The sequence below is a fragment of the Lissotriton helveticus genome, chromosome 10, assembly GCF_964261635.1.
Source record: "Lissotriton helveticus chromosome 10, aLisHel1.1, whole genome shotgun sequence".
NCBI classification, from domain to species: Eukaryota; Metazoa; Chordata; class Amphibia; order Caudata; family Salamandridae; genus Lissotriton; species Lissotriton helveticus.
The window spans coordinates 938902697-939479412 of NC_136071.1; the positions used below are offsets into that span (position 1 = coordinate 938902697).

General features: G+C 44.6%; 2 protein-coding genes and 1 pseudogene across 2 annotated transcripts; 1 reads left to right on the forward strand and 2 right to left on the reverse strand.

Moving 5' to 3' along the window:
- Positions 1-28935: 28935 nt before the first annotated feature.
- On the reverse strand, positions 28936-406711 carry FAM171A1 (family with sequence similarity 171 member A1). The gene is made up of 8 exons (XM_078663605.1): positions 406265-406711; positions 208787-209014; positions 187135-187227; positions 165126-165284; positions 147697-147873; positions 67999-68115; positions 58570-58684; positions 28936-31183 (listed from the first exon to the last, which is right to left on the reverse strand). Exons 1-8 carry the CDS (start codon positions 406377-406379, stop codon positions 29572-29574), a joined length of 2616 nt encoding a protein of 871 aa, XP_078519731.1. The 5' UTR covers positions 406380-406711; the 3' UTR covers positions 28936-29571.
- Positions 169326-171123, forward strand: LOC144785274 (ly6/PLAUR domain-containing protein 5-like). The gene is made up of 2 exons (XM_078664264.1): positions 169326-169408; positions 170301-171123. The coding sequence occupies exons 1-2, from the start codon at positions 169326-169328 to the stop codon at positions 171121-171123; spliced, it is 906 nt and encodes a 301-aa protein (XP_078520390.1).
- Positions 279935-280630, reverse strand: LOC144785275 (homeobox protein Hox-D13 pseudogene; annotated as a pseudogene).
- Positions 406712-576716: the final 170005 nt, after the last annotated feature.

Genomic DNA, 576716 nt, shown 5'->3' on the forward strand with positions numbered 1-576716 from the left:
AACTCAATGTGTTGGGCAAACGGAGCGTGAATATTAGGCGGCTGCCCAAGTCGCCGAGTTGCACCACCCGTACTAACGGTGGGGACCACGCGACCAGGAAGTTGCCGAATCGCATTGTGGGACACCGGCGAGGGATGAGAGCTGGCACTGTTGGATGGGGGCCCATCTGAGGGCGCGAACTGTTTTCTCCAGAAATAGTGCGTGAAATGCCAGGACTCTGTATACCACAATGCCTTGCTGGTTAAGGAACCCGCCCATCTGGGGGCGTGTAAAGTCGCATTGGAGTGAGAGGAACAGAGTCCTAAAGCACACATCAATCCCGTAAAAGCCTCTGATGAAGGAAGTCGTATCTTCCAGAAACGCGTCAGGCATTACGTTCGGGAGAGACTGGATTTGGAAACAGCAGGCAGATGTCAGCTCATACTGGAAATAAAGGCTTGCCACCTTTCGCCTGTGTCAGAGTGCAACTCAATGTGTTGGGCAAACGGAGCGTGAATATTAGGCGGCTGCCCAAGTCGCCGAGTTGCACCACCCCTACTAACGGTGGGGACCACGCGACCAGGAAGTTGCCGAATCGCATTGTGGGACACCGGCGAGGGATGAGAGCTGGCACTGTTGGATGGGGGCCCATCTGAGGGCGCGAACTGTTTTCTCCAGAAATAGTGCGTGAAATGCCAGGACTCTGTATACCACAATGCCTTGCTGGTTAAGGAACCCGCCCATCTGGGGGCGTGTAAAGTCGCATTGGAGTGAGAGGAACAGAGTCCTAAAGCACACATCAATACCGTAAAAGCCTCTGATGAAGGAAGTCGTATCTTCCAGAAACGCGTCAGGCATTACGTTCGGGAGAGACTGGATTTGGAAACAGCAGGCAGATGTCAGCTCATACTGGAAATAAAGGCTTGCCACCTTTCGCCTGTGTCAGAGTGCAACTCAATGTGTTGGGCAAACGGAGCGTGAATATTAGGCGGCTGCCCAAGTCGCCGAGTTGCACCACCCCTACTAACGGTGGGGACCACGCGACCAGGAAGTTGCCGAATCGCATTGTGGGACACCGGCGAGGGATGAGAGCTGGCACTGTTGGATGGGGGCCCATCTGAGGGCGCGAACTGTTTTCTCCAGAAATAGTGCGTGAAATGCCAGGACTCTGTATACCACAATGCCTTGCTGGTTAAGGAACCCGCCCATCTGGGGGCGTGTAAAGTCGCATTGGAGTGAGAGGAACAGAGTCCTAAAGCACACATCAATCCCGTAAAAGCCTCTGATGAAGGAAGTCGTATCTTCCAGAAACGCGTCAGGCATTACGTTCGGGAGAGACTGGATTTGGAAACAGCAGGCAGATGTCAGCTCATACTGGAAATAAAGGCTTGCCACCTTTCGCCTGTGTCAGAGTGCAACTCAATGTGTTGGGCAAACGGAGCGTGAATATTAGGCGGCTGCACAAGTCGCCGAGTTGCACCACCCCTACTAACGGTGGGGACCACGCGACCAGGAAGTTGCCGAATCGCATTGTGGGACACCGGCGAGGGATGAGAGCTGGCACTGTTGGATGGGGGCCCATCTGAGGGCGCGAACTGTTTTCTCCAGAAATAGTGCGTGAAATGCCAGGACTCTGTATACCACAATGCCTTGCTGGTTAAGGAACCCGCCCATCTGGGGGCGTGTAAAGTCGCATTGGAGTGAGAGGAACAGAGTCCTAAAGCACACATCAATCCCGTAAAAGCCTCTGATGAAGGAAGTCGTATCTTCCAGAAACGCGTCAGGCATTACGTTCGGGAGAGACTGGATTTGGAAACAGCAGGCAGATGTCAGCTCATACTGGAAATAAAGGCTTGCCACCTTTCGCCTGTGTCAGAGTGCAACTCAATGTGTTGGGCAAACGGAGCGTGAATATTAGGCGGCTGCCCAAGTCGCCGAGTTGCACCACCCCTACTAACGGTGGGGACCACGCGACCAGGAAGTTGCCGAATCGCATTGTGGGACACCGGCGAGGGATGAGAGCTGGCACTGTTGGATGGGGGCCCATCTGAGGGCGCGAACTGTTTTCTACAGAAATAGTGCGTGAAATGCCAGGACTCTGTATACCACAATGCCTTGCTGGTTAAGGAACCCGCCCATCTGGGGGCGTGTAAAGTCGCATTGGAGTGAGAGGAACAGAGTCCTAAAGCACACATCAATCCCGTAAAAGCCTCTGATGAAGGAAGTCGTATCTTCCAGAAACGCGTCAGGCATTACGTTCGGGAGAGACTGGATTTGGAAACAGCAGGCAGATGTCAGCTCATACTGGAAATAAAGGCTTGCCACCTTTCGCCTGTGTCAGAGTGCAACTCAATGTGTTGGGCAAACGGAGCGTGAATATTAGGCGGCTGCCCAAGTCGCCGAGTTGCACCACCCCTACTAACGGTGGGGACCACGCGACCAGGAAGTTGCCGAATCGCATTGTGGGACACCGGCGAGGGATGAGAGCTGGCACTGTTGGATGGGGGCCCATCTGAGGGCGCGAACTGTTTTCTCCAGAAATAGTGCGTGAAATGCCAGGACTCTGTATACCACAATGCCTTGCTGGTTAAGGAACCCGCCCATCTGGGGGCGTGTAAAGTCGCATTGGAGTGAGAGGAACAGAGTCCTAAAGCACACATCAATCCCGTAAAAGCCTCTGATGAAGGAAGTCGTATCTTCCAGAAACGCGTCAGGCATTACGTTCGGGAGAGACTGGATTTGGAAACAGCAGGCAGATGTCAGCTCATACTGGAAATAAAGGCTTGCCACCTTTCGCCTGTGTCAGAGTGCAACTCAATGTGTTGGGCAAACGGAGCGTGAATATATATATATATATATCTATATATATATATATATATATATATACATTCACTGAAAAATCATAGGTTTCACAGGAGTTATAGTTAGCTGGACATTTCACTCGTACAAAACCATTGAAATTCCACTGTTATAGTTAGTTCAATTGAGATGTCATGAGTAATGTCACTGACCATGTCATGAGCGATGTAATCTGTGACGTCATCAGCAGTGCATTGCGGGCGCGCGGGTTAGTTAGCTGAACTAATTATAACGGTGGAATTTCAATGGTTTTGTACGAGTGAAATGTCCAGCTAACTAGAACGCCCCTGAAACCTATGGTTTTTTCCGTGAATTTCTAAGATTTTTTAAATGCTAATTCCTAACTATAACGTGACTGAAACCTATGGTTTTTTCAGTGAATTTCAAAGGTTTTTTAAAAGCTAATTTCTAACTTTAATGTAACTGAAACCTATGGTTTTTTTAAAGTGAATTTCAAAGGTTTTTTAAATGCTAGTTTCTAACTATGCCTACAGAGGTGGGACATGTGAAGAAAGAAAAAAACACACAGAAAGAAGAAAAAGAAATGCAGAAAGAAGCAACAGAAGTCCTCAAAGATGAAGAAAAGTTCAGGAAGAAGGAAGACGTGCAGAAAGAACAAACAGAGGAGCAGAAAGAGGCCTCGTTGCAAAATCATCCTGTACCCTCATCCAGGCGCGGTTCGTCCATTGGGATGTGGGGGCGTAGCCCACCCTGCCCGAAGCCGCCCGCAGCTCCCTCTGCGTTTTTGAGTTAAGACTGTGACAATCATGTCAATGAATCAACATGACGTCAGACCACCGGGCGGGCGTCATGTTGATTGATTGACATGATTGTACAGGCGGCAACACAAGTGCGTATGAGTGGGGACGGAGGGTGAATTTTTACTCGTGCCCACGCATGCGCACTTGTGTTTTTGCGGCGTTGTGCATGCCCATTAGGAGCCCTAATGGGCGTGCTGCGGGCGAGAAGGTACCAGTGCCCCTGGCGCCAGGATTGGCCAGGGGCGCTGTGAGCCTGTGACGTGTGGGGAGCAGAGCCCAGAGGTGGCGCGGACCGGGACCGGCAGCAAGGTAAGAGTGTGTGTTTTTCTTTTATTTTAAAGTGTTTGGTGCGAGCGTGCGTGTATGCATGAATGTTTGGTGGAGAGTGTTGTGAATGGATGTGTTTGTGTGTATGCGTGTGTGAATACATTTCTTTAAATGTTGTGTATGTGGGTCGGGGGGGGGGTCGCCGCCGGCCTGAGTGGCCTGGGGCCCGCATTCGCAAATCAGTTTGCGCCCCACCACTGTAAAATGTCACCAGCCGCCCCTGCCCTCATCCTGTACTTTTTCAGATGGGTACTGGTGTTAACTGACTGACTAACCAGTCCTAGAGCCAGTGCTAAGCTAAAAGACACTTAGAATACAGTTAAAACACCTACATACACTAGGAAACACTATGCATTGGGGTACCCCTGTTATTAGCATGACCTCCTCTGTAAGCCCCTAGTATATAATAGGGCAGGGGAATTAAAACTACCTCTTAAAACGCGCCACAGGGTGCGATTGCACACTGGTGAAGGGTCGGGGGGCCTGAGATGACGTGTGCAAACACGACCTTCGGGCATTTTAAGTTGGGGGAATAACGTCCCCTTGAATCCTGAGGGTTCCTGGAGGCCAATTAACCCACCAGGTATGTCAAGTAAGTGCCACAGAATTGCATTGCAGAGAGGTGTAAAATGGGGCATGGCCTCGGACCTGCAACGCAGCTCTCTAGTGCTTACCAGAGGTACATGGTGGACTAGTTGAACCCAGGTACTCAAGATTAAAGAGGACTTAATTCCCCAACTTAAAACGCGCCACAGGGCATGTTTACACACGTCACCTCAGGCCCCGTCCCCTCCCTTCACCATTGTGCAAACATGCTCTGTGGCCGTTTTAATTTGGGAGATTAACTCCCCTTGAATCATGAGGGTCCCTATGGTCCAACTAGCCCACTAGATACGGCCAGTAAGCGCCACAGATCTGTGTTGCAGAGAGGTGTAAAAAGGACTACAGCGTGGATCACCTCTATGCAACGCAGAGCAGTGGCACTTACTGGAAGCACCTGGTGGGCTAGTTAGACCCCATGGACCTTCAGGATTCAAGGAGAATTATTTCCCCAACTTATTTTTATTTTTTATTTATTTTATGAAGTTTTCTATAGCGCTGTCAAGACCCAGAGGTAACAGAGCGCTTTACAGTAGAGAATAGCATATAATCAACAAAAGCATGACATATGAAGGGTTTTCGACAATCCACGAGTGTCACAGTGAGCGCTGCATATGTGTACTGCAGAGCTTCTTTGGTATCAAGGGTTCAATACACTTTACAGAATCGCATATAATCCCCAAAGGCATGACATAGGAAAGGTATTGACAATCCACGAGAAAAAGTAGGAGCTGCATAAATGTACTGCAGAGCTTCTTTGGTATCAAGGTTCCATGCGGGCACAAAGTTTTGGTGTTGCAGTCTGTTACATCTTATCCACAGCCAAAGGAGCGGATGAGGAACAGGGACTTGAGTTGTGTTTTAAATTCCACAAAGGACGGTATGGTTCTGATGTGCGTGGGGATGGAGTTCCAAATTTGAGGGGCGTTTCCCGTGAAAGAGCAGTCCGCTGTTCTTTTCTTTCTGGTTTTAGGTATGATGAGCAGGAGGGAGGTAGAGCTTCTCAGATTCCTGGCTTGACCAGCTTTTTTGAGTTTTTTTGCCAGGTATTCGGGTATGGAGGGCTTTGTGGGTTAGGCAGGCCGTCCTGAAGCTACTTCGCATTTCTACTGGTAACCATTTGAGTTCTTTGAGTGCCGGGGAGATGTGATCATATTTTTTGATGCCGGTGATCATTCTGGCTGCCGCATGTAATGTTCTTTTGATCGGTGCCAGGTGTGATTTAGGAATACCTGTTAGAATTGAGTTCCCATAGTCCAGTCTTGACAGTACCAGGGATTGAGTGGCCAGTTTGAGATCCTTGTTATGAATGTAGGGTTTGATTTTATTCAGAAGTTTGAGGTTAAAGAATGCGCTTTTGGCAGAGCTCTTAATGTGTTTCATCAGGTTTAGTTTTGACGCCAAGAGATTTAACAGAGTCTGCTAGAGTAAGATTCCCTTTGAGCGCATCGATTGCCTTTAGCCATTCAGTGATTTGAGGGTTGTCATCCTTGTTCGAGATGAGGAGTGTCTCGGTCTTGTCTGGATTTAGTTTCAGATGGTTGTTTGTTAGCCATTCTTGAACATCTTTCAGGACATCATTTAGTCTTTGGATGTCAGTGAGAGAGGAGGTTTCCAGGTAGATCTGTGTGTCATCCACGTAGAGGTGGAAGCGGATGTTGGTTTTATTGAGTAGTTTGGCGAGCGGTTCCATATAGATGTTAAAAAGCTTTGGAGAGAGCACCGATCCTTGGGGGACGCCCTTGTTAACTTGCCGGTTTCGGAGGTGAAGTTCTTGATTTTTATTAATTGGGTGCGGTTGTGTATAAAGGAGGAGAACCACTTGAGAACTACCTCGCCGAGGCCAGCTCTTTCTTGGAGAGCCTTGAGGAGTTTGTGGTCCACTGTGTCAAATGCTGCTGAGAGGTCAAGGAGAATGAGGAGGCAGCATTTGTCTGAGTCTAGAGAACCATGGATGTCATCTATTATGTTCAGCATTGCGGTTTCTGTGCTGCAGCCCTTTCTAAAGCCAGACTGGTGGGGGTCTAGAAGGTTGATGTTGTCCAGGTGCTGTGTCAGCTGATGAAGAACGCAGCGTTCAAGTGTTTTTGAGAGCAAGGGGAGGTTGGATATAGGTCTAAAATTGTTCAGATCTGTCGAGTCTAGACCGGGTTTTTTCAGCAGGGGGGTGACTTGTCCCATTTTTAGGCAATCAGGGACCACTCCATTTTTTAAGGAGCTGTTTATGATTTTGCCCCAAATAGGTGCAAAAGCGTGTTTTAATTTCTTGATTAGTAGGGGAGGAATGGGATCAGAGATGTGGGCTGATGGTTTGGAGGAGGCGATCAGCGAGATTATCTCTGTTTCTAGAACGGGACGAAAGCTGAGCCAGGGGGTGGGAGAAGAGCCAGGAGAGAGGGCAGGAGGTACAGCCGAGCTGCTCTTCTTAGGGAGTGATTCATTGATGTCTAGTGATAGTTCGATTCTTGCTATCTTATCGTTGAAGAAATGAGCAAAGTTATCACAGAGTTCTTTGGACGCCTGTACAGAAGAGGACACTGGTTTGGAGGTTTGTTGTCTGATGATGCTGTAGAGTTCCTTCGGTCTGTTTTTGGCCTTGTCCAGCGCCTCGCGGAAGAAGTTGGATTTGTTATTTTTGATGTGGTTGTTGTACTTCCTACGGGCTGATTTCAGTTGGTCACGAAAGATGGCAGTCGGGTTATTTCTCCATTTTCTTTCTTTGGCTCTTAGGATTCTCCTTTCTGTGTTAAGGTCATCGTTGAACCAAGTTCTAGAAGGAGTGGTTCTGCTTAAGTGGAGCTAGCTTGTCGAGAAAGGACCCTAGCTCGGAATTGTACCGATCCGTGAGATCTTTAGTGGAGAGGTGGGCTTTGTTGTCCGGGAGGAGTGAGCTTAACTGCGCTGCCAGGGTATCCAGGGGTATATGGGAGATGTTTCTCATCCATTTTGGGAGGTCGTGTGGAGGTTGGTAGGAGATAGTGGGGTGATTGATATGAAATAGGATCATGTGGTGGTCTGACCAGTCAACGGGAAGTATGTGGTTGATCGTGATAGAGTTCTTTTGCAAAAGATGGCATCCAATGTGGCTCCTTTGTAATGAGTTTCCTCAGTGCAGGGTTGTTTAAGGTTGTTATCCTCAAGGAGGCTAGATAGCGATTGGATTAGAGGGTTGTGTGTCTCGTTCCATCGTAGATTCAGGTCCCCAAGAATTAGGCTATTGGAGTCGCCGAGTGCACCTTGTGTTATCCGGTCGGATAGTTGTTCTCCAAAAGCGTTGTTTCTGCCTGGGGGGTGGTAGAGCAGGCGACATGGTAGAGAATCATTGTCTTTCGTCTTGAAGATGGCGGATAGACATTCAAAGGAATCGTAGTCGAACGAGGTGGTTTCCGAGATGGCCAAACTATCCTTGTGGATGATAGCTACCCCTCCTCCTCGCTGCTCTATCCTGTCTTTGGTGATGAGGGAGAAGCCAGGTGGTACGAGCATGTCTAGACAGGGAGAAGATAACTTATTCAACCAGGTCTCCGTGAGGAACGCAATGTCAATGTCATGAGTGAGAATAGCCTCAGCTAGTTCCGTTGCGTGTAGTGAGGCCGATCTGCAGTTGATTAGTAGGCAGTTAGTGAAAGGTATCTGATTTCTGGTAGTTCTATCTTTAGTCGCCCTCGGTATGGCGGTCAGGACAGGATGTCTCAGTGGTTTGGTGCAGGGAAGGTCTTTCCGGTGTCCTGTGATCACTTGAATTTTGGATTTAGGAGAGTCTGAGGCGGGAGTGCGGGAGTGTGGTATGCAGCAGCTAGAAGGGCTGCTTCACAGTCTGACATTGGTGTTTCTGTTCTGGAGCGCCTTGAGGTCGGGAGTTGGTCTTAGGAAAGGGGGCTCCGGTTTTTGGGTCCTTAAGTGCATATGATTCCGGGACCCAGTCGGGGGGACCGTGCAGATGGGTACTAGTGGATTCTGCGAGCCCAGGGGGGCGGTTGGTGTTGACGGCGTGGGGAGATCCGGATGGGAGTTTCAGGTGTTTACGGGCTATACCTAGGTTGGAGAGGATTTCCGTTAGGCCCCGGGAGATTGCGTCTATCTGGCTTTCAAGAGCCGCGAGACGCTGTGGCACGGATTCAAGGGAGGAGTTGGGGGCATCTAGGGTGTTGTCGTTCAGGTTGAGGAGTTGAGGTCTTTTAATGGTGGAACAAGTCAGTTATCCTTTTTCGGGAACGAGGGAGAGGTCGGAGATAGAGGAGGAGACGGGGCAGTGAAAGGTTTTGAGTGTTTGAGAGCTGGGTCACTATACCGTCACGATGGCTCGTGACTTGCCTTCCCTTCCCACCCAAGCCCTAACTCCCCACCTAATACCCCACAGCCGGAACTCTTTCACCATCTTCTTCCCCCCTCACCTCTCTACAAAAATGAGACGCCTCTTCAAACAGAAACGTATCCGCCAACACAAAGAAACCCTAATCACAGACATCTACCACTCGGCCTCCAATGGCCCGACTAAGATGGACCTGATATTCCACACTGAGAGACCGGAAGACTGGATCTCCTTGATCAGAAGGCAACTGTATATCGCCAAAACCACATCCACTTCCCACAGTTGCAAACTAACCTCTATACTCCCTATGAGCTCGGTTGGAAGAGGGTACACTTCCTTGACCATCTACACGAACGGCAAGGGTCCTCATTCAGGCTCACAATAAGAACCTTGAAGCCTTTGACTCTCTATTTCCCACATTAAGATCAGCCCTCCCATCCCTACCGCGCCCCGCCCCTATCCGCACCTCGCCCACATCCACTACCTACAGAGAAGCCTTTGTCCCACCCTTCCGCGATACCGACACGGCCCTTCACGCTCCCCGCCACATTCCAATGCACGCTCACAGCCAACCGACCGCAACAGAAAACTCTAACCACATTCTCAATTCCCCATGCCAGCCATCCTACTTCCCACACCTACCATATCCCTCAGCTCTGTATGGATAACGATACCCCGCCTCCGTATGGGATCCCTCCCCAGCAAACCCACAGATACGATATGCCGACAGGGACCACCCTCCCCACGGCGGGTTGCACGTGTGGGGGGAGGTGACGGGATAAGAACGGGGGTGACAGGATGAGACGGGGGGCTGCTAGGGGTGGAGGGAGAGAGTAGAGTTCCAGTCGCCAGGGCTGAACGCTGGCGCGGCTCACCTGTATCTGTGCTGCGGAGTCCTGTGGATCAGTATAGCTGGGATCCTCAGGCTGGACAGTCCTTATTGGTCCGCCATTATGGGTCGGGTGCGGGAGGGTGGAGGTGTAGTTCTTAGGAAGGGGCTGCTGGGTGGCCGGAGAAGGTAAGAGTCAGGTCGCCAGGGATTAGCACTGGCGCAGCTCACCTGTGCCTGTGAGGCGGACACCAGCGGAGGTCGATCTAGGGTGCTCCAGTGAGGCTCCAGTTGAGTAGAAGATGATCCAGGCGGCTCCAGTGAGGCTCCGATCAGGAAGAGTCCATGAAATCCGCCATTTCGAGGCCAGGCGTGGAGGTGTTGAGCTACAGGACTTGGGCAGCTTAGGGGAAGTGCAGTGTGTGTGGAGGACAACAGCCTAGGTGGCTACAGGGTGGCTCTGGTGAGGCTCAGGTAGGCTCTGGTCAAGTAGAGGTTGAACCAGGCAGCTCCAGTGAGGCTCCGATCAGGAGGAGTCCTCACGATCCGCCATGTTGAGGCCGGGCAGGGGGAGCCGAGCTGGGAGACGCCGGAGTCTTAGGGGAAGTGCTGTGTGAGCGGCAGATCACAGCGTAGGACAATCTCGGGTGCTCAAGTAGGGCTTTGGACGAGTACAGGACGGTCCAGGCGGCTCTAGTGAGGCTCTGATCAGATGGAGTCCTCACGATCTGCCATTTTGAGATCAGGCATGGAGGCTGCGAGATCCGAGCAGCTTAAAGGAAGTTCGTCATGTGTGGCGTACAGCAGCGCAGGTTGACCCAGGGTAGCTCCAGTGTGGTTCCGGTCGAGAAGTGGCGTTTCAGGCGGCTGCAGTGAGGCTCCGATCAGGCTGAGTCCTCACGATCCGCCATTTTGGGTCCAGGCGAGGCGGAGCCGAGCTGTGCGACGCGGGCAGCTTGGGGGAAGAGAATCCGTCTATGCGGATTTCCTTTAACTACGTGGTGGATATCCCGGCGGTATCGAGGAGCGGGGAGAGGTCAAGGCGGCTCCGGTATGGTGCGGCTCCGCTCCGGTGGTGTCCTGGGGTCGCGTGAGAACAGGCGAGTGTTGATCCCCAGAGGGGGAGATCCGGCGAGCAGACCCTGTTCTCCGTAGCGCGAGTCAGGCGGCACTTTTGAGTCAGGGTATCGGATGCGGGGCCAGGAGCTGGGCGGTGGGCATCGTAGGGGTGGGCCAGCTGGGGGGGGGGGCACTGCTAGAATAGTAATAGTAATTTTTCCTGTCCGTGCCCGGGCTTGTTTACATACGTCACCTCATGCCCCGTCCCCTCCCTTCTCCACTGTGCAAACTCACCCCGTGGCGTGTTTTAAATTGGGGGACTAATTCCCCTTCAATCCTGAGTGTCCCTAGGGTCAAACTAGTCCACTAGGTACCACCAGTAAGCGCCACACAGCTGCATTGCAAAGAGGTGTAAAAAGGGGCGTGGTCTCTGAACACCTGTCTGCAACGCACCTCCCTGGCGCATACTGGAGATACCTGGTGGGCTAGTTGGCCCTCTGTGACCCTCAGTATTGAAGGGGAATTAATTCCCCAACTTACAACTCGCCAGGGGGCGCCTTTGCACAATGGTGAAGGAAGGGGGCGGGACATGAGGTGACATGTGTGCAAGCATGCCCTGTGGCGCATTTTAAGTTGGGGAATTAATTCCTCTTCAATCCGGAGGGTTCCTGGGGGCCAACTAGCCCACCAAGTACTTCCAGCATGCGCCAGGGAGCTGCGTTGCAGAGAGGTGTTCAGAGGCCACACCCCTTTTTATAACACTCTGCAACGCTGCTCCGTGGCGTTTTCTGGAGGTTCCTGGTGGGCTAGTTGGCCCCCAGGGGACCTCAGGATTGAAGAGGAATTAATTCCCCAACTTAAAATACACCACAGGGTGTGTTGGCACACATGTCACCTCAGGCCCCGCCCCCTCCCTTCACCACTGTGCAAAGGCGCCCCGGGGTGCGTTTCAATCATAAGGGTCTCTGGGGGCCAACTAGCCCACCATGTACCTCCAGTAAGCGCTACAGAGCTACGCTGCAGGCAGGTGTAAAAAGGGGCGTGGCCTCAGACCACCTCTTTGCAACTTAGCCCTATGGCGCTAACTGGAGGTACCTGGTGGGCTAGTTAGCCCCCAGGGACCCTCAGGATTGTAGGGGAAAAAATTCCTCATCTTAAAATGCGCCACAGGGCGCGTTTGCATAGTGTTGGTGGGAGGGGGCGGGGCCTCCAGCTCAATGCCGTTTTTTTTTTTCTTTTTTAGAAGGGGGGCTTTGTGGCCTCCCTTCCTTTACTGTTTTTTGGGCCCTGGGGACCCCATCCCCCAGAGCCTGACCCCTAATTATTAAATGTTTTAATCGGGAAGGGGGACGCGTAGGCGCCCCTCCTGAGGCCATTTTCGGCCCCAGGGACCCCATCCCCTGGGGCATGGGCAATTAATTTTTCCTATTTTTACCAAGGAGGGGGCTGTGTGGCCCCCCTCTTGAGGCTTCTTTTAGACCCAGGGACCCCATCCCCCGGGGCTCTGCCTCATTAAAAAAAAATATGTTTTTGGGGGAAGGGGGGGGGGGGGGCACGTGGCCCTCCTCCCGGGCCACTTATGGCCCGGGGACCCCATCCCCCGGGGCACGACCACTTAATTTTTATATTTTTTCAAGGAGGGGGGCTGTGTGGGCCCCCTCCTGAGGCTTTTTTTAGCCCCGAGTACCCCATCCCCTGGGACTCTGCCTCGTTTTTTTCCCTATTTTTTGGGAGGGAGGGTGGCCACTTGGCTCCCCTCCAGGGCCACTTCTGGCCCCGGGGACCCCATTCCCCAGGGCCTGGCCTCTCGTTGGGGACCGTGGGGGGGGGGTCCCCAATCCCCCCACGATCCCAGCCGGCTCCCCGCCTCCTGCGGGAGCCGGCATTGCTTTTACACATGGGGAGCAGCTAACATGCTGCTCCCCATGTAGAAAAGCAATCTGCTTTGCTTCATTGAAGCGAGAGCAGGTTTCCCTGCTCGTGCTTCAATGAAGCAAAGTTGTTTGCAATGACAAGGTGGGAGCCGGGAGGCTTCCGCCCTGTTATTGCAAACTACAGTGTCCTGGGGGCAGGCACCCTGGGACACTGCAGGAGCCGGCCCTGGGGGGGCAGCGGTCCCCAGGGCCAAGACAGGCTACAGGAGGGGGACCGCGCGGCCTCCCTCCCACCACTTACAAAGCCCCGGGAGGTGGTGGTCCCGGGGCTTGGGAGTCCTTGACGGACCCCCTAATTAGAATACTTAGTGCCCCCACACAGGTTGATTTTTTTAAAAAGCCCCGGGGTGGCGGGCTGCGGGGGGCCCTGAGCCCCCACATACATTCTAAAGAAGCACGGGGTGGTGGTCCCCGGGGCTTGGGGGTGCCTTTGAGCCCCCCCCACCCATGAATATTGAAGCCCCGGGGGTGGCGGTCCCCGGGGTTGTGAGCCCCCCTACATAATTTTATAAAGCCCCAGGGGTAGCGGTCCCCAGGGCTGGGGGGCCCCCCATCCACATAAGAATATTGTCCCTCCCGTGGGCTAATTAACAAGGAAGCGCAGGAGACCGTGCTTTTTTTTTTATCGTCCGGATCCACGCACCCGGCGCAGATTTTGCAGATTTAAATATTTTTTTTTTGCCCTGGGGTCTTTGTGGGACCCCCTGAGCAGGCCTAGGGGGTCAGGGTGTTTCTACCCTGTCCCCTTTTTGCGTTCTGCACGTTTTTTCTTCTGTTTTGTTGTGCCTCAGTAGACACTTCCTGGTTTGGAGTGTTGACAGCCAATTAGCATGCGCGGCCATAGATATCACTATGATTTTACTTTTGATTTTCTCAGGTACTACTGAACGGATTTACACCATTTAACCAAAAGGCACAACTCTGAACCAAGGGCCACCTTTATGCTAAATTTGGTGTAATTCCGTTCAGCAGTTCGGGCTGTAGCTGCGACTAAAGGTTCCTATGGGAACTTGCATGGGGAAAACACGTTTGGAGCCCCCCCTTTTTTCTTGGCCCCCACTTGAATCACCCCGAGACTTTCAGGCTAGGAGCTGACCGGAGTGGGCCACCAGTTTTGAAAATTTTGCAAAGATTTGTCAACCGGCGCCAAAGTTATTCCAAATAGAATGTTCCAGATTTCTTATGGATAATAGGTCCTAACTATAACTACCTACTGGCGACCCCCAGTAGGTTTTATATATATATATATATATATATATATATCTCAGGATGAGAGAGAGAGAGAGAGAGAGACACACACCTACAAAAGGGAGTCAAGGAAAGGCCTGCTTAAGACAGTTTTACTGTTACACTATAGGTGTGAGTGCTGAATTTTGTTCTTTACCAACACTAGATTCTCCCAGTTACCTTCCACTTGTGACCATTGCCATGCTAGACACTACTGAAGTGGGCACATGTGCAGCCTTGTATGTGGTCCAATGGCAAAGAATGAAGCCATCATCCCAAACAACTTCATTACTGTCCTTATAATAAGATGTCCTGTCTGAAAAGTAGCAGGAGCTTTTGGAATTCCATAACTCTCACTTGGTTGTAGTATGCATTCCTGGTGATAGCGATTAGGATAGACCCTAAGAAGAGCATGGATAGTGAATATTAAATTGTTGAGTAAGGACACCATTTTGAGTGTGTGCTATGCATTGTTGCCTGCTGTTTTTGATTAGTCAATCATCTAGAAACGGAAAGATGTGAATGGCGTTCCTGAACAGCTGTGCAGCCACCAGCACTAGACAATTTGTGAACAGCCTTGGGCCTGCCATAACCCTAAAGGCATAACTTGTGTGCTTGTGTGTGCCCACTTACCACACAGTTGAGGTCAGGTGGTCAGCAGGAGGAATGGGGATGTGGAGATAGGGGTCTTAAGTCTGGTGTTACCATGAAGCCCGATGTTAGGGCAGCAGGATGATGTAATGCAAGGTGGTCAAGTGAAAGTGCTCTGTCAGGATGTACTCATTAAGCGGACAGAAGTCTAGCATCAGCTGAAGGGACCTATCCTTTCTAGGTACTAGGAAGTAGAGGAATACTCTCCTTTGCTTTGCCGGTGTGAGGGCACCAATGCAATAACACCTTTGGTTAAGAGTGCCTGACCTCCTCATTGAGAAGTCAAAGATGCACTAGGTTGTGGAAGTGGTGTCAAAGGCAGAACGTTTGGTGGCATGGAACTTTAGCAGTAGCCCTGCCGCACTACTGAGAACACCCATAAATAAGAGTTAGATGTTGTATGATCGGAGGAGAGGGAATGGGGGTCGGGTGTAGGGTGGGCGAGTCAGCATTCTGGCGGAGCACTGGTTGGAGCAGATTCAGCTCTTGCCCGACAGTTGCCACTGTATCCACTTCATGTGAAGGCCTTGGAGGTCTGAATGTCCTGAAAGGACTGCTGCTGGTAACCCTGCCTTTGGGTGGACATTGGATCTTTGGAGCAATCTCTGGTCTAGTGCTTCCAAAAGGTGGACCTTGAGGTGGAAGACTGAGGAGCACCCATTCATTTGGCTATTTCCAGGTCCTTTTACATTTTCTCCACCATCTCATTCACCTGAGGGCCGAAGAGTTGCTTCCCATCCAAAGACACATTAAGAAGATTCTGTTGCACCTCAGTCCGTAGATCTGGAGCCAAGCATGATGACGTAGGATGATGCTTGAATTAATATCTGTGGAGTGAGTGTGTCTAGAATTAAAGCAGCAGTAGATATGACCTTGCCTTTATGCACCGGCTATTCTCTTTTCCTGTGTGTCTCAGGTCTAGTTCTTCCCAATAGAGTCTATCGTAGCAGGAGATGAGGGTTTGGAGTTTGCAATGCACCAGTCTGTGGATTCCCCACCACCAACAGCTGTCAACAGGAACAGTCATGTCAACATTCTTTGTAGGTGGCGGTGCAGCATCTGCATCCTGAGGAGGTATGCTTGTGTGCTGTAAGTACCACCAACAAGTTGGATGGAACTTGATGCAGGATGTACACTGGGTCATCCAGTGGAGTTTAAGACTTTTTCTCACCCTTGGGGTGAGGAATCTGGACTCCACTGTTCCCAGTGAATACTCAATAGCAGTTTTCTTGATGCCCTTGAGCAGGGAGAGGTACTGAACCGATCTTTAGGTCTTTGACATGGTCTCATACTCTGCTTGCACCACGTGCACCTTCATCTTGTGGTAGTGTGCTGCCCTTAGGATTACGGCATGATAAGCAGTTGTGTCATCAAGCAGGGAGACCATAGAGTGGTATAGGTTTACATCCGGTTCATCCTTGGAATCAACCTAGTCCTCCCACAGGTCATCCCCTTTATTGGGTGTTAAGGACTCAAAGTACAGGTCCTAAGGGTGGTATGGATTACTGAGGTCTGAATCTGTGAAGAGGTTCAGGAGGGATTGTGGAGAGTGACGCTGTGGAGGTGTGAGAGGGTGTGGGGTTGCAGTGGTAAAGGAGAACACCTGAAGGAAGGGAAGGTGGTGTTGGGCTTGTGGCTCTGTCCATAACCCTCTTGGGCCTCTCTGGGTTGAGCAGTCTGCTGGCAGAGTCAGACCCTAAGATCAGTGCCTTTTCATGATGGGCCCTGACGTCAATGCCCATCTACTTTGGGAGTGTTTCTCTGCCTCAGTCTGGGGCTGCTTTGGAGGTAGAGATGGCTTGCCTTGCAGCATCTGAGGCATGACTGGAGCCCTAGCAATGCGCATGGTGTTTGTTCCAGAGTGTTTCCCGTCTGAGACTTCAGGGGATTCTGGGTCCTAACCCATGGGTAGCTGGAAGGCTTAATGAGTCTGCTTCTTCCTGCTCCATACCGAACAGATATTCTGGCACAAATATGTCAGGCATCAAAGGGGTGGCTTGATGTCACATTTTGTGATGCACCAGCTTCCTCTCTTCGTTGCAGGAGGATTTGCTTACAGGGAAAGCCTGGCAGACATCACTGGAAGCCTTGTTGTGTTCTGGTGGCAGGTTACACATGCTGTGTTTGTCCAACCAGGAGTACTTCGTGCTGCACCTACACCATAAAGTAATTCATTCCATAGTAAACCCCTGCAGTCATTCTCCTCAATAAGACCTGAAATGCTTAGCTGTCCCATCGATGGCAGTGGAGGTTGAATAAGGTGCATTGAAAAGGTGCGCAGGTATTGGTCCTCTGATTGGGTGCTGGATAGGCAGTAACAGTCTTTGAAGCCCTGAGTCTAAAGAATTTGAAGGCTGGTCCTGAAGAATCCAGTGAAGAACTCATTAGTCCAAGAACTGGCACTCTAACATTCAAACTCAATGGCAGAAGAAAACATTCTGAGGCGGAATCTTTTTCGTGGTGCATTGTTAAAGGGAAGAGTCAAACTAGGTCGCGGTGACTCGAAATTTCTTCAAAGAAAAAAAGGATGATTAAAGGCTGAAGCTGTTATTTACAACCTTTACTTGTGGAGCAAATGAAAAATCTACTTTTATCGAAGTGGGGTACTCAAGCTCATTAGCCATTAAACAGACCCTCCAGGATATCGCGATTTGCAAAAAAAATCGCGAAATCGGCACTTTTGTAAAAATGCAGCGATTTTTACGAAAGTGCCCGCGAAATCGGCAATTTTGTAGAAATCACGGCATTTTTACAAAAGCTAATGCATGGCCGCTATATCCTGGGGGTGGTCTGAGCAGTGGCTGTTAACAGGTAAAACGGGACAGCCAATCGGAAAACTAGTTTTTCTTTACTGACAGCGAAAGGACCAATCTAAAGGCTTGGCAGCCAGGCAGCCTCGGTGACAGCTGCAATTGGTTAGAAAGAGAAAGCTGTGTCCAGGAAGTGCGACACAGTCACCTAGTAATTACCCTTAGTTGACCCGGCAGCTGCCAATTCTTCCCTGTGCTAATTTTCACACAGTAGGGGGTTGTGGCGTAGGAGATGACGAGGGTGAGTGAGGTCAGTGGGAACTGCTTATCAGGGAGCGGGCGCGCACAGAGTGTGGAAGAAGCCGTCACCAGGCTAGGTTCAACATGCCTTAGTCTGACTGGCTGTACGGAAAGAGGAGCCCCGCGAAAACCGAGGCATTTGTTTATATATTCCACGCTATGTACATTAGAGTCCGATCCAGGAAGTGTTTGGTAAAATCTGGGAGTTGTTTTGATTTGGGTGGGCGTGTGTGTGGTGACCCTATGTGGAACAAGGGTTTGGCCTGCTTATAAATCATGGGATTAAGCTGCTTGTATTATAGAGCGTGCGGAAGCATGTTATGTACAGCAAAGTGCTGTCCTGTTAACAAAACACCGAATTAAAAAACATTTCTAGTTTGTTCCATGTAGTAGTCCTTCGCTTCGGATTGTTCGGGCCTGGCCACTAATGTTAGTTAGCGTGCCCTGTTTCTACTTCCATGTGCTGGTAGATGTGTTGCATATTACGATGCCTGTTACATTCCTTGTTAGTGTTATTAACTTATCTTGGACGATTTCTATTTGGCAAGTCACCAATCTCCATTATCTTTGTATCTATACCTTTACAGTTATTATATTTTTATCTTGTGATTCTCTCCAATCTAACATATTCTATGGTCATTGGTGGCACCCTATTTTGGAGATTGGAAGAAGCAATCACGGTGCCAGCTTACTGTCACAGCTCCCACTCCATAACACAGCATTCTTGAGGCCCTACGTGTTCCAAAACGAGCCAGATTTGCACCAAAAAACTAATTTCTCTGTCTTTACAACTTCATTTTAAATGCAGCATCTGTTACGTTATGTGTATTTGTATAGCGCACAACTCTCCCGGAGGGTACCCTGAAGCTGAAACAGTAGCTGTGTGGGCTGAACCAGGGTCGGTGCTAGGCGAAGAGCCAGATCTTCAGTTTCTTGCAGAATTCTGAGGAGGCGGCTCTGATGTGCAGAGCAGGTTGTTCCAGGCTTTAGGAGCGAGGTAGGAGAAGGTACGACTTCAGGATCTGGTTCTGTGTATGTGAGTGTGATTGCAAATAGAAGTCCAGCTGAACTTAAGTGTTTGGTTGGTTGTGGAAGTTTATGCAGTTTTTGAGGTACATGGGGCCAATGTTGTGTAAGTTTTGTATGTGTGCATGAGGAGTTAGAAGAGTGCTGTTTTGTGAATTAGGTGTGGGGTTTTGTGAATGCAGGGATGGAGGTTCAGAGTGAGCCTGACCACTGATTTTTGTATGATCTTAAGTTTTCCGGCCAGTTCTTCCAGCCAGTTGAGTGTGAATTCCAGTATAGAGTGAGTTGCTGTAGTGCACCGTCACTGGTCTTGAGGAAGAGCTGAGGGCGCAAATGATTGTTGAGTGATGAACCTCCAAACTCCAGCATCTCCCCCTGAAGAAACTCCATGCCATTCTATCGCTGGGCAAACCTTCCAACGTCATAAGCCGGACCAGTTTCTGCCGTCCTCTCGTGAATGATGCTGGTAGCTCCTGGTGGGACGACGGTCCTAGCCCCCTCACCCCCACGCAACGCGGGATGCCTGTAACGCTGTTTTGCTGCCCTGGGCTGCTGACGGGCAGTATTTTGCTTTTCGAGGGAAACAAAGTGTCTACATTGTAAATAAACCAAATATACATAGCTTCATGTTGTTAAATAACAAAAAAACTAAGATATCTGTGTTTGTTGTAGGAAAAATGGCCAAATATAATGCTGCAAAATTGCTGCTAAATTTCCATATTTGTGCCGCTAAATTTCCATTTTTGTGCCGATAAATTTGCTAATCCATGCCGCTATATCCTGGGGGGTCTGATTAAAAATGGAGCCCATTATTATTAGGAACTCTGAGCGCACATTAGGCAAGCTAGAGTGGTCGACCCCGAAGCTGGGGAACCGGGTTCGAGTCTTGGCAGGGACGCTGGGGCAACTGACTTAATCTCCCTGTGCCTAACAAAAATGAGTGTGTCCATCTGTAAAGCAACTGGTGCTCATGTAAAGCGCTCGAATACCTTTGGGTCAAGTTTGCGCTATATAAAACTCAACAAATAATAAATAAATATGGAAAGTGTAACCTGAACAACAATACCAGGAACTCTTTTAAATCCGTTAAGATCAAATTAAGTTTTCTTACAGCCAACCTAAAATGTGCTAGAGTCATTCTGTGATGTTTTCCTGGTTCTCAGAGTTGTTTTCCAACCAAAAATGGATTATGGCTTCAGTTTACATATGGAAACCGGATGATGCTGAAAGCAAATAAATGTTGAAAAGCAGCAGTCAGAGGGAGAATCAGTCTGGGGCACAATAAGTTACCCTTCGTCCTAATGATTCTTCTGTTCCGATTCACACTTCTTAGCTTATTTAATTGAGGTCGCAACATATCTAGTTTTAACCGCATGCGTGCGGGCGGAATTCCGCTCGTACGCTGACTTTTGCGAAACCACATGTTACGTGACGAGCTGGGCTCGTCATCAGCGTAGCAGGAGGCTACCTCATGACGAGCCCAGCTCGTCATCAGCGTGCAAGGGGTTAAGGATGGGCCAGATATCCCAGCTCTTTAGAGATTTTTGTTTTCCATTGTCCAGCATGGACAGCCAGTATCCTCCAATGTTCATAGAGAACATAGCTGGACTGCTGATGTAAGGCAGGTTGGGTATTTGCCGGTAGCCAATGACACTTTGACCGAATACTTTCCTCTGCAAGGAAGTGTGTTTTTAAGGCACTTGAGGCAAAAGTCTGGATTTAGTGAGTGCCCACCACAGGAGAACTTAAGGCAAATTGAGTGGAGCTACACTATACGAAGATTGCACACAATCTACCTTAACATGAATTGGCTAGATCTGCCAGAGTAATCTTTAAACCACGACTTTCACCCTATATGGTTCCCCTTGGAGACCACCAGGTCCACTGTTGCTACCAGCCACCCCTTCTCCACAACATTACTTCTCACCAAGCCTATGCCCCAATTCTCCTAAATAGATCTCAGTTTTGACAAGAACACCAAGGGCAGGAAATCACAGGTAACACTTGACTCCTACAGGATGCTTAGGTTTCAGGCTTGAGTGAGCTCTGGGTGCCACCTGGAATATAAATAATAATAATTGCCCACACTACCTAGTGTTGGAGCCAGAAAACTGTACGTTCTTAACCTCCATTTTTTCCTGTCTGCACACTGGTTCCAGCAGTGACAAGAATGCTTCATGCTTATATGAACCTTAAATTATCAATGTAACCGGACACATTTTATACTGAAAGTAATTTTTTCTTTGTGTGTGGTTGCAGTGTTACATTAAGTAGGCAGTTATATTGTCTGCCTCATTCACAAACCAGAGGCATGTGGGTTACAAGTGAATCTGCAAAATTAGAAGCTACAAACCCATGGTCACGGGTAACATCCATTTACGGCAGGCGTCTATTGCAGATTTGCATGCTGTGCATTAACTGTATTGCAGTTCATTCTATTGCAGGGTGTGGTGTATTTCCTTCTTCTTAGACAAGAAGGTTGTGTAAATGCACTTTTTTATATCTTTTTTTTGCAGAAATGTCCATCATATACATCATGCAGTATTTGGCAATCCCAGTTATAAGTGGCATGGTTGCAAAAGAGTATGCACTCTTTGTAAAACCCATTCCCTTCAGATTGAGGTGATTCACATCGTTGTCATTTTGCTTTTCCCCTTGTCTCAAAAAACAGATCTATGTTTGTTGTGCTCCGTGCATCGGTGCAGCTCTTTAGGAGAAGTGTGTTAAATGTCAGTCAGAGGGTTGTCCACATCTGGCACATGACCTGCATACAAAACGCATGTGCATGGTCATCCTCAGTTCATAAGTCCTATGCTAAACTGTGCAATGTGTGTTCCTCCTTGCTTTCGCAAATAGCACATTACTGTTGTATTCTCTTTACAGATAATACAACTGTGCCTTTTAGGTGCACCTGAAATGCCACATGGGTGCCAGTAGTCTAATGAGTGGGTGAGGCCTCTACAATGTTACCATCTTCTCTAAATACTCCCTCTTACAGATCGACAGCCCACCCCATCAGAGATGCATCAGTAATGGGTCAACTGCAGAAGGGTCTGCTAAGACTGCACCTTTTCATTTAGCTGTACAAGTTTCAACATTGTAATCTGTTCTCTATCTTGCTTATCACAAAATGTAGACCTTCCACTGGCCTTCTTCCTTCTAACTACCCAATCCTACAACAGCCTCATCAGTCATCTAGCATCTGGAAGAAGGACAATGCTTGAGACGACCATGCCCAACAGGTGCATCAGCCTCCTCACTGTGAGACTAACAGCAATGGTGGTGGAACAATTTTCAAAGTGGGTGTGTTGACATCAATGTCACATCATTTAAGTCATAGGGATTGTAGAAATTCCAAGCATCACACAAAGAAAATGTGTTATGCCCAATAAAGAGAGTGGTCATGGTGTGGCATGTAGCTAGCGTTGCAAATGTATCAAATAATGTAGTAGTGCACGTCATTTACAGACGGCACCATACCAGAGAAACGGCCCTAGAATTTGCATTGACATGCAGTTTTACTGCTAAAACGTTATAGCACACAAATGATAACATATGTAAAAAGTTTTTCAGCAAATATTTACCTTTTGCATATCACTAGGTGTCCTAATTGGTTATGATACTAATAAAAATCTTTGTTTCAATTGCACTTCAGAATTTGTGCTTTCCTAACTGAAGATATATTTTGAAATATTTGCACAGTTATTATACCGCTTTTCAAATGAGTGTTTGAAAAGACTGACATCCTATAGTGTTGTGTGTTCGCTATATAGCCCATTGTCATTTTCCCTACATTAACCCATTTGTGCACATTGTAGGTCGCATTTAGTTTGTACACGTTACTAAATATCACGCTTGTTTTTGTGTCACATTGTATTTTCACATTTAGTCAGCATATATTTTTGTATTTTGTTCATTTTCTGGGATTTAGTCGGAACAGCCCATACAAGATCAAACATTGATCTCTCTTACTCTGTGGCCGGACCGCTTTTTTTGAGCGCACATTTTGTCATTTAACCATGGATGTTTTGTTTTGAAAGCACAGAACGGAGACTTGCAGGCAGAGCAAAGGTCCTGAGACGGAAGGGCTACATATCATCTGAGATGTATAACTGCGATCTATGTATGTCAAGGTATGGGGTTCACCACTACTCCCAGAGATCTAGAATATAACACTTCACTTCAATAGTAGGGGTGGGTTAAGGCAAATCGGTCAGCGACTACGACAGGCCTTTTCATTGTATATAGTTGGTTAATCATGCTAATGACATTACTGACGTGCATATGTTTTCTAGTTGTGTCCCAGTGATTGCATATTAGAGAGCAATACTTTCAATAAATATAGTAAGCTTCCTTCAGGTCTCTTTTTGATATATTGTGGACAAGTAACGTGTAGAAGAATGAAAGTGGGCGACCTGCTGCAGCGATCCCTGAGAGGGTCGAGAGAATCGAGTTCTGGAGTGCCAAATCACTTGTATTTCTGGGAATTTTAGGAGGGCAAGTGAGGCACTATAAGCTAGTTGGATTCAGACCCATAGGTACTAATGTGGTATGGTGGCTCAGTCCCTACACACGGATGTTCTATGTTAGCAAGCATATTTCTGTTCCTGAGCAGAATCCCTATAACAGCCATTCTCTTCACGCCCAGCAAGAGTGTCAGATAGTTCACTTTACAAAACCTCCTAACTTTGATGGCAGAGAAAGAAAAGTTAACAACAATCTGCATCTTAAAATAATAAGCAGCACTTTATGAGAAGACATAGTGTGACTTTTGACCTGTCTTTGAACACATTGCAAAGGTGACATAATGAAAATAAATTTCACAGACTGCTTTATTGCTCATTCACTTTCTGAATCCAGCATGGCTATTTTGGGGTGCTGCAGCACCCATCACACCCCTACCTCCGCAGCTAATGACTGACAGATGGCTTAGAATAATCACATCCAGAGAGGCCTGACTCCTCACTCAGTGTGGTACTCGTTTAAGGTCTGTGGATTTAATTATTTCCCAAGACGTTCTTTATTTTCAATGGAAGGAGGAGCTTCTGGTAACACAGATGATGAATTCCAATCAACAAACGTTGAGCAGGTCTGCTTAATCAGATGCTAAAATAAACATCTTCTTCTTAATAAACCGGTCATCCACGTACAGTTTGACATGGATAGCCAGTGTGCTACCACAACTGATACGACATTTAGTAGACCTAGGCACAGAACCAGATGCCAAATAGCTGGACAATTAATAGGTAATGTTTTTCCACTCACTACAAATTGCAGATAGTATTGGGTGCTTGATGCTTCAGTGTGTGGAAGAATGCATCCTTGTTGACATTTAGTTACCTTCCTACACTAAAAGTTAACTCCTTCTAGGGAACGAGGAAGTAAACAGAGTACACCAATGTTCCCTCTAATTTTTTTCCTCTGTGTGCGGCAGTGTAGGGTCTTTGTGCGCTGCAGCCATTGCTATAAGTGCCAGGAACCAGACTGCGCGTGTGTGCAGCGCCAAATATCACTTCAAACGTTTGCTTAAAACCCTAGCAGCCCAGCTCTGTTAAGAAGAGACATTTTATTCCTCTGTCTGGTGTAATATTTCCTATACAGTGATTTACACACAGTGATTCAGAGTCTCTGTGTAATGTGTATGCGAAGTAAAGTGCTATTAAACAAAATAAATATGAAAGAGAGAGGGGTTATGGAGACTTGAGGGTCACAAGGATGGTAATGAGAGTATCCGTGGCTGAGGTGGTCATTGGGCCGCCAACAAACATTGTCACACCAGGCACCACCAGCACTAAAGTCGGCCCTGTTCAAATGGCACTAATAATTATAGTGAAATATGAAAACACCCCACATTGCAATTTGAAACCATGGCAGCTATGTTACTGCATTTCTTTTCCTAATTGGGATGGGCTGTGGGTGATTGTGTGCATCTGTTAAGGTTTACGTGTTCATTGCAGCTCATGATGGGTGCTGCGATTAACATGAACACTTTAAAAATGCACAGGGACATCTTATTTGTGGGACCCCTGATTAGAACAGCTTTGGATTTATGATCCAATTTCAGCTTTTTCATGTCCTTTTTGGCCAGGTCTCCGATGCTGCAGAGGCACATTGGTCCAAATTCTAAATGTGCTTCCATCCAATATTCAGGGATAGTGGTATGTGTTTTCAAAATTGTAACATAGCCTGAAGGAAAAGGAGAGGAGACTACTGAGAAACAGGATTTAGTGGCGGAGAAAGGGGGAGAGAGAAAAAAAGTCAGGGAGTAAAGACGAGAAATGGGGAAGGAGTAATGTAGAAATTGTTAAGAGTGGGACGGAAAGAGAAAGGCAGCCAGAGGCTGTGGAGAACTGGGGCGGAGAACGGAGAATGGGAAATCGGTAAGAGAGAAAGCAAAGAACAGGCAGTGAGAGGGAAATGGAGACAAGAATGGGATGGGGAGAAGAGGAAAGTGGGTAAATGTGGAGTGGGACTGATATGAGGAAGAAGAAAAAGAAGAGAAGGAGACGGCGCGAGCAGCTGGGGAGTGAAGAAATAAGGAAAAAAGATCTCAGAGAAGATAGTGTGGTATGGCAATGCTCCAGAAGTAGCGTCTCTGTCTATCGAAGTTGGGGTGTTGTATAAGGAGCCTTTTTCCCATCTTTAGGAAAAGGGTGGGAAACCCAATAAACCCTTGCGAGCTTGGGTCAATATAGATAGTCAAGAATAAAAGGTGCCTGCAAGGGACTTCATTTATGACAATTATTTAACAGAAAGTGATTCTGTGTTGAAAATAATCACAGAAAATGTAAAGAATCAATCAAGTACTAAGATCATTAAGTTAAGGAACGCTGTTACTTAAAGCATTCAACAAGCTACTTTGAGAAAATACTCTACATAGTAGAGAAGAGAGACACGGAGTAGTTATTCTTTTGAAAAACATTTTTTTATATAAAGATTGCTTAATCAGTCATAAGGGTACAAATCAACATTAAAGGTTGACATACAGTGCTATACAAATGAAAAAAGGAAAAGTGAAAAAAACAACCTATAATTAATTTGCAACAAAGTCCAATCCTGTATCAATTTGAAAGATAACATCTATTTAGATACAATAAAAAATCATCTATGAAGGTTAATCATAAGCAAAGAAAAGGACTGAATGGTCGACGTTTCGGTCTTCGATGTAACTGATCCTTAAGACCTTATTCAGGACAGTACAGTATGCAAACAGTTTTGACCCTTTACTGCGTTGTTCAAAAAAGACCTTGTAGGTTCCAGTATGGGTGATTTCCTATGATGGTCTTAGATATCAATTCTCTGCTGGAATGAAAACGACCACTTTGCGTAATTTCCGTGGTATTACGATGTCCAAATTAAATAAACTCAATACGTCCGATTCTTCAGACTATCAAAATCTTCTCCTCCAGCACAGGCTGTCAGGGGTTCGTGGTCTGCGGCAAGCACGATGACCTCAGTGAGGTCATCATACTGTACTGTCCTGAAGAAGGTCTTAAGGATCAGTTCCATCGAAGACCGAAACGTCGACCATTCAGTCCTTTTCTTTGCTTATGATTAACCTCCATAGATGATTTTCTATTGTATCAACATAGATGTCATCTTTCAAATTAAAACAGGATTGGACTTTGTTGCAAATGAATTATAGGTTGTTTTTTTCACTTTTCCTTTTTTCATTTGTATAGCACTGTATTTCAACCCTTGATGTTGATTTGTACCCTTATGACTGATTAAGCAATCTTTAAATAAAAAAGTTTTTTTCAAAAGAATAACTACTCCGTGTCTCTCTCTTCTCTACTATGTAGAGTATTTTCTCAAAGTAGCTTGTTGAATGCTTTAACTAACAGCGTTCCTGAACTTAATGATCTTAGTACTTGATTGATTCTTTACATTTTCTGTGATTATTTTCAACACAATCACTATCTGTTAAATAATTGTCATAAACGAAGTCCCTTGCAGGCACCTTTCATTCTTGTTTTTCCCATCTTGTCCTTTCTAAACGCTTGCTCTATGTAACCGTGCTCACCTGAACAAACTAAGAAGCGTGGAAGGTTAGTTAGGCCTTGCCAAGATTTTTAATCTTGCCAAGATGCAGGTCTGAGCAGATGGCAGATGCAAGTTTGTAAATGACTGATCCATCTGTCCGGAGTATTCTCTTCACTAACACTTACTTCCCTTCTCTTTTTGAAACTCAGGGGCAGCAACATAGTTGTGGTGTCACCAGGGCTTTAAGTGGAAGCTTTCAATATTATATGAAAGCCATAGTTGCTGCTTATTCATCTTATGCAACTAACAACCATTGACAAAGGCAATAGTCCTGACTTGTAGATATGATGTTTCTTGTTGTATCATAAAACTGGATGCAATGACAGAAACAGTAAAATACAAGTCGGGAGGCACACTATGCTAAGTACAGATTTTTTGCTTATGTGTCTTAAGCCACGTTCTTAATTAGACTGGCCACGCCCATTTGAAAATATTCCATGCTTCTTTTGCATTGAGGGATTTCAAAAGAGATCATGAAACTTCATATCAAGTGCCTTTATATTTGGGTGTACATATTTACGTTTGATAGGTTATGCATGACAAGGTATTTCAATGTGCTAGCAGCTCGAAAGTAGAAACACATAGAAATCATTATTTGTGTTTAACGTCACACATTCCAAGGGCTTTCTTAGTAAGGGCATTAGAGGGAAACTCTGCTCTAGATATTTCAAAATGGATTATAAACACTTTTTGTTTGTGGTGTTAAATAGCTCGCTTTAACACCGTCCTTGCCATCTTTGTGATCTGTGGGATCCTCCTTTGTAAGAATCTGGGAGGAGAGCTCATCTTGCGTATTGGTGTAGGTGGCAGTTTAAAAAAGCAGCTAATCAACAACGGAATCGAAAATTTAAGGTATTCTACATTTAAAGTAGTGTTCTTCTGTCAAGTAGATTTGTGTTTTTTTCACTCGAGCTGCAGTGCTTGGAGTTGCTACCTCCGCCCTCTCCATTTGAGTTCTTATTCTGTTTTCCCAAGGTCTCACTATGTACCTCGGGAAAACGTAAATTTGACATTCTGTGGTGAGATGTAGCCCATCTTTGTTAAGAATGATTCAGCAAGTCTACAAACATGACGTGTGCTTTTCACGCCTTATTTGTAGAGTTGCTGCATCTCTTTTCTTACCAGAGCTGGGCTGGGGGTGATTGTAGGCATTTGTTAAAGATTTCAGGTTAATCGCAGCGCCCGTCTTGAGCTGCAATTACCTGAACACTTTAACAAAGTCTCACAATCACACGCAGCACAGCTCTGGTAAGATGAGAAAATCAGCAAGTTTACAAACATGACGTGTGCTTTTCACGCCGTGTTGTAGCTTGCTGAATTTCTTTTCTTAATAGAGTGCCGTAGCTGCAGGGGGGATGACGAGCAGATTGTTTGCTTTTGTTTAAAGAACTAATGTTAATTGCTGCTGGTGATGGCGCTGCAATTAGCATGAATACTTCAACAATAGCACAACAGTATGCACTACAGCCTGAAAGAAACACCCGTTTTTCGGGCCGCAGTGGCGCGAACTTTCTCCTTTGATGTGCTGTGTGCGTGCGCGCTCCACACACAGCACTGCGCGCTACATTTAACAGAGCTGCGCGCGTGCACATGCGTGCACGTTATTGGGAACAGTGCCCAAAACCCCTTTACATCAAAGGCAGATCTTTCATGGTCCCTTGGAGAGCAGAATAGACCTATCTTAACAATCCGAGCAATTTGTCTCATTCTATAGATTTCTTCTTTGGTGGTTGGTTTTATTCCTGCTTTGAACAACCAATGAGGTATATCAGGGGTGTGGCCTTGCTCCAAGAATAATTTTCGTATTACCTGCAGAGCCAACATTGTTGCACAATAATTTATTCACACAAAGAAAATATAAGACTGCGTAAAAACAACAGCCTGCCTTCTTGGATAGTAAAGTAGATTTATTTTCTGATTTAACACATTAAAGTGTACTTGCCAATACCACCGTCCAAAATGCTAGAGTAGGAGTAGTCCTGGAGCAAATAAGCCTTTTTACATAAATAACTAAGAAATCTAAAAGCTTGGGATTTTTGAGTGGAAATTAAGAGCGTTCATTTTGGAACTGTTGCATGCAAAATATTCTACTGCATACAGTACATAATCTACTGAAATTTAGAAATGCATAAGCCCAAAAAGAGTCTTGTGGCATGGGCAAAATATACAGGAACTGAAAAAGAAGCACAAAAATAAGGGGAAAAGCCTGTGCTATAAATATCAAAAAAGGCACTTTGCTTGAATGCAACTATATCAGAAGAATTAAGACAACATTCAGTTTGGTTTTCATACAAAGGTTTTAATACCAAGAACAGCTGCTCACAGCTTTCTTGTAGAAATACATTAAAACAATTAGCTGGGAAAAAACAGGTTATAATAAAACACAAAAAAAACAAGTTTACAACCAAATTGTAAAAATAAAAAAAGCATTGTCTAAGCAAAAAGTACTTAGTGTAAAAGCAGCAATGCATAGCCATTGAGATAATGTATAACTTTCAGATGCTCAAAATTTTAATTGTTATGTTTAATGCAGCTTTACAGTAAACATGATACAAGTGGTTTCAGGACTATAACCTAAGTTCATTCCTCCCGTTAGTGAGAGAACAAGGTCAAACACCCGTCTATGAACTCTAATTTCAGCATCTCGGGGAGGCCATTCAGAAATGACTGGCTCAACACTCCTGGCCATTGTCATCAATCTCACAGTAGACCGTCATAAAAATCATTTTTGAGGTTTTGTTTTATTCTCTTGATGTTTCAAGAGCCCACTGCAATGCCTCACAAGATAATGCTTTTAAATGTCTCTTGCATTTTCTCGCTTTAGATGCAGCCACTCTCCACAAACATGAAAGCACTTCCATAGTAAAAATATTTGGCAATTCTATACTTAGCTGTTCAGTGAATTTGCAACATTTCACTTCATATTGAACGCCAGCAAGGGTCTTTCTTCTCGCTTTTGCCATGGACTTTTTTTGTTCTCTCCCTGCTCATCTGTACTTTCGTCCAAGCCTAAAGTCTCATGTTCGGCGCTCATTAATGGCTCGGGTGAGGCGTCTGCAGTTCTTTTAGTAGGTTCTTCCTGCAGACTAGGCAACTGCCCACCATTTCGTCTTGCAGCTGCATCAAAAAAAGATCGTAAGCTATTTTCCTCAGGACTAACGACTGGTGTTCCACACTCACTACCACTCTGGTCCATATCCTCCAAATACACAAGTTGTGTATAAGTTGTGGGGTCTGAAATGTTCTGCTCTTTTTGCTGGTGGGCCTGTAATGCGGACTGAAGTTTTGATTGGTGATGATGAAACAAGGATACTTTCTCTCTTCCTTTTCGTACAGATTTTGGTTCATTCATATCCACTCCGGAATCTAAACTTGCATCATTACTACCGTTCTTACCCGCTCTTTGAAGATCAATATACGAATGTCTAATGTGTGCATTTGACCTCCCATCTAGAGACACAAACCAAGCCCGTGGATGTGGCATTGGTTTACCACCTGTTAGCTCCATGAGTGCTTTCTCAGTTAGGAGCTGCACATCGCCATTCATCTGAGCTAGAGCGGCATCATTAAGGGATGCGGGGATGGACATTGATTCTGACATTGAGGCATTCTGAGGACTCCACTCTAATCCTTCTGTATCGTGTAAATCTTGCTGAGAGATGGTTTGTGAACTTAAGCCAGGTGGTGGAATTTGTTGCTGGGCATGTGGAAGAAGTTGGGCCTGAGAATTAGAAAGTTCAGCTTGAAGTCTTTCAATTTCATACTGCTGATCGGCAGGAGCATGCAACTGCTGGCTGACATAGGGGTGATCCGATAGCTTCATGTAATGAGCTGGAATAACCAGTGTTGGCAATACATTCCTGTAAACACTGTCATTGACTTGATCTACTGAATTATAGCAGATTAACTGACCTGGTCTGGGGAAGGATGTCGGCCTTTCAAGATGATCAACTGATCTGGACATTATACATTCAGTAGGTCTGCGGTCTAAAATTTGCTCTTTTTCTGGAGCAGAAGGCGTGAGGTGAATTTGTTCCTGAACACTTGGCTTGCTTCCTGCAACATGGTTCACAGATGCCTGCACTTCTTTATCTTGCTTTTCCAGTAAATGATGATGGCTTATTACAGAATTATAGCTTCTCCTGTAGTCCTGTTTCATGTGCGACTCATAACTATCAGACGCGTCTATCACTTTTCGGCACTGCAAAGGAAATATTTCTATGGACTTATGGTAGTCTTTTCTTAAAGTACTGCCTGGGGTGACATTATCAAAGGAGAATCTACTCTTGTCCTCTTGATGTGAAAGCAACTCCTCTCTAGAGCTAAAGTCGCGGGAAGTATTGTATGAAGGCTTAAGCATAGGGGTGCGCAGATCTGCTTCACAACTCGAAGACACCATTTCCATATGAACAGCACTGATTAAATTAAGGTGCGACATGGAAGTTGCCTGATCCTTTTTGGAACTGTCGAGTGTTGTGGAAAGCTGAGGTTTCCTATGATTCTGACGTGGCTTCAAACACCTCCTCCTATAACAGAAACAAGGAAAGCAATCAGAGTTTGTATCATGACGTCACGCAAAACATATATGTGAAAATTGAAAACATTGGGTACTCAAATTTGCTAAGTACATTGAATATATAATGACAACAAACATTTTGGATCATTTATTTTAGGAAATTGACTGATGAAGAGATTGCTTAGTCATAAATCAACACTTTGAGGTTGGGGAGGATGGGAATGCCTGATGCTAAAAAGGTAACCATGTGGTTGTGTGTATTAAAAACAAATTCAATTATTGTCGCGCTATTTTTCTAGGCCCAAGGAAGTGGTCACAAAGATTGACTCTCTAAGCGAGGTGGTACCATGAAAATTGAAAAGGGGGGGGGGGGGGGGGTAATACGTTAATATAGAAAGACTGGAGGTATAAGTAAATCAGTTGGTTTGTCATTGTAAGTGGGTAAACGAGGGTGTATGGGGGTTCCCCATTTTGTAAACCATTTCATTTACTCACCCCTTTCTTTATACACACTGTGGCTGGCAGTTCTCACAGTGATTAATCAGCTAAATGTACTTTGTAAGTTGCTGACAAAATAAGACTGTCCGTCTTTTAGCTGAAGTTCATTGCACCACCTAAGTTTTCAAAGTTTCTATTACACAAACTTCCACCTAATAAAACCTGACGCATGTTCCTTCCTTATCAAATTGTCAAAAAGCCCCACATAAAGGCCAACTAAAAGCCTCGAATACCAGTGTTAGTCCTTCAAAAATGTCCCATCCAAATCTGCAACAGAACCCATTATCTCCTATTTTGGACATGGCACTCTGATGAGAATATTGTGAGGAAATGGGGTGTATTATATGCTATCGTTTTGTGACTTCACAATGTAATACACCTTCCTACCCCTTTAGGTGCAGTAGGTGTTATCTGGAAAACCCTCAGCTCAACTCTGGCTAGCTGTAGGACTGAGCAGCAAGGCTTACACAGACTAACAAGTGGTAAACATTTAAACAGCAGCAAAACAATTAAAGAAATCCACAAGATACTCAAGAAATCAGACACCACTTGATAAAAATAGGTTGTATTTTTATAAGAATTCGGACACTAGAACAAAAAAGATCCACTTGTGAGTGCCGGAGATATAGAGATTTTACAAGCAATAATTAATTAATGCAATTTCACTCAGTTGTGACCAAGCCATGGCAAAATCAGCAAACTGGACACAACCTTTTTCAAAGTAAACTTAGGTAAGTGTAAATGTGGTCGGTTAGAAGTACTTGGGGTGACAAACTCTGGCAGGGAGCTAGTCTGCAGAGCCAGCAAGGTCCTCAAGAACAGTTACCATCACAGAATAAGGAGTTCCAGGAACTTTATCCCTGTTGCAGTGGATTCCTATGGAGTAGTCCTGATGCAAGGGGTCAAGGATGCTGTGGACGCGATGCAGTCAGCGGGGGTCTTTCTGCAGGGATTCCTCAACCCACAAAGATGAGGGTTTCCTGGCTGCAGAGTCGATGTCCCACAAAGTCCTTGCTGTTCTAGCCAAAGTCCTGTCACCACTGGACTATTGGTCGCCTGTTGTCGCTGTCACAAGTTAATCCTTCCCGAGTCAATAACGCGCCTTCTGAGGGTCTCAGTAACTCTTCAACAGCACTCCTGGACTAAGCAATCCCAGGTGCAACTCTGTGCATCGGGTCTTGATCTTTGGGGTTTGCACAAAGTTGAGGTAGTGCTTGAAGACTTTGGGCTACCAACGTGCCCTACAAGGCTTCTTCAGCTATTATCATGTGCTGTGAACAGGAGGCCAGTCAGCTGGCCTTTGGGAGTTCCCTTGGCTTGACTGGGCAGTAGGCACAGTGTCTCTCTTTGCTACCCACCAAATGCAACAGGTGCAGTCCTCCTTCCAAGCTGGTTGAGATTTGAGGTCTGGCTGATCACTTCCTGTCGAGCACGGCATCCGGCAATCGCAAGATGCACAATTCTGCCCACTGCCAAGATGGCAATACCCCTCTCTGGGTGTAGGGATGTCCCTAACCCACCCTGTGGTGCGGCTACCTCAGGGCCACATACGGTTGGGGAAACTAGTTTGGCAAGGCTCAAAGAATCCCATGAGGCCAATCAGGAGGCTGCTCTCAGCAGCATGAGAGTAGCATCAGGATTGGCCTGAGCGACCTCGATTTGCACTCCCATGGAGACTGTGCCTGCTGTCTCCAATCCGGCAATGCAGCTCGGGTTGGAAACCCCTTCAGTGCGCATTTTGGTTTGGGCCGCACTGAGATGGCCGGCCGAACCCACATGCGCACTGAAGGCAGTGCATACCACTGCTCCTCAGTGCAGGTCATCCCCCTGGCACCGGCCCCAAGATTTGGCACTCTTAGAAGAGAAATAAATCGACGCTCCTCCGGCATTGTGGATCATAGTAGACTGAATGGCTTATATCGACGACAAGATACACGGAACCATTATATGTTTTGTATAAAATAATATACTAAGTCATGTTTAGATGTTCAAACGACGCCAGTTTGACATCTTTTTTCCGTCGTTGGACATGCTAGTCCTGCTCCTTGTTTATTCTCCGATTCACTTTCCGGTTTGCTCACTCACCGGTGTTTGTGCATTTCTGGTTTGTGTTTTAAACCAACCAGCGCACGACAATAATAAACTGTGGGGTTTTCCACTTTGGTCCGCACAAGGTCCCGTTCAAATCTACACAGTACGGAGGGCCGTCAGATTGTACAACTTCCGGCCCTAAGTTTCCGGTCCGCGCCAACCACCAATCGGTGCACGTTCATGTGAACGAGCGGGGCTTTCTTACACCGGCCCTCATTGGGTCCCCTCCACTTCGACTGTCCTCTTAGAAAAGTCGTTTTGCAACTGGTCTTTCTCCTTTTGACACGACGGCATTGCTGCTTTCGTGTCACGGTGTCAATAAAGAGCCAATCAATGCATCGCCGAAAACGTAGATGGCTTTCTGTAAGAAGTTGGCCTGATCTATGATGTTTCCAATTCTGGAACCACCTTGTATCAGTCCAAACAACCCTTATGGTGTCTGGTTGTAAGTCAACCTTATTAGACAAGCTATCCTAGGGGTAGAATGGACTAAGCAGCCTAAAGGCTTAACTTAAGAGGTCGTGTTAAGCGAGCTGTTTTACCACATACAATCCTGTAATATCAAATGAAAGGACACCACACAAGTATATATTATAAAAATAAATGTATTTATTACTAAAAACAATCCCCAGTATTCTTTATGAATAAAGGGGCAGAAGCGTTAAATCAAAAGCACAGTATAACATACAAAGTTGCACAATTTTGGATGAGGCCAAGGGGCCACTCAAACCATATACTAAAAAAAATTGTATAAGAGAGACCATTCGATCAGTGGTTAGGCCTAGGGCCTAGGGAATCGCTGGGAGCAGTCAGGACAAGCAATGCTGAAGTCGGGAAAAGCCCGCGGGATTCGGTGCAGTGCAGAAAGTGCACGCATGCATCAATGTTAACCAATGGTGCGTAAAAGTTACAAAGTTAGAGTTTAAGGACACTTCCGCTGAACCTAGAGGAACAAAACTTAAGACACAGACTCTAGAGGTGTGTACCAGTGTGGGAACACTGGCGTTGCAATGTTACCTCACCCACAGGAAGCGGGTGCACAGGGTCGAAGTTGAGTCGGGTTTCGTCACGCAGGCTCTTGGTGCTTGGAGCTGAAAGGGCTGCAGGCGAGGTGAAGGAGAAGTGTCCGGTGGAGTCCAAGGGTGGACTCAAGTCGAAAAGTACCTGAAAGCAGAGGGGACAGAGTCTGGGTCACTCAGCAGTGACCAGGGTGGAACCAGGACGGAACCAGGCAATGTTGGGCGCAATCAGGTGGTTGTCGAGGAGCTTCTCTCCGCTGTCACGTGGGCTCTGGGGCATCTACGAAGTCCAGGAGCAGGTCACGATCTGTCCCACGCAGGCTCTCGCCGTCGGCGCTGTCGGCTTCAAGATTGGAGCAAACAACACTTGGCAAAAGCAATCCACGAGGAACTGGAAGATTGCTTCTCACTCGGACCAGGAAGGTCAGAGTGGGGGCTCCTTTTCAGGGGAGCTGGTGCAAATCTGGAGCAACCAGAATCACAAGTCGAATTTCAAGTTTCGTCGGCACAGGGGCCACAAGCCAGCTGGCAAGTGACCGGACCAACGCGTTGAGCCAAAAGAAGCAGAAGGGCCCCACGCAGCACTCGTTGAGTGTGGAGGGCTGAACTTCAGTGCAAGAGTGGCTCAGGGTTGGGGCTTCTCAAACCCCGTTGTACAGCTTCGAGGGTCACTCGTGGGCTGCACGGTCAGCGTCTCATGGTCTTTCCAAGATGGCGTGCCCCAGGCTTACGGTCGCCTCCACGGGTCTCAGCTCTGCAGGGACTGTGGATCGGGCTGTTAGAAGGCAGGCAAGCTTGATCTCGTCGATCTCTGTCGCTCGAGTTCCGGCGGGAACTGCAACAAAGCAGATGTCGAGGGCTGGATGGTGCCTGTTTGCACAGGGTGGTCACTCCTTGACCACAAGGGAGATTCTTCAGTCTTCTACGTTGAGTAGGATGTCAAAGGGTCCAGAGTTTCGTTTCTTATGTTTCATCAGGATAATCTGAAGTGCATTGGCACTGCTCCCACTCTTATTCGAATCTGGGGGGCTGGATTACCTGCTAGGTCCCCTCCTATGGGTGGGACCCAGGAAGTGGGTGGATACACCCCCTTCCTTTGATCCAGGCCGCGCTGGCACGAGGGCTGGAGTGCCCCAGAACCGGTTTGGCCGGATTATGCAAGGGGCAGCCTTGTGCTCCCCAGGCAGAGTCTGGTTTCTTTCAAACCTCCCTGCTACAATCCACTATCTCCTGTCTGGGGGGTTGTAACACCGCCCTGCGACAGGAAACCCTTTGTCCAGGCCCCTTGGGCTGAGTTTCGGTCAGCTTCAGAGGGTCAGACTTGTGTCTGTGGCAGAAGCATCCATTTTGTGGATCTGAGGCCCTTTTAGAAATTAACCGCATTTAGGTAAAGTAACATGTCTTACCCCTCTAGAGGGGTGGAATGCTATCCCCGTCGCCAGAACTGGCGAGGGGATAGTATTCCAAATCGTATGACACCTTACACGACATGTTTTGATAAAGCCAAACCAAAGTTGCTATATAACCGCGAGGATTATCATGCACTTTAAGAGTATATGGTAAGGCATTATCCTGAAACAGCTTAGGGATTTGTTCCCGACGGCTGCAGACAGGCTCAGCTCATGCTAGAGCTCCATCTCACATTAAACCACGCACTCTGCCCCCAGGATTGATGAGGCCTTCCATAGGAGTGGCTCACAGGTTTATATGTGTCCAGATATAGGTTTAGATATAGGTATACTATATCTAAGCAAGGGGTGATTACACCACCTTGCCCCAGCTGAGTGATCAGCCAGTTGTGTCAATTTAAGAACCAGCCAGGGGTGGCAAAAGATATGCTGCAGCGCCTGGTAGGCCTTGGTGGCACCTATGCCCTGGGCACCTATAGTGCATGGTACAGGGGCTGACAAGGAGTCCATTTCCAATTGTGGTATGTACCTATATCACATGTATCAATAATTTAGAGAGAGAACAGCAGGCTGGGGGTCTGATTAGCAGGCCCACAGCCTCAGTTGTCTAAAACCAGTGAAGCAAAAAGCAAAAATTTGGGGTGACCATAGGATAGCAGACCCTACTCTCCTACACTTTCTATCTGGTCCGCCCATGGGAGTCATAACCCATAGCTCCAATCAGCCTCGCCACCTTCCCCTCGGCTCAGATGCCAGACCGAGGTAACGACGGAAAGGTGAGTGAGGTTTGCGCTATGGTGTGTTCTGCTGTCATTTTGGGCTACTCTCCAGTCCATGTAATTTAATTTATATATTTTACATCTAAGAGGTGTGCCACTTGCAAGTCTTCACTATTCTAGATTTGTCTGTTATACACATCTCATCTGAGATACTCTCTCAGAGTGAATTGACTTTGAGAAAGGTTCGAAGAAGCACAGGTTTTTTCTTCTTTTGACATGTAATTAAAATACGAGCATGTAGGACTCTGTCACTCACATAGGATCCTGAAGCCAATGATCTGCATTTCTGCCTTTCGTTTGAATCTTGAATCACATTACCAATGTATTAAGTACACTCTGGTACCAGCGTATACATGTCACATATAATTTTTCATGTTTTTACCCTGATCCAGAGCGTGGCCTCTTTGTCCTGAGCGAGTGCCAGGCGAGGTGAGGTCGTTCCCCCTTCATATATGGGTGAGTGGAATATACCACATGTGGAGACATCTAGTATAACACATCAGATGCGTTTCTTTATTTCTGATACCTACTCTGTTTTGTGTATATTCTTTTTTTGTTTCCCGTTTCTTAGGAGAGGTTTTGACATTAAGATATGAGACTACTTCACAGTTACAAACACTGGTAGGTCTACATAATCTACATTGATTATCACGTTCTGTGGTAAGTGTTGCAGTAGTGTACATCATAGGTCCTGATGAAAGCCCGTGGAGGCTGAAACATGTTGACCCACTATATTCTATGATGGATAGTAATTCTTTACATACTATCTTCACTCTGTTTTTACTATGTCGTTTTGATGGTCGCACCTAATAAAGTTTTCTTAGACATCAAAACAGGTATTTTTAAAATCATCACACTTTATATATTTGTTCATACTTTTCACACTTTTTGAGCACTGCAACTTGCCCTTTCAGCCTACAAACTCTCACCTATTGGTTGATGGTCTTACTGAATGATCCGATACTAGCAATCCTCAAGAAACACTCTGAGGAGGTGTCTAGCAGATATCATCTTTAAAAAAAAAACAGATGATGAAGCTCCGCCAACGGGTGGGCTGATGGGTATTCTGTTCTGGTCTGTGTCCTCTCACTTCTCTCTCCTTTGAAACTTCTCTGATAACCTTTTGGTATGTTTTAGTCTGGACACCACAAATAGGTGCTGACTAGAGTATGAATATTAGAAGTCCCTTGGCATCTTTCGTGTGTTACTATATTATATCGACGACGCCCTAGAAGAGACTGGGCTGAACGGCAAGGTGCAACATCATATTCGGTAGCTGCAAAAAATCAAAAAACAAGATGGGGAAAGGGTGTAAACTTAATTATAGCGGGTTTGGGGGAGGATGAATGACAAGCTCTCTGATCTTGCCTCTTATTTAGTTTAATACTGTATAGATGAGGAACATACAAGTACCAGACTGCTTGTAAAACAGTTCCAGACTCAATTATGCCTGAATGCCAGGCCAACTAGTAGTAAACCAATGCTCAGAGTAAATGCAGACGGACTTTTCACTGACCAACTGAACGGAGGACAGGTTTGCGTTCAAAGGAAGGGTATCTTGTTTACCAGCTTGTGTAATATATTAATTGTTATACATTATGTCAAGAAAGTAGTCAACTAGAGCCCTCACCATCATACTTCTAAATAATATGAAGAGAGATCAGTAGACACCTGCAGGAGGCCATCTAACCCCTAGAAGTTTGCGGCCGATGACCATGCTGCACATTCTTCCTTGATTGAGTCACTCAAGGGTTGACGCGTCCTAGCCATTCTGTCCTGCTAAGTCGCTTCGCGCTATCTGCACTGTTGCTGTTGAACTTATTTCTATCTAACATACTCTTTGCATTCTAGTCCGAAATCACACCATTGCCCTGCTCAGTGAAACCAGGCACAAGGCTTCTCTTTAGTACACAGTGCTCAACTCAGTCGAAGGAAAATAAACAAGACAGTCATTTGTTTAATAGCCCAAAAGCAAACATGCCTTCATGTGTATCATATATATATATATTCACTGAAAAAAACATGGGTTATAGACCATATATAGTTAGGAATTAGCATTTACAAAACCTTATTTTACTCACACAAAACCATTGAAATTCGCATATATAGTTAGTTGCACTAACTATATATCGCGCACCCGCAATCCACTGCTGATCATGTCACATATTACATCATTCATGACATGGTCAGTGACATCACTGATGACATCACTGATGACATCTCAAATGACATCACTGATGACATCACTGATGACATCTCAAATGACATCACTGATGACATCACTGATGACATCACTGATGACATCTCAAATGACATCACTGATGACATCACTGATGACATCTCATTTGACATTACTGATCACATCACTGATGACATCTCATTTGACATTGCTGATCACATCACTGTTGACATCATTCATGTGATAATACGATGAACCTCTTCAGACTCTAATATAACCTTAGATACACTCAGTGTAAACAGACACTCACAGACTGTCACTCATCCACGGAGTTACTCACACACCTAGTCAGTCATGCAAAGAATCAATCACACCTCCATTTCCTCAACTATACAGTTATACACACCTTACTTATTCAAACATATACTAACACATATTTACTCTCTTATACAATCCCTGATACAAGTTCACAATGATCCATACAGCCACTCACACATTCACTGGCTCTTATGCACAGTTATGTATATATGTCAACTCTCACATGTACTGTGTTTTACATATGTACTTACTTTGACATGTAGCACTGAGATATCCATTCACTCACCAATACACTCATGCACACAGTCAACCGCCCATACAGCTGTTTCCACATGCACTTTTGAACCCATACATCTAGTGAATCAACTGCTCACACATCTATGCACAGAGTCATACACCTCCCAGCCACCCACACACTCACTCAGTCTCCCATAAAAATACTTGGGCAACCAATCAATAACCCATATAGTTACTCATATAGCTACTGATCAACACATGCAGCAGTTTACAGAACAACAGACATAATGATGCACAAATTAAGACAGTTTAGTCACTAACCCATGCACTCAGTGAGACACATTTAATCACTCACTCATACAGTCAGTCATGCACCTACTAAATCCTTCATCCAGACACTTATACATCCACTCATTCTTCAATATGTAAGACATATTTTAACTTTACAGAAACATACAGTCACTGGATGTTGTCATTTGAGATGTCATCAGTGATGTCATTTGAGATGTCATCAGTGATGTCATCAGTGATGTCACTGACCATGTCATGAATGATGTAATATGTGACATGATCAGCAGTGGATTGCGGGTGCGCGATATATAGTTAGTGCAACTAACTATATATGCGAATTTCAATGGTTTTGTGTGAGTAAAATAAGGTTTTGTAAATGCTAATTCCTAACTATATATGGTCTATAACCCATGTTTTTTTCAGTGAATTTCAATGGTTTTTTAATAGCAAATATCAAAAGCTGTAAAATGTATTCTTCTTTTAAAGGAAAAATATATTTTATATGTATTTGATATATTTTTTTATGTAAATACATTTTTTGAGGGAACGAATTTATCAACTATCATGCTGAAGAAGAGTGTGGGGGAAAAAAAAACAAAGAGGAGGACTAAGAGGAAAGAACAATCAGTTCAAAAATACAATTGCTTTAAAGCATGAAGTACTTTTCCACACATTTACATTTAAATAACCCATATTAGAACATACAAAATATCTACAGAGGAGACGGTGTACATTGAATTTTAGACTCTTCATTGGTACCTACATGTTGGTACTTACATCACCCACACAACACAACAGCTCTATTCAGAGCTACCCTACCTCAAAGCACTCTAAAATATTATTTTACTATTTCCCTTGGTTTTCCCCTTGTTACGCTTTCCAGAACGCTACCCGGTGCGCGGACCGGGCGCTAACCGTGTGAAAATTTGAAAAAAAAAAGGTGGTTTTTTTTACATATATAGGCCTCCTCAGCCACCCTCAGAAAACCTAGGGGGTCAGGATATATCTCCCGTGCCCCCTTATACCCATTCCCAACATTGTTTATCCTCCATCTTGTGACTAAATTCGTCCGAAACACAAGATGGCGGACTCCCGTTACGCTACCGGTGAGCTACCCGGTTCGCGTACCGGGTATCGCTTCCACCGCGAAAAATCAAAACAAAATTTATTTTATTTTTTTGCCCCGCGGGGCCCTTTAATAGCCCCCACATCAATCCTAGGGGGTCAGGAGGGGTCTACCTTGCCCCCTTTCATTCATTTCCCCCTTCGTTTATTTCCACCTCTTGTCTCTCGATCCTACCAAGAGACAAGATGGCGGCCGCTCCGGACTGTTTAGAATGTTGACAGTCACCGGAGAGCCAATCCGCTTCTCCTCGCGAAGTTCCGTTATGCGTCTGGTACGCGAACCGGGGCGCTAACCGGGACGTTGTCACAGATATATATATTTTTTTGAACGTTAATTTCTCAAAATCCACTGGAGCACATATCTTATAACCTAGCAAAGGCACATCGGGCAAACAGTCTCTACAATTTTGCCAAGTTTCATAGAAATCCATTCAGCCGTTCGAGCTAAAAGTGAGTCCAACCGCCCTATGGAAAACTCAATGTTAAAAACACGTTTTGGGACCCCCCTTTTTTTCTCGGCCCCCGCTTGACGAACCCCCCCAAACTTTCAGGGGACGCTCAGAAACAAAATGTGCCATTTTCCTGAAAATTTCAGCCAATTCCGTCCATCAACGCCAAAGTTATTCAACATAGAATTTTCAGAAATCCCTATTCCAAAAAATCCTAACTATATATACCTACTGGCGACCGCCAGTAGGTAATATATATATATATAACATTTCTATGGCAAAATGAAACCCCTCATTTTGTTCCTTTTCAAAATAAATGTATTAAGTGTTACCACTTTATTCCAATCAAGATGACTTCAGGTGTGCCATACTTTTGTCATAAGTAAGACTGTTAGCGTTCTAGTTGTTCTTTAGAACACTCTGGGACATTCTGTCATTGGGCTATAGTTGGGCTACATCTGGCTGATATTTGGGCTACATTTGGGCTCTTTTGTCTCTGGTGGCCATCTTGGGAGACTGCATATCAGAATTTTTTTAATGAAATATAGAGGATTTGAGAAGTCACTCAAAATGTGCCCTAATTTTTCTTTCTTCAGCACTAATCATAATTTCTATGGCAAAATGAACCCCCTCATGTTGTTCCTTTGCAAATTAAATGTTTTAAGTGTTACCACTTTATTCCAATCAAGATGACTTCAGGTGTGCCATACTTTTGTCATAAGTAAGACTGTTAGCGCTCTAGTTGTTCTTTAGAACACTCTGGGACATTCTGTTACTGGGCTATAGTTGGGCTACATCTGGCTGATATTTGGGCTACATTTGTTTTTTTTTGTCTCTGGTGGCCATCTTTGGGCTACATTGGGCTACATTGGGCTACATTTGGGCTCTAACATATATATAGCCCAATGTAGCCCAATATATATTTTTCAAAGTTAATTTTCGTAAAAACCACTGGAGCATATATCTTGAGACATAGCAAAGGCACATCGGGCTACCAGTCCCTACAATTTTGCCAAGTTTTGTGGAAATCCATTCAGCCGTTCGAGTTAAAAGTGAGTCCAACTGCCCTATGGAAAACTCAATGTTAAAAACACGTTTTGGGACCCCCCTTTTTTCTAGGCCCCCGCTTGACGAAACCCCCCCAAACTTTAAGGGGACGCTCAGAAACAAAGTGTGCCATTTTCCTGAAAATTTCAGCCAATTCCGTCCATCAACGCCAAAGTTATTCAACATAGAATTTTCAGAAATCCCTATTCAAAAAAATCCTAACTATATATACCTACTGGCGACCGCCAGTAGGTAATATATATATATATATATATATATATATATACACACACACACACACACGCGTCACTTTAAGTGTCTTTACAAATACAGTACGCGACGGATCTCATACATGAGTTTACCACATCCTCCAATCCAACGAAATGCTTTCTGATGCTTGATTTTAAAATGTCAAATTCTGGGTTAATTTACGTTGACATTTTCACGCTATGGATATGTACCGTTGTTACTATGTTCATGACCATGAAATCTGAAGAACAAAAGCCTGTTATTTTGGGCGGGCAAGCTACTTTATTATTACTTCTTCAGGTTGTACATTTATTTAAGCCATCTGCACATCATCTATTTTAGTTGCCCGTCACCTACATGACTTTGTCATATAATCCGCAGGCTTTTAACGAAGGCTTCTGAACCCCTTTGTGCCAGAACAGAAATCCCCGCGGAGTTACGTAGGTTCCAGCAGCCATTACTTCACAGCAACGGCCCCGTGGTCTCTTGATATCCCGATCATGCCACCCAATGTTGGCTAAATATGGCTATAACATTTAGAAATACCTTTATGCTCTTTACTGATATTAAATGTTGCTTACCAATGGCTTTTGTAACGCGGGCGGGGATATTTTGTCTGTGCGCGATTATATACCACGTTCAATTGTGAACAATAACCGGAGGATAACTTTTTTTATTTAATAACGGGAATGTCACTAAAGACTAGCCTGTCTGTTCTTGACTGGTTGTATGCATGCACGTAAAAACGTATATGAGGTAGATTCTATGTATTTGACCAATCTGTTATGTCGCTGGTTTGAATTTTCTATGACGCCAGCAGTGGAAGGTGCAGTGAAGCCAGCATTCTGCCCATGATGGTGGGTGCGTCTTGGAGTATCCCCCCCCGGCTGGTCCTCTTCTCTCATGCGTGTCCTCTGTCTTCCATCACGGGCCTGTCGTCTCCTCAAGCTCCTTTCCTCATTGGTTTCACTTCCTCTTCTCTTGCTCTTCCTGCCTTTCCCCCGCTGGCATCTGTCTCCACTCCTTCGCCGATTGTCCTACCCCTGCTTCGTGTGTCGTTTCTCTTCAGTTGTGGTACAGTTTATCTCCAGTGATAGACCATCACCAGGCAACGCGCTACCAAACAGTGTGTTCGAGGTTCCAGAGACACGATGGAAAGATGCTCCTCTGAGGTCCTTTATTCCAGGCAAGGAATCAAATCAGTTGCGAAGATGACAGAGCACATTGAAATGAAGTATTCAACACGGCGATGTGGCTACCACAGGGAAGGAAGATCCTTACTTTCCTCACACTTACTTTATATCCAGAACAAGAAAAAAAACGTTGTACTCCTTCCGAAAGACTGGCTACAAGGAGAACCCCATAACTGGCCTCGTCTATTACTTAATATCTTATTGAACAAGAATGTTCTCTACAGGACATAGCTTGGGGGAATTTGCTGGTTGGTTGCAATCTCAGCCTTTTTAGAGTCCCTATGAGAGGTTACAAATCTAGAGCGACAAGTCCGATGGAAGTGAGGACAAGCATTTACAATGCAACGGTCTCGCCTTTGCAAAAGTTAGAGCTATTGGGATTGTAAATGACAAAATGTTTATATATGTGTTGGTTTTGAAAACAGATAAATAAATGGCATTGTCATTTACAATGCCAATAGCTTAATCTCTCGCAAATACGAGACCTATTGCATTTACACACACACACACACACACACACACACACACACACACACACACACACACACACACACACACACACACACACACACACACACACACACACACACACACACACACACACACACACACACACACACACACACACACACACACACACACACACACACACACACACACACACACACACACACACACACACGCCTCATGCAAGAAACCATGAGTTAACAGCACTAAAGACTATAAAACACTGAAGAAATGAGCGTGCCTGTAACACAAGTACTCCAAGGTAAACAATTAATTTAAAATCACTACTACATACTTCTAGCATTCTTGTAACCAATCTGTCTATGTAATGTAATATATCCAATATTTATAAAGCGCTTTATCACCCCACGGGTATCCTGGCGCTGAGGATAGAGGTTTCAATACACACGCAGAGTTAGCCCACCACTAGTGATGAACACTACACCCTGGGAAAAAGATGGGTTTTAAGTTTTTTTCTAAACTGTACAAACTCCTCTGCTTCTCTGATATTAAAGGGGAGGTTATTCCACAACTGTACCGCTGTTCAGCTGAAAGCTCTGCCACCAAATCTAGAAGTTCGTACTCTGGTGGTACAGGCCAGATATGCAGTGGAAGAGCGAAGCATTCTTGAAGGAGAGTACCAGACAATTTTTTTCTGCAGAGGCTGGGGTCCGAGTCCATGAAGGGTTTTGAATACAATGCATGCAGCTTTGAACTGGATTTTCTGGGCCAGAGGAAGCCAGTGGAGATCGATAAGAGCTGCTGATGCAGAGTCATCCCATCTCCTTTTTAAGGCTAACTTGGCGGCTATTGTTTGATTTCTTTGTAGTCTCTTGATGAGAAAACTAGGTGCACCAAGAAGCAGGGCATTACAGTAGTCTAGCAGACTCAAGATGACGCGTCTAACTACTAGGGCCCTGGCTGACAGAGGCAGCATGGGGAGGATCTTCCGCAAGGCCTTGATGAGGGAGAAACAAGTACCAACTGTTTTATTTACATGTTTCTCCATGCTCAGCTTGTTATAAAAAACTACCCCCAGATTCCACACATCAGCCGCTGGAATGGGAGGTGTGTCTGTCTGGATAAGCCAAAATTCATCTGGAAGTGGGCGTGGGATTTTTTCTAAAACATAATAAAAGAATTCGAACATGTTAATTAACCTATTGCAACATAAATTGTTTATGAACGTTTAATAACTTAATGAGAAGAATGACACTGGGATTATGATAGTCCAGAAAAATGACTCAGGAAGCAGACTGCAAATGTGGTTTTCTGTAAGTCGTGAGTTAAAACCCCACCAAGGCAGACTCAACCTTACATCCTTCAGAGGTGGGCATGCTCAGTGCAATACATTGCGGAGTAACAAAAACACGAGTTATTTGTGCAGTTGTAAACGGCATAAGTGTTGCAATAACCGCTATATAAAATCAAGTCACTACCACAAAAGGCAGATAGCTGACCGGCCTAGCGCTGCTCTCTGAAAGAAGCTGTGAACGTCAGAGGAGCGCTTACTGCGCAGGAGGGTTTGTGACTGGGGTTACCAGCAGCCAGCCGTCCGAGGAGCTCGCGCAGCTCCTAGAATGACAGCTCGACAGACTGAGCCCCGATTGGCGGCAGCATTTCGTAACCGAAACCCATTTGCCGTGTAATGCCGGATTTGAACAAGCCTTTCACTGTTACTGTATCCAGGTGCGCTCTACCCTTCGCGGCACATTAATACTTAACTTCCTGGGTGTCGGGGGGGAGTAAAAGCGCAGAAATCTCCCCTCGCAGCCGCTCTTGCTCAACACTGGGGCAGAGAATCCGCTTCAGAACTGTTAACAAAGGGAAGCACTCACCACAAGGTCATGTCACAACCCTGGAGCACGGAAGTCCGGATTTAAAGGTGCAGGCACAAGCCAAAGTTGAGTGTGCTGCGCAGAACAAAAGAAAGGTATGCAGCCACCATGTTTAAAGATGAAGCGCGGTGTGGCGAGTTCTAAAACAAGCTAACAGCAAACAAAATGGACGCCCGCGTTTTAAAACAAAGTAAACTTTTCCCACAAACAAGCACACTCGGGCGTGTTTTTTTCTTTCTTTCTAGAGCCGAAGTTGAATGTTTGATATAAAGGTGATTAAAGAGCGGTACTTCCTCAACATTCCCATCTTAATGAGAACAAATCCCTCTTTAAACAGGAGCCTTAGCAGGAACAAGCGCTCGACCATCTGGACTCATATAGAAGATAAGAAACTGTTTACGCCAGCAGAAAGTTAAGTAACCCAGTCTGAAAAGGACGGGACTTGGAGAGAAAGAAGAACGTCACTAGGACCTCTTCTCCAATGGCTGGCCACCGTTTAGGACGCCAGCCAATAAAGAGGGGGGTAGCTTAACCTCGCTAGTGAACAATCCTCTATCTCATTAAGTCTCTCCAGCTCGACTGCGCATGTGCGCAGTCTTTCGTAGGCCGAGGCCTAAAATACATTAGGGCTGCCAGAGAGAATTCCATAAGGGTCTCTAGAATAAGTTGGAGCAAAGGGTCTCATCACTGGTATAAAAGGTGGTCTAGGATTGAGGACGTAGCCTGGCGAAAGAAGGACTCTGCAGACCACCCAAGAACAAAAACAAAATGGAGCCACCTATTTTTTTGATAAGCTGTGGAAAACAAAGTGTGATCAATCAATCAGAGGATCACACTGCATGGTTCTTCTAAGTTGGAGAAAGAGGTAAAAAACACAGACAAAGGCCAGACACCTAAAATAGTTACATGGCTGACAGTCAGTACATCTACAGACAGTTGCAATGAATCCATTTGTCAAGACTACTTGCGGACTTAGTGAAAGCTCTTGGTCAAAACAGGGCAAAGTTTGCAGTCTGCTGTGGATGGGTACCCAATTACCAGTAAGGTGTATGAACAGTTTTGGAGTTACACAGCCTAACTTCTAGAAGCCTTAGTAAAGGACTGCTGGTATTCCTTCCATCAATAAGAGTTTACCTGTCCCAATAGATTATCTCCCAGGAAATGTCTATATAGTGGCATATTGGAACTCCAGCTTCCGCAAATACTCTAGGCAAGATCCAGGAGTGTTGCCCACTTTCTACTTTTCAGTAGGAACTGTTAGTTTGTTGGACAACAAAGGTACAGCTGGTGCCAGATTGATTCCACCCACCCGCTCAGGATACATTGGCCTATAGACCTGCTTCCTCACAGTGCCACCATAAGCACCTCTAATCTAAGTATAGGTAGCAAATTGTTTGGGCAACCTAGGAACATGACCACTCTGACTCCCCCCCCACCCCACCCCCCCAGTCCAAGGAATCATGGCAACAGATCTAGAACCCCTTTCGCTCAGTCACTCGTGCATACTCCGAGATATACAAGAAATACACAAAGGGATGTTTTCAATATTTATTGAACCATTACGATACTTGTTTAAGATATATGCGCTGCAATGATTAATCGACCGAAGCAGACAAATGTGATTAGGAATAGGAGGACAGTGAAAAGAATGTACAATTCCACCAGTTTGCTAATGCAGCCTATATAAATAATGTGTATAGTATACTCCTACTTATGCATTTACCTAACCTATATGTCTAGGGTTGGTGTTCTGCAAAGAATCCGCTACAGGATTATCTAAATCCCCATTACCTGAGGGCAAGGTATGTAGGTACCAGTCTTATTCACAGATTGGACATCCCTTTTTGCAGAGGGTAAACGGGAATCAGCTGTGCTGAAGGGCCAACCATCACGATGACCTCCCAATGACAGCAGAGAGCTTCTCTAGTTAGAGTACGGAAATGCACATTTATTTATAACAATAGCATTCATGCTTCCATATGGAGGCTTTAGCCTAGATAACATTGTTTATAATCTCTGTGATAGTGCTGTCGCCTTATGGGCGAATAATAACCGACAACCTTTGTACAACCTATGTTCAGGCCTTGCAACAAATGTTCAAGGTGTCGTGATAGTGTACTGACGAAGTGGAATTGTAAGCAAAGTGGATTCAGAGAAGCTTATCCTGCATGGTCATGTTAACAAATATATGTCAATAGTCAGCGTGTGGAAAAAGAAGGCAACTTTAGAACATGTACATGTAAAATGGCAGTGTTTCCCCCCGGCCTAACCTAGCCATGCAACATGAGATGTAAAGTAATACTGAATGCAACAAACGAAAAAAAAACAGATTTGAAAATACTTTTTTTTTTTACAAAAATTTAGAGAATTCTTATTGGCAAAATGTATATTTAAAATAACAAATGCATCATACTGTGAGAAAGGTCAATGGTGGTATTAAAAATCAAATTTCTCTATAACTTTGGATTATTTCAATTTTAGGAATCTAAAAATGCATCACAATTAAGGGATAGAACATTAGTTTTGTGACTCACGCAAAAAGAGGCACAGAAACACAAAACACAAAAATTATTTCTGTGGACTACTCAGGTGGGTCCATTTTATACCATATGGAGGTGGATTGTGATGCCTGCTTTTTCTATTGTACAACTATCTAGACCCTTTAATCATTGAATATATTTTTATGGTCTGATAATGCCAGTACTTCTCCATCTGGGGTCCGAAAGATTTGTTTGACCTCTAAAGAACAGTTAATTTAGATGAATGCATGAGTCACAATTCCACCCACCCAATAACATCCACGCATGACTCGGTCTCATTTCATTCTTTTTGATCGTGGACAGGATGGATTTCACTTCTTCATATTTCACAGCTGCCTTGTCACTGGCAGCAGCCACAATTCTCTATGGTCTGTATTCTTGAAGTTGCATAGGTGTCATACACCCAGCATCTTTTGGGTAAAGAAACTAGTTGCAGACTAGCAATGGATCTGGTAGGATTGGTGTCGGGTAAAAACTCAAGAACTAAAGCCATTTTGCGATGCAGGGGGTCTGACGTTCTTTTTAAATAGAGGGCAGCAAAGTGAGGTGGTATGTTTACTTTTCTACAGAAACACACGTTTTAAGTTTTCGCTAGGTTATTTTCTTTGTTTGCTCAGCCACCACCATTCCTTTAACATCACCCAACCCTCCTTTACCACCACTACGCTACTTTTAGTTTGCAGGCTCTGCATCAGAGCACTGGGGAACCCACAAAAACTACTCAGGGCGGGTGCTGGCTGGGGAGCCAGCAGGGCCATGGGCCTCTAACCAGAGCCCTCTATGATTTAAAGTTGTTGCGGCACCCTAAAAAAGAAATGATAAAATACAAAAATATGTTTTGTCAGCTCCCTCTCTCTAACAAGTGAGGAGCTGGTGGGGCTCCTCTTTGGGAACCCAAAATGCTAATTTCATATTCCCTGCTCCTGGCATGGATCACCCTATAATGACCTACAAGGGCTATTTACATACATTTATAGATCCTCGAGGTGCCCCTAGAAGGGACAGGGGCACGCCAAAGCTTATTTTTTCCAAGAGTGGTGGGAGGCTGCAGTAAGCGCAGCAGCTCCTCTAGGAGCACTTTAAAAAGTTGCAGTAATTCTCCTGGGTCATTGAATACATGGCCCCAGCAGACCGTACTATATTATTTCAAAACACTAAGTTGGTGGTGTATGCTTTTTAGCTGGATGTGGTGACCCCCTTATGGTTGAGCCTAAGGCTAAATTTTGGGTCGGAAGAGGGGTAATCATTTTTTTTTAAACCTCACGTTTAGAGTTACTTGAAATACTACTAAAAATATTTAGGAGACAGTAATTATTAATTATGGTTATGTATGTACATAGAAATACATTAAATTATAGTTATTGATAAATTGTGGTGATTTCTCGATAAAGACTGCCGGAGGTGCTAGTCTAGATAGGATGCTCTTCTGCAACATTAAAGATGTATTATGGTTACACCTCCAATATGACCTTTGACCACAGCTGCGTCCACTTCACCTTCAGAAGAACGACGATCCACCACCACCAGCAACAGGTTGCTCGAAGAAGCTGGAACAAGATCACAGCCGACCAGCTCACCGCTTCCCTGAGCCAGCACCCTCCCGCCAACTCAGCGAACCCCAGCCAGGCCGCCGACAACCTCACGAAATGGATCAACGACTGCGCGGACGAACTCGCCCCTCTGAGAACCCCACCCAGCAGATCCTGCAGCAGAAAAACACCATGGTTCACCGACGAACTCAAGAGCTCCAAGAAGAACTGTCGAGCCCTCGAGAAAGCCTGGAGAAGGGAACCAACGACGGACAACATGACCACCCTCAAGCTCGCCACCCGGAAACACCACCAACTGATCCGCGCCACCAAGAAAAATGCATACAAGGACCGGCTGGACAACAACGCACACAACTGCAAGGAACTCTTCAACATCGTGAAAGAGCTATCCAACCCCAACGCCGGAAACAATGACATCACCCCGTCGCAAGAACTCTGCAACTCCCTCGCGTCCTACTTCCACAACAAGATCACGGACATACACAACAGCTTCAACAACCAACCAACGCAAGCCACAACCGCAACGACGCCACCCACCACCACCCTCCGCACCTGGACCCCGATCAGCACCGAAGACACCATCCGCACCATGAACTCCATCCATTCCGGATCTCCGACTGACCCCTGCCCTCACCACGTCTTCAACAAAGCCGACGCTGTCCTCGCACCCCACCTGCGGGACATCATCAACACCTCCTTCGACTCCGCCACCTTCCCTGAGAGCTGGAAGCACGCCGAACTCAGCGCTCTCCTCAAGAAACCCACAGCAGACCCCACCGACCTCAAGAACTACCGTCCCATCTCGCTCCTCCCGTTCCCGGCCAAAGTCATCGAGAAGACCGTCAACAAACAGCTGGCCGCCTTCCTCGAGACGAATGGATCCCTCGACCCCTCACAGTCCGGCTTCCGAGCGAACCACAGCACCGAGACCGCCCTCATCGCCGCCACCGACGACCTTCGAACTCTGATGGACAACGGAGAAACAGCGGCCCTCATCCTCCTGGACCTCTCCGCGGCTTTCGACACTGTCTGCCACCGCACCCTAATACAGCGCCTCAGCAACATCGGAATCCAGGAGAAGGCACTGGAATGGATCACCTCCTTCCTCGACGGAAGAACACAAAGAGTCCGCCTACCACCGTACAAGTCAGAGGCCACCGAAGTCATCTGGGGCGTCCCTCAAGGATCCTCACTGAGCCCCACCCTCTTCAACGTCTACATGAGCCCCCTCGCGACCATCGCACGCCAACACAACCTCAACATAATCTCCTACGCTGACGACACCCAGCTGATCCTCTCCCTGACCAACGACCCCGCCACCGCCAGAGCCAACCTGCACGAAGGGATGAGAGACGTAGCCGAATGGATGACGACCAGCCGCCTGAAACTGAACTCAGACAAGACGGAGGTCCTCATCCTGGGCTCCACGCCCTCCGCCTGGGACGACTCCTGGTGGCCCCCCGCCCTGGGCACCGCACCCAAACCGACGGACCACGCACGCAACCTGGGCTTCATCCTGGACTCCTCCCTCTCCATGACCAGACAAGTCAACGCCGTCTCCTCGTCATGCTTCAACATCCTGCGCATGCTACGTAAGATCTTCCGGTGGATCCCCACCGAGACGAGGAAGACGGTCACCCAAGCCCTCGTCACCAGCCGACTGGACTACGGCAACGCCCTCTACGCCGGAACCACTGCAAAACTCCAGAAGAGACTCCAACGGATCCAGAACGCCTCGGCGAGACTCATCCTCGACATCCCCCGACGCAGCCACATCTCCGGACACCTGAGAGATCTGCACTGGCTCCCGGTCAACAAGAGAATCACCTTCCGTCTCCTCACCCACGCACACAAAGCCCTACACGACCAAGGCCCGAGCTACCTCAACAACCGGATCAACTTCTACACTCCCAAGCGCCTCCTCAGATCAACCAACCACGCCCTCGCCGCCGTCCCCCGCATCCGAAGAGCGACAACAGGAGGAAGATCCTTCTCCCACCTGGCCGCCAAGACCTGGAACTCACTTCCGACCAATCTGCGCCTGACCCAAGACCACCTCTCCTTCAGGAAGAAGCTCAAGACCTGGCTGTTCGAGCAGTAGCGGCACCCCCCCCCCCTCCCAGCGCCTTGAGACCCTACGGGTGAGTAGTGCGCTCTACAAATGACCTGATTGATTGATTGATTGATTGATTGACTGGGACAGAATCCACCTAACCCCATTCTACTCTAAAATTCCACCGATACTGTCACAAACTAAATTCATGCTGATAAACAGGACTTATTGGACACCAGAGAAACTCTTCAAGTTAAAACTCACGGATAGCCCCCTCTGCTGGAATTGCAAATCAGACGTGGGTAACCTAGCACACATGCTTTTCCATTGTCCACTTTTGCAACAATATTGGGACGAGATATATAATTATATTCAACGCATCTTTCACTACAGACCCCCTAAAGAGTTTAGTTATGTTCTCCTAGGAGCAATTGATTCGAACATACCTAAAGAACAAGACAGACACCTCTTAGACCTTATGATCACTCTTGCGTGCAAAGTAGTACTCAGCAAATGGAAGAATGCTTCCGATGTGTCTTTCAAAATCTGGCAGGAGTGGCTGGCTTCACTGAGGGGTGCCAACAATGACGTCCTTTACTCATCTCCATGGCAAAAACCCCACACTAAACTATGGAGTCTGCTTGATTCCCTAGAACTTTGCTATGATCCACCTTGAACCGGTTAACTTGCAGAATGCCTTAATGTCGGTGTGACATGTATTCCCCCCACGCCATGATCATACTGCTCTAACCTATGCTAAACAATTAATGACATACAGTGGTTGCCTCTTATTCTTAATTCTTTCTTCTTCTTTCTTCTTCATTATTCTTTATTTGTATCACTATTATTAAAATTATCAGTCACAACCCGTTATGTTTGGAAAACAGGAAGCGTGAGGAACACCATCTGTGATTCAAGGTACCATGTCATGTATATTCTGTGGGTTATGTACATTGTCATATTAATGACTCAACTTTAGCAAGGTATGTAATTGCCCATATTATAATCATTATTCCTCATCCCTCATTTGACGATGTATCGCGTATGGTCACTCCGTACTTTATTATGACTGTTACAGCTGGATGATTATCTTGTCGCTATTATTATTCGTCTTTGTATTTTGTATTCTTTGTATTTATTTAGTATTGTGTTGTATTAATTTTCAATAAAAAAGATTTGAAAAAAAAAGATGTAACATGGTTCTCCTGGGAGGGGTGGCCTAAAGTTTGATAAGGGCCGACTACCTCACACTTTCAATCAATCACATTTCGACATTCCAGAAACGAGGAAGACAATTAAAGTGCTTTTTTTCCTAAAAAAAATTCAAAGTTGATACCTCTAATACCGAGAAATCATTCAAAATAGATGAAATGCCAAAATGTTACAGAGTCACTCCATTATGGATTATGCAGTGATTTTCAATTTGCACACTCCATTTGATTGACACTCAGTAGCTCAACATAGCTCGACTGCCAATCAGAATATTTGGGGACGAGTTGAGGTGACTACTCCACATCTTAGTGGGTCTTTCCATATTCCAATTATCTAATTCCACTTCTAAGGAGAGTAATATCTTCCAGGAGTGGTGTATTTGCCTGTGTGTAGGGAAAAGCATGAGATGCAACACTGAGCGGCACTCCTGTCCGCCTGGTAAATGGGACCTCAAGTTTGATTGCTGAGCAATAACACTACTAATTTGATAATAATACGTGGCTTCCAATTGTTTTTATCAATATGCAAACTTAGTTTAACATCATCATGAGTAAGTTAATAAATAGTTAGAAAGTTAAAAACAAGCATTGGCCCAGTCAGAAGGTCTATCCTTGACATGCTAGTACCATGGTTATTTCTATTGCAAGCAGTTTATATTGCGGTTGGAAGTAAAAAAAAATAAAAAAAATGGAAAACATGCCAGCACTTAAATGTGGCTTCCGTATGCTTGCAACATTCATTTTAAAATCATTCACTGATATGTCCACAATACCATTGAGATTTTTAAAAAACAAACATTTCAGTTGTTAATGTATTTTTAAAATAATTACTTGTTAAGGAGACAAAATGAATTACCACCCAACAAAAATGTTATAATGTCACAAACACTTCACAACAACAAAATTAACAAGCATTGGAAATGCAATAGGTCTCGCATTAGGAAAGTTTGAGCTATTGGTATTGTAAATGACACTTTTTCTATTTATGTGTTGGTTTTGAAAGTAGCAAAATTAATAGCTTTGTCAGTAACAATGTCAATAGTTTTAACTTTTGCAAATGTGACACCTATAGCATTTGTAATGCAATGTGTGTTGTATGTACGTGACTTATATGTCTTGATATTACAAATAACAATGGCTTTTAATTTTGTAAATAATTAATACTTAAATAAAAGTTATTGTAATTTATAATGGCAATAGCTTAAATGTTTGTAAATAACTTTTGTGAAGATTATGTTCAGTGTATTTTATTGTGACGAAAATCCAAGAACATTGCATTCTCACCTAAACACACACAGAGCCACACACATATAGATGTGGTGGATCTGGGGGATATGGTGGTGGTGGATGTGGTGGTGGATGTGGTGGTGGTGGTGATGGTGTATGTGGGGGTGGATGTGGTGGTGGATGTGGTCGATGTGGTCGATGTGGTGGTGGTGGATGTGGTGATGTGGTGGTGGTTGTGGATGTGGTGAAAGTGGTGGTGGATGTGGTGGTGGTGGATGTGGTGAAAGTGGTGGTGGATGTGGTGGTGGAAGTGATGGTGGTGGGTATGGTGGTGGATGCGGTGGTGGATGAGGTGGTGGATGAGGTGGTGGATGAGGTAGTGGATGAGGTAGTGGATGAGGTGGTGGATGTGGTGGTGGTGGATGCGGTTCAAGTGATGGATGCGGTGGAAGTGGTGTATGTGGATGCGGTGGTGGATGTGGTGGTGGATGCGGTGGATGTGGTGGTGGTGGATGCGGTGGTGGTGGAAGTGGTGGTGGATGTGGTGGTGGTGGATGCGGTGGTGGTGGATGCGGTGGTGGTGGAAGTGGTGGTGGATGTGGTGGTGGTGGTGGTGGTGGTGGTTGTGGAGGTGATGGTGGATGTGGTGGTGGATGCGGTGGTGGTGGATGCGGTGGATGTGGTGGTGGATGCGGTGGTGGTGGTGAATGCGGTGGTGGTTGTGGTGGATGTGGTGGTGGATGTAGTGGTGGATGGGGTGGTGGTTGTGGTGGATGTGGTGGTGGATGTAGTGGTGGTGGGGGTGGTGGTGGATGCGGTGGTGGTGGTGGATGCGGTGGTGGTGGTGGATGCGGTAGTGGTGGAAGTGGTGGTGGATGTGGTGGTGGATGTGTTGGTGGTGGATGTGTTGGTGGTGGATGTGTTGGTGGTGGATGTGGCGGTGGATGTCATGGTGGATGTGGAGGTGATGGTGGATGTGGTGGTGGATGTGGTGGTGGTGGTGGTGGTGGATGGGGTGGTGGTTGCGGTGGATGTGGTGGTGGATGTAGTGGTGGTGGGTGTGGTTGTGGCATCCTGAAATGTATTGTGTGTTGGAATTCCTCTTCCTTGTCAGAAGTATCAACATAAGCCTGTATGAGAAGGCTCCTTCTGGTTGCAATATTACAAGCTGCCACAGTTTTATTAGCCACGTATGGGGAATATTGGAGAGTGCCACTAATATTATGTAGGTAGCGAAATGTGACCTTTAGCAGTCCAAATGTATTTTCATTTATTACCCGGGTCATCTGTGAGTAACATTGTATCTTCGTGGTCTGTGAGTTACATCATTTAGGTATGGTGTCATGATCTAAGTACTGAGAGCCTATGCACTGTAACCAACACAAATGTAATGTTACAAGGTAAATCAGTACAAATATATATATTTAAAATAAAATCTACATTAATATAAATACGTTTTAGGAGGTACTCACCAACGTCTCATCTTGATAAGTCGGTTGTACAAGTGTAGGAATAATGTGCAGACCCAGGAAATTTAGCTGCAAAGTATGTTATTAAACAGACTACATTGAATACTATTTATATGTTTAAAAGTGCTGTCCTTGATGAGGGGGATCATACAACTTCTAAAAACTGCTAATTAGATATTCATTTAAGTGCAGTAAATCATTAACATGAAATATTACGCCAGGTCTACTTTGATCGCCGAGCCCCCAGAGTACTGGACATTCCAGCGGAATTGGGGGGGCGGGGGGGGGCACGGCCCAAGAAAGGATACAAATAAAGCGTTCCGTAAATGTATAGTTTACTAAACCATAGACATCATATTTGATTGCAAGTTCAGATACCATAGGGGGCCAGTTGAAAAATCCCACTACCAGGATTACCTATCCAGTCACGTGCAAACAGGAAGTAAGGTAACCAATCACCAGGTAAGCAGTTTTATTTTTAGACGCACATGCTTTCAACCGCCATCTGAGCGTAATTATACGGTTCGTGCAAAGCGCTCCCGCGGCTACGAATACGAACTAAAATAAAGGAACTCCGAAGTACATTTTCATTGTTTCAACAAAGTTAAAAAGCTGCTTTTTTTCTGCCTCCCATTTCCTGCTGGAGTCACAATCGCGAGGCACAGGAGTGTAGGCTGATGGAAAAAAAAAATCATCTCTGGAAGGAAGTGAAATGCTGAAGTCATGCTCCGGTTTCAGAAATTCCAATCTAAGCATGAGTAAAAGTAATAAAATAAAAAAAGAAAGAAACACGGAATGGCGCAGTGGTAACAGCTCAGCGACATTAGCCAGTTTAATTTTTATTCGCCGTTTAGAGGCATTTATCTGTATAGTATTCCTACTGGTGGAGTGTAATTTTCCTCAAAGTTTACTCTGACAATGAAAGGCTGTTTGCGCAGCAATTCTGGCCAGCTGAGTGCGTGAAAGGCACATTACAAATAGAGATCCCAGCTCGAAACTGTGTTCATCTAGAAGGATGGGTCTGCACATGCAACGGGCCTGTGATTCAGTACAAAGCTATGCAGCACGGCATTGCAAGCTGTAACTGGAGATCGTAAAGCCTTTTGTATGGATTATTTAAGCAACCGCCTTCTTTACTCTTAAAATCTCTGTGTAGCTTGTCCTAAAATATTAATATAGGACGAATCACGTTTACCACCGAAAACTTTGGCATACTGGGTGTACAATGTTCTGTATACCAGTCCCTCAAAGCTGGTAGCCTAAAGCAGCAAATGTTTCTCTCCCTCCTCCAGGAAGTCTGTAAAATGCAGGCAGGGGAGGGGGCAGAGTGACGGAGGGAAGGCAGAGAAGGGGGGGAGGAGAAATGCGACACGGCGGGCAGGGGAGGGGGCGGATCGGGGAGAGGGTGTGAAAGCAGCAGGGGCCTTTGAAGTGAAGCTAAGCTTCACTTCAAAGGTGTGGGAGGAGTGCGGCCGAGGGAACAGACGGCGATTTGGTGATGTGCACGCGCATTTTAGGTCAATGCGCTTGCGCATTGACCTAAAAGCGCACGGGCACAGCACCAAATCGCCACAGTTAGTTAAACTTTGTTTAAAGCCCTATAGTCTCGCTTCTCTCAATGCGCATGCGCATTGATAGGTCATGAGACCTAAAAAGGAGATGGAAAATAAATCTCTAACTGGGCACCAGACATGCAGGCAAAATATTTAGCCCGTATTAAAGTTAATAAACAAAATAAATTAAATACAAAGCCCACTTTGAACTAGCTTGGTTGAGGAAGAGAAATGGACTGTATTTAGATCGATGTGAACAAAGTACATATGCTTTGTGCAGTCACTCAAAGTGAAGGAAGACAATGAGCATGATGGGTTGACCCATTGCCCCATGTTACGTGCAGTTGTGAGAGGAAATGAATCAATTTCACAGAACAATGGATGAAGCCCACTGACCAAAACCCCCTCCAACATATGTACATTAAGTACGAATTTGTGGAAAAATATTAGTCTGGCAAGAAGTTGTCTCAAAGGATAACCTAATAAATACCACAAGGAGAATTAGAAGCGCCAACTTAGAAAGTCTGTCATTCATATCAAACATCAAAATAGGCAAAACGTTACCTGCAATAGTACAACAGAAGGCACAGCAAAACCAAAAGTATGAATGCCATTCCTCCTAGAATTGCCAGAAGAAACAGTGTGTGGTAGGAAGCAATGTCCTGGGTGACCACGGGACCTAGAAGATGGAAAGAGGAGTTAAGGCATCTGAAAGGTCTTAGTTGCCTCCTAAAAGTAAAGAATGCAGCTCATATGCACAGTTTCTCCCTGCTAAAATCCACAGCACATCACACTTCCTTTATATTAGGTATTTGAAAAGGACACTGTTCGTCAGTCACTTGGCCCAGTTGGCACTTTGCATAGGCTACATATCTACAGTTGCTAATCAGTCATTGGGGCCTCTATTGCTTGGTACCTACCCTAATCACAGATGTGTGTGGGAGTCATTTAAAGTGCATGGGTTATATTTCTGAAGTTGTTCTTTATGGGGAAGAGGCTGGAGTCAACTTCCAGGAGTGCCTGTGTGTATCTCAAGTATGTAGCGGGTTGTCTGTGTTGTTGTTTTCAGTGGCATTTTAGGTGTTGCAGCCCTTCCTCAAACCTTTGTTAGTTTTTGACCAGCTGTTACAATTCAGTCTTTTGTGGGAGGAAGGTATTGAGTTCTTCTAATGGCTAAATGTAGTTATAGCAAGTGACTAGAATGTTGTGTTTCAACTAGATATTTTAGTCTGGGGGAAAAGGATCCTGGTCGTACTATAGAGCGTAATGATCAGATGCCTTGATAATGGATTGGCATGTTCTTCCATGCTTCTTTGAGATGCTGAGTTTCCGAATTTCCATCTCTTTTCTGGTTTCCCATAGTGGCCCTTCCAGTATTTAGCGTACCCCCCCATGGGTCATGTAATTATATTCTCAACAACTCAGCAAAGTGTAGTTGTCCAATGCATTATAGGCTGCACGGTTGACCAAGTGTCAGGGCCATGGTTTGGGTACGGGTGGTGATTGAATTTCCATATAACTTGCTCATGTTCAGTTCTGGAACGCAGCACTATTGAAAAGGAGGTGTAATTGTTTATTTTATTTTTTTTATTTTTTTTAAGAAATACCCAAACTTGCCGGATACACTAAATTAATGAGATGAGAATGTTGTTGTGGGGAGGTTGGTGGAGAGGAGGGAACAGAAACGTGGTGGCAACATTTATTTGATTATGGAGGGTGGGGGGAAGGGAGTAGCATTCAGTAGTATATACTCCCCAACACCCTCCACACAAATTCACACAATATCTTTATTCAATTCTATAACATTGGCATCACATGTTATACAAAAACACATCTTTATTCCTGAACCGGTAACATTTGGATATTCACACCGAGAAGAAAATTTTCTGTAAAACATTAAAAAATACTTTTTATTTTTAATAAAGACAACAAAATCGCTTGCACACAGAAATTCAGATATTAAAATTCCAGACACAGTACATTGAAGTTTTGATGGGGAAACCTGATTAAACATTTCAAAGTCAATAGGTCAGTTGCGGGAGCAGATGAATAAGAAGAAGAAAAAAAGAGAAGCTAAGGGAAAGTGGGAGTTTGGTTCTTGAGTGCTCCGCATCACTCGGGAAACAATTGCTGAATTGTCAGATAATAACAAAAGGTTGTGCGCCCATGCAAACGACCTAGGTGTTACTATGTCAGTCATTCCCTTGCAAGTTTATCTATTTTCTAGTCCTCATCTCTGGTGTATGGTTTGATGTAGGTTCTATTGGAAACATTCACTGCTGGGTTCTCGTTTCCCACGGTTCCTGTAATTGGAAGGCACCTGAACATATTCTGCACGGTCTCATTGTTCTAGGGCGCCACATCCCTGTGGTGTGGAGTCTGAGGTTCCCCAGCCCAATAGCTCCCAGTGGTGATTCTCTCGGTCATAGTCTGTTGCATATATTTCTCTGTACTCTTGCTTTCCAAGTCCCACCAGAGTTGCGTAGAATATTCTTTAGCCACCGGAGTCACGGAGTGTGTAAAAAAGGCTGTGCCATGGTGAGCAATGTCGATTACAGGCAATGTTTTTGTGGAGGACAGAATTTATAAGAACTGGTCATAAACCATGATGGCAAGTCTGAAGGTAATAAACCTTGGGGTGCTACACACCAAATAGTATGATCCGCCTTAGTTTGTTATAATAAGCACTACATTTTCTTTAATACATTCCCAGAAACAAAAGGAGAAGACAATCTGTTGGTTATATTATGAAGCTTCTTTTTAATCTTTTTTTCGGAATTTGATGTACCGCTACAGAGTAAAGCCAACACGTTTTTCCTTCTCTGGCACACACTTCCTATGGCTCTCAAGGCTGTAAACACATTCACACATAAGAGTATGAATCAAAATGAACATTCTGAAGATTATAAATAAATACCACAGGCATGTAGGCTAGAACTTAAAAAATCTGAGGTGGCGCAAACAAATGAGGAAGTGCACATGCGCTAAAAAGGGACTTAGTGAGATGTGGAAGAGTGGGTTGATTGGTGAACAGTTGTGCAGCCCACAGGTAGAGGCCTGGCAATTGTATGACAGGACAGAGTAATTAAAAAGGAAAATAAAGAGCAAACCTAGGGTGGAATAAGTTGGTATGACAGCTGTTGTAAAAGAATAGGCGGATATATGGTACTTGTAATGTCACAGGGGAAGAAAGACAGCCGTAAGCAAAAAGAAGGTAAAAAGGGGCCATAGGTTATGTCCAGATCAGTGAAATGTTTGACAAGAGTGTCAAGAGAGGCTATTGCTTTTTTGAAAAAGTTTACAGACACTGTTGGTGCCTTAACACTCCATTGTTACAAAGGATATTATAAATTGCTCAAAACGTTGTCGAGCACACCTAGCACTCCCCTTTGTGACTAAGTACCTTTTAACCCTTGCAGAACAGAATTACTAAGTATTTAAATGAAGTCTTCAAAATAGTTTACGAGATTGCCAGCCGTGCAGTGGCTGAAACTGTTATATTGGCCTTTATGTGCAGATCCGTCCTCTAAAATTGAGAAAATCAGTTGTGTATTTATTGCACCCAACCAGGCTTCAGGGTCTTCGACAACTTCTACTAAATACTATAGACCCCCTTCAGATACACCTCCAATGAAAACAGTTCACGTGGCTGTAAAACACCCATCATCACAACCCTTCAGAAGAAATCTGGAGCAGCCTCTTCACTTCTGGCTAATGTAAAGACTCTTCTGCCACTTCCCACCAAGATACTGGAATCAGCAGTTAATTCTATACGTTCTTCCTTTCTTGAAACTCACGATTTGCTTGACCTCTCCCACCAAATTACAGAGCTGAATTCTGATTGTTTGCAGTGCTTCCCAGGCCACTCCATTTCTCCTCAGCCTCGCGCTAGCCTTTGATACCTCACAAGGTTACTCTGTTCATGCTGAAGAAATGTCCGCTGTGAAGACCTCCCGTGGCCTCGCTGAACTCATTTGCTACTGACCAGGAGAAGGCAGCCAAGCTTCTACTTTGTATTAAGTTTTGGGAGCTGCTGTGACGGTTACTGCAGGCGTCTTCCCAGAGTCCCACACTCTACGTATACAAGACCTCTGTGGCAGCTTGTATTAATCCCCAATGTTTCCAGTTTTCTTGCTATGCTTAATATGAAGTAGCCTTTTGTGAGAGCCATCACTCACTAGACTTTAAGAGGCAAACTGCCTTTACAACGCGAGTAGAGCCACACGTGCAGTTTCCCCCGAGCTCAATCACGCTTGCCTTAACCACGCATATGCCTCAACCACGCATATGGAGAAGTGTGGCTCAGTGGTTAGAGGCGGCAGACCCGGAAGCTGAGATCGGCCGTGGACCAGGGTTCGATTCCCCGCCTCGGCGGGTCTCGGGCTCTAAAATTCCACGGACTCGATAATTCTCGCTCCGGTACCTACTCAACTCACGGGGTCACACTCTGCGACTCTGGGCAATAGCTTGCTTAATCTCCACTACGGCCCCTCGCGGCGGGATGCCTGGCTTTCACCTTGTGGATACCCTGCCGGGGTATCTCACAGGGGAATACCAGGACGGGTTCCCTAAGCAAGCGCTTCGATACCGTGTCGGTGATTTGCGCTATATAAATACATGTACATTTACATTTACATATGCGTGGTTAAGGCAGTACGCAGTTAAGATGTCCAGATGGGCAAGAACAGGAAACATTGGGACAGAAAGCTTGACACGGACAGGTAAGAGGGGCTGGGGCCAGATTTGGGAGGTAGTTTTAGGGGTTGAAGTAGTTTTAGGGATCGGGTTGTTTATATGGCAGGAGGCTGGGTTTTAGGGCTCAGAGTGGGGGTTGGAACAGTTTTAGGAATGAGGTCATTTTTAGCGCTGGTGGGTAGGGTTGTTTATAGGGCAGGGTTTTGGGGCTAGGGGCGGGTGGTTGGTTGGTTTTAGAGGTGGGGAAGTTCTTAGGGCTTGGGGTAGGGGACAGGATGTTTATAGGGAAGGGACCAGGGTTTAAGGGCTTAGGGCAGACAGGCTGGGGTGTGACCTTTACCACTCATCCCTTTGCCAATCATGCATTTACCACGAAATTGCGTGTTAAAGGCATGCGTGGTAAGGAATGGGTTGGTTAGATGCATCCATTGTTCAGGCTACGTTGTAGAGGCACGTGTGGTTTAGCCATACGTGCCTCTTTCATATCACCACTTAAGGAAGCATCTCCGGTTTAACAAAGAGAAACAGACATAGCGATTTCTAGAGGTTCAGTTCTACTTAGTCTAAACCTGGGGGCCTTCTTCCACAAGTGACGTTCCTAATCCCATTTGTCAAGCTGGAACCCTAGGCACAGCTTTGATACCGCTTCGTTTATTAAGGGAGTCAAGATAGAAAAGATGCAAGGTGTACAATGTCTTCAGCTCAAGCAATGGAAAGAAACCAAATCAGAACCCTGCATGAACTATGACCTCAAGGTCCCACCTTCCAATTACTATTTTAATTTCTGTACTGAGACACTTAGAAATTCAACTCGGTGGTCATGACAATTCATTGGCCTGTGGAGCCTGGAGAATGACAGAGGGTGCATTGAGAATTACTGCCGAACAAAATTCAGCTAGGTCCTAAAAGTGCACCCAACCCATCATTGTGGAACAAAACAAAAGCTATTCTGCGCTACTAGTAAAGAAATATCTCACATGCAGATTAAGGTGTGCAGAAAACAGCGTCTATGTTCCTTTTTACCCCCAGGCGTGCAGGGATCCAGAGAAGCCTCATGATGAATGAAGTAATTTTCTTTATTTGTTGTCACTCCTGTCTGTGAACTAACAATTTGATTCAAGTCTGTGAATGTGCATTTTCACACTCCTTCCATTAAGATCAGACTTTCTTTTCCCCGCTTAGTGGACTATCACTAGGACATGCCTATTGCACCACAACTGTACAAGAGCTATACCCGATTTTGAAGTTTCTCTCATTGGAAGCCTTATGGTCCTATTTAACTCAATCTGTAAGCCGGGACAGCACCAACCAAATCATTTACCTACTGGCTTTGCAAAAGTAATTTCAAGTCCTCTGATTCATCTGTAGGAGGTAGGTCTGAGATGCTATGGTGAGGGGCCTTTGCTGCATAGACCTAAATCAGGATCTCACAAATGAAGCAGAGCGAAACAACTATACATTCTTTTAAGTGGCTCCTCTCACTTACTTTACTTCGCTGTCCCCACGACTAAGAGTTGCTGGTCTAAATCTCCCACTGCTTTGGTATTTATTTTTAGAGTTAGGCTACCAACAAAGGTTGTCTTGGTGCTGGAACAGAGATGGAAGACAATGAAAACAGACAAATCGTGAGGCTAATTAATACAACTTTGCAAATGAGATAGGTTTTCTGTAGTATGTGCATTGAGGGTTTTAAGTTTATGAGCTCAAGAGCCAGACCAGTCAGAAAACCCAGGACTCGGAATGATGTCCCTCTAAAACAAGCTTGGGGATTTTGGGAGATCTAGAGAAGTGTCAAGACTTTAGACCCAAGTGATCTGGCTGGAATATATGCGAGATCAGAGGGGACAGGAGTTTAGGGCCCATCCTATTAAAAGTCAAGCGCATAATGCATTAAACCTTAAATTGAATTCTCTGTTGGAAAGGAAGTGCAGCACACGCCTCAACTCAGAGTTTGTCACATTTCCTCAATCCTACCATCAGCGATAGTGCCAAGTTTTGAACTTCATACCACCGCCATTTGAAGTTTGGAATTATGGTCCACTGGAAGGCCAAAGTATAAGGTATTTGCGTAATCTAAGTGGGAGAGGATGATGGATCTACTCACCCTAACCCGGTCTTCTCCTTCCATTCCTAATTGGGAACACGGTTACTTAAGGGCAACTCAGCGTCACGGACAAGTTGTTACATTTAAGGAGGATTTGTGTGTCATCTGCATAGGACTCAACCTGCAAACCAAACCTCTAGATCAATTCACCAAGGAGCTGGACATACATGTTAAATAGGATTGGGGACAGCACAGGCACTTTTGGGACTCTGCACTTCAATGACACTCATAGGAATCCAAAGGAAATAGGGAGATTTAACTGGTTTATGTCTTTCCTTGTAGGCCATACTCAAAGAGGTCCTACTGAGGTTGGCCCTCCTGGGATGACTGAACAGGACTGCCATAAACCATACCGGCATCTGCTAAGAGCAACAGGAAGCTGAAAGTAGAGTCCTCGATCAAAAGTGTTACTGAGATAGTCAAACGGTACTACTAAAGCCACCTCAGTGCTGGGCCCTACCTGAAAGCTAAACTGAATCTGACGTAGGGTCCCATATCTTCTAACCTTCTTGCTAGCCACCTAATCAGAACATTCTCCAAAACCCTAAAACCAGAGAGGAGCATATTAGGTCTAGTTTCCTGAGTCTAGATAATTGTTTTACTTTTCAAGAACGATAAAATATTGCAGCGTACCTTTACTTAAAAGCAAGAGAATGGCTTCGGACAGAGGAGGCACCATTACAGGGTCAGCTATTTCAAAAAGGTCCGGCAGTCTCATTTCAAGTTGCATAATGCTAACAGGCCCTCAGCTTGAGATATAGAAGAAACTTGGCTCAGACTGATATACTGAGAAATCACTGGAATGACCTCAGTCAGGGAGTTGATTCAGCATGTGGAACCAATTTACTCATATATATTAGATCATAAACATTAGCATTTTTTTCTGAGAAAGGGGAAGACACATGCTTGCACAATTTTTTGAAAGAAGCTGCCAGAAGGAACAGGGGCAGAATAAGCACACATTATTTTATGTGTTGGAATGGAGGAAGAGGGAAATGTGATGTAATAAAAGAAGCGTTAGCAGCATGAAGCGATATGCTCTACTCTCGCAAGTCTTTTTTCCATTAACGTCATTGCCCGCTACCCATGTGTTAAGCATGTGCTATTTGCAGTGCCCGCCTCCAGTTCCCCTTCATGAAATTCCTTGGTGGACTGTGGTTTGGGTGTAAAAGTGTCTCTCTTGAAGCTTCGGGACTTCTGTTTCATATTCTTCAGGGACAACTTTAATGCCTGTTAGTTGCCTCGGCTCTGAAAACAAAAGGGGAGTTCTGTCAGGGCTAGAGGATGGTTCCGCGTGGGTGGAATTATTGTTCTGTAACAATACAACCCCATGGGAGGGAAGTAAAGGAAGTCTCAAAGGAGCAAGCACAAAAAGCAACCATGGGCGAGATCAGCTGTGCCGCCTCTCACCTTGAACTTTAGACCCAAAAAAACCTCAAAGTAGCGGCTTTGTGTTTTGTTGCCTCAAGGTCTTTGCATAATATTACTACTCTTACATATAATTCTCTCCATCAACGTTCACTAGAGTAAAATCCTTAGTTTTTGGTTTGGACTCTTCACTTTCACTTGTCCACCACATGACAAAAATACCAAAAAGCAACTAATCTTTTTCATTCTCTCCCTCCCCCAAAAATCTGCTTTTGTCTGACCAATTAAGATTACCAGCTCAAGCTTGGCTAGCTCTTGATTAGTCTTTGTCAGCGCCATTCTAGCAGGGGTGCTCCTAGCCTCGCTCATCGCATATTGCGCTCCATAGCCATGCTCATATCCTTAACAAGGACTTTTGGCCACGTCAATCTCATCTTCAGCAGCTTGAGATGGATACTCTTCAAGGCATGTATTACACGTGTCTTGCTCATAAATCAGTACACCTCAATAACTCCACCCATGTGTAACTTACAAATCTTGGGCCGTTGAAGAGTACTCAGAAGTAAAACCGACCTTCTGTAGAAGTACCATAATTCCCAACTGCACAAAATCATTCCGACACAGATGTAGCGGCCGCATTCTGAAACGCTCTTCCAACCAACCGATGGATCACATTTTCTCTGCTGCCCTCCAATGACATCTAAAAGCTCATCTCTTTTTAATGTATTCATTATAAAGTTGCACACATCTTGTTAATCTATTAATATGCCCCTGGCCTGATTTAATCTAATTTGTCCTAATGCCACTGCTCGTGCAGGAGGATTCTCAAGGGAACTATCCATGTCACTTAGAAGGACTGGAACAAGTGGGTGGAAAATTTGATATGAATAAAGTGAACACAGCAGACTAGGAAGAACATAATTGATGTGTTCTCCTCTATCTCAAAAGGAAAGTTTCCATTTCAAAGTCATTGCCAAGTTGGCTCAAACATCTGGAGAAGAGTAGCGATCCAGGGAGGAGGTGAAGGGAAGGGTAAAAGAGGGTCATACATAAAAGAGGTATTGCAACTAAAAGAATGTGGCTACTGTAAAGGAATTAAAGGAGAGAATGTAGGTCTGGTTCATGAGAGGAAAGGTTTTGGAACCACAAATGATAGATGAGGTTGGGCACAATTACATGATGTAAGGTCAAGCGAAGGAGAAAAGAAGCTACTTGTAGGGGTATCACAAGAGATGTGCTAATGGTAAATATAAAAAGGGAAGTAGACTGAGGATGAACTCACTACAGAGATCAAAGAAGGTTCTACCGCTGAAGGTGAAAGTGGGGAATAAATAATGGGTGAAGCAGAAGCATACGGTTAAGGAATTCCTGAGGAATGCGAGTAGGTGGGGGACAGTGTTGACGAAGATGTGGTAAAAAATGCCACTAATTCATGTGGCTCAAATGCACATGTCTGTTTTTAAATCAGAGCAAAGTCAAGAAGACCACTGTTCTTAAGAAAGGGAAAGAGGTTTACGTTCATTGATTGATGTGTGCTATGTGAATTTAGTAAGAAGGTGTGTGTGTCATTTATTTTACACTGATAATTCCTTTTTGGATATTCTTTGTGCATTGTGCTCCACATGGTATGGTTTGTTTAAATCATTTATAGAGTATTGTGACACCCTAAAAGGGTTCCAGGATCAGGAAGGTTATAGGCCTCCAGGTCTCCCGTGAACTCGACAGGCAGTGTTGCTAGAGAACATGTAAGGAGGGAACGTGCCCAATTAGGTTCTACAATTAGCCACTTCATTTGTCAATTAAACTATTGTTACATTTCTACTGACCCGGGTTGGAAGGAGACATGGCGGCCACCCAGTATCCCAGCTGTGGCGCGATATATGTCCAGGTGAGCTGAGTTCCTTCTTGCTGAATAAGGCCAAGGCTGCTCTTCAGCCATGTTCCTATGAAAAAATAAACAAAGCCTGGGTTAGGCACTTTCTAGGATGCAGCAGTGCTTAGTATACAATTAGCATTCATTATAGTGCAGACCACATTCTATTACACGCAAAGGAACAAGCACTATAATAACTCAATGGAGAATTACCAGCTGTGAACCATCTGACGACCATGAGCCAACAATTCTGTTACTTTCAAACGACCTTTAAAAACAGGATGTATATCAGTTGTTTAAGCAATTACGTTAATGTATCATTTCATTTAAACAGCAAAAACGCGTGGCTTTTCTCATCCACTAGCTCTAAAAACATTATACAATAGTGAAACATGTAAATGCCCTTTCTTTCCTCGTTTAGTCCACTATCGGTATTATCCACGAGGGGGCGCGCAAGGTATGTCCTAATTTATTAAGAATTTAAAGCAGCTTCTTCCCAAGCTATTCGACAAAACTAAATATGCATGGGGCAAAGAGGATGCAACAAATACATACGTTGCGACAGCCAATCAAGTCACTGCTCCGAACTGCTTCAATCTCTGAAACGGCAGAAGGCTTTAGACCGTCCTTCAGAAACAAACGCTCTGTGTGATAGTAATTTGCCTGGACAGTGCTATTTAGCGGCTCATTACATATAATGAAGGTACGGTATTTTACTCCGTTTCTATTTACTGCCACCTGTTATCCACTGGAGGTACAGTCATCGGAGAACTGAGCCATTTCACATCCGGTTGGGCAGCTATGTAAGCAGGAGCCAAGAGGGAAATCCGGGTTGAAGAGATCTGACCGTTGAGAATAAAGACGAAAATATGTTGGCTAATTTAGCCCTGAGAAGTTCTCGATTCTACCTGAATATCTGAATTGGTAGTTGACCCCCCCCTCAAGTACTAGGTTGGACTGATCATATGCCATTAAGCTTCTCGATGCTGCCCGTAACTCTAGCAGTACGGGCACAAGGCCGGAAGGACTTCCGCAGACCTTGGTCAAGAGTAACGTCCCCTGCGTTCAGCCAAGTCTACAGTGCCCCCTCGTTCAATTTGGACGAGGATTCCAATTCTGCCTGGGCAAGGCTGGAGGGCGTGATCCAGGACAGGGCCGGACTGGGGACCGAAATCGGCCCTGGCAAAGTGCTCAGCCAGCCCCCCCTCTCCCCTGGGGGTGCGACCGCACTCTTTGCGAGGGCCGGTTTTCGGCCGATTTTGTTACAGGGCCGTTTTTGCAGCTATGCTGCAAAAAACGGTCCTGTAACAAAAACGGCCCCCTGGGGCCCAAAACCGGCCCCCACCCATGTGGCCGACCGGGATATTGCCCAGTGCCCGCAACGGCCAGTCCGGGCCTGATCCAGGAAACCCTGGATGTTATAGCTCCTCTCAAAAGGGTAACTATTCAGGAGAGGGCAGCTCCTGCCCCCAGGTACTCGAATACCCTTAAAAAGGAGAAGTCCACATGCAGGGCCCTGGAGAGGAAGTAGAGGAAGTCGAAGGCAGAACCAGATGAACAACTCTATCGAAGGGCACATAAAACCTACCTTAACAGTTGCAATGCAGCAAGAAGGACACATCTTGGTGTACGCATTACAGGGGCTAAGAACTCCTCTAAGGAGATATTCAAGATCTTGAAGGAATTCACAAATCCTAAGTTTAATAATGCAGCACCACCCCCTATTCAGGAACTATGTGACGATTTAGCTAGGTATTTCACCCATAAGGTCGATTTAATTGATCAATCTTTTGACTTGGAGGGAGAAGAGCGGGTGGAAGGATATTCACCCAGAGACTTTCCGCAGGAAGCAGTTTCTTCCCTTGGGTTGGATTCCTTCTCTCACGTAACAAATGAGCAAGTGGCCTCTTTACTTAGCCTTGTAAAATCCGGTTCTCCATTAGATCCTACACCACCGGCGGTCATGTCAACACTCAGTCCGGTCTTAGCAGATGCGCTTTCCAAGGTATATAACATCTCGTTGGATATGGCCATATTTCCGAGTATGTGGAAGAACGCGCAGGTTAAACCACTTTTAAACAAGCATTGGAAATGCAATAGGTCTCGCAGCATTCGAGTTAGTGCTTTTAGAATTGTTTATGGTTTATGTTGTTTTTTAGTCTAAAAGTCTAATTAGTCTAACGTTCCTATAACCTTTTGTTTTGTCAGTAAAGAAAAAATAAATATATATATATATATATATATATATACGGACCCTGGAGTGCGAGTCTTTTGTGTTTCCAAAAATACTTGTGGGGACCTTTTCTGACATATATACATACATACATATATGCACACACATATGTATACATACAGTTTAATTTGTCCTTTACTTATCTTTTGGCACTGCGCTTCAATCTTTTACCACAGGGGACAGAGCGCATCCTTGACCTCTTCTGACCTTATGAGAGCCAGGCCAAGAGCACATTTTGCATGGGGAGTACTGGCGGGGCCAATAGACCGCAGGCCTCTACAGGATAAGGGAGTGAGTGTCCTTCAAACTAAATTCTCCTTAGTTGATTAACAGGGTCTTTTCAAAGAAGAGCAATGGAATTCACTTTAGAGCAATCTTCAGTGTGCCACTTTTGCACTAAAGGTGCCATATATAGATTCAGCAGTCTAAAAACTGCTATTTAAATTCAGTGTCAGATCTTCATGTGCAGGTGCTTACCTTTTGAATCTTTGTGAATGACAAGATGAAACATTATACTGTTATCTTAATTATTTTTTACATACATAAGTCATTCACGTAAAAAAACAGTCAACAGGCACGAGAAGGGCATTACGAGTTAAACCCCACTTCTGAAAAAGTCAAACAGAAAAACATAGGAGGTCGTTTAGATCTTGGTGGATTCCAAGGCCTGAGTAGGGAGAATCAGTGGAAGCAGGCACTTGCAAGGGTGGCTGACGGACAGCTAGGTAAAGATTTCCTGTTGGCGGAGCAAGCAGTGGCCATGCCATTTCAAAGCCTCATGGTTCCCCCACCTCTAAATGAGGAACTCACAACACAAATTCAGCGGAGTAAAGCTCTGCCTGTTGATAGCTGAGTTCACAATAAAGAGAAATCTAAATGACCTTTGAAGTGTTGATTTACAGCATTATAACTATCCACAAAATAATATCAAACAATAGGCACAGTCGTCTAAGCAGTGGTTACAAAATGTACGGCTCGAAAAAATGAAGCAAAGTAATATAGCCTAACTGCACAGTTCCAAAAGATTACAACAATAGGGATTTGGGGGGAAGCCGACAGGAGGGAGGTCTGCCCCCTGAGCAGATCGGGAGGGTGGTTCAGTCCATGGGACTGCCATTTTGTGTTTTGTTTGGGCTTCATAGGTATAGCCCACAAATCGCTTACAGGCTATATAGGGTTAAGATTTTAGACTGCTTGCCACCATTTTAGGTTCTGAAGAACTTGGTGGCAGGGAGGTGCATTTATCATAATTTTTCAAAAAATGTTGCGTGTTTAGCGAATGATTGTAAGGAGTTGGTGACTACAGCGAACGTATATTGTGCAGATTAATTTAGTTGTGCTTACCTGTGATGGAGGATGAGAGGGTTTGTGAGGCGCTGCGCCGCCTCCTTGAGGCGGGTCGTGTTGACTTACTAGTGGAATAAGCCATGGGGCCGGCACCCCCAGCAGGGAAGGCGTCAGCGGGGGTAGCCACTGCGGTGGTGGAGTTCTCCCTGCCGTAGAAAGTGAAAGCGGCAGGAAGCCACCAGGTAAGGGTGAGAGGGGCCTCCCATATGGAAAGAGAGCGGCCCCTCGGGGAATGAGGCGCTTAGATGCCGGGTCGCGTTCTGTGATTCCAGTTTTGAGTCTTGAGGCGGGGAGTGGCTGGGCCCTTTCGGGCAGAGAAAAAGGCAGTGTCTGTCCTTGCGGCCGGGAGAGTGGTGAAGGTGCCTCCAGCCTCAGGGTGTTCTGGTATGGGGCCGCACGAGGAGAGAAGGGAGGACAGAGCAGCCTCGGCTGTAATGCTGCCCCGCTCTGCCCCAAAGTATGGGCAGGGCCAAGCACTGCAAACCTCATCGACGGAGGAGCTAGCGATGAAAAAATTATAAAGAAAAGAAGAAAGGCTGAGAGGAGGGAGGGTGGGGAGGAAGAAAGGGAGTAGAGTTGGCGGCTGTAACGCCAACCCGCTAGGGCCCAAATTAGGGGTGGGGTCAAGTACAGTGAGCCACCTCGATGAAGAGCTCGCTAATAAAGATAAAGAAAGGGTGAAAGGATGGGGGAGGGGAGTGGGAGGAAAAGAGGAAGGCGAGCCGTCGTGGTTTGGGCTGCCTGGGGAGGCAAGCAGCACATAAGGTGGAATGCCAGGAGTGGAAGAGGGGTGGGAGCACGAAAATGAGGTGGAGGGGGGCCCTGAATTAATGACAGGCTGGACAGGGGCTTGCGAATGAGTGGAGGAAGAGGACATGCCTGAGGATTTAGAACCGGCTGGAGAACACAGAGCGTGGAAGAGTTTACGACTTTTTGAATCCTGGAGAGAGGAGGTTCGTTGGGGGGTACTGGGTGGCGCAACTCGACGCAAGAGGGGGTTACTTCAATGCTAAAGAGGAGCTCCATCTCAGAAGGGAGACTCGGGCAGGGAGAAGAGGTCCAAGTAAACAGAGAGGGGCAGAGTCAGCGATGATTCAGGGTCCAGCGTCCGTGTTTATTGCGGCTATGCTGGTATGGAGTGGGGAGGAAGAGGAAGGGGAGGTGAAAGGTTTAACAAGCAGTGGAAGTAAGAGAGGTGGATGGACAGGTGCAAAGGAAACAAGTAGAAAGACATTGGCGAGGAGAGGCAGGAGAGAAAGAAAACAAGACGGACGGACGGAAGAGAGGGGAGGGGTGAGGAGAAATGCGACACGGAGGAAAGGGGAGGGGGCGGAGCGGGTTAAATTATACAAACCAAATTGGCGAGGAGAGGCAGGAGAGAAAGAAAACAAGACGGACGGACGGAAGAGAGGGGAGGGGGGAGGAGAAATGCGACACGGAGGAAAGGGGAGGGGGCGGAGCGGGTTAAATTATACAAACCAAAAACAAGCCTTTCACCGTAACACGGCGGGCAGGGGAGGGGGCGGAGAGGGGAGAGGTGCGACACGGCAGGATGTGACCGTTGCGGCGGTGTTACGCGGAAGGAAGTTAGACGGCGTTAGACGGAAGGAAGAGAGGGGAGGGGGAGGAGAAATGCGACACGGCGGGAGGGGGCGGAGCGGGTAAACAACGACGGACGTGCACGCGCACGCGCTTTTAAGGTCAATGCGCATGCGCATAAGCTCAATGCGCATGCGCATTGACCTTAAAAGTCACGGGCACTGCAAGGAATCGCCACGATTCCTTGCAGTGTAGATAAAGAGTGGATAAGCCGCAATAGTCTCGCTTGCTCGATGCGCATGCGCATCGACAGGCGAGACCTAAAAAAGCACTAGCGGGCCCGACTGAAATGCAGCACTATAGACCGATCTCACTTCTCCCCTGCTGTTCGAAGGTACTGGAATCACTGGTGAATCAACAGCTATCCCACTATCTGTTACAAAACAACATTCTGGACCCTTCCCAGTCCGGCTTCCATGCATTACATAGCACGGAGGCTGCACTGTTGGAGGTTACGGACACTATAAGGTTGACACTGGATAGAGGAACTCCAGTGATCCTAGTCCTTCTTGATCTGTCAGCAGCTTTTGATACCATCTCTTACAAGATACTGCTTGACAGATTGGGGGTGGATCGGGGTCAAGGGCCGGGCCCTCAAGTGGATACAAGTTATCTATCGGAGCGCACCCAGAGTATTCAACTGGACTCCTTTGCGTCACAGACTATAGTGGTGGACAGGGGAGTTCCTCAGGGGTCTGACTCGAGTCCCACCCTATTTAATGTATACATGTCTCCCTTGGCTGATATCATCAGAGGCCATGGTTTTGAAACCATCTCGTATGCTGACGACACCAGCTAGTTGTCCCCATAGTGGAGGACACCATGTCAACTCAACTAAAATTTAAAAACTGCATGTCTAGCATCAAGAGCTGGACAAGGAAGAATTTTTTACAGCTCAACTCCTCTAAAAAGGAGATCCTGCTGTTCGGGAAGGACGAAGCAATCTGGTCTCCTGAGTGGTGACCTGCTGAGCTGGGTGAAGCCCCCTCTCCTAAGAGTTGGGCTAAGAACCTTGGCATTAGGATAGATACACTATCAATGGAGGAGCAGGTGAAGACACTGTCAGGCACCTGCTTTGACACAATGAAGATGCTTAGGAAGATCTTTCCCGGGATCCCTCTTTCAGCAAGAAAAACCCTCATCCAGTCACTCTTGGCAAGTCGACTGGACTATGGTAACTCATTGCTGGTGGGAGTAAGGGAAGATCACCTATCAAAACTACAGGTGGTACAGAACACAGCAGCCCGCCTTGCCCTCAACAAGCCGGCACGGATCCCCTCCACCACCCCTGTTGAACCAGCTTCACTGGCTTCCGGTCAGGACACAAGCTATTTTTAAGATGCTCTGTGTGGTCTTTAGATCACTACAGGGGAAAGGCCCTGCCTATCTTGGAAATAAACTCAAATGGTACCAACCATTCCGACAACTAAGATCTAGTAATGGCAATCTTCTCTGCATCCAAAGAATACACAGGGCAAGGATGGGTGGGAAAGCCTTTTCCTATTTGGCCGCCAGCCACTGGAACAACCTGCCGCAGAGCATTAGGGCCTGCGGTGAGCTATCCAGCTTGAAGAAACTTTTAAAGACCTGGCTGTTTTAGATGTGCACGCCCAATAAGTACCCATTTCTCAAAGCGCCGAGAGAGCCCCTTGAGGATGATTCGCTTGGGCTCTATAAATGAGTAAAGTAAAGTACCTGCACCCTTTTTAAAACTCATGCCTTGTGTACTTTAATCCACATTACCTGGAATACTTTGTACCTCAAAGCATGGACGTCGATTAATCAAAATGCCAGGAGTAGCAGAAGTGACATCACAAGCCTTTGACCCCAGCGACATCACAGGAAGTGGCATCTTTTTACCATTCACCCTGGTGATGTCACCAGAAGTGATGCCACACAATCATTGGCCCTATTATCATAAACAAAATTGACATCACTGAAAATTAATAAAACCTATGATAAGAGTAATAAACAACAAAATTATTATAAAGTTGATAAAAATGTACTTTATTGAGCAGCAAATACCTATATTTCAATGCTAAAAAAAAACATTTTTACATCAGAAAATTCCAACGTGTACGTCATTTAGATTAATCCCATTTGAATGTATTTTATGTGGACACTAAAAATCCGACTCGGTGCTGATTTCCTGGACCTGCTTTGGACACCCATGAGATACATGAATTATGCTAGCCATACATACATTGTGAACGCCTCAAATTGAATTGTCAATTAGAATTTTACTACTATGTATAACCCAACAAAATACATTTCATTTTAAACCTTTGTGCATCTAGCCACTTCTTGCTTGTGTGTCCAACAAAAAGTACATGTAGACACTTCTCAGTGGTGTGTAGCTAGTACTCTAGCACCTTTCTTCACGAAGTCATATGCTACATGTGGGCATTTTCCACCTACATCTCCTGTGTGTGGGCACAGGATCCACTCACCTGTGGACACCTAGCCACATCTGGCCTGAGTGCACCTATTCTTAGCGTATGTACATGTATGCATGAATAAGGTATTTCTATAGCGCAAACCTAGACAAAAGGCAACTGAGGACACAACACTCGTATTTCGGAAGTGACCCTATGAACACGTAACCCCACTTTCACCTGTATGCCTGTAGTACTCTTTAATCTCTGTATACCTAACCTCCGCACAAGTGGGTATTTAGCGCTTCTTACCTGTGTGCATATAGCCCTATAACCTGTATGCACGAATCGCTCTCTCTCCCATTTGCACCTACCCCTTCAGCTGTGTGCAAACATTCCTGCATCTGTCGGTATACCAGGCCCCAGACTAGGTGCACCGAGCACCCTCTTGCCTGCAGGAGCACAGTCCCCACTCAGATTTATGTACTTCATTCCCATTATTAGGTACGTACAAAGCCTCCTCTGTACTGTGTCCAGCAATCCTGTGCTCAACTGTGTGTACTGATCGCGCTCTCTTAGTGGAATATCCGCACCCTCACTTGTACAGAGTAATACAGTGTGTCACACATGCAAAACCAGAGCCTAGGGGAATGCTAGGGTAGGAGTTCTACCTTTTAAAATCTTACTCAGAAGATGGTTCTCATCATTAGCCACCTTAATCAAATAACATCCGGGATTCTCACATCTGGAGATAATGTTACCCACCACGAACCTCATGCATCTAAGCTCTCTCTCTGAATAGCCATCGAATTCAAGTGTGGAATGTTATTTGTTCTAAAAAAAATTAACTTGTACTACCACTTTTGGGATTGCTATCTATTGCTAGAGTGCCTAATGGTTTAGTCATTACACGAAAGAAGTTATTCAGGAGCCCTCTGCTAATTTTGTTCAAGGCCCATGGAGAATGTTCTTTACGCAGATGTGATCTTCTGTATTTTTTTTACATTATCGCATTAGGCTTGCCAAGCAAAATGCCTGAAATTATCCAAGTTGCATAATTAAGCAACTTTCAGGAGAAAAGACAGCACGGGAAAAGGCGAACCGAGGGCGATCAGCTGCTGTTCGCATTCCTTGAGATTGCTATGTTTAGTGCAAAATGTTCCATTGGATACAAAATGCACGCAGGGAAACGCTACAAAAGGCCAGACTTCACGCTTTGAATGAAGTAGTGTGGCTCACTGGTTAGAGGCGGCAGACCCGAGAGCAGAGGACGGCCCGGGACCAGGGTTCGATTCCCGACGCGGCAGGTTTCTGGACCAGGGTCAGCGGACTCGATAATTCTCTCGCCTCGGTGCCCACTCTGATCAGCGTTCACACTCGGCAACTCTGGGCATTAGCTTGCCTCATCTTCACTAACGGCCCCACCAGACCGCCGGGGATGCCTGGTCTCACCCTGGAGATACCCATTAAGGGACCATCTCTCAGGGAAGCCAGGAAGGGTTTCGCAGCGGTCGAAGCGCCTTGGGACCCTACGGGTAAGTAGTGCGCTATATAAATGCCTATACATTTACATTTACATTACGCTTTCACATCGTTTTTCAAAAACTTCATGTGGTTTCACAAGAGGAAATTACGTGAATTAAGCACCCCCTATTTTGTTTGTTGTGCTGGTCTGTCTCTTGACATTTGCTTCTCTTTTTCTCTTACAAACAGGTGTTAAACTACTTTTTTTTAATCCTATAATACCAGAGTACATGCAAGGGAAAATTAACAGATGATACATTACAGCTAACAGGGCTGATTTTAGTATTATATAAACTGGTTTAATAGGGCAAATCAGGGTATTTCTTGTCGTGAAGTGCTCTCCTCCATACCTAAGCCCTGTGTGTTTAGTTCTGCAACTGGTGAAGGATTTTCTACATTAGTAAATAAAGCAGTGTGGTATTTGCTATTCAAGCTTTGCTTGAAATAGACTTGCTTTCCTTAGTAGTCGAAAACAAAATATCTTACGGCTCCAGCTCAGACACCGGTTTCCTCGGCCAAGCACTTTCAAAATGGCACTTTTAACGATTCCAGATCCACGGCTCTCAGGCACATGGCGTCAGGCTGCACAGACCCCAGTGAATGAAACTGGATTCACCACGCCAGTCATGTGGAAAACATGTTTAAAGTGTACTTTCTGGTGTTAGTGGGAGTAAAAAGACAGCACAATGAGATTGCGTTTCTCTTTCTGCAGTTTCATCAATAAGAAGTAATTCAAATAGAATCTAGTTTCATTTTGATGACAAGGGTCACAAGCAAACTGCCAGGGGTCGCAAGTTTCAATATAGGGGTCGCAGCTGCAACCCCTGGCGACCTCTAATTGACGTCCATGCCTCAAAGTACTCATTAAAAAGCCTGTTCCACTCCCAAGTGCTTAGTGCCAGGCAATGAACCTGTACCTCTCTAGACATTTACTGGTATGCAAGCCAACAAGATGGAGGCTGGATCCCCCTGCAAACACTGTAGTAGGTTTAAAGTGAATCCCAGTCTCGGCAATTGATATCTAATAATTATTAGTGTTAAAATGAATCAATTTAGGTGTACCAATTATCTAGTAAACAAACTAAGGTAGATGACCAGAAAGCAAATTCTAATTAATACCTGGGGTATTTCGGTAGGTCAGAAATGGATACTGCATAATTGAGTAGTAATTTAGGTTTAGTAATTAAGTGGGAAAGCATAACAACCAAAAACGAATATTTCACTCTGCACTGCAAAGTGCCTTTACCATTACTCAGTAGGTGATGAAACCTAAATTAACAAGTGACGTCAAACCACGCCAATTGACTTAAAATCAGGCTTACTTATCGAATGCTGATTTAAGGCACTGTGGAACGCAAGGGCCCAGTACATTAAAAGCCCTAGACCCTCTCAGTCCCAAGTGACCACAAAACCCTGTACTGCAGTTTCCTTGGAACTGAGCCATACGACCAGATGTATTGCATTACACTAATAAAACGCGCTTCTCCAAATATTTTACTACAAGGCTAGTCCAACTCTTACCAGAAAGATTGAAGTCTTTATCCTTCTATTCCTATTTTTACTGGAAGAATAGATTACAGTTTCTAAACATGTAAACCCTTTTCAAATCAATAGTAAGGCAGATTATACAACCAGAGGATTTTTTTGTTAAAAACATAATAAAGTTGGACATGCAAGAGCTGGCCTGTGCATATACAGGGGATGGGGGAGGGCCTCGGACTGGTGAACTGCTATGAGAACAAGACTGCCTGTGATAGTCTGGTGAATAAAACCCATTTAATTCAGTTTCTAGAGACAATTAAGGCGTGGCCCTGGTGACTTTCTATACACATGGATAAGCTCAGAAATTACCAATAGAAAAATAGCGACATTTGAACAAGAATTTGCATTGCGTAGCAAACAATGCCTCATTTATTGTTGCAATTATTTAATCAGCTACAAGCCATGACACTGGATTAAGAAAACAACAGGCAACCGTGAGTTAAGCACTCTGCTTAGTGTATGTGCGTGTAACAAACAAGTTACTTAACTGCAATACAACTCTTTCTTGTTATACACCACCAACAGATTCCTCATATTTTGAATTCCTCCTGGCACCAGACTGTAAGTGGGCATTTTTGGGGAATTGCCCCTGCAGGCCAATAGGTGGAACCATTAGACTTCGCGGTGGCTTTGTCCCTCCTCCAGAAGAGACGGCACAGAGCCCTACATAAGTACCACCCATGCATGCGGATGCCAATTTACCATAAAACATTCTTCGCCCTTAGACGCAGATCATCAGGGATGGTTCAGAATTGTAATGGTTTTCAGAATCTAACATGGAACCTTATTAACAACTACAAGTTACCTCCACAGAATGTGGAAAAGTTAGAGCAGCCAAGAATGTGTGGTTCGACGGAGGGAGCATCAATTAGAAAAACTCTACAGCGCAAAAGGGTCAGCAGTGATCATTCAGAGCATCACTGAAAAGACCTACCCAAGGCGTGCCGCACTGGAAAAATGGGTGCAGACACCACTTGTGGTCAGCTACATGGTGTCTGCCCTGGCGTTTACTAATCTTGAAGGAGGTCTGGCAAGCTATGAAATCCTCTGAAGCAAATACAAGGCTGGGGGACCAAGAAGCCGCAGAACTGTCCGGGCAGGAACACAGGGCCAATCTGGAAGCATCAGGAGGGGGGGTTGAAAAAAAGGATAGGGCATAAACATGACTAACAGCCTGCAAGAAACACTGGTCCAATGTAAGTGCATGCAAGCTGGGAAGGCAAAAACCAGTGGTTAATTTGTATGAAACATAAATACTGGGGTTCTCGTCAGGAGGCAGCTTGCACCAGCCCATTTCTCCTGTTAGCGCCGCCTAAAACAGAACTAACTACTAACCATGGAAGTGGGGAGGGGATGTGGCATAATGGCCAGAGCTGCAGAGTGCGGAGCTGGGGAACCAGGTTTGGGTCTCGGCGTCTGCTCAACATCCTGTGATTTTTAGTAAATGACTAAATTTCCCTGTGAATCAATGTGTCCTAAACTGGTGCTCATGAAAAGTGCTGGTGTTGATGATTAAGTGCTGGTGCTGAGCACCAGAAACCACAGGTTCAATTAAGCACTGGTAAAAACATAATGCAGGTGACTCCTGAAAAGGGACTTGGAGCGAGTTGGCAGATGCAGGGAAGAGGAAGCTGAAGATTAGCCTTTTTTTTTAGTGGGCTCCATCCTCTGCCACAACCACACCATCTGATGCCTCAAAAGGTCTGAATTGGCGGCTGAAGGGGTGGAGATGGCTGCCTCTGGTGGTGAGCCAAGCCCTCAGAATAACTGAGAAATGTTGTCATTGTTGATGGGACAGGTGTGCTAGGGACAGCAAGCAGGTAGAGTGACGCAACTATTATTAAATAACTCAAGAGCTGAATCGACCTGGAGCCACCAAAAGTCATCACCATAAAGGATGCTTGCATGTCCCCAGAGAAACCAGTAGCATATGGTGCATCACCACACTAGTACACATAGCATTGCCCACTCAATCTATAGTGTCCAGACCAGGCCATAAAATGTACTTGACCATGTCCCGTCAGTTAGGGATTGTATGGGCAAAGGTATTTCAGGTCAGGCAGAATATTTTTTGCCATATCCTGAAGGGCATGAGTGAATCTTCCTACCAAGCCGACAGCATTCAGTGACTGTCATGAAGTCTAGGAGAGAAGAACATCCTCTCGACAAGAGTATCAATGTGCTTCGATTCACTGTCAGGACGAGCCACAGGGAAACATTCAGGTTCATTCTGCTAGCTGGAACCTGAACTATGAGGTGAGGAGTCAAAACTCCTGTATCACCTGGATCAGGCCTATGGCAGATAGTGATGGGGCAACTTACCGGCACCAAGGAAGATGGTTTCAACCAAACAGCAAAATCAGCTCATCTAACATTCCTTATTATTGTATAGCCTTTACCATAGCCGTCAAAAGAACTGCAATTCTATTACCTCCGGAACTTCTTCAAGCACTCAAAGGACCCATCTCTTCTCCAAAGCATTCCCCCTCTTTTCTAACTCTCTTACTAATCCTCTCTTCTTTGGCCTATAAACGTCTGTGGTGGCATCAGGAGCAATAAAGAATTCTGACAATTACCCAACTGAATGGTGCTCATTTTATTGACTTAAGAGGAAAAAGTTGGAAATCCAACTCAGTGGACACTTGGATATCCGACATTTAGGGTGAACAATGGGCTCCCTAGAAAATTGCCTACGCTACAACTACTTGCAATCCTGGCCGATTGAATGGCGAACTATTAATAACTGACAAAGCCATTAAGGCACAAGATCAAGTGAAAAATAAAGTTGTACCTTTCCAACAAATGGAAAACTGCCACCTGTAATACTTTACAGTAACTGAGGTATCATTGAACAGAGTCATCTTAAAAGCATGTCGTTCCCTTAGTATTTTTCCATATCTACAAGACCTGATCTACACAGTCCTAGGGCAACTAGATCAAAATTAACTAACTGTGTTAAAAACAATGGTTTAACAAAGTTCCAGGATTCGCCACACTACCTGACGCCAAATTGATGTACCAAGTTCTCCCCTTTAGCACTTCACTATCTATTGTAATGAGAAAAGCATTCAAAGGCTTACTCAAAGACGTGATTAAGGTTACACACTCGGTACACTAAACAAAATATCAATTGTTAAGAAAAAGTTGTGTCCAAGTTTCACTTTATAGAAAAATTACTTAATTGCACTCTAAACTAAATCCTACATACAAATTAATGAGCCATAAAGAAAGGCAGAACTCTATAGATCCTTGCTAAGTAGATATCTGATCCAAATTATGAATATACTAAGCAAAGTTCTATAGGTTCTTAAAATGTTGGAATTTATCGCCATAAAAGTATATTGACATATTTTTTGATCACTCCCAGACTTTGTCAGTATGGAATAAGAATAACTTTGTGAACACAAATTGTTGACTTTAATGAGGACAGGTCGCACAGCAAGATCGCAAGCAGTCTCAGGAATTAAAACTGCATTGCACCATCTCAGTGATACACTTCATACAGTACCACCACAGCCTGGACTGCACACTGTGTAATTTGCAGAAATGAGTGCTATAATTTAAAGCTAGACTGATTCTAGGAGTTGAGGGAGGTTGAGTCGTGTAGGTCCCGGAGTTCAATGGAGTGTTTGTGGGCAGAGCGGGTGTTGAGAACGATGCATCTGAGGTGGTTGGGTTCTTTCCTGGTTGGCAGCATGGTGGGGCGGATGCTGGTGAAGCTGCAGTTCTGGCAGGTGAAAGCTCCGTGGGTACGCTTCGGGGCGGCCAGGAAGCAGGTGTGTGATCGTCCGGTGTTTAGTGCATGCAGGGTTCTGGCATCGTAGGTGTGTTGGGCATTGTGGCGTTCGTGGGGTCCAGGGATCCTGGCACTGGCCGCGGTCCAGGCGTGGACAGGCACAGACGTGCTTGCCTTAGGCGCGCCAGCGGCGCGCCCACTGCGCGGCCTCCATATGAGGGGATGTGGGAGGGAGGAGCAGCTGGGAGGTGGGAGCGGGGTGGCGAATGGGATCGCAGGGGGGCGGGGCCACAGGGACGCAGCAGCGGGAAAAATGGGCGGGGGCCACGGGACAACTGGGCACAGGAAGGAAAAACAAGTTTAGGCAAGAAAACAAGTACAGGCACATAGTAATAAAAACAAGTCTGGGCAAGAAAGCAAGTTAGGCACAGGTGAAAAATACAAGATTAGGCAAAACAATGCATTCAGAGCCGTGCAGCAGCGTGGGGAGTGACCTGCCTGCGAGCAGGGTCAGAAGTCACTGATCGTAGATCAACATTTAAGGGAGAGTTCTGGAATTATGAGGATAAAAACAATACAACACCGACTGCAAAACTAATATTTATATATAATAAAAATGTAATTAATTAGTAAAATAATATAAAGTTACAGGTTGCAAACAACAGAAGTGAGCGTTGAATTCCCTCTACTAAAGGGCATACTTGATTAATTTTACGCTCCTGCCTTGGCTGCCTCATACTCCACAAAGTCATTTATTTTGAACTCAACAACTTTTAGTTTGTGAAACACATCTGCACAATAAGAAAATAACAAGCATTTGCAATTCAATAGGTTTCGCATTAGGAAAGTTTGAGCTATTGGTCTTGTAAATGACATTTTTTTTATTTATGTGTTGGTTTTGAAAACAGCTAAATTAATAGCTTTGTCATTTACAATGCCAATACTTATAACTTTCACAAATGTGACACCTATTGCATTTGTAATGCAACATATGTTGTATTTACGTGACTTAGATGTATTGATATTACAAATAACAATGGCTTTTAATTTTTTTAAATAATTAATACTTAATTAAAAGTGATGTAATTTATAATGGCAATAGCTTAAACTTTTGTAAATAACTTTTGTGAAGATTATGTTCAGTGTATTTTATTGTGACGAAAATCCAAGAACAGAAGTGAAATATTAACATCTTTTTGTGACATTTGTAATAAAGCTTGATACATTGAGAAAATATATTTGAACCAGTTGTTGAATGGTTGCGCAGATTGATGCTGGGGTGGCGCTGAGTGATGCTGTGGTGGTGCTGAGTGATACTGGGATGGTGCTGAGTGATGCTGGGGTGGCGCTGAGTGATGCTGTGGTGGTGCTGAGTGATACTGGGATGGTGCTGAGTGATGCTGGGGTGGTGCTGCGGTGGTGCTGTGGTGGTGCTGATGTGGTGGTGATGTGGTGGCGCTGAGTGGTGCTGTGGTGGCGCTGAGTGGTGCTGTGGTGGCGCTGAGTGGTGCTGAGTGGTGCTGTGGTGGCGCTGAGTGGTGCTGTGGTGGCGCTGAGTGGTAATGTGGTGGTGCTGAGTGATGCTGGGGTAGCGCCGAGTGATGATGTGGCGATGCAGAGGATAGAAAGGCACAAAAAGCGAGTCTAACAGAGGGCAGAAGGGCAGAAAAACAAGGGAAAAACGAGTCTGACAGAGGGCAGAAGGGCACAAAAAACGAGTCTAACAGGGGGCAGAAAGGCACGAAAAACGAGTCTAACAGAGGGCACAAGGGCACAAAAAACGAGTCTAACAGAGGGCAGAAGGGCACAAAAAACGAGTCTAACAGGGGGCAGAAAAGCACAAACCAGAGATGAGGGTGGTCAACATTTACCTGAAGTTTCCTGTCTCCCGAGCAGATGAGACAAAAGGAGAGGTGTGAACGGCCCTGAGAAGTACGCCCCCTGGACACCACACCATCTAGAAACATCCCAGCATGTTTAGAACAGAGACATACAGAAATAAAGTTTAGGCCCTGGCACGGAGGTTAACCAGTGTACCCAGAGGAAGGCTATCCCTGTGGGGGCTGCCACCGCCTCACAAACCCCTAATTCAAGGGTTATGAAAGAACTGACGTCAGCACAGCTCGGAGAGCCAAGTACCATCTGTGGTCTATGGCCCTGCGTACAGCTATTCTGCATCAAACAGGTGGCTTTTAGGAGGCTATGGGTGCTATGTGGGGTGTTTGGGGCATTAGACCCGGGATGTCCGAGATTGAAGACTGTACTGTGTCAATTCCGGGACCCTTGGCATTCTGGGCAACCTTTAACCGGCTCTCGTGTAGCTTCTTGAATGCCAAATAGGAAGTACCGAAAGAATGTACTTTCTCGACTGAGTTCCTTGAAATCTGCTGGCCAAGCACTTCATTTTACATCAGGCCGCTTCCTTGCTCTGTCAGTGTGTTCCTGTCGCCCAGCAGCTCTGTGCCCGCACTTCGGAGCACACTTGGGTATGAGAGCTGCGGCACCTCCCCTCCCAGTTCTGCCCGTGGGACCCAAGACAGGTGGCCAGCAGCATCTTTAATATAAGAAAGGACATTCACACCACACTGGGGCTAATGCCAGCTTCTTTTCCTTCCGACGATATTTAATTAAAAAAGCCTGAGAAAGTAAAGAAAAATAAACAAGTAATTCAAGCGCAGCCGCATTTTACAGTGGAAGTCCTGGAGCTGCCTGTTTGTGAGGTCACTACGTTTCAGCTGCTGGAAACTTACAATTTAACTGCCCAGAGCATATCTGTGGAGTGGGCGACTCCACTTAGCACCTCCACAATCTATTTTTAATGTGTCTTTTAAGTAGTGTGTGCATGCGCTCTGCTGCAGTGTTAGCACTGCCGTAGGTAAAATAAACAAATAAGAAAAGTGCGGGGAGGAGCATAACAAGTCATAGGAAGGCGAAAGGCGAAAGGCATGCCTCATTCAACTGTAAGGATCATGAGACTCCCCCACACTCATCATTACAAAGGCACTATGTAGTAAGGGCGGGAGAATGTTGCTCTGTTAGCGAGCATGGGAAGTGAAGTGCTCCCAACTGAAGTTAAAAAGAACAAGCATGGAGAGAGAACTGTGGATCAGCGGTCAGAGCTGCCGACTCTGGAGCTGGGGCAGACTCTGGAGCTGGGGACCAGTGTTCAAGCCTTGGCGTGGGCTCAACATCTGTAATTATTAGCAGATCTGGCACTTTTTAAGTTAGAAATAAATAAATAAACAACAACTCGGAAGGAGTGGGAGAAAGTTAAAACGAGTTAGTTAAAAAAACATGTGACGGAAGTGACCTGCTGTTTGGAAAGTGAAAGCGCAAATCACATGCTGAATGTTGCAGAAAAGCATGTTGTGACCGCAATAGGAACAAGTAGATAAAAGAGCCTGGGGGGGGGGGAGCGAGCGAGGGGAGGGAAAGCATATGGGGAGTAGATCAAGACAATGTTGTAGGGGGGGAGGAGAAATGCGAGACACGGCCTGGCGGCCATGAAGTGTGAAGCAGTGGGCGGGGGAGCGGATCCCTTTGAAGTGGGAGGCAGGCAACTCGGGAGCAAATGGTAAAAAGCGCGTGCATGAGCACATGCACTGTACGAAATCCGCGATGGTTTCAAAGCTTATTTGGCCCACAATACTCTCGTCTATTTATTACTTGTGGAATAGAATAGTCGAGACCTAAAAACTTGGTGTGGTCAAAACATATTTTGCCTAAAGGTTTTGCATTCTTAAGAGCAGGGCACACCCAGTAACAATAGGATGCCCCAAAGGACTGGTAGAACGTCTTAATTCAGACACCTGTGGAAAGCATGGGTCTTCCTCTCTTGAAAGCACTCTATTACAACACAATCTCGATGAGTGTTAAATGCCTGAAAGGCCGCTAATGCTCAAGTCAGTAACAACCAATGTATATTAAAAAAAATAATATTGTTTTTATTGCTGTTTTCAAACATACAAGAGCCAAATAAACAGATTTGCACGAGCCATCATTTCCCAACCACATACAAAGGATTGTGGTTACATTCACCTTTTATAGCTTCTGCTCCTCCCCAGCCCCTTCCAAATATTCCCCATAGTCCGTCTATCGACACAAAGTGTATCTGTTCCCATTCAAGGTGATCCATTACTGGATGGGTCCATGATTTTAGGCATACTACCTCTCCAAGTGATCAAGACCTCCACCGCTCTGTCAACCCTTCATGTGGGCTTTATATGCTGCTCATTGGCTATCACCCATCAATTTATATAACATTAAAGAAGGAAAGTGTGGTAATGTGCATTAGCAGATCTTTATTCTAGAATGCAATAATGTTCTAGGAATGTTGGGGCGCAGATGAGAAGGCGTTTAGGTTTGTTTTAGGTTTTGGTTTTCTGTTTTGTTTCTTTACCAGTGAGGGAGATGTGTGGTAATGTGCATTAGCATATCTTTATTTTAGAATACTGTAATGTTCTAGGAATTTTGAGGCGCAGCTGAGAAGGCCTTTGGACAGAGCTAGATGGGTGGCTGTGCTGTTCTTCCATTCAATGTACCTATTAAATCCACTTGTTAAGAACTCATGGCGTCATCTACTTATTGAAGAATTGTGACCTTTTAACAGAAAGATTCAGGTCGATTATCCTAATGTAAACTGTTGCTGGATTTAGCAGATTACTGACGAGGAGGGGAATAATTGAGAACATATACAAGACAATGACAAGTCTACATCATGCTCACCTGCCCTCATGCTACCTGTCAATTTAAATACTCCCACATGGTCATACCTCAGGTACTCTATTTTCCAGAATGCTGCACCACATCACAGCAGTCACCCATTGTCATCACCGGTCTTAGAACTGAATATTTCATAAAAGACAAGTATGTCATAAAAGAAATCAGTGCAAGCCATTACAGCAATTATGGCAACTAACAAAAGACAAGAATGGGTTTGCATTGCTTAACATTACATATTTATATTGTTGCTAAGTTACACAACGTCCCACACAATGAGATCATACATGCATTACTCTTCCCACTCAGGAGCCATTTGTTGAAGTTCCATGGCCAGTCGGACACGTGACCAATTCTAGCACCAAGTTTTCAAGACAATGAAAAACACATTGTTCCACCATCTGTGGGTAATACATTTACAGTGAAAGCCCTTCCTTTACCCCAATCCCTAGGATATTTAAGGCACTGAATACAAGCATATTTTGTCTATTTAAAGCAGCTGCACCAGGGGCTGCTGTAACTAGACTTACTAACAGCTGCAGTTTGCAAAAAGATGAGTGAAGTGGCGGTTAAAAACAGACTCTACCACCACAGATTTCTTAGCATAAGAACACACACTTCATTGGGACATTTTTTATTTATACCCAGAAGCGTTCTAAAGATCGTTCACTAAGATGCTCAACACAGATTACTGTTAATATCACCATCTTTTTAAATAAAGATTTACTTGGCAGCTCATTCCTTTTTCCTTTTTATAGATTATACAATGCATCACAAATGTGTTTACTTTAAAATTAAGGATTCCATACTTTTAACTACTGAAAAGAAACTTACATCTGTGAATACGAATTGCCACGACTCCAGCCACCCATCACACGTGTTTTGCCACAAGTCAGATTCTTGATCATCTTACTAGAAACTCCCCAACCAAGGGCTATAGCACATGGCCTGTTACCTCCTACCATTTGCAGCCCTCCAAGTACCACGACTCGGGTGTTAGCCTAACGCATTTCAGTGTGGTGATCCGCATCACCGCACTAAAATGCATTGTCACGCATCTATAGCGTCTCAGCTGTCTGCTGCAGTGCTGCTCCACTGACTGCACAAAGCGGTTAGCTGGCAGCGCGTGGTCCCACAGGGCACTGCTTTCGGCAGACTTGGGGGCTGGCTCAGTTCGTGGCTTGGTAAAATGTTTCACCTAACACCGACAGTCTAAGTCAAATGATTTTATTTCACCATAAGACTACTGCCGAGATAGAGAGGATAGACACTGACTCAGTGTCACACACACCTACAGGAAGGCCGACCAAGCCACTGCAGCACAGTTTGAGTTGTTTGGCAGTAGGTGTGCCGCTTGGCGTACATTGGTAACCAGCGACCGAACCGCAGCTGCTGCCAGAGAGTGGTGGTGCGTGCCTCAGCAGTCAGCCTGGCTGCACGGCACTGCTGCCATGAATCAATGCTGTGAGAGTCGCCAGAGTGTCCTGGACCGCGGCGCTGCCCGGTTCACTGGATGGTGCTGGGAAAAGATCGAAGTGCCGCATACTGTATTCCAACCTGCACATTTGCAGCTGCACTTAGAACGAGGATCATGCCGCTAATCAGTGCATCATCCCAAATTCAAAAATCGCAAATTAAGAAATCGCACAATTGCGATTACTTGCATTTAAGGAATCTCAAATTGAGATTCCTTAAATGCATTAAAGTTTAAAAAATAGCGATTTCGCTAATAGGGATCGCAAATTACCATGAAATTGAACTTCATGGTAATTTGCAAAAACTTTAAAAAATGCACTAAAGTGCATTTTTCAAAGTTTCATGTTGCGCACACACATACCCTAAGGGCATATGTGTGTGCAACATATGTGCACAGATTTCAGGGATGCAACAGGGTGTCCTTTGGACACCCCTGCACCCTTGAAATCGCATTCTCAATTTGCGATTCGTTAATTGCGATTCGCAAATTGAGAAAGTCTTCCCATTCATTCCTATGGGCCTCTAGGCCCATGGGAATGAATAGGGAGGTATTCCTTAATTGCGACTCGCAATTAATAGCGAATCGTTATTTTTCGCTATTAAGGAATAGCAAAATGGGTTCTTGATGCATCTGGGGGTTAATCTCGCTGGACCTAAAAACACAAATGTGGCTTTCAGTAATGTAACTGGTGGTCAATATAAACTGGTGGTTCTTATGCAAAGTGCTCTAATACTTGCGCTATATGAAACAAAAAAACAAACAGTTTAAGGCACTATGACCCTTAAATCAACAAATCTATATCAGCAGAGAGCGAGTGAACAACAAAGATTCAGTCCTACCAAGTTTTTTTTTCCTGGCCCATGTTTTATGTGGTGCTCAAGTCTGGGGTTCTCCTAGATTGGAAAAACACATCACAGATGGAACTAGGAAACTTGGGTGCTCTAAAGATTGTGTTTCACACTTTTAAATCACTTTATATAACTGATATTTGTACAACACTTTCAGCCATTTTCATGACACCATAGCACTATTTTCATCTGTGCAGAACTAAAGAGACCATCGTTTAATAATGTGTGATGCGATTTAGTTGTTTGCGGTTACTAGGTATTTTATCCACTCTTTAGTTTCAAAAGGAATTTGTGTAATAGCAATGTGCAGTGGTCTTCACAGTCACATTAGATGATCAAATTAACTTTGGTGCCACACAGTAAATGATTCATTTTAATTACTCATAAGCCGAACAGGAGTACATATACCATGTGTCTGTCTGTGTCACGATAAACTCGAAATGTCACACATTTGGCTGTAGAATGTCACTCTTGAGAAACAGTGAAACTATGGAAATGTCTCACATAAGCAAAGTGAAAACGTGGCAGCTATGCATTTGAGCACTTCATCCATTGGGGAGCTGAAGGGCGGCTGTCATTCACACTCCTGAGGAGCAGACCTAATTGATGCAAGGCCTTGCCGGCTCTTCCTACACTGCAGAGGAATGAGGTGGCAGAAGTGCAGAGGCAGCTGCCCGGTGGCCCATTGCTCACCTAACTGCCTCAGTAACATGCTCAACACTCTCTAGCTCCAGGCAGGTAGGTGGGGATTATGCATTGCAACTCTAAGTTAACACTGTTTAGACCTGGGAAGAAGCGTAGACAACCTGTAAGCCCACCGAAATATGTCCTCAAGTATAAAACTACAACCAATACAGCAATTTCTAGCCCACAGCCATTATGCAAAACTGGTGCTTTTTCAATTCCATATGAACGAGCGACTTTCGAAGTTGAAGTTGGATTGAAAATGATTATCCTCCAACTACAGAAAAGGGACACTATAGATCTACAGAATCTTGAAAACTATAATTCTGAATAATACATTTAATTATTTCATTTCTCCAAGACTTTCATCCTAGACTATCTTTCAAAAGTATGAGGTTATCTCTGATGAAAAACCAAGGGAAAGGTTTGAAAATACAACAATACTGGGGAAAGCGGGATTTAGTGAAGGCTGGTCACAGGGGTGACACCCTCTGGAGGGAATTTATCCAAGAGGGAGTTCTGAGGGGAGGTGGGAGAGCTTTGAGGGCGGGGTGGTTGATGGGTTATTTTAGGGAGGAGTGGAGTATACCGATGTGCACCATTTAAATCTATGCAGAATGTGAATTGAGGGTGCAGATTCTGGTGCATGTTCACAAAAAAGTAGTAAAGTTGTACCCGTAGTTTCACGTCTATGTTTAGGTGCAGTTTTACTACTTTGTTATTCACCAACATTCCATTTATTACGCCTCGAAAGCAGAGTCAGGTGCAGGTTTCCAGGTTTACTCGTCGGAATGTCAGGCGCCTCTTTCTGAAAGACTACACCTGCTGCGCTGAGTTCTCCAAAGCAACAGGTCTGCGGGAGGGGGGGGGGGGGGGGTGATGCTCACTGTGGAAACGCCCACTATGTTGCTCTCCGTGAGGAAAATATTATTCCTTGTGAGAGAAGCAATTGCCCTTCACCAGAGGTCTTCAAACCATTTTGCTCTGCACTCACTGCTAAACAAAATGTTTTGAAGTTGGGATCTCTTACAAAATTTCATAACTATGATTGGGGTAGCTAGACGAGCAGGGTTGATTGCGGGGCAGGGGGGGTTTATGAGATCATTTCGAGGGTACTTTTTTGCATTTTAAAACCCACACTAAATATTAGACTATTAAAAGAACAAGTTCATTAAACAAACAGCCATTGGTCAATCAACACTGGCCCCCATAATTGGAGTGCTGGGAGCCCCTCACACTACTGGGCCCCATTGCAATTGCATCTGCTGCATTAATGTTAGCTGCTGTCCCGAGTAGCAGTCTTTGCTTGTCTCTTTCCCGTTCCCAAACATGCCTGGCCATCACTCCAGTTCAGAAGCACACTATCTGTCCCTTTCTGGGGGAAAAAATAAGCTCTCACGTGTTGCCCCCCTCTTTGCAGCAATGGAGCGTCCTCTGCTCTAATGCTAGAAAGGAATATATGCCTGATGCTCTTTCAAGAAGGTAACAGGCTAATAATTGAGACAGTGAGCCACTCACCCACTAGTGCCATTGAACCTGCTTCACTAATGTTACCTACATTAGTGAATCTACATGCTAATTCCTTCCTAGCAGGCTGTTTCTTCTGCCCTTTGGTAAAAACATATGCCGCCATCTTGCCCCATCTCCTCCATGCTACTTTTCAGAGGCCCAAGCTAAGGATTTTCCTCTGCTGCAACTTTACCCTCCCTTGGGCCATTGCTCTGAGGCCGAAAGCAACACTAGTGCTGCAGTGGTGTGCTAGGCCCTAAGGAAAGCGAGTAAGGATAGTAAAACCGCCATAACCGGGGTTTAGTAGTCCCCAAGGAAAAACAAAAACCCACACAACTTGCCCCTCTTTTGGTTGGGCCACGCGTAGCAAGGGTGATATCGGGCTTAATGCTAGCAAGAAAAATCTGCATGTAAACAGAGGTCAAAGCGAGCAGGATGTATGAGACATATGAGCCTCTGCTTTAAAAACACTCAATCCCAGAAGAGTTAATGTGGACCCCGAGGCACCTCTTGACTAAAGTGTAGGGGGTAGGGGGATAGCTCCTGTGCTCGCCCCTCCCAAATCTGGAGCCGATGTGTTCCCCTTCCCATCCTGGATGGTGAGTTACTTCAGCCTGTGGCTGGAGAATTTTTGCATGCCTTTCCAGGGTGGAAAAGGGAGGTAGAAAAGTTTGCGAATCCCAACAAATGGACATGCTTGAGGGGATTCCCAACCTTCCAAGGCAAACCACTCAAAAGAACACCCATTATCTACCTTAGAGTGGGATTTAGGAGACTTGGGGGGGGTCATTAGGATGTCCTCTGGGGTGTGGGGGGGTGCCCTTGAATTGTCATGGACATGGTGACAGGCACCTCATGGTGCCTGTCACCTTGTGCATGACAATGCACGCAGTGCATTCCCAGCATTGTGGCGGGAGGTGCTGCGAGCACCGCCCGCCACAATGCTGGGGATGGAGGATGCCACCGCCACGGTGGCAGTGGCATCCTAATCATCGGGGCGAGACCACCGCACTCGGGCAGAGAAATCCGCACCAATAGATGTCTGCTAGGAATCCCTTTGAGAATTACGAGACAGGAATGAAAGAGATAGAAATGTAGGCAGCTGTAAACCTATGTTTATGACAATTTACATTGGTGAACAGGTCTCAATTTCTACAAACGTATTTTTAAGTGTGTGGTTTTATTCTGAATAGAAGATTGTGCTATGTTTATTTTAAGGGAATTTTGTTTTCCTTACGATCTCTAGTTGATTTAGAGTTACATTTTCATAAACAACCAACACTTGTCCTCAGATGTACTTGCTGTCAGCACTTGTAGCCTAAAAAAACAACTCAATTACTTTGTTTTTCTTATAAAAAAAATACATGGGATGAACGGAGTGATTGTTTCAGTTTTCTGCTCATGTTCTCCTTTTCTTGTACAAAGTTAAAACATTGTGTCCCATAAAGTATTACAAAAAGTGGGTATAAATAGAATATACTGTGGTTATGTAAAATGGATTCATTGTATCAGAAATACCCATTTCTTGTCATACACTTTCCACAGAATAACCTGACACTTTAATTTCTAAAACTATCGGTTACATGGTGCTTTACAAAGTCATAATTATTTCTCTTTTTTTTTTATTTTTGAGTAAGAAGACCCATGCAAGAACGAAGGACTGAATCTCATTCTTCTGAGAATCCCTAGAAAATCTGTCAATTTGTTGCAGTGATAATCTGTAGGGGGGTTATTCAATCTTCATTTATGCTATTAGGAGGAGTTACGAATGCCCTTATAACCATCCAGATGTTGAGAGGTTGCACGTTATCCAAACTTGGTTCTTGTTATTAGACTGTTCAGTGTGAAAGTTTCTTATTTTATTTACGTTTTGCAAGGGAAATAAAAGAACCAATTATAATACTGCAGTCTTACCGGCCAAGATTGTCATCACAGTGCACCATCCTTCATACTTCTGTATCACTTCCTAGTCAAATATTATGGGGAGAGGGGGTTAATTCCTGTCTGCAAGGTTGTACTGCCAGGTGGTTTGCTGGACTCTGCTTCCTGGCACAAAGGCCAGGAAGACAGCTCCGGGTAGTGGCATCTCATACACCTTTCCATACATGATTAGGCCAAAGGAGCAAAGTCCATACAAAAAACTTAAATGAAGTAGTCTGTGTCCCTCATTGCGAGACTGTTCTGTAAGAGAGCAGTGGCATGTTTGTAGTGAAGAAAGGATACTACAATGTTCATTGCTCATCCGACAGCAAGGAGGCAAGACTGATTGCCAGCCTCTTCTCAAAAGTGCCTCCTCTATCCCCCTTACCTTCAATATCAAGCTATATGCATGCAAAAGCAGCTGGATGGCTTTGAGGTGCCTTTATGAGCGAGGAAGATATTTGTTGTGGTCTCAGGGGAAAAGATAAGTTAGGAGCTTGCACGGAGCCGCACAGTGGAACACACAGGAACACATCTAACGAAGTGATGTTCTCCTTGACCTTCAGCTGTGGTTAAGAAAGGCAAGTACGCCCTGGAAAGAGACTGCCCATCTGAACAAGCCGCAGCTTTGAAGGCGTGCGCTAGGCTTGAGATTAACTATTGACAGTAAGGAATGGTTATTGGCTAGCAACCTCACTGGGGAGTAAAGTACCACAACAGCAACTTAAGCAGTCAGTGTCTACCATTGGGTCAATAGAGGGAGAGATGCTTTGGTGCAAGCCAGGACAGAAACCTACCCTTGAGATATCAACCACGTCCATCTGGTGAGGTAGTTTAGTGTTCAAGGTGAAACCAAAAGTGTGAACATTGAACTTGTGTGGCATGAAAGTATAGTTCCAAATTCAGAATTCAGAATTTCCTAAATCAAATAGCAGTATTATTGTTACACCAGATGCAGAATTGCATACTAGCCCCGACAAGCTTTGTTAGCAGGGACCCAAGATTGTGAAAGAAAGATTGTGAAAGGGATTGGGTAGTTCATAAAAGGTCTTGAAATTTCAGGATAATCGGCATCTTGACCACAGCATGAAGAGTAGAAGGGAAATCTAGCAGTCCACTAGTTCAGTGTTTTTCCCCCACCACTTTACTAAAGCTCACCGATAGCATGGCTTCTATGTCACAGTGAATATAAACACTGAATAGCAAACTGATGATTCCTGGCACAACAGGAGAAAGCCGACAGCACACTGGAAGGTGCCTGGTAGAAGGAAGTTCTCAAATTTACTACAATTTATGTGGCAACCAGCAAGATAGTCACCCGCAAAGAATTCACGATATAGAGTGGAAAGGTTTATAGATGGGTTATGCACGCAAAAGTCTATGTCCCTGCACAAAGGGAGAGTCAGTGGGAATGTTGTTCATTAGTTTAGACAAACTAGCTGCTCTAATTCTGCAGCAAAAAGAAGCAGGGCACAATGTCCCTCTTGACGTGTGCCCGTACTAATGTTTGTATGGTTAGAAATAACTCCATATAGCAATATGTGTGCAGAGCAGAGTAGCAAAATTCATCTGACAAACTCAATCAATCAATCAATCAATCAATCAAGCATTTATATAGCGCACTACTCACCCGGAGGGTCTCAAGGCGCTGGGGGGAGGGGGTCCGCTACTGCTCGAACAGCCAGGTCTTGAGCTGCTTCCTGAAGGCGAGGTGGTCCTGGGTCAGGCGGAGGTGGGTCGGAAGGGAGTTCCAAGTCTTGGCGGCCAGGTAGGAGAAGGACCTTCCTCCTGTGGTGGCTCTTCGGATGCGGGGGACGGCGGCGAGGGCGTGGCTGGTCGATCGAAGCTGGCGTTTGGGAGCGTAGAAGTTGAGGCGGCTGTTGAGGTATCCTGGGCCTTGGTTGTGTAGGGCTTTGTGTGCGTGGGTGAGGAGCCGGAAGGTGATTCTCTTGTTGACCGGGAGCCAGTGTAGGTCTCTCAGGTGTCCGGAGATGTTGCTGCGGCGGGGGATGTCCAGGATGAGTCGTGCTGAGGTGTTCTGGATCCGCTGGAGTCTCTTCTGGAGTTTGGCAGTGGTTCCGGCGTAGAGGGAGTTGCCGTAGTCCAGACGGCTGGTGACGAGGGCCTGGGTGACCGTCTTCCTGGTCTCGGTGGGGATCCATCGGAAGATCTTACGTAGCATGCACAGGATGTTGAAGCACGACGAGGAGACGGCGTTGACTTGTCTGGTCATGGAGAGGGAGGAGTCCAGAATGAAGCCCAGGTTGCGAGCGTGGTCTGTGGGTTTGGGTGCGCTGCCCAGGGCGGGGGGCCACCAGGAGTCGTCCCAGGCGGAGGGTGATGATCCCAGGATGAGGACTTCCGTCTTGTCCGAGTTCAGTTTCAGGCGGCTTTTCGACATCCATTTGGCTACGTCTGTCATCCCTTCGTGCAGGTTGGCTCTGGCTGTGGCGGGGTCGTTGGTGAGGGAGAGGATCAGCTGGGTGTCCTCGGGACCTTAGCCCAATTCTCTGTAGCACTCTTAGCATGAAAGCTCATTCCAAGGAGTGAACGGCCTTCTTTATGGCTACTGCGTCCCTAAGAGCTGGCGGTAGGCCTCTAATGTCCTCATCATACACCTTGAATAAATGTAGGGCTAGCCCATCTATGTACTTTTTATCAAAATCAGCAGCCAACTCCTTTGGACTCTCCCTCCAGGCATGTCCAGTGCAACTCTTTCAGAAACTGAAAGGGCCTCAAATATCAGGCCCATGTCTGCATAATGATTCAACAAGACCATGGTAGCCCTCCAATAAGCCTTCAAAATACCCTGCCTTGCCATATTGAGAGAAGTAATATTTGACTAGCATTTTGTGAATACTTCAAAAATACCTTTTGTGATGAACACTTTGTTCTTCAAGCCCGCCCAATTAAGATAATTGAGTCAAGGAAGGGCTCATCATTAGCAGTAAAGTGTGATCTGAACACTTTCCCCACATCATACCACTTGGTTAGAGCAGAACACACCTCAGAATCCATTTATTTCAAATTTTCAAGGGATCTGAAAACCTGTTTATCTATGATTTTCCTCTGATGTAGCTCAAGGACGCAGAATTCACACTAAAGGCAGTTCAAGCAATATCTAATTGAAAGGCGCACATCTCAACATTTGGCAATGCAGCCACCTCAGTTATAGACCTTCCATTTCCACCACATGGGGCACAGCCAGAAGCACTTAACCCGCACTTAGTTCCAAGTAGTCAGTAATGGATGATCACTGTTGCACTGGAACGCCGAAGTTCTTTCACCCAGTATTCCATGAACAACAAGTTCTCTCCTTCACATCACCCACATTCCTTAGATTATGAAATATGAGATCCTTTAACACCGAAATACCCACACCGCTAGAGTAGGTATTAAACAGAGCAAAACAATGTCCACTCCATAACCTGTGGCAAATACAGCTGCTAGCATGAAGGTAAACTAATGTTTGTTACATCAAAAAATAGAGAATGAGAAAGCGAAAGACACAGTTGTTTGGATTTGTTCTGCATTCCATCCATAAGTTGTGTGTCTTTTGCTTTCTTGCCCAAAGTGCACCGGGTATGCTACTGGATTCAAGCTATCCTGGCTGATAAGGGGTGAAACTCCGTAACTGGTCCTGTGATGCTCGTTTCCCGTCCAGGGAGAACCTGGCTTGGCAGTTTGGGCTGGACTGTTCCCATGAGGCACAGGTTCAAGACTGATTTGCATATGGCCAGGTCTAAACTGGGGTGGCATGCTGAGCAAAAGAATGATGGATTTAACCTGATCTCTTGATTGGGGGTGAATGTTTTGATTTGTTCTGCATTCCGTCAATCAATTGTGTGTCTTTTGCTCTGTGAGATCACATGCATGAATTTATGGGTGGGGGAGTTATTGCACAGCTAGTCCAAAACTAGTACACAAGTGGCCTGGTGCTGTTCCCAAAGTACTCCAAGCATCAGTAAAGATCTAGAAATACTGTGCAGAGACCAGTACCCACTATGAAGCAATGTGCAATGACTTACTCTTCAGGTACTCTGTAGAGGGCATGGCTACAGATTGCCCTTTCCAAAGTACCCATGAATGCAGTACAATAATGTTATGGCCTTCTGCCATGTTGTACATGACATAGGGCAAGATCTTAAAGTGTGCTGTGTGCGCAATACCCTGCCCCGATTATATACAGTGTATAGTTGTGTAAGGGCATGGAATGTAGAGAACTCAAATCAATGTCCGTAAAGTTCTGGAAGTCGTGTTTCGCCTACAACATTTATTTGCCCACTTAAAATGTGAGGGAGTTGGAAATATATGCATATTATATAATTGGACAGCAAACCAGTTGGTGAACCCTGCAACCAAACTGACTTTCCAATCTGAGAGTATTTCCACCATTTCTGAAAAGGCAAAGTCCAAAGTGTCCACAGAAAACCTCTAAAAAGACTTCTATGTTGTAGTTTAGAAGTCTGTGGACGCCAAATTGGTTGGGAGGCAAACCTATTCAGCCACACTTAACAATCAGACAGACAACTACAATTCTGGTTCATGAGTTGGTGCAATAAAAAACAATGGAGTAATAAATAATTTACTGAATGGTCTGTCTAGCATACAATCTCTTTATTTAATTCACGCAAAGTTAAGGTATGATGGGCCGGAGATCCCTAGTTAGTGCACTAGTGTGGGAAAATGTTACTTACAACAACTCATCTAGAGTGTGGCGTGTACTCAATCATGAAGCATGCCACCTCTGTATGTGAGGGACAAGTATTCGGAAATAAGCAACCCCTTCTCATTTGTAACTAGATTGCCACACTATGACAAGAATAACTAACTAGGGACCTCAGACATGTCAGACCTTGGATTTGCATGAACTAAATCACGGAATGGCACGCCAGCCCTAAGGGCAAAGATTATTTCTTTTTCAGAGTTGTTTTCTCTAAAGTCAAAGGGCTGCTTTCTAAACACCCATAAGTCATCCAAAGTAGGGTTGCCGCTGTCTTCATACCAACTTCAGTGTCGATCCTTCCAAAGGTTTTAGTGCCATTGATGACAAAAGCTTCACAATTGAATTTTGGATGGGAATTTAAGTCAACGTGTTTTTGGGAGCAATGTTGTGTAGATTCGTCTTCCATGAAAAGTCATTAGCAAGCCAAAAATGCTTTTCAGTGAAAAACAAGGAGGAACTCCAACTAAACAGTGAGTAAGAAAGATAGCAGGACACACATACACAATAGTCCAGATTCACCCAAAATTCATACATGCACTTTGTGTGGACATGTGAAAACATTAATTGAATCCGGTATGTCATCGCACTTTTCCATAACAGGCTGAGTCATGTGCCTGGTGTTCTGGGCCTCCATCTACAGTAGGAAATTAATCTAGTGATACGCGTTTCTGTCGTAGGGCTTTTTTCTTATCATCCAAAAGGTACACTTGGGATATTCTGAACAAATAGGTATGGTAATACAAGTAATTTCCCACATATAATTTTATTACTACTACTACTTCTTAAGCAAAACACTTTCCAATGGAGTACATGTGGAATGTGCTTCCCATATTTTCTGTAGCGCTTGCTCCCGGGTCATTTATGGGTAGATTTTGAGAAGCGTGTGTACATTTGGGAAAAATATTTCACTTTTATGAAAATTCCCAAAAGGTTGGGACTGCTAGTGTTCAGCTCATCACCTTTGCATTTTCTGAACTTCTACATTGACGCTCACCTAGAAATATCAACAACTATTCTTGTAGGGGGTTTGTGAATTCCTTAAAAACTGAAAGAAAAGCAAGTGACACTGTCCCAAGCAAACCTGGCTTTGTCAATCACTTACCAGTTTTGGAAGGCAGACACTTTTTCCATCTATCTGTAAGTGAGACGCGGGCATGGTGACCAGTTTTAGAATCAGGCACAGCAGTTCTAAAACATTAATCAGTAAAACCCACAGGAAATCAAGTACAAACATACTATAGAACCAGATCTGCAGGACAAACAGTGTAGCTGGTTTCTGAATTTTAAAGATGGGACATGATGGACACCATGTAACTCTCTGAAATATCCACCCTCTGTGGTGGACCACATTAATGAAGATCCACATTAGCCGTAGTGCTTATTCTCGAAGGTCTTCAGAGAACCTCATTGTCCAACTTTCAGGTGAAGCCTATTCATGGTTCTGATCGGTACTTTCTTCAAGGTTTTTCCGGAATATTTATCTGCCTTCCTTGGGTACATGCCAGGCAAGTCCTACGGTCTTATCTCCAATGTGGTCGCCTGGATTCCAATCACACAGAGCATCCAGAGCTTGGGAATCACTACGCCTTATTTGGCCTGGGGGTGTTACAGCCTCATGGACTTACGGAGGTTGATACTGGAGATGCGCGGTCATTGGATCTATGGAGGAAGAAACCCAAGAACCAGCCCACCTCCATCCCACTAGTTTTGCTTACCTTCTGACTGGTAATTGCAACTATAGCACTTTAGACAAAAATTACAGGCTTTCAAAACAGCGTAGTAGTAAAAGATGAAACTTGACAACAGCGAAAAGTGAAATCAGAATAAGATATAGAAAAAAGGCACAGGCACATCTGCAACTGAAGACTTGTCTTACACAAAGCATCAAACCATTGCTGATGACATTTAAGAAACCACACACCTTTCAGTTACACCAAAAACGCATCATCTAAATTGCACACAAAAATCACAAGTATATAAACTGAGGGTTCAATAGCAGCTCTGGCAGACGTAAGATATATACATAATACTACTGGCTGAACAGCTTTAAGAATACATTGAAAAACCGGACAAATAACTATAAAATAAGTTCAGGTCCCAATCAAGGCAATGATAAAGATAAAAGTGAACATAAAACAGTTTTAAGAGCTCTACCCTGATGCTCAGTCGATGTTAAACTAAATCTACAACCATTACTACAAAAGAAACACCGGATATAAATTTGTAATAATGAATCAACAATGAATACACCTTGACTTATTTATTTATTTAAAATATTTATATAGCGCGGCTGTCACCTTGCAGGTATCCTGGCGCTGGAGAATACTCCTTAAGTGGGGAGGCTGAGAGTGAGTAGCAAGTGATTAGGATTTAAGGAAAAAGGAAAAAGCCAGGTTTTAATACGTTTTCGGAAGGGAAGGAGTTGCGGTATTTGGCGGATGTCAAGGGGCAGACTGTTCCACAGTTTTGCAGCTGCGACTCTGAAGGATCTACCCCCAGTCCTGACCTTGTTGAATCTAGGTACTGTGACAAGGCAGGCTGAGGCAGAGCGGAGAGTTCTGGTGGGGGTATACCAGGAAATCATGGCTTGCAAAGGTCTGGGCCCGACTCTGTGCAAAGCTTTAAAGACAAGGCAAAGGGCTTTGAAGGCCACTCGTTGCTTAAGAGGGAGCCAGTGCAGCTCGGCCAAAGCCGCTGTGGCAGAGGACCTCCTGGTCCAGCTAAGAGGTAGCTTGGCGGCGGCCGACTGGACTCTTTGGAGTCGATCCAGCAGCACAACTGGAGACTCAAGTAACAGTGCGTTACAATAGTCAAGGCGACTAAGAATAGTGCACCTGACTATTAACGCACGAGCTTGTGCGGGGAGGAGTGGCATGATCTTGCGCAAAGAGCGCAGTAGGGCAGAACAGATCCCCACTGTTTTCGCAACCTGGGTTTCCATACTCAGCATGTTGTTCATCGTGGCCCCCAGGTTGTGAACCGTGGTGACTGGCCTTGGTTTTTCCGGTGTTTCCGGAGGCCAGAATTCGCTAGGGAATAGGCGTGGTATTCGGCTTCCGGCGCAAAACAGAACCTCAGTTTTGGAGGAGTTGAATTGCAGGGAATTTTTGTGCAGCCAACCAGCCGTCTCTCTTAGGCAATCGTGAAATGATGTTAGAGGGATAAAGTCTTCTCCCTCCCAAGAGAGAATGAGCTGGGTATCGTCCGCATAGTTAATAGTATTTAACCTATGGGACTTTATTAACGTGATCAGGGGCTTACGGTACACGTTAAAAAGAATGGGGCTGATGGACGAGCCCTGGGGCACCCCGTGGGGCACTGAGACAAAGGCGGATTGGAATGGGGGGAGGGACACAGCCTGCTTCCTGTCCCGCAGGTAAGAATGGAACCATAGCAGAGCCGTACCATCCACCCCAGCCTCTCCGAGTCTCTTCAGCAGAATCCCATGATTAACCGTGTCGAATGCGGCAGACAGGTCCAGCAAGATCAAGGCTACTGCCTGGCCCCTGTCTGCACGCATACGGAGATCTTCCATGGCTGTCAGGACAGCTGTTTCGGTGCCATGGGCTGGACGAAAGCCGAATTGGAAATCGTCCAGGATGTGATTCTGCTCCAGGTGAATAGAGAGACAGGAACTCACCCATCGTTCGGTAACCTTTGCCGGGAATGGCAAGAGGGAGATAGGCCGATAGTTCGACAAACATTCAGGGTTTAAGGAGGGTTTTTTCAACAGCGGGGTGATAAGAGCCTGCTTCCAAGGAGTAGGAACAAATCCGCAACGCAAGGATTGGTTGCAGATCCTGCGCAGGGTGCCGAAGAGTTCAGGTCCAAAACCTTTCCAGATTTTTGGAGGCAGAGGGCCTAGAGGGGAGCCCGATGTAATCCCGAGCGCCAATCTGTTGAAATCGGTTTCTGAAATGGGGGGGGGGGGGGGGGGGGGAGTTCCCGCAACCTTTCCATGGGGTGGTGCCCTGAGTGCATCGGATCAGGGTCGGTGGTGCTCGCCTCCGGGTTGTTGGAGCTATCCGATGGTGGGGAGGTGTTCAGGTTGTGGATGATGGTCTCAATTTTATCTTTAAAAAATAGTGCGAGATTGTCGCAGAGTGCTTGTGTGGGTGGGATTGTATTTTTGGCACAGTCGGGGTGGGTAAGGTTGTTAAGAATCTGGAAGATACTTTTCAAACTATTGGTAGCGTTGACTATGGTGGAGCAGAAGTAGTTAGCTTTACTTTGAACAATTGCAGTTTTATATACCCGGAGATTAATTTTCCAGAGTGACTTATTGGTGTCGGAGTAGTCTTGCCTCCATTTCCTCTCAGATTGTCTACAGGTTAGTTTGAGGGCTTTCAAAGAGTCGTCAAACCAGGGGGCTGGTGCTCTGCTCTTAGGTTTGCATTTTTTCTGGGGGGCAAAGGAGTCAGAGGTAGAGGATATTTTTGTACAGAAGGCATTGTAGTTGTCCTCCACCGAATTAGTGGGGGAGAAACTGTTTTCCACTCTAAATACGGTGCCGGAAGATCTTAAATTATCCAGAGCTTTCCAGTCTCTGTACAGAAATTCAGGAGAGGTACTATGTGGCGGCCTTCTGGCTCCGTTGCTGGTTATGTAGAATTTGATGAGCGCGTGATCGGTCCAGCACATAGGCAGGATGTCGCTCAGGTGTACTAGCTGAGGGGAAGAAAAAATGAAGTCAAGTTGGTGCCCTGCTGTGTGGGTGGGTTTGTTAACCAGTTGCGAAAGTCCCATGCTTTCACAGGAGAGTACAAGATTGTTCAATGCAGTGTCCAGGCTGCCATTTTGCCAGAGATTGAAGTCACCTAGAACGATCAACTTGTTGTGGGAGGTAGCCATATTAGTGAGGATGGTGAGTAGTGATTGTTGTTGTTGGGAATTAAAGGCTCCCGGGGGGCGATAGCAAATAATTGCCGTGAAGGTGACTCCGGGGTGGCAGTTTATGGAAAGGCCGAGGAGTTCCGTTCCGGCAACTGGGTCCATGTCTAGGATGTTTATAGTATGTGGTAACTTGGCCGTGCACTGCTTAACATATACCAATGTTTCTGCGTGAGTCGTGCTCCTTTGGTTACTCCCTGCGAGGAGTATGTAAATCAATATAGTTGCACTGGCACCAGCAGGTGCGAGTGTCTCCTAGGGCACTGATAGTTATGTGCTGAAATCCTTAGCTTTGTTCCAAATAATAAGGTTTTCAACAACGTTTGTCTTTTATGATTTTTTGAAGTATTTTATTCATACTTATAATTATTTCCATGAATAGTCATAAATTTCTCCATATCATGTTTATACAGTCCACATGTATATTTCTCATTCAATTATGTTTACATATGCCGGAATTGTATTTAGGGAATTATATTCCTCCAATGCATTTCGGCCTAGAAAGGCCTTCATCAGGGAAACCTGTGAAATAAACGAAAATTGTATCTATCACGCTGTATTTATCAAATAAAAAGAATAATTTCACTAATACATTGTGCACGTTCCCAACCACCATTATGTTGCAGTTTCCAAATTTATAAAAACACATGATTCCAATACAACAAATTCCTGACAGTCATTCGTGTTCTCATGTATAAACATATACTCTATTTATATCGTTTCAACAGCCCTTGATATAATTCTGTATTTGAATAAACATGTTATCCAATTTTGTTCATACGCCCAACATTCGTTTATGAATTAAACTTCACGACATTCAGTTATAAATTAGCCTTCTGCGCGGTGTATTTCCACTGAAAACGATACAAGCCACTTTGTAACAAATCAACTGAGCGCAATGGCGTTTCACAATTAGAGCTAACGGTTCACAATGCTAAATCACAAAGGCATACACTATACTCATTGCCTGTAACATGTTTGCATTTACGCTATCAATTCTACTCTAAGTAGAGGCGCGTTATCACGCACTCGATACTATGCTCTTACCGGATTGTAATGTGAACTCGTTTCAAACCAGCCCTTCGAGTTGCATCTCGCTGCTGGAAAGTTGGCGTGTGACGTCTATGGGACAGGCTGTTTTAAAAAGTTCCCACGTGTTGTAGTTAAAGGGCCAGATTTACAGATATTAGGAAGGGCTCGGGGAGTAAGTGTCGTTCTTAAAGGACGGTTCAGGGAATATCTATCACCATGATAACTTAAACCAACATGATAATTTAAAAACATGCACAGCACAGCAATACAACTTCAGATGTAATAACAATTTAAAGATAACAACCAAATTCTGTCCTTTCATTAATCCCATGTGGGCGCAAGGTCTGTAAGTGGAAAATCCAGTGATTTTCTCGTTTTAATAGAACTTTCCTATTGTCAGTTTCCTCATTCTTTTGAACCACTTCCAAAATGCAAGCTTTCATCTGGCTGATTTGGTGGTTTTGTTCAATGAAGTGGTTGGCAAGCGCTGATTTCACCACTTTGGTCCTAATGTTACTCTTATGTTCTGTTAACCTTATTTTGAGTTTTCGTTCTGTTTGGCCAACGTACGCGTGTCCACATGGGCATTTAATCATGTAAATAATGTTTTTTGTATCACATGTGCCATTAACCTGCAACTTGATTTTGTTACCCCTCATCGGGTGGGTAATGAAATTACCTTCCATAATGTTGTTGCAGTTACTGCAATTTTTGCACGGAATTGTGCCCTTAAATGTAGTTGTGGGTTTGATCGCTGGTGTTTGTTTGATGATTTCTCCTAAATTCTTGGCTCTAGTAAACGCAAACAATGGTTCCTCAAGAAAGATATTGTTAAAATCAGGTTCCATTTGTAACATCGGCCAATGTCTTTTGATGGTTTTTTTAAACTGGGGGCTTGCCGTAGAGTATTTACTGACACATGTAGTTCTATCAGCCTTTTTGCTTTTCTGTGTCAAAAGTAAGCTTTTTCTGTCTTTAGACTGTGCTCTTTCCAAGGCTCCCTGTAATACCTCTTGTGGATATCCTCTCACTTTGAATTTGTCAAGCATGATTTGGGTTTGCGCCTTAGATTCCTCTGGGTCCGAGACAATTCTCTTAACTCGAAGGAGTTGTGAATATGGAAGGTGTTGTTTAAGTGGAGCCGGGTGGAAGCTCTGATAAGCCAGTAAATTGTTCCGATCTGTGGCTTTAGTGAACAGCGTAGTTTCAAATTTGTTGGCTGTTTTTTTGATAGTCACATCCAAGTAGTCAATTTGGCTTTCATGTATAGTGTAGGTGAATTGTATCCTTTGGTCAACACAATTAAGTTTCTGAATGTTAGAGATCAACTGCTCTCTTGTGTCCTTCCACAAAATGGAGATATCATCGATATATCTTAGGTATAACCGCAGTCCTTGTTGCCATGAAACTTTTTGTAGGATGTGGTTATTTTCATACATGTGCATGAAAATATTTGCATAGGTCGGAGCTGCCGGATTTCCCATAGCGGTTCCTGACTTCTGGAGGTACCATTTGTCTCCGCACTTGAAGAAACTATGCATCAAGGTAAAATGCAAAAGTTCTAAGAGAAATATCTTCATGTTTTCATCGTATTCCATGTCAAGTAACGCCTTTTCTACTGCCTCTAACCCCAGTAAGTGGGGTATGGACGTATACAATGCTTGAACATCGATCGTGCACAACAGTATATCTTCATTAGGTGTGAGTGTTACATTATCAAGCTTATTTAAGAAATCTGTCGTGTCTTTGACATAAGAACTCATAGTGGTGACATATGGTTGGAGGTATTTATCAATCAGCTTACCTACTGGTTCTTGAATGCTACCACAGGTAGATACTATAGGGCGACAAGGCGGTTTAACTGGGTCTTTGTGGATTTTAGGTGTCAGATAAAATCTCGGTGTCTTAGGATAGTCTGTTGTGAGGAATTTATTCATTTTGTCATCTACACAACCATTCAACATACCATTTGATATAATGGTTTGGAGTGTGGCTTGGATCTCCTTGGTGGGATTGTTTGTTAATTCCATATAAGTATTTTCATCTTGTAGGTGTAAAGCAAGTTGTGAATCATAATAATCTTTGTTCATTATTACTAGGGCTCCACCCTTATCCGCTTTCTGACATACAATTTTCGAGTTGTTAGCTATGTTCCTAAGAATGGCATATTCTTTTTGGGTGAGATTTTTCACTTTGCCTTTTCTCCGATAGTTGATTTTGTTCAAGTCCTGTTTAACCAGTTGTTCAAATAAATCCAAGGTTTTATGGCTCATGGGAGCCATATATGTGCTGGTAGTGGTAAGGCCTTTTAAAGTGTCTTCCTTTTTCTGTTGGTCTCCTACGATGTTTGAAAAGAAATGTCTTAGTCTAAGTTTTCTCATGAGTTTAAATAAACTTATGTTGATCTCCAAATGGTTAGTATGTGCCGTTGGTACGAATGATGTGCCCTTCTGAAGAATTTTAGTTTGGATTTTTGTAAGATTGACATCTGAAATGTTAATCACCAGGTTATCTATCGGTTCTTCTTTCTGTCTTTCTTGGTCGTGACATTCCGGGTCTGTGGTGGTCCTTTCTCCGTGGCTTGTCCGAGATCTTCTTGACCTCCTGGTTCGTCCCTTTCGTCGGGTCCTACTCCTAAAAAAGGCTGCTCAGATGTAGTGGCTCTGGTTGTTGGTGTGGGTATAGTAGGTCTTTTTCGGGACGTATCTGTTGTGCCATCAGTATCTGATGAGGAAGTATCCGTCTGTTGTGTGTACGGGCGATTCTGTCTCCTTCTTGCATACACCTCTGCCCAATTATATACCTCGTCTAATTTGTAATCGATCGTATCTCGACGGTATTTTCTTAATTTCCTCTCATTTACCTCTTCGGTATGTTTTGCCAATTGCATCTTAATATCTTCCAAAGTTTTATTCATTTCTTCAGTGGTCATCATTTTGTTGAGTTCTTCTTTTACTGTGGTAATATCTTTTTCCAATTCTTCCAATATTTGGGACAATTCTTCAACTATTAATAAAATAAGATCTAAAGAGCACTTATTCAGAATGGCATACCATTTATCCGTGAATTTTCTGGAGTTTTTGCAAAGTGATGGTTTTAATAAGATTCTCAGACCCCTTGGAATTCTAGACGCTTTGTGATAACGAATCATGGTGCTGGCATGTAAGCGTTGATTAATGATTTTGCGTGATAGGTACAACAGTTGTTTCACTTGTTGATCTTTAGATTTCGTTGTGGTGTACTCAATACTTTCTTCTTGGATAAGCGAATAAATTTTGGATGATTCTTCATGGGTATAAGCGAATGTGCCAACGGCACATACTAACCATTTGGAGATCAACATAAGTTTATTTAAACTCATGAGAAAACTTAGACTAAGACATTTCTTTTCAAACATCGTAGGAGACCAACAGAAAAAGGAAGACACTTTAAAAGGCCTTACCACTACCAGCACATATATGGCTCCCATGAGCCATAAAACCTTGGATTTATTTGAACAACTGGTTAAACAGGACTTGAACAAAATCAACTATCGGAGAAAAGGCAAAGTGAAAAATCTCACCCAAAAAGAATATGCCATTCTTAGGAACATAGCTAACAACTCGAAAATTGTATGTCAGAAAGCGGATAAGGGTGGAGCCCTAGTAATAATGAACAAAGATTATTATGATTCACAACTTGCTTTACACCTACAAGATGAAAATACTTATATGGAATTAACAAACAATCCCACCAAGGAGATCCAAGCCACACTCCAAACCATTATATCAAATGGTATGTTGAATGGTTGTGTAGATGACAAAATGAATAAATTCCTCACAACAGACTATCCTAAGACACCGAGATTTTATCTGACACCTAAAATCCACAAAGACCCAGTTAAACCGCCTTGTCGCCCTATAGTATCTACCTGTGGTAGCATTCAAGAACCAGTAGGTAAGCTGATTGATAAATACCTCCAACCATATGTCACCACTATGAGTTCTTATGTCAAAGACACGACAGATTTCTTAAATAAGCTTGATAATGTAACACTCACACCTAATGAAGATATACTGTTGTGCACGATCGATGTTCAAGCATTGTATACGTCCATACCCCACTTACTGGGGTTAGAGGCAGTAGAAAAGGCGTTACTTGACATGGAATACGATGAAAACATGAAGATATTTCTCTTAGAACTTTTGCATTTTACCTTGATGCATAGTTTCTTCAAGTGCGGAGACAAATGGTACCTCCAGAAGTCAGGAACCGCTATGGGAAATCCGGCAGCTCCGACCTATGCAAATATTTTCATGCACATGTATGAAAATAACCACATCCTACAAAAAGTTTCATGGCAACAAGGACTGCGGTTATACCTAAGATATATCGATGATATCTTCATTTTGTGGAAGGACACAAGAGAGCAGTTGATCTCTAACATTCAGAAACTTAATTGTGTTGACCAAAGGATACAATTCACCTACACTATACATGAAAGCCAAATTGACTACTTGGATGTGACTATCAAAAAAACAGCCAACAAATTTGAAACTACGCTGTTCACTAAAGCCACAGATCGGAACAATTTACTGGCTTATCAGAGCTTCCACCCGGCTCCACTTAAACAACACCTTCCATATTCACAACTCCTTCGAGTTAAGAGAATTGTCTCGGACCCAGAGGAATCTAAGGCGCAAACCCAAATCATGCTTGACAAATTCAAAGTGAGAGGATATCCACAAGAGGTATTACAGGGAGCCTTGGAAAGAGCACAGTCTAAAGACAGAAAAAGCTTACTTTTGACACAGAAAAGCAAAAAGGCTGATAGAACTACATGTGTCAGTAAATACTCTACGGCAAGCCCCCAGTTTAAAAAAACCATCAAAAGACATTGGCCGATGTTACAAATGGAACCTGATTTTAACAATATCTTTCTTGAGGAACCATTGTTTGCGTTTACTAGAGCCAAGAATTTAGGAGAAATCATCAAACAAACACCAGCGATCAAACCCACAACTACATTTAAGGGCACAATTCCGTGCAAAAATTGCAGTAACTGCAACAACATTATGGAAGGTAATTTCATTACCCACCCGATGAGGGGTAACAAAATCAAGTTGCAGGTTAATGGCACATGTGATACAAAAAACATTATTTACATGATTAAATGCCCATGTGGACACGCGTACGTTGGCCAAACAGAACGAAAACTCAAAATAAGGTTAACAGAACATAAGAGTAACATTAGGACCAAAGTGGTGAAATCAGCGCTTGCCAACCACTTCATTGAACAAAACCACCAAATCAGCCAGATGAAAGCTTGCATTTTGGAAGTGGTTCAAAAGAATGAGGAAACTGACAATAGGAAAGTTCTATTAAAACGAGAAAATCACTGGATTTTCCACTTACAGACCTTGCGCCCACATGGGATTAATGAAAGGACAGAATTTGGTTGTTATCTTTAAATTGTTATTACATCTGAAGTTGTATTGCTGTGCTGTGCATGTTTTTAAATTATCATGTTGGTTTAAGTTATCATGGTGATAGATATTCCCTGAACCGTCCTTTAAGAACGACACTTACTCCCCGAGCCCTTCCTAATATCTGTAAATCTGGCCCTTTAACTACAACACGTGGGAACTTTTTAAAACAGCCTGTCCCATAGACGTCACACGCCAACTTTCCAGCAGCGAGATGCAACTCGAAGGGCTGGTTTGAAACGAGTTCACATTACAATCCGGTAAGAGCATAGTATCGAGTGCGTGATAACGCGCCTCTACTTAGAGTAGAATTGATAGCGTAAATGCAAACATGTTACAGGCAATGAGTATAGTGTATGCCTTTGTGATTTAGCATTGTGAACCGTTAGCTCTAATTGTGAAACGCCATTGCGCTCAGTTGATTTGTTACAAAGTGGCTTGTATCGTTTTCAGTGGAAATACACCGCGCAGAAGGCTAATTTATAACTGAATGTCGTGAAGTTTAATTCATAAACGAATGTTGGGCGTATGAACAAAATTGGATAACATGTTTATTCAAATACAGAATTATATCAAGGGCTGTTGAAACGATATAAATAGAGTATATGTTTATACATGAGAACACGAATGACTGTCAGGAATTTGTTGTATTGGAATCATGTGTTTTTATAAATTTGGAAACTGCAACATAATGGTGGTTGGGAACGTGCACAATGTATTAGTGAAATTATTCTTTTTATTTGATAAATACAGCGTGATAGATACAATTTTCGTTTATTTCACAGGTTTCCCTGATGAAGGCCTTTCTAGGCCGAAATGCATTGGAGGAATATAATTCCCTAAATACAATTCCGGCATATGTAAACATAATTGAATGAGAAATATACATGTGGACTGTATAAACATGATATGGAGAAATTTATGACTATTCATGGAAATAATTATAAGTATGAATAAAATACTTCAAAAAATCATAAAAGACAAACGTTGTTGAAAACCTTATTATTTGGAACAAAGCTGAGGATTTCAGCACATAACTATCAGTGCCCTAGGAGACACTCGCACCTGCTGGTGCCAGTGCAACTATATAGGATGTTTATAGACCATGAGGCTCTATAGATAATGCCTACTCCACCACCACGGCCCTTGGGTCTAGGAAGATGCAATATTTTGAAATCAGGGGGGCAGGCCCAATCGAGTTCAATGTTACAGTCGGCGCGGGTCCACGTCTCAGTAAGGAATAGTGCGTCTAGGTGATGAGTATCAATAAGCAGTTGAATTTCATTAGCGTGCTTTGGCAATGACCTGACGTTAAGCAGGCCTCCCATTAGCAGACCCTTACTGGTGAAATCGTGCAGAGGATAGGCAGTGTCGGAAAATAAAAAGTGACCTTCGTGTGCAAATTCTCTGAGATGGAGCAGGGACTCACGAGTTAGATGTGGGAGGGGGGTGGTGGGCAGCGACGGGGCCTGGGGATAGAGGGCTGCGCCAGTCGCGTCCGAGGCGCGGACGAGCGCAGACGAGCTTGCCTTATGCGCGCCTTCGGCACGCAATCGCCGCGCCCGCTGCGCTCGTCCGCTGCGCTTCCGGCAGAGACTCATATTTTATAGTGGAACTCTGTGCGTAGGAGGGGGGGGCGTGGCCAACCGGGTGGGCGTGTCTGGCGGGTCCCTCGACCAGGAAATGGCGGCAAGACGCGAGACCAGGGCGAAACAACAAGCAATCTGTGGCTCAGCGCTAGTTCAGGTAATGCCAGGCGATAATGTGCAAAATGGTTATTTAAAAACACAGTATTACAGTATTTAAAAGTATATCAGGTTTCTCAAATTGCTGCTCCCGGCTTTCCGCCTCAGGAGTTTCTCAGAGTGAAAATTGCAGCGCTAGCGATCAGCGCGCATTTATAGTACCTGTGAGGGGGGGCGTGGCCAACCGGGTGGGCGTGTCTGGCAGGTCCCTCGACCAGGAAATGGCGGCAAGACGCGAGACCAGGGCGAAACAACAAGCAATCTGTGGCTCAGCGCTAGTTCAGGTAATGCCAGGCGATAATGTGCAAAATGGTTATTTAAAAACACAGTATTACAGTATTTAAAAGTATATCAGGTTTCTCAAATTGCTGCTCCCGGCTTTCCGCCTCAGGAGTTTCTCAGAGTGAAAATTGCAGCGCTAGCGATCAGCGCGCATTTATAGTACCTGTGAGGGGGGGGCGTGGCCAACCGGGTGGGCGTGTCTGGCGGGTCCCTCGACCAGGAAATGGCGGCAAGACGCGAGACCAGGGCGAAACAACAAGCAATCTGTGGCTCAGCGCTAGTTCAGGTAATGCCAGGCGATAATGTGCAAAATGGTTATTTAAAAACACAGTATTACAGTATTTAAAAGTATATCAGGTTTCTCAAATTGCTGCTCCCGGCTTTCCGCCTCAGGAGTTTCTCAGAGTGAAAATTGCAGCGCTAGCGATCAGCGCGCATTTATAGTACCTGTGAGGGGGGGGGGCGTGGCCAACCAGGTGGGCATGTCTGGCGGGTCCCTCGACCAGGAAATGGCGGCAAGACGCGAGACCAGGGCGAAACAACAAGCAATCTGTGGCTCAGCGCTAGTTCAGGTAATGCCAGGCGATAATGTGCAAAATGGTTATTTAAAAACACAGTATTTAAAAGTATATCAAGTTTCTCAAATTGCTGCTCCCGGTTTTCCGCCTCAGGAGTTTCTCAGAGTGAAAATTGCAGCGCTAGCGATCAGCGCGCATTTATAGTACCTGTGAGGGGGGGGCGTGGCCAACCAGGTGGGCGTGACTGGCGGGTCCCTCGACCAGGAAATGGCGGCAAGACGCGAGACCAGGGCGAAACAACAAGCAATCTGTGGCTCAGCGCTAGTTCAGGTAATGCCAGGCGATAATGTGCAAAATGGTTATTTAAAAACACAGTATTACAGTATTTAAAAGTATATCAAGTTTCTCAAATTGCTGCTCCCGGCTTTCCGCCTCAGGAGTTTCTCAGAGTGAAAATTGCAGCGCTAGCGATCAGCGCGCATTTATAGTACCTGTGAGGGGGGGCGTGGCCAACCGGGTGGGCGTGTCTGGCGGGTCCCTCGACCAGGAAATGGCGGCAAGACGCGAGACCAGGGCGAAACAACAAGCAATCTGTGGCTCAGCGCTAGTTCAGGTAATGCCAGGCGATAATGTGCAAAATGGTTATTTAAAAACACAGTATTACAGTATTTAAAAGTATATCAGGTTTCTCAAATTGCTGCTCCCGGCTTTCCGCCTCAGGAGTTTCTCAGAGTGAAAATTGCAGCGCTAGCGATCAGCGCGCATTTACAGTACCTGTGAAGGGGGACGTGGCCAACCGGGTGGGCGTGTCTGGCGGGTCCCTCGACCGGGAAATGGCGGCAAGACGCGAGACCAGGGCGAAACAACAAGCAATCTGTGTCTCAGCGCTAGTTCAGGTAATGCCAGGCGATAATGTGCAAAATGGTTATTTAAAAACACAGTATTACAGTATTTAAAAGTATATCAGGTTTCTCAAATTGCTGCTCCCGGCTTTCCGCCTCAGGAGTTTCTCAGAGTGAAAATTGCAGCGCTAGCGATCAGCGCGCATTTATAGTACCTGTGAGGGGGGGGCGTGGCCAACCGGGTGGGCGTGTCTGGCGGGTCCCTCGACCAGGAAATGGCGGCAAGACGCGAGACCAGGGCGAAACAACAAGCAATCTGTGGCTCAGCGCTAGTTCAGGTAATGCCAGGCGATAATGTGCAAAATGGTTATTTAAAAACACAGTATTACAGTATTTAAAAGTATATCAGGTTTCTCAAATTGCTGCTCCCGGCTTTCCGCCTCAGGAGTTTCTCAGAGTGAAAATTGCAGCGCTAGCGATCAGCGCGCATTTATAGTACCTGTGAGGGGGGGGCGTGGCCAACCGGGTGGGCGTGTCTGGCGGGTCCCTCGACCAGGAAATGGCGGCAAGACGCGAGACCAGGGCGAAACAACAAGCAATCTGTGGCTCAGCGCTAGTTCAGGTAATGCCAGGCGATAATGTGCAAAATGGTTATTTAAAAACACAGTATTACAGTATTTAAAAGTATATCAGGTTTCTCAAATTGCTTCTCCCGGCTTTCTGCCTCAGGAGTTTCTCAGAGTGGAAAAAAAAAAAAAAAAAAAAAAAAACTAAACTTATTATACTTTATTTTATTTATTTAACAATTGATCAAGCGCGGCGCTTTACGTACTTGTGAACATTCGAGTTAGACTTTGAAAACTATTTATAAAGCCATCATGTGATGCTAGATTGTTTTCGAAGACAATGGCAAACCACTTGTGCCAGGTCTGACAATTGACTAATTATTATTATTATTATTTTTTTTTTAAAGTCTTTTTATTAACCTTGCTCACAGGTACATAAAAAACATATCAGCGTACATTTAGCAGGAGATAGTCAGCGATCTCTGGTATGTACATTAGGCAGGTCAAAACACTTCCAAAGACCACCTCTTGCTTCACACCCCACCCGCTTCCCCCCTGGATCCTCGGTATTTCCGCCAGGGACACCAGACCTTTCTCCACTTCTTCACACACCCCCTAGCCTTGCAAATCATCTCCTCTGCCCTCTGGCACCAATCCAAATCTCACCTCCACAGGTCCCATTGTGGGGGCTCCTGCGCCCCCAACCCCGGGCAATATTCCTTTTCGCCACCCCTGCTGCCAAGGCCAGCCAGATCTCCTTGTACCTTGTCCAGTCAGTCAGCCCTTTAGTCATTAATAAAAATCACTTGGCTCCACCGGAACTGGCGACCCCACTACTATCTCCATAGTACGAGCCACCTTAGACCAAAAGGGTGCCACGCTCGGACAGTCCCATAGGATATGTAAAAACGTACCCTCTTCGTGGCAACCTCTCGCGCACAAAGACGATTGAGTTCTGCCCCATGAGAATACGTGAGTGCGCGGGTAGTAGACCCGGTGCAGGATTTTTAGCTGGACCAGGCGAAACCGGACCCGTATCGCTATCTCACGCGGGCTCTGCAGGGCTTCCTGCCAATCATCACCCTCTAGGGTACCAATGTCCTCCTCCAACTTTGCCCGCAGTGACATCAGGGGATCAGGCATGTTATTGATCAGTGTGTGATAAATAGTGGCCGTGGGCTTTTCTAAGATAGGGTCCAGTAAGCGCCTGTCCTCCATTGGCGAGTACTCCGGTACTGAGGTCCCCACCGGTATTTGAGAGCGCAGAGCATGGGTGATACGCACGTAGTGGTAGTGTTGTGAGGCATGCATTCGGTATTCCTTCCCCAGGTATTAAAAAGACCTAGGAGCATCCCCCTTTAGTCATTAATAAAAATCACCTTGGCTCCACCGGAACTGGCGACCCCACTACTATCTCCATAGTACGAGCCACCTTAGACCAAAAGGGTGCCACGCTCGGACAGTCCCATAGGATATGGAAAAACGTACCCTCTTCGTGGCAACCTCTCGCGCACAAAGACGATTGAGTCCTGCCCCATGAGAATACGTGAGTGCGCGGGTAGTAGACCCGGTGCAGGATTTTTAGCTGGACCAGGCGAAACTGGACCCGTATCGCTATCTCACGCGGGCTCTGCAGGGCTTCCTGCCAATCATCACCCTCTAGGGTACCAATGTCCTCCTCCCACTTTGCCCGCAGTGACATCAGGGGATCAGGCATGTTATTGATCAGTTTGTGATAAATAGTGGCCGTGGGCTTTTCTAAGATAGGGTCCAGTAAGCGCCTGTCCTCCGTTGGCGAGTACTCCGGTACTGAGGTCCCCACCGGTATTTGAGAGCGCAGAGCATGGGTGATACGCACGTAGTGGTAGTGTTGTGAGGCATGCATTCGGTATTCCTTCGCCAGGTATTAAAAAGACCTAGGAGCATCCCCCTTCCAGACGTCTCCAAGGTATTCGATCCCAATCAATTTCCAGCCCTTAAATCCGGTGAGCCTCCTCACCTCCAGTAACTGGTCAGTACACCAAAGCGGGGTCCTGCCGGTTATAGCGCTAGCCCAAACAAGGAACCTGTTAGCCTCCTTCCAGCACTGCAGTACTACCCCTTTGTGCGAGGGCAAATCCCTCCGGAGCTTCCTTGAATAGAGAAGAGGCTCACAAACACCCTCCGGCATGACGTGTCTATCCACCCTATAAGCCGGTTCCGAGTTCGCCGCGTATACCCAATTGTTAATGACCTGAAGCTGAGACGCCTAATAATACAGCCGAACGTCCAGTAAGGCCAGACCCCCATCATACACCCCCCCTAGTAAGCTTTGTCAACGCAATTCTCGGGTTGCCCCTGTCCCATAACAACATCCTCATGGCCTGGGTTATGCGCCGAAACACACTGTCTGGTACCGGATAAGGCAAATTTTGTGGGCTGTACAGGAGGCGCGGCAATGCAAACATCTTAAAAAGCACGGAGCGCCCCATCACAGTGAGGGGCAGGGCCCGCCAGTGTGCGACGTCGGACGCTAATCTCACCAGAAGCGGCTCCAGATTCCTGGCAAAGAACTCCTCCCTGTCCCTAGTAATGTACACTCCGAGGTATTTAAAGCCCTCCGTGACAACCACGGCCGGACATCTCGACGGGACCCGTGGGGGGGCCCCCCCCCCAAGAGGGGGTAAATCAATGACTTGGACCAGTTGATCCTGTAGCCAGAGTAGCTGGCAAATAGTTCAAAAAGGCGAAGCGCCTGCGCCATGGAGTGGTAGGGTCTAGCCATGTAGAGGACTACATCGTCGGCGTATAAAGATATACGCTCTTCCCAGTCATCCGTAAGCGACAAGCCCCAGAATGACCTTTCTCTTGTAATCCAGTGGGACAATGGCTCCAGCGCCAGGGCGAACAGGAGAGGGGACAGTGGGCACCCCTGCCTTGTACCACGTTGTAGGGGGAACACCTGGGACACTACTCCGTTGATCCTCACCCTTGCCACCGGCCTTTCATACAACAGGCGCACCCAGCCACAGAAGACCGGCCCAAACCCCAGACGCTGCAGGACCATAAATAAATAGGGCCATTCGATACTGTCAATGGCCATTGAGGCGTCCAGCGCCATCAATGCCGTTTGAGTATCTTCCTCGTCCTCTGTCATGTACATTACTCCATAAAGCCTACGCAGATTGTGCCGTGTACTCCTATGAGGCATAAATCCCAACTGGTCAACATGTACCAGGTCCGACAGGACTGTGAGCAGTCGCGTCGCTAAAGCTTTAGCCAAGACCTTGGCCTCCACGTTGATGAGCGACAGTCCGCCGGTTTCCCCGGCTTGTGAATTACCACTATCGTGGCCTCCCTCTGGTCCGGTGGCAGTACCCGAACCTGCTGTGCCTCAAGGAACATGCGCCTCATGGGTTCAGTCACTATACTGGCCTGTCGTTTGTAAATTTCCACTGGGAGTCCGTTCCGCCCCTGCGCCTTCCCAGCTTTAAGCGCGTTAAGGGCTTCACCCAATTCCAGGACTGTGAGGTCCTTCTCCAGGCTGTTAGTCTGCTCCCCCGTGAGCGTGGAAAGAGCGAAGTCCCGTAGGAACTCCGTGCAATCAGATTCAGTTCTGGTGCATACCAGGGTGTACACTGCCTCATAATATGAGGCAAATGCTTCGGCTATGTCCACCCCTGCCGATACCAGGCTTCTCGCCTCATCGCGTACCTCCATGACCCAGTATCGCTCCCGATCCTGGCGTTCCAACCATGCCAGCAGCTTCATACTCTTGTACCCGGCATCGTATATTCGGTGCTGCATGGCAAGTGAGTAGGCCCGTGCCTCACCCTCCTCCAGTAACCGGAGCTCTCGCTGCTTCAATCAATCAATCAAGCATTGCATTTATAAAGCGCGCTACATACCTGTGAGGGTCTCAAGGCGCTGGGAGGGCAGGGGGGAGGGGGGGCACCACTACTGATCGAAGAGCCAGGTTTGAGGAGTCTTCTGAAGGCCAGCAGGTCCTGTGTCTGTCGTAGGCTGGTGGGGAGAGCATTCCAGGTCCTGGCGGCGAGGTAGGAGAAGGATCTGCCGCCGGCGGTGGTTTTCCGGATACGGGGTACTGTGGCGAGGGCGAGGTTGGATGAGCGGAGGTTTTGGGTGGGGGTGTGGAAGCGGAGACGGTTTTGAGGTATGTGGGTCCGGCGTTGTGTAGGGCTTGGTGTGCGTGGATGAGGAGTTTGAAGGTGATCCTCTTGTTGACAGGGGAGCCAGTGCAGGCCTCTCAGGTGGGGTGTGATGTAGCTGCATCGGGGGATATCGAGGATCAGTCGTGCCGAGGCGTTCTGGATTCGTTGGAGTCGTCTCAGGAGCTTGGTTGTTGTTCCTGAGTAGAGGGCGTTCCCGTAGTCGAGTCTGCTGGTGATGAGGGCCTGGGGGACGGTTTTCCTTGTGTCGGGAGGGATCCATTTGAAGACCCTGCAGAGCATGCAGAGGGTGTTGAAGCAGGATGCGGAGACGGCGTTGACTTACCTGGTCATGTAGAGGGTGGAGTCGAGGATGACCCCCAGGTTGCGTGCGTGGTCTGTTGGTTCCGGGGCTGTGCCTAGCGATGTGGGCCACCAAGATTCGTCCCAGGCTGATGGGGTTGGTCCGAGAATGAGGACCTCCGTCTTGTCTGAGTTCAGCTTCAGTCTGCTGTCCCTCATCCAGTCGGCTACGGCCTTCATTCCTCTGTGGAGGTTGGCTTTGGCGGTGTGGGGGTCTTCGGTGAGGGATATGATAAGCTGGGTGTCGTCGGCGTAGGAGATGATGTTGAGGCTATGTTGTCGTGCGACGTGGGTGAGCGGTGCCATGTAGATATTGGACAGCGTCGGGCTGAGGGAGGATCCCTGTGGGACGCCGCAGATGATCTCGGTGGGTTTCGAGTGGAAGGGTGGGAGGCAGACGCTCTGGGTTCTGCCGGAGAGGAAGGATGTGGTCTAGGGCAGGGCCTTCTCTTGAATTCCGGCGTCATGGATGCGTGCTGATAGGGTGCGGTGGCTGACTGTGTCAAAGGCTGCTGATCGGTCCAGGAGGATGAGGGCGGCTGTTTCTCCTTTGTCCATCAGGATCCTGATGTCGTCAGTGGCGGCAATGAGGGCGGTCTCGGTGCTGTGGTTGCTGCAAAAAACGGATTGGGAGCGGTCCAGGATGTTGTCTTCGAGGTAGCGGGTTAGCTGTTTGTTGACAATCTTCTCTGTTACTTTTGCCGGGAACGGGAGCAGGGAGATGGGCCGGAAGTTCTTGAGGTCCTTGGGGTCGGCTTTAGGCTTCTTCAGAAGGGCGTTGATCTCGGCGTGCTTCCAGCTTTCCAGGAAAGTTGCTGTCTCGAAGGAACTGTTGATTGTTTTTCGTAGGTGGGGCACGATGGTTGTGCTGGCTTTGTTGAAGACGTGGTGAGGGCAGGGGTCAGATGGGGATCCGGAGTTGATGGAGTTCATGATTTTGATGGTGTCTTCGTCGCTGACGTTGGACCAGGCGGTCAGGTGGCTGGTGCGGGTGGTGGTCGCAGGGGTGGTGGACACGGTGGTGGGTTGCGGGGTGTGGGAGTTGAAGCTGTCGTGGATGTCGGTGATTTTGCGGTGAAAGAAGGCGGTCAGGGAGTCACACAGGTCTTGTGATGGAGGGACGTCGTTCGTGTTGGAGCTGGGGTTGGAGAGTTATTTCACGATGCTGAAGAGCTCTTTGGTGTTGTGTGCGTTGTTGTCTAAGCGGTCCTCCTGGTGGTCCTCTTGGCGGTCCTGATGAGTTGGTGGTGTCTGCGGGTGGCGTTCTTGTGAGATGTGTGGCTGTCTGGTGTTCGGTCGTGGAGTCATTTCTTCTCCAGCTTCAGACAGGTGCGCTTGGATATCCGGAGGTCTTCGGTGAACCAGGCGGCTTTCTTGTTGGTGTGGTTGGTTGTGGAGGTCTTGAGAGGGGCGAGGATGTCGGCGCAGTCGTTGATCCACTGTTTGAGGTTGGTCGCGGCGGTGTCTGGGTTGGTGGGGTCGACGGGTGGTCTCAGGGCGAGGGTGGTGGTCAGTTGGTCCTTGGTGACCTTGCCCCAGCAGCGGCGTGGCAGCTGTTGGGTGCGGTGGTGAGTGGTGGGTTTCCTGAAGGTGAAGTGGACTCATCTGTGGTCAGTCCAGTGGGGTTCGGTGGTGTGGTTGAAGGAGACGTGGGGGCTGGTGGAGAAGATGGGGTCCAGCGTGTGTGCGGCGGCGTGGGTGGGTGCCGTCACAAGTTGCTTGAGTCCAAGGTTGGCGAGGTTGGAGATCAGGGCGGTGGAGTTGGCGTTGTTGTTGTTCGAGGTGGAAGTTCAAGTCCCCGAGGAGGATGTAGTCCGTGGAGGCGAGGGCGTGGGTGCTGATGAGGTCGGCGATGGTGTCACTGAACTGTGGTCGAGGTCCGGGAGGTCTGTAGACGAGTGTTCCTCTGAGGGTGGTGTTGGGGTCAGTGTGGATCTGCTTGAGGGCCAACTCATGACTACGCTCCGGGCCTGACCCCGCAGAACGCCCTTAAATGCTTCCCAGATGATCACCTGGGAATCGACCGAGCCCTGATTTTCCTCGAAGTAGAGCTGGGAGCCCTCCCGCAGTTTGTCCACTATAGAGCCGTCTTTGAGGCGCCATGTGTCTATCCGCGGATAGAACGCTCTTGTCGTAACCGCCCCCCTGAGAGTAACTCCCACAGGTGAGTGATCTGATATCCCCCTGGCCATAATACACAAGTCCATAAACTCACTGACCTGAACCACTCTGGCAAAGAGATGGTCTATTCTGGAGAAGGATCCATGCCTGGCCGAGTAAAAAGTGTACTGCCTTTGTGTGGGGTGATGTGCCCGCCAGATGTCAGTGAGGCTCAATGCAGAGGTGAAACCACTCAAACCCGCCTCCCCCTGTGGCCCAGTCCCTCCCCCGAGCGGTCCAGATGAGTGCATAACTGCGTTAGTGTCGCCACCCAGTATCAAAGTACCCCCCTGAAGCCCCGCCAAATGGGACCCCAATTTCGTGTATGACGAGGCATGCAGTCCCGGTGGAATGTAGCAGGAGATCAACAGTAGCGCACGACCCTCCCATTTGGCCGCCAGTGTCACCAAACAGCCCGATTCCTCCTCCCATTTGCCCGTGACAATCAGTGGGAAGGCTGTGCGGATTAGAATTCCCACCCCCCTAGAGCCTGACGAAAACCCTGAGTGGGCTAGTAGCTTGTAACCGAACCGGTCCAGCGCCGTACAATTATTCCCTCTCCGGTGAGTCTCCTGTAGGAGAACTATGTCTGGGCCGTGGCGTTTCAAATACTGCAGAATTATTTTATTGCCCAGCCCATTAACATTCCATGACCAGATTCTCAGTCTTGACTGATCATTACAATCACCCATTAAAGAACAGGGCGCTAGCGTGCGCCGGACCCCCTTCGATCCCCTGCTGGAGCTCAAGGACTACCCAATATAGCTGCCATACGCACACACCTGGAGCAAAACAGAAACATACCCACAACATCCTTCCCCTCCCCCTCAACCATACCCCCCACCCTGCCTCCCTGCTCAGTGGGCCCCCAACCACCCACCATCGTAATACCCAGAGTGCCTGTCGCCCCATAACCCCACAAACAATCAAATCAGGGAACACGAGGCTGCAGTCGCCAAAGAAGGCAATGTAGAAACGGAGTACACCCCCCCCTGGAAAGTTCTGCAAGACAACCCCCCCCACACCTCCCGCATCTTTATGGTTTAAATCTTTTTATTATTTTCATCAAAACAGGAAAAACAAAGATCACATTCGCCATTCGGTACATCAGTGCTGAGCCACTTGCAAGGAACCCCCATCAAGTGTGAGGCATTAGAAATATGATCAGTGTCTGTTGGATGGGGTTCCAGCCACGGGGAATATAGGTCTCGAATTCTCCCCCCTCCTCCCCCTCCCCGTTTCCCACTCGCCCCCTCCTTGTCCATTTAAGCAAAGCAAGAAGAAAGAAAAACAAAGTGTGATAAGACAGCCCTCGGTCCCAGATGTGAGGATGCACGTTTAAACCTCAGTTTGGGTCTTTCGCTTGCGCGGCTGAGCTTTGGGTTCTTCAATTGGGGTGTCTGCTAGACGCAGTAGACGCAGGTACCGGGGGCAGCTTAGTCGCCTGAATTCTCCCGTGAGTAGGGTCAGAAACGGCCGCCAAAGTGCAGCAAACTCCTCCCCTCGTCCCGCCTTTGCCAGTGACAACTTCTCCATCCCTAGTATCATCCACAATCTGTGTAGCCAGCCGGAGTATGGGGGGGGGGGGCTGCGTGGTCCTCAAGTGCGCCACAATGTTCTGGACAGCTGCCCCTAATGCTATTGCTATAAGTCTTCCCCTCCTGGATTTTAAGGGATACATTAGTGTGTTGGGCAGCCCGAAGAGAACATAGGCTGGAATTCTGGGAAGTTGAGTGTCTAAATGGGAGTCTATCTCATCCAGGATGGAATTCCAGTAGGGCTGCAGGCGTTCACAGCTCCATAACAAGTGTTCTAACGTGCCGAGATCTCCACAGCCCCTCCAGCAACGGTCACTGACGCGGCGATCCCAGTGGTGTAAGCGTTCTGGTGTGTGGTACCAGTAGGTGGTCACCTTGGTCAAGGTCTCGGTGAGACCGGTGTGATAGGCCGAGTGTCTGGCCCTGTGGTATATGCCTTCCCATTCTTTATGTGTAAGTTGTCTCCCCAAGTCTCTCTCCCACCTGACCCTCCCTGCGTTGTATGTGTATTTATTGGTGAGGAGGACTTGTTGGTATAAATCTGAAATCAGTTTCTTATCTGAGGTGCGTGTCAATAACCACTTTTCGTATGAGGTGAGAAAGCGTTGTGTGCCTGGTCTGATTGTTGGCTGTAAAGCCCAGTGTCGAGCTTGCAGGTAGGGTAGGCGATCCGCTTCCGATATGCCATAGTATCTCCTTCACTTTCTGAATGGGAAGGATCCGTTCAGGTCGAACAGGTGCCCCACGTCCCTGCAGGGCGTGCGCCTCCAGGCTGCAAACGCCCTAGGGTCCAGGCCTGGGGAAAAATCGGGGTTATCGAAGAGCGGGGTCATCGGGGAGGGGAACGAGGTAAGGAAGTGTTTGACCGCCACCCTGTCCCACACCTCCAGGACCGTGCTTGTGATTTGTGACGCGTACAGGTTGGGGGGCCTATGGCAACGAGGCAGGAACGGGATTCCCTGGAGGGGTCTGGCAGCCACTGCCTGGTCCTGAAAGAGCCAATTTTTACTTGACTCTAGTTGGTGCCATTTCACCAGGATGCGAAGTTGCGTTGCTTGGTAATATAAAGTAAGATCAGGTACCCCTACCCCGCAGTGTTCGGGGGGGGGGGGGGGGGGGGGAGAGTATTGCGATCGCATGCCTGTAGCGCAGACGGCGACTGTTCCAGACGAAGCATGCCAAATCAGACTCCGCTCGTTGGAGCCAACCCATTGGGGGGCGTAGCGGGAGGGTCTGGAACACGTAAAGGAATTGTGGCAGCAGGGTCATCTTGACGGCAGCAATCCGCCCCAGCCAGGAGAGCGAGTGCCGCTTCCATCTCCTGAGGTCCTCGTTGAGGCGGAAGCGGAGCCTGGTATAATCGGCGCCTGCGATAGCCTGCAAGGTCGGGGCTAATAGGACTCCCAGGTATGGGATCGTGGAGTCGGACCATTTCAGATCAAACTCACCCTTGGCATCGGCGAGCACCTCAGCTGACAAAGATAGGTTCAGGGCCTCTGATTTCTCTATATTAATTTTAAACCCGGATGCTGTTGCGAACGTACGGAGCTCAATAAAGAGGGCCCTAAGGGATAGCATCGGTTCTGTCAGGGAGAGCAGAATGTCATCTGCATACAAGCTAATCTTGTGTATGTCTCCTCCGAATTTGATCCCTTTAATGAGGTCATGCTGCCGGATCCGCTGCGCCAATGGCTCCATGTAGAGCGCAAACAAGATTGGGGAGAGAGGACATCCTTGTCTGGTGCCACTGCCTATTGGAAAACGCAGGGAGGTATGCCCGTAAACCCGAACCGTAGCGTTAGGCTGGCGATAGCAATTCAATATGCGGTTGCAGAGAGTCTCCCCTATACCGAATCGCTGCAGCACGAGTTCTAGATAGGGCCAGTGTACCCTATCGAAGGCCTTCTCGGCATCGATGGTGAGCAACATGCAGCCTGGCCTCGTCCGAGACCCTGCCTCAATGAGATGGAAGACTCGTTTGGTGTTGTCGCTGGTCTGGCGTTGGGGGATGAAGCCTGCCTGGTCAGGTTCCACTAACTGCTGCATGTACGATGCCAATCTGTTCGCCAGGATTCCAGTATAGAGCTGAAGATCAATATTTAGAAGGGAGATCGGCCTTTAGGAGCTACACTGGGTGTGGTCCCGGCCCGGTTTAGGTAGAACCGATATCGCCGCTTCCAATAGGTCCGCAGGGATTGCACCCGGTTGGTCAAAGGTGTTGAAGGGGTCTCGTAGAATCGGGGCCACCTGGTGGCAGAAGGTTTTGTAGAAGGCCGCTGAGTAGCCATCAGGGCCTGGCGATTTCCCTAGTTTGAGGCGGGATATCGCCGATATTACCTCCTCTAGCCCAATAGGCCGATCGAGGAACTCTGCTTGCGCCTCGTTTAGGGACGGGAGGGGCGCACTCTCCGAATATGCCTGGCTTGCCAGTACGTCAAAAGTGTCCGCCGCATATAAGTTGGCGTAGAAGTCTCCGAATGTCGCGGCAATAGTCGCATCATCCGTGATCTATTCACCGCGATTGGACCTAATAGTGCGAATGCCCTGCCTTTGACGTTGCTCACGTAGTTTACTCGCCAAAAGCTTCCCGCACCGATCGCCCCCTGTATAGTAGGCATGCCGGAGGCGGATGGCGGCGTACTCCGCCACATCCTGGTCTATGGCTGCCAGCATTTTCCTCTCTGTGCAAAGTTGGCGTCATGCTCGCGCCGTTCCCGTGCGCTGGTGCATCTGCTCGAGCTCTGTGACATGTTGGGCTATTTCTGCTCTTTTCTGAGCACGTTCTCTGTTGTTAGCCGACGCTATGGAGATTAATTCTCCCCGGAGGACTGCCTTGAGTGCGGCCCATTGGGTGGCCTTAATAGTATCCGTATTGGCGTTGTGAGTGAGAAATTGAGTGATGGCGGTCCCAATCCACTCCACTATAGTAGGGCTCTGGAGCAGAGTGTCTCGTAAGCGCCAATGCCGTTGCGGACCGGGCATACTCAGGAAGAGGAAAGATGCCAGCATCGGGGAATGATCCGACACGGACGTCGGGAGGATGTCCACGTCTTGTGCGCGGAGGACTAGCTGCGGAGAGCATAGAAAATAATCAAACCGCGCATAAGACTTGTGTGCTGCCGAGTAGTGGGTGTACGCTGTGGCTCGTGGATGAAGATGTCTCCATAGGTCAGCAAGGCCGAGGTCTGAGAGATGAGTGCGACCTGCCTTAGAAAGTGCCCCTACTTGCCCGTAACGTTGGTTATTGCGATCTGCCGTGTTGTGGAACACTATGTTGAGATCCCCTCCCAGGAGCAGGTGTGGGTGCGTGTTGGCTGTGGCTGTCTCTAGTGCTGTGTAAAGGAATTTCTCCTGCCTCTCATTAGGTGCGTTAATGGAACCCACTAGTAATGTGTGTCCCCCAACCATGAAGCGATGTACGAGCAGTCTGCCTTTAATCTCTGCTTCCTTCTGTAGGGCCTGTCCCTGAAAGGATTTGGATACTAAGATTGCTACTCCTACCACCTTCTTAGCTGCCGAGGAAAAAAAATTGCAGGGGGAAGGACCGCGAATTGAGTCGGTGGTGATCCTTTGGCAGCAAATGAGTCTCCTGTAGGAGGCATATATCAGCTGCGGTATGTTCCAGGAGGGAGAGTATCGTCCTGCGCTTATTGGGATTGTTAAGCCCTCGCACATTGAGGGAAAGAATTTTCAGTGGACGGGACATCTTGAGCGGGTAGTCGGGCCTGTGCTAGGCAGCACTTCTTGTGTGGCAGTACGTAGAACTTCAAAAGAAAAGGACCTTGGACAAGGAGGGCCCCCCTTCCCCCCTTTCCCCCCCAACACCCAAACTCCCAATTCAACTTCCCCTAACCAAGACCCAAAAATCGTCTGACCTTAAGAGTCGACACCCCCCACCCACCGCCCATTCCCCAAACCCCAAACCATAAGAACGCATAGTCCCAGTCCTGTCAATCCACACAGGGCCGTGGTAGAGTTACTTACGAGGGTCATATCCGATGGCGGACGTCGCGGCCCCCCACCAGGCTCCCCCCCCAGCCCATGGGCAAGGTACGTGCTATGAGCAATCTCCCCATCAGGTGAAAAGATCATTTAGAGGGCAAAGTCTCTCTGGGTACTTCCGCCACTGCTGTTGCTCTCTCCTGCGTTATGACGTGGGCGTCTGGTTTTAAGCGTTACGGCGGGGATCGCCGGCGGCCCAATGTTTGCCAGTCACCTCTGGATGACACTTGCGAGAGTTTCACCTTTGGGGCATCCTCTTCCAGATCAAGTCCTAGAAGAGCACAAGTGTCTTTAAGCGAGCGCATTTTGTGTAAGGCCCCGTTCCACTTAAATATAAACCTGAACGGGTGGCCCCATGAATATGGAACTTCTTGCTGTCGGAGAAAATCTGTCGCAACCTTGAACACCTTCCGCTTTTGTAGTGTGATGGCTGAGAGGTCTTGGTACAGGGCGATGGAGTGGCCTTGAAACTGAAGGGGTTGTGCCCGTCTAGCCTCCCGAAGAATCCTTTCTTTTAGCGAGAAGTCAGGGAGAAAGGCCAAGATGTCCAGCGGTGGGGCGGAAGCGCGTCTAGGAAGCCCAACTCTGTGAGCCCTATCGATGCGGATGATGAAGTCGGCAGGTTCCCCCAGGATGTTGCGGAATAGGTCCTGCAGATAACTAGTGACATCCGTCCCCTCTGCTTTCTGAGGGACCCCCCGGACCCGTATGTTGTTGCGACGGGAGCGGTTTTCAAGGTCCTCCGTGTGGGCCTGGAGGTCCAGCTGTTGGTCTGTGAGTCGCAGGACTTCCTGTTGGAGCTGTTCGATTTAGTCACTTCTTGCCTGATCTGCCTCTTCAATGGCGACCACTCGCTCCCCGAGGCCCTACACATCTCGCTTGAGTTCTCGGACCTCACCTACCACTTCCTGCTTCAAGGTTTTGAAATCATCCCTAAGGGTCCTTGCCGACTCTATGTTGGGATTTTGCCAACAGCTCTGGGAGTGTCTGTGTCATTTTCTTCCCCGGAGACCCGCCATGTCGCAGTTGGCCACTGGATTTGTCCGCCCGATGGACCGCAGGAGGCCAGAGGCGCGCTTAGAGGCTCAGCAGCCCCAAGGATAGATGCGGTCTGCGTTGTGAAGGTGATGCCCTCTGTGCTGCTTCGGGGTCCCAACGAAGAGCGAAGCAGCCAGGCCGCTGCGCCGATGCCGGCCCGGGCCCCACCCCTCACCGCTTGGTCAGAGTCAGTCCTCTACGGATCGGCCAGGGCCCTGGGTCAATGACGCGGTGGTGGCTCCCGTATCACCAATGGGCAACCCAGCAGCGGTGGCCCTGCCAAGGAGCCAGCCCCGAGACCACCAGCAGGCAGGCCGAAGCAGGCAGGCAGGTTGCACACCGTGGCAGGCCTCCCCCCCCCCAGCTCTCCACACCAGTCCACAAACAGTTCCGGGTTTATATAGGTATGGGCGGCAAAAAGGTGTTTGGGTCCGGGTGTCCTACGGTGCCAATGGGAGTTGCGCTGTCTCCCCCTCGCTGCGCCGGCCCAGCGCGGCCCTCTGGCCCGGCTCATCCCCCCTCCGGGGGCTCGATTATGCCCCCCGAGCGTCATCTAGAGCGCCCACTACCGCTCTCCTCACCTCAGCTCGCAGGTCTGGCTCAGCCCGTCAATCGGTCAGCGGCGCGCTTAGGTTTGCTCAGGCCGCTACTCGCCGCAGTCCCGCCCCCCGGCTCAATCCGCTAGGCCTCTAGGTCGCCTCCGCCGGCTCCCGCCAGCGAGTCGCGGTGTCGTTGACCCCTCGTGGTCCGACAAGTGTGCAGTTGGTCAGCCCGGTTCAGGGGCAGCAGGTCGTGCTTGATGGCCCAATCACCGCTTCCGCGCCACAGGGAGACTCGGCAGGGCCGTAGTGGAATCTACAGCATGCAGCCGCCGCACCCAGAAGGCCCAAAGCCGGGGTCTCGATTTTTGCGACTCCCAGCCGGGCTCCCCTTCGCCACCGGCCGGGTCGCGATGGCGGCAGTTTGCGCCTTGTGCGGGTGTCGGGCTCCGGGTCGGAGGCAGCGAGACGCTTCCGCAGGCTCAGCGGGTAGACAGCCGGCCCTTTTGCTGTCCGGGGGCCGGGGGTGGAGAGCGCGCAAGTGGGCTACCGCTCCGGTGCTGCCGCCATTTTATTAGCCACTGCAGGGTCGCCCCGCACTTGCAGAGCCTCGCTGGAATCGTGCAGAGTCCGTGCCAAAGCCCTGGATGCAACCGCTGAACTCAGCACCCGCTAGCCAACATGTGTGGTGCTTTTATGGAGATTAGGCGTTGCTGTTAAGGGCTTTAGGAGAGACCGGGGCAGGGAGCCGCAGAGACCTGCGTCTGATCAGGTCGCCATCTTGGACACGCCCTCCTCCCGCATCTTTAAACCCTGCGCCGGAGTCTCTGAAAGTCAGTCATATGGCTCAGCAACCGTCCGAGGCCTCCAACATCGCAGACCTCCACGGATCTTCAGCCCCATACCCTCCAGACATCGAGAGGCCGGGACCCCCTGGGCAAGCCGCCCTCTTACCTTCAGTAACCAAGCCCCTTTCACACAATGCTGCTCAGTTCTATCACTTCAGAGGAGAATGTCCTGTCCGAGGAAGATCCTGTGACAGGGTGGTGCCAGTCCGGGACGCCTGGTCCTTGTTGTGCTGGGACGAGCGTTGCGGTCCGCCATCCTTCCATCCAGTCGCTGCCCTCCTCCGGTGAATCAAAGACGTATGCCTTCTCCCCATAGATAACCTTTAGGCGTGCCGGAAACAGCATCATGAACTTCACTCCATGATCCCGGAGGGCCTGTTTCACTCCATCAAATGATCCGAGTTGGTGCTGTACTTGCAATGTGAAGTCCGGGAAGAAACGGACGGTGGCATTCTCGAGCCGCAGATCGCCAGACACCCTTGATGCCTGCAGGATGGCATTGCCATAGTTCAGGATCAGCGCTATGATGGTACGCGGGGGGCTCCCGGCTTCGGCCTTCCCCCCAGTGCACGGTGTGCGCGCTCCACCGAGAAGAAATTGGAGAGGAGCTTCGGCTTGAGGTGGTTGAGTATCAGGTCCTCCACAAAGTAGTCTATGGAGGGGCCCTTGAGTCCCTCCGGGACCCTTACAATTCGGACATTGTTGCGCCTCGCACGGCCCTCCTGATCCTTGAGGCGGGCGGCGATGTCGGCCTGATTCTTCGTGAGCGAAGCAACCTGCTCCTTCAAGCCTCTTCGTCTTTGATTGTAGGCTGCCTATACCGCTCTCCGCCTTCGACAGCTTATCCAACATTTTACTGAAGTCTGCCCGCAGCAGGTTGAACTCTTCCGTCACCGAGTCAATTTTGGTCTCCATAGTACCCCTCATGTCCTTCAGGGCTCCGCGCATCTCCTGAATAGCCAGCATAATGTTCGTAAGCGAAGGGTCCGGCCCACCTCCCGCCACCTCGCCCTGAGTACGTTCACTTCGCGGGCCCTCCTCTCTGCCCACACCGACGGTGTAATTATCCATTGAGTTCGTTTGGCTCTGAGTTAATGGCCGGTTGTGGCCCACAGTGCAGTCACCCACCACACCACTCACTGTCTCCAGCTGGGCTCCACTTCACGGCCCGCACCGGGCCCTGCTCGGCCAACACCCCAATAACGGTAGGACACCCACCGCTGGCCTTCGGTGCAGGTGCGGAGCTCACTTATCCGACTCTGTCCACCGGGCCCCGACCAGGCCACCCCACCTCCTACTCCCAGGATCGTACTAGGGCCCCAGGCCCACACGTCTGGCACGTCACAGTTTGCAAGCCGCCTTTCGTGTGTTGCAGGCCACGGTCTGTCCAGTCCAACTTACTTCATTGGGCCCTCTGGTGAAGCGCACGAGGCCCCACCAAGCCACCAGCCTCAAGTCCTTGCTGGGCAGCCCGGCCTCCTCTAGCCCAATGTTTCCTGGCACCACACTGACGTATGCTGGTCCCTGAGGGGGCGCACACCTCCAGCACTACGTGTGCAGTAGAAGCCGGGGCCCTCCTGGCGTGCGGACTCAGCCCCGCAGTGTCTCTGAAGGCCCTATAGCCCACATGTGCCCCAGATTGCTTTGAGCAGAGTCCAGGAAGTGGTAAGGAGACAGACTAGTGCTGTCTCTTCCCAAGACAAAAAGTTGTTTAAAAAACGATTTTCACTTTCTGTGTTTACTGTCTATGCCTGTGGTTGTTACAGTTAAAAATTGTAGTTTTATCCTGCCTGTAATTGCATATTTTATCACCTGTGTTGTGTTTTAAATGTGTGGTTTTCCCTGCCCATGATTGCCTTCATTTAGTGTGTTGAATTGTGGGATTTGCAGTCCAACCTCAGTAGTTTGTCCCTCTAATTCCTTGGTGACAAATCTGTTTTCCCTCCAAATTTCTCCTTTGCTCTGTGCTTAGGCATGTGTGCTCAAACAGTGCACCCCCAGCCACCATTTTGTGTTCACAAGCCAGTGAGGCCAGCCCCTCTGCCCCCCCCCCCCCCTAGCTACAGGGATTTTCTACATCAGAGGGTGCTTCTGTGAGCTGTATTTACTGGGGCCTGTGCACTTTGTTTTTTGGCCAGCAGGGGGAGTAAAGCTTTATTCAAACAGTATTGTTAGATTTCGAGTTAGTGAAGCCTTTACCTGCTGAAGTCCAAAGTTGTGGATTGAGCCTGTCTGTCTCCTAGGAGATTCTGAACAGGAGCAAGCAGCTGCCCAAACCCCACCCCCAGGCCAGCAGACCATTGGCTATTCAGCTACCAGGCAAGTCTGAGCCCTCCTCTCACACCTGCCCAGGCCCCTGAAGGCCTTGCTGGGTGCACCCCAAATCATTCTCCTCCATCTTGTGAGTTGCAGCCCACATTGTATTGTATTGTAATGTAATTGCATTTATATAGCGCTTACTACCCCTGACGAGGCGTCGAAGCGCTTTTTGCTTTGAGCAGAGTCCAGGAAGTGGTAAGGAGACAGACTAATGCTGTCTCTTCCCAAGACAAAAAGTTGTTTAAAAAACGATTTTCACTTTCTGTGTTTACTGTCTATGCCTGTGGTTGTTACAGTTAAAAATTATAGTTTTATCCTGCCTGTAATTGCATATTTTATCACCTGTGTTGTGTTTTAAATGTGTGGTTTTCCCTGCCCATGATTGCCTTCATTTAGTGTGTTGAATTGTGGGATTTGCAGTCCAACCTCAGTAGTTTGTCCCTCTAATTCCTTGGTGACAAATCTGTTTTCCCTCCAAATTTCTCCTTTGCTCTGTGCTTAGGAATGTGTGCTCAAACAGTGCACCCCCAGCCACCATTTTGTGTTCACAAGCCAGTGAGGCCAGCCCCCCTGCCCCCCCCCCCCCCCCAGCTACAGGGATTTTCTACATCAGAGGGTGCTTCTGTGAGCTGTATTTACTGGGGCCTGTGCACTTCGTTTTTTGGCCAGCAGGGGGAGTAAAGCTTTATTCAAACATAGATTTCGAGTTAGTGAAGCCTTTACCTGCTGAAGTCCAAAGTTGTGGATTGAGCCTGTCTGTCTCCTAGGAGATTCTGTTGGGTTAGGGTTAATGTCCTCATTGGTTGGGTATTTGAGGGTTCTGACTGGTTTCTCGGTCTGTGATTCAATCATTGCAGGGTTGGGACTAGGGCTAGGGTTCGGATTTCTATAGGAAGTAGGGACTAGGGCTTCCTATGTTATTGGTTGTTGGGAGTAGGGTGGGACTAGGGCTAGGGTTAGACCTTCAATTGGAAGTAGCTATTTAGTGCTTCTGGTGTGATTGGTTGTTGGACCAGGTATGGGACTAAGAGTAGGGTTAGGCTTGCTATTGGAAGTAGGGACTAGGGCTACCTGTACCATTGGCTGCTTGGACTTGGATTGGGACTAGTGGTAGGGCTAGGGCCTTTACTGGACGTAGAGAGCAGGGTTTTTGAACTGATTGGGTGCTTGGACTAGGGTTAAGATTGGCTGCAAGGTCCTGGTCTCCTATTGGTTCTAGAAGTTAGGGCTAATGTAGTGATTGGATAATGTTAGGGCTAGGGTTCCCATTGGCTGAAGGGGTCACCTGAGTACTAGGGCTACAAAAAAGGCCAGGCTTAGGGCGTCTCTGCCCGGGCGTCGAGGCTAAGGGCGGAGAGGACAAGGGTAGTTGCCTGTTTGGGCCTGTTCGAGACTGATCAGGACTAGGGACAGAAATGCTGCCCTTGTTCTCATAAAAAAAAAAAAAACCTTCACTCTTTTATACCTCCACTATCCTTTTTTCTATAAAAATTAACAGACTAACATGTTCACTTCTCAAATTCCATGTTCCATATTCAACTATACTAATATACTGCCCAAATAACTGAATAACATATCTACTACTCAAATTACTTCATATTTATACTATACTAATTTTCAACACTAATCCTTTATGGGTTCCGGAGTGGCGTGCTACTCGCCAAAAAGCGCTTCAACACCCATCAGGGGTAACAAGTGCTCTATGAATGCAAATCTTTCTTCTCCTTTTATCCATCCGCTATCCTTCACACTCCAAGTAACAGACTAATATACACCACTGAAATTACCTCATATTTCATCTATCCTTCTGCTATAATTCCAAATCCAAATACCTGACTAACCTATCCACCACTTAAAATGTACTTGCATGTTTCACTATACTAATTCAACACTAATCCTCTGTGGGTCCCGGAGTAGCGTGCTACCCGCCGAAAAAGCGCTTCGACGCCTCGTCAGGGGTAGTAAGCGCTATATAAATGCAATTACAATACAATACAATACAATCTGCCTGCCTGCGCTGCGTGGCAGGAGCGAAGTAAGCTCACCCCCAACAATCACCGCCGCTGCCGGGGCCCACGCGGGAGCAGCCGCACCTCTCTAGGCGGCTTAATGGTCGATGTACCGCTGCTACCTGCCATCTCACTGCCTCTCTCCAAACCACCCTCCGGCGTTGGATCTTCAGCACGGGCACCGCCGCCGCACCCACTGCGCTCAGGATGGAAAGAGCAGGCACATTCCCGCTGGCGCCCCCCACCTCCCTGCTTACTTGCGACACGGGCTCTCAAACTCCGAGCTCCACCGCCGCGGCTGCAATTTTGTCCTCAACGGGGTTGTCGGTGCCACTTGACACCGCCAGCCGCCGCACCGCTTCTTCAGACAGCGGCAGGTGTCACCAGTGTGCGGCCATCTTCCTCGGCTGCAGACCACGCCCCCCCCCCCAATTGACTAATTATTTACTTACAGATTACATGAAAGCTTAAAAAAATCAACAAAAGTCTGAAAACCTATGGTGAATTTAAAGAAAAATATTTTTACAAATATTCTTCAATGTTATGTATTATTTAAATGTAGGCCGGACTACATGTTTAAAGCAGGGTATCTTTTTTAATAGTTTACGATTGTTTCCTATAAGCCTTCATGTTATACTAAACCTGGATTCTCAATAGTTTTAAGTGCTTCAGCACCCTCAAGACCTGGCCTGTGCTAAAACAAAACTACAGCTAAATAATTAGCATGCGGCGTGATTGTTTTGAAGTAACTATTATTTCGCTGGTCTTTGAACAGGAATGTAAAAATATGATATCTTCCTCGGTTCACCAGTCATTAAAACGGACAACAGGTATTACGTTGTGTTTGAAGTTTTTTTAGATTTGCGTTTAGTGCGTCACACAAGGCAAAATATGCTTGCACCACCCCAGACTTTAGTCCGCATTCTAGGTTCAAAAAGAACAAAATCGCGTTCAGCTTGGACGTCTGACAATTGACTTTTTTGTTTTTAAACAGAGACCCACACAACTTTAAATATTAATGTATGCAACAATAAATAGACTAACTGACTGGGCACAGAAGGCTTAAAAGCTTTCCATTGTTTGACAGAAAACCCACACATTCTCTTTCAGCCTCCACACTGCCAACACTATTATCAAATGCATCTTTGTTCACTTGGGAACACTCACTGAACTTTACACGGACTCTGGTAATCCTAAACAGGGGAATGTCTTCTCCAAGATGAAACAATATGTAAAATGTCAAAGGAAACGAAGCCGCACCAAAACTGCGCAAACAATGCCATGGCTTTCTGCCACTGAAGTTAACATGCCAGCCCAAAAGGGCAAGTCCACTGCGCACATTAAAGCAGCAGCAGCAGGCTTTAGTGGGATGTCGCACAATATTGCTTCAGAATGCAGAACAATCACAGCTTTATCAGGACTGCACATGCAAAAGAGGGAGGTCAGAGGGCGGTGGGAATTGAGGAGATCTGTGGATTAGGAATATAGATCTGAGGATTAAGAATCTAGACCAGTGGTTCCCAAACTTTTGACTCCTGAGGACCCCCACTGAATTACTACTGCAAGCCAGGGACCCCCAAGCAATTTGTACGATATAAATTTCAAAAATGAGAACTGTAATTCGCAAAAAATACACAAAACAGTACACACCAAGCAAATACTTAAATTACTAAAGCGTTTATTATTTTATATTGAAAAAATATACAAAAATCAAAACATTTCAATGGGACGGATGGTGCTGCATCTCGGCGACTAACTTTTCAATGTCTGGTTTTATTTCGGAAAGTTGAGTCCTCAGGTCTGATTCTATGTTTTCCAAACAATTTCTATATTTATTTTTTAGATACATAAGATCTGAGAACGCTTTTTCACATAAATATGTGGTGGGGAAAGGAAATAAAATCATAACTTCAATACAAAGATCTGGGCCTAAATCCATTGTTCCTTTGCTCCCCATGCCGTTCCAGTTTGAACCCAGCCATATGCAAATCAGTCCTGACCATGCACCCAATGGGAACCGTCCAGCCCAAACTGCCAGGCCAGGTCCACCCTGGACTGGAAACAAGCATCCTAGGACCGGTTTCGGGGTTTTGCCCTTCATAAGCCAGGATGAAAGCTTGACCGCACATATAATTCACCCACGGGCTTATGGAAAGTGGGTAAACGGACAGCAGTGTGAAAACCCTACTGCTGATACTGGCTGCATCTATTTTTACCTGCCTGCCAAGTAACAGTAACTGACACTCTGAATATGTGCCTTTCCCCCGCAGCAGCCATAGACCCAAAAGAAAACATAATTCAGCCCTGTTGCACCATTTTCTTGGTCATTTTCTTGCTGTAGATGAGAAGCCATGCCAGCAACGATGCACCTTCATCTTCTTGAGATCGGACACTGATTTTGTGTAGTGCAGCGTAGTAAGTTATTTTAAGTGCATTGTGTACCCATAAATGTGCAAAATACAAGCAATACAGATTAGTAAACCAGGTGATAGTTTTCCAGTCGTAACATGAGGTACTTAACTCATTCATGGCAGACAAAGCAGTTGGCATTAGTGGCAGGCTTTTGGTTTCTGTCTATTCAAGAGAAGCATTAATGTTTTTATTTCATGAGCTATGAATGACAAATATTCAGGAAAGGTAAATCTACCTCAGTGACTGAGTCACCCATAGCGAGCAAATGAAAATACGCGCGCTGCCCCTTGAAGTTATGGGTTCCATTTATTCAGTGATGGGGCGGAGCAGGAAGTAGATTAACAAGACCATCTTAAGTGTGTTTCTTAAGACGCACTTCTAGAAAAAGCAACTTGGATTTTCATAGCGTTGTTCACTTTCATTTTGATGAGCCTGATAACAAAAATGAAAGACTTATTTAATGTGTGCGTTCGCTTTAAACTTAAGCATATGTCATCAAGGCAGGGTTGTGTATCCTACAGGGGAAAGTACTTTAGTTTATGAAGGAATGCCAATCACGCTGTAACTGCTTTGGGTAAATATGGTTTTCAGAATGAGGCATACATGCATAGATTTTATAATGTGCCATGAATAAACCGTGTTAAAATTCAATATTTTGGACTATACTTCTCGAGTGCAGCTACACTTTCCATGAAACCAACCCTGACGGCAGAAATGAACCTCAATGCCACTAGCATTTAATAAGCTGATCGCTCATCACATGTTTAGAATCAGACATATAAAAAGGCTGCTGCTAATTCCCCTTGCGTAGCCGTAAAACACTCATGTGTTTATCTTTGATTTCCAGAGTGAAGTGCCCTCCTGCCGGCCCGAGGTGCCTAATGCTGCTTAGCTTTAAAACGAGGCACAGCTGTACTCTGCATTCAGGGCAGAAAGTGAAGAGGGGACATTGCGCCGCAAAATGCTCTGGGTCTTACTGCGTCTGCACTGTATTTCACAGCTCTTGTGGCGCATGTGCATTTTGTTTTTATTACTGTTATTATGGAAGGCACTCGAGTCCTGCGGACCCCCTGGGAATGTGTCACGGACCCCTGGGGGTCCGCGGACCACAGTTTGGGAAACGCTGATCTAGACCATCAATTGATTTTACTGAAACAATCCTGGCCAGCAGTAGAACAGTTTAAGTCAATTTTAAAGGTAAACAAAACTTACTTTCAAGCAAAAAAAAAAAAATAATAATAATTTTGAAGAAAAAAAGCTGAGGTTATATTTATGGAAGGGCATTCGAAAAAAGTGTGACCTTGCATTTTTTGTCAATCGGTCTCAGATGTCTTGAACAATGAGAACACACCTGCAACACTACACAAACGCGCAAGACAGTGGGCAACGGCATCTCCAAAATAAACATGAATTCACAGCAGTGCTGTCTAAATATCATCTTGCTCATCAATGTCGCAAAGTTAAATGTTGTCAAAACCGAAGGCTCGGACTTGCCTTTGGAGTGCTTACTAAACCATTTCAAAAGAACTGTTCCAATGGGGAAAAACAAAACAAAACAAGATTGCTTTTTGTATATATAAAAGACATACATTATTGAATATCTGATAATTCGGTGTGCTTCTGAAATGCAAAATACCAGGCCGCATGGCCACTGAAATGCAAACACTCCACAGGAAATTGGATTAAATTCCAAACAGCTAACATAAGGGGAGAGAAAATACTCCTCTGGTTGCTCCCAAAGTCCACTCTAAATAGGTTTTAAAATTTGGTAGCAACAGGTCATGCAGAATTTCCATAACACGGTTTGCATTATTAGTGAGGAACCTCTCCTAATTCCAAGCCCTCGTTGCCACGATTGGAAGATTAAAGTATGCAGAGATGTGGCAAAAAAAGAATGGTGCCCAGGTGATTGTTTTTTTCCTTTGGAGCAGCAGTTCACCTACTGGCTCTGTTCAGAAGTATGGAACACAAGACCAGTAAATTTGCCATAAAGCTCACAGCCAAGGGAACCGCACCATAATCTTCTTACTTGACAAATGATGAAAGGAGGACCTTTATGAATCATGTTACAAAGAGATGAGGTTTAATCAAAGTAGAAGTTGAAAACCAAGCCTTAAGGAAGGAAAACGTCCTGGTTCACAACTGCTGCCAGAACAAACTTCATACAAGAAGTAATTAAAGCGGAATCCACAAAATAAAGCATGCACAAGATGGCAAGAAGGAACTGTAGTCCAGGACGTCCAAGTTTACTGTGCAGGAATCCTAGAAGTAAGCAAAGCCTTGCACCATCACGGACATCCTTGGACAATCCGGAAAAAGTGGTCTACTTGCTCTTGATACAGCAAACCTACTTGAGATCAGGCCATACAATAAGAAATGTGCATGCACTACTAGAAAAGCTTGCCTGTTCTCAAGCAGTACAATCAAAACTCACACTGGAAATAACATTTTTTAAAACAGCAACTGAAATGGAATATCCTAAATGGAAGACCTAGGCGACACAGCCCGTCAACAAGTTGATGGTCATTTCCTCTGTGTGACCTATGCATTCGCATACGTTTTATCAAGGCCAACAATACAAAGTAAAAGAGAACACAGGTCACTGATCCCAAGATGGGCCACAGCCCAAAACAAACCTGTATTAATGGGAAGAGGACCAGTAACTCCATGAGGAAATGAAGGTTGATAGCTAGAGAGAATCTCAAATTTTGGTGCCAAGAGTAATATGATTTAGTATTAACAGTGCTCTCCTGCCTAGAAAGTGAGTGCTGTGGCGCTCAAGGAAAAAGCTCAATTAAAACACAGTTAGACAGTAGAACAAGCATTTGCAATGCAATAGGTCTCGAATTTGTGAGATTTAGAGCTATTGCCATTGTAAATGACAAGGCCTTTTATTTATGTGTTTAAAAACCTGCAATAATAATAGACATTGTAATTTACAACAGAAGTAGGTCAAAGTTTTGAAAATGCAAGACCTATTGCATTGCAAATGCTTGTTGATATAGGTAAGAGCATGAATGGAGCGGAGTTGGAGTAGACCGGACTGGTGGAGAGTAGAAGCTAGATCAGAGAAGGAGCCAACTTGTAGCAGAAGAAGAATTAGCAGAACAGGAGCTAGAGCAGCACAATACAGGAGCAAGAGCAACAAAGAGCAGGAGCGAAGAATCCAACAGCAGAAACAAGTCAAAGGATTGGCGATGCATAGGCACTCAGATCAGAGGATCTTTATACACTGTTAGGACAGGGACCACCTGACAGCAAGTGGCTGGTGTCTGAAGAGGAACCACCTGTCAAGGAACCTATATGAATGGTGTTGATGTTTGGAGGCCATCTTGGAGAGCAGTCTCACAAAAGAAGAGTTGGATGGTAGTTTCCCGCTAGATGTCCCCTTTGCTAGGCTAGAAACATAACTGTATAGGCCGCCACCACTTTGGAGCTCTGAGTTTCCTGCAAATGGCGACCGCCAGTAGGTAGTTATAGTTAGGATTGACTAGATATATTACCTACTGGCGGTCGCCAGTAGGTAGTTATAGTTAGGATTGTTTTCCATAGGAAATCCGCAACATTCTATTGGGAATAACTTTGGCGCAGATTGAGGGATTTAGGAATTAGCATTTAAAAAACCTATTAAATTCACTGAAAAAACCATAGGTTTCACACCAGTTATAGTTAGCTGGAAATTTTACTCGCATAAAACCATTGAAATTCCCACGTTATAGTTAGTTGGACTCACTATAACTTGCGCGTGCAATGCACTGCTGATGACGTCACATATTACATCACTCATGACATGGTCAGTGACATCACTCATGACATCACTGATAACACCATCCTTGTGACACAGTGACACACCTCCTTTTCCTTATAGATATATATAGATATATTACCTACTGGCGATCGCCACTAGGTATATATAGTTAGGACCTAGTTACCATAGGAAATTCCGAACATTCTATTGGGAATAACTTTAGCGCAGATTGAGGGATCTGCCTGTAATTTTCCTCTAATTTGCCTCGCTGCGCTCCGCTCCTTTCCTGAAAGTTTGGGGGGGATTCGTCAAGCGGGGGCCGAGATAAAAGGGGGGTCCCAAAACGTATTTTCCCCATGTTAATTTCCATAGGGACCTTTAGACACGGCTACAGCCCGAACGGCTGAATGGAATTACACCAAACTTGGCAAAATGGTAGGGCCTGGTATGCAGATGTGCCTTTGCTATGTTTGGTGAGAATCCCTCCAGTAGTTCTTGAGAAAATTGAATTTGAAATTTTTCAAATGGCATTTTCTATGAGACCTTTAGACACGGCTACAGCCTGAACAGCTGAACGGAATTACACCAAACTTGGCAAAATGGTAGGGACAGGTATGCAGTAGTGCCTTTTCTATATTTGGTGAAAATCCCCCCAGTAGTTGTTGAGAAAATTGAATTTGAGCAAATTATATATCTAAATGCGCTCACCGTACGCGCACCTTACGCGTACAGTACGCGTCCTGTACGCGTACGTGCACGTACCCTTACGTGCGCGAGCGGGTTTCTGATTGGCTGGCAGTCGACTGTCAACATTCTAAACTGTCCAAACCAGGAAGTGTTGGCCACCATCTTGTTTTTCAGGAGAACTGAGGCACAAGAGAGCCCAAAACAAGAGTGGAAAACACGAAAAGGGGGCAGGGTAGAGACCCCCAACCCTCTAGCCCTTCTCAGGGAGTCCCAAAAGGACCCCAATGGCAAAAAAATAAAAAAATAAAAAATAATCGCGGGGTGCGTACGGTACGCGTACCGTGCGCGTACCTTGTGATTTAAAAAAAAAATTTTGCACTTGGTGGTCCTTCTGGGACTCCCTGAGAAGGGCTAGGGGGTCTCTACCCTGCCCCTTTTCGCGTTTTCCACTCTTGTTTTGTGCTCTCTTGTGCCTCACTTCTCCTGAGAAACAAGATGGCTGCTCAGGTGGTCCCAGAAGGATAATAACATATATAAACGTTATCCGCTAATAGAATTAGCATTTACAAAACCTTTGAAATTTATTGAAAAAAAATATAGGTTTCACGCCTGATATAGTTAGGAATTAGCATTTAAAAAACCTTGCAAATTCACTGAAAAAAACATAGGTTTCAGGCCTTATATAGTTAGAAATTAGCATTTAAAAAACCTTGCAAATTCACTTAAAAAAACATAGGTTTCATGCCTTATATAGTTAGGAATTAGCATTTAAAAAACCTTGCAAATTCACTTAAAAAACCATAGGTTTCAGGCCTTATATAGTTAGGAATTAGCATTTTAAAAACCTTGCAAATTCACTTAAAAAAACATAGGTTTCAGGCCTTATATAGTTCGGAATTAGCATTTAAAAAACCATTGAAATTGCTCCTAAATAGTTAGTTGTACTAACTATATTTCGCGCACCCCCAATCCACTGCTGATGATGTCACATATTACATGACATGGTCAGTGACATCACTGATGACATCACTGATGACATCTCAAATGACATCATTGATGACATCTCATTTGACATCGCTGATGATATCATTCATGTGATAATACGATGCACCTCCTCACACTCTAATATAACCTTTGATACACCCAGTGTTAAATACAGACTACCATTCTTGAAACCATTGACACACCAATACCAGTTACTACATACGCACTCATTGATTCCTAGGTCTACACACACATTCACTCATTCACCCATAGAATCACTCATACATACAGTCACTCATCAATACAACACTATCATATGCACTCATACACCTATACAGACACTCACACACTGCCACTCATCCATGGAGTTACTCACACACCTAGTCAGTCATGCAAAGAATCAATCACACTTCCATTTCCTCAACTATACAGTTATACACACAACACCTTACTTATTCAATCATATACTAACACATACTTACTCTCTTATACAATCACTGATACAAGTACACAATGATCCATACAGCCACTCGCACATTCACAGGCTCTCATGTATAGTCATTTATATATGCCAACTCTCACATGCACTGTGTTTTACATATGTACTTACTTGGACATGTAGCACTGAGATATCCATTCACTCACCAACACACCCATGCACACAGTCAACCGCCCATATAGCTGTTTATACATGCACTCTTGAACTCATACACCTAGTGAATCAACTGCTCACACATCTATGCACAGAGTCACACACCTCCCAGCCACCCACACACACACTCAGTCTCCCATTCAAATACTTGGGCAACCAATCAATAACCCATATAGCCACTCTTATAGCTACTGATCAACACATGCAGCAGCTTACACAACAACAGATATACTTATGCACACATTCAGACAGTTTAGTCACTAACCCATGCATTTAGTAAGACACATTTAATCACTCACTCATACAGTCAGTCACGCACCTACTAAATCCTTCATCCAGACACTTATACATCCACTCATTCTTCAATATGTAAATCATATTTAAACTTTACAGAAACACACAGTCACTGGATGATGTCATCAGTGATGTCATCAGTGATGTCAAATGAGATGTCATCAGTGATGTCATCAGTGATGTCACTGACCATGTCATGAATGATGTAATATGTGACATCATCAGCAGTGGATTGCGGGTGCGCGAAATATAGTTAGTACAACTAACTATATAGGAGCAATTTTAATGTTTTTTTAAATGCTAATTCCTAACTATATAAGGGCTGAAACCTATGGTTTTTTAAGTGAATATATATATATATATATATATATATATATATATCTTTCAGAGTGCTTGAAGTCAACTCCCCACTTTCGGAGGGAGCTAGTAACAAGCCAACACTTTCCTTTGTTCTTGTATCTACTTTGGGTCCTAAAAGTATGGTCGTCACCACTACTAAGGTATGAACCTGGCAACTCAGGACCTTTTCTCGGATATACTCAAATCTGCAGATATGAAGACCAGAAACTATGTGCATAGTTTTAACCGACTAATCTTCCAGACAACATCTGCAGCTCTCGTATTTTAAATGCAGAGATGTGGGTCTATATTACACATACATTCACTGAAAGACTATTAAAGAGAAATTATTGTCCTTTACTCACATAGAAGGTAAGGTTTTCCGAAAATCTTCTGCAGGAATAGATGTAATGGTCACAATGCAAAACCTACAAGCCATCCAGATTTCTGTGTTATACTGAGGCTGACAAAATTTCTCAGAAGGTGCTTGGGGCAATATGTATCTCTACATCAGTCCCACAGATAGGTAGGTAGAAGGAATAATACTTAGTTTTTGAACAGTTAAATACAGCTTTGAGCATGCAACCCTGCACCTAAAAGAATATTTTTTCAACTTTCCACAATAACTGTACCAACGTTAGATTTGGTAAGTCTGGGCAGTGCTGTTCTGCTACTTACATAAATGTTATCAGGAAGTAGGAAATTTTCCTTTGTTAAGCAAAATTCAATGTAACCTGCTATCGTACAGATTTACAACGACTCATTAAAAAGAGCTTTTTCCAAATGTGTCTGATTTACCATCACTGGTTGTGCATTGTTATAACAGGCACACAGGGCCACTTACATTTGCTAATTCTTTCTCACAGAACGTATACATCCTATACAAATTTTGTGAAGGTCTGGCATAGATTTTCCATTGTTATTCCAAAAGCTTAGCAGATGTAATGAGAGAGTGGTGTAGACGGATCTCATTGCTCTTTTATCATGCTTCCACCGGTCATAAGAGTCTTTGTTAATTAAATTATTGGTTACAAATCTTGGGATAAAGCCCTTCGCGAATGTATTGACCTTAGGGTCATTGATTTTATTTTGAGACTGTTGCTTCTGGTTTCAGAGTAAACAAAAGTAATCGAGTAGGACAGCATCTTCTGGTCCAGGCTCAAGGAGGAACAACATCCATAACAGCAAATAACCTCTCTCCTCTGTACATCACCCACACTGACCCCCATAACTTACCTTTAACTGAGGGTGGCCCTTCTTCCTGAATTCTTATACAGTGATTTGACAAAGGAATATACTTCAATTTACTATGGACACACTTTCCCCTTCTATTTACTCTGAGAAATATAACTGCAGCACTAACTGTATTGTAGATTCTTCGTTTACTGGACTATGCCAATTATGTCAAGATAAACATGCTAGACATACGCACACTGCAACAAGCATAGTGATGACAAACTAGCCTACCTGAAGCACAGCAGCCCTTAGCAAACCATATGGTTGGAACTAGTGCTACCAATTCACACTCTTGTTGTCAATAGGTTAAGGGACAAGCATTGGCAAAACGAATATGTTTTGCCTTTATGGTGCAGGTGGTGAGCAGTTGGCTTTGCTAGTGTTTGTAAAGTATCGTCTAAAAAATCTCAAATACTTCAGACTCCGAAAGCTCTGAAGAGAAATGACAAAGAATAAGGAAGTGTCAGAATGTAAAAGGAAACGCTTTCTATGGCCAAATTTACTTTCCACAGGATTCAGCCATTTGCTCCTCTTCGGTGGTTCCTCTGGGAGCATATTTATGGACTTCCAGGAGAAGTGTCATGTAAAGTACATAAGATGGCCCTTCCCCCAGTACCATAAAAGATCTTGAGTGCCAAATCGCGTGCTTTTACTTAAATATGTGGAAGGCAGGATCTGAAACCAAAACAACCCTTAAAGTCATACCCCAGCAAAAACATTCCTGTTGCTGTACTTTTACAGACAAGCTGGGAAGGGTGAGGAGCAACACAATGAGGGGGAGGGAGGTGCATTTGAGGGGGCAATCAGAGGACAAGAGAGCTAGAAAACACATGCACTCTCATGAAGTGCTGAAATAAAGATAAATAAATAAATAGGAAAAGCAGTTCCTCAACTGTGAGCAGTAGTAGAAGGACACGTCATCCAACCAAAAAGAATTGTAATGAGGCTATTCTCCAAGGAAAGGACAAACTAGAAGAGGTAGGCAAGACATCGAATAAGAAGGAAGCAAATGAAGGTGACAAAGCCAACCAATGGGCAGGCAGCATGTATGCCAAGTTCACAATAGGTCTTTAAAACCAGATAGCTTCCACTGTCGGGCAGATGGACCTAAAAATGCAAACTATAAAGCAAATCACCATCGATATTTGGACATTGAAATGACTGCAAAGTAAACAAAATCACAAATGAGCAATGTACACCACAAGCAGGTGGGAAAAACAAAGATTACTATTTCACGGATTACTTCATTTTGGATACATTGCTCTACCACAAAAACACACACCTGTTTATTTTTGTAACTGCTTTATACAGATTTTATCCCTGGAGCCAATTCCAGATTAAATTACTGAGATGGGTTGCCATCAATCGTTTACTTTAGAGCACTTGCTATATTAGAAAAAGCATGAACCTTAAGGCGTTAGCGTAAAAAGACCATTACCGCCATGAACGGACGAGCTATTGAATACATAACAAGTCATTAAAGCAATCCTCATTGTCTGTGTACCCTAGTGGGCTTTTGGCAAAGAGATAACCGCGCATTCAGAAAAGTCTTTCTGCTAATAAGGATGTAGGACTAATGTTCTAAGTATCCCCTTCAGAATTAAAACTATACTTAACTCAATTAGGAAGGGGAAGGCAATGAGTTTCCAATCGGCAATCAATGAGTCCACTGAAACAAAAACGAAGACAGCGCTAGCTTGGGTAACAGCGAGACATATCGGAGGAAAAGTAAACTGCATACGTTGCAGATCATTTGAACATGATGGTTTCTAAAACTGGCAGAGCTGATTAACTAGCTACATGCTAAGGCCAAATGAGGAAGGCATTCAAATTGATTTGTAGATGTAATATTGTTATTTGGTTACATCTGTATTGGTAGAACAGGAGACTGTACAGAGGAAAGGAAATGGAATATATCTTGCAAGTGGTATGCAGCTTATCTTAACGCACAGGTTACACAATAGCAAATCGCTTCAGACAAACTTTTAGTGTGAACTAAACAGGCTGTAATGGGAAACAACAGAGATGTGACAGCAGGGAGTAATTTTAAAAGTCAGAATTAATCTTGTTTATTCTCTGAGGTCTTGAAGAGTGCCACAGGGAAACGTGGGAACCCATTCGTTTATGCATTCTCTCTCAGTCATGCAATCACTGGATTCCAAATAGTATAATGTTTATTATTATTATATGGGAATTATAGAGCGCATGGCTGCCCTAGGGCTTCCCAGCGCTAAGAGACACGTAAGTGGTTTAAATCGGATAAGCATTAAAGATATTGCTTGAACAGCCATGCTTTAATTGCTTTGCGGAACTGCAATTCTTTGTTCAGTACCCGGTATTCCCATGGCAATGAGTTCCAGAGTTTGGGAGTGAGGTGGGAAAAGGATCATCCTCCTCACCTCTCCCTCCTGGCCTTTGTTGATTTTAGAAGTTCCTTAAAGCTTGACCGCAAATGCCTGTTTGGGATGTAAGGCGATACTAAACTCTTGATTTTCCTGGGACCCCTATTATGTAAAGCTCTATGGATCATGACCAGAGTCTTGAACTTGATTCGGGCCTCTACTGGGAGCCCCTTTATGTGCTTTTTTACCAACTCCAGCATCGGAACTTTGCACAGCAGCCTTGCTGCTGCATTCTGGACGACCTGCAGTCTGTGGGTCACATATATTGGTGCCCCCAGCTATAGTGAGTTTAAATAATCCAACTGTGAGGTAATCAGGGAGTGGACTACTGTTTTCCTGAGCTCTGTAGGGATCCAGTCTAGGATTTTTCGGAGATTTCTAAGTAGTCCAAAGCAGATAGCTGCAACTTTCTTAGCCTGTGTCACCATGGAAAGATCCTTTTCTAGTCAGAAACCTACATTCTTAATTATTTCTTTAGGTATAAGTGGGCTGCCCAGGCCTGCAGGCTAGCTTATGAGGTGCCTGGGTATGTCCTTGTTCCCGAGGATCATTAACTCTGTTTTTTCCCGTTTTAAACAGCTTATTGACATCAACTCCTTGCCTTTTTCCATACAAGATGATAATCTCTCAGCGTTGTCACAATTTTTTTGGGTTCAGGGAGATCACCAGCTGAGTGTCGTCCGCGTAGGACGTCATGGAGATGTTGAACTCTTGGACAATCTTAGCAAGTGGTTCCATATATACATTGATAGTTTAGAGCTTAATGAGGAGCCCTGTGGTACACACCATACTTTAATGACAGTTTTGGAGAGAGTGGTGTTCTCCAATACTTGAAATGTTCTGCCCTCCAAGAACGATGTCAACCACTTGAACATGGTACCTTGTACCCCAATGGCTGAGGGTCTCCTACGTAATATATGATAGTCTACAGTATCGAAGGCGGCACTCAGGTCCAAGAGGAGCAAGGCAGCTGATTTTCCCTGGTCTAATGATGTTTTAAGTTCCTCCACCAACAGAGCAGATTCAGTACTGTGTTGTCGCCTGAATCCCATCTGCTTTGGGTTTCAAGAGCCTCCTGATTAACACATAGCTTGGTTAATAGTTTGGTTAATACCTTTGCCCATAGTGTTCCAAAGCCTGGTAAGCTTGGACACCCAATGATATGCCACAATATTTTCAGCAATCAAAAGGTTGGTAGATCAAGTGAGAGGAGGCTCACCAAAGACCTTTGGCTGGCAGACCACTGCTTGGTTTTACTGATATGTTAAACTTACATCCCAGGTGGGTTTACACATAAAGTATAGTGTCTAGAGTTTAATTTTGGACTTTTCCAGGATCCAGTGAAGTGCTTTAAGTGGTTGGTTCATGGTCTTGTTTCTGGAGGATTATGCAACTGGATATGTATGAGTATTTTCTCAAGAATGTCAAGGGTGATTCTATGTTTTTTGCCATTTTACTAAGCAGTTGATGGAGTTACGAACTGATTGCCTAATCAAACCGGGGTGTATTTGGGGGATGTCCCTCAATATCAGGATTTCACTTTTTGGCTAATTAGGCAGAGGTTAGTGGCTTTGAACTGGAACAAGCAAACAAGGCATTTGGTGAAATTGGCTTGATCTACAGCTTGATCTCCAAATCATATGTTGATATGGGAGCAATAAACATACATTTGTCAGCTAATAGAAAGAGGCTGCAATAGACACAAACAGATATTGAACAGCAGAGGAGAATGATATCCATAACCACATTTTACTGATTGTACTTTTCAGGACTTGCTGTACACAGAATAAACAATTAAAGTGCTTAGAAATAACCAATGGGAGCAGAGATACAGGTGTTCATAATCAATATCTTGTGTGAAAATCTCAATTATCCTCCATTTAATTTTAGTTGGCTTCAAGCCATCCATTTTTCAAAAGATTATAAACTCTGGTTTTATACACTACTGTCAAAATTATAATCTTTAGAAAGATCTGTGTGTTGTTGGCATAAATGAAGAACATGTAGCCGAACAATTGTATCTAGGCAGCCAATGGAAGGATGTAAAGTTTGAATAACGAATAAAAAAATATTTTAACCCTGTGACACTACATAAGAGATCTGTCACTGGGTAAATGACAAAGAAAATAAAGCAATTCTCTGAATGTGATAAGTTTAGAAATCCTGACACCAAGCCAAAGCTGAACCCTTCATACCAAAGTGAGAAAACTTATGTTTTAGACAACAACTAAAATATTAAAACTAAGGAAAAGAAATACATTTTTGTTTACAATCAGAGAGTGTATTCAAATACAAAACTTGCAAAATGAAGAGCGGGCTGAAAATAAAAGTGGAATACAGTAACCAAACCTTACCAAATTTTTGGTCAAATCTCCATGCTGGGACATGAGCATTGTGTTTGAGATTGCTGTTACTTGGCAGAGGCACGGTGACGTGAATGGGTCCATTCACTGAGACTTCAGTCCCATCACTGTTCAACAAATGCACACTCACAGCAGTCACAGGGGTCAGGTCATATCGGGTGTTATTCCCTATAATATAAAACATACGCTTTGGACACAGCACCATGGTACAGTACACTTTATAACAGTCTGGAACTTGGTTTCAGAAGACAAGAAGACACTGTAAGCATAAACATAACACTATTTTTTTCCCAGTAATAAAACATCCTTTGATTGCCTCCTTCCAAATGAGATATTGTTGGCAATATGGCAACCATGTAACAAGGATGCAAGCAATGTATCATTCAATTAATGGTTACTTGAAGGAGAATACACAAGCTACATAAACACTTGTTAAGGATAAGTAGCCAAACCCAGGAACTTTATGAGGCATTGAAAATAGGAGTAAAGGTTTTGCAACATTCTTAAAACAAGATACCATGGGGAAATTGTAGTCAAATACTTTAGGTAAATAGAACACAAATTTCCAAGAGGCATAAAATGGCTGTATTTAACATTGTAGAAAGGCGTAAGCGAACCAATAAGACAAAACTAGACTTGTTTTAGGTTAAGTTACTGGGTACTTGCATGCGCTCTTTTTAGATCTGGCCTGGAATGGTCATAAGCCTCATGGAATACATTAAAAATTGCAGCTATTAGTATTGTTATGCACACATTTTCAGTGTATCTGGATCTAAGCACCAATTACTATAAAGAAATTGCAGGTTGGATTCACTGAAGCATTTATGAGTTCGGGAAGCAGTAGTGCTGGAGTATCCTTTTACGCACTCTAACATGCCTTTGTGAATCAGTGAGACACATCCATCTCCTCATTAATACAAATGCAGAAGGCAAAGTTTTGTTTGTAGTAACTGAATATTTCCTTAATTTTCCAATTTTATTTCCATTTTAACATGTTTTAGGGCAAATTCAGAGGCATGTAAGAGTACATAGGACAGTACGACAGTATTACTACTTTAATGCACTAATAGGCCCCTTAGTATTGTGCTACACAGATTATGGCGATCAAGACTCACTGTTTTTTTTTGTAGTGGTTACTAAGTTCCTTGACTAACAATTGTTAAAAAACATTTTTACACAGGCGCAGTGGGAAGCAAACCAAATGCATAAGTAAACATGTTTCTCCTATTTATCAAGAATTCCCTTCTGCCATGAGCTCCAAGGTGATTACTAACATGCAAACCTCGGCCTACGGTGCATTTAAATAATAATGGTTATAAGAAGCACAACCCCACCCCCCTTAAAAAAAAAAAAAAAAAAAAAAAACTTAATAGTACGCCCAAAAGCGACAATCCTATTGTTTGTTGTACTGAAGTACTGGTCAGATTTATAATATCTATAAGGACAGATATGTGGACAGTTAGCTTTATGGTACTGTATTGATTGCTCAGTTCCCCCTCTCCGGCAGCAGCAATCCAAAAGGTGCAATCCTTTGCTTTCTGTAAATGAAGAGAACTGCTTTTCCCTTTTCCTGGTTGAGTGTTACTGGAACCACTTTTTACGCTGGCTAAGAAATATCCTTTGCAATCCTGACAGATTCATGTAACTAAAGACATTTCTTAATGAAATCTATATCTACACATACACACACATCTATATCTATGTATATACATCTATCTATATATCTGTATCGAAATATCTATACCTATATATCTTTATCTATATATTTACATATACATAGAAATAGATGGTGACTTCCAAGTAGCAGCCTGACCACAACTGGTGCACAGGACATGGGCTCACTAATCCAGTGTGTTAAATCAAAAAAGAGGTATCTGCACTTCTATGCAAACCAACCTTAGAATATCAATTCATTTATTCAGGTTTACATTTCGGCTGACGATACGTTGGACCTACGTGAGCCAGAACGTGGTTTCAGTTGAAACATGGTACACAGAAGTATTTTTGCCCTCAAACGTTAGTCTAGGATAAAAAATGACTTCATCAGGAATTCAAAAAAGTGATTCCGCACAGACCTAAATGTTTCCACGACTACAGATTTCTCTACCATGAGCGCAGAGTAACGCATAATAGTAGATCTAAACTTGGCAGAAGTGGAACGGGTAAGCCCAGACCCGGGCCTTGTGCACAATGCCACTAGAACCAAGATATACCGACTGATTAGCCCTAAAAGGGGCGAAACCAGGCTTGGATTATGTTCAGGTTCAGGGAGGACTTGGTCTCGCAGTTTGGGTGGGACTGTTCTGATTGGAGCAGGGTCAAGCCTGATTTGCATAAGGCTGGGTCAAAACTGATGAGGCATGGTGCACAAAATAATGGTGGACTGGGATGAAGACCAGAGTAATTATCAGTGGCTGAGGTCAATTCAAGCATTTCATCGATCACTTTGTGCACTGCTCATATTTGTCAGCTTAATCATTGTGTAGTTCTGCAGCATATTATTTGGATGGTATTGTACTTCAATATTCCTCTCAGCAGTGCACGGAGGTGCCAACAACTCCACAGCAGTCAGTTATATAAGGGAAGGAATCATAAGTACCCAGTGCAGGATTAGTATACACCTGAGGTTTAGTATAATGAGCTGGGTGAGTGATTTGGACTTCTGAAAGACTGTTGAAGGTGCTTGGGAAATGTCTTGGTGTTGGTGGGATTCAATGAGGAGGAAATTTGATATTCTAGCAGCATTCTGAATAGGAAAATATCTGCAAGGTGTCTGAAATGTCCTTCAGTGCAGTCTAGAAGTGAGAGTGGTTACTCCTTAAACGCAGCAATTTGTGAGAGGTGGGTCCTTCTAAAGGCAAATGGTTAACTTGCAAGCATGACCTTTTTTCATGAGGTCTTGCCTGACAGAACAGCTGTTGCCAGTGATGGAGCAAGGATTCGCACATAAAGCGACTTGCTTGTACTCATGAACCTCGAATAACGTTAAAAAAAGTAACCAACATGTTCGTTCTACTAATTTTGCATATTTTCCCTTTACACGGGGGTGTCCGAGTGAAGCCTGCTTATGTGTTTACTAATATTAATACGCTTGCAATCTAGAATGGCCGCTGCTACGCGGGAATTTAGACTGCGCATGCGTCGGTCATACCTATGTGACGGGACGTATTCGTTGTCTTGGTGGGAAACTGTTTGCACTTGCGCAGTAGAGCTAAGATGGCTGCTTTGTGTTCTTACATGCGAGAAGCTTGCATTGCTGCTTTTGCCAAGCTGTTCGTTCTGCTTAATCCTAATGCTATAGTTTATTATAAAGTAATGGGAATAGTGTAGAGATTCATGGTATACAGTGAAATCATTTATTCTGTGTTTTAAAACTTTTTGCTTTTACCTTTCATGTATCGTAAACTTTGGGCCTGAGAGACGGGAATACTCCATTTTGAAAGTCCTTTGCACACGGCACGCTATGAGAGGAGGGCTGAAATCATCTGTCATTGAACCCCAGCCAGATGGCAACTCCAGCCAAGATGCGCCTGGGAAGACGAACCCTAACCCAGCCCGAAGAAGCTGATCTGTACAGAAATTATTACATTGTATACAATGTTAAATTCACCATTGTTATGTGTAAAGCACATGTCAGGAGAACCTGAAGTTTAATGGGCGTAGACGTAATGTAAATAAGGAGCCTGAGAAAGTTCAAATTTAGGTGGTGTGATGACCTGTCTTCCTCCTTTGTCCAATCGAAATTGGGGATTCTTACACTTGCAACATTGGGGGGTGGTACACTGACCTGGAAATAGTATGCCTAGGTTTAGCTAGAGAAATTGTCAGACTTGTCCGAATAGCTGACCTGTCACTGACCCAACGCACTCAATAGTTGATCGAGAACAGAGGTGCTGCGGAGCACTCTGCCAGAAGACTCGCTGACCCAATCGGGGTTTTGGTGACCTGAAGTGCTGGCGAAGCACTTTGCTGGGGAAATTTGATAACCCAATCGGGGTTCTGACTGATGCTGCAGAGAGGGTGTAGCGCAGGTGTTGCAACTGAACTGCGGGTGCTGGTCTCAACTTTGGTGGTACGGTTCTGATCCAAATCTGGTTTTCCTGTCCTGTCTCTGACCTGCACTTGCTGGCCTACTGGCGTTTGCAACTTTCGGGGTTTCTGTCCTTAACTGACCCATGGCCAGGGTTGGTCTCCACACCGATCTAGGTAAATATAAATCACTGTGGGTAACAAATAGCATATTTGCGTCCTTTCCTTACCCTTTCCTTGATCTTGCTGAAGTTCTAATTGCACATGTTCCTTTTCTTTCCCTTTCCTTGGTGACAAAGTACAAAGTCGTGAATTTGCCTTTATTAGCATGTTCCATCTTTTTCCCTACTTTATAGTTGGATATTAAAGTACTGTTCATGAATAAATAGATGATACTTTTCTTTACCCTCCCTGTTAGTAAAACTGAAGTGGTTATCCTGAATTATTAGCGTGTTCCATTTTTCTTACCTTCCCTATAGTTACATGAAAATTCAATTACATCATTATAATTGGTGTTCCTCTTTTACCCACCCTTTTGAAAGTGATCAAGCTGTGGCATTCTAGCATGTCCCTTATTTTTCCCGTCCTTTAGTAAACACCATTCCAAGTCTGATTTCTATGCGTTCATTTCAGTATGTTCCTTGTTCCTACCTTCCCTTTAGACTTCTAAATGGTGGGCATCATATATATTTTGCATAGTTATACACTTTTTATGATTCTGATTATTGATAGCTTGCTTGCTGTAAACTTTTGGCTCACGACACTTGAAGAAGATTAGATAAAGGTTTTCAAAACTTCCCGAGTCTGTGGTTATTACATGAGTGCAAATGTTATTATGTTATTGACTGCCTTTCTTTACAACTAACTCCCTGATCCATTGTGATCATAGGTACCAGTGACAAGGAGTGTAAGTCAAGGTATAAGACCTGGGAAACTAATATGCTGATAATTAGCGCCCAGGTTACCTGTTCTAATAAATTGTGATAAATTGGTATATGGGCCCAAGTGAGTATTTAGGTGATATTATAGTCGGGTGACCCGCGCGCTCTATCACCAGTCCTTGTATGTTAAAAAATTATCTTTCAGTGGCAGGGGCGGCTACTCTGCTATGGCAGAGGAGAGTCACCCCATGTACCCCTTGACAGGGGCCTCAAAATTTGAAAAATAAAACAAAATGAATTATTGTTTTTTCCCCTTTCTTGCTGCGTCTTGTGGGCCGGGCCATCGCTCAGGTGGGCAGGGGCTGCTGGGGCAGTCACAGGAGGAGGGGTGGCACTGTACCCAGTGCGCATAACAGTTTGGCCAGTTGTTTCAGGACGACCAGACCCTCATGCGCACTGACATCTCCCCAAACTAAGCTGCATTGCCAGGTGGAAAGAATGGCAGGCATACCAGCATGAAAGAAGCACTGGGAATGGCCGCAGGGTAGTCTGGGAGCCTCAGCAGACAGGAGAAGAGTGGCAATCGGCGAGGAGAAGGTAAGTTCTTTTTTTCCTTCATTTTTGTCATCCGTCTGTCCCCCCACCTCACACCCCTCCCACCATTCTGCCGTGAGAGCAGCTGCTACTGTTCACTAGTACTACAGGCAAGGACTGTGGTTCCGCTCAGATTTTGGTGCTTCCGAGAACAGCTTTTGACATGGCAAACGCTGTGTGCTTTCACAGAAATAGTGCTTATCCTGCAAGCAACTATGGTATGGACTTCTTCATTATGAAAATACAGACCTCGAAAAATCATAAAACTTTTACTAGACCTACAGGTCTAGTGACTTAAATGATCTTCTCCACCTATTTGTAATGCTTTTGACCCATGAACTGGTTTTAAATGATGTGATCTGGGAAAATATTTTAATTCATTGAGCGCCATTTTCTTCATTATCACATATGAGAACACCTACAAATGTGCGAGTTCAGCAGGTCTGCTGTACAAAGAACGGTTTTGTTTGATTTAATAGACTAAACTTTTTTCCCATATAATACAAATCTAGCTACATATAGGAGACACATGACCCCTGACTTGCCTCTTAGTTCATTAACAGCATTGTCATCAGGGCAGGGGCAGGAATGTTCCTCAAATAATTTTTTTAAAGAATCACTTGTAATAAATTCTTAACTAAAGCATGAAGTGGTAGCACACTGTCGTTTGTAATCCACAGATTTTACATTGAAATGGCCAAAAACTTTCCCACGGACATGCAGCTTTACTGATAAAACTGCATGGTGTACAAACAATGTTTGGATATAGAGTTTTGAAAATATGTCTCATTTGCACATCACCAAGTAAAGTGTTCTGGTTTGTTTTGCTCCTATTTAACTTTGTGTTTGCATCACACCTCTTAATTACATAAAATGTACTTTTGTAATTCCAGATATATTTTGAAATATTTTCAATATTAATTTACAGGCTATTTATTTAAATGTCATTTGTTATAGAAAAATAACAGCTCACTTCAAAACATCTAACTCTAGAAACAGAGAGAAAAAAAACCTAATTTTACAAGCAGCAATTTAAAAGATGAACTGACATTTGACATCTTTCCTGACAGACAGCAAATGTGGCAAGATAAAAAACAAGATTTAATGGCATCTTTATTGCTCATTCACTTTCTGAATGAACAGAACACCTGTTCCTTTCCAGCCTAGGTTTCCTCCCCAGATGGTATTAGTAGGTGCTAAAAATAGTTCGACCTGATAAAATTATACTTGCAATTGTGAGTGGATGAGTAGATTCGTTGAGGCCTGAAATGGCATGTTTAAGTCAATACACATTAAAGGGTGAATAGTTATTACTCTATTAAAACCTGCAAAGAGGTGATTTGTTTCATGGAACCTCAGTTTACCATAGTAGGTATGGGTTTTAGTGCTGGCTAGGCCCTCTTACAAACCATGGGGATAGAAGATTAGCACTGTGATAATCCTCATTTGACCCTCCGAGGAGACCTAGGGCCGTATCATACATACGGCACCTTTTAAAAGCTAAGCTTGGCGCAAACAGGGAAAATGTGCCATAATAGGATGAATGTCCTGCCAGAGGGAAAAATGTAGCGGCTGCTTTGAAACCACTCTGTTGCACAGTCCAGAATTCAACCCGACTGCACTTTTAAGAGGGATTATAGATCCCCTTGCAGGCGGATGCAGTGAGTGACTGCACCAGCCTGTAAGGGGATATCATTGGGGTCATTGGGAACCTCTTTACCCCTTTCAGTGGGCTGCCATCAGGGAGCACACTGGCAGTGCACCACCTTTTAGGTCAGTGCGCCTTCTGAAGCTTCTCTGCCTCTGTGCCCGCATCTGTAATATGGCATGGGCGCAAAGGGATTCCTTCATTTGCATAGGGCCACACCACCAAGCAAATGAGGGAACGCCCTCAAATGATTGCGCTGGTGCTTTATGTGCGCCAGCACTATTGGGAATACAGATGACGATGCACAAGCGTCTGTGGCCTCATTTGTAATACCAAAGTGCGCTAGGGATGCGCACAGCAGGCGCAAACGCCTGTTGCACCCCTGGGGCACTTCTGTAATACGGCCTCTAGTATTTTGCCCTTGCCAGCTGTAATGTTTACACTCCTAATTTTGTGAACATATCAGTGATGGTTGCATTGCTGGAAAGCTTACGCTGAATACAGTAGGCCTGAATTGATAATGGTGACAAGCCTATGATAAAGGAAACCGGCCTGATTTGTTCACTGGTGAAAGTTATGCCCAAAGCAATATATCTGATCTCTTTATTATAAAATGTGATAACAAAGGCAGTAGCCTTGGCTCGTTTATTGTGAAAAGCATTTGTTAAAGCCAATAGGCCTTTAATGGTGGGTTGTTATCACTCTGTGCAACTGGCTGTAGACTGATATTTTGTTACAAGAATCCTTCAGCGCCAGGACACCTATTGTAGGCAATGTCATTGGTGTTTGTCCTCCCCTGTGACCAACCCTGGAGCTAGACGATTCTCATTGTGATAATTCTTGTTACTCCCTTTTGCGAGGGGTTTAATATTATTTTGCCAACTGAAATGGTGTACATATTTATAAATTTAAGTGCATGCATGATGGCAGTTAGCATATGAACACTTCAATAAGTCTGTTGGTTTTGGTGTCAAACCACTGGTATAGGATTTAGGCCTTACGGGTTCACTGGGAACAAAAGGTCAGATTCCATAGGGTGGATCTATTTATTTTGAAACTTCATGATAAAGCAAAAGGCCTGAAATACTTACAGTGAAAAGCATGTGCTAAAGGCAATACGTTTTCCATGGTAAATTGTTATTACACTGTGGTCAAAGAACGGCTTCACTAACTATAATGAGAGAGTGATCCATTTAAAAGCACAGCTCCTGTACAGTGAAAACCATGGAACGCTATCCAACCACTTCAAGTCTGTAATTTGCACTATGGAGTTTGCCAAGAAAACCACAAGAACAAAATGTTGATTTGAGACATGACTAAAATGAGCAACAGCAATTACATGCAAATCATAGACATTATTGTACTGAAAATACATGAAGGAGGCTTTTTTTTGCTCCGTTAAGTTCAGTGTAATCTCACATCAGGTACTATAGATTACTTTTTATAGCAGTAACGGTCCGGTGTATGCTTCTCTTTAAAAAACAATACACCATATTTTACCAATTGCTTAATGAAGCTTTCAAGTTAAAGTTCTCAGTTGAACCCAATACAGAACATTCAAAAATAAAGTACAGTTCATTCAATGCATATATTCGATAGGATTCAATTTGAAAAAGTTAATTTAAACAACTGTTTGTTCATATGTTGTAGGAACTTTGCATCTCTCCATATCCTGTGCCGTGCCAGTCTCATTCCTCCCATTGGAGGGATTTGGATGATGTCTGATGCGACATCCAATAATGTATTTATTGATTATTGTAGAGCTCCCCTGGTGTATACGTGCCACAACCTATCAGCAGTGCACTTTGTAACCGGTTGACTCAGCACTTGAAGCGCCAAACAGCGACCCACACAGAACCGCAAGAGTCATTCATTCAGCACCAGAGGTTGAGACCTGTTTATGTTTTCATTTATGTTCATGTGGTGAAAGGAAAGTGCATCATTCCTGAGGCAGAGCATGCAGAGTAGGAAACCTGAGAATTGTATGTTGTTCCACACATGGGGGCAGGGATGAGGGGTGGGGCGTTGTGCCCCTGATGATTGATTTATAGGAAAATGATCTATTCACATTGGCTGGCGGAGTAAAGAAATGGTAGTCAGGAACTAAGTATCTGATAATGGATAATATGGAATTGTAGCCTGCAAAACTTCAACCAGGTGGAAATTATAGGTCCATTTTGCAAAAGCCTTTATGATTACGTGAAGCAGTGGTACATGGTAACTCTTACATGCCTCTGTAAATTGTCCGTCGCTCTATTGATAAAATTACAAAGAGTAACCGTCATTTCTTTTTTTACTCTCTGTGAAGATTCCCAACTTAGGTGTTTTTGGGTCAAGTCACAAAGACATTTTCAAGTAAGTGAAAGCAGTATTGTAGGAGTTTTGGCCGCTTTCGAAATAAATTCTATGAATAGTAAGTACTCCTGGAATAAGACCATTGTAGAGTTCCTTTATGTTATCGATATTTTTAGTGAATTCCACAAAAGTCGTAACTATGCTCCAAATATACTTGAAGCCCTATGGGAGCAAATTGCCAATTTTCAAAGTTAATCATATGTGAATGAGGATTACGATAACAGGTAAACTTGTTTTGATTTCTTGCATGGCCTCCTTGCGCACTATCTTCAATCTTGTAAAGAGAAGATTAGTAGTTCTGTTACTTCGGGTTTGAATTAACCTCGTACGCAGACGATACCCAGATTGTGGTCTCGGTGCATCCGGAGAAAGAGCTGGGGGTGGCAGCCAGTTTTCAGGAATGTATGTCGGCTGTCAGTTCTTGGATGGCAAAAAGTTGTTTAAAACTAAACTCCTCCAAGACTGAAGTGATCGTCTTTGGGTCCAACTCAAATCTCTGGAGTCCAAGATGGTGGCCAACAGATATGGGTGACCCGCCGGCTCCAGCTCAGAAGGTAAAAAATCTGGGAGTCATTATAGACAGCCAACTCTCATTCAAACCCCAAGTTATGGCGTTGACCTCGTCCATATTCTGGCTCTTGAAAACCATCAGGAAAGTGCTCCCCTTTTTACCGGAGGGAAGCAAAAAGACAGTAGTGACGGCACTTGTTCTATCGCGCCTCGACTATTGTAATAGTCTTTTTCTAGAGGCCCAACAGGGAGTGTTGAACAAGCTGCAAGTCCTTCAAAACGCGGCAGCCCGCCTTATTGGAGGTCTGCCTAAATTTGCCTCAGCTACCAAGGAACTGGAGAAATTGCATTGGCTCCCGATGCGAAAGAGGATTTTGTTTAAAGCCCTCTGTATTGTCTTTAAGGCACTGCACGGATCGGGCCCAGTGTATCTTCAAGATCAATTCCAATGGTACAGACCTGAGAGACAGCTGAGGTCTGCCAGTATGGGACTGGTAAAAATAGCTCGGATCAGGAAGGCACGCTGGGGGGGCAGGAGTTTTGTCCGAGGAGCGGCAAAGGCTTGTGACTCCCTCCCCCTGACCCTTAAATCAATCACCAATCTGTTAGCGTCCAGAAAACATCTTAAAACATGGCTTTTCACCCTTTAGCCGGGGAATCTTAACCTCAGGGAGTTATCACTTCAGCGCCAGGACACCGGTTGTTATTAGTGCGCTTTATAAGTGTTAAAAATAAATAAATAAACTTTACATACTGCGAAGCGCTATTAACATTAAAAAATATACCATAGCACAATAATGAGTAGTATTACACAACCGGGATGCTTTAACCAGCGATTCTCACTAGATTACCAGCTGAGACACAGAAATAACTTGTAAAATGTAAACATAGTTCATGAAAGATTTTGTTGGCCTAGATAAGCAGTTTCTCATTTTCTTTTCGCCATCTGCATTTCTTCCTATCTTATCTCGACCTAATGGCTACTACACATCCTTATGTGGCATCTTTGGCCTCATATGTGCTACTGCTCTGGTGATTTCTATGTAGAAACTATCGGCCTGCACCAGTGCGGCCAAAAGAGACCATATTTAGGGGGAATACAATGCTTTTGCTAATAAATGGGAGAACTGCAAGAAATTGGTTTAGGGCAGCAGTTTCTCACAGTAGAAGAGCCATCTGCTGAACTGCTGAACCTCATTTGGATCTGTGCAAAATCAATCCCTGGTCCTCTGCCTTTTGACAGAATTCTATGTTGCTTTTTTTGTGGCAAATGACAATCTCGGACAACTGTGTAGCCTACTCTCCTTGGAGGCTGAAAGATGTGCAAGCCTGCTGCCTGGGGGCTCGGGGTTTGAAGAACTGAGATACAAGATTGTGCTGTGCTTTAGCATAGAATCAGTGGCGTAGCAAGGTCAGGTGGTACCCGGTGCGGAACATTTCTTGTCACCCCGGCTTTACAAAATTGCAAAAATATGTGTCTAAAACACATATGTTTGCCATTTTGTCACCCCCCCTAAGTGATGACACCCGGGGCGGCTCGCACCCCCCTTTCTACGCCACTGCATAGAATATGTTGCTTCCTTTTATTTATTGCACAACTGTCAACCCTATGGTATTGTAGTACTTCCAGCAGTCCAGCGTGACTTTCCAAGTCATTCTGATGTTTCCATCTTATACTGGAGTCTGCTTCCGCTCATGAAGATGTATTGTTTGTAGTGTGAGTGGTTATTGTTCTATATGTTAAGCGACTGGATCAACCCTACTGTGTTGTGAAAGGATTTTGTTGATGTTCGATGGACGAGGCTGCCTGCACTAACTTGCTCGTACATCTTTTAGGATGGTGTGCATGTCCGTTGCCCAGCACAAATATGGATGTGTAAGATAAATTGCAGTGACCAGTGCTGTTGCTGACCAGCAAGCAGTGTCCATAAAAGTTTTCTTTTCATGTTGTCACAACAGCTGCTGGCAAGTATTGAAAATTGGCACACAATTCAAGGTGATGCTAAAACAGATTTTGTTTGTAGTTTTTCGGGATTATATGTATAGGCAATTTGTGGCGGCATTTGTATCTTTCTAGGTCCAGCTTACCAGACCACACAGCTTCCACGAACATACCGAATTTGGAGTCCACCCACTGCTTACAATTGATTAGCTTTCCAGTCACTAATTTGCCGGTTTATTATTCGTGTCCCAAATTGTCAATTTTGTCTTTGTCCTTCCCAGGGAGCATGGCTTCTTTACAGTCTCTTTTGATTGATTATCTAGGTTTTCACTGCTTGCTTTTCAAGCCCTAATTTTTAGGTCGAGCCTGGGCAGCGCATGCTCTGCTCTGCGAGGCATGCTGTATTGAGGCATGTCATAGAAGGTCCGCCCATTTCCTTCAGATGTTTTCAATTGGCTCCCGTTACTGTCCTTGCGAAATCGTTGCTTTTCATTTGTGAATAGGCTTAATAGTCCTTCCTTGGTACCGCCTTGTCTGGATTTGAAACCTCCTGTAATGACGACTTTTTATGGTGTTACACGGTCTGCTTTATAAGCCGGTGAGCACTATTTTCTTTAACGATATTCCCCTATTCCATCCACGACATTGCAGCACGCTGTTTGCCTTTATATTAATAGTAATGTATTTATTGAAATTACAGTGTGGTCTACTTTACCTATAGCGGCTGCGCTTATTTAATAATTTAATTTACAGTGCGGTCCGCTTTCACTTTAGTGGCTGTTCTTATTTAATTTACAGTGCTTGCCACTTTCACTTTAGGGGCCATCCGAAATTATTTTTTTTCCACTTTGGGTGAAAGCGCCCAATAGGTGTTTCCCTTTAATGTTGGCCACACCCCTTTCTTTAGACGCTGCTCACTGTAACCTGAATACATGAACAGTTTCTAAAGAAAGGGGTGCGGCCACCATTAAAGTGGTCACGCTTTTGCGAGAGTTTGAGCTATTGGCATTAAAAATAACAATGCCTTTTATATACGTGTTGCTTTTAAAAACACATAAATAAAATGCATTGTCATTTACAATGCCAATAGCTTAAACGCTCACAAATGCGAGACCTATTGCATTGAAAATGCTTGTTCAAACATGCACACATTGTCGCAGTATTAGTCAGCAATATAAGATTTCTGGCAGACATGATATTTAACTTTTGATGCTTCTTGCTACATAAAAGAGGTGCAACGAATGACAACTATTGCAAAATATATTAAGCTGTAGACATCTGTTTGGGCCACTCATTTTCATACATCACTTTTAGACAGCATGGGTCTGTGGGCAGGGATCTTTTTAAAGATAATACACGTATTTTCACGTTCACTTCGTAAATTCACTAAATGAAGAGAACTCCTTCCTCCCCAAATCCCCATTCAGTGATCTCAATACAACACAACTAAATTGTGATTTCAGCATTAAGTTTCAAGCAAACTCAGACATATCACTCCAAGTCGCCCGTGGTCAGTGTATCTTTAGAGATCAAGTAGCACTGTGTCCTACCATGCTAGTATATCTGGTTGTTCCATATATGCACTAGATCTTCTCAGAATCATGCATGGAGCTTCAGCCCACTTCGGCGTTTATCTTAAAAAGACATTCCGGTTGATGGCCTCTAAGTTATTGCTTAGGAGTGTTCCATTAACAGCAAGGTGAAGTCAGCAAACATAAATTCAGATTTCATTTACATACACCTAGTCACCAAACCTAGCAACCACACTTTTGGGTCATAGTCTATTTTCTTACTTATTAATTTGGTGAGCGTCCATGTTTTTCCAGTTGGGCAAAATGACCAGACAACTCATGACCTTGTGAAAGAACCCCCATTATTCTGCTTGGACATAAAACGGTCAACCATTCCTCCAGTGCACATTTTCGTTAATTTCTATGGAGCCAGATAAGTTTGATGAATAAAATGACACTGCATCAATTTAAACTGAACATTTCGGGAAACTTCTGCAGCACAATTATTTACTCTACAGCAGTCTTCGGCTGTAAACGGAGTCAATAGCATCTTCCCATTTGGGCCTTACATTTGCGAGCGAGATTGTGCCTGCTAGATCTGAACAAGGCTTGGTACCCAACCATCACTATAATAGGACCCAGACCACGTCAATTGGTTTCAGTAGATCCTATGTTGTAGGCTCTGCAATTGATTTATCTCGCTTCGAATATTGAAAGGGTGTGCTCTTTCTTGCCTATGGATCAAGAATCAAACTGAGGAATACAATATCCAGGAGCCACCTGCCTGTGTATCTGGCATTACTGCATGCACATCTGACCATAAACACTTAGGGTTGCAGCCTTTGTGCATATTATTAATAGTATGTATTTATAATTCTTTTTTATGGTTTCTTATAATGTTTTCCTATTCCATAATGCTTAAAATCATTGAATACACAGCAGGGGTCTAAGGTCGGAGAGCAAGAAACTTGGTGATCCTGAGAGAATGGCATGGCTGACATACAAGGTTTATTTGAACTAATTCATGTGATTGATCTCCACTGCAACAAGACGTTTGCAATGATAGCAACGGGATAACTTAGTAACCACAAGAAACAAAAAACGTTTTGCAGAAAGTGTACCTATAGTAAATTTAATAACCACCATAAAGAAAAACAATTGAGCTTCGAGCCTCTGTAGCCAAATTGATGTGCTACGATACAAAGTGTCTGCGGTAGGTTTTTCGGTGCTTAGTTCTAGACACACTCTGCATGTCAGATATGAGAGAAATAAATCTAACTTTTTCACCTCACTTGCAGAAGTTAAAATGACAGGACTGTTTTTATGCAATCCCTTATTTGACTTGAAACTCGATACAAAAGGAAGAGTTTACCATAAAAGGTTAACTAAAGTTATCAAATAAGTGATACAAATGAGGTATGACAGATTGGAAGAGAAAGCTAGGTCATACTCCGATCATTAGTGCTTGGAGTATGAACGATGTAAGTCACCATTACCTAATCAAAAGGGGAGGAGTACTATAAGCAATGCGTATGAGGTAATCCTATTGATACCTTTGGTGAATCCAATGAAGCACTGACCATCTGCATGACCTATTAACACACCGATGCATTTGGTCGTGCTCCTTTGTCCTTGGAACAACTTCTGGTGAACTGGCTAAGCGATTGTTGACTGCACCTTACTATTAGGTTGAAAGCAACAGGTTTGCGTTGCCTAGCGCCAACACAAACTGTCATCTGCCTCTATTGTACTGTGCAGCCAGATCACAAGTGTTGGTCCGAATATTGTAAACTGGTCAGGACTTTATAGAGATCAGAATTTAAAAATATAACGACCAAGGGCTCGATCTCAAGCAATCATGAAATGGTTTTGTCCCATCTGCCTGTATTTTCACAGTCATTAAAATCAATATGCTTCCTTTGAATGTACTCAGTTACGGTTCACATATGGTGAGGTACCTCAAAACAATGTAATATTTGTGCCCAAGAACAATCTGTTTTCAGAATAGAAACATGCACCACCAGATCACATGCAGCTCCAACTGTTAGTGAGACCCAGGACCATGCATTTGGATAGATAAAAGAAGGCTAAAACCAAAATCCTAATTTAATGATTTAGTAGGCTTTTCTGAAACGTCCGGGTGTTGTTATCTTTAGAAGCTATCAATCTTTCACTGGGATTTTTAAAGCACTTGGCTGCTTCAAAGAAGCTTCCGGGCACTCAAAGCAGAGACTCATTACAGGACCAGACATTCAAATCTAGTTTTGATCGAAGAGACAAATTTTAAAATATTTCCTGAAGTGGTGTCAGACTTGGCCAAGCGAAGTTTGGTAGGCAGGGAGTTCCAGAGTTTCGCAGTTAGTACTGCGAAAGTTCTACCTCCCTGTCGGACTACGAAGAACCTGGGACGCGCATGAACAGGGGATGGTTAGATCTCAGCGATCTCTCCTGCTGTTTCTGGAGTAGCAAGCACCTTTGTCTGCCAAGGCTCTGGACGCCAAGCCTTCAACTTGATCCTTTTTCCTACAGGAAGCCAGTGAAGGTATCACAGATGCGGCACAATAGGATGGCGGAAAGGGACCCCGCCAAACCAGCCTAGCTGACGCATTCTGCATGATCTGAAGCCTATGGCTCAGATAGGCTGGTAGACCTATAAACAAGGTGTTCGCATAATTCAAGCGAGATATCACAAGAGTGTGGATTACTATTTTTCGGGTCTCAACTGGAAGTAGAGGCATCAGCTTCCTGACTGTTTGGAGATTCAGGAAGCACATTGACAAGAGTTCCCTAATCTGGGAGGCGAAAGAAAGATCAGAGTCGAACAGGATCCCCAGGTTTCTGGCTGATGAGGCAGGAACCTGGGGTGGATTCAGTTCGGCAAACCACCAGAGGCTAGCGGGGGGAGGGGCCTTCTGGTTGAAGAAAATAACCTGGGTTTGATCAGTATTTAGTTTAGGAAATTTTAAACCATCCATTTGATAATGTCTTTTAGACAATCCTTGAATTTAAGAAAGGCCACTACGGAATGAGATAAGTAGTATCATCTGCATAGGAAACTTCCTTCATTCCCCAGGATTCAACAAGAGTGGCCAAGGGAGCTAGGTGGAGGTTAAAGAGCAGCAGGCTAGGAGTAGAGCCCTGGGGTACCCCACAGACAATGTGTTTGGAAGAGGAAGAAAAAGGGTGAAGACAAACCCTCTGGGAACACTCTTCCAAAAAAGATATGAACCATGATAGAGCTTTGCCCTGAACGCAAAGTAGACAGCCTGTTCAACTTGGTGAGGTGTGCCACCATGTCAAATGCTGCCGCTAGGTGAAACAAAACCAGCATAGCTGAGAAGCCACAGTCTACAGTTCCTCTGCCAAACTCCGACACTTCCAGTAAGACAGTCTCTGTGCTGTATTCAGCATGGAAGCCAGATTGAGTGTCATGACTATTTGCCTTGATGAAGGATGATGGTGATTCTTAGAGCAGGAGAAAAACAAGGAGCTAACTGTTTGGCTCTTTTGCTGAACACAGTTTCAGGGGGCGCAATAGGGTACAGTGCTGAGAAGATCCATGTGTTAAATAGGATTGTGTCACTATCTGCATTGCCTGTAAATGTGGGAAGAGTGGATTGAAGTAAAGGCACAACGGAATTCCGTCATTTTCTCTTCATTTCAGCAGCGCGCTTGGTTTCAAGCTGGTTACATGGGCCATAGAAGGAAAATGGAACAAGTAGATGACCCGTTCACACCAGGCAGGCTGGGGGCGGGGGCTGGTCTGAAAACAGGAGATGTTGGGAAAGAAGGTTCAGTGTACAGCCTGCCTTATGGGATGGGGCGGTGACATGTTGAGTTGGTTTAAGGACAGCCATGGTCTGGATTAACTGAGAAAGGCTTGGATGCAGTTAGGGGCATCTACATGCAGATTACAATCTCACAAAACTGAGGTTGGTGTAGTGAACTACCTGTTCCATTTCCATCGAATCCTTGTAAATAAGGGAAACTGTCCACTTCCCAGGGAGAACTGGCTGCTGTTAGAAAAGCTGTCAGATCCTTGTAGGTAGAATTCCCAGGCAGGTTCAGGGCTCTTCTCTGAAAGTGAATTCGAGGTTGGATCCTGGAGCCTAAACAAGAATAATAAAAAGATAAAATTCTGTTACACCAGACTGTAAAGTTGGAAGACAAATATAACTAGAAACACAGGAGTCAAATCTAAGAAATGTGAAAACCCCTGGTACGCTGGGAGTTCTGGGCTCAGTGGGCCCAGGGATCATAGCCCCATCCAGGCAGTGTTAAAGAGTTATGACTGGCAGAAGTTTCTACCAATGACCTCTGGCCACTAGAGGAACTATCAAGACCATTTTTATTCCAGCATTTGTTAACTTAAAACACATGACTTTACTCAGCCTCCATAAGATAGCCTCTGCATTAAAGACAAAATTGGGCATGTTCTTACTCTCCGCAAACTATAATGAACAGGGAGTCTGTAGCTTTGAATAGAGGAGTAACAACTATGTTGGAGATACGGTTGAGTAATGAACTCCGTTGTAAATGCTGCAATTCAACACAAATATTGTATAGCACATTCAATTTGAAAACAGACAATCAATAAAAAGATTCCATTCTTCGGCTTCTTTCACTATCACTAAGGAACAGAAATGATTATAAATTATCAAGACACAGGCTGTCATTTTTGGCAAAGCCTCATTATTCTGCTGTTAAAGGAGGCTTCGAGATATAGAGCCGAATTTTTACAAAGGGAAACTAGGTACGTACATGGGGCGGAAAATGGCTACCAGGACTCCTGCAGCCCTGGGACATTAGATGGGCAGTCCTCTCACCCCCAACCCTCTGAACTGTGGTGTTCAAATTGAATTCCTGCTTACTTTATGAATACAAGAACACTTATCTGCTCAGTCAGGCCATTAACCCCCTCGGCTTCATCAGCACCACTTCGAAGCTACTGCAGGGTGCCCTTCTGGAGCTCGCAGAGATGAGTCCCAGTTACCTTCTAATTATTACATTAAACCTTCACGAGTCCACAAACCCTCCATTGAGCTGTACGCTGGGCACTTTCTGGGCGTTTAATTACAACAACCATTGGCAAAGCCCATGCCTGGCTTGCGCTTTAAATCCTGATTAAGATATTTTTTTTAAGTCTGCTTCAATGAGAAAAAATATATGAAGCCTTTTCAGTATACAATGCATCTACGAGACAACTAATATAGGAGGGTTATGATTCAGTGTATGTTTGGGGTATAAAATGGTTTCAGATGAACTGTAATATAAGCACTCCATAGAAGTGGGAACAATGCACCAAACAGACACATGAGGTGAGGGTAATACTCCTGTAGAATGGAGCTAAACCCATTCTATGTATATGTTAAAGGACAGATAACAATAGGCAAAACAGAAAGCTGTGCTGTCAAGCCACACCTAAAACATAGCTGTCCAACTTCAAGGACAGACTTATCGTTAGAGAACGTTTGGGTTCCAATCGTCCAACAATGTGTACTCGGGATAAACCCACACCGACCTCAAGGGAGAAACTGGCACTTTGCAAGAAAAGTGGGCACTTCACGCTTTTGTTCTACTCCACTCCACGCAACACTATACAATTAAATTGCACAAGGAACTTATGCCCCTTCTCCCAACCTCGACCCAACACAAACTTTATCCTTCCCTGCTCAGCACTCTAAAAACATTGTGCGTTTTTAGATAATGGCAACGATATTTAGGTGTTTTGATGACGTCAGGCCTTAAATGTCTGCAGCATCTCTTTGGCTATTCTCAGTGAATCAGAGCATAGGGTTTTAACTCTGGGTGCCGAGGGTCCTCAAATGCCTTGACATAGCATTTGTGAGTGACGGTACAAACCATATTTATACTTGAAAATGTCAAATGAATCACTGGAAAGCATTTCTTCCTTAGAACAGAGTGTCCCACTGAAAAGAGCACGGATCATGCAAGTGTGCAGACCGGCAGAGGAGCGTGTAGAGGGGTCATAGTTCAAGTGAATCTCCCACACCAGCCCCTCCCACCCGGGCCAGCCACTCACGACAATGAGGTGCTCAGCTGCATCGCAGGTGGCTTCGCATTACCCAGAATGCTTTTATACCTCGCATATTCCCCCGGGGTCTGCCCGTGACCCCGTGCTACGCTGTGTTTGGAATTAGCAGCCAGAGCAGCGCTTGAGCTGGGGGCTTGTCAAGCAGGAAGGTTAAGACCACCGGCTCGCACTCACCCACAAGGGAGGAGCCAGAAAAATTAAATAAGCCCCTCCCACTTGGAATGATACTGAACGAGTACTGAGAACGCTCGGCACTTATCTGAAGTGTGAAGGGATGTGGAAGTTGCATCTTTTCTTACTAACATCCTCGATTCTTCTTTCCATTTTGCCACATATGCATCTATAGTTTATTTACTCAATCTTTTTGCCTTTTCTCATCTATCCTTCTCTCAATCTTTTGTCTGTCTTTTCACCCTCCTTCCTTTCAACCATCATCCTTCCTGCCTTTTTCTACACCATCCACCACTTCATCCTTTCTTCTCCCTATCCTTCTCCACAGCTGTCCTTTTTGTCATTCATTCATCTTTTTCTCCATCCTTTTCTCCATTTTCCAATCTAGCCTTTGCTCCTTTCATTCAGCCATCCTTCTCTCCACCACTCCACTTATCTCTGCATCCTTACTCCTTATTTTCTCCATATAGCCCTAACTCTAATCTTACTCTACCCATTTTCCCATGGATCCTTTTCACCGTCCATCCATCCCACCTGCCTATCCCCATTCTTCAATTCTCTCTTGTTCCATTGCTTCCCGCAACCCCTATCCCATAGAACCAACGTACTATTTTTCTTTCAGCAGCATTTATAAAGTTCTATTTGGAGACTTGTGTCTCCGATTAGAGTCAAAGGTACAATAAACAACAATGTAAATGTGTAACGTTTCTCCGCCCTCCCCACTCAAGCTGCTGAAGTGGGTGGTTTGTGATGCCCTTGCTCATCCACCTTGTGGGAGACAATACATGTCCAGTCTACCAAGGCCACAACATCTGCCAGAAGATGGTTTTAATCAGTGGAAACAATGCCCTCTGGAGTGCATAAGCAAAGACAGTTGGTCAACACAAGGAAGCTTTCCTTACATAACTGAGGCAAAGGAGGCAGCAAAACACAGAGTACTTGATTATCCAGTCAACCCAGTTTATAATTTGCAGTTAACAAACTCAACACCGGAGAATGTCGCTTAAGAACATGTCTGCCCCTATCTCTAAATATCTGAATGTCATACAAAGTAGTTAGGGGTCAATACCCAGTGCACAGAGAATGGGGCTTGGATGCCCCCTTCCTTGGCTTAGACCTGTGTATGGCTGCTGAAGTTCTGGCACAAAGTGAGCCTCTGCACTTGCTCCGGCAGCTCCCCTAAATGCATTTTGCCTTCGAGCATCAGCTGGTTTCGCCTTTCCACGGCAGTTGTTGCAAGTGTACTAAACCCAGGTGAACTTCTTTAAATGCTGCAGCAATCGCTGCTCGGCAATGTCCATCAGATGAGCCCCACTCAATTCTATGTTCTGCATTTTTAACAAACAAGAGGAATAGAAATACTGAAAATGTACTTTCTTGAAGGACATAAGGCACCGTTCAGAACAGAATCTCTAGACTGTGCTGATGTGAGTTTGTGACCACATCTGTTTGGACCAGAGAAAAATTTAAATCAGACATTAGAGCGGATGACCTTAAATGGCATTTATTGTCCAGGTGCAGCCATGGGCTAAAAGACTGGCCTCTAGCTCGGCAGACAGGACGGAGAGCAATAACTTCAGCATAAATGGTAAATATTTTAAAACACGATGGGGCTTTGCGCAGTTAGAGTGACATTCTCATGTCCGGGCCAACTTATGCTTTCCTGAAGCAGGAAGGACCGTCTTGGAGCGCATTTCCAGTTCAACCACTTCTCAATTTTCACCCGTGAGATTCGGCTTCGCAGAGATCGTGCCAAAACCAGATCACAGGGTGCGAGCCAAAGAGGTTACACAATGTAAACACATTTTATAGTTCACATGGAAATATTTAGCCACTGGGTGTTATGAATTTCAGTGCTCGTGCCTTCTGTGAGTTTCACATGGTATTACATAATTGCACCCCATACATATTAAATAAAGTTCACATGAACAGAATTAAGAATGCCAATAAAGAAGTCTTGCTGCTGCCAATGGCCTTAGGCCAGCTAACTGAGTCTTCAACGTGGACGTTAGTCAGTAACCAACACATCATGCACACTGCCCTCCTACATCGAATTTTGGACAACCAATAGGTACTTGGTCCAAATCGCCACGTGTTGGGTAGTCAACGTTGACATTCCATATGGTCTCGTGGAAGATCGTAATGTGTACCCTATGCCAGTTTTATTCCCAATAAAGATCCTGGCTATCACTTAGCTTTAAACTAGGAGGCAGAAGAGAAGACATTTTTTCTCATTAAATGGAGAAACTTTCTGGGAGATGAACAATACTTCTGATAGAGATGGACCTTGAGCTCAAGGTCACAGCACCCTCCTTGGTAGCACATCCCAGATGAAGTAATTCAGATACCAAAGCTTGGGATAAAAGACACCCTCAACCTTAGCAGAGGATGTAGACATGAGCCTGCAGAACTCTCACACTATCCACTCACACAAGCATGCCATTGTAGAATCATACTTAGGGTATTCTTTCTACTGCTTAAATAATCCAGGTTCCCAAAAATCTTCCAACTTTGTATCTCTTCTGTATGCCTTCCAAGTAAATATTATCACCATTGCCTTTTCAGTCTGACTGTCAGGGACATAGTCCAAATCACCTTTAAGCAGTACAGACCACGGATGAATGCGGGGGAGCTGGAACATACCACTACTGGTAAACAAGACACCAAACCAATTTGTGCCCATCTCCAGTAATTTAGGTCCAAGTTGCAAGAACACCTTTTTCCCTATTACTTTCAAGGCCAACTGAGCAATCATTTTGACTAAAAAAAGAATCCCTTTTTTATATCCTGCTCCATGAAATAATGGTTTTGTTGGCTTGCTATCAGGTAGGGGGGGCCTGTTCTTTCATATATGGCTGGCACTTCTAAATCCATGGCCACCGATTCTTGCACTCTAAAGCAGTGGTGGCTGGTGGATTTTGGAAGTTGTGGGGCCCCTCGAAGCCCAAAAGAACTCTCCAGCACCCGCCTCTGGCAAAGTGGCCTTGGCGGGAATGCTGGTGGCTGTCCTCCTGGCTCAAGTAGTTGCCAGCCTACGCTGTTACTCCTGTAAGGATTTTAATGATGGAGGATGTGCAGTGGACCGCATCAAGATAGAGGAATGTACCCCGCCACAGAACGTCTGTCTGGAGGCCATCGGTGTTCGAATCATAGATAAACAAAAAGTGTCAGCAGCAATAAAGGGGTGTGACATTGGCGTCCACCAGAATCAGGACAACGCAGACATCAGCTCCGAGTACTCGTACAGTAAACGGAAAGTTCACGCCTGCTCTGAAGACCTCTGTAACACGTTGGTGACTGAAGCCTTCGTGAACAAGACTCTGTCCGTCCAACATGAAAACAGAACTCAAGACCTCAGTAATCTTGAATGTTACTCCTGCGTCAGTACCTCGAAGGACCAGTGCTCCCCACAGAACGCTGCTGTTGTGAGATGCCTAGATGAATCTCCAAGCTGCTTTGAAGGGAATGGCACCATAATCCTAGGTAAAGAAAACAGAGTCATCTTACCCTACTTTATGAAGAAATGCGCCTTCTGGAGCTGCACTACGTGGTACATGGGGGTCAGCGATTATGAGAATGTCAGCGAAAGCAGCTCTTGCTGTAGTAAGAATCTCTGCAATGGTTTGGTGCCAACAATAACACCAAAGACAAATGGTGGCCTGCGCACCACATATGTTTCCTCACTTCTAGTGGCTGCCCTGGTGGCCATTATCAGTTTATAAAGGGCAGCTGAAAGCATTAAGTACTTAATCCAAAAATTGCATTATCATTCTCTTAAAGAAGATGAGCCATTTTTACTGTAAGGCGCATCTCGGGGAGAGGGGTTGGCCTAACGGCTAAGGCGCTCGACCTCGGACCTGGGGATCTGGGTTCGAGTCTCGGTAACGACGCCAAAAACCCCCTGTGATTCTGGGCAAATCACTTAATCTCCCCGTGCCTAAAATGAAAGTGTGTCCTCATGTAACGTAACTGGTGCTATGTAAAGCGCTCTGATAACTGATTCGGTTCGGTTCTAGTTCGCGCTATATAAAACTGCAAAAAAAAAACAAAAAACAAATGTAAGAGGTAGAAAACAGTGTGTTACAAGAGAAAGTGACGGGTGCATGTTACACACGAGTACAAAACATGGGTAGAAGGATAATACTGCAAAAAATGGCGAACTCTCAGACCACATGAACACACTGGGAAGACACTTCCATAGTCAAGTTAGTAGATTAACTAAATGGAAGGGTATTCTTCAGATAATAGAGAGGGCAAGGATTACATTTGGAAGTGTCTTTGAAGGAGGAGAACTTTGAGGTCAGATTTGAAGGCCAGGGAGGAGGTGGTGGTCCGGAGCTGAGGCGGAAGTGAGTTCCAGATTCTCACTGCGCCGCCGGAAAAGGATTGGGCCATCGATCTTTCCTTCTTGAAAGTGGGAGGTTCAAGCAGTAGATTTTCCGCATTTCGTGATGGTCTAGAGCCTCCAGAGAGTTTCAGCTTATTCCGGGTAATAAATACATGCACTTTGCCTGCAGGGTTAGCCAGTGATTTCCAAATCCGTTTCCAGCATACTAGAGAAAGGTTCATGAGCTTCCACCCAATTAGTAGCCAGAATAGTGTTGAAAGTATTAAGGCAGACCATTTTTCTCTATTCCTGCTTCTGACAGGGCAAGAGGGTGTGTGTGACTGGCAATCCCTGAAGCTCCATTATCTGACATGCTGCACTGCCTGATGCTAGTACATAATGTCCGGGTTGTAATGGCTACGACCTGACATATGCGCAATACAGCGAGTGCGGCCCTCTTGTGCTGGCAAAGTAATAGTATAGCATCTACATGCTCACAAACTATCCATGAGAAAGATTTTACATGAAAACAAACTAACATGCCGAGCAATAGTATCAGAAGGAGGCAGTGGGTCGACACCCTGGCAACCCCTACTGGCAGACACCACCGCTCTACAGAAATACAAAATATTTTTAGTCCTCTCCCCACTACCATTTGCTTGAAGCAGATGGCTCAACAGTTTAGTGGCACACACCTGCTTTTGGTAGGGGGAATCTGTGTCTGTAGCAAGGAAGTCCCTAAAACCACAACAAAATGAAACCGGCATGTCAGTAGTAACCCACCGCATCTTTGTACCTTTTCTGGGTGCCTCTTACAGATGCTTGACACTCTTTACCGGATCCACTCCTACACATTCAGTTGCAGCATCCAACGAAAACTTTTATAAGGCAAGTATTACACAAAGTAGTGAATATGTAAACATTTTTCAAGCGCACTAAAATACCTCAAAACTAGGCTTAGGCGGAACTCGTGGAGTTACCCAATTTTTTTAAATCTGGAAAAAGGCACGTTGTGCTGTGATTTAGCGCCAGGAGGGAGTTCCAAGCTGATAAATCAGCGCTAATGGCAACATGGGGAATGCAGGAGGGTGCAACTTCTGGAGTTAATTTTGGAGCCGATCTAGTAGATTTTATACTCCCATGGCAGCTTTCTAACCACGACAGTTGGAAACTGCCCTCATTGGAGAAATCTGACAGGACGCCCTCATAGGGACCGAAAATCACACTAGGGGGTGCCAAATCTCGTTCACCAAGCCATGTGTGAGAAAAAAAAAACACACAGCGGTTGGCGGAATTTAGACAAAACTCTGCATTACAAGCATGACCAAAATTCCGGCAATTCCACTAGCGGAGTAGAAAATATCACGCTCCCCTATTCAAAACTAAGTGTATGACAGAACGGTTGGCTGGTCTCTCCATTCATGGAGCAACACATTTAATTTAATTTTGTGTTGCTGCCATTGCCTTTGAATTTCCTACAAGAATCAAAAGACAGATATTGGAATGTTCCACATTTTGGCAGAATGTCTAAACACGGGCAATAATTAATCTGAATAATTAACACCGATACGTCTACAAGAAGTACAAATGATGCTACTGAAAAATCCTTCATCTTTGGGAATCTGCTGTGGAACAGAGTCTCAAATGGTGTATCCACTAGAAGAAACCATGTGCACTTTAAAGCATATCTAATGCAATAAAAGTTTAACATTCAGTTCTTCAATTCTTGAAGAAAACAATCTACAGACATCTTACAAAGAAGTAACGATGGAATACATGAGTTTCTTATTTTAGGGGGTACAGGCACCTGTAAATAAATGCCGCCCAATTTGCTACTTCTGCAAATTGCAGACCTGTGCATAAAGAGTTAAATTAATCTAGCCTTGTGTTGACAGTGGTGCCTATAACCATGGTTCTCTACCCGAAAGATAACAAGGGGAAGATGTCCCTCGATTTTTGGAGGTAGTTAAAGCAGTTGCCGACTTCTGCACCGGACAACTAAATGATTACTTAATGTTGAAAGAGCACCTTGAATTGTTATTTTCTTAGCAACAGCAAGCCTATGAACAAATATTTCTGAAAAAGATAGGGAGGCAAAGATGTAGCTCTAATAAGTTCAGTTTTCAAACTATTGGTCTGAAGTCTCTTATTGGTAATTAAGGACTCTATTTTAGTGAGAAGCAATTAAAGGGTGTTTAGGGGTCTTCATCTTTTCAGAATTTTATGTACACTCGGGTGTTTATGTGGAATAGGCCTCAACATGAACAGGCTGGTTGGTGGAGACGTCAAATATTAGGGGTAGGTAAATTAGATACACTACAGGTCACAGCCGTTTAGAGGAGTAATGGCCCAAGATAAAGTGACGGGCACAGTGGCAAAATTAGATCAACCATTCAAAGGTGTTCTTAACAGATGCCTCCATAAAAGACAACATAACAAGATAAGATCTATGTTGAGAGCTGCAGAGAGGTTCGGTATAACAGACAGCCCCCTTGTCCACAATATTTAATGTGTGCCAAAAGTCAAAGTGCAGTTTCAGTCCCATGATTGGATGTAACCCAACAATGGATAGGTAAAACACAAGTTTTGGTACAAAAACAAATTCCAACACCTTACCCAAAACACGTAGACTGATAATAGGATGAAAATTAAACAGACTGGAGACGTCTTGAATTACCTTTTTTTATCTTAAAAAAAATAAAAATAATAATGGAACCATTACTCATTTGAAGACTTTCAGAACACAACACTCTCCAAGAAAGATGTTCAACAGAGTTCTGATTGGGGAAGCAAAAGCTGCTATGAAGTTCTTCAGAAGCAATGCAGTTGTAGAGTCAACTGATAGAGATGCTTACTTAAGAATGGCCAGAATAGTCTTAATGGAAAAAAGTTGAGTCTGATACACATTTGATTAATGATTTTTTTTAAATTATTAATGCAAAAGACCGAGAGGAGATTGTCTCACAGTATGGTGGTGGGATTGACCAGTCGAACATGAATAAGATTTAGAGCAGATGAAATGGGGTTAACCGGATTCTAGCCTGATTTTAATGCCTTTTTCCATGTTGCTGCTCGAGTGTTATTTCTCAGGTTTGCTGATCACTATATTTTATATTCTTTTAACAGACTGAACTAGTGACCCTTATTTATCTTGTGGACTGCTGCATTTTCTCAATTGTGGTTGGCCTGCCGATTGGCCCATTTCATCTCATTTAGATTCAAGTAATAACATTGTGCAGAGCGGGTCTGGACCCTAGAATAAAAAAAGCAAAAGAATGCAAAGCTGCTGTGCCTGTGGAGTCCTTTTTCTGGAATCGGAATTCTAGCAGTGCTATAACCTCCTTCCACAGGCAACTGGTTGAGACAATCTTCTCCAAATGACAAGCCTTGAGAGAGGTCACGTCACTGACAACCCTGTGAGGCAGATAATATTGTTAAGACATACCCAAGAACACCACCACCAACAGTTGAGGTAACAAGCTTTGTAAAGAGGTCTACTTCCTAATCTATTTAGTGAAATAATTTCCCTGGGTGACCTTCGCAATCGCCTTGGAAAAATTAACAAAACAGATCCACACAATAAAATGAATAGGAGTGTTGATGCCTGCTCGCCAAGAAGAAGAATACAATTCTATGCTAGCAAATAAACATTAGTTAATACAGAATGCCACACTGGCCAGTACAAACAAATCTTCAGTGAAAGGGAGCCAACGATTATATTATCCCTCAGGTAACCACATATTCATGCATGAGCTAGAAGATAGGCAAGTGTCTAAATCGGGAGACATCTGCTAAATGAGGATAGGTTGCCTGCAGGGATGAAAGGTGAGTCCAAAGATCAAAGTGTGCTCCCTTTAGACGAAGAGGTACATTTGGTTCTAATATTGTGAGCACATTTGCAAGGATGTTTTTAGTTGAACATAAAAACCAAAACAATCAACAAAATACAAATATAAAAAAAAGCTAAAACCAGGAAATGGATACCCATCACAAAGGATTTACAAGCAGATACATATTATCCGGTCTCTCAGTTGCATACTCTAGAATGTGTAGCCGATGAAGTAATTGGGAAATCATATAATAGGAAGATCAGTGATGCCATTTTACTAGAGGTCTTTTAGCACTTTTAGATTGTTTAGGGCTAGTCGCCACAGATAAAGCGCAGACACATGATTTTGAAGAGAAAGGCTTGTCAGAAAAATGCTGCATTTGCTTGACACCTTTTGGTATTTTGGGGACAAGTACGAGGGCTGCTTCTGCACAGTTACAAAGAGGCAATGTTCTTTTTCTTGCACCTTTACCCAGGGTTTGCCAGTTAACTGTACATGCACCAAATACAAGTATATCAGTGGCTTTACCTTAGGGTATAACCAAATATAATGGGTAATGTACGGAGCAGTAGGCAAAGAAAACTAGCTGGAAAGGTTAGGGTTAACAGAAGGCTTGGACCTTGCTAAAGGTGTCCAACTTATTAATGTGTATGGTTGGTTTGGGCTGCAGATTTTTAATGCATTGCCACTTCAGATTCCGGAGATTGAAAATCTAGCAGTTGGGATAAGAAACATTAATGTTTTTTAAAAATCTTATCAGTTAATTCTGTAGGATCTGCTAAACATGGAGTGAGGGGGAGCAGTGGGGAAGAGTCACAAATTCCGGTTTGATTTGCTTAAAATGTTGTCAATCAGTTCTTATGGATCCTGAGTGAGCAAACCATGTGAGCTGGGGACGAGACCGTGCACAGGTTTTCTTTTCAAATCGAATTTGTGGGTGTCATGACAATCTGTGAACGCTTGACCTTTGCAAGGGCAACGTCTTGCTCTCTGATAACACTCGGGATGAACTGACAGAGCTATTCCGATCTGCAACTCACGACTTTCATGTGATATCACGGGCTTCCACTTGGAACTTTAACATGAAACATGAAGTACTTGTCAGAGTCACTTGTTTTACAGGAGTGGCACGTACCAATAGATGTGACAGAGGGGGGGGGGAGGATTCTTTGAGGTTCTACTTAATTTAAACTCTAAGTAAATAAACTGAAGGTGTTTTTTCAGGCTAGTGTATCATAGCACAATGCTGAGTATTTGTCATTACAACCCACATGTCTCTAAACCTTCAGAATCCATACTCTGCTTGCATCCATTATGGCTTGTACAGATATGCATTACAGTAGTGTGCTTTATGCGTTTAAACATATTTTAATGATTTTAGAAATCCAAAGCATGTACAAACTTGCAGGCATAAGGGCATACACTGACAAATGTAAGATCATTTGATGCAAAAAGAAATGTCAATGTTTACATCATTCAGTCATGGTACTCATTTCAAAAGGGTAACTTATTGCATAGTTCATAAATAACAACAAATGAAGAGTTAGCTTTTGGGACAGTTTTTCTATATTTCAACATCTTTCATCAGCAGATTATGAAACTCACTGTTTGTTAAAAATGTCTTGTCACAGGAATATCCGTCAGTGTTTGAGCCTGATGCCATATCTGCAGAATGTTATGTTGTTGTTATGTGCCTGCTACACCATCAGACTGGAGAGTAGCCCCAGAGTTCTACGCATATAAATCCTTATTTTGTTGACAGGTACTTACCATTCCAATCTCTAGCAACTTTTACTATGCTCTCCAATATGCAGAGGTACAAAGGAGGCTCCTCTGATATCCTCACCTCTTTGTAGAAGGAATTGCCTACATCCTGGTTCTACTTACAGATCATCCTGAATGATCATAATGTGCTAGCAACTGACAAAACTGTGTTTAGCTTGAGTCATGGCATAGAGAAAAAACAAACTCCCTACTTTTGTCTAAACCCTGTACACACCCTACACTATATTTCTATGCTAGATTATTGGCCAGACACTGATAAAGACTAGCAACAGATGGACTTCCCTATACTATCACTACTGATCTACACACCTTTACTTCCGGTGGGTTGATAGGATAACCTCTAGTGATGAGGTTAATAAGAATTTTGTTCTTTGCAGCCTTACTTGCAATCTTCCCACCTGCTGCACCAAAGCGCTGCTTATTCAAAGGAATGGGCTATTAAACTTTGCCCAGTGGCGGTTTCTGCATGAGGGCGTCGGGGCTCCGCCCCCTTTACTTTCAGCCCCTGGGTCAGCAATTACAAAAGTATAAATATAAATAAATTTTAATAATCAGTAAAAAAAAGAAAACGATTTACACAGACCTCTAATTGCTTGGGGCCGGGCTCAGGGCTTTTGTAGCTGCAATGATAAGTGATCACGAGTGTCATGTCACGTGACCCTGGCAGCGAAATCTATGCCTTTCGTTTTGGCCCGAGTCTACTTTGCCGGGCTGATGAGCTCACTGCCCTGAGGCCTGTGAGGTCATCAGCTCGGCAAAGACATAGCCTCGAGGACCAGTCTCCACCCACTAATGACGTTTGGCTAAAGTTTGCCCCGGGCGTTTCAGGTTCACGCCCTGTAACGCCAGTGGCTGCATGTCAATCAGCGAATGTAGAGGACGGCACCCCACCCTTTCCCAACACGTCACAGGGAGGTGGGTCCTGCCCTCTGATAGAAAGGGAGTGGTAGAGGCTTCAGGTGGGAAGCCGAGTCTGCGCAGTAAGTCATAAGGACTTTTTAAGACACACTGCGCAGACACGCTTCCCGCGCTGCTGTTACAGTACAGTGTGAACGGCCGCCATTATTTATTTGCAGGTCGGCGTTTCAATAGGAGGCTCTGGCCACAGCTTGTGAAGGCGCACCTCTTGTTCAATAGCCTACCTCACCCCTCTCACGTCCGTCTCTTTTCTACCCATTCAAGGCCCTTCCCTGGGTCTCCTCAGGCCCCTGACACCCCCTGGGTCTCCTCAGGCCCCAGACACCGTGCTCCTGAGTGCTGAGTAAAAAAGTCTGACTGCAGCTGGCGAAATCCTGAGTATACTTCTACACGCGTTAACAAGAGCTGCCAGGGACGCTGCAGCCACTTTTCAAATTAGCACAATTCTAGTTCTAGAAGAGGCAAGAGAAAAGCAGGTCAAACACCTGTTCAGAGTGAGGTGGACAACGAAGGCCCAGTTGTCCGTAATCAGGTGAGGGACTCCTTCAGTCTGACTCTGTTCTTTGTTCGATATAATTGGCAAAAACTGTTAGTCTGTCTTTGGCGGGACCTTAATGAGGTGTTCGTCTTCTCCTTTCAACATCTGATACCAGGGACCTGACTTTGTCCCTTCAGCTAACAGGCCGCTGCAGAGGAATCCGAGGGCAGGGTGCATGCAATGGGGAGGCCAGGTTCCCTTTCAAAAATGAATGTGTCCTTGTGTTACGTAACAAGTGCTCATGTAAAGCGCTTTGATATCCAAAATCTTTGGGTCAAGTTCGGGATATATAAAGATCTGTTAAAAAAGGAGAAAACAATGCTCCATGGTTGAGCCAAAAGCTGATGGCACACAGATGTGTACGTGTCAGTAGAATGTCTGTCATGTTATATTTTATAATATACAAAACTATAATCTAGTAAAGTGTAGATTTTTTATCATCACCTCCTATGGGACATACTTTTATAAATTGTATTTAGGACACTATATTTCTGGTATACATTTTGTTACTACCATACTACCTGTAGGGACTTTAATCATTGACTCCTTTTAAGAAGGCAGTAGCTTGAACATAAAGAATGAAATTAATCTGTGAGTGAGTATGAGTGAATTCAGAGCTTTGCAACAGCTGTACTGTAAGTTCATAATGGTAGATGAAACATTACATTCATCAAATTGCTCACGGTCCAAGACAGTGCACAGGACACCAATGGTTATTTTTTTGTAGTTTGGGGCTATTGATCCATTTACAGAACCTGAGCATCCATTGTTTGACCTCACTTTATTAATACAAGTTAAAAGTCAGCCACAATGCTGTCATGTTTGTGTATTTATTAAAGCAGTATTGGCTTGTAGTAAATATATTAAGTATCATAATATTGCTACATTGGGCATGCATGACATGACGAAATGTAATGTTGCATGATTTTCACAAATATAATTTCTTTCCTGCCTGTCTTGGAATCTGCGTGCATGCATCCATTTTTTATCATGACATGTGAGTATCTCTGAAACATCCCTGTACACAGTGAATATGGCTGCAGAGAGTCATAATTGGGTGCAAAACAGAAAGGTCATCATTTATTCTAATAAAAGTAGTCAGAGTACATGCAAGAAATGGGTCCTGGGTTACAGATTGACAGTGAGATCAACATTGCTGATATGTAGTGGATGTTGTAAAGCTTCTCTTGGCAGGATTGTTGTTGGTGGAACTATTCCTGGTGGAGTTACTGCTGCCATGTCTTAATATATTGGTGGTAATACCACATAAGCTAATTCCGCTCTCGATAATTCTGGTAAGTGAGTATGTTTCCTGCTTCAGCCGTGAATGAGTGGAATCACCACATCAGGCTAAGAGCTGTGCCTTTTAAAGAGCACTTTATAACGAAAAGTAGTTGTATTGTAATTGCATTTATATAGCTTTTAATACCCCTTACAAGTTGTTAAAGCTCTGGGGTTGCAGAGTACCATGTTACCCACAATAAAGGTAGTAGTTAGTTAGTGCTTAATATTGTTGTAGATTTGTTGGGTATGGGATTACTCTTGTGCTCTGAGGATTCTGAAGCATTTCATCTAGTTTCTAGTGGTGGATTGAGTTATTAGGCTTGCTGCTCTTTTATGAAAAAAATGAACTCCTGCATGTAGGTTCCCCTTTTGGGTTGCCTACTCCTCTAATGCTAACAGGGAAACTGAGCCCACAGGCCCCCTTATAAAATAAAACATTAACAATTTGCTGGAAAATGCATAATTTTATCCCATTGTTTTAAAAAAAAAGATTTGAACTGGGAAGGGCGACCTGCCTCCCAAAAAATGCTGCGTCACTTTAAAGAGCACCTCAACTGCCCCCCGCGCTTCCAGCCCCACCTCTCTCAAACTTCACCAGCCGCCACTGACTTTGCCATCAGGTTCTATGTGTTAGTCGTTTTGATGTCAAGTTTGCTGATAAAAAAAGGAATTTGTGTTTTACCCAAGCATTACAACTCTCCGCTGACTCAACTAGTGAATTTTGGAAGGATATTCATTTAACTGTAAATTGTTGCTTTGGAAAAACATCTTGCAGTACTCACAGATCTCCTAACACTCCAATTGTGGTGCACTTTGTATCACTTGCATATGTAACTAGAGATGATTCACTGTATCAAAAATGTTTAAGTATTCAAATTCATGCACACTGGTGCATTATGGACTCCGTATATTATCTTCACTCGAACACCGCCATGTTCTTGTTATATGCGTGGCATAACTTAATTTACTGTGTTTTCTATTAAATGATATACAATCAGGCGCGCAACACCCATTGGGCTCCACGGGGCTTCAGCCCCCCCCGTAGTGTGTGTCAGCCCGGGCTGACACAGCTTTGCGGGCTGGCGAGCATCTCGTTGCAGCCGCACCCGAGTACTTAACCGGTCTTTAAAAGACCATTTACTTGCAAATTAGGCGTTTGTTGTGTGTATTAGGCGTTTGTTGTGTGTTGACCCCTTCTTACAGCCACTCTGTCTGTGGTTGGAAGAGTTGCCCCCCCCCGAAATATTTTTCAGCCCCCCCCCCCCCCCGAAATTTGGCTCTAGTTGCCGCCTGTATACAATGGTCATGGTTTGGACTGCTTCGATACATATATAAACTCTTTTGTGTTTTTTCCCCAATTGGTTTGTTTGCCTGGTTTTTATTTTCTAGTTTATAATTCTGCTTTTCATAAATGTGTAGAACCATCTCATTAATATTTCTTAAGTGTGTTACTGAAAGGGACACAGAACTACAAAAAATAAATACAAGCACTGTTCTATGCTAACCCAGTAGATCAACAATATATTGCAGAAGGAGCAATGAACAAATTATCTATCAGAAGCAAAGATGGACACGATTTCTAGTTTACTTCAGAGTTCTTCTGTATCTTGGATGAATCAAATGGACAAGATCACTCCATGTCAGAGCTTGAGAATATAAACATAATAACAGAATAAAGTCTGTTATATGTTGAAGTAATTTTTCATACGGACAAAAACGTATCTGAATTTCTCATTTCAGAATGAATATTGCCTAGGACAATGCAATTTCCACATGAAGCACATTGTTATGCTAAGCAGATTTGTAGGCCGCTCATATCCTGAAAGCTATCCTACTGCCCAAGAAGAAGAAAGCTCTGGACTTGTCTGAAGTGGGCCTATTGGAAGAGATAGTTTTTTTTGTTTTTTTTTTGTTTTCCAGAATTAGAGGGCTGAGCTAGCAACTCGGATGTCATAGGGGAGCTTGATTCAGGCTTTGGGGTGATCTAGAAGGCTCAACCTCTGGCTTTGGCTCACTGTATGCAGGGGATGTGGGACAGGAGTATGGATGGGGTGTGAAACAGGATAGCAGTTGTTGAGATAGGCTGGACCGTGCTTGTGTAGAGCTTTTTAGGCATCTCCGAGAGGTTTGAATAGTGAGCACTTGTGTATAGGGAGCCAGTGGAGGTCTTTTAGTTGGGATATTTTGGTGCAATGGGGCAGGTTGATTGAGTGTCTAGTGATTGTGTTCTGTGATACTTGGAGTCTTTTGGTTATTTGGGCTGCCATGCTTAAGTAGAGGGCATTGCCATAGCAGAGTCTCCTGGTGGTGAAGGCTTGTGGGAGGAATCTGCCAGTGTCAAAAGGGAGCCAAATGAAGACTTTTCTGAGTAGTTTGAGTGTGTTTAAACAGTTACAGGTGACCGTGTTGACATGGTCGGACATAGAGATTTAGCAGTCGATCATAGTGCCCAGTCTCCTGGCATCTCATAACAGGAAACTATTCTTGCTAGGTATGTGATGGTGACCTGCTGATATGTCGGTTGTTGACTCAATAAAAATATATTTACAAAAAACAGGAAACTATTCTTGCTAGACAAACGGAGTTAAATACTCTCTTTGGCAATGTGCTGCTTCAAGAGGTAGGCCACATATCAACTCCCATGGGATCTAAAACCCCTCTACATCTACAGCTGAGTGTGCCTTTATTATCATCAGTGCCCACCAATCCCAAACTCAACAGGTGCAAAATGTAATCCATAAAGCCCGGGGTATATTACTTTTGTAAGTGTTATAACTTTGGATGAAAAAGACCAAAAGCTGACTCTCTAATCACATGATCAGATTACAAGCAATGTGCACATAATCTTATCTACAACCCATAAAATCAAATGGTGCCTTCCTTGAGTAGCTTTGGCAGAGACAATAACTAGGGAAAAAGAGAGAAGACTTACCAATCTTGAAGCATAATGTAGTAAAAAAATTACTTAAGTTCCCATTTGCAATTGAAATAAAGAAATCCTAAACCTCATACCAGACAATAAAAATAAAGTGATGACTGATTCAATATGTATTAACCGCATGCGTGCGGGCGGAATTCCGCCCGTACGCTGGGTTTTTAAAAATCGCATGTTACATGACGAGCTGGGCTCGTCATGAGCGTGCGAGGAGGCTACGCCATGACGAGCCCAGCTCGTCATGAGCGTCGAAGGGGTTAAATGATGTTATCCACAATATGAACTGGAAGACATGCCTAAGGTCTAATGACAGCTAACTCCAATATCTTAAGCTTTATCAAGCATCCCTACGAAATATTTCCATTCTGGTCATTACATCCGTGGTTCACAATTTTGAATTCCTAACAACTTTCTTAATTTCTTCAAATGCAGTTAACAAAGTGATCCTCAAGTATTAGAGTTATTTCCTTTGCCATTTCAAGGCGATTACTTGGAATCATGGCACAAGAAAAAATGCCTCATGCTTGTTAACGCACAACTTCATAATATCGGTGGAACTGCACTACCGGATTTCTAATAAATGTTTGTTGAGGTTTACCAAATGTTTGTAAACATTCAATCTAGGCAGCAACGTTTACCTTATCCTTTCTTAATGCCGCCACCTTGGAAATTAAAGTGTTTATTTTCTTTAGCAGAGACACAAGCGAAGTCACTAAAAGTAATGTAGTGTTGACAACCCTGCTGAGAACTGTCAAATAGGAAGGGCATGCTCCATAGAAATAGGTAGAAGCCTCTGTGGTGAATAAAGAATTGACATGAACTCGACAAATGTATTGGATAATTGCAGTCTTAGTTTTATCCAAAGAAAATGCCAGTACACATGGTCAAAAGCATTTTAGTTGGCATCCAGTTCTTCTCCGAACCAATTCTTATTCTTATTTTTCTGCAAATCACATATTGCATTTGCTGAAGTTACCCTTCATATATCCTACATTATTAGGATGTATTGCGTTAGGATTAAGTGCTTTATAAGTCAAAAATGCGAATCGGGTTTCTCAATGTAATCAGCAACAACCTTAACGCACGGTTTACCCTTACGTTTGAACAGAAAACTGGGGCAGTAATATTTTGTATACAAGAAATTCCTAATCCAGATCTCAAGAAAATTTCTACATTCAAGAAAATACTTTACTCAATCTAATTCTCCATTATATTATGACATAATACAACTAAACCTGGAAGCAACACCTTCTTCTGTGGGCAAACGGTGATGATTAAAGCTCAGCTAAAATAGACAAAACGTTCTATTGGTATTGCGAAGTTGGTAAGGTTCTTATAAATATTTTTTAGACTGCCTTAAGATCGAGAAGTTCTAAAAGTATACAACAAATTACTAATCCATATTTAACATGGGAAAGACTCTACAGGAGCTCAATTAGAGGTTACCCAATATTTTGATTGCCCAGTCCTTACAGTTGTGATCATGTTTAATTGCAAGAATATCCAAGTAATAGAATGCACATTATTCTGGGATGACCTATGTTTAAGTCACAAGTTTGTGCAATTATATAATGTATATCATATAAAGATCACCAACTTGAGTGTGCTCTGAAATACACATGAAACTTCCAAATCTTCATTCATTGAGCAACCCGGGTGTTATTTTGAAGCATAGAAACCACATTGATTGCCAAATAGCTTTTAACAATTAACATGCACTTCTACTACTAATAACAACACTAATATTAATATACTCTCCCATGAGTGCGCCAAACTCCTAATTTGCATATCCTGAACACGGATGTAGAACAGACAACAATCTTCTAATGCATTACAACAAACTCTAGATGGTCCCATTTCTTGCATTCCCTCACTACTCTACCATTTAATCATCCAAGCCTCCCTTTTTAGGTCGAGCCTGGGCAGTGCATGCGCTGCTCTGCGAGGCATGATGTATTAGAGTATGGACTTGAAGCCCCGCCCCGTATTTGTCATTGGTTTGTGTCATTGTCCATAAATGCTGGCTTCTGATTTGTTAATAGGTTTTTTTAGTCCCTCCTCAGTACCGCCTGGTCTTCACTTGTAACCTCCCATGAGGAATGGCCCTTTTACTTCATTTGTTACACAGTACGTCTTATTTAGTCAGTAAGCACTATTTTCTTAATAATGAGTTTCTCCTATTGCAGGCACAACATGCTTTCATGTAGCATTAAGTGCATCATGCACACTTTCACTTGCCAAGTAGCCCGGGACAATGGTGGCTGCTTCTTTGAAGTGAAATTGGTCTCGCATTTACAAGAGTTTGAGCTATTGTCATTGTAAATGACAATGCCTTTCATTTATGTGTTAATTATCAAAAACGATAAATAAAAGACATTATCATTTACAATGACAATAGCTTAAACTCACAAATGCGCGACCTATTGCATTGCAAATGCTTGTTATTTTTCCATTCAATTATTGCTTGGCAGGACTGGGGGAAAAAGCACTCTTCAATGTTAGCAACCGTCCATTTTAGGCGTCCAATTTCATAATAACTTAGATGAACTCACATTTAGGTAGGTCTAGAAATAGTCTCCAAAAGTTTTGCTTTTTATCTAGTCATTAGACTTTGACGTACTGGAGGGACAGCTCCCAACACTTTCTTAGCAAATAACATTGGGATAGTTCTTGCCGGACAAGATAGGAGAACTGGTTTCAAACCTAGGGAACCAGACTAAACTAAAACCTCTTATTCTCCACTTCAATACTGTCTCCTATGATGCTTGTGTAAAATATTAAAGTTCCCTGTGAAGCTACATAATCCATCTAGATATTTTACCACATAAATGTACTCTAATCATCTTCTGTATTATCAAGAAATACTTTTCATTGGTCATGGTTTCGGCTTTTTGAGATTGTGCAACAATGCCATTTCTCAGTAACAAGTTATTTAGTATTCAAAAGGTCCATAACTGGTTTGTATTAGTCAATGATATGACCTTAAAGAATATGGAAAAGAAGACCAATCAGTCCAGTGATTCTATACATTTTGCATGGGAAGATTCATTTCCATAGCAGCTTTGAGCCCTCTACCAATTGTTGGTCTCATCTGCTCTACTGGCCATCTGAGAAGCCAGGGAATCCCAGAGAAAAGTATAACGTGACTTTCAATGAAGGAAAACAAGAACATGATCTTCAGTCAGCTGACACTGATTGGCCAGGGAAAATGGGGTAGTGGGAGTGGTGAGGAGGAGTGTATATTGTGAAGAGGGGAAGTGAAATTGTGGGTTTAGGATGGACACGAGTCAATTCCATCACCCAACAAAATAAGAGGAAAAGCTCACTGGGGATTGGGCACAAAGACTAAAATGTTACTTTCTTACAACCCTGCAAAACAACAAGTACCATATGGCTTGTCCTAAACCCACCACTGTGTCAAGAAAGCCTGCAGACCAGAGGTAAGAATTTCATTGAAGTGATCAGAAGGGACAACATACAGCAGGTGCACAGCAATTACAACACATTACAAAAAACCGTTAAGGTTTTATTATTTAAGATCACAGAAACAAATATGCCTGTATTGTACACATTCCTAGAAAAAAAACATTGCCAAACAAATTGCAGATTTTCTTTTTCAGCTCAAGCTGACAGATGTGCCGACGGCTTTGTTCCAAAGAAACAATATGCCATTCTCTGGAGGGAATTGAGAAAAGCCCTGGGCTGAGTTAGCTGTTCTACTTCACTCAACCTCGTCTTTGAAAAGGCCACTTAGCTCACAATAGAAATAGCAGAGCTCTACCTTCACCCTTGGTTAAATCTAAATAAAAACATACAAATTCGTAAGTCATTCACCTGTGCACTTGTACATTCATATTCATGTATACAATCAACCACCAACTGAAATGAATTAGAACATATATAAGAGAAAATGCAGTGCTGTCAAACCAGATCGTTACAATCTACAGTGAAAACGGAAAGTGACTTTGTTCATGAAGCTAGTCTTCCAGCTGATGATTCACAGTTATGAAGGAGTGGCACAAAAATTAGCTAGAAGACATGAGACAATGGTATGGAGCAAAACAGCAGCTTCCATTGTGTGTGTAAGACACGACAGGCATGCACATGCTAACATACCTTGATATCCCGAGACAATCTGCACAACATCTTCATATACCATGAGCGTGGCCGAGCGTTCCGGGAGCAGGCCAAGACTCAGAGAAGAGAAAACTGGAACAAAAGTAAAAGGTTTCAGAACATTTTAATTGTTGGCACAATTTATTACAACATAAGATAACAGTATAGATTCAGGGACCTTCTAAGATGCCATTCACTTTGCATAATGAAACCCAACTCTTTCACAATAGTTCAGAAGGCACCATGGACAAGTACAACAAGACCATCAATGTTCATTGTGAACAGCAATGGTCCAGATAAGCAGGAGAAAGGACACAGTTCAAGCTTCTAAAGAGCAAAAGTCAAGACATTCTGCCAAAAATATACAGTGCTGAACGCTAATAAAATCTTGTGTTGAAATTGTTTATTAGCACGCTAAGAGAATCTTGAATGGCACACTCCATGTCGGATCAAAGAAGACCAATTCTATCATCAGCACTAAGCATGAACTAAGAGATAGCCTGCACATGGCTCCATCATCGGACAGGCCATCTCCGAGGCAAGGGAGTAGTCTTGAGGAACATTTGAATAAAGGCGTTCCTTGCCCCCTTTTGAGCTCATGAAACATATTTTTGGTTTCCTATGTATCTTACAGAAACTTTACCAAATGGGTACTGTATGTATATGTAGATTTTTGTCACGCTTGATTGAACATAAACCTTTTGTTGTTGGCATTCAGCATTGGATTGACTTTAGTTCTCAGGGCTTCTTTGATCTGATGGTACGATGATGCACCTGTCAGATTTATTTCAGCACTTTTTTCACTCCATCACCAGCAAGTTCCTTCAAGTATTTAATGGTTTTCTTATCTACCTCTTCCAGGAAATCATTGAACGTCTCGATCCATGAAGTCCATCTTCGTGTCGAATGGTGGTTGTTTCAGGAATGCATCGATACGATACTTCGCTTTCTTTTTAGCAGCCACTAAAAAATTTCACAATTTTGAAGGTCTTGGCTGTGTCTATTGGATGCTGTTCCTCCAGTACGCACAACCCCAGTGTTTACACTTGGGACGTTTCACCCAATAAAAGGACATGGTCTGTTTTTTGCAGGTAATGGAATTTTCGTTTCTCATACCCGGTTGTCACAGCTTTGAGCATTTGCTTCGTACCTGCTTGTGGCTGTCTTTAGTGTTTCACTTTGTATGGACGACGGCTTCGTTTTATGCTGCAGCTCAGTACCCCTTTCTTCAGCCTTGCCATCAGGTTTTTGGGCGGACTTTCCAAACTTATATCTACGCAGGGCCTTCAGCTTTTTTAAGGGTCATATATGGGCTGGAGCGGTGAATTGACTCCACATATGCCAACTTTGAACTACTTTTCATCAATTTGGGAACATGTGGCACACACAAGCAGCTTGCTATATTGTTGCAAACCCTCAGAGAGAGCAATCTTGATTATTCTGGGCATGTATCCTCTACTGGTCGCCAGTTGTGGCGTCTATCCCAGCACAATACGCCACACATGGAGCACTAGAGAGGATGCCTTTATTCTTCAGCATTCAATCACACACTGCCCCCACTCATTATGTCATAACCATTAAAACCATTAATAACCACACCTTAACACTTACCAGCTAGTTACGTATTTTCTTAAGAGTTCACCCTGAACCTGCAAGGGTCCTAGTGCTTCATAGTCTGACAACACTACAATCTCCACATTTCCATCTGAAATTAAGTTAATCAGTCCTGGCACCATGATCTACCGTGGTATGCAACCCTCAATGGATGTGCCCAGTACAAGCTGGGACTGTGCGGCAGACTGTGAAACAAAATTGGGACCCACCAATGCACATCTAAATTGCTCAGATTTCTTTGACAGCACCTGCGCTGGAGAGAGCGAATCAGTTAAACATGGAGCAGTGGTTTCAAACCTTGTTCAAGGTGGGCCTGGCCTTTGTTTGAAAGGAGGGGTGGGGACAACTCCCTTTGCCCTTGGGGGAGGAGGGGAGATGGTGCAGCCTGTACAGTAGAATTTCAAGGAAGGAGGGGGGCACCTTGTTGTGTAGTTCCTATTTTCCCAATAGGCTCTGCGCATTGGAATAACATAAACGATAGTTTAGACGTAGGACTGAGGTCGACTAGGTCGCTATTGAATATGTTAGACTTAATTATGAATGCCAGCTAGCTCAGAGGTCACTAGAAACTTTCTCGAGTAAACAAGAAGGTGTTAACTTTCCTGAATAGACAAGAAGGGATTAGTTTCTGACAACCGCATAAACATGACAACTTTGCTCCCTCCAGAATAAGGAGTATATCTCCAGAGTCGCAGAAACAATCGATAACTATTTTACTCAGTCAATCGTGCATGCTTAGTTTCACCAGAAGCGCAGAGAAATAGAGAGACGGGCGTTTTCAATAAAAGAGGTTATTTATTGAACAGTCTTCTTTCTCATGCAAGAGAAGTGAGTTGCCACAATTGCAATACTAGTCATAAAGTAAAGTGCGTACCGTAAAAGGAGTATTATGAAATAATACTGTAATAGCATAGTATGGTTTCTAAGCCATACGGTGTTTAAAATAGATAAAATATATACATAGATAAAATCATGACTAAACGTACTCAACTGGTGCTTCTAAGATACGCCTACCCCAGGGTACCTAACCTAAGCCTAGTACGTGGGAAGGAGTAAGTGAGCTGCAGTTTGAGTTAAGATAGTTTTGCCAAGAATCTGTATCAAGAATTCTCTAAGGGTCTAATCAGCTCCGTACCTTGGTTATAGAATGAAGGAGGTCTTGTATCGCTCTCTCAGGACTCGATCTCCCAGCAAACCGCAAGGGTGACCGGAAAACACTGGAGCTGGATTTCTCGGCAGGAGAAAAGACAGCGTCTCTCTCAGTGCGTCAATGGGAGGGTCGGCTTCCTTCGGCACTCGCTACAGCAGGGCGTCGGGCAAGTAGATAGTCGATCTGCTCCAAACCACCGTGTGTTTTGCTAAGGCAGATGCTGGTATATTTATACCTGGAAGGTGCAGAGTTTGACGTAAGGTTGGACATAAGACGTCACTAAGAACTCGCAGTTCTTTCAGAACTCCAGGAGTTCTAGGACAAATCAATACAGAAGCAGGGGGAATTCCTGGGCTGCTGGAGGCTTGGTTTGTTTAAGAACACGTTGTGCTTTCTAGGAGTCTATGGGAGTAGCCTTGCCGTATTTGGAATGCATTGGCTATGACTTAATATGGATAAGATTCTTATGCCTATATAAGGATATGATTTGATATAACCGTATAAGCGCATGAATCGGGAATATTTAGTTAGGGTCCTTGATTCGTTTACAACAACCTGGCCAACTCTTGCTCAGATTTTCTCACGCAAAGCCAGTATTTTAGGACAGAAAAGAAGCCAGTGTTGCAGAAATAATTCTGTAGACATTGATAATGGTCGACTGTGTCGCTGCTACTCCAGTCTTCTGAATTCCTGAAAAGTTAATCATTTATTCTTGGAACAAATATGCAGGATGGCGATGCCATTCCTTGCTCACTGTCGAGACCTGGATGAACCTGTGAAGTTGTAGTCGGTACGAGGATCCGCAGGCTAGTACTTGCTGGAGCACTGAGGAGGACGCTACTGGAAGGGTCACAGAAGCACTTAAAATGCAGTAGCAGGAAGAGTAACTTTACAAGTTTCACAAGAGGTAAGAGGTGGGGAGATTGAGCAAGAAAGAATGAATGACTTTCTCTTCATATCTGTGGGCAGGAGTGTTCATACTCGGGTCCTCAGACTCGTACTAAGAGGAACATTATTAGTACGTGGCATACAGAGGAGGGGAGAGCCCACATTATGAAAATAGGAGGTATAACTGGGAACACACCCCCAACTGTACATCGAAAAAACTAGCAACCCTCTTGCACTACAGCAAAAGAATGAATTCAGATGGACCTACGCTCCAACAACACACCACCCTCAAAGCTTTTTTGCCTCTCACAAAGTTCCTAGAGCTTTTTATGTGCTCTCAGGACCGGAGTTTTGGGAAACACCTTGCTGAGCGTGGAGAGATGGCAAGTTTATTAACAGGAGATGGCACTTATGTCATTGGAAGCAGCACACAAGGAAATTGATAACTATGGTGCAAGGACAAAGGCCAAGCTCCACAGTATTGAAAGCATGATGGCCAAAACAAAGTTCTGTTACCCCTTAAGAAGACACCACTGCAAAAATCGAAATTACCGTAGTGTGACACAACTTCAATTATCTGGTTGGAGATATGAATAGAGAAGGTGGCGAATTTTAAATAGCACTGGTCTTTCCATCTTTCTGGATGATGAGATAGAAAATTAAGGGGCATTTGATTGGGGAAAGATCAATAGGTCATCCACAATCTCAAGCTACAGAGTGGTGACATTACCTCCTCCCATCTGATGAAATGCACAAATCTTAGGGAAATAGATTTGAGGAGAGAGAAAAGGAAAAAAAGACACTCTGGCTATAGAACCCCCTTTAGCCCCACAGTAATTGCAACAAACGGTTTTTAAAGCACAAGTTAATTACCTTCGGTAACGATATATCGGTAAGAAAGATTCGTTAGTTTTAGATTCCTTATCTTAGAATATCCCTAGGCTTCGGATGGGATCGGCAAAGTTTGTCCGCAGTACCCCTGCGCGTCGGTAGGTGTCGGTAGGTGTCGTCTGCGGCTCCGCGTCCGTCATCGTGATTGCCGGAATGAAGTTGCTGGAGTACTTAGACGCCGCCCTCGCACGCTGACGTCAGTTCTGTACATAGCTTTCTGCACCAGGAACGCAGAGCCATGCAAGAAACCGACACTGGTGCCATGAAACTAGGGCCCTGACAGAGAAATTCCTTAACCCTAGATATCGGTTCACAGAACGGGGAGGATGGGTGGGGTGGTAAGGAATCTCACACTAAATAATGTTTCTTACATATATATCGTTACCGAAGGTAAGTAACTTGTGCATCTGAAAGAAACACTTTAGTGTTAGATTCTTTACCTCAGAATAGATACCCCAGCAATACCAACCCCAGTGGTGGGTCTGCGAAACCAAAATCACACCAGGAAGTCCTAGAGAACGGAACGGCCAAAGAAGCCGTCTCTCCGGACTTGGCTGTCCAGGCAGTAATGCTTGGCAAACGTGTGCAGTGGGGCCCACTTAGCTGTCTGACAAATGTCCTGCAAAGGGACTCCTCGTCCCAAGGCAATAGTAGCCGCTGTGGCCTGAGTAGAATGGGCGCGCATCCCTACAGGTTACTTTTTAGCCAAGGAATAACCGATCTTGATGCACAAAACGACCCACCGAGAGATGGTCCGCTTGTGCGCCGCCCATCCCTTCTTAGCGCTCACGTAGCCAAAAAAGAGCTGGTTGTCCACCCGGAATTGTTGTGCGCGGTTCAGGTAAATAGAGAGCGCACGATTTGGGTCCAGACGGTGGAGCCTCTCTTCCTCTTTCGAGGGATGCGGAGGCGGAAAGAAGGTGGGCAAGGTAATGGTCTGTCCGATGTGAAGGGCAGTGACCACCTTGGGTAGAAAAGAAGGACGAGTTCTCAGAACAACTTTGTCTGGATGGACAGAGAGGAAAGGAGGCTTAGAGGAAAGAGCCTGGTGCTCACTCACTCTTCTGGCAGAGGTGATGGCAACCAGGAAAGTAGTCTTTAGAGTCAGAAGATGTAAAGTGCAGTTATGGAGCGGCTCAAAAGGAGCCCACATCAGATAGGTTAACACCAGATTCAAGTCCCGCCGAGGCATTACAAAGGGAAAAGGAGGAAACATGTGAGTAATGCCTTTCAAGAATCTATTTACAACAGGGGACTTGAAAAGAGAAGGCTGATCAGGAAGCCTTAAGAAGGCTGAAATGGACGAAAGATAGCCCTTGATAATGCCCAGAGCAGAGCCCAGCTGGGGCAGGGAAAGAAGAAAGAGGAGAACCTCTGAAAGAGGGGCAGAAAAGGGATCCACAGCCTTTGCTGTGCACCATGCCACAAATTTGTTCCACCTGCAGGCGTATACCGTTTTTGTGGAGGGACGCCTGGCTGCCAGAATGACATCACAGACTTCAGGAGACAAGTCAAATGGCATCAACTGTCGCTGCTCAATCTCCACACATTGAGGTGGAGGCTGGACAGGTTTGGGTGGAGGACCGTCCCCCGTTGCTGCAACAGAAGGTCCTAATGAAGAGGCAGTCGAATCAGGAGATCGATTGACATACTGAGTAGCTCGGGATAAGAGTATCTTCATGCCCAATCCGGAGCCACGAGGATGACTTGGGCCCGGTTGCGCCGGATCTTCTTCAGCACTCTGGGTAGAAGTGGTATAGGCGGAAAGGCGTGCAACAGACCGCAGCACCACTCACGACGAAAAGCGTCGCCGAGTGAGTGCCGCCTTGGAAATTCCAACACGCAGAACTAATGACATTGCGCGTGCTCTTCGGTGGCGAATAGATCTAACCAAGGCTCTCCCCACTGTTGAAAGAGATCTTGCGCCACGTCTGAGTTCATACGCCACTCGTGAGCCATCATGCACCGACAGCTGAGTTCCTCCGCCCTTGCATTCAGGGAACCTGCCAGATGTTCAACCATCAAAATGATGCCCTGATGTTCCAGCCATGTCCAGAGGCGCAGAGCCTCCTGAAAAAGGGTCAACAACCCCACTCCGCCCTGTTTGTTGCAATACCACATGGCGGTGGTGTTGTCCGTGAACACCTGCACTACACTTCCCCGGACAGAGGGAAGGAATGCCTTCAGTGGAAGTCGGATCGCCCGCAGCTCCAGAAGGTTGATATGGAGCTGGGACTCCGCCAGAGACCAGAGGCCTCTGATCTCCGCCTCTCCCATGTGGCCACCCCATCCTAGGAGGGATGCATCCATCACCACAGTGTGCTCCGGTTGGGGAAGGGAGAGGGATCTGACACTGACCCAATCGCGGTCCGTGAGCCACCACTGCAACTGTCTCGCAGTGCCGTCCGAGGTCAGGACGTGGACGTACAGGTTGCCCTGATGCTGTGCCCACTGGAACTTCAGATCCCACTGCTGAGCCCGCATCCGCCACCTTGCGTGACACACCAGTAGGATGCCTTACCGAAACACTGGATAAAGGCTGAAAGATCCGAATCAGAGCGTAAATATCCCGAACCCGCTGCTCGGGAGGATAAGCCTGAAACTGCGCCGAGTCCAGAACCGCTCCAATGAAGAGGAGCTTCTGAGAGGGAATATGGTGCAACTTCGGCAAGTTGATGGAGAACCCCAGCAAATGCAGGAGGTCGGCCGTAGTCTGGAGGTGGGAGACAACTGCCTGGGGCGAGCCTGCCTTCAACAACCAGTCGCTGAGTTAGGGGAATACTGGAACCCCTGATCTGCACAGATGAGCTGCGACCACCGGCATCATTTTCGTAAACACCCGAGGGGCACTGGTGAGGCCAAAGGGGAGCACGGCAAACTGAAAGTGCTCGTGGCCTACTGTGAACCGCAGGTAGCGCCGGTGGGCCGGCAGGACGGGAATATGGAAATATGCGTCATACAAGTCCTACGCTACCATCCAGTCTCCAGGGTCTAGGGCAGCCAGAACATGAGCTAAGGTCAGCATCTTGAACTTCACCTTCCGGAGGAAGACGTTGACGCTCCTGTGGTCCAAGATAGGGCACAGGCCCCCTTTGCCCTTCTTGGGAACCAGAAAGTAGTGGGAATAACAACCACATCCTACTTCTGGCCCAGGAACGCGCTCAATGGCCCCTTTGGCCAAGAGGGCCGTAACTTCCTCTTGTAGAAGTTCCAACTGTAGAAGATCCCCGACATGCGGTGGTACTGCGGTGGCATGGCTGAAGGGGTTGTCTCGAAGGGGAGGGAGTAGCCCTCCCCTTTTGCAGCATCCACCTGTCTGAAGTGATGGTACGCCAGTGGAGCAGGTGATGGCGAACTCTGCCTCCCGCTGGCATGGAATGGGCCTGAAAGCTCGGACTAGGAAGGCTTTGAGGCAGATGCTGCGGGAGTGGATGTTGACTGGCCGGCTCTCTGACCCCCTTCTCCGCCACGGCAGAATGCACGTCCACGTTGGGGTTGGTTCTGCGGCCTGTGGCTGGATGAACATGCGGGGGTGCCCCTCCCGTGGCCACGAAAGGCAGAAGTTTGCTGGCACTGTGCAGACAAGCCCAAGGACTTGGCCATAGCCCTGGAGTCCTTAAAGCTCTCCAGCGCGCTATCTGCCTTGTCGCCAAAGAGGCGACGGCCATCAAAAGGCTTGTCCATGAGAGTGCTCTGGACATCCCCTGAAAAGTTGGTGGACCTCAGCCAGGCGTGATGACCGATCGCCACCGTCGTTGCAATCGCTCTGCCCAGCGAGTCCGTGGTGTCAAGTCCACATCGAATGGAGTACCGTGCTGCATCCCACCCCTCAGCAAGAGCTTGGTCGCGCTGTGTCTTGTCCTCGTCCGGACACTGGGGCAGCACGTCCGCCACCGTATCCCACAGAGTGGGTGTAACGGCCCAAAAGGCATGCAGTATTAATGGACCGTAGTCCCAGACTGACCGAGGAAAACAGTTTCTTGCCAAACTGTTCCAGCCTTTTGGATTCCCTGTCCAGGGGTGCGGTAGGGAATGCGGTTTGGGATGTGGAGGCCTGGATAACCAGGCTCTCGGGGGTGGGATGTACGGACAAAAAGCAGGGGTCGACCGCAGCTGGACGGTGGCGCCGGGCCACGTTCCGATCCACAGGAAGGAATGTGGTGGGCTTGGACCAAGTGCCCATTAGAACGTAAGTGAGGGCCTCATTAAACTGCAGCAGAGGCTCCGAAGAGCTTACCGGCGGTTGAAGAACCTTGGTGAGGAGGTTAGTCCTCATGGCCGCTCAAGGCCCAAGGCCGTGGCCGAAGTTGCTCCCTCCTCCATAGCCACGGAAGGAGGAGAGAGAAAACCAGTTTCAGGCGAAGCGTCTAGACCACTGGCCTCCCCTAGTTCATCTGCTCAGTCCTGACTTAACTGGCACTGCTGTGCCAGAGGGTCCTCAGACCCCTCCCAGTCCTCCCCTTCATCCGCGTCCTGATAAACAGGCAAAAATGACAGAGCCGGGGCATAGGTGAAAAGCTCACCAGTCGGCGTCGGAGATGGCGCCGAGCGGCGCCGCTCCGATGCTGAGCCCGGGCCGGGGCTGAAACCGGGGACGGCATCGTCCGAGGACGGCACCAGAAGTGGCACTCAGGGGGTCGGCGCCAGCGGAGGAGTCGTAAGGTCAACTGGTGTCGACCGGGATCCCGACCTGGATCCCACGGGGTCCTGCGATGCCGGGCCCGAAGTCGGCGGTGGCGCCGAGGCTGGAGCAGTCAGCAACACAGGGCTAGGATTCCCAGTCAGAACCGCGGGGCCCGAAGGCACGCCGGCGGGTCTCGACAGCGGAAAGAGAGTCCTCATTGCCACGAGGAAGTCTCTGATGTTATGTTAGGTTGTCGTGTAAAGAGCATGGCTACCCCAGCAATGGGGCGTCCCAGCTCTGTAACCACTGGGGAACCCGTCCTGGCTTTCCCTGTGAGATGATCCCTGCTGGGTATCTCCAAGGTGAAACCAGGCATCCCCGGTGTATGTGGGGGGCCGTTGTGGAGATGAGGCAAGCTAATGCCCAGAGTTGCCGAGTGTGATCCCTGGTTAGAGTAGGCACCGAAGCGAGAATTATCCAGTCCGCTGACCCTGGTCCACGACCCTGCCGCGTCGGGAATTGAACCCTGGTCCCGGGCCGTCCTCTGCTTCCGGGTCTGCCGCCTCTAACCAGTGAGCCACACAACTCCGGAGTCGCATTGAGACTGGATGCAACTGCGCAGGCTCCACCAGAGCGCGAGGAATTGGATCCAGATGATCGATGATAACTGCGGGCTCCACGACCGGTCTCTCCACCTCCTCATCGACCGGGACCGCAAGCGGCGCGGAGCTGACTGCCGGAGCTCGAGGAGCTTACGGGAACGCTCCCGCCTAGCTTTCGACGTCAAGGCTCGGCAGTCAGGGCACGACTTGTCATCGTGGTCAGCCCCAAAGCAGTAGAGACACCGGGTGTGGGGGTCGGTAACCGGCATCAGTCGGTGACAGGCGTCACACAGCTGGAAACCAGGCATCCCTACCAGCACCAGGAGTCGACTCGAAAAAGATAGACAAAAATGTCCAAAAAGTTAGTCAAAAATGACTAAGGGTACGTGCTTTTCCCGGATATGCCCTTGCTGGCGCGGAAAAAAGAACAGATGTCAGCGCATGAGGGTGGCGTCTAATTACTCCAGCGACGTCATTCCGGTGATCCCGACGCCGACGACGGACGTGGAGCCGCAGACGATGCCTACTGACGCGCAGGGGTACTGCTTATGAAAACTTTCCGGATCCAGTCTGACGCCTGGCGATATTCTAAGGTAAGGAATCTAACACTAACGTGTTTCTTTCAGATAATGATAGATACAATAGATCCGATGAGGGCATACTAGGAAGAAACAAAGGGAGATGGCCCCTTAAGGCATTCATGAAGGAAAAGCATACAGTGATCCATTTCAAGAACACCACGGTTTGGGCTCTAAAGAATAATAAACCTAGGGCGCCTTACTGCACTCGCAAAACAATATAATGTGCTTAAAAAGTCCTCCAAGGATATTGGTGTAAAGATTACTGGAAGAGAAGAGCACAAGAAATCCAAGTGCAGTGCTGCGGAGGTGAACGTACAGCAGAAAGCATAAGACATGCATTAATGGGTCCTAGAAATGCTCTACTTTCTCAACCCAGAGGACAGGTGAGAACATATTATATCTTCATTCTCTGTGCAAAAAGCCTCTAGGTGGCACTAGAGGGAAGAGAATAGAGGCATGAAAAAGGCTTGATCCCTAGTGCCATGCTGGACTGCACATAAGTGAAGATCTGTCTTGGAAAGCAGCCATTAATAGACGACTGAGATTGACGCATTTTTTCAGATCCCAACATGACATATTGAGATCTGAAAATGTAAGGTGAAGATGTAGTAGATACAAACATTTTCATAGAGTACTGATACAGTCCAGATATGATGGAGGTACCCAAGAGAGACTATCTGAGCACTGGGTTTCTCTATGCAGATTACCTTTCGACTCACAAGCTACTGCATTAGGATGATTTACAGTCAATAAATATGCTTATTTAGCAGCTACTACTGCCTGACAGATATATATGGTTGCTTGTTATGCAACTAAAGCAGGAACTTAGAGTAACACCAGCTTTGGGTTCAGCGCTCCAGGTGGTGTCCAATGCAGTTACATCTGAGCTGGCATTTGAGATGGTCACTTGGTGTAAGGTGCTGAGGTCCACACAGCAACAGTGATGCAAGCCAAGGTAATCGCCTCAGGGTCATCCGACCTCCAGATGCAAGTCCAAGGCCAGAGACAGAAGAGAGTTGGAAAGGGACAACAGTTCTGAAACAAGGTAACCACTGCTGTGATCTATTGCCATTATCGCACAACCGAGCCACACATCGTTGGGAGGAAAATACTGCCCCGCATAAGGTCAACTCTAAATTGAAAATGCACAATAACATTAACAACCCGAGACAAACAGCTTGCCCAAGTCTCAATAACGAGTCTCCATCCTTCCCAGCAAGGACTTTTGGGGAGAGCTTTCACTCTTTCAACTAGACCAGCTGCACCCAGTCTCATGTGCCACTGCGTCCATCCAAGTCAATGATGGAACGATTCTTTTTAACTCAAACTTCAGATACATGGACTAAATAAAACTGACACCAGCAAAGTTCCAGATGTCATTAAGTAGGCGAGAACAGGGAGATTTTTCAAGCCATCAGTTATTTATTATTTTATTTTATTTTTGGTGTTTTCTATAGCGCGAACATATAACATCAGTCCTTCCTTATGAGGGGGTGGGAAAAATGCTGGACTTTCTATCTTTTGGAAATAGAGAAGAAAGGACAATCAGCAGAGAACGGTCAGTCCCAAGTGGCACAGTGGCTGATGACCGAATCAAACATGCCAGCCCTAAAGCACAGTTTATCCACACAAACCGCACAAAACATGCTCCTCTATTTTTCAAAAATGGCCTTGTGAAAAGGGCTTCCCCATCTTGCTTCTTCAATTGCCATAACTCTCCAGAATGCTCTACCTACAAATAAGGATATTGTAGGACGTCAGACTGCTGGAATACGAGACAGGAAAGATAAGCATTCCAAGAGTAAAATTTGCCCCTCTACTACCTGGGACAATAGACCGAATTGTGAGTGCGCGCTGTCAGTGTGGTCCGCAGTGCAACTTCTCTGAAAGGAAACTTACAAAAGGTCCATTAACTAACTCCCGGCACAGGAAAGCCAATCTTTCACCCCTGCTACCTCGTCCTACTATATACACTCCGGGAAAAGTTTGAATAATGGCATTATCAATCAGATCCCACTACAGGGCTTATAGCATATAGTTGTTGGACTTGCATGCAGTCCAGGAGATGCAATTATTGCAGGATTTCATCTATTGCTAAGAAATGCATAAACATTTCAAATTCGTACTACAGCAGCTATTCAAAATCTGATAAATTGTGAATTTCAGTCACAGTTATGAGTTGTAAGTTCATCCGTAACAGTATAAATCAAGTCTAGTTCTTTTTTTAAAGTTCAGTTAACATGATTCTTTTTGTGCTCAGGACGCCGCCTTGTGTTGAAACACTTAGTTGTGTGCGTTCTTGACATTGTAAAACTTTGGACTATCATCCAGCATTCTAGGTTGGAGCAGAATACCTATGATGCCCAGAAACAGGGCCCTTACGTTATACAAAAATACATTTAAAAAAGTGCGACAAACTTGTTTTTTTCCTGTTGTACAAATTATTGCACAATAATTGCTTTATGCTCCCTTCTCTGCCTCGTGTTTAGCACTATTCTCTTATGCTGTGGTTCCTGGAGTTTGACTTACAGAAAAAAGATTACAGCTGATTAATGTCCGTTGCATTTTGGCAGCAGGCACTCTCCTCGCTAGTCTTCGACTGATGGAATATTTTTGCTTATAAGAAATTTGTAGGAACCACTGTAATTTAGTTATGAATTTCTTTCCCAGCACAGCAGAACCGGAAAGAGAGAACTCTCACCCAACTACGGTGCTGACTCGCGTAAATTAAAAACGATATAAATATGAATACTTCTTTACAACAGGAGATTATAAAAGCTACCAATTTGTCAAACTGAATGCATCACTTGCAATATTTCTTTATTTAGAATTCTAAAATACGGATGCAGCATTTGGACATGGTATCGGAGTCCCTCCAAAAGTTGAGAATTGTGCCGAGGTATCCAGCAGCAACTGCCCAAAATAAGCCACATGAAGATGCAATCCTTAGTTCAGGGAAGTTACTTTAAACACCTTAATAAAAATAGTTTAACTCCTTTGACTGAAGCTTTGTTGCCTTATGAAAAGAGACTCTCATGCATTATAAAATAAAGATATCGGAAATGTTCTCATCTTATAAAAAAGTAAAGTTAAGTGGGACTAACGGAGAATGAACAGAAAGGGAAGGGCAACTCCGATGTCTCAGCAGCCAACGAAGAGACCTATGCATTATATAAACGTCTCCACTCTTCTAATGACAGTATCATTGGCTTCGCCAACATAGACACTGAAATACTAGTGGACCTCTTGCACGTTTTATATTTTATTTTTTATTCTTTAAGCTTTATTTCAGTAGGAATGTACAGCAAATTGTGAATGGGGGCCCTGGGGGGGGCGGCCGACCAAAGGGAGGCCTGCCCCGCCCGGGGGAATTTGGGGGCCGGGGAGAGAGGGGGGGGGGGGGGAGCCGGCGCCGCCCGGGGATGGGTTGGGCGTTTTCCAGTAGTTTTTGGGCTGGGGCGGGGCTTGGTTGGGCTTCTTTTGGGCTGGGGGTTGGTTATCCGGCTGGACACGCGGCGAGACACCATTTTGAGTGTGGTGTCTCGGCCGGCGGGCGGGGGGTTTGGCAGAGGGACAATTTTTGAATCACCTGAGGAAGGATGGACTTTCGATTGTGTGGAGATACGATGGGTCGTTGGACGAGGCGGGAGGTATGCTGGGCATGCTGGACTCATCGCTGGATGTAGGTGAAGCTCGGGTGAGCAGCATGCGGCTCCACGCGGCCGAGCGGATGGGCCGGCTCTGCCTGGTGCGGGCGGCCGAGCTCCCACGTGGGACTAGGTGAGTCCCAGCTGCCCATACCCGAAGGGTCCCTACGGCCGCCGGGGTTCTTTTTAGGGCAGGGGAGTACAGTCGCTTGCTCCTGTGCCTGAGTGTCTAGCACTTATTGCGAAAGACTTTACTACCTCGTGTTTTTGTTTGCTCAAAATTGTCGCTGTTCTCGTTACTGCCTCATGGACTTTGGTTGCTCACAATATTTACTGCCTCATGTATTTGGTTTGCTCACAATTGTCGCTATTACCTGTATGCGGTATTATGCTCTTTTGTAATGTTTCACATTCTGTTTCATTTCTGTTCCTGTTGGGAGGGAGAGAGACGCTGGTTATGTGCCTGAGGGTCTCGCACCTATTGCAGTATTATACCTAACATTATACTTTGTTTTCTCTTGTAACGGCACGCTTGTCAATTTTTCCGCTTGGGCACTTTTACTAACTCGTGTAATTTGGTTGCTCGCACATTTTACTACCTCGTGTATTTGGTTTGCTCTCGAGTGTCACTGTTCTCTTTTCTACCTCATGGATTTGTGGTCGCGCGCGATATTTACTGCCTCTGGTAATTTTGTTGGCTCACAATTGTCACCATTACCTTATGTAACGTGACGTATGCCGTGCACTATTTTAGTTGGTAATGTTTCTCATTACGTTTCATTTCGGTTCTTGTTGTGAGGCGCTCTGGCGCCTTCGGGGGGAGTCCGGGCTATATAGGAAGGCATGAGTAAAATAGTACATAAATAGATACTTCGTGGGGGGGGAGGGTTTTTGCTGACACGTGCGTCACTACAGCGCATGTGCAGGTTCCTACAGCACGGCCCGAACATTTGAAGGGCGGATACAACCAACAGTTGTGGAGTCGCAGAAGGGGCCGGATTATTGCTTCCTTCCTGCATGTGGCTTTCGGATCGCTAATCTACACTGGCCACTGCTTCAGGTCGGTGTATTTTCCAGGGCGACGCGCAGAAGGTTTAGGGCGGAGATTAGAAATCAAAATCAAGAGATACATAAATAAATAAAGGAATAAATACAAACTGGAAATTCTGAGGACGCGTTTATTATAGTATTGAATCCGCGATTGTGGTTCATATGGAAGCTATACCCCATTACCAGGTGCTAGTGTTTTTGGCACTGTTATCGTATCTTACATTAGGGGGCATGACTTCACAATATGAGACGGGTTTGACCAGATTATCCGGCAGGACCCGCAGAATGATTGCGGGTCTCACCGCCACAACCGCGGTTCCACATTCAGCCACCTGGGCGGACTCAGTGACGTTCGTTAATACCGCGAGGTTTATGTGAATCCCCCCTTTTTGGGCTTCCCGAGCCGTCGCCGTGCTCTGCTCGCCGGGCCCCGGATTAAGTTACTCGTTTCTAGACACCTGCTTGCTGAGGGTGCCCATACTTTACCCCGAGGCGGCGTCACAGACGCCGCCTTGGTGGACAGTGGTCGGGCCGCAAGGGTGCAATGTGTGGGCGGGATAACTGGACACGGACGGCTTGCTGCGGATTGGCAGCGGGGCGGGGTGGCCACGCCATGTCGGTGAATGGCCTGTCAGCGGGTCGTGTTTTCTGCCGCGTTCCTGTGATTTCTGCGTTTCTCTGCGGTCACGCACAGTTACATCACGCGCAAGCCAAAAGCTGGTACCGAGACGGGTTCCTGTCATGGGTAGCTAGTCCTTTTGAGGGAAAAACCTGGGAAATGATCATGCGAGGCAACTTTAGACGGAAATAACTTTGAGGTGATTCAGGATTCTTCAACCACTTAGGGCCCTGTAGGACTTGCCCCCCCTTTTTAGTGAAAGTTCTCTCAATGTTTTGCTTTCGCCGTGGATCATTTACCTGGCTTAGAGTTGCCAATCTAGATGCGTGGGTATTTGCCGCTGCTGATCAGTGTCAAGGTATAAGGGTTCCCGATGGGAAGCGTAAGGGTAACTGGAGGGCCATGTTTGCTAGGTTTGCCTTACTAGTAAAGTCCCTTGTGTGGTGCAGGATGGGGGCCAGGGCTAGTAAGTCGAGGGTGCGTGGAGAAGGGATCTCAAGGCGGCAGTGTAGGAGCTGCGCACAGTTTGCTAACTCGGCGCGTGTTCCGGACAAGTGCAACCGCTTGTCAGGCCTGCCCCCCCTTCTTTCATACACTTTGGGCACCCCTATGGTTGGTCCCGGGTAATCACTGGGCAGGGTGGAGTGTCGGTAAGGGAAAGGACAGGTGCTACGGTGTGAGTAATGTCCTGACTGTGCAAAAACACTCCAATTAGTTTTTCAATGCTGAAAGGCCATTCTGCCTATAGGATAGCGTGGGGGAGGCCGGGCTGAGGTTTTGACACAGGGAGGGGTTGAGATGTCTCCTAGCTCTCTAACTGGACAGAAATCATACCTCTGCAGCAGTACGCTGTATGGACGTAATTTATTGGTTTGCAGTTATATATGGTAACACGCTAAGTGCGTTCCCGGAGCAGAAAAGGAATATTCATTACATTTGGTAGGCACGGGCGATTGATTGATTTGCTCAGAGGCACTGGGCCGTGGGCTGATGCTGAGACTCGACCCCGCTTCATGAGCTCCGAAGTTAGTAGCTCTCTAGCCATTGCGCCACAACTACTCTCACAGGTGACACGGCATTTTTTCCATAGTGCGTACCACAAGGACATGGTGTTATGGATGCATGTAGTATATCTATCTTATCCATCCAAAGACTTTTGACAAAGCCAATAGTCGTGGCTGGTTGTAGGTAAGGTTACTTGTATGATATAAGCGGAGGCAATGACAGAAGCGGCGAGAGAGACCAGTTAATCTTAGCACATATGGGGATTTATGGGGGGAGCAAGGGCAGGGGTAGTTTGTGCAGAGCGTTTGGGAGGGCTATGGCGTTTTGGAGGACTACACGGGGCTTGGGGCAGCCTGGGTGAAGGTCTGGGGGGGGGGGCTGGAGTTGTAGGCAGGGACATGGGGGGCATTGATAGGGGAGTCGTTCGGGCCTCTTTCGGGCTCCGGGGCACCTGGGTTGGTAACCTGGGGGTTTTTGAAAGGGGTGGAGTTTACCCGTCCCGCAGGGTCGGGGGGGGTTTGCCAGGGCGTACGGGAGCCTTTTCTTGCCGTCAGGGTGCACGTGGGGCGTGTTTAGGTGCTGACACAATTTGGGGTGTCGGCCTAGGTGCAGGTTTTGGGTGGCTCGAGCGGACGGTGCTGGCGTATAGGCGGGAACAGGGTAAGCGGCTTGGTTAGGCCGCAGGCATTTCAAGGGCGTTTGGGGGTCGTGCGTGGGTGAGAGGTACGTTCTTTGTAGTGGGCTTTTTCCTGGTGGACAGGCTGGGGGGTGACGCACTGTGTGGGGGACGTCTCCCTGGGCACCGGAGGGGACGCACGGTCCCGTGTCGGTGTGGTCATTTCTCCGTGGTGAGCTCGACTCCATGGTCAGGGAACACGCCCGCCGGAAGACAGGGGGGTCGCGACGTACGGCGGGGTTTGACGTGGAACGGTGACGCGGCCATGTCGGGGGCGGCGGGGTATGGTGGGTGACGGGGGGGTGGGGGGCGATGCGGCAGGGGTTTTTTCTGGGCGGACGGGCTCAGGTGTGGGACGCATCATCCGGAGGGCTTCTCTCTGGTGGGACGGCCGGTTTTTCGGCGGACTGCCTGCAGGCGCTGGGCGGCTTCCCAGGCCTTGTGGTGACAGGGTGGGGTCCTGGGCGCCAGAGAGAGGGTACGGCCCGTTGTCAGTGCGGTCACATTTGGTAGAGAGCTCGATTCCGTGGACTGGAAGCACGCCCCGGGGGTGACGTTGACTGAGGGCATGGCCCTATACAGTTGGTGCTGGAGGGCATGGCCCTATACAGTTGGTGATGGAGGGCATGGCCCTATACAGTTGGTGATGGAGGGCATGGCCCTATACATTGGTGACGGAGGGCATGGCCCTATAAGTTGGTGACGGAGGGCATGGCCCTATAAGTTGGTGACGGAGGGCATGGCCCTATACGCTGGTGACGGGGGGCATGGCTCTATACGTGGTGACGGAGGGCATGGCCCTATACATGGTGACGGAGGGCATGGCCCTATACGTTGGGACGGAGAGCAGGGCCCCATGGTTAGGGGGTGGACCTGCGTGGTGACGGAGGGCATGGCACTATACATGGTGACGGAGGGCATGGCCCTATAAGTTGGGACGGAGAGCAGGGCCCCATGGTTAGGGGGTGGACCTGCCGGCGGTACGAAGGCGTGGACATGGCAGCGCGGTGTTCAGGGGGGCCCGCGGCGCGCCTTATGGTTAGGGGGGGGTCCTCCCGGCTGGGCCGTGCGGCACGTCCGGGTTTACGCGTTGGGGAGTCCTAGGGGGGGTCGAGGACCGTTAGCACGTCCCTCGAGTGGCGGTTATTCCTATTATATGGGAGAAGAGTAGAAAACCTGTTGGGATTATCGGGTGGTAGGTCAAGCACAATAGAGTATTTAGCCAGGGGAGAGGCAAATTGACGTTATGCTAATTACGCTATGTTATTATGTTATGCTAATTGTTACTGTTTGTGGATTGTGGGAATAAGTTAGGGGAGGGGGTGGGGGCGAGTCAGGAAATTACGTATTTATGAGGTTTAGATTGTGCGGCACAGGCCGAGGATGGTATTGTGTAGGATGCACCTGCTTCCAATAAAGCGGCCTTTATCACACCTACATTGAGCCTCGGGTCGGTACTTTTCTCCCCCCCCTCCCTTTCCCCAATGGGCCCCAATGGGGGCCCTGGGGGGGGGCGGCCGACCAAAGGGAGGCCTGCCCCGCCCGGGGGAATTTGGGGGCCGGGGAGAGAGGGGGGAGGGTGGAGCTGGCGCCGCCCGGGGACGGGTTGGGCGTTTTCCAGTAGTTTTTGGGCTGGGGCGGGGCTTGGTTGGGCTTCTTTTGGGCTGGGGGTTGGTTATCCGGCTGGACACGCGGCGAGACACCATTTTGAGTGTGGTGTCTCGGCCGGCGGGCGGGGGGTTTGGCGTATAGGCGGGAACAGGGTAAGCGGCTTGGTTAGGCCGCAGGCATTTCAAGGGCGTTTGGGGGTCGTGCGTGGGTGAGAGGTACGTTCTTTGTAGTGGGCTTTTTCCTGGTGGACAGGCTGGGGGGTGACGCACTGTGTGGGGGACGTCTCCCTGGGCACCGGAGGGGACGCACGGTCCCGTGTCGGTGTGGTCATTTCTCCGTGGTGAGCTCGACTCCATGGTCAGGGAACACGCCCGCCGGAAGACAGGGGGGTCGCGACGTACGGCGGGGTTTGACGTGGAACGGTGACGCGGCCATGTCGGGGGCGGCGGGGTATGGTGGGTGACGGGGGGGTGGGGGGCGATGCGGCAGGGGTTTTTTCTGGGCGGACGGGCTCCGGTGTGGGACGCATCATCCGGAGGGCTTCTCTCTGGTGGGACGGCCGGTTTTTCGGCGGACTGCCTGCAGGCGCTGGGCGGCTTCCCAGGCCTTGTGGTGACAGGGTGGGGTCCTGGGCGCCAGAGAGAGGGTACGGCCCGTTGTCAGTGCGGTCACATTTGGTAGAGAGCTCGATTCCGTGGACTGGAAGCACGCCCCGGGGGTGACGTTGACTGAGGGCATGGCCCTATACAGTTGGTGCTGGAGGGCATGGCCCTATACAGTTGGTGATGGAGGGCATGGCCCTATACAGTTGGTGATGGAGGGCATGGCCCTATACATTGGTGACGGAGGGCATGGCCCTATAAGTTGGTGACGGAGGGCATGGCCCTATAAGTTGGTGACGGAGGGCATGGCCCTATACGCTGGTGACGGGGGGCATGGCTCTATACGTGGTGACGGAGGGCATGGCCCTATACATGGTGACGGAGGGCATGGCCCTATACGTTGGGACGGAGAGCAGGGCCCCATGGTTAGGGGGTGGACCTGCGTGGTGACGGAGGGCATGGCACTATACATGGTGACGGAGGGCATGGCCCTATAAGTTGGGACGGAGAGCAGGGCCCCATGGTTAGGGGGTGGACCTGCCGGCGGTACGAAGGCGTGGACATGGCAGCGCGGTGTTCAGGGGGGCCCGCGGCGCGCCTTATGGTTAGGGGGGGGTCCTCCCGGCTGGGCCGTGCGGCACGTCCGGGTTTACGCGTTGGGGAGTCCTAGGGGGGGTCGAGGACCGTTAGCACGTCCCTCGAGTGGCGGTTATTCCTATTATATGGGAGAAGAGTAGAAAACCTGTTGGGATTATCGGGTGGTAGGTCAAGCACAATAGAGTATTTAGCCAGGGGACAGGCAAATTGACGTTATGCTAATTACGCTATGTTATTATGTTATGCTAATTGTTACTGTTTGTGGATTGTGGGAATAAGTTAGGGGAGGGGGTGGGGGCGAGTCAGGAAATTACGTATTTATGAGGTTTAGATTGTGCGGCACAGGCCGAGGATGGTATTGTGTAGGATGCACCTGCTTCCAATAAAGCGGCCTTTATCACACCTACATTGAGCCTCGGGTCGGTACTTTTCTCCCCCCCCTCCCTTTCCCCAATGGGCCCCAATGGGGGCCCTGGGGGGGGGCGGCCGACCAAAGGGAGGCCTGCCCCGCCCGGGGGAATTTGGGGGCCGGGGAGAGAGGGGGGAGGGTGGAGCTGGCGCCGCCCGGGGACGGGTTGGGCGTTTTCCAGTAGTTTTTGGGCTGGGGCGGGGCTTGGTTGGGCTTCTTTTGGGCTGGGGGTTGGTTATCCGGCTGGACACGCGGCGAGACACCATTTTGAGTGTGGTGTCTCGGCCGGCGGGCGGGGGGTTTGGCAGAGGGACAATTTTTTTCCCTCCCACCCTCCCTGGGACGTGTTATAGGGGGGGGGGGCCTCAAGGGCAGGCATCTCCCTTTGTCGGGGGGGTTTTCCCTTCCGGGGTAGCTTGGGGGATTCCGTAGGATTTTGGGCGGTGTTTTGTTGGAGGCTGGTGCAAAAGGGGGGTTTTATGATTGGGTGGGGGGTTTCTCATGTCGCTGGAGCAGGTGTGGGGTGCATCCTGCATGTAGGGGCGGTTATTCCTATTATATGGGAGAAGAGTAGAAAACCTGTTGGGATTATCGGGGGGTAGGTCAAGCACAATAGAGTATTTAGCCAGGGGAGAGGCAAATTGACGTTATGCTAATTGTTATGCTAATTACGCTATGTTATTATTTTATGCTAATTGTTACTGTTTGTGGATTGTGGGAATAAGTTAGGGGAGGGGGTGGGGGTGAGTCAGGAAATTACGTATTTATGAGGTTTAGATTGTGCGGCACAGGCAGAGGATGGTATTGTGTAGGATGCACCTGCTTCCAATAAAGCGGCCTTTATCACACCTACATTGAGCCTCGGGTCGGTGCTTTTCTCCCCCCCCTCCCTTTCCCCAATGGGCCCCAAATAGCAGCACTCCAATTGTGGGATAAGACACATACTAATAAGGCAGTTTAAAGACATGTCTACTAAAGTCTATCTTCCAATTGTTACATGCTATGAGCCGTGTTGATATGTTAATTAGATCATAATAATCTGAAAATAAAAATTGTTTAAAAGAGAGCAACATGTACATTTCTTACCAGGTAATCTTACTGGCCTCCATGGTGCAGAATTAGGCACATAAGCATGCTTAGCAGCGGTGATGATCAGCTGACTGCCCAACTTATACTGGAACTTGATCAGCGCACTGCCATCTCCTCCAGAGTTCCCGGTGGCGATTGAAACTTGGTTGGTAAAGATCTCAATGGAGGCTTCAGGTATTGGCTGATGAGTGCTGGCATCGCTCACCTGAAGCTTCAGTGTCACCTCTAGAAAAAACACAAAAGCACGTAAAGGTTAATGGCCGCAGCAGCTAGCTGACAATTTCTATCACAGCACAACGAAGCAGAATTTGGCAAATATTTTGCCCTTCAGTAACTTGAGGACCAACAGTTCATACAATGCATCCAGTGATCAGTTACAGGCAATATGCTAAACAAGCTGCAACTTTAGACCTAGGCAAGCAGCCAGTAACTAGCTTACGTCTGAATCACTTTTAAAACCAAAAAGAACACAAAGAAATCCAGCATACATCCAAACTCTTTTCCACTGGTACCGGCAAACATAAGAGACCAGCTGTGAGCTTTATGAATGCCAGTACTGCGGTTTCTTGAAGAGTTTGTTGGATTAAGCTTAAGATCATAATTCAGATACACAAAACGGCTATAGAAAGCACAGTTTCAAAGGAAAAGCATCTCCCGCCGAACAAAACATGGGGCATGATCACAAAGGTAAACTTACGCTTGTGTAAGCTTATGTCTACTTTGGAATTCACAAATTCAGATTTAAATATTACGTTTATGAGTACAGAGACTACACAGGCAGGTAGAGAACTTCGCACATAAAAAGATATAACAGGCCTGAAAACTCCGCACATGAAAAGATAGAACAGGCCTATCTTTTTAGGTGCAGAGTTCTCCCCGCGACTTGACAGTGGTAAACTTACTATTAAATCGGAGTTTGTGAATTCCAAAACAAACGTAAACTTACGTGTACGTTTACCTTTGTGAATCAGACTCATGGATTACTAAATACGCATCATATTACACGAGAAACACCTTTGAGTCATGGTATTAAATCCTAAGACAATGCTGATGAATTCAAAATAAGAAACATCCAGAAGTTTACAGTAGGAGGAAATGTTCTCCCAAAATCATATTCACACTACACAGTGTCCTGCATAGATTGCTGAATGTTTCACCCAATTGTAAAGTTACGATCAAACGACAGGAACAACACCAACCATTACGCTTCTAAAATCCAAGTAAAATCTAACAACTCAAGGATGACATACCTGAAAGCAACACAACCTTAAACAAGGCTTCACTAGCATAAGAAAAGTGAACACTTGAGCTATGCAACAGTTTTAGGATTACATTTCCGTACGGCACAGGCTTTGTTTCAAGGACTGACAGTCATTTTGACCATTTACAAAATGGAGAGTAACTAGCACTTTTGATTTTAAAAAAATGTGGCAATGTATTTTAGAACAGCAGGACTGGCAAACGAATTCAAACCAAGCACTGGCAAGTCGTCTCTAAATACAGGTTACAGACTCTAGTGGCAAGCATAAGGAGAACATAAAAACATAATATCCTCCTTTAGATAAAACCTCTATTTAGCCCGTTCTACAATTGCAGATTTAAACTTGGGCTCTTTTGCACGGCTTCTTCCAGTGAAGGTTTGTGCTCGTTTAGGTACCACTGATGGAAGCAGAAGCCAGATGCTGCGACTTAATGTTCTGGCACTTGGAGGTTTGACGGACAACCACCTACTACAGCTCACAACTTACATACAGAACTGCCTACATGCAATCGGTCATAAAACTCAGCCAATAACAAAACATGCTGTACAAGGTTATCCTTATATTACAGAATTAAGAGTAAGAATGTATTTAAAAGGAAACCAATGAATGCACTATTTTTGGAACTATCGCTTCTTACAATAACCCAACTAAGGGATCTGAAGGTCAGTTGCATCAACAGCTTCAGCTGTTGTCTAAAACATATCAATAAACAAATTTGGGTTCCTTCATATTCAGTGCGGCCTCAGTCAGAGCAGCACATCCAGCAATAACAACCCTCTTATCAAGTAGAGCAATAAACGCTGGTCTCGCACAACATAGTTGATTATGAAGTTTGCTAAGAATAGGGGTCGACTCATTGTAGCATAAGAACAATTCTCTTCATTTTTTTAGAGGCTTTTATCATTTTAATTATACATGCGTGTTTGCCCTTGAGCCAAAGTGGTGATATAAGGAACAGAAACAAGACTGAAATGCTTCTATTTTGGTTTTAACGTTTGAAACCTTGGCTTTAATGCAACATTTCAAATAGTATTTGGTCTTGAGGCTAGATCGCTAAGCAAACACTAGACGGACCACAGGACCGATTCCCTCAGACATTTATGATGTAGTACCATTTTACGGATGTCTAGATAGATGCCTTTGTGAATTGCCCCCAAAATATTTAAAATGGGAATATTCAGGGAACATACATTTACAATTAGTACAAATAGAAAACATTGAGCCCTCTTTGCACTTTTATTACTAGGTGTTTGGGCATTTCGGGCCGCTGCATCAAGGCATGAATGAGCGTGTGAAGGCGTACTCCTGAAATAACAGCTTTGTGAATCGGTTCCCATACATTAGCACCAGAATGCCACATCAGCAGAAGACAATCCTCAGCCATGGCTGGCCCACAGGTGCCCCATCTCTGATTACTGATGGGTCTTCCAATATGCAGTGGAACAGAAGGTGCTTGAAGTAAGAATCCCAACACATTTTTGTTAAAACAGGAGTTATCCATCAAGTATCGAGGTAAAACGATTGACAACCTCACAGGAAACCTGGAAACAAGGTCTGTGAATCACTCGAAATCTTAAGATATTTCCTTCAGCGCTATCTTCTCAACACTCAAGTCTTCTATTGCTACAAAGTTTACACCACAATTAAGATTGGATATGGGCTGGTGACATCGACAAGCTGGCATTACAGAAAGATTTGTTGACCATGGGCCCAGCAAAACAATATTGCAGTCTGAGTCAGAACGTCTACACTCTAATAATTTGAGTCTGGAGGTTTGCATGTGCCAGTCTGCACATGCACTGTAGTGTAGCAGTAACGTTTAATGAAATATTGACCTGTGTTAAATTGTGTATTTAGTCTTCATCTGATACATATCATGTGTTGGCATGCTGAAACTATAACTATATATAGGATTTTCTTTCTTCAAGAAACATGATCACTTAACCAATCTCTGGTTGAAAAGGTAAATGATTCAGGTATCGCTAGGTACATGTATTTATTTAGATGCTTACCTAGCACTATGATCACATCATCCCCATCTAGATGGTATTCCATTGCCTCCTTTTGCCAGCCCACATCACCTTGAACACCAGTGGTGTAATTTATAAAGCAGTCAGCACCAGCACACTTACTTATCTGGCAGACCAGCGCACCATGCGTCAGAACCCATTTCAGAGGGCCACAGGGCACACAGGGGCTATTGGGCCAACAGTGGTGGTTGAGACATTTTACTCCCGATGTCCCAGGGCCTGGCCTGCTATGGGTCTAGAGCAACTGGGAAAAGTTCCCCATTTGCACTTGACTATGTAGTTGAGAAGTCAAGGCTTCCTTCGGGGCAGTTTGAAGATACAGGTCAGTGAACAAGACTCATAACTCAAAAATATAAATAGCATGAACAATAAATCAATGTCCAGCAAATACATTCTTTTATATGTTATGTTATGTTACTTGGCACTTGTAAAGCACACTGCTACTCCACAGAGTGTCCTGGCACTAAGAAGGACCCAGAGACCGAAACAGTGTACACAGGCTGACATGGAGCCAGGGTTTTAGATTTTTCCTAAAGCTGAAGAGATCCTGAACCGTCTTAAGGAGGGCAGCAGGCTGTGGTGTAGCGAGTGCCCTTTCCTCAAGTGAGCCCATGCCTGGATCTTGTATGGCAAAGCAAGGTCGCTCGCGATGGATGTGACAGCATCCAGGAGTCCAGGATCTTCCTTAAAACAGTGCTGTTGGTGGATTTCTTGTGATCAGAGGTCGGTGGACAGAAAAGGTAAGTTGGTCTTCCTCCAGAGCGGGGTCGCTGGTGTGATCCTCCAGCTCACGACTAGAGTCCCAAAGAGGCGAGACATCCTATGCAGCGTCTCAGTGAACGTCAGGGTCTTCGTCAGGTGCAGATCTCGGCATGCTGGCTCAGTGGACCTGCTGGTCACAGCAGTTCTCATTTGGCCAAAGGTGACGGCCAGAACTCTAGGACAAAGTGGTACTGGCAGCCCCTCCTGGAATACACTGTTGCTGCAATACTCTTGATCAGGGTGCAGACTCTCCTTAGGAAATTGCCCTCACTATGGTGGCCCCTCCTGTCTTACCGTGTCCCCGATCTCAGCAGTCACAGGTCCTGGGCACCTTGCCTAAACTTAGTCCACCGGCAACCTCTTTTGCATACTTGTTCACAGCAGCGGTGCTGCTTGGTGATTTCCCACTAACACTACTGATGGAGCTCAGAACCATGCAGCCCTCTCCAGACATACACGGTTCACAGAACCAATACTGCATATGGGCAATGGCCCGGTCGGTGGACAGCCTCACACCTCGCTCAGGGAATCCTCATGCAGGGCTCCCCACTGAACGTGGCTCCTTCCAACGCTCTCCTCTCCCTCAAAGGACACACTGGTCTTTGCAAGCAGGCAGGCGATGGTGCTCCAGAGCAGGTGATCTTGGTGTCCTGGGTAATATCCACTCACTCAGCAGAGAGACTATTAGACCTTTTGTCCCCAGTCCTGATCACAGGCAGAAGTCTTGCAGAGCTTACCCTTCTCACACAGCCCGTCTGGCTGCTTGGCAGATGACACATTTTTAGGGACTCAATCTCCTTTTTCGAACACCAAATGTGATTTAGGGTCTGTGTCATTGAAGTTTTATGTGTGTGTTCTGCTTTTATTAATTATATATAGTGTGAACTCGGCCCAAAGCTATCAGAGTGCTTTACATTAGCACCAGTGGCGTGACAGGACGACGCATTCATTTTGTTAGGTACAGGGAGATTAAGTGGTTTGCCCAGAATCACTGGATGTTGAGCATCCCTGTTGAGATTCGAACCTGGTTCCCCTGCTTCGAGATCAACCGCTATAGCCGTTAGACCACATCCTCTCCTTTTCATCTTCATGAAAGATGTCTGTCATGGCAGGCACGACTTCGAAGCAGATTTTCCACAACATAATTTGTGGGAGTGACCACAGTTCACACCTGGACGTTAGCCACAGTGCTATGTGCATCAAAGGGTTAATCTCAGACACCTGGTCCTACTCTTTATGATCCTCCCACCAGCCCCATTGCCCTTCATGAGATGTGTCCAGGCCCCTTCTTTGTGATCTATCACTGAATCAAAAAGCAGTCTTTTGAAATGTAAAGGGGGTCTTTCTTTCCTCCAGGGTCTCTCCACCCAGCTCACAGGAATGCAGCAATCTGTCTGTGGGGATTCCTCTCCTCATGTTTTCACCAGCCAGGCCTGGGCTTCCCAAAATGGGACTCAGGGTCCTTCATACAATGTACCATTGCAATCCCTCAATGTACTTTCCCATGCCCCGCCCCCTGCATATATTACGCTTATGAGTTAGCAGAATGTGTCTAACTACTGGTATATTCACTTATGCATTTACGTTTATATTCCTTTATTAGTTATTCATTTATGCGTGTCACATTATTCGGTTCCCTTAGCTTAGCCTGTGTGCCACCATTTTGGAGCGCGTCCCTCTGCGTGCAAGCTGCACTTGCTCACCCCCTCCCGTAGGAATAGGAATAGTCCACATGTCAGCAGTTTTGTTTCTTGGCTTACTGCGACCGAAACTAATAGCAAAACCCCTTATCAAACTGTTCTCATGTGCTGGAGATGCTGAGGCTCGGCTCCGTGGCCTTGGGGGTAGATAACAAATGTTGCTGCTGCAGGTGTGGATGCCTCTTGTAGGAGACCATTGTTCGCCCTCTCTGGGGTCCAGTATTTTTCCAGTAGGGGCGTGGTTTACTCTGCTGCACCATGTTATAATGTATTGCTGTAATGAGATGGGTCAGTCCTCTCGGCGCACTCTTAGGGGTGAGGTCGGACGGGGCCCTCCCATATGAGAGTTTGTGGCCTAATAAAATTGCTTTGCTTATTCTTCTCCACTGTCCGGCTGACTTATTATTGGGTAACTATAGGTGAGTGAGGTAAGTCACTCGGGTGGATTTGAGCCACGCTTATCAGATGGCGCCCGAACAGGTACTCCGCGATAAGGATCTTTCTCACCCGTAAGTGGGTAGCAGAAGGCCGGGGACCCTCTGGTCGGCACGGTGGGTCTGGGTACCCACTTTGATGCCGAGCTTGGTTCTCGCAGCGCTGCCCGCCCCTGCTGATCGGGAGAGGTCCCGGTCCATGATCCTGCGCCGGAGTCCGGAAGGCGGAACTTTGGAGCTGACCGTGTTGGTCCTGGCAGCCGGAGGTGGAGAACGGTAGAGGTCGGTACCGCGTACGGAAGGTGAGTGGTCCGACTGTTGATTGAGGGAGCCGGAGTGCTCCAAGAGACTGGTGTGTCTCTAGTGATTGGAGGAGCTGGTGTGCTCCTGGGGCTAGTGTGCTCCGGGGAACTCAGAGTGCGAGTGGTGCTCTGAGAGACTTGACGGAGATTGGGTGGACGTTGGTTTGTAGTCATCCGACCAGGTGGTACTGCGGTCGAGGTGTGGTTCGCTGCGGAAGGATTCTGGGACTTACCCGAACCCCAAGGGTGGCGGTTCGTGGGGAATGAGTCCCGGATCTCACGCGGTGTAGTGCGCAACAGCCTGTAGTGTCGCCCGGGAGGCGGATGTGTTCCCCAATCTCGGAACTGCGGATGTGCTGTTCGGTCTGCGGTAGAGTCCAGGTTCCCCAGGACTTGGTCGACGGGCCTTGTCCCATTCTGGTAACACGTATTTTGGCAGGGATTTGATGCATAGGGAGTGTGAACATAGGTGTGTGTCTTTAGTAGTGATTGTGTGATTTGTTGGGAGTGAGTGGGCGAGTGCGAGTTTTTGTGTTGGTGTGTGATTGTGTGAGCGGAGATGCCGTGTTTCAGTAAATTACGGTGTCTCGGGTGCTGTTGCGGTGCCTCGGACACTAGATTGGCCGAGAGCCAACCCGCCCCGGTGGAGGGCTCTCCGAATTTTGAGATGTATGTTAAACATGGCCTGCCTCCGATTTTGTTTAGTACTTTGTGGCATAAATATACAAAGGGAAATGTGGATTTGCAGTGGCCTTTGACTGGTTCTTTTGATGGAGCAAAATTAGACTATTTACAAGACAGATTGTTTGCCAGGCGCAGTCGTCAGAGTATGTTCGATTCTTTGAGGATGTGGCAGAAGGAGGTAAAGGAACGACAGCTGAGGGAGAGAAAGGTGGCTCAGAAGAGGACGGCACAGACTATGGCGCAGAAGGCGAGAGAGCACACTAAGAAAGAGAACGAGCAGCGGATTGAGCGCGCAGATAGACTTTTCAGATTACAGGATAATAAAAGTTATGTAGTGCGAGAAGAGGACCACGATGAGATGGAGGACATTTTGAATACTCGACCCCCTCCCCCGTATGCCCCACAGTCATTGTACCCCGTGTTGACGGATTCCGCCTCCCCGGCAGTGGTTTCAGTTCCCCAAACGGGTGCACCTCCCTTGTCCGGCACCCCGCTTCCTCTGTTGTTGAACAGGCGTTGTCTTCTGTCACCTCTTCATTGCCTATGCCCTTGCTCTCTCTCTTTGCGACGAGCTCACCTGCCCCTTCTGTGCTTTCCCCTGCAATCCCCACTGTTTCTGCCAGTGCTACCCCCCAGGGCGTGTTGCTAACCCCGACTCGAGGTACGGGAAGTGGACTGTTTACTCAGGTACGGAAGTTGCTTACGCGTTCTGCTGTTGGGTTGGATGAAAAGACGATGGTGGCTAATCAAGCCTGTCAGTGGGCCAGGAATAATATTTACTCACTTGAAGACATTTGGTCTACAATGAAAGATTATGAGCCTCTGATGCAGCAGCATGCTTTATGGCATATGTCGACAACATTGATAGCGTTGTGGGAACAGGGATATGGTGGAGAGGCACCGGCGATTCTTCATGACATTAAGAACAGAGCCTATAGGGCTAACACTGGAATGAAGGATGTGTTGCGCAGTCTGAGGTCCTTGTTGGAGTATAGAAATGAGTTACCGTCAGCGGGAGAGCCCCGTTTTCCTGGGGTACATCCAATGCGGGAGGTACACCCTATTTTTCATCCAGAAGTGTCTGAAGTGTTAGACCCAATAACGAATACTGTTACCCGAGTTCGTGTCGACGCTCATTTCCAAGAACAATGGGTATATACCCCTTGGAAGAGGAGCGAAGTATTAGCACTAATGGCTCAATTGCCCGACTCGAGAAAAAACCCGACTGCTTATTACAAAGAGTTAACGGAAGCAGCTTCCTCTACAGTTATGACTTTAGCAAATATAGAATTGTTCTTTGGGTTACTAGTTCCGGTGGATGTATGGAGACAGGTAAAGGGATCAGATCATGCAGAAGAGCTGGGTGGTACTTGGGAGGATCTTAGGGATTGGGACAAGGAGCGGAAGCCAGGGGAGAAGCCGAAGGCTGAGATTTTAGCGTTACCAGGATGTATCATAAAATACATGCAATCCCTTATCCCTCCTAAGAAGGTGGATTGGGATAAGCTGACTGCATGTAGACAGAAAAAGGATGAGGCGGTTTCAGATTTTTTCACTCGTTTTGAGGAGACCTTTATGGATTTCAGTGGTCAGGATATCTCCCAAGATGGAGGCCTGCGACTTTTCGTTAATAGATTTGTAACGAATCTGTTACCGGAAATATCAGCTTGCTTGCAGGCGTCCGAGAGTACGTGGACGACATCCACTCCTTCTGGTATTCTGAGTATGGCTCAGTATTATGAACATAGGGAGAATGAGAATAAGGACAGACAAGAAAAGAAGGCCAATGATTTAAAGACAAGAGTGTTATTGCAGCAGGTGGCAAGGGGTCGGGGACGTGGGGCCCCACCCATGGTAGCTGGTCGAGGAGGAAGTAGTTACGGAAGGGGAGAGAAGAGAGAGCGTTTGGGACAGAATCAGTGTGCCAACTGTAAAAAAGAGGGGCACTGGTGGAGGGATTGTCCGGAACTTCGGTCCACTGCCGGACAAGGCAGGGGACGAGGTCGGGGTGAATTTCGTAGGGATGATAGACAGTCTGACGAAGGTCGGCGACAGGGAGGGAATTACTTTGATGGAGACAGGGATCGACAACACTTTCAGAGAGAGGGTGACAATGATAGAGACAGACAGTACTAAAACGATGCATATACTATGGACGACCTAACTGGATTTTCTCATAACTAGGACAGCGTAGGACAGAGCATGGGACCGGTTTCTGTGGATATTGATCAAGGTGGGCCTTACATGACTGCAGATTTGTCGGGGTCCCTCAGAAATGTTTGGTGGATACGGGTGCTATGAAAAGTTCGGTGGCACGTTCTCAGGTCCCAGGGGCGGCTCTGTTTGGCAAGAATAATATCTCCGTAGGGTTCTCAGGTACTCCGGTGATTAGCCCCATTTCTAAACCCCTTGCTCTTACGATTGGTCCTTTCACTGTTGATTCTCCTTTCCTTTTGACTTCGAATTGTGGCGAGAATTTGCAGGGTTTGGATTTGCTGAAAAGATTGAATGCAACAATTTACTGTTCTCCAGACGGTGTGCATCTCACGTTGGGTCCTACTGTCGCGCGTCCGCAGCAGTGCTTTTCAAAAGATGAGCCCCTCCCAACTGAGTTTGAAGGGATTCCCGAGAGTCTGTGGGCTAGTAGTGATACTGATGTGGGAAAAATGGATATTGCCCCTGTGTCGATAAGGGTTAAGGTGGGAGCCCGACTGCCTCGGATACCCCAGTACAAGATATCTAGGGATGAAGAGAAGGCTTTGTTGCAAATAATACAGGACTTGATCCAGTCAGGGGTAGTGGAGGAGACGGACTCTAACATTTGTAATAGTCCTATTCTTCCGATCCTTAAGAGGTCCTCCTCCGATGCCAGTGATGGCACACCTGATGTCTACCGATTTGTGATTGATTTACGCCACATTAACAAGGTGGTTGAGCCCCAATATCCGGTGGTCTCCGATATTACAACGATCTTGACAATGATCCCTCCCTCTGCCAAATATTCCTCGGTACTGGATCTGAAGAATGCGTTCTTTAGTATCCCTGTGCACTCGGATAGCCGTTACCTATTCGGATTCTCATTGGCTGGCCGAAGTTTTAGATTTTGTAGAATTCCCCAAGGTTATACGGAAAGTCCCAGCATTTATAGTCAAGCTTTGAAGACACAATTGGATGATTTGGAACTCCCGAAGGGTAATGTTTTATTGCAATATGTGGATGATATACTAATAGCATCAGACACTGAGGAAGGGTGTCGAGAGTCCACTGTTAAATTGTTGCACCATTTGGCTCACAAAGGACACAAGGTGTCCCTTCCGAAATTCCAATACTGCCGACAGGAGGTTACCTACTTAGGTCATCTCCTATCGAAGGAGGGGAGGAGGCTGACACCGGAGCGCATTAAGGCGATAACTGACATGGCTGTACCCAACACGCAGCGAGAGGTGCGCGCGTTTTTGGGCATAACCTCGTACTGTCGCCAGTGGATATCTAATTACGCCTTACTAACAAAACCCCTTCTGTATCTGACTATTAAAGAAGTGCGCGAACCCCTACCTTGGACTCCAGCATGTCAAGAAGCGTTTTAGTCACTAAAAACTGCTTTGTGTTCTGTACCGGTTTTGGGAACACCTGATTACCAGAAGCCTTTTGTTCTTTATGTGCACGAGGCGGAAGGTTGCGCGCTGTCTGTCCTAACTCAATGTTTTGGGGGGAAACAGGGACCTTGCGCGTACTTTTCCGCTATGCTTGACAATGTGGCGAGAGCGTTGCCGAGCTGTCTAAGGGCTACAGCGGCTGCTGCGGTTTCAATTAGACAGCGTGGCTCAGTGGTTAGAGGCGGCAGACCCGGAAGCTGAGATCGGCCGTGGACCAGGGTTCGATTCCCCGCCTCGGCGGGTCTCGGGCTCAAAATTCCACGGACTCGACAATTCTCGCTCCGGTGCCTACTCGACTCAGGGGGTCACACTCTGCGACTCTGGGCAATAGCTTGCTTAATCTCCACTACGGCCCCTCGCGGCGGGATGCCTGGCTTTCACCTTGTGGATACCCTGCCGGGGTATCTCACAGGGGAATACCAGGACGGGTTCCCTAAGCAAGCGCCTTGAGACCCCTGGGTGATTCGTGCGCTATATAAATCGAAATACATTTACATTTACAATCGGCAGGGCTCGTGCTGGGTTCAGCTCTCACAGTAATGGTACCGCATGCTGTGGACATTTTATTGAACAGGACACAGACGCAGCATTTAACTAGTGCTCGTCTTACTGGTTATGAGATGACATTATTTGCACCCCATGTTACGATCAAAAGATGTGCCACTTTGAACCCGGCTACGTTACTACCCATCCCTTCAGATGAAAAGGACGATGAAGTCCATGATTGTTTGTTTCGGACAGAGGAGGAGATGAAGGGAAGGATAGATTTGACGGACACCCCCCTTGATGATCCCGACGGGGAGCTGTATGTTGATGGTTCCTGTTTTAAACTTGCAGATGGTACCTCAACTGCAGCATACGCAGTCACAACATTGAAAACAGTGGTGGAGACTTCTAGGGTCCCGTACCACTCAGCCCAAGCTGCAGAAATAATAGCATTGATGCGAGCGTGTGAATTGAGTGAAGGATTGGATGTGAATATCTACACTGACAGCCAATACGCCTTTGGCGTGGCCCATAGCTATGGGCGACTGTGGGCAGAACGGGGATTTTTGACATCACACGGACAGAAGATTCAGAATGGCCCATTGATATTACGACTATTGACAGCTTTGACACTTCCTAAACGACTGGCTGTGATAAATTGTAGTGCACACAAAGCGGTGGTAGATGATGTAGGACGGGGAAATGCATTTGCAGACCAAACAGCTAAAGAAACGGCTAGGACAAAACTCCCACGTATGTTTGTGGCAGGACCAGCTAGGTGGGTACCGGACGTTAATATGTTCACGAACACTGTACAGAGTGTGCGGAACATACAAGAAAAAGCGACTAAGGACGAGTTGAAAACCTGGAAGGATGGTGGAGGCGGTTGGACTCAGATGAGTGTTGGACGGATGTGTCACACAAAAGACGATGGCTACTCCCAAATGCATATGTCCTTCCAGTGGTGACAATGGCCCACGGGCCAGCTCATATTAGTGCAAAAGGGATATGCAAATTACTAGACCCAGTATGGAGCAATAAGAACATTTCCAAGGTGGCAACACATTTAGTGCAGCAGTGCATGGTTTGTTTAAGGCATAATCCTGGGAAGGGAACACCTGTTCCAGTTGGTAATTTCGCTCCCCCATCTTTTCCTTTTGAAGTAATACAGATGGACTATATTGAGATGGAGAGGGTTAATAACCTCAAATACGTCCTAGTGGTGTTATGCGCATTTAGTAGATGGGTGGAGGCTTTTCCAACTAAAGATTGTACAGCCATCTCAACAGCTAAGATGCTGATTAAAGAGTACTTTTCAAGATATGGCTTGCCCCGGGTGATCTGGAGTGACAATGGCACGTCTTTCAACGCTGAACTAATGAAGCAGATCTGTAAAGGGTTGCAAATTTCTCAAAAATTCCACGCAGCCCAACACCCCCAGGCTGCGGGTCTGGTTGAGAGATTCAATGGCACTTTGAAACTCAAGATGGCCAAGATACAGGAGAGTACAGGGTTGCGCTGGCCAGATGCCCTTCCCCTGGCTTTGCTTTCCACCAGAGTGACAGTTAATTCCAGGACAGGTGTTTCCCCACACGAAGTTATATTCGGCAGGCCTGCTAATGTCTGGGGTGTCCCTAGACCTAAATGTTTCTCGGAAATTGAATATCCTTTGTTGATAGATTATCTGTCTGTATGCTTTGACTAAAGATCTCCGTTCTATTCATCAGCAGGTAGCAGACACCCTGAAGCCGTTGCCGGAGGGGCCCGGACACAGCATCAAACCTGGAGATTGGGTTGTGGTAAAGAAGTACCAGCGGAAGTCCTGTTTGGAACCCAGGTGGTCGGAGCCGAGGCAGGTGCTCCTGACCACCCGGACCGCACTTCGGGTTGAAGGTCGGAAGGCATGGACCCATGCTTCACACGTCAAAAGAGTTCCACTACCACTGCCTTATGACGAATGGGTGAGAGGTGGTGTTGCTGATCACGAGTGTGAAACAATACCCCGATACATTCCCTTCTTGGATGCTTCCTTGAGGGGCGAGGAGTCAAATGAGAGTGAAAAGAGGCCGGCCCTGACTGCCAGTGCTGAGGCCTCTCCTGATCACAGTGAACAAATATCGGAGGCTGCACCTCCTGCTATTGACCTCCCCATTCTGTTCACGGACCCTGAAGTGCGAGGGAGTACTCGTTATAATCTGCAGCCCAGAAAAGAGAGAAGAAAGAACTGAGCACTGGAAGAGGGGCTGAGTTAGGGAATAGGTGTGGACGATGCTGAACAGGTTAGCTTAATGGTAGGGATGGACTGCTGGTAAGAGCCCTGGTGCACTATCCAGACATTGTTGAATGGGACACTAGGATTGCGTCTGGGCCCAGGTTTAGTGCTCCTGAGTTGCTGCAGTTGTGCGACTCCGTTGAGGGATTAGGGAATAAGAGATTGAAAGCCTACCTGTGAGGCTTTAACGGACACAGGGAGAAGATCCCTTTTGAGGGTGAAGAACCCCTCTGGCCGGTTTCGGAGTGCCTGGAACTTTTTAGAATAGTCCCTTAGTTTACTTTTGGACTTTTAGCTAGGTGATATGTATCCTTTTGGCCGTCCTATCCCAGAGGAGGAGCAGCCTTTTGCTGCCCCTCGCAGACCAGAACCGGATTCACCATGGCATGCTCTGCCCCGAAAAGGAAAAATTGTGGTTATTGTGATATTCATTATTATTTTTCTGATAATTCTTGGGATACTGTTCTTCCTGGATGAAGCCTACCCTGTTCATCAGTTTATCCCTACCCCTTCTGTCCTACCCGAACATAATATGGTCACTGTTGATTATGGGGAACAATGTATGCGAAAGGGATATCGAGACAATGTTTTTATTAAGACGCTTCACCATGCTCATGCTGTGTATAATGTGACAGATTGTTGGGTTTGTGGGTTGCTCCCTTCAGCCGCCTATAAGAAAGATAGGTTGTTGGCACTTCCTCTAACGCCTGTCAACAGTTGTGTGGGTTGGTACACCTTAATAGGTATGGTGAAATATTTCCAACAGCCTGATTCTTTGGACGCTCGATTGCCTGGTACCGGGTCGACTCTGATGATGCGTGTACGCTCTATGCCCCCCTCTTCTCTTGGACGGTTGTTTACTGACGGACGTTTTGACCAGACATTTATAGAGACATGTTTGAGGAAAGTGGGACGTTTCATGACACCTAATGACACTGATAGAGTGAGGGAGAGTTTCCTTCAGTTGAACTCCTCTCTGACTTATAGACATCCTCCTCCGACAAATGGTAGTGGTCATTCCTTGGTACCCTTGGCGGTTGTTGGGCCTTCGCCATTTTTCTGTATTCAGGGGAGAGGTCCCATAAAGGTTGGAACAAGTTCCTGCAATGTCACTGCCTCAATTCGCCTACCCCTTAGTCCTTCCTTAGTTACTCCCCCGAACATCTATTTTGTGTGTGGGGACACTGGATACCTGTGGTTGCCTGAGGGATGGGGTGGGACTTGCTATTTGGCTTATTTACTTCCTCCTGTTTATGTAGGACCCTCAGACTATCATAAGACTCATCGACGGTTTGCTATAATGCCTGGCCAGCGTGAAAGGAGGGCTCTCCAAGTTGAAGACGTAGATCAAACGGACACTTCCTTACAGCAATGGACAGATTTTTCTAAGGGGTTATTGCCGTTCTGGGGACCTATCTTTAACAGTAGAGCCATTCGGAGACTGTCAAGGGTGATGGAAAAGGTAGTGAATACGGAGGCTGATATTGCAGCCAATATGACGATTGAGATGCAGGCTATGAGATTATTTACAATTCAGAACAGGATGGTGCTTGACGTCATCCTTGCAGATAGGGGTGGAGCCTGTCGCGTCATCGGGACGTCTTGTTGTGTTTACATCCCTGACTACGCCCCGACGGTTAATTTAGCTGTGCAGAAACTCCATAGGTTAGCGGCTGAACTCCATCAAGACACCGGCACTTGGTCACTACAGACATGGTTGTGGGGCATTTTCTCTTCCTGGGGTTGGAAAATTTTGATGGGGATTGTAGGGATTGTTGGTGTATTACTGACTTGCTGCCTCTGTGTTTATTGCCTTCCCCCTTGTTGTTCCATGTGTGCCAGCAATATACGAGTTTCTAAAAGACCAACACGACAATATCCTGTTTCCAATGATGTTGAGCTCCATGATATACACTGGTTGATGCTTATTGATGGTGATATTTTTGATTAGTGTAGTATTCTGTCCCTTAGCATTTTGTGTAAAGACTCTCCTTTTGGTTAATAAAGGCTGCACTCATGTTAGCCACATCCTGCTAAAAGGAGGGTCTGATAGGTTTCAGTTTTCCATGCCCTGCCCCCTGCATATATTACGGTTATGAGTTAGCAGAATGTGTCTAACTACTGGTATATTCAATTATGCATTTACGTTTATATTACTTTATTAGTTATTCATTTATGCGAGTGACATTATTTGGTTCCCTTAGCTTAGCCTGTGTGCCACCATTTTGGAGCACGTCTCTCTGCGTGCAAGCTGCACTTGCTCACCCACTCCCGTAGGAATAGGAATATTCCACATGTCAGCAGTTTTGTTTCTTGGCTTACTACGACCGAAACTAATAGCAAAACCCCTTATCAAACTGTTCTCATGTGCTGGAGATGCTGAGGCTCGGCTCCGTGGGCTTGGGGGTAGATAACGAATGTTGCTGCTGCAGGTGTGGATGCCTCTTGTATGAGACCATTGTTCGCCCTCTCTGGGGTCCAGTATTTTTCCAGTAGGGGCGTGTTTTACTCTGCTGCACCATGTTATAATGTATTGCTGTAATGAGATGGGGCAGTCCTCTCGGCGCACTCTTAGGGGTGAGGTCGGACGGGGCCCTCTCATATGAGTGTTTGTGGCCTAATAAAATTGCTTTGCTTATTCTTCTCCACTGTCCGGCTGACTTATTATTGGGTAACTATATGTGAGTGAGGTAAGCCACTCGGGTGGATTTGAGCCACGCTCAACACTTTGGGTCCAGCACTGTTATCTCTATGCATTGTACCCTTACATGTACACATGCACTCAGTACACACAGTCTCAAACTGTGCGCACTGTTCAGAACATAAGATTTCCTATATTTAACCAGGGTGTGCTCTTGACAGAACACACTCTGCCAGCACACACGCTCACTATGTGCGCGGTGCGCAACACTTCACCCTTCATGTATTGTACGTCACACACACACACACACACACACACACCGCCCCCAAGCAAACACTGCCAACACTACATCTCTTGTGCTGTATTGCTCTCAGGCATACAAACACCCCCACACATGTACTACACAGTACTGTACCACCCTTGTACAGAACCCTCCTCAAGAACACATACAACCAACCAACACGGAGTGACCACTCCTGCGCTATCCAGCACTTAACTCACTCTTGCCCTACATCAGGTAGATCTGAAGCACAGAGCAGCAGAACTTTTAAACAGGGGAGTTAGCCTGTAGGTCTCACTCCAGTGAAAGCTCCTGGTTAAGGCGGTAGCCTTCTACCACTATGAGAGTAGCGCTCTGGGCACCCCTCCCAGTGCAATAAGACCACAATCTGCAAAGTCACAGCGTGGATGCATGATCCGTGTCTGCCTATGACCAAAACATATATACACACAAATCAATAAAATTAAAAAAAATCAGCATAGTGATCCAGACAACAGTACAGCTGGGTACTCAGGGTAGGAGTACACGTCTCCTGTCATGCAAAGGAGTTTTCCATCCCAACACCAGGCCTAGTGTGACTGCAAACGAAGAAGTGTACAAAAGAAAAATCAAAGTAGAATGTGTTTTCCATCTACGTACTCAAGATTTGTAAAAACATCTGTTATCCATCAGGGCTGTTCAAATGCTGCTCCAATTTCAGTAAGAGTTGAAGATGCACTTCTTTAAAGAACAATGCATGAACAGCCCATACACCAGCTACCTCTATGGCAAGGTCCGGGTTATAGAAATACCACATACAAGCACATCACCTCATTATTCAGAACATACATTTAAGGTCCTGGACTGACTAATAGCAGGGTCCACAAGGCATAACCTCCTAAGATATTCCTCACTTGTTGCCGATGATTCTGTGGTTTAATCAAAGGCTATTCTCAATACTTTGGTTATTAGGATTTTCCTGAAGGACAGTTATTCTGGCTCTGCTGCCCTTAAGTCAGGTTCAGAATATTCACCAGTTTTGAACCTTGAACTTCTGATCTCTGCCTCTGTGATTTACTTCCTAAAAGTTTACGAGTCACCCACTGCAATTTAGCAGACCAAGATTCCTAGTTGGACTTTCTTTTCTACTGGGAGCCAGTGAAATAGCAAATTCAAAGTTGGTGTTACCTGGTTACCATTTCCCAGGTTTAAGCACAGTTCGATTGAATGATTCTGCAACCATGTTTTTTGGTCAGTAGGTTTTAGAAGACAAGTGTATACCATGTTATAGTAGGCCAGCCTATCATCACCAAGCACCGGTTGGGTGTAGAGGAGTAAGAGCAGGATTATTCTGAGCAAGATAGCTGTAAATGTAGGCTTTAAACCACAGTATTTAATTTACTAAATTTGAAAAGGACATACCAACATTAAATAGCCTCCCAGATTTACATTTGTAGGTGCATGTGATTGGCTTCCCAGACTTAGTGGTCATTTGAAGGGAATGCATTTCTGGTCAACTCTTAAATAGCAGTTTATTTGAGCTCTTAGCTGAGACCCAGTCCGTTACGATATTTATATAGAATTTTCTTTCATTTTAGAGTTTGGTTTAAGGCACTTAAATATTTAGGTAAGCTGGCACTTCAAACCCCCAAAACTAGTCAAACAGATAACAAAAATAGAGTAATTACAAAAAATGGATCTGAAAAAGGGTCCACGTGTCAAGTTGGCAGAAGAGACAGATATTTTTCAGTTTTGTTCTCCACCAACATAATTTAACCACAAGCAAATATGAACGACAGATGCAAGTTCTGCCCTTTGAAGTCAATTGACATACTCCGAGGATGAGTTTATTCCCCTATGAAATGGACCGATCAATGCCAGAGGAGCAGTACTGATTACCTCACTCCCCACAGAGCCGGTGGCTTGAGAATATGGTGGCATGATTGGTGCTGTGCAACAGCTCTGAAAATTGGGGAGTTGATGGAACATGACTAGGAAATGAAAAGTGCAGAGAGAAAGAAGTTTACAACAGGGGGGGGAGACTCTGTAGACTATAGATGGAGGGCAGATGTCCTTGTGAGATAAAGTTGCACTTGCACAGGAGAGGTTTATGGATTCCGGTCGCCTGATGTAAACACTACATATGACGTGCTGTGAGTGATGGCCTCTCCACACAGTGGATATACTTCCCCTGCAGGCTGAATGTAGCAAGCCATCTTGATAAAGAACAATGGCAGAGAAGAGCCCATAAGACGTGGTACACACTTGTAATCTGAGAAGATGAAATATACTGGACAAAGAAATTAATAAACTGAAAAATCAGCAAGGGACCAATTATAAGATGAGATATTAGAGGTCTGGCCCGAACTCTCGGTTGGCCAAAACATATTTTCAACTGGGGAGAGAAGAACAGAGAGAATAGTAGTGATGGGACACCCTTAGACAGTGCTAAAAAGATAGCTGCATACCTTCAAATCAGGGATGTCTAACTCGAGTAAATGGGTGTAGGTAGATAAGGTGTTTTAATGCTTGGCACATTAACAATATCCATTTTAGAGCTGTACAATTGAACAATCTACACTGGTGTCGTTTGCACAGTTGAAGGCTAGTGCCGATTACCAGACATGCATCCCTTCGACCCCATGTGCCAACATTGGATAGCTCACAGTTTTAAATTCTTTGAGAAAACATGAATGAGCCTATGCCAATACTGTAAAAATAACTCTAAAACAATATGCAGAACCCACACACAGAAATAGTAGGCAAAGGAAAACCCAGAGAAGAGACTTGTATGAGCGAGGTCATGCTGAAGCCATACCACACAAACAAGAGAACTGAAGACTTTGTCAAGTGCCAAGGAGACAATGATTTGGATCTGTGCTTGAAAGAGCTCTATGCACAAATTTGCAGAATGGATACTTGGGAGAAAATAAAATTGGGAAGTATTTGAAATAGGGGAACAGTATTACCAGAGGATTTTAGCAAAAATGCATTCCTACAAAGAAACAATTTAATTAACACCATAAACTGCACTTTTCACCACGTTTTTAAGAGCAAACCCTACACTTTCCCGAAAATGTGCATGTTCTCCGTTCCCTCCAGTAGAAACCACAAGGCCAGGGTACGTTTGTAATATCCAAAATGTGTGGAAAAAAAGAAGGCAAATGTGGCTGCGATATCTTTTGTGAAACAGCGGCCTGCCCCGATATGACAAAGAAAAGAGCTCAGCTAGGACGGATGGAGGAAGAGAGGGTTAATGAAGAAGGTTTTTTTCCCCTTATTAAAATACAGACAAATCCATGAATCACGACCAGCCCACACCCAGCCACCTTTAAGAAGCCAGTGAAACCTCTGACCCCGAGCCTCTCCCTCGCAGGCAATCATTATTGAACAATGGATTGACTTGAAAAGCCTTGGCAAGCCCAGTGTGCAAAGCACCAGAGACCGTGACGCCACCGCACAACCCTGAGCGGAACGTCCTTGCGCGCGCCTACAGCCTGAACTCAAACCGAAAACAGACCTGACCCTGGAGAATGGGGAGGTAACGGGTGTATTAGGAGAGGCCATGCAGGAAGGTCAAACTTTGAGGCGAGCATTTATTTATGCATTTTTATATAGCGCGGACTTTACCCGAAGGTGTCAGAGCGCTTCACAAAAGGAACAGAAATGGAACATAATGAGAAACATTACAAAAGCATACGTTACGTAATTGTGAGAGGGGATTTATGTATGCATTTTTATATAGCGCGAACTTTACCCGAAGGTGTCAGAGCGCTAATTTCTTAAAATGACTGAAATGCACCAATAACTGCCGCAGCAGGTACACAATGACAAGGGTGCGCCTGCGTTCTGCCTGTGACTGCACAAAGCGCCAGTGCTTTTCAGAAAAGCCTCGCTTGTTTGTCCTTTGGGTGAAGCGTCGGTGCCAGCGGGCCCCGTTCCAACTCCACAGGTGGACTGGTTCACAACCGACTGGAAGAGCGCGCGCGACCACAGACAACACCTGGCACATATGTATGCAAAGTTTGTGAGAAAATGGAGAACTACGCACAGGTCATGTGTCGTCACACTCTTAACCTGTAGCTTTCCTGGACTGCGAATGTTCAAATCGATGCACATTGTAGGCGATTACAACATAGCGCACGTATCACCCCCAAAGGGGTCTCAAGGCGCTGTACACATACCGCTGTGGAACCCTTCCTGGCCATTCCCTGTGAAGTGCTCACTCCTGGGGACCCCCAAGATGAGGCCAGGCATCCTAGCGCTGTTGGGGCCGTTGGGGCCGTTGTGGAGATTAAGCAAGCTATTGCCCAGAGTTGCAGAGTGGGACCCATGATTAGAGTAGGCACCGAGGCGAGAATTATCAGGTCCGGGGAAATTGAGCCCAAGACCCGCCGAGACGAGAATTGAAGCCTGGTCCCGGGCCAGACCTCTGCATCAGGGTCTGCCGCTCTAACCATTGAGCCACACTTCTCCACATTAAAATAATAACAAACGCTTAGAGGCAAACTGACAAAAGGAACACACGCCTTGAAACCCCCGTGCCAGTTAATGGCTACGAGTGAATGAGTAAATGATTTTTAGTGCCCCATTGTTTTCAAATCCTAATCTAATCCCGATCTAATATCTGTCACCCATGTCAACAAAGTGCTTGTGTGTCTCTAACCGGGGCGCACAATTAGTGCATTTATAGAGTATGCACGATTACAGTGTCTGCAAGTGAGACAACTTGAAGCTGAAGACCGGTTATAAAGTAGGACGCAGCATTCTACGCAGCTTCCTCCGCTACATTTGTAGTTAGACTGTGGCTTTTCTGCACACTTAACACCACAATCCTGCACTTGCATGCTTTGTTCTGGGTATCACTCATGTCCAGCGGCCATGTGTAACACCCTGACCCTGCCCTCCTCTCTCCCTCCTGTCCTGTACAAGCTCCTCCCACCTCGCCCACGCCATAAAATCGCCCTCCTCAAGGCATAATCCGGTCCATTTCTCGAACGATTCTTTCCCCACACAATAACTGTGTTTGCACGAGGAGACACAGATACACTCTTCCATCTTGCACTAGAGCAGTCATGCGGTTCGTGACGATATTCATAAGGGAACTACTTTGTATTAATTTCTACATTAACAAAATAAATCATACACTAAGCTAAACGTCACACATTACAACACCTGCTGACGAGGCAGAGCCCTACCTAAGGGCATCTATATTCTACAGACGTGCAATCACGCACCTGTATCCTGTCCCACAGCATAAACACTAAAACTGCCCTTATTTCAGAAGGCGGGCAGAAGGAAGAAGCAGGGTTGAAGCAATACGGACCTGAAGGAATGTTCAACCCACCCTATGCAAATACGCATGCGGTCAATGTTTATAGTTTTAGAAAGCATGAATCAAGTCCCACGCTCCTTGGCCAGACCTCTTAAAGTGACAGTGCATTCTGATTTCACTTATTAGAGGTTTTTGTATTATTGGCCCTGTCGAATCAGAGCGCCTCGCATTACATACAGCACATTTACACATAGATAATAAATAAATAATAGTGAGCATTTAAGAGAACGCACCTGAAGAACACTCTATAGCTATAGGATTGTAGCAACCAATAACATGAAATTCCTGGTGCGTCTCAGGCCCATCTACCATATGCAGTTGACCTCTTAGGTCACATTCATATGCATTATGGTGTTTTTCTGAATAATATGCCTTGCGGACAACAAGTTTTAAAGGTTTTAAAATACAGAAAAATCACATTCTTGTATTTTTCCCTGCAAGAATGTTCAGTTCATTCCAAATATCCCATTGTTCACAGATTTTTAGTCCGTAGGCAGAAACATACCATCTGAAATCAATGGTATTATGAAATGGAAAGACTTATTGGAAAGTTTTATATATCGCTAGCAAGATCCTAAGTTATTAGAGCGCTCTACAACAGTAAATGTTCACAAAGATAACAAGTCTATAGAGAGCATCTGAGTTGGAGCGCTTAACAGTAAATATTCACAACAAACATAAGTATAGTACACACTTATTGTAGCACTAGCTAGAAGTCATGTGACCCCTCCTAAGGGTATCATGGCAAAGGAAAACAATTTCTCCTGGCTAACTTATTAGTTATTGGAACCATCTATATATCAGTACTCCTGAAAATAACCCTAGAGAGAAACCAAAATCACTGACAAAATAGAGCCTGTAACATTACCCAAAGAAGCTGGGCTTCAGCCACTGAAAAATCAAACCGGAAAAACTACACAAAACTTTACTCTGCAGTAAAGCTGTTCTAGTCAACGTTGCTTGAAACAATGCAAGTTGCTAGTTTAAGAGAGTACATATGTGATAAAGGAATTGGAGACTAGTTCTTAGTAATAATTTCCTATGTAAAGCCTAATTTGAAGCCAGAAGATCCACCATGCTCTTGAGACTTGCAGATCTTCAAAACAAAGTACGCGCCACAGAAAAATGTTCTCCTGGTTAAAATAAATATCATGCAGGAAGGATAAACTTTGTTTGGTGAACAGTAGCCTATGGCTCATAAGCAGAGTGGGTACCCTGCACTGACAGTCTCTCTTGCAAAGCTATGCAATGCTCAAATGGTTACTATTCAGGTAAGATCATATGGCCCAACACAATCGCATTAAAGGGAGGTCTTATGCAGCTCAGGGTCTTGAACCGTCTGTGCCATGCTACAGCGCACCGTCACCCAGGTTCTGATGCTTCGTCATAAGTGTAGCCAAGGGTGTGGGGGGGGGGGGGGGGGGGGGGGAAGAGTCAGGTCATTTGGAAAGTATATAAATAGTCCAGTAGGAAAGTATTTTAATGGAATATTTGAAATCGGGTACAGTGATAGTGTAATAGGACACATACTTGATAGTTAAATCAGTACATATTTCACCTGAAAGAAAGCAGATTTGCACTAGCTTTTCATGTCCATTTAGGGTCTGCAGACAGATTTTCTGGGTGACAGCCCGTTAAGACTGTAATTTTTAAACTACAAACAAATGATGGATTTTCTTGGATTGCTTATACTGTGGTCACGTCAACACAAAGTTCTGAAACAGATTGCAGTGCTTGATAATTAAGAAGTTACACTCGGTCCACCCTTCCATTGACCAGTTACCTCCGCATGCCTACCTAAGGCAAAAAAAAAAAATTCTGGACCACGTAGGCCCCGCAACAGACATTCCACCAAAGTCTCTAAAAGTAATTTTGAGTTCGGAGGAAGAACGGCCAAAATGTGGCCGTGTCCTGCTGCCCTATTTATGGTTTATACCCATGTGTATTCACTAAAAAGGGTGGACAAGACATTAGCCAATTCCTTTGAGTTCATATGAACCCACCAACACCTGAATGACTCCCTCTGGATACAAACAATGGTGCCGGAGTGGCAGGACAATCATTTTGGCCTCCGTTTAACTTACCATGAGCTGGGAAACGATGCTTGATCGGAGGGCAGCCTCGAGAGGTTGGTCATACTGCAGGTCTTATCCTAAGACCCCCAAGAACCACAAACTACACCAGTTTGCAAACAGCAGGTAACAAGAAACATGCTGGTTTTCCATCCGCATGATCCTATGAGTTTCAGGACCAAAGTGCACAGCTCAATATGGTTGCTTGAAAAACCCTAGCGATTTGGTGACTTTCAGATTCAGCATACTACACTCTTCTGTAGTGAACAACAATTATGGTGTTGAACCATTTCAAGTATGAGATTTAGTACTACTGCTAAAAGATGATTTGCGTACACAACAACAAACCACACTCTAAAACGAACGAGTCCAGATGTACTTGGCAGAATTTGTAAATGTAATCTTGTTATTCCAAAAGAATGCACATGCACAGTATATGAATGCCAATTTTTTTTGGGCCATTAGCACATCATTTTCCTGTTCATCTTCTTAAGAAAACAATAGCCTGATTAAAAAATATGGCACTGTAAACTGAACTGAGTGTGAATTAAAAACTACAAGAAAAACTGCACATCAATTGTCTTGAATGCAGATATCCGACCAAGTATCTGAGCCAGGAAGAGCCTTGTAATCAAGAATATTAGTCCAGAGGGGCCGCCCCAGCCACCAGCTGCGCTCAGTGACCCCTGCTCGTCTTTAAGGGGGCGTAGATGAAGAGAGTGATTCCCCCATTGTGTCCTGGCCAGCACTGATCTGGTTACTGTGGTCAGGCAGACGGGTGATTTTATTAGAGCCACCCCGGTCACAATGGAAGGAGACACGTAAGTAATTGTATCGGATTGAGGACATCGTGGTCACGCCAATTCTGAATTAGTTCAGCAAATTAATGACAAACATATTCACCTTCATTAAATTAAAACATCACAGGGAGCATACTTTTACTTAAAAAATAGGATTTGAAAGAGAACAGACACTCTATGAGCACATGCGTGTTCAGTTATTTTTTTTGTAAAAATTAGCTTTGATGCATGATTGAATAACTATGTAAATGAAGCATATGCTTATTACTGTAAGTGTTTACTCCCAATAGTTGTACTGAATATCATATGTGAAGGTATGGGTGGATGAATCATGGACTTGTACAGCGCACCACCCCTAAGAACCCCTGCAGCATTCAGATTTCGTTATTCGGATTTTTCAAGAGATCAAAATGGTTTTGTTTGCCCTTTCTGCAATGAAAACAACAACCCTTTCGGAGTTTTGACAAAGTACTGCTGTGCTCAGGTACACGTGTATAATTCCTCCCTATTTACAAACATGCCCAGAAATAAGTTTGAAAAAACCATAGGTCGCAGTTTTCCAGACGTACTACTGGGGAGGAGGCCATGTGACAGTGACACATACATTAAAGGCTGGCCTGCTGTGCAAATGCACATTTTTCCTGCATGAAAAAAAAACACTTCTACCCATGCAGAACCCCCTCCCCCTTCCCAATCCTGTGGGTGTTCCATTCCCCTCCCTATTTTGAAAGGAGGATTTTCTCCAGCTCTTTGTAGAAGTAAATATACAACCATTTCAAAGGCATTCACAAAAATCAAGGCAAACGATGAATCCTCACTTACTTTCTCTTGCGCTGGACTTACTCCTGCACAACGGTCCACAGCCGGGGAGTAAAATTAAACTAAAGTAAATTAATTCATTGCTGCTCGGTCATCATCTGGGGATGCCTTGCAGACTTTAATCCGGTGATGTGCACTAGTAACCCGGATGCACGGTGCAAACGGGTGTGTGGCATGGGCCCGTTATACATGAAGTGACAGCAGTCCCAAATTCAGAAAATTGCATCCGATTTGAAGATTCGGTCTAGTCTAAGAACCAAAGAACAGTGACAGGAGCGCAGAGGAATCTAATCCAATCCCATGTGAGCAAATTCATTACTGCACTGGAACATCTGCCAGAAAACGAGGACTTCATTAAACAGGACATGGGGGAGGGGGGGCTAGAACTCCGACGGGGAGAGGATCAGTGCTCAGGCTGGTTTACATAGGGTACAGGTAAATAGGATTGCACTACTATACAATGTCTACAGGCTGATCAATGTGTGTGTTTGTTTTATTTACTTATGACCAAAGGTGGAATACAGAATAACTCCCCCAATGGTAAAGTTTGAGGAAGACTGCAGACCTGTGAAGTAAGACAAAGAGGGTCACATCAGGGAAACTAATGAGGACTGAGGTGAGAAGCGGGTCACCGATGCCAAGGAGGAGATCTGTGGTGAGCCTGCACCCAGCTACAATCAGATGGGCAGGATTGTGGCCATCGGTAAATACCAGAGGCGCATATTAATTCAAGGATTCCACCCAATCGCATTAGCATTTACTTCAGTGAGACTGGTGGTGGGTCCTGTGCTCATTGCACCAATGCACTCAAGCTGCACCTGACTGACGGGGGCCAGATGGTCAGAAACTGGTCTAGAGTTGACTGGTTTTCCCCTTCAGAGGGGACTGGCACTTCTGCCAACTGGTCTACTGGAGTAGGATCAACGCAGACTTGCTTATGGCTGGTACTTGTGTGATTGGGGCTTTGTGGGCAATAAACAAACAGTGGACTGGAACGCAATCCATGATAAACAGTGACTGAAGCGAATTCAAGCATCACGCCCATAATTGTTTGTGTCTTTATCTAGAAAGAAGCATTGACAAACCCAATAGGTCTGGCTTTCATGCCCTAAATCATGTAAACGGAGGCATTCACAAATGCTATTTACACACATTTCATGTACAAAATGCTGTTCATTACATTAAAGCCAGCCCAACTGGCATGGCCAGTGTTGATGGAAAAACATCAGAAAGGACTGCCTTCTATTTTGAATACTTTTATGAAATAAAAACGTGAATATGACTAACAGCGCATTGAGTATATGTTTCAGATGTAAATAGTCCCACATAAGAATGAACTAACAGGAAGGTGGAATGATATACCATCCAGCTAATGGCATGAGGCAATAGAATAATATGTCACCGGGTGAAGCCAGTGACCACTATGCACGGTTAACAATAAGTTATAGAAAGTACCACTGTCAAGCTACACCTAAATTTTTTTTTGCTGTGAAGGATATATGCTGCACCTGTGTTGTGGCTCTGGACACCCCCTGGGTCAGATTGAAAGGGGACTGATGAACCAGCCCAAAACAGAGGAAGCAAACATGCCGTCAATAGCAAACCTTTAAGGATCTCCAAACACATATGTACAGTTAAATAATGACATACACTCCCACCTATGTGATTGCCATTTCAAACACAAAAAATCTTAAAATCGGTGACCAGACAGTTGAATCTTGTGCCTGTACACAGCGTGCCTCATCAAAAAAATTGCGCACCTAATAAAATATTCACTGGATTACCCGCGGTATGTACCAGTTTGACTGGATTTTCTGCACACTGAACACCACAAATCATACATTAAGGCAAGTGTCACCTCCGGGCAATGTGCTTACATTATCACACATCAGGAAACCTGAGTGAAAGAGGTAGTGTTTGAGGTTGTAAGTGAAAAAGTGTGAGGACAGTTGGGGTTGTTGGGAGCAGAAGAGGGGGAGGTCCAGTAACAGCCCCAGAACCACCAGCTCCATCCACATCACACACATTTTAACAGAACTGTACGCTGGATGGTAGGGGGGTAACACCACACTGAAGTTAAACTGGAGCCAACCCATGTCAGTATTTAAAAGGGAAGTTACAGCCAACACTTTTCAGGCATCAAATGACTCACAATACAAAATCGCAGAATCTTCTAGTCATTTCATTGTTTTCAAGTATCATCTGCCAAAGTTTTCCATCTTTAACAGCTGTAATGTAACACTTGCCAAGCATCATTTTTCCAACTCCATGCTACTCTGACACATTTCAAGTTGAAGAAAAGCAGATGGTTTGTGTGGAGCAGTCATGCCAGAAATAAACCACACCACACACACACACCCTCCCCTCTTAGTATGGAGATCTACCTTCCCCTCTGCCCTTGATGGAAGCAGAGGTGCGTGGAAGTGCAACCTCCCTCCATTCTCTGCGTGGAAGGAAGAGTAAGAGGGAACAGATTTTAAAACCACCTCTGATAAACACATGACCATGTCCTAGTAAGTGCCTGTCATCTGACAACCCTAAACAGGTTTGCCAAAACAATAACTGCTGTACAGCCCCAGCACCTAGTGCACCCTGACCCAGGCAGTGATAGCAGACCACAATGTGAGAAACCTTTGTTCAAGAGAGCCACGACCCATCACATGCCCACTGCCTGCTTCTCTCTTCCAACTGCACAAAGGGCCCTGTCAGCCCTCCCTCTCGCATAGGGACACGAGGAATGTGAGAAGCCACACCCCACGCCCTCCGGCTACCTGCCACCGTAGGCCGAGCTGCAGGGCATGTAGGTGAGCAGCTATGAGGTGGGGGGGTGACCGAGTGGCCCGGAAGAAAAGCCCCCTCCTTTAGTTATACAAGCAGCTCCAAAGAGCAAAGTGAGTGAACAATGGGTCAGAATACAAAGGCTTTATTGAGTATAGTGATATAAATATCTTAACATTAAAATGTTGAAAAAAGGGGATCATGCAGACTGTGGCTCGTTACTGCTCCTGTCACCTGGTAACTTTGCTATATTAGGGCGCGTTTAGTCGGTGTGGCACTGGGACATCTTGTTGAGGTCAATTCTGTACTATATCCAGTTGACCCATTTATATGTTGTGTAATTCCTCTATAAAATCTGTTGAGAAGTTTTTTATGAAGGTCAAAAATAATTCCATAAAATGCGTCTAGATTTTCAAACAGTGACCTCGCCACAAGTACCAAGCAAGGAATCTATCCGAAATGTAAAAAGTCCCTCTTTTCCCCAAAGCAATTATATACGTTTTGATACAGAGTCCCTTTTCAGCTAACAATTTACCAGAATCTTTATGGACCTCAAATATATGCAGAAACCCTGCGGATGCTAAACTGAGGAACAGCTGTAAGAAATGCAGTTTCATTTCTAGGAACACGTGAAATAGGTTTCCATACAAAGCAGTTAAGAGCTGATGAATACAGTGGCAGCAAAGCAAACACTATGCAATAAGGATTAAATGCCAACAATTAAACGCTGCCAAAGCTCAGTCGGGCGAGTAAAGCCAAACAAGTTTAAATGTGTCTTGTTAATATTTCATTTCAACAGATAGAAGTTAAAGATCAAAGTACATTTACCTCTGGGGGTTATCAGTAAATGTCTCAAGTGGTTACTCCCACAACATGAAAAACCAGAGCTTGCAGCTGGAGTGACCGGTTTTCATTACCCTGCAGGAGTTAAACTAATCCAGCAGTGTAAGCAAACCAACATAACCTATACTGGTTAGACTGTAACCCCCTCCCCCTTTTAACCAAGGTGCCTGCTGTGCGTTAACTGGTGTGATTGGAATAAAAATACAAATATAATGCAAAGGACATTCATAAACATGTACCACTGTATTATGCACACGTAGCTGGGATAAATGGGTCCAAACATTGGCAAATCAAAAAGGTCTGGGTTTAATGTGATAATGCATGCAGAGTTAGCACATTAGACCGAGACACTCGAGCGATGGCTACTGATGGAGCAAGGTTTCGCACGTAAAGCGACTTGCTTGGACTCAACCCTCTCAAAATGATAAGTAATGTATAAACCAACATGTTTCATCTTACTAACAATGCACCACACGACATTTCAGTAAGCTGGGGAAGCTTTACAATAGGCTTCTTACTAACCGTAACTCGAGTAAACCAAAATGGCCGCCGCAAGGCGGGAACTTTTCTGCGGATGCGTCTGTCACACTCACGTGACATGACATACTTTCTGCTTTGGTGGGAAATCTTTGCTTCTGCGCACTAGAACTAAAGGTGGCTGCTCTATGTTCTCATGCGTTAACGCTTGCATTGCTGCATTTACTAAATTGTTCGTTCTGCCTAAATCCTAATGCTATAGTTAACAAAGTAATGGGAATAGAGTAGAGATAAGTGGTATACAGTGCATTCATTTATTCTTTGTTCTAAAACTGTTCCTCTTTGACTTTGCTATTAGCTCGTGTTTGGACCAATCAAGTACAATGTTGCTCCATCTTGGTTCCCGCGACTGCGCATGCTCTACGTTCTCAAGAGTCCACAAGCCATGGCATTGAACACGGGCCAACTCCTGACTTACTAGAAGATGCTCATGGGAACCTTACCTTCTGACCCTTTGGAAAGAAGCTGAACAAATTGTTAAATTACATTGTAATTCTTATTGATACATTCCCTGCCGGGTGGAATAAAAGTGCATGGGAAAATAAAATTATGGGAGGGAACGTAAATTTTAATATTTGAATGAAATGACTTCATTCTGGTATGGTGTGATGACATCTCCTCACCTTTTGACCAATCAAATTGAGGGAATACACACATTTGCAACATTGGAGGGTGGTACACTGCCCTGGAGTATGGTATAACTAAGGTATTCTTAGCTAGTTATTTGTCGGACTTGTCCGAATAGCTGACCTGTCACTGACCCAACGCACTCAATAGGCGATCGAGAGCAGAGGTGCTGGTGGAGCACTGTGTCAGAAGAATCGATAACCCAATCGGGGTTCTGTGGGAGAAGATTCGCTAACCCAATCGGGGTCTGACTGTTAGCTGCAGAGAGGGGTGTGACGCTGGCGTCGCACTTTAGCTGTGGGTGCCGGTTCTGACCTGCGGTGGTCCTGTCCTGATCCAATTTGGTCCGTACTTATCCTGATTCTGATCTGCACCTGTTCTATCCTGTTGGCACCTGCATTATCGGGGGTCCTGTCCTTTATCCCAGCCCGTGGCCAGGGTTGGTCTTCACACCATTCTAGGTAAATATAAAATATACGTGGGTATGTCATTGTACTGTTTCCTTTTTCTTACCCTTCCTATGTTTCAATGCTTAAAGAAAGTTTCATAATATTTTTGCACCATCTTGCTCTGATTATATTTTTTCTAATTGATCAAGCTCTGACTGAATTAGTATGGACTGTGACATTTAAGAATTTACATAGTGTTAAAATCTTTCCCGAGTCAGTGGTTATTTTAGGAGTGCAAATGTTTATTTACTACCTATTTTCTTGCCAACTCCCTTGATCCCATAGGACTCTAGGTACTGGTGACTAAGATTGGTAAGTCAAAGGTATAGGTCCTAAAAAAGGTTAAAATTCAATCACTGGTTAAGCGTAGGTTTACTTGTTTAAAGTGTGTATGTTTTATGGGCCCAGGTGAGTATGGTAAAATCTCAGGCAAGTGAGCCCGCGCTGGAGCAGACAGACAGAAATTGAAATTAGTCACTCATGAAGTGCAGTGCGAGCATGAGAGAAAGATGCATCTAAACACCGAATAGTCTTATGTGAAAAATGTATTCTCCACTGGGCTCTGCCAGGACATTATAGGCAACTTCGAGCCAAAGGCTGAAAGAGGCTGTTTGAAGAAAGCCAATAGTTGAGAGTTGCGGGCAGTCCGAAAGCCAGTTCTCGGCATACACGATTAATGAGCCGGGTTCACAACTATGCTGTCAAAATCCAGACCTAAAAAATAGTCCCCACCAAATAAATGCAGTGCCGAAGTACTAACCAATGGATGCAGAGTAAGTTTCCTTTCATCACATGATTTCTCATTGAAATCAGCATAATAGACCAGCAAACCGGTGAACGTTTAATATTAGCAGGTCATTATGTAGGCAAACCTATATATGATGCATATAAACCAAGATGCCACACATCTGCACCAATGTGTCATGCATGCATAACTGAAGGCCATGCAGGCCAACCACAGAGTTATGCACATGAATCAATATATTATGATAAACCAATAGAGTATGCCTTCAGATATAATATGCACAAGTCCCCCTTTTGGCACATACACCTTAACACTTACTTCACATTACCATTGTACTATTTCACCTGATTTAGGAAGAGTATAAGCCAATAGGTTATGCTTAAGTATCACACGTTATACAATACAGTTTCTCACACAAACCGGTGTGCTTGATGAGAGTACATATAGTTTACCTGTTTATGTATTTATAGAGCGCATAGCTGCCCAAGGGCTTCCCAGCGCTGAGAGAAATTGACTCGGGTAGCCTAGAGGATTACGGGAAGAGCCATGTTTTGAACTTTTTCTGAATGCCAATTCATCAGTTATCTTGCGCATTTATCTGGGCAGGGAGTTCCATAGTCTCGGGCCAAATACGTGAAGGATCATCCTCCCCATCTGGCTCTCTTTATCCTGGTCTGTTTCATAAGTAGATCTGTGGAGAATCTTAGGTGTCTACCTGGGATGTAGTGTGTGACAAGTTTAATTAATGTCGGGCCTTTATCATTCATGGCTCTGAGTGTTACAGAATGATTTGAACTCTATTCTGGCCTTTATTGGGAGCCAGTGTAGTGTCCTTGGGCTGCCCTAGCTGACTGCTGTCTGGGGATGCAGAGTAGTAGCTTGGCTGCTGTGTTTTGTGTCACTTGTAATCTGTTTATGACGTATTAGGGTGCGCCAAGATACAAGGAGTTGCCATAGTCCAGCGTGACAGTACTAGAGCCTGTACCACCATTGGGCCTGGGCAGCAAATTCCGTTTTGTTCACGGAATTTGCAGAATTTCGCGTTCCGCAGAGAACGCGGAATTGTCAAAAATTCCACGATCCACGGCTTCGCAGAATTTTTTGCTTGTTTGCGCTTTCAAAATGCGTGTTCGCGAGATATGTCTCCCCGAGCACGCCAACAGCTTTCGTGAACAGTAAAAAGCATCGTGAACTAGCGGAACAAGCAATTCTGTGTGTTCGCGGAACTTTTGAGTGCTCGCAGAGATTTTTTACCATTTTGCGGAGCTTTGCGGAGCGTGACTAGGCAAATTCCGCCCACCCCTAACCACCGTTCTTCGTGTGGTTTCAGGAATGAGCGATAGGATCTTCCTTAGCATTCGCAGTGCTCAGAAGCATGAACTTGATATTTTTCTAGCTTCAGTCTCCATGGACAGATTTTTGTCCAGCCAAATTCTTTACCTCTGTCTTTGGGATCGGGGGATCTCCCAGTTCTGGAGGCCAACTAATCATGTTTCTTGGGACCTGCTTATTGCCCAGGAACATTAGCTCTGTTTTGCCTCCGTTCAGTTTTAGGCAACCATTATTAATCCATTCTGCTACTTGCACCATGCAAGGTGCCAAGTTGTGGTGCCTAGATTGGGGGTCCTCCATCACAGATAGTATCAGCTGGGTTGCATATATAGATTGAATAGTGTTGGGCTTAGTGAGGAGCCCCGTGGGACTCCACAAGACAGTTGGAGGATAGCAGAGTAATGCTCACCTTCCATTAGCTGGAAGGATCTGTTTTGTAGTAATGAGGTTATCCACTTTAGTGCAGAGCCTGTGATCCCGGCTTCCTTTAGCCTGCGTATCATTGTCTTATGATTCACCGTATCAAAGGCGGCACTGAGATAAAGGAGTAGAATAGCTGCTGTACCTCCCTGGTCTAGAATTCCCTTCAATTCCTCTGTCGCCACCAACAGAGCTGACTCAGTGCTATGTTGGGGTCGAAAGCCCATTTGAGTGGCAAGCAGTATCCGATTATACTCTATGTAAAAACCTGATTGACATATTTTTCGGTTATTTTACCTAGTAGTGGCAGGAGTGAGATAGGTAGGTAGTTCCTTAGTTCTGATGGATCTAGCTGGGGCTTTTTTAACAGTGGCCGAACTATAGCGTGGTTCCAGGAATGGGGATCGGTCCCTTGTGTCAGGGAGAGTGATATAAGTGCTGCGGTTCTTGATCTCGTTTTTTTTACCTCCTTGCCTCAAGATATCTGGTGGCATCGGGTCTAGTGGGGAGCCGGATTTAATCTTTGTCAGGATGACGGTCATATCTTCCTCACTTATGTCTGAAGTGGTCTAATCTCATCCCTGTATCACTTTCCACGCCATCCGTGTCGCTTGGTTGAATCTCTCCCTGATTTGAGCAGTTGTTTCCTAGCAGGGAATTGTATATGATTTCTACTTTGTTCTTTAAAAAGTTTGCCATCTTATTACATCTCTCCTTGGAAGAGGTGGGATTGATGGATTTCTACTCAGGGGAAGTGAGTGAACGCACCATCTTAAAAAGCTTTCTAGCCGAGTTACCTGCGGAGTTCATTTTTCCTTCGAAAAATTTGACTTGGGCTCGGAGCATCTCATTGTGATTCTGTCTGACAGTTATCTTGTATTGGCTTTTTATAGTGGGGTCATAATTTTTTCTCCATATGCTTTTCAGTTTTTTGCAGGCCTTTTTGTCTGGATTAGGTTATTGTTGAACCAAGCCGCTTTTTTCCTAGAGGTTTCTTAGATACATTAGCAACATATTGACACCTTAAACCAATATTTATTTTACCAAAACTAGTATAGCGTGTGCAACTCAATATAACTTGCATGAGCTAGTGCTGTATGCACAAAGGGACATTCAATATGTTCCATATATATTTGTGAGGCGAATCACTATGGTCGCCAAGTGTCAAATATGAGGTAATTCGATTTGCACCAGTTTGGCGCAGCATTAGGTATTCATTAATGTTTATCATTGCTCGCTTATGGAGAACACTATTTTATATGGGCAATAGTAAAAAAAAAAAAACAACAGGCTCAGCAGAGAAAAAAATCATGCCTAGCTGGAAACTTTATATTTTTGCTCCATATTGCAACATAAATAGATTTCCCTTGAACGTTAACTTATTTACCAGTTTATTCGCCTGATCCTTTCCAGTTGCAAGGTCATTATTAATATATTGGTTCCGGAACGACTTCCCGTCAGCACAGAGTCCAAACTCTGCAGATGCTTTTACGAAGGGCCCTAACGTTCAGATGTTTCTGACTTTCCTGCCATCGTCAGGAATCTGTTGACTGCTCATCTTGTACGGATCAATAACTTGATAGAGGCTTTTTGGACTGTTTCCTTTGCATAAATACTTTTAATTTCAAGTGTGCATGTACTTGCCTCATTGAACGTACTGCACATTTTACCTACAACTGCACTTAACTCCCATTTTACTTTTTGTACTTTCTCAAGCAGATCTGCAGCTAAAGAATGACCTTGTGCTTTCCGAGAGGCTCTACTGCTGCTCAGCACTTGGACCAGTGCCACTGAAACATAATCAGTCAATGGGGGTTTCCATGCCTCTGTGCTGAACGGGGTGTCCAGAGTGCAGAGAGGACAATTTCCATTCTGAGTAACATGATCGCCGTCGAGTGATGGCTCAGGGAGAGGCCCCAATTTTGGAAGAATTGTTTGCTACGGTGGGACATTTGGTCCCTCTCAATAGATCTCATGACTCTTGTAGTTCTTATAAAACCTAGAACTCGCAACTTATTCCAAGTGCTGCGAATTCACTTACACGTTTGCCTGCAGGCTTGCCAGGGTAAAATGGCACAGCATACAAGGACAACCAATCTCGCACCGAAGGTTAAAAGGTTTTGTGCAAAGTCCATAAGGGGTCAGGGTTGATGCACCTGGGCCTGGTTGGGGGGAGGGGGGTCCAAATGGAGCCGTCCTCCCTTGTTTAGGTGAAAAAGATTGGGTGTGCAAAGAGCTGTTTATACAGTACTGCAAAACTTTAAATGTATACCTGGTCTTACAGGGGCAGCAACGATGGACAGGTGGGATGGCCAGTGGTAGCACAAGAGACCAGGAAAGAAGAGGCCAGGGGCTCGCACACGGAGAACAAGTGGGGCAGCAATGGAGGACAGTTGTAGCCTCTTTGACCAGGGAGGGGGTGGGGCATGCACACGGAGGGGAGCGGGGCAGATGCAACCAGCTGAAGGCGGGGGGGTGCTGGCGAAGGTGCAGTGGCAGCACAAGAGATCACGGAGGGCAGGTGACAGCAAGCGTATCACGGAGGGTTGGCTGTAGTGGGTGAGTATCCTACAGGCCTTGTGCAGTGGGACTGTTGGCTTAATTGTGCCAAGTAATCCCAGAAATCATTGAAAGAAAAAGATTAAGACACGCTATAGTTGGGTATAGTAGGTTGATCATCCCTCACCTTAAAAAAAATATAGAAGAAATTCATTGAAAAAAACAAGGTTAAAGTGATGTTCTAGTTAGTAAGTTAGTATGACAATAAGATCCTCCGTTATGTAAAAAAAAAATGCCTTCACTAAACAAACTACGTTGAACTGACGTTATAGTTAGGTACAATAAGATAGTAGCTTACATTAAAAAAAAACCTGGAAATTCCCTAAAAAGTTAAAGTAACTACAGTTAGTGGCTAAAATCAGTTAAAACTAACGTTCTAAAAGCAAGAAAAAAAACAACAAACAAGCATTGAAAATGCAATAGGTCTCGCAATAGAAGAGTTTGACATTTTTCGTTTTGCAAATGGATGAGTGACACCTATAGCATTTGGAATGCAACATGTTTTGTATTTACGTGACTTATATGGCAGCTCTGGTGGTTATGCTACATCTCTAGATAGTTTTATCTTTCGCAAATGTGACACCTATTGTAACACAATATGTGTTGTGAGGGGGAGTGAGGGTGAGGGGTTGAGGGTGAGGGGTTGAGGGTGAGTGAGGGTGAGGGTGAGGGGTTGAGGGTGAGGGGTTGAGGGTGAGTGAGGGTGAGGTGTTGAGGGTGAGTGAGGGTGAGGGGTTGAGGGTGGGTGAGGGTGAGGGTGGGTGAGGGTGAGGGTGAGGGTGGGTGAGGGGTTGAGGGTGAGTGAGGGTGAGTGAGGGTGAGTGAGGGTGAGTGAGGGTGAGTGAGGGTGAGGGGTTGAGGGTGAGTGAGGGTGAGGGGTTGAGGGTGAGTGAGGGTGAGGGGTTTAGGGTGAGTGAGGGTGAGTGAGGGTGAGGGGTTTAGGGTGAGTGAGGGTGAGTGAGGGTGAGTGAGTGAGGGTGAGGGGTTTAGGGTGAGTGAGGGGTTGAGGGTGAAGGGTTGAGGGTGGGTGAGGGGTTGAGGGTGAGTGAGGGTGAGGGTGAGTGAGGGTGAGGGTGAGTGAGGGTGAGGGTGAGTGTGGGTGAGGGTGAGTGAGGGTGAGGGTGAGTGAGGGTGAGTGAGGGTGAGTGAGGGTGAGTGAGGGTGAGTGAGGGTGAGTGAGGGTGAGTGAGGGTGAGTGAGGGTGAGTGAGGGTGAGTGAGGGTGAGTGAGGGTGAGTGAGGGTGAGGGGTTTAGGGTGAGTGAGGGTGAGTGAGGGTGAGTGAGGGTGAGTGAGGGTGAGTGAGGGTGAGGGGTTGAGGGTGAGTGAGGGTGAGGGGTTGAGGGTGAGTGAGGGTGAGTGAGGGTGAGTGAGGGTGAGGGGTTGAGGGTGAGTGAGGGTGAGGGGTTGAGGGTGAGTGAGGGTGAGGGGTTGAGGGTGAGTGAGGGTGAGGGTGAGGGGTTGAGGGTGAGGGTGGGTGAGGGTGGGGGTGGGTGAGGGTGGGTGAGGGTGGGTGAGGGTGAGGGGTTGAGGGTGAGTGAGGGTGAGGGTGAGTGAGTGTGAGGGGTTGAGGGTGAGTGAGGGTGAGGGAGGGTGAGGGGTTGAGGGTGAGTGAGGGTGAGGCTGAGGGGTTGAGGGTGAGTGAGGGTGAGTGAGAGGGTGAGTGAGGGGTTGAGGGTGAGTGAGGGTGAGGCGTTGAGGGTGAGTGAGGGTGAGGGTGAGTGTGGGTGAGGGTGAGTGAGGGTGAGTGGGTGAGGGTGAGTGAGGGTGAGGGTGAGTGAGGGTGAGTGGGTGAGGGTGAGTGAGGGTGAGTGGGTGAGGGTGAGTGAGGGTGAGGGTGAGTGAGGGTGGGTGAGGGTGAGTGAGGGTGAGGGTGAGTGAGGGTGAGGGTGAGTGAGGGTGAGTGAGGGTGAGTGAGGGTGAGGGGTTGAGGGTGAGTGAGGGTGAGTGAGAGGGTGAGTGAGGGTGAGTGAGAGGGTGAGTGAGGGGTTGAGGGTGAAGGGTTGAGGGTGGGTGAGGGTGAGGGGTTGAGGGTGAGTGAGGGTGAGGGGTTGAGGGGTTGAGGGTGAGTGAGGGTGAGGCGTTGAGGGTGAGTGAGGGTGAGGGTGAGTGAGGGTGAGGGTGAGTGTGGGTGAGGGTGAGTGAGGGTGAGTGAGGGTGAGGGTGAGTGAGGGTGAGTGAGGGTGAGTGAGGGTGAGGGTGAGTGAGGGTGAGTGAGGGTGAGTGAGGGTGAGGGTGAGTGAGGGTGAGTGAGGGTGAGTGAGGGGTTGAGGGTGTACTCTAAACAGCAATACATTGATCAAATCGTGTGTTCGACTAGTGCATGGTTTATCCACAGGAAAACAGAGCAAATCTTTGTAAATTACCAATGTGATGCACTTCCTATCGGAACATGTTATTTAGCTAAAGTAGATTCGAAGCTCGATTCGTTTTAGGGCATTTTTTTTTCTACATTTGGTCACACATCGATTCACTTGAGCAAGACTATTTGCCACAAAGCAAGGAGGAGGCACTTCGTTCATAAAGAATGAATCTGGTTTTGAACCAACTTCGAGGTTTGAACTGTTTTTAGCAATGGAAGTTGCTTGAAGAATGGACCGCAAATGAATTTAACTCATTCCTCTAACGCCCTACATGTATCATTTTAGTCTAAATTCATCGCCCAATCATGAAAAACACATTTGAACATTCTTACTGTTATCAGAATACTAATGCAAGATTTATTAATTTAGAGCACGGTTTAGCATACACTGCTGTGATCGGCCAAGGATTTAGTTAGATTAGGCGACACGGCGGGCAGGGGAGGGGGCGGAGCGGGTAAAAAAAAAAACAAGACGGAGGGAAAGGCAGATAAGGGGAGGGGGGAGGAGAAATGCGACACAGCGGAATCTGTAAAGGGAGTTTCGCAAAGATCCACACCATGCTTTTACTGTGGCTTGATAAACGGGTGAATTTGAGAAAAGGCTTCAGGGAAAGGTGGTGTGCCCGCTGTGTAGAAGCATCGGGAACTTATCAGCTGTATTTACTGAATTGTTAACCCCTTCCAACCATTTTCCCATTTCATGCGAGCTATCGCTGTGGTTGTTTGCGGAGACACTGTGTGGAAAAAAAGACAATATTGGCTGTGAATTAAAGCCATTTCTGAGCGCTGTCGCAGCAGCTTCCAGCATGTGGAAAAAAAAGACAGGCGACTCACACGGTCATTTCAAATGTTATTGATTACAGCCTGTCGAAATGGCTGTAATTGGGAGGCTGGCAATGTCAGACAGCCCGGCAACCAAGCACTGAGACGACCGCTTATAAAAAAGGCCTGCCTTCGCGCATGTATGCAGACTTGACATTTGTCACGGTTTTCACGATGATGACAAAAAGACCTGCAAAAGGAATGTACTCTAAACAGCAATACATTGATCAAATCGTGTGTTCGACTAGTGCATGGTTTATCCACAGGAAAACAGAGCAAATCTTTGTAAATTACCAATGTGATGCACTTCCTATCGGAACATGTTTTTAAGCTAAAGTAGAGTCGCGGGTAAAAAAAACAAGACGGAGGGCATTGCTGTGGGGAGGGGGTGGAGGAGAAATGCACACGGCGGGCAGGGGAGGGGGCGGAGCGGGGAGAGCGGCATGTGGGTGTGAAGAAGCCGGGCCTTTGAAGTGAAGCTAAGCTTCACTTCAAAAGGTGTCGGAGGAATGCGGCTGAGCGAACAGACGGCGATTGCGGCTGAGGGAACTGATGTGCACGCGCTTTTAAGCTCAATGCACATGCGCATTGAGCTTAAAAGTCACGGGCACTGCAAGGAATCGCCACGATTCCTTGCTTCTTAGTTAAAGGTTGTTTAAGCCGCAATAGGCTCGCAAGCTCGATGCGCATGCGCATCGACAGGCGAGACCTAAAAAACCGCCACTGGTATTACCCAGTTATTGGTCAGTTTACACAAATTAACACTATCTGGGAAAACGTTTTCACCTAATTAGTACTAGTCTGACTCCCAACTACAGTAATAAGCAACCGAAAGATAAATAGTCAATCTCTGCGAAAGGCCTTCTACTGCACAGCACCACAAGTTGACACATTTTATTCAGTTTAACTGTTTGAGCTGGAAAGTTTTTTTTTGTTAAACTTTGCAAAAAAACGCAACATATCAGATTATACGGCAAATGCAACACATCCATAAAGCAGTGGAGAACACAGCGCCCACAAAATTGCATTATGCCATTGGTCTTGAATATAAAGGTTCTGAGAAGTCTATACAACTGTTGGTATTGGTGGGGAGAGCTGAAATGGACCATAAACACTTAAAGAGGGGACTACAACAAAGGATGCTGTAGATTAAAATGTACATTGAAGAATTGACACAAACATCCACAACAGGAAAAGGGGAATTAAATAAATAATTGTAACAATAAAAAGGTTATTGTATGATAAATAAAATAAATCTAACTAAATTCAAGATGTATTGCTGCAAGAGGACAATTTTCCACTTGTAGCTTGAGAACCGTACTTGCCCTACAAAAATACAAACTGTTAGACATAAAATTAACCGAAAACCTGGGAGCTAGTTCTAATGAACTCAGTAAATGGACAAACTTAATATTGCATGATGCAGGAAAACTCATCCAATTACTCAAAAGTTAATCCAAGGTAAAGGATGAAGAAACCAGGATGTTCATAAACTATAAAGGTGGGTGTGGTATGTCCCATAGACTTGACTTCATATAATCAGTACATCAAAGATGTACATGGGTTGCATCCCAGGACAAGCATTTGCAATGCAATAGGTCTCGCAGTTACGCGAGTTTAAGCTATTAGCATTGTAAATAATGCTTTTTATTTATGTTTTTAAAACAAAAACAAACATAAAAGGCATTGTTATTTGCAATGTCAATAGCTCAAACTCGTGTCAATGCGAGACCTATTGCATTGCAAATGCTTGTTTTCTGTAGCTGTGAAGATAAGCCCTTGAGTGTTCCAGAACTTGGTACTGCAGCTGACATTTTGGTTAGGCCATGGGTGGACAGAGAGGAGATCGGCCAATATTATGTGGTCACCTAACAGGAGCTTCACTAGAGGGCAGACACAGGAGTCAGAGGGACCGCAGAACAATGCAGTGTCCAAGTGAGAGGGCCCTGGAGGACACAAAATCTGATTGAACTCATGACCGCGCGCCAGCCGAAAAAGTAAATTTTGAGCATAGCAAGTCAGTGCAACTAGGAGATGATTACTGTCAGTTCAGGCACTTACTTCCTGCAAGGCAAGCCGCACCATGTTTACAGGCTAGGACTGGAGGAGACTACCGTGGCAACCAACACAGCATGATTCTAGCACACAATCTGCCTCACAGGACTCTGATGGCAGGACTCTGCTGCTGAACCACTCTGACGGCCCGAGCTGTTGTGGTTCACAATCAGCAGCCTGGCCGCTGGCGCCAATGGGGTCGGGTCTACGACATCATTACCGCCGTTGTGGTGGTGCGAGCAACTTGCTTAGCCATTGTGCCCACAGGGGGTCCACCGGGCGCACAACTGTGCAGCACTGTGTGCAGTCTCCCCGCAGTGCCCGATCATCATGCTGCGCCTCTGCTCATGCCGCCACCACGCGGCCATGATGCGGCCTCTGTCGCTATTACGCAAACAAGAGCTGCTTGTTTATATTTGCATTGCGCTTTCCCTTTCAGCGAAAGCGCGATGCACATATAAACACGCGTGTCTGGAAGAGACGCCGTGCATGAGCAAAAGAGACGCCATGCACAAGCTAAATCTCCAGTCAGGGTGGGCGTGGCCCAAGGAAGACAGGGCGGACACAAACCCCACTTTCAAAGAAGCCCGACACAAAACCAACAACAATAGATCTCGCCAAGGCGAGCATTGCATGCGCTGCAACGCAGGCGAGGCCTAACAAAAATTAACTACAAACAAAAGAGGACATTTTATTCAAAGTGGAAACAAGCATGGACAAAGACAATTATTTTTACTTACTTTTGTTCAGAGAAATTGTATTTTCCAAAATCTGCTCGAACACAAGTCAGGTGCAACATGAGAAGCAGCAGTGCATGTTTAGTGAAGACAAAACAATTATAGGATCAGTGGTAGCAGCAGCGAAATCCAAGTGCATACACCCTAGTGTCCCCTGAAATACCACCCCCACCATGCACAGAAGCAGTGCATGCTGCATTCACAGACAACCCAATAAAAACAACGAGTTGTGCAAGCTTCCGTCAGTGTGTGTGTGACCGTTCTTGTGTGCATACTGTGGTATATTGTTAAAACGTCAACGTCAGATGAATAAAAAGTGGAGCAGACACGACAAGATAAAACCTTGTCACCACGAGTTCTAACATAGATCTCTGAGGTGAATTAATTAGTTCACAGAGCTATCAGACATAACAATGAAGGATGTTAGGCCCAAAGTTTGCATACGCTGGTAACAGGGCATGAAGTACAAGCCTTTATATAATTTCATAGTTATCCTACAATGCCTTTGATCTCTAGCTGCAAGATGTGGTTGCCCCGGAACCTGAGAGCCACAGACTTCATCCATGCCCCCTGGGTGCTCTCGGACTGCCAAAAAATCACTCTTGAACATAGACTTTGCCTAACACCAGTGGGCTCTGGCTGGAAATGGTTCTCTCTCAAGCACACTCAGTGTCCTTGCCTCCTACTCTGAACGTCCACAAGGCAAGGCACCCTCAGGATGCAGCACTTGGCCGGCCATGCCAGCATTACATCCCCTCACCCTTAATCCACTGTACACAGCCTCTTGTACATCTCGGAGGGCAAAGGGGCCGCCCTTCAGTAATGTCATGATCCAGGGAGCTTTGGGCGGAGGCTGGGCCCTTTGTTACCCCAGAACAAAGTTTCTATTGGGCACAGCCACAGATTAGAACCGTCGGTAACATACATCCAAGGACAGTATTTTCCAGGAAGTTAGCCAATGTAGAGAAGAGCAGTCCTGTGCTAATTCAGTTGTCGTAGAGGTCTAGGGTGATGTGGCAGCATGCCTAGTAGGGCCGAATCATACCAACCTCTCAGGGTATCCACTTATCACAGGGGTTCATCCAATAAAACACAATGGGACTCACTCAGGTAGTGGTTAAATTAAAGATGTGGCCCACATCCAGCTCTCCTGGACCTACGCTGGACTCCCCTCTATTGGAGTAGCACATCATACAGTCAGTGCATCGTACAACACGGACTACTTTGCCTTTATCATAAAGTTTAATACTGAAATACCCGAGCCAGTAGTTCCCCTTTATAGCCATCTAAACTCTGCATCATGCACCCAATATAAAGCTGAGGCTATGTGATGAAGGAAATAAACAACCCCTTATAATACAGATGAGCTCCGTTTTTCAAGGAATGTCATTGCCCACTTGCGAGGCTACACTTATTTAATTATTGTTTTTTGCTGTAAACAGGTAGACTCGAGGTAGATTCTGAGTCGATGAATAACTGTCAAACTATATAACAGGACACAGAACAGGACCAACCTAGAAACAAAGGCGTTTGCAGATTGCTCTATTTTACGGCAGCATTGCGTATTCGAGGCCAGCAACGCCAATTTATTTTAGCAGCACACTGTGACGTCCCAACATTAGTAAGGGATTGATAGGACAACTTTACAGGTTAGTTGTGGGTCATTTTCCAATTAATTCTGGGCAACATTGGTGGAGAATGGTGAATTTTCAAGCACATCATCAGTAACATTGTAGTAGTCAAAAAGCCATGGCGCTTCAAGCAGTAAGGTGTGCTCACCCAAGAGGTCTCTGGGAAAGGTGTGCGAATGGTGCATTTTAAAACACTGAGAGGCAAATCAAATTTCCAGCTGCCACACTCCTCTCAGTAAGGACCAGTAACTAAGCTCCAGAATCCCGAAATAACCACGCATGGAAAACCTCAGAACACACTTTGCTTTGTTACTTTGATGTCTCTATCCAGATACTTTGTTTCAACAGTTCCCCACTAGGCAGACACTGCAAGAACCCAGAATGCTATAGTAAGCCCCAGTTACTCGTGTTGCAAGGCAACAGAAAACATGCTTTCACAATAGGCCTTGGCTCATTGCTAGTGTCCACAATGCCTCATTATACAAACTGTGCAGTTGACACATATGCTCCGGTGACCATGAACCTCCCAACCAGAGTAAGTTTTAACAGCAATGAAAGCAAGCAGGAAGGACTCCCCTGCGTACGGTACTATTGGCAAAGCCAGAAGGCCTCAGTTTAGCGTTATCCAAATTCTTAAGGTTTACTCTTTCCAACGCTTTGCAACAGCCTCACAAGTACAGCGGTTTCTTAGAGCCCATATTGGTAGGGACCTGCCTGCTGCAGATAAGACGATTACAAAGGTTTGAGAGTGCAATAAAAGCAGAGTGCATCCAAGTCATTGTATCGTGACATCCGTGGCTACATCCATGGGTCTCGCATCCTATACTCTGCCGATTCCTTTGCTGTAATTCTTACAGTGTAACATTTGCGCAGACTATCTTACCAGCATCTAATAAGGCACTTAAGGTAATTTTAACGATGGTCCCTGCTGTACTTCCAAGGAGCGTGCCATCTATCCATTTTGAGGCTCATTACAAAACCATCCTTTCCTGCAAAAGTTCTGGCATGATCAAGAGACTTGGAACTTCTGGATTTTATGGAGTCTAATAAAACATTAAACTCGATCCAGGTGAGTTTTCGAGTTGGAAGAGTTATACGAAAACAAGTGGAAATAGGTTGACAGCGGTGGAGCAGGGCTGAGAGGTTGTCACACTTCACCCAGGTTTAACCCAGTTGTTTTCCTGGTTAGCAGGACACACTTCTCAATCTATTGTGTATTTATCAGGACGTATGCTTTTCAGCTTTATATTTAATGCCAGTGATACCTTATCCTAATCTACCTGGTGGGCAGTCTAGTGGCAGGCACATAATGAATTTTAAGATCCTGAACCAGAATGGAACTAAACTGGATGTTCTGCTTCTTAACCACCTTTTGATATTTGGTCAGTCATTCCAAATAGTTTCAATGTGCATGTGCCCATCTCCAGTGGACCACGTACACCACTTGGGTGTTCGGCTTCTATCTTTCTTTTGACCGTGTTCTTTCTTACGGTCCTTTTCTCCCAATGGATAACACTTTTGTGTCCTCAAGTTTGCATTACTGTGGTGGCATCTCCAAGGCAGTTCAAGTATGGAAAGTTATGCAAAGCTACAGAATACTCCTGCCCATTTCTGAATTAATTTTTCTTTACATATAGCCCCAGCTACACTATTATATTAGCTCCCTGTACAGCAAAGAATTTCTAAGCAATGCGAGCAATTCACAATGTTCACTGGGTAGAGGAGATTATTTGTTTTATCTAACAAATTTGTTCTTTGTGTTTCCAGTATCTCCCGTTAGCTCGCAGGTAGCACTGTGTGACAGGTGTGGATTTTTTCCCCCTTGCAGCAAATTTAGGAACTAAGCTTGGTGTCTGCATAAAGATTTACAAAGCTGATTCAACACTTAGAACTTCTCTTCTCACTTTGGGCCAGTTGCTTGGTGCAATATTACCAAATCCTGGAGGTCTGATGGAGCAGCCCAAAAACATGAGAACAAACAAAACTGTATTTGTCACCTATATTGAATGCCCAATATTTAAGGAAAGTATTATTAACATGTTTGTAGGATGATTCAAAGATTGAAATGCGTTATCTGATATTCATGTTAGTTGCCAAGAAGTCTACTATAAATGCTGAAGCTTTGATTTAGTTTCATATAATTGAGTAGTAATCCAACTCTCTGGCATGAATCAAGGTGCCAACAACGTCTTACTTTCCTCACAGCAGCCATTCAGTCGTGGCACTTCCAGTCCACAGATGCATCCTATGTGGTTGCATCTTAGTTTATACATTGTTTAAATTCCTTATTATGGTTTAAGCGATACACGATATACCTGTAGCAGATCTTGACCACTGCATTCTGAATGACTACGGCAGTACTTGAAACACTTCTTGCGTATCGAAAATATTGCTTTAGGGTCATTCAATATGGTGAAATATGGTCAGAAAATCGAGGATCACAGTTTTGGTTGCATGAAAAACTAAGTCTCAAGAGGAAAGAACAATTATGATCAGTTGATCGGGATTCTCACAACGATCTTCATAGCAAGACCGATACAAAATAGTCGTTGAACATTTAAGCCCTAAGTGGGATCTCCTTGGAGAGGAATTGTGAAGAACTACAAAGCTAAAATGGCAAGTTCTGCCTGCCGAGGGTTGTGCTTTGGTATCTAGCAAAAACATAGCATCTAAGCATAGGAGGCAAAGCTTTTTGAATTATACCAGGATATCTCGAGCAATATCCCATCAATTCTTGTTTGCAGGACTGATACACCAAGTGCTCAAGACTTAGGTGACAATCACTCAGCAGATCTTTAAAACACACTTCATGCACCTACGGAGGGGAGAGCTAAGAAAAAGGTTAAATACATTTAGTAAATCAGAAGGACAGGCAGTTAGTAGATTGTAAGTAGCCACCTTACTTCTCAAAGGGATACAAAAGGGGATGATGGACGGAGTGTTTGAGCAAATCAAACACTCACCCCCAGTCAACTGATCTGGGTTTAATCCATCACCATTCTTTAGCTCACTCAGCCACCCTAGTTCAGACATGGCCATATGCAAATCAGTCTGACCCTGTGCCTCATGGGAACAGTCCAGCCCGAACTGTCAAGCCATGTCTTCCCTGGACCGGAAACAAGCATCCTGGGACCGGAACTGGGGTGGCAGAGTGGGCTAAAGAACGGTGATGGATTAAACCCAGATCTTTTGACTGGGTGTGAGTGTTTGATTGGTTCGGATGCTCCGTCCTTCACCACCCCCTTTTGTTACTCCTCAAAGGAGCACAATTGCTTTAAAAAAACCTTTTTTATTAAACATATGTCAGTATCAATATACATTTTACACAAGCAATGGTTAAAAATACATACGCCTCATCATCCTTCAGCACCTTCGAAATATGGATATTTGGGAACAAACTATACTGTAAGTGGATCCTCCTTCATGTTACCCCCCCCATCTACCACCCCCCCCCCTTCTAGCAGTCAGGTACCCCCAATTCCCCTCTGTACTCTTCCCACCGTGCCAAACTTTCTCCCATTTCACAATTGCTTTTTTGTTAACATTATGGATAATTTGCCGGATCAAACCACACCAGGGGAAACCTACCACTAAATAGGCCAATATACAACTCAAAGAGTTTGTGAATGTAAAATCTTCAAAGGACACCAATAGTTAAGGCCAAGCTGTATTGTCCACAAAACGTCTGCAAAACAAAAGTATGGAAAAATCACTGCTCCATCTATTTGCAACTTTTCTGCAACAACGAGAAAGATTTTACTTACTTTATTTCGAATGGTCTCTGGGCTGCAGGGGATTTTTTTTATTTTTTTTTAGGTTGGGTGGGGGCTTGTGCTCTGGTGGATGTAATGAGATGATATCATTACATTAACAGTATTTATATCAACTGGCTCATTACTAATGCTAGCTCAAAGTAAAAATAATCTAAGATGGTGGTATGCTCTGAAGCTACTCTGCAGTATGCAGCACAACGGAGTAAAAACTGCATAAAAACCAAAATGAGACATGTGCTTTTGCATGATTAATTTACTATTATGGGATTCTTGTTTAAAGCGTTGCTAGGGGGGCGTGGCTAAGATGGCGGTGTGAGCGGTCAGACGGCTCCGGAGCTCCCTCCGACGGCCATTTCTAGCACCGACCCGCGGGTCGTTTCAGCATCAGTCAGCCCGTGCGTGGGTGGCGGAACTGCCCGGGCCCCCTGTGGACCGATTTTCCGGAGTGAGCGGTGGTGGTGCGGTTCAGGGTCGGCGGCCTGCGGTGGGCTGGAGCAGTGGCCCCGTCAGCGGAGAGCGGTGTGGGCACTGAATCAGATAGCGGTACTCCTGCATACCGGTGAGGTGGTCTGGGCAGCCCGGGAGACGGTGGAGAGCAGACGCCTGTGGTGTGGGCCCAGAGGGCTGGTGTCCGACAGCCCCCATTGCCTGGGGCCTGTGTTGGAGCCAAAGCTACAGAACGAGCCGCCATCTTGTGGGGATGGGGCCCTCTTGGTCCCGAGGCAGTGCAGGAGGAGCGCGCCGGGGACCCTGGGACCAGCGGCCAGCTTTGCATGGCAGGAGGTGGACTGCCTGAATCGGCTGTCCTGTCCGCAGGCGAGGTTACGGAGGTGAGGGTCTGAGCCACCGGATGGCAGAGTGCAGCCGCGCGGCCGAGTGCCGTGTCTGATACGTGTGACCACCCAGGCTGCTGCTGTGAGCGCCTGGGGGCCGGGACAGCAGCCTTCCCCACGTAGAGCGGGATGAGGTGGCTGTCAGAAGTGGGCACGGCAAGGACGGCACATCCGCTGAGTGGCTGCAGGAGCGGTACTGGACAACCATTTTGGATCCCTGGACGGCCCAGATTACAGGCCCTGTTGGGGGCGACTGAGGTGGCGTTACGAGGGCCCCAGGGGAACTGGTGAAGGTTAACAGGCTCAGTTTGCACATCGACGATGGCCCCATGGACCAGCAGTGATGCAACTGGACATCTTGGGCTCACCATCTAGGGGGCTGAGGACGAGTGAGAGGCGCCCCGACCTGGAGGTGTGGAGCTGTAGCCGGTAAGAGGGTGATTGGTTGGCCTCTCCGGACCCGCGTTGGCCTGAGCGGGGCGCTTGATCAAACGCTTTCGACGGACCTGGGGTGAGACTCTGGATTTTGGGGGCAGTGCTGTGCTACTTGGCCCCGTTAGGATTGGACTGGCCCTCGATGGTGTCTGGGTCTCAATATTGCAGAAGGGGCCTTCGCTGGCTTGTGGTCCACCACGGGGAGACCCTCTGGGTGCAGCTTGTCGCAGCTCTGTTCAGTGGCTCAGTTTGGCCCGCGAGTGGTTCTCTGGAGTGGCGATCATCGGGGACAGGGCGCCTGAGAAAAGTTGGACGCTGGTGTTGGGAACACCTGCCACAAGATGTTTATGCTGGCCTTCTCCAAGCTCTGAGGGAGGGAGCACGTGCTTCAGCTGTGATTGCAAGAGTCAACCCCTGACACGAGTTGGCGGCGGCCGGATAGCTTGGTCTTGGCCCACCAGTAGTCAAAAGGTTTCCCTGGACTTGTTGTGACGGAGCGAGCTGGAGGTGCCTCTGGCCAGGGAGTGGGGGTGGTTCTTGGCGTAGGAGATGTCCACCTCCAGAGGGCGCAGAGACAAAACGGTGAAGGACTTATTGGCTAAGGTCCAGGCGAGCCAGCAGCTCAACGCCATGACCTCCACCTCGACACCGGGTCCCACGGCGCAGGATAAGGGATCGGAACCCATCACTAAAGCCTTCCTTGAGTCGCTGTTCACGTCCTTGCAAGAAGATATCCACACCCTGAAAGAAGAGTTCGGAGGAGAAATTAGGGAAGTCCGCAGAGATGTGGATGGAATTGGCAAACGGGTAGCTGAACTTGAGCGCAAGAGCGACAACAAGGACACGGAAATAGCGTTCCTACAACAAGAACTTATACAGGTCCATGACCAGCAGGTGGATCTTCAGACTCACCTTGAGGATTTAGAGAACCGTTCCCGACCACACAATGTCAGAGTTCGGAATGTGCAGCTGACAGATGAGACGAAGGACCTGTTCCGTTTCACAAGAGAACTTTTCAATCACATTTTGGGTCGGCCACTGGAGTCGGAGCTTCGCCTTGACAGGGCTCACCGGGTGGGGCCCCCGCGGGCCCTTCCGGCGCCTCCGCCGGACATATTGGTCTGTGTGCAAGATTTTCGTACTAAAGAAGAGATCCTCCAGAAAGTCAGACAGATGCACCCACTGTCCTTCCAAGGCCAATCGCCGGTCCTGTTTCAAGACCTGTTGGCTCTTACGTTGCAGAAGCCAGAACTTTTAAGCCAGTCACGACCCACCTGCAACAGTGCAGCATTTCTTACAGCTGGGGCTACCAAATCCACTTGGTATTTAAACTGGACAATAAGCTCTACCAACTGCGCTCAGTGTCGGAAGCTTGCCGGCTGCTGGGCATTGATCTACCTGCTGAGGAGGAGGAGGGGATGCACACCTCACCGCTACCGAGGATGCTTCTAGGCCCCAGTGGCAGCTACAACGCAGGAGTGATGGGTAAAGAAACCCCCTGTGGCGGAGATCGTGGAGGGTCAGCGGGCTGCGGTAGAGACGGCCGAATCGGACAGGAATCCTCTCCAACTGGCTGACTTTCTTGCTCTTCTAGGGCTGACTGTTTATTTGCCATTTTTTTGGGGGGTCGTGGGCTGGGGGGGGTCTCCTTGGAGTTCTTTGAATTTCCCTACTCAGCTTAAGTCCTTACGTTGAATGTGAGGGGGCTAAATAACAGAGTGAAGCGCAAGGCGGTCCTTTCCCTTCCAGAACACTCCCGGGCAGATATCTGCCTCCTACAGGAGACGCACCTCTTACAGAGGGACTTTCGTCGTCTCAGGTCCCGGAAATTCCCAACACAGTTCTTTTCTTCTAATGCTACAAAGACGGCAGGGGTTGCAATCCTGGTGGCCCAGCACTTCAAGGGTAGGGTGCTGCATAAAGGGGCAGAGATCAAGGGTCGGATGTGGACCTACAGGTTTTCCCTGGGCGCCTTGACGTTCACGATTGAGTCAGTTTATGCATGCCCGCATTGAGGGTCAGGAGAGATTTCTTCACTTAGCCATTACTGAAGCCTTCACCAGTGCCGCACTAGATAGGTCGTGTCCCCGCACCTCCCAATCAGGCATTCTTACTGCCAAGGTGTTGTCCCGTCTGGGTGAGGCTTAGTGGACTTGTGGCACTGCTTTCACCCTCACCACAGGGAGTACTCTAATTACTCAAATTCACACAAAACATACGCCCGCCTAGATTATCTTTTAGCCTCGGCCTCCGTTCGGGCGCTTACGACTGTAGTAGAAATTGGGACCGCATCTCTATCGGACCACGCCCCAGTGACAGTTACCCTCGCCCTTCCCCTTGCTGCACGTCCATCGCGCTGCTGGCGTCTCCGGGACACACTGCTGCAGCGCACGGATGTGGTTGCACGGATCCGACAAGTTATTGCTGACTATCTCGTGCATAATGGCAACTCGGATAACACGCGCGTGACGCAATGGGCGGCGCTGAAAGCAGTGGTCAGAGGCGAGTTAATAGAGGTCTCAGCGGCTGATAATGTTGAGCGCGCGTGCAAGCGAGAGGAACTTACTAAGCAGACCCGAGAGTTGGAGAAAATACATCAAAGGACAGGGGGCCCCCGGGTGTGGAGGCAGCTTAATGCAGCGCGGCACCAGCTTGCAGCTTTAGATCAGGACCGGGCAGAATTTGCAGCATTAACACGCATACTACACAGGTGGGGACCGGTGCGGGCGTCTCCTTGTTCACAAGGTACGTGAGGTTAGGCAACGACAGAATGTACAGGAAGTTCACCGGCCCAATGGTAGACCATGCTGATATAGCGAATTTTATGCCGATCTCTACGCTGGGACTTCTCCAGAGGCCGCGGCCGAAGGGGCTTTTTTAGACTCCGTTTCACTACCGGCTCTCACGAGGGACCAGGCGAATTTTTTAGACCGGGATATCCGGCTAGAGGAGGTCATTGCTGCCATCTCCCGCTTAAAACTGGCAAAAGCGCCAGGGACGGATGGCTTCTCTGCGGGTTTTTATAAGATGTTTTTTTGGAGCACAAGTGGCCCCCCTTCTTACGAACCTTTTTTAATTCCATCTCGGAACCCGGAACGATCTTGAGCGACCTCTTGGAGGCTACTATCACAGTCATTCCGAAGCCTGAGAAAGATCGCTCACAATGCAGGGCGTATCGCCCTATTTCCCTCCTTAATGTTGATCTGAAAATCTATACGGGAATCTTAGCTGCCCGCCTTGCGCCTTGCATGGGCGACTTAATCGATCCGGACCAGGAGGGCTTCATCCCGGAGAGCAAAACTTTGGATAATACTAAGAGGGCTTTGCACTTGGTGGAAAAGGCTACGAGTACTTCGAGGGAATTCATGATGCTTGCAATGGACGCCGAGAAAGCGTTTGATCGTGTCCATTGGTCCTACTTGGAAAGAGTCCTAGTGAAGGCGGGGCTGGCTGAGAAGTTCCGTACTTATGTATTGAATTGCTATAAATTTCCTGCTGCAACAGTCAGAGTAAATGGTTGCACTTCCCCTCGGTTCGCTATTGAACATGGCACGAGGCAGGGGTGCCCGCTGTCGCCCCTACTCTTCGCACTCTACATGGAGTCGTTGGTGCAGAGGCTTAACCAGAAGGTGCGGGGGATTAAATTCGGAGGCTATGTCCACACCATTAACCTTTATGCGGACGACGTCTTGCTTACGTTATCTAAGCCGCGAGAGTCCCTACCTGCTTGCCTCGAAGACCTGCATTCTTTTGCCCAAGTGGCCAGTTTTAAAGTGAACATGAGCAAGTCCATGGCACTAGACCTGTCCCTAGAGAAATCGACTGGGGAGTTCTTGCGGAGCTCGTTTTCCTTCCACTGGGCAAAAGACGCGATTATCTACCAGGGGAATCCAGTTGGCCCCCTCACTTTCAGCTAAGGTTAGCATCAACTACTCCTTGCTGCGGCAGAAAATCCGGTGGGAATTGGGACGGTGGAGGCATTATACTTTGTCCTGGTTGGGTAAAGTGGCAGTAGTTAAGATGACGATTCTGCCTCAGATCCTCGATCGGTTTCGCACTATTCCGTTGGCTCCACCGGCAGACTGGATCAAACAGACAGTCTGAATTGGCTCAGTTTATTTGGAACGGCAGATAGCCATGCCTAAAGCTGCGGTTGGCTATCCTTCCCCCCGAGCGCGGGGGAATCGGTTTCCCGGACCTGTTGCTATACTTTCAGGCCACACTGTTTCGCTACCTCGTGGAATGGAGCAGATGGAAGTCTGGCAAACACTGGCTTTTCCAGGACCAGGCCGTGGCAGGTCACCCATTACAGGAAATCCACTTCCTCCATAGGCAGCATAGACCCCCCAACTTATATGCCTCGTACATCACCAGGGTTCCCATGGAAGTTTGGGACCATACGAATATCAAGCACGAGTTCACCACCTTTCCGTCCCAGCTGACCCCGTTAATTGATAACCCTGACTTCACCCCAGGCTTGGATTCGGTGGCCTACACGAGGTTGAGACCGGCTGGGTGCAGGTGCCTTTTCCACCTGTACAACGCTGAGGGTGTTATATCTTTTCCCCTTCTCCGTCAGGAATACGGGTTGCAGGAAGTGGAGAGGCTCCGCTACCTGCAAGTGCGGCACTGGGCGCTTAGTGAATTGGTACGCCCCAAGGCGGATAGGCGGTTATCACAGTATGAACACTGGTTAATCACTCGGACATCCGACAAAAAACTAATTTCAGACTAGCTCAGGGAAGGCACACTGGGAGAGGGACTTGGGGAGGACGTTCAGCCATAAGGAATGGGAGGGCATTTTCTATAGAGCCAGACACTCTGCCTATCACATGGGCCTTACAGACACACTTACCAAAGTTGCCACTTATTGGTATCTTACCCCTGAACGGTTGCATGCGATGGATCACTCTAAGGCGGCAACGTGCTGGCGGGGTTGTAATCAGGTGGACACACTGGTTCACTTGTTTTGGGACTGTGCTCATATTCAGGGAAACTGGAAGCAAATCTTTGATGAGGTGGATGCACACTTCGCAACGGAGATCCTGCGACTCCCTTCGTATGTTCTGCTGGGCCTACCAAACCCACTCACGTATCCATTGCGCTCTCGCAGGGGTCGCCTGATAGGGATTGCGTTAGGATCTGCTATGCAGAATATCATCTCCCATTAGCGCACCACACATGTCTCTACATTCCAAGGTTGGCTCCACCGCTTATGGGTTGTGTTGGGTATGGAGAAGCTTTCATTGACTTTAGCTGGGGATGGGGCAAATTTGCTGAGCTATGGCAACCCTTTGTCTTTGTTGGCCTCGGAGTTTCGTGAGTTCACTTGCCCTCACTTCCTGCGATTGTTACCCCTCTCTGATATGGGCGACTCGACGGCAGGCTAGTGGAAAGGAACTTCTGGATGATTGGGCCGGAGGACTTGGAATGTGGGAGGGGGTGGGGAGGGGCGGGCTAGTGTGGATGGTGAGGGTTTTGTTTACTTGTTCTTTTTCTTCTCTTCAATGCTGATAATTTGCACAAACCAAACGCCCTTCTACGAACCTTACATCAAGCAATGGGATGGTCCTATCCGTCTCTTTTACTCTTTGACTTTTGTTATGCACAGAGGGTGGGGGTTGATGGTGATGAACGCTATCTGTGTTTGTGCTATGATTTTTCAATAAAAAGATTCAATACTAAAGCATTGCTAGGTAAAATGCTAATGGCTAGATCATATGATCTTTGTGGACACCTATAACTTTTAAATGTCATTTTTGAGCATGCATTAGACGTTTTAGAGTACCCTACAATCTTATGTGTATGCTGGATTGTTAACTCATCCCCATGGGGTCAACTAAAAATAAACAAGAAAATAATATGCCGCCCTGCTTACTTATTTCACATCTGAACCAAAAAACAAGAATATTGTGGCCATAAAAATGCTTTTAACTATTTAATACACATACCACAGATAGATTTTAGATAACCATTAGTCATCTTCAACAGCACATAAGCACTGTGCCTCAGAATTATTGACGAGAACTGGCTACAAAGGCCAATAGGTAAAATGTAGAGACTGCCACGTTTTAGTTAATAGGCCAGTTGGTACTAGGTGCAGTCCATTAGCAGATTGAACCCTTGTTTTAATGAAGATGGTGGTTGTACATTAAGATAATGGCATTGTGACAGTGGTTACAGCTGTACTCTGCTGCACTGAATGGAGTGCCGCAGTGTCCCCATGTCTTATTTGAATCCCTTTGTACTACTGAAAGACAACAGCTGGAAATCCCTTACTTTTAAATGTGGCATACCGCAATGGTATCTAAATGATTATTATCCAGTCAACGGTGTTTTTGTTTTGTTATATATACACTTCTATTATCCTTTCACAATCGTGAACAGGGTTTCTACAAGTGAAAACACATTAAGTGAATCATTGAGGTGGTTTACAAAACTCTAAACCACTGCTGTGACATACTACAGTTCCAGTGCGTCACTTGCAGGACTGTCACTTGACATTACACAGCCAAGAGTGGTCACATTCCAAAAACCTAAAAAGGTACTAATGGACTTGGCCCTATCCTCAGTGTCACCCTTAAACTTTTTGCCTTCACCCCACCTGCTTTCCAAGATTTCTTTTTGTTGACATTAGGACTAGCCACTTCTAAAGTGCGGATATACTCTCCTTCAAACACGGTGAAATTGGCTTACACTCAATTAGCACGTTTACCTTACTTTTAAGTCCCCAGTAAAGTGGTACTACATGTACCCAGGCACTGTAAATAAAATGCCAATGGTGGGCCGGCAGTGCTTATTTTACCACCCACTTAAGTAGACTTTAAAACATGTCTCAGGTCTCTCATTGTAGCCTGTGTGGAATTTTAAAATGCCAATTTGATGTGCCAAAATAACCAGTTTGCCAGGTTTAAGCTTCCTTTTTAGGTCTGACCTAGGCAGCGCTGGCAACGTCTCCAAGACATGCTGTATCTAGGATATGGGCTTGAACCTATGCCCATCTTTTTCATTGGTTCCTCTTGCTGTCCTTCCTAAATGCCTGCTTTTCATTGGTTAACATGCCTAGTAGTCCATTCTTTTCAACTTTTGTAACTTCCCATGAGGACTGCCCCCCTTACTGTGCCATTACTCTTCATGTTAATTTATGGGACTTTGAGAGCACTCTTCCTTTTGTTGGCCCTGCCTCTGCTCGTGTGTGCGTGTTGTCTTTACTTGCGTAGGCTGAAAGGTTCCCAGCTGAATCATTAACCAGCGCTTCTGCTTCACCGCTAATGCACGTTCTGCACTTTACTGGATGTTAGGTTTTGTAGATTTTAACTTTTACAGGTTTCGCACAATGTTAAATTCATTTTTAGTGCTTCCCCTGTCACTCCGCCACTCCCCCTCACATTCAGGGTTCCTCTTGGTCGTACTGACTGTGCAGCTCCCAGCTTCTTGTCACGCGCTACCCCTCCTGTTCATTATTTACTACATATCTCAGCAAACTAGCGGAACAATGCTGCTCCGACTAGGTTATATTATTTGGATATGGTTGATGGGCAGCCTTTTATTATCTTGTATCTACTGGCAGAACGTAAATGTTAAGGGCTGTACCTCTGTGCTCCGCCATTAAACAGACTTGACGTTCCAGTTACGTGCTGCCCCTCCTTCTACTATACATTATTTATCTAGAGGTTCATGCCTGGTCTATTCACGTTTCTCCCCGTTCTATGTATACGAGTCTAGATACCAATATTGTCAGATTCCCGGCCACTTATCAATTTCCGATACATAGGCACCCTTTATCATAGATTTTGTGTGTTTATGGGTGTTTGATTTTTATTTCAGATATCCCATAAGGTGCGGACTCTAATCCTTTTCCGCAACTGCCTGGTGCCAAGTCGTAGTGATCCCTAGTGCACGTGTTCAGGTATCCTACACCCTCGTTGTCAATTATTACCTAGGTGCCTTCTTTATATATTACATGGCTTACATCTAGTGATGTTTCTTTGTAGATTACCACTACCCATCATCAGATATCCTTCTCGTCGTTTTATATGTTCAGTTCCCATCTTCAGGCTATCTACATACCTCAGAGAAGGTACTCCTGTGATCTCTTCTGAGTCTTAGGTATATGCGGCCAACACAGCTTGCGGTTCCCCCAAGTTATGCATTTCTTTTTCTTCTTTGTTACTCATTTGCGCTTCATATGTATTTAGCGTGACGACAATCTCTGTTTAGCTCTCAATATTATCAGGACTTGCTCCATCTTATCATTTTGTCATCGTCGCTTCACTTTATCATTTCCTGGTAAGTGTTGGTCTCATGTTTTGCTTTCATACTTTTTCTTTTTCCCTCTGTCCTGTATCCCCGCACTTGGGATCCCTGGTATTCATTTCACATAATTCGTATTTCTCACCTTTATTATTCAGTTAGAGTCTTTTCTTTTTCCACCCCTACCTCATCCACAAATATAGATCTACAAAATCAGTTATGGGTTATTTGTGTCTTGCTGATTCATGGGACTATCGCATCCATTTATGAATCATTCTTCTCTACTTTCTCTTATTACACCCACCTGATCAGTGTTTCTATGGTGGTGAGAAGTTTCTGTCCTCTACTGTTCTGAGGCCATTATGCACACATAACTTAGTTGTGTGTTACCCTATCATTTACTCTTTCTTTCCATACAGGAGCATTTATGGTTGATGGTTGGTTTGCCAAACTTGGTCATTACCTCGTCTCTTATCTTTTGTCTGTAAGTATTTCCCCTTCTCTCTTTTATTAGCTAGGGCAACCCTTTAAGTTGCGAGATAAGTCTGTTCATGTGTTTCAATCCAATCATAATATCATACATGGGTCGCCCCACTACGCAATTATTATGTCTCTGTTTTAGATCTGGATCATCCTGTAATTTAATCCCTGTGGCAATATGTTTACTGCTATTTGTATATCAAATGCTGGAGAATATGCCAAGATATTATTTGTCATATCTGAGCTTTTCTGCGTCAATGCTAACCTTTTACATGTATTTAGGAAGTGAAGCATATTGTTGTCATATACTGTACCAGGTTTTTTGACTAATATATGACTACGTGTCTCTATGTACATATCATGTATACATGTATATAATATATGTGGCTTTGTGTATATTTACTTTTGAGTGAGATCATATGTCTAGGTGCATTGTTTAAAAAAATATATATATATATATTCTATTTTGCCCACTGTATATTATTGACTGTCACTCATTTCATTTACTTGAAGTGCAATAGACGGTTACCTGATGAAGGCAGAGAAGCCGAAAGGCACGTAGTTCCCATCTACCGCATTGCCTACATCGTTTTCTTGTCTAATGCCATGTCTATGTCGGTTATGTTTTTTAGGAGTTTTTAAGATGTTGTCTTGTAAATAGTCGATTACTCCTTTATAGTCAAAAGTAATGTATATGAACTTTAACTAAAAATCTATTAAAAAAAAATTATTCGATCAATAAAATGTAAAGAAACTTTCTACCAACATGGTGATCAGTCCCTTCTATGTGGGCTTTCTCTATTGTTCATTGGTTATTCACCTAGTTTAATTACTGCTGTTCTTCAACTTCGCTATAGACCTTTTCCAAATGTATTGGGTTGTAGTTATACTGACGGGCAAGGTTGTGCCCCCATACATTTTCCTCCAGCTCAGGATTCTGCTATTGTGTGCTCTTTAAAATGGCTGCCTGTTCCTTGTTCTCCCTCCCTTTCTAGACTCTTTCCTACTCTCCCCCTCCTTGTACCATCGCATACCTCTTTCACTATTCAGATCTCCCAAACAAGCCCTTCTAAACCCTTCTATCGGACTCTTTCCCTTCACCTCCCAATTACTCATCCCAAACCCCCTCCTACAGCTATGAACTCCCCAAAATAAAACCTTCCTAAACTCTTCCCTCTTCTATTTCGCCACTATTCCTGTTAAATCCAAATAACAGACTAACATGTCCGCTGCTCGAATTCATTTCCTATTTCCCTATACTAATTCCCCACAAATCCTATTTGGGTTACGGAGTAGTGTGATACCTTCCAAAAAGCGTTTCAACACCTCATTATGGGTAGCAAGTGCTATATAAATGCAAACCTTTCCCTCTTATATCCCTCCACTATCCTTCTCCATCCAAATAACAGACTAACATATCCAACGCTCAAATTAATTTCTAATTCAACTATACTAACTCACCACTAATCCTTTTGGGTTCCGGAGTAGTGTGCTATTTGCCGAAAAAGCATTTTGATGCCTTGTCCAGGGTAGTAGTGCAATATAAATGCAATTACAATGGACTTAAATTAAACAAGCATTTCCAATTCAATAGCTCTCTCATTACTGAAAGTTTGAGCTATTGACGTTGCAATTAATAATGCAACGGCAATAGCTCAAACTTTCCGTAACGCAAGACCTATTCCATTGCAAATGCTTGTTAATATACAAGTCACCCCTAAGGTAGGCCCCAGACAGCCTTGAAGTCAGTGTGTAAAGTATTTAAAAAGTTGGGCATGTACTTTTAACTTTTACATGTCCTGATACTGAACAACTCCTTAATTTGTTTTTCACTACTGAAAGGCCTACCTCTCCCACAGGACGACACAGAGTTACCTCATTACATGTAATAAGTGATGACATTTGTTTGGGAACAAGTATTAAGGTCATGCTTGGCCTCAAAAGAATTGCAATTTAAAATCCTCTTTAATGGTAAAGTCAGATTTTTAGTCACAATTCTGAAAATGTCACCTTTGGAAAGTTGGAATGTTCTTGCCCTAGCCCTTTGGTTCCTGCAGTCTATATCATGGGTCACAGGACTGATTAGCATGACAGTTTGTCATTGCGTATTCCTCCCAGATAGTGAGACAAAGGTGGTCCAGGTGTTGCCAGGATGGGCCATCCTGTTAGGATGTATGTATGGGTGGAGCGGTTTCCTGTCTCGCTTACATTTTGAAGGAGCTGCCTCAGCACATTCACAAAAAACTTCACACTAGACCTTTTGTCACCCCAGACCTCTTGAAGCCTGGGCTATGAGGAAGGGAATCCCAGAATCATCTGTTGGGAAGGCAGGGGAAGCAACTCCAAAAGTTCCTCAGGCCTACTCTTCAGTTCACTCCTGGACCTGCGGGGGACCCCCCATAAGAATGGCTTGTACTTCAGAGGACTGCTCTCCTGCTACCAGTGGACAGCCCTGCTGCTTGAAGCCTGCTACTAACCCTCAGAGGACTTGCCTCCTAATCAGGGCCGGACTGGGAATTGAAAGCAGCCCTGGCAAATTTTGCCAGACCAGCCCCCGTCCGGCACGTTGCGAGCGAGCGAGCCTGAACGCTACTAGGGGTGTTTGGGGGGGTTCTCCCCCCAAGAAAATTTTGGAAAACAACAGACCAAAATAGTGAATTTTACAGCACATTTTTCATTACATATTCAAATTGTATCAACTTTCAAAGCATAGTAAATAGTAGATGATGACCTTAAAGAACATCAGGTTACCCACCCAGTTATATGTACCCATAGACATTCTTTCAGAGAGCACCAAAAATAGATACAAGTAGTGAATCAGAGAGAACAAAGTAAAAGTGAGACCAGCCCCCACATGGTGTGTAGCGAGCAAGCACAGTGAGCAACCACTACTAGGGGGAGTTTGGGGGGTTGAACTTGCCAATTCGGTGTAAGCCAATTTTACCATGTTTGAAAGGAAAAAGCGCAAGCACTTTAGTACTGGTAAGTGGTGGTAAAGTGCACTGAGCCCTAAGAGCCAACAAAAATGTCATTTTTTGATGTAGCAAAGCAGATCAAACCGGATTTTAATTTGGAGGAATCTGAGGCTGACGAGGTCTTATCTAACTAGGTCTCAGCATTCAGTATGAACAATATGTATCTAAAAAACATTTTACGTGTGCTAATGGCGCTGGGAATGTTTCTGAGTTAGCTTCCTTCTATATCAGCTGGCGGTGGCACTGAATGGGGAGTCCAACATGGATGCCGCCACTTTTCAGTCCGCGTTAAAAGCTGTGGCGGGCTGGATGGCGAACAATCGACTCCAACTTAATGCCTCTAAAACCGAGGTTATTATTTTTGGTAGGGAAAGCGAGCTTTGGGGCGATCAGTGGTGGCCACTTGAATTGGGCCCTGTTCCCATTCCAGTGGCCGAAGTCAGGAACCTTGGGGTGTGGTTGGATGATAAACTCTCATTCACCACCCACACCAAACGGGTTGCCGGTACTTGTTTCGGTGCCCTGCGGTGTTTACGACCTATTTTTAAGTTTTTCGATGCTGACACGAGACAGATTATTGTCCAGGCTACGGTCCTGGCTAGACTAGATTACGCCAGCTCCCTGTTTTTAGGCGCTAATCAAGCGGAATTAGTTCGCCTGCAGAGGGTGCAAAATGCGGCCGCCAGGATGCTGGTTGGCCTTCCGAAGTTCGTTTCTGCACGCCGTACTATTCAGGATCTTCACTGGCTGTCTGTTGGGCAAAGAATCAAATTTAAAACGCTCTGTTTAACTTTTAAAATCCTGAAGCTAGCCTCTCCCCCTATTCTTTCACAAACAATTTGCCATTATGTGCCTTCCAGAGCCCTTCGATCTTCAGGGACAAACCTTGCTGTAGTGCCACGTTTAAAAAAAGCAAGGATGGGCGGACGTTCTTTTTCTGTGATGGCGGCAGCTCTCTGGAACTCCCTGCCTGCCCCTCTTCGCTCCATCCCTGATCTGCTTCCTTTCAGAAAGGCCTTGAAGACCTTCTTATTTTCCACTGTTTAGTCCTTCCTTCTGGTTTTATTATTTCCGTGTTGTGTTCACCACTATTTCCTAAGCGCCGGGACGCCTCTTGGCTGCGGCATCTGTGCGCTTTATAAAATAAAATAACATAACATAACATAACATCTCCTTGGGTGCCTGAAGAAAAGGATCCAGTTTAGAATGCAGGTATTTATCATCAGTTAGTGTCCTTTCCAAGTTCAATCATGGGATTAATTACTTACATTGTTTTTCAGTCCACAAAGAAAATAGGACAGTGTGTCTTAATTTATGGGTTTTTTTACCAGAAAGTGGCAGCCCGAGTCCAACATGTATTTTGGACCACAGAAGAACTACTCCCTTCTAAAGCAGATATTTCTGGATCTACATGTTAAATCTAATGCAAATTACTCATGCCACCCTTGTTAGATCATTATACATCGTTAATACAGTAGTCAGGGTAGAAACAAAGCACCCAACATACCTTGAGCATATAATCAGTTCTACCCTCTTACTTGAACCATACAGAAACCTCACCTACTTCCCTTTGTAATAATCGATATAGTGTTTTTGATGGTTAATGTAAATCTTCCTTCTCCATACAACTTCAAATTGGCAGCTGGAACGAATATGTACAACATTGGCAACATTCTCAGTTTGAATATTAAGTCTATTAAACCATATGCCATCTTTTAAAAATCATATCCATGTGGCATTGTACTCCAGAACCGCCCATTATTCTTAAGTCACGGTGCCTTGTCACTGCAGCACAATTTGTTCGTCGTCTGGTTCCCAATTGTTTTTCTTCTATGCTCTGTGTGCTACAATGCCTTAGTACCCAAAGGCTGTGCGAGAAAGGCTATGACAATGTTCATTTGCAATTCCACGCCTGCCTGCCTTTATTTTAACAGAGAGCCTTAACTATTGTTTATAATACATCTCCTTTCACCTCTTCAATTGAATTTTTGTCAGATGAGCCAACCAAGTAACTTTATGAAATTTACATGCAGAATATATGCTTAAGGCTCAAGTCACTTAATTACGATTTATGCCAATTAACTTTGAAAGCACAGTATTAATAAATCTTAAATTTAGTGTTGGTAATTACTATTCAGTACTCAAGTTCATTTGCTGCATGGCAGCCACTGGCAGATTTGCTGTTATGAGCTTGGTATTTTAGCACAAAACACAATGATTTGAATGGTGTCATTGCTTGTTATATAGCAAAAGCTGATCTCCACCATACATTTTTAGGTGAATTAATATAAGTACCTTATCTGTTATGTTATGTTATGTTAATCAAATTTTTTGAGCGCGCAGCTGTCCCAGCAAAGGGGCGTCCCGGCGCTATATCAAACAGAGCAACACAACAGACAACAACTAGGAAAAGAGCTGACTTTAGTAGGGCAATGGGAAAAGATAAGTTTTAACTGCTTTCCTGAATGAAAAAAGATCTTCTAGAGATCGAATATAGACAGGAAGCGCGTTCCAGAGCTTAGAAGCCAGCACTGTGAACGATCGACCACCAAATCTACATTTTTGGAAACGTGGGACAAGAGCTAGTTTCTGACCTGCAGAGCGCCGACTGCGTGAAGGGATGTACAGAGTCAAAAGATGCTGAAGGATGGTAGGGGTCTCAGTAATAAGAATTTTGAACGCAACACAAAGGGTCTTAAACTCTATGCGTCTAATTACTGGTAGCCAGTGCAGTTTAGAGATTGTACTGCGGGCCGAACAGAAGCGAGGTAGGCCCACCAGAACCCTGGCGGCCGCATTCTGGACTCGTTGGAGTCGCATAATCTCCGCCTGGTTGGCGCCTAAAAACAGCGAGCTAGCATAATCCAGCCTGGATAAAACACTAGCTTGGATCACCATCTGGCGTGTGGGGGCATCGAAAAATTTGAGGATAGGCCTCAAACCCCGCAGGATGCCGAAGCACATGGCTGCCACCTTCTTAGTATGACATGCGAAGGTTAATTTGGAATCTAACCACACACCGAGGTTTTTTAGCTCGGTAACGGGTTTTGGGGGAGGACCCAGTTCATTAGGCCACCAACTCGCACCCCACAGATCAGGGCGGTTCCCTGAGACTCTGGCTGATAAGAATGAAACTCAGTTAGGGGTGCCCACTGGCTAGGAGTAGCAGCTCCCACCCCTGGCTTGCCCTTGGGTACTCATGGTGTGGCACTGCCCTTGTTGGTTTCTACCCCTGCACCAGGTGTAATGAAGAAGGCAGGAGCAGAAATAGAAACTAAGGAGGGTTTTAAAGGGCCTATTAGTGAGTGAAGTGCCCCATACCTGACGACTTACATTTTTTGACTATTAGAGAGAGGAGGAGAAAGGGGCATAAACAAGGAAAGGTATGGCTAGCGAGTAGCCCGAGAGCCACACCTCTCTCTCTTCTAAAACTCTAGCAGAAGCTTCAGAGGCTACCACTAATTTCCTAGGGAGGCTGCTTGCAAACCACTTTATGAACGTCAGCAATGCAAACCCTCCACACACAAGCTGGAAGGCTGTTCTGTGCAAGGGTTTCCAGCTAACCTTGTCTAGCACTATGATAACAGCTCTTCCCCAGGTGACCATACGAAGGGAGCCAATAGTGCGACACACACACCATGTGTGATAGCAGTTCTAGCTTCCACATCTTGCCCATGCTGCCCCTGGGCCCTTAGGAGCAAGTAGGACTAGGAGGCTGTTGAAGGGCTTGGGCTGGGATCAGAGATCAAATCTGTGATTTCATCAGAGGATTCGTGATGTAATTTGCCTAACACTGCACCTTCTGTAGAGAACTCTGTGCAGGTAATTCGTTACAGATTGGAATCAATGCAAGGCAGAACCAGCCTTTTCAGCTTTCTGAAAAGGCTGGGTCTGCCACGAATACTATTCAGCTGGATAATCTGTTCCTGGGACATCAAAAACGAAACTTTATAGAATACACGAGAATTGGGTATTATGGAACAGCAAGTCTCTTTCTAAAACTTCTGTCAGATTGCACACTGGGAACTGCAGCTACCGTACCGTCACTGTGGCCCAATTGCATCTTTTAGAAGTGAACCATCCGCTGAACACACAAGTGTGTACATTTTAACAGCGCAAACTCCTTTCTTGTGAAATCCAGACTGAAAGCCCCAAGTTGGGGCTTGTGCTGGAAAATACATTTTAAGCAGACTTGCTGACCCCAACCTTCCCCCCCGTTACAGCCCCCAAGAGTCCAGCAGCACAGCGCCACCAAAGGGAGCAGCAAACATATTCTGCCTGATGGCTCGGAACATTGTTCGTCTCTGGCCATGCCCAGAGACGAACACACACATGAACAACACCTGACGAAAAGAAACCCCATTAATACAGAATCTGACCTGAGATCATGTTTGAGGTCAGTGCTGCACTGCTGGGGTGGCGGCCAATGGGCCCAATGCCTTGATGAATCTGATTGCAAATGCAAATGACTTCAGTGACTCCCTGCATAGCTGCCAAGGTTTAAAATTGCTATATGTGACATGGTCAGAATTTCAGTGCAATTATGAGTGACATTTCAACGACAATGAGTGGCACTTTTTCGAGAGCTAAATCAAGTCACAATCCAAGGAGAACAAGACTGGGCGAAGTTTAACTTTTATCCAAATGGGAAATCTGGTAGCCTGTAAGCGGTATGTACGTAGCTGCCAAGTTTTCAGACTGCTTATGTGTGGGATTTCCATGGTATGTACACCATAAAAGCCTCACAGAGCACTCCACAGTGTTGCCATTATGTGTGAAGAAATCAGTACTGGCGCTGCGTAGCTCGGTATTAAAAAGGGGATATTGGGGTGCATTTTCGAGAAGTCTCTACTAAATGAAGATGTGATCAGGTGTGCCAACTGCAGACAGAGTTAAGATACTTGGCGTGTGAACCGACAGCCTTCGGACTAAGTGCTCGACATTTGTAGTGCGCATGCAGACATCCGTGTAGTATGCCAGTAGTCTGTTCATGCCCATCCTTCATGAAAAGATGTCACGCAGGTGCCCTCTCTGCCACTTTGGGGTGCCTAATTGGCCAGATGTCGACTAAGTCATGGTCAGTTAGGAGGGAGTGCAGTTGCACTGCGGCGCTGGGTGTGTGCTCCAGTTGGACCGTGATCTGTAAGGATAGAGATCTAAAATAACATATAAGTCACTCACCTATAACACTGTCGAGTGACCACAGAGGAGACTATGGTTTGCCATATTGCGGCAAAGAAGTCTAGGGAGTTAACATTGGGCCATTATACACATACAATGGTGATCCACTGACTTAGGAGGAAGTGGAACACGTGCAGAATCACACACTTACCTGCCCTTCTTGTCAGACAGGATGAAGGAAACGTGCTGCTGGGTCGCTGGCCATGCCTTTCCCCAATACTTTCACCAGATCAAAGGCGGACCTCTCAGAAGGTCAAGTTCATAGGTAGCCTAGCCTGTGGTGTGGCTGGGCAGCAATCACCAGGCCAGGCCATGTGGCAGCACAAGTACAGATGGCTGTCCTGCCGGGCCACAGGTCCTCGAGGGGCACGAGCAGGTCACTGTGCTGCAGAGCATCAGCAGACCCCACACAACACCAATCCCTCAAATGGTGTGCAGGGTGGTCAAACAGCAACAGCCAGATAACAGCAGGTTGCACAGGCCGGAGCCCGCAGTCCTCACTCGTCCTCACTAGTGGAGGAGTGTGGCTCACTGATTAGAGCAGGAGACCCTGATGCAGAGGTCTAGCCCGGGACCAGGGTTCAATTCCCGACGCGGCAGGGTACTGAGCCCAAAATGTCCACGGACTCAATATTTCTCGCCTCAGTGCCTATTCTGATCATGGGGTCCTACGCTGCAACTCTGGGCAATAGTTGCTTAATCTCCACTACGGCTGCCCACCTGCGGCGGGATGCCTGGCTTTCACCCTGGGGATACCCAGTAGGGGTTATCTCACAGGGAAAAGCCAGGACGGGTTCCCAAAGCAAGCGCCTTGATGCCTTCGGGTGATACGTGCGCTATATAAATCGCAATACATTTACATTTACATTACTCCTACCAGCAATTGTCAGCGGCGAAGAGGGAGCAACTTGAATGTGTCCCCTCCACTGAGGAGCATCTCTGGTAAAATGCCGCTGTTCCTCTCCGCCGCAAATCGGGCTCCAGTCTGGAGCGAGGTATCGGGTCCACCAGGGCTTTAAGTGGGATGAAAAAACAGGGGGGGGGGTCGCTCAAAGGGGCGTGGCTAATGTAATTAAGGGCGTGGCTTAACACATAAGCCAAAAATCTGTGCTTAGCATAGTGTGCCGCCCGACTTGTATTTTGATGTTCTTTCTGTCATTGCATCCAGATATATGATACAACAAGTAACATCATACCTACAAGAAGTCAGGACTATTGGCTTTGTCAATGGTTGTTAGTTGCATAAGATAACAAGCATTTACAATGCAACGGTTTCGCCTTTGGAAAAGTTTGAGCTATTGGCATTGTAAATGACAACATTTGTATTTATGTGTTGGTTTTGAAAACAGATAAATAAATGGCATTGTCCTTTACATTGCCAATAGCTCTAACTTTTCCAAAGGCGAAACCGTTGCATTGTAAATGCTTGTTCTTCCTTCCTTGGTTCTCCCCTCTCTCCCATCATTCGGGGCGGGAGAGGACACGGACGGCGGGAGGGGGCGGGAGAGGACACGGACGGCGGGAAACGTGCACAGGACAGCGAGGGGGGGGGGCGGAAAGGCACACGGAGGGGGCGGGAATGGACAGACTTTCAGTGAAAGGGGAGGGAACGGGAAAAAACGTAACACTTACGCTGCTTGTTCAGTGTATTTAATAGGTGTTCAAATCTTTCCTACAAGGAACCACACCCTAAAATCGGAGCCACACCTACACCTGACCCATACTAATTATTGTAGCAGTGGCGATGTGTGTATGTAAGCAAGACTCGCAATGTGATTTGAACACAGGACGGCCATCTTAAACAGGATTCACTTTAGAGTGACATACGTTTGTGTCTTTTAATTATTATAGTAAAAAGTAACTGTTTCATCGAACTATGTAAGTCCATCTAACTAGAAATGGAATACTTGAAATGTATTAATAGGGCGACTGTGTTGTGGTAGATTGAAAACACAACAAAACTGAAAGGAAATGTCCAACATTGCATCTTATCTCTTTTATTTTACGATTCGAACTCATTCTGGGCCCAGTAAAGTAGAAAATGATAAGTTCCAACATGGCCACCAGCTTCCCGTACTGTTGAGACCGGCTCGTCGTCCTCCTCCTCTCTGTTTCTATTCCAGCGCCTCTTCCTCATTTCCCTGGCTGCTCACTGGCCAGGTCTCCTGACGTTGCTTCCGCCAGTTCCTTCTGCAGGCAGCAGCGCTGGCTCCGAGGGAAGGGCGGCCGCTGGAAACTAGGCACCGAGTTGACTATATATGGTAACAGCCTACGGAGAGTCGCGAGCCCGCCGCCTTCTTCCGGGTTTGAGGAGAAGCTTGGTAGCAGGCGCACCATCCACTGCCTGTCAGGAGCTACGGCTGACAGATCCTCCGCCGAACCCTAGCAGAGAGCAGTCACCGGGAAGATGCCATATGACATTAGTAAGTACCTCTGTCCATTGAATGGATTCAGTGTTAGCTCCTGTGATGGCAGTGGAGACTAACAGTGTGATGGCAGTGGAGACTAACAGTGGCTGCTTCGCTATAGAGCCGGTCATAAGCTGCATGGGCGTTTTGCAGCGATAGTCTGCGGCAGGCTGGGGCTACACCCACGTTCAAGGGTGTTTTTACTGGCATGTGAAACACGGAAATAGAAACTGACAATCTAGAAGCCCAGCTTTATCTTTACAGTAGTCTTAATCATAGAATCACGACGTATTTTCCAACTTGTTTTAATATAACCGAGAGCAGATCTACAATACAAATCGAAATGAATGTTACATAAATGTGTGTTAACTTTTTATAGTGCTCTCTCAAACTGTGGTATATAGCTTGGCGGACGCTACAGGCGTTGCTCTAGGATCATTCTAATAAATAAAAAAACTGGAACAAACCTGCCTAACTATTATGTGTCTTGTATGCATAATTTGTTAGCGCTATAGGCCAGTATGCGGGAGGGGGCGGGAGAGGACACGAACGGCGGGAGGGGGGGCGGGAGAGGACACGGACGGCGGGAGGGGGCGGGAGAGGACACGGACGGCGGGAGGGGGCGGGAGAGGACACGGACGGCGGGAGGGGGCGGGAGAGGACATGGACGGTGGGAAACGTGCACAGGACAGCGAGGGGGGGGGGCGGAAAGGCACACGGAGGGGGCGGGAATGGACAGACTTTCAGTGAAAGGGGAGGGAACGGGAAAAAACTTAACTCCGCCCTGGGAAAAAATCTCGGGAACGCCCCCGAATCTGGTCCGGCCTTGACGGACAGATCCGGCACTCAATGGCTAGCCTCCATTTATGGAGCTAGCCAATGAGAGCCGGGGGACGTCCCCGAAGTCCTTATGGTCAACATAGGATTTCACCTGTGCCGAAAAGCTGCGCAGAGCGCAGCCTTCGGCAGGCGAAACCCAAAAAGCATATTGGGTGTATACCAAGACCAAGTATTGAACTGCTCTAATGTATAAAAAACATGTTATTGCTTCAGTAACAACCATCCAACACCACTAACTGTTGCACAATATTTAGCTTTTTGCTTGACAACACACACCTCCTAAACTGCACAAAATGTATACAAAAGTCAATTTACTGTTTCACTAGTAACACCTCAACTGAGCACCCACTGAAATAATTGTACATGAAATATAGTTTAATACTGCAGTGGCAGCTACCTCCTCTGTATAAACTGCACACATGGCAGCAAAATGAATATTATTTTTTTTCACTGGCACCCAACACCTCATCATAAACCGCACTAATCGCACCAAAATGTAATTTCTTAGTTGACTGACGTCTTCGCCTAATAATAAACTGCACGAATTTAAGCAAAATATTTAGTTTTTTTGTTTTCACTAACTAATATATAATAATTACGTGCACGAATTGTTTATATGTTTCATTGCCAACCAAAATGTGAGAATCAGAATACCAGCAGCTAAATGTGTCAGGACATGTCAGGGCCTTTTCAGTGCACACAGAGAGGTAGGAAGACCTGTCCTGTTTCTTGGTTAGGATTCTTGAGTTGTATTTTACACACTCTTACTGCCTCTCAGCACCAAGATACTGTCGAAATACCCTGATAGCAACCATAACCTGCACCCACTGTAACCAAATAGAGTGTATTGTTCCACTGACAACTGTCACCGAAAAGTGAATGGCACAAACCAGAACAAAGCCGATAATGTACTATTTCACTGACAACCATTTCACAGGGTGCACTGTTTGAAACAACAAAGCAACATATATTCCTTAGTGTTTCACTAGAAACACCTAATAAAATGAACGGATTTGAGTAAAAATATAGTTTATATTTTAAGATAAAACGAGGCCCGAAATCAAACTTCACAAATTGGAAGAAACCCTGTGGATTACCGTTTCATGGACAGCCATCGTCTGCTTTTAATTAAACTGCACTTTTTAAAAATTAATTTAGGGACACTATCTTGGGCTATTTTTAATGCTCTTACTGCTAAAAAACAGATAAATTGTACTGACTTTTAATTTCAGCGATAGCTAAAAGCAGGAAATACTAATTTACGTAAACATGTGTTGTATTTAATAACGTTCGATGTACATGTGTTTTTTTATTTCGCTCAAAGTCATATAATGTAATAAACTTGGCTAAACAGAAATGCGTGGTCTGCTATTTCAGTGTCCACTAAGAACAATAAATTGCCCTTATTCTGATATACATACTTTATTCTTTCACGAATATCCGGTGTCTGAATAACTGCAGTTACGCAAGAAAATGTACATACAATATGTATTGATTGCCATGCAACAGATGCGAAAGAACTTCGGCTTTTCTAAGAGAATCGCATTCACATTCATTTCCAGAAAATGTCAGAGTGACATTGCTTTCTTACACCAGATCCACTGATAAAGGTTGCCCCGGAACAAAAGCCCAAAGTAAAAGCAATTGAGTTCCAGAAAAGTCTTGTAATATGTGTGGCGGTCGCAAAGTTTCAATGTTTGAATTTGTCCGGAGCGTGTAGCACGGGCGAGAATAGAAAGGCGCCTGGGAGGGCAGATGGGAGATCAAAGGCATGCCTCCCTGCACATAAATCGCCGGCACTTAAGCGAGTTGTAGTGCACATAATTTATACTTGATGAAATTCAGGAATCGCGGCGCAACCCCTGTTGTTACCTCCGTGGCGTCTGACGACATGTGCCAGAGGTTCGGTGTAATTGGGTCTGTGTGTGGGGAGGCTTCTCCAAGCACATATTAACCGAGGCGCTGTTTGCATGTCAAGCGCAGTGTCGTGGTGTGCACTTGTCAAACTTCACATGGGATTCAGAAACCCTCAGCCCAGAGGAAAGCTCTCCGGACGCGATGTGATTACGGGAATCATTCTGAGAGTTGCAATGAAATACGCCGAGTGCGCGCGCATGTGTGTTCCCGTGGACGTTTTGGTGGCCCATAACTTCCATTATTAAAACATCCCCCTTGACAGACAGACGGACATAAACACCATGCACACATACACATGGCATGTCCACACACATCATGTCCACACACAGCTATAATCACACACGCGAAACACACATACCATATAAAAACACAAACCCCACACATACCCAGCATGTACACACGAGCTATGTTCACATACGCGAAACACACAGACCATATACAAACACAACCCCCCACACATACCATGCACAAACACACACACTGCGCACACACATATCCCATGTACACACCATGCACACACCACGCAAACACGACCATTTCATACACACACCGCACACACATACACACAGACACACCCCACATCACGCACTCACATACCGTGTATACAGCCTCCATGTGAACCCACGCATCTGCCTTGCTCGTCAGTTTCTTACCATGAGCTGTAATGGGATTTGGCAAAAGCGCCCCGTTCTATCTTCCAGACAGATGCAGCTGCCCCAGTCATGTCCATGAGAAGGATAAAAGCCCTCACCTGCGAAGGATGACTTCCAGAAGTGCGCGCCCTGAGGCTGCTCCTTGGCGCAGTACACGCCGCCGCTCCAGCCGTTCGCCAGGGTCCACGACTGGTAGCCGTCCATAGGGATGTATGCCTCGTGCCTGGGCTCGCCCGGCCCGAAGCTGGACACCACGTCGATGTACCCGGGCATGGGCTGGTAGGGCCCGGGGTACCCCGGGAAGTAGGAGACTTCCTTGGCCCGCGAGGATCCCTCGCTGCCCTGCGCGCTCGCCCCGCTGCCCAAGGCGGGCACGTCCATGTACTTCTCCACCGGGAAGGCGCCATGAGGCGAGGGCTTCAGGGCGCTTTGCTGCACCCCCACCCCGTGCGACATGCGGCAGCTGTAGTATCCGTTCCCAAAGTGGTAGCCATAGCCCAGGGAGGGCGCGCCGGCCCCATCCTTGCCGGAGTCCAAGCGCGCAGCGCCGGACGACCTCCCCGGGCCGGAGAAGGCGAAGCCAGATGTTGCTCGGCCAGCGGTGGGCCCGAAGACGTTGGGGGAGGCGAGGAAGCCCCGGGCCTGGCCGCTGGAAGAGGTGCCCTCCGCTCGGAGCCCGTCCATGTCCCTCTCAGGGGCCTGCGCACGGCTCTCTCCTCCACCCCCGGCCAGGCATGGCAGAGCCAGGCATCCCCCCAAGCAGGTTAGGTCACCGCGGTGCGGTGATAAAAACTAACCTCCAGCCAGAGGGAGGGAGAGGGGAGTGGGAGGAATGTGTGCGCAGCGTGCCAAGTGCAAGGCCATTGGCCGTCTGAGGCAACGTGGTCCTGGAGCGCTTGGGAATCTCTGCCCTCAACCCCCAACACAAGGTGATCTGGGCCCACTCCCCTGCGCACAGGCCCTCCTGCAAGAGGAGTCTGCCCCCAACCCACTATCCAACACTGAGGCCTCCAGCACTCTGCCCGCCCCCCCCTCGCCCCCAACCACCACCCGCCATCACAAGGAGGGCTCTTGCCTCCAGCACAAGGACTACCCACATCCGGCATATACTTCTGACGATTTTATCAGATTTCAGAGCCTATTTTCCCTTCACTGTAAGGTACGAACCCTTGCACGAGCTACAGATACATCTACGTGTTTCCCATCAACTCACTTTCTATACGGACGGCGGGAGGGGGCGGGAGAGGACACGGACGGCGGAAGGAGGGCGGGAGAAGACACGGACGGCGGGAGGGGGCGGGAGAAGACAAGGACGGCGGGAGGAGGGCGGGAGAAGACACGGACGGCGGGAGGAGGGCGGGAGAAGACACGGACGGCGGGAGGGGGCGGGAGAGGACACGGACGGCGGGAAACGTGCACAGGACAGCGAGGGGGGGCGGAAAGGCACACAGAGGGGGCGGGAATGGACAGCGCATCTGAAATCACTTTCAGTGAAAGGGGAGGGAACAGAAAAAACGTAACTCCGCCCAGGGAAAAAATCTCGGGAACGCCCCCGAATCTGGTCCGGCCTTGACGGACAGATCCGGCACTCAATGGCTAGCCTCCATTTATGGAGCTAGCCAATGAGAGCCGGGGGACGTTCCCGAAGTGCTTATTGTCGACATAGGATTTCACCTGCGCCGAAAAGCTGCGCAGAGCGCAGCCTTCGGCAGGCGAAACCCAAAAAAGCAGCAACTATGACTTCTTCTATATAAAATTGAAAAAGCTTCCACTTAAAGCCCTGATGACACCACAACAATGTTGCTGCTCCTGAGTTTCAAAGAGAGAAGGGAAATGAGGCGAGAAAATGACTCTCTTTATTGGATTTCCCTTCCCCTACAACGCTCACCTGGCATGACGTCATGCCGTAACTTCTCCACTACTGAGAAGCGAGCAGTGTGAGCAGCGCACATCCATGTGCCAGCTGTCACTGCAGTCCGGAAAAAAAAACTGACTGCCTGTGCCAGGGCACAAAACAGAGCCCGACAGAGACCCGTTTCGAGGCCCCCTATAAAAAAAACTGCTGGTGCTCAGACCTGGCCCACTTAAAGCGCTGCTGGTACCACATTCTAGTTGTTTTGTCTTTTTGGGGGTTTAAATTGAATACAATTCAAGTTATGAGCACAAAGGTGTAGCTTTGTATTTTTAACTTTGCTTACCTATTTCTGTGTACTGGTACATCGTTTTTTCTCTATAACAGCCTTAAATTCATAGTACGACCACTCATTCGTTATTTCTGTTGCCATGTGTTTTTGTTTGTTATTTAAAAAAAAAATCTGTTCTTATTAATTTCTAGAACGACAGTAGCAATATTAATTCAAGTAAAGACAGTTAACTCTCATCCCCCTCCACTGAGTCCCAGTCACATGATATATGGTACAGTAATAAAATCCATCCGCAAACAGAACACCCCCAAATAAAGAACAGGATAGGTCTCGTATGTACCCCAACATAATTACCAAACACATCCTTGTGCATTACAAGAGGTCACCTCAGCCAGCATCTCTGGTATTTTTAAAACTAAACAGTTTTGTAAAATGGAGTGCCTTTTAAATGGCAGGTGGCCCATGTCACTGAAGGCAAAAAAAGCAGGAGAAGGCTGTAAAGAACTGAAAGAAGGAGGAAAAGAAGTATAAGTAGAAGGCACGATAAAAGAATTAAAGACCGAGTAGGACAGTGGAGGTGTCCTCCTGAGGTTTTATTAATTATACGAATTTACTAATCTGCTCGAAAGCATTGGTACTCACACAGGTGTCAACACTTTTGTTAATAAGAAAATAAATACACATGACAAAGAATGTACCCATCAAAGAGAAAATGTGAATACAATCTATTCCTAAAAATTAGTGTGAAGCTTAAGGTTTGAACTAGCTTGTCGGGCACTCTGCCACTGCCTTGAAAGGGTCCGTGTGTGGGCCGTGTATGTGTTGTTTGTCCTGTCACGGCCCACAGGGCAAAAAAAGGCCCATTCACTGGCTCTTTCAAACTGGCCCATCTGAGAGCGCCAGAGGACCAGATAGCCCAGTTATCCTTAAAAAACGCCTGAACTAAAGCAGTCTGAATCGGGTGAGTCACGTGATCTGGCTGTTTCAAGACGTGTACTTCACTATTCTAAATGGAGCCTCTATTTAATTGTACCACAATTTCCTTTTCACACTTTTCGAACTTCCTCGCATGCGTCCCACACACCCTTGGCATTTGTATTGCTTGTCACAGTGACAGTGGACTTTTAGGTCACTGGATACCATAGAAAAAAACCGAGACCCCCTCTTGTGCAATGGTTTCGCCTCCGAGCATGACGTGTGCCAATGTCTGAGCAGTTATTTTTAATCGCAGATGTAAATGACCCCTCATACTCACCCTGGAGCCTCAAATGGAATTCACCAGCAATATCCATCACTCGCTCTCCTCCTAACTTTTCAGACAGCATCAGTGCGTTTATATGGGCTCCGTCAGGCCACAAAAGATTACAATCACTTGTGGAGTCAAGCGACTTCCCTCTGTGCAGGGAAGTCGTGTCAGCAGTTCTCAGAATCAGAGCTTTGTCTTCTGGCGAGAGTCGAGAGATAGTAGTTCAAAGTACTACTGTCACACACGGCAGCACCACAGTGAAATTACGGAGCAGGTCAGTGTCGCTGCCCATGCTGCCTGCTGCCATCCTGACACCAAAGCCGCTCACGCTCACCACTCTCAGTCGATGGTGACACAGCACGGCAACCCTGGAACTCCGGATCAAGGCGTCTGTAAAACTGCAGTGCCCCTGTCGGCCACCTTCAAGTTCACCACGGCTCACTCACTCCTCTCTCCGACTTCCTCCTCGGGCCCTGCAGGATTGAAATTGCAGTCCGACCGGCGGGCAGCAACAGGGGGGACTATCAGGCAGGGGCGATAAATAATGTAATTATGGGGTGCCTCTCTGCGAGTTATAAAACATGAATAAAAAGACTTGTCTAATCCAGTTTGGAATGCTCCTCTCGATCTGTGCTCACGGGTCACGCACGCGCACGTTTTATTACCGAGCTACTATGCGCATGTCACCACCAGCGCGGCAGTAGAGACCCTCCCCTATTGAATGGTGCGCAGCACAGTTCCATTATTTGTGGATTTTTGCACGAGATAATCCACTCCACGATAGTTGTGCTTTATTTACCCCCACACGGAGCGAGGAAAGACGCAGAGTAGTGACTGACTACTCTTAGTGAACTCTGATTTTTAATTCTTACGTGACGCTGCGGCCGGACCACATATCGGCCCCCAGCAAGAAAACCAGCCCCAGCCAAAAAAACGGCCCCCACCGCTGGCAGCCGACCGGGGGATTGCCCGGTGCCCGACATTGTCAGTCCGGCCCTGCCGACAACTCGTCACCGAACCAACCCACGCCACCGGCCACACGCTTGACCCAGTCTTCTCCACAAGCACCCACATCACCTTCAACCACACCACCAAACTCCACTGGACTGACCTCCGCTGCATCCACCTTACCTTCAAGAAACCAACCACGCATCACCACACACAACAGCTGCCTCGCTGCTGCTGGAGCAAAGTCACCGAAGACCAGCTGACCTCCACCCTCGCCCAGAACCCACCCCCGACCCCACCAACACAGACACCGCCGCCCGAAACTTCAGACAGTGGATCGACGACTGTGCCAACACCCTCGCCCCGCTCAAGAAACCCTCCATCAACCACTCCAGCAAAAAAGCCGCCTGGTTCACCGAATAACTCCTAACCTCCAAACGCACATGCCATAAACTGGAGAAGAAATGGCTCCACGACTGCACACCAGACAGCCACACAGCCCACAAGGACGCCATCCGCAGACACCACCACCTCATCAGAACAGCCAGGAGATCTTCCTTCAATGCCCGCCTGGACAACAACGCACACAACAGCAAAGAGCTTTTCAACATAGTAAAGGAACTATCCAACCCCAGCGCCAACACCAATGACATAGCGCCCTCACAAGATCTGTGCGACTCACTGACCACCTTCTTCCATCGCAAGATCGCCGACATCCACGACAGCTTCAACACCTCAACCGCCCCGACTGCAACAGACCCCACCCCAAACATCACCTGCACCAACCAGCTGACCTCCTGGTCCCACGTCAACGACGACGAGACACGCAAGGTTATGAACTCCATCCACTCAGGATCTCCATCAGACCCCTGCCCACACCACGTTTTCAACAAAGGTGACGCTACCATCGCACCCCAACTACGGAAGGTCATCAACCTCTCCTTCGACACAGCGACATTCCCGGAAAGCTGGAAGCATGCCGAAATCAACGTTCTCCTCAAGAAGCCCAAGGTGGACCCCAAAGACCTCAAAAACGTCCGGCCCATCTCCCTGCTCCCCTTCCCGGCAAAGGTCATCGAGAAAATCACCAACATACACCTGACCCACCACCTCGAGGACAACAACATCCTAGACCCATCCCAGTCTGGATTCAGACGAAATCACAGCACCGAGACAGCCTTCATCGCCACCACAGACGACATCAGGCGCCAACTAGACAACGGCGAAACCTCAGCCCTCATCCTCCTGGACCTGTCAGCCGCCTTCGACACGGTTTGCCACCTCACACTAAGAACACGCCTCCAATCCAGAAGAAGGCCCTGGACTGGACCACGTCCTTCCTCTCCGGCAGGACCCAGAGAGTCTGCCTCCCACCATTCCGATCAGAAGCCACTGACATCATCTGCGGTGTACCCCAGGGTTCATCCCTCAGCCCGACCCTGTTCAACGTCTACATGGCCCCCCTCGCACAAGTAGCCCGCCAGCACGACCTGAACATCATCTCCTACGCCAACGACACCCAGCTCATCCTCGCCCTCACCAAGGACCCACACACCGCCAACACCAACCTCCACGAGGCAATGAGGACCATCGCTGAATGGATGAGGAAAAGCCACCTGAAACTGAACTCAGACAAGGCAGAAGTCCTCATCCTCGGCCCCACCCCCTCTGCATGGGATGACTCCTGGTGGCCGACCGCACTGGGAACAGCTCCAACACCCACGGACCACGCACGCAACCTAGGATTCATCCTCGACTCCTCCCTCTCCATGTCAAAGCAGGTCAACGCCATCTCCTCCTGCTACAACACCCTCCGCATGCTTCGCAGGATCTACAAGTCGATCCCGACCGAAACCAGAAAAACTGTGACCCAAGCCATCGTCAGCAGCAGACTGGACTATGGCAATGCACTCTACGCAGGAATCCCGGCCAAAAACCTGCAACGATTACAACGCATCCAAAACGCCTTCGCCCGACTGATCCTCAACGTCCCCCGCCGCAGCCACATCACCCCCCACCTAAGAGACCTGCACTGGCTCCCCGTCAACAAGAGGATCACCTTCATGCTCCTCACCCACGCACACAAAACTCTCCACAACACCGGACCAGCGTACCTGAACAACAGACTCAACTTCTACCCCGCCCGCCAGCTCCGCTCCACCAGCCTCCCACACATCCAATGAACAACCTCCGGGGGCAGATCCTTCTCCTTCCTCGCCGCCAAGACCTGGAACACCCTCCCCACCCATCTGCGGCAGACCCAAGACATGCTCACCTTCAGAAGGCTCCTCAAGACCTGGCTTTTCGATTAGTAGCAGCAGCAGCATCCCCCCCCCCCTTCAGCACCTTGAGACCCTCACGGGTAAGTAGTGCGCCTTAAAAATTCCTTGATTGATTTTTTTTTTTTTTTTTAAAGTATCTCCTCAGAAAGCTTACGCTGTTGCTTGTGTGAATCCTGTTACTTGTGGGGGAAATAAAAAAATATATATATTTTTTAAAACAAACGCACTAAAAAAGCCTGTCTATTAATTCCAGTTAGTTTGATTCATCATCACTTATTTCTTTTGTTTATATTGGCCAGCACCAGCTGGTTTCAGTTTTGCGGTCTGGCTACAGAGCTTTCGGAGGATTTTCGTTTCACCTTCTTTAGCTTCGACACAAACACGCTGGGAATCAGCCGAGAGTGCTATACAACTCCTTCCCCTTGTCCTCTACAGTTCATTACACAGGTGAGCCCAGCTGCCACAACTTTCCTTTCCGCATGGTGAATAATGCCTTCCTAAAACAGCCTGCGATTTTATAGTAAAAAATCTTGTAAGCAAACACATGTAGCGCTTCTAATTCCTGCACTGGCGCCAGAGGCGCCGCACCCTGCAGCTGGAAAATGTATTAAGATGTATTTGCTTTTGTATAACTCACGGCTATGTTTTCCCTGATAACTCATTTTTAGATAGTCACAAAAGAAATCACTGCCTATATCTTTCTACCCATTACTCCACCCCTTCAGTTAAAGTTACTTTTCAATCACAGTTGTACAGCTTTTGCCGGTATGCACATGTGTTTTAGTCCCTTCACTTCAATATTAATTCAATGACATATATGTGCACACCAAACTAAAACAATAACAGCCTACATCATATCATAATATACAATCACGGGTCACACCATAGCATACCATGTTATTCAATTTTAGGCTATACTGTACAGTGGCAGGCCATATCATACCATACAGTGACCGGCCATACCATTCCATACAATACAATGACAGGCCACATCGTGCCATATTGTAAAAGAACAGGTCATAGTATACCATACTATACAATACAATGGCAAGTTGTACCATACAATACAATAACAGGCCATATTATTGAAAAAAACAGGCCATACCATACAAAGGAAAGGCATTCCAACTACACTATACAGTAACAAGCCATGCCACATTATACAATGATAGGCCATACTATGGCATGGCAAGCCATACCATACAATGGCACGCCATACCATACAATGGCAGAGCATACCATACCATACAGTAACAGGCAATATCTTACCATACTATACAACATTAACCGAAAAAATTGGCAAAGCCAATATATCACGTGTAGGCGAGACCAACTGGGTTTGCCAATGCTCGTTTCTGAATGACAGTTTAGCAGATACAGTCATTTAAAACCTACATTCATCACAAACCATAGAGAATTAAATTATTCTTCTGGAAGGCTTGGGTTTATAAAAGGGAACCCAATTCTGCTTCATTTAATTTTAGGCTTTTGACAGAACTTTACATTTCATGAGGCCTTGCATGAAAAGCTCATGCAGCCCGAGGGGATGTCATTTCATTGCCTTCAATAAGTGGGTGTCTGGTCAAGGAATGCCTTCAGGTAGAGTTGGTAGGACGCCATCTAAGGAGTCAGCAGTATAAAAGTATTAGCAGTGAGAGGGGGGAATACCGTTTAGATTTCATCTCGTGCGCACAGTACAATGACTGAGGAAGGAACTGCATTAATCCAATAACGAAAATAAAAAGAAATGCCTCAGGAGACTGAAAGTCACTCCTTTATCGGTCATTCTAATGAAAGCCGGCAATGATTTCTGTCACACGTGATACATGTAATAAAAGCAGTGTCTGCCCCCAGGCTTTTTCCAGCCAAAACACAACCGAACCCCCCACCTTCAACATACAGACAAAAATCAATAAACTATCGAAATTAAAGCATTGTCTTTCAAAGGACAGACTAACCCTGCGCCGCTTTCACTTATGTACGTCGATTACAATGGCTTAATAACAATGTAAATTAGTTCATACTGTAATGAAATTAACAAAAGGTCCAAAAACATGCATTGTACTGGCCCAGCTAGGCTTTGACGGAAAATTAGGACTCATTTAGAAGAGACCTGCTATTGCCTTCCAGTCGTTTAAAATAATCTTTAACAAACAGGGATTTCGGTAAAAACGCTTTCTAAAACGTGAGAACCTCCAGTTATATAAAATACAAATTTTCTTCTACAGACCAATTCAGTGACCTCTACACTGAAATATATGCCCCCCCCCCGTATGGTCGCTGTATAGTGGACAGTTCCAAAGGGCGTAACATGAAATTACCTAGATTCAAAACACACACTCAAATAATGCTCAAATATGGCTCATCCTTCTGCGAGTATTCACTCACCCCCCCCCATCTCTGCCACATTTGCTATGTTATGTCGACTTGTATAGTGCAACTTATCACCCGTGAGGGTATCCATTAATTGAATCTTCAGAAACTGGATACATTGACAAATACTAGAGGGCGCCAAAAAGCCTAAAGAATTCTGCTAATTTAATTCTCCAAACTCAAATTGCTCAACTCCTGGTGCAGCGCCCAATTTATATTACATCCAATGTGCAAAGTACACAATTACCTGGGCGGATCTGGCGGTATGTTTTGAATGCAGAACTAGCATGGGCACCATCTATATAACTGTTAAGGAAGGCCTACCTGAATGTCTCCACGATGTATTATATTTATATTGTCAGGTAAGAGCCTACTTCTTTAGTAGTCGTGCTTTATTGCGAATATTGTACTATATGCCGCTGAGCATGAGATCCTAGGTGTGCACCAATCATGCTGTGGTGAACTTACAAGCATGAAGCAGAGAGATGTGGGCATGAAGGAGGAATTTCAACATATACTTACCATAATTACCGTACATCCAGAGTGAATGATGGTGCAGCAATGGAGGTCATGTTGACATGCGCAGTAGCAGGTCTGCAAGTGTCACACAGAAGCAGTGGAAATACAACCAAGGAAATTCACAGATGCCTCAATAGTTGGTCTGATGCACCAAAAAGCAGAAATGGCGAATCCCAAGGAAATCCACACACTACTTCAGCAGGTAAAAGGAAGTATGCCAGAAGCAATAGAGGTTTAAACCAAAGAAATTAACAGACACTACAATAGTAGGTCTATAGGGTCCCCCAGAAGCAGAGATGGCACAAACCAAGAAAAAAACAGAACGACAACACAATCAATGGGTCACAAGAGTCAACCCAAAAGCAATGGAGGTGAGAATCAATGTAATCCATAGACATCACTTTAGTAAGTCAAAGGAGTTCTCCCAGAAGCAATGAAGGCATGACATACGAAATACACAGACAACACAATAGTCAGGTGTGTGCGATCGCAGAAATGGCTAAACCCAAAGAAATCCAAACACTTCTGTTGCGGGTCTATGGGGCCCGCCTAGAAGCAAATAATGTAGGAACAAGGAAACCTACAGACTACAGCAGGGGTCAACCTGACTCACCAAGAATAGATGATACATCCCACAAGAGTGCTTTGGCCTCCTCAGGATGCTGCGGAGGTTCCTTCCCCTGTTGTCTGAGGAGCACAGGAAGCTGACGGTACAGGCTCTTATCGGGTCCAGGTTAGATTACTCTAACATCCTCTACTTGGGCCTGCCAGAGTATCTGCTGCAGCGGCTCCAAGTGGTGCAGAACGCTGCCGCAAGAGCCGTTTTTGGTTTAAATAGACGGGCCAGTGCAACGGGTCTGTTGAAGACCTTGCACTGGCTTCCAGTCCGGAAACGGATTGCCTTTAAGGCTCTGACTTTGGCCTATAAGGCCCTCCATGCGGTGGGAGCAAAGTATCTCCAAAGGAGACTGACTTTCTATCATCCGACTCGCTCTTTGAGGTCGGAATCCCTGTTCCTGGCGGTTGTCCGCGAGTGAAGAGAGCCCGCCTGGGTGGCCGCTCTTTTGGACTACTAGCGCCACAGTTGTGGAACTCCCTGCCGCTCTCTTTGCGGGGAGGCACCAGCCTACTTGCCTTTAGAAAGGGCCTTAAAACGTGGCTGTTTACTCAGTAGCCCTTATTCTGTATGCCCTTTCGGTTTTCTGTTCTTTTTCCCCTTTTTTAACCTTGTTATGTTATCATGATGCAGCCCTCCTTACTAAAAGCGCCGGGATACTCTTTTTGAGTCGCCGTGCGCTATACAAAAGATTAAATAACATAACATAACATATCTGTTAACTGGTGCAGAAAGGCATGTGAGACAAACCGACAGGGGAGAGAACTGTGTAATCTAAATGATTGGGAGCAGAGGTGCAGTCATGCTACCCACTTCCTTTCCCACATCACAGAAATTACATAAGGTGTGCTCTCCTGTAGCACAATTTAAGTATTAGATGAAAGTATAAACTTTACCCAAATGGAGTCTTTGTGGCATAGCTCATATAGGAAGCTCATTAGGAGAGCCAGGTATTCCATGCATAATCTAAAAGAATGTATTATTTTGCCTGCCGAATAACCCTCTTCACAAATGAGCCACTTGCATAGCTTTCAATATAACATCCTTCAGCTTGGAAACGGACAAATAGAATACTACAGTCTTTTCAGTTGTACAGTAGAGTAAGCATTTTGTCTTTCCTGTGATAGAAGGTCAAAGCTGTATCCTTAGTATAACTTGAGGGATAATGACACTTGGGTTTAGCTTTTATTTTATTGTACCAATCTAACCAATGAACGGAAAGAAACTAATTTCCATGCCGACATTTGTGAATTATCTGAAGATAAGTGAACAAAATAATGGTCATGATGAAAATACATATTTTTGTCAAGAGAATGATTGCTGCCAGGAGACTCGGCAGAAAACAGCAGGGATACTGCTGACTGCGTGACTTATGAGCAGCTTTTGAATTTCGATAAGGTTTCCCACTCCACCCAAAACAGTAGACTACATGAAACAGGCTTCCAAGGACTCACGCTCAATTGAATCTGTTCCTTCCTTACAGGAAGGACACCGAGTCAACCTGCCACCCTACAGGTTGGAGGCCAAGGACCTAGTATGCGGAGCTCCGGATCATTGCCGAGTCCAACGTATTCAACATAACGATGACCCCGCTGGCAGACCTCAACAGATCACACATCAGACAACAGACCCTTGCACATCATCCCACTCTTGAGGCGGAAGCCGGGAGTTAGCTCGTCCTTTTTTTAAAATATCGTAAAACTGTGTTGCCACATGTAGCAATGTTTTAATTTCCTCGTCACGCTGCATAATTTGATTAAAAAAATTGTACAGTCCTGATTTTAAATCACACGCATTTAGTTTACTTGCGCCGTATATCATTCTGGACTAGTGTGACCCCTCTCAGCCTATTTGGTAGCTGAGTGGTGTTGGGACGCAGAGGCGGCCATATTGGGTGGAGGCAGGTCAGCGATCTAGGGTGGGGAAGGAGGTAGGCGGAATCGTATAAATTGAGCCCTGTGAAACGCTCTGGTTAGACCCTTGCACATCATCCCACTCCTGAGGCGGAAGCCGGGAGTTAGCTCGTCCTTTTTTTAAATATCGTAAAACTGTGTTGCCACATGTAGCAATGTTTTAATTTCCTCGTCACGCTGCATAATTTGATTTAAAAAATTGTACAGTCCTGATTTTAAATCGCACACATTTAGTTTACTTGCGCCGTATATCTGGACTAGTGTGACCCCTCTCAGCCTATTTGGTAGCGGAGTGGTGTTGGGACGCGGAGGCGGCCATATTGGGTGGAGGCAGGTCAGAGTTCTAGGGTGGGGAAGGAGGTAGGCGGAATCGTGTAAATTGAGATGGCTACTCCTCCGCGCAGCGGATGCGCCAGTCCCTCGCCGAAGGAGCGCCTAAGGAAAGCCCGTCTGTGCCCGTCCGTGACAGGACGGGACCAGGGGCTAGGGGGACAGACTTCAGGAAAGAAGAAGATCTGATATATGGTAGGAACCAACTGTTGGCACTTAGTGATGGCAGGGTTCAGTCCTGCCCACTTACAACGCCATTTATTCTTCCTCTGAATCCCTGTCTACACTGTGGAGACAAGCAGGAGGGTCGTCCCCCCCTTCATCTACTTGCAATCTGAACATATATTCCCTAATGCTCCTGAACTGTCGTTCGCTACCGAAACATAGCGTTGAAATCCACCTGCTGCTAGAGGAACATAGTCCGGATGTTTTATTTCTTACTGAGACTTGGCTCTCAGAGGTCTCAGGCCCGGATATTGTCAGGGCCTTGCCCCGTGGTTACGTGATAAGCAGGCTCGATCGTCCTAAGGGCCGGGGCGGAGGTATAGCAATCATTTGTAAGGACTCATTTAAGTGTCGTACTTTTGACAACCCACTATCAGACTGCGAAAGTCTGGAATTTGCGGTTTCCTTCTCCCCAACCTGTACACTTTCGGGTATCCTACTGTATCGTCCACCAGGATCCCACAATAGCTTTTGTAATGCCCTCCTTGATAAAACTACTCACCTTAGCAGTACCGCCCCTAATTTCTCTATTATCGGGGATTTTAACATTCATATTGATGACTCTGAAGCTCTGACTTCTCAAAATCTTTTAGATGGTTTGGGGACTTTAGCACTGAAACAAATTGTGGAGGGACCTACTCACTCTGCTGGCCATTTGATTGGCCATTTCTACATCAATCTCACTGACATGCAGTGGAAGGAGTCCCAATTTATTCCATGGTCAGATCATGCGCTACTCTCATTTATATGGACGCCTGCTGATGTCTTCCAGCCTTCTATAACAACCAATAAGATAGGTCGGATCTGGTCAAAACTTCCGGTGGCAGAGTTGGTATCCTCCTTAAAGGATTCTCTTCCGTTAATTAATAAGGATAACCCGATAGAAGCTTATAGTGCTTTTAACAAGTGGCTAGAGTCCTCCCTCGATCTTACCCTTCCTAAACGCAAAGTAGTGCACCGTGGATGTTCTAATAAAATGCCTTGATACACGGCAGAATTGAAATGTCTCAAACGGAATTGTAAGAGGCTAGAGAGGAAATGGAGAAAGAATTTCACCCTGGAGGATAAAATGGAATATAGAGCAACACTTAGGGTATATAAAACTCAATTAAAATCAGCTTAAGCTTTATTCTACCAGCTTGAGATCTCTAAAGCTGCTAACTCCCCCAGGGAAATGTATAAGATCTTCAAGTCACTGGTCACTCCGTCTAGTCCCCTGAATGAAGTGGTCTATCCTCTAAAACGGTGTGAAGAGTTAGCCAATTTGTTTAGCTCAAAGGTGGCTACCATCTATTCCTCCTTCTGTGTGAAGGAAGCTGTAAATGATTCTGGGCACCCTACTGAGCTCATTCCTCGAGTGTTCTCCTCACCAACTTTGGACATTCTGCCCCTGATGGATTACTCCACAGTAGAAAAACTCTTGGAGAATCTTAAGTCAGGCTCTCCATCGGATATGGCTCCGCCCTCTGTCTTGAAACAAGTTTCTGAGGTGGTGGTACCAATCATGAGGGATGTGATCAACTCCTCCCTTTCCAACGGAGTGGTCCCCCCACTATGGAAACAGGCCAAAGTTAAAGCTCTATTAAAAAAAGCTAATCTAGACCCTGAGGATTGGTCAAACTACCGCGCTATCTCCCTGTGGCCAGGGATGAGTAAAATCACGGAGAAACATGTAAATCTAGCCGTATCCGCCTTTATTGAAAATGAGGCAGTGCTTCACCCTACTCAAACTGGTTTTAGAACCAAACAGAACACCGAGACCGCTCTGGTTGTTGTAGTGGAGGAAGCGAGGAGGATTGTAGATGCAGGAGGCTGCGCTGCGGTGGGCCTTTTGGACCTCAGCGCAGCCTTCGATACAGTTAATCACTCCTTGTTGATCCGCCGTCTCTACGAGGCTGGTATCTCCGGGGTGGCCCTTAAATGGCTACAATCCTTCCTAGCAGAAAGAACATTCTCTGTTTTTGAAGGGGAGTTTACATCTAGACAGCTCCCCCTACATTACGGCGTTCCCCAGGGATCCTCATTAAGTCCCACCTTATTTAATATCTACATGAGGCCTTTGGCCGAGGTGGTGCTTCCCTGGGGAATTAAATTGGTCACATACGCCGATGACACTCAGTTAGTGGTCTCACTAACGAGGTCTGAGGATGGGACCGCTGAACCGAACAATCTTTCCCCCTGTCTCACTAGGGTTTGTGACTGGATGGAAGCCTCATTTCTAAAACTGAATGGGACAAAAACTGAGATCATGATCATGGGGTACAAGGCCCCCATGAACCTCACTCCACGGTGGCCGAGTTGCCTGGGTCCTCCCCCGACCCCCAAAAAACAAATCAAGAGTTTGGGAGTCTGGCTTGACCCCTCTCTCGGTTTTCAAGTGCAGGCAAGGAAGGTAGCCGCAACATGTTTTGGCCTGATTAAGGTACCAAGGAAGGTTCTGAACCTCCTCCCACCGGATTCCAGACGGCTCCTGGTCCAGTCCTTGATCATCTCTCGATTGGACTATTCGAATGCACTCTATCTTGGAGCTCCGATGGGTACTATCAAAATAGGGAAGGGTTTTAGGTCTCGGGTGGGAGTAGGGGTAGTTGAACAGGACGCACAGGGTACGTTTGTGAGCATGGGAGGGGGTCGGGTACATTTTAGTGCTCAGGGTGAGGGGAGGTTGGGGTGTTTTTTTGTAGAGGGCAGGGTTTTAGGCCTCAGGATGAGGGAAAGGGTAGAGGTAATTGTACGGACAGCGCAGGCTAAGTTTTAAGCCTCAGGGTGGGGTTGGGAAGGATAGTTTTATTTTTAAGGGGGGGGGTTAGGCCTCAGGGGTGGAGGGGGCAAGGTATGGGGGTAGAATTTTAAGACTTAGGGTGTAGGGGGGTCATGGTATTGGTGAACCTAAACACACAAATCCCTTTACCAAACATGCCTTTCCAATGAAATTGTGTGTTAAAGACATAAGTGGTTAAAACGCCTTCAAGGTTCGGACTGCGTTGTAGAGGCACACGGGTTGTATGACTGAGGCACGCATGGCTAAACCACATCAACATACCCTACATACTCTCCTAGTCAGATGACAAGAAACGTATATTATCCCCGGTAGATGAGCCCCTTACTACAAAAACACAACGTTGCCACCTGCATGCCTGCAGTAACCACATAGATGAAACTGCCTCAAACTCAGCATAGACAAAAACTGAAGTAGTGATCTTCGGAAGGAAAGCCTCGGTTTGGGACTCCACCTGGTGTCTAAATGACCTCTGCCTCATCCCCACTACCCACGCAAGAAATCTTGGAACTATTCTGGACAACAAGCTGAACATGACAACCTAAGCAAATGCAAAATGTCACTTGGTTCCACGTTCTGAGGATTCTGGTACAGATATTCACATCGCTGCCAGAGAACACCAGAAAAACTGTCACATTGGCCCAGATTACAAGCAGACTTGACTACGGCAACACACAGGAATTACTAAGAATCTCTTGAATAGGCTTAAAACCATTAAAAATACCGCAGCAAGACTTATCCTTTCTCCAGTACATTATGGCCCTTGAGGCCCAATTACATACGTATTACAACAGTATAGCCAGTACCAGTACACCCCACGGATAGTCACAATCAAATGTCCAGTGGAATCATACCTGCTGACCTTGGAAGACAAAACCCACATGCATGAGTGATTTATACAATGGAGGATCCTGAGGGAGGAATCTGGGGCAGAACAATACCTCTGTATATGGCCCAACGTGACCAGATCTTGTAATGCTTCTGTGGGCAACCATGCGCCTTGTACACTGCTATTTCCATCCCCATGCATCTATCCATGGTGCGTTTTCAACCCCCCACGGACACCATTGGACCTCTCACCATGAACTAATACTGCGTTCTTATTTACGTAGCACTAGGACTTTAGGCAAAAAGCCATTGCCTTATGATGGTAGTTTCCCCCACAACCTTTTTACCTCCACCCTGTTTTCAACATGTGGAACGAAGCACTTATTTTGATACAGGATAAAAAAAAAACTCTGGGTAAACTGAGCTAGTCTGCGCAGTCTATCAGACTGTTAACACTTATATATATATATATATATATATCACTAGACCCTTAAGCCATGGTCCCTCCATAGCGTATGATATACATATGTGAGATGTTTTTATTTATATATACATTACCAAATATACAAACATAATCCACCACACGCCACGCAGAGTCACTGTGAATGAAAATCCAGCCTCCGCCTGAGCACACTCCCTGACGAGTCCACAGAACTGATGGAACACCTTCACTTCAAGATACTGGCCAGCCCCACCGCAGCCCTCCGAGGAACCCTCATCTACCGACCCCCTGGACCCCGCAGACCCTTCGCCAACTCCATCACGTACATTATCTCCCCGCAGGCCATCGCATCCACCAACTACACCCTGCTGGGAGACCTCAACTTCCACCTCAACAATCAACTGGACCCCAACACCACATCCCTCCTGGACAACCTCCACAACATTGGACTCCGCCAGATCGTGACCGAGCCCACGCACTCAGCAGGACACACCCTCGACCCCCTCTTCACTACAGGAAACTCCATCACCTTCAGCCACACCACCGAACTCCCATGGACCGACCATCGTTGCGTCCACTTCACCTTCAGAACACCCACCATCCACAGACACCAGCACCTGCTTCCACAAAGAAACTGGACCAAGATCACCGATGACCAGCTCACCTCCTCACTCAACAACTCCACCCCAACCATCGCGGAAAACGACGACCCCAACACCGCAGCCCGAACCCTGCATAGATGGATCTCGGACAGCACCAACACCATAGCCCCACTCAAGAAAAACAACAATACCCGTGCCAAGAAAGCCAGATGGTTTACCACCGAACTTCGAGAGTCCAGGCGCACATGCCGGCGCCTCGAAAAGGCCTGGAGAAACACCAAATCCACAGAAGCCCACAACAACTTCAGAGCCGCCACCAACGCCCACCATCAACTCATCAGAGAAACGAGGAAAAAAGCGATTGAAGACAGAATCTCCACCCACGCACACAACAGCAAGGAACTCTTCAGCATCATCAAGGAGTTCGCCCAACCCACCAGCGAGTCTACCGACATCCCTCCCTCACAAGACCTCTGCGACAAACTCAGCATCTTTTTCCACCACAAAATCAAGAGCATCTACGACAACTTCGAAGAAGACAACCAACACACTGAACCCTCACCAACCACCCCCGACACCCGGAAACCAGCGATTGATGACTGGACAGCCCTCACCACCGAAGACACACTGAAGACAATGAAGTCAATCCACTCAGGGGCCCCCACGGACCCCTGCCCCCACCACATCTTCAACAGAGCCGCCAACACCATCGCACCCATGCTCCGCCAAACCATCAACCGCTCCCTGGCGACCGCCTCATTCCCCGACGACTGGAAACACGCCGAGGTCAACCCCCTCCTAAAGAAACCCTCAGCGGACCCCACCGACCTAAAAAACTACAGACCCATCTCCCTGCTCCCGTTCCCAGCGAAAGTCATCGAGAAAGCCATCAACAGCCAACTCGCCACATTCATTGAAGAACACAACATCCTCGACTCCTCCCAATCCGGCTTCAGAAAAAACCACAGTACAGAAACCGCCCTCCTCGCCGCAACAGACGACATCCGCACCTTACTGGACAAAGGAGAAACAGTAGCCCTCATCCTCCTCGACCTATCAGCGGCGTTCGACACAGTCTCCCACCGCACCCTAATACGCAGACTCTACGATGCAGGAATCCAGGACAAGGCCCTCGACTGGATCTGCTCCTTCCTCTCCAGCAGGACGCAGCGGGTCAGACTCCCCCCTTTCCTCTCGGACCCCACACCTATCACCTGCGGAGTCCCCCAGGGCTCCTCCCTCAGCCCGACGCTCTTCAACGTCTACATGGCTCCACTTGCCCCCATCGTCAGAACCTACGGACTCAACATCGTGTCATATGCAGACGACACTCAGCTCATCCTCTCCCTATCCAACGAGCCCAACACCGCCAGACGCAACTTTCGAGAAGGCATGGAAGCCGTCGCCAAATGGATGAAAAACAGCTGCCTACAACTAAACACCAACAAAACAGAAGTACTCATCATGGGCCCAAACCCCGACGCCTGGAGTGACACCTGGTGGCCCACCGCCCTCGGACACCCGCCAACCCCCACAGACCACGCACGCAACCTGGGAATCATCCTGGACTCCGAGCTCAAAATGGACCGCCAGATCAACTCTGTCTCATCTTCCTGCTTCCACACCCTCCGCCTCCTTCGTAAGACCTTCAAATGGATCCCCCTCGAACACCGAAAGACAGTCACTCACGCCCTGGTCACCAGCAGACTCGACTACGGCAACGCACTCTACGCCGGAATAAACAAAAACCTCATCCGCAAGCTACAGAACATCCAGAACGCCGCCGCAAGACTGGTCCTCAACCTGCCAAAACACTGCCACATCTCCCAGCACCTGCGCACACTCCACTGGCTCCCCGTCGAGGCGAGAATCACCTTTAAGATGCTCACCCACGCACACAAGGCCCTCCACGGCACCGCACCAGCATACCTGAACAGCCGACTCAAATTCCACGCACCCCAAAGGACCCTACGATCAGCCCAGCTTTCCTACGCTGTGGTCCCCCGCACCAGAAAGACCAGATCGGGAGGCCGCTCCTTCTCCTTCCTCGCGGCCAAGGCATGGAACGCCCTTCCGCTCCACCTCAGACAGACAACATCGCTCCCCATCTTCGCAAGAAACCTCAAAACCTGGCTCTTCGACAGACCCCCTCCTTGATGGAATGGAACCTGCACCCCCCCAAATCCCCCCCCACCCCTAGCGCCTTGAGACCCTTACGGGTGAGTAGTCGCGCTTTAACAAACTCCTGATTGAATGAAATAGTTGGCATTTTGCGAATATTCATAAGTGCTGAACCTTAATTGATAAAAGACTCTACTGTGATACAATGAAATCGAATTGTTATCAGATATGTCTAAATTTTAATTTTGTTTTGTGCCTAATGTGAATATAATGTGTAGCGCAGATTTGAGTGTTGCATGTAAAGTTGTAACTCTTCAGTGGCCATGAAGCAATGGTTACTATGACAATAATGATGCCGCCACACAGACCAATGAGCACTGTGAAAAGTTTAAAAGCACTCACTTACCTGAATTCTTTGTTGTGAACAAGACGGTTCATCCGTCGAAACGCGTCAACTTTGCACTTGAAAAATAAAACTTGTTCCTGAATGAGATCCCACGGTGTCAGCGCCTGTTTAGCATCGGGTAAATACAGGAGTGGAGAGTGTATATATATATATATATATATATATATATATATATATATATATATATATATATATTTATGTTGTGAAGTATAAGACCGATTTTATGAGGACGCATCTAGTTCTGGAACTCGTTCCAGCACAGAGGCGATTAGATTAAGCTGCAGTGCAGAAAAGTGAAATTGTATTAAAGTAGTTTATCTGCGCTTCTATTAGAGCTGGCACAGTCAGTGAGCTAGGTTAGCACCCCAGTTCTTTGTTTCACTGTAATCTTGGCAGACAATTGTATTAATGACAAAATGCAATGTTAGGATGGCTGTCACCGTAACAATGCTTTGCTCAGCTTCTAGCGGTGAATATCTTAGATACATATGTGCCGGATTGGACCAACGGTGCCATGAGTTGGAAGCATTTGGTGGGTGGGAAATGCAAACAAGATGAATTTTATGTTTTTGATGCAACAATGCAAACAAATATTTTATAATCTACAAAAATGTTGCGTCAACCCCAATGTATATGTATTGGTTGTGTTATAAAAGAAATAAAAATGTAATCTACCTTTCATCTATAGCACTTACAGTTTGAAGGATAGAAGACCTCTTCAAAAATGCTCCCACTTAACCCAAACTGTTAAATTAAAGTAAGGTCATCCAGGACTTCATATTCACCAGGGACCTGGACAGAGGGGTTGGGGCCCTCAATTATCACATTTAATTCATAGTAGTCAAAGGAGCAATGTTGTCAATTTTGGATCCTGTATTCATGCATGAACAGTACGATGTCCAATAACAAGACTGGTTTCAATGTAGAGGTAATAACATCTCCCTGAGCATTTCCAGAGGTTATCCCTTTCACTGACCTTTCAAAAGCTACCAGAGCTACTGTGAAGCAAATTCTAGAACACGGGGGTGGGGGTTGGGGGTGGTAGAGGGAGGATGATAGAATGGGTTTGGGGCTACTTGCTGCAAATCAATTTAGCTGTTTATACCATTATCATATTTAAACATCCGTTTACGCAGAGGCTCTTCAAACAAGATTCTTCCACGGCAGTGGTTCTTAACTTGTGGTCCAAGGACCTACCGGGGGGGGGGGGGGGGGGGGCCTGCAACTGTTAAAAAATGTAATCATCAAATTAATGTGTTACAATGAATAAAGTATAAACAAATTCATAAGCAAAACTGAAAATTGTCTCCATCTGTGACTGAAACTAAATATTTTAAAAGCTGAGCATTTGTTAGGTGCAGTTTTTGTATTTTTGTCATTGTTTTGAAGTTTAAATCATATAAATTGCTTAGGCGGGATGTCCCTTGCTTCCAATGAGAATCCGGGGGACTCCCACGGAGTCCTAACAAGGATTCATTGGGGGTCCCATAGAAGTCAAACAGTTAAGAATCGCTGTTCCACAGTATCGGACACACCAAAGAGGATTAAACTATTGTTGGGCTGATCCAACCTAACTAATATATATGGAGAGTAACATTTTCAAAGTGAAACCATCTAGCACAAGTTGAACTGTGAACCGAGGGACCTTGACAAAGCAAGCACTATATGGCAAGGACACCCACTGTTGGCCTGGCCCGCCAGCTCTACATCCAATTGTGTTACATCCTACAGTTCAACACACCAAGAATAACTGGTCACCTCATGTGAGAAGTTCCATTTGCTCTGCAGTGGAAGCCAATCATATCTAGCCTCACATTTTTTCATCTTTGTGTCCAATACATTGAACCTTCTCATACATAAAGGTGATAAGTAGTCATACAGTCCAGCTTTATGCAATACAAAGAGCCAGCATACAAGTCATGATGAAGCGGCTCACAACTACTATGTGACATATAGCTTGCTCAGTAATGACAATATATGCCTACACGTATTTAGTTTACTACATAAAAACAAGTAAAATATGTAAACAGAATTGACCTGCATGACAAGACCAACTATGTCATCACACAGTTCAATGCACATATAATCAAATACCAGAGGCACAGGAGGCCAGTCATTATTTGTATGCCTATCCAACTATGTTCAAAATATTACACCGCTAAGAGGTTTGTGCTCCAATTTTGCAATTTTGACCGCATAGTTTGAAATTTCTCTAGGAACCATTTCAATCTGTCATGTCACTAGGCAACATTTAAAATGCCTAACTGAACAAAATGGTCTTACAAATCTGAAACGTCTCATCAAACCTCCAGTCCAATCACACCACACCCGCTGAAATCACCACAGGCACAGTAGACTGAGAAACAGACACAATTAAGCCATCATTTAAAAAAAAAAAAAATCAACTTCTAACATCAAACCAAGCAGCCTGAACTAAAGAACAGAAAAACAACTGCGCCAATATTAAAAAAAAACAAGCATTGGAAATGCAATAGGTCTCGCAGCATTAGAGTTAGTGCTTTTAGAATTGTTTATGGGTTTTTTTGTAAATCTTTAGCATTTTTGTTTCCTGTAGCCAATGCTAAAGAATTAAAAAAAAAAAAAACATAAACATTTCTAAAAGCTCTAACTCAAATGCTCCGAGACCTATTCCACTGTGTGAGGGTGAGGGGTTGAGGGTGAGTGAGGGTGAGTGAGGGTGGGTGAGGGTGAGTGAGGGTGAGGGGTTGAGGGTGAGTGAGAGTGAGGGTGAGGGTGAGGGTGAGTGAGGGTGAGTAAGGGTGAGGGTGAGGGTGAGTGAGGGTGAGTGAGGGTGGGTGGAGGGTGAGTGAGGGTGAGGGGTGAGGGTGAGTGTGAGTGAGGGTGAGGGTGAGTGAGGGTGAGTGAGGGTGAGGGTGAGTGAGGGTGAGGGGTTGATGTTGAGGGTGGAGGGGTTGAGGGTGAGTGAGGGGTTGAGGGTGAGTGAGGGTGAGGGTGAGGGTGAGTGAGGGTGAGGGGTTGAGGGTGAGTGAGGGTGAGTGAGGGGTTGAGGGTGAGTGAGGGTGAGGGTGAGGGGTTGAGGGTGAGTGAGGGTGAGGGGTTGAGGGTGAGTGAGGTGAGGGTGAGTGAGGGTGATGGGTTGAGGGTGAGTGAGGGTGAGGGTGAGTGAGGTTGAGTGAGGGTGAGTGAGGGTGAGTGAGGGTGAGGGGTTGAGGGTGAGTGAGGGTGAGGGTGAGGGTGAGTGAGGGTGAGGGTGAGTGAGGGGTTGAGGGTGAGTGAGGGGTTGAGGGTGAGTGAGGGGTTGAGGGTGAGTGAGGGTGAGGGTGAGTGAGGGTGAGGGGTTGAGGGTGAGTGAGGGACCGCAAAGCTATGGGGGCAGAAATACCACAGGAGGGGGCTATAGCATAAATACCACTGGGAGTGATAGAGCGGGAAAACGGCCAGAGATTTGCAGGGCAGAGAGAGCACCACAGCGAGACAGCAAGGTGCGAACTGTGTGAGATATTGTGACCGGCGCACGGTGGGGCATTCCCAGGGTAGAAACGCACTGGGACAGTGGCAGGACAGAGAACCCGCGCGAAGCTGGAATGGCAAGAAGATCTCTGGGGTTGGTATGGGTTGAGTACCACTAAGGCTGGTAGGAGGGGTGTACCACGTGAGACTGGGGAGTGTGAAATAGGAGCAGCTTTGTGAAAAACGCCGGAGGGTGGTCCGTGGAGAATTTGGAGATTATTGAAAGCATGGCGGCGCCCCCAGATGTTCTTGTTCTGCGTACAGTGTTGTGGACGCGCAAATAGCCGGAAATCCGTGAATTGCTCACGGCAGCAGCGGCGGTGTTGCAGGACTCCTGCATGGTGCTTGCCAGAACTTGGATAACTTCAGAGAATACGGATAAAGTACATTTCAATGCACGCAGGAGACTCCAGGAAAAGGTGCAAGGCGCACCGAAAATGGAACTGCCTGACAGGATGCAGATTTAGAAGGTCGCGTGCCAAATGCAAATAATTAAGACAGTGCTGCATTCCGTAATGTAGCCCGTGAAGCAGCATGCTGGAACAATGACAGAGGGATCTGCTTAGCAAAACAGTCATTCCAGGGAAAACAGCATGACCAGGCGAGAGCAGAATGCTGTGACGCACTTAAAGCAGGCATGGAAATTCTGCCAGGCTAACTCAATCTATCTTCGATGATTCAAGTCTCTTCTGCAGGTAAAGATTACGAAGCGGACGGCACATGAGCGTTTGTTATAATGCAAACCGCTCGAGCTAACTCGACAGACGTCTGAAGCAGGACCAGGGCGCCTAGAAGACCACCCGAGGTGATACACAGTGGTATGCAAGGGATGGCACCCACTCATTCGATCTCACGCAGGTTCACATAATAACAGCTCTCTAACACTCTAGGTCAAATTTTGAAGTGCATATTAGGGAGTCAGGGAGGAGATATGGTGGTGGTGGGGGGGAGGGGGGGTAGTGTTGCTAAAGGAGATTTTGAAAATCGTCAGGTCATTTAAGATATAAATGCGCGAGCGATAAGGATTAACACAACCAAGAATGGGGAAATGAAGCAAAATACACGCAGAATGGGGCAAGTGGCAAGACAAACTTGAAACAAAAGGGGGAGGGTAAGGGTTCGTAGGCATGCTATAGATGCCGATCCTGCCACGCCTCTGTAGCAAACTAGAAACTATATGGTAGGCAGGGACATTCGGAAAGATGTCAGCTACTTTAGGCAGTGTTCTATCTACCGTAACAGCATAAAAAATTTTTTTTAAAACGGTTCGACTTAATGGTTTGACGGTAAGAGCTGTAATTTTAAGTACTGAAAAATAGAGCTTGTGCAAAATTCCATGAAAAATAAACTGGAAATCTTTAGATTTATACAGCAGCTGAGGAAATTGCCCACTTATTTTCATTTTTTTCCATTTCAAAATACTTATTTTTTTTCACGCTGCATACAGACATGTAACATAATTTTGTTAAAGATTTGATCCAAACTTCAAGTTACCGGCAATATTTTCCATTATACAGAAAACCATGGCAGTTCACAGCAGCTGTGCTTTAATGTACAACAAATCGGGAATCTTTTTTTATTCCACTGATACATTTGCCTTTTAGCGGAATTGGAAGTAACATTTTCTTAACAGCTAAGGTGTGTTTAAATTGTGCCTGTGGTGGTGGGCCCGCACACTCGATGGTGACCCAGAGCTAAACAGAGAAAGACAGAAAACGAAGAAAGACCGAGGAAGATATAGATAGAAAAACAGTCACAAAGGAAGACAACAAAGATGAAAACAAGACGGAGGGAAGAGAGGGGAGGGGGGAGGAGAAATGCGACACGGCGGGAAGGGGAGGGGGCGGAGCGGGTACAATAAACAAGACGGAGGGAAGAGAGGGGAGGGGGGAGTAGAAGTGCGACAGGGGAAATGCGAGACGGCGGGAAGGGGAGGGGGCGGAGCGGGTAAACAAAGACGGACGTGCGGAAATTGCCCACTTATTTTCATTTTTTTCCATTTCAAAATACTTATTTTTTTTCACGCTGCATACAGACATGTAACATAATTTTGTTAAAGATTTGATCCAAACTTCAAGTTACCGGCAATATTTTCCATTATACAGAAAACCATGGCAGTTCACAGCAGCTGTGCTTTAATGTACAACAAATCGGGAATCTTTTTTTATTCCACTGATACATTTGCCTTTTAGCGGAATTGGAAGTAACATTTTCTTAACAGCTAAGGTGTGTTTAAATTGTGCCTGTGGTGGTGGGCCCGCACACTCGATGGTGACCCAGAGCTAAACAGAGAAAGACAGAAAACGAAGAAAGACCGAGGAAGATATAGATAGAAAAACAGTCACAAAGGAAGACAACAAAGATGAAAACAAGACGGAGGGAAGAGAGGGGAGGGGGGAGGAGAAATGCGACACGGCGGGAAGGGGAGGGGGCGGAGCGGGTACAATAAACAAGACGGAGGGAAGAGAGGGGAGGGGGGAGTAGAAGTGCGACAGGGGAAATGTGAGACGGCGGGAAGGGGAGGGGGCGGAGCGGGTAAACAAAGACGGACGTGCGGAAATTGCCCACTTATTTTCATTTTTTTCCATTTCAAAATACTTATTTTTTTTCACGCTGCATACAGACATGTAACATAATTTTGTTAAAGATTTGATCCAAACTTCAAGTTACCGGCAATATTTTCCATTATACAGAAAACCATGGCAGTTCACAGCAGCTGTGCTTTAATGTACAACAAATCGGGAATCTTTTTTTATTCCACTGATACATTTGCCTTTTAGCGGAATTGGAAGTAACATTTTCTTAACAGCTAAGGTGTGTTTAAATTGTGCCTGTGGTGGTGGGCCCGCACACTCGATGGTGACCCAGAGCTAAACAGAGAAAGACAGAAAACGAAGAAAGACCGAGGAAGATATAGATAGAAAAACAGTCACAAAGGAAGACAACAAAGATGAAAACAAGACGGAGGGAAGAGAGGGGAGGGGGGAGGAGAAATGCGACACGGCGGGAAGGGGAGGGGGCGGAGCGGGTACAATAAACAAGACGGAGGGAAGAGAGGGGAGGGGGGAGTAGAAGTGCGACAGGGGAAATGCGAGACGGCGGGAAGGGGAGGGGGCGGAGCGGGTAAACAAAGACGGACGTGCACGCGCTTTTAAGCTCAATGCGCATGCGCATTGAGCTTAAAAGTCACGGGCACTGCAAGGAATCGCCACGATTCCTTGCAGTGTGGATAAAGAGCGGATAAGTCCCAATACTCTCGCCTTGCTCGATGCGCATGCGCATCGACAGGCGAGACCTAAAAACACCATTCTCCATCATCTCCAAAGCCCTATAGTGAACATCAAGCAACAACAGGAGTTTATTCCTGTTAGAAATGGGGTAGCGTGGTGCAGAGCGGGTGGCCCAAACTCCAGAGGAAATTTGTAAAGCATCCGCGCAGGACACACAGACGACACACTACAAAAAGAGATCACACCAGTATAGGTGAAAAATAATTTGTGTATTAGGTGAAGACAGGATAGATAATTCATAGAATTCTCTACACTACGCCAACTGGCGCCAAATCAGAATTTACAGGGGATTATATACAGGGCAGGACCAATCGTGCCGCTACCAGAACCATCACTAGATACCAAGAATATGGTAAAGAATAAACGCAAAGTCCATCACCTTTAGTCCTAGGGGGAAAAAAACCTTATCATTAACATAGGGCTTTAGGCAGGAACATCTGCAATAGACAAAGCCAACATTAACAGTGGCCATAACCCTCAAACATCATGGTAATACCATTAGGCCACATCACATTAGGGGCGTCAGCCACAGGTTGCCTGGCATTAGGCAGTGTCACATCAGGTAGTAGCTTGGCCCTAATCCTATTAGCATAGGGCACATTCATCAACGTGTACATTAGGGGAAGCAACAACACATTTGCCGTAAATAACATTAGCATAAGGCCTGCATAACCTCCTGCAGTTGGCATCAGGAGCATGAATGCATTAGGCAGCAAATCATGAGCATGGGACTGAATCCTAACATAAGTCCCATCATGCATTGGGCAAAATCCTGGGAGCACAGGGGCATCAACCTTAGGGAAAAAAAGGTTAGGCACATTAGTATAAATGCATCCCCATGTGGGCATGAAACATAACCAGTGGTGCACACGGGTCCCACCGGAAATATGTGCCCCAAACTCGCAGAGCAACCTCTGGTGCCTCTGCAAAGTCCCCAAAGGGTCTCTAGGTTCACGAATGCCCCTACACATGGCAGCTGCCAACTGTCCAACGGGGCAGCTGGGGGACAACCAACCAAGGGCTCTAGGGTCCACAGATGTGAGCCCTGGAGGGGATTGGCGAGGTCTCTGGGGCTTTCTACTTACACCTTTGTCCCCAAACGTTGGAGTCCCCCTCCTAGGACTCGGTGATTGGAGAAATGTGGCCCACAACGTAGCAGCTCCCCGCTCTCTAGCAGGGTAGCTGTGAAACCAACAAGGGCCCACCGGGGCCCTCAGTGTAGCCACAGGGGGGTGGGCACCGACAATGTGCCCAGTCTCCACCCCCTATCAGTAACGCCTGAGCCCCACTCACCTGGCTCTCCTCGGTTGCTGCTCCTCCTCGTGGGGGCACGGACAGGCGCAGTGGCTCTTGCTGTCTTTGCGGGCAGGGAAGGCACCAACAATGTGCATCGACAGTCCCTGCGCACCTCTCCACACATGGGCTCCCTCATCTCCTTTCCGCTGCAGGTTGGGCAGCAGGCGCGGGGCTTCCCTTTCCCACACGGGTGTCCCGCCAGCGGCAACACCTTCCTTGCGGCTCGGCTCGGCTCAGCTCGGCTCTTCCCCGGGACTTCACGGGCTACACGCGGGGCTCTCCCTTCCATCTGGGAGCCCCGTGAGTCACTTGCGGCACCATCTCACTGGGGGAGACGGGGTAGGCTCCCCCTCTCCCAGGACTTCTCCGGCTGGCTCACCTAGCCCCGCACACAACAAGGCTTCAGCTTCCGGGTCGCCGCAGGCAGTGTGGTGGCCCTCAGTGTTCTACATCGGCAGGGATTCCCGCCAGCTTCTCTATTCTGTAATGAGGGGTAGGCTCCCTTCGCAGTCACGCGCACACACACAGGGTAGGCACCCACGAAAGGGCACTAAGACGCGGGGTAGGCACCCGCTGTATTTTTAAGTGGACCCAGGGGCACCAAAACCACAGGGTGGGCTCCCGCTGGTTTCTAGGTATGAAGGAACGTGGCAAATGTGTAGAGGCAGCACACACGCAGGGTGGGCACCCACGATGGCGGCAATAATGCGGGGTAGGCTCCCGCTGCGCTTTAAAATAAAACAGTTCTTCCTGGCCACACAGAGCTGCTGGATCCCCGCTTTTTCTTCTTGGGGGAAAGAGTAGGCGCTAGGAAGCGGCACAGGCTGGGCCCAATTACAATATAGCGCTGCAGTCACCGGCTCCTACCTCTTCTCTTAGAAGGGGGTTGCAATACAGCGCTCACCACGCGCTATTCAGCAGGCAGGGAGGGTACAGGCAATCCAAACATAGCAATTCTCTTCCCCTGGCACTCCACATGTAGCGCTCACGACGCGCAAGGTCCCACCAGCAGCCTCAGGGACCAAAGGTAGTGCTCCTCACCTCCTGGGGGTACAGTCCAGTCCAATATAGCGCTCTTCTTCTTCAGGGGCCAGGTAGCAGAGCAGCAGGCACTACTGGGCAAGGTCAGCAGTCAGTGGGCACTCATCAGGACAGGGCTGTAGGTCCTAGTAACCATCCTCCTCTGTAATGTGGCACTCCTGATACAGCAGCCTTGACTGCGGCAGTGGGGCTCTCACTAGCCCTGTGGACAGCAGAGGGGTTACAGTTGGGCACAGGAGCCAGCACACAGGCCCAAGTGGCGGTACCTCCTGGCAGCAGGTCCCCTCACGTTCATGTCCACGCTCTGACTGAGCACATGGTGGCACAGGCCCCCTATTTATACGCCACTCACCCCACCTACCAGACAGTGCCAGAAGCTTCTAGAAGCATCAGGGGAAACCAGTCCTGACTGGCTCAGGTGAAGGAGTAGGGCACCCTGGGTGCCAGTTTCCCTCCAAAAGCTAGGATGGCTGGGAAAAGAACAACTAGACTGGTACCCCACCACAGTCAGGCGGCACAACACACAGCCATGGCATCCATTTTAAAAAGTGACATTTTACCAAGGTGCATTCTTATAATGGGGGAATTACAGGTGTGTACACCATTGCATGACATTTAACATTTGTATTTCAAATTCATCAACATGACATGTTAATTCCCACAAAAGTGAAAAAATTCAGGGGGAAAAGGGCCAAGTCCAACAATTCCAATGCTGCGTTTTTTTAGGTCGAGCCTGTCCCATTCCGCAGGAATGGATAGGATCGAATTCAAGTGCTCGATCGTCTAGTGAAACCACTGGCGTTTCTTCACAGTGCATGTGAGGTCACGTGGCCACAAAGCCGGTCACGTGACCACACAAGCACGAGCATCTCCGTAATCCGCCTGCCCCCACCAGGCTCGCATTCCCGCCCCCTCACCAGGCCGCACATCTGCCTGCCACACTTCTCCTCCCCTAATTATGTGGCCGGCCGTACTTAGTTTCCTGGCCGCTTCCCGGCCGCTCTTGTTTTTCTTTGTTGGCCTCCCTCTGCTAAGTGTTCTGTTTACTTAGCTTCTGTAGCTTTATTTGCGTGTTTTGTGTAATCACCTTGTGCCGTCACTCCCCACCCACTCATCCCTCCCTCCACACTACTTGCCTGTCCGAACCACCTCTACAAGATCGCCGAGATTGCAGTTTTTTTAATGTATATTTTTACATTTATATAGAGCAGGCAGGGGGCAAAAATAAGTGATTTGCCAAAATTTACAACATACTGAGCCGACGCCAAAGCTCGAACAGGATCACCAGCTCCCGACTCAGCTGGAATGGAGGTTACAGTCCCAAAGGCCTCATTAATTAGCCGTGCCCCTCTCTCCCCACCCGTCCCACACCACTATTTGCCTGTGCCACCACCCCTACAAGATCTCTGCTTTTTTGTTTTAATTTTCAAATGGACATTTATATAACTTGGACAGGCAGGAGAATAAGTGCTATGCCAAAATGTTCAACATATCGAGCCGAGGCTCGAACATGGAACCACAGCTCTCAAGTCAGCAGCTAGCAGGACGGTTACAGTGCAAAAGGCCTCCCTGATTGGCTATATCCTCTCTCCCCACCCCCTCATCCCTCCCACAACACTAATTGACTACCCCTACAAGAAAGCTGCATTTTGTTTCTCATGTACATTTTTACTTTTATACAGAACGGGCAAGGGGCAGACTAAGTGATTTGGCAAAATTTAAAACATATTTAGGCAACGCTGAGGCTCGAACACGGAAGGCTTCACTGATTGGCTGTGCTCCCCCCATCCCGCCCATATCACTACTTATTTTCTTTTCTTATTTACTTTGTAGCTGGTGGTGACGGTCCCCGCAGGAGAATTTGCATAACTGCTGACTTTTCCTTTAGAAGAACAGGAAACGTGAGAGGGCTCGCCTGGACCAGGGCTTATCTTGTCTATTCTGTGACTTGAAATAGAAGCCCTGAACGTAATCATGTAGAGGAATCTTTTGCTGTGATAACGGTACCTGTGCTGACTGCCAAGCAGTGCAAGTGCAAGCTATGACATACATCCACTTCACTCCAAACAAAAACACATAGGTAAAAGACAGTCATTTTCAAGGTCAATAGCTCCAACTCTACCAAATGCGAGACCTATTGCATTGCAAATGCTTGTTTTTTTAACATTTCAATTGACTGGCTGTTCGTGTGTGTCAGCCAATTAAAATTACCACCTTCTTGTAGGATTTAAACCTGAACCATCATATGGGTACAAAACAGATGTACCTGAAACCCAGCATGGGCTTTGGAAAATTCATGGAAGGGCAGTTTGAAATAAAACTGAACAGGAAACATAATATATTACTAAAAACTAATCAAAGCAGGTCCAAGAGAAGTAAAGTCATTTTACAGTACTTTGAGCTGCACATTTTCAAATATGTTTGCCTAGAAGAAAAAAGAGAAGAACACTAAAATGCAGATTTTCATGCGACAGAGTTTAATCTGGGGTGCTGAGGGCAAAAAACAGATTAACTGGGATACAGTCCGTGCAATTACCAGAGTCTAAAATGAATTCAAACATTCCATCCATCACTTTTTTGTAGCATTCATAGAGATGCCCTAGGTTGAAGGGTATGCCCAGAAATAGTTCCTGTGCAAGTTTCTTAAAATACATGTATCACTATTACAATACATACACATTTTCCAGGCTCAAGCACAAATGATTATTTGAAAATTAGCAGTATTTCCTATCACACTCCACTCTGGCAGGCTGTTTTTGACAAAAGTGCTTGGTGCAGACATTTATAACTTCAGAACGCAACTCCTAAATTGAGTGTTAGGAAGGACCAGCCAATAATTAGTTGTGTACATTGTTATTTTATTAAGGTTTCTGACAGCTGAGCTCTGTTGCTAGAGGTTTGGCAGCTGCATCACCAATAAAGGCTTCCAATGCTACAAATTCTTAAGGCCTACAATTGCTATACTGATTGCTGAAGGTTATTTGGAATACATAAAAGCCTACTTTAAATAATAATGGAAGTTTGTCTCCAGTCTTAGCTGAAAGAATACATTACATGAGACACAAACACTTTGCTGTATGAATTTCCCCTTTGCTTACTACTATAAAAGAATTAATGCACTGCATCAACACAGATCGCATGAGCCTTCTAAACAGATCATGCACAGCTTGTTCTAAGGCATTTTGTGAGCTTACCAAGAAAATACAGTGGGCTTTGAGAGCCACACTGCTTACCAATGTTTGGGTTTCCTGTTACTCATTTGCCTACTTCTTATTCGTATCCAAGCTTGTCAATCTTGTTTCTGTCTGCTCCATGAAGCATACCTCTTTACCATCCCTTGGCTGGCTTCTATGCTTCCACTGCTCGCTTTTCAGGTACAACTTTTTTCTGGTGTGTAAGGTACAGGGTGCATGTGTTTTCCAACTGTCTCCCTCATGTAGATCACTTCCCTGTACTCTGTGTTGCAGTCTGTCGCTGTGTGCTTCTTCCCCCACTCCATGTTGCACTCGCCCTAGTGTACTGCTCATGCTGCTTTTCCACCCATGAGCTTCTCCCAGTCCGCTCTGCATTGCTTTTATTCCCCATCCTTCGCTCTATGTAGTGCTTTTCCCCAATCATGCCTTCTTAACTCACCTGTTTCTTCAGCTCCCCACCCCCAAGTTGCTTCCACCAATCTCGCCCTCCCTGTTGCACCCTGACCCACGTTTCAACTTCAAAAAATATACGTGCACTCCATTTAATAAAAAAAATTAAAAAATAGCTTGCACCCTTTTTAAAACGACGTGACCATCGTGTCATAGTGCTTTTCTTAGCCATGCTGCACAGCACTGGGGATGCTGTACAGCAAGGATAAAACCACTGCCAAAAAGCCATTATGTCACAGAAGGTACAAATTATTGGCTTTGCTAATGTTTGTTTTTTACTTCCATTCAGAAATTCTGGCCTTACATCAAGTTTTATTCCCCAACTCTGCTAGTAGTTTAGTTAGATATCCGATACAGCAGAAACGCAGCTTCAAGGGACAGCTCAGAACTTTAAAAATAACTTTTTATTGCAGCAGCTGAACAATATTTTAAGACCTAACTAGAAGAATAAGCGCATGATCGATTTAGGTGTAAAATGAAATTTGGGCTGTAATTAAGAGCTGAGAGAATTGGCAGTTTTACCTTGCATACATTACACATGGTTACAATTCTAGAGATGAGAAACTACATTGATGTACCCAAAATCACACAATACTTAGTTGAGTGCAGAAGCTAAGATGAGAACCCAGATCTCTGGTTTCTAAAGCAGAAGTTTAGCCTCCGGTCCTAGTCATCTCCCCAAAAAATTATTGTCAATAACCCTCTGCTGTCTCTCATGGTATAGATGTGGAAACAGCAACATCTTGTCTATCTATATAGGAGAATTCCTGAAGGTGGTCTGTAGACCTCAAGATTCCTTCCCAAACTTATTTACCACAACTTCACCACACAGCTCCCTCTATCACATCACTATACCAATTACTAATGTATATGGTCAACACTAGTTACTCAAGTCTCAACCAATCAGGAAGTCAGTCTCCATCTCAGAAAGTAATCTCAGTACAGTATTCATCATTTACATGCAGTACACAACGTACCAGCTTGGTGCCCAAGTAGAACCCAACTCGTACATACGTCTGTTTCAAGGGGAAGTTTCTATTGCAGTATTTTTCCAAAGATTAAAACCTTAGCGTCGCATCCAACTACTTTTGAGCTCTGTGTTTGAATACTTAATACCCTCCAGAAAGAGGATTTGACTTTTCTGTTTTCTCGTACAAGACCACCACAGTGGCCATTAAATACTGCTTTATTATTACCTCAGTTCTGATCCAAGTGTGTCAACAGTTGGAGAATGTCTTCTCCACCATATTTTAATGGCTAGCTCGGAATATGGGCTAAAATGTGTTATCGAAGATCTTGTTCCTTTTGCTCATGATAATGGGGAGGAAAACGGGCAAGAATATTCCTTTCGGGAGGAATGCTGTGATTTTTAAATCACATTACATAACAACGGGCGTGGGGATACACAAAAAAGGAAGGTATCCTGAAAAACACCGTTCGTTTTTGCCTTATTTTCAATTTTCTCAATAAGCAAGAATACCAGCAACAACCGAACTTGTGTGTTAAGACTTTGTGTCAATCGATTTGTGACCATCTCAGCCACACATTGCTCACAGTGAAATCCTCTCCCATGGTGCAAACATGGCAAAAAACAGTCAGTAGGGGGTCAAGTTAAGTCATGCCGGTATTGTCTGCTGCCGGCAACTCACCACTCTTCAGCCCAAGTGCAGTTGTGCCCCAGGAACTTACACACTTAACTGTGGCCATATAGGGCACCTACCATGGCCAATTTACCAACCCTTTCATGCACAACTGCTTCTATCAACCAGAACTCTACAAAACCACCTACTGCGATAAATGGGAGCATGCCCAGTTCTGTCACTGATGGATATTGTGAAGCTCTTAAAAACCAGCACTGAAGACAGACAGATTGAGATCAGGAGTGCAAGGCTGGCATTTGCAGGAGTGTTAATCTCTTCATACACTCGCTCAAACTATTTTTGCAAGTACAAAAGAAGTTTGAATTAAAATACAAAGATCATGGTCTGAAAAGGAGACTGACTATACATTGACTCCGCAAACGTCTAAAAATAAATACTCCTAGAAAAGACATCTACCAATTTAACATAAGCACAATCCACCAAACACTTCAGAGTCCCTACTTGCAAAGCATTATTGCACACGAGGGACATCGGGTATGGGATTTTTAGGCCTCCCTTCCAAAACAGGAGCTGGCAAGGATACCTCCCTACTTTTCCTTCCTTTTTAACTTTTACTCAGTTACTGGTAAAACTGTGCAGCATTTCTCTGCAAACAGCAGTGGGTTCGTTGATAATGTTTGGGCAGAGCTGGGCCTGCAGCGGACACTAACCTGGAAGTTTTGATAAGTACGGCCTGAAAGAAACAATGTCAAGAGGAGGAGCTCTGTGAAGTCGTTCACTCTGAATGGAAAACAAAATGCCTCTAGTAAACATTGGTGTCAGGGTCGCCATACAATACCTTCAGATCACGGTAACCACAGTGATTGCACGATGTTGGCCGCCAATCTCTGGGAACTCTAGACTAAGCAGCAATAAAGTAGGCTGTTTAATGAAAGAAACCCACTGCAAGAGACAATGGAAGATTCATGTAAAACTCTAGGATAAAGGGGAGTACTGACAGAGTGCCCATTTATCTTAGGAGCCTTTATGAAAAATAGAAGACAAACGAGGGGCCTGGTTGTTTGGATGTATCCAAACATATCTTGATTTAGGCTCAACTAGACATATGTATGTGTCTGTAATAGTTCTTTTTTCCTCGTGGAATAAATAGCAAACATCAGAAAATGTTTTATGAGCAAAGTGTAAAACAGATAAACTCAGCTGCATTGATGAATTTCAGAATCTTCAAATGTAGTTATTGCGAATGTACTTTAGTATAGGACACAACCAGAACACCACACCAGCAGGAAACCCGACAAGGAGTAACAATCATGATAACGTTTCATACATAGCTACAAACCAAGCACGGTAATGAACAGAAGCTACCATGACCCAATTTAATGGTGCTCAATTTACCAGCATCAGAAGGACTGAAAGTTGAGTCAGTCTTGCCAGGAACTTGTGAGCTGTAGATCACCGCATAGCTCACTGGCAAGACATTCCACTCTTATGAGCCAGCCTGCCATCAACAAAAATACAAGCTTGAATGCACAGTTACAAACAAAAAATAAATAATCAATTCGCTCTCAACCGTTCAGCAAGTTGCTTAACCAGGACAAATCAGCAATCTGCAGTGATTTAGATTCCCTTTCCCATTCCCACCCACCACGGGATCAAGTTTGGCAGATCACAACCCAATTAAAAGATGGCTACAATAATTTAGTAAATGCATCTCAATAAAAATGGCGCTCTGCTTCGGTCTAGGTAATGTTAGAAGCAAATTAGATCGAGCCAGGCAATCGGAAGCAAGAATGAGGGCGATTAAGCAATGGTAGAATCTTCTTTTTTTGCTTATTTAATAGCTATATATGAATAATGCCAATGATGCACCTGGGTTGAAGGCACAAAGGACTCAATCAATTTAGAGCAGAGTAATAAACTCAAATTACAATGAGGCACTCGGGTGCAGGAATGAACAGACTGGACGGCTGTTCGACATCAGAAGCAGGGATGAAGATGCCCCCAAGGCTTCATTAAGGTTTCATGTAATCAGGTTCTGCAGTCATCACAAAGCCAAAAGATACTATGGTGCCAGGGTAGCGATCTGCTCCGGGCCCTGGTTCGGAAGCCATTTTGACTTTCATACGGGTAATTCTTTTAGGTCCAGCATGTCAAAGTCAATGAAAGTACACAAATCACGCATGCTGACACAGCAGTATCTGTGAACAAAGTCACAGTTTTTTGTCCAAGGGAGAATACAGAAAAACGACCTTGTATGGCAGATCAATGTCCCTATTAGGCTGGGTGACATTAATGCTGAATACATTAAGAATCTCTGAACACATTTATCTTCAATAGGGTTGTCACCTTTCTCACAGTAAAATACCAGTCATTTGAGCAGGTTTTGAGAATCTGGAAGGGCTGGCTGCTGGAATAACCATTTATTCAAATTATTCTTCATAAATATTATATTTTTTAAACAGCCCTTCTGCCTCTGCCTCGGATTTTAAAACACTTTTAGAAATAGTCTAGAAAACACTAACACTCTTCTAATATGTTTTCAACTCGAATTTACTGTTTCCAGATGAAAGACGCAAAATACCAGATTTTTATGCTTTGCTTGAAACTTGTACCTGTCTTGGCATGAAAATACTGGCCAGGTTAACAAAATACTAGTGATTTTTGAAAGGTTTTGTAGAGTGCGAAAATACCTAAAAGGTTCCTGGCGCTAAGACTATAACGGATTTCCAAGAAACGAACCTACGGTGAGGGATTAAATTAATAGTCATTTGGAAAGCAATCCGTTTTTTAAATGGTTTTTTTAGGAAGGTAAGAGCGATTCAGGAGACCGTAAAAGGTGGGGAGAAAATTCCAGAGCTTGGCTGCGCCAATGGAAAGGCACAGTCTACCACCTGTTGGCGGCAGAGTTGTGGAACCACCAATAATCTGGTAGTGCTGAATCAGACAGTATGGGATGGGCGAGAATGAGGAAATTTAAATTAGAGATTATGGGGCCTGTAACTATGAAAAGCTAGAGACACCATACAGAGGGACTGAAAGATGATACATGCTGGAATGGGAAGACAGTGTCTGAAGATGAAGCAGAACAGGTAGGGTATTCAAAGCAAGGTGAGCTGCCACGTTTTGGATGAGCTGAACCTGCAAAGGAATGTAGATTCCAAAAATAAAATGTTCTAGTAGGCCAGGCTTCTGAGAAGTGGCCAGGTGGAAACTGGCTGTACATCGGGCAGGATAGGGAACTATCGGTAGCTATTGTTGAAGACACTTCTCTAGAAGCTTCCTGATTTCCATAATATTTCACAATAGCTCAGTCCTCTTGCCGATGCCAGAAGCCAACCACAGGTAGTCATACTATTTTGAGTGATTATCAAAAAGAGTCCATGTAGTTCACTGTTGTTCAGAACGGACGGAAGCAAGATATGTGGAGGGAATTGGTGCCTGAGTGGTACGAGATTCTCCAGGATGCCGTACCTTTTTTAAAGAATATTGCACATGTAAAGTGTCATTTGTTGTTCTGAGAAAAGGAAAGATGGACGCAAGGCTCGTTGAAAGAAGTTACTCAAGGTGGCCTGGAAGTATCACTCGGACAAGAATCAGATTTTCAAAATAGCTTTTCTTAAAAGACTAAAAAATAAAGTGTCCCTTTGTTAGATCCCTACAGTGGTACCTACAACCTGGGCTCAGGACCAGTACTTGGGGATCTCTGTGCACGACTGCGCTGAAGAGCGAACTAGTTATCAGTCCTAGGTGCATCAACATCTTCAAGGAAAAATGTGGGTGTACGCATGCACAAACCTAACAAAGGCTACATGAGAAATGAGGGGGGGAGAACAACCACATACCACTTGGGTATAGTGCAGACGCTCAGTTGAGCAATGAAGGCAGCCTCTTACTCAGCTGAACAGATCAGTTGTAGTACTGCTAACTCGCACAGGGGAAAAGGGAGCTGCGGATGGTTAGGCAGTCATTGGTTCCAGTCACACCTCCACCCAGAAGTTCAGTACATCCCTTTGATTACTCTCCATTGGCTGCGCCAACCCTACCTTTCCCCACCTTAACTATAGAGAAACCCCAGAGATTGCCCTATGAGAGGGATACTACACACCAAGAAAACATACTTCTACCTCAACCAACACACACTACCTTGCACATTTGAGTGTGCATGGGTGCAAGAACCCCAAAGGTTCTTCACTCCTGGCAGTATGCCAGCCACATTGTGGGTAGCCACCTGCCTAGTGTCCCACCACCTGCCATGCTGTTGTCTGCAATTTCTCCACTACCACCGTCATGACCTGTTCAGTTTCCATTGGAGAGGTTAAATTGCTTGTTGTCCTAGTGGTGTCATGCTGGAGTAATATTAAGACATAGACATAGGCAGTGTCAAGCCTAACCTCCTGGCTAGTTTACTTTTGTACAGGTTGGTGCAGGTCATAGCTTCTCTTGATTGACAGATACGTTTGCAGTTTGTCCTGGTAAATGAACGCCTGTAGATGAGTGAGAGAAGTAGAGTATTCAGGTACAGAATTTATCACATGATCCAGTCACAAATAGCGGCTCTTGAGATGGTAAAATAGAAAGTTCAGGCTTGATTGATATAGCTCTGCACGTTAGAAAAGGGGGGGGGGCAGTTGGAACAGGACAGGGAATGAGTAAGTCTGGGAAGAAGACAGACTTAAATTTCAGATCATTTTCTATGAAAAGAAGTTATTCGGGAACATAGCTCAGGATAGTTACTGTTCCCAAGCAACTATCAGGGACCCTTCTGATGTTTAGTATAAAAGAGGTCCTGGGCTTCCGGTTCATGCCGGATCGGGTTAAGTGAATTGTTGGAACTATGCATCACTGCTGGTAAAGAGATGACCCTTTGTCTTTTTTTTTTGTAAACAAACACATTTTATTGATTTTTATTATATACACATAAAGCAGCGTCAAATATAGAATGATGATGCAGCTTAATCGACTCCCACAATTACAAACCCCACACTATTTCGGTGCACAATACACATCTCCTACCATCCCCACCCCAGCAATTTCCTGGTTAAATATTGAGTGGCTGTTAGGTGCGGACTCCATCTTCCCAATTAAATGATCTGCCCATTCTGGGTGCCAGTGGAATGTCTCTATAGTTAACCCAATTCCCAAACCTCTTCTGGTGTTTTCGGGTGCAGCTCCTGGCCTGGAATATCGGCCTTCTAGTCCCATGCAGTGAACTAATCCAGTTTTCTACCCTTCTGAGGGCGGGAGGGAGAGATCAATTCTTGTGCAATGTCTCTCTTACCCCACCAAGAGGCTGAGTCGCAACAAATGCATCTTATATCAATTGCTATCCAAGTGAACGTTGATGCCACCCAGCACCCCACCCAGCGTGGAGAGCACACCCTCCCACAATTTGGCCAGCACTTTACAGCTCCAAATCGTATGTAACAAATCCCCATCATTCCTCCAATAAAGGAAGCAAAGCAGCAATCCAATTGCGCCCATTCTCTAAAGACTAAGTCAATGGAAATAGTTTAGAAGTAGAATCTTATGCCGGACCGCTCTAAACTGGGATGGGAATACGGACTCATGCGGCGAAGAAAAGGCCTCAGGCTAGTCATCGCCAGTCAAAAGGTCCCAGGTCCCTCCCCAAAGCCTACCGTAGAAATGTTAAGGAATCAGGAGCATTGTTTCGTAATGACCCGGATATCTACAACAGTTTGTGCTCCTCAAAATCCTAAATTAGGACCTTTGTATCTGATGGAGTAAAATCTGGGAGTTCTGTGAGCCTAGCTACATAAGGCCTTAGGGAATGTCAGACCTGCAAGTATCTAAACAAGAATTTGCAATGCAATAGATATAGCAGCTGCTTGAGTTGGAGCTATTGGTGTTGTAAATGATAACCCATGTGTTTTGGTTTGGAGTGGAGTGGGCATATAAACAAGCATTTGCAATGCAAACCATTTTCGCATTCGTGAAAGAGCTCTTAGCACTGACAATGATCATGTTTTTTTTTTAAATAGTTATTTTGTATGCAGCGGAGTGATGATATTTGCATGGCGTTATTGCCATACGTATGACCTTGCGGCGCTGGAGAAACAAAAATGGGAAATAGATTATTAGGGAGGGGAGACCAGAGTAATATGCTGGCTGAAAAAACAAGCATTTGCAATGCAATTGGTCGCGCCTTTGGGACCTTATATGTATTTAGCTGTGCACCACATTAGCCTGAGTGCTGAAACATCTACTGTTCTTTAACATGGAGGGAAAGTAAGCACCATACTGCATAGGAAAGTAAGCACCATACTGCATGACACGCCAGGTATGGGAACACATGGAGAGAAATATTGCCTTTCAGTAGGAAATTGTATAGTCCAAAGCTCTGTTTCTAATATAAAATCAGGGCCTTGGGTGGTCATATCACTGAATATACAAGTTTAAAAAAAAAGTGTGTTCACGGGTGCTCTTGGAAGACAATTTCTATGGACTGGAACCTAGAGAATGCTAAAGTGATTCTGGTATTTTACTGACCTCTGCTGGTCGTTTTCTATCAGGAAGGTTAAATAGAGCGAGTTGCAAGGAAATGTTTTTAAAAAAAAGTCTCTCAGCAGAAAGCAATTCTGGTATTTTACGGACTCTGCTGGTCGTTTTCTATCAAGCCAGTTAAATACAGGCAGTTGAAGAGAAAAAAGTCCCTAAGCGGAAGTAGACAAGTCCTAGGGCTGATCTCCAGAGCCCACAAAGAACATACACATATAAGTATACACAAGAGGTCTCGAACGCTCGACTTAAAAAGTAACATCCTGGAAATAGCAAACACTCATATGCAAGATTAAGTAAAGATTGTGAAATGTAAGCAGGAACAACATAGCTACCTTAAACGCTTTACATTTATTATGCAAAAATCAAGTGTTTTTGCCTGAAAAGTTAAGAACAGGACTAAAGGACCAGAAGGGACCCGTTTCAATGTCCATTGCCGATATCCTTATAAGTAAGTATGCAGTATGGATTTAAAAGACCACATCCCTGAACACAGAGCCGCGGTACTCTTTTTATAAACTAAAATGAGGAAAGCCGCGGATAAGGATCACATTAAATGTTTTCCACTTTACGCATGAAACAGGTATTGTTGTACCTCCAGGAATGGTGCACTTCACCACTCAGGGAAATCAATGTTGTTTAACCTCTTGGATGCTCATGACGAGCTGAGCTCGTCATGACCGCGCGCGTTACTTGGAACGCTCGCACGCTGGGCTGATTCCCCTGCTGTGCTGAACGTTCCATGGGAACGGGCGGGGTCATGACGAGCTCAGCTCGTCATGAGCACCGGAGCGCCGTGGCTCATGACGAGCTGACCTCGTCATGAGCATGGGGGCGCTGTACGTGCCCCTCCCCCACCCCCCAGCACAGCGGGGGAAATACAGGACTAACTGGATGTCTTCCAACTCCCTGAAGATTAATTCAGAGAAGACCGAAGTATTGCCTATTACCATCTCAAGCAATCCTTGGAACGATCTTCTCTAGCCGCAGGAGTTGGGTAGGACTCCTATACCTGCAAAAATGGTGAAAAGCCTGGGTATCCATATTGATGGTAATCTATCCATGAAAAATCAAGTGTCATCGGTGGTTGGCACTTGCGTTGGCCTCATAAGGCAATTCCGAAAATTCTTCCTAATGCTCTCTTTTTCCACACGAAGGATGGTGGTGTCCGCAATGATCCTAGGACGTCTCGACTATGGGAATGCCCTCTATGTTGGGCTTCCCCAGCAGCAACTTTCGAGACTGCAAATCGTGATGAATGATGCAGCCAGACTGATTTTTGTAAAGCCTAGAAACAATCATGCCTCTCCTCTTTTACGCCAATTACATTGGCTTCCTATTAGGCAGAGGATTCTATTTAAAAGATCTGTGCATCGCTCATAAAGCGGTTTACGGCAATGCACCCAACTATATTAAAGCTAGGTTGGTGCAGTACACCCCTAGAAGAACCTTGCATTCATCTGAGGACGCTCTTCTGGTAAATCCGCGTTATCGTTTGACCACCTTAGGCGGACGGGCTTTTTCAACCACTCTTCCCGCAGCCTGGAACAAGCTACCATCTAGTCTCAGGAAGGAACCAAATTTAATGCCCTTTAGACGATCCTTAAAAACAGTGCTCTTTCGAGAAGCGTGGGGTGTGATATAACTGGGCCTGCTCTCTGAAAAGATCAGTTTATCAAGTACAAGCGTTAGAGACCAATCGGTGATAATGCGCTATATAAATGTAATAAATAAAATAAATAAATAAAGCTGCGAAGGGGTTACAGAAAGAGAAAACAAAAGTAGCGCTTCATTGGCAAACTTCGAAGTGGCGCTAATGTGCGTTGTTGTCTCGCTACTCCTGACTTGCTAATAACCATGACTGTTAAGGCATACATACTAATATATGTGTTTGTCATCTGGAGGGGGAGCATCACACAGGCTAAACAATTTGTTGACAACATTAATAACAATAATAATCTTAACCTTCATTTTACAGCCAACATTAATGCTGCTACTACCAACTTTCTTGATGTCACGATATATGCGGAACAAGGGAAGGTAAATTTATTTATTTATTTTTTAGATTTATACAGCGCGTACAATTGCCCGTAGGCGTCTCGGCGCTAGAAACTTTGAATGTATTCCCGAGGTTAGGCCGGTAACTATTCTTGATCAAACAGCCAGGTCTTTATCTTTCTGCGGAAATGCATCAGGGATGGGCTGTCTTTGATGGAAGCTAGCAGGGAATTCCATAATCTGGGAGCTGCCACAAGGAAGCGTCTATCGCCCCAGTTAACTGTTTTTGTTCGTGGTATTTGTAGGATTTTAAGGTTGTTAGATCGGAGCGATCTTGTGGAGGATTGGTATCCGAGTTGGGATTTCAGGAAATGTGGGCCACAGTTGTGCAATGCTTTATAGAGTATGCACAGCGCTTTAAACTTGATCCTATTTCGAATCTTGAGCCAATGCAGGTCCCTTATGGTCTCAGAGATTGGTGAGAACTTTGGGATTCCAGACAGGAGACTGGCTGCAGCATTCTGGATGGTCTGCATTTTGTTGGTCACTCTTGCTTGGGCGTTGATGAATAAGCCGTTACAGTAGTCAAGAGATGACAACACGAGGGCGCTTACCAGCGTCTTACCTGCTGAGGTTGGTAGAAACGGCATGATTTTCTTGATCAGCCTGAGTTTATGATGGGCTGTTGCTGCTATTTTATTTGAGTGGGCCATGAAATTTAATTTATCGTCAAAAATCACCCCCAGATTTCTGACGGTGACGGCTGGTGTAGGTGGTGTTCCGTGCGTAGGGGGCCACCAGGTGTTTGACCATCCGGGGGAGAGATGTCCAAATATGACGACCTCCGTTTTTTCAGCATTTAACTTTAGGCAGTTAGAGGCCATCCACTCACCGATCGCCCGCATGCCCTCTTGGAAGTTTTCGGCTACCTTGTCTCCATTCCCGTTGATGGCCAACACAAGCTGGGTGTCATCCGCGTATGAGGTAAGGCTCATCCCATAGGCCTTGATGACAGAGGCCAGGTCCGACACGTAGATATTGAATAGTGTCGGACTGAGGGATGAGCCTTGAGGAACCCCACACGGTAGTGACAGCTTGTGCGATTGGAAGGGCCCCAGTGTGACCACCTGTGATCTACCGGCCAGGAAGGAGGAAAGCAGATTTCTAGCCATGTGGCGGATGCCCACGTTTTCGGCACGGTCGACCAGGATCTTGTGGTCGACCGTGTCGAAGGCTGCCGATAGATCGAGCAATACGAGTATTGCTGTACCTCCTTGGTCCCGTATCACTCTTATGTCCTCTGTAGCTTTTATTAAGGCAGTTTCGGTTCCATGGAACTTGCGGAAACCAAATTGAGTGTTGTCCAATCGTTGATGTTTTTCTATGAACTCCGAGAGTTGTAAGTTCATAGCCTTTTCCACTACCTGGCTAAAAAGGGAAGACTGGCTATGGGGCAGTAGTTTTTTGGTTGGTCCTTGTCCAGATGATTAGCTTTCTTAAGTAAGGGTTTGACCAAGGTGTTTTTAAGGGAGTCTGGGTATATCCCAGTTCTGAACATTGTGTTGCAGATTGATGTCAGAGGAGAGATAGTCCATGATCGGACGAATGACTTTTAAAGGACAGGGATCTAATGCTGAGCCTGATTTAATTGTGGCCGTTATTTCCTTGATTTGTGTTTCTCCAAGGTCTGAGAACTGAGATAGTTCGATATTATTGATCCCATTGTTAGATGTGGGGGAGCTGATTACTGTTTTTGTGGAGAATGCTTGATATATATCATTCACCTTTGTGAAAAAGAAATCAGCCAGAGAATCACAAAAGACTTGGGATTGTGGAGGATTCAGGTCCGGTGCGTTTCCCGTTAAGACCTTAGTTATCTCAAAAAGTTTTTTACTTGAGTTTTTAGCAGAATTGATTTGTTCAGTGAAATAGGATTTTTTTGTCTCGACAATAAGGGCTTTGTATTGTCCGAGTGCTTCCTTATAACTGGTCTTGCTTTCAGCGCTGTAGGATCTGCGCAGTGTCTCTCCCTGTTTCTACAGAATTGCCTCTTAATACGGAGCTCCTCTGTAAACCATGGGGCTGATGGCGTTGCTCTATTTCTAGAGAGTTTTTTAGTTGGGGCTAAGGAGTGGGTGGCGGTACCTAGCCACTCCTGAAATTGTCGGGTGGCCAAGTTTGGATCAAATGTTGAATCAGGACGGGTTTTTTCAAGTAAGGTCGTTAGCTCAGCGTGATCGATGTCCTTCCAAACTTTGATGGTTTGTGGTTTCAGTACAGAGTGGGGTCTGAGTCTATTTAATGTGACTGATATTTTTATTAAAATGGCGAAGTGGTCAGTCCATGGCATTGGTAAGGAATCTATTATATTAACGCCTTGCATATTAGTAAAGATGCCATCTAACGTGTGACCGGCTATATGGGTGGGGGTGGTTACCAGTTGCCGAAGACTCATGGTGTGCATGTCTGATATCAAGGAACAGGTGTCTTTGTCAGATGTATTCTCAAGATGGAAGTTCAAGTCGCCCAATAATGTAAATGAGTCTTCCAGCAATGGAGCTTCTAGTATTGCACCCAGATTTGCTAGAAAGTTGGTGCGAGGGCCTGGTGGTCGGTATAGGAGGATGCCTTTAAAATGAAACGTTGGGGTGAGTTTAAGATCGAAAAGAAGGGCTTCGCAGGAGGTGGAGTGGATGTGAGATATTCTGACCGTTATGTGGTCGCGGGCGATGATGGCTAGTCCTCCTCCGCGCTGCCCCACTCTATCTAGGCGATAGGCGTTATAGGCTGGGGGGGTCGCAACTGCCATGTCAGGATCGGATGCTCCATCCGTCCATGTCTCGGTGAGAAAGAGACAATCAAGGTTGTTATTGATAATAAGATCGTGTATTTCTTGCCGGTGCTTGACAAGGGATCGTGCATTAATTAGTGCAGCGGTGATGTCGGTAGACATAGATGCAGTGACAGCATGCGTTTTGATTTTTTCATTAGTTATCTGTAACTTAACGTTGCAGTGAGGACATGTACATTTTGTGGTATCTGACCACAGGTGTGGATTGTATTGAGCGCAGTCGGTGTGAGGCGTGCGTAATGCCATCAATGTGGATTTGGGGTAGATGTGGGGAGCCAGTCGCGGGGATTGATCAGGGGTTCTGGCCCTTGGCCCGGTCTCGGCCCGGACGAGCACAGACGAGCTTGCCTTCGATGGCGCGCAATCGTCGCGCCCGCTGCGCTCGTCCGCTGCGCTTCGGGAACATGCACATATTTGTAGGGAGGGAACAATGCAAGAGACGTGGCCTCGAAGTGGGCGTGTCCCAGTCAGGGAGAGAGGAATGAAGTTGGCGGGAAACCGGCGATTTTGCCCTTACCAGTGCTCGTTTTTCAGCAGGAAGGGGTGCCTGCACACTGTAGTTGTGTGACAGGGAAGGTGAGTGATTTAAAAAACAAAGTGAAATTTTACAGTTTTTAAAACAAAAGTTATGCTCAGTTTTCCTTGCTACTCCCGGCTGTGCCTCAGGAGGGTTCAAAAGTTATCTAAAGCACTAGTAGTCAGCGCGTCTTTTATAACTTTGAAGGGGGTGTGGCCTCGAAGTGGGCGTGTCCCAGTCAGGGAGAGGGGAATGAAGTTGGCGGGCCTCTTTAGAAAACCCACTGCCAGCAATTCTGTGCTGCATATCTCTAGCTTTCATCCTCAGAATACGATCACCAGTATCCTGTATGGGTAATTTGTACGGATAAGTAGAGCCTGCAGCACAGAAAAAGATCTCATGGTTCATCAAGCTGAAGCAAAACAAAGATTTATTGAAAGATGTTGCAAAAGCAAACATGAGGTTGCCCTTAAAAAAAGCTTACAACAATAGAGTTAAGTTGCTCGACCCCAACATAGAAGGTGACATCACACAAACTGATTCTAACGCTCTTACAACATCGATCACTGAAAAGAGATTTATTAAACTAGTTACTACTTATAGTAGACAGGCCAACAAGATAAAGGCCATCATTAACCAACGCTGGCCCATTATCCTCACAGATGATACTCTTAAACATGTACTTCCTGTCAAACCCATCATTGCGTTCCGCAAGGCTTTCTCTATGAGAAAGGATTTGGTAAGAACTAGCCCGGAAACTGACAAAACTAGCAGTTGGCTTACTCCCAGTAAAGGCTTTTTAAAGTATAAAACATGCAGGACATGTAGGTTTTGGGGTAAACACCACCACATACACGCCTGCTTTTGTTCAGGACAAATTCGATCTGTCAGGTCACTACACTTGCAGGATAGATCATGGCGTGTATGTGCTTAAGTGCAAGTGTAAGTTGCTCTATGTAGGGAGAACCAAGCTGCAGGTATAGGTCCGTATCCTACAGCATTTACGTGCTATTGTTAACTCGGACCCTACATATCCGGTAGCAAGACATTTCAAAGCGGTCCATAATAATGACCTGAATTGTATAGAATATTTTGTTATCGATGCAGAACCGATATCCAGTAGAGAGGAAAATCATGAGAAAGCCTTGAGGCAGTTAGAATCAAAGTACATCATGCTACTTGATACTAAGGCCCCGTTGGGGCTCAACACAGGTGAGGACTTATATAATTTTTTATAATCCCCAGTGCTTGAGTTTCAGTCTACCCTCAGTATAAAACTACTTAATTGGCCCCTGAATATTAACCCCTTGCATGCTCATGACGGAAAGGTTCCGTCATCAGCGTCGGTGCTCCGGTGCTGATGACGAACATTTCCGTCATGAGCCAATACGGTTTTAAACCCTTCAGCACTGCAGCGAAATTCGCGCAGCACTGAAGGGGTTAATACAACAATAGTTCAGAATATATCAAGCATAATTTAGGCTTGTTTTTAGTATGGAAATTTTACACATTTTTTAAATCCACTATTGTGCACGGAGTTCTAGTTTTATGGCGTACTTATACATCAATTTTTGTATCTCCATTAGTCGACCTGGTATTAGCAGACACCTGTAGTCAGACTTCATGTACTGTATATTTGTACATCATTACAGCCATTGCACTTTAGACAGTGCTAGGTTACATTGTACTGTATTGCGTTATTTTGCACACGATATTAGGATTGACTATATTATTTAGAGAAATGCATATTTAAGACTAATATATATATATATATATATATATATATATATATATATATATATATATATATATATATATATATTACCTACTGGCGGTCGCCAGTAGGTATATATAGTTAGGATTTTTTCTCTATGGGTTTTTTGAAAATTCTATGTCTAATAACTTTGGCGTTTGTGGACGGAATTGGCTGAAATTTTCAGGAAAATGGCACATTTTGTTTCTGAGCAGCCCTTGAAAATTTGGGGGGGGTTCGTCCAGTGGGGGCCGAGAAAAAAGGGGGGTCCCAAAACGTGTTTTTAACATTGAGTTTTCCATAGGGCGGTTGGCCTCACTTTTAGCCCGAACGGCTGAATGGATTTGCACGAAACTTGGCAAAATTGTAGGGACTGGTAGCCCGATGTGCCTTTTGTAGGTCTCAATATATGTGCTCCAGTGGATTTTGAGAAATTAACGTTTAAAAAAATATATATATCTGTAACAGCGGACCGGGCAGCGCACTGGTTCGCGGACTTTTCGCGCAACGGAGCTTTGTGAAGCGAAGCGGATTGGTTCTCCGGCGTCTGTCAACATTCCAAACAGTCCGTAGCGGCCGCCATCTTGTCTCTCGGTAGGATCGAGAGACAAGAGGAGGTCAAAACAAAGGGGGAAATAACTATAAGGGGGCATAGTAGATCCTCGCTGACCCCCTAGGTTTGATGTGGAGGTTTTAAAAGGGCCCCGCGGGGCAAAAAAAAATAATAATAATAATAATTGAACGGCTGAATGGATTTGCACGAAACTTGGCAAAATATTAGGGACTGGTAGCCCGATGTGCCTTTGCTAGGTCTCAATATATGTGCTCCAGTGGATTTTGAGAAATTAACGTTCAAAAAAAGATATATATCTGTAACAGCGCTCCGCTTCGCGTAACGGAGGTTTGCGAAGCTGATTGGTCATTCTGTCACTGGGCTATAGTTGGGCTACATCTGGCTGATATTTGGGCTACATTTGTTTTTTTGTGTGTCTGGCGGCCATCTTTGGGCTACATTGGGCTACATTGGGCTTCATTGGGCTACATTCGGCTAATTAGCAAATAGCTCATCGCAAACTAGGAATGGTAAAGAATCGCTATTTATTCCTTAAAGTTCGCTATTTAGGAAATGCAAATAACTTTGATGATACATATGGCGGTTCATCTCTAACAAGATAAGAAGCATAGGGATACATTTATGATGACTGGCGCATCACCAGGGATGTGTTAGTCATTCTGTGCCGCTGTTCCGTCACCTATGGTGTGCTGCATTTACAATGCGGCGCATCATGGGGCAAAAACAGCACAGATGCGTGATGTATCTGTGCCGTAAAGGTGGCGCATTGCTGGAGTTGTATCGCAAGTGTGATGAAGCTCCAGCAAGGGTCGGGGGTGCCCCTGTCGCAGGGTTTCTGTTCTCACACAGAACTGTGGACAGAGGATTGGAACCTCGGCGAATGCATTGCTGGAGTTGTATCGCAAGTGTGATGAAGCTCCAGCAAGGGTCGGGGGTGCCCCTGTCGCAGGGTTTCTGTTCTCACACAGAACTGTGGACAGAGGATTGGAACCTCGGCGAATTAGGGTGTCCCAAAACTCACGTTAGTAATCAAAAACTATTTAGCAAGCTAGGTACAGTGTCACATTGGATATAACAAACTCTCAATGTTTAGACAATCCAGAATATGAACTTATAGTACCTCAGGATACGTGGAACTCATGAACAGTCGGTCGTTATAGATTTCTTATAAACCAGAACATGGAGTTAAGAAGAACAGATGTGTATTTGAAATGTTTATTTACTAATGCCGTCTTCTCAGGCGTAGTACCTTAGATAATAAAAGTACACATATTATCAGTAGCAAAATTACCAGCATAGTTACTAGTACATAAAAAGTGAATGGTGATAGTATGTTAACATGCTGTAAATGAATAAGAGTTAGCAACACTTATAAGCAGCCGCGGGCCGTGGAGGGAGTTACGGTGAGGCAGGGAGGCGGGGAGGGGGAGAAGCAGGGTGGAGAATACAAGTACACATATTATCAGTAGCAAAATTACCAGCATAGTTACTAGTACATAAAAAGCGAATGGTGACAGTATGTTAACATGCTGTAAATGAATAAGAGTTAGCAACACTTATAAGCAGCCGCGGGCCGTGGAGGGAGTTACGGTGGGGCAGGGAGGCGGGGAGGGGGAGGGGCAAGGTAGAGAGGGCTCCACCCTGCTTCTCCCCCTCCCCGCCTCCCTGCCCCATCGTAACTCCCTCCACGGCCCGCGGCTGCTTATATCTCACCCTCCCTAATACACATATTATATTATTTGCTAAGAAGGTCTCTTTGTGTTGGTTTAGGGCGTGCCCATACTTTAGTGTCTTAGATTTGAAGGAATCACATCAGCATACACCAGCTCTCTCTTCATGTGAACCGCATCAACTGTTGTGTATGTGTGTTCGGCAAAGCAATATAAAACCCGCCTCATGCCCAGAATTGGCAGAAGTTGCACTTATGTTATGAGTATGAAGTCGTGGAGATCAGACCTCATAACAATTCTGTATCGTGTTGTTCTTGAAACTTTAGCACTCGCTGTACAGATATAGTTTAACAAGTAAAGCAGATAGTAGACCAATAACATATTATTCTCATGTAAACCACGATGAACTACTAGGTGGAAAGCTAAAGCAACAACTAAGTGTCGTGTGCAGAAGTTGCAAAAAAGGAAAAATGGCGTTTAAACCGGTAATGAGCCCATGCTAACTTAACACGGTGTAAAGATATCCAGGACCTAGATGACACCTCCTCATGATCCGGAAACGAACTGAATAAGATAATAGAAGTGCCATCTCATGAGAGCAGATTGCAAGTTTATATGTGGACGGTCCGCAAGGTAAAGCATTAAAAACTAGGAAAATTTAATGCTAAAGAAAAATAAAACAGCCAAGTACTTTATCGAGTCTTAAGCCAATAGGCAAGGTAAATAATAAAAACTTGACAAATAAGTCAATGAATTGTCAATGAAATGCTAGTACTCAGCATATCAAACATGAAAAAGGTCTATGACATAACTGTGTATGCAAAATAAGCTGCAACAGCCTCCAATAGGAAGTCACCGTCTTCATCCGAAAACAGTTCAGCCATCCAATTTAAAAGCGGAAAAGAACATACGTGCTCTCCCAGCACCGGATCCTCTATCACCATCAGAGGACAGCTCGGTGGGTTTTCAAGAAAGCTCTGTTCCAAGAAAGACTGTGCTGCCGCCAGTAAATTCCAGGGACCAAGTAGTCCATGCATCAATGCCACAGCCATAATCCTTTCGCCAGGACAAACCAACTCGTGAGTAATGATAGGAGTCATCAGCTGATTAAAGTCGACGTCAGGAGAAACCGGTCCGCAGAGACACAAATCAATGGCCCAATCGAAATCACAGGTCAGGCAGTGAAATACAGGCTGGACACAGGTGAAGTAGGAGAACCGAAAAGATAATCCATATGCCGTGCTTAATATCGCCAACGGCATTGTGCCATAATATTCTAGCATGCGATTGCGGAACAGTGTCAGCAGCTGCAGGGTCGGAGGTTGCATAGGAGGGACATCCATATTTAAAAATGTAAAAAAGCACAAGAGCGTCCGCTGGTAATGCAAGTAAAAATGCCAATCCACGAACCAGAGTGCAGAAAATACAATGAAAGGAAGCAGGGATGACTCCAAAGATTTTCTCAAATGAAGTCACGAGACCACTGGTAACAACTTTAAAAAAGTGCACCAGGGACTTTGTGGAGGATGCGTTACAGATAGTCGGAAACATGTTGCTGAAATTGAAAGGCAAATGTTAATTGAAAAAGGTTTTGCACCTCTGTATGGGTGTTCGCTATGTGAAGTATGAAAGTTTCACGGGCCGAACTCAAGGCCACCTCTCTCTGAGACAAAAGAGCTCTTATTCTTGCCATGCCGTTGAAACGTGTCTCAAGGTTGGTATTTGTGGCCAGATTGAAAACTCCCTATGTTCATGTGTGGGAGGAAATAGAACATTTCTGCAGCAAATAACCCGTTCACTTACTGTTACGATAAAAGGAATACTTTTAATTAACTCAGAACAATCTTCATTATTGAGCATCAAATAACTACCATTTTCCAACAACTTGAACGTGGGGATGATAGCAGGAACTGGCGTGCCTTGCAACACGCAAGCCATATTTGGTCGGTGTTTGTTGCATGAACCGTGTAAATGTATGTGCCTACACATTAGTGAATGATCTGGCGTCTCAGTGCATTCCTCTCCATTCAGATAAACTTCTTGATCATCTTTGAAACATCTGTATGTGTATGGAAGCGACCAGACCTCATGAAGAAAAGCACTACCTAAAGGTTCATAACGACCTATTGGTATATATTTCATACAATTTGAAAACTTATATAAAGCAAAAGGCAGCGTTATTAAACCGTGGATAAGGCATGTTGCCAAAAAACCCGCAATCCTCTGCTGATGATGTCACTGAGCATGTCATGAATGATGTAATATGTGACATCATCAGCAGTGGATTACGGGTAATGGTATCTCTAGTTTACTCCCTTATAGCTGTCTTTCTTTTAACATAAGTGTCTGTTTCCTTCCCTTATACTTACTGTTTTTGGGTCGCTTCCGGTTCGCGTACCCGCGAGCGAACTGGGAAGCGAACTAAGAGAAATAGAGGTTGGCACAGTTCCAAATATTGTACCAATTTTTTAATAACGGGGAGGTAGTTCTGAAAAGAACTTTTTTTTTTATTTTTCTGAACATTTTTTTACTGTTTTTGAATTTTTCGGAACAGTTTTATATTTTTTTGGGTTTTTCTTGGAGGGGGCAATGAAAACGATTCATTGTAAAGGGCTCAACAGGAGCAACAAAACAAAAAAAAGAAGTATTTATTATTTTGGGCGTTTCGGACAAACTTGCATATGATAGTCAATAGCTCTGTTGATCAGAGTGATGCTTTTTTCTCCGTAGGAAATGAATCCATCGCAAAATGCGCAGATGTGTTTTACATCACCAAATCTCATTTGTATATTTGGCACCATCTCCCTGCCCTCTGGTCCCGTTACTTCCGGTACAACAGATCTTCTGGCCATAATAGGGAGATTATCTAGGTCGTTCCGAAACTGTGCAGCACTGTAGTTGTTAGGATGCCACCTAGTCATATGGCGATGCATTGTGTAGTTTCCGAAACTGTATTTTTTGTCGGTCCCTCTGGACAGTCTATCTTGACATATAAGGCAAGTTACGTATCTTGCATTTACTTTTTTCTGACCTTTGGGAATTTTAAAAAATTGCCAAATGAAGTTTTCTTTCCGGTGAGACGTCCTGGGCTGCTCAGGCAAAAACTGCCTCTCTTCGTGCTCGTCCTCCTGTTCCTCTTCTTCTTCTTCTTGTTGAATTACAACTTGAGCAGGTGGTCCACTCTTCCTTGGATGTGGTGGAGGTGGTGGGGAAGCACCAGCTGAAGCTACTAAAGAAGCCATTGCTCAGTGATCACAAAGGGTCTTTCTCTCACAATGATGAAAGTCAGAGTGAGGAAAGAAGGAGGGATTTTCATCATTTGGGAAAAACAAGAGTTCTCAACCAATCAAAAGTGTTCATTTTAGATTATATGACCTAGTCTTACATCATTAGGAAACCAAAAGTGAAATGAACCAATGAAAAGTGTTATTACCAAGTCACATGACTTGCTGTGTTTACGTTAAGCGCTTTGCAGGGCCTCCCGGTTTGCTTCCAGAAACCTGCGCTTTGCGACTCGCTTCGCGTACCAGTTCGCTAACGTAGCACGTCATATGACGTATCACGCGACAACGTGAAACGTCATGCGGACGGGAGGCGTCACGATGTTGTTTTCTAACGCGGCACTTGCGGTAAAGAAACGTTTACCGGCTCGCGGTCTATTTCGCGGCATCAAGGTCAGCTAACGGGAAGCTTCCCGATTCGCGAAGCGGGAACGAAGAAAAAAAAATATTTAAAAAAAAAATTATTCATAAACATATAAAATATATTTTTGGATTTAAAGAAGAATACATTTTACAGCTACAGATATTAGCTGTTAAAAAACCAATGAAATTCACAGAAAAAACCATAGGTTATAGACCATATATAGTTAGGAATTAGCATTTACAAAACCTTGAAAATTCACTGAAAAAACCATAGGTTATAGACCATATATAGTTAGGAATTAGCATTTAGAAAACCTTATTTTACTCACACAAAACCATTGAAATTCCATATATAGTTAGTTGCACTAACTATATATCGTGCACCCGCAATCCACTGCTGATCATGTCACATATTACATCATTCATGACATGGTCAGTGACATCACTGATGACATCACTGATGACATCTCAAATGACATCACTGATGACATCACTGATGACATCTCATTTGACATCATTCTTGTGCTAATACGATAAACCTCTTCAGACTCTGATATAACCTTAGATACACTCAGTGTATACAGACACTCACACACTGCCACTCATCCATGGAGTTACTCACACACCCAGTCAGTCATGCAAAGAAACAATCTCACCTCCATTTCTTGAACTATACAGTTAAACACACCTTACTTATTGAAACATATACTAACACATATTTACTCTCTTATACAATCCCTGATACAAGTTCACAATGATCGATACAACCACTCACTCATTCAGTGGCTCTCATGCACAGTTATTTATATATGCCAACTCTCAAATGTACTGTGTTTTACATATGTACTTACTATGACATGTAGCATTGAGATATCCATTCACTCATCAATACACTCATGCACACAGTCAACTGCCTATGTAGCTGTTTCCACATGCACTCTTGAACTCATACACCTAGTGAATAAACTGCTCACACATCTATGCATAGAGTCACACACCTTCCAGCCACCCCCACACAAACTCAATCTCCCATAGAAATACTTGGGCAACCAATTAATAACACGTATAGCTAATGATCAACACATGCAGCAGTTTACAGAACAACAGACATAATGATGCACAAATTAAGACAGTTTAGTCACTAACCCATGCATTCAGTGAGACACATTTAATCACTCACTCATACAGTCAGTCACGCACCTACTAAATCCTTCATCCAGACACTTATACATCCACTCATTTTTCAATATGTAAGACATATTTTAACTTTACAGAAACATACAGTCACTGGATGTAGTCATCAGTGATGTCATCAGTGATGTCATTTGAGATGTCATCAGTGATGTCATCAGTGATGTCACTGACCATGTCATGAATGATGTAATATGTGACATGATCAGCAGTGGATTGCGGGTGCACGATATATAGTTAGTGCAACTAACTATATATGGAATTTCAATGGTTTTGTGTGAGTAAAATAAGGTTTTCTAAATGCTAATTCCTAACTATATATGGTCTATAACCTATGGTTTTTTCAGTGAATATATATATATATATATATATATATATATATATATATATATATATATATATATATATATATATATATATATATATATATATATATATATATATATATATGATGAAGCCTGCGGGTCAGGCGAAACGCGTCCGAAGAGCTGACTTTAATAAACTATTTGGCCAGCACATGGTGTCGTCATAGCGTGGCGTTTGCTGCGTGTTCGAGTGCTAATGTCCAGGACCTGACTACGAAGGTCTTTCCACGACGACACACCCGCTGATAAGGCAGGCAATGGCGTTTCCCGTGGTGAGAGTTGGGAATATATATATATATATATATATATATATATATATATATATATATATATATATATATATATATATATATATATATATATATATTCACACCAAGCACTTTAGTATTGGATTAGTAATTCCAAAATGTGTGAACTTTGCACAGTATATTTGCACGTTGGTATGTCATTAGAAAAATGCTTTCTCTGTAAAGAGTAAAGTATTACATTCTGCATTTCAGTATTTATACTTGTAATAATGATCGCCAGTAGGTAGTTATAGTTAGGATTGATTTCCATAGGGAAATCGCAACATTCTATTTGGAATAACTTTGGCGCCGGTTGAGGAATCGGCCTGAATTTTTCAGCAACTTTGCCTCGCGGCGCTCCGCTCCTTCTGTGAAAGTTTGGGGGGGATTCGTCAAGTGGGGGCCGAGATAAAAGGGGGGTCCCAAAACGTGTTTTCCCCATGTTAATTTCCATAGGGCGATCGGTCGCACTTTTAGCTCGAACGGCTGAATGGATTTTCACCAAACTTGGCAAAATTGTAGGGACTGGTAGCCCGATGTGCCTTTGCTATGTCTCAAGATATGTGACCCAGAGGATTTTGAGTAATTTAGGTTCAAAAAAATTTATATATCTATGACAGCGCCCCGGTACGCGCACCGGGGAGCGCTCCGGGCGCGCCACGCGACTTGCGCACGGGGAGCTGATTGGCTCTCGGGTGTCTGTAAACATTCGAAACAGTCCGGAGCGGCCGCCATCTTGTGTCTCGGTAGGACCAAGACACAAGAGGTGGCTAAAAACAAAAGGGGGAAATGACCAAAAGGGGGCAGGGTACACCCCCCTGACCCCCTAGGTTTGATGTGGGGGCCATAAAAGGGTCCCGCGGGACAAAACATTTTTTTACATTTTCGCGGGGGGAGCGCCCTGTACGCGCACCGGGTAGTGCACCAGGGAGCGTACATAGGTGAAAAAATAGTTAAAATATTAGTGTAAAATAATCATTTTGAGTGATTACAGGTAGGGTAGCTCTGAAAAGAGCTTTTGGGTTCAAAAGAGCTTTTGGGTTCTGTGGCTGTTTTAGGTACCTACAAAGGTTGGACCCAATGTAACGACACTCATTTGACTTTCAAACAACGTTTGCCTTTTGGCTTTATAAATTCATACCTAGTGTTTTTACAGCCGAAATTTAGGTAAAGGTAATTGGCTAATGAAGACGGGAGCAGTTAATAAAGGTTATTTTGCGGTTTAAAAATATATTCTGAGTAAAAGTGATCCAGGCAATATAAAAAATTGACTTGTCATGTAGGTACTGTAAGTGGATGTCATAGTAAGTGATGTTAGTATTATACAAAATGATGAACATGAGTGAGTCAGAGATGGTTTTACAAATACTTAAATATTGTGAAAATGTTGTACAGCCTTTCTTTCAGAACGTCGGGAAAAAGGTCATTTCAGAGTGCCTTAGAATTAATTTGAACATATACTCATACATCTGACACTATTTGGCCAAATGGAAAGGTGCAGGAATGAGTAAAGAGTCATGACTGAAAAAAAGGAGTATATGAAAATATTGAAAATATTTCAGATGTTCTTGGAGCTTTTCTTATAGAAAGTCAATGAAATGGATTTTTAAGTGAACAGCAAAGTACTTTCCAACGAGAAAAGGACCACCATGATACTTTTCCTTGAGGCCAAATACTGTAAGTCAATCTAACTTTAGCGTACATTTGTCATTTGTCAGTATTTAAGGTTTTTTTTAAAACACAATCTTTTAGATTGTGGTTTTTTTTTCCCGCTGTGATATGAGTAATTTGAACTCACCGTTTTAAGTGAAATTCAATATATTCTGAGAACAGCAAAAATAAACTATGTAACATGTTGTACAAGTTATTTTATACTTTGGATTGTGTAAATTAAATTGTATTCCCATTCTGTGACACTTACTTTCCTTTTTCCATCCTCTTTCAGCTCTTTTTACTAATTTATAATGTCTTTCTCTCACTCTCTGTAACCCCCGTTCCCTTACTCCACTTCTTTGACAACCCCTCATTCTCATTTCAACTGTGTGTATCCCGTCTCTCCCTTGCATAACTTTTCAGCTTTCAGTCTCTCTGCTTTACTTCTCTTTTCCTCCTTTGCTCTTTTAGTAATTCCTGTTTACTCACTCAGCAGTATTATTGCACTCTATCACTATAATTCACCCACTCTCCCTAGCTTATCTTTGTTTGCTCCTTACTTTTGACCTCTTCTCTCTATTTTTCGTTCACTACTTCTATGTGCTCAGTGCCTCACTCTACTTGTGTTATTTTCACTTGTGTTTATCTACCTTCTATCACTTCTTTTACAACAACTTCACTGCTCCTCTCTCATCGTTCTTCATCCCATTTCTTTTACTCTGGTTCCATTACTATCCCTCATTTCCTTTCTTTCAATGTCCTTCTCTTTACTTTCATCACCAAATTATTTTCTCTCAGTACCACTGTTTTAGTCGTCTTCTCCTCTCTTTCCTTCTTTTTGCTCACTTACTCATTTTCTTTTCTCACTCATTGTACTCCACCTCACTTTTTGTCTTAGTGTCTACCTTATAACTTCCTCAGTCCGTTTCCCTCAATCGTTGTATATTATCCTGTCTCCCTTCATCCTTTCACTCTATGACTGTTCTTCACTTACTCTCAGTTATCTTCTATTCCTCATTCTTCTAAATGCTTCCTTAGACTGTTTTCTGTCTCAGTCATTATCTTTCTACTTACTTCTGTTTCCTGATTTAGTTTTGCTAACTCACATTGTTTGAATATCTTTCTTACCTTCAGTTCATTTCTCTGTTCTTCTCTCTATTTTTGTCAGTTAATCTATATGCCTTACTCTTTATAATTTCCTCTTCTCTCTTTTTGTCCTTCTACCTTAGTTTATTTCCCTTTCTGTGTTCTTCACTCTAACTTTATTTCTAAATAGAGCGTTATGATTTTTAACCTCTTCATTTGTATCTTTTAATTTAATATACATATTTTACTAATTATAACTTATTTTTTCTTCTCTCTTTCACAGATACAAAGTGTAGTTAAAAAAATTTATTAAAGTTATATTTATTATATGGTAAGTATGACTAAAAAAATGTATTTTGTCGTCACCCTTTGCTTTAATGTCACTAACATTTTCTCAATCTACCACACTCCTGTGTCTTTCCTCTGCTTCCCTCACTTAATCTTATTCTACATGTTTACTCCCCTTTTCTGATTTCCCATCTCATATTCAACTTCTTTCAATCCCTTTTCTTTACTTCACTTACCCTCTGTTCCCTTCCTTTGCTTCTTCACTCACTCGTTTTCTTAATTATTTACCTTACTCCTACACATACACCTCATCCCCCTTCCAACACATACACACACCTGTAACATACACCCCACACACACCACACACACCTCATACACATAAAAAATCCTCCCACACACACTCCTCAAACACACACACACATTCCATACACACACACAAAGGCAGAAGGCTAGAGCGCCAATGGAGAAAGAACTGGAACCCAGAAGACAGAAGTGAATATAAAACCCATATCAGGCTCTATAAAAACGCACTCAAAACAGCCCAGGCTTCCCATTTCGAAGAGCAAATAGCCTCAGCGGCAAATTCCGCAAAAGAAACCTATAGGATAGTTAAACTCCTCACCAAAATTCAGGACCCACCGTCACCACCAGACCTGGACGGCGCAAAATGTAATCAGATGGCCGAATTCTTCTCGAAAAAAATCGAAAAAATCCTGATTTCCCTCCCGCCTGCTCCGATCGCATTAGGACGCCCTAACCACTTCCCCCGCCAAGACACCCCGAGGCTATCCTCCTTCCCCCAAATCACCACCGAAACGTTCCTTAACGTCCTACATAAAGTCAAAAGCGGCGCTCCATCAGATCCAGCCCCGATCAGTAAACTAAAGCTAGTTGCTTCCACCATAGCTCCCCCTCTCACCAATCTGATCAACACCTCCTTCAAAAATGGCACAGTCCCGGCAAACTGGAAAAAAGCTACAGTCAAGGCTCTCATAAAAAAAACGCATCTAGACCCCACAGACCCATCTAATTTTAGACCGATCTCACTGCTACCGGCTATCAGCAAAATCGCCGAGCGCGTTGCAAACCAACATCTCTCTGAGTTCCTAGAAACCAATCACCTTCTCCGCCAGTCCCAGACAGGTTTCAGACCAGGACAGGGGACCGACACCGCACTGTTAGCCGTAGTCGAAGAAGCCAGGGGCATATTGGACGCAGGAGGATCAGTGGCAGTGATCCTCCTCGACCTGAGTGCCGCCTTCGACACGGTGGACCACGCAACCCTAGTTCACCGTCTTGGGCTGATAGGAGTGGAGGATTCCGCATTAGCCTGGATCTCATCCTTCCTTGAAGACAGGTCTTTTCAAGTAGCAGATGGGTATTCCACCTCCAAGGCTCAAGCACTCAAGTGTGGGGTGCCTCAGGGATCCTCCCTGAGCCCCACGCTTTTTAATGTGTACATGGAACCACTCGAGGATGTTGTCAAGCCTTTCGGCATTAAATCAATAATGTATGCTGACGACACCCAGCTCGTCGTTTCCCTCAACCAATCAGACAATGCCCTCCCTAATCTATTCAGTTGTCTGGAAAAGGTACACCAGTGGATGTGCGATTCCCGATTAAAACTGAACGGGGAGAAATCAGAAATACTCCTCCTGGGAAACCCTAAGAAAATCCCCACTCCCCTTCCCTGGCCACCATGCATGGGAACCCCGCCATTCCCCAAACTCGAAGTAAAGAGCCTTGGGATATGGCTGGACCAGGAGCTCAATTTTAGGAATCAAGCTAGGAAAACCGCGGGAACCTGCTTCGGCCTTATAAAGATGGCACGAAAGATTCTACATCTACTCCCCCTCCATTCCAGAAAGCTCTTAATGCAGGGGCTGGTGAACTCCAGATTGGATTACGGCAATGTCCTTTATCTGGGGGCCCCAGCCTCTGTAGTCCACAAACTTCAATGTGCACAAAATGCGGCCGCCAGAATCCTCACAGGAACCGCAGCAAGGAACTCGGCCAAGCCAGCTCTTAGAAGCTTGCACTGGTTGCCAGTAAGGGAACGGGTCAACTTCAAATCCCTGTGCATAGCTCATAGAATTATGCACAATGAAGGCCCTCCCATCCTTAGGCCACTTGTGACAAAACAACAGTCTAATAGACAATTAAGATCAAACTCCCTTTCCCTTGCAAACGTCCCCAGAATCAGGAAGTCCAGAACAGGCGGCCGCCTGTTCTCGTACAACGCCCCCAGACTATGGAATGCCCTTCCTCTTTCCCTGAGGCAAGAACACAATCACCTCAGGTTCAGGAAACAACTAAAGACCCTACTCTTCCCCTGAGCCCTCCCCCCTGTTTCCTCACCCCACAGGACAGTGGTCACTAGCGTTGGGAAGCCCTAGGGCAGCTATGCGCTCTATAAAACCCAAAATCAAATCAAATCAAATCACACATACATCGCACACATATACACCCCACACTCATACACTCCTCACACATATTTCACACACCCTCACCTCCACCCACCCGAAACACCCCACACAGCCACACCCACAGACACACCTTACACACCCACACCGCGACCTACACCCACTGACTCCCTATAAGTCACACACACTGCATTACTTATCTTTTTTTGCTGTTTTACTCAAGCCCATTCAGGTACTGTTTCCTTTACTCTCTTTGTCCTCTCTCTTTGTCACTCCCCATGTGTTATCCTAATTCAATTTTTCTCCCTCTTTCACCCCTCTTTACTTATACTACCTGGTCTTTTCTCACTTTCCCTCATCGTTCTTCATTTATCGTGGTTCAGCCACTACCCTTCATTCTCCGTTTTTTACTGTCCTTTCTTTTTCTTTTAACAGCCAATCACAGTCTCACACTATCTCTACTTTAGTGTTCTTCCTCTCTCTTCCTTTCTTTCGCTCTTTTAGTCATTTTACTTTTCTCACTTTCATCCAATTACACCTTCTCTATTTTTTACTATGTAATAAATTCTGTTTGTGTCCTTCCCTCATGCTAACTGCTTCATTTAAAAAAAAAAATCTTTTGGGGGGGGGGGGGGGGGGCGCGCCCCGGTACGCGTACCCCAAGGACAAAAAATTGACAGAGATCCTTTAAAAATATAGGTTTAATTTTATAAATGTGAGGTAGTTCTGAAAAGAACTTTTGTTTATTGTTTTTCTGAACATTTTTTTTTTGTATTTTTGAACAGTTTTATATATTTTTTGTGTTTAAGGGAACAAACAAAAAACAGGGAAGTGAAAATGGCTCAACAGGAGCAAAAAAAATAAAAGAATTAGTGCTTCCTTTTCTTGTTGCATTGGTGGTTGTCCACAGCATAATTTATTAAGGTGACACGAAGTTCACCATAACATAATGTTTTGCCACAGAAAATGCAAACATGTTTTATGGTGCCAAATTTTGATTGTATATTTGGCACCATTTGGCGTGCTTCAGGACCAGAAAATGAGTTTTCAGTAGAGGAGGTGCTGGCCACAGGGGGTGGGTTGTTCTGAAGTTCCTGTAGTTCAGCGTGGGCTAAGTTATTAGGATGAAACCTCTCCATGTGGCGGATCATGGTAAAATTACCAAATGAATATTTCTTTAGGGGATTGCCCCTGGAGAGGACTGAGCCACAAATTAGACAGGTGACTTTGGGGGCGTTCACCTTTTTTTGGCCTTCAGGGATGGAAAAGAATTGCCAAACATAGTGCACTTTAACGTGCCTTTGTCTTGGTTCTTCACGCAGGAAGCGCCTTGATTGTTGCTCCTCCTCCTCCTCTTCTTCCTCTTCTTCTTCTCCTCCTCCAAGGAACTGTGGTGGTGGACCTTCTTTTCTTGGTGGTGGTAGTGGGGGTGCACCAGCTGCAGCTACAAGTGATGCCATTGCACTGATCAAAAATAGCTCTTGCTCTCTCAATGAAGAAAGTTAGAATGAGGAAAAAAGGAGGGGGCTTTCATCATTTGGAGAAAAAAAATTATGAGAACCAATGAAAAGTGTTATTTTCAGGTCACATGACCAGACACATGCTCCGGGCCGCGCCGCGGAGCGCTTCCGGGTGCGTTTACGAAGCACGTCATAAGACACATTGCGCGGCAACGCGATACGTCACGATGTGGTGTTTTCTATCGCAGCAATAGCGCTAACGGGACGCTCCCCGGTACGCGCCCCAGGGCGCGCCGTAACATTGCGCTTACCCGTGCGTTCACCGGTACGCGCCCCGGGAGCGCCCCAGGGCAAAAAAAAAATATATATATATATAAAAAAAAAAATTACATAATTATACAATATAAAATTTGTTATAAAAAAATATTACTTTTCATAGCTATAGAGATTTGCTATTAAAAAACCATTGAAATTCACTGAAAAAACCATAGGTTTTACACCAGTTCTAGTTAGCTGGAAATTTTACTCGCATAAAACCATTGAAATTCCCACGTTATAGTTAGTTGGACTCACTATAACTTGCGCGTGCAATGCACTGCTGATGACGTCACATATTACATCACTCATGACATGGTCAGTGACATCACTCATGACATCACTGATGACACCATTCAGTGAATGTGTGTCTTTTTGAAAAATAAATATTAGTGAGTAATGTTTAAATATATTAATTAGTGTTTCACTTTGTGTATAAGTGGCTGCATGGGTTGGCGAGTAGGTACATGTGTATGTATATAGGTTATTAGATGTTTTTCTTAGTATCAGTATGAGTGTTTGCATAGTTTGATGGAGGTATTACTTAGCACATAGATGCATGAATGACTGACTCTCTCTTTGTATGTGTTTTGAAGACAGCATATGTGCAGGACTGTATGGGTGGATGACTGTGTATATGTGTGTGTTACTGACTGAATGAGTGTCTCACTAGTTTCTTTATCAGTAACTACATATGTTTTAATCTAGTGTATGTGAATATTGATGTATATAAGTGAGTATATCTAAGAGTAAGAGATTGTAAGAGTTCCTATTTAAATTAGTATGTGTTTCTATAAGTGATTGTTTAAGAGAGTAAGTATGTGTAAGTTTCCTTAGAAGTAAAGTGGTAGTGTGTGTATAGCTGTATATGCAAATAAATGGATGTTCAATAGTTTATTTGCATGTGTGAGTATGTGTGCGAGTAACTTTTGGATGACTGTCGGTGTGTAACAGGATGTATAGGTGTATCACTACATATGATGAGTGAGTATATGTATGAGTGACTATATAGAACTGTTGGTGAATCAGTGCATGTGTATATAGATGGTGAAATTATCAATTTGTTGTATTAACTGGTATGGGTATCTCCATTTTTTTGAAAATGTTACTTTTTATTTTTGAATATGTGTTTCAAGGGTTACATTTCAGTGAAAGGAGGTCTATCACTCTGTCACAAGGATGGTGTCATGAGTGATGTCACTGACCATGTCATGAGTGATGTAATATGTGACGTCATCAGCAGTGCATTGCACGCGCAAGTTATAGTGAGTCCAACTAACTATAACGTGTGAATTTCAATGGTTTTATGCGAGTAAAATTTCCTGGTAACTATAACTGGTGTAAAACCTATGGTTTTTTCAGTGAATTTAATAGGTTTTTTAAATGCTAATTCCGAACTATAACTGGTGTGAAACCTATGGTTTTTTCAGTGAAATATATATATATATATATATATATATATATATATATATATATATATATATATATATATTCCACACAACGCGTTTCGCCTTGCAGCTTGTTCACGTGTAGAAGTGTCAAAGACCAAGCTACATTTATAAAGTTAAATGAGAACATCAAAAAAGGACCAAAAAGTATAAGACATGGCAGCCATCTTGGAGTGGTAAATCACAAATAGCGGAAAATCACCAACATGATGTGTCACATATTGTAAACAAAATGAATATTCCATAATAAACACATAAGTAGAACTTTCTCTGACTACGTGACCAAGGAGATGAAATCACTTTTGATCATAGAGATAATTATTTTTATATACAGAGTGATGTATTTTTCAACGTGCATCCCTCAATAATTTTCTGCTTTCTTCAGCTACTAGGGCACTTGCCATGGAAACTGTGAGATATAATTGTATTCATTTATTTACGGTGGCATACACTATTTCGTGATTTAATTACATCTCCTTGGTCACGTAGTCAGAGAAAGTTCTACTTATGTGTTTATTATGGAATATTCATTTTGTTTACAATATGCGACACATCATGTTGGTGATTTTCAGCTATTTGTGATTTACCACTCCAAGATGGCTGCCATGTCTTATACTTTTTGGTCCTCCTTTGATGTTCTCATTTAACTTTATTAATGTAGTTTGGTCTTTGACACTTCTACACGTGAACAAGCTGCAAGGCCAAACGCGTTGTGTGGAATAAACCTGTGTTCCATTGAATTGTGTTGTTGGACTCATTTCCTGAGAGCGTACCAACGATGTTTAGTAAAGGACTTTGATATATATATATATATATTCACTGAAAAAACCATAGGTTTCACATCAGTTATAGTTAGGAATTAGCATTTAAAAAACCTATTAAATTCACTGAAAAAACCATAGGTTTCACACCAGTTATAGTTACCAGGAAATTTTACTCGCATAAAACCATTGAAATTCCCACGTTATAGTTAGTTGGACTCACTATAACTTGCGCGTGCAATGCACTGCTGATGACATCACATATTACATCACTCATGACATGGTCAGTGACATCACTCATGACATCACTGATGACACCATCCAGTGAATGTGTGTATTTTTCAAAAATAATTATGTGTTATATATGTATATGTAAAAGTTGATGGAAGAATAAATGTTTAAATAAGTGTTTACATGGATGTTTTAAAAAAGAAAATTGATTGGTTAACTGGTTTATTAAGTGTATCTTAGTGAATACATATATTAGAGAGTAATGTTTAAATATTTAAATATATGCATTAGTGTTTCACTTTGTGTATAAGTGGTTGCATGGGTTGGTGAGTAGCTACATGTGTATATATATATGGGTTATTAGATGTTTTTCTTAATATAAGTAAGATTGTTTGTATGGTTTGGTGGGGGTATTACTTAGCACATACATGCATGAATGACTGACTCTCTTTGTATGTGTTTTGAAGACAGCATATGTGCAGGACTGTATGGGTGGATGAGTGTGTATATGTGTGTGTTAGTGAGTGAATGACTGTCTCACTAGTGTCTTTATCAGTAACTACATATGTTTTAATCTAGTATATGTGAATATTGATGTATATAAGTGAGTATATGTGAGAGTGAGGGATTGTAAGAGTTCCTGTTTAAATTAGTATGTGTTTCTATAAGTGATTGTTTAAGAGAGTAAGTATGTGTAAGTTTCCTTAGAAGTAAAGTGGTAGTGTGTGTATAGCTGTATATGCAAATAAATGGATGTTCAATAGTTTATTTGCATGTGTGAGTATGTGTGTGAGTAACCTTTGGATGACTGTCGGTGTGTAACAGGATGTATAGGTGTATCACTACATAAGATGCGGGAGTATATGTATGAGTGACTATATAGAACTGTTGGTGATTGAGTGGATGTGTATATAGATGGTGGAATTACTGAATTGGTTGTTGTAACTGGTATGGGTATCTCCATTTTTTTGAAAATTTCAGTTTCTATTTTTGAATATGTGTTTCAAGGGTTACATTACAGTGAAAGGAGGTCTGTCACTCTGTCACAAGGATGGTGTCATCAGTGATGTCATGAGTGATGTCACTGACCATGTCATGAGTGATGTAATATGTGACGTCATCAGCAGTGCATTGCAAGCGCAAGTTATAGTGAGTCCAACTAACTATAACGGGGGAATTTCAATGGTTTTATGCGAGTAAAATTTCCTGGTAACTATAACTGGTGTGAAACCTATGGTTTTTTCAGTGAATTTAATAGGTTTTTTAAATGCTAATTCCTAACTATAACTGATGTGAAACCTATGGTTTTTTCAGTGAATTTCATAGGTTGTTTAATAGCAAATCTCTATAGGTATGAAATGTAATATTTTTTATAATGAAGTTATACTATTTTTTTAAAGTTTATTTATTTATTTATTTTTTGTGCCCCAGAGCGCTCCCGGTGCGCGTACCGATGCGCTCACCGGGAAGCGCAGTGTTACGGCGCGCCCCAGGGCGCATACCGGTGAGCGTCCCGTCCGCGCTATTGCCGCGAACGAAAACAACATTGTGACGTATCGCGTAGCCGCGTGATGCGTCATATGACGCACAGCGTAAGCGCACCCGGAAGCACACGAGCGCATACGATCGCGGAACGTCCTGACGCGCTTACGCAATGCGCCCCCGGGCGCGCGACTACGGGCGCGCCCCGGGGCGCGTAGCGTAAGAGCGTCGGGTCATGTGATCTGAAAATAACACTTTTCACTGGTGCAGATCAGTTTTGGTTTCCAAATGATGAAAGCCCGGATCATGTGACTTGAAAATAACACTTTATTGGTCCAGAACAGTTTTGTTTTCCAAATTATGAAAGCCCCCACCTTTTTTCCTTATTCTGACTTTGTCCTTTGACTGAGGAAGACCTGTTTGGAGATCTGTCCCTAATCTTTTCTACTTTAAAATGGCTACAGTAGCAGCAGCAGCTGGAGCATCTGCACCACCACCACCACCACCAAGAGGACCACCACAACATTACATTGGTGGTCAAGAAGAAGAAGAGGAGGAGGAGGAGGAGGAGGAGGGAAGAAGGACATTCCTGCCAGAAGACAATACCCCATATAGGCCAAAGGAGCACATTGTATGGGAGTTTTTTTCCATCCCAGAGGGCAAGAAGAAAGTGAATGCGCCCAAGGTGACTTGCCGAATCTGTGGCTCAGAACTTTCAAGGGGGAACCCTAATAAAAAATATTCATTTGGTAATTACACCATGATTCGGCATATGCAGCGCAAGCATCCCAACAACTACTCTGCTGCAGAGATCAGAGAACTGGCCAGTAACCCTCCCCAAACTTCACCCAGCACCTCCAAAAGAAAGCAACCCACTCCATCGGGACCAGAGACAAGAGAGGTGATGCCAATTACACAACCACGGTTTGGTGAATTCAGGGTCACTTGTATTTTTTGTGGTAAGACCATCAGCTATGGTGAGCAGAGCGTAAAGCTCATCGTCCTTGCTGGTGACAACCACAATTGCCCCAAAAAACCCTAATTTTTTCCTGAATTTTCTTTGCTCCAGTTGAGCCGTTTACAATTCCCTGTTTTTTGTTTCTCCCCATAAAAAATACAAAAAAAATATAAAACTGTTCAGAAAAGCCAAAAAAAGTAAAAAATGTTCCAAAAAAATAAAAATAAAATATAAAACAACAACAAAAAGAATAAAAAACAGTTCTTTTTAGAACTACCTCCAATTTAAAAAAAAAATGCTACATTTTTTAAAAACTCTGTCATTCTTTTTTCTCCATGGTACGCTCCCCGGTACTCTCCCCGGTGCGCGTACCGGGCGATCCCCCTGCGAAAATCGAATTTTTTTATTTTTTTTGCCCCGTGGGGCCCTTTTATGGCCCCCACATCCAACCTAGGGGGTCAGGAGGGGTCTACCCTGCCCCCTTATGGTCATTTCCCCCTTTGTTTTTGCCACCTCTTGTATCTCGATCCTACCGAGACACAAGATGGCGGCCGCTCCGAACTGTTTGGAATGTTGACAGACACCCGAGAGCCAATCAGCTTTCCGCGCGCGAACTCGCGGTACGCGCCTGGTGCGCTCCCCGGTGCGCGTACCGGGGCGCGCTTATAGATATATATATTTTTATGAACTTAAATTACTCAAAATCCTCTGGAGCACATATCTTGAGACATAGCAAAGGCACATCGGGCTACAAGTCCCTACAATTTTGCCAAGTTTGGTGAAAATCCATTCAGCCGTTCGAGCTAAAAGTGAGTCCAACCGCCCTATGGAAATTAACATGGGGAAAACACGTTTTGGGACCCCCCTTTTATCTCGGCCCCCGCTTGACGAATCTATATATATATATATATATATATATATATATATATATATATATATATATATATTTATTTATATTCAAAATATCGAACGCTGCGAAGTTTGCAAAATACCCACGTACTGGTACGTTTTAATTATTGATGCATACTAGGCTTTTCAGTATAAATGTCAAATTGATTTGATCTGACTTAGTTTGATTTGTCGATTGTCAAATCCTAGTTGTGGCATAATATAGTCATATTTATTGAATATATCTAGAATATGCATTAAATATGCTTGGGAGTAGCCATTGTACGACATTCACATTAGTCTATAAAATAGTATGTTTATGTTTATTATAGTCACATGGTGGTTAGGTTTCCTTTAAATATTTTAATTTGTTGCAACGTGATCATGTGATCAAGGCTGTACCTCACGGCCGAAACGAGTCATGGGCAGCACAAGCTTACAATAAACACTTGGATTAATCAGCATCATCCATACTTGAGTCCGTTTAATCTGTTTGTGCATTATTTGCACTGGGATTATCTTTGCGAGTAATATATAAAATATTAAAACTTGTATATCAATCAAGAGTTAATATGAAGCAGCTATGCATCCGTGAGGGTCTCAAGGAAAGGGGGGGGGAGGAGGGGAGCTGCTGATCTGTCTGGGTGTGGAGGTTCAATCGAAGAGCCAGGTCTGGAGGTTCTTCTTGAATCGGGTCAATGACTGGGATTGCCCGAGATGGAGGGCCAGGGTGTTCCAGGTCTTGGCAGAGAGGTAGGAGAAGGATCTTCCTCCAGTTCTGGTCTTGTGGATCCATGGGATGGAGGACAGGGTAAGTTGGGCTTAGCAAAGTTGTCTGGTGGGTAAGTGGAATACGAGGTGGTGGTTCAGGTATTCTGGTAAGTGGAATGCAAGGCAGTGGTTCAGGTACTCTGGTCCTGCGTCGTGGAGAGCTTTGTAGGCGTGTGTGTGTGGAGCTTGAAGGTGATTCTCTTGTTGATTGGGAGCTAGTGGAGTGGTCCGAAGTGTTTTGTTGTGTGGCTGCGGCGGAGGATGTCGAGAACCAGTCTTGCAGCGTTGTTTTGGATGTTCTGTAGTTTACGGAGCGGTTTCTGGGTGACGCCAGTCTAGAGTGCGTTGCCGTAGTCAAGTCTGCTAGTGATGAGTGTGTGAGTGACAGTCATTCTGGATTCTGTGGGGATCCATCTGAATGTCTTTCGAAGCAGGAGGAGCATGTGGAAGCAGGAGGAGCATGTGGAAGCAGGAGGAGCATGTGGAAGCAGGAGGAGCATGTGGAAGCAGGAGGAGCATGTGGAAGCAGGAGGAGCATGTGGAAGCAGGAGGAGCATGTGGAAGCAGGATGAGGATACTGCATTGATTTGATGCTTCATTGTGAGAGAGGTGTCCAGTATGATGCAGAGGTTGCATGCGTGGGCCCTAGTGGTGGGAGGGGTTCCTGGTGTGGCGGGCCACCAGGAGTAATCCCAGGCTGAGGGGGCAGGTCCCAGGTTTACTTTGGTCTTGTCCGAGTTGAGCTTGAAGCCGCAGCCATTCATCCAGGTAGCATCGGCTCTCATTCCGCTGTGAAAGTGGATTCTGGTGGCTGTGGTTTCATTGGTGAGAGAGGAGGATCATCTGGGTGTCGTCGGCGTAGGAAACAATGTTGATTCCATGGGTTCAGACGATGGCAACGAGGGGGGTCATGAAGGTGTTGAAGAGGGTGGGGCTCAGGGAGGAGCCCTGGGGCACTCCACAGCTGGACTCAGTAGGTTCTGAGAGAAACGTGGGTAGTCTGACACGCTGTGTTCAGCTGGTGAGGAAGGTGTGGATACAGTCCAGTACCTTATCGTGGACACCAGCCTCATGGAGTCTCATGATTAGGGAGCGATGTGAGACTGAGTTGAAGGCGGCCGAGAAGTTCAGTAGAATGAGGGCTACGGTTTCATCCCGGTCGAGGAGGGAGCGGATGTCGTCTGTGGCAGCAAGGAGTGCAGTCTTGGTGCTGTGGTTGCTTTGGAAGCCAGACTGGGAGGTGTCCAGGACATGGTTCTCTTCAATGAACTTGGTGAGTTGGGCATTGACGGCCTTCTGCGTGGGTCTCTGGGGTTTTGCTGTTCCTCCATCTCTTCTTGAGTCATCTGCAGGTGCGTCTCAACTCGTGGAGGGCAAAGTGAACCAGCTGGCTTTCTTGGAGTGTTGCTTGCCTGGTGTCTTGAGGGGTGTCAGAGTGTTGGCGCAGTTGGAGATACATCGGTGGAAGTTGTGTGCCGATGTGCTAGCTTCTGTTGATGGTGTGGTAGTGCTGAAAGAGGAGGTGAGATGTTCTTCTGTGACCCTGTTCCAAGTACGACGGGGGCGGTGAGGGCAGTGGTGTACGGTGGACGTGGTGAAGGTGAAATGCACACAGTGGTGGTCAGTCCAGAGGAATTTGGTGGTGTGGCTGTAGGTGATGTTTCCACTGCTGGAGAAGACAGGGGTTGAGCGTGTGTCCGACTGTGTGGGTCTGTGCGGTGTCTAGCTGCTTGAGTCCAATGTTGGCGAGGTTCTCCAGTAGGGAGGCAATGTTCTGGTCACTGGGGTTGTTCAGGTGGAAGTTGAGGTCTCCGAGTAGGATGTAATCAGTGGATGCAAGCGTCTGGGGTGAGCTGAAGAATATGATGGCATCAGTGAAGGGCGGGGGTCAGGGGATGCCTACCACAGAGGGTGGAATTGCGGTTGGTTTGGATCTAGAAGTGGAGGTGTTCCATGTAGATCATAAGGTCTTTCGAGTAAGTGGTCAGTCGGAGGGTGTTCTTGTGAACGATGGCAATGCCTCCTCCTGGTCGGTCAGAGCGTCCTTGCGGGTGATTTTGTAGCCATCATGGAATGCGGTGGCGATGTCTGGTTGAGAAAAGGGGTTGGTCCAGGTTTCATGAACAAGGCGATGTCGGGAGAGGTGGCGTTGAGGAGGTCTCAGATTTCTGTGGCGCATTTGTGGAGGGTTTGTACGTTGAGGAGGATGCAGTTGAGCCGGTCAGGTGTGCTGTTGGTCGGCTTGGCAGTGAGAGGATCTGGCTTGTTGGCGTGGCTGAAGTTCCGGCTGAAGTTCCGGCAGGAGCAGGGTCTTGGGTCTCCTTCAGAGGTGCAAGGTAGAAGGTGGCATCCTGAGTGGAGGGTGAAGAGGGTGATGGCGTCGTAGTGGTGGAATGTCCGCGAACAGAGTTCCTGGATCTGTGCATGGACAGGCACAGACAGGCTTGCCTTCAGCATGCAAGGGATTGCAGTGGCAGGGGCAAGGATGGCATAAAATAAAAAGAAGAAAAAGGCGAAAGATGGGAAGAAAACAGAAAGAAAAGAAAAATAGAGAGACAGAGGGGCAGCCCAGCAGCAGAGCAGTGATCCTTCCCTTTCTGCATAAGAGCCAGGCAAAAATGTCAAGAAATTATTAACCACCCAAAGTATTCAGGAAGAAAGATCTGATTATAAAGGAACTATTCCATGTTTGAATTGCAACAATTGCAATAATACAATCAAAGGCAACTTTATCACTTATCCACGCGAGGGGATTAAATCAAACTTCACACTACAGCTAGTTGCGACACGAAAAATGTAATCTACCTGTTGAAATGCCCATGCAGTTTGGTATATACTGGGAAGACTGAAATAAATTCAAAATAAGAATAAATGAACATAAGAGTAACATAAGGACCAAAAACTTGAAATCAGTTATTGCGCCTCACTTCTGGACTTCCAATCACAACATTTGTCAATTACAATTCATGGTGCTTGAATCAGTCGACGTCAGGGAAGGTAGAGACAACCACAAATATCTCCTACAAAAGGAGATATTGGATTAGAAAACTGGATCCACTCATGCTGAATGGACTGAACGACCGCATGGAGTTTGGTTGTTATTTGTAACCATGAACACAATGTCCTTGATGATCCTGAAGATTTTATCTTTAATTTCACTTTCCGTTTAAGTTTTAAACATGTTTCAGATTGTTTTGTCTCTTTTTGTTATACCAATTCTTATCTAATGGAATTTGCTCTATGAAGTTTAAGATACTGCGCTTGTTTCATATTTTGGATGACTGGACTTATCATTTAAATGCTTTACGAGTTGGTTATTCATTTCACTTCCACATGGCCCATGTGATCATCATAGGAATGGCCCAGTTTCTTTGTTGATACCTGTTAAGATGTGACTAGCTAGCCCCTGTCTGCATACTATCTTCGCTATGGCGGATAATTAGGATGCGGCGAAATATTTTGAACCTTAGTTCGACTTGTTAGCTAGAATCGCTTAGTTAACAGTTTTATCACATTATTATTTTCCCACAAGTGGGTTCTCCAAGTCCCACATTTCACCATAGGATCGTTCACTTTTTAATCACGCACGTCAGAAATTTGCATGTTCAAGATGGCTCCCGTAGTCATCTTAGGAACAGTACGTTTTTGGTTTTCCAGCTTGGTTACTCCGAAAAGCCCACTTCCGACTAAATTCCATCATCGCTATGGTGGATGCCTGGGACACGGCGAGATACTTTACACATTCGATTTGACAGTAAGAATTGTTGAGCTTATGGTTGTTGTACTATTTTAACTTTATCGCTAGCTGTGTCATTATGGCACATTTTGAGTGCATGCCCATTTCTGTATAGAACCGTTCACTTTTCAACCACACACGTGGACTATTGTGAGCAAGGAATGTTACCATTCTAGAGTCATTTGTTAAATACATGGTATATGTTTTTTGGTTTAACGGTTGAATTAAGGAACATTTTGAGTGCATGTCTCAGACGTTTCTGTATAGGACCATTAACTTTTCAACCACACTGGTTTAGATCGTTCAGGGGGGTTTGATACCTTTGTTTACAAATACCCAGTGTGGCACGGACCGTGAAGTGGAGACGGGTTATATTTCTCATCAAGGTATACAGCTTTGACTTAACGCGGGTATCACAGGATGACTGTCCCTTAATTGGTTAATACTTAGGAAGTTCGTTCTCACTTCTTTTCCTTTTGGAATTTTTACCCCCTGAGGAAGGGCAACCTCAGCCCGAAATGCATTAGGATTATCCATACTACAAAAATTGATCAATGTATTGAGCCACCGATTAAATTGAATATGGAATGAAGTAGTTTCATTATTGATCTGTCAAATCTACGGAAGAAATTCTGGAACTAATAAAAAGACAACCTGAACAATTAATTTGATGCACTTTTTGAATTGGGATCTAATCGGATTAATTTACCTCTGGGAAATCTCACAGTGCATCCAGGGGACGTTTCCCCAGGAACAGAATGTTAAATTGTTCATACATTGGACATGCTTGTGGATCAGAAGGAGATACCCTGCTGCATTCCTTAAAATGTACACAGATTGAATAAGTTTACTACATAAGTGACTAAACTGGAGTGCGTGAACCCTCCCAAGATAATATCTACTAAAACCTCTCATCTCACTTTCCTGTTGGTCCTTCTTCTCATATAGAACATCTGTTTCTATTCTCCTCTGTAGATCCAAGGACAATATGACCTCGCTGATTAACTAGCAACAAATTCTCCCTATGAGAAGGGCTGGATATAGATCCATAAGAATCTCCATCACCAAACTGCTTCTTTGCTCTAGTCCTACATGCAGTAAAAATCAGAAACGGTAATTCAGTAAAATAAACAAATGAATATGTATTTGTAAAGCGCGAACTACTCACCCTTACGGGTCTCAAGGCGCTGGGGGCAGTTGTGGAAATTAAGTGAGCTATTGCCCAGAGTCACATGGTGCTGAGCTGAGCTGCCACCGGAGCCGGGGATCGAACCGTGGCCCTGTGCTCCAAAGTCAGCTGCCCTAGCTGCTGCACCACACCTCTGCTTTGCTGAGGTTCGTTGGTTAGCTGCTGGTGTACATTACAAACTAAGAGGACATGGAGAGCTCTATTGATAAAGAGCACCATTGTTACTGGATAAATAAACAAAGTTCTTTAGTCTGATGGCTAATTTTAGATAACCAGGGATGTTTATATGGGGTAAGCAAAAATCTTAGGTTATCACATATCAGGTTTACTAACAATATTAACAGTAAAAAACGCATTATCAAAATAGCTGCTGTACAGATTAGGACAATGTGAAACTTATTTTTAGCAAGTTAAATCGCAGTTCTTTCAGTTAACCCATGACTGCCCATTCCAACAAGTGTTCGAATTCGGAACTTAAAACCAGGGGGGAAAAGCCCCATTACACACTGCCAAGAAATGTGACCTTCCTTCCTGTTAAGTGGCATCCCGAGTTTTCACTAAATAAGTTTCAATTATTCAGCAGATGGAAAAGAATCATGACATGGCACTTACAAACGCTTTTTAAGTGTCAAAGCATCATCCAGTAAAAACAGACGGCAGCCAATTGAAAACAACAGTATTAGGGTAACACATTGTCCAAAACAAACTTTTTTATATACCGTTTCATGCAGCACTTCCACTTCTCACCTCTCTACAAAAGTTATTAATTGCCATTACCAACGTAAAGATACACATACCAAATATCTTATGGTCAACCAATATAAAAACAATCTCCCTCGTAGAGACGTAAATGCCATCATTAGCTTCTTCAGTCGCACGTGAACCGCATGCTAATGTTTAACCCCTTTATAATAAGCAGTATGTGAACCAAAGTGCAGTGCACTTTGGTTCAAATACAGTCAAAGGACTCAAATTTGAAATGCCGAACAAAGAATGGTCTCTTGTGAAGAAACAAAATTCACAACACCATAACTTTAAGCACAACACAGCTTCAAGTCAACCAATGTGGTGTTTATTAGTTCTCTCTAACTAGTTTGTGCACTAAAGTTTACTACAAGCTCATACTTATCTCGGTTGGCCGCAGGTCTTGGCTGCATACGCCTGTACACTCTACAGAGGGTTAGCGAGCTTCTGGCAAACAAAGTCAGGAGTGTTCAGGTTTGGATTTCCATACTGGGGACTGGGGGATGGGAGCGAGACTGGCTGAGTTTGCCTTAAGGGATGTATTTGCCTACAGTACACATTCATTTGCATGCGCTAAACGGGTCTGGCGTGCACCTGCAAGAGCACACCATGGTCTGAACCAGCCAAACACCTGCGTTTTTTGAAATACTGCTTCGAGAGGGCCCGGTCTTCAAAATATTTAACTATTTGAAAACTTTACAAAAGAAAACCACCTCCTTCCTAGGTTTCCAAATGATCTCATGAAACACACCCACAGGACCACTGAAGCAGACAGAGGTTTGGCCAGCACACAAGGTCCTAGTACAAGGAAACACAACAGTTATGCCGAATTGTGCATAACCAAAGCACAGGTTGAGATAAAACACTCCAATATATGGAAAGTAAGCTACTAACTGAGATATAACTCAGATCCCAAATATGCGATTAGCTGGCTATTAAGGCAAACAACAAAACTTACTACTACCGAGTATTTATCACACGTATACATCTGATGGGAAATGGGCACCGGTAACAACTGATCACCTATGAAAGCATTTGGGTTCAGCATTTCAGTCTCATTAAAAAAAAGGAAAAAAACTTGAACCAAAAAAAAAAAAAAAAACTAATTAAAACGGAAATAGTTGCCTACTGACCGCACATTTCCACAAAAATATAGTCAGACTTCAGTCTGCAATGAAATGCTCGATACCAAACTGTGTGCTATTCAAGTGCTGGATAACGACGCCAATAGTATTTTATTTGATCCTACTGCAGAATGTATACAGAGGTTCAGAACCCTGTTGAGTCTGCAAAGCATTTTGGTGGTTAAAGATTAAGTATTTAAAAAAAAGGCATGTTTATGATAGTGTGGGTTTGCAGTATGAATGTTATAGGATTGTTCAGTGTGTGTCATGAGGCTTTGAGGTGTGCTCCAAACAAGCTGCATTAAAAAAACAGTTGCGCTACACATGTGGTGTGACACAAATTATGGCTACTGCTCTCGATATCTCTCTAATTTTGTACTGCACCAGAGTCTAAATAAGAGCTTGTTTTTCGTTTATGTCGATTAGGCTCCATCTTTTTGAGTGCATTTTCTGAGTTTTTCTTAGCCCTAGTGTTACCTCCTTTAGAGCATCCAGGGGTAGGAGAGGAGGCACTTATGGACAGGACTGCAGAGTAGCCTTGACATAAATATAGTTATCCAGCTGTTCCACACAGTACACAAGGGGACATTGGCAGAATACAGGAGTTCTTTTAAAGTAGCACATGGTAAACAGCAAGGCCCCAAACCTTTCAGGAAATACATACTCACACCCGTCCAGTGTCCAGCAACTGTTTCCATAACAGCTACAGCTAAGTACAACATTCTTCCCTTTTTAAAATAGTTCTGAGACCAAGTGTAGGCTGTGCAAAAAGGACTTGATAAACCTTTTACATTAGAGTCAACAAAGCAGGAGTGAAAGTACATCTTTAGTTGTCATGAATGTGCAGAAACACATTGTAAATTATTATGATATTAGGCGTACTCATATCAAAACAGGTACTAGTTGGTGCCGTTCAAAGACTCAGGCCCTTTAACAGTACACCTTCAAAACTGGAAAGTGACCATAAAATCACTTCTTCAATAGTACCAACGAGAGACCAAGATCCCACACTTTATGGCCTTAAAGATTAACATCAACAAATCTCCAGAAGTAAGAATCTTAACAGGTGCATTATAAGGATATCTAATTGCATCCATTTAGAAAAATGAAAATCAACCCTTTATTTGGTAAACATATTGAAAACAGATTTATTAAAATCCTAATAAGGCCACTTTTAACAAAATGATATCAGTCTCAGTCATTTCACATGTAGATTTGGCCCGCAATATAGGCAGTCAATAATACTGGACAAAGGGATGGGATGATGGATGCAAGAGGAACTTTTGACAAATAGTGAACTGTGGCCCACATACATCATTGTTGGTATTTGCAATTCCTAAATTGCGAAAATTAAGGAATCGCACTTTAGAAATCGCAAATACCTATGCATTAAAAATTCGCAATATTTTTTGCGATTTCTTATTTTTCCTTATTTGCGATTCGCAATTTTGCGAATCGCAAATAAGGAATCCCTTTACATTGATTCCTATAGGCCTAGAGGCCCATAGGAATCAATGGGAAGGCATTCTCATTTTGCGATTCGCAATTAAGGAATCGCAAAATGAGAATGCAATTTCTAGGGTGCAGGGGGGTCCAAAGGAGCCCCCCCTGCACCCCAGAAATGTAACTTACAGTCCATTTTTCACACATACATGCCCAAGGGCATGTGTGAGTGTAAATTGAAAGTGTCAAAAATGCACTTTTGTGCATTTTTGAAACTTTTCTTAAATTAGCATGAAGGTTGACTTCATGCTAATTTAACACTTCTAATTTGCGAATTCGCAAACTTTTTCAGATAATGTATTGCATTTAGGAAATCGCAAAATTGCAATTTCTTAAATGCAATCGCAATTTAAGAAATCGCAAATAATTTGCGATTTCTTAAATTGCGAAAAAACAAAAAAGGTTAGTGCATCCCAAAACAAAGAATTGCATTCGCAAACGGCCGAATTTTGCGATTGGCACCGTTTGCGAATGCAATTCTGTTTGATGCATGTGGGCCAAAATCTTCTACTGCAAAGCATGTAAAATGTTGCAGCATACCAACTCAAATACATTTAATGTATCAATTTCTTATTTTAAAACCAGAAGACGGAAAATGAGACTTAGAAGCGGTTTGAACCTTAATGTCTTTTGGATGTACAGAAAGGTTGAGTTCTTAGAAATGTTCAGTTTCGAATATATGGAATAAATAGATGATGATTTTACCCTAAGTTCTGGAGATATATTTATGGTTTACATCTTTTATTACTTTTGTAGAATGCAAAAGTAACAGTAGCCACCACCTACATCCACTGGCCAGTGGGAAACGATACAATAGTGTTTTATCTTGTTAATTGAGGAATAAGGAGATAGAATGAAAGGAGGAAAGTCAGAGGAGACTGGGTGGAGATAGATTTAGACCAACTAGTGACCATAAGACACTTACAGCAAGCTACTTAAATTGACATCTATAAATTGAGAGCCACGCAAAGTATGAAACCGCGCCCCTCTATGAAGCAGGCAGGTGACTGGGGCATGCACATGTATGCTTGGGATGTTAATAGGAAGTAGTCAAACTTCAAGTCACTGAAAATTAAGCATAACAGATTAATCACAGGAGGAAAGAAAAGGGACAACACAATTCTGATCTTTATGAACTTCGACAGCTATATCCAAGGGCCCTAGCGGGGGAACTTAAAGTGCTCTCCTCAATACATGTCTGTCAGCGCTTGGCTCAAAGCATCCAAGAAATAGATCTGTACCCTTTTTACTCTCGAGGCAGGTCTCCAACTGAATTTGAAGCAGAACTGGTGAATTCACAAGGAAATTTGGCCACTTCAGTACAATCAACGGGAATACTTAAACTTCATCTTTGTATATATTTATTGTTGCAACAAGCAGTGTTCCTCTGATCTTGTTATGTCCAGTTCACCTCTTTATTGAAATGGTTTTCACTAAACCTATGTAAAGTTCTGGCTACCCTTTCACCTGCATACAACCACATAAATATGCCAGGGTGGTCTTTGAACAAAGCAGAAATCAGCTTTTGATGGTTGGCAGATACAGGGAAGCATCTCCTCCAAGAAGCCACGGCAGTTATTATTATTTTGAGTTTTATATAACGCTAGCTAGACCCGAAGGTATCAGAGTGCTTTACATGTTATGTGATAACGTCTACAAGAGGTACATGAGGGGATTTATAGTTGAACAATGCAGCATAACGTGGTTTGACACAAGGGAGTACCCTGTGCCCATTCTATGCACCCACATGTGTACACTGAGTATTTTCACACATTTGCCAAAAACCTAAGGTTAAAGTGACAGAGTTAAGCTTGATAATAACAGTTTGACATACAAAAAAAATCATAGAAAAAAGCATCTTCCTTCCTACTCTTATTGACATTACACCATAAACCCTTACATCGTTTTAAAAGGCACCTTATGTATTTATGTAGAATACAATTGTTTTTGTCTTTTCTTATGGGTCTCTTGGTGCATCCTGAACATTTAGCTCTACCACTACTGTATGGTGTAAAGATGTACCACATTCAATAAGAATAAAGAATTACATTAAAAAGATCAAAAGGCAAACACTGCTTGGGCTTTTGTTCTGCAAAGCTGCATATCTTCTATGTATGCATGTGGTATTTCAATAGTGCGAACCTAGACAAAAGCCTGCTGAATTTTAAACAGTCAACAAGAATAAAGGTAATGAGTGATAGGTAGGGTAGCTGGATTGTGGACAGTTAATGTATTGTGATGAGGTGCTCTTTAAAGAGGTGAGTTTTAGACTCTTTCCTAAATTGGAGCAGAATTGGGTGGATACTGATGGATACGGGACTGTAGTTCCAGAGCCTGGGTGCATAGATGTAAGAGGCCGGTTACCTTGTTTATTACTTTATTACATATCTTAGTCTGAAGTCTTATGGCACAGTGGCTGCGGGTGTACCAAGAGCCCCCAGAGAAGGTGAGCGTGCCTGCAAGTTAAGTGGGGTTGTTGTTTGTGATGATGCAACTGATTTACAAGATGGTGCAAGCAGTCAAGGGGAGCGAATTCAAGCCAATAGCCACTACTGTGTTTCGTGGAAAGTATCACTGTAGGTATTTAAAAAGAAATGTGCTGGTGAAGATGATAAGAACTAGGATCCAACATCTACATTGTATTTACCACCACATCGCACAAGCAATCAGAAACCAGACCTGTACACGTGGGTCTGCTCCAAGGTCCAGCCAGTAGCAGCTATTGTGTCTCATGGGAAGTAACGCTGCAGGGACTTTCAAAAGAAATGTGTTGGTGGAAACTGAAATGCAATTGTGAGCTAGGCTCCTACATAGCATATTGTATTTACCAACCCATCGCACCAGTAATCAGAAACCAACCCTTTGCATGTACACCTGCTCCAAGGTCCAGCCAGTGGCAACGACTGTGTCTCACCGGAAGTACCACTGCAGGGTCTTTCAAAAGAAATATGTTGGTGGAAACTGAAATACAATTGTGAGCTAGGCTCCTCTACAAAGTAATGGAATGTTTCTGAAGATAAAAGATGCAGCTCGCTTATGATTCAGTGAACAGAAACTGCACCTTGCACCTAGAGTTTAGAGCCCACTTCTCTTTTCCTTAGGGCTACGTGCAAGCGTTTAAGAGTGGAGGTGTAAACGAGGGTCACTAAAATGACTTGCCACTGTGGCCACAGACATCTCTTTACACTAGGAAGCAAATTCTCAATTGCCATCTTTGACTAGGCTGCTCTAGTTAAAATAGCGTTACAGGCACCAAGCACACCACTTTGCGTTTCAGAATGAGAAACATACACGAGACCATCCAAACCCACCTAGACGACCTACCTGCAATGGCGAACCCACAAAAATTCAGAGAAAAATGGTCACAAATAGTACTAAACAGGACAAGCTCAACAATGAAGTAGATTTCACAAATGCAAAAAACAAAAACAAAAAACCAACAAGTAGACACTTGCTGCGAAGGAGAACGTCATTCAATCAGTGCTTGGGATGTACAAGAAAGCGATACAATGTACAACACAATCAGGACAATGACTTGTGGGCAAAGGACAGCGAGCTCTATGCTGGTGCACCCTTTTGATGAAACGGCTGCAGACCCGTATGAAGGAGACTTCAAGGTGATTAGACACTCCAGTCCAGTACGGACAAACTCGTTTCTAAGTCCTAAAGTGCCTCGTGGCTTTGAAGCAAGGTCAAACTGTTATTTTTAATAACAATTATTTTCAGGCTGCGACCTTATCAAACCCCCACTTGCCGGTTTCCAAGCTGCATAAACACAAGATAAGAGCAGGAGGAAAAGGAAGCCCATCTGTCACAGACTACACGACCCGCGCTGCACGGATTAGATACAACTGGCCGCCGATTTGTTTGGCAAAGGGCCGCAAGTCTGGCGACAAATGGTTCTTCGAGGGTGCTGGCCTGCATGCCGGGCGCGTGAGCAGCTGCATGGCCACGTGACACGGCCTCCTTCTGTAAACAGGTCCCAGCAGCGGGTGTGCAGTGCACAGGCCCGTACATTCACTCACTGCACATCTGCCGTCTTCAAATAGTTCAACGACGCACCCCGACCCTCCTGAATCTGTCAACATTACTGGTTTACCAACTCCTGGTTAAACTGCACCTTCTCAATCACTGAAAGATATTTCAAATCATGTTCACTGCATTACTTTATATGTATAGTTCGATATTTGCAAACTGAAAGCTGTGTCTCAGGTAACATTCAATTTGTTGTGAACTATTAACAGGGCCAGCCTTCGGTATGGGCGCGCTGGGCCCAGGCCCAGGGCGTCAGTATTCCGAGGGGCGCAGCAGGCAGCTGTCTGACTCAATGCTATGCAAACAGCAGCTCGTCCATCCCACTTGGTCTCAATCGGTTCCCTTAAAGACTTTGTAAATCAGCCCTTAATGTACCTCAGCATAATTGTTAGCACCCCATCAGTGCCCTGCATTGTAAATGTGGGATGTAAATGTGGGATACTTGTAAAGCGCACTGTTACTCTACCCGAGTGTCCTGGCGCTGTAGACCGCTGGGGAACCCGTCCTGGTTTTCCCTGTGAGATGGTCCCTTTCTGGGTATCTCCAGGGTGAAACCAGGCATCCCCGGCGTCTGTGGGGGGCCGTTGTAGAGATGAGGCAAGCTTAATGCCCAGAGTTTTCGAGTGTGTTCCCTGGTTAGAGTAGGCACTGAGGCGAGAATTATCGAGTCCGTTGACCCTGGTCCAAGACCCTGCCGCGTCGGGAATTGAACCCTGGTCCCGGGCTGTTCTCTGCTTACAGGTCTGCTGCCTCTAACCAGTGAGCCACACCTCTCCACGATTAGCATTCCTCCCATCTTCCTCACACCTCCTGCTGTACACCGCAAATGCCCCTCCCCCACCCCATTCCCACACAACAAACACCAAACATTTCTTTCCGCCCAGGGCACTGTCCAGGTCAGATTTAGTGCAACTCTATTAATCTAGTATTCTTTCTGCCAATAATCTTCAATCTTCAGTTCTGAATTAGACAGCAGAAGTGCTTACGTGAAAGGATGTCATTCCACAAGTTGACATGATCAAGGATCCTTCAAGTAACACATCCTACACAGCTGAACTCTGAAAGGATGTTCAACATGTACCACAAGTAGGCCTGGGCGATAAATTCTGTTCCACTTGCGGAATTTAGGTAATTTCGAGTTCCACGGAGAACCCGGAATTGCCAAGAATTCTGCGACCCGCGGCTTCGTGACATTTTTTGCTTGTTCGGGCTTTCAAAATGCGTGTTCGCAAGATATTTTCCTCGTAGCACGCAAACAGCGCTTGCGAACAGGAAAAAAGCATCACGAATGGGCGGAACAAGCAATTCCGCGTGTTCACTGAACTTTTGAGTGTTTGCGGAGATTTTTTACCGTTTCGGGGAGCTTTGCGTAGCGCGACTAAGCAAATTCCACCCACCTCTAACCACAAGTCGAACTGCAGACATCGGTCATACACAATGCTTTCAGGACTGGCAGTAGTGACAATTTTTTAACCTTCAGTGTAGATGCAAATAAAATGAATGTTTGCGTATCCTACCTTCCCCAGCACGTGTCATGGCACAGGCGTCTTTCTACCACATTTAGGCAACTGTAAATTTGAGAAGGCAACATTCTGAGGTGAATATTCATCCAGCGTAATCCTTGTTAGACAGCTCAGCAAGACACAATATCTTGGCTAGCAGTAGAACACATGGTTATATTTCCTGGAGAGGAAATAAGTTTGTTCAACGTACTTAAACCAATATACCTTTGTTATGCAGTGGAGTGATACAAATCATGCAAGCAAACACCTGTGCCTGCAAGCTCCTTGTCTCCAGAAATCTCAATGCCTGTTTATTGCAGATCTTAGAAATGCAGGTACAAGATGTGAAACAGGCAAATCCACTGAGAAGCATGAAAATAATCACTTGGAAAATTCCTCCGAGATCTTTTGACCACTATGGAAAGTGACTGGAGAGTCAATTTCATGCCATTCTAATGGAATGCTATTTTTATTTCAGACTTCCCACAATCAGGACATGTGGTCTGACCTGTTCGAGCTCTCCAAGCTCAAAGGGCTATTAGCAAACATATTTGAGTGGCTTTGCGCCTCATGCAGAAAGAGTGCATTATACAGCATATGCAGGGCAGAGGTTTACATTATCAGATGGAACCCGTTATAACATTTCCCAAAGATCAACCTCTTGGGACAGAACTGATTGCCAAACTCAGTAGCCAGGGACGGGTCAATTACTCAATGTTTTCAAAACTCACAGGAAGCAGTCCTTATTGGGCTTTGCCCAGACAAGATGCTGGCAACAATATTCTTTATCGACGTAGCATTTTTAGGTGGCACATACAAGGCCTACGAGCATCAGACCGCTTTACAGAAGCAAAGTGAAAGCAGTAACAAATAGGATTATAAAATGCAGTAGAGAAATGTTATAGAAAAACACCACATTGTTTAAGAACAATGATAGCAAACAAACAATACAAGAAACCATTATAAACTCGAAAAAGCCCAGATCAGAATTGACAAACAAGCATCTGCAATGCAATAGGTCTCGCATTTAAGCGAGTTTGAGCTATTGGCATTGTCAATGACAATGCCTTTTATTTAGGTTTTTAAAACATCAATACAAAGCATTGTCATTTACAATGCCAATAGCTTAAACTCTTGCAAATAAGAGTCCTATTGCATTCCAAATGCTTGAAGGCGTCGCTATCTCCCATGGCCCTTTAGAAGCTCCCAGTTTGCAAAGAGTTAAATAAACAAGCTGATGGTCACAACTGCGCACGAGAGGAACTCATTAAAGAATATAGTGCTTACAGACTAAAGAAGACGTACCATGTAACAACTGAAGTAAAAGGGTCAGTCCTCATGGGAGATTAGAAATGAAGACAAGGCGGTGACTAAGGGGGGGACTAACAAGCTTAATAACAAATCAGAAGCCAGCATTTACGAAGGACAATGACAAGCCAATGACAAATATGGGCGGAGTGGGCGGGGCTTCAAGTACATACTCTATTAAAGCATGGCTCGACCTAAAAAGTATCCAATTAGCATTGTCAGAGAAAGAGCAAGGGGAAATAATGAGACCAACCAATGATCAACCAACACGTCAGACTAGGATACAAGAGTGAAAGAAAGCCTGACTCAGTCATGGCTATGAAATTGCTAGGGGTGATACTAGTCCACGAGAAAGCGTGATGGACCCAATGGGGAGAAAGCGGGGGTTGATTTGAGCCAAGTGGCATTAAAAGGCATTGTCATTTACCTGGCTGCCAAGACTTGGAACTCCCTCCCCATCCACCTTCGGCTGACCCAGGACCATCTCGCCTTCAGGAAACAACTCAAGACCTGGCTGTTCGAGCAGTAGCATACCCCTCCCCCCAAGCGCCTTGAGACCCTCCCGGGTGAGTAGTGCACTATACAAATGGCATGATTGATTGATTGATTGAGAGAGGTCAGAATTTAGGAAATGTTATTAATTGCCTTCTTATTAACAATAAGTAATTATAGGAAGTGTAGTGTTGGAGATGTGTGCTCAGAATGGCTAATCTCCACCACTGTCTGGGCTGCTGCATGCAATAAGGCTTTCAACTGACCAAGATGAATCTTGGGAATGCCACTGAGAAATACACTGCAGTAAAAGTCTGGAAAGGACTGAAGTTTTGGCAACACATTTGAGAAATGGTTGTAAAGCAATTGTTTTAAACAATGCATCAATTCGATTTGATAGCTTGCTCAACTGAGCATGGGATGCATACGATTGTTTAAACTCATACAAGATACTTGGCATTACCAGTGATTGAAGAAGAGCAGTTGAGAAGGTTGATAGAATCAATCCATACTTGCACCTGAGAAAGATTAGTCAAAGTAGAGGAGACAAATGCGAACAAGCTCAGTTTTGTTGCCTTTAAGTCTGAGATGAGTGGTCATCCAGGTTCGTATCTTGTTAAGTGCTGAAGCGGTTAAGATGAGGTCATCAGGGAAGGTGACCTTCAGTAGAGGAGTGTTTTATTGGCATACTAATGTTAAGAACATTTTATCTGGAATCTCTAGGGGAAATTATGAGATCAGATCAGAGAGTCCTGGAGCTAGCACAGACCCAGTGGAACTCTTTGAGAAAGTGTCACAACACAGAAGAAAAGAGTTAAAAAATCAATCAGAAAATGATTAAAAGTAATAAGAAGTATGTACAATCGAAGAGGACTTTGCCATTGAAGCCTATGCATTCCTTTGGCGTGAGGAGTGTTTCATAACAGACTGTCAAATGTTGTGGAAAGAAAGTGAGATTAGGAGACAGAAGCCTCTCAGTCAAGGAGGTGATGTGCATCACTAATCGTTTGTAAGAGAGGGTATTAGCATTCCATCCAGCTGGAACCCGGATCGGTGATAATCTAGGAACATAGTTATTCATTTGATTGTTCACATAGCTTTGAAGTATTTTAGCAAAGAAGGGGAGGACAGAAAATAGGGTGGAAGGGGTTGAGATTCAGCCAGTATGGTGCCAGACTGAAACGTGTGCCTTTAGTGATGGGTGTAGGTATGGGGGAATCTGGGTGATTTCAAGGATCAAGGCTTGTAATGTTTCCTAGGAGAACAGACTAAGAAATCGGATTAGACAGACCAATGGTGTTAAGATTTTTTAAGGGACCTGTATCATGGATTTAGGAAGGTGGTAGATGGAGATAGATTCTACCACTTTGACCTTGGGGACGAAGAATTGGCTGATTCTCTAAAAGGTGGTTTTAGCTGCAATGGATTTACTTTCAACTGCAAGGTTTTGAAAATAAGGATGGGGGACAGAGGGAAGAGTACAGCGTTGTAGTGCCTACCCTGCCCAACTGCTGAATAGAGCAATCGAGGCAGTAGGACAGCATTATCATTTGAGAGTTTATGTTAAACAGGGTTCAGTCAGCATCAATTTGAGGTTCAAGTCAAAGGTGTCCAGAATCTAAACACAGTGTTGCACAATTACAAAATCTCTTTCCCTATACGCCATATTTCCCCAACATGGAAAAACTTTTCCTCCGGTCTATGTTAGGAGTAACTTTCCAACCTTTTCAGGGGTGGAAAGAGAATGGAGAGGGATTGTGAATAAACTTAAACTTATTAGGTTGTGGGTGTGCATAAACTCATAGGGCATTCCAAAGCTGAACTACTGCCTACTTCCAGACTCGCCACATAGATTTTTGGAAATGTAGCTTGAATTCGAATACTGTTACAATATAAGCCTCACTATAATCAGAGAGACTGTTTTGAGACAGTTTGTTTCCACACGTCCAGGACAATCTGTTTAACAAAGGTTTAAAAATCATATCGTGGAACATGGCAGGAAAAACTAAGAATAAAATGTCGGAAGCCATTAGTAATCATCCAGATATCCTGATGCTGCAAGAAACCTGGGCAACTGAATCATTTTTTCAGAAAAGTTACTATGTTTACGATATCCCAGCTAAAGCCACCAACCGGGGCCACGCTAAAGGTGGTTTGGCCATTCTATTGAGGGAAGAATACATGTGGGCCCAGGAAGTTGTACAGACCAAATCAGACAATCTGCAATGTATCAAGGTTTTCTTAAAAGTACACAATGCAGCATCCAAAACGGCAATTTTGCTCTTCAATGTATATGCCCCTCCCGGCAAGAAACATGATATCACATTTCTGGACATCATGGAATCCATTATGCAGATAGTAGAAGATCAATTCCACATACCATATATAATTGCAGGCGATCTTAATGGCAAAATTTCTAATTCTGAAATTAGTAAATGGGTACAATTATACAATGAGGAATTTATAGAATTTTCAATTCCACAATTCCCTAAAGGTATACAAACCGATAAAAGAGGCAAATTACTACTATCAACATTACCCAATTTAAACGGAGTATTCCTGAATGGCAACATAGAAGGCGACATTCCGGCATCTTTCACCAGACGGGGCAACGGAAGCTTTTCTATCATTGATTACATCATCTGCAGCATGAATCTGCTGGAAACTGCTACATATTTACAAGCAAAGTTTAGTCTAGAGAGCGACCATGCTTTAATGAATCTAACTACTGAATGGATGCCTCAAACATCATTTGATAGTCAGATAATTGTTCACAGAAGTTCTGTTTTGATAAATAGTGAGCAGAGACGAATTTTCTGGAGCTCCAAAACTCTGGACAGAATTTCTACATTGATTGAGCACACTCAACTCTTAGCGAAAACAAACTTGGAAGACCCAATTGAAAATTTTGAATATATAATTAAAGAACTTAAAAATTTTCTACTAGATAAACTACATCATGCCATACCGGGAGATAAAAAGAGGAATAAACAAAGTTACAACAAAAATAAAAACCAAAATTCTATCACGAAGAAAAAACTGAACAAACTTGTACGTGCCCAATACATGAACTTTTCCCTGTCCATTGAGAAAGAAATCAATAAATTAAAAAATAAACTGAGAAGAGAGAAACAAAGAAATAAAAAAGCATTACAAGATCGTAATTGGGTTGATCTCCAAATAGCTGCAAAAGAATATAATCAACGCAAATATTGGTCCCTCATAGCTAAAATAACAGGCACAAAAAAGAAACTCCAAACAATACCTGTCCCACCGAAGGAATGGGAAACTTACTTGACTGATCTGTACAAAGTAAACCCGATTAGCTCCGATAAAAAAAGTTCTGACAAAAATAAGGAGAAAAATAATTCACAAACATTCAAAATTACAGCAACCTCAGTGGAATGGTATATCCGAAAAGCAAGAAAAACAGGTGCCTCTGGCCCAGACCAGATTCCAATAAAGATTTTTCAAGCAAACTCAAAGGAGTGGAGCCAGTTGTTATCAATCTTATTCAATCATATTTTCAAAACTGGACAAATTCCTAAATCTTGGCAGGGGAGTATTATCATCCCAATACACAAAAAGGGGAGCAAGATCATCGCAGGGAATTATCGACAAATTGCACTAATGGATGCCGTAGGAAATTTTTTTGCTGCAGAGGTATTACAACGACTCAAGGACTGGGCTTTCTCGCTGGATCTAATTCCAATGTTCCAAGCGGGCTTCAGGCCGAAACATTCTGTTACAGATAATATTGCTATCATCCAGACAATATTAGATAAATATGTAAAGGGAAAATCTCAGGCAGTATACGCAGCATTCATAGACTATTCAACAGCGTTTGATCGTGTTGACCGACCAACCCTATGGCACAAACTTAGGGGACTTGGAATTCCAGAACAACTGCTGCAAACCATAGTAAATCTTCATACCAGCACCTGGTGCCAAGTACAAATGGGGGGAGAAAAAGGTTTAACGAAAATGATAAATACAGCTAATGGACTAAAACAAGGGTGTCTTCTGGCCCCGATATTATTCTCCTTATACCTTAGCGACTTGCCCAAACAGTTACAGCAGGGCTCAAGTTTACCCCCAAAAATCGCTAAACACAGCATACATGCACTACTCTATGCTGACGACATAGTGATGCTTGATCTCACCCCCTTTGGTTTGCAAAAATCACTGGATATTCTTTACAAATACTCAAAAGCAAACTTTTTAATCCCAAATTTAAAGAAAACAAAAATTGTGGCCTTCTCGGGAAAGAAATCAAGTGCTAAGTACAGTTGGAACTTAGGAGGAGAAAAATTAGAAATAGTTAATGAATATCCTTATCTCGGCAGGATTCTCTCCAAGAACATATCAAATGTAAAACAGATAGAAAACTTAATGAGGAAATCTGAAGTACACGCTGAGGCTGTCTTAAGACTTTATCGTTCTACTGGGAACAGGCACTTCTCCTCCCTGTTAAAAATATATAAAGTAAAAATCCCCCCTGTGCTATCATACGCAACTGAGTATATTCCAATAAAGCAGTGGACCTATATGGATCGTAAAGAGGGGAAAATTTTAAAAAGAATAATGAAGGTCTCAGATTCCATACCAGTTCAAGCTCTGCGACTAGAATTCTCCATTACAAGCTCCTACGCCACAGCGGTAGCTAATGTAATTAGGTGGACCTACAATCTTCTCCACGCAAAGGAGGGCACCTTAAGATACCTACTGAAAAAAGAAACCTTTGACGATGAAGCAAAAAATCAGACTTTTTTAAATAACATGACAGCTGTATTCAAAATGGCAAAAATTACTCCGGACATTATGCTTACTTGGTCAGCAGCCCAGATGAAACTTTTCCTAAAATGTTTCACCCCGAAGCTAAGTTATGATCTAGACTACGAACATTGTAAAAAATTGTCAACATATAAAACCTATGTAGACTCAATAGAATATCAACATACTCACCCATATATCGGGTTTTCTTTGACCCATGGCGCAAGGAGGTCGGTTACCATGTTAAGATTGGGCATCCTACCCGTATTATCTTATACGGTAAGATGGTTGCCAGGAGGATCGTCACTATGTCCTTTATGTGAAGGGGGTGATCAAAACATTGAGCACTTGCTGTTTGTATGTCCTAGCTCAAAAGTAACTATAGCACGCACAAGATATCTTGCCCCTATTTATCGCGCCTGCAGAATTACACGAGTGAGCGAACTATTAGAGTTGTGTAAACAGCCACCAAATGAATTTGTTTGCTACAATTTTTATAATTTTTAAAAAAAAATTTTACCATTATATTGATGAAATGTGAAATTTCTTTGGTTTTTATATTATGTAAAACGTATATTTGTGGTCCTCTGTCGAGTACCAATACAAATAAAACTTTTTGACTTTGAGAGAGCTATGACAATGTAAACATTAATTTTTGTCTCATCACAGCAGGTCTTTTCCGAAGCATCCCATCTGTTGGACAGTTAGATATTTTATAATACTCCACACCAGTGGCATTACTTTAAATTCACCAAACTAAATTGTTTTACCTGCAAATTGGTCTGAGAAAAATCGCTCCCCTCAGTGTACAAACTACATTAAGTTTGCATGTCAATGAGCAAAGCAAGTCTATAGGCAGCACCATGTTATTCCTCAGGACCCCTAATTAAAGTGCAAACCAAGAAACAAAGAAAGTCCACCATAAAAAACTGAAGAACAATGTGGCGGACACAAGGTGGCTCTTCACTGCGACAAAACAATCGATACGAGCAAATCTGACAGACGTCAACTGGGTCTGCTCTAACCTCAGCAATTCACTCCCACCCCTGGGAATCCGATCATGTCCTTGCTAGCAGATCAATGCTACTTTAGGCTGTGAGCGTCAACAACAAAAACAGAATTCTATCTGCACTAGAATACTACAATTAATCTAACGCACGTGAAGGTATTTTAATGGAAAGGGGAAAAAGTGAGACCTGAGAGGCTTCCGTTAATTAGGGAATGGGCACATGGTGAGCCATATGCTCCAGTCAACGCCACAAGCCAAGAGCTATAAATAACTAATAACTGTGCATACCTAATGGATGTGTGCATTGCTAATGAGTATCTGTCACTCAGATGTACACATCAGTGAAACAAAAATCGGATGTAAGGAATGGGGGCAGGGATGGGTGGGAATACAAGCAAGGACACTATGCTGCTATTCAGAAATTAGCAACTTTTAACAGAGAGTAAGTCAATATACTGAAACATTAATTAGAAGGAGCCCATCTAACATGAAAGCATGAATTTGAAAAAAAGACACCCTTTAACCACGTATAAGCAACAGTATTGAAGACTATTGTTTGACAGTGAATTCTCCATCACAAAGATGGAATATTACCATTTCAATAGAGTCTCACACATGGGGCAGCGACCAGAGCTCCACTGGGAAAAGCTGCCTCTGGAGCTTCTGGTAGTGCAACATCCTCAGTAATGCCACCAATCACAACATGGTGCAGTGCTGGTACTTTAGAAAAACATGAAAGGAGAAAAAAGAAAACAGTGCTAAAACAGATACAGTTAATACTGATTCCTTCTATCAGGCTACAAATATAATTTACAACAATTTTACAGTTACTATCACCGACACAATAAAAGCTATTTAATAAACAGATTAGGACTTAAATATGAAGGCATAAAAATATTTGCCCTATTTCATAAAAGTCACCAATATTGCCCGATAAGCAATTTTTAACGGATTCTTGTGCGGCTAACCTGTTGAGGGCCTTTCTCCTTAAACACCAGGCACTGTAGAAGTACTTTGCTAGATAACGTACTATAGCTTCACAAGTATCTGATCTCAATATCCTTAGCACCGCTACATGTTGAGTTACCTCAAGCTTATTGGAATTGGCGACTTCCTCCTAGGGAAGTTATAAAACAACAGATGGACCATTATTTTGACTGGCAAATTGCAAGCCGGGCAATCACTGGGCACACAGTACAAATTACGCCAGGTGGAACAAAAGCTAATAATCAGGCTAGAGACAAATCTAAAATTTTACATGCAATTGCCTAGCCGCAGGAAGAATGGTAAAATCAAAATAACGTTCACAAGAAAGAGTACATTTTATGTCCAAGAACACTACAGTTGGGGTTCCATGATGGGAATTGGTAATTACTTTAATTGTTCCTCAGTTAAAAGGTTAAGAGCCCAAACTATCTTTTCACTGCTTTTTTAAACCAAGTCATGCTAACATTGATCGTGCATTATGCATCCAAGGGATTTTGCATTGCCTTTGAAAAAAAATAATTTAATTGAAGTCTGCATGGTATGGTATGGTGCTAGGTTCTGGGTGTCTCGGTCTTTGCCAAAATAACAATGGTCTAATGTTTCTCTTAGAGGAGACAGTCTTCATTCCAAAATCCAAGGACAGCGAGAGCAGTAGGGTAGAAATTTGTTTTCAATCCTGATAAAACCACTGGACTGAAAGAAGCTCCATAATTCTGCTTCATAGAGTGTGCCTCCTAGGACTTTGACTTCATAAATATGAAGAGCTGGTCACGCTGACCTGGTGGTTGTCAATTTATAAACTCCAAGTATTCACGAGATCTTGCAGCCATGCGAGATCTGCACTTCGTGCTATAGCATTGACAGCTTGCAGTGGCCACCAACACAAAACTCCAGAAATTTCCATTTGCAATGCCAGACAGGATCTTCAAGATACAATGACGACAGTCTGCAATGCTCTATCTGCTGCTTTTGGTCCTTCCAAACGAACAGAACTCTTCATAATGGACTTGGAAGGCAACTCTTTCAGCGTGACTAACCTGGTCCCTGCATGTGGCCCGCGCGCCATCGCGGCCGGCCTGAACATGTGACTTTAACCCGGTCTCACACAACCAAATAACTGAGTGGTGCTTTGTGCTTTAAGGTATGTTGAAATCTTCAAAATTTCATATTTTGGTGTCCATTTATTAGATTTTAGGCGACTTTTCTAAAATTGGGTTGGGACTTTTCTTGTGGTGAGATTTCATTTTATCACTGACCCCTCCCGTTGTCCATGCCTTCGAACCCCCCCTGCCCACCCCACCTCCCGTTGTCCGTGCCTTCGACCCCCACCCTCCCCGTTGTCCATGCCTTCTTACCCCTGCCCTCCCTCCCATTGTCCGTGATGCCAACCATTTACAATGCAATAGGTCTCGCGTACATGCGATACCTATTGCATTGTAAATGCTTGCTTCTGGAGCAGTCTGCAGGGTTGAAAGTATTTTGCCCTCTTCTATTTATGGCAGCAGTTTATATAGGACTTTCTATTTTATATACAAGGTATTTTTGCTTCACCAGAACTATAATGTACCATAGACAGGAGAATGGAGATATATTTCAGGTGTAGATATAATGAAAAGGAAAAACGTGTGTGTTGAAGAGGAAAAACAGTATTTCAGATTCTTCAATTTGCCTCTCTTGGACTCGTACCCACTATTACCTGTTTAAACGTGATATTGTGTGGACTGCATATGAGAGAACAGTGTACTTGTTTTCCAGATTATAAATCAAAATGAAAAACGAGCATTGGCAGTGCCAATAGGTCTAACTTTTACTGCAATGCCTCTTCAGTCATTGGTGCATTCAGGCACTTAGTAAGTCACCATATATGAATTGTTCATCACCTTGCACTCACATGCACTATTGGCTCATTGTTGAATTCATCAACTTGAGAATCAACAAGTATATGGAAGGCAAAATAAATGGAAATAGAAACAAGAATACATCGTGCCACATAAAGATGGCAGGCGTTATGTTGCAATAGAAAATAAAATTAAAACAGATTTATCATGTGTCTTGTGATGGTATTGTACATTGTGTATCACCGTTTTTGAGTTCCAACATGCCACACTTTTTACAAGCAAAGTGTTAGCCACCCTGCAACTGTAAAGCAATGGTTTACTAGGACATATAAACTACCATTCTAAGATGATTGCTTTATTTAGAAACGGACAGTGGCTTAGAGGGATGTGCAAGTAATTCTACCAGAGACACATACCCCTCCCATACTTACCATTTTTTAAGCTCATTCTTCCTTTGTATAATTTGTACATATAATTGTTTCACCGATGTGTATATGACACTCACTTCACATGTTACGGAGCACCGTCGTTCTTTCACTATATTTAATGTCACTTTTTTCTTCAATTGAATTGTTGACAGCCTTTTCATAAAATGCATAATAATGCTCCAAGTAAATAAGTTTGACGCAGTGCATAATTGTCGGTCTTTTGTGCTCCAACCTAATCACTAAAAACATTTTTTACTATAAAAGTAAAATGTATGCTTTTTTATTAATTTCTTGAAATTCTAAGCAATTGTCAAAAACCAAACTACAGTCAACCCAAATGAAAATAAACTCTACACGTATTATACAGTCCTTGAGATATTGATTGTAATTTAAGGCCACTTATTTTTTTTATCTATATACAATGTACAAACTGCCTTCTCTATGAACTGTTCAGTCCCTTAAAGCATAAGGTAAACATCCATCATTGCATGGTAGCACCCATCTACCCCTGTTAAGCACACTTGCAACTCATCTTAAGCGCAGTTAAAAATGTGTGATTGGTGGCAATTGATGCAGGAAGATTGGTCCATCAAAGACCAATAGTTCAGGCTAAAGTTGTAAAGAGGCCATTGACTAATGAGCCACACAAACTACCTGCCAGTTTCTTTACTAATTACTGAATTGTTATGCTTCCTTTTTCTGTTATCAACGGGAAAATATAACCTCATAGACGTCTGGCAAGGGATATACTGGTTATTAGAACATTGGAATGTGGAGCACTCCATTGAAGACAATGGAGTGCTCCGTGCTTAGACAGGCCAGTAAAGGCCCGCAAAGCAACATTCCAATGTTTTCACAAAGGCCTCTCGGAGCCCCAGGGGATTTAAACCCCCCCGGGCTTCGAGAGGCCTTTGTTTTATTTGTTAGAACAATCTGCCCTCTAGTGTCAGAATGTTCTAATAGCCTTATAGCCCTTTGTAGCTGGGCTATACCAGCTTTTAAAGTCCCGCTCCCTTGTTAAAGGCCCTCGCTTTCGGCGCGGGCCTTTAATGCTGGAGCGGGCCTTTAATAGCCGTATAGCCCGCTATGTCGGGCTATAAGGCTATATTAAAGTCCCTGAACCAGAGTTAGAGGCCGGAGCCGCAAGCAAGGGTCTATAATGAGGGAGAGGGCCGTTAATAACCAGTATAGCCCCAGGCAGAAGGGCTTTACGGCTATTAGAACATTACACCATCTAAGGGTAGAATGTTTTAAAATTAAGAAGGAAGACAAGCATTTGCAATGCAATAGGTCTCGCATTAGGAAAGTTTGAGCTATTGGTATTGTAAATGGCAAAGTTTTTATTTATGTTTTTTTTTTTTAAATAGCTAAATTATTAGCATTGTCATTTACAATGCTAATAGTTATAACTTTCGCAAATGTGATACCTATAGCATTTGTAATGCAATATGTTTTGTATTTACATGACTTAGATGTATTGATATTACAAATAACAATGGCGTTTAATTTTTTTAAATAACTAATACTTAAATAAAAGATATTGTAATTTATAATGGCAATAGCTTAAACTTTTCTAAAGAACTTTTGTGAAATTATGTTCAGTGTATTTTATTGTGACGAAAATCCAAGAACAGAAGTGAAATATTAATTTTTTTTTGTGACATTTGCAATAAAGCTTGAAACATTGATAGCGTATATTTGAACCAGTTGTTGTTGAATGGTTGCACAGATTGATTCTGTGAGGAAAGACGACGTCCTTCCAGACAATGTATTTCACAAAAACAGAACAGTGCTTAGAAGCATTAGGGAGCCAAGTGAAGCATTTGTTGCAGTTTTCTCTTACCTTACAACAACTGCGAGGGCAGGGAAATCTTCGCGAGAGCGCGTGCTGCAGTTGTCACTTGTTGACACTTGTCACTTTTTCCTCCTGTGCACTTTTTACTACCTCATGTATTTTTGGCTGCTCACAATTTTTACTACCTCATGTATTTTGTTTGCTCACAATTGTCACTATTACCTTTACTACCTCATGTATTTTTGGTTGCTCACAATTTTTACTACCTCATGTATTTTGTTTGCTCACAAATGTCACTATTACCTTATGTAACGTAATGTATGCTTTTGTAATCTGCTCTTTTGTAAGTCTGCGCTATATAAAAATGCATACATAAATAAATAAAAAAGCTCACGCCGCCGGCCTGCGACCAGGAAGTCAGGCAGGCCGGGCGGGACAACCGGAAACAGGAAGTAGGAGGGCGGGAGCCTACCCCGCCTCCCACGGAAGAGCCGCGATTGTTTGGAGCACCGGAGCAGGCAGGAGCCTACCCTGCGGCCCGGTGCCGAAGAAGGGAGGAAGAGTCCTGCTGCTGGTGAGAGCCGCTGCACCAAGGAAGCCGGTGAGTGGGGCTTCGCTTTGTGTTTTGCTGGGCTGCGAGGGCGGGGGGCATGTGTGTGCGCGCGTGGCGGCGGGCTGTGTATGTGTGTGTGTGTGTATGTATGTGTCTCGGAGTCTGTGTGTATGCGTGTGTGTGTGTGACTGTGGGAAGGGGAGGGGGTTGCCTGCCTGGGTGCCTGCGTGTCTGTGTAAGTGTGTGTGCGCGCGTGTGTGTGTGTCTGTGTGCATTCATGCGCGTTAGGCTGACTGGCTGGGAGTATGGGAGGGAAGTGCGCGGCGCAGGACGGAACGTGCGCGTTCGCGCACACAAATCCAGGGAAAATGCTAGTAACACCCTCTTGTCCTCCTTCCCTCGTGACGGGCAACATTAGGTCTCCAGCTGTACCAGCTCGACCTAAAAAACGAAGATAAACTTTGGAACGTTGGAGTTCCGGGCTTCTACAGGGCATTATAAGCCCAGAGCCACTCAATTGTATTAAATGGAGCTTTCAACATTCCAATGTTCTAATCTAGCCTTAGAGCCCGCCATAGCAGGCTCTACCAGCCATTAAAGGCCTGAGCCGAAGGTGAGGGCCTTTAACAAGGGAGCGGACCTTTAATGGATGGTAGAGCCCACTAAAGAGGGCTCAAAGACTATTGGGATATTCTGACCCTAGAGGGCAGAATGTTCTAATTAGTAAAAACAAACGCCTCTGCGCCTGAGGGGGTTTAAGTCCCCTCGGGCGCCAAGAGGCCTTTATTCACAGCAGCAGCTGTGAACAAAGCCAGACATTGGAATGTTGGACCTCGAGGCTTCTACCGGCCATTAGAAGCCCAGAGCACTCCATTGCTTTAAATGGCTCGTCCAACGTTATTAGGTCTAATAAACATAATTTTATGAACAAAACTTCTAGCAAGGACTGGACAGCCATTAAGATTATGGTTCAGACTGCCACCCCGATGGATATATGACGTTACAACGCGGACTTTTACCACGCAGACCATTACCACGCATTTTTTACAACGCAGGACCCTTTACCACGCATACCATTACAACGCTGGTATTTACAACGCAGGTACTATTACAACGCATACCATTACAACGTAAGTATAGGTAAGTAAATAATATGGTAAAATAATTATTAATAATATTTTTTTAAATTAATAAATTATTATTTTAATATTTAATATTTTAATTATGTATGTTAATATTTAATTATTAATTTTTAAATATATATGTTAAAAATACCCCTGTACCCCAAAACCCAAACCCAGCCCTAAAACCTAAAAATACCCCTGAACCCCAAAACCCAAACCCAGCCCTGAACCCTAATACCCCTGTACCCCAAAAACTGAAACCCGACCCTGAACCCTAAAAATACCCCTGCACCCCAAAAACTGAAAACTGACCCTGAACCCTAAAAATACCCCTGCACCCCAAAAACTGAAAACTGACCCTGAACCCTAAAAATACCCCTGTACCCCAAAAACTGAAAACTGACCCTGAACCCTAAAAATACCCCTGTACCCCAAAAACTGAAAACTGACCCTGAACCCTAAAAATACCCCTGTACCCCAAAAACTGAAAACTGACCCTGAACCCTAAAAATACCCCTGTACCCAAAAACTGAAAACTGACCCTGAACCCTAAAAATACCCCTGTACCCAAAAACTGAAAACTGACCCTGAACCCTAAAAATACCCCTTTACCCAAAAACTGAAAACTGACCCTAAACCCTAAAAATACCCATTTACCCAAAACCCAAACCTAAAATATTTTAAATAAAATTATATACTTACCAATACTTACGTTGTAATGGTATGCGTTGTAAAAGTACCTGCGTTGTAAATACCAGCGCTGTAATGGTATGCGTGGTAAAGGGTCCTGCGTTGTAAAAGTTGCGTGGTAATGGTAGGTCGTGGTAAAAGTTGCGTGGTAAAGGTTGTATACCCACCCCGATAGGCCTGCCTTTCTATACAGCAAATGGGTATTGGGTACCTACACTAGGTGAAGTTACATACGTATATAAGAATCAAATTATGACTTTTTTAATAACAGGGATATACTTGCATAAAGAGCCCAAAGCAAGAGGTAGGATACCTTTTATCACAACATGGCTACCTCCAGTGAGCGTTAAGGTTGTGGATAACATGCTTAAAATCAGCCACAAAGAGTCTCATGAAGGACAATTTGACATTAATCAAAAATGTTATTGTACTCGCAAATTGAGCATAATGAGTCTATTGCAAATCAGCAAAGGTTGTAATGTTTAAGTTAAAATAAAAAGACAAATTCAATATGCTAACTGGGTACACAGAAGAAAGGATGCTGCTCATCGTGTACTGGTTCCCATTTCAAACGAGGAAATGGAAACTAAAAGAGAATGGTAGTGGATAAAACTCATCTAACACTGACTTAAGACATGCGTTTATGAGCTGCAACAATATTAAGAACTGGTAAAACAGAGAACAGAGCAACATCCAGCATTCCTTGCACACATCTCTTTCACACTCTAGGCGGATAAGGAGCCATTCAAAGGAACATGAAATGCTTGCCAAAATGTTTATGTCTAAGGGTTCTAGAAGCCGGAAGGTGTGGCATACTATATTGTGTATATAGTATTTAGTTCTCCCTTAGGTTTTACCGTTTGCCTAACCCACAGTCATCAGTGTATTAGTCTTGACTAATTTAGTTAAGAAGAGCCATCAAGTTAGCTTCCATTAAAATACATGTTCCTTCAAATACTTTGTTGCTATTAATATTTTCTAAGCCAAAGTACTCTAGAATTCAGATATTCAATTTAGTTAGCCTGGGGTATGGTTATGAAGGTATGGTTTATACATATTCAATACAATTTGAAATCCGCATATCTAATGTTCACAATGCCCGGTCTGCATTAATGAATCAGGCAATTACCTTTCTCAGTTAACATTCCTTACTTCTTTAAACTTGTAGAGTGTCAAGATATAGGAACTGCATGCATTTTTTTCAAACCATATCATAATTAGTCCCTTTCAAGCAGGTTTGAGGCCAGTCAGAGGCACCAAATCAGTCTTAGCAACTAGTTTGAAAGATCTCCACACAAGTGTAGATGTGATGAGTGCTTAGTGCTTTCAGACTGATCTGAAACATAGCACATTCCCTTCACATCAGCAGAGGTTCAGTCCATTTTACCTAGTGCCTATAGGTAAATTCTCTGTTGCCCTCAGGGCTCACTACCCTCCTTTATGATGTTTAATATATACCTCTTGCCTCTGCAGCCTGATATAGCCCTGGTAGAATTATGCACATAGCTAAATTGGACTACGGCTGGTTTCAGACGTTCAGAAACAACAGATCATTCAAATTCTATATTAGCCAATCACCAAAAATGAACTCAAACTACATGAAGTGCATTACATCCAAAAACAGATTCTGATAATGGGAATAAAAAACATTTTTAATATCCCGAACGTGTGGTCGCAGGAAGTAGGAAAATGCTTCTTCTCAGCAAAAAGTAGCGAGTAACCTAGGGTTGCAAATCATTTGAGAGCGGTCTTTCATGCCATGAATAAAACAGTGTGGTTTGATCCAAAATATTTAATGTGCCTCCCATAGAAAGATTGCTTGCTTCCCTTGCCTCCCGCGGTCATTTTCAGGTTGCGGGACATTGGTGCAGCGACACGTCAGCTTATTAATCTTGGTCTTCCTACATATGTTTAACAAAACGTTCAACATTTTCATAATGCAGCTGCTTGTGTGTTAACAGGACCCCTTTGAGAAACATTGTACCACTGGTGTTGGTGACCTTCACTGACTGCCAGCCCATACAGCCGCAAACATACACAACCATCGCTTTGCTCACAAATATTTTCTAAGGAGTTGGCTCACCATTTTTAGTTCTCAGTTTTGACAGAGCAGCTGTCAAACAGACCTACTGCTAAGATTATGCATAGAATAGGCACACCCCTTTGAAACATTGGCTTTCTTCGATGACCCTCTTTTGGTCACTGCCTCGAAAGTTTGTCAATCACATCTTTGGTCAGTCCAGTGAAGAATTCATCTCTCACCTAATGCAACTGCCAGTTGAAGGTATCCTTCTGCTTCCACCTGAGTGTTTGAATTGAGCTGCTATACAACTATAGTCATTTCTGTCTACTCCTGGTAGCTCCTGTGTTTTGCTCTAATGTGCCAATGCTGCCTGGTCAGGACATTACACCCGAACCTACTGACTTGAACAATTCTTATTCAACACCAAGCTTCCCGGTATTAACTTTTCACAGTATACCACCTTTCGGAATCTCTCTACATGCTATCAGAACAATTTTGGAAGGTATGATTTGAAGTGCTAACAATCGGGACCATCGAGATCAATCCCCGTATCCACCAGGCCCGCCCATAAACTGCTCTAATTTTGGAAAGAGTTGAAGCCTTGCCTCTTTATCGAACACTACATCACAATGCATTAACCACCCACAACCAAGCTTCCTCTGCTAGTCGTTCACTTTGTTTGACTGTATCTATGTACAGCACTCCGCTGGTTAGCGCTGTAGAAATACTGTATACATACAAATATCTCCATAAACCAAAAAACAATCTTGATTTCCAAAGGAAGTGAAAGCTTCTCTGTTCTGCATAAAATGTTTGTACTCTAACAAGCTCAGTGCTAAGGGACCAGGCAAGGATATACAGTGTGATTTAAAAGACCCTCTAACAAGACAGACCCGAGTGACCTAGTATAAGGGACACTGATGGGTGGCACGCTCCTTTGAAGGCTAGGCTTGCACATGGGCCCTCGGGTGGAGCGGCGCGAGCTGTCTCACCCTGGGGTTATTCGCGCATGTGGAACGGGCCGCACAGTGATTGGCGGAGGGAGCGGCAGGCAGGGGCGCGTGCTAGCGAGTTTACAGGTGCGTAGGCAGGGAGATTAGGAGCGCGAGCTAGGCTGAGGCGGCAGGGCGCGTTTTTCTTTGGATTTGGTCTCCTGTGGTGGCGTTTTTTCCCCTTTTGTGGAGAATTACCTCTGGACTTTAAAGGTTTTGGACAATTGGGTGAAAGACAGCATGGATATGAGCGCAGAGCTTGTGGAGGCTCTGTGCACTATACAAAAGGCGGGGAGAGAGGACATGCTGATGCCTGAGGCACTCCAGGAGATGCTTCCCCCTGCAAGGCCACCACAGCGTAAAGCAGCAAAAGGGGTGCAGAGAGCGGTGGAGGCATGCCTGCAGGCACCGCTGAAGAGAGGAGCTCGGAGGGCGCAATCCTGGAGCAGCGGTGCTGCGAATGTCTCCGCCACTGGGGATGCTGTGAGGGATGTGGCCTTTCGCAGGGGGCGTTCCCTTCTACCAAAGGAGGCGGTGAGTCCGGGGGGTGCCCTTGTCATCTTGAATGAGGCTTGTGTCCTGGGCAAGGTAATGCAGGCCCGGGCTAAGCATGAGGTGAAGGTTGCTGTCTCCAAGAAACAAGCATTTGCAATGCAATAGGTCTCGCATTAGGAAAGTTTGAGCTATTGGTATTGTAAATGACCATTTTTTTATTTACGTGTTGGTTTTGAAAATAGCTAAATTAATAGCTTTGTCATTTACAATGCCAATAGTTTTAACTTTCGCAAATGAGACACCTATAGCATTTGTAACGCAATATGTGTTGTATTTACAGGACTTAGATGTATTGATATTACAAATAACAATGGCTTGTAATTTTAATAATTAATACGTAAAAAAAGGTTATTGTAAATTATAATGGCAATAGCTTAAACTTTTGTAAATAACTTTTGTGTAGATTATGTTCATTGTATTTTATTATGATGAAAATACAAGAACAGATCCACACACAGTCTGGTCATGCGCACATATCACACACTAGATATGACACGGTAATGTGAAAGTCTAAGGTAACATAAAAGGATTATCTAAGCCGCTAGCGAGAGTACTATTAGTTAGGCCCACCCTTCCCCTCTTGTGTTCCAATTGTTTGTTATGATTCTGTTGTATCTTAACAACTCAGCATCTTGTTCTGGAGTGTAGAATCCAGGGGACAGAGAGCAGGCAATTGCTGAGGAAGAAGGACCTCGGGGGACCAGCGAGACCTAAAAACTGTGAAGGTCCTTACTGCCATCAAACTAAATAAAACTCATCAATGCAACCATTACAGTAACGGATTATAGAATACAAATTAAAAGCAAAGATAATTACAGCCTTCCCTGACTTTAAAAGATTTCAAAACGACAGTATACAAATTGTATGGGGGCTGTTGATGGGGAGGCAGGTTAGTAATGCTTATTAAAGTGGGGTTTAATGAAGAGGCGTCTTAAGTCTCCATATCAAACTCAATAAAAATGACAAAGTGCCGTCATTACAAAAATCATGTTCAGCCAGCCTCTGGAAGGACCTCCTTGTTATGTCACCCTGTTTCACCCACCATCCAGCCACAGCATGTACAGGACACAAACAACATGAACAAGCATCAGCGATTTCAAACATGACCTGACAATCTGGAAGTCCTCTTGTAAACAGTGGGGACGGAGTGCTTTGCCAGTGAAGTGCGACCGCTTCGTATTTCACATTTTCCGTTCCGATTTATTTACTGGTCAAATCTTGCTGCCTAAATCAACATCTCTTCCCAGAACTCCTCCGAGCCTCTTATTAATGCCCTGACTTAGAGTGGGGACATCCAAAATTGTGTGCTTACTCCACTGAGGTGGCGGCAACAGATATATTTTAGTTCTTTAGTCCTTGTAAATGTCATATATACTCATATATTTGTTTGTACATTCTGTGTTCAATAATGTGTGCCTTTTGCCTGCGCTGTTTTGACTCTATGGCCTGCTAACTTTGTTCCATTTCTGTAACAGTTTCTCCTATGTAACGTAACTGGTTCTATTGTACAGTGTTCTGACACCTTCGGGTAAAGTCCGCGCTTTTTAAAAATGCATAAAATAAAATTAAAAAAGTGCATACCTTGAAGAATGCAACATAGGGCTGGACAAGCATCTCTTTCATCAAGAGGTCTTGTTCACGACAGACAGCCCTCCTGAAGCTCGAATTGGAAGCCGCCTGCTTTTCCGCATGTCTGTGGGGAGGGGGGGGGGGGGGGGGGGAGTGCTTCAAAAACAAGCTTCATGTGTGATTGCAGCAGCTCCGATCAGAGCACAACAGCTGGTCTTTTCCAGCTACGGGCCCATGAGGAAGTTAAAAGCGAAGTGGAGAATGAGAATTGTTAAAGGGGCAGGCTCCGCAGCAAAGCGAGATTGTTTTGGGGGACATGAAAAATCTTTTCAATTTGAAGTCTGAGAAAGAAAATTACCTTAAAAACGAAAATAGGGTCTGACATCTGATCTCGGTTTTTGAATGGATAGCAACTGTGAGGAGATTAGAATTACAGCCCCGTTTACACAAACGGAGCCACTGAAAACATCGAGCACGGGTGTTAAAGGCTCTTACCCAAAGGAAAAATGCATAAATATATGAATAAATAAATACCGCCTTCGGGTAAAGTCTGCGCTATATAAAAATGCATAAATACATAAATAAATAAATACCGCCTTCGGGTAAAGTCTGCGCTATATAAAAATGCATAATTAACTAAATAAATAAATACCGCAAAACATCCTCGTTACTCTGCCGGCCTGCGACCAGGAAGTCAGGCAGGCCGGCACGACAACAGGAAACAGGAAGTAGGAGGGCGGGAGCCTACCCCGCCTCCCACGGAAGAGCCGCGATTGGAGCCGTGCACCGGAGCAGGCAGGAGCCTACCCTGCGCCCCGGTGCCTAACGAGGGAAGAAGAGTCCTGCTGCCGGGCCCTGCAGCGGATGAGAGCCGGTGAGTGCGTTGCTGAGCTGCGGGCGGGGGGGGCGGGGGGAAGCATGTACGCGCGCGCGGGGGGGAGGGGGCGGCGTGTGTGTGTGTGTGTGTGTGTGTGTGTGTGTGTGTGTGTGTGTGTGTGTGCGCGTGTGCGTGCGTGTGTGTGTGTATGTGTGTGTCTTGGAGTGCGTGTGTGTGACTGTGGGGGAGGGGGTGTGTGTGAGCGAGTGTCTGTCTGCGATGTATACGGCGCGGGACGCGGACGCGACGTGCGTGTTCGCGCAGACGAATCCAGGAGAGAAAATGCTAGTGCACCCTCTGGTCCGTCATTCCTCCCACAGTGATCGCTACTGGTCTCCAGCTGGATGCATCCTTACGGATGCTTTTCCAGCGAGACCCAAAAAGGGAGGGAGAAGGTTACGGGGAAAAGGATTGACAGCCAATGCGGGATGGGGAGTGTAGTAATACCAGCATTGTCTTTAGAAACATACAGTCGGAAGGCAGTGGATCATCCAGTTAAACACAATGTTTTGAGTGTCAGGAGGCAGAATGTGCTGGTAGGGGAGGCAAAACGCTTCTTTGGTTTCTTATTCAAGTGACAGTGAGGAGGGGGAAGAGTTTGAGGCACACGATACACAAGACATTAACATTTCAAAGGCTCGGAGCATTTTGGCGCAAGACAGAGGCTTGTCTGGGGGTAACGGAAGACCAGGGGACTATGAGAGGCCGTTGGCAGGGCATGGGAAGCCTCGCTTTACGTCACAGGCTTTCAGAGAGCAGTTGGTTAATGCTCCAAAAGATGTGGAGATTGACTTGGGCGTGGACAGTGATGATGACGGAGCGGAAGGGGCATTGTTGGAAGAAAATGGGCAAAAGGTTGCTACAGGCGTTGCAGTTAAAAGATGGGACAGCGAGTATTTATTTCCACGTGCCCGTCCACCACCTGGTTTTCAGTATGAAACAAGTTACTCCCAGCCAAATGACTTGGAGGGACAGTGTGTTTGGGTGGAGCACGCGGGCCAAGCGGTGGCTGATGTCGCAGATTGGAGTGCTCACAAGCCAAGTTCAATTTCTCAACGGGGTTCTTGCGGCCTTTCTGACAATATTTTGAGCGTTAAACCTAAGGCAACGTCAGGTAAAGCTGGTCCTTCCGCTGTCCCATTTGAAGAAGTGGCCCATCCTTATTTTCATTATGACGGATCTAGAGCAGATTTTGTGTGGTTGAGCAGACCTCAAGAATGGAGGGGTGTTTCCACTTGGAAAACCTTGGATGGCGGGGTTGGGGATGGGCATGCCCTAGTACAAGTGCGGCATTACAGAGGGGTTTTGAGGATGATGGTGATGAATATAGGATGGATTTGGGGGAAAATTAAAGTTTTGATAACATAATGGTTTCTGAAAAGCCACCAGGTATGGTTTATCAGAAAAGGGTTGCAAGGGGGGGTGGGGGAGGGGGGGCAACGAAGAAGTCTGTTTTATCTTTTCAGAGGTCAAGTGCGGACTCATCTCGTCAAACACAAACGCCAAGAGATTATCAAGAGCGGATGTCTCAGACGGAGTTTCAGAAGAGAGCAGAGCAGTTACCTTATGGTAAGCCCCATTGGTGGGCAGTTTGGGAGAATGAGCAGGAAAGGGGGGGGCTCTGGGAGATTACAGTCTGGGTCAAGGAAAGTTGTAAGTATTGGTGATAAGAAACGTTTGTTGTCTGACCAATTAGTACCCGCTGCAGCGTTAGCAACGATTAGCACAGAGGTAGTTGAAGGACTAGAGAATAGGCAATCCAGTGTATCTTATGTGTTGTCCAAAGAGGAAGGGTCCGAAAGAAATGTGTCTATTAACATTAAGAGAAGACTTCCTTACATGGGTTTAGCAATGCTACTAGGAACGCATTTAGCTGAAAAAAAACAAGCAGAAAATATGGAATCATGAGTTTGTGGATGTGTTCAAGTTATTACAAAGGGATATCCAGGCTAAAGAAGGTTTGAAAGAGGAGGAATGGGAGTTAGCTCGGCATCCTAGGGTACCTCGTACTATAGAAAATTGGACTTCTGCTTTTTTGATTTATGCGAGTATTTATTGTGAAAAGTATCCCGAGAGGTCAGTAGCCCTCTTTAAGTACATGGATATAGTCAGAAAAGCGCAAATGCATTTTGTTGGATATTCGTGGTTAAACTACGATGAAGAATTTAGAGCAAGGATTAGTTTGTGTGCAGAGAAGCCGTGGGGGGGTGTAGACTCAGAGCTTTGGCTACAATAGATGTCCATGTCTCACCCACCTGCAACGACACATACGGCAAGTGGGCTGCCGATTACTTACCGGCCCTTTCTGTGGCGTCCCGCCCAAACAGGGGCGGGTGGTTGGGGACGGGGGCAAAGTTCAGGGACAGGTGCCTGCTGGAATTTTAATAGAGGACTGTGCAGTAGGCAAATATGTCGTTTCAAGCATGAATACTCCCAATGTGGAGGGCGACATCCTCTCACGCAGTGTTTATCCCCAAATGGGGGATTTGGTGGGCAAAGATTTAGTGAACAGAGCAGCGGTGCATATAGGGGGGAGAGGCGCTCCTTTCCATGCTTTCCCAAAAGGCACATACACCAGTTAATTTGGCAAATCTAGGGCCTTGGCTAGAACGTTACCCAGACAATGAGGCAGCAGCTAGAATATTCTGGGGGTTTAAAAATGGCTTTAAACTTGGATATCAAGGTCCGCGTCAGCGTAGGTGGGCTGATAATTTGCGCTCTGCAAAAGAGTTGCCGGAGGTGGTGCAGCGCAAGTTGGATGCTGAACTGAAGGCGGGCAGGATAGCTGGACCTTTTCAACAGTGTCCCCTAGAAAATTTAATGGTGTCACCGCTGGGAGTGATTCCTAAGAAGGTTGCAGGGGAGTATAGGATGATACAGCATCTGTCCTGGCCAGAAGGCCACTCTGTCAATGATTTTATTTCAACAACGGATACTTCAGTTTCGTACACCACGGTGGATGAGGCTATTAAAAGGGTGACAAAAATGGGTATGGGGCGGAGCTGGCCAAATGCGATATCCAATCAGCTTTCAGATCACTGCCCATACACCCTTCAGATTCTGAATTGCTAGGGATGTTCTTCCAAGGCCACTATTACGTTGATAAAGTTCTACCAATGGGCTGTGCGGCATCGTGTGCTTTGTTCGAAACATTTAGTACTTTTATTCAATGGATATTTTCACAAGTGTGTGACAAAGAAGCCAGCTGTCATTACTTGGATGATTTCTTACTTATGGGACAGGCTCAGTCAGGTCATTGCATGGCAGCCCTTAATAAATTTAAGGAATTTACCAAATTTTTAGGGGTTCCTTTGGCTCCAGATAAGACAGAAGGGCCCGGTACGATTTTGACTTTCTTAGGCATAGAGATTGACACACTGGAAATGAAAGCGCGTCTCCCAGCTAGTAAGCTGCAGGAAATTAGATCCTTTTTACTGTTGGTGCTTGACAAAAAGAAGATTGAGTTGAGGCAAGTGCAGCGGCTTTTAGGATACTTAAATTTCGCTTGCAGGGTAGTTAGAGCAGGAAGGTCCTTTTGTAGGCATTTGGGAATGGCATAATCAGGAGCTTCTCTTCCACATCATAGAATTAGACTTTGCAGGACCATTAAAGAGGATTTGAGTTTGGTTGTGCTTTCTTGACAGGTTCAATGGAGTACCTTTACATTTTGTGGATGATGATTTTGTTTGGCAGATTCAGATTTATTCAGATGCAGCAGGATCCAGCGGTTTTGGTTTGTTTTGGGAAGGGAGATGGTGCGCAGAAAGTTGGCCCGCGCATTGGATGAAGCAAGGGAGAAGTATTGCTTTTTTGGAGTTGTTCCCATTGATTGTTGCCTTGTTAGTATGGGGACAAGAATTTCAGAACAGATCTGTCCTGTTCCATGTGGATAATATGGCAGTTGTGAACCTGGTGAACAGCCAAAAGGCTAAGGCTTTGAAGGAATTGCAATTGCTTAGAATGTTCATGCTTCTGAGTCTTAAGTTTAATATGGTTTTCGAGGCTATGCATGTCCCAGGGGTCAACAATTCTATTGCTGACGCACTTTCTCGTTCTCATTGGCAGAAGTTTCGTGCATTGGCGCCAGGGGCGGACTTCAGCAAAACCATGGTACCACATGACATTTGGGCCCTAGGGGATTGAGGATCGTCCAGCTAGTCGAGCATTCCATAGCACCTTCGACTAGGAGAAGTTATCTGTAAGCATGGGAAGAATTTTTGAGTTATAAGAATTGTTTTCATGAGACAGTTACCAGGGGGAAATGGTGTGAATTTATTTTTGAATTTGTTCTAAGGTTAATAGATAAATGTTTATCCCACACCACTATTGCGGGAAAATTGTCAGGAGTGTCATTTTATGGCCAATTGTTATGGGGTTTCGATCCAGTTGACAACATATTAGTAAAGAAAATGCTGAAAGGTCTGAGCAGGAAAAAAGTTAGGCCCAAGCAGCTCCGTGCTCCTAACGTTTGAGTTATTGCAACAAATTCTGGAGCAGCTTTCAGTCTGCTGTTATAATGTTTGGGAAATTGAACGTTTTCGCCTTGGAATGATTTGGATGTTTTTTGGAGCATTCAGGGTATCAGAAGTGTTAGGTTTGGGTGGTGAAAGAGGTTTGTGCAGTGATGAGGTTTCAGTAGTGGGGAATAAATTGGGTATTTGGCTTAGGAAATCAAAAACTGATCAGTTGGGCAAGGGCATATGGGTTTTTCTAAATGGCAGCGGTATACCGCAATGCTGCCCAGTTCAAGAATGGGTACAGTTTTCTTCTTCAGGTAAATTTAAGCAAGGCCCTATTTTCATTCACATGGAAGGTAACAAAATAACGAGTGCTCATTTATTAGCTGTACTGCGAAAAGTATTAATGCTAGTTGGTCAAGACCCAAAAGATTTCGCCACGCATTAATTTAGAATCGGGGAAGCTACGGAAGCATCAAGATTGGGGCTGGGTTTGGAAGTTTTGGAACGTATTGGTCAGTGGAAATCAAGTTGTTGTAAACGTTACGTGCAAAAATAGTTATGTTTGTGTACATTTTTTGCCACATGTTAATTCTTCCCTTTCTATTTAGGTGATGTTCAGGGCGCAGCTTCAAACTTAAAAAAGCAAACGCGGTGGGTCATTCTTTTATTAAATGGGCGGCCCTTTTTTGCTGAGAAACAAATATATGGACGATCACTCTGTATACCCAGCGCTGGACATGAGTTGGTATGGAAGGGTAAAGGAGGTATGAAATGGGATGATCTATTTCCTACACTTACAGGTTTGTTTCATGTTAGAGGTTGTCCTGATAATTTGGTACTTCATTTAGGAGAGAATGATTTGGTTGAACTATCTGGTTTGGCGCTCATCAAGAAATGCAATTGGACTTGGCGGTTTTAAAAAACAATTGGCCGGGTACTCGCCTGATTTGGATTGAATTTGTTTATAGACAGACAGTCTTGGAGGAAGGCAAGGTGCCTCATAGCAATGGAAAAAGCCAAAAGAAAGCTGAATAGAGCTATGAGAATATTTTGTTCAGCGATGAGGATTAAATGTATTGCTCATGATAATATCACCAGCAAAGTAGGTCACCTTTTTAGGGAAGATGGAGTCCATTTATCGCATCTAGGTCAAGCCTATTACTTAATGGAAATACGAGACATGATGGCTCATGAGTTAAATGTTAATTAATGGTGCAATTCCAAGTTATAAATCACATATTTTCAAGGAGGTGGGGGGTCCAGGAAAACTATTTGGTTTTCCTGGGTGGTGTAAATCAGGGGAGGATAAGTCTAGAGCGGGCTTGTCCAGTCCTTCGTGAGGGGGGGGGGGGGATTTAGCGAGAACAAATTGAGGGGAAGAATTTAAGGGAAAAAGGTTTGGAAGTTTAATTCAGTATTGTGACACAAAAAAATGATATTGATGGTTTTGGTGCGATGGTATATATTTGCAAATTTAAGATGACAAAAGGTTTCGGTTTTATTTGCCAAATTTGCATTGTAATAATAAAATTGATTATTTGATGGGAATGTATCTGTCTTGAATAAAGTGTCCTTTTTTGCTACAATGATTTGTGTGGTCTGGATTATGTGGGCGAATACAGAGGAAGGCACAAGACTGGAATTTGCTAAATACAAGACCTTTGGTTTCCGAAATGTCAGATTCAAATTCCCAATCTGAAAATCAATGTGAAGCTTCTCATTTGATGAATATTGCATTAGTAGTGGACTCGCCTGCCATTTGCAGTACCACAAGGTTTTTTTTAACTCCATTTTTGACCCCATCAAGGATCCTGGCAGTGGGTATTGGATTGCTTCTCTCTTTAAAAACGATAAACCTGCAATATGTTTAGCCCGAGCCACGATATCAGTAGAGCCAAACACATCCTCCCACAGGGTACAACGTATACTGCTTTTCTGATAAAACATACAAAGTGTAAGCCCTCCACAAACACAGAAAATAAACATGGGCCCACTGGAAATGCTTAATCCGCTATAGGAACATTATTATTATTATTAAAGGGGCTTATAAAGCGCCTGGTGACGCCTCCCGGCGTGTCCCCGCGCTGTGGAGAGAGAAACTTAACCAAGACCAGGGAAGCTGGCAGTTTAGAGAGTAAAAAGATGTGTCTTCAGCAGTTTCCTGAAAGAGGCCTCATTATTTTCTAACCTGATGGAAGTAGGGAGGGTGTTCCATTTCCTGGCCGCAAGGGTGCGAAAGGACTTACCACCCATCCTAGCTTTTTTCACGAGCGATGTTTTGAGCAGCCCCATGCCCTTGGAGCGAAGGGACCTATTCGGCTCGTATGGTAGGGCTAAGTCGGACATATAAGAGGGGGCTTTTTGATGGATGATCCTATGGCACCAGAGGAGAGCTTTGAATAGTATCCTCTTCCCAATAGGCAGCCAGTGAAGGGAGGCCAGAGAGGGTTTAGAAGGAGCCCTACGAGGAAGTCTTAGCACAAGGCGTGCGGCTGAATTTTGCAGGACTTGTAACTTTCTGATGTTTTTGTCCGATGTTCCCAACAACAGCACATTACCATAATCTATTCGGGAGGTGATAAGTGCCTGAGTCATGGTACGCCTGGAGTTCAGAGGGAGCAGGTCCAGGGTACGGTTAAGAGTTTTCATGACTCCAAAGCACTTACCTACCGTTTTTTTGACATGGCTGTCATAAGAGAGCTTGTTGTCTATCCAGACACCCAAGTTCTTAGCTTCCTGACTAGGAGTAGGTAAAGGTCCTAAACAGGTAGGCCACCAGTCTTTCGTCCACATTGAATCTTTTCCTCCTATTATTAGTACCTCCGTTTTTGTACCATTTAATTTGAGGCAGTTTTCGTTCATCCAGACTGCGAGTTTTCTCATGCAGGATTTAAAGTTATCGGCCTCAGAGGAGGGAGCTTGAGATAGGGAGATCAAAAGTTGAGTATCGTCGGCGTAAGAGACTAGCTCTACGCCGAACGATTGAACAACCTCTGCCAGAGGAGCCATGTACAGGTTGAACAGGGTGGGACTCAGGGCAGAGCCCTGAGGTACCCCCTGTCCCAGTGTCATACTATCTGAGAGGAAGATCCCTCTTTGGACCTGAAAGCTTCTGTTGGTGAGGAAAGCTTTCAGCCACCCCAGAGCCTCTTTGGTGACACCCGCCCGGTTTAGACACTGTAGCAAGGTGGAATGAGCTACAGTGTCAAACGCGGCGCTGAGGTCCAGCATGATAAGGGCCATAGTCTTGCCCTCATCGGCTCCCTCCCGCAGGGTTTCGGTAGCTCTCAGGAGAGCTGTTTCTGTGGAGAATCTTGATCTGAAGCCGGACTGTGATGTGTGAAAGGCATTTTGGGCTTCAAGATGGGCCATAAGTTGGACATTGGCTATTTTCTCTGCTAGTTTAGCCAGATAGGGTAGCAGGGAGATGGGACGTAGATTCTCCAATAAATCCTGACTCATATTGGTTTTTTTTTTGATGGGGAGCACTATGGCTTTCTTCCATTCTGCAGGTATACAGGCAGTGGAAAAGGATAGTTGAAGTATGTGTCTGAAGTGGGGCTCTAAGACCGACAGACTGGCTGCTAGGATTTTAGGAGGCGCAGGATCACTTGGAGAGCCGGATTTAATACTCTTGCAGGTAGACACTAATATATCCGCAGATGGAACAGAAAAAGCATCTAGATGGAGTTGGGTGCTTATGTGATCATTACTCTCCACAAAATCAATACCAGGCATTTTGTTTCCAGAGAAACTAGCATATATATTCGCGATTTTGCCAGAAAAATAGTTCGCGATTTTGTTGCAAGTTTCCACTGAATCATTATGGGAGGTAGGGCTTGAGTCAATTATAGGTATTTCCTTAAATATCTGGAAAAGCTCCTTCGAGGAGTTTTCAGCTTCCTGCATCCGGTCATTGTAGTGAGAAGCTTTGGACGCTCGTATCTTTTTATTATATTCTTTTTGTGCTGCTTTGTACCGGGATTTAATTTCCGGACAGAAATTTTGACGCCATTCTCTTTCAAGCTTTTTACAAGCAGTTTTGGCGCCTTGAAGCTCCTGACTAAACCAAGGGGCCGATTTATTTTTCCTCGTGGCATTAGTCATAGTGCGTTTGGGGGCAGTGATGTCCAGGGCTTTCGTGATGGATACTTGCAGGTGATTATATGCTGTCTCACATTCCAGTCCTTTCGGAGGGCCAGCATCTTGGAGGATTTTTATGAAGGAGTCTATGGAAAAAAAATTCCATTTCCTACGTGTGTATTGCTGTAAGCTTTGTTTATGATGCTCAATGCCATCCATTTGGAGTAGTATGGGGATGACAAAGTGATCAGACCAGGGTATTGGCTGGTGAGGCAGGATTTGAACTCCCTTCCAGTTCACAAATACAGGGTCTAATAGATGTCCTTGTTGGTGTGATGGTTCGGAGTTTTTTAACTCTAGTTGTAGGGAGAGTAGCTCAGCTATGATATCTGCCGCCTCCTTATCTGATGAATCCTCAAAATGGACATTGAGATCACCTAGTACTAATAAGCGATTTTTCCTAAGCGCAAGATGGGTTAAGGACTCCATAAGAGTGGGAGTGAAATCATAGAGCCTACCAGGAGGACGGTACATAAGAATACCGGAAAGAGAGTGATTAGGTCCTATGGTTATGGTGAAGGAGCCAGCTTCACTATGGTCAACAGAAATAGGAGAGAGGGTGCATTCTATAGGCGCTTTAGTAGCAATAGCAATGCCACCTCCTCTGCCATCCTTTCTGTCCAGTCGCGAGAGGGAATAGCCAGGTGGTAAGGCCTGAATAATTTCAGGATCTGAATATTCATCCAGCCAAGTTTCCGTGAGAAACAGAATATTAATATTATCATCTTCAAGTAAATGAAATATTTCTATACGGTGTTTCCGCATAGATCTGCAGTTAAGTAGAGCTGCTTTTACTGTACTTATCGCATTGTTAGATAACACAGTATTAAGTGGCGTAAACGTGCATGCACTACAATTCTTCATCGATAGTGCGCTCATGGCGTGGTTACAGCATAAGGGAGTGTGGGGCTGCAGATCTAACAATTCCTGTCTGCCATACCTTATGGTGCTGGGTGTAGGAGAGCCAGGGGTTATGGCCCCGCGCCCCGTCCGGCCGCAGACGGGCTTGACTTTGGCGCGCTTCCGGCGCGCCCGCTGCACGCGTCCGCTGTGCGGACGCTGACCCAGGCACATTTATAGGGGAAGCGGGGGTCGCTAGAGCGCTGAGCTGCGAGCCCTGAACCCGGAAGTGCTGGGCTCCTCCTCACCCTCCGCTCAAACGCCCATGATTGGACGCGGCGGAATGGGGCGGGAGTGGGCGGACTACGTGGTTCCCCAAGCTCTAACTCAGCCTGGAGATGAGGTGAGGTACAGGTATAGTGAAGTACAGTTTTCAATTTCAGTTTTAAAATATCAACACACACGATCACGTTTTAAAATGAGCCTCAGTCGCATCAGTTAAAAACAGCGCGCTAGAAGTGCAGCGCTATCCGTGCAGCTGATAACACACAAGCGCTAAGTAGATGGAGCCTGCCCCTGCCACCGGCAAGACTCTTCTCCACAGCGCGAGTGCGCTTTACCTGGTCTTTAAATAGTATCCACACACAGTGTCGCTAGAGCGCTGAGCTGTGAGCCCTGAATCCGGAAGTGCTGGGCTCCTCCTCACCCTCCGCTCAAACGCCCATGATTGGACGCGGCGGAACGGGGCGGGAGTGGGCGGACTACGTGGTTCCCCAAGCTCTAACTCAGCCTGGAGATGAGGTGAGGTACAGGTATAGTGAAGTACAGTTTTCAATTTCAGTTTTAAAATATCAACACACACGATCACGTTTTAAAATGAGCCTCAGTCGCATCAGTTAAAAACAGGGCGCTAGAAGTGCAGCGCTATCCGTGCAGCTGATAACACACAAGCGCTAAGTAGATGGAGCCTGCCCCTGCCACCGGCAAGACTCTTCTCCACCTTATCTTATCGTTTGCAGAATTAGATGCAGAAAGCAAACAAAGCATGATGAATGTGTACAGATGCTGCATTTGCTTTGAAGAAATAGATTTATGGAGTTTAAAAGTTAAACCTTGTGGAGCCAACCTGGTGTGCACGGCACCCGCCTGCAGTTTGCCTCTCAGAGGCGGCTGTGTTTGGAGTTCTCCAAAGTTAGTGTGACCAGGAACCCTCACCCTTCAGCTACTGGCTGACACCACTTTGAGCACTGACACATGTACCAGGGTATCCACTTATTTTCTGTACTTTAGGGGCAAACATTCAAAAAATGTTCTCCGATCATACTTACGGGAACTCATGAGGTTTAATTAGAAGAACAGTGGCCACTTGTTTCAATAGGACAGGGCACGCTCTACACTTTTTTGTATTAAAGAGTGGACCATTTCAGGGAGTTTTCCATCACTTTGTTCCGGGTCCACAAAAAGAACAAATACCACGATTCTTTGTCCCCAGAGGAACTGGTATCAAACAATGCAGGAGTAAATATCGTTACCTGTGTGGAACACCTGCTGCTGGAGCCAAGTGATCAATGGACAATGTGGACTCCTTCCTTTCCATTTTGGAAACTACTATACTACCTGAAAGTCATGACGGGCCCAACTTATTTGCTGTTGTGCACATGTCCCTCACGTTATGCTGGACAGAAGGTTTGGTGGCATAACGCAGGACGTCGCTAGGGGAGCGCATCAAGAAAGCTCCAAGTAGATCCAAGAAATTGTTTATGGTTCTGTGTTTGAACCAGATGGAGATGGAAGTTGGCACAATGAAAAATACGGTGCAGGACTCTATAACCTGGCAATATTGTCTAGCAGTCTAAAAACTCACAGTGTGACTGACAGAAATTTGAGATTCAGGTGACATCAGAGTCTAGACCTACATTGTTCCAAATACTACTAATCCATGTGAATGGTAGAGCCCAAGACACTAAATCGGAGGATGTCCCTTCCTGCGTTGGCCTCAAGCAGCCACATGGCCCAGAGTTCGTCTTTGAAGTTCAATTGAATATCCTTTGAAGCAGGTCAGTGGTTTTGTAACCTCCAGATAATATCTACCTACCGTACAAAACGTAGTTCTAGAAATCAGTCTGTGAAACACCAACAGAGAAGGCCTACTATGTGTATCAGCAGGTCAGGCATTTTTCTTTGGTCTCTAGCAGCACTTCTCCTGCCTGGGTCATTTTACTCTATGCAAGATTGCTTCATTGGGAGCTCTCCACAAGCTGACTGGAGACCCTAGAACCTTGTTCTACATTATATGTGACTGTTTCCCTCTTTAGTGAGCCAAGTCCAATATGTTATTCCATAACCAAATACGACTTTTGAGCGCTGGGCCAATCACAAACTCATGCCAACCTTGTACACATTTACTACAATAAATATTTGTTATATGACTTAATCCAAAGACAGTATGAAAACGGCTAACTTTCAAACGCTTACCCCAATATACTTATGTAACTGTTCTGGGGTACACTGGCAAAAAGTTATTTATAACCCATCTCGCCTCATCTATTTTTGACTGGTAGTAGCTTCTTTATCCTATACTTGTCTTGCTCTGTACTTGTGGTTCATTGCATCCTTGGTAACCCACGGTGGTTAAGTCTTGTGCTTGGTCGAGCTATCAAAAACAAGTAGATAAGAATACCATATATCCTTTAGCTACCCCTAGTTTATCAACAGCTGGGTGTGGGGGTTGTGAAATCTCCCTAAACATCCATTAGGCCTGTCTCGCCCCGGACACTTCCTACCTGCGATTTCTTCTCAATACTTTAAACTTAGTACATTCTTTTATTACGCAATTCCAGGCCATGCTTTCCACATAAACCACACTTTAATTGAACAATATTCCAAATAGAAACCCCCCTACTGTGTAGCACGCTACCTGCCCGCTAATCCACTTCATCAGTCTAAAGCTGGTGCTGTGACGTGGATGTACACGATTCTAGAAGAATATACCAAAGTAGAAACCCCCCGCCTGACCTCTCAAATTGAACAGCCTATGCCCACAATGATAAACAGTGGGCAAAGACTCTGATCAATTAGGTTTAAATTTTAAAATATATATATATATATTCAATCAGTTCATTGTTTTCCAAAGCCTATTTATCTGCAAAAGGGGAAATCTCTCCCTAAAATGTCAATCAAGTATTATATGATGAAAAAACAAGTATGTAGACTAATACAAACACACAGTGTTAAAACAAGCCTGTGTGACTAAAATACCAGGACAAAAAAGCACACAAGGCAAGACGTTAGACACCTATCACAATGCACCTTCCAAAAACGAATATAGGTGAGGGAAATGCTGGGAAATTGACCACAAAGCGAACCACACGTTGTTCCAACCTTAATGGAGAAATGAGAAGAGAGACAGAAGACCCTGTCAATGTTTTTCGAATGATAGAGAGGAAGGATTACACCTGCTTGCACTTCCTCACAGCACAATCACCTTGGGTCATAGAATTTAACTAAATACCCTGACCAACCCCACTCATACCAAGCAGGTCCACTGAAGATAACAACATGCTATGCACAACAAATTGCTCCACCTATGCTTCAGTTATAGCAACACTTCTCCAGGCCTTCGAGCACCCACCCTATCCCTACCTACAGTCCTTGTTAAAATTAATTGCTGCACTTCCCAGTTGGGACAGCTCATCTCGCAGATGGATTCCTACATCCTCAGGCAATAAAGAAAGATGCATCATCTGATGAGGTCACACACCAGCTGAGAGATTCAGGCTGGAGCTGAGTAATCTTTTACATGTTCCAGAAATGGAGGTGGCTACCATTGGGGAAGAAATGAGTTGTGGGAATGTAACATGAAAAGAATTATATATAACATAAGGTGGTTGAACAACAAAGAAAGCAAAATACTGTACAAATAAAACGATTTAAATGGGACCATTTGCGGTCAATACAGAAAGTCAAGCTACGTAAACGATAAGTCATAAAATGCCAAGTGTATTAAATCCCCCCAGTTGTAAATAGCGCTCCCAGGAGCCTTCACTTCCGAGATGCACATCATCTTAGGTAGTGTGTGGCAGAGAATAACCCAGAGTGCACAGCTAACACAACACACGACTCCTCACTCCCAAGCAGAGAGAGTTAGCACACACCCATATGTACCCCAACCCACATCAAACATTTACTGTGATGCCAGCAAATTAACGCTTCTACACAGGAAGGTCATGCAACTAATTCAGACATCAATGTCTTCTCTTATGCTTAATCAATGGTAAGTGTGCCGAACTTTAACATAAGCAACGTAAGAAAGGGACCTCTCAGGATAGTATTCTATGAATAACCGATATACATGCCTATGCCACTGTGAGGTGATCGAGGGTTCTTCTCCCACGGGGGAGAGATCAGCATTAAACGAATGGTTCAGGAGCCCACATCCTAACTTCAGGGTATGGTGACACACTGGAGACCATGTGTGCATTTCTGAACTGCTAAGTCAGCTCCACGCAGTTACATCCAGCTCATTCAAGCTGGGCATGCCCGCATTTTGACCAGTAGAAGGAGTTGTGATTCCTGAGGCACCTGCTAACTATTTCTACAAGGAGCAGGTGCAGAGGTCCTGGAGGCAGAAGTAAAGAGGAGTGAGGAGGTCACTTTCTTACATCAACCCCTCTTATATCAAATATTTGAACGACCAAACAGAGTGTATGAATACGCTAAGAGTTAAGGCGGATGGTAACAAACATTGGCAAAGCCAACATTTCTTTGCCTTGGCAATCCATCTTCACCTTGTTATTTTTTTGTGTGCAAACATAGGCAATAGGCATTAAAGGTTCAAAAGAAATAAGGAGTACAAATGTGGCCTCTATAGGCATACCAAAGTTTAAATAAATAAATAAATGTATACGATAAAAAAAAAACTTTAAAAAAACGACTCACTGCAAACACAAACATTCAATAAAAGGAAATGAAAGCCAATAGGCCCATCAACCACTGGTTTTTAGGCAGACGTGCACATACAAAACGTACAAAATTAAGGAAGTAAAGAGAGGCAACAACTGACGTGAACAGACTATTAGTCCTGTACTATAGTGGGTGGAAGCAAAATGTCAATGACACATAAAGCAATGAATGAAGAAAAGGGAGACAGGTGGTTTTTTTGGGAAAACAGGAGGCTGCCGAAACGGCTAAATCAGTCTCTGAGCCAGATCTATAAAGGAGATAATTGTGGTAAAATTCATTGTAACATAACATGGTACCTGGAAGTCTGGAACAGGTTACAGATAAAAAAGTGACCAACTAAAATGTAAGCTAAATCATAGTGAAATGGATGAGAGACCAGTTGAAGAGGAACGGCTCAACTTTATTTACCATTTGTGCCTGCATTATTTTTCAGACCACTTTGCCTACCCTCACAACTCCCTGATCCTTTCAGATTGCTCAACTTAGAAGATCAATGTACCAAAATAAAGAGCAGAGATGCACCACACGAATAATGCCAAAACAAGAACAAAGATGGGATTCTCGTCTTTATTTTCTCTTTTGAAAGAAGGTCAATTTTTTAGTGAAGACAGCTAATGCATTTCCTCTAAAAGATGGACTTCTTCAGGGCAAGGTCAAACCCATATGAAGTTCAACCTGGTAGAAGAATCACAGTGCGATTTCAAAAGGAAATAACTATGCTAAACTCCATCAATATTCTGACAGATATATCGCAAACATAATTAATCCATGTCATTGAAATAATAGGCAAATATGAGACCCGAGAGTAATACCCCAGTGGGGTTGTGTCAATAGTTACAGGGACATAGGGTCAATAAGCCCTGATAAGCACTGAGCTAGGTGCAGAGGCTGCCACAGGTGTTCGCTGCACCCTGGTATGGTGTGTGTGGCAGATGAAGGGCTTCTCATCTTCAACGCACGTCATACCGGGATGTGGCGGACAAGTGTGTCTGTGTCTGCCTCACCACCTATCGCAATGCTTAGCAGGGCTTATTGGCCCTATGTCCCTGTAACTATTAACACGACCCCATTGGGGTGTTACTCTCGGGGCTCATATTTGCATATGATTTGAATGACATGGATCATTTATGTTTGCGATATATCAATCAGAATATTGATTGTTTAGCATCTGGAATTTGTTTTGAAACCACACTGCAATGCTTCTACCAGGCTGAACTTCATACGTGTTTGACCTTTCCCTGAAGAAGTGCATGTTATAACAAAACGTATGGGCCTTCTTCGCTGAAAATATGGGACATACTTTGAGAGAAAAAAAAAACACGCATACCATACCGCGGTGTAGCTGACAAGTGTGGCTACTTGCTTAGCACCTATTGCAGTGCTCATCAGGGATTATTGGCCCTATGTCCCAGTAACTATTAAAATTACCCCATTGGGGTGCTACTCTTGCGGCTCATGTTTGCCTATGATTTGAATTACATGGATTAATTATGTTTGAGATATATCAGTCAGAATAATAAGTTTATCAATGTGATTTTGTTTTGAAAATGCACTGTGATGCTTCTACCAGGCTAAACTTAGTGTGCGTTTGACCTTGCCCTGAAGAAGTCCATCTTATGGTTGAAACGCGTTGGCTGTCTTAGCTGAACATATGTGACATTCTTTCAAAAACAAAAAAAGAAAATAAAGACAAGAATCACATCTTTGTTCTTGGAATATTGTTGTGGTGCATCTCTATGCATTATTTTGTTACTTGGTACCTACCCTTGGTTTTTTGCACTTTGGTGGCAGGTGCTTGTAGTGCGTTTACACATTGGTATATATTTATGCTTTAACACCTTTTGGAACAACAGGTTTGGTGCAGTCTTTGTGATCTGCAGCTTTTGCTTTATTGACATTAGAAGATCAATGTATTCAACACCAAAAGTTGCCAGTGTCAACTGAGTAAAGAAGGAATAATTCAAATATCAACGTCCAATATGCATCTTTGTATTAAGTCCATTAATCAGTTGTGCAAATGCTTTACAAAATGGCTTTAATAACAAGTACAAAAGAGAATTGCCAAAAAGCTGCACCGGTCCCCAAGAAATAATACGATAGCTATGCATTCAGGGCCCCATACAATTTTGAGCTAGCTTATGTAAAAAGCAACTGTTGAAATAAACTGAATTTGGATTTTATTATTTGTATAGCACCCAGGACCTTCTAGCGTTGAAGCCTACGCTAATTTCAAATTAGAATAGAATCTGTACATATCGCCCAAGATTCTGATGGTGTTACGTAGGATAGGCCAGACAAAAACAAAGCCTTATTTGGCCTTTGGCAAAATTGGATACGGTTTGCCAGGACCAGATGCCAAGGTGGGCTGGGTTCCAAAATTAACATACAAGTACCAAGAACATTCTGAACTCTGAGCCACAAAGTCTGAACATGTAACTTACTCTTGTGGCACTTTGAATTCATGTCTGCCAACATTTGGGAACAGGAAAGAGGGAGGTTTAGAGAAAATAATTAGGGAATGAAATGCTCCATCTAGTTGCATTGAAATGAGGGGAAAGTTGTGTGAATAAGCTGAAATAATGAGTTATTTAATTTAAAGAGTTAAATTCTCCACCTGCATCCAAGTAAGCCCAAAACGACTGCACAAGTAAGTCATCTGTATTTTTTGCGACAAGGACCCTCAGACTTTACTAGAAACCTATATTACCAGTGGCTTCAGACATGGCCAAAGCAAGGCTGAATATGAAGGGATGTAATAACAAGGAGGAAAAACAGCCAGGGCGAGCTGCAGAAGCTACTGTAAAATGCATTTAGAAAGGTATACCATTACAACCAGAGCAATCCAAAGCCTTTTATAAGGTCTGCAAAATGAAAACAGGCCCTTATTGTATACGATTTAAGGGTCCAACTTCGTTTGCACATTGACTGACAGCCGACATGTGTTTCGTCTTAAACGACTTGTTCAAGGCTGAATAGTATCTAAGTTACTGATGATGTAAATAAGTCCACAATGGTACGGTAAGTAAAGGAGACAACCTGCAAGTAAAACTGTGTTGGTATGTAAATGTGGATTGCAGCGAAGGACCGTGAAAAGCCCGTATTTGTCTCGGAGGGGTAAGGTTTGGGTTCCGAGGTGAGTACAGCACTTCGGCAGACCCTAGGTATTACCTGACGAAACAATAGCAGTGTAAGATCTGCATGAAATTGCCGTAAGAAATAGAAACTCCAAGAGCAAGTTGCACTTGGGGCAGTACACTGACTGGCGTCCCAAAAAGTAGCAAACCTGCGTGAACGTCTAAAGAGGATGAACGCCAACCTACTTTTTTTCCGACCTCTAACGGCTGGAAAGGAATACGTGTTCATGGGTTGTAGCCCCCTGAAAACCTGATTTATGTAAACACATGTCTTTGTGTACACTAACAATTAAAACAGCTGTTGATGGAGGACGCACACAACAGATGTAATCGCTTGCCTGACGGGTCAGCTAAGTTCTAACTCACCCCCATGGTGCGTTCTCTCGACTTCCGGAATGCAAATTAGTGATCTGCACTGCGGCCTGCTGAGCTGGCCCACCGGCTTAGAAATACCAATATTTGTTTACTAATATGAACGTGTAGCTGGGCAGAACGCGTTCCGATTGCATAGGGCGCAGGGGCGGTAAATCCCTTGCCCAACGCCATCAGCACGCCATAAAGAAAAGGAGCCGGCGAGGAGCGCTCAAGGGCGTCTCGGCGAGGACGCCCCTTTGTTTTGTTTCTGATCGGGCATTTCTCCGAGGCCTGCTGCCAGGAAAGGGCGTTTTCTTGCGCGATAAACTTTAGCTCAGCGAGAGCTGCTGCAGGGATGCGGGGCTCAGCCTCAGCAGCGGGGACCGAGGCTGGTGGGGGCCCCTCGGAGGGGGTGCATGAGCTCAGAGGCGAGGATTGATTAATGCTCCGTTTGGCACCACGTCCAGAGGCGCCGGGGAGGAGCCGGGATTTATAACGGGTCTCGCTTCCAAGGAGGAACAAGAGGGGTCGAGGTAATGAACCCTCCGTCCGAAGCAAGGAGGGGGAGGGAACCGAGGGGCGGGGGGCCAGGGACGGGCCAAGCACAACACAATGGGGGAGAGGGAGGAGATAGGAGAAGCCTTTCTTCCAAAAACAAGAGGTGAAGACCCCTGGAAATCATTTTCCGCCCATGAGATAGACTAAGAGAAGTAAACACATCACGATGACCGTCTCTTGTTAGGCACAGTTACAAAAATAAAACCAAATGTGTGGTTTTAGGGGTATTTAAAACTAAGGAATGGAACGGATAAGAACTGACGGTATTTTTTTTTAGAGAAGGGAAAATGAAGATTACATTTTCAACGAGACATCTCTTCCTTCTTACCAGGAGATTACAAGTAACTCGGGGTTGTATTCAACCATGGGACACAGCGCGCACACGCCAACGTGCGTGTATCTACGGCAAGGGAGCGGAAGCAATACCACAATACAAAGTGTGTGCTTAATAATATTTAGTCAGACACGTGCTTTCACCTCACGCAAGGGATCGGCTGCTGGGGTTCGCCCGCGAACCCCAGGCTTTCGGGTTATTTTCAGTTGGCCAATAAGTGACTGCCTGATGGAAGGACTGGGGGCAACAGAGCTGGACCGCCAACCCTCCTCCCCCTCACAGCTGTCCAACAAGCACTGGAAAGACAGGAGAAGAAACGAATGACCCTTCTCCTGCACGGAGATTCAGAAGGCGCCCAGCGGTGGAGAAACTACTGTACACACAGACACTGAAGCGCCGGACAGGACAGTGTTGTCAGTAGACTACCTGACGCAGGCGCGCCATCCCCGCGGGCTGCCCTCGAGGCTTCTGCCTTACGACACTATCACGGGGGTTCCTCTGTCCAGGCGCCTGCTGTAGACACTATAAAGAGGGGGCTCCCTCTCCAGGCTCCTGATGGAGACACTATCACAGGGGGTCCTCCAGCCAAGCTCCTGCTACACAAGCTATAACAAGGGGGTTCCTCAATCCAGACTCCTGCAGTACACACTACCATAGGAGGTTCTTCTATCCAGGCCCCTGATGCAGACCCTATCACAGGGGGTTCTTGTCTCCAGCCTCCCGATGCAGACACTATCACGGGGGTCACCTCCCCTGCCCCAGACACTCAAATTCCTCTCACCAGGATCCTGCAGCTTACACCATAGCTAGGAGGTTGCTCTAGGGAAGGTCTAGCTGCAGGGACAGTATTAATGGCGTTCTTCTCACCAGGCTCCTAAGGGCACACACGGAAGCATGGGCGAGTGTTTTTACAAGGCTATGTTGCAGTACTCTGCCTCAATGGGTTCCTCTGACCAGGCTTCTGCTGCAGACACTCACAGGGACTCCCCCTCTCCAGGCTCCTGCTGCAGACACTATCACAGGGAATTCCTCTCTCCAGGCCCCTGCTGCAGACACTATCACAGGGAATTCCTCTCTCCAGGCCCCTGCTGCAGACACTATCAAAGGGAATTCCTCTCTCCAGGCCCCTGCTGCAGACACTATCACAGGGAATTCCTCTCTCCAGGCCCCTGCTGCAGACACTATCACAGGTAATTCCCCTCTCCAGGCTCCTGCTGCAGACACTATCACAGGGAATTCCTCTCTCTAGGCTTCTGCTGTAGACACTATCACAGGGAATTCCTCTCTCCCGGCTCCTGCTGCAGACACTCACATGGGATTCCTCTCTCCAGGCTCCTGCTGCAGACACTATCACAGGTAATTCCCCTCTCCAGGCTCCTGCTGCAGACACTATCACAGGGAATTCCTCTCTCTAGGCTTCTGCTGTAGACACTATCACAGGGAATTCCTCTCTCCAGGCCCCTGCTGCAGACACTCACATGGGATTCCTCTTTCCAGGCTCTAGCTGCAGACACCATCACAGTGAATACCTCGCTCCAGTTGCAGACACTCATAGGAAATCCTCCTACCCAGGCTCCTGCTGCAGACACTCACATGAGATTCCCCTCTCCAGGCTCCTGCTGCAGACACTCACATGAGATTCCCCTCTCCAGGCTCCTGCTGCAGACACAGTCACAGGTAATTCCCCTCTCCAGGCTCCTGCTGCAGACACTGTCACGGGTAATTCCCCTCTCCAGGCTCCTGCTGCAGACACTGTCACGGGTAATTCCCCTCTCCAGGCTCCTGCTGCAGACACTGTCACGGGTAATTCCCCTCTCCAGGCTCCTGCTGCAGGCACTCACATGGAATTCCTCTCTCCAGGCTCAGCTGCAGACACTATCACAGGGAATTCCTCTCTCCAGGCTCCAGCTGCAGACACTCATAGGAAATCCCCCACTCCAGGCTTCTGCTGCAGACACTCACATGGAATTCCAATCTCCAGCTGTAGACACTCACATGAAATTCCTCTCTCCAGGCTCCTCCTGCAGACACTATCACAGGGTGTTCCTCACTCCAGGTTTCAGCTGCAGACACTCCAATGGAATTCCTCGCTCCAGCTGCAGACACTCATAGGAAATACCTCTCTCCATGCTCCTGCTGCATACACATCTGGGAATTCCCCTTTCCAAACTCCTGCTGCAGACACTCTCACAAGGAATTCCTCTCCAGGTTCCTGCTGCGGACAGGCACAGGAAATCTCCACTCCAGGCTCCAGCTGCAGACACCGTCACTGGCGAGCCCTCTCCAGGCTCCAGCTGCAGACACGATCACCGGAGATTACTTTCACCAGGCCGATGCTCCGGACACTGTATCCCAGGAGTTTCTCTGCCAAGCTCCGGCTGCTGACACTGTATCAAAGGGTGCCTCTCGCCAAGGGTCCCTACAGCTGACATGACCACAGGAGGCCCCTCTCACTGGGATACTGCTGCACACACTACAACTTGGGTGTCCCGATGACTACGCTGCTGCTGCTGACACTATCATTGGGGGCCTCTCGCCAGGGCTCCTGCTCTAGACCCTGTAGGAGGTTGAAGAGGGTGAATGTCTTTCCACAGCCTCCTGCTTCAGACACCTCAGCCTGGGGATTCCTCTCACCGGCTCGTGGTGTGCACACACTAGCTCAGTGGGTTGCTTTTCGCAGCCTTCTGCTGCGAAGACTCACATAGGGGTTCCCTTGCACCATGCTCCTACCTCAGACGCTTGAGCACAGCTGTGTCCTGGTTATCTTCCGCACTGGGCTTAAAACTCAATCACACGTTATTTGCGCCAGACTGGCTGCAGCCTCTACATAAAGTGCCAAATTCTCCCTTCAGTGGTCTCTTCATAGGCACTATGTATCACAAGTCAGGGTATTCTTCCCACCAAACATCCTTTTGGAGACAATATAGCACCAACGGATATCGTTTTCGCCTGCTCCAATAGCAGACGCGTCCCATTGCATTGTGTACACGCCAACGACACAACATACCAAACCTGGCACTAACTTCAGCCACATGGAAAGTCACCCTGGTGAAGGGCAGCGTAGGACGCTGCGTCCTTCGCCCACTCCTTCCCGCGAGTCAGAGGCTGCGCCGGGATTTATTTACATCTGGTACCACCACATTCATGTGGACAGAGATCAACAACGAACAGCCAAACAACCGGTTCTGTGCACATTCAGATTTAGCATCCTATGGTGCATTACTGCATCAGGAAGTTGGATGCTGGGAGCTGCCCTGCCCCCCCACCAACGCACTGGACAATGGGAAGTGTAAAACAAGAGGGGCTGCCACGGGAGTGCCCAGGACGATGCAGCTGCACCGACGCAGACAGAGATCCTGACGCCCTTTCACGCACCACCCTCGAGGCACCATGCACACCCCTCCGTGCTGCTCACCCACCTTGCGTCGCTGCTGCGCCGGGCTGCCGCTCGCCCCTCTGCAGGCTCTTGGTCACCGCCTTCCACACGTTGCACCCCAGCAGGCAGAGGAGTAGCGCCGCCGCGGTCCTGCTCATGTCCTCGGCCCGGGTGCGGCGCTGCTACGGCGGATCGGAGCAGGCGCGGAGGGCAGCGCCGCAGCCGCACAGCATCAGCGGCCGGCGCCCGGCCCCGCCGCAGCGCTGCGTGCTCCCGCCGGCCGCAGCACCATGCCGCCGGGGCTCCAGGGGTGGTCGCGCTGCCGGCAGCCCCCGCTCTCCCGGGCTCTAGCACGCTGCCTGGACTCCCCGCAGTCGGACCCGCATCCCTCGCGCCGCTGCTCCCACTGCCCTTTCTTCCCTCCCGGACAGCGGTGGAGCAGCGCCTCTGCCGCGTTAACTCCTGCGAGCCCGGGGCGCAGAGCGGCGGCAGCGGGGCGCCACCTGGCGGTGCGCGGGAGCAGCACACGCTCCTCCTCGGCCGCTCTGCTATTGTGTTGTTGCTGCGGTAGGGTGACTGCAGGGTCACGCACGCTGCGCACCCCCGCCCAGCGTTTCAAACTTGAATAGGGGGCACACTTGGGACAGGGAATGTGGCGGGGGCACGCCCCACTGACAAGCACTCAACGGAGTGCATTCTGGGGGCACAGAGTAAATGGAAACATGCAGGTCAGGTAGCAGTGTCTTGACAGCCAATTTGATACATTGTGTGCTTGCCCTGTGTTAAAAAAAAACACAACACAGTCGGGAAGTACTCAATTCTAACATGCAGAACAGCAAATAATCGGAAAACATTCGTCGTTTCAAATAAACAGAGCTCTCGCTCGAAAAGGGTCAGTTGGGCCCTAATGTTAAACTACATCTCTCAATATAAATCTGTGGAACCTAATCACATGACAGAAACATACATGTTTCAGCAAAACATCTATCTAATGAGCAAGTGGGAGGATTTTGTCCTAGAGGAAGCGTAATACATCACTGAAGATATAATTCATGAAAACAATACGGAGTTCATAACTCTCTTAAAATCCTGCTTCTAGCTGTCAACACTGAAAACGAGTTTACAGCTTTGAAGAAATATGCAACTCTACTACTGTGAACAAGATGGCTTCTGGGCGTACCAGAGCCATGAAATTTAGAAGCATAATTGAGACTAATGGTCTCTTCAGCTCATTAGGAAGCAACATCCATATTTGATTACAAAATATGTGGGTAAACCCAGTGATATGCAGTGATATCTATACAAAAACAATAATGTTGCAGTGCTTAAGAATGTATGATGAAGTGTTCAAACCGGTTTCATTGGATTTGAGGAAAAAATCTCTTCGTCCACATGTTAAGCAGGATTCAGGATGCAGTTAACGAGTGCTTCAGCAAAGGGTTAATGTTCCAATAGGATGCATCATGAAATATATGAAGTTTGTAACATTGATGTAGAGATAGGCATCTCATTTTAAGGTTTAACGACCAATGATGGTTGTGATTAATGCCATAGTTCAGCGTTTGTTATAAAAGGACCACCTATTATTGAATAGGTCATAGATTTATATATTTTTCTGCACCCATTTCGTGTGGAACCCTTTTTTACTGGTCAAAATATCCACTCCCTCGTTGTTGCCTTTTTGCTTTATTTTTATGGTCTATTAATTAATATATATTTCCTCACAGAAATTATGAGGAAAATCCATGATTTTTGCCAAAGCTTTATGGTTGTAGAACATTCTGAGTAAGAAAATGTATTGGGATCCACACAAGTTGCACTACCCTGGACTCCCCTAGGTATGCAGTTTTCAGAAATCTCTAGAGTTGGTAGGTTTCCCTGAGCACCAGCTGAGTCTCGGCCGAACTACCACAGCTACCTACCCAAAATAGCTGGAATGGGTGCATTTGCAAATCAAAATCCTAATGTCTTGTTTTGTCGATGTTGCATTTTGGGGCCTTTCCTGTCATGGGTGCTAGACCCAACCTCACAAGTGGGGCACATCTTTTATCGGGAGAAGTGTTGGCACTCAGTGGTAGAGTGCCAAAGATTTTTTTTTTTAACAAGCTTTATTGGCATTTCTTAAGTATATTCAGCGTAAGGTATTGATACAGTCGTGATTTACAATTCGGGTATCGTGGCCCGATGGTTTCTTCTTTACGGTATACATTTTTTGTCCTAAAAAAGGAAAACATTGGCATTCGTGTTTACAATACCTTTTTTTGAAAACGTTTATGCTGCTTATTTTTAATAGCAACATCATTGCACTTTACATTTGAAATTAAGAAACTGTGTTAATCCCTCCCATTCCCCCGTCCACTGGTGGCCCCTGATGTTTATAAAGAGTATGAATACTGGTGTTGACCTAGCTACAAGCTTTTAAATAGCGATTGGATTTTCATTTTCATTGATTTGGTGCATCCTACATGGATGTCCGGGGGTGGGGTCCCTAGTGATAAGAGGAAGACGTGTCTGATATGGGGTGTGTGTATCTCACTGTTTAGTTATGCATCATTGTGCTTTCATGTCTCTCTTCTATTCAGAGCTAGAGGCTAATTAAAGTTTTATGTATTGTTAGGGGTAGTAGTGGGTATACTCATGGAGTCAGTAGATCCACAGTTTTGAAAGCATTTTTTTTGTGTAACTTTTTATTATTTGAAACAAGAAAAAAATACACATCAAACATACAATCAAGGCAATACAGTAATAATACAACCATTAGGTCTGCGCTCAAGGAGGACGGGAGATACATGACAGCAGAAGAAAAGATTCTTTGAATACAGATGAGGGGAGGGGGGCGAAGGCAGAATTGCATATGAACAGCAAAATATACCACGGCTAGAAGGAATGTAGGTCAGGGCGACTGGGAAGGACTAGGAATAGCAGTGAGTGGGGGCGCACAGATATCTCCACGGTATGAGTTCCAAGGGTTCCAAATCTTCCCCCATTTTTTGGGTCTGCCTCTTGCCATATACACTGTCTTCTCTCTGAACATGCACAAGTCCAGACTCTCTATCCAAGCAGTCAATGTAGGCGGCCTCGGGGACCCCCACAACTGTGCAATATCCCTCTTCGCAACCATATTGGCCAGAGTCACCCATCGAAGCTGCGACGCGTCATAGTCATTCGGACCCCATACATTCAATAAACATTGTCGGGCTTCCGGCATCATCACAACACCCGTTACTTCATCCATCACCTCATGTATACGTTTCCAAAATCGCACCACCTCAGGGCATTCCCATATGATATGGAGATAGGTGCCAAGGAGATCACACCCACGCCTACACATGCCATCCGTGGAGTAGCCCATATGGATCAGACGGGGACCGGTGACATAGATTCTGTGGAGGATCTTGAGTTGGACCAGACGGAGGTGGGCCGGAATCGCCACCTCCCTGGGGGAGGAGATCGCGGACTGCCAGTCCTCGTCGTCCAGTTCAATACCATCAGCAATCCAGGCTTCACGGAGGCGATCGAGCAGACTCGATCGGTCATTAATCATTTTCTTATTGAGCAATGAGATAGTACTGTCTGGTACATAACCGTCTAGTATAGATCTTCGAGGGGGGAAGAATCCGGAATATCGCTACCCACTGGTAACACAGAGTTCAGAGCATGGCGTACCTGGACATAACGAAATTTTTCCCTGTCACTCAGCTTATACTCTTTTTGCAGATCCGAGAAGGTCTTCACCCCTCCTCGAACCCAGAGATCACGCACTTTACTAATACCGATCGTGTCCCATTTATCAAATCCCTTCGTCTTCCATAGGCCACCCAACTTCGCAGAGGCATAGAGCGGAGTCGCACCAGTTAATTTATCACTCCAGCCCATAGCCGCCGTTGCGCTGTGCCACACCCGCACGGCTATAGCGGTAGGTCCCGAGAGTTGTGAACGGGAGGGTCCTGAATAAAGCACCCTGTAGTAATCACCACCCGGGAGCAGCCACTTATCCATTTCAAATGCTGGATTCAACGCCGGGCAATACATCCCGTGGTTGATGGCGGCAAGGTGGGAAGCCCAATAATACCTACGAATATCCGGGAGCGCTATACCGCCATCATACCAGGGGAGTGTCAATTTCGGAAGAGCGATGCGTGAACGCCCGTCCCATAGTAGTTGCCTCTGCAGCGATTCTACATCCCGAAAATATTTCGACGGGATGACTTCAAAACTATTCTGAAGTGCGTATAGGAACCGCGGTAAGGACATCATTTTAAAAAGGGCCGCACGCCCTAGGGGAGATAACGGCAATTTACGCCAACGCGCTACATCGGAGCGCAACCTTTGGAGTGGGGGGAGTAAATTACGTTCATAGCGAATCGCCGGATCCATCGAGATAAACACACCCAAGTACTTAAAGCCAGACTGGATGGGACAGCCCTGTGGCAAACGAGGGACATCACCCGCAAGTACATAAATGTAAGATTTCGACCAATTAATGATAAGGCCCGAGTTCTTCCCGAAGGAGTTAAGCACGTCAAACAATACGTTGAGCGATTTTTGGGGAGATGTAAGGTACAATAAAATATCATCCGCGTATAAGGAAATACTATCTTCAAATTCCGGCGTCCAGCGTATACCCTTCATCGAAGGTTCCCACCGTAGCCAAGCGGCGAGTGGCTCTAACGCCAAGGCAAAGAGGAGCGGGGACAACGGACAACCCTGCCTCGTGCCCCTCCCGAGGGTAAAAGGCGTGGAGACCCGGCCATTAACCACCACCTGTGCCAGTGGCGTTTCATACAGGAGTTTGACCCAACCAATAAAACCGGCGCCGAATCCGAATTTGGCGAGTACCGCCCAGAGATAAGACCATTCAATTGTATCAAAGGCCATCGTGGCGTCTAAGGACGCCAAGATGGCCGGTTCACGCAGCGTCGGGGCCTTCGCGAGAACACCATGCAAACGTCGCAAATTTAATGCCGTGTTACGGTGCGGGATAAAACCCGATTGATCCGGATGAATCAGGTCGCTAATAACCGTAATCAGACGATTAGCAAGCAGTTTGGCGAGGATCTTGGGCTCCGCATTTAAGAGCGAAATGGGTCTATAAGATGAGCAGCGATTTCGTGGTTTACCCTCCTTATGGATCACAACAATGGTCGCAAGACGCTGATCTCTAGGTAGGGAGCCACTGTTTCGCGCAGCCAAAAACATATCACGGAGATAGGGAGCTAGAGTATCAGGGCGTAACTTATACAGTTCAACAGGAAGGCCATTGGGACCCAGAGCCTTGCCGGAACGAATGGAGCGCAGCGCGAGAGCCACCTCATCCACCGAGAGCGTGGCATCCAAACCGTCCCGATCCAATTCCGACAAACATGGAAGTGCTATATCCCGAAGTAACAATTGCGAATCCTCCTCGGGCCTATCGGACTCCGAGGTATAGACCTCTCGAAAATAATCAGCAAAGCATTCAGCAATTTCAACAGGGTCCGTTACACGCACACCACCGCATGTCTTAATCACCGGAACCACTCGACTCGCTCTCTCCCTTCTATCCAGCCAGGCAATCAATTTTCCTGCTTTATCACCCACATCATATAACCGTCCCTGCTGTTCCCTAATCATCATCTTTGCCGCATCCATAACCAATTTTTTATATTCTAATTGTTTAAGGCGGAGGACATGTAATGCTTCTCGAGACACCTCTCGTTCCAATGCAGTCTCCAGGTCTGTGATTTCCGTCTCGAGCTGAACAATTGCCTCATTCTTACATTTCTTGGCACACCCCACCAAAGACAATGCCTGTCCCCTGATCACAGTCTTAAAAGCTTCCCATAACGAAACAGGCGAGGATACAGAACCAGCATTCTCAGTAAAATACAGATCAAATGATTTAATCAATTCAGTGCGAGTCTTAGGGTTAAGAAGATGCCAGGGGTTAATCGGAGCCACCCTCCCTTCGGCTCCGATGCCAAGATTAAAATTAAACCAAATAGGGGAATGGTCCGAAATACCCCGGGCTAAGTGTCTAATCTCTCCAATCGAGGGGGACAGTGCCGCCGGTATCAGGATATAATCCAATCTAGAAAGACTACCATGAGCTCCAGAATGGAAAGTAAACTGTGTTTGCTCTGGATGCATTAGTCTCCAACAGTCTATGAGTCCCAATGTTTCCAGGAAGTCACCCAACCAGGATTGCGCAGCAGGAAGATCTCGGGGGGGATAGCGGTCTATCCTGCCAGAAATGACGGAGTTAAAATCACCACCCAGTATCAAAACACTCTCCGGTAGACCCAGAACCATCCGCCCCAGGTCCGTAAATGTCGTGGATTGTAAGCCCGGGGGGACATACACCGACACCAACAAAATTGGTTTTCCCTCCCACCGCCCAACAAGTGCGACATATCGACCCCTGGCATCAAGGATCACATCATCAACCTCGAGGGGGAGGGAAACCCTAAGCAGAATACCCACTCCTCTAGAACTAGATGTAAATCCAGAATGGGTAGCAAGACGATAACCCCGTCTATTAAGAGCGTGACAAGTGTTTCCTATCAAGTGTGTCTCTTGTAGCAAAACGACATCAGACGAAAGGCGCCGCAACAGCTGCATGACCACCCCTCTCTTTATGCGATCACCCAACCCATTCACATTCCAGCACAATACCCTCAACCCCCTACCCCCATTCAGATCCACACTGAATTCCCATCGCAAAACGAGCGTCACACCAATGTCAAAGATAGTGAAAGTACCTTGCCTTGAAAAAGAAAAAACAAACAATCCCAAAACATGTCCCTCCCCCCCCGAGGTTCCCAACACAACTCCCCCCCACCCTGCACCCCTGCACCGACTCAAAAGCCACCCCAATTTGCAGTGTGCCTGTCGCCCTAACAATTACAAACAAAGAACTAATCTACACAAAGAAAACCCCAGAGGAGGAAAGGGTCCCGCCATCCCCGCCACCTCCCAAGATACGAATGGAATGGTCAAAGAAGTCAGTGAGCCTCAGCTGGTCACGTTGAGAAGTATTCCGGACACAGGCGCCATAATCATTCTTGGTCCATCAGTCCCCCTTCAGCACCACCAGCATGTTCCTGGCCAGCACGGCGAGCCGGCAAAGTGTCCAACCAATCACTCGCTTCCTCAGGCCTGATAAAGAAGAATGTTCGATTGTCATATTCAACACGCAGTCGGGCCGGGAATAACATAGCATATTTTAGATCCATGTCCCTAAGCCGCCGTTTCACCCCTTGAAATCCCATACGTTGTTTCTGGACCGATTGAGAAAAGTCTGGATAAAAGTTCACAGCTGCGTTTTCAAACTGCGTAGGGCCGCTTGTCCGTGCCGCCTGCAAAATGGCGTCGCAATCTCTAAAGTTGAAGATCCGTGCAATAATCGGACGGGGGGGAAACCGGGCTTCGCCTGTCCCCCTGGCACTCTGTGCGCACGTTCGATGGCAAAGAATTTGCTCAGGCCCTTGGGTGCCAGATGATTAAGAATGAGGTCCTCCACTCGAAGATCAGTGGCGAGTGAACTAGAATCTTCCGGGACCCCGATAATACGCACGTTATTGCGCCGTGCACGGCCTTCAAAATCCTCCAAGCGACGAGCAAAAAAGTAATTAGCTGATCTAAGGTTGCGCACTTCTGTTTGCAAGTCGGACACATCCGTGGTAAGGCTGGATGTCTTTAGGTCCAATTACTTCACCTTCTTATTCGTCTTGGCCAGATCAGTGCGAATGAGGTTAACACCAATAGCCACCGTGTCCAACTTCAAAGCCAAGGCTTCATACTGTTGGCCGATAGAAGACTGAATACCAGCAATGGCGCCCATCATGTCCTGTAGCATTAAGTCCGCCAATACAGCAGGATCGTCGACAGCCTCCTCCCGGGTCTTAGGTGCGCCGCCAGGGGATCCTTTAGAAAGTGTGTAGCCATCCATGACATTTGTCTGGGTTGAACCTCCACGGATAGTGGTCTTGACTTTCCGCTTCTCACCCTCAGGCTTGCCCGTCATGGCGAGTCGGGTGCACCGGAGGGAGGTTCGGGATCTGGTCCAAATGGCTCCTTAAAGTTGACACACAAGAATACAGGAGGCAAAGTTGAGCCAGTTTGAGTCCACAGCCAAACAGTCGCTAGCTCGAAGCTCAATGAGATGGCATCGGAGCTCGTCCGAACAACAGACACACCGCAGATAGGAGACAGTGCGCCGGAGAAACGAAACCGAAAGTGAAGTGAGGCTGTGGTCTGATCCCCTCAAGCCGTTGTTGTTAAATTACCACCTGGGCACTGCCACAACTCAAGGTCCAGGCTGTTCCAAGGAGAAGGCCGCAATTTTCAGGACAGCAGAACTCGTCGACCCTGCGTCCGATTCCGACCCCAAAACCTGCTAGTACATCAGCCGGGTTGTGTCTTCAATGACCTTCCATCAAATCAGGATATTATCCAGGATAAATGCGGGAGGTAGCGAGGGTCCTCGGGAGCCCTGTGCTCACGCGGCCATCTCGGATGCGCGCAAAGCTCCTCCTCCCTTGAAAGCATTTATTAGGGTATCCCATTCCATTGCTATTGGTTTCTTCTGTAGGCCTCTATATTCCTTTCTGCAGAGTGCTCTGCTGAGTGCCAAAGATAAGGTAGAATTTCTCCAGAGAAACTTTGGTGGAGTGTGGCCCAGTACTAGACCCACCGATCAGATCAGGCAGCATTAGCGTGGCTAAATTGTAGAATGTGAAGTCTCCATGCTTATTTTCTCTCTACTTTTCCTTTATTTCTAAAAAGGCAAAGGTATCATCTTATTAGGAGATGACAGACTACAATGGGGTGAGTAGGTAGATGTGAGAAGAGTCAACTACAGGAGAATTAGGAATGCAATTCATAGTATAGAGCTAGTGGTCTCTAGAAGCAATGCCGAAAGGGGAAGATAACATTAAGTGTGAGAGTGCACTCCTTCCCTTTTTATCGGAACCTTTCTTGAAAATCTCCTTGTAAATGCGTGCAAACAGTGAACCATGGTTCGCCTCTACCACTGTATCATAACATAGAACATAGACTGGGCACGTGTCTCGCGCTCCTCGCTGATGCACTGCCAGAAATGGGAATCATCACCCGAGTGTATCCAATTGATCTAAGTACTCCTCAAGTAATCCATTGAAACCTAAATTCTGTTCATCATTTTTAACTTTTCCTTTTTCGACTTAATTCATCACACCGGAGACAGTAAAATTACATCTGTATTTTTTATTCAACTTTTCTTCACCGAATGTATGCTTTATCAGGCTTTGTACACCGGTTCGTCTCTTACAGATGTATCAATAATGGAGTAAACAAACCCAATGCATTTCGAGCCTTCACGGCTCTTCATCAGGGGTTTCTGTAACAAGATGGAAAAATCATCTTAGCTGACCGATACATTAAAGTAAACAGAAGTAAAATAACGTGACAGTGACAAATAAGTGACAAAAACCATAAATGTCAACTGAAATGTGTCGACCCATGATTCCACAGTGTCCACCCCGCAACTGAAAACAACTCAAGTGCTATCTCTCGTACACCAACTATCACCTCCCACTTCATTACGACCCAAAGCCACGCCCATCATCCCCACAGCAGAAAACCTTACGTAATCCACCTTAAACGGGGAAGATAGGCAGGAGTGCCAGGACCCACACACTGAACCTATGAGGATGAATGCGTGTATGAAAGAGTATCACTGATCCAGCTGTCCTAGAGTCTCCGCTAGCTTCATAGATTTGATTGAAGAAATTTCAAAAGCAAGAGGGTCAGTTTACATGAGTTTTTCCTACCTCCTTTACAGGACTAGCGAGATAAATAACTAGAGAGTCTTTCCCTTCCCTCTTTTCCCACTTACCTCCATTACTCCAATGGGATGAACTACAGCACAAGGCTGGCAGACACCTTTAAGTGCTCCTCGTTGCGAATGGAAAAGGAGGATGAGGGCAAAAAAATAAAAGAAAAGTGACTACTGTCCATGTTAGGAACTATTACTATGGAAAATTAAGTGCAAGTATCTTAAAATTAGGTGGGTAGTCACTAACAAAAAGGGATAGTTCTGTCCAGAAGAAGGTAACTTTAATTTAAAACACTTAAGCGTTTGCGAAGGTCATTGAAAAATGCTAGAAATAAGATAGATGCATAATAATGGCCAGAAATGTTGAATTGGTATGAGGAAGCAAACAAATGAAACCATGAGTCACAAGTCTATGGGATGTAACAAACCCACAAAAGTCTTTAATATCAAGTAATCACTTGATGAATAGTTAGGGCTTGTACCCTTGTTGGCTCACCTGCTCCTTATTTATTTCCCCAAATCACTGAAAAAATAGAGAAGGAAGAAGAAGAAAGACTGGAGGATTTTCTAGATGTCCTGAGCATCTCCATGCCAGCAGGCAATGCTAGAGGCGATCCTGTGGAAGTACCCGGAAATGAGGCCTTGCTGGCTGCTCTGCTGGTGATAATGTGAGAATAACATATGGTATCACAACTGGTATAATTCAAAGACAATTAGGCAAGATATGCATACAACATTATCATAAGGAGATAAGGAGACTCTTTTTGATTTAATGTATGTGCTCAAGGCATCATATTTAATACAGAGATGTAAGGAAAGGAAAAAGGGGAGGGGGAAAAAACAGAGTACTATGCAGTTATTACAGCACTTCAATATACAACTTAAATAAATATTGGTAATCCAAATTGTACTTGGTGCTCAGTGTAAGTGAGTGAAAAACACGGTAGCAACACTAGTGACAATAGTCAGCGAGGACAGCGCTTAGTGACTGGTGGTGAATATATACAGTGAATAGAAGACACAGGATGGTTCAACAATTGTATTAGGTGTTGTTCAAGAACCACTTTGTCTGTAGCGCCTATGTTCGCGCTGAGCGGTCGACGGCGTTTCGATCCTCTTTAAATTAGGATCATCATCAGGACTTGGCTGCAGTGCTGTACATGGGGGGCAAGGGAATGGATTAATCAAGTGTGGATGGGGTAGAGGAAAGGAGGAGGGGCAAGGGGAAGTCGAACAGGTATTGACGCAAGGGCTCAGCGCCATCCGAATGTGGGGAGCGAGAACGCAAGCCTCTAAGGGGTGGGCCAAGTCGATCTGGGCAGGTGGAGTCCTGTGGAGGAACCAGGGAAGGAGGCAACCAGCTGGGCAGCAAACGAGAGTGAGGGGCAAGGGCGAGTGAGGTGAAGGGGTTTGAAGGAAGCAGGAGAGCAAGCGGATGGAAAACGGTCCCAGGATGGGTTGGGACAGAGGCCGGTGAGTGAGTGAGGGATCACGGCCTGCCAGAGCGCGGCAGTTGGCAGCAGGTGGTGATTTAATGAGCGGCTTGGCGGGGAGAGGAAGACCTTGTGGCGTTGCCCAAAGTACCGTGTTACAACGTGTATAAATGAGTAATTAGTAAATAGTCAAAAGTACCCGGGGTAGCTGGAGCAAGTGGGCGGAGGGGGCCTAGGCAGCGGGGAGATAGTAAGGCTGGGGGAGTGCAGGGACAGGTGCAAATCTTGCAGAAGGCTCGGACCCGGTCTGCGGTAGTGCGCGAAGGCAGCAATCAGTACAACCTAGAAAAGGGGAGGGAAACGGGGATTAAGAACTGGCCAAGGAGGTGGAACAGTGAGAGGGAAGTGGAGGGGAAATGGGCTGTGGCGCACTTACCAGGGCTGGTGTGCATCAAGTCACCGGAGGAGTGAGGATTAGGCCGGTCAATGGATCCGGCAGTTGAAAATCGGTGCCGATCCCGTGGTGGTCGGCAACAGGAGAATGAATCTATCAACGGAAAGGAGTGCGGTATTAACGGGGGGGAAAGGAATGGGGGGCAGGCCGCAACTGTTAAAAAAAACGGAGGGCGGAAAACGTACCTCTTCGTAGCAAGGCAATCCAGTGGAATGAATCCGGGCTAGCGTTGCCAAGGGAATGTCAGAGAAAGCCGGAAGGGGATAACTGATTGGGCAGGGGGAGGAGACGGGTGACGTGGTGAGTCAGGGAAGACGCTGGTTGGTGCGTGCTCAGGGAAGGATGTAGGGGGAGGCCCTGGCTGTCGGATAATGGATCGGCCAGTGTATGTAAGACAATTTGCAGGCAACATATCAAAGCGATGCGATACAAGTAAGCAAGACAATACATGAGGTATGGATCAAAACATCAAAAACATCATGAGATATGTACAGAGTAAAAGGCAATAAATATTCTACCTACAACCGCACAAAGTAAATCCTTATAACTACTACATTCGGAGGGTATGAGGCACAAGGCATATGTCTCATTGAAGTGTGAGTATCATACAGGCAGGAGACCACAAAAGGAGTAGATCAATTGCATCACAGGACAAATTATTGTATGAGAACCATAAACTGTTTACTGCTGGTGATAATGGCACAAAGAGATGATCCGCAAGTGGGCACCGCGAGATAAGCGGCTAACAGCAGGACACTAGAGGATGGTGCATGACACATACATTATCTCACCCTTGATGTAGACCTTGTGCCTGTTTGGCCCCTGCTAGTCACCTAGTAAACCAGCTACTACCCAGAATAGTCTGAAATTTACTAGCTAGAGAACTAGATAGAAGCTGCCATGATGGTTGACACTCTCCATCCGTTAATGACGCATACAAAGAGGAAGCCTGATAATACTCCCCAGACATTCTCCTGCCAATGAGAGATTATCCTGGTCCAGAGGAAAGGTTTACTATCCACATCCTGTGGTTCCCTGCAGATTTAGCCAACATTAAGAAATGTTTTCCGAATATTCGAGCCAACCCTCTAAGATTTTGTGAGGAATTGCGAACAGTGTTTGAATTTTATCAACCGAATTGGGCGGATGTAAATCAAGTGTTGAGGTTGCTGGTGTCAAGTGAAGTCAAAGACAGATTGGTGGAAAACATTGGTTGCCAGCCTCCGGCAAGATCTTTTCTGCTTGTGTTTTGGAACACTTAAAAGACTGGGCTTTTTCTAGAAAAGTAATCCCCATGTATCAGGATGGGTTTCGCCCAAAGCATTCTACATTGGACAATATTGCTGTGTTACAAACAGTGCTTGATAAGTTTGTGAAGTTAAATGACCAAATTTTATATTGTGCTTTTATTGATTTTTCGACGGCGTTCGACAGTGTAGACAGATTGCCACTATGGAGACAATTGGCTAAAATGGGGATTCCCAAAGATCTCTTAACAATAATAATCTCCCTTCATACATCAACATGGTTCAGAGTCCAAATGGGGGGGAGAAAAAGGCCTAACCAAACCAATTCCTTCGCGGAATGGGCTAAAACAGGGATGCTTACTAGGCCCCCTATTATTTTCCATCTATTTTAGCGATCTCCCAGGGCGTCTCTCTCAAAGTAAAAATTTCCCTCCAAAATTAGCTCAAGTCGATATACTTTGTTTAATGTATGCAGATGATATTGTTATTCTCGACCAGACCCCAATAGATTTACAAAGATCTTTGAATGAATTAAATCTTTATTCAACCGAAATTTTTCTGATGCCAAATATGAATAAAACAAAAGCACTCCCCTTCAGTGGCAGAAGGAAGCCCTTACTTTATATTTGGTCTTTAGGAGACAAACCAATAGAGACTGTAAGAGAGTATGTGTATTTGGGTCATATTTTTACTTCCAATCTGCTAGATACCGCCCACCTCCGCCACCTGAACCGGAAGGCAGATTCCCACGTTGGGGCTTTACAGAGATAGTACCTCTCCACGGGAAATAGACACTTACACCAATGCTGAAAGTCTACGGTATGAAAATCCCTCCGATTTTATCATATGCCATGGAATATTCACAAATTAAAACATGGCAATCTATAAAAGTAAAGGAAGAGACCATACTCCGAAAACTGATAAAAGTGGCACAGTAAATACCAGTTCAAGCCCTACGTCTTGAGCTATCGGTAACGGGAATCTCAGCCAGAGTAATTTCAAATATTATTAGGTGCCCCAGTCACCTTAAGACATTGTTAAAATTGGAGACTTTTAGGGCCCCATTAGGATGGCTGCGGAAAGTGGGACGGCCCGCCTCAAGGACGGGGGTCCCGATGTCTGCATTAGGATGCGCCCACCACAGTGGCGGGCGCATCCCCCATTTTTAACATTGTGGCGGGCGGTGCTCACTGCACCGCCTGCCACAATGTTAAAAATGAATGCGCGCATTTGCATAAACAAAGCGGCAGGCACAGGGCGGTGCCTGCCGCTTTGTTTATGCAAATGCTGGGGGGTACCACAGGTACTCCCCCGTGTGCACCCCCCACCCCTCCTTCACTCTGGGGGCCCGCATCGCCGCCACGGAAAGGCATCCGATTTGGCCCATACTAATATGGCTGGCGGTGTCTATGAGACACCGCCACCATATTAATCCTTTTCCGCCCTGGCCGCAAGGCGACCGTGGCGGAAAAGCGGCGGACGGTCTTTCCGTCCGCCGCGGTCCCCCCCGCCATACTAATATGGCGGGGGGCATTCAGGAGTGGATGTCGGGTGGATTGCCCCCACCAGGCTGGCGGTAGCTACCGCCAGCCTGGCGGGGGCAATCCACCCAACATCGTAATGGGCCCCTTAGAGAGGAAGCGTCTGGGTATACTTTTAATGGGAATATGGTGAAAGCCTTTGAGGTCTCTCAATGCACGGTTGCACTTTTACAGGAGTGGTCCCCAGCACACCTGAAATTGTTTTGAAAACATTTGCCCCCTAGAATCAGTTTTGAATCTGATAAAGAACACTGTAGTCAATTGAAGCACTGTACAGGGTTTGCAGAACAAATAGAATTAAAAACCTATGCTCCCTATTTGCGTTTTCAATTAAAGCACAGAGTAAGGCGTTGTATTCTACTCTTACGTTTGGGTATACTCCCTTTAGCCACTTTTTTAGCTAGTTGGGATGGTACTAATAACCCCAAAGGTTTATGTGAATTATGCAAAGGTGGCCAACAAGATTTGCTTCACGTTTTATGAATATGTCCTAATGTGAGCATAGTTATGGCTCGCCAACTTTATATAACCCCAATTCAATTATAGTATAACGCATTCTCTGCCCAAGATTTAATAACATTGTGTAACTCTCCTGTTAATGAATTTGTTTGCCATAATCTGTTTAAGTCCTTAAAAAGCTTTTTGAAGCTGTTTTAAATCATAAGCACAATCCAAAGATTTTACCTTATCTAATCCTATCTAATGCTGTTTGAGTAGGTGGTAGAATATTGCTATTGTACCATCTTGTAGTGAGTCTAAAAAGCAAAAGTCTATTATTTATAGACTTATTATTATTATTATTTATATATTTTTTTTGCAATAGAAGTGCAAAAAGTTTGCTCCTGAAACCTCGCAGATTCCGTAAGTAAAAAACCTACAAACGCTCCTTCTCAGGAATGGCACCCAGGATCTTGTGGAAAAGTAAATTATGCCATGTTCTGTGTCCCTACGCGTCCTCCATCATATGTTATGTGTGCATGATTAATATGCATATGTATTCCCCATGTTCGATTAAAGACGCAATTATAGTTGTGTCCATCTCTAGTATGCCAGTTTCCAGTTCTCGTGAATACTACGAATATCAGGCCTATGTAAAGCTACGTTGCCACGTTTCTCAGTGTGCACGTTAATGCATTGTAAAGTCCCCGTTTCTAGGCCTCAAAAGGGCCCGGACACCAGATTCAGCTCCTGTCTCCTGAAGCCCTCGCTGAGGAGCGATACAGCCCCCACCTGTATCCTCGACCCTTCACTTACTTCCAGCCTCACAGTGCCCGGTTCAGCCTGGCTCTGCCTCTGAGTCTGCCAAGAGTATGTTATGATTCGAGTTATCAGTACAGCCCTCCTTCTCTGCATTCCTAAAGCTACTGAATCGCATCAATAGTTTCCGTCATTGTCTAGCCTCTACGTCTCCATGTAAGAGAAATACTGCATTTAATGGTCATTTAATATTCTTCATCACGCACTACATGTAGAATAATGCATGCTCCAGTCCTAGAGTCTGTTAGCCTTTACCCCGATAACTTTTGGATTCTATCAATATGTTCTCTAAACATCAGATACTTGATACTACTTAGGTACATGTCGCCCTGACTCTCCAGACTTCAGTCTCTGCTCCTAGCACAGAGTTCAATGCCCCTCAGCTTCTCCTAGTAACACGTCATTGCCAGTTTGCGCGCACCATCAGGTTAGAGGTCCCGGCTCCTTAGGTAGCCCCCTCCATGGTTTCCACCCCATTCATGACATATTCTGTTACGTTTGCATCACATGTCTATGTATACGCCCTGTTACACCTCTTTTCACCCTTATCTTTCGCGACTGCTACGCGTCATGCCTATTGCTCCACCCACTGCTACGCCTATTGCAATGTAATGCTATGTGTTTGCGTTATGTATATATGCTCATGTACTGTTATTAAATACCACGCTAGCCATTCCAGATCCGGACCCCGGCAGCGCTGCCAGGGCTTGCCATCCTATTCCTGTGCAGGTTGTCCTGTTCCTGTCCTTATGCTGTATTAAACCTGCAAAAACTCCTATTACCTCGAATCTTGACTCTTATTTATTGAGCTATCTGTTATTCATTTATGCATTCAAAAAGAGAGGTATTATTTATTTATTTACCACATAATGGCGCCCGAATAGGGACTTGCCCTTTCCCCACGCGCCGGTGAAGCCACGCCGGCCCCCTGACCCTCTGCAGCCGTGACGGAACCATACCGTGCACGTGCAGATATTTCTGCTTCAAGTATCCCTCAGGCCCACGGAGGAGACGGAGGAGGCGGTCCAGCATCCAGACGAGGCGGTGGAGGAACGCGGCGAGTCCCGACCAGAGCCCAAGCCGAGAGTCCAAGGTCCGAGGTATCTGGAGGTCCACCCGTAACTGAAGTCCGAAGTTCGTCGTCCGTCGTCGAAGCAGTCCAGTCCAGTCCGAGGCTTTCCGTTCTTGCTGCCCGGTGAGTACCGTTACTGGGGTAGTATCTAGACAGGGTCAATTTAATTGACTCTGGTCCGTGGGTTGGTGGTACACAGACCCACAAACGAAGTGTCCACTTCGGTGGATGCGGGTCCTGACGTGTCTCTTTATGAGACCGGTAAGTTTCGTACTGTTTCAGCAGTGCATCTAGTTTCTGTTCTAGTCAGTTCTGTTCTCGAGAAAATTCATGTATTCTGTGTTCCGTATTCCAGGTAGTATTCTGCATAAGTATTCTGTTCGAACTGTTATTCTAAATGTTCTTCATGTATTTTGATGTTGTGGTATGAGTGTGAAGTAATTATCGTGTTTATTGTGTAATTACGTATTGTGTCTCAGTTACAGTTCAGTCATGCCCTTGTTTTCTAAGTTACGTCAGTTAAAAACTAGAAAGGGTCTGCTGGAAGCAGCAGTTCCTGTCCCGCCTAGGGACAGTCCAGGTCATTTTATGTATCAGAAGCATGGCATAAGCGCCATATTGTATCTAGATTTATGGGTCGAGTATACCAAACAGTTAGAGGAAAAGTATAGATGGCCTGTATCAGGCACATGGGATGCCGAGTGCATCATGCGAGTAGAAGAAGCATTATGGAAAAAGAAAGCTAGACAGTCACAGAAAGATGCCATCGAGTTATGGCGCAAAGAATCTCATAAAAGAACCGAAAAAGAAATCAGAAAGTCAGAATTAAGTAGAGAATCCTTAGAACGAGCCCAAGAAAGGGAATTAATCGAGATAGGTGAACGAGTCAAAACCGAACAGACAGACAGACAGAGGAACGCCCTCATTAAGGGTATGTATCCTCTTCTTGCCGAGGGCTTGCCAAAAGCGACCCCAGAGGCATCCAGTAATTTCCCGCCACCATTAGTTCCGACCAAGCTACGTCACAAACCGACCGCAGCTGATATTTTCATCTCGTCCTATTTGGACGACACCGTCCCAGAATATGCAAATCCCGCTCCGCCAGTCCCTGTAAATCAGGCACTTCCCGCTCCTCCAGACACCGGAGTACCTGTTACGATACCCCCGGTCCAGCCCGCCATACAAGTCCAGCCTGCATTTCCATTTCCCACTCTGCCAGGACGAAGAGCATCAGTAGACGACTCTAGTTTAGGGGCCGCAGGAGGAGGTCCTCCTCAAACCCCGCCGCCACACAAGCGTCTAACGTTAGCCGAATTACATGCACAAGCGTCACAGCGTACGCCCAGATATCAGTCTGTTGCAGAAATAAGAAAAGCCCTTAACGAATGTGGCTATGATCCAGTCCCAGGCGAGGATAATATGGTTTTATATTCATTACGCGTGAGAAAGGTGACCGAGTATCTAGTCACCCTACCAGATATGAAAGAAGATCTAGACAGAATATATCGTTTCATCCGTACAGGGAATGATCCAGAAAGTATTAGTGACGTCATGTGCCAAAGAAAAGTTGAAGTCCAGCTCATGCTATTAAAGTTTCTGATTAATTGTCTAATACGAGAACAAGATTATCCGACCAAAGATCGAGCCGAAATGAAAGTCCTGACAAGGTGGAGTGATAATATAGCCGAGGGTAAGCACAAGACCATCAGTAGTATAGAGAGCATGTACAAGAAAATTCGTAAAGAAATAATAAGGTTACACGATCAACGGAAAGCAGCACAAGTAAGCGAGAAAGAAAATGACTCTTCTACAGAAGAGGTAGAGGACGAGAATCCCGACAGAATAGCGTATGTAGGAAAATCTAGATTTCCAGATCGCCATTTGCGCCTAGAACACAAGTCAATTTTTCATCATCCAGCACCAGAACAAGGTTCTCTGGAACAAGTATTTCAAGCTACCGATCACATTCTGAAATCACGAATCGGTTACAGTGAATTAAGTACCATGCATGAACAAGAACTAGTCCGATCAGCAGTCCGATGGATTACTGATTCTACCACTTTTCCAGACGAAATAGTGGCACAAATGTTTCTGAAATTGCCCCCAGCCGAGCAGCGACTGGTGGGTATGTATATGACCCAGCACCTCATTACATTGTATGAGGGTCAACATTCTGATCCAGGTCCGTTACACGATGTCCTGAACGAGTTACTCCAGTATAGATGGAAAGGTTTAGGTACTGATTTAATTAGTGTCATTCTAGAACAGCGCCACAAATATAGTATGTTTTTGAACCCGCATTTTGTTCATGTCTCACCCCCAGAAAGTAAACCCTTTTACATAGACAGACAGAATCCGTTACGAGAAGTGCATCCAATTAAGACAGACGGTGGTGAAATGCAACGAGTGTTTGTTTACACCCCTATCACAAAGATGGAACTCTTAGAGATGAAAAAGTTAATTCCCTGTCATGATAAAGATCCAGCAGGGTTCCACCGAGAATTAAAAGACATGCTCCGTATGGGAGAATACACGTATCCAGATATTATTAAAATGTTAAAAGTCCTGTTGCCCGCAGGGGTATATGAGAAACTCAAGGAAAAAGAATGGGAGGTGGGAGAGAAAAAGATAGATTGGGCAGTCCTAGAAGCTGAAGACAAGGCACGAGTACCAGGTACCGGTCTTGGAGCGAAATGTAAAGAATTACCTGAATTATTGATTCAAGTTTTACCCAGATTGTTAACAACGAAAAAGGAAGACTGGGATGCAATCTCAGCCTGTAAACAGAAACAAGACGAAGACATTAGTGATTTTTATTCTAGATTTGAGAAATGTTTTAGCATCAACAGTGGCCTCAAGACAAGTAGTGAGTCATACCCTCACCTTTTTGTTACTAAATTAGTCGAGAATTCAAGTCCACCAATTAAAAATCGAGTTTTGAAAGTCGAAAGTACCTGGCAAGCTAATACCCCGTCCCAGATGTTACAGATGCTCCAATACCACCAGAATAGAATCAGGGAAGAACAAGAACACGAGAGAAAGCGTATGAAAGACACGAAAATGAAAGTACTAGTTGCACAATCTATTCCACAAGACAGTCAGAAGAGGGGTCCGAATCAAGCCAGTCATCCTGCAGCTCCCGTTAAAGGGAACTGCAATTATTGTAAACAGCCAGGTCATTTTATAAACGAGTGTGCAGTTCTGAAACACAACATAGCTACTGGTAAGACTAAAGAAAGACCACGTCCGCCTAGACAAGAACAAGTTTCACAGACTCCTCAGCCACAGAATGCACCACAGACAGTTACAGCACCGCAGCCCATCGCTGCAACACAGCATGTTACACAGCAGATGTACCAGTATGCACAGTCCGAGTATCCAGAGTATCAGCCGTATTCATGAAACAGCCTAGAGAGGGAGGTAGGCTTGCCTCTCATCGAGATACCTGTAGATCAAGAAGGTCCCTATGTTCACAGTCAAGTATTAGGGAAAGACAGAAAGTTTTTGATTGATACAGGGGCAAGTAGGACCACAATTAGCCACGCCGAAGTTCCAGGGGCTCCGCTCTCAGGCTCAAGAAATGTTTCCCTTGGATTTTCAGGAAAACCCATTGTAAATGAAATTTCAAAGCCAGTTACTCTAGAAGTAGGTCCATTGTCCCGCACTACTGACCTGTTACTTACTAAGTCATGTCCAGAAAATCTATTAGGCATTAAAACACTGAAAGAATTAGGTGCAGTTATATGCTGTTCCCCAGAGGGAATACGTCTGTTCCTGCGTGACTTTAAGGGTCACTATGTATTACGAGATTTTGATCCCAGATTGTCTAATGTTCCGCAGCATTTATGGGCGCAAGGTCCAACTGATGTAGGTTACATGCAAATCACACCCCATCGTGTGACTCTCAAGCCAGGTGTAGTGTTACCACGAATCAGACAGTACAGATTGCCACCTGAGGCTGTAGCAGCCTTATCCAAAATTATTGACGAGCTCATCGCTCAAGGAGTAGTTGTAGAAACTGACTCCAATGTATGTAATTCTCCGATCATTCCAGTCATGAAACGTACTGATCCAAATGCACCCCCAGTATATCGATTAGTGATTGACCTACGAGAACTTAATAAATGTATTATTCCCCAGTACCCAGTGGTCCCAGATATCTCTTCCCTATTAACAGCCATTGATTCCGAAGCCATGTTCTTTACTGTAATCGACCTCAAGAACGCGTTTTTCAGTGTTCCCATTCATCCAGACAGCCAGTTTCTTTTCGGATTCTGTTTAAATGGTAGGAGCTATATGTTCACACGAGCTCCTCAAGGTTTCACAGAAAGCCCTAGTATTTACAGTCAAGCACTTAAGAGACAACTTGATAATGTTCACATGCCAACTGACACTGCCCTGCTCCAGTATGTCGATGATCTATTGATCACAGCCCGTTCTGAACGTGCTTGCGAGCGAGCATCCCTCACAGTTCTGTATTTCCTAGCCGAGATGGGGCACAAGGTGTCCCCTTCGAAGCTTCAATTCTGTGTCCAGCAAGTGGTCTACTTAGGACACTTACTGTCCAAGAGGGGTAGGCAGTTGACACCTGACCGTATTCAGTTAATAGCGAGTCTTCCTCAGCCCAAGACCCAGAAGGAGGTACGTGCTTTTATCGGCCTTACTTCTTATTGCCGACAATGGATTCCTCAGTATGCATTTCTAGCCAAGCCACTGATACAGTTAACGACACAGGAGGCAGCCGTATCGACTGTTCTCCCTTGGACATCTGAACATACACTTAGCTTCAATGAGTTAAAGAAAGCTTTATGCCAAGCTCCAGTTCTAGCTACACCAAACTACAGTAAGCCTTTTACACTTTTCGTCACAGAACGTGAAGGTACAGCATTATCTGTTCTCACACAAGATCAAGCAGGACAATACAAGCCATGTGCCTATTTTTCGAGCACATTAGATCCTGTAGCCCAGGCTCTGCCTGCGTGCCTCAAGTCAGTTGCAGCCACAGCACTAGCTATCAGACAAAGTGATTCCATAGTATTAGGACACTCCCTGACAGTACAAGTTCCACACTCCGTGGAAGTTCTTTTAAATCGAACACAGACCCAGCACTTGACAATTGCACGTTTAACAGGTTATGAATTGACACTGTTTCAGCCACACATAGAAATCAGACGCTGCAACGTTCTCAATCCTGCTACACTGTTACCACCAGCTAATCCAAATCCTGCCACACACGATTGTGTGGAAGTAGTCAACATTACGACAAAGCCAAGACAAGACCTGACCGATATTCCGTTACCAGACCCTGACCTGACACTTTATGTGGATGGTTCATGCATGAGAACAAGTACAGGAGAACTAGTCGCTGCGTATGCAGTGACTACTGACACTGAAGTTATTGAAACACACCGTATTGACACCCTGTCCGCTCAAGCAGCAGAGCTAGTTGCTCTGACACAAGCCTGCATACACGCCAAGAACCTGAAAGTTAATGTTTACACAGATTCACGCTACGCATTTGGAGTCGTACACGACTTTGGAGTGCTCTGGCAGGAGAGAGGTTTCATGACTTCTCATGGAACCAAGATTCAGCATGGTCTCCTTATTCAAGCTCTGTTAGATGCAATACATTTACCGACATCCATTGCTATCATGAAATGCAAAGCACATACGAAAGTTACTGACATTATTTCCCAGGGTAATGATCTAGCAGATCGCACAGCCAAGCTTACAGCTCAGACTCCAGACATTCCAGCTAACATGACACACACTCTAGATCCGACTACATGTATGACAATTAAGGATCCTACTCAAGATGTCATAGATATCCAGTTACATGCTACTCCCGAAGAAATCAAGAAATGGTCCGAACAAGGAGGGGTCCAGACAGATCAAGGATGGGTGACGAAGGGAAAAGCCACATGGTTTCTCCCCGACTCTATGGTTCAAGTCATTATCAATACCGCACATAGTCCAGCACATTTAGGAGAAAAAGCTATGTTAGACAGTATCCAGAACATTTGGTTCAACAAGCATTTACGAGCTGCAGCCAAGCAGAAAGTCCGTACCTGTATGATATGTTGTCAGTTTAATCCAGGTAAAAGTGTCCCGGTGGAACAAGGTGGATTCCAACCTCCTGACCACCCTTTTGAAGTCCTCCAGATGGATTATATTCAGATGGAGCGATGTCGAGGTTTCAAGTATGTCCTCGTAGTTGTATGCGCTTTGTCCAGGTGGACAGAAGCATATCCAGTCCCAGATTACACAGCCGCGACCACTGCCAAGCAGTTGGTTCGTGAGTTCTTCCCCCGTTATGGACTCCCAAGGGTCGTATATTCTGATAACGGCCAGCCATTCTCCTCAGAGTTAATGAAGCATGTTTCCCTTTTGTTAGGGTACCAGTGGAAGTTCCATTGTGTACGCCACCCTGAAGCAGCCGGTCTCGTAGAGAGACATAACCAGACCCTGAAAATCCGCATCGCCAAAGTATGTAAAGAGAAAGGTGTGGACTGGCTAGTAGCTCTGCCAGTCGCTTTGTTCTATATGCGCATGGTCGCACATTCCAGATCAGGTCTGTCCCCGTATGAGGTCGTTTTCGGCCGCCCCCCTAACATGTGGGGTACACCCAGACCCCGAAGTATTACCGATGTTTCAAGTAATATGCTGACAGATTACCTAGCTTCCTTGATGTCTGCCCTCAACTCTTGTCGTTCACAGGTTGCCGCCGCATTTCCAGACAATACCGAGGTGGCACCGCATGAAATCGTTCCCGGATCCATGGTTTTAGTGAGAAATTTTGACCGCTCAAGTCCGCTAGAGCCTCGCTGGAAGGAGCCCCGACAGGTCCTCCTCGCCACCCGCACAGCCGTGAAGTTGGAGGGACGCAAAGGCTGGGTGCACCTTTCGCACATAAAGAAATTTTATGGATTAAAGCCCGTTTCAAAGAACATTTCTCAGGATTTGAAAGACTGCCAAAGTACCATTCTCAAGGACTGTCCCGCAAAGAACAATGATACTGCACCCTCCCTGTTAGAGAAAACTCCGCAGCAGGAGTATAAGTTGAAACTCCGGTCTAGTAAAATAAGTCAGCCAGTTTGATTGTCTAAGTCCTCCCCTAGGTGAAACGGTTAGACTGTTTCTGACATGTATAAAATAGACCCCCATAGTGAGAGAGTTAGTCAAAACTCAATCCGATGTATCGTTTTTCTATGTTTCATATTATTTCTCAGCATTATGATTTCCTGCACCAGTTATGCATTTTACCTGTATTTTCCAGTTTCTCATGTAAATAAGTCTGCTAATGCTACAGTAGAGCACACGTTTAGTGATCTGCCTCCTCATGAACTCTCTTACCGCCTCGCTATGCGTAATAACTCTTTTATCCGCATGTTACATTATTCACACCAGACCAGCAATGCCACTAATTGTTGGGTGTGTGGTCGACTCCCCCCTTTTCAGACACCGAAGGGAGTTCTGCCACTCTTTCCTTATCCATTTTCACATAATGGTTAGTGTGGAGCATGGTCCACGTTAACGTCATCTTCAACAGATATGTCTTTTCTTAATAGTACATGTTTCCCAGACAAGCAAGGTCTTCCCCACAGAACAGGGTTAGATCTAGAAAACGAAGTTTACAATTTAGGTAATTATTCTTCGAATTTCATGGTCCTGAATGTTCAGTCTGATACTACTCCAGACTTACCTGCTATTTCAGTACTACCAGTCAAAGGTGAATTATGTGTCCGAAATAATGGTTCCGTACATGTAGGACATAGCGATTGTACTACTATTGTCAAGTATAGTGACAGTGGGAAATCTATTTTTAAAGCTTCACGTCATTCATATTTTATTTGTGGTCAGACCGCATATGTTCGTCTGCCCCTCGATTGGGAGGGAACCTGTTACATTGCCTTCCTACTGCCACCTGTTTTCCTAGCCCCATCTGATTATCATAGAAACACACATCTAGTACACATTAGACATAGAAGGGAGATCGAGTCCCCAATTGTCGATTATACTGAAACTGCTCTAGAACAGTATACAGATTTCAATAGAGGTTTCTTCTTCTTTATAGGACCTATCCAGAATAGTAAGCTAATCCGTAGGTTAACCAGAACCCTTGAAGCTGTAGTAAATGAGACTGCCTCTGCCCTAGGTAACTTAACCGAAGAGCAATCTGCTATGAGATTTGTCGTTTTGCAAAATCGTCTCGTCCTTGACGTCATACTGGCCGATAGGGGCGGGGCATGTAGAGTCATCGGATCTAGTTGTTGCATTTTCATTCCAAATAACGCGCCGTCTGTTTATTCAGCTATAACCAGACTTCATAAAATTGCCCATCTGTTACACCAAAATCCAGGCACCTGGACATGGTCCGGTTGGTTCTGGAATATAGTTTCCGCCTGGGGATGGAAAGTCTTGTCCTTTCTAGGTATTGCAGTAGCGATCATATTCAGCTGCTGCCTCTGTATACAATGTGGCCCTGCGATTTGCGGCATTTGTGCTACATCTTGTATTCCTAGTCCTAGGTCCCGTTCTAAATCCCGTTCAAAAAGAATTCGAGACGAGCAAATGATACTGTATGAAATAATAGATGGTATCATGAATATTGATGTTTCCTGATGGAAACGTAGTGACAAGGAGGGAATGTGGAAAAGTAAATTATGCCATGTTCTGTGTCCCTACGCGTCCTCCATCATATGTTATGTGTGCATGATTAATATGCATATGTATTCCCCATGTTCGATTAAAGACGCAATTATAGTTGTGTCCATCTCTAGTGTGCCAGTTTCCAGTTCTCGTGAATACTACGAATATCAGGCCTATGTAGAGCTACGTTGCCACGTTTCTCAGTGTGCACGTTAATGCATTGTAAAGTCCCCGTTTCTAGGCCTCAAAAGGGCCCGGACACCAGATTCAGCTCCTGTCTCCTGAAGCCCTCGCTGAGGAGCGATACAGCCCCCACCTGTATCCTCGACCCTTCACTTACTTCCAGCCTCACAGTGCCCGGTTCAGCCTGGCTCTGCCTCTGAGTCTGCCAAGAGTATGTTATGATTCGAGTTATCAGTACAGCCCTCCTTCTCTGCATTCCTAAAGCTACTGAATCGCATCAATAGTTTCCGTCATTGTCTAGCCTCTACGTCTCCATGTAAGAGAAATACTGCATTTAATGGTCATTTAATATTCTTCATCACGCACTACATGTAGAATAATGCATGCTCCAGTCCTAGAGTCTGTTAGCCTTTACCCCGATAACTTTTGGATTCTATCAATATGTTCTCTAAACATCAGATACTAGATACTACTTAGGTACATGTCGCCCTGACTCTCCAGACTTCAGTCTCTGCTCCTAGCACAGAGTTCATAGCCCTCAGCTTCTCCTAGTAACACGTCATTGCCAGTTTGCGCGCACCATCAGGTTAGAGGTCCCGGCTCCTTAGGTAGCCCCCTCCATGGTTTCCACCCCATTCATGACATATTCTGTTACGTTTGCATCACATGTCTATGTATACGCCCTGTTACACCTCTTTTCACCCTTATCTTTCGCGACTGCTACGCGTCATGCCTATTGCTCCACCCACTGCTACGCCTATTGCAATGTAATGCTATGTGTTTGCGTTATGTATATATGCTCATGTACTGTTATTAAATACCACGCTAGCCATTCCAGATCCGGACCCCGGCAGTGCTGCCAGGGCTTGCCATCCTATTCCTGTGCAGGTTGTCCTGTTCCTGTCCTTATGCTGTATTAAACCTGCAAAAACTCCTATTACCTCGAATCTTGACTCTTATTTATTGAGCTATCTGTTATTCATTTATGCATTCAAAAAGAGAGGTATTATTTATTTATTTACCACAATCTGGAATGCACTCCCACCTGAAACGAGGCTTATCTCCTCCACTGCACTCTTCAAGAAAGAAGTGAAAGCCATCCTTATGGCCAAGTTCACCTGAACCTTATTGTTGTAGTTCAGAAACTTTGCACCGATTTTGTAACATTGGTTACTTGATGGTCCAATAACTCCATACTCATGCATGATTGTGATCCTATTATGCTACTCATCTACTACCCATTATTATACGGTGCACATCAGTTTGTTGAATGTCCCCCTTGATGTCCCTACCCCTTGGTCTCTGGACCTCGAAGTAAAAGATATAGATATCCTTATAGCCTGAGCCCTTCTGATTCCTTATGCAGCTGGATCAAAGACTCTGCACCGTCCTATATTATTGTCTATTTTGATTGTTTATTGGTATCTACTGATCTATATTGTAGCTGGATCAAAGACTCTGCACCGCCTTATATGATTGTCTACCTGAGTGCTACTGTTATCTTATCTGCACATGACTGCTATCCTATTATACTATCGTTTACTATAATGTACCCAATTATTATGTTTATTCACCCTCCTGTTGCCCACTACCCCCCTGTGAAGCGCTCTGATATCTGTAAAGATCTTGTTCGCGGTATATATAACTTTAAATAAATAAATAAATAAATAAATTTAATCATTTTTATGAGTATTTAAAATTATTTTAATTCTGTATTTGTTGATCTCAATTGAGGTCTGGATCAACATTTTGTTTTTTTACTGTTTACTGTTTACTGGATGTGTATCCATTCAAATTATATTGGACAAATATTTCAAACTGTAAAAAAGTAAAGGAGAATCTCCAATATATTATATAGACTGTTTGAAGGATGTGTTCAAGTTCAAGAGATACTCATGTATTTCTCAGCCACACGAATAGGCTCAGAATGCTGTGGGTGCTACTTTTGTATAAGAGCCAGTGGCGGCGGCCACCTATCTACAGTGGCAGGGCAGCGATGTGGGGTTGGGGAAGAAATAATATAAAATTAAATAATAAAAGACAACTGCTGCTCTGCTGATGGCCCACTCTCTGCTCCTGTCGCCGGGTCGGAGGGGGATGGGCCCTCAGGGCACAGGCTCCGCACCCAATCCAGACTCTCCTCTCATAGCATAAGAGCAGGGCCAGGATTGGTCTGAGTGGCCTTGTTTGCCACTCAGACAGTGCATTGGAGCCTGTAGCTGTGTAACAAGCTGGGTTGTAGAAACATAAGTGTGCATGTGTGTTTGGCCGGGCTAAGACAGCCGGCCAAACACATGCGCACTTATAAGTGCACACTACTCCTCCCTGACATGCCTGGCCTTGCCCCGCCCTATACTTATTGTTGGGCTCAGACAGCATATATAAAATGATAACATTATGTTATTATCATTTTATTTATCATCTGCTGGTGCAGGTCTGTGAGGTGACGCTCCGTCACCATTACGGAGGAGCTGACCCTGTCAAGAGCTGTTACCTATGGTGCAAGAATCATTTGTGCAATGTTTGCATTGGTTAGCAGACTAAAAGTTTAGATGAATATATCACAGTCACCAACGATTGCGTGACAGTGCAAAAATGAGAAAAATGATTTGAATCAATCTAAGTTGATGGCTTTGCAAATGCAATAATTCTAACAAACAGTAAAAGGGTGGGTACTGGTAGCAATAAATAAACTTGGGGGTGGGGCACAGGAGAGGACGGGAAGGCGGGCAGGCAGGTCAAAACCAAGGGAGGGGGAGGGTGCACAAACCCCTCTAGATGGTTTCTTTTTTCAATTATGGTCAGTTGGGACATTACAAGAGGGACTGCCCAAACTTAACTTCAGGTATACTAACCCTGCCCAATTCTCCCAAACTCACCCACTAATCACAGAATCAGTATCCAAACTATCTGGCAACCTGAGGGTTGCAGTCTGTGCAGTAAATGTTTTAATCTAAGTTGATCAAAATGGTCTGAAGAATATGATTAATGGTAAACCCATGTTTTGTCTCATTGATACTGTCGTAGCTGATCTGCTCCGATAACCTCTGCATTTTCATCCTTACCTCTCTTGGGTTTGTCCATTGATACACTCATCATTTCCAATGCCAAATGTTCACCCAGAAATAAAGAAGCATATTCTCTCTGTCTTAAAGGATATAAAAGTTTAATCAAACATGCAAAAGCTGTATTTTTTTCCATTAGAATATTAAACTTAGTGAATAAGTCTTTAACATAGTCTCTGTATTATCTAATCCTGACAGGATGACTATTACCACTTCTTCCTGCACAGAATTTATGTAACACATTTCACTCTTTCTTCATTACAATGATTAAAATAATAAAAGACAGCATGCTGGCAAGTTGTTCCTCCAATTTGCTACCCCTGATATAACGAACCTGCTTACTTTGTGTGAATTTCCCACCCTCAGCAAGGATTCCCTCAAAGATCTGCTGTCAAAAGTCAAGTTGGAATCCCCAAATTACGTTTGCCCCTACCCAAATAAATGTTAAAACTAGTTTTCTCACACTTTCTTGATTCCCCTATTTCTCTCCTCAACCAGACACTCAGTCAAGGCACGGTCCCTGATACCTTCAAGGAAGCGGTAGTGGTCTCACTTCAAAAGAAATTGAGGAAAAGGTTATATAATATGAACATGAGTGCAGACATTTTTTAGATCCACCTGACTTTGTACAACATTGTCTGAGGCATTTTCCGTGTACATTCTGACATTGTGTATTCTTTTGCTCTCCTTGCCCTTGGAAAAGTACCTAATGGTTGCTAGAATAATCACGCCTTGGTAATCATTTGTGCTTCTCTGAAATGTAAACCACATTTTTTTACTAGCCAATTTGCAATTAGTTAAGGTCTCTGAGTCTCTCTTACATTACTTACCTTGAAAATGTAGTGTGGTTAGCTATTCTTTTTGTATGTATAACTGGAAGGACATTTCTAATGGATTAGGGGAGTGGAATCTGCACGCAGACTTCTTTGAAATATAGTATAAATCTGAAAGGAGAATTGTTTTCAGTTGTCCATTACCTTCACTGAACATGTTTTCCTTGTTGGTTTTGCACCTGCTTAAGCATGAATAAACTGCTCTGTTTTACCTCTGACTACCTGTACTCCTATGGATTTAAGTGGACAAGCGTGGAAGTATCCAGAGAGCAAAGGTGCGCTTTCCAATCTGGTGAGGACCCACTTATTTTGTCCAATTTCCTTGCTGCCATACCTAGCAAAGGTGCTCAAAGCACATGTTGCCTGATACCTCTGCCCCTTCTTAAAAGAATCTAAATTCCTTGACACCCATCAGGCAGGTTTTTAGCTTGCCTATTCAACCGAAACTTTCATTCTCTCAGTTGCTGATGACATGCAGAAGGAAGGCGACAGAGGCACCACCCAGGCGCTGGTCCTTTTAGATCTTGCTACGGCCTTCGACACGGTTGACCATGAGCTTCTGGTTGGCCGTGTCGAGGCGGCGGGCCTCCAGGATGTGCCGCTTACATGGATTATATCCTTTTTAAAGGATTGCTGGGAATCCATCTGGCTATTCCCTTTCAAATCTTCCAAGGTCCAGTTATCTTGTGGTGTAATGAAGGCAGGGCCTTGCGTACATACATTGTTATGTTAGCATAGGCTTATTAGAATTTTAAACCCCATTTTACCTTTTTGCTGCTTTTGCACATGACACTATATGTAACTGTTGTTGTAAGTTAGGCTGCATGAATTCTTCACATGAGAATGGCTTGTTTTCCATATCCCTAGACTTACATATCGACCTCAGTCTGCACAGTGAGTGCTGAAGCCTCCAAGGGCATCATAACAATGTTAGGTGTTGTGCCGGCTGATCGGCTCATGCACTAGATATAACATGCACGCAGCTGCAGCTAGCTGAAATTCTGGCGTCTTTAATATCACACTGCATGCATGATTTAGACACTTGGAGCAAATCCGTTTTCAGAGAGAGAGCGTTTGCAGATCCTGATGTGATTTACTCCTTCTGATCTTTGAGGTATGGGGTCCCCTATTCAAGCCTAAGAGACCTATATTTTATAAAACATAGCTCCTAGCTAGGGAGGGTGGTACACTAGACACTATAAGTCCTGTTTCCACTCGCATTATAAAATGCTTTCTCCTTTTGTGTTTTATGGAATTGTAACAATGCTGATCGTATCATTTTTAATCATATGTCTGCTTATGCTTGCAAAAATACTGCATCTTAGAGCACTTCGTTAAAATAAACATTTTAAACTTTATCGTATCTCTTTCTTTACCCATGTTGTGGACTGGTATGAGAATATAACAAAAGCGTGTTCTTGATTCCCCCCATTCCTGAGAGTAACCTAAGTCGCATGTTCTGGGTTGTCTAATCATTGGTTCCTTTGCTATAGGACGAAGAGCTAATGTGACACTGATGCTAGTTTGTTAGGGGGTTCTAGGTACTGAGGTGAGTTTTTTGGTCCACCACAATTCACTGAGGTCCTGGGTCTCTATGCACAGTTCTGTGCCTGAGCAGAATCCCTGCAACATAGCGTACCTAACGATGTGGTCTTATTTTGAGACTCTCGAGTAGTGCTTATATCAGTCCACAACACTCTCACTATTGTTTCCAGTTGACAATGGTGACTGATTAACCTACTTATAGTTACATAGGTTCTCTCAAGCTTGATAATTTAAAAAGGTTCTGATTTTGAGCTACTACTCATTAGTGCTTCATATATTTTGCATTGTCTTTTCTCTACTGTGTTGCTAGGGATGACGTCGAGATACTACAGCATAGTAGGGTGGCCGTCCGCAATCATTTGCTGACGTTTGGCGTCACTGTGGATGGCATGGCGGTAGTTTTCGTGGTGAGTGCTGAAGCAGCATACCCGTTTGAGCTTTTCTAACCATGGGCTACCTTTCCTGCGGTCAATGCGGATTCTGATACGTTTCATGTTTACACTCCCATGGCCGTGACTCTAGTCAATTCCCCATATAGGACACTGGAGATTCCTATTAATGCCTGGCAGCACCGGCTTTGGTTTGATGGCGCCCTTCCCCAAGTGGTTCGGATTGGCCCTTTGTCTAATCCCGGGGCCACGTGGCCAGTTCTGGCTGGTTACACGCCGCATCCGCATCACATGCAAGTCACCATTGATGAGTTGCGTGTGCTCTATACCTCTTTGGTCGTAGTGCACCTGGCTCTAGTGCAATACGTTTCCCGCTATGTCCTGGCAATGCGGTGCAACCAGCTGGACCGGCCGGGATGAAAATGAATCCCCAAGAGAAGGATGATTTCCCTTTTTGGCTTACTGAGAAATTTTACCAGCTGGAAGCAGTATTTCCTAATACGACTCCTGTTGAGAAGCACAGGATTCTAACAATAAGTTTGCAGAAAGACTTAATACCGGATGTAGCAGATTGTGAAACCTGGGGTAAGATATTTGCGCCAGTCTATACTAAGTGCTTCGGCACTCCGTCCATGGCTGTCCTACCCTCCGTCATTAGGCATGTCCAAGATGAACCCGGAGCGGAGGTGGCTGTTGAATTTGGAATGAGACTCATTGGAGCTTTTGAGGTTGTTTCCGATCTCGTCCTTGCTAATGTTATGGGAGATCCGGTTAACTTCCAGGTGTCGAATGCTTTGTGCGAAGTCCCCTATGCCGATAAGCCCCGACAGTTACTGAAAATCATTGCTGCTGCTTATAAGACCATTGGCAGCAATAGTTTGGGTGTTAAGCCTTTTGCTAAAACAGCAGCGGAGAAGCAGACTAAGGTGAAGTCTTCCGATGAGGAGGAACGCACCGCTATTCCAAAGCAGAATTAGAATAAAAATAAAAAACAGGGGAAAAAGCAACAGAAACAGGTGTCGCGTCCTTCTTCGCCAATACCTGTGTCTACTGAGCGCACATATGATTTGCGCGACCACGCTAATATTAAGTCACCTGATCGTTTTCAGGTTCCTGATCAACGTTCTCCTCGCTCTTTGCAGGCTACATCAGTCTCACCAACTGGTGATGGAGACAGCGGCAGAGGACGGGGTCCCCAACAAAGCCGTGAGCTGCCTCGCAAGACCGAGGGTAAAGGCAAGCAAGACGACTCTCACATTAAAGACCCCAGTTTCAGAAGAAGAAAGTTGCTGCTTTAACAGCGAGGTATGCCACAGATAGTGAGAACGCAGCTTCAGAATCTGACATGGGCGCTGACGCTGTTAGACAACGCTGTGGAAATTACAGTAGTGCAGGAAGCATTGCGTCCATTTCTGAAGGTGACAGCAACTGACACATTCGTTGCTGTTGAAACTGCTGACACTAGAGAGGCTCCCCCTGAAAGACTTTATGAAATAGTCCTCTAAATTGAAGGTAACATACAACGTTCTGTCATTTTGTTAGCAGAAGCTGACTGGCCCCCACCCTTCGTTCTGGCTGCTCCGAGAGGGGAGGAGGTGATCCTCCCTAGTTTTACACACACTATGCCAAAGGAGCAGGCCTTGACTTTTGCGAAAGAGTGGGCTACGGTGTTTGCACCAGCGTTGTACCGTACTCAGTGCGGATGGGACAAATTATCCCCCAGGCATGAGATTCCATTGCGGTCTATGCCACAGCCTCAACCCCAGTATCCCATGCAATGAGAAGCGAAAGCTCCCATGGCGGAAATTCTTGACCAATTGGAATATCAAGGTGTGATTGAAATGTGTGTGTCTCCGATGAATAATCCTCTTTTTACTGTGACCAAGCCTGATGGCTCGTATCGTTTGGTATTGGATTACCGGCATTTGAACTCTCATTGTCAGACCTGCGCGGTACGGAATACTCACAGTTCTGTGCTTGTGGATAGTCTCGTGCCTAAACAGTTTAAGACCACACTTGACATATCCAATGTTTTTTTCAGCCATAACCTGTCCTCTCTTAGTAGTCAACGGACAGCTTTATCCTGTGGTGGTAAACAAAAACAGTTCCGAAGATTAGCTATGGACTAAAAGAACAGTCCTGGCGTCTTTGCCGCCCGCATTGTCTCTCTTTTGGAGAGACTCACCCTGAAGCGTGTTCGTATGTTGATGACATTTATCTCACAGACGACAAATTATGGTCGCATCTGTGTCGCGTTGACTGCATCATTTGCATGTTTGCGGACTTCAGTTACAAATGTAACTTTGAAAAATCACACATTGCAGAGTACACAGTGTGGCTATGAGCTCAACAATGAAGGTCGAGGTTTAGCACCTCACTTTCTGGAGAAATGCGCACAGCTCCGCACTCCGACAACTCTGAAAAAACTACAATCTTTACTTGGTTTTTTGAATTTCGGGCGTACTTACATTCCCGAATATGCCCAGCGTATCAAGCCGCTTTATGCCTTGGTACAACCTACTTTCACCACATCTTGTTGGCTGCCTGAACATACTGCAATTTTGCAATCTTTGCAGTCTAATCTTCTTGAATCTAAATACTTACTGACTCGTGACAACCACACAAACCTGGTAATAAGAATTGTGCCTGGGGTGGTAGATTTCACGTACCTTACTTTTAATGAGGTTGACATGGTCCCTATTGCTTACAAGTCACACTTGTACACTTCGGCTGAAATGCGATTTTCCTCTGTGGAAAAGTTTAAGACCACACTTGACATATCCAATGTTTTTTTCAGCCATAACCTGTCCTCTCTTAGTAGTCAACGGACAGCTTTATCCTGTGGTGGTAAACAAAAACAGTTCCGAAGATTAGCTATGGACTAAAAGAACAGTCCTGGCGTCTTTGCCGCCCGCATTGTCTCTCTTTTGGAGAGACTCACCCTGAAGCGTGTTCGTATGTTGATGACATTTATCTCACAGACGACAAATTATGGTCGCATCTGTGTCGCGTTGACTGCATCATTTGCATGTTTGCGGACTTCAGTTACAAATGTAACTTTGAAAAATCACACATTGCAGAGTACACAGTGTGGCTATGAGCTCAACAATGAAGGTCGAGGTTTAGCACCTCACTTTCTGGAGAAATGCGCACAGCTCCGCACTCCGACAACTCTGAAAAAACTACAATCTTTACTTGGTTTTTTGAATTTCGGGCGTACTTACATTCCCGAATATGCCCAGCGTATCAAGCCGCTTTATGCCTTGGTACAACCTACTTTCACCACATCTTGTTGGCTGCCTGAACATACTGCAATTTTGCAATCTTTGCAGTCTAATCTTCTTGAATCTAAATACTTACTGACTCGTGACAACCACACAAACCTGGTAATAAGAATTGTGCCTGGGGTGGTAGATTTCACGTACCTTACTTTTAATGAGGTTGACATGGTCCCTATTGCTTACAAGTCACACTTGTACACTTCGGCTGAAATGCGATTTTCCTCTGTGGAAAAGTTTTGACTGCAGTGCAGATGGCGATTCCTAAGGAACGGGCACTGTCGCAGGGGAAACACATGTTGGTTGTTACACCGTATCCTGCCTTGGCGGCAGTGACGAAAGCCAGTGTACCAAATTCAAAAGCTTTGCACCCTAGGTGGATACAATGGGCCACGTCCTTGACATCTCTGGATGTCACGTTCATCTTTGATTCCTCTTCGCAAACTTAGGAGTATTTACAATATGAATTTGTTCATCCAGCTCCTCTTACCATGCGCACGCTGGAGGATTTCTATTGTATCATTTACACAGACGGATCAGCGCAGCCGGCGACCGATTCAAAACATGCGTATTCAGCGGCCTGCGCAATTGTGGTTGGTACTGTGGTGAATGGAGAGTTCAAGTCCGATGTCGTGCATACACAGACATTAGGGGACTGTACCGCCCAATTGACAGAGCTACGTGCTCTAGTGCTTGCACTGGAGTACGCTGCCCCTTGTGTGACTACTCTTATTGTGAGTGACTCTTACTACTGTGTTCAGTCTTACAATGACAATCTATTCTTTTGGACTCAGAATGACTATCGTGATTCCAAAGGTAGTACGATTAAACACAAAATGCTATTGGTTCGAGTGGCCGAGCTTAAAGAACGGCTGCCACTCGTGTTTGTAATTCATACTCTTGGTCACCAACGCGTGGGGGTACACGCTGTTGGTAACTGTCTTGCTGATGAAGCAGCAAAGACCGCAGTAGCAACATATGTGGGTGCAGCAGTTACATGTTCCAAAAGTAAGATTGATGATGACATCTTGGCAGCTATTGCTGCACCAGAGTAGGGAGGTAATTACCCTAGGGGTTTCCCTTCTAAATACTCTTATCATTTAAGTCCTGATAAAGTTCCCTATTGGAAAATTAACGACATTGGTGGCAGGTTGATTTCCAATGCAGGCAGACCTTGATAACAGCAGCTCACCAAGGCTTGGCCTCGGCTCACGCAGGCGTGTCAGCTACTGTATCTCTTTTACAACAGCATTACTGGTGGCATGAATTATACAAACAGACGCGTGATTATGTCCTTCAACTGCTGCGCGCCCGCCCCAGACACGGTTGTACATATCTAATAAACCGCTCGGATACGTTTCTTTAGATCACTGCGGTCCTTTCTCCTCTGATACTGCATATACGTACATCTTAGTTACAGTTGATTCATGCACACGCTTTGTGTGGGTGTGGCCACAACGCAGTGCTGATGCTCACACTGTCATCAGGGATTTGCGTGTCTTTGTGGGAATTTTTGCATGTGGCACCTTTCATTCGGACCAGGGTCCAGCGTTCGCCTCTAAGGCGTACAAGGATGCCATGGGTTCATTGGGGGTCCAAGTCAAATTTTCATCTCCATACAGGTCTGAAGGCAATAGTTTTGTGGAGCGGATGAACCGTGACTTAAAGTAATCCTTGACAGCTAGAGTTTTAGGTACTGCCAGGAACTGGCTAGCCCATCTCTATAGCGTACATCGTGCACTTAATAATCTCCCTAGAAGGTCTCTGGGTGGGCGGACCCCGTACAAAATGCTCTTTGGCATCAAAATGTTTGCCCCGGACCTTGAGGGTCTAGACATGGCGGCGTCTGCCGCATCCTTTGAAGTAAATGAACATTGTACTTTATTACAGGAACTACAAAAGACCAGAGGCAGTCTTGCAGAGAAACACTTACCCTCCACATCTGATGCTGCTTTTCAGATTCCGGTAGTTGGCTGGCTACCCCGAGTCGGTGACCTGGTCCTTGAGAAGGTGGAGAACAAGAAGGAGTTCGGCCCCTCATATCGTGCACCAGTTCCTGTGCTTGGAGTGCAGGGTACAAGAACAGTAATTTTACCTACACTTCCTGCATCTCCATTGACAATGTCAAATTACAGCGAGTGGCCGATTCTTCACTCCGGCGGTCTCTTGTCCAGTAATGCTGAGAAATTCTGTTTTGGCTCCGGCACCTACCACCAGGCCTGACGTTGCCATTGAGATGCCTGTAGTTACTGATCCTTTATTGATTACACAGGCTGGTGATCCCCTTAATGATACTGAGTATACCTACCCTACAGACTTGTCGATGCCTGATTTGCAAACAACTGGAGTTAACCAATCACGTTTTTCATTTGACACTGACTCTGCTACATCAAAGCCCCCATCGAAAATTTCGATTTTTGCTGTTTGGTTTAACCCCTTCAGCGCTAATGACAAGGGTAACTCGTCATGGACTTTCCATTGATTTCAATGGAAAGTCAATGGAAGCTCATCAGGTGCCTTAGCAGCCAAGTGGTTAAGAAGCATTTTTGATACCCCCATGGACGTACATTTGGCTGGTGCTTTTTTCTATTTTTTTATTCATGTCGATTGGATTTGTGGTGTATTTTTTCCGTTTTGTAAATGGCCACTATGTTAAAGAGAGAACTTCATCTAGACTAATTTACGGAACTCTGGCACCCCACTCCTCATCTCACATCATGAAGAGGGACCAGACTTTTGTTAACATTACAGCTTAGCCCGTTTTAGATGGGATTGTATGGGATGCTGTCAGATTTCAAAACCACGGCCCCACAGAGGTTGTTAATGTTCCCAATGTACTGCGTGTTTCAATGGGGCACGTGGTCAAACAAAATATACGCTCTGATGACTGGGATGTCCAGGCCGTAGAGGCCCTGGTTTCTGATTTGAAATACTATGCTGCTTTTGATGATTAAGACTTGTATTTAGACTCTGCCAACTATGCTGATTTATTTTGCTACCAACAATATCATTTTCTGCACAAATCAAACACATTTAGAAATGTGGTTAGTTATACACAATGGGAACATTGTCCAGTTGCCGTAGAGGGCAGCTCAAAAACTCTTTCGAAAAAATGTACATATTTTACTGATTTTAATCAATCTAATCCTGACGCATTTTATTTAAAGATGACTAATAAGTCATCTTCCAAGGTTAGATTTACCCACACAAAATTATTATATTCTAAGCCCTTTCTTGACCAATTAGCTGTAGGCGGCTATGAACTGTGGAAAGATACTATTGATCTTAAATCTGTTTGGGGTTCTAAAAGTTGGCAAGTACAGGGCACTGAAGCTTTGCATCGTGCATGCCTCATCCTGAACCATGTGTTGTTTTTGAACTCGACTGTTTCACAAACCACTAGCTTTGGATTGGCTACATCTAAAACATTAAATGTGCCTTCCGTTCCTAATTTGGGGGAATACCCTACATGGTACAATCACACTGATGTGTCCATAGATGAATTGCAGTCCCTGTTACTAAATTCCTCTTTTAATGTTTCCAGTTTGGATCCCGAAGTTTGGTTGTTATGGCAAAAAGTGCGGATTCATGGCAACTTCGTTTTATGGGTCTGGCCTCTGGCTATACACAGGTTAGAGTTGAACCCTGGTTTGAGACTGCCCATTCTGTTACTACCTATTTAGTAGGCACATTATGTCAGAACTGGCTCACACACTCCACTTTAGCGTCAGTTAAGGCTCATTTGTCTAAATTAACTGACGATGTTGATTTGAATGATTTTGTTAAAGACCCGGCAGCAGGCAGGTCAAAAAGATGGGTGTATGCTATTTACAATGAAGTTTGGATTCTGTCTCAAATTGAAGCTGCTCCTAGATTAAAGGCTATCGATCAAACAAATTTAGAAAAAGTTCTTGCAGTTGTTGAACATAGCATTAATAACCTTTCATCCCGAATTTATACATTAGATAATATAGTTTCATCTGTTGTCGCTCTTGTTCAAGATGAAGTGTCAGTTTTGTACCATGGTCAAAATCAATTACGTTCCATTATGCAATTTGCGTAGACTTTGCAAACTTTAAAGGCTGGTAAGGTGCCTTAGGACTATATGAATACCTCTTCCCTATTTTTGCCGTTTAATTTGACTGTAAAGCAACAATTTATGTCTATGGAAGATGCTGCGTATTCAATTTTGCATATTGAAAAGTTAGAACCTTTACCATTTTCTGTTGCCAAGTCCAAATAAGCTGTATGGCTCATTCATGGGTTAATAACTTTGCCTTTTCCATTATTCAAATTTGATTCATGTATGAAATACTATGCCATAGGCAGATATGAACCTTTAGGTAGCACTTACCTCCATGAGGTTTTGTCTCTGCCATTCACCTATAGATTCCTGAGGGAGGGTAAAGTAGTTTATTTGAAAGGCGTACATTGCACTTCAACACCTTAACACTCATTCGTTTGCAGGAACATCCAATTGCACGGTTCGTGCAATTCTGACGCACCAAACTTAGCATGCATTCTGAAGGGGAATCCTGTCCCGGCCATTACTCCGACTTTCACGTTGCTGGCAAACTGTAGTTATTTTAATAATGAAGACTGCTGTGGTATGCTGGCAGGGATTCCATACATTGTGATTGTTTCCCAACGTGTAGTTTGTTGCAAGAATGTGCTATTCCCTCCTCCGCATGGGATGTCTCCATCTGGCCTTCCATTCTGACCTTGAAAGCAGAGTTCAACAAGATGAGTCGAATAAGGGCTCTATTTCCTCAAAAAGAAGTCGCCCATACATCTTCGCATGAAACATTCGTCCTTCACGTGGCAAACATTCGCACCGAGGTGCATGTCCTTTTGAATACTGATCTCCCCCTGCATTGCGGTGCTTTGATCCACACTATATACAATGCCTCCTCGACCACAGGCTTGGCGCACTTTTTTAAAGTAGTACGTTTTGGCCTTGTGACCTCATTCCAAATTATATTTGATGTGATAGAGGCATTTTTTCATTCTATTTTTTCCAGCCTGTTTGGCGGGTTACGTTACTTCTCGCCTTGGCTGCCGGTGTACTGCTGTTAATTTGTATGCTTAAAGATGGCTGCACACTCTGTGCCACATGACAACCAGCCCCAGCTGCTTCAACTTCGTAACCAGATGCTTGATTACTATGGATCGCTACCACTAGCGACTTTGAGTGTGGTGTACGGATTAACTTTCAGGTTTTCGTATTTTACATGCGTACAGCCTGTTTTCCATTGCCTGGATTGCGGTTTTGAATGGGCTCTGGATGTGTGTCTCTGCAATACGGTGTCTCTTAACCCGGATTATGATCTACTAATGAGTCCCTTAGTTGCTCATGGGTTAGACTATTTTTGGTATTGGAATAATGGCCTGCGCAGCGGCACAGGGAGTCCTTGGCAATTGGAATATATGGCTCGCAGCCTATGACTTCCTGGCACGCAGTTATCTTGAAGAATACCCAAGTTGTCCACTGATGGTGATAGAGGCTCCGGATGTCGAAGAACATGTATGTTCCTTCCCATTATTGAAATGGATGGCTGAAATGTTTTCGGATGAGAACAATGACTTCCCCTTGGAAGCAGTTATTGTGCCTATACGCTGTTGGATGAACTGGCTTTGGTTCTGCCTTCAAACGCGTACTGGACTCGTGTTTTTTTTTTCTTCTCCAATTCATTTTTTCTTTTTGTCTCTTTTTAAAATTTGAACGGTATAAAACCCATGCTTGGTTTTGAATATTTTCATGGTTACTGATTCGGAATTTTACTCCCAATTATCCAGTTTGGCAATTTTTGAACTTGGTTCTGTCTCAATCGAACTTGAACTCTGCGTTCCAATGTTGCCCCCTTCTTTGTGCGTGTTCCGTTCAAGAGAGGATGTAGTGAAGGCAGGGCCTTGCGTACACACATTGCTATGTTAGCTTAGGCTTATTAGAAGTTTAAACACAATTTTCCCTTTTTGCTGCTTTTGCACACAACACTATATGTAACTGTTGTTGTAAGTTAGGCTGCGTGAATTCTTCACATGAGAATGGCTTGTTTTCCATAGCCCTAGACTTACATATCGACCTTAGTCTGCACAGTGAGTGCTGAAGCCTCCAAGGTTATCATAACAATGTTAGGTGTTGTTCGGGCTGATGGGCTCATGCACTAGACATAACATGCACGCAGCTGCAGCTAGCTTAAATTCTGGCCTCTTTAATATCACACTGCATGCATGATTTAGACACTTGCAGCAAATCAGTTTCCAGAGAGAGAGAGTGTTTGCAGATCCTGATGTGATTTACTCCTGCTGATCTTGGAGGTATGGGGTCCCCTATTCAAGCCTAAGAGACCTTCTATATTTTATAAAACATAGCTCCTAGCTAGGGAGGGTGGTGCACTAGGCACTATAATTCCTGTTTCCACTCGCATTATAAAATGCTTTCTCCTTTTGTGTTTAAAGGAATTGTAACAATGCTGATTATATTATTTTTAATCATATGTCTGCTTATGCTTGCAAAAATACCGCATCTTAGAGCACGTCATTAAAATAAACATTTTAAACTTTATCGTGTCTCTATCTTTACCCATGTTGTGGACTGGTATGAGAATATAACGAAAGAGTGTTCTCAATTCCCACCATTCCTGAGAGCAACCTTAGTCGCATGTTCTGGGTTGTCTAATCATTGGTTCCTTTGCTATAGGACGAAGAGCTAATGCTAGTCGGTTAGGGGGTTCTAGGTACTGAGGTGAGTTTTTTAGTCCACTACAATTCACTGAGGTCCTGGGTCTATGTGCACATTTTTGTGTCTGAGCAGAATCCCTGCTACAGTGGAGTTGCTCAGGTGTCTTCCCTGTCCCCTCCTCTTTTTAACCTGTACATTCGTCCCCTAGTACATTCTCTTAAGAGAGGATGAATGTTAGAATATATACCTATGCAGATGATATGCAGCTCCTCTTCACTATTAATGACTTCATCAAACCCAATGACATTTTTCAAAATATAATGCAGGTTATCAGAGATTGGATGAACAGCAACTAACCAAACCTTAACTCTGATAAAACAGAGATTGTTATAACTCAAAATAACAACATGATGTGGAACCCTTAATTTTGGCCCCACTCAATGTGCACTACTCCACAACCTTAGCACTCTGTAAAAAGTATTGGAGTCCTAATCGACAAAGATCTATTGTTGAAACCCTAATTAGGAGCAGTTTCTTCAGATGCGAAAAATCAAGAACATCAGTACATTTGAAGCACTGGTCCATGTTATCCTTGCCTTAGTCATTTCACAAATTAACTATGCAAATTCTCTTTATTTCCGTTGTTGAAATATAAGTCTGACTGCCTGGTTTGTGCTGTTTGGAGACTGTGAGGAAGACATTTAGGAAGGTCAAGATAAAGAGAATTGGCAGTTGGTTGGTGTTCAATATTTTCCCGCTCAGTTGAGTCTACTGGGGTGCCACGGTTCCTACCCTACCCTAGTGTGAGAGGTCGTCAAATGATAAAGCAGGCCTTGGTACCTTAAGGGTGAGACGACCTCTTAAATATCTGTTGATGGCCTTCTCTTCCAAGAAGTCTGAACTGAAAATTAAAAGTGGTGATCTTTTATCTGGGAGGATATACTAGAGTATTCACCCCCACTAAACTTACAGAGTTTGAATGGAAACTGTAAAGGCAACAAATTCATTATCTGTGGTACTGCATGACTATATCATAATTTACTTGCAAATTAAGACACTGGCATATCACCCCCCTGATGAAGAAGCTGTATGGGTTAGCAGTTGTACAACAAACCATCTTTAAGACAGGCTGTATCATTTTCAAATCTATTTATGGTAGAAGTCCTGCCTTTATTTTATCCAGAATAAAAAAATACATCCTTAACTCAACTTAAGGTCTACCCATAAGAATCTCCGTGTCATCATTCCATTTAAAAAGAAGAGACTTGGAGGCTCTTGTTTTCCGGTCCATTCGCCCCACATTTTGAACTCCCTCCCTCAGGAGATCAGAACTACCCCTTGCTACTCGAGAGGAGCGGCGCTGTGGGAGGCGCGGATGGCTGCGACTGCTGGCAGAGGAAGAAAAGATGTCAAAAGGCCCCTGGGTCAGCGGAGATCCGGCAGCTGCTCCCAGAGGAGGAGCCGCCCTACGTTAATTCCCTGACGTGGGCCCCACACGGGAATTGGGTGTACACAACTGGAGGTGTCGACAGATTAGCCCCTTTGATTGGCGGAGAGTGGGAGGCCCTGCTCAGACTGCATTCGGCTGTCTGCTGCATAAAAGACTGGCAATTGAGGTAGATAACCACAAGAGGTACCTGTTGCACATAGCAACGTGTAGTGCCGGGGCAGTGAAGGTCACCCCAGGGCTGAAAAGGGGGGAAAACTAAAAGGCCGGCAGGGACATTTCCCTGAGCAGGCGGCGGCAATAACCCCCTGGTCCTGCCTGACTACCTACTGCTCCTGGCACAAGAATCTGGAGGAGACGGCTAAGCAAACAGCGGCAGGGCAGGAAACACAACAGACAGAGGGGGAGCTGGGCGACCCATGCTACAAGATATCCCGACAGCGGCCACTGGGGTGCACACCTCATTGGAGGCACCTATAGACACAGCAAATTTTGCTAATCTGTGCGGACCTAAGAGAAATGGACGTGTGAGGGAGGTAGAAGGCGTAACACAGGGCCATGACACCAGCACCAAAGCCTTGGAGAAATAAGTCCAGAAATTGCAAACTACCAACAAGGCCCTGGCAGACCAACTGGATGATTATGATGGCAGGTCCATTAGAAATAACACAAGAATTCTTGGGGTTCTGGAGAGAGTCGAGGGGCCCGCCACCGATCTCTTCTTGGAAGACTTAATCACCAAACACTTGCACCCAAAAATCTCTGCAACTACTTCTCCGTAGAGAGGGCACGTTGAGTGCCAGGTGGTAGACCCAAACCAGGTCAGCCCCTTAGGCCAATATTGGCCGCATTTTTAATTTTAGAGACGGAGACGTGATTCTGCAAACCGCATTCTGTGCTCCACCCCTCAAGCTAGACAACCGCATTATAACGATCTTCCCAGACTTCACCTTGAAAGTGCAGCGACAATGCAGGAGCTTTCTTGAGGTCAAAAAAGTGCTCAGAGACAAAGCACTGAACCATGCAATGCTGTTCCCTGCCAAACCCAGGGTGGAAGCAGAGGGTAAGACATGGTTCTTCACGAGCCGGAGGCAGTCTGGGAATGGCTAGATGGATGGCGTAGAGTGGGTGACCCGAACAACTCCGACAGGGTCAGGAGATGCATGGCGACAGCTCAGGAACAGACTGATCCCGGCCAAGAAGTGAGGACTTCCATTAACAAAGACCGTCCGGTACAGAGACTACCCACTACAATTAATTGAGTGGCTGTATGACAAAATCAATGAGTAAGTGTGTTGTTACCAACATGTCTGTTTGTACTGAACACAAAATTTCTGTGTGTTTTTGAGTCCAGTTAGTTGGTTTGAAATCAGGTTTGATTAGTTCGTAAAGAGGTTTAACCCTTTCTGCGTAATTCAGAATGTAAGTTCTTCCAAAGTTTAGGAATCCAAGAATTGACTGTAGGTTTTTCAGTGTTTTTGGATTTTGGAGCAGCGCACATTTTTCTATAAAGTTTGCTGCCAGGCTTTTGCCTTCACTCGAAAGTTCGCTGGACTTCACGCGTTCTTCTTTTTGTTCTGATCGTCCTCTTCTTTTGGATTTCTGCGAGGAAGTCTGAAAGGTACGAGAGGATCGTGTATCATTTTTGATAAAAACTTTTTCAGGATTTTCTGTTAGTTCGGGCTGTACAGGTTTCCCTCTCAAACTATCTCTACCTAGTTCTTCATAAGATTTTTCAATAATTCTGGCAAGTTCATATGGTTGCTCAGTAATATCTGTTTCTTTTAGCTTTTGGCGGATTGCCACAGATGCTGCTTCACCTTTAATGTTGGCTAATAGTATAGCAGAGACCTGTTTGAAATCTTTCAGTAATTTCATACCAAGATTTAAGGCTGGTTCTGGACCGTGTTAATATTGAATCTGTCTTAGAACGTCTGGTATTACCGCCATAGACGGGACACCATGTGTTTTCGTGTATATTGAAGCGAAGACTGTACCCCAAGTGTCGCAGTCCTCTACGCGTGGTGCAATCCCCATTGGTAAACAGATTGTTAGAATCCTGTGTTTCTCATGAGGTGTACTATTGGGAAATACTGCCTCTGTTTGAGTAATTTTAGGGACTAACCAGAATGGAATTTGTTCCCTGTTTGCTGGCAACTTACCGATTACTGACTGTATAGTCTGTGGTGTGATTTTGTTTGTGTTCCCCTGATGAGGGGTGTGCTGTGGAATTTTTATAGCAGGTTGGACTGTTAAGGTACACATGACATATTGTACCAATTGTCTATGTATTTTAATTAATTGTTTTAATTGTTTTAGCTGAGCTAACAGTTCTGGTCCTGTCATTTTTTCAATGTCAGGATGTGGTGTATAGCTGGCTAATACCGGCCATGTAGCTCCTGGTCTACCTAGTGGACTCAGCCTGGTAATGTGATTTTGATGTTGTAGGGCGCCATTAAACCAGAGCTGATGCTCTTGGTAAGTAAGTGGAATTTCAACGTCCTCGAAAGGAACGTATTCCGCTGGAGGTTCCTCTATTTTATAGTAGTGGAACTCATGTGTTACTGGATTTGCTTGTGGAAAGACAATCCATGAATAGAATACCTCTGTCTGCCGATATTCATGTGCCTCTTTCACAAATATTACTTTACCACCTCTCGATGATACTCCATTATTTATGAGTATGTAAGTTATAATTTTTCTTACATTTGCCGGGATGTGTATAACACCTGGGTCATTTTCATTAAGACCTGTAGTATCTATGTTTTGTGCGGCTCCAGCCAACTCTTCGTCACTCTCCGACATTTGTTATGAAGGTTTTTTTGGAGCAAGTTTCAACGAAATACAGATAAGGTGCGCAATATTATGGTACACTGTATCCTTCAACGTTGAACAAAACCAAAAACTAATACATAGGATTTTTCGTCCTACTCAGTTTGAGGCGGATATTTTATTCTTTAACCCACTCCAGACGTTTATTGGAGTTTTTACGGGATAAAGGCGTCTCTGTGAAAAGCACGACTGGGTTACTCTAGTATCTAGTGTTAAATGAGTGCCTTACACAACGTTGGGCGCCATGTGTAGTTCCTATATTCCCAATAGGCTCTGCCCATTGCAATAATATATCCTGTAGATTAGACGTAGGACTGAGATCGACTAGGTCTCTACCAAATATACGAGACTTAATTGGATGTGCCAGCTAGCTCAGAGGTCACTAGAAACTTTCTCGAAATCACAAGAAGGGATTAGTCTCTGACAATCGCATAAACATGACAACTTTGTTTCCCCAAGATAAAACAAATCTTCAGAGTCATGGAAACAATAGATAGATATTTCACTCAGTCAATCGTGCATGCTTCGTTTCACTAGAGGTGCAGAGAAATAGATAGACAGGCGTTTTCAATAAAAAGATTTATTGAACAGTCTTCTTTCTCATGCATAAGACATGAACTGCTACAATCGTAATACAGTTTGTAAAATATAATGCATACAGTATAAATAGTAGAATATTATTATACTGTAAGAGCATTGTACGGTTCCTAAACCATAGAAAAATACATACGTAAATAACAGAGGCTAAAAGTACTCAACTGGTACTTCTAAAATACGCCTACCCAGGTGTACCTAACCTAAGCTTAGTACAAGGGAAGAAGTAAGTGAGGTGTAGCATAAATGTAGTATTCTTTTTGCCAAGAATCTGCACAAGATTTCTCTAAGAGTCTAATCAGCTCCGTACCTTAGTTTAGAATGGAGAAGGCTGGTCTCGGGACTCGATTTCCCAACAACCCGCAAGTGTAGCTTGGAAACACTGGAGCTGGATTTCTCGGCAGGAGAAAAGACAGTGTCTCTCTCAGTGCGTCTGCTGGAGGGTCGGCTTCCTTCGGCACTTGCTGTAGCAGGCTGTGTCGGGCAAGTAGATAGTCGAACTGCTCCAAACCACTGTGTGTTTGCTTGGGCAAGTGTGGGCATATTTATACCTTGAAGGTGCCTGGTTTGACGTATGGTTGGACATAATAACGTCATCAAAGAGTCTCACAGCCAGATTCATCATCGGCATGTTTTGCAAGTCTGTAATAGCGAATAATAAGGAATCCCTATTACAGACTCGCAAAACGGGATTCATGTAGGAATCGCAATATTTATTGCGATTCCTACAGCTTCCTTATTTGCGATTAGCTAATTGCCAATCGCAAATAAGGAATAACTCTCCATTCATTCCTATGGGCCTAAAGGCCCATAGGAATGTATGGGAAGACATATCAATGTGCGAATCGCTATTAGCGATTCACATTTTGATTTTGCGATTTCAAGGGTGCAGGGGTGTCCAATGGACACCTTGTTGCACCCCTGAAATGACATTGGATGCTGGTGTTACGCACACACATGTCCTTGGGACATGTGTGTGTGTAACATACAACTTAGAAAAATGCACTTAAGTGCATTTTTCTAAGTTTCCGCTATTTACCACGAGGTTTGACTTCGCGGTAAATAGCGGCCCAAATTTGCAAATTCGCAATTTTTAAATGTTTCATGAATTGCATTTAAGGAATCTCAAATAGAGATTCCTTAAATGCAATTCCTCGCAAATTTGCGAATTCTATAATTGCGATTTTTGCATTTGGGATGATGAATCCCAAATGCAAAAATTGCGCTCGCAAAGGGCCAGATTCTCAGAATCTGCCCCTTTGCGAGCCGATTTCACTTTGATGAATCTAGCTGTCAGTTCTTTGAAAACTCCATGAGTTCTGGGATGAATTAGTGCTCAAGCAAGGGGAAGTCCCTGACTGCTGAAGGCGGGTTTTTCCAATAAATCGTTGTGGATTTTCGGAACTAGTGGAAGTAGCCCTGTCTTATTTGGACTGGCGGAGCTATGCCTAAATAGGGTTATGATTTCTATGCCTTTATAAGGATATAGTGATTTATACCTATATAAGGGCATGAATCGGGAAACTTACAATAGAGTCCTAAAATAATACATAACAGGATGACCTGATCACAGAAGCCTAATAGAAATCAGGTTCGGTTAGATTCAGGGGCTCTAGTATTTATTGAGGAGATGGCGTTTCAGGTCTCTTTTGAAGCCTGGGTAGGATGGGTTGCAGCGAAGGTCCCTCGGGAGGACATTCCAGATGTTGGGAGCATTGCCAGAGAAAGAGCAAGTCTGAGTAGAGTTCTTTTTTAGTAATGGGCGGTACAAGAAGAAGAGCATTGGAGCTTCTCATTGGTCTGGCACATCATGCTCTTGTAAGTTAGTTGTTTAAGTAGTCAGGTGATTGAGAGTGAAGTGCTTTGTGGGTGACGTAGGCTGTCTTGTAGATGCATCTACCTTCGATGAGGAGCCAGTTGAGGGACTTGAGGACAGGCATAATGTGTTCATACCATTTGCAGTCTGTTATGATAAGGCCAGCCATGTTGAGTACTGATCTGAGGTGAGCTAGGTGAATTTTTGGGGTACCGGTGAGTACAGCGTTCCCGTAGTCGAGTTTAGATAGGACTAGCGATTGAACAGCCCATTTGAAGTCGTCGAAAGGGATGAAAGTTTTTTTTTTTTTAGGTGTTTAAGAGTGTAAAGTGCTCCTTTGCCTGAGTTTTTGATATGGTCCTTCAGATGCAGATCTTTGTCCAGGGTGAAACCTAGGGATTAAGCCCTGTTGGATAGAGTGAGAGGACAGTTGAGGGCTTTGAGGTCAGTGATCCAGCCTTGGATAGGGAGGTGGTTACTTTTGGGGGAGAATGGAATGATTTCCGTTTTGTTGGGGTTTAATTTAAGATGGTTGGAATAAAACCAATGTGATGTTTAGATGAAGGATGTCTCTGTGAGATTTGATATTGTAGTAGAGTTGCGTGTAATCAGCGTAACGGTGATAATTGGTCCCAGCTTGTTTCAAAATGATAGTAAGGGGTTCCATGAGGAGGTTGAAGAGAGAGGGGAAGAGTATTGAGCCCTGGGGGACACCAAGAGAGACAGGAGTAGGATTTGAGAGGCAGGAATTGATTTTAATTTGTTGAGTTCAGTGTTGGAGGTAGGAAGTGAACCATTTAAGGACTGTGCCATTGAGGCCAGAACGAGTCTTCAGAGATAGAAATAGAAGGGGATATAAGTTCATAGCACACACTGGATATACTAGAGGCTCCAGTGGGGTCGTTATCCTGTTTCGTTCCTCCTTTCCCTTAACGATAGTCAAAACTGTACATGATGAGGGTGGTCGCTATATGGCGGTTACCGGCAGTTAGGAAGGGCAATTATTTAACATAATCTCACTCTATGCTTCGCATTGGCTCCAGAAGCAATTGTTTCCGGAACTTGGGACCCTACTCCTTGAACTCCCAGAGTGAGATTTGATTATGGGGGGGTGGGACTGTAACACTGAGGTCTTCTCTGATGTAGACTGCTTGCAGGCACGACCACAAGAACAGTCGGGCACCAATCTAGGGGATTTTATGTCAGCTTTAGGCCATATAGATATGTGGCAAAAACTTAATTCTGTCTCACAACAATGCACTTACCATTCTGTATCCCATGGCACTCTCTCCCGCATTGACTATATTTTAACTTTTGCTCATTTACGCCTGCGCTTTCAGGAAGCGCACAATCTGGCACGAGGGATCTCCAACCGCTCCCCAGTATGTTCATGCTATGACTTAGGCTCCATCAACAACTTCAAATGGTGGGGGTTGAATCCGTGGAATCTTAAAATACCCCATATTCGCACTAAGCTCCGGGATGTTACCGACCACTATCTAGCAGAAAATGAGAGCACAGTCGACTTCGCTAATATAATGTAGGAAGCCTATAAACTAGTGATTAGAGGGCAGGGAGTTTCTCTAGTTGTAGGCCATAAAAAGAAAAAGAGGGCCAAATTAGCGAGTTTAGAGGACAACATTTGTGATTTAGAAGCAAAGTTGACTCTTGGAGATGACTAATCTACACAACACTTAAGCTCAAGCAAAAGGAATTCCGAGAAAAAACCGAGGAGGCAGCTAAAGCTAGACATCGGGCAGTGCAGCATAATCTCTATGAGGCTGGAGACAGGGCAGGAAAGTTGCTGGCATGGTTAGATAAAAGGTAGGGTGCATCAAAGTGGGTCTGTGAGATTCAGCTGAAGGATGGGACAATGGCGAATTTGCATCATATTATGACCAGGTTTACAGGGTCTCAGGCACAGTCACTATCAACGATGCACGTGAACTACTTGTCACCTTGCTGGTGAAGGGAATTTCAGGTGAAGACAGAGACTCTTTAGAAGAAATGACAGAGGAGGAAATAATACAGGCAATCGAGGCGTTGAGGTCGGGGAAGGCGGGAGGTCCGAATGGTATCTCGATTGAGTTATACAAACAGGTAGCGTCTGAGGTGGCCCCAATGTTAATCCAGATGTTTAGAGAGAGCTGTACTATAGGCATGTTACTGAGCGACCAACACGTGGCCAATATAGTCATAATACTCAAGCCAGGCAAGCCTAGGGAAGATTGCTCCTCCTACGGACCAATCTCTATCTAAAATGCAGAAGTTAAAATTTTGGCCAAACTATTGGCAACCTGACTCACCAAATATCTGCAGTCTCTGGTTCATCTGGACCAGTCTGGCTTTATGCCGGTAAGAAATACAGCGCTTAACATGAGAAGGTTACATGGGGTCTTGGGAAGAGCAGTTAAAATAGATGAGGACGCGGCTGTGCTACTGTTGGATGCTTGGATGGCTTGTGATACCATTGAGTGGCCTTTCATGTATGCAGTCCTAGAGAAACAGGGATTTGGGCCATATTTGCTATCTTGGCTCAGATTGCTCCATTCCTGTCCTCCGGCCAATGTGACAGTTAATAATAGTGCGTCAAAGCCTTTTAGACTGTACCGAGGTACGAGGCAGGGTTGCCCGCTATTGCCACTCATATTTGCATTAGTGTTGGAGCCCTTGGTGGTTTGGATTAGAGGAGACCCCATGATCAGGAGACTACAATGGACACCGGACTGGGAAGATAAGATCTTGCTATATGCAGATGATATCTTGTTGTATAATGCGGCTCCTGGGGCCTCTCTCCATAGGATCATACACATTTTTACCCTCTACCGGAAGTATTCTGGATATATGATTAATTGAGAGTAGTCGGTACTGTATGTGCTCTCGGGAGTCCCACCCATTTTGCCTGGGGGATGTACTATACCAGTAGTGACAGAAGGGTTCAAATACTTAGGCATATATGTGACTAGAGATCCAAAAACATTTTATGCTCGTAATCTAGGTCCACCGATCTGCAGACTGCATAGTGATATAAGCCACTGGAGATCACTTCCATTGTCACTTTGGGTGAAGTTTCACTTTTGAAAATGATGGTGTTGCCACGATTTCTTTATGTAATGCATAACTTCCCCTACCCGATCTCTCAGACATATTTTCTGGGAATTGACACAGCCATACGATCACTACTCTGGGACAGTAGTGCCCCCAGAATCTCCGTACAGAAGCTGACGAGAGGATGGTATGACGGAGGCATGGCGCACCCGGCGCTACAAATGTAATATTGGGCGGCCCAGTTAACGGCAGTCACCCATTGGGTGCACTGTCCCCAGGGTGACACGGCATATAAAATAAACTGATATATTATGCAGCCAGGGGGGGAGGTACTTGAGGGCTATCTATGGAGGTGATAAAATGACTCTTTTCTTACACCAACCTCCACTACACTACAGGTTTGGAGGGAGGTGCTTGGAGCCCTTGGGTTGAGAGGTAGGCTTACACAAATGACACCTCTGTGGGACTCTGCTCGCCTGGGACTCTTGGTGAAGCAGAGTGGGTTCAAAAGATGGGTCTTGATAGGTCTATCCAGGCTGGGTGACTTATGGGTCAAGTGGGATGTAAAACCATTTGCAGCCCTACAGCAGGAATCTCAACTGGCACAATCAGAGACCTTCCGATATCTACAGGTCAGACGTGCCTTAAGGGCAGTGCTGCCAAAGGGAGAAAAGCTTCCGGAATCCTCACCATTGGAAGACAAGTTGCCAGACGACTGTCTTGAGAGCAAGGCAATATCTTTGGTTTACCATAAACTCATGACTAACTCTCCCAACCCCCTGTCCGCCCTTCGTGCCCGATAGGAGCGACATTTAGATCCACTGAAGGATGACTAATGGTCAGAACCTCCAGCTTCACCAAGGGAGGTGGTTATCTGGTCGCGGTTTTAATTAGTACAGTTGAAGGTGCTCCATAGCTCATATATCGCCCGCACAATGCTGACAAAAATGGGAAGACTTGACTCCCCTGACTGTCCTCGAGAATGCGGCCGGGAGGGATCCTTCCTCTACATTATTTGGGACTGTTATTCAGTCGTACTCGGGGAAGGTTATCTCCTGTATGGGACAGGTTAATTCCATGCCAATGCAGATGTCAGTGAAGTGGTGCCTTTTGAATATTTGGGATGAAACCAAACTCACAAGTAAAGAGCGCCTCTGGGTGACACAGGAATTTATAGTAGCCAAGCAAAATATCGCTAGATTGTGGAGTGCCCCGGTGGCCCCAAAGATGGTGGCTCAAAAAACCACATTCAAGAGTAGGGGCTACTCAAACAAATTGTCAAAAATCTGGGGGAAATGCAATGAAAACCGAGGAATGATATTCACACAAATATCCCCATCAAGCCAAATAAGGCAAGTGTTGATGAACTGAATGCTGAGGGCCTTAGAGTGCTGTTTACTAATGGCTTAAACTTATGGGGAGCGCGTGCGAACACACTCCACTCACAGGTGCACTGCTCATAAGGACATCCAATCCTGCTTCATTTCCGTCCATTTCACCGTTTCACATATTTTACTTTGTTCGTATTATCTTCATCTACTTATGTCACTTTTGTCCAATCCACCTAGTTCCCTTACTGCATTCAAGCAACTTCTCGTATTTCAATGTGCCCATCCGGACTTCCTTTTGAAATAAGATCTTCATGCACCAAAATATTCAGAGCAGCAATCTTTTTATTTATTTCGTACAAAACCCAATGCATTTCGGGCTATGGTCCAGCCCTTCGTCAGGGGTAACTGAAAACGGACAATTTAAATAATACAATATATTAGAATAATACCAATAGTGTTTACAGCCCTTTTTTTAAAAAAACATTTACAATACAAGCGATCTCGTGTCCAATGCTAGTCAATACTGCATGGATTAATGCAGTATACATATGTACAACGTTTTCATATCCTACATTGCGTGCATAAACAATCCTTCCTTACATCACCTCGAGAGATCTACTGTACCATCGGGGAGTTTAAATTACCGTGTGCTCAAAAAGCCTATTTATCACCATGTTAGAAATTCAACATTTGACAGTTCCATTCGACAGAGTAATGATACATATTATTTGGCAGACGCTCAATAGCTAATCGCTTATCCAAAACCTTCAATTATTTAACCTTGCTTGCTCACTGGATGCGGTACGCATTAGCCTATTACCCACTAAATATTACTAAGCATCAAAAAGCAATCCCATTCTCATGCTTGTCGTACCTGCTCATTTTCTCATCTCTCGCAGCTCGCGCAGCGCGCTGCCGATAATTGAATCCCCCACACTTGCAAAGTTACGTTATTTAAAAAAAAGCACATCCTGCTCCGCCCAATTCCTCGCCATGCTTGATGTATTCACAGTTTGCATAATTAACTACGCTCCCCACAATGCACCATGATGTTTATGCCTAGTTACATTTATATTAAAAAAAACGCTTTAATACGCTTATAAAGAAATGTCCATTATCCCTCTCAAGCTGTTTTGGTGTCCTTCCATGCTTGCGAAGTGCTGCCGCTAAAGATTGTGGTTCCGAACATAGTTCAATTCCAAGTGGATTCGTGGGTGTCTTTTCTACATTTACTGCGTTTTTATTAAGGGTGCAATGACCAAAGGGGGCTTTAATTATGAACATAAACATTGGTGGTGGTCCGCACTCCATTATTAATCTGTAAACGGTGTGATGGACGGAAATGAAGCAGGATTGGATGTCCTTATGAGCAGTGCACCTGGGAGTGGAGTGTGTTCGCACGCGCTCCCCATAAGTTTATGCTTTCACTAGTGTATGCGGGCTTGCACAATCCCGGGGACGCACGCATTTGTAGAAATCTTTTTGGTTAAAGAATAATGGTTAAAGAATAATGGATTAATACAGATTAATAATGGAGTGCGGACCACCACCAATGTTTATGTTCATAATTAAAGCCCCCTTTGGTCATTGCACCCTTAATAAAAACGCAGTAAATGTAGAAAAGACACCCACGAATCCACTTGGAATTGAACTATGTTCGGAACCACAATCTTTAGCGGCAGCACTTCGCAAGCATGGAAGGACACCAAAACAGCTTGAGAGGGATAATGGACATTTCTTTATAAGCGTATTAAAGCGGTTTTTTTAATATAAATGTCACTAGGCATAAACATCATGGTGCATTGTGGGGAGCGTAGTTAATTATGCAAACTGTGAATACATCAAGCATGGCGAGGAATTGGGCGGAGCAGGATGTGCTTTTTTTTTTAAATAACGTAACTTTGCACGTGTGGGGGATTCAATTATCGGCAGCGCGCTGCGCGAGCTGCGAGAGATGAGAAAATGAGCAGGTACGACAAGCATGAGAATGGGATTGCTTTTTGATGCTTAGTAATATTTAGTGGGTAATAGGCTAATGCGTACCGCATCCAGTGAGCAAGCAAGGTTAAATAATTGAAGGTTTTGGATAAGCGATTAGCTATTGAGCGTCTGCCAAATAATATGTATCATTACTCTGTTGAATGGAACTGTCAAATGTTGAATTTCTAACATGGTGATAAATAGGCTTTTTGAGCACACGGTAATTTAAACTCCCCGATGGTACAGTAGATCTCTCGAGGTGATGTAAGGAAGGATTGTTTATGCACGCAATGTAGGATATGAAAACGTTGTACATATGTATACTGCATTAATCCATGCAGTATTGACTAGCATTGGACACGAGATCGCTTGTATTGTAAATGTTTTTTATCAAAAAAGGGCTGTAAACACTATTGGTATTATTCTAATATATTGTATTATTTAAATTGTCCGTTTTCAGTTACCCCTGACGAAGGGCTGGACCATAGCCCGAAATGCATTGGGTTTTGTACGAAATAAATAAAAAGATTGCTGCTCTGAATATTTTGGTGCATGAAGATCTTATTTCAAAAGGAAGTCCGGATGGGCACATTGAAATACGAGAAGTTGCTTGAATGCAGTAAGGGAACTAGGTGGATTGGACAAAAGTGACATAAGTAGATGAAGATAATACGAACAAAGTAAAATATGTGAAACGGTGAAATGGACGGAAATGAAGCAGGATTGGATGTCCTTATGAGCAGTGCACCTGGGAGTGGAGTGTGTTCGCACGCGCTCCCCATAAGTTTATGCTTTCACTAGTGTATGCGGGCTTGCACAATCCCGGGGACGCACGCATTTGTAGAAATCTTTTTGGTTAAAGAATAATGGATTAATACAGATTAATAATGGAGTGCGGACCACCACCAATGTTTATGTTCATAATTAAAGCCCCCTTTGGTCATTGCACCCTTAATAAAAACGCAGTAAATGTAGAAAAGACACCCACGAATCCACTTGGAATTGAACTATGTTCGGAACCACAATCTTTAGCGGCAGCACTTCGCAAGCATGGAAGGACACCAAAACAGCTTGAGAGGGATAATGGACATTTCTTTATAAGCGTATTAAAGCGTTTTTTTTAATATAAATGTAACTAGGCATAAACATCATGGTGCATTGTGGGGAGCGTAGTTAATTATGCAAACTGAATACATCAAGCATGGCGAGGAATTGGGCGGAGCAGGATGTGCTTTTTTTTAAATAACGTAACTTTGCACGTGTGGGGGATTCAATTATCGGCAGCGCGCTGCGCGAGCTGCGAGAGATGAGAAAATGAGCAGGTACGACAAGCATGAGAATGGGATTGCTTTTTGATGCTTAGTAATATTTAGTGGGTAATAGGCTAATGCGTACCGCATCCAGTGAGCAAGCAAGGTTAAATAATTGAAGGTTTTGGATAAGCGATTAGCTATTGAGCGTCTGCCAAATAATATGTATCATTACTCTGTCGAATGGAACTGTCAAATGTTGAATTTCTAACATGGTGATAAATAGGCTTTTTGAGCACACGGTAATTTAAACTCCCCGATGGTACAGTAGATCTCTCGAGGTGATGTAAGGAAGGATTGTTTATGCACGCAATGTAGGATATGAAAACGTTGTACATATGTATACTGCATTAATCCATGCAGTATTGACTAGCATTGGACACGAGATCGCTTGTATTGTAAATGTTTTTTTTAAAAAAGGGCTGTAAACACTATTGGTATTATTCTAATATATTGTATTATTTAAATTGTCCGTTTTCAGTTACCCCTGACGAAGGGCTGGACCATAGCCCGAAATGCATTGGGTTTTGTACGAAATAAATAAAAAGATTGCTGCTCTGAATATTTTGGTGCATGAAGATCTTATTTCAAAAGGAAGTCCGGATGGGCACATTGAAATACGAGAAGTTGCTTGAATGCAGTAAGGGAACTAGGTGGATTGGACAAAAGTGACATAAGTAGATGAAGATAATACGAACAAAGTAAAATATGTGAAACGGTGAAATGGACGGAAATGAAGCAGGATTGGATGTCCTTATGAGCAGTGCACCTGGGAGTGGAGTGTGTTCGCACGCGCTCCCCATAAGTTTATGCTTTCACTAGTGTATGCGGGCTTGCACAATCCCGGGGACGCACGCATTTGTAGAAATCTTTTTGGTTAAAGAATAATGGATTAATACAGATTAATAATGGAGTGCGGACCACCACCAATGTTTATGTTTACTAATGGCTGCCAATAGTGTTCCTGTTAATTTGGATGTTATTGTACGACAACATGCAGCATCGTATTGATTATTTAGTGTGTTTGCTGATTGTCTTTTGTTTTGGTTGTTTCACTGTCTCAATAAAAAGATTTGTAAAAAAAATAAAAATAATGTTTCTACACTGAGTTTCCCAGTGGTGCCCAATTCCGCTATAATACTGTCCCGCATGCCTACTGAAGTCAAGTGGTTTACAGATGTAGATTTATTAAGCATGAGCGTAAAATCCGTTCCGCTCGCGGATTTTGCGGATTTTTGGCAAATTCGCAATCCGCGAACTCTCGCGAACTTGCCGAAAATTCGTAAAATCCGTGCGAAGCGGATTTTTTGCTTGGTCACACTTGCCAACTAGAATACTATACAATTTCGCGGGAGTAAACACTTGCGAAAACGTAGATGCGGCAATTTCGCACAAGAAATCCACCAGCAGGCAGCATAAACCTTGAAAATTATGATTTTTATCAGAATAACTCCTCAGGTTGACATTTGCCTGCACTTTTTCTTTGCAAGGAATCCATTTTGGGGGGGGGGGAGGAAGGAAGTGCCCCACAGTCTCCAACTTCCTGTTCCTGTCCAGCAGGCTCCTCCCAGTGCTTTCTTCATGTGCTGGTCACTTTAATTTGGATCTTGACCTGGAAGGATTACTTTTTGTGGATGCTGCTGGATATTTGGATTTTTGCAAAACTGAAAACACTCAGCAGGTGCAAAAGTTCAATCTTATCATTAGTAACCATTCCCTATAGTGCTTCCTGAGGGGGCCCCTTCAGAGTTCAGTTGCCTACTTGCAACTATTCTATGACCCTGCTCTGACTCTCACAGCAGGCTCAGAGAATAGCTACAAGTAGGCCACAAAGGTCCTGTGAAAAAAAAGTGCACTGCAACAGAAAGCAAATTACAGATAAGGAAGCAGGTGCCAGCCAGACTGGAAGTTTAAATTCAGTGACACATTAATCAACCCCAAATTAATTCATGTCAGTTGAAGCAGGGCAGGTGTGCTTGCTTTTTTTCACCCCCATAATCTACAGTGATAAACCAACCAGAGGGTGGCAGTGATGTACCAGAGCGTGGCATGGGTGTACCAGAGGGTGGCAGTGGTGAAACAGAGAGTGCTGTGAACCTGTGATGATGAACCAGACGTAAAAACAACATAGTCGCGGCCGTTGCGAGCCGACAAGTAAGTTCGCAATTGCGAACTGGTACACAACCCTCGCGAACTGGCAGAAACCCTTGCGAACACAAAAAAAAAAAATCCGCAAATACGCGGGAGTTTGCGGATTTTGCGGATTGCGAATCCGTAAATACGCAAGTTCGCGGATTGCCAATTCGCAAAATCCGCCCATGCTTAAGATTTATATTCTGCCTTCTTTTTCTTTCCTTTACATGAGGAGGGCCCGATTGTCTTTGCTTTCCACGTTGGCAGAGGCCAGCTAATGTGACAGAATTTTCTCCAAGGCTTTACACAGACTCAAACCATCTTTTTCCAAGCTTTAAAGAGAGATCTTCAAACTCTAGTCTTTCTAGAATGTTTCAAACTAGTTTAATATGTAGATGGTTGTTGTACATGCTTTGCCACCCAGGGCCAAGGGGTGGTTGATTTGGCTGTATTTGCTCATTGAATTGGCTTAGAAATGCTATAAGGCTTCAAGAGAGAAATTACAATCGTGTCTCCCCATGTTCGATATCTAGGTCATGATTCATCCCCTGGAGGACGTTTCTTTGAAGACCAAATTAAAGCCACCCTTAACGTACTTGCTTAGCCACTGTGCTAAGTATGCGCCTTCTTGAGGATGGCTGGTGCCTGTCGACAGAGGTAAATGGGATTTGCTTACTTGGTAAAACCCCTTCTTTGAAAAACACACCATAAGAACTCATGCATGGGACTGAGGAGGCGGAGCAAGCATATATTTGCGTGAAGCAAGCTTTGTCATCAGCCCCACAATTAGGGCCGCCAGATTATATTTAGCCATTTACTCTTTACTGCCATGAACAGAACAGGTAACCTCTTGGTGTGTTGGTGCAAGCCCACGGAGAGCAAAATAAATCAGCATCATACTATTCCTCCAGCCTCTACTCTGTGACTGGAGGTCTTCTACCTTGCTTGCTACTTTGTAGCGGCTAAAGTCGACCTCATGGAAGGCTCAGAGAGTGTTGTTTTAGGTTCTACTTTTATTGTGGAAGTCCCCCATCTGGTAGCTGCCCTTTTGCTTGCTTCAAAGACACAGCACCCTTTCACTGCCAGACTATCTTGTTATGCCATCTTGTGGCTATCTGCCTCACATATTGCCCAGATCAGTTGCCCCACTCTGACTACAGCTTCCTCGAAAAAAAAGAATAACTCACATGATGGTTTATTATGACACACTTAATCAAGACAAATTGATTGATCTGAAATACCAGTACAACCTGTAAACTTGTTTATTATGTGGATGGATCCTATCTTATGAATGATATTGAGGATTCTGTAGCAGGATATGAAGTATGTACTTTGTATGACGTTATTAAAAGCTGCCATTTACGTAAAATCGAGACTGCTCAAGTTGCAGAGCCTATTGCTCTTACCAGAGTGTCTATATTGTATATGAAAATAATTGGTGCTGTGTTTATTGACTTCAAATATGCCTGTGCAGTGGCCCCTGAGTATGTGGTCTTGTGGATATAAAGAGCTCTCCTCACTTCTGCAGGGACCCCCATAAAGAACAGGATTTTTGTGAAAAGGCCTGTTTACATGTTGCCATGCAATTTTTCTACTGTTAAAAGTGATGCACTTCAGTCAGCTCAAGATACGTGCCTCGAGGGAATGCCCCTGCTGATGAAGTTGCTTTATACCTCAATTGTGAACTAAAGATATATTTCGTACAAAACGATGGATTTCCTGTTCCAGTGCTTAACGAACTGCAGGACCAGGCATATGACACTGAAAAACAAGCCAGGAGCAAACAGAACTGTTAAATGGGCTCTCATGGAGTGTGGAGAAACAGCACAGGGAGAGTGGTGGCCTGAGATTTCTGCTCCCCAATCTTGCATGTTTGGAAGGGTCGGTCTGATTCCTACCACAGCAACGCATTTTTACCTGCCTTTCATATCTTCTGTTGCCCAGCAGTACTGCCACTCCTGTGCCATGTGCCAAGCGCACAATACTGATAAAAATATTAATGGGCTGATTTAGACTTTGGCGAATGGAGGGTTCTTCATCGGGATGATTGAGATATTGCACCCGCCATCCTGAGGGATCTCCTTGTGCAAGATCTAGAGTCGTCCACTAAACGTACCAAAATTACTTTGATTACTCTGGCGTAGTTATAGTTTCATGTAGGCCTAGCCAAGACTTATTTAAAGACCAATGTGAAGTGGACTGATGATGCCTTGCTCTTGCCACTCTGGTCGATCCTTGCCATGACATCTCACAGAACCAAGCTTGGGCTTTATGAAACTCTCATGGGCTGAGCCACGATGTTCCATTTGAATCCTCAAGTCTCACCAGTTCTTTTAATTTTCAAGTACATTATGGTATAGTCCTGTAGTACTACAGATAATTAATTTGTTGTCTTTGAGGTTTTTTTTCAAACCCTGTACGAGAGTATTGGAGTTGAATACCTCAAGTATATCCTTCCCAGATAAAAGATCAACACAAAAAAATACTTGGCGATAATATCGTCACCACTTTTAATTTTCAGCTCGGACTTCTTGGAAGAGAAAGCCATCAAAAGGTATTTGAGAGGTTGTCTCACCCTTATCGTATCAAGGCATTCTTCATCATTTGCCGACCTCTCACACTGGGTAGGAGCAATGTCACCCCAGTGGACTTAACTGAGAGAAAAATGCCCTGGGAGATCTTATAAATTAGCTTTCAGGACAGTTACTTGGGTCCTCTTTTGGGTAATAGCAATTACAACATAGCTAAGGGTATACTCAAGGATTTTCTTTATTAGAGAGTACCTCTGGTATAATGAAAAACTTAAACAATGGTCACATGGTGAAATATAACGAATCAACTGGCGACATCTCTTTCATAGTCATACATTCGTCAGAAGTCGCTGAACCTGGCGGGCCCCCTCCACTGCATAATGTGGGACTCCCCCCACACTCAGCTATGATGCCTGGAGTTTAACATAACTCAGGTTTAAACCTCTCCCAATAAGGGACCGATAGGGTTTATTTACTACCTTTTTCTGCATGGCTTGATTGGATACCACAGCTAGGGAGTCCTTATTCCCTGAAGAAGACCTGAGACCTTTTTAGGCTGTTGTATAGGTCGAAACATGTTGGTAATTTATGGATTCTTAATGGCTGGTGATTCATTGTATTGCACCATATGACCATTTTTTAATGTTTTTAATGATATCAGAGGTATTCATCAATAAAGGAAACCTTTGAGTATACCCCAGATATGTTTTAATTGCTTTTGCCTGAAATAGGACCCAAGTAACTGTCCTGAAAACAGATTTATAAGAACTCTGGCAGCATTTTTCCCTCAGATGAGTCTGCAGAGGTGGCATTGTTCCTGCCCCAGTGTGAGTGGTATTCAAATGACGAAGCATGCCTTGATATGTGAAGGGTGAGACAACCTCTCAAATATCTTTTGATGACCTTCTCTTCCAAGAAGTGTAAAAAAAGTTACGTGAATTAACTGATGGACATAGCGTGGATCTTTAAGGAATTTTGTCATTGTTGAAGTGGATATTTGGAAGATGGAGAATGAGGATAACTGAAATTATACTTGTTGTTTCTATCATGTTGACATTTCTCTGCATGAAATGAAATCCAGTATTTGTAAAGCACGAACAATTACCCGAGATTGTCAAGGCGCTGGGGGCCGTCGGGAAGATTAAGTGAGCTATTGCCCAGAGTCACATGGTGATGGGCTTACCTGCCGCCGGTGATCGAACTGTGATCCCCAGTGGTCCGGAGTCAGGTGCCATGGCCCCTTCGCCACACCTCTTCCCTATTAAGTCATATTTGTATGTGTGCTATTTACTGTCTCACCAATAATAAATATTCATTGTTAACTTTCACACTTGAAAGCACTAATAGCAGTTATGACTATGACATTGAAAAGTGCCATGAGGAGGATGATATGAAAGATGAGATTAATAGAGTGATGGTGATAAAACATTTCTTGGTTTTACACCAAGAGGTGCAAAAGCAAGGGGTTGTACAGTCATTTGAAACTATTTTAAAAGCGACATAATAGCTGATGCCAGGTTGCTTTTGAACCAGCACTATTGCACATCCTGGATGTATGACGGTACAACGCGTGGTATTACCACGCGTACCGTTACAAAGCAGGTTTTACAACGCAAGTCGTTACAACGACTTGCGTTGGGGGGCGCTGGATAATGAATAGTTTAATTTACTATTCCAACTCCAGTCCCCGTGGATAGTAGGGAAGGTGTTGGATAGTAAATTAAACTATTCCCTATCCTAGAGCGCCCCCCAGCGCAATTCGTTGTAACGAATTGCGTTGTAAAAGTTGCGTGGTAATGGTACCACGTTGTAAAAGTTTCGTGGTAAAGGATGTTCCCCGCACATCCTTGTTACACTTAGCTGCTCAGGCTGCCTTGCCTGTGATATATTTAGACTCATATTAATGCTTGGCACACTAAAAGAGGGTCTAACTCAGCATCTAGAGGTTACTGTTCTTGTGTCTTTAGTTCAAGGTCTTTTGCACTCTTCACATGAGAACATCGTGCACATGCAGCACTTTCTAAGGTTTGGTTTCTATCACATGTGGTATCTTTTGATGATTTAGTGAAAACTATCTCTCAAACCTCAAGTAAAGGAAGGGTGAGCAGAATTGAATGCTCACTCACATTGTAGTGGAAACATTGACGTTTTGAATTGCAATATCACATTTTGCTTAAAAATGTTTAAGACTTGAAGTAGGCTTTGGACCTATTTTTTCTTTGACACTTTTTATTATCTATTGTTCCATGAATGGGATACCATGGAGGATCCTGTCTTTCATTTGGTAGGAGCAGCAAATAAATATATCTGAGTTGAATGAAAGGGAGGGTGTATTGTTCAGGATTAATCAAAGAGAGAAAGGGTTTGGACAAAGCAAGCGTGATAGAAGAATACAAAGCTGGTTACCAGTAACAGTGGTTGGGATGTGGAAGTAGTGTGTGGGATGAAATGAAGGAGGAAGAGGTGAAAGGTTGTGTGGCTAGAAAGCTGGAGATGAGGTTGAAGAAGAGAGGAACCATATGGCGTTGAAAATTGGAAAGGAAGGGATGAGAGAGGAAGAGGAAAAAGGAGTCACTGGAAAAATCAAATAGGATCACTCAAAATAATTGATGAATCCCTCCCAAAGTACAGTGTCATATGTGATCTTAATCTCAAAACCTCAATCTAAAGGTTTAATGGTGAATTCCGATGGTGTTGGTATCCTACTCCCTAAGAGACCCTCAGTTGGTTTAATTGCGGGTCCTGGCAGACTGAACAGGAACATGAGGGATGAGGAACAATATGTGGCAAGCAAATTATAACTCTCAAAGAACCAAATGGAGTCCGCTTAGTGGCATAATGCTTGTGCCATGAGTTTGGGATTTTTGTCCGCCAGGTGTTCTTTCAGATGTGCAAATCAGTTTGTTCCATCTGCCTCAAACTCTGAGGGGACCATACTTGGGGCCCCATTAGGATGGCGAGCCGGATTGCCCCCGCCGGTCCGGCGGTGGTCACTGCCGGCCCGGCGGAGCAATCCGCCCGCCATCCCAGTAGAAAAAACCCCCTGCCATATTATTATGGCTGTAGGGTCCGCGGCGGACAGAAAGACCATCCGCCGCATTTCCGTCCCGATCGACTGGCGACCGGGCGGAAAAGGCTGCAATATAGTGGCGGTGCCAGCCATATTACAATGTGCATTATGGAATGCCTTTCCGTGGTGGCAAAAGGCATGCAGAGTCTGCTAGGGGGGCCCGTTGCAGGCCCCCAAGGACTACGGGGGGTGGGGGTGCACATGGGGGTACCTATGGTACCCCCCTGCAGTTCTATGCACAACATGGCAGGCACCGCAAGGTGCCTGCCATGTTGTGCATGGAAGTGCACAACATGCCTCCCTAACATTGTGGCGGGCGGTGCTGAGTGCACCGCCCGCCACAATGTCAGGGATGCAGGATGCACCCGCCACTGTGGCGGGCGCATCCTACTGGCATCCACTGGACCCCCGCCCTTATTGCGGGTGGTCCATTTCCACGACGGGAGGGCGGGCGGACATCCTAATGGGGCCTTTAGTGTCCTCTGTGAGTTTAACACATGGTTCCGCCCAGTTTTCATTGTACCCTCTGCTGGCAATGGGAGTTCATTTACAGGGATATCGCCCACTCGCCACCCTCAGTGTCTAGGCATTTAACCTTTTTCTCAACTTGTCTTCAAGACGAGCTGCCCTTGCACCATCTTAACCTTTGTCTGCCTCAGTATGGTGTATTCCTAAAATAAATGGATTGGATGCTATGAAAGTCTGCCAAGTTTCCTTCTTGATTTCTCCAAGAAAGGGTGGCTCCTACCAGGGGTCATGGTGTCAGTTGCACCTAATACCTCATAGGAAAGGTGTCAAGGAGATGAGGTCTCACTCAGGAGATGCGGACTCACTCTGTCTGCTTACCTGAGGTTAAGTTGAATTGAACTCTTGGATCCATTTGCTAATATACATTGGTCAGCCATAATGATAATATTCTCTCAGAGTTATCTGTTCTTGTTTCTAGTGCTGAACATTTCCAAAACATTAAGCCTTTTGCAGGTGCTGTAAGATGAGCAAATACATCTTTATAAATGTAATTATACCGTGCATATACAAGTGTATATAACACAATGCTTGACGATAATTAACCACTGCAATGGCAAGCATTCTATTGGTGATTGAGGGCCTCATTTAGATTTTGGAGGATGGGTTAATCCGTCACAAACGTGACGGATAGCCCATCGCCCATATTACAAACTGCATTATATTCAATGACACTTGTAATATTGCATACAGGATATCTGTCACATTTGTGATGGAGTACCTTGTCTGCCGAAATCCAAATCAGGCCCTACATTTAAAAAAATGAGCAAAATAGATTACATGTCGGTTGAAGCCTGGAGAGGTGTGACACAGAGACCTGAGCGGCTGACTCCAGAGCGCGGGGCTCATGGTTCTATTTACCGGCGACGATACCCATATTTGACATATCTAAAAACAGAGTTTTACTCGGCACAGGTTTCCAGTCTTTTCATCAAAATTCGACCCACAGTCTTGACATTGGAGTCAAGGAGAGATATTGATCAGTACCATCTTGGGTCGGACCTGTCCCCTTTTTTCAAAATCAGTACAATAGTAGACCTGGCCCATGCTCGAGATGGGGTGCTCATGGTGGCAGTCATTATGACATTAGTTAACAGTTCAGCCATAGTACAGCGTTATTGTTAAAAAAGTCAGTAAGGACACTGTCTGGGCCTGGTGCTTTACCTCTGACGAATAGTAGTCAGGTGAAATTTTGCATGCAATGGTGTTGGGGTACACGCTTAATAATTCTGAAATGTGTTATGGATTGTGTTGTAGTGTTCTAGTGAGGTGCTGCGGGTCATGTTGTAATCTATGGTTGAGATGTGTGGTGCAATGTTACATGGGTGGCATATTTTGAGGTCTTTTTGAATGTGAAATGCTACATGGTGCAATGTGTAGAGCGGAAGAGAGTGTTGTGTTGGGACAGCCAACAAGCTCTTGGAGTCGGTCTGGTGGGCCTGGCATCAAGATACAAGTTCAGTCCAGCAGGGTTGCAGTCCTTCCTGCAGAGCAGCACAGCAATCCTTCTGAGTCTTCAACAAGTCCAACGGTGCAATGGCAAGCCTAAACCATGTTTAAAAGGCTACGTAAGTGGGTGGCACAAAAAGTGCTGAAGGCCTGATAGTAGCATTTAATTTACAGGCCCTGAGTACATGTAGTACTGCTTTACGAGGGACTTATAAGTAAATTAAATGGGCCATTTGGTTGTAAGCCATGTTTAAAGGAGAGGGCACATGTACTCTAGCACTGGTTAGCAGCGGTAAAGTGTACAGAGTCCTGAGACCAACAAGAACGAGATCAGCATAAAATATGGAGGAGTAAGTCAAAACGTTTGGGGGAGACTAGCCTAAGGCTGACAGCTCTAACAGTGTGTTTGACGACATGGCGATTTTGGATTGTTATGTAATGTGACTTATTGAGAGGGATATGGTATTGAACCTGCAAACCATATGCATATTTACTGAGTTGTGATGAAATACTGCACAGCCGAGTTGTATAAAGAGGGTGAGAAAAACACAGTGCCAAATCTACTTAGATGCACTGTTGTTTTTCTCTCCCTGTGCTGGTGCACTTTAGGCTGCCATGCGCCAACACTTATACCCTTGCACCATAGGTAAATATACAATTGCGCTGGGCACCAAAGAGTGATTGGATTCCAAGATTTACATTTAGTGCTATATAGGTCTATCCCTATTCTGTGTAATGTTACCACTCTACTGATAGTGCAGTTTGTTGGTGCATTATATGGTTTAAGGACATCTCTTTAACTCTGCATGGTTGGGAAAAAGTGCCTGAATGCCAGAGATTGTAGGATACCCACTTTTTCTTCACACTATCCACTAACCCCTGCCCCAATGTCACAAGATCTTGAAACCCTGGCACTTCAGCCTCCTCCTTAGTGACACTAAACAATGGTGGGTCTCTTGCAGGATAGACTGCAAACATACCAGGCAAATAGCATGCTAACTGACACCCAGAGGAGAACACTGCAAAGAACATGGTGCTGAATGTCTGCTTGTGCAAGGCAACAGCACTATTGGCACAGAGTCCATACTGTGCAGTCGCATGCATAATCTGCGTAATTTCATGGGGATCACCCCAGACGCATGATCTGATTTTAACGCATTAGGGTTGATAGTGTCAGCCGCGCCCTGCTTGCGGTGTACACCATGCGCCATTTCAGTGGTGCGTGGGTGGCTACTAATGGAAGGCTTGCCATAAAGTAATTATATGGGAAAAAGTGACGCATCGGTGGCGTGAGGGGCTAGAAAATAAGCTCCTTGGGGCCAGATGTAGGTAATTTCGATTTACCGACTCTTAAGGGCCTGTGGCACTCTTAGGAGTGTCAGCTACATATGGATTTACCGAATCGGTATGTTTACCGATTCGGTAAAATACCGAAGTGGTAAATTTACCGATTCGGTAAATATACCGATTCTGTAAATAATGACCCACCTACATCTCAAAAGCCAAATACCGGTCGGTAATGGCCGAAATCGGCCGTTACCGACCGGTATTTGGCTACCTACATCTGGCCCATAGTCTTTGCCATGTAATCTAAGTTTAATCATGGTTTTATCTGTACAGACATTGCATAACATTAATTGGCACCACAAACAAGTCAGGTTTCCCTGAGATATTCTTCATATGAAGCAGTGTTCATTAATTAGAATGCAGAGTATGCAGATGAGTGGGATTATAATGGATGCGAAGGCCTTGTACAGCTTTTAAAGAGTGGAAGTGTCACTACTTAGTTCTTTTGAATTTAAAGAGAATGAAAATGCAAGGTTTGATTTGTTTCAAGCTGACAAAAACACCCACACATCCTCCCACTCTCCCACTAATTTGTCAAGAAAAAAAACCGCGTAGACCTGTCGGGGAAGAGAGAAACTGAGAAGAAAACTAAATGACAATGCATGCTTTTAGGTGCGGAAATATAACTATGGAATAGAGATTAAAAGAATAAATCAAAAATGAGGATGACCATAATTTCTTTTTGCGCTGCACACATTTTGCCCAAAATTACTCTCTACAGAGATCTTATTCTGAAAATCAAATGTAATCAGTACACGTGTTGTGTTTGTCCGCTGTATTCTGGGTGTAAGCACTAGAATGAATGAAGTGATGTTCAAGGAGGTTTAGAACTAGCTTTTATACTCTTAGAAAATGATTTTTAAAGTGGTTGATGGATTGACAGATGTAACAAAGTGACTCTCCATTAACTTCTTCCTTAAATTCGACAAACATGGGAGGCCAGCAGGTTTGACAGTGAAACGGCATGAACATCCAGTTGGAAGACACACATTCTAGGCCCTAATCTCAAGCGGCTCAATAAATGCCTGACATGTGTGGTAAATCCTTTGACTGCTTCAGTAAATGCCTTACCCTACTGTAGCGGTATTCGCTGGGTGCGGTAAACACCACAGCCCCATCAAGGGTGCTCGTGATGGAGGCAAAAGTCTAAAATAGTTGTATCAAGTCAAGCTTTTTCACTAGGTGATTAAACAAAAAGCGTGCCTTCTCCTACCTCGCTCCTAAATGCTGGAACGTCCTGCCCCTGCACATCAGAGCTGCCTTCTCACTTCTTCAATCCTGCAAGAAACTGAGGACCCGGCTCTTCACCTAACCCCAGCCCGGGCTCGGCCCATACAGCTCCTGCTTCGGTGCCAGGATACCCTCCCGAATGAGTTGTATGCTGTACAAATGTACATGACATAACATAACATAGCATAGCACAGCATGGCATAGCATAGCATAATATAACATAACGTAATCAAGGCCAATGGAGTTAAGCAGTAGGGAAGGGCCAAATTATGTGGCAATGTGAATTAAATAATGCTGCAAGAAAAGCCTAATTATGCAGCGTAATGTCGCACACTTATGATAGTATTACCTCATTATTTTGTGATTTTTACACTTGTTAACAATGCATGGGCATAGGTTGCATCTCATTAGTACCAGGTTAACACCTAAATATAGCAATAAGCAACAGTAAGGTGACCAGTCATCCACTGCAGAGAGCCTTCACTACTCAGCCACATGTGTCACCCAGTTTTTGTTGCAAATCTGCAGATTATGCTGCAGCTAGTGGATCCATAATTATGTGAAAAACGTTGCAGCTGTGCATTCACATAATTCCAGTAGCCCTGAACCCAACATAACATGACATAACATAACACAAACATAACTTAACCTAGCAAAGCATAACAGAACAGAACAGAACATAATATTACATATCATACCAGAGATGCTGTGTCTCTTCCACATAATATATTAAGACTGAACAATTGACCATACATGGGGGCTACATATCAATACTGTAGGTTGTTGTGTTGATATTTTTGTTCAATCAACACCGACAAAAGAATGACACAGGTGGGATACTAGTTTTCAAGACCACACATGGTACTTTTCCAGATGTGGGCAGTTGCATCTGAGGAAAGGCATTTCATCAACCAAAGACTGAAAAAGCGGGTAATTTTCTTTGGTTAGATTTCAAAACCAAGCTGTTAGATGTTGCAGTGTTGCGACTTATTATCAGGTTTTACCCTTGTGATAATCTTAACATTATGAGGGACACATGCCCATAAACGTGGAACCGAACTAGCCGTTACATTTAGCAATGATTTTAAGCTCTCACTGTGCCCCAAGGATATAACAACCAGACACATACCCCTACTGCTGTTTGTGACAGTCACAGTAGGTCTCCCAGTGATGAAAGACAAACACTGCTCACATGAGGGAGCCAGAAAGTAAATGATTGAAGAAGAAGAAGAATAGAACTCTGTAATAAAGATTACCAGTGGGCAATCAGAATATTACCTCTTAGTTCCCTCTCCTCATCATGGTCCACACATTTTAGGACATACTAAGCCATGTTGAATATCAGCTGGAAACTCTTCACAGATGCCCACAAGTCATGCACTAATGATGATCCTGTGAGAAAAGCTGTTCCAATGCACTGCTGAGGAAAGGATGTGACTGTTAGAATAATAAGGAATGCAACTCAGAAGAATTATCATCACATGCTCATGTTGTGGGCTACAAAAGGGGGTGGTGATGGACGGAGCACCTGAACCAATCAAACACTAACACCCAGTCAAACAATCTAGGTTTAATCCATCACCGTTCTTTAGCCCACTCTGCCACCCCAGTTCAGACATGGCCATATGCAAATCAGTCTGACATTGTGCCTCATGGAAACAGTCCAGCCCAAACTGCCAAGCCATTCCTTCCCTGGACCGGAAACAAGCTTCCTAGGACCAGTTTCTGGCATTACAGCCGTCTTCAGCCAGGCTTGCTTGAATCCAGTGGCAAAGTGAGCAAGGGACTCACGTCTGAGCATACCCTGCCAACTTATGGCGAACAAAGTGGTACAAAAGGGGGTGGTGATGGACGGAGCATCTGAACCAATCAAACACTCACACCCAGTCAAAAGATTTGGGTTTAATCCATCACCGTTCTTTAGCCCACTCTGCCACCCCAGTTCAGACATGGCCATATGCAAATCAGTCTGACCCTGTGCCTCATGGTAACAGTCCAGCCCGAACTGCCAAGCCATGCCTTCCCTGGACCGAAAACAAGCTTCCTAGGACCGGTTTCTGGCATTACAGCCGTCTTCAGCCAGGCTTGCTTGAATCCAGTGGCAAAGTGAGCAAGGGACTCACGTCTGAGCATACCCTGCCAACTTATGGCTCAAACAACACATGAATAATTGAACAAGTGTGGAACGTGCACACCTGGGGATTAACTGAATTTCTCTGAAATTTTATGCGTTCAAAACTGTTTTGCGTGCTCTGTGTGACTCATGTTAGCCTGACATGTGTTACAGAATGAAAGTGGCCTAAACCCTGGAAGGTGATTAGGACTCACACTGGCACAGCATGTGGGGATAATACTCACAATATATCAACAATACTCAACAATAGTTAGATTAACACATCAGATGATTTTTTATTATCAAATCAAATGATCTTGAATTACTTTCATATATTCTTTTTTCTCACATATGTTAATAGAACATGTTGCTTTTTGACAAAATTATGAACTTTAAGCATGAAAATCAATATACATTACATCAAAAGTATTCACGTAAACACCACTGTGTTATAATAATGCAAACAAAAACATTTCATAAGGGCCCGCCCAATGCATTTCGGGACTCCTGTCCCTTCTTCAGGGGCCGCAGTCTGAAAAAATCATATAAAACTATTAACAATAACCTTATTTGTTTAGCACAGTCGAAACGATTATCAACTACACAACTACTTTAGTAGGGTCACACTTCAATAAGATGCATGCTTCACAAATGTGGATCAGTGTCCATAGAACATTACATCAACTCTGCCACCAGTTAAACCATATCCCAAGTGATTTACTAGTGGAGACACTACCTCTTGTCACCATACCCGTGACTGTCAAACTCTCAGAAGAATCCATAAAGTTACTGAATACTACCACTAAAAAAAGTACCTGAATGCCAAGAGTTTAGTTGTCAATACGAGAAATATATCTGGGTCGCCTCAACACTGTAAAAACAACAACATGCTTCAATGTAGTTCCCCTAAATACTAACCAATTCGTTAAGATTACCATATACATAATGTAACCTGAATGCCTACCTCTATTGTGTCTACGAGGCGTTGCTGAAGAAATGAAGGATTTTCTGCTGTATATCTGTGCACACGTTTCACTCCCTACAAAAACAGTGCACCCTACACCAAACAAACATTATGTCTTTTGACACAATTGCCAGTATTACAGACAACAGAGCAAATACAAAAGCCTATACAACGGATGAAGCAGACATTATGTTATGTTATGTTATGTTATGTTATAAAGGGCTCTTCTATAGCGCACGGCTACTCCGTGGAGTGTCCCGGCGCTTTGGCGAAGAGAACTAAAAGGGAAGTACACAACACAACGCCCGCCGCAGGCCGGCACAGAGTTACTGGGAGAAGAGCCAGCTCTTCAATTCCTTTCTAAAAGAAATCAGACTATTGGCTGTTCTCAAGGACAAGGGGAGCTCGTTCCAGCATCGGGGTGCCAGGTACCGGAAAGAACGACCTCCAGTGCGAGCTCGTCTGATGGTGGGAACGACAGCTTTGGCCAGCAGAGCGGACCTTAGAGTCCTCCTGGGGGCATAAAAGGCCATACGCTTCCCGAGGTATTTTGGGCCAATCGAGTGGAGAGCTTTGAAAGCCAGAGTCAAGATCTTAAAAGTGACTCTCTTAGCGACCGGAAGCCAGTGAAGTCTCTCGAGAAGCTCCGAGGCTCGTGCCCTTCGCGGTAATCCAAAGATGGCTCTAGCAGCCGAGTTCTGCACGACCTGCAGGCGTGCCATCAAATATTTAGGAAGACCAAGGTAGAGGGCGTTCGCGTAATCGAGACGCGAGCCAATCAAGGCCTGGACGGTGTTTTTTTTGTGCTGTAGGGATAATAAAGGAAGAAACTTCCGCAACATTTTCAGGATGCCGAAGCATTTCCCTGTCAGCCCTATGATCTGGGGTCTAAAAGAAAGGTCATCATCACACAGGACACCCAGATTTTTAGCTTTTAACGAGGCAGCATCAGGCGGAAACATATCACGGGGCCACCATGTCTTCCAACCTGGATCCGGCGGGCATCCGAAAAAAAGCAGCTCCGACTTATCGGAATTGCACTTCAGGCTATGCCTCTGAAACCAATCAAATACGGCTTCCAGGCATTCCCCGATCCGGCCGCCGTCAAAATCCTCACCCTTGTTACACGTAAAAAGGAGCTGGGTGTCATCAGCATAGGATATGATCTGGGCACCAAAAGATTCCGCTACCGCCGCTAGAGGGGCCATATAGATATTAAAAAGGGTGGGGCTCAAGATGGACCCCTGAGGAACCCCCACCTCCAGCGGCGCTATTTCGGCGGAAAACGGAGGTGCCCAGACCACTTGTCGGCGGTTGGTCAGAAAAGACTTAAACCAATTCCACACCGTCCCACGAAAGCCGATCTCCCAGAGTCTTAAAAGGAGACCATCGTGGGGAACGGTGTCGAAAGCCGCCGACAAATCCAACATGACCAAGATGGCTTTACCCCCACCGTCCAAAGTCTCTCGAATGGCATCGGTGATCTCAAGAAGAGCTGTCTCCGTGCTGAAATTCGCACGGAAACCCGATTTAGAGTCGTGCAAGATATTATTACTCTCTATAAAGCTGGAAATGGAGAGATGCACATGCTTCTCAATCACCTTAGCCAAGGAGGCAAGGAGGTAAATTGGTCTATAATTAGCATGAACAAGGGGATCTAAAGATGTTTTTTTTAACAGCGGCAGAATCAAGGCGTGCTTCCAAGCCGTAGGAACCTCTCCCGATGTCAGGGAGGCATTAAGCAGTGGGTTGAGCAAGATGTTAACTGCCGACGCCACTCTCCCAAGACATTTCGCAGGGCAAGGATTAAGCGCGAACCCGATTGAAGCCGAGACAGGAAGTCAAGAGTGGAAGCCAGAGAGATGGAAGGGAAAACCGATAGAAAAGGGCCTTTCTCCTTCATAGGTGCTGGCACAGTTGTCAGATGACAGACAGCTGGACTAAGGCCCACAACAGGAAAAGAGCCTTGAATAGATTTGATTTTATTAATAAAAAACTCACTGAGTTGGCTAATCCAAACTTCAGTATGGGAGTGAATAGGTGTGCTCGAGGAAGGGGAGATAAACTCTTGTACAATTCTAAAAATTTCTTTACTCATATTTTCCGCTGCGTCAATTCTGCGCTCCAGATAGACTTTTTTTCCATCCAAAATATGCTTGTGGTAAAGTCGGATTGCCTCCCTGTATTTAATTTTATCTTCCGGGTCATACATGCGCCTCCAAGCTCTTTCTGCCCTCTTGCAGTCTTGGCGCATCTTACCCAGAAGATGAGTAAACCAGGGTGCCGAAGCATGTCTACCCACAGAATTGGCTGGCTTACCAGGGGCTAGCTCCTCAAATCTAGTTGTGAGCCACTTTTGAACCAGTTCAATGTCTTGCTCTAGGTTACCTGATAGCGGGCAGGGATGTTGACCGAGAGCTTCAGAAAGCATTTCCACCGTAACTCGATGGAAAGGCCGGGACACCCTTCTAGTATCTTTCGCCCATCTTGTACCTGGCGTAGCTACAGGAGAAATGCAAAATTTAATTAAAAAGTGGTCTGACCACAGAACTGGAAGCGGTGGGGAGACATCGATTGACCTAGTAGAAAAGATCTGATCAATCGTATGGCCTTTAATATGAGTCGGACTAAAAACATATGGGATCAGCCCTAGAGAAAAGACAATGTCCTGCAGCTTACTGGTATCCGGGTCCGCTGTGTTATCCATATGGAGATTAAAATCTCCCAATAGGATACAATGCTCCGATCTCAGGCAAAGCACAGAAAGTGCCGCCTGTTATTCGTCGAAAAAGGAGCCTAGCGGTCCTGGTGCCCTATAGATAATAATCCCTGTACAAGTTTGATGGGGAGATAACATGAGAGTGAAACCTAAGGCTTCGCAGCCCGTGATATTATCCACGGGGAAAGTTGAACAAGGAAAGCTCTTGTCAACAATTAGTGCCACACCTCCACCCCGGCCGACCACTCTATCCTTCCTATAGATGGTATAATCCGGAGGGATAGCGGCGGCTAGATCAGGGCCGGAGCACTCACTCAGCCATGTCTCTGTGAGGAACAGGCATGAAGATTTAGAATCAGATAACATATTCCAGATGTCAGTGGAATGTCTACTGAGAGATCTGGTGTTAAGCAGATGACAAGGAAAGTGTAAGGGTGTGGGTTCAGGCAATAGGCCCTCCTGACTCGGCATATGCCAACCGCAACCAGAGCAGCCCTTCCTAAGAGAACGGCCACCGGGGAAAACATGGTGGCAGGTGGTAATAGGTCCTCGTAGCGCTAATAACTCACTGGAGGAGTAGGAAAGCATTGAAACTAAAAATGCACACCCGCCGCCAGGCAAGAAAGCAGGACGTAGGTGAAGAACAGCAGGCCTACCTCGCCGACCTCCGAGACGCGGACGAGCGCAGACGGGCAGGACTCTGGCACGACTCAGGCGCAGGGAAGGCGCTCCCGCTGCGCGTCACCGCTGCGCGCCATGAGGAGTCCTTTAAATAGGCAGTTCACCCTGTCCCCGAGCGCAAGAATGCTCAAAGATGGCGGCCACAGTTCCCTTCCTGCTCAAAGATGGCGCTCCCCGCCCACAACCTCCCCGGAACCGGACCCGCTAAACAGCGGTGGGGTTACAAGGAATTACAGTGCAGGTGAGAGGCAGGAGACCCTATGGCTAAAAACAGGGGAAAAATAAAAAGAAAAGAAAATAGATACAAAACGGGCGATTTTAAAAGCTGTAAGTAGCGCTGAAACAGCGCGCGCGACCAGCAGCGAAGCGCTGCAGCAACACTTGACCTCCGGTCCACTTCACCAGGCTGCCCCCGTGATGACCACGCCTTAAATAGGCAGTTCACCCTGTCCCCGAGCGCAAGAACGCTCAAAGATGGAGGCCACAGTTCCCTTCCTGCTCAAAGATGGCGCTCCCCGCCCACAACCTCCCCGGAACCGGACCCGCTAAACAGCGGTGGGGTTACAAGGAATTACAGTGCAGGTGAGAGGCAGGAGACCCTATGGCTAAAAACAGGGGAAAAATAAAAAGAAAAGAAAATAGATACAAAACGGGCGATTTTAAAAGCTGTAAGTAGCGCTGAAACAGCGCGCGCGACCAGCAGCGAAGCGCTGCAGCAACACTTGACCTTAGTTCCACTTCACCAGGCTGCCCCCGTGATGACCACGCCTTAAATAGGCAGTTCACCCTGTCCCCGAGCGCAAGAACGCTCAAAGATGGCGGCCACAGTTCCCTTCCTGCTCAAAGATGGCGCTCCCCGCCCACAACCTCCCCGGAACCGGACCCGCTAAACAGCGGTGGGGTTACAAGGAATTACAGTGCAGGTGAGAGGCAGGAGACCCTATGGCTAAAAACAGGGGAAAAATAAAAAGAAAAGAAAATAGATACAAAACGGGTGATTTTAACAGCTGTAAGTAGCGCTGAAACAGCGCGCGTGACCAGCAGCGAAGCGCTGCAGCAACACTTGACCTCAGATCCACTTCACCACTTCACTTCATTATCTACGGTCTCATTGAAGAAACCAAGGCATTCGACGCACGGAGCGGAACGATTACTCAACAGCTGAAACAACTTGAATTTTTAACACGAAGAGAACTTAACCAACGTCTACACGCCACAACTTTAATTCAATACCATAAAGTTAAAAGGATACCGAGAGGTCTCAGGTTAGCGATAAAACCAATGCTATTTAGATTCCAACACAATCAGGTATTTATGGAAAAATGGTACGCCATTTTAAATAAATGTTCCTTGGATTTGATACTACTACTAATAGAAGAACTGTCAAAAACTATTAAGGATCTAGAGGAGGAAATCTTTAACATCAAAAGAGACTTATCTACAAGAATGGAAGAAACACCATAGAAAGATCATTTGGATGAACTTAATATAAAAATTGACAAATATGGGAACGAGTTGCAAGAAATGAAATTGCGCAAGTTCAAAAGGGATACAATAGATTACAAATTGAATGAAGCGTACACATGGGCAGAGGTTTATGCTCAAAAAAGGTTCACACGAAAATCGAATATGGGGTCATCAGATGAAAGTGTAGCAACAGACAAGGACACTGATACAAGGAGAGTACCATTGATTCTTCAAGCTCCCACAAGCCGTATTATATCTGTAGAGAGTGAAGGAGCACAAGGAAGTTCTGCCACAGACGCTTCATCATCTTTTTTAGATCAGGGAGTGTCGACGGGAAGACCACCGGATTCATCGGCAAAACAACCCCAAGCACAAAGAAGACCCGCCGAGGAAAAAGAAAAAGCAAAGCTGAAAACAGGCCTGAGAAGTCAAGACAGGACTTAATCATCAACATTTCTTCTACACCATTGACGAAACCACAATAACGAGTTCTCAACAAAGGCATCTCTTATGTACCAACATACACGAGTACAAAGTTAGAAAATGAAATCTCCTTCTATAAATTCATGAGAATTTTAAGGCTTAGAAACTTTTTCACTAACGTTGTGCCAACCACCACCACCCTGGAGGAACCTAGGTTTAGACCTAAAGTACTTTTACAGCTCCAGTATCACACAAAATCTTAGATACATTTGAGACTCTAGTCAAAAAGGATTTAGACAAGATCAACTACACTACCAAAGCAAAAAAGATGCGGAAGAATCTCATCCGCGCTGATTACAGCATTCTTGAAGATCTTAAAAGGAATACTTCGCTCGTCTTTCAAAAAGCGGACAAGGGCGGTGGTCTAGTGATTATGGACCGAATTTTCTATGAAAAGAAAGTAGATGAACATGTAAATAACATGGATACCTACATGAAATTAGACTATGATCCAACCATTGAAATTTGCAGTGAATTGGAAAACATACTGACTAAAGGAGTAAACCAAGGTTGCATAGATGACAAGACCAAACAATATTTGTTCACTTCATTTCCAAGAAGGCCCAGGCTCTATATGCTTCCTAAAGTACATGAGTCACTAAGTAACCCTCCATTCAGACCTATTGTCTCCGGATGTGGGTCAGTGTTTGAAAACCCAGGAAGATTCATCGATGTTCATCTACAAAAATTTGTAAAAAATTGGATAACGTATATTGAGGACACGAACGACTTTCTACGACACTTAAACACATTAAACATCACTTCGAGCACTAATTGGATACTGTGTACCATCGATGTAGTGTCGTTATACACGTCCATACCCCATGCATTAGGCCTAGAGGCTGTTGAATGGGCATTGCTCCAAAACACTGATGACATCGAGAGGAAAAGTTTTGTATTGGAACTGTTGCACTTTTGCCTCAGGAATAGTTACTTCAAATGGAAGGATGAATATTTCATGCAATTAAACGGTACATCGATGGGGTTCCCAGGAGCTCCGGTCTACGCAAATACCTTCATGGCGAAATTTGAAAACGAACATATTGTAAAGAATGCACTTTGGCAAAAAGGTTTGATATTCCTCAAACGGTTTATTGATGACATTTTTGTCATATGGGAAGGCAGTGAAGAAACAATGAATCAAAACATTGAGTATTTGAACTCGATAGACGAGCGAATTCAGTTTACGAGCAATATGAAGAAAAGTGGAATCGCTTATCTTGACACATGGATTGAGGTAGAGGACAATCATTTGTCTACCAGAATTTACAAAAAGGAAACTGACAAAAACAGCGCTCTTGAATTCGGAAGCTTTCATCCTCTCTCATTGATCAAAAACTTACCATATTCACAATTCCTCAGAATACAACGAATAACATCAGATCCGGCTACATGCAAGGCCACCATGGAACAACAAAAAAATAATTTTTTAGACAGAGGATACCCGGAGAATTTATTAATTCAACACATGAACAGAGCCACTCAGAAAAAGAGGAGTGATCTTTTACAAAAACGCCTCCCAGTAATTAGCAATAAAACTGTGTTTGTGTCTAAATTCTCTACAGTTTCTAAAGATATCAAGAACATCATTCTCAACCGTTGGGAATTACTTCAGGAAGAACCAGAATTTAATGGTTTATTCTCAGCCAAACCCACGTTTGCAAATAACAGAGGAAGAAACTTAAAGGAACTCCTATCTATGAGGAAAACGACGGAAATTGAATCAAAACCAGGGACAACGAAATGTGGAAATTGCATACATTGCAATAATGTCATCAAAGGAGATATAGTTTTACATCCAAGAACAGGGAAGAAATTTCAGATCAAACAGGCTTTTGACTGTAACTCGTCACATATAGTATACTCAATCAAATGTCCATGCGGTCTACTGTATGTTGGAAAGACGGACAGGAAGATGAAGACACGACTATCAGAACATAAAAGCAGAATCCGCAATAAAAACAGTACCTCAAGTTTGGCAGTACATTGGGCAGAAGCTAAACATATAATTGCTCAATTGCAATTCCAAATCATTGAGCAGATAAAACCAAAGCAGGGAGCGGATAATGTCAAAAGATTACTACAAAGGGAGATCTTTTGGATCAAAAAACTGGATACCTTAATGCCAAATGGTCTTAATGACAAACTGGATATGGCATGCTTTTTATAGAGCACGTCATACTCGGAAGCTTTCAACACATGCTGTAGCCCGTCATTCACACATTATAGCAGAAAAACTAACCATACACCCCTAGTTGTAGGCATCTTTGAGGTTGTCGTATTGTGTATTACCAGACATGACAGAGGGCTTATACATATTGTATACACGAGGAGGGTTTCCACCGGCAGGGCTGCCATTTGTACAGCTAGGGTGCACATTGATTTGACGAGTGTGACAGAAGTGTGGACACGGTTCAGGGAGCGGGCAACAGTCTCTGCCTCATTTTAACCCATATTCTGGTATTTCGATCCTCTCTGTTTAAATGAGTTTCCATTGTAGGACCTGTCACGATATACATAGGTAAGATGTTTATAATGGCTACAATAATTTAAAAATAAGAAGTGATCGAATCTTCATTATTTCTAGTGTTCACGTCAGCGCGAGTAGCTACGTTCTGACTAAGAGCAGACAGGGTATACATGAGTTTTCCTTTTCCAAAATGGCGGACACGTTTTTCGATACCTGAACGTAGTCCTACCTTTAGCGCAATAACGTTTTTAACCAGGAAGTACGGTTTGGCGTTTTTGGCAGTGTTGGAGACTTTTGCTTCGGGCACAGAACACGCAGAGGTATGAGCAGTTTTTGCCGCTTTTGGGAGGTTTAGGAATCCACTTAGAACATAATGTAGGCTCAACTAACAGTGGGCCTCTTTTCGTTGTTTAACAGAGTCCAGTCGAACGCAAGGTACAGACGGCAGCATAACGCATATTTAATTAATCGGAAACATAGAGGACTTGAGATCTTCTCCCGTAAGGTAAGAGTAGGATGGTAGTGACGGTATTTCATTCCGATTCTCGTTTCTTGATGCACAGAAGTCATTAGAATTTCTATTTTTGTAGGGAGTGAAACGTGTGCACACATATACAGCAGAAAATCCTTCATTTCTTCAGCAACGCCTCGTAGACACAATAGAGGTAGGCATTCAGGTTACATTATGTATATGGTAATCTTAAAGAATTGGTTAGTATTTAGGGGAACTACATTGAAGCATGTTGTTGTTTTTACAGTGTTGAGGCGACCCAGATATATTTCTCGTATTGACAACTAAATTCTTGGCATTCAGGTACTTTTTTCAGTGGTAGTATTCAATAACTTTATGGATTCTTCTGAGAGTTTGACAGTCACGGGTATGGTGACAAGAGGTAGTGTCTCCACTAGTAAATCACTTGGGATATGGTTTAACTGGTGGCAGAGTTGATGTAATGTTCTATGGACACTGATCCGCATTTGTGAAGCATGCGTCTTATTGAAGTGTGACCCTACTAAAGTAGTTGTGTAGTTGATAATTGTTTCGACTGTGCTAACCAAATAAGGTTATTGTTAATAGTTTTTATGTGATTTTTTCAGACTGCGGCCCCTGAAGAATGGACAGGAGTCCCGAAATGCATTGGGCGGGCCCTTATGAAATGTTTTTGTTTGCATTATTATAACACAGTGGTGTTTACATGAATACTTTTGATGTAATGTATATTGATTTTCATGCTTAAAGTTCATAATTTTGTCAAAAAGCAACATGTTCTATTAACATATGTGAGAAAAAAGAATATATGAAAGTAATTCAAGATCAGTTGATTTGATAATAAAAAATCATCTGATGTGTTAATCTAACTATTATTGAGTATTGTTGACATATTGTGAGTATTATCCCCACATGCTGTGCCAGTGTGAGTCCTAATCACCTTCCAGGGTTTAGGCCACTTTCATTCTACAACAACACATGCCCACAAGAGAGCACAAGGGAACAGTGTTGTCACATATCAGAAAAGATCGAAGAAAAAAGAAAGATCAACTAGCCTCTTTAGAATTATAAAGTACACCAGCTGACAAAAAGCCATCTGACCATCAGAAGCGATGATGTTTTGAATGCGAAAACAACAAAGTACATGCAACTAAACTTTACCAGAGCAAGGACACCCTCCTCTGACTTGTACCTCATTAGGACTGGGTTAACAGCACAGCCATCTTCAAGATCTACGGTTACCAGTTCTTTAACATACACAAAGAGTGGGCTTTGGCTCCGCCCAGAGACGTATTTCTCTCTTACCTTAAACTATTAGCTGTTTGGTTGATTGTTCTACCTACAATGGAGTGATTGCATTGTAATTGATGGGGGGGCATTTTATATCTTAAAAGCTCTCTCATAGATGAATTGTATATATAAAGTGATTATATATTCTTTTGCATGTTTTCACTGCAGCCGGATTCTTAAAGTTTTTGATAGGACTTTTTGAAAATAATGTAAGGAAAAATCCCAAAATAGTTCCTCCCTGGAAGAGTATGAAGATCCAACCTCAGCATGATGAGAAGCCTCATGGTCCCCAGCTCTGCTGTGGGACTAACTGTCCCATTGAGTACCAGATGGAGGACAGGGGGCTCCATCAAGAATTCACGTCTGACACTGTGGAACACCAAGAAGCCTTCTCACCTGCAGTAGCCACGGCTCACTCACTCCCCCAAAAAGGGAAGATGAAAATGAAGGATTATGAAACCACTCAGGATAAAGTGGATACACTAGCTGTACCTGGCTGTACATTGTTTAAAGCAAAATTTTAGTCCAGAGGAAGGCAGCAATATTTTATGGCTTGTGCGAGCAGTTCCATCTCTTGAAAAGGCCATTCCGGAAGACATTGATTTCATCGAATTTCTGCCCCCAATGGATGATAATGCACAAGAGTCCACCCTAGTGACCTGGGCTTCTACTGGATTAACCAGGAAAGTTCACCAGGAAAAATAGGTTTAATTAACTGGGAAATTAAAATTAGTATAGCCTTAAAAATAACAAGCAAGTACATTGAATTCTTAAAAATCCACTAGGCAAAATAGCTCCATTATCCACTGCAGTGCACCCTCAGTAAGGAACACACAGTGCAATCCAACTTAACCCGTTCCGTGCTCCCGTCGGCCAACGGCCGACAGGAGCACTCCCTCCCTGGTGCTGTGAACGACCATTGGCCGATGCATCCCCACCCACCCTGTAGAAAGCCTGCACCGCGGCGGAATGTTTGCCGCCATAAACGGGTTAATTTAGGCTGGCTAACTGCAGTTTTACCTGGAGGTGGCAGTCCCTGACTAACAAATATACATCCAATACAGGCAACCGCTTCCATTCACCCAAAGGATAATTTGAAACTATGCTCATGGAACATAAATGGTGTGCACACCAAAATCTAATAACTATCTAAAACCCTTACTAGTGATTTTAATATCGCTTTACTAGGAAACATGGGCAACACAGCCATTTGCATTGGAAGGGTTTGTGGATTACTTCAGCCCACCTGTTAAAATCAAGAACTACGGGTGCCAAGGGAGGGCTTGACAATTTTCATAGCCGCAGGTCTTAAAATGGACAGTGAGCAGGTGACCTTCGAGGACAACTATAGCATCTTATCAGTAAAATTGAGGAATTGGCATAAAGGCTCCAGAAGTTCTCTCCTATTAATAAATATCTAGATACATCCAGCTTCAGGAGGAAGAAAAATGATGTCTAGCGAACTAATAAATACATTTCTAGAGATATTGCAAGACATAACTCCTGCAGAAATTGTAGTATCTGGTGACTTCAATATGAACTTACTTTGGCCAGTCTTGCAAGAGGAAAACTTACTACAACAGGATCTGCTATGGGCAATCCCTAATCAGCTCATTGGCCCTGACAGCAATGGCCCAAGAAACCTAAGGACAGCGGCTCTAGTAATAGACCTAGAAGCTCTGGGCTTAAGCATAGTTAATTGTAGGCAGCAACAAGACTCTCCTCCTGCATGGACATACTAAGCAGCTGACTCACACTCAAGAATCGACTACACAGCTGTAACCTTACCACTATTTCACCAACTTTAATCATCTAAGATAAAAAGAACAAGCTATCTACCATTGCTAAAAGTAAAATTAGCAACACTATTACTGAGTATCGCTTATGGAAGCGAGGCACTGCGAGGTAGAGATGCTTCAAGTTTAAAAATGATTCTTTCCAAGACATTTAGATCGCTTTTTGTGTCCCCCACAAAAGTCTCACTGGCTCAGATAAGGCTAGAGTTCAGCCTAGTAAATCAAACTATCGCTAGTAAAGGAGCATATATCAAAGTATGGAAAATAACAAAGTCAAATGGATCATATGAGCTATGCCAAGCTCTCTAGCAAGAATTACAAACAAACTCAAATGCCCTATCACAGCAGTACTTAGAGGAGGCGCATGACGATCTGGCGGTTCGTCCACTATGGAAAATGCCCTCGCCTCTAGAGTCTTTTAAAAGATCTATCAACAGTCTAATGGAGAAAAAAAATCTCATTGCTGAAAGAAAAAGATATCCTGTCTTGCATATACTGAGATACTGAATGAATACACAACTCTCAACCCACTGCTCTATTTAGAGACAAAATGGCCCAGATATCTAAAAGATATCTAAAAGACTGCTTCGTCAGATTGCGGTTTGGTGTCCTCCCTGGGTTTACCCACGCAATGGCTTGGATTCAGGGCAGAAACACAACTCTCTGTAGACTGTGTAAAACTGTGGAGCAAAACATTATTCATTTAACTTGTACATGCCCGGCACTACTAAAAAAAGGGAGGAGGCTGTTAAAACCCCCCCTTAATCAGCTGGTAGTTCGTACGTGTCGGCAAGCTGTAATAGCATGTTTTAAATCATTGGATATCCCTTTGAACTGCAGTTTTAGAAAGTTCTGAAAAATGTTGGCAAAAAAATGGGAAATGCACAAGATTATCTAGAATCGTTGCTAGGAATTAACTCTGTATTTTATTATCAAGGACACTAGTGAAGGATTCTGCATTGTTATGAGATGTTTGAGAACTATGCTTGCTGCTTTCTGGTTTCTCTGAGTACTATGTGTGACCTTTAGGCATAGAAAAGCACCTTATAGAAATTCAGAACGAGTTAAAAAAAAGGCATAAGTTATTATTAAGGAAAATAGTATTGTGAAGGATTTTGCATTGCAATGAGATGTCTTAGAACTATGTCTGCTGCCGTCTGGGATCTATGTGTGACTTTCAATCACAGACAAGCACTTTATAGGAAATTATGAAGGAATTTCTATAGTGGTTTTATATTTGATTTAAAAAAAAATTCTATAAATTTGTTTTAAATGTAAAAATACTGAGTTTGTAGTGATCATGATATGGTAAGATTTTAATTAATAAAGCAATACAATTATACCATACCTATACCCTGGTCTCAAAATGCAAGCCCACCCTCTTAACTTTCTTGCTTTGATTGAAATCAAGTCTCAAGTATGCGATGAAAAGAAAGATGTCACTGGAAACTAAAACCAGAAAATGAGTGTCACATTCATAGCACACCCATAAAATGTTACTGAATTCTCACAAAATGCCATAAATATCACTTAAATCCAGAAGGATTTAACATCAGAATCTTTAAGCCGAGAAATGAGTTACTGGTTTAGTTTAACTCCACAAATTAGAAAAGACAGTCTCCTACTGTACAGCAACTTGGGTAAAACATGGAACTGAGTTTTCCACACCATCCAAAATAAAACAGCAGATTGTCCAGTCATATCCCACATTCTACAAGAAACACAAATCTCTGATGAGAACCTAGGAGGCAAAGCACCATACCTAATACTTAAAGAGAATAGATAATGCAGTAAAGACTGGAGATAGCCTATTGAAGAACCGGAGTAACCCACTTACTGGGTCTCGGCTGCGGGGGAACCGCCCAAGCCTTCCATACCCTTCATACGTAGTAAAAGGGGATACAGGAGCCTTCGTCTGCAGGAGAAACCCAGATTTATTCAAATAGCCTGGGCTATGGAAGAGTCCCAAGCTCGTCAGAAACAAGACAGAGGAGGCTGCTGCTTTACTCCGCAGCTTACAACCCTTTTATACTTTTTCATCTCAGTCTTTTGGCTGTTAGTTCATTGTTCAATCAGGAAAGTGTTTGCAGTTGATAACCAGATCCAGACGACGTTTGTAGATGGTGACCTGGTCAAGGCTTGGTACACAAATCATTGGTCACTCAGCTTGATCAAGGCTCAATCTCCAGGTCATTATTTAATCACCTTGATCAAAGCCCGGTATTTCAGGTCATTGTTTAATCACCCTGATCAAGGCCCAGCAGTCAGGCCATTGTCCAGATAACCTGATCACGGTGTCAAGGATGTTTACCAGGCTGGGAGCAGGAGATGGAAAACAAATCATTTACCCAGGGTGTGAGTGTCTCGTGGCTTTCTGGTAAACTGCAAAGAACAGGGGGGTTGGGTGTGTGACAGTTCCTGGGCAGAAGTGCAGGCTGCAAGATGGTTTTTGTCGTGTCAATTAGAATTTCCTCAGGCATCAGCAGAAACGACCAGGTGGGTCGTGTGAAAGTGTTTGACACGAGATGGCAATGAAAAAGCAATGGAGTCCCGGTACAAATGATGCCGATCATAAAAACACTTTTCCTCACTATCAGACAGTGATCTGCAAAGGAGCTGACAGCTAACATTGGCCAGATTCTGGCTTCCTAACAGATTTCAAATCCTGATGTACTGATGCCATACACTCAGTAAACACTTTTGGAATTAATCGAGTAGGAGGAAAAGTAGATCCTAAGCATTGCCACAACATATGCAAAGAAGCTCTAAAAGACTACCCAGGTGCCACCTGCCCATGCTTCTCTCTTCATCATCCCCAAAAAATTGCTCATGGCACAGAGAGCACAGAAAGCAGCACAATTTCATCAACATAGAAAAGAAATACAAGTAGCTTATTCTGAACTTCAAATAAATGCTTAGTAGGGCGAAAGCCATTGAGCAGGAGTATTCTGGTCTTATCTTGTTTAGGAAACCAATGGTCTCAAAATAAAAGGAATAAGCTACCATTTAAATATTTATTTGTTTCTATGTCATTATTTTATATATGAAGATGGCCCGAAAGAGCATTAGAGCGCTGTATAATATGTATGAGCATATAATGAATAAAAAAAATACAAGCAGTTGTAACAAATAGGAGCACATTTAATAATGGTGGCAGCATGAAATTATACACACTTGAGAGATATGTATAGGAAGATTGTGTATTAAGATGGTAAAGATACACGCACTTGTTAATTCACCACTCTATCACTTGAGGGACCAGACTTGTAAAGATATAAGCATTTGTTAGGCTACTACTCCATTACTTATAGGGAACAAGACATTTAAAGACTTAAACACTTGTTAGATTACTGCTTAATTACCTGCAGGGAACCAGGCATGCACAAATGTATGCTCTTGTTAGATTACTGCTTAATTACTTAATCGGAATGATATGTACAGATACAAACACTTACTAGCAACCAGACAAGTACAAAACTAAAATCACTTCTTAGATTACTACTTAATTGCTTACAGGGGACAAATCTTGCAAAGATATATGCATAATTAGATGACTCCTCAATTACTTGTAGGGAACTGGACATTTAAAGATATACACCCTTGTTAGATTACTGCTAAATTACATGCAGGGAACCAGGCAAGTAAAAATTCAAACTCTTGTTAGATTACTGCCTAATTACTTGAAGGAAACGAGATGTACAGATATAAACACTTGTTATATTACTTACCGTGGGCCAGACTGGTAGAGATATAAGCAACTGTTAGATTACTACCCAATTACTTGTAGGAAACGAGACATTTAAAGATATAAACGTTTGTTAGATTTCTACTTAATTACTTGCAGAGAACCAGACGTACAAATATAAGCACTTGTTAGATTATTGCTCAATTACTTGCAGGGAAAGAGACATGTACAGACACATGCACTTGTTAGATTACTAGTCAGTTACTTGCAGGGAAGGGGACTTGTATAGAGAGAAGCACTTGTTAGATTGCTTAATTACTTGCAGGGAACCAGACATGTAAAAACATAAGTAATTGTTAGATTACAGCTTAATTATTTGCAGCGAACCAGACATGCGAAGATATAAGGACTGTTATGTTACTAAATAATACATTACAGGGATGGCATGGGTGGTTAATACTAATAGTGAAAGAAAGTAGACATATTTTAAAAGTCTTTGCTGAGCCATGTTTGTATTTGGGGGATCAAGTGTTTATGAATAAGTATGTTTCTTGAGTTTCTGATTTGGGTGAGTAGCGAGTTTCATATCTGTAGTAACAGCCTAATGTACTGCAGTCTGACACAGCAAGGAGTTGTGCTTGACATGAGGGACCTCTAGCTCCGGCCTTTTATACTTTGGCATGCTAAAGCAAGGACTTGTGTCAAACTCCAGAGAAACCTATAGTAAAACTTGCTGTAGAGCTCTTTCCTTGCATTAGCACATTAAAACCAGTCCTATTGACTTTGACATTCCTTGTTTATACTAGATTTGAGAGGTCATGCAGGGAGAGGCTATTTTTCCAGAAGTATGGTATCTCATAGATGTGCCACTGCAAGGTTCTGAAATTGATTGTGTGGATTCTTGCTTTCCAAATATTGTCGTTTAAGCTATTGTGCACCTAAATAAGGTTTACCTATTAGCTGAATATCAATTTTACTAGACTTGAAAAGACATTCACTCATTTTTACTGTGCTGAGGAGGTAAATGTTTTGCATGATTGTTTTCATGTTTGAGCTGAATTCCAATTGAATTGCAATACCTATCTGTTTTACACCAGCCCAATGGTTGAAGTATCGGAGATCAGAGGGGCATGACGCACCCATACTTTTAAAAATTTTGAAAAACCGTTCCCCTTCTTTTTGTGTAATGAAAACCGTCCCAGGTCGGTTAATTTAGAGAGTGGAAAAGCTTCAGCAAAAGTTTGAGGCAGGGAGTCTAAAGTGCTGTGAATCCGAGGGAGTCACTGACAGCTAAATAAGCCTTCTTGCCACAGTGCCTGCTTCTCTGAAAGAAATGTAAATGCGTGCAACTGGTCAATCTGCAAATGTAAATGGTGTTTGGTAGCCAGTATTGGCTTTAATTGATGGAATCACTTGAAGCTTCCTGATGACAAATATTCATTTTTATGAGAGGCATTGTAAGGGAGATACCGGCTAAGCTGTTAAGTGTTCTTTTACAATACCGTTACCAAAAAAACTTGCTTCCTGATGACACACATTAAGGGCCTAACTGCGAGTTTAGCGGACCATAGGAAAGCCAAACTTGTGGTGGCTGTCGGACCACCGCCACCCTGCTGCCCCACACGCAGTATTATAAATGGGGCGGTCAGACCGCCACAGGACTACTGTGACTGCTGGAGCTCCAGAATCCTACGACGGTTGTGCAGCGGTTAGAGGCTGAAATTGGTGGTGCCACAGCGGCACTGCCAAGCATATTTCAAGTTACCTCTACACTGCCCTTTTCAAGGCAGGGAGCCCACCATGAAAAGGGTGGTGGAGCCAACAAAGGGGGCCCTAACAGGGACCTCTGCTACCTCTGGGTCTAGGGATGCATGCAGAGGGGCACATGTAGTGTCTCCCTGGATTTGCACCCCCAGTTCCTGCATGGTGGCATGTAGCATGAAGGTGCAGTCGACATTCTGAGAGCAGCATCTGCATGTTAGGCTTTTCTATGAGGTTAACAGACCACTGATGTCAGACCGCCGCATGACCACCCACCAGACCAGTATTAAAGTCCTAATATGGCATGCGGCAGCACCACAGCTTTGGCGGTACAACAGCAGACGGCGTTTTGCACCATCCGCTGTAAGAACGCCAAAATCGTAATTTGGCCCCTATTCTTTTTGAGGGATATTGTAATGGAGCTACCAGTTAAGTTATGAAGCGTGTGCTTCCAAAAGAGAGTTATAAAAAAAAGGAAATGTGCACTGGGTACAGTCTGCAAAAAATCTACATTTTGAAAACACTTTATCTTAAACCTTTTTGTGCGTTTTGTAGCAGCCTATCTTATACTGTGTGTAATGCAAGTTTAAAATAATGACTTACATGTTCACAGTGCTTTCTGTCACAGACTGATACCTCATAGCGCTAGACATACACAAGTCACTATTCTCCACTGCATCAACCCGGATTCAGTTCTCTGGCTCTCTGGATAAGTACATTAACCAATGGAGGTTTCATAATGGATGACAGTGAATTCCCACTGCTTAACATAACTAACAATTAATTTTAATTTAATCAGTGCTTTATTTTATCCAGTTACCTGAAGCGGAAAGACAGAAAAAAGTGACTGAATATTTTTGCTAGCCATGCCTTTGACCACGCCCGCTCACCCGCCCCTACCCAGTTCCCATACTTTTTTAATGCACTTCAACCACTGAACGTGGCCCTTTCATCAGCATCCTCTCTGCTGATCTTCAAAGATACCCCTTGTTTGTACCTGTCTCCACTGGCGGCTGGTAGGTGACCCTATCTGCAGCACGTAGGAGTGTTTTTTTTGCACAGCATGTGTGAGCTGTGGGTTGGTTTCTGGAGACCCATGTGTCTTTTGCTTCGTCAAAGTATACTAGAGGCATTCCAGATCTGCACTGCTGCTACCTGCCCACAGTGAGGATCCACTTGAAGATCCCAAGGGATGACCTTGCTCAACATGCCTCCTACCCACAGCTGCCTGTGATTTACCTTGTTACACTGGGGCAAACCACTGCGGGAATTCAGGATTGCTTTTAAGAGTCAACATATCTCCAGCAAGGTAGTATGGCATATGCTCGTGCACAGAGTGCCTTCTGCCAGACACAGACAGAAAATTCTCCAGTCCTGATTCACAAAGGGCATCTACATTCGTGCCCGAGGTCCAGCAGTCATGGCAAGGGGCCGTCACTCATGGTGGGATCTCCGCAATGAGAAACTGCAGTTCGGAGGTCCCACCACGAGTGTGGGCCACCGCTACGACTGCGGGGCCTCCACCACAAGTGCTGAGGATCTTTTTGAATCGGGCCCAATGTTTCCACAACTGCTGACTTTTGCAGTTACTTTGGGAAGCCATTTGAATGCAGGATGCCCATCACTTCAGGTTGTCTGTAAAGAGGTTCAGCCACACCACTTGGCTACACAGATTACACAGTTTTAACATAGATTTGGGTGGCAAATGTAAAGCTATAATGCATAATTTATTTAGATCAATTTCAATTAAAACACTTTATTTAGAGTATAATAGTCACATGAAAAGTAAAGAAGTTTTTAAAATAAAACTTTTGCAATCAGTTAAAAGAGCATTGATTTTTTACAGCATACTGCAGATTTTTAACCCGTTTACCACGGCGGCAATTTCGCAGCGGTGCGGCGGGTTTAATGAGTGGGCGGGGCCGCGTCGGCCAACGGACGTGCGCAGCACTACGGAGGTAGTGCACAGCACAACGGAGGTAGTGCACGCGACGGCCGTTGGCCGACAGAAGCAAGCAAAGTTTAAAATGCTAACTTATCAGAAAGCATCTGTAGGAAACACAATGAAACACAAAGTTATACTTGCTCAATGAAGGTAATAAAGGCGTATTTTAAATGACTTATAATAATTGCAAAAAAGGTTAAAGTGCAGCAAAGTCTCATTAGAAGTGCTGTCAAATGGATATGTGCAAATATCTGCAAGAGTGTATTGCCCTACTGGAAATGACAATAGGCTCAATACAGTGGCAGACCTAAAGCTAATGTCCAGTTCCCTGATACGAATGTGAAGCAGGGCTCAATGCCATGAGCAAGAAAGATAATGCGAAGTGCAGGGCTCACAGAGACAAGGCACCTACAAAAGCAGTTCTGTTTGGGTTTTAGAGAAGAGGAGTTAGCATGACCTCAAACCCCAGGCCCATATGTTGCAATGGGTATTACTTGAAGTTTCCTCCTAACTTAGAGGAACATCAATTTCTGGTGCCACACAAAAATATGTGCACTCGGGAAGTGGATACATCAAAAACTACCCCCAAATAAGGAAAGATAGGAACCTTTACTAATGTATTTCTATTTATGTTGTATGTACGGAAGTTAGAAGTATACAGGTCACAGGACATAATCTGAGATTTAGAGAAATTGGTACTTAGATCTAAACTTAGCCTAAAGTCATTAGAAGAGAATACCAACTTCCTCTGTACCCTTGGGGTGCGCAACAACAGCAGATCATCATCAGATTATGAGAACACAGGGACCGGAGTTCCCATGATCATAGGAACATCAGAACAACTCATCAACAGGTGAAAATTAACATTGCTTATATATAGAATAAATAAAAGTGGGTCCAATATACAGCACTGATTAACTCATTTTTTAAAGCTGTATGATTATGTTAGTTCCCCATATGGACCAAACCTCACATTTGCTGTCAAATTGTTGTGCAAATTAGCAAGAGTAGTGACCAATGCAGTATCCAGGCCTAGTTCTAATGAAAGGAGACACAACTTTGATTGACGTACCCTGTAAAAGTCAGAAAATACTCTAAAAAAGCCTGGAGATAATCTACTTGCCAATTATTAAATTAAGATTAGGCTTTGCTCCATAGAAGCTAGATGTTCTCTGCAACCATACTGACAGCCAGGTACTCTTAGGGCCTTGACTTTAGCAGTGCGGGAGGGCACTGCCACGCCTGCACCCTGCTCCCGCACCGCCCAAACCATAATTAGACTGTCGCAACACCACCAGGGATCTCTGATTCCTGGCTATGACAGTGGTGCCAATGCTGTCCGACCGCCCAAGTTGTAATGGGGCAGTCGGATCACCAGTGTGGCAGTGCCCACACTGCAACTGTTGCTACACCCGTCCGATGGATAACTGAAGTCATAATAAAGCCTAAAAATTCTTAGAATTGGCTCACTCCCAAATTCTAGTAACAATGTCTCTAACCAAAATCCTAACTAACCAGTAGATGACAGAAATTGGCCTGGAACAACTAGGTTCATGGTCATTTATTTTTTTAAATGGTGATAATAATGGATGAAGATCAGAACGCGGTAAACTAGTGGCACAACATTTAAAGAGGAGCCCATATGTCAAAGGAGAATATAGAACAGTGAGCAACCGAAAATACCCTTGAGGGCTTGGGTGATTAAGTAGAGGGGTATAGGTGCCTCCAAGGGAATTTGTTTAAATCACAATTGATAATTCAAGTTTGACTAAGAAGGATAACTTAATGATCCTTATAAGAAATCAATTATTCAAAAATAAATTAATAATTATAGAAGAACGCAATTCATCAAAACACAAAAAGAATACATGGATAACAAACACAAACACAAAGGTGTATAGGAAAATAGAATTTATTAAATGGTAAAACGATTAGTTTCATATACAGATATGGATGATTCACAATTAATTAGGTCTGCAGGTACACAAACAATATATTAATGAATGACTCAACAGAACCTAAAAAACACCTATCCAAAAATTAAGTATGTGACATAGAATAAGGATGAGGCGAGGGTTGACGTTTCGGTCTCCTAGAGAAACATTTTTTTTTTTTATAAATTTTTTATTTTTCTTCACCATAACAAAGTATTATGAGCTTTACATGCATCACATTTTATCCATTACAATACTTTATACATTATATTGTTTAAACTCCATCCTTGAGTACTACCCTACCAATAATACATTCAAACTAAAAAGAAAAAACAAACAATAACCGTAGAAACAACATCTTCCCAACCCTACACCTAGTTGCTCCTTCTTTGCGCCTCTTTCCATTTGCATAGTGGCTCCCAAATTCTTCTCCCCCGTCGTCTTCCACTCCTCCCCTTTCGTGCATACATTTTTTCCTCTATATTGTATGCATACAGAGTATTTGCCAGCCAGCATTGCATTTTTGGGGGATTTTTATCTAGCCAAGCCCTAGCAATTGTTAGTCTATAAACAGCCATTATTACAAACAGAAATTCAGCATATTGATCCTGCTCCCCTTCAGTCACACCTAACATGATACAAGCTGGTGTGAGAGACATCACAATACCCAGTGATCTTGCCAAAAACCCCTCAATCTCCTTAATCAATGTTTGTAATTGGGGACATGTTGCGAAAATATGTACACTATCTGCCTCCAGCGCATTGCATCTGGGACAGTTAATTCCTGTAATCCCCCCCCATTTTGCGATCATTGCAGGCGTAAAGTACAGAAAATATAATGTCTTATAATGCTGAGACTGCAATGGGGCAGCACATAATATCGTACATCCTAAATTCAAAGAGTCATAAAACAAATTACTTTCAACCCCTAGTTTGTCCACCCATTTCTTGCTGAATTTATCTAAATCATCTTGCTTTTCTTTCACCAGTGCTGCGTAAAAGGACTTGATAGAGCAATCCCCCATCAGCTTTATTTTCTCCATTATTTCTATTTTATTAAAACCTGCTGGGCCTCCAACTTTGTTTTTAAGGAAACTTCTAACCTGTAGATATTTAAAAAATCCCCTATTATGTATGCCGTATGCGTCTCTTAACTCTGAAAATTGCTTAAAACCATCCTGTGAAAATAGATCTCCTATTTGCGTAATCCCCCTTAAAGCCCACTCTGTCATTGTATGATCTGCAAAAATTTCCTCAGGGAGTGACCTATTGTTAATTAATGAGACATACCTATTGTACCTCCCCACCTTGACTTTCTTTAAGAATGCATTCCACACTGTGACTGCCGCCTTAACAGTTTTAAACTTAGTTCTCTTAAAGTAGCTGTAATCTATACATTTTAAGAAACAATTATGAGCATTTACCCCCAGTGCGACAGCATAAATCTCTGTAGACATCTTATGCATTCTTACATCATCAATATTGCCTCCAAGAAGACCTTGAATATATTGCAGAACAGTAGCCATATAATATAAGTGAAAATCTGGTGCACCCCATCCCCCTTTTTCTCTGGGGAGTGTCATGTACCTATAAGCCCTCCGGGTCTTGCCGTGTGCCCATATAAACCTGTTGCATATAGCCTCCATACCATTAAACCAACTGGCTTCAAACAACAAAGGTACCGCCCTGAACACATACAAAAATTTGGGTAAAATCATCATTTTAATGATGTTTGTACAGCCAACTAATGTCAGGTGTAGATTGTTCATTTTTTCCAGATCTTTTTTCATTTGTGCTATCAAGGGATCCATATTTTTTTCCACAATCTTATCTATTTCTGCTGTTATTTGCACCCCTAGATAAGTTGCCATATCCGTCACTCTAGCATCATTACAAATTACCCATTGATTTTTAACTATCTGGGTTTTAGTGATGTTCAAACTGTATCCTGAAAACTGACCAAACCTCTCAGCTTCAACTTTAATTGCCCTAATGGCAACTGTAGGTTCTGCGGTCAGGATGGCGACGTCATCCGCATAAGCTAATGATTTAAGTCTACAATCATTAAGGACTAACGGTGGTATCTGCTGATTACTTTCCAACTTTCGTATATAGGGGTCAAGATATAGAGCGAAAAGCAGGGGAGAGGAGGGACAGCCCTGCCTTGTGCCTCTCTGGATATTAACTGCTGCCGAATAACCTCTATTGACTCTTATCTTAGCCGTCGGGTTGATATATAAAGTCTGCAGAGCCTTTATAAATCCTGGTCCTATCCCGTGCCACCTCAAAGCATCCCATAAGTATCTCCATGAGACCCTATCAAATGCTTTTTCGGCATCGAGAAACACCGCTGCCATTGGGTCTTCCAGTATGCTTGCTACATCAAATGCCGTGATTACTTGCCTAGTGTGTTGGGTTGTTCCTTTACCTGGAATAAATCCATGCTGGGAAGAAATAACCAAGGATTCAATTATCCTAGATAGCCTTTTTGCCAAGATTTTGGAGAACACCTTAACATCAGCGTTCATTAAGGTAATGGGTCGATAGGAGCCCGGAACGTCTACGGGTTTGCCCTTTTTTGGAATAACAATAATATCTGCGCCTCCCCAGGATTGTGGAACAGACTCACCCATTTGTGCTAACAACATCACATTAAACATTTCTACTAGTAAGGAGGGTTGGAAAACTTTATAAAATTCTATTGGAATCTGGTCCGGACCAGCAGCCTTCCCGGACGGCAACTCCCTCAAAGCCTCAGCCAGTTCATCCACCTTAAATTTCTCTTCCAGCTCTTTTCTGTCTGCCTCTGCCAGTACCGAAGGCTCTATCTCCCTCAAATATGCCCCTATGTCCTCCTCTCTTTCATACCCATCTGATATATAAAGCTCTGTGTAAAACTGTCTGAAAACCTCTCTAATCTGTTCAGCATCCTTAACCTTGACTCCCTGACCGTTTTTGATCTCTTTAATATCAGCCATCCCATCTCTTTGCCTAGCTCGTACTGCCAATATGTGACCAACTCTTTCGCTAAGTTCATACGCCTTTTCTTTATTGACTACATACTTCTCAACGGTCTTTTTTGCCATCCCATCCATAACTTCTGCTTTGAGGGCGACTATCTTCAATAATATCTGTTCAATTGGAGAATGTGTGTGTATAGCCCTCATAAGTTCTTCCTCTGCATCTCTAATTAGTTTGTTATCTCTCTCCGCTTTCTCCTTCTCCCTTCTTTGAGCACTGATAACATAACTCAAAGTTTCTCCTCTTATTCCGGCTTTAAAAGCATCCCACACAGTCCCGATGTAGAAGTACCTCTATTAATCTCCCAAAATTCCTTAATCCATTCACTCATTCTCTCCCTATAAGTTTGATCCTGGAGGAGCGCTCTGTCAAAAGTCCATTGCCTCAGTTCTTTAATTCTCCTTTGCCCAAGTACTGCAGTTAATACTAACGGGCTGTGATCTGATATGATCCTTGGTTCTCTTACTATCCTTGCACTATCTATCAAACATCTCGTGATTAAAAAATAATCCAGCCTGACCAGTGTTTGATGAGGATATGAGAAGAAAGTACTCCCGTCCAGATTCGGATGGCAATTTAACCATGGATCTTCTAACGAGTTATTCCTTGCCATATCTGCTAAAGCTCTGTAAGTTCTTCTTTTCCTCCCCATATATTTCCTATCAGGATCTAGAAAACTACTATCTGCATCATGAATATTCAGATCACCACATAAGATTATGGGCTCTGGCCATTGCGCGAGTTCCGTGTCTAGAAATTGAAAAATGTCTGGATCATCTCCAGTAGAGCCATAGACCGAAACAAGCGTGAAAGTTTCTCCCCTAAACACTAGTTCTGCCATAACCCATCTGCCCCATTGATCCTCCAGTTTCCTCTTAACCAGTGTATCCTGTCTCTTGCCCAGAATCACCACCCCTCTCGTTTTTGTATTCTGATTGGTTTTTGCTAAAACATTGAAGCCCAGTTGATCCAATAAATAAGCCTTGGTACCCTCAATGTGTGTTTCCTGAAGGCACACTAAATCAGGTTTTAGCGATTTTAACAAAGAAGCAGTTTTTAACCTCTTGTTTAACTCATTAAGACCGCAAATGTTTATTGAAACTATTCTACAGGTCATTATAATTCATAGTTTTTCCTGCTTCTTGTATACGCCTATACCAGGAGCATTTAGTGATTTTCCTTGTTTTCTTCCCCATATTTTTTCTTAGTCTTCCATTGCATACCTTACTCCAAGCATCTTTTTTAGCTCTTTTACCTTCACCATGTTTGTGCCCAAAACCAGCATGTTTGTCTACCCCCCCCACCACCCTCCCCTCACCCCCCCTTACCCCCCTCCCTTCAAGAACCCCCCCCCCTTGCTACAGGCAAATAGGCCAATCCTGGCCTATGTGTAGCCCCTGTAGTCTGCAGAATCGCTACTCTCTCCTATCCTGTCCTGTTCTCACCTCTGTCCGACAATGCTAAGTACATTTGCTTAATATTTCCACCTTACGGGGTCTTTGGTGAGGATCTTACAGGGGACCTCGGTGGAGTTCTGGTTCTAGTTCTGCTCTCCTTTCCTTTATCAAGTTCTGCGATTTCTGCTAAGTATTCCACTGCTTTTACCTCAGACGTAAACATTCTGGTGTAACCTTTCCTGATTACTTTCAACCTTGACGGGAACAACAGATAAGCTTCCGCTCCTTGTTTTTGGAAAGGCCCTATCATCTGTCTTAACTTCCACCTTCTTTCCACGGTAACGTGGCAGAAGTCTGGCCTAGAAAAAAAAGTATTACCGTCAACTGTCTTTCTTGAATCAGGCCTAGCCTTATCAATTATTTCCTGTCTTGCTAAAAAATTACCTAGGAAAACCAGCATTGCTCTTGGACGCTCACTCTCATGCCCCCCCCGGTTTTTCTTAATGAACAACGGATACCTATGGGCTCTTTGCACTTCAACATCCCAGTGCCATTTTGACTCTGGAAGAGCCTCTTTCAAGATCTTAACCACATATCCTCTGGGGTCCTGCCCCTCCTTTCCTTCCTCCAGTCCCAAAAGTCTCACATTGTTTCTCCTTTGGCGATTTTCAAAACTTTCTAGCTTCCATTGGAGGTCTTCCACCACCTTCTCTTGATCCGCTTTGAAAGTCTGCCATTCTGTCACCTCGTCTTCCACCCTGCTTGTCCTTTCCTCAACTTGCGAGACTCTCCCCTCCACCTCTTCCTGCTTTCTACTTACTCTTCTTAATGAAGCTTGAAGTTTTTTTGTGTCTCTTTTTGCTCTTCGACTTTCCACTCTTGCCTCAGTCTGCATCTGTTTTAGAGTCCCAAACAGCATTTCAAGAGTTACGCTTTGAGGTTTCTGCCACCCATCCTTCTCCCCTTCTCCCTGCACACTCTCCTGATAGGTCTCTGAGGTAGCAGAATAGTCCCATGATAATTTCTTGCTCGTGCTACTCCTTGATTCTCTTCCATTTCTTTGTTTACCACCAACTCTCTTTTTCTTTTTAGTCTCTAATTCCCTGGAGCCCTTACTTGTATCTGAATCAGAAGACTGTTCAGTGCAGCTCCCCTCCTCTTCAGATTCCTGTTCACTAACATCTGTAGTATCTGAACCCTCGTAAACTGAAAAGAATTCAGGGGAGCCTCCCCTCGTATTTCTGTCTGTATTTTGGGTGTTTTTGCCATTGTCCTGATCAGACTGTAACCCTTGCTGCTCCGTTAGGCTCTGAGTGCTACCCCAACTCGGACCATCACCCTGCATAGGTTTGCTATGGGGCCCTATCTCCACCGATAGTAGGGCGTCTAACATCTGCATGTTATTGCGCTTTTCCAACTGATCTGTGGCATTGTCATTGTAGCCGATGTTCTTTCCGGCCCCCTTGCTCACCTCCGCGGCTTCTGCGTTCTGCTCCGGTCGCGGCAAGCCGGTTCCTGCAGTGCTCAGTGGTTGCCCAGCAACCAAACCTTCGACGCTTGCGTCCTCGCGGTCTACTGACTCAGCTTCCGCGTTCAGCTCCCTTCTGCCTCTCCGGGCTCCTGAATCCGTCAGCGGTGCTACTGCCTTCCCGATCGTCATCTCGTCCTGATGGGACTCGACCAGCTGAAGCTCTATCTGCGGGACTGCTGGGGGTGCTTTCGAGACGAAAGACTCCGGTAAGGTTGCCTGCCGCATCTGGTCTTTTGTGATCCCCGTTTGTGCACGCGGAGACTTTCCATTCAAGTCCATTGACAATTCTTTTGCCGGTTTAATCACAGCCGATCGGGTCCCAGGTCTCGCTTCAGACTTTTTCTCCTGCTTTTCGGGCTTCTTGATTAATGCACCCTTCGAAGACCGACTAGGAAGTTCCGTTTGTTTTTTCAGGGACAAAGTTTTTGGAACTGCCCCCTCTCTTACTGCAGCGGCTGAGCCTTTAATCGGCCCTGCGGTTGCTGGTTTATCTCTGTCCGCCTTGGCTCTTTGGGACATCTTGAAGGGTACTTTCACGCTGCTTATCACACTTTTCCAACACCTAAGCCAGCCTTTCACCTTCTTTGTCGAGAGCCCACTCAGCCAGTCTGGGTTAAGTGCTTCTGCCGCGCCTCGGTATACCAGGTTAACCAGATCCCACATCCCTGGATTCACCAGTCCTTCCACATCCTAGGATAGGAGAGAGATAATGCGACTTCTCTCTACAGAGCTACGGCGGCCATCTTGCCTCCGTCCCTAGAGAAACATTTGTGAGACCATCTTCAGGACTGGTGTCAATTAGGAACTGTATAATAACCAAGTGTAATCTCAATTTAGATGCTGGAGAACGTTAATTCTCAAGGTGGGTCACAAAACCGGAACTGCCCCCTATATCAGCGATAAGCCGCACCGATAAACATTCAATTTCAGTAGCGATGGAGGTCAAAAAGCCGAACACATCCAATCTAAGGGACAATGTCGGAATCGAAAGACCAACAGAGTAAGTATCCTGCCTCCCGGATACGAGCTGGATTTCTTTAGCTAACCACAGAGAGAGTCTGACGAACCATATTAACTATTCTGAAGGCCCACGTGATCCTCCCCGACAATCTTGAATTGAGATTCCTACTCGGTCGACCACGCTAATAACGCGATGCCCCACTCTTGGCCCATATACATCAGTATTGGACTCATAGATTCATAATTGCTCTTTTCCATCCCGTGGGTGAAGCTAACAACACTACTTACTCTGTTGGTCTTTCGATTCCGACATTGTCCCTTAGATTGGATGTGTTCGGCTTTTTGACCTCCATCGCTACTGAAATTGAATGTTTATCGGTGCGGCTTATCGCTGATATAGGGGGCAGTTCCCGTTTTGTGACCCACCTTGAGAATTAACGTTCTCCAGCATCTAAATTGAGATTACACTTGGTTATTATACAGTTCCTAATTGACACCAGTACTGAAGATGGTCTCACAAATGTTTCTCTAGGAGACCGAAACGTCGACCCTCGCCTCATCCTTATTCTATGTCACATACTTAATTTTTGGATAGGTGTTTTTTAGGTTCTGTTGAGTCATTCATTAATATATTGTTTGTGTACCTGCAGACCTAATTAATTGTGAATCATCCATATCTGTATATGAAACTAATCATTTTACCATTTGATAAATTCTATTTTCCTATACACCTTTGTGTTTGTGTTTGTTATCAATGTATCCTTTTTGTGTTTTGATGAATTGCGTTCTTCTATAACTATTAATTTATTTTTGATGAATTGATTTCTTATAAGGATCATTAAGTTATCCTTTTTAGTCAAACTTGAATTATCAATTGTGATTTAAACAAATTCCCTTGAAGGCACCTATACCCCTCTACATATGTCAAAGGGACATTTAAAGACATCCATCGGAATACCATCTGACCCAGAGACTTTGCCAAACAAACTGTGATGGATAGCTATTGAAACTTCATCAATTTTAAAATAAACTTTGCAATCTGCTGAAGAACTATGTACAACCTCTGCAGTGTAGGTAAAAGCATAATTTATATTATAAATCAACTGATAATGTGATAGCCATTGTGTGTCTCTAAAATGGGTGCTAAATGCAGATACAGTGCTATCACTTTTTTTTAATAGAATTGGCCTTCCAAAAAGGTTTTGGATCCCGCTTTACTGCTGCGGTGCTGCCTCAGTAAGTTGTTTCCAATGTAAGCCTTGGAGTTCCCTTTTCCTCTTGCTCAGAGCAGACTTATATTGCATACAACAGACTATGACCTCTTCTCTGATTCCTGGTTTCCTTGCCAAGGCCTGATGTAAACGCCTGTTAGCAGAACAGCGAGAAGCCTCCAACCAACATGATAAAGGATCTCAAGGTTTTAAAAGAGGGTTACTAATGCAACCACATAGATGAATAAAGGACTCTGTCACTTGAGCAGGACTAGCAGTGTCAGAACGGCATTTTATGAAAGTGCTGAGGTTTAAATGCATTATACTTTCTAAAAACAAGGATGAGTAGTTAGGAAGATGCCAGGCTAATCTCAAATCATTACGTTGGGGTGTTGGGTAATGAGGATAAACTGCATGTCTGCTTGCAGAAAGTTGTGGGAAGAAGAGTGATATAATAAGCAGATTATGGTCTCCGAAATTAGCACCTAGAATGTCACTACATAGAAATCATTTCAAAGGCCTCGTAACATGAAAATGTAAGATATGATAGAGGCACAACCATGGCCAAAAAAGGTAGGCAGTGAGGTAGTTGTAGTAAGTGTAGGAAGCTGGCTCTGTATATACAATACCAAAGTAAGGTATAGTGTGCACGGAGTCCAGTGGATCCCCAAAGGCTTACAGAGGTAGAAGTAGATAATACCTTACTCTCTATTTGGGGTAGTGTGGGCAAGCAGTAAGGCTTTATCAGAGGGTAGTTGTTGTAACTTGTCACTTGGTTCCTCCCTCTTCTCCCTGTTTCCCCCCTCCCGCTTCTCTCCCGTTGGTTTGACCCGTGCTGTCACTTGAAGGCAGCTGTAGAATGTTGGTGAATTACTTTCCTGTCAAGCAGGGAGCACCCATGAGGAATTGAACTTATTAAATGATATTGATCTCAACCACGTGTGGACCTCGTTACTACATTTTGGCGACGACGGAAACGGAGCTGAGCCAGGGTCAGTGGGGTGCTCTCCCCTGGAATTTGTGAGCTTGAACAAGGAAAAAGAAATGATTTGATGATTTATCTCGGGCGCTCTTGTAATTGTGATAGTGAAGAGGTGTAAGACCCGAGTTTATGAGCTTCGGAAGAGGCTAATGTTCATGAGTTGAGCAGCTTAAGTTCATGAGGAGAGCTCGCCATCGACGCGCTTGGAAGTTGGAAATATGAGCCTGGGTGACTGACTTGGAAAAACGAGCTCGGGGGAAAAAAAGGGCGAAAGTCCGTGTGGAAATGAAATGGTGAGAGGAGCAAGAGCCAAGTTAATTGTGATAGTTCACAAGGTGAGCAGTTTCAGCTTAGTGAAGAGAGCTGAGCGGAGCGGGGAACAGATTCGGAATCGTTTACGCCGTTTTGTGAACTTTACAAATTGAGCCTTGGTGACGGATTTGATGAATGAGCAAGGCAAGGGTACCAAGTGTCCTCTGTTTCCGCAAGTGACATTGAGGTGTATCGGCGAATTGGGCGTTCAACATTTTAACTCTCCTCAGTTTTCATGATTGCAGCCAAAGTTCTGTCACATTTCACTAAATTCTCCTCAAATCTACAGTGCAAACCTGGGTCGGCACTGCCACCGTCTGGCCATTTTAAGCATTAAAGCGAGTGTTCCTGCGTGAAGAGCCGGTTATTTTCTGAGGTGAAAGGAGGCTGGTCGTAATTTGAAAGGAGTAAAGAACGGCATACTGGTGAACTACCCACGTGAGGAATCGTTGATATGTGGTGCCAAGATGTATGATGGCTGTTACAAGTGTGAGTTCAACCTAATTTATTAATTTTTGATTTGGGGTGCAGTGAATCTCATAGGAGAAATGATATGAGAAGGAGTCGGAAATTATTATTACTCGGACTGGGAAGGAAAAAAAGATGAAAGTAATATCAGGTTTTACCTTGATATTCCCTTGATATTCTTATGGTGCAGGAAAGCAAGACTCAGGTCGGAGAACAAGAGGTTCAGCGCAAGTCAAGGAGGTTAGACTTTTGAAGCTGTCGGAGGTGAAGTGTTCTGTGCAGGGAACCGTGTCAAATCCCTGACATCGCAGTGGAAACTGACCCGAGGCAGTGTGTCAAGCTATTTCAGCATGAGTGAGTGACTGCATTGGTAAGCTAATTTTTCCTAAACAAAGTATTGTCGGATGCGAGTAAGGAACAGCCTCTGTGGAACCGAGTATGTTGGTATAAGCGTTTAAGGAAAAAAACTCCCGAAGGCTGTACCCCAGTTGTAAAAACACAGCAGTGGTGCTAGTGCGTGTGGGAAGCCATTGAAACCGTATGAGGAGACGGGAGCGGGACAGGGTGTGTTTCAAACCCCTGCTCCCGCGTTTGAAACAGATCTAAGGAGGCGTTCTTGTGCTGCGTGAAGAAATTGAGAATAACAGGGTGTACAGCAAACCCCTGGTGCAGCATATATAAGCTATCTGAGGCAGTGTGCCGTGAGGTGATGCGCATTTCATGAAAACAGTGAGAATAACAGGGTGTACAACAAACCCCTGGTGCAGTGTATGAAATTGATCTGAGGCAGCGCGCCGTGAGGTGATGCAAATTTCATGAAGAAAGTGAGAATAACAGGGTGTACAGCAAACCCCTGGTGCAGCGTAGGAAATTGATCTGAGGCAGCGCGCCGTGAGGTGAAGCGCATTTCTTAAGGACTGTCACTTACGATTGAAAAGAATTTTGATTTTACAAGCGTCAAAAAGTATAAAATGGCCTCTTTCTAGGGATAAAAGAAAAGGAAAAAAACGTGTGATGAATCTAACTGTGAAATTTACCTGTTGTCAGCTCACACGGGTAACGGCGCAAAGCAGTTTTTGAGTAATCTACTTTTGGAGCTGATTAAGGTGAATGACAACTGTGCTCCGGAGCAATCACGCCATCGCACTGGGTGGATTAAAGAGTATTTAGCTTCCCATCTCTTTTCACCTATTGCGTGTATCGCTAGTAACATAGTACCCATAGAAATTTTCTTGTTGTGTTCTATTCATCTGGTTATACAGTGGAATTAACATGGAAACAAACAAGAGGTATAACTCATCGCCACTGGAGCCAGTTCTTGGAAGGGATGGTATTACTACAAATACAAAGGAAAAGTGGAAGGAAGATTTTCGTAATTTGTTGGATATTATAGAAAAGGAGGAACAATCATTACTCCCCAGTGATAAGGTGGAAATTTTGTTGAATAGATTAGGAGCAGGAGGAGAAGAGGTCTACATTAACATTGAAAAGAATGACCAAGAGGGAGCTGGAAGGAATGTAAGTGAAGAAGTTATGGAAGGTATTAGGGATCATTTTATGCAAGTGATGTCTCGTGATGTACAAAGATATGAAGTTATCAGGGATGACAAGGATGGAGATGAACATTAGTAAAGTTAACCCTGTGTGTGCTATCAACTTTGGAGGAAGTGAAATTATTAGGGTCGCGGATTCTGTGTCACACAGGAAAAGAAGTACAAAGGAAAAGATGTACATTGAAAATCAACTCTCCCATCTGAGAGGGGTGGAACAAAAGGCATTAAGATGGATGATATATCTAAAAAGCAATGAACTCGGTAGTGATCTGGTGAAAATCAACAGTACACAATTAGCTTGGTTTGAGCGGTTAAAAGAAAGAAAACCACCATATGAGGGTGAGGTGGCATGGAAAGGAACTGCTTGGAGAGTGGAATGGAGAAAAAAGGTAGTTATGGACAAACTCAAAGTCAAACATGGTATTTATAAAGGTCTTGAAAGGAGGGAAAATTTAAGCATGAAATCTGTGAAGGAAGAAAGTGAAGAAGTTAGAAAAAATGAAAATGAGTTTGGTAGTAATGGAAAATGTAAAGTTACTCCAACTAAAAGTCTTAAGGAGGAAAAGTGTAAGCCTATTCGACACAATTTTTGGAGAGAGTGGCATGAAGTTACATGGGGTGAACCCATGACCAGAGGTTCAGGTGCTGAGTATGGAAAGAGATCCGAAGGGGGAGGATGGTCTAGACCAGACAACGACTGTGATAAGGTGTATGAGGTCTGCGTGGTTACAAGGCGTAGACGCAGTGCGGTCTGGTCCAGGAAACTACCCAAGGAGAAGGTCTTAAAGTTTTGATCTCTCACCTGCAAGGAAGGTGAAGATACGTTGGAGAGTAGCCTTGAGCATAATTGTAAATTCTTCCCTGGTGTTTGGGAAGCTTAGAGGAGACTGTGGAGGAAGTTAAGAGGCACACCTCAAGGTGCAACGCTCCTCCTCGAAGTAAAACTTAGGAACTGACTGGTGGCTTACTGGCATAGCGGAAAAGCAGGTATTCTAGGAATCATCTACTCTGCAGCATCCGCCAGGGAAATCTGTTTTCCACTTTGGTTATGGCCTGGACTTATGAGTGGCCATCACAGAACTTATAACCATCTTTAACAGCAACCCTCCTGGGTAATATTGGAACTGAGGATTATTATAACTTTGACTTTGGGTTGGCCATCACAGAACTAATAACCCTTGTTTACTGTAGTACCACATGTGAAATATTAACTGAGTTTATCTAGAAGCCTGAAGTGATTGTCCCCCGGGACATTATGAAGGGGTAGATATGTTCTACCAGTGTCTACATTAGTTCTTTGAGGACACACACACGTATCATTAGTAGTTTTAAGCCTTACTGTTTCTTGTTAGTATTTTAGGGGCTCGGGGTGGACGGACATTGCGCTTTACCCTTCACTATCAGATTCTACCGGGATATCCTGGGGATTCATAGTCTTCTCACGGTTGATAGGTAAGGGAGGGGAAAAGTAGTTAGAAGCTCAGGACTCTTCCCTGTTCCTGATTTCCTCCACCCCGCCCTCACTCAGACTGTCTTCGGATTTAAATTGGCTCTCTGCCAAAACTTTGGCAGAGGCCCTTGGTTCATCTTTCTCTAGGTCCTAGGTTCGTACAGGGGCTGCGGTCTTCCTTGCAGTACCCGCTATTAGGCCTTTTTGTGTAGTCACAGTTTTTTCTCTTTTCCTGTTTCCGTCTTCCTCTCTCCTTCTTTTTCTCTTTCTCTCTCTCGCTCTCTCTCTTCTATCCACTCCGCTCCTCTTTTCTTATGCTCCCTGCCTTGTCCCCTTTGTCTCCCTAGGGAGGATGATGTGTTGTAACTTGTCACTTGGTTCCTCCCTCTTCTCCCTGTTTCCCCCCTCCCGCTTCTCTCCCGTTGGTTTGACCCGTGCTGTCACTTGAAGGCAGCTGTAGAATGTTGGTGAATTACTTTCCTGTCAAGCAGGGAGCACCCATGAGGAATTGAACTTATTAAATGATATTGATCTCAACCACGTGTGGACCTCGTTACTACAGTAGTGTTAAGCATATATTGTACATACCGAGACAAGAAATGATTTCACACACTCAAAGACTGAACTCTGACCAGTTTGTTTTGTTTAAAATTTAATTTAGTTGTATTTTACTTCTAGAACAAAGAAAGTCCTGGCCCGGGTAAGTGTAATAGCACTTTGGAAGAATAATGCATTGAATGCAGTTCAATGCAGATGAATGCAATTGGTTTGGTTACAGGTAAGTCGAATGTTCATAAACAGATTAAATTATTTATAGTTACTTTATAGAGTCAAATATTTATTGAATTTGATTTAGGCCTTGCCTGAAGTCAACAAATACATGGTTAAAAAGTGATAAAACAGTTATATTATTCAAACATTAAACCAATTTAAAAAAACTTTTAAAAAATGTATACAGATTATAGCAAGCAAATTCATCTAGTGGTGATTTACAAAACTCAATTAGACTTTTTGCAGAGCAAAGATTGTGTCTATAACTTATAGGCTTTATATGCCGGCCCGGGCCTTTCCCAAAGTCAGGTTTGGGCAGACTAATAACACATGTAAGAAGTCTTGCACTCCTCCACTGCATAAGTCACAAATTTCTGTCGAGCTTTCCCATATATCCCATTTAAAAGTTTTGGTCTTTAAAGTAAGAAACCCCGGCCTCATTAAAATTATGGTACGCCTGACCCTATGCTCTAAAGAAAAACATATATATCGTTGCGGAATTTTATAATCTATACTATCTAAAAAATGCGCAAAATGTTTTAGCTATGAACAATGATCTACATCCGAATCGTAGCTTATTCTAGAGGCTAGGTGCTTTAAATAAAGCTTCAAGTGTGAAGGAGTCATAGATTTCAAAAGTGCTCTTGTGCAACCAGACTGAGTTAGTGCAATACTTACATTTTTATTAGAAGTATAATGAGTATAATGAGATGACTCGTCTCTAAATGTCTCCAGTTTTAAAATGTACCTTATAGATCCTAGGTCTGCATGTAGGAGATTATAGGCCCAGCAGAGTATATTTATGATGGCTTTTGCATATGCACTGCCTATGGATAACTCCAATCGGATTGCTTAGACAGGGTCTGAATGATTGACTCAAACAGTTTACGTAATAAAATCCCTTCTTTTACATTTAGTGGGTGCCACGCCTTGATCGGGATATATTCTAAGGCGTATATTAAAATTGGTGATATTTTCGAACGATAGAACTCGACCATGGGTACACAGCTTCTATTCCCTGAAGAAGAAGAAAATCTCAATAATGCGCCGACGTGAGCATCAGCCTTTGGGACGATGTGCCCAAGATGGGAAGAATTTGTAAGGTCTGTGTAAAAATTTTCCCCACGTAAACATATTTCTTACAATCTCTAGGGGCTTGCCATCTAATGTCCAGTTGTAGTGAAGGCAATGCTTTCTCCCTCTAAAGGGAAGGACTTTAGTTTTAGAGATGTTTGGTAAGAGAAATCTTTCTTTAGCATAATAATTTAGGGCATTTGGGTTTCTTTGTAGGCCTATCGGAGTAAGGTCCATGATTGCTACATCGTCGGTGTACATTAAAATATGTATGTCACTATTTTGGGCGGAGAATTATTAATTGTTGGAAAACACTCTGGGAGGTCACTTATATAAAGGGAGAACAAAATAGGGGCTAGGACACAGCCTTGCTTTAGCCATTCCTCATGGGGATAAGCCCCGTCAAGCCCTTTTCTCTCTCAATTGGACTTTACACCATGTTGCAGAGTGTAATGATATAATTATGGTGAGCAGGTAGTTGGGTATTCCAAGCTTCGTTAACTTAGTCCAAAGGGTTGGCCTGTCTACGCAATCAAAGGCAGTGGTAAAATCAACCAAGACACAGTAAATAACCTGCTGCTTCGTTACCACATATTTGTCTATTACTGTTTGCATGACTGCAATGTTATCCGTTACAGAGTGTTTTGGTCGAAAGCCAGCCTGAGTCGTTGGTATCACTCCTGTGGAGAATTCCCAGTCTTTCAGGTGTTCCAGTATGCATGTTGCAAAAATCTTCCCGGTAGCATCCAGTCGATAGTTGTTGGGCAACAGTCGTGATCCTTTTTTCAAGGTGGGAATCACAATACTCCCCTTCCATGTTTTTGGGATTCTCCCGGTGGAAACTTTATAATTACTATGTGAGTAATTGTTGGATTACTTTTCAGATTACTTTTCTTACTCAGTGTGGTATACCTAGGTACCACACTGGGACATTTCCTGGATAAACCTAAGTAATTCAATGTGTTATAAAAAACACTTGTATGACTTTTCCACAATTAGAAATTTTTTCACAGAAAAGTTGTCAATGCAATCCTATGGGAGGGAATGAAGTTATCAGTTTACAGGTAAGTACTTGGTTTTGGGAGTTGGGTTTTGGGGTTAGAACAATGGTTCCACCAGGGTCAAGGATTCACTCCAAGAGCACCCTCAATTGCACTAGGGCAGCCGGGTGCAGAGTGCTGAGGCCCAATGTTATCCAAAGGGGGATAGGGGCCTCTGGTTGGTGGCTGCTCGCAAGCAGGCCACAAGCTTGAGGGAACAAAGCTTCTGGGGTTAAGCTCAGGGCAAAGGGGGATTCAAGTTAGTACACAAAGTGCACCCACAGCGGCACAGAGTCAGCCAGGTGCAGGGTGCTGATTTGGCGTCGGGTGACCTCTTGTTTTCAATGGGAGTTGTCGGTTTTGGATGTTGGCAGCAGGCTCAGTCCAGGAAGTCTTCCAGGAGGAACCAACAGCTGGGCAGGTAAGTTGGAGGGCTCAGGGTTGTAGGTGCACCTCAGGTCCTCTTTTCCGTGGCGCAGGGCTGCTGGATGCAGGAGTGCCTTTAGACGTCGGATTTCACCTTACCGGGCCACTCGGAACTGGGGAGGGTCTCTGTGCAGAGGCTGCAGGCAACATCAGGGAGTCCTGGAGTGGTCAACCCACAGTTGTCTTGGACTCTGGAGTGCTGGGGGACCTCTCTGGGACCAGTGGGCCACTCGGACTCGGGCCGTAGGCGACGGATGCAGTGGTGGTTCCAGGCGTCGGGTTTCTTTGACTTCAGCAGGCTTTGAGTATTTCTTTGGTGATTCTTTTGAACAGAGCTGCAGTTCACAGGAGATCCGATCTTTGTTGAAGGCAATCAGTCCTCCTCGGGGTTCTAGTGGTCGCTGGCTGTAGGAAAAGGTGATTTTTAGCGCATGATCTCTGGAAACTGCAGACAGTCTTGTAGGGCTGGGGCCAAGTCAGTTCTTCTCTGCAGTCTCCTCTGCTGGGCGTCTTCTTTCATCCTTCTTCTTCGTAGGTTGCGGGAATCTGATTTCTTGGTTCAGAGCTGCCATCTGAATACTGAATTTAGGGGACGTTTTAGGGATCTCCAGGTCAGTAGCCAATGGTCTACTGACGTTAGGGTGACTACAGCCTGGGTGTGCTCACCCCACTTGGGGGAGTGGGCATAATCCCTAATCCTGATTGGAGAGTGCCTGTCATCTGCAAGATGGTGGGCACTGAAGAGTGGGCTTTACGTCTCCTACCCCACCTGAGGGGTGGGTACACCTTCTGGGCTGCTCAAAAGTTTCCCGCCTGTCTTCCTATCGAAAAGGGGGTGAGACAGGAAGGGGGGCTGCTCCTGATAGCAGGAGAGGCTTGTGGTCATGTTACAAAGGCAGAAAGGCCTTTGAAGCTCATCTGCCACAGATGGCTCTTTCTGACCTTAGGGAAGGTGTGAACACCTCCACACAGGTACGGTTTTGTTTCTAGGCCCAGTGAGCGAAGGCTCCCACCCCAAGGGTCAAGAAACATGTCTCATGGTGGCAGGTTGGTCTTTACCAGTCAGGGAACCCAACAGAGGCTGGTTGTTTTTCAGGGGTCAGCTCTACGACACCCTCTGAGTGCATTGTATAATAAATCCCACACTGGCATCAGTGTGGGTGTATATGCTGAGAACTTTGCTACCAAACTTCCCAAAATTCAGTAAAGCCATTTTGGTGCTGTGGAGTTCGTAATGACAAACTCCCAGACTATATACTCTTTTATGGCTTTACTGCACTTACAATGACTTAGAATGACATTGTAGGGGTTCATGCAGCTGTACCCTCACCAGTGCATTCGGCTCGAGGGGAGTCTTACCTATACCATAGGCAGTGGGTTGCAGGCATGGCACACAAGTATGTGTGCCATGTCGACTCTTCATTTTTCTCTGCACCAAAACACACAGCCTGAAAATTCAGTACATGTGTGTGTTAAGGTACAGGACCTCTAGCCCATAGAGCCTTCCCTGGTCACAGTGCCCTTGGTACCGATGGTACCCAGGGTACATTTTATAAGGGATTTACATGTGGCCAGAGAGGTGCCAATTGTGAGTACCAATGTACAGTTTTGGGAAAGAATACAGGCCCTGGGAACCTGATTGGCAGGGACCCATGGCAAATCAAGTCAAAGTGCATCAGAAATCTGGCAAAAAGTAGGGGGTTTACTTCAAAAGAAACCCAGCTTCCTACAGTAAGGTCTTTTTCATGTACCTTGATTAATGCATGAGTCAGTATGACATTACTCAATGTCTCGCCCATAGAATCTGCACATACCCTAGACAATGGAGCATATGAATGATTGGCAACCATAGGTGGGCTACATGTGTTACCAGATACATTGACATTACAATCAATCCATCAATCAATCATTAATTTTATATGGTGTGACTACTCACCGTGAGGGTCTTAATGCGCTGAGTGTATGGGGCGGGTGGATCTGCAGTTCAGTCGAAGAGCCAGGTCTTAAGGTCCACATATCCACAAATCACCACAAATTACCAAATTAGGAGAATCACTTACCCATAAAAAACAACGTCCCTTCTTTATTTTCTGAGGTAGGAAATAATGGCTGGTCTCTGTAGGACTACAATAGCAGATAATACTTTTAGCAAGAGTTTCAGTGCATGATTATTAGGACTGTGGCAATATTTCATTTTCTCTGAAGAGGATTTAGTGGCTCAAACCAAGACGATGTTGAGCCATATGAAGCACCAATGGGCAAATATATTCAAAGTCAGAAAGTATGAAGAATATGTTGAGGGGGTGCAGGACTTTGAGGAAATTTAAGCAGTTTACTTATTTGGTCAGCGTTTCCCATCATATGTTCACTTACTATGACTGCATTGGAAAATCAGGATATTTGAAACAAGTAATAGAAGGATATTAAAACACCTGGGTTCCTGCATTTTATGGCTAGACGATGCCCTCTGTAAGTGTATACATTAGAATTCTCTAATCTGGCAAACATGGCTGGTCTGTTTTTTATGCCATCAGAGAAATCTTTAACAATGGAGATGATTACCAGAAATGTTCAAATCGCATTTTAGAGCCCATTTTATGCAATGACAATTTTGATCCAGGTATTTTCTGTGACTATTCAGAATAAGGAAAACCTTCTAGGCGTATTCAATACAATGGGGCCAATGAGGCGTCTTTCTTCAGACCCAATATTCAATACACTGTGTTTTCAGCTGCTAGCTTAGTGGCAGTGATTGAAGGGTGGTGATATATCTGGGGCCTGGTGCTTCACACAGAAATATAAGCAAGTGGCTTCTATATTTTGGTATGAGATTATGTGGTCAGAACTTAATGTATTAGTAAAGAAGTTAGCAAAGGACACAAAAACCTGCTTCCCTTTCATGGCTATGTATTAATAAGCTTACACAGATTCCTATATGTAAAATGAAATTTGCACTCAAAAGCTTTGACTGTAGGGTACAATCAGGGCAGGGCCAATCAATGTTTATGTTTTTTCAGGCAACAGAAGTTGGTATTTCCTCAACTTTAGGTTTATGGTTTTTTTTCATAACCTTTTCTAAGGTTTCCAGTAAAAATAGCAACATGTGTGGCATTTTCTTTAGATACTAGTATCAGGGCTGGAGTCTTGTCAGTTCCCCAGGGAGAATGAGTAAGGAGATAGATTATTTTCCTATCCTGCTGCGCACCATGCGGCAACTACCTTCTGTTCTTGTGTATCTGGGCACTGAATATGTATCTACCTTGGTGGCCCTTTGAGAAGATGACAGTCAGACTCATCAGTCCATTGGTGTATTTAGACCTGAAGGCCACCTGCACACATATTCCAACTCATCACAGCCATCTGTGGTTCTTGTGTGTTTCCTATGATTCTCGTAACAATCAGTTGATGGCCATGCCCTTCTCGTTATCAACATCTTAGTGTTTTTGTGGACATTCTACAAGAGGTGGGCATAATGGTATTTTATTACATTTAAAACTTACTAAAATCTACTCCTTCACTCTTAAAATGTCAAACTTAAAGCTAGCCTAGGAGTGGTATTTATCAGAGGTCAGTTCTGGTCAGATATGGGGTGGGTGCAACTGTGCTGCAGTCTCATCTCATGACTTTCCTGTGGAAGTCATGGTCCACAGTGCAGCAGTGGTTATGATGCCAGTGTCATCAGAACATCAGTTCTGTGTGCTCAAATGCATTTGAAGACTATGGTTCAGCACCTTATTTCATGTGGTATTCCAGCACCTCAAGTCTTTGATGTCTTATCCTTGATAACCTCGGCAGTCAGGCTACCAATGTGCTGAAGGAATGACCCAAGTTAACTACAGGTTTTGTTTTGCTTCCACACTGGCCTTAGTAATCATTGAAAGAATGGCTTCAGCAAAGTGTGTTGGGCAATATTTGATGGCCAGTCCATCTAGTTGAAGTAGCACAGACAGCAGTGTTCAAGTCTTCAACGGGTGGGAGCTCCTGGCTAACGTGTTTGCTCTTTGTACCTTTGCTTCTCTTATACAAGGTTAGATGGTGATGGTTCAGCAGAAGGCGTTCCGGTTTTTATCAAAAACTCTGTCTAAGGAGGAGTGAAGTGTTAATGCCCTTTTAATCTGATGGCAAGCAGGGCAGAATCCTCCAATTCACCTGATTCCACTGCTTCTAAGGAAAGTTAATCTGGAAAAGTTTCAGAGTAATCTTACTGCAGTTTATTAGTCCTGTTGTCGATGGTTGTTAAAACATGTTGCAGTCTAGGTCCCACAGGCCATATCCTAACCCCCTCCTCCTCTCCAGCTCACAAGGTTTCTCCAAGCTTTGAATTGCAATTGCTGCCCAGTGGCTACAGGCTGAAGAATTGAGTTTGTTTTTTGATTGGCTGAATGTACAATCCCAGTTCTTAAAATTTACAATCCAGTCTGATAAACATCAAATCAATTTTCTGGACCTCACCATTTTTGAAAGCGCTGGCCATCTGCTGACCAAATTATACCGCAAACCAGCCGAAAGGAACTCTTTGCTACATTATGGGAGTCATCACCCCCGAGCATTGCGTGACAATCTCCCCTTTGGGCAATTTTTACGCCTACGCCGCAATTGCTCGATGAAGGACCAATACTTCATTGAATCTGAAGAACTCAAACAGAGACTCCTGAGCCGTGGTTATCCCAAACAATTGGTCAAACGAGCAAGGAAGAGGGCCTGGTTTTATCCACGTGAGGAGTTGCTCACTCCCAAAAACAACAAAGATGAAACAGAACACAGAATAGTCTGTGTCACAACCTTCAATACCAGAAGCAATGAAATTAAGCGGATCATAAACAAACATTGGGAATTGATATCTGATGACATCCAACATAAAGACCCGCCATTACATGCTTTCAAGAAAGCGAGGAGTATTAAAGACCATGTTGTCCGTTCCCTCTTCAAGATACCAGAGGCACCCACCATCAGAACTATGTGGAACCTCCCTCCTATTCTGGGACACTCCCGATGTGGCAGTTGCAAAGCCTGTGACAGCACAATACAGACTAAGCAGTTCACTTATCGCCACCACAAAATCCAGCTAAAGAGTCAAACCAATTGCAATACGGCCAACGTAATTTATGCCATTGTCTGTCCATGCAACTTGATTTACGTAGGACAGACTCAGCAGAAAGCGAAAACAAGGATACTTCAGCACATGAGCAGAATTCGCTGCCAAGTACTAACCGCACCATTGGTTGCCCATTTTTCCTCCTCAAGTCACTCACCAGAGAGTTTAAAGTGGGTAATCATTGAGAAAGCATCCCTGGGCCCACGGGGTGGTAACATCTCCAGCATCCTCAACATTCGTGAACTCAAGTGGATGTTCACTTTTGACTCCATTGATTCAGGGCTCAACGAGCAGGACAGTTCCTTCTCACAATTAGCTACCTTGACCTGAGTAGTATCACAGTCTTTCTCACAATTAACTACCCTGACCAGTGCAGTATATTTATTGTTCAGTGGCCTTTACCCACATGTGTGAGGTACGCCCCGAACATTCCTAGATATCGCACCGCTAGTGCCATGGGCCTATACCCGCATGTGTGAGGTACGCCCGTAACGGCCTTGATCTAAGGTGGGCTGCCCTCGGCCATCAGGTTACCTTGTCTGTGCCCCGTTTGGTCAAATTGTATATCATTCCTTTTATATGCGATATGCAACTAAGTACACTGGTCTCCTTCAACCATGTATGTGATCTCATTCTGTTGTACTCTTGTAAATATGCTGCAATAGACTGGTTGTGTATGAGGGACCTCTGCATCTGAATAATTGTTGCTATTTACTCCGCATTCTGTTGGCTTACAAATGTATATGCTATTCTATTTCTTTCAATGATCCATATGATTCTGCAATTGCCCTCCGCCAATTCACTGGTTACCCTAAAAAGATAAAAAGATACTGATTGGTGGCCCCCCCTGCCGGCAAGCCACCTCACCTTCACAATGCCACTTGAGGCTCTCTTTATTCCTAGCCATTATAATTGACATGCGGGATGTTGACCGCCTCTCGGGTCTTCCCCTGCGCCAATCTACTCTGCGTTTGACTTTACTGTTACTTGATGGGTCCAACATCTGAAATGCTCACGCGTGCAATTGCGTGGATTTAATGCCAGTCTTCTACTTCTCCGACCACCTTGGCAGTATTATTACTATGTCTATAGCGTCCAGGTCGCTATGCAACCATTCGCTCCCATTCTCCGCCCTATCTGTCACGTGGCCTGGTTTCCAGGGTTACATTACGATACCCGGAACTAGGTTCTCCCTCGTTGACAGCCGGCGGCGTTCTTACACGGATTCACTCCGCGAACGGTAAGCCGATCTGTGAGTGCTCCCGCGGATAACCACCTCACCGGTCCTTTCAACTCATTTTAATATCCATGATTCACCTCCCTTAGATCCCAGCCCGAGCACGGCCCTGCCTGATCCCGACGGACTCGCTCCAAGCCGGACGCACTCGCACGGCTTCTCTCGGGTAAGTGGCTCTCTGCCTACTAACGTGCCCGTGTCTTTAGTCATCAGCCGCTCGAGTTTGTCCCAACATGTGCTACTTTTATTCATTTCATTTTTTAGATTCAATTACTGTGGATATATCCCAAATCGTCACGGACTGTTCCCCAGCCGGACGCTTTTTCATTACGGCAATCTGGTGAGTCTTTATTCCTCCGGTTGTGCTCATCAGACCCGCCTTCCCCTCGGCCAATGTAAACAACTCTGCATTCTATTTTTATATATCTATGTAGATTGTATCACACTGGTCTACGGCTCCCTTGGACCCCCACCACTAACGCCCTGACATCCATTGTTACTCACACGGTGAGTCTTGCCTCGATCAGTATTACCATCCATTTAGGTGGTGCCGGCCATTTAGTGTTCTACGTCATTTATTTTCAGTCAAACATTTTTATTTTTATTTTTATTTTCAATTTTTAACAATCACGTTTATTCCACTGAACACAGTAGCTCATTATAATACCAATTACCTACCTGTATGGTCACTCAGACCACGTTACACCGGCAACCCACGCGGTATCAATGTTAAGAGGTGGTGCGTACCCGCCCACCGTGTTCGTTACGGCCTATCTCCTCACGCTCACTACTAACCAGTTTTCAATTCAATTGATATGCTTGTAATTCGTTGTATTCATAGTCCCATATATTCCATAGGACTTGAATGAGTGCCTTGATCTATACCCCTTCTTGTTTGGGGTGATGTGCTTTTTGCTTTTTGCTTTTTGCTTACCAATTCATCTACAGGGGCCACTGTCCCGTACTTACAAAATATATATATTTATATACTAAATAGGGTGTGTGCCCCTCCTGTCCTGATGAAGACCCTCCGGCAAGACAAATATTGATGTCTGCACTCTCGAACAGGGTCGAAACGTCGACATACGTCTACCTTCCATCGCCAACTCCATTCCCTACTACTTTCATCAATTGAACTCTTTGGAGGATGGCTCTGTGTGAATAACCCATGAACTTTTTTGTCTCATCCCAATGTACAGTTTTTGTAACATTACTGAATGATTGACAATTGTTGATTTTACTGTCTATTTTGAAATCTCACTTTGTTCTTCACCATTTCCCCACAACCACCATCACTTCCCTCCCCTCCCGCTCTTGGGGCACCATGTAAATTACTGGTTATTATATATACTAATTGCATATTCAAATGCGTATTCCCATTGTGAAGTAAAACAGTGCGAATTCAAGTTATGTTTCTTTGATTATTTTACATGGTTGTGTTTACATTTCCTACTGTGACTGGGACCCCTCTCTCTTCACTGCATAGCTAACCCAGGTCCCCGTAACGTTAACTGGGTCTACCCCCCTACTTATAGCCCAGTGGCTACAGGCATAACATTCTCAGTTCAGGTACACCCACACGCTTCATTCACAGCTTCTTGTGTTTCAAGCCTGTTTTGGACTTGAACTTTCCCTAGAGGTAAAGGAAATTCCAGTACAGTGGTAAATCTCATTAAAGCAAGTATTAACACTCTGCTCTTGAAGGACTAGCACTCTAATCTTGAAGGGTTAAGACTCTACTCTTGAATGTATGTGAGTAAACTCCTTGGGAGAAATGGGGCTTTGCTGGTGGCTTTTATAAGCAAACAGCTTTGCCAGTGGTATTGTATATTGATGGAGAAAGGTATAATGAGTTGCTGGAGATTAGCGAAAGAAAGATAGCACTTGAAGGTTTATTGTCTTTAAGTACAAATACCATTAATGAGGACGTGTTTAACTTCTGGAACCATTTGTTGAGGTGCAAGACTTTTTAAATACATTTCTAGTGAACCAATACTCTTTACCTCATCAAGTAACCTAGAGTCTGATGGGCCAAACTTGTTAAATGATGAGTAATCAACAGTGTACTATGCAAATGATTTATTTTCTGTTTATGTCTTGAGTCTTATTCAGTTTTAGGGTAGTTCTTAAAGCTGAACCTTCTTTGTTGACAAATGTGGTGATCTCTAGTCACCCATTTGAGCCCCTGCAAAGTAGATTCAGCCTGCCATCCTTATGAGGCTGAAATGGAAAAACACTATTAGTACAGATTATTATTATTCGTAAATCAGAGTACTAAGAAATTAACTGCTATGCTTAGCAGTTCAATTGCAATGTATTTCATTTCATATGTTTTATTTTTTTATTATCGTTTTACAGAGGAATTGCTTTAATTTCAATTAAAACTTCCAGTTTTGCCGTTCCTACTAATTTTTACACATAAATACATCTAGAAAACAATGTGTTTCCTGTCTGTATTTATTTTTAAAAGCAGGAAAATACAGAATATTGTGCTTCTTGTTAGTGCTGTCCTTCAAGAATTCCATAACAGCAGCTGGGCAGACACACATCATGGACAATTTAGAAATAGGATGAGATTTCCTTAAATACAGGCATATGATAACATAAATTTGTATATAATACTAATATTTACCTGTGGATGCAGTGTTTTGCTTTATTTGGCTGTTTGATTTTCTAAAACACAACAGGCATCAAAGTATAAGTGCATGTTTAACAGTTAAATAAATCTGGAAATATATCATGTTACAACTCTATTTATTCTCAAAACAAAAAAACAAATATTGAAAAATACCAATAAGATGGCCCAAAAATAAATATGACTAAATACTGACTGTAATGTTAAAAAATATTTAGCATAAACTGAGACTCCAAATTATAAATCCTTTTATTATTTAAAAAAAATGTTTTTATTAAGATGATTGTATCTTTTTGCAAGGTATTGTATTGCCTGTTAAATGTGTTTTACAGTGATATCTATAAATATGAATGTATCTGTGTTTAAAATAAACGGATTGATTCAAAATACAACACAGATTGTACCCTGAATTTGACTAGAATCTTGTAGTTGTGTTTGACAATCAACTCAATTTCGCTGGCCACATAAACCCCCTCAACTCAGCATAATTGTTTCATAATGAAACTTCTTAGGAAAATCTTTCCCTTTATTCTGAGGGATTTACACAGAATTGTGACTGTATCCCTTATTCTCTCTAGAGTGGATTATTGCCATGCCCTTTTCGTTAACTTTAGGGAGAAATGTCTTTAATTGCAAGTTTTTGCAAATGTGGCCGCACCTGCTACTTCTGCGCATTCCCAAAAGTGAATTAATTTCCTCCGCTCTTACCTCCCTGCATTGCCTTTAGGGCACTCCATGGTAAGGGGCCAGCATATTTTAGGGAAAGTTTCAATTGGTACATTCCTTCCAGATAATTTCGCTCAGCCATAACTCACAACCTTGTCATCCCCAAATTAAAAAAAGTTCAGTGGGGAGGAAGGAGTTTTGTGGGCAGTACCTCACGACTTTGGAATTCCCTATCCCTTGCCCTGAAAAAAGAAACAGACCTGCTAGCATTCAGGAAAGCTCTTAAAACTTGGCTTTTCAAACAATAATTATCTCGCATACATCCAATCTTAGTTCAGATAGCTATTTTCGCATGAGTCTAGTGCCTAGACACACTCTGGTAGTAGTGCGCTCTATCAATAATATTTAATTAATTAATTCATTCATACAAAATAAGCCCATTCCCAATAACAATGAGTGATATGATATGACTGTAACATCACATAGGGGCCGATTAGGATGGCGGACGGACTTGCGTCCGTCCGCCATCCCAGAGGTGGAGGGACCGTCCGCATGGGCTGCGGCGGTCCCTCCGTGCAAATTAGGATGTGACCGCCACCCTGGCGGTCACATCCTGGATATTTAACATTGCGGCGGGTGCTGCTTCAAGCAGCACCCGCCGCAATGTTAAAAGTGCATGTTTAACATTTACATGCACAAAGCGACAGGCACCACGCGGTGCCTGCCGCTTTGTGCATGTAAATACTGGGGGGTACCATAGGTACACCCATGTGCACCCCCCACCCGCCTACACCCTGGGGGCCCGCAACGGGCCCCCAAAATCAAAAGTACACATGCTTTTCCACGGCGGAAAAACCGCCGCGGAAAAGCATGTTTACAAATGCATCCTAATTTGGCTGGCGGTGTCTGATAGACACTGCCAGCCAAATGAGAGCTTTTCCGCCGCGGTTGTAATCCGACCACGGCGGAAAAGCGGCGGTCAGAAACCAAGACCCACCAGCCATCGTAATGCGGCGGTGGGTCTTTGGTGACTCCGCAGAGGATTTTCTGCCTCCTCCGGGCCGGAGGTGGCTTCCGCCGGCCCGGAGGAGGCGGAAAATCCTCCATCCTAATCGGCCCCTTAGTTTGGTATCACTTCTTATGTTGCCCTTCAATTGGGCAACAAAGTGTGTAATATTCCCAAGGGTAACAATTTCAAGTGTTATTTCAAACAATTGACATGTACATTTAAAAAAAAGGATAAAAACAGCATAGAGAATGGAAATAGGATTAAATTACCATTTATCAATTTGGTCATCAGTGTGGTGTGTAAAGAGTATGTCCAACCAGTGTGCTTAGTAATAAATATATACAAGCATTTGCAATGCAACAGGTCTCGCATTTGTTAGAATTAGAGCTATTGGCATTGTACTTACAATATCTTCCTAATATGTTTTTGTTTGTAGTGTAGTGAGCGTATGTAAAGAGAAATGTCTGCAGCACTTTGTAGTGGACTAAGTATGTGGATTTACAACTGGTATGTAAGAATTACTGGTGGTGGCGAGAGTAGTAGGTAGCAGTAGTGTGCACTGTCTAGAGTATTTCGAATGAATAGTTGACGCGATGAGAGAAGCGTCTGCAGCATTAACCAAGAGTAGCAATAATGTGGATTTACAGTCGTACCAGAGATGCAGACATAGGACTGTCTAGAGGTGTAAGAAGTAGAAATTTCTTTGGTGTACAGTAGTATAAAGTGTAGTATATGTCTTCTGAGTGTGTTTGAGTCATGAGTTGTGTGTAGTTTAACAGATGTTCTTCATAAGCGCTATTGTGTTAGGATTTCCTACGTATGCGTGCTGCTCCCTCCCCCTTAAATGTATTTTCAGGCTTTAGCAACATGTCACCTGCACTTTATTTCCAGGCTCTGGCGAGATGGACGCATACATATACTATAGCTATGAAATGCACAAAACACACACTTTCCTATATTGTATCAATTTAAGGATAAGCTACATATTGTACTTTTTTTTAAGGGCAAAACTGAGTATTGATAAAAAGCGACTGAGAAAAATAAGGCAGATGTGACTTGTGACTGTTTCCTCCTGCCTAGTATGCCATCTATCTATATATATATATATATGCTATAACGCTAATATCACTGTGGGGTTTGAGAGCACTGTATATAGATAGCTGAGAGAAAAAACACCAGCTAGAACTAGACCATGAGTCGATGTGAAATAATGCCTGGCGTTGTTAAAACGAAAGCAGCATAAAGACCTAAGAAGCCACAGAACAAAAATGGAGCGCCGTGGTTTGGTGAAGTGAAAGTGCTAAGATCTAAAAAGGCAGTTATAAAAGAATAAACTGCCGGGATGTGCTGAAGTGGAAGCACCATGGAGATGGAAGAAAGTACATACCAGACAGTGAACGTAAAAGCAACCAGGAAGTTAAAAAAAATAAAAATACACACATAGAGATTATTCAACACTGTCCGCATGCTGGGAGGGGAGCCTCAAGGCCAAAGGAGGGCCATAGAAAGAAGAAGTGGGGTTCTCCAGGGAAGCACTGGGAGGGTAACGGAGGGGGGCTGGGTGGGGTGGGGGCCACCGGGTGGGGCTCATGTGGGAGAAAAACAAAAAAAATGTGTCCAAATCGCCAATTAGGTCATCTAAAGGCAAACAACAAACACCTAGAGAAGAATGTCACAAGCTAGGGCAGCTCAGGATATATACTTGAAGGTTCTAACATGGAATTTAAATGGTCTGAGGGTAAAACACAGAAGGGAGAGAATATTCAAATATTTTAAAGATGCGCCGGAGCAAATCTTTATTTTGCAAGAGACACATGTTACGGAAAAAGAGCTGAAGGAGTTTTGCAAGAAAAAAAATGGATACAGGAGGTTATATGCACCACTCAGCAAGTCCATATAAAGGGTGTGGCTATTTTAGTCAAAACCAATTCAGCTCTCACAGTGGAAGGCCATAAGGTGGACAAGAAGGGCAGGTGGGCAATAGAGAAGATTAGGTACCATACAGAAAAATATACGATTGCCGGCTTCTATGGACCAAACTTGGACGACCCCGCCCAGTTGAGGGAGTTGCTGGAAGAATTATTAGTTTATAAAAATCCGCTAATCCTAGCGGGAGACTTCAATTTGGTCCTGGATCCTTCAATCGATAAAACTTATAAGAACAAATCTCCACACAACTGTAGAATGAGATCTCTATTAGCAAATGCAATCCGCCAAATGGGTTGGTTGGATGTATGGAGGAAGAAATGGGGGTCTAAAAAGGGTTATACTTTCCACAATAAGAAGCTGGGGCACAGATCCAGAATAGATTTCTTTTTGATTGCTGAAGAATTATTAGCTGGGGTGAAAGATGTCAAGCCTTTAGGCGGGCATTTGTCAGACCATTTGGCTGTCTCCCTAGTTTTAAAACTGCCCTCGGTTCAGAACAATTGGAGATGGACTTTAGATCGAACTATATTCTCAGACGACGAAGTGGTAAAAAAGCTACTACATGAGTCAGCGAGCTTCTTTGGGACGAATCTAGGGACCTCTTCAATTGACATAGTATGGAACACTTACAAGGCATACCTGAGGGGGTTGATCACAGCTGGGCGACAAAAAAAGTTTAGAGCCACGATAGCTGGAATTGAGGCTAAAATCCGTAACTTAGAATATGATCTTATAGCGCAGACTCTGACATCCAAGGCCCACATTCACGAAGAGCTCTCAGCTTGCAAAATAGAATTAGCAGATGTTTTGGATGCCAGAGTTAGGAAACGAATGGCAGGCGAGCTCCCTTGCACATTTTGAGTATGGGGAATCTAGTGGGAAACTCCTAGCATGGGAAACTAAGAAGGAGCAAAACCGAAATAGGATTAGAGGTGTCTTGTCTGAAACCGCAGGCGGGATCTCAGAGAACCCCAAGGTTATTGAGGAGGCTTTTTTTTAAACATTTCGAGCAGGTATATAAGGAAGATCTTACACCCCAGGAAATGTCAATCCAAGTTTGGCTTGCTCGTTATGCTGTGGCAAGACTCGATGACCCTACATCTAAAAATCTAAACAGAAATATCAGTGCTTTGGAGGTGGCTAATGCAATAGACTCGGGTAAGAGAGGGAAAGCACCGGGCCCGGATGGCTTGCCAGCGGCGCTTTATAAGGTTTTAGCACCAGTCATTGTCCCCATTCTGCACAGGCTTTTTTCATCCATTTTTGAGGAGGGAGGGGAAACTCCCCCGTCTTGGAATGAGGCAAATGTGGTCCTTATTCTGAAACCATCCAAACCACCAGGCCAATGTGACTCTTACAGGCCAATCTCTCTGCTTAATCTTGACTACAAGATCTTTGCCAAGATTTTAGCAGAGAGATTAAATGGACTAGTAGGGAATCTACTACATAGCGACCAGAAGGGCTTTGTTAAGGGAGGTAGTATACAAGACTTGACATTCGCACTAGTTGGTGCTATAGATGTAGCAACTGTGTATAAATTGCCATTGGCCATCATTACACTCGACGCGACCAAAGCGTTTGATCGCGTAAATTGGGTTTATTTAGCACGAGTGTTGGAAAGATGCAATCTGGGCACCAACTTTTGCAGAACCATCTTATCTTTCTACCATCACCCCACAGCAAGAGTATTGGTTAATGGCAATCTATCTGCACCAGTTACCATCAAAAGAGGTACGAGACAGGGTTGCCCCCTGTCACCTTTACACTTTAATCTTTATATAGAGCCGTTGGAAGAGAAAATCAGACAGGACACTAATATACTATCGTTTAAAGTTCGGAATTGGGAAAAAAAAGTCCCGCTTTATGCAGACGATATGATGATTTATACCTCTGATCCATTAGGGGCGATCCCACTAATATACGATGCAGCGGTACAGTTTGGGCAGATCTCGTGATATCAGATAAATCAGTCCAAGTCAGAGTGCATGGTTTGGAATATAAATGCTCAGGTTCCCATCTTGAAACATAAGATTAGATACTTGGGGATCCAAATTACCGAGGATATTGAACACCTGACCGACAGAAACCTGGCCAAAGTAGAAAAAGAAATTGTAGACTCCTTAAAGGGATGATCACTCCTCCCCCTCACGTTAATAGGCAGAGTCAACATCTTGAAAATTATGCTCCTGCCCAAACTGATATTCCTATTCCAGAATATTCCTCTTGAATTTAAAGAAGAGAAACTTAAGAAAATCCAAGCCAAATTCAATTCCTTTGTATGGGCCTCAAAGGGCATAAGGATCTCATGGAGGAAGCTTCGGCGAAAAAAAAGCAAAGGGAGCCTGTGTGCCCCAGACCTGAAGCTGTACGCTTGGACACTTTTGTAATAGCAGGGAAAATGCTTTTCAATCAGCCAGATGGATCAGAAACAGGGACAATGTTCAAAGAGATGTTATGGGAGATCAAGGGAGGAAATCAGGGCTTCCTGTATAAGTATGGAGATCCGCGTTTTTTAAAAAAGGTTCGCTTAAAGGTATTGAAAGATATGGCCTTTATCTGGGCAAGAACAAGGAAATCCCTGAATATCGGCTACTACAGTGCGCTGGCCCCCATCTGGGATTCACCGGGGTCTCCAGAATGGTCCAGGGACGCGCTTTCAAGGCCTTTGATGGAGGCGGGGATAAATCAGTGAATCCAGCTTATGCCAGAGGGTTCATTGATACATTGGGATGAGATCACAATAATGACAGAGAGGAAACTATCTAAATTCAAATATGTAATGTAATGTAAGGAGGTTTTTATATAGCGCAGCTATCACTCCACGGAGCATCTTGGCGCTGCGAGAAAGCCAGGCAGAATGGAAACAGCACTGGATCAACTGCTCATCAGGGGGGAAACCTGTCATTTTAGATTAGACTTTTGCATATCTCCGAATCTACAGTTGGAGCCAGGCTATGGGATCCTTGGTAGGAGGAACAAATTATTTGGAGAACGCGCTCAAGGAAAGAACAAGAAGATAAAGACTGCGACCTTGTACTGGACTATGCTGGAAGCCGAGGATGGAAATTTCACTCTGCCTGCTGAGCTTTGGGTAGAATACTTGCCGGATGAGAATACAGAAGAATTATGGTAAGTATCTTATGATTTACTACACACTACAGTAGCGCCTGCCAATTTAAAAAGAAATCATTTGTTTTCTCTCCACAGAGTATATTGGTCTCCAGCTAGGCTTTCAAAATTCTCGAAAGGCCTTACTCCCTGCTGTCCAAAGTGTCAGCAGAAAAAAGCGGACGATCTCCATATGTTTTTTATGTGTCCTGTCTTACATAACTTCTGGGTAGCGGTCTGTAAAGGTATGGAATACGTGTTTAAATTTGGAATTCAGGTGAGCATAATCTTAATTTTTTTTGGTATCTTGCCAAATTATGATCTATTATTCTCGTGATATTAATGAGCTGACAATATACCTGATTGTACTTGCTCAGAGAGAAATATGCAAATCCTGGTTAAAAGATACTGCACCAACTTATCCAGATTGGTTAAAAGCAGTCAAACATAATCTGAATTTAGACAGGACAAATTGGAAAAGGAAAAAGCATTTCTGGCTGCCCTGCATAACCTGGTTGGATGAGATGTGATACATCTAAGCTATTTTGTCCAATGATTATGCCTTTTTGCAGACTCATATACCCTTTGGATCAGTCCCGTGGTTGGCAAAGTAGATGAACTGAACTGTCTATATGTGAGGGTATCTGTGGAAAGTGCATCCAAAAAGATCTCCAGAGTCCCCTATAGGTGGAGGCCTACACTGGCTGGGAAGTGTGCTACACAGTTGTGGTGGACTCTGGGCGTATCATTGGCGTATGAGGACAAAAAAAGAAAAAAAAAAAAAAAAGCAACCAGGAACTAACGGGCCGATGTGGCCTTTGGCTGTTTCCCCCTGGTTGGTATGGGGTGCATGCACATATGTGGCATAGTACATCACGCGCAAACAAGCACACACCTCTTGATATTGCTGCCTGTAAAACATTGCAGAAGCAACCGGTAACGATTGAGTAGATGTCGCCTCTGTCTGTTTCCCCGTGCGTACTATGGGAGATATTGTATTTATATATGCTATAGTGCTAATATCACTGCAGGTTTAGAGAGTGCTGTATATATGCAGGTGAGGGAAAATAGCAGCCAGAACTGTACCATGAGTCGACTTGAAACCATGCCTAATGCTGTTAAAGCAAAAGCGCTATGAAGATTTAAGAAGCTACACACGCAAAATAAAGTGCCATGATTAAGTAAAGTGAAGGTCCAAGAAGGTCTAAAAAGGCACGTGTGAAAGTATAAACTGCAGCAATGTGCTAAAGTGGAAGCACCATGGAGATGGAAGAAGGCACATACCAGACAGTATACGCAAAAGTGACCAGGAACTAATGGGCATAGGCGGCCTCTGGCTGTTTCCCCCTGGTTAGTATAGAGCGCATGCACACATGTGGCACAGCACATCACGTGCACACAAGTATACCCACTTGTACATTGCTGCCCTAAAACATTGCAGAATATACCGGTATTGCCTCTGTCTGTTGCCCCATTCGTAATATAGAAGAAATGGTATTATTATATGCTATAGTGCTAATATCACTGCAGGTTTAGAGAGCGCTGTATATAGGCAGGTGAGGGAAAACACCAGCCAGAACTGTACCATGAGTCGATTTCAAACCATGCATAATGTTGTAAAAGCAAAAGCGCAATGAAGATTTAAGAAGCTACACACCCAAAATGAAGCGCTGCGATTTGGTCAAGTAAGAGCGCCAAGAAGATCTAACAAACAACTAAACATGAAAAGTCAACCGCTGACACTGACGTGATGATCCTTACCAACCAGATACGCCCAGCGACAAGCAGAGGCCACCAGTCATAAGTCGAAGTGAAGCCACCTAGCCAATCAGAGTGTTCTACTGCAGTGATTCGCCTCTTGCTGTACCAGTTTTTTTTCCACTGTAGAATAAACTGTTAAGAAATTAATAAGAGACCCCATCAAACTAGAAGACTCTATTTTAATGACTCACAAGGCTCTACTTCACCCGTACCAAGCCTGATCCGGCTACTAGGGGTACTCAGATCCCACTTAGGACCGTACACTGCAGACTCAGGACCCCCATTTGCAAGTTGTAGACCCAGTCTAAAGGGATCACTGCTGCACCCCAAATCTCAAATTATACCATGGATGACATCACTGATAGCATCATCCAATGAATGTAATTTGCTAACACGGTGTAATTTGCTAACATGGTGTAAAATATAATTTGATAAAAGGAAACCTATGTCCATCCTAGAGTTCGGTAAAAGCGACCTGAAGCTCAAATGTCTGAATGGCATGGAAAATGAAAGGAAAAGGGTTGCCATTTAAAAACCCAGTGTTGCTCCTTATTGCAAAGGGTCACCTACGATGACACTACAGCGCTATTTAATGCTGGTTAGAAATACACAACACAAATTTTACCTAACCAGATTAAGGCTGGGGACATTATATCACCTGTTCGCATTCCTAAAAATGGAAAAGTGGGGCCTTAGACTACCGAATTGCCCGTGCGACGGAAAAACAATGCAATCCATGCTGCATTTTATTTTGTTCTGTAGATTTTCTGGGGATATCCGAAACAATATTTTAAAGCCCCTTTTTTTATATAATAGACTTTTTAATTATAAAGAAGCTTTTAATTTTATTTGTAGTCTGGGAAATTTCAAAATGATAAACTCTCTGATTAGATATGTGAAACTCGCTGTTAGGAAAAGAAAGGATTATGCACCTTTAGATACACTATCGTATGAAATAATGAACGAAAATTATTAGACACTCCCACCCTAGTATTTAAATAGAATCGAAAATGTATTTGTATTTTATGTAACTTTGTGTCTGCATTTTTCGATATATTGTCTAGCTGATGTTCTCAAGATAAGACAAGACACTTTGAACTTTATATATGCATTAATATTATAAATTAGTATGAACCCCTTGTTTACATCGCTTTGTATGAGCTGACTATACCCTAAAGGTTGTTTTACAATAGCTTGATGCCTCCTTTTGCATGAATATTAGTATTAAATGTTACAAAATGTTGTCTCTTCTTAATCTATATAAATATAATCTGATATTTTAATGATCTTAATTGTGATGTAATATGCTTTCATGTTGATGTTCATTTGCACTGAATACAGCTTATTTTGATTTGATTTGATTTGAATGTGGCAGTTTCCTATATCCTTTTTCTACTGGAAGCTGTTCAGCGAGGTACATCTAGACTAAATTTTTCATAATAGTGCTGAAGGCGGTAAACTTTTGCAACATGGAGAACATGAAGCATATCTGTGAAATCACCCATATTTAATAGATATTATGCTCTGTTTTGTTTTTAGGTGGAGACGAAATGCAATGTCTCTGTAGACATTAATGTGACCAGCAATTTATGTAAGAGTAAACGTAAACATGTACATTACTCACAAGTGTAAGTTACCTTTGTGAATTGCCCCAGTAAGGCCTTTGTTTACATTAATGCAATCAGAAATGTATTAAACCTTAAGGACTGTTGTAAAGAATGTTTGATGATTAATTAACATAATGTACCTTGTCAAATAGCTAATCTGACAGAATTGTAAGTCAATTGCTTCACATCTTTCATGATCCACTGGTAAGGCATGCAGAACAAGCTCCTACACACATCCCTCTGTAGTTTGTACAAATACCTTACACATATTCCTGAAATGAGTAGAATGGCGTATACCATTAGGCTAGTGCTGACAGTCATACTGCGGTTTGAACTGTTTGAAAGGGAGTCACTGTTGAAATGAAGTAGGGACGCACCGGAGGCAAGATTAGCAGTAATAGTTTAATGAGATTAAGTGCAAGATAAAGAGGCAACTGTTCAGGAGGAAAGAGAGAAACTCCAACTGTCCTCTCTTTGACCCATCCCTCCACTTCCAAAGAGCACAAAGACTCAACAGTCCACAACCCAGCCAAGGACACGCACCGGAGAAGAGGCACAGGTAATAAACTATACATTCTTCAGCATTGTATAATATAATAGAATTTTCACAGAAGTTCTAGAAATACATATCTGCACTGTATAACTCTCCAGTTTATATAGAATTTTTCAGTAGCCCAACATGACAACGCTTTAGCATGCAACTAATAATAGTTGCGCTCCATCTCTACCTTTGTTTAAATTAACTACTGTTTGCACTTAAAAGTGTACTAGTAGTTAAACTGTGCACCATATAACCTTCATCGTAGTGAATCAGACATGTTCACACTACTAGACTATTTCTATTTTGGACATGCACACATCTACATATTGTCAATCCATGCTGTATATGTTTGTAAGCACTATACTGCCTACCTTGTTTTGTAAAAGGATCTAGGGGTCTATGGAGTGATTTGAGGAGCAGAAGCTCGGTTGAAGTCATCAGTGATGTCATCAATGATGAAATTTGAGACGTCATCTGTGATGTCATAAATGCCATAATTTACACATTATGAGTGATGTAATATGTGAGGTGATACGCAGAGGATGGCAAGGGGCGTAAGTTCTAGTTAGTTCATGCACTATAACTGGTGGATTTCATTGCTTTTTTTATTTATAAATCTTAGATTTTAACCCACTTCAACACCTATTCCACTTCATATAAATATCACAGGGTCAAAAGTTTGTTGATTCCCAAGTTTTTCTCTTTATTCAAGTATCAGTCACAAAATGACGACAGCTTCCAACATCAATTTCAATACTTCAAGTAAATCCAGACTAATCACAAACATCAGACAGCAGACGCGTTTCGTCCGATGACGGACATCATCAGGGCTGTTGAAAAATGAATCAAAAAAAGGAAAATACACTACATCACTGCAACCACAAATCACTTATTAGCATTAGTTTCAATATTCCATAGAAACTCAAATCAATTAGACATGTATTCAATTCCACCTGCCTACTTAACAATCTAACGTTTAATCAAAATACATTAAAAAAGAACATCAAAAGTACTTTCACAGAACTTACAGAATTTTCCCAAATTATAATACGTCTACCTATCTAAAGCTATTCACAGATACAGTTTGCTACCCCAGTGCAAATCTATCCAATGATATGAAAAAGCCTACCTTTCAATAGTTATTTACAGAAACACTTTTCTTTCACAGTGCGTATCAAACCAAATGGCAACAATACTTGAGATCTGTAATGAAAACATCATATTGATATGCATAGTACATGTCACAAATCCTATTGTTATAGATTCAATCAAACTATCCAAAGCTCTTGTTGTTGTGGTGGTGAGGTAAAACCTTACTATAACTCATTGCATTCCTTAGTGCATTCCATATTATGATGAGATTTTTACCCCAACTGGGAACCTGCACATTCTGATTATTGTTAAGGCGTCCATCTATTCCTATTTGCTCTATGTGATAGACATGCAAGTCCCTGTTGAAATCAATACTGGTCAAAAAGAAGAATCTCAACATTCCCAGATTTACAACATACCGTAAATCTGGGAATGCATTAAAACCGTGCACCTCCCCAGTGCAGGTGCAACAACTGTTTTTGTGAAGGAAGCAGTGACGGCTCCTATACTAAGGCAGAGGAGTGTCGCCCCACAAGAAAAATAAAATGATAATAACATCATGCTTCATCATTTTATTTTTCAGTACTCCTCTGTAGGGGCGGGATGGGCTGGACTGCCCACAGAGCAGGGGTCAGAGGGGTGGGCACTCTCTAAGTGTGCATGATGCTTTGGCCGGCCAAACAATCATGCGCACTTGGCATGTTCTCCAGAAGGCTGTGTTGCACAGCCTGGGTGGAGAACATGCCACACTCCCAGTCCCCATCTGAGCGCCGAACCACGGTGCTCAGACCAATCACGAAGCTGCGTTATGATTGGCTTGGGGAGTCTGGATGATTCCTGTTCCTGTGTCGACGGAAGAAGAAGACGGGGGAGATTCTGCAGCTGGCAGGTACGCTTTTTCCTTTTATTTTTTTCTTTATTTTTTAACCACCCCAACCTCGCCACTACTGCCCGGCAGCAGCCACTACTGGGAGGAAGGTCTTCCTTTTAAAAAAAACAACCGTATTGTAACGCAGGCACCCTAGCGCCATGATGCTAGGGTATCTGTATTGGCACCAGGGATGCCAAAACGGTGCTGGTACAAAGGAAAGGACAGAGATGCATCATATTGCCATAAATATGACAGATCACTGCATTTTCCTAATGGCGCAGCACAGCACTTCAAGCTGGTTTATGGCGCCGCGTTGCATCATTTTGTTGCAAATGACCCTTTAAATCTCTAACTCATTAATCCAAACATGCACTCACTCTTCTATCCATTCAGTCTGAATCATCTTTGCTTCAACCAGTCACCCATCTACACAATTAATAAAGAGCCAAGTTCATTTATAAAGCCACACCAAATCGGTTTACAAATTTTCTTTTGGTACTAGTTCGTTGTAACATAATTAATATTGGAGTGCCATCTGCTGGTCACTTTAGGTGTATCATCTATACAATTCCAACAGATTTGTTTTTAGAAAAGACCGAGAAAATCGAAATAGGAAATCACAATTATGGAATCCTAATTATGGAAGGGTACTCCTGCAAATTTCAGCTAGTACATCATAGGGACTACATTTGACATGTATTTAGAAGTTAGCATCTGTGTTAGCCATGGGTCTTTTTGCCTGCTCCTGTGATAATTCTTTGTTTGGGTTTGTAAAGCATCGTACCGTCTGCAGTCGCAAACAATATTTTAAGGGAATTCCCCAGCTGTTGAATAATGCAATACACCAACTGCATTTTGTTATCTATATGAACTACATCACGGCGAGCAACATCACACATGGCATCACAGGAATTGACATAATAGAAAGTGGCAGCACAAGCACGACTTCACAGGAAGTGGGATTACAAGAAGTGAGATCAGAGCTAAATCCCTCACATATATGTTTAGCACGTCGATCATGTGCACGTTTGAGCGCATTGCGAGGATAATAGCACAGTAAGCTATGGAAGATGATATGTGACTTCTACACCTTGCAATCCCCCCGTTTTAAGTAACACATCCTGCACATTCATATACAAACGTATATAATGTATTGTACATGTAATAAGCACGTGTTTATGTAAAGTGCTTTGACCCAGCATTGGAATGAGTAGGGCTATACAAGCAACAAAGTGGTACGTAAATATTTAAACGCCTCCTCATGGAAAGTAAGCTCTATATAAATGCAATTTGTTTTATGAAAATACTGGGAAAGACCAACACATCTGATATTCTTACAGTGCATGCATATCTCCTAAACAGGGACTGAACAAAGTGAAAAGCTGCCTCTCTTAAGTATGTATGAAGTGCTAACAAGGTGTGAGCCTTTGTTTTCCCTCTGCTGCATTTGCATCAGGTGTGAGGCTCCTGACTGCTCCCAGCCAAGAGACTCGAACAAAAGGAGACCTGATGACCCCTCAAAATCGGCCTTTGTTATGGGCCCAGTAGGAGTCTTAAATAAGGAAGCCCGTCCCCGCCAGCACCTTGTTGCAGATGCAAAGCAGACAACGTGCAGGCGCTGCTGAAAGTGTCCAGGTGTTTGGAAATTACACTGGGATGAGTTCAGCACATTATTCAGTGGGGCCCAAATTCTTGGCAGGGTAGACGGTGTTCACCCTGTGAAAAAATGTGGGTGGACGCCGCTCCACCCTCGTGTACCCCCAGACTAGTGCCCTGATGAACTATAGTCTATTAGGACTCTCAACTCACACTCCCCCCAGCACATTGCTGCACAAATAAACATATGCACCTTTACCTTTGCGATCTTTCGGTTATGCAGCCTGTCGGTAGATCTCCTTGCCTCCTAGAAGGCCCTTTCTTCGTGTCAAAGAAGTAAAGAAAAACCCCTTTATGAAGCTGATCAATTTTAAAATGCATAAAACACAATATTTCCCACATAGGATCATAACATATGCAATACTCTACTCCACAGTGTGGCATGCTGTCCATTCCAAAAGGGGCGTTGACACCCCAGAACAGGGTATAAAGTGCTATATGTATGTTACAATTCAATACAGTACAAAGTGAGGCTAAAGAAAACTAGAAAATATTTTAGTATATAAAGTTCAACATCTGGTAAAGGCAATAACAGTACAGTATCCTACAGTGACAGGGCAATTGGAAGTGAGTTTGCGATGCAGTCAGCCATGAACTGCAAGCATTTTGAATCTGACCATCTATCATTATTTGACGATTATGAAAATGGGGTCACCCAAAAACGGTCGTGGACCTGGGTTCGATATAGTATGAAAAACAATGGTCCTAAACCGTAAATCATAAATGATTGAAACACATTTGTAAAACCTTTTGAGCCTTAACACTTTGGCTCACTGTATTATTACATCCACTCTACTAATGGTGCAACAACCAAGTGTTTTTTAAAAAAAAAGGATTTTTAATTCCATCATATTTCAAGATAACAGTAAAATGATTACTGGACAGTTTAAGGTACAAAGAGGAGGTTACTATCATTATTTGACAGCACGATCACTGGATTCTAATCTTCTGTTGTAGATTTATTTTTTAACGGTTTGTCTTTTACAGGTTTTCTTAGGAGTATTTAGCTGGCTGTGGGTATTAATTAAGGGTTGAGAGTGTTCTTGAGTTTGGGGCTCTCTGCTCTACTTGGCCCGCCCCGTAGTTTGTCGTTTGAACTTTCCATTGCAGATATTGATCATTTTTGCTAATCAGAGATGGCTCCTTGAGCTTTTAGTCGGGTCTGCTGCTGAAAGTAGCTTTTGCTGCTGTGCCTAAAGCTCTTCACATGGTGCCCAGGACACAGAATATAGACAGGACACCCCATTTGCCTCTGCACAGCAGGGGTTTGGTGCTATGGAGTCCTAGGGTGCTGGTTCTTAGCCTGATTTCTGCAAAATGCAAAGTACAACACCAACCCACTTCACCAGATCTCACAGTTGGGCCACTGAGCACTAGAGCACACATGAAGAGACAGGATATTAAAAACCTGCAGAGACCACGGTAACCCTTGTTGGAACCTCGCTTAATGTTTTTGGAAATTCATTTGAGCTGACTTGGAAAAGTAGACGCTTACACACTCGCAGTTGTAGCAATATAGGATTATGGTGAGGAAATGCCTTGGCTCAAGGTTGGAATTCTAGCAGAGTCAATCTAGTCGTTGCAAACCATTGAGCAATGATTTAGTCTCAATGCCATCTTGTTGGTCCTCTACAAATTGGTAGAAAGATGAATCCCAGTTAGAAAGGGAGAGGATCCAAGAAGCAGCTAGAGAGGTAGATGACTCTGAACTAACATCTAAATATGATAACACATAAGACAGACAGCAAAGATTGTGATGTATTCCAAAAACGCTGAACACACTTGGTAAATTTCTCCTGGCCCTCAGACCGCAAAGCTAATCCTACCAGCTGTGCGGGGGATACATGGACAATGCCACATTGATCCTTATTCATACCTTAATAGAAGACGGGAACCTACTGGGATGGGCAACCCGTCTTGCCAGATTCCTGACCGGTCAGAAGTGAGTCCCCTTCAGCCTGCTCCCCAGATCCGCACACATAGAAGCCTGCATATGTATATTATAGGCTTAAATTAGACGCCAAACTAGTACAGAATACATGCAGCAAAATAGTAAAGAAAATCATTAATATATTGGGAATAGTGAACATAAAGAAAGTATACATGCTGATGAAATTGAGCAGTTTATTAGTCTGCCAGTATTTACTATATACCAGAACCCTAATTGCTAGCAGCTACTCATCTGCTATGAGGAGAGATTCAATCAATCAATCAATCAATTAATCAGTTATCCTATAAAGCACGACTACTCACCCGTGAGGGTCTCAAGGCGCTGAGTGGGTGGTAGGAGGGTCTGCAGTTCAGTCGAAGAGCCAGGTCTTGAGGTCGTTCCTGAATTGCTCCTCTCTTACTCTTACAAAGCATCACACCCTGTTCATTCTAGTACTCACATGGTTGTGTGAGAATATATTCTTGTGATCATGGTTTATGATGCGAACAGTAATATGAGAAATTTCACCAAGAAAAGGTCTGAGTGGCCTATTATGTTTGTCACTTGTCCCTTATAGCAAGACACCAAATATATATGCATCAGTGACACATTCATATGAGGCATAAAAAAGGAGCATAGGTACTGTATTGTAAAACATATATGCTGATAATGAAACATAATCATAATCTTGTGATAACAAATGCAGCATTATGCAAAAGACAACGGATATATGTCAGAGATTGGGCACCATAGGCAATAGGTCAGCAGTCACAGGGGCTCACACAAAAAGAATAAGGACATACAGAAACGATTGAGATGGGGAGCCGCATCACTGTTTGGGGCCACATCGTGCTCGAAGACTACGAGTCCCAGGGGGCCTGCCACTCTGACCACACCTGAGCCTGCTTGACGGCTGCTTGGACCGGCGCATACAAAGCACCTCGCCACTCCCGCTGGCGCGGGAGCCGCATCGCTGTTTGGGGCCACATCCTGCTCGAAGACTACGAGTACCAGGGGTCCTGCAACTCTGACCACACCTGGGCCTGCTTGACGGCTGCTTGGACTGGCACATACAAAGCGCCTCGCCGCTCCGGCTGGCACGGGAGCCGCATTGCTGTTTGGGGCCACATCCTGCGCGAAGACTACGAGTCCCAGGGGACCTGCAACTCTGACCCCTCCTGAGCCTGCTTGCCGGCTGCTTGGACCGGTGCATACAAAGCGCCTCGCTGCTTCCGCTGCGCGGAACGCACGCGGGCGTGCGCCGGGTGAAGCCCGGGCCAAGGGCAGGCCCGTTTTAGCCCGTTAAGCCCGGAAGAGGAAGGGACGGGGCCTCCCTCTAACATCCGCAGATTTAAGGTCAGTGCATCTAAAATATCACACTGCAAATCGATAGACTGGGACCCCTAGTGGCATCCATTAAGAGAGCTATCTGCCCTATAGATTCTGCTATGGCTACTAATGTTGATCAGAAGGGGAGGAAGTCTAATACTGGTGGCTCCTATGTGGGCGCGTTGGATCGTTTTATTACCAGGGCTTCATCTGCGCTCTCTCGCGAAATTGAACTAACTGAGAAAAGACTGTCACTGGACCCAGTCTTTGATAAACGTTCATCCCTGGGCCCTTTATTGTATGTAGTGTCCTCAAACCACCAACCTGGGTCTGGTACTGGCCCAATAAGAGCGAACAGTGAGGTGGGAAATCCACAACTACAAGGAACCGAAGATCTGGGCACCTCACTAGAAAGCAAGAAAATTATACCAGCCAGTATAAGTATGCCTGACCTCAATTACGAAGAACCAGATCCACCAAACCTTAGATCAAATACGAGATCTTTAAAGAATTCTAAAACTCAGGCTACAAAGGTGATAGCAGATCCGGTGGTGAAAAGGAAGCGTGATGGTGCCCCGCTAACAAATAAAAAAGCGAAGATTAAAAAAGGGAATGATAAGAACGAGGGACCAAGTACAAGACCCTCAAATACCCCAGCCGCAAGCCCACAGCCTATCCAAATGGCTATTGCTGCTACAAATTTCAGAGACGTGGACCCGGCAGACCTGGGAACTGCATTCTGGGCAAAACTGCAAACTATCTTCACAAGGACTTGTCTCCCCATATATGACAGACTGACCCAGATTGAAAATAGGCTCTTGCATTTAGAGTCACGGCCTGATCGTGCCCAGGTACGGGCAGACCCGCAAGCCATAGGGGGTGGTGGCTCCCGTGATGGGGAGCAGCAACCTGGAAACGGTGAAGCCAATTCCAATGTTCTGCCCATTAGTAATAACATACCTGCTGCACCTCCTTCGGTGGTAAATTGTAATCGCCCCACTAATGCTGCCCTTCAACTAGCAAGGGAAAGAAATGTAGATAACAGTAATGTCCTACTTAGAAGAGGGGCATCTGGGGGGGTGTCAGGGCATGCGGAGCAACAACTACAAGCCAGTAGAAATATTGCTGAGGACGAGCACGTAATAACTCTACCTTGTATTGATCTCCCCCCTACGTCACTACCATATGTGGTGGTGCTTGCTGGGGTTCCAGCGCTAGGCAGGGGGAAAATGAGGAGTATGCCGAACTTAAAAATAAATGTATACATTGGCTTAACCTTAATAGGCCTCTTCCCCCACAGGTCTCTGGTGAAATAATGTTTATAAGACGGGTTGACTGGGTGGGATCAAGACCAAAAACCATTGAAGGAAATTGTGTGATAATTAATTTCAGGAACATCCGTGCTGTAGAGCACATCTGCAATGGGGTTCCAGTCTGGTCTAAAACACAAATTCCACCACCGCACCTATCCTATTTCTAGCCTGCTCCCCATTGGGGTCCAAACCAAAATAGTGGTGGGCAGCGTTGGGAGGTCCAGAACATATCAACACATAGAGATCAAGAGGGGGCAATGAATTGGAAGGGCCTGCAACCAATTACCCCTTTATTTTCATTGTTTCCCCAAACTAACAGGTTTAGTACTCTAGGCCTAGTGGACTGACGCCTTGAGACACAGTGGCCCCCACCCTTAACAGCTAGTGAACTAGGCCCCCAAGTAGAGAGAGTGGGGAGTAATGACAATCCTAAAACTCTTTGCGCCCCAATTATTATCCAACAAGAGGGTGCGGGGGTAGGGTGTTAACAGGAGCCAACGTGGAACAGAGTATGGGGAGGGACCAGGCGGTTGTAGATCCTGATGTTTTAACGCCTCAGACGCAGGTGGATACATCTGGCCTTGTTGTTGAGTAGCCAATGGGAGAAGAAATAGAACGAAGGCAAGCGATTGAGAGGCCAATGTGCCCTAGTGGGGTAGTAACCGGTGAACACAGCCAAGTGGAAGATCTAGGACCAACCACTATCAGGACAAATGATGGTAGTATCAAAGTCCTGTCCTGGAATCTGGCAGGGATGAGAAACATGAGAAACATGGGATGAGAAACATGGGGCCTTTTTATAGGAAATCATGATATTTGCTTGATGCAGAAGACATGGGCGTCGGAAGAGACCGGGAGGGCTGGTTTTGCCACTTTTGATATCCTGGCCACAACTCGGGGTAGGGGGAGACCCTCGGGTGGCCTGTCGATTTGGGTGGGCACGCACTTGGGTGCTAAAGCAGCCCATATTCCAACCAACTCACTCGATGTCCAATGTGTCCTTCTAACACTCCCTGATTCCACCCAGGTTACCTTATTTAACATCTATTCTAGGCCTACGCAGGGTGGGCAAGAATCTGGTACCATTGATATATTAAGGCAGTTTATTCCCTCCCTTGGCCCAGCAGTAGCCCTATTAGTTGGAGGAGATTTTAATTGCCAGTTTTAACCTCTTGCCAACTCACAAATGGGTGAATTAGATTATGAGGATCTGTACTGGTGCATCCCTGAGCCGCGGATAGACCCTGTTAGAGCTTGGACTCCGCTGGTTCTCCAAATTAAATAATTTTCCCTTACAGCGTCTCTGCGGGCGTGCAATGGGAGGGTGGAATCAGATAGACCGGGCTCATCTACCTTCAACAGATTTGGGCAAAATTCCATTATTGATTCTATAATGGTTGAAGCTAGACACTGGGACAGGGTTCTGGATTTCAGGGTCTATCCAAGGAACGATTGTGACCATAATGCCCTGGTCTTGACATTGAAACCTGGGAGCTTTGGGCTGTCCAGCCCCGCCCCTGAGCCTAATGCTGGTCAACCGCATTTTTTGCTATCCAACAATAGGCGGCGAATTAAATGGTCCAAATTCCAGGGCTCACTCACTAAACTTTCAGGAATATACCAGCTGGCATTAACACAGCTGATAGAAATGGGCGAGGTAGGAGAAAAGGATTCTGACCGAGAGTCTCAGACTAAGATCTTAGAAATCCACAAGCAGCTGATTGCTAAACTATCTGATGTGTTCTACCCTTGTGGTAGAATGAAGGTTACCCCAGTTCAAACTCATCCCTGGTATAACGCATCCTGTCGGAAAGCAAAAAAAGACCTGTTAGCCGCAATAAAAGATAAGGATAGGACTAGTATAAAGCAGTGTCAGCTTAGGTATAAACATGTTATTAACAGGGAAAAGAAAGACTGGGAGGAGAACAGATGGGGAGAACTAAGATTAGCTCTTTCATGCAAGGACTCCAAGTCATTCTGGGCCATTGTTAGCACTGGGACGCGGGGTGGTAGACCACCACCCAGAGCGAATATAGCGCCTGCAGTTTGGGAAGCCCATTTCGGGGTACTATATGCTAACCCCGCTGAAGAGACATCTTTGCTCCCTACCCTCGGACCCCTCCATGAGCATAGATTGGAGAAGCTGACTGATCCTGTGTTGGGAGAGGCAGAAGAGACCCCCATGCTCCTTACCCCAGGACCTCTCCATGAGCATCGATTGGCGGGCCCTCGGATATTGAGCTGGTCAGGCGATAGCGGCCCCTCTGTGTGAGTATCGATCGGCTGGGCTCCTGGACATTACGCTTACTGAGGTTGAGACCACAATAGCTAAACTCCTACCTAACAAGGCCCCTGACTTGGATAAGCTGCCTGGGGATGTATTCCGATCACAACCAAAAATGTGGGCACCTTATTTGGTTGTTTTATTTAACGCAATACTTAAGGGGAATGAGCCGCTAGATACCTGGCTCAGGGCAGAGATCGTCCCTGTCCACAAAAAAGGCTGTCTGTTAACCCCGTCTAATTATAGGCCCATCAGCTTGATCGACACTACACAAAAACTAATGGGCAGAAACATTTTAGACAGAATTCAGGGGTGGATAGAGGAAAATGAGATTTTGACTATACTCCAAGCTGGGTTTAGGTTGGGCATCTCCACAATAGACCAAATTTGTAGGTTGCAGGTACTTTTTTGGAAAATTGTGAGAGTCGAGGGTGGCAGCCTCTACCTCATCTTTGTGGACCTCCGGGCCGCATTTGATTTAGTGCCGAGGGAAAAGTTGTGGGGAATATTGAGATATCTGGGCCTACCTACTTATATGTTGGATATCCTGAATAGACTCCACGCGAATAACTATGCTCAAGTAAGGTACGGGAGGTATAGGGAATTGTCGGCTTGTTTCCCTGTGAAGAAGGGTGTATGCCAGGGGTGCGTCTTGGCCCCAACCTTATTTTGTCTTTATATAAATGGGCTAGTAGATCATCTTCTTAGAGTAAAAGACAATGATGCCCCAAGGCAGGTGACCGGGCGGGTGCCCGCTCTGATTTTGCAGACAACACTTTGTTGTTGTCTAAAACATCAACGGGCATCCAGCGCACCCTGGATGGTTTTGCATCTTTTTGCGCACTGCGTGGGTTAGAGATTAACTTGGACAAGACCAAGTTTATGATCTTTAATCCCCCTAAACAGACCCGCCCGAACCCCCTTCTAAACGGTACTCATCTAGAAAGAGTCAAGACTTTTGAGTACTTGGGCATTACCTTAACGGAAAACTTTGATTGGGGCTCTCAGACAGCAAAGGCGGCCCTTAGGCTATCCCAAGTGGTGGGAGGAATCAGTAAAGTGCATAGAATTTCGGATTTTAAGCCTGCGGCCCCGGTCGTAGAAATGTATAGACTTCAGGCCAGAACGGCTTCTATGTACGGAGCAGAATTATGGGGATATAAGCGCATAACTAACCTCAAGAAGGTAGAACATGCCTTCATGCGGAACTTATTCGACCTACCAGTTAGCACACTGCTTATTCCCCTGCGTATGGACTTGGGGCTAGAACCTATAGAGGAGGTAGCAGCAGCGTGGCTGATGATGCACTGGAAGAGGCTTTGGTTCGTGCCTGAATTAGCTCCCTATAAAGAATAATTTACAGAGGTGTGGGCTTCTCTAAAAACCAAGAACATTCCGTGGCTCCTGCACATTAGGGCACTCTGTGAACGAGTTGGTTTAACTGAATTATGGGAGAATCCTGAAGAAAGTTGCCTAGGGATAACCAAAGCTGAGCTGCGGTATCATCTTAGGTTCCAGAACCTAATATCTCTGCAGGGATATACGACCGTAGGAAGATTGACGATGGAGTTCCTCCAAGTAAAAATTGAATCTAGAATGGAGGATTTTCTGGATTTAATCTACCCCTCTCTTGCGAGGAAACTCTACATACAGTTTAGGATTGGCAGCCTTCCACTTAGGGCATTTACCTGCAAATGGGCTAACACAGAAAATATCGTATGCCCAGCATGTAATTATAAGCAAGAAGATGTATGCCATGTTTTGTTCTTCTGCCCTGCCTACCAGGCAATAAGGAAATGTTGGTTGATCCCACTGTGTAGGAACCTAGGTTTTAGCCAACGTGCCCAAGCCCGCAGGGTTTTAAGATATGATACCCACCCCCCTATTGTCTTCACTGTATCACGGTTCTTATTTGGCATGTGGCTTAGACAGAGAAGTTTTTTATAACATTAGTGTTCACTTATTCATTGTATTGTTCACTGTGATAACCATCAAGTTTAATTCAATTTTATGTCTAATTTTACTGGATTTGTAATTTATTGTTTTATTATCCTGTGCTACTATGTACAAATTTTACCTGCACTTTTATGGTCTGTGGTGACCGAAATAAAGTTATCAATGATTGAGATAAAGGTAAATGTATGTATATTGACATCCTTCAGGTTCATGCAATGTTTTGCACTGTTTATATCAACTCAGCAATAACTCAGCAAATCGATAATTGATACATTGTTGCACTCAGTAGTTTAACTCCCAGAATACTTACTAATGAATTTCCTGGTAGACAGAATGTGTGTAGTACCCAGAAGCAAATCCAGGAGGCTTAAAGAGGAGGGTTTATATGTGAATTTTCTTGCTATAAACATTCAGAAAGAGGGTAAGGAATTTAACGACATACCATTAAAACAAGCAAACACATTTTTGTGGTATATGGTTCTCAAGGAAATTGCAAGTGTGATGTGACATGTTAAAGGTAAATACCTACCTAGACAATATTATGGTATTTGTTGTTTTGCCATAATTTGTTTGTAGCATAATATTTTCCATGACATTGGGATACAACATTATCTATATGAGGTTGACATCCAAGGACTGGCTCATCACCATGCCAGTTTAGAATAGAATGATTTATAATTTATATTTCTGGTTATAATACATTGAGACATGTCATTTTCAGTAAGGAATGTTTGTATTCTTTAGCTAGGAAAGGAAGAAAAGAAGAAAAGAAAACATAATTTATTAGTCCAGGAGGGTGTGCCTTTAGTAGAAAAGTTGTAGATCAGATTTAGTAGTGCCAAGCGTGACTATTTGTCACTGAATAAGGTGACTGAGTTGGCCGTCAGTACTTGGAGTTTATGACATATGTGGGTGTAGCGTCCTCCCCACCCTAGGAGCATGCAAGATGAACATGCCATACATGAAGCTCATAAATGATATCTTTATTCAACAGCGTAGAGCATTTAAATGAACTTCTCATTATTTCAGTGGACTCTGAGGGCACAGGAGTTGATGTTTGATCTGGGCTGTCAGGTGGTGCAGCCCCATCTGGGATTACAGGGGCCGATGAATGTCGAGATAGGTGTCTCAAATGTGAGGTGTCTCTTTTGATGGATTATTTGGGCCATTGTGCCATTGTCATATGTCCTTTGCGCATCACAATTCTTAGAGGCACAGTAGCAAATGGAGTATCTGTTTTCTGCTTCTATTTTTGTTTGACAATAACCCAATCACCTTAGTTGAAGACGAGTTCCTGAGTTCTCGGACATTGATCATCATATGTCTTCATTTTATGTTTTTGAGCAGTGTCAGTGGCATGAACCTCATCAGTACTCTGAGTTCTTTCAGTGTTCCACTGTGGTATTTTGGTTCTTATAGCTCTCCCAAAGAGTAAGGTGACAGGACTCTCATCATCAGTGGTGGAGTGAGGAGTTGAACAATAGGCATGGAGGCCTTGACATAAGTTCTGACTCAGCTTGATACACTCCATCAATCACTCTCTTTAGGGTGCCCATAAATGTTTCTATGACACCGTTAGCTTGGGATTACAAATGTGTAATTTTTTGGTGCTGATATTGAGTCTAGTTAGAAACTCCTTGAACTCTTTGCTATTGAATGGTGGACCATTGTCAGATTTAAAGGATGTCTGGGATGCCCCATGCTGCAAAGAAGTAATCGGGTCAATATCATTGTCATGTCTTGTTGATGAGATTTCCTCAACCAGTTCAAAACGGAAATACTCATCAATGACTACCACAAGATGATATCCATTCAGTAGGGGCCCAAAGAAATCAACGGCCACTCTTTCCCAAGCATGTGCATGAAGATCAGACATGGTTGGTCTGGGTAATTTTAGGTGGAAAGGCAAATACATAAGTGCCACACCTTTAGTTCATTTCAACTTGCTCGTCCAAGTGAGGTAACCACACTCGATGTCTCAGGACTTCTTTCGTTGCAACAATGCCAGTATGTCCTTCATGGGTAAGTTTAATGACTTGCTGTCAGAGGCTCTCGGGTATGATGATCTGTGAACCTCTCAACACAATGCCTTCTTCAGTGACAGACAGTTCATCCTGCACATTGTTGAATCTTTGAATTTCAACATCATCACTTAGAGGTCAAACACTGTCTCCATTACTGCGCTGAAATAATGTCTTTAAGGGCAAGCATATCTTTATTGCCATTTGTAGCAGCAACGATCTGTTAAATGGATAGGCCACTGGTGTGCTGGATCTTACAATGAAGTTGATGTACTCTACAGCTGTTTTCAATGTCGAGCCACGCCGATGTAAGGGTACTCGTGAGAAGTAATCTGCAGGGTTCTTGCCTGGCTTATACACAATTGTGCAGTCGTTCTCCTGTAAACGCAAATCCACCTCTCATTGTGAGGGGGTATCTTAGCTTTTGGGTTTCCGATTATGGTAGGCAGTGCTTGGTGGTCTGTCAAAATTGTCAAATGCTTCCCGTACAGAAACACATAAAAAGTGTTTGCGGTCCCCCATCACAGCCATGCTCTCCTTTTCTAGCTGGGAACAGGCATGTTCTGTGCCAGCTAGATTATACACTAAGCCGGGGCAGAGTTTGCATAACCATGCCACGCGGTACTCCTTGAAATGATTAAACAATTCCGCAACGCTACACGGAGTTCCGCAACCATGCAGAGTTGCTTGTTCCGGATGCTCGCAACACGTTTCTGACGTTTTTCAATGTGGATTGCGTTTTCGGGGGGAAATATCACGCAAACATCACCATGCGGTCACACATGGGCGCGTCTATCTGTTTTTCAAGTCTGGTTATGGTTCTGGGTCCTGTTTTTCAATCTTCCCTATATCTTTCCAATCCTTTGTCCCAAAAACTTTTTTTCTGATCTTTTTGATTTAATATCTATCCCTCTCTTTCCCAAGTGTATATTTTGCGTTATTTTTCTACTTTTTGTGTTTTACTGCGTTTTGTACTGTTTTTCCAGTACTTTTACATTTTTTTTACTTCCCTTCTTTTTCTTCTGCCTTAATTTTTTATTCCAACATTTTCTTTTCCACCTCCCTGTCCCCCAGAACCGTGGCCAAGGCCAAGACTAAGAAGAGTGCTTCCCCTTCCTCCTGTTCCCGGGGAAACAAGAGGAATGCGGCAACCAGGTGGGGTGCAACCCCAGGCCTTATTCTCTGAGGTGGAGGTGGCTGCACTCTTTTTTTTGTGCAGCGCCACCTCCCCTTAACCCTGGCAGCAGGCGACAGGCCTGGTTCTGGGTACGGGATCTAGGAGCGTCACCGCCGGGGGGCAAGAGTGTGCGGGCAGTGTTTCGCTGCTCTGAGGTCCGGCGCACCCATAAGTAACTGGCGCTCCGGTGGTCTGACATCCTGGACTGGGAGCAGGACCTGCTGGACTTGCTAGGTGTTGAGGTCATAGGGCTTGGTGAGTAGCTAATTATATTACTATTGTGTGTTCTGTTCTGTGTTATTGCAAATATAATTTTTTGCCCAAATAGCAAGATTGCTGCTGCTGCTTACATGCAGGTAATTTACATTTAAAAACCATATACTATGTTATTGTTATTCTTCTAGACAGGTGCTCCGCGCTACTAATCTTAATTGTTTGCAACTTTGCGCTCTCTTGGGCTGATTATGTAGGAGAGGTTAGAAAACTTAAGTTAGGTAATGCAGACTAGAGAGACTCCTTCCCTTTGTCCTGTCACTAAGATAGTGGTAGGTAGTAGTTAGTTACTTAGTATTAGTTGTTCATTTTTTAGCAGTCTGTGGCCTCCACTAACGTACTGCTAACTCCTTAGTAGAACCTTTTGTAGTTTTTGAGTGAGTGAATAAAATATAGCAACTCAGCAACCAACCAATTTGGTGCATGCAATATGCATGCGTCATTCTATGCATTTTTGAGGACTAAAATAAATGCAGACTTAGTGAATTGGCCCGTCAAAGAGGGTTGATGATTGCAAATGAGATCGGAACTTAGAAGAAGCAAATATAATTTTTGGGCAATTCATTCCAAAGTCTTTGGATTAGGCGGGCTAGGTGGTACTTAGGTTTAGGATTCTGGAATTGGAATGGAACTGTGGAATAATAAAGACAGGAAGGTCCATGACCATGATATCAGTCTACTACTAGGTGATCTGATTAGATAGGTCAATTATATTGCAATTGCCGTTTCCTGTCGAAAAATATTTTTGGAGCGATTTTTAATATTTATTTTACTCTAATCAATTTTTGTATCTTTAATTATGTCTTACATGATCAGCATCCAGGGGAAAGAGGCAGACGAGGTATGCCGAGTCGGGAGCTGGTGGTACCTCCCAGGATTGCTCCTCTGAAGATAGCTCTGCTGGCCCCAGTAAGTACTCCTGTTGTTAATATTGATATGTATTTCCCTAACTTTGACTGCACCTTATTTTTTTCAAACTTTTATTTCCGTTTCCTAATTCTAATTTTTACCAAATCTTCTTCGATCTATCTGTTTCTTAATTCTTGTTATCCCTGCATTACCTACCAACTTAGTTATTTATATTTCTAATGTCTGTTTTTTTATTTCTTTTACATCAAATCTAATTGCCTCTGACTCTGTACTATCAGTCCGTCTGTAGCTTGCTTTATTCTTGTTTTTCAGTCAGCTTTCCCTCTCCCCTTATATTTTGTGGACTGCCTAGTGATGGTACTACTGTAGGACTCAAAGAACACTTTGGTCCTTTCTTTACTACTACTAATCTGCTGTGCAGATTACATGCCCAACTAAGGTATTCAACACATGTTTTTTGAGATTAGAAGGGTTTCTTTTACTTTCTTTCTCATTTTCAATCAGTAAATAAAACGATGGCCGTTGTTGGACATTCCAAAGTGGTGTATTTTACTTTTTCTTGTCTAGGCCTAGTACTATTTTTATTAGAGCATCAGATGATGGTGAACAACTGATTACAGTACACCTTGGCTGGAAGGAAGTATGAGGAGGAGGGCGCCATTATATTTTCCAACCAAGAGAGAGGAGACCTCATGTCCGATTGTCCACCCAGTTGGCCACTCTTTTTCTTTTTAAAAACTCAGATTCACTAATAGTTCTAGCCACTGAGTTCAGTCCTTTGGGTTGTCCTCTTCTTGAGAGGCTTTTCAAAAATTGTCACCAACAAAATGCTCAACCAGATATTTTATTATTTTTGATAGGAAAGGACATACTGTCTGCTCTACTATAGTCCCCGTCCCCGAAATGTACTAGTGATGTGTGTGGTGTATGTATGTATTGTATTTCCAATCTTGATAGTGAAAATAAATAAAGAAAGGGAGGCGTATATGGCATCTAAAAAATGTGCAATGTTTTTTCTAGGTGAACCGGCCACCAGTGCTGGGACCAGGGGCGAAGGCGATGCCAGTAGGGAGGGAGTAGCAGATGCGGCAGCTGCAGGGGGTGAGCCAGCAGCAGTGGCGGGCAATGGTAAGTTATATTCCTTACTTATTGACAATACACTAGCTTCAATGGTGTACACTGTACTGTTGAGAGAGACTAAGCTGTTGTGAACAACAGTTGAAGAAGACACCCGTTACTTAGCATTCACAATAGTGTTAGCGCCAGGAGTTGAGTAACTAATGGCCTCTTCTATCTGACTTCAACTCAGCTGGGAAAGTTTTATGGAGAAGACTAAAGTCAGATGATCTTGATGGATGGGCTGATGTAAAAGGGAAAGAAGGATGGCAGGAGGAAAGACGGGTGACATGCAATATATGACTGGCAGAGAAGGATGCATGGGTGATCGGAAGGGGCCCGGGATGCATAGGTGGATGATAGGATGCATAGGTGGTTGAAGGATGGGTGAAAGGTGAAAGAAAGGATGCCTGCCTGGGTGGGTGAAACTGGGTGAAAGAAATCCTCTGGGGGGGTTAGATGGGTCAAACTCAAAGGCAAGCAAGGACACATGGGTGGTGGTTAAAAAACATTCCAAATGTATGTTGTCGGTGAAAGGTTTGTTGAGATTGAGAAGAATGATAGCCATGTTTACTTTGAAAGGATGGATGCCTGGATGGTATTCAATCATAGCATAGGTGGAAACTGGATGAAGAGAATGTAAAAGAAAACCCATTGGTCAATCTCAATGATCATGCCTTTCACAGTAGCATCCCCTCTTTGCATGCCATATTCATTGATTGGTCTTTACTGCTCAAACAGATGTTCAAGCATGAAAAAAGTTGAGTTCCAATGTGTTGGCACCTCCTGGATGAGTGCTTTAACTGGCTTTCTATTATCACATTGAATGATCCTCCGCTGCTTCCGGGCTTTAAAAGAATGGCTAAAATGTGTGCAGATTCTTCTGCAGGTGGTCAGTCAGTTGCTGACTCAGTCTTCTTTTTCCAGAAAGACTTGAACAATGATGTTAATGTAATGCGCCAAACAGAGGACCCTGAAATAGCCACCATCATCCATGACCTTAACTATATTACTGCCACTGTCTGTGGCAACAAAACCAATGTTAAGCCCTCTTGGTCTCAGCCATTCAAAGACCTTGTTGTTAAAGTCTTCCAAAATGTTTGCAGCAGCAGTATGACATTTCTCCATGGCGAACATGGCTACAGATGCATACTTCTGAGCGGCATTAGAAATCTCAGCAGTGTCAACACCTGCAGATATCTTTTCTCTAACCCCCACAAAAGAGATCTTATTGTGCAGTGATGCACATGTATTCAGTGGTTTAGTAACTGGTCAACATGTCTGTTGTCAGGTGGATAGTGTGAACAGCGCTCTACTGCAAAGCTTGTCCAAGCAATTCCAGCACGTCGTGATGTAGTGCTGGAACAGCAACTCCGGCAAAATAGGACCGGCTGAGAACCTTCCGTTTTGGGCAGATGGCTGCCACAAATTTAAGAAAACCCACCCCTTCCACAAACGAAAAAGGGAGGAGGTCCAGCGCTAACATTTTAGCCAGCTTCCCGTTGTACAAACATGCAATTGGGTGGTTGCTTTCATACTGCCCCTTCTGCCCTAAAAATGCTGAGAATGGTAGCCTGGATTTTTTTCTTTTCTGGTGCCACTGATGCAGGTGACTTCTTGAGACCAGATATCATTAGGCTCAATGCACGTTTTTTCGTTGCGGTACTCTCTTGCCTTAGACCCCTTGGTGTCTCAGTTTGATTCTTGTGCCATTGCGATGTTACTGATGATGATGTGGGTGGTACCACTACACTGCTGGGGACAGGGCTGTTTTGTGTAACAAAATGTCTCCCTCTTGTTCACCTTCCACCGTGATCGATCTTCTTCATACCCTCCACCAACAACACTTGCAGTTTTTTGGCCACTAAGGTGCGCCTCCCACTGGATCAAGTGTTGTTTTTTCAAATGGGTTGTTTGGCCTCTGGTACCATAGTTTGTACCAAGCTTACCCCGACTAACACCTACTCCACAAATGGAGCATATAGCAATGCTCATCTCCTCCCTGCTAACCGAAAAGAAGTCCCAAAACGGGGAGGTCAATTTTCTGCTGTTGGTGCCACTTGCAATGTCGGATGAACTAGCAGGTTGGCGTGACATTTGACTCTCTGTAGTACCTACTTCAACTGAGGTGTTTGAAGTGGATGTAGGTCGCTGTCGGGACTTTGTAAATATGGCAGCTGGATGTGGTGTTGGTGGTATCTGTGTGGGTGGTATCTGTGTCCCATCCCTCACAGCAATTTGGGCTGTGGTAATGTTGGTCTCCACTGGGGCGGGGCAAATTTCCATGATGACTGGCTTGTCATCATCCTCCTCTTCTACATCTACCTCCATAACTGTAAGGCTTTCTGGAACCTTCCTTTTCTCTAGCCTTGTCTTGTGGCGTGTTTCCCTCTCAGACTGAGGTGGCTTCCAAGTGGCATCTAGATCATTGGAAGGGGGCTTGCAGAAGAAGTTGATGGACTAACCCTCCTTTTCCTTGCTGGGGATCGGCAAGACAATGGAACTTCTGAAAGAGTGGATTGCTCTTCCTCTCTTCTGCAGGAAGCTCGATCTCCTGACTGCCCCAACTTCGGTAGGAGCAACTACTATTGGGGGTGGTTGCGGCTGTCGTTGCTCACTTATCTGAGTTTCCTACATTCATTGGGTACTACTTTGCGCTAATGAAAAGTCCATTTCAACATCACTGCTCATCGGCGTTGTCGCGATTAGACTGGCTGCCTCTGCGACAGACATGGGCTTGGGCCTAGGTTGGTGGGGTGGGTCCACTGATGCGGGTGTGCTGTTCCCAGCTTGCTCCACAGACCACCGCTGCTGCAGGCGCAATTTTTGTTTCCCAAAAAAGGTCTTTGGTGACATACTATTGGTGGTAAGTGGCAGTTCCTTCTTCTTACTGGCAACTTTCTTGGTACTGGACCTGGTACCTTTCTTTGGGGCCATCTTGAAGATGTCAGCAGCACGCAGTGGCACAAGTTGAAGAGATGTCTGTGGTAAAATGTCAAGTGACGTCATCCGCAGCAGGACTTCTGTCTGGCAGTACAGTGGGTGATGTTGTCTCCTACTCTTTTGTGCACCTAAAAGCAAAGAAGCAAGAAGGATATCAGTGAAATGTGGCATTCATTGTTGTAGTGAAATTACTAGAACAAACAAATATAATAAAGCTTAGTGTGTAGTCACACTTGTTAGTGTTAATAATATTATTATTAAATGTATTACCTCAGTTATTAAAAAATTTATAATACAGTGTCGCCATTTCTGAGACTACAATGGTATGTACAATGTGGAAAAGTGCGTTTATTGTCTTGCCATTCACTCAGCCATTTTTTCTTCCATTTTATGCTGTGTCCTTGTAACTGACTTTCTCTCTGTATCATGAACACTCTGGAGCTCAAACTTTTGACCTGTTGCATTCCTGCACGGACACTCTGTTCATGCTTTGGCCTGACACTGATTGACCAGCCCATGCTACATGGAGTTTCCCAGATCTTTATCGTCCTCACCGTTACCTGTGCTTATCAGATTAACCTTTGTTTGACATGTAATCATGCAATGCCCTGCAGTACCATCTAAATCAGATTAACCTCTGTGAACTATGTAATTATAATGTTTTGCCCATATCCTGCTAAAACCCCAAAGGCTACTCACCTGCTGACCCTCCAGATTTTCCATTTGTTTAGGAATGTAACTGATGCAACTCCTGTACATGCCTGGGGCAGGATAGAGGGTATATAAGGTGCAGAGCCAAAGCACTAAGGCAGACTGCCTCATTCAGTTGCTAAAGCTTCTGTGTGACGTAGTCTCACTCATTTGAGGTTAATAAAGATGTTCTTTTATATTTCAGCTTCTGTGTCAAATTCTTCTTTGTAAGGTTTAAAAGGACAAAGTATCAGTGGGACCCCTGAGAAGGTTTCTATTTTCTACAATAGTATACTCAGGAAGGATAGGAGAGAAGAAGAAGAACAACAAAAATAGTAAATACAAATGTAATGGTTTGGCATTGTGCATCACGTGAGATGCAGCATTCAGGGAGCTGCAGCTGACAAATGGCAATGGATGGAAGCAATAAGCCAAGTGGTACAAAGGAAAGACATGCAGGCCTAAGACAAAACCACACTAACTACCACCACAAATTGGCCACCAGCCAAATGGTCACTCACAACAACAAGCAGGAGGCCTGAAAAACAATGAACTCAAGCAGGCCTATATGGACACAGACTTTACAAAATGGCCCTTGGCCACATGGGGAGGGTCAGCCAAGGCAAATGCTGCTGGCCCACTATTACAAACACACTCACACACTGGCCAGACAAAGGAGGCATGCTAAACAACACATCTTTAATGCAACAATGCTAAAAAAGAAATTCCACAGGGCTAAAAAAAGTTTGCAAGTTCTTACAACCACACACATCCAACAGAGACACATGAAAAAAATGTGAAATACCCCTGAAAACACATTTGTATTTCAATCTAATGCCACCCATGCCCCAAAAAATGTTTAAATTCAACAGTAACCACAGAAACAGTTGTTTCATGTTTACATGAGTGGCGCTGGGCCTACTGGCTGAAAGGCCTTTTGGCAGACTACTGGGCTACATGGTGAATTAGATAAATATTGTAAATTGAGTTAAAAAAAATGGAGAATATGCAGTGAACTGTGCAACATGTTTCCTTTATAAAAGAAGAAAAAATACTTACAGAGGAACAACTAGGCCCCTACTGAAACTACAGGCCACCCACCACAGTAAATTTAAAAAAAGCGATGAAAAGTACAAATAAATCTAGATCCATGGCCCCAATCAAACAAACACCAATATTCCAACTTATTTATGAAATCTCAAATTCAAAAGTCCTCAAATCCAATGATACATGATGCAGCCGACACAAAGAGCGATCCTTCCAGCTCCAAATCCAAATGAAAAGTGACCAGGAGATGGACAAAGCACTAGGAGCAGCCTGCTGGACCGGAACATGAAGTTAGAGATTCTGGGGCACCTGCTTCCACTTAAAAAAAAGCAAGAAAAGAAACCTTGCCCAAAAAAGTACAGCCAAATGTCAATTTTTTTACTCCAAACTGTCATTTTGAGATGCTGCTCGGGAGAGAACATTCTCCAGATTGCAGTCATGGTAGAATCTGCGTGTTTGAGATCACGTTCTTCACAAAACGTCCGCTGCAGGTCCGATGGTGCGTCCTCTCGCGGGACATTGCGGGCACCTAGCAAATCTCGTTGTGCTCACGAATGGCTCGGGGAATCTCGTCATTGATCGCAGGCACCCGTTGAGGAGTGCAGAGTTTTTTGACAACTACACGTTCCACGCAGAATGCAGACTTGCCAAAACTCCGCAAACTCCGCCAGCGGAGATTTACATCCAGGGTTACTATACTTCACAATGTGTCTCTGAGCATTTGGATGTCCATTTTGCTGAGCAAGGATTGCTCCCAACCCCACCGGGCTCGAATCAACAGTAATCCCAGTATGCAATTTAGGATCAAAGTAAACCATTTCAGTTTTCCTTTTGAACTGCATACTTTTGAAGCTTTGGTCGCATTCAGAAGATCATTGGAACTGAGCATTCATTTTGTCGTGTCTCTCAATGAGGCACTCACTGGGACACAGTCACAAATGTACCTTGAACAATAGCTGGACTTTCCCATAAAGGATCATTGCACAGTGATATCTTGTGGGAGTTGGATGAGGATAGTGCTTTTACTTTATCTCGGTCAGGAGTTATAACCCCTCTGAGAATATGTGCCCAAACAACTTGAGTTTGGTTAACTGAAATTCACACTTCACTGCATTTAGAGTGAGAGCTGCATCTGCGGGTATCAGGTGCGCTTGTTTGAGAGCTTATCATACTCCTTCTGTGTTGTTCTAAAGGCCAATATATCCTCACTATAAGTGAAAGCATGCTTAACAAGTTGAAATAGTTTACTACGTATAACATCTTGGAATATTTCTGCAGCAGATAGCTCTCCAAAACTCAACCTTTTGTATCTGAACAAACCAACATGAGTCAAAAAAGTGGTAATGTACCTACAGTATTTTTTCCAATTCGAGTTGATGGTATCCCTTGTTCATGTTAAGACGGGACCCTTCAGCGGCATGATCATGTTTGCAATGTGCGGACCCAGATATCTTTCTCTCTTAATTGTTTTGTTGGCTTAGCGCTTAGCCACCCAAGTGAGCACTGCAACTCCACTGTTCTTTTTTGGCACTACTACTGTGGGTGGTACCCATGGTGCTGGGCCAGTAGAGCACTCACTGATGTTGTGCTTCAACAGAGTTTTTAGTTCCTTTTTCGACCGCTTCTTGCAGGTGAAATGCTATACTGCGGTGTCGCTGTGCAACAGACCGGGGGCCATATATAGGTAGCCCAATTGCGATTACAAATGCAGAAATTCACAGAATTTCTGCGTTTACGATCGCAATTTGGGCAGTGTGCTATGTAGCACCCAAAAACCCACATGCAAAATAAGGAATCACAAAATTTGCGATTCCTTATTTTGCGAATGCAGTTAGGGAATCCCAAATTGCGATTCCTTAAATGGTATGTAGGAAGCACCCAAGTTGTGCAATTTTGGCTTAAGGAATCGCAAATTACCACCAACTTCATGTTGGTGGTAATTTGCGATTCCTTTGAAAAATTCACTTTTTTGCATTTTTCAAAGTGCCATGTGGCGCACATACATGCCGTTAGCGTATGTATGTGTGATACATGTGCAGACATGTTTATTTCAGGGGTGCAAAAGGGTGTCCTATTGACACCCTTGCAACCTTGAAATGGCATTCTCAATTGAGAATCGCAAATTGAGAATGTCTTCCCATTCATTCCTATGGTCCTTCTAGCCCATAGGAATGAATAGGAAGGTATTCCTTATTTGCGAATCTCAATTTGCGATTCGCAAATAAGGAATAGGTGGGATTTGCAAAATATTTTGAAAATCCTACCTACATTGCGTTTTGCGATTCTCTAATTGCGATTCCCTAAAATTCGCACTTTGAGAAGCGCAAAACACATATTACCTACATATGGCCCCAGATGTCTTGTTGATGGTAAGTTTCACCTTCATTGTCATGAGCTTTCTTAGGCCATTAAATAATGACGAGAACTGACTCACAATTTCAGATTACGTATGTAGGTTATTATTGATAGATATTAGTCCCATGTCAGCAGCAGTTGCAAAACTGAGTAGACATGCACTGGATAAACTACCTTGAAGAATGTGAATTTGGACTTGGAGAGATGTTTTTGTATGTCAGAAGGTCGCTCTGATTGATCCTTGATTGTGCAACGGTTACGAAGCACCCCATGTGTACACCTTTGTATTTGATGTGTTGAGTTGTGGTACAGGTGAGAAAATGTTAAAATGTTTGACTGGCATGATGTTGATTGATGCACGGTTGTCAATTACAAAGGTTATGGGGCAACTCTTGACCATTAGTATGATCTTGGGGCAGTGCCCTTATGAACTCTTTTTTTCTCTAACTCACTTGTTGTTGTCATTTGTTTGTCTTCTCTGCAAGCAGCAAGACCCACATATACATGTCGCTTTTTGGCGGATAACATCATCGCACATTCACTCTCTTCATTGTCACTTGATTGTGATGTCAAAAAACTTTTGTTGGATGAACTTGATGATGATTGACTTTGTTTTGTTTTCACCTCTCACAATTGAGGTTGCTTTTCGTCTTTGTAGGTGTAGCGAGGATGCTACAGGAATTTTCTGGCGTTCATTTTCTCATCTCGCTGTAATGCACAAGGTTTCTCTTTTGCCTGCAAATGATTATGAAGTGGTTTTCTTTAACGCAACCTGGACAATTGACCTAATGTGGTAATGAAAATCCACATCAGAAACACATCTTTCCTTTCTATGAGGATGTCAATTTATGTTCATCTACTTTGTGCTTGTATTTGTTCTTCATGATTAGTGCTGATTCACTCTTTCCTGTTCCAGCTCCCATGTCAGCAGCTTGCCGATCTGCTGTTTCATCGGTGCTCATTGTCTTAAGACGCTACAGAGGGTAGCTTTGAACAGAACATGGGGGAATAGATTCTCTAAGGTGTTGTCACACGTATCATAGAGTCTGATCTGACATGGAGCTCTCTTTGGGGCGGATTATGATGACGGTGGTACCGCCACCGACAGCCCGTCCATGGTGGGCCCACTGCCATTGGGACCATCTTATCTGCCCGCCATATTTTCAATGCTCCTTGAGCCTGCCAGTGCGGCAGAGAGGGTTGTATTCCCCACCATGGTGGCGTTGCCTGTCAGACACCACTGTAGGGATTACAATGTCCCTTTCTGCTTGCCTTTTCATGGTGGTTAACCCGCCCATAGACCCCCTTCCTGCCTGACCCTCTGATATGGGCCCTGGGGGGCACCTATGGTGCCCCCTATATACCCCTGCACCATGTGGCAGGCATCGCATGGTGCCTGCCACGTAGTGCAAGGATATGTCAGGTGTCTTTATTTCCAATTGCAGTGGGTTCTGCAGCCAGCAGTACCTGCTGCAATGCAAAGTATAGGCATTGCAACTGCCGTGGTGGTGGTCACATCATAATGCATATGTCGGACTGACGACAGCCTGTTGTGTGGTCCCGTTTCTTCCATCCTAATCAGCCCCGTTGTTTTAAGTTTGGTGGCCATAGTAAGATCACAGGAAAAAAGTGTAGCTTATAGTTCCTGAGAAGAAGATTTGATATAGAAGCCTCACAAAATGGGGTTATGTGGTAACAGTACACAGAGAAAATGTGTTTGCAAAATACCACTCTGAGGTATAAAAGATATGTATCTTTATACTCGCTCATTTGGTTAACTGCACATTGAGATGCACAATCAAACTTGGTGCAAAATCAACATACAGGAGGAAACACGTATAGGATAAAAATTTAGACGTCCGTGCAAAATTACCTAATTAACATTAGCACAAATAAGGAAAACATTTAGGTGTTAAAACATTCATGTGCAACATTTAGGTGTAAAATCATCTAAGCCTTCTACTAAATGAGGCCCATTGTCTCCCAAACTCAGACAAGCTCCAGCCTGGAGAGCCCTAGTAGGATCATGGCTCAAATCCTGGCCAGAGTAGCACCCTGCACATGAATGTGTGAGACTGAAAGGAGAAACTAACATTACAACACATGCCATTTCAACAAATTCTTTACAACGCAGGTATCATTACAATGCATGCCTTTACAATGCAATTATGGTTGAGGTAAGTGGTATTTGTTGTTACATTTTATTAAAGTTTATAATTATTTATTTTTAACCTTAATTTTTGACTATTAACATTTTTGTAATTATATGTTTTTAGCTTTTTTTATATTAAGCATGGGTTTGTAATGTAGCCCTTTAGGTACGGGATGTGAGGGTTTTAGGGGTTATGGGTGGGGAAGTGTATTAACACCTTGGCTGCATCTGGAATTTTGCGCCGGTGCTGGACATTCCGATCGCGGGCGTGGTCATGACGGCTCCTGGCCGTCATCAGCACACGCCCACCGTGACTCATGACGGCCGGGAGCCATCATGAGCACCGAAGGGGTTAATACACAGGTATTAATTTTAAAGGCTGGTCATTATTTTTTAAGTGAATTAATTATAAATTGTAAATAGTTTAAGAGTCCAATTTGTATTACAAATAGATTTGTAACCTTTAGGTACAGGATATGAGGGATTTAGGGGATATGGATGGGGAAGTGTATTAATACTCAGGTGTTAATTTTAAAATCCTGAGTATTAATTGATCTAGAGAAGTATTTTTTTTAAGTTTAAAAAAAGATATATTATGTATGGGTTTGGTGTATAATCCTTTAGGTATGGGATATGGGTGATTTAGGGAAATGGGTGGGGAAGTGTATTAATACTCAGGTATAATTTTTAACACCTGAGTATTAATGTATGTAGTGAAGGTCAAAAATAATAAATTATATTATGTATGGGTTTTTAACATTACCCTTTAGGCATGGGTTGAGAGGGATTTAGGGGCAATGGGTGGGGAAGTGTATCAATACTCAGGTATCAATTATAATGCTTGAATATCATTTTAATAAGAGTTAATTAAAAAAATAATAGTAAAAATTATTAACATATAGAATGCAAGAGTTTGTAACTTAGGGGCTGATTAGGATGACGGGGAGAACACCATACTAAGCTGTCAGTGGCGGTCTCCCCTCCATCCTAAGCAGCTTTTCTGCCTGGCAGATTTTGATGGCCGGCATTGTGCAGGCGGGCAGAAAGCTCGGCTGCCACGTCTCCACGGGCTCCTTGAGCCCACCGGTGCAGTTGAGGTCCTCCCAATCCCTAAAATGGTGGCGGAGCCTAACAGGCACTGCCGTAGTGATTAGGATGCTTCCTCCTACATATCCATGTACAAAGTGACAGGCACTGCATGGTGCCTGTCATGTAGTACAGGGATATGTAAAACATCCCTTTTTAACATTGCGGCGGGTGCTGGAGCCAGCAGCACCCACCGCAATGTTAAAGGTGGGTGATCATATCCTAGTTCCTATTGTGGGACTGCCGCCTTGTTGGCGGTTGGTCCCAAATAGGAGACCCATATTCATGCTCTTAATTCTTAAGGCACGGTATGTGAGGAATTAAGGGGTATGGGTGGGAAAGTGTATTCATACTCTGATATTAATTTTAATACCGAAGTATTAATTTTATCAGAGAATTTATTACAATATTTTAATAATTTGAAGAAAAAAAAAATTATGCAAGGGTTTGTAACATAATCCTTTAGGCATGGGATGTGAGAGATTTAGGGGTTATGGGTGGAGAAGTGTATTAATATTCAAGTATTAATTTAAACATCTGAGCATTAATTGAATTACAGATTAAATTATGATTTTTAAATAGTTAAAAAATATATAATATATATATCGGTTTGTAACATAATAGTTCAGGCACAGGATGTGAGGCATTTAGGGTTTATGAGTTGGGAAGTGTATTAATACTCAGGTATTGATTTTTAATTCCAAAGTTTAAAGTTAAAAAATGCTAAAATATTTCAAAACAAGTTTATAAGTTAGAGTATATTTTAGTAAATATAAAATAATAAATGAAGAACTATACACTGTTTTACAAGTTTGAAGAAAATGTTCATTAATAAATAAAAACAAATAAGAGAATATAATAATAGTTATAAATAAGAAATACATTTTTAATAAATCAATAAACCTTTTTTTATTAAAGGATATGAATGTACATTTTTTTTAAATGTTTGTTTAATTATTAACTTTGTAATAAAAATATATTTTCCCACGCTTTTGCATTATGTTCAATGATAATAATTGTCCTTTTTTCTTTTTACTATTAGACTTGATGTGCGTGGTTGAACGTCTGTTTCTACAGATGGTGGAGTATTGCAGTCAAGATCAGATGCAAGGGAGAGCTGCAGTCAGGCAAGAACTTTTAATATTTTACTAATTGTAAGGAGAGAGGAAGAAGGTAGTTATATGGTGGTTAGTGTAAAACATGATGCTATGTTTGTTTTAATCCATTTTGGATCCTCTACAGGTAGCTGTTTTAGGCGTATGTCGGGAGGATTGCGGTTATTGCAAGGGAACTTAAAAAAAGTACTTCTAAAAAAAAGTGGAATACATTTTTAAACTTTTTGTAATAAAAGCAACTTTTTTATTTTTTCCTTTTTTTGCAACATTTCTTTGCAGTACTGTTCGGTGTTTTTTCGTAATAGCAGCCACGTGTTTATTAGATGGAAAATGATTCGTGGGATGGGTTCCAGGCCTTACAAAAGGACGAAGAAGGATTGTTTTTTTTTGCGACCAGATTTTTTAATGGATTACTGCATTTTGGAACTTGTAAAAGAAGTTGGACTTGGAGAAACAAACTTAAAATTGAAACGTGGATCGAAGTACGGATTAGTTTTGCTTTTTTTTAGTTCATATTATGTTTTCGTTTTTTTTGTTGAGAATTTAGCTTAGGGATTGCATTTTTACTTAAAACACAGCTTTTTAAACCAACAAATACGTTGTTGCTTTTGATGTTTATGGTAGTCTGTGTTTTCTTTCTTGAATTAGGCCATTTGGAAATTTATGGATTTATGGTTAAAGATTGTGGATTATTGGTGTGCAAAAGACTTTTGGTGACAGGATGAATTGAAACATCACCAAATGTTGAAGAAACAAGACATCTGCAGATAGGATTTCTGACATTCCTAATACATTTTTTAAAAAAATTAAAAAAAATCCAATTCAATTGTTTAAATACAAACAGGCAAGTACGGGGTTATTTTTTATTAGAAGTGTAGTATGCTTGCAATATTTTCCAGGTAGTCAGAAGCTAGTCTTTCTGATGTTTCTTTACTTTTTTGGGATATATGGGAGTTCATTCTACCTGTTAAAGATTGCGCTATTGCCACTTCTTGGCAACTTAGCTCCTTCAAGGTTTCTAAATAACGATAGAAGTTTGGGTGGGTTTCCTGATAGATTTGTTGAAGGAGTTGTGCCATCCCTCAATGGCATTATTAGTCTTTGCGCCACCCTCTAAGCAGGTTGTGTAACAGTTCCACCAGTCAATTGGGAACCTGCTTAGATGGCCAATCCATGTATCTTCAAAATAATTTAGTAGGGGGAACAAATTCTTGTTGTTTTGTGTAAAGTAGTCTGATTCAGTAATTGATGTGTAATGTTCATCTACAGAGTTGGGTGGCACAAAGCATAAGGCTGTTTGTTCAGTTGATATTGTAGTTCACTGTCTGGTATGTAATCTTCACCTAAGGATTTTTTTTGTATTTTTCGCCAATATAACTGTGAAAACTAGAAAAAACAGTGTAGGTTGAAGCTTGTTTATCAGGCAGTAAACTGTACTCTAAAGGAACAGTGGTATTGTTAATGTTGGCATGAATACTGTATATTTGGCTGAAGGGATGGGGTTGGATTTAAACATACAAGCCTTCATCCAAATATCACTCTTCTCTAGTTTAGCAAGGTTATGGGGGGTGCTAAAAATTAGTCTTCACTTAAGAGGGCTTTTATTGTCATGCAAAATGAATGATTCGTTAGTAAAGGTTACTGTTAAACCTTCTGGTATGTTGATATCTGAGTAAGTTTGAGGTGTAACACCTTGAGGGTTACTTTACTTGCTTGTTTTTTTCTGTGGATAGTACAACGTAGATTAGGAATAGTAGGCATTAATTAGCTACATGCATAGGTATGTTTTGGGAAATCTCCCTCAAAACTGATCCACAGGATTCATTAGAGGTGGATGCAAGGGTTTTTATTTGTTCAATATTTTGTCGAACTTCAATCTCCATTGCAGAGGCAGAGTGGTTATGCTCAGTTGTTTTTTCAACATTGTTACCAAGAGTAACCGCTCTGCCTTTGCAATGGGATGCATAATACTGCACACACCTCCAATGACTCCTGATCGCAGTTAATCTCTCCTTACAATAAATGTAGCCACCGTAACACAGTAGTCTGTTTCTACTGCTTGATTTTAAATTTTGCTTGATTTATTGTTTCTATTCTTGATCTGTATTCAGAAAGACATTGTTTTAGTGATTTTGTATATGAATGTTTTTTTTTAAATGTATCCTGCATGCAAAAACAGTTTTTAGATAAATTGTTTCACTTTTGTTTTATAAAAATCGTTGATTTTCTTATGGTTTTCTATGCTGCCTTTCAAATGTTGGTTTGGTTGATAACTGTGAAAAGAACGTTTTTTTTGGAGAGAGCTGAGTTTTTGTTATATGTTACCTTAAAGAAGGTTCTCTGTTGTATGAATTGTAATTTCTGAAGGTGATGGTGTGTGTTTTCTTATTTATGGACAAATTGTTCCTTCAGATTGGTGGTGTGCTATGGCTTGTTGTGTTCTGAAAAGAATAACATTTTTCAGTAAGTTCTTATTTTTTAAGGCAATGCTATGTTTGCATACACATGTATTTTCACTTGAAACCAGCAAAAAGAAAGTTATTAATGGTATTAATAGTTTTTTTATTCAATTTTACCCTAAATGGTTTGGCTTGTTGTGTAATCATCATCTTCTGAAGGTGTGATCAGCATCTTCTGAGGGTGTTGATTTAGTTATTATTGAGGAAGTGTTCCGCCACACTTGTGGTGTGACGTAGGTTGATCTGTAGAGAAATGTAAAGAATACATGACTGTATATTATTTTTTGCATTTGTTTTCCAGTGGATGGATGGTTTGCTTTACACCTGTAAAAATGAAAATTCTTTTTTTCTGTGTTTTTTTCCAACATACTGTATGTAGGTATATTTTTTACCTAGTGAGATTGGGTTAGGAGTGGTTTTACATTTACCGTCTTATATTGGTGCAGTTTTTGATACAGTATGGAATTAATAAGTTCTTGTATCAAAATGTTACCTGTCGAGCTATTTCAATGGTCATAAACTCTTGAGATTGTTTGTAGAATGTTGTGGTGAGGATGGTGAAGCTTTAATTTTCTTGCAAATGATTTGCAGATCTGGAAAAGAACAGAAAATGTGACTATTATTTACTATTTATGCGTTCATTTTTAAAATTTAAGTACAGTTGTTTTCTATCTTTCAGGGCAGCACAAATAGTGCTCATTGTATTTTATTGTGTTAAATACATGGCCAAATAGGATTATTAATTTTAGTTCCCCACCCCCATCCAGCACCTTTCCTGAGGCAAACACCTGTTGGAGTAGGAATAGTAAATTTGCCCCCACCACCATCCGGCACCTTCCCTGAGGCAAACACCTGTCAGAGTATGAATAGTAAATTTGCCCCCACCACCATCCCGCATCTTCCCTGAGGCAAACACCTGTTGGAGTAGGAATAGTAAATTTGCCCCATCACCATCCAGCACCTTCCTTGAGGCAAACAGCTGTTGTAGTAGGAATAGTAAAGGGCGGGACACGGTGTCCAAGATGGCGGAGTGAGGACGCTGTAGAGTGGCAGCTAAGCTGGAGGCTCCCTACTTCCCTTACTGACGGCCTGTTTGTACACGAAGAAATGCACTTTTGAGAAAAAAGAAAATAAAGCGAGGAGAGAAAACTCAATTGTGGGCTGCAAGCCACTATTTTCCCCTGGGTTCCATTGAGCTGGCTCTGTGGGTGCTCGGCGGATGCTGTGGCTGCTCCGAGGCTCCTTGCGGATCGCTCGGTATACGATCCCACGGCTGGCCAGCAGGTCTGGGCTCGGCTGGTCGGGGCTGCGGCGCCGGCGGTCTTTGGCTGCTACGACTCCCCTTGCCGGTGTGCTGGAGCTGGAGCTTCGAGGGATGGCGCCGAAAAATGTGCCAAGGATCACCCGTGCTAACAAGAATGCGCTGGGGACCGTGGCGGTTTTTCCCCCCTGTGCTCATAGCGGCCTCAGGAGTTTCGGTGGCCACACTGACTGGGATTGTGATAGATTCCGCCGCCGCCGCTGGTATGCCGGCTGTTTCACTTGGAGGAGCCGACCTACTGTCTGCAGGTAAGCTGGTGCTTCGACCTCCTATGCTGCTAATTCCGGGTGGCTCCGGTAACAAGGGCACTACAACAAAGAGCAATGTAATTGATACTGCAGCAGCTTCTGGAAGCAACAAAGTTGCCATTCCCGCAGAGCAACCAGTGTCCTTGGTATACGATTCTGGTGATACTATGGATACCTCGAACCATGAAGATAATGAGAGGCTGGATTATAACAATGGTAATGCTATGGCTGATGGCACAGGGGGGTTGGAGTTGGGGTTGGCCTTGGAACCAACTCACTCGGAGCCCACAAAGTCTGTCAATTTAAAGTCAGCCAACTCCTCAGTTTTGGATAAATAAATCTCAACCATCTTAGGTGGTGATGATGTTCCGGTTGCCGGTATGTTTGCTGAGGCGGGCGATGAGGAGTCAGGCGAGGATGGTTCGAATGAGGAGTATGAGGAGGATGTTGATGAAGAGCTTGTTAATTCCACCACAGATACTGCTAAATTTCTGACGGACAGAAGGAATAAGGCTAAATCCAAATCCAAATTTAAAAACAAAAGGGGGGAAGCACTTATCACTGCTAATAAGTCAGTAATAACCAACCCCTCTGCTCCCAGAAACATTCTTATTGAAAAGAGCCCTCTTAGTAAGTAGGATACAGGCAAAGGGACTTGTGAAAAACATGACCTTACGATTGTCAGGTACTAGCCCTACGGATCTCGATCCTTTGAGAAACTGCCCTGCCCAATTGGAGGATTCTTCTTTCAATGATATTGCTGATACTTTCTTGTTGCCTTCCATCAACGCTACTCTGCCACCCTCATTGCCCGAGCTACTCTCAATATCTATTGGCTCCGATCTGACCCCCTCCACTGGGTTGGTATCTTCAAGTGAAGTAATATCTAGCAATACCAACACCACTTCTATGTTAAAACCTTCTATTCCCTCTACTTTAATTCTATCTGTGCCTGTGATATCGGATATACCTAATGTATCCCCAGCTAGGATTAATGAACAAGAGGCTACCATTTCTCCGGTCGATATTATCTTGAAAACTCTAACTAGCCATCACTTAGAGGCGCAAGAACATTTTCTGCAGCTGCGGGAGGATAACAGCAAATTACAGAACTCTCTACAAGAGATGACTCTTAAACTTGGAGGGATATCACAAGAAATAGAGGATTTACAACAGAGGGTGGTAAAGATAGAAGAAGGGTCAACTCGTACTGAATCTGTTGTGAACCAACATGACGCTTAGATTTTATTACTACAACTGAAGGTCGAGGATTTAGAAAATCGACAAAGAAGGTCAAATCTGAGACTTTTTGGGATTCCGGAAGGTTCAGAAGGGTCAGATCCCAGGGCCTATCTTTTTAAGCTATTTCAAAAGGCATTCCCAGATCTATCCGACTGGGATTGGGATTCCCAAATTCAGAGAGCCCACCATTGACCTCTCGTTCAGAGAAAAAGGAGAGTACATTTCCCTGTCCTTTTCTCATTTGTTTTGGTAATTTTTTACTACGGCAAGCAGTTTCGTTAAAAGCACACCCTAACTCTCCTGTCATAATAGGGAATCTCTCTTTTTTTGTTCGCTCTGATCTCAGTAAAGCTACTACGGATAGACAGTGGAAACTATGTAAACTTATTGACCCATTTAAGTCTATGGGGGGGCAAGTGTTCTTGCAAGAACCTGCCCGCCTTAAGGTTATCAAAGGTGGTCATACATATTTTCTCACTGATGAAAAAGAAGCTGAGTCAGCGCTTTCAAAATTCGCTTAATTTGTTTAATTAAAAGGGGAGAGATGTTCTGATGTATAGATTAAGTGGTTAGATCTACAATTTCCTTTTTTTTTCTCTTTATCTGCTGTGACTTGCCTTTATTTTCAGTTTTTTCTTTATTTTACTACTACTGTTTTTTCTTTTTTTTCCGTCAGTGGGGTAGTAGGGTTAGCCTAAGGTTGCCTCTCTCTATAGCTGCCCATTCAGCGGCAGCAGAGGTCAGAGGGGTGTCCCCTCCCTTGCAGGGAGAGGGAACGGGGGGTGGTGGGTGGGTGTTTTGGGTTCTCCGAAGGGTGGTGTTGTGTGTGGGGTAAAAGTTTTTGTGGAAAAAACAACTCGAGAAGGAGACTTGTTGAAAATGTTGGAAATGATAAAAGGCAAACATGTTCATTTTTTTTAGCAGAACCGTAATAACCGTTTAAATTACTTTTTTGAATGTATAAGTTAAGATGTTTAGCCTGGAATGTCGCAGGTTTAAATAGCAGGAATAAAAGACGATTAGTATCAGAAGAATTAAGATTGTACGATCCACACTTTGTTTTTTTTGTCAGAAACTCATATCCCCCATAAAGATAAGAAATTACTGGGCCAACTGGGCTATGATGTTATAATCTGTTCAGCTTTGGGCGCTTCAATCAGGGGTGTTGCTATTTTGAAAGACAGACGATTTAGGGTAGAAACTCTTAAAACCGCCTATGATAAAGATGGAAGATGGGCTATTGTGCAATTATGTATTGAAAAATGTAAATATGTATTTTGTGTGGTCTATGGACCAAATACGGATGAGTCTATCGTTTTTGATAGTTTAAACATGGAGCTTTTGGATTGGGAAGGGGAACTTATTATAATGGGAGATTTTAATTGCATAATGGATTACCAACTAGATACTACAAATCAAGGGGCTTTTCAACGCATGCGTAAATCACGGGCTTCAATTTTAGAAATTGGCAGTATTCATAATATTAGGGACATTTGGCGCAGTGTCTATCCCAATTTTGCAGGCTATACTTACTACCTTGCGCCCCATAAATTATGTTCTCGTATCGATATGGCCTGGCTGCAGATAAGGTATTGAAAACTAGCTCCATGGTGGTATGCCCTCAGGTCACCTCAGACCATAACCCCATCCTGCCCACATTTCACACCCAACAGGTTCATCCTGGTCCAAGGTTGTTTTCTTTTCCCAGGTACTTATTACTAGATATGGGGTTTACCTCACAGCTTAAAACTCATTTTATAGAATTTATTAGATTTAACCTTAATTCTACTTCATGCTCTATGGTCTGGGATGCTTACAAGGCCAGCATTAGGGGTTTAACACAAGAATTTGTTTATAGACAAAATTCCGAGCGCCGTAAAAAGAATAAATTGCTGACTTCTAATATCCTATCAAAAGAATTATTGTTGGTGGATGCTTTGCGTTTTAATTCTCCAGATGCGGTTGAATTAGGGTTAAAATTAGGGCATCTAAAATCAACCTTAAAAGCGTTGCTTTTGGAAAAAAGTAGTGCTAAATTACATAAATTTAAGATAGCCCAATACGAAAGTGGAGATAAGATATGGAAAATCTTGGCGTATAAAGTTGCGTATGATAGAGCTAATAATTTGATTAAAAATATTAGAGGCTATGATAATATTTTATATGATTAACCGGCTGAGATATTGGAACAATTTGTGGATTTTTACAGCACCTTATATACTCCGGAGATTCATCCCACCACAGCTATCATACAGGATTATCTAGATAAGAATACTAAAGACAACGGAAATATTCTGGAGCTAGATCAATTGTCGGATAATATTACTTTATCGGAGGTTAGGCAAGCTGTCCTCTCTCTACCCTCGGGAAAAGCAGCAGGGGAAGATACCCTCCCAGTGGAGGTATATAAAATCTGTCTAGAGGAATTATCACCTCTATTACTTCAAGTTATTCAATCTATTAGTGTAAATGGGAAAGCCCCTAACTCCTGGAATATGGCTAAAATATTTTTTTTTCTTAAAAAGGGTAAACCTACAGAAGAATGTGGATCATATAGACCCCTTTCTCTTATAAATACTGATGCTAAAGTATTTGCAAAAATGTTGGCAATACGATTGGCCCCGCTCATGCCCAAAATAGTCAACCCACAGCAACATGGGTTTGTGATGGGGAGGGACACTACAACCCATATTAACATGGCCATAACTGCATTTGACATAGCTGAGACAGAATCCACCCCACTCGGTATGATTTTATTGGATGCCGAGAAGACTTTTGACCGCGTGGGGTGGAATTATCTCTGGTCTGTTATGACAACTATAGGGTTCAATGGCCAATTTGTTAGATGGATACGAGCTCTATATGATAATCCCATAGCTAATATCAGCTACGCTGGGTTGACCTCTTCTACTTTTGCTATCTCTCGGGGCACCCGGCAGGGGTGCCCATTGTCACCTTTATTGTTTGCTCTTTCAATTGAGCCCTTTCTTTATGCTTTGCAGGTACAATCCCGAATCACTCCTTTTAGATCTGGCGCTCATTCTCTGAAAATTACTGCTTATGACATCGCTGTTTATTCTTCTGATATCGCAGAGGCACTACAAAGGTTAATGGCTGAGGCTAGTAGATTCGGAGCTGTATCTGGATATAAACTGAATTTGAACAAAACACAAATAGTTGTCAATTATGATCCATCAGTAGCTGTTTCTGGGATATGTAAAATTGCCACCTACCTGGGTGTAAAAATGTCATCCAATTAATTACGATGCTCTATTAAAAACAACTACTTTGTCTTTAAAAAAATGGCATAAATTCCCCCTCAATATAATTGGTAGAATTAATCTGATTAAAATGAAAGTGCTCCCCAAATTTCTTTATTTATTTAGGTCTATCCCTCTAGCACTTAGTAATTTTTTTTTAAAGAAACTTGATGGGATATTCAGCAGTTTTATTTGGGACTAGAAGAAAGCCCGCAGGTCCATGGTGTTACTCAAAAACTCTTTAGATAATGGAGGGCTTAATTTTCCCGATTTCAAACTATATTTCTGGGCTACTTTTCTTGGCCGTCTTCGATCTCTGCTTAATTTGGACAACCCACTTTATTTTCATATTATTATGATAAATTTGGATTCTAAAATGTTTTTGTTAAGACTTAACAATCCTAATTATTTTAAAGGGTGAAATTTAAGACCGCTAGAGATACGGCCAAGATTTGGTTTAATATCTTGGCATTTTGTAAAACCTCTTTTTTTCATCCTAAATTGCGGTTGTGGGGAAACCCGGGCCTTCCATGGATTTTTTATGTAGGTACGGCTAATATATGGCCTTCTCAAGGCATCAATACATTAGGCGATTTATATGGCATCCAGGGTTTTTTAGACTTTGAGGCACTCCAAAATTTGTACAACCTGACAGAATCAATGAGATTTAAATACATTCAAATACACACATTTTTTTATACGTAAGATTAAAATTCGCGAAATTCTGGACTCTGATATTTGGAACTGTTTATATTCATCTAAGAATAAATCTCTAATTAGGGATGGCTATGGGTGCCTCAGTGCCTATAAAATCAGTGATTGCTCTAAACTAGCGGAGAAATGGAGCATTAAGATGAGGGTTAATATAACCGCCAACCAGATTGCTGCTTCTTTTTCTAACATTAATAATCTCGTTCAATCGTCAAGTTTAAGATTACAACAATTTAAAACTACGTGTATGTTATATCATACACCTGAAAAGATCTCTAAATGGTCCACAAATATTTCCTTCAGCGACCGTACCAAGTGCCCCAAATGTGACCTTGTAGCGGCAGATCTAGAGCATATGCTGTTTTCTTGTCCGGCTTTGAGTGAGTTTTGGTCTGCTTTAGACAAGGTTTTGAAACTAAAACAGATAAACTTGCCTTCTCTTACAGCTTTAACAGTACTGCTAGACATACATGCCGTTACTTTACCTCAGCAAGCTTTGGTCACAATATTGCTGTCTCGTGCTAAATTAACTGTTGCCAGAGCCTGGATTTCCACGGAACCCCCACATCATGGAATGGTGGTCATTGTTAAATGAAATTTATGTTATGGAGCTATCCCTTGCTAAACTTAGAGGTGTTCGCTCATTAATGAAATGTGAAAAAATATGGGGTAGTTTCATTTGAATGATGTTAAATCCTTATTTTATTTTGAGAAAATGGGTTAAATATCCTGCACTATTTCGTCTATATTTCGTCTGTCTTTATCACTTTTCATCTCTTGCTCTGTTATTATCGATTTAAGCTTAAATGTGTAAGCAACTGTTTGCATTTCCATTTTATCCTATTGTTTAAACCCAACTGTATTATATCGTTTTTTATTTCTTGAGTTGTCCCTAAAAATATAAAAAAAATAAAAAAAAGGAATAGTAAATTTGCCCCCACCTCCATCCAACACCTTCCCTGAGGCAAACACCTGTTAGAGTAGGAATAGTACATTTGCCCCACCACCATACAGCACCTTCGCTGATGCTTTTGGAGTTGGATAAGTGATTTTGTCCTCCTTCACTTACATGCATATGCCCTGAGGTAAATTCTGAGAACTTAGGGCCCAAATACTATGGTGCCCCCTCAGATCCCGTGTCTGCGGGCCAGAGGGTAAAGGGGGCCCCCAATGTCCCTTTCTGCCAGACTTTTCAAGGTAGGTTCACCGACGTCAAAGGGCTGGTGGAAAGGAACATTATAATTCCTACGGTGTTCCCTGGTAGGCACCGCCACCGCTGAACCGGCAGGATAAAGGAGCCTGTCGGATGTATGGATTCAGGGCTTTTAGTATATTATGTGTATGTGTGTTTGTTGGGACTGTTTTACTTACCGTACATGATCTGTAGGTGGCAGTGTTCAAAAGCAATGTGTCTCTCTTTTTTTTCTCCGTGCACCGATGTGTGTGGACACCTGGGAAGTCAGTGATCCACTGAGCACAAAATGGTGCAATTATAAGGTTTTGTGTGCTGAAGGGTAATTTAAAACAAAATGTGTTTTTCAATTACATTTTAAATTTTGAAAGTAAATCTAACAGAAATTATATTTAATATGTAATGTTTATAAAGATGTTTTTGTACTTGCTTGTTTAGAACAGCAGCCATTTTGGTACGTCAATGGATCCAGAGTTAATAGTAATAATAGAGAAAGGACACTTGAAAAATTGCTTTTGCAATGCATCTGCTTCGTTTTGTACCAGCGTTATATTGAATTGTTTTTTTAACCATGATAGGTTTTGTAAATGTTCATTCTCGATTTTGTTTTCTAATTAATTTCTCGAAATAAAGTGTTACAGTTTTAAATTTATTTTTTTGAGAGGCTGATTACGTTTTATTACTGTTTATTATATTTGCTTTGTACTGGTATGCGTTGTATTAGAATACTTTGTAATGGTGTGCTTTGTAATGGTAGTTATAATGCTAGTCTGTGAGACTGCATTGTAACGGTACTCATTGTAAAATCAAGCGTTTGTAGTGGCTTTTGCATTGTAATGATCAAGTTGTAGAAGCATGCGTTGTAATAGTATGTAATAGTATGTGGTGTTACATCAGACAACTGACACAAAGAGTTTAGCAGGTTAAAGCACTGACAGGACGAGACTGAATCAGCTGTCCCATGTTACCTTCCGGTCTTCATTTCTCTTGTGGGACCAATACTTTCTTTTATATCCTAGACACTGCAATTCCTTCTAGGTTTTAGGAGGAAGTATCCTCTTGTAAATTCAACATTTACAAAAATTAAACTAAAATAAATAACATTTCTAAAATAAATGAATTACCTATTGGACAAAAAAATACATATTAAATGGATTGTAGTTGATTTTATTTCAATTCGTAAATTATGAATAAATTCATAAACTGCAGCTTGTGGTTAATTACTTAAAAAATGTGTGAATAATTTCTGTTCGCATTCACTTTGTTACTAAATAAAAATGTATGAATGGTAGGGTCAAGACAGTGTAGTTGAGCATACCTAACCTCATGGCAACAGCTTACTTTGAGCATGAGGCTCACTACAGTTTTAAGGTACACATTTCTGGTATTTACTTATTGGAAATCAGGAGTATAAACACTAAAGTGTTGAGTCACAGAAAATGAATCAAGCATAAAATGCATTTGTGATTGTTTGTGAAATACTCGTCTAATAGCTCTCAAAAATTTCCACCTGCACAAGTTGAACACTGTAAATCACCCAAAAGTAGCATTTTTGCTAATGATATTACAGGAAGTCTAAAAGAGGGATTGTGTTCATAGCTAGGTTACAGGAGAAAAAGGGTGAATATATTCCTGCACTGACAAACGGACAATGCAGCTGTGAAGAAAGTACTCAACAATGTGGAGGCCATTATTGAAAGATCCCAGTGAAATACCTCATTATCCCGCAATGTCCCTCCACGCCGTGTGTAATGTCCTCTTCTTGACGGGGTTAGAGACCATGTCAACGATGTCGGTATGTTCCAAGAGGTATGTTTGGAAAGGAGCCCAAATATCTCGTGGGCGAGAGGAGGGTGGCATAAGTTCCGCATGGATGTGTAGCTGTTCCTGGCAATATATAAGGTCGTTCAGCAATTGACTGTCCTTATTCGCTCCATGGGGATTCCAATTTTGCATATTTAAAAACACAGGTTGGGAGTCCAGACGTGATGGGGGAAGGAGCCATGGGGTCAGGGGGGAAGTACTGCCCCTCCACATTTTGGAGTAGGAGGATGCAGGGGCAATATAGCCCCCATTTCTGAAGCCATGCTGCACATCACCTAAGTCTCCTTGAAGCTTTGTATCATGAGAAGCAAAGTCAACCACCTCTTTGTTTTGTTAAATATTTAAAACAGTCATTGAGGTGTTGAACCTCTTCCAAAATGTGTGTGTTTGTCAAGCCAAGGGAACCAGCAGGAGATACTATTTTATGTTAATGTTAATTCTGGCTTGGCTGACTTGAGAAAAACATACTTTAGGAGAGCCTCAACACCCCAATTAGCGCAATTAAAAAGTTAACACAAAAGAAAGTAGTCTCTGAGTTCTCAGAAAGTTTGTTCTGTTGTGTTTCTATCTAGGACCCTAATTCGATATTCCCGATTTATGCCCTTATGTGGTTATAATAAATAATATCCTTATAAAGGCATAAGAATCATATCCATATTTAGTAATAACCCATGCAGTCCAAATACGGAAAGGCTACTCCCCTAGACTCCTAGAAAGTACAACGCGTTCTTTAAACAAACCAAGCCTCTAGCAGCCCGGGAAATCCCCCTGCTTTTGTTTTGATTTGCACAAGAACTCCTGGAGTCCAGAAAGAACTGTTAGTTCTTAGTGACGTCTTTTGTCCAACCTTACGTCAAACCCGGCACCTTCCAGGTATAAATATATCAACGTTGCCTTAAGCAAACACACTGTGGTTTGGAGCAGAGCGGCTATCTACTTACCCAAAGCCCAGCTGATGCGAGAAGCCGAAGGAAGCCGCCCCTCCCTTTTGACGCACTGAGAGAGACGCTGTCTTTTTCTCCAGCTGAGAAAATCCAGCTCCGGTGTTTCCAGTCACCCTTGCGGGTTGCTGGGAGATCGAGTCCTGAGAGAGAGATACAAGACCTCCTACATTCTATTACCAAGGTACGGAGCTGACTAAACCCTTAAGAGAATTCTTCATTCAGATTCTTGGCAAAAACCAACTTAACTTAAACTGCAACTTACTTACTCCTTCCCACGTATTAGGCTTAGGTCAGGTACACCGGGGTAGGCGTATCTTAGAAGCACCAGTTGAGTACGTTAGTCAATGTTTTTATGTATGTATATATTTT

What these genes read in the sequence shown, in the direction of transcription:
- LOC144785274 (XM_078664264.1), top strand. Translation starts at nt 169,326, where the DNA reads ATGAACAGAATTAAGAATGCCAATAAAGAAGTCTTGCTGCTGCCAATG. An exon ending in ACTGAGTCTTCAACGTGGAC is followed by an intron (nt 169,409 to 170,300) that starts GTTAGTCAGTAA and finishes TGCACTCTAAAG; the next exon opens with CAGTGGTGGCTGGTGGATTT.
- FAM171A1 (XM_078663605.1), bottom strand. Translation starts at nt 406,379, where the DNA reads ATGAGCAGGACCGCGGCGGCGCTACTCCTCTGCCTGCTGGGGTGCAAC. An exon ending in CGGCGCAGCAGCGACGCAAG is followed by an intron (nt 209,015 to 406,264) that starts GTGGGTGAGCAG and finishes TGTTTTTTCTAG; the next exon opens with AGGTGACACTGAAGCTTCAG. An exon ending in GAGGCCAGTAAGATTACCTG is followed by an intron (nt 187,228 to 208,786) that starts GTAAGAAATGTA and finishes CTTTTGTTCCAG; the next exon opens with TTTTCTCTTCTCTGAGTCTT.